Consider the following 576716-nt stretch of genomic DNA (forward strand, 5'->3'; position numbering starts at 1 on the left):
ACTTTGGAACGGAAATACTATGTTAATTTTTAATTACTTGCATTTAACTAATTTTCTAATGTTTATGTGTATCCAAGCAATTGGGGGAAAAAGTCTGGCGTGTTGAAAAACATGACCATCGGTTAAGAGATTTTAATCTAAAGTAGAAAAAAAAGGCATATCACAGTGGTTTTAAAAGCTGTAAGAAGGAAAACAGAGACACCTAGAGGACATCCAAAATCTTACAACAGAGAACTACAACCCCCATGGTCCTCCGCGGCTTCACCTACAGCAAAACGCATGTGCGTCTGACGTCACACGCTGGCTTGTTTTGGCCGTTTGTTTCGATATCCGGCGATCAAACGCTTTCGATGTGCTGGATATTGTGACTGAGAGGTACGTGCAGTTTATTAAACAGTCTTCGTGTGATGTAGCCATAATAGAGTTCGCTCGTCCTCGCCATTAAGTTGGGATGAAACACCCGCCTAAGGATAAAAATCTGTCTTGTTTAAGTGATATCAGCTGGCGCGGTCGGTTAACGCCAAACAGCTAACGTAGCTGAGCCAGGCTAGGGACTTTAGCGAGTACAGATTTGTTTGTTTCTTTTACCCTACTGTACGTTTTACTGATCTGGCAGTGTCCACATGTTATAAAAGACAAAGAAAACCGAATGCTCATAACATCAACAGGGTTTCTCAGCACTTCTATGCGAGATCACATAACGTTAGTGTGTTGTTCTTCCAATCTGCTGGAATTAACAGGCTGTGTTTCAAACCCTAGTGAGCAGACTATTTAGACAGCAGTGTCACAGGCGCGTTGATCTGAATCATCATAGATACACATAACACACTTAACTCTCTTTATGTGTGTGCTGTGTATGATCTCAAACTGAGTAAGGGTCATGAATATGTTGTTTTGAATCTCTTACTTGCGTGCTTTAAAAATGTCAGTCATGTTTGGAAACTACATCACTTCGTGTGAAATAGGAAATGAAATCTTACGTGCACACGCACAGATATATCCAGTATTAGTGCATCATTAAGATACAATGACTGTGTTTATGTCATAAGCATGATGAATACACACCATGTCATGAATGTGCGGTTCTGCTTGTCCCATTTCAGGTTCCTGTGTGTGTGCATGGGTGTTTGTGTGAGAGAGCGAAGGTGGACGGCTCAGGGAGTCTGTGTGTCTTATCATGGCGGACGAGTCCAGTGATGATGATGTCATCCACCTGGCTAGTTTCAACACCCATCGCAGTCGGGGTACTGTCACCAAGCCTTTATTTTGCCGTCACGTTCATCTTTATTGGAAGTAGTAGTAGTATTCTCGGTATCATGACACTTTCATTGTGTTATTTTGGTAGCTAAAAGAGCTAGGACGAGGACGTCCTACATAACCATATCTTCATCGTCGGATTCTGATGATGAACCTGTCAGATTCGTACCAAATGGCCATGTTGTGGTCAAGGACGATGAAGAAGAGGACGTTCGCATCTTAGAGGTAACTGGAGCTGCTTTCCAATTGACAGGGTCCCTCTTTGGTTTGCCTTCTCCCTGCATTCTTAGCTAGAATTTATGAATATGATAACATAGCTTACTAGTGAGTGGAGTCAGCAGGGACCTGGTGATATTGCTTTATAACCTTATATATATAGGTAACAGATTAATAATATTGACTGATAGTTGAGCAAAAATCTGTATCTGCATTTGGCTTTTGTACTTTGCACAGTTGTTATTCCTATCTGGTTTGAATTTGATTAGAATTTGATTAGAATTTTGTGAGATATCTTCAAAAAAAAGAAAAAAAAAAACAACTGAAAAAGACACACCTCTTCTGCAAGAACTTCACCTCCTCACAGCCATAAACCAATGCACTTAGACATACACAAGACTGCGTTTCGCCTACTCTCTAACTCGCTCACTAATTTAAGTGTCCTGGAATTTTACATTGCAGATTAGATTAAAAAACACATAAATACTCCGTACATATCTAGAGATCTGTACTAACAATCAAAGCAATCGTGATCATGTAATAAAAACTGTTACTCACACTTGTGTTGTGACGTTACTGTCGAATCCCATATAGTCAGCACAGCATCGTCTTTCAGTTTAAATCTTCATGAAAATCCTGCGTTTTGTGCTTTGTTTGTAAACAAATCCGCAGTAAAATAAAGTGAACAATGGACTAAATTCTGACTGATGCTGTCTGGAGCTTAATCAAATTGAAAAAAGTTTATAATTAGTTTTCTGTGTAAACCTGCATTTGCCGCTCTTATCATTTAACCTACCATGCACAAATCTGTGGGCGGGGCTAAATAAACAGCTTGCCAAATCGGTAAATAAATTAACAAATGATAATTAGTTTTCCTCATTTGTAAATCACTTTGGATAAAAATGTCTGCTAAATTAATGAATGTGAAACTTGGAACATTACTTTTTAATTTGAATTATTTGAATGAAACTTGCTTAATAAATGTAAATGGATGGCATGGGCTTAAATAATATATCGTTTCCTAAAGAGAAACTATATATATTTTATATATTCTATATAATTTTCTTTTTTTGTACTTTTTACACAAAATAATTGTTCAATGGGGACATGCAAGCAATTTCTGTGATAACAAACAATATGATGCCTGCTTGTCAGTGGAAATATCCTAAAGAAATCACTAAATACTATAGTAATAAAAAACACTTCCTGTGAAGGACGTAAGTTGAGGATGCATTCACAGTTCTATGATCGGTCCACACAGGCACTCTGGTGTCCCGCTACACGTCTTAAAGGGATAGTTCACACAAAAATGAAAATTCAGTCATTAATTACTTGCCCTCATCTGTTTCAAAACCTGTAAGACATTTGTTCATCTTTAGAACACAAATTAAGATATTTTTAATGAAATCTGAGAGTATTAAACATACAGTCTCTTTCCATCCGGCACAGCCCTCCCCTCATCGTGAGCTGATCCGACCTGCTGCCAAGTGGGGTGCGAGCACCTTCCCAAGCCAGGCATCTGGATCCAACGGACATCCTACCAGCGCACACGCTCATCATCCTTCTGTAGTCACCGCACATCCTACATTAGGAAACCAAGCCATAGGTGTCTTAACCACGGACCAGAATGCTGTACCCTCGACGTCTAGAGAAAATGCCTTGCACAGACCTCCAATGCCTGTTAAGGACAAACTGCCCCTTCCTAAGGACCCTTCATCCAGTGCACACTCAGTGAATCAGGCCAATTCTCTTTTCTCAGCTCCACCCACCACTGAATCAGGTCAGGCAGACTTGGGAAACAAAATTAAAGTGGTTGTCTGGCCGAGAACTGAAAGGACCACTAAAAGGCCTCGGACACCACAGGAGACTGTGCTAGTAGAGGTCAGACGAGACGAGCAGCCGGCGGCCCCCCTCTCTCCTGCACGTTTCCCTGCACCGGCTGACAATGAGAGACCTGGACCTTCAGCTCCCAGAGAACCCGTCATACAGCAGACCCCTGACCGGACGGCCCTTGATTTACTGGTGAAGGGGGTGGTGAGTCTTTTTTTAGCTCTTTATGTTAAAGGGTTAGTTCATTCTGTCATTAATTACTCACCTTCATGTCGTTCCAAACCGGTAAGACCTTTGTTCATCTTCAGAACACAAATTCTGATGTTTTTGATGAAATCCAAGAGCTCTCAGATCCTCCCATAGACAGCAATGCAAATGTAATGTTCCCAGGTCCAAATAATGTAACAATGACATCAGTGGCTCAACTTCACCTTTGCAAAGCTATGAAAATACTTTTTTGTTTTGAAAGTAAACGAAGATAACTTTTTTTCAACAATACTTCACAGAAAGCTCTTGGATTTCATCAAAGATATCTTAAATTGTGTTCTGAAGATGAACGTAGGTCTTACAGGTTTGGAACGACAAGAGGGTGAGTTATTAATGATAGAATTACAATTTTTGGGTAAACTATCCCTTTAAAGGATCAGAGTATGCAAATTGTATTTTAAAGGTGGGATTTATTTTGACCTTTTCAGATGGACCTTTTCCCCGATGTGCAGGACGCATATGTAGCAGAATTGATCGAGAGAGGTGACCTGAAAGATTTAAATGTGTAAGCACAAACCTTTTTCTGCTCATTTCTTGATCAGACGTTTTTTGTTTACATGGGATTTATTTTTTAGTGAGACTTATTTAATTTTTTTTGTCACAGAATATGCAATCTGTTGTTGGAAAACCCTGATTATCCGAAAAAAGCAAACTCAGTTTTGACACAAAGCAGTGTTCTCCTCGAGACGAATGATTCTGAGACACAGGTTTGCACAACATTTTCATCAGATGCATAGTTTATGTGTGGTGGTGTATGATTGTATTAAATATAAGCATCTAATGTGGTGTTATTTACTTACTTTTCACTGTTTTACGCAGGAAAGTGAAAATTATTTTGATTACTTCAAACTAAAGACTGTTGGCCCAGAGGTTGTCATTCAAGCTGCAGACATGCTGATGGGTGACTTCCGAATGTTGAGCTGTCAGGATATCAAATGGGCCCTGAATTGCCTCAAAGGACACTATGCAATCACCCGAAAGGTGAGAAATATTCTCCGTTTTCATTGTGAATGATCGAAATATTGATTTGATTTCAACTAGGGCTGTCGCACTTGTTCTAGAAGTTTTGGCTGGAGTCTAATTGTCTAATTGTCACGTAACTGCGATTATGACGATTAATTGTCTCTTTAACATTATACTTAAAAGAGACATACCGTATTTTCCGGACTATAAGTCTTTTTTTCATAGTTTGGCTGGTCCTGCGACTTATAGTCAGGTGCGACTTATTTATCAAAATTAATTTGACATTAACCACGAGAAATGAACCAGAGGGCGCTTTATGCTGCTCAGTGCTCCTGTAGTCTACACTGAAAACATAGAGCGCCCTCTCGCGGCTGTAGACGGTAATGTTTTCTCTTGGCTCTTGGTTCTAAATAAATGCGACTTTTTTTCCCCATCATGACGTATTTTTGGACTGATGCGACTTATACTCAGATGTGACTTATAGTCTGAAAAATACGGTATTTAGATATTAATTTATTGTCATCGTAGCAGATGTAAGAAAAAGTTAGGATGATGTAGAAGATCTTGATGCAGATGCTTTTTGCAGCATAGCAGTGACAAACTACATGTAAAATGTAATTGGCAGTCCCATATTGTATGACCACTGGTCATTTGTGTGGCATTAATCTCTTTGGTAACCTTTCAAGGCCTTATTTCAAGCCCTCAAGAAGTGGCAAGAGAACTCCACTGACCCCTCAGGGAAGAAGAAGAGAAGGAGGGAGCCAAATGAGCGTGCATTCATAGACTTCAAGTTTGAGCAGGGTGTGTATGTCTTTATCTTTTGTATTCTATTTACATTACATTTAGTCATTTAAGATGCTTTAATCCAAAGCAACTTATAAATGAGGACAATGGAAGCAATCAAAACCATTAAAAGAGGAATGATATGATTCTTTTTTTGAACGCAAAATAAAACCATGTAAACGGTGAAATGCACACTGCATCTCGTTCATCTCAGCTTCTTTTAAACTGGAGAGAAAGATGTACTTTCTGGAGAAGAATCGCAGATGGAGCCGCGGTAATGAGAGTACACTGGAGCCGTCGCTTGTGAAAGAGCTGCAGTTCTATGAGCAGAAAGCCAAGGAAATGGCTGAGGTACTTTACATGGCACACTTCTTCTATTTATTTCTCATGGTTCCTCCTGAAATAACCCAAAGAAATCGGGTTGTGGTGAATAGAGCTGACGGGGTGTTAATTGTTGAAATGATTATAAAATAGGGTTTTTCTCCCACTTTCAGCATGAAGATTTCCTGTTGGCTTTGCAAGTGAATGAGGAGCAGTATCAGAAGGTGGGTGTGAAGAGGCAGTTTATGTACTTTAAATGCTCTTGTAAAGGACATGTCAATCCACATCATGAGAAAAAACTGTAGTGTTTCCAGCTCTAAAACCGAAAAAGAGGGACCAAACTCTGCCTTGTAATGTGCTGTAGATTATAATACTGAACTGTATGTTGAAAGTATGTGCCATTTTTGACCTGTGCTCTCAGGACGGCCAGTTGATTGAGTGTGGCTGCTGCTGTGGGGAGTTTGCCTTTGAGGAGATGACCCAGTGTACAGATGGCCATTTGTTCTGCAAGGAGTGTCTGGTGAAATACGCCCAGGAGGCAGTGTTCGGCTCGGGACGGGTAAGTCATCTGTTCAGACTGTTTAGCCTCTTCCCTAATTGCATTACTGGAAACTGTGTGTGCGTTCATGACCATTATTATGTCACAGTGTTTTCAGGCTTTGTGCACAGTGTTCATGTCTTGTTCTCGTGTTTTTAAAATTCCCGTGTGGTAACCTGTTTTGGTTTCATTTTGCCCTGTGCTTTTTAGGTGCTTCCCAATTTGTCTCCCATCTGAGTTTCATTTACATTCTAATACTGTTTATTCACCTTGATTATTGCACAAAACATGGGATACGACAAGTTCTCAGAAAAGCTCTGTTTGTCATCCTTGGTTTGCAGGTGTTTAATATGTTATGTCTAATGGAGTTGAATTCATACAGTGTGTTTAGACACATCCACTACCATTCAGAAGTGTGTGCTCGGTCATTGTTTTTGAAAGAAATCCTCACCAAGATTGTCTTTACTGTCACATTTGATCAACTTAATGCATCACTTAAGAAAAAAGGGCATCTTAATGACCCCAAAACTTTTAGCAGTAGTGTAGCTTCTCAATGCAAGCACTGGTTTAGTTTTACAGTTGTAGTGTACTTTGGTATTAAAAAGGGTGCTTTGTGTGTGTTTGTAGTCGGAGTTGAGTTGTATGGATGGGAGCTGCACCTGTTCATTCCCTACCAGTGAGCTGGAGAAGGTTTTACCTGAAAACATTCTGTGTAAATATTACGAGAGACAGGCAGAGGAAGCCGTAGCAGCCACCTGTGCTGATGAACTGGTCAGGTGAGTTACATGTGTCGATCGACAGCTATATGACTTAGGGCTGCATGATAAATCGCATGCAACATTGTTCACTTGCAAGCTGCGCCAAACCACGGTCATGTTTTGCACAGCTTGTCAGTGAACAACTGATCTGTGTAGTTAATGCTGCTCAATGAGAAATCACGCACGTCTAGATTTAAAAATTCAAATTATACAAACTCGAGATTAAAATGATCCATCATTATAAATCCTAAGAACACTTTTTTTTTTCTCTCTTTCTTTTCAAGGTGTCCATTTTGTAACTTCCCAGCACTGTTGGATAAAGACGTTTCTCTGTTCAGTTGCCCAAACCCACGCTGCAGAAAGGTTAGTCCGTGTGCCTGGATACACTAGTGTGTATGTGGAATTCAATCGTTGCAGTGATCTCTTTATGAAAGTCCTGTGGTGTTCTGGATCAGTTCTCTCTTCCTCTGTCAACCTATATTTCTGAGCCCCACAGTGGTCACTTGGTGGCGCCATAGGCCCGTGGAAAAGATGAGCAAAGTCTGTGGTTTGCAGTCTGAGGCCCCATAATGAACCATGCTAGAGTATGTCAAACTAATGGAATTTTTTTCATTGGCAGGGTTTACTTAGCTGGAATCAGTCAGGGCAAGAGCAGAGACAGCAATTCATCTTGTCTGCTATAAATATTCAGCTCTCCGAACCCTAAACAAAGCTTAACCAGGGTCAGGGAAGTTCAGCAGAACTAGATGAATCAGTATTCTGGGATATCACTGCCTCATGATGTTTTGGAAATGATAACGGAGAATGTGGCTTATACCCTTGGGGTATGAATCACGACTCACAACCTGTTGTTCTCTTTTGAAGCAAGGTTTCGGAAAACACACTGAAAAAGCGGCTGCTAAAAGGAGATCCTAGCTTAACTGGATTTTTCAGTAGTGTCACAGTAGCTGTTTGTAAAATTATAAACTTTTCCAGTAATAACCTTCATTTTATAACAACTGAAAAATTATTCACTGGTCAGTGTTAAGTAAATAGTGTTTAACACTAAATTAAAATGCTTAATGTTGCTGTGTATCACTAAGTTTTGATTGCAATATAAATTAGTGTGTGTTCTAGTTTTTTAGCTGTATTTATATTCAAGTTTCATGGAACATAAAAAAGTGTCAACCCTGAGAATGGTCAGCATTGTTCCAGGGTTTCCTTTGTCAGGGAAGACCTGGAAAAATTAGGGATTCATGTAAAGTCATGTAAAATGGTCCCCAGCTTCCACTGCTAAAGCATGAAGCAAAACTTAGAAATAGTACTTATGCATTCAATTTGACAAAAGTAGTGGTGTAGACATGAATAATATTACAAAAGATTTAGTAAAAAAAAAAAAAATGCTGTTCTTTTGAACTTTTTAATCAAAGAATGTCAAAAAAAAAAAAAATCGTATTATAGTTTCAACAAAAATATTAAGTAGTTTTCAGCCTTCATAATAATAATAAACATTTTTGAGCAGCAATCAGCATATTAGAGTGATGTTTTATGCATGATCAGTGTCCAAAAGTTGTCCTCTAGAAATCTTAAATATCTCTTGTTTTACATTTTAGAGGGTAGTTTGTATCTGGACAAGGTTCATGCCATGGTAGCTTCTCCAACACTGTTTACAAGTACATTTGATGTTTTGTCTTGAGTCTTATCAGTGTTGGGTTGTGAGGAATGTATCGGGCCGTGCCAGGACACAGAGAACTGTCGGCCCGTCTGTGTGTTAGTAGATTCAGCTGGCAGGGGGAACATGTCAAGGACTCTAGACTCACAGCTGCTTTCTCAACAGGCCTGAGAGGAATGCTAGAGCCGCCTGCAGTGTGTCAGGCCTGTCTTTCCATTCATCTGTCAACCTCCATTTCTCTCTCTCTAGCTCTGTTTGACACTCTATCACTTTTAAAGTAATAAGCGCATGTGGGAGGGCTGTGATCTCGAGTGCCTTTCAGACATTATGAAAGCTGAGGGTGTACATAACACATACATTCATTGTCATTTAATGTAAAGTATGTTTTGAGTTCCTGTCATTTTGAAGCAGACCATTTCCCACATCCCTCTGAGTCTTATAGTCTCAGGAGAAAAGGCTTCTTGTAAGTTTGCTAGATATTCGCAAACAGTTGAGTATTTAGTAAATCTTTTTGTTTAGGGGTTAGAGTTGACCTGAAGGCCATTCACTGTCCAACACGATATTCAAAGACCCCCATGATGGCTAAAATATTTCTGCTGAAATTATTAGAAGCTCATTTTTGCACACTTTATTAACAGAAACTGTTGATAAAGTTGATAACTTTAAATATATAAAAAATAAGTGGTTTGTGTAAGTGGAATAATGGATAATTGAATTATTGAAAATTAGCACATACCAGAGATGTAACGATACATTATTTATTATTAATCATTCACTGGTTTATTGGCACTTATTCTTTAAATATCTTTGTTGGTTATTATCTGGGCAAGTCTTACCGATGTGAAAGGGAAGATGATGTCCTGCGATCAGGATTGTAGCAGTACTTTAGTGTTTTCGGTCATATACCTGTTGTCCATTGGGTGGCGCTCTTGTTCTATGACTCCAGAGAAGGTTTATTCTGCCTCACATCTGCTGCTGATTGCACTGCTAAACCCCGCCTCACACTTCTGCAGCAGCTCACAGCAGGACGGGAAGCCGCTCAAACGGCCACGTCTTTGGCCTTCCTCTCGGCACAGTCGCTAGATTAAGTGTGCCATCAGGCAGGACCTCCATTTTCTCCTCCTATCCGTCTTCCTCCTGGTGGAGTCACAGGACTGGACGGGGGGAAATTGAAAATGGTTGTGTGGTTTGATTTCATAATGTGACCCACTTTCATTTCCTCTTTCTGGCTCTCAGCATGGCATTCCTATCGAGATGGAGCACTGGGCTCTCGTGCACAGCAGTGCTTGACTTGGCTAGCATTATCAGGACTTTTCCAAAGCCATGCTTCTAAGGAACAAATTTCTTGGTTAGATAATCTGTATAAAATGGCAACCACCTGATAAATGGTCAATTCTAGTGAAATGCTTACAGAGCTGTGGCTTAGTGGTTAAACCGCTGAGCTGGTAACTGAAAGGACGTAGGTTTCAAAGGGTTGGTATATGAACCATCACAAAAACATTAATGTCCTAGACTACTAGGTAAAATAATTTATAAATGTGCAAGTTTTATGCATCATCAGTGTCCAAAATTTGTCATCTAGAAATGATGAATAATCTTAAATATCTCGTTTTACTTTTTTTTTTCTCATTTTCTCCAGAACTCCATTTGGCTGTACATTACAGTTCTGTAAAAATAGACACTTCTGTTTTCCCTATGAATAAATGTCATTGTTGTTGTTCTCAGTAGATGGTCTAACATCACTTTCATCATTAAGAGAAATACTATTATTGTTAAGGTGCACTAACATTAGCAAAATTACAGTGAAAGTTTGTTATTTGTGTACGAATCACAGCTGAGGCAGAAGTCACTTTCAAACCAAGCAGCTTTTTATTGGTTCGCTTTCAAAAAAAAAAAAAAAGGTACAAAAGCTATCCTTTTTCGAAAAGGTAAACCTTTATACCTTACTTACCCCTAAAGGTACTTATTATAATTAAAGTGTACATATTAGTACCTAAGTGGAATATAGTAGTACTTTTTGAAAAGGTAGCAAGTTTGTGTGGTGGATTTAAACCCATTGTGAAATAGGGGTTGAACGACTTCTGATTTTTTTTTTTTTTAAGTCGACTTTTATGTGATGAAAGTCGAGTCGAAGTCGACTAGTTGCTGATGTCATCATTAATGAACAAATAAGTCTGGAGCTGTGCAATACCCCTTGTGGACAGCTATGGCATATAACACAGCGCTGCGTACATAGCTATTGCAATTTGGAGCATCCAGCAATATATTCACACGTCTTGTGGAGCTTACGGAGTATACATTTATTCGTAGTTTTAACTGTTTGGAAACGGAGCGTAAATGTGGAAGTCCTTCAAATATTTCTTGTCCTGTTGCGCCCTCTATAGGACTAGCGACTAATCAACGTCAAGCTTAAAGCGTCATGGTAGAGCACTGAAGTCAACTAGTTGATTAGTCTGTGCGCAACCCCTATTGTGAATGTAGATGCCAATTAAAATGTGGGAAGCGTGCTGACGTACAGAGCTGTTGTGCTACAGGCGTCCCGAGTTCGAGGACCTTTCCCAATTATGTCAACGTCCTCTCTTTCTCTTCACTTGCTGTGAGCTCCAGACTATCCTATCATAATAAAGGCATAAACATCAAGAATAAAAAAAAACTACAAGAAATCTTTTGCCCAATCACCTGAAAACTTTTACATATGACTAATGTTTGTGTTACAGTTCCATATAATGTTACTGGCCCCATATTCTACCATTTAAAAAAGAAAAAGAAAAAAAATTCTGATTGTGTTTGGAGATTTTTTGCAGCTGTCTAGCCCACATTTGTCCAGTCGGCTGTGGAAAACTCTGGAATCCCAGTTCCCCTGTTAACAGCACAAGTTTTTTTCCTTCCTGTCTTTTTCCTGTCTGATGTCCTATTTGTCTGTGGTTATGTGTGCCCTCAAGTTCCTGTCCTCAGTGGTGAGGAGACATCCTCTCCTCTGTCCTTCTCTTCACTCTTTTCCCTCGGTGAAGTTGTATAACTGACACACTTTCCCCTCTCCACTGCCTCTGTAGCCCCAGCCCTTGTTGTGGATCAAGGACGTTCATTGGCTGGACCCAGATCCTTCAAATTTGAAATGTGGTACAGTTCATATTTGACCCAGATTTTTTCTTATTTTCCTTAGGGTTGTACATTTCCAAAAATGCTGTGTTTTCTCTCTGTGATTGGATGTGTTAGTTGAGGTTTTCACACGCAGATCTGCCAGCATTCCCTACTCTCTGGCTCAGTTGGGGCGCTTTTGTTTGCACTTTATATTTTCCATGAAAGCCATGATGTTTCTGAGATTGCCTTAATAGACAGCAGCAGCATGCAAATCCAAGATTTTTCAGTAGTATCATATTTACAGTAATTTTCATATAAATAATACAAAATCCTCTACTATTCAAATGTTTGTGCTTGGTCAAATTTGTTGCCAAGTTTCTTCTGCTCACCAAGGCTGAGTTGATCAAAAATACAGTATGACAGTTTTTATAATTATAATTTTAAAGAACTCTTTTCCATTTTAATATAATTTCACATTTTTTATGCCAAAACTGAATTTTCAGCATCATTACTCCAGGATTTAGTGTCACACGATACTTCAGAAATCATTCTGGTGTGCTGATTTGCTGCTGAAGAAACATTTCTTATCATAATCATTGTTGAAAACAGTTGTGCTGTCCAGTATATATATGGTAACGTGATATATTTTAAACATTATAAATGTCAGTTTTGATTCAATGCATCGGGTATTCGTTTGTTGTACAGTAGTGTATATAGTAAGTATTAGTTTGGAATGCGTTCTATCAAACCGATCTGGTTAAGACATGCTTCATACTCCTCTGTTGATGAGTTTTATAGGGAGCTGTGTTTGTTCAGCCCTGCCTCCCAGCACTTATCAAGAGCCAAACCCTAAAATCTTGAGTGTTTCATCAAAACCTCTTTTCTGTTCTAGCTTTATGATATGAAGCCTGGGCTTAGGGATGTTTGTGTGTGTTAGCACGCGCTGTGGGTGTGTCGATCTCTCCCTGAGGCTCGTTCAGGCCCGTGCTTCTCCAGAACAAGCAGCCCCCCAATCAGATGCTCCGCAAATCTCCTCTTCTGCCTTATAAGGCCTGCTGCGGCACGGCTGTTCAGGAGAGAAGCAACAGAGAGGGCCTCAACGGATGTTGCAACAGTTCACACTTTGTCCTAGTGTATGCCGCTTTACTTTGGAGAACTAGCCACATATGCAGTGGAGATGTCATGACAGAAATCATAATATTGTTTTTCTTTTGATAGTGCTGTTGTGATTATTAGAATTGACAGTAAAATGCTTATTTTCATGCTGTTTTAATATAATCACTGAGCGCACAGGTTAGGGTTAGACAGTTTTTGAGTACCAGATTTGAATGCAAACTAACAGATTGTCCTGACCAAGTTTAGTCAAGGCATTTAACATTAATGCGAAACATTAAATCAATGAATGCTGGTGGCTTTTCCATCAGAGGAGGATATGAAAGCGGGAGTCCAACAGAATGGACTAAATTTACACCAAAATATGTTCAGTCAAGATAAAACTAGCGTGACTACCTTTAGCTGTGGTTTCAGGTTGTAAGGTTTCAGCTTAAATGAGAAGTCTGCACACAGCGATTAACAGGAAAGAAGGGCTTGTTAGTGTTGGTGAGTCAGATTTATGTTAGAAGAATATGTGGCGTGACCACAGTTGTCACCTTGGGCATGTTTTGTTGAGATAAAGACTTGCCGTTAAAGCCGTTTTCCTCTTGTCACATAAGCTGTTTTTCCAGTTTGTTGTGGTACTTTGATCACTATGCTAGACGTCAACCATTTTCTGTCTTTATTACACAAAACAGACGCTTATGCAGGTACAGACGAACGCTACACGCATCCTGTGTGGTTGGAAGGTTCCTGTGGCTCATGTGAAACAGTATTTTAGTGAAAAATGACATCTGCAAAGTCACTTTTCTTAGCACTGTGATTCATGGCACTGTAGCTATGTCTTTCTCGGCAAGAAAACGTTTTTTTTTTCAGTTCTGTAGTAGATGGAGATCAAGAAAGAGTCATGTTAAGCGGGTTGTAAATTTCTTTGGTTGCTCTTAAGCTCTTAAAGTCATACACTTGCTTTAAAGGAATCTGCAGTGTTTGCCAACACGGATAAGAACTGTTGCAAAACAGGGGCGACCTGTGTGAATCTGATACTGACTCCGCCCCGTTTCCAGAGTGTGCGCCCTGCTGAACAGGAAGCGTCAGCCTGGCCTTGCAAGGTATACTTTGTACCAGGAAGTGATGTTTGGAGTGATGATGTCAGTGTGATGTCACCGCTGTATTTTTAGTGCTGTATATAAACCGAGGCACCAGTGTGTGTTCACACTCCTGATGGTGAGAGTCACCTAAACTGAGAGCCGCAGTCACTTCCTGTTAACTCTTTTTTTTTTTTATCTGTGCACATAAAAACACGCCATTCAGTGATCTAAGCCCAAGAAAAGTTAATTTAACCTCTAATGTTTCAAATTTTCAGAATCTCTTTTTACATTTTTTTTTTAAATAATAAAATATAATCACTTAAACCGTTAGTAATTCATAATCTGAAAATTATAATCATAATATATAAATATAAAATAAATCAACATAAATCATAATCCTACTTTTTGATGTAAAAATATACCTAAATTATGTTTGTAATAAATTATGTAATGTGATGTTATGTATGTGTGTATATATAAATATATTATATGTCTGTGTGTGTGTGTGTGTGTGTGTATGTATATATATATATATATATATATATATATATATATATATATATATATATATATATATATATATATATATTAGGGGTGTAACGATACGCGTATTCGTATTGAACCGTTCGGTACGACGCTTTCGGTTCGGTACGCGGTACGCATTATGTATACCGAACGGTTCGTTGGAGTAATTAATTATATTTGAAAAAAAAAAAAAGAGAGAGAAAGAAATATAATGATATGCGTTCAACAAGGTAGCCCAATAACCCAAACAACGTAACAGGCAACGCCCCTGACACTCCCGAAGAAGAAAAAAACACCATCTTATATGTTTATGTTAGGCTACTCAGCAGGCGCTCGCTCACTCAGTACGCGCTGAAGGCTCGTTGCAAAATAGCCAATGCGTTTAACAGACTAGAAATGAGAAGATCCTCCAATAACCAACAGGTCTGGTGTTTGGGTGCACTTTGGATTCCCTTTAAGCTATAATGGTGATGGCAAGAGAGTGGTGGATAAAAAAACAACGGTATGTCGCATCTGCAACATGACAGGGTACACCAGCGGGATTACAAAAAAAAAAAAAAAAAAAAAAAACCAGCGGGAATATCTGGGATATATGCGTCAGTACTATCTGGGAAAAGACGAAAAAAAGGAGAAACATGCACGCAGCAAACTATCCCTGCAGCATTTAGACACTATAGCTTACAGGGAATCCAACCCAAACACCAGACCTGTTGGTTATTTTAGGATCTTATATTTCTGGTCTGTTAAATGCATTAGACATTTTGCAACGAGCCTTCAGCGCGTGCTGAGTGAGCGAGCGCCTTAGGGGCCGTTCACATATCGCGCCTAAAAACGCGTGGAAAACGCTAAGCGCGTCTTTCTCCTCCTTTCCAAAGCGCTTGGGCAGAAGCGCTCATGAGGCGTCTGTCTTTGCTAAGCAACAATGACGTGCTCTCTCCATGAGACGCGGAAATTTCAGCGAAGGATAAATGGATTTGCAGCTCTAAAAATCGCTTGCAGTAGCTCTGCTACTGAATTTATTTCAAAATTGCAATCCATATACAACTATGATCAGCTGTTCCTTCATCTTGGCTGAGCTCTCAACGTTGTTACGGGAAAGGATGAAGCTGATTGGTTGGTTCTTGTCACATGACCCGCGGTGCGCTTGCGGCATTCTGAAAAGTTGAGATGTTTTTACATTTTGCTGTATCTAAAACGTATCGATCCGAACCGAACCGAACCGTGACATCAGTGTATCGTATCGAACCGAACCGTGAATTTTGTGAACCGTTACACCCCTAATATATATATACCCACACACACGCGCACACAGTTATATTAGACACGAAATTAGCTAGAAGAAATAACTCATTTAAAAAATAGTCACTATAATGCATATTCATTATATTTTAATAAATCTGTCATGAAATTAAGTTTTTATTATCGCCACCCGAATAAACGTTAATATTTTAAGAATGAATTTTAAGAAAGTTGGAACATGCTTATCATTAAAAAGTTGAAATAACCCATGTTCAAATCAAATGTTTATATGGCACTTGTTTTGTGTGTGTGTGTGTGTGTTAGTTATTAAATAAACAAGTTTTAACTATTTGATTAAACTTTTTTCAGATACAAAAAATGTATTTCGTTTTTTGGTACACTACTATTTTGGCTTGAAATTTGTTTTTAGTAAGTAAATTAAATGATTATTAAATGTGATTTAAATAATTGATTATTAAATAAACTTTTGGATCTTGATATTGTTGTTGTCTAGTCTGACCATGAGCGGTCTCAAATATGAGAATGATATCTGTAAAATGAAATATTTTTCAAAGACTCCTCATTTGAAGGTGTTGGCCCTCCCATGCCCTGCTGTTGTGCTCCACTAGGGGGCAGCACATCACTGTGGGACTGTAGGTCACACCTCCTAATGTCTCCATGCTTCACACTTCACGCCCCATGGCTATTGTCTGGCCAGATCTTTGCGCATCATTCACCATTTCCACCACCGTTTCTGGTACAGCTTTTTACACAACAGTACTGATGAACGATGATTTATGTTTTTTAAAACATGCAACCTGAGGCTGTATTTCATAAGTTTATTTCTGTGGAAGTCACTTAGCTAGTGTAGTTCATCATGTAGGTACGTTTCCTGACACCAAGGGGCAGGAGCAATTGTTCTAAGGGCTTCTGCATCACACTAAGCTGTCATTTATCATCTGTCACTGTCATTAATATTCAGCTTCATCTTTAATTATTTATGCTAATGGTATTTACCTTGGGGACTTATAGCAGGCAACAATGGGTTACGGGATTAGAGAAAGACATGTGCTGCTTCTCCATCGCTGGAAGAAATGGCTAATATTTATTTTAAAAATACATGCAGCTTGGCTATTTTGGAAATGTTCTACTTGTCAGCAGTCTTTAACAGACTCTAGCAGATGTAGACGTGTCAAACACATCCTAATTTACTAGCCAGCTGTGTGGCTGTGAAATGCGTAGGCGTTTACATGGTCTTCATGTGCTGAATGTAGAGCTTTAGCTGCATGTTGCACTCGGATGTCCTTTCCAGTCAGCTGAAAGGCAAAGCATTGTGGGCAGGCATGGCTAAAATGGAACAGATGAAAATGTTGTTCCTAGGCAACCAGACAGATGAGGAATCACTTCCAGAGTGGAGGGCTGTTCACCCTCAGTCTGCGCTAACTGCTTTTTATATGCTATTTTATAAAAGCAAACAGCCATGTCAGACAGTTTAGATTAGATTAGTTTATTGTTATTTGTAATTCTAATGAACAGTTCTGTAGCCTTTTGCTGTCAGATTTTGGGCCCTGGTCATTTCTTTATAAATATTGTTTGTTTGTGATGTGACACACAGCCAAGTATGGTGACCCATATTTAGAATTCGTGCTCTGCATTTAACCCGTCCAAAGTGCACACTCACACACACACATACAAACTGTGAACACACACACACATACCATGAACACACACCATTTATTCTTCGGCGCCAGGGGAGCAGTTCGGTGCGTTGCTCAAGGACACCTCAGTCGAACCCACAACCCTAGGGTTAGGAATCAAACTCTCTGACCACTAGGCCACGATTTCTCACAAGGCAAGGCAAGCTATTTGTCATTCTTGCATAGCATTGCATTTAGGCATGTGAATAAACTTCTAACCTATAATACTTATTAAACCTCTAACTTATTAGACTTATATGCATGTAACACTTGTTTATTCTAGGCTTATGATTAATTATTCAAATCCTGCTGTTTGTAAAGGAAACTATTTTCACTTCATGGACATAAAATGGACAAAAAAATCACACAGAATTGAATTAAAAGAGGGAAGTGCCTCCTATCAAGGGACCAAATATCGAATTGGAAGTGGCCTTAAGTACTAGATGCCCCAGATATGATCATCCTTTTGCGATGTACTCCTGTCTAAAAATGTAAAAACAGCTAAATAGTTTCATGTATAAACACCAAGTTTATACAGTTGAAATTTATTATAGATATGTAGGTTTGTATATACATTTTTTTTTCAAATCACTGTAGTACTGTATTATTTAATTATTCAGTTATTTCAATATTTTTTTTGCAGTAAGCCCATGTCTTTTTCCTACCTGTTTTATATGACCTTACTGACCCACCTTAATTTAGCAATTTCTAATATTGCAACACACACACACACACACACAAACATATATTTATAAATATGATTTCTGTTCTATCTAAAATGCCACCATGGCATTTAGTTATTTCAGTGTAAGTTTAGAGAACGTCATCTGGCTTTAAACTAGTTCAAATCAGGGTGACATTTGTGGTTTGTGTGTGTGAGACCTCTGTGCCAAACTCTAATGCTTTTTACTCGATTTTGCAGCAATGTTTAGTAGCCTTGTGATCGAGACCAATCGGCAAGCATTAACACATTTGTTCTGAGCTCATGCAGCGCTGTCTTTTGTGCCAAGCTAATAATGGTCTGTGCAAACTGCAAGTGCATTCAAGAATTAAGAATAGCAACACTAAAAACACCTTGATAACCACATAGCATTGCTGCAAACCGCCTAGTACACTCTAACACATAAAATATAGCATCATACGGCACAGAGGAAGACAACCATTCACTTCAGTATATTCTTACACCAGCTGATATGCCAGCACTGCTGCGTTTCATATTTATATTTTCTGGCTATTGTATGTGCGGTTATGTTTTGTACAGTAATACTGGTTGGTTGCCAATATCTACATTGGGATTAATTCCAGAAGGGTCATAGAGCGTTATGCATGGGGAAGGAAGCAATATGCACCTCTGAAACAATGCTGGGAACACCGACTCCATCCGTATGTACAAACCCGATTCCAAAAAAGTTGGGACACTGTACAAATTGTGAATAAAAACTGAATGCAATGATGTGGAAGTTTCAAATTTCAATATTTCAAATTTCAGTAACAGATGACATATCTGAGTTTAAACTGAGAAAATATATTATTTTTTAGGGAAAAATAAGTTGATTTTAAATTTCATGGCATCAACACATCTCAAAAAAGTTTGATACAAGGCCATGTTTACCACTGTGTGGCATCCCCTCTTCTTTTTATAACAGTCTGAGGACTGAGGAGACAAGTTGATCAAGATTAGGAATAGGAATGTTGTCCCATTCTTGTCTAATACAGGCTTCTAGTTGTTCAACTGTCTTAGGTCTTCTTTGTCACATCTTCCTCTTTATGATGTGCCAAATGTTTTCTCTGGGTGAAAGATCTGGACTGCAGGCTGGCCATTTCAGTACCTGGATCCTTCTATGCAGCCATGTTGTTGTTATTGATGCTGTATGTGGTCTGGCATTGTCATGTTGGAAAATGCAAGGTCTTCCCTGAAAGAGATGATGTCTGGATGGGAGCATAAGTTGTTCTAGAACTTGGATATACCTTTCAGCATTGATGGTGCATTTCTAGATGTGTAATCTGCCCATGCCACACACACTCATGCAACCCCAATACTATCAGAGATGCAGGCTCCTGAACTGAGAGCTGATAACAACTTGGGTCGTCCTTGTCCTCTTTAGTCCAGATGACATGGTGTCCCAGAACTTAAAATTTTGATTGGTCTGACCACAGAACAGTTTTCCACTTTGCCACAGTCCATTTTAATTGAGCCTTGGCCGAGAGAAAATGCCTGTGCTAATGGATCATCTTTAGATGTGGCTTCTTTTTTTACCTATAGAGTTTTAGCCAGCAACGGCGAATGGCTCGTTGGATTGTGTTCACCGACAATGTTTTCTGGAAGTATTTCTGAGCCCATGTTGTGATTTCCATTACAGTAGCATTCCTGTATGTCAGCGGTCCCCAACCCCCGGGCTGCGGACCGGTACCGGTCCGAGCGTCATTTGGTACCGGGCCGCACAAGAAAGAATAAATAACTTACATTAAAGCTGCAGTCGGTAACTTTTGGCGCTCGCGTCTAGCGCAGAACATAGTAGCCGGAGCTACTTCTCTCTGTTTACATCTATGGCGAGTCAAGCAGGAACTGTGCTACTCTGCAGCGTTGCCGAGCATAACCAGACTAAAATAATCCGAATATAAACACTTATTATAAGGGTACCATAGTGATTCAGGAAAAGAAAAAACACAGTTTGGGAAAATAGATTCATGATGTACTCGCTCATTATATATTTTTTTTTTACATTTTCGACACAAAACAACACTGGCACAACCCTGCCTGGATTGTGTGGTGGATTTTGCAGTGGATTTTTAGTGGTGGATTTTTACAGTATCTTATATTTTTAAGGCATGTTTAAACGTCACTGAGTCAGTGAGCGAGAGGATGTTATTCATGTTATGTTTTGGCGTGATGTTATGTTACGCTGCTAATAAAGTTGCATAAGAATACACAGTGGATTCATGTTTATTACTATATTTACAATATACCACAGTTTTTATGCCAGTCGTATCATTTTATTTTGTTGTATTTATCCCTCACACCTTAAAGCCCGGTCCGTGAAAATATTGTCTGACATTAAACCGGTCCTTGGCGCTAAAAAGGTTGGGGACCGCTGCTGTATGTTATGCAGTGCCGTCTAAGGGCCCGAAGATCGCGGGCATCCAGTATGGTTTTCCAATCTTGACCCTAACACACAGAGATTGTTCCAGATTCTCTTAATCTTTGGATGATATTATGTACTGTAGATGATGATAACTTCAAACTCTTTGCAATTTATCTCTGAAAAGCTCCTTTCTAATATTGCTCCACTATTTTTCAGCGTAGCATTCGGGGAATTGGTGATCCTCTGCCCGTCTTGACTTCTGAGAGACATTGCCACTCTGAGAGGCTTACATGCAAGTTAATGTTAATTTCGTCAGACGACACGAGACGAAATATGTTCGTCAACGACCTTTTTTTTTCACGATTAAGACGAGACGATGACAAGACTGCACCACTGTCCAAAAACGCTGACTTGGACTAAATTAACATGCATTATTGTTGCCGAAAAAAGACAAGATATAATAAAAAATAAGATAAAATCTCTCTTCATTTTCATCTACTATCATCTCTGGTTTTTCATCAGCTGTTACAGCTTTAAAATATTCAGAACGAGTTCGCGGCTTTGCGCTGTTGCTCAAAAAGCAGTTTCGCGCACTCCGAAACTGCTGAACACACAACACCCGAAGCAAACACGAATGACGAGCGACAACGACCTGCTAGGTCGAAGTAAGAGACTCGTTGTATGTTATAGTTAGCAGCGGTCAAAAAAAAAATCTAATAAATTCCACCATCTAGGCAAGCTTTTGTGTTAATTTATATTTCCTGTCGCTGCGCAGGCTCTTTTATTGTACATGACAGCTTATTGCAGTCTTTGCATTAAGATTAAAAGCAGTATCAATAAAGTAAAAAAATTTGATCAGGTTAATCATTTGTGAAAGTGTCTCCTAAATCAGAAATTGAAAACCAGACACGTTTAACATTTGCATTCAACAAAAATCATTCAACAAGTGTATTTTGTCAGGTAATTATGATTTGTGAAAGGCTAAAAATTTTTGACTAAAACTAGACCAAAATTAAAAGACTTTTAGTCGACTAAAACTTGACTAAGATACCTTGAGTTTTCTTTTGACTAAAACTAGACTAAAATTAAAAGACTTTTAGTCGACTAAAACTTGACTAAGATACCTTGAGTTTTCTTTTGACTAAAACTAGACTAAAATGATGAGACTTTTAGTCGTCTAAAACTTGTCTAACAAAATAAGATATGTGAATGACTAAATATGACTAAAACTAACAAGGACATTTGGCACAAGACTAAGACTAAATTAAAAATAGGTGACGAAATTAACACTACAAGTCATGTTGCCAACTGACCTAATAAATTGCAAATTGGTTCTCCAGCTGTTCCTCATATGTACGTTTAACTTTTCTGGCCTCTTATTGCTACCTGTCCCAACTTTTTTAGAATGTATAGCTCTCATGAAATCCAAAATGAGCCATTATTTGGCATGACATTTCAAAATGTCTCACTTTCAACATTTGATACGTTATCTATGTTCTATTTTGAATAAAATATAAGTTTAAGATTTGTAAATTATTCTGTTCCTTTTTTTACTCACATTTTGTACAGTGTCCTAACTTATTTGGAATCGGATTTGTATAAACAAGTGACTGAGCAACAGAAATGTGACCCTTTTTTTCTACTGGATGTATGAAATGTAGTGCAGGTGTTCTCTTTCCCCTGTGCTTTTCAATTGTGATCAATAACACAGATGCTTATTTGTGTCCCCTTCCTCAGGAGAGTTGCAGGAAGTGCCATGTGGTGTGGAAGGAGCATGCAGGAAAGACCTGTGAGCAGGTGCTGGAGAGGGACGAGATCCGGCTGCGGGTGGCCTTGTAAGTGCCTGACTGAAAACTCTTAGCTTGTTAATAATTCATCCGTGCACTATTGAGGGTACTCGATAGTGTAGCGAACCACCTGGGAGATCATTAGCATCCCTGATGCTGAGTCAGCTGTTTCCCCAGGCCTTTCTCATGGCAGGGTAAACACTCGCTGTATTTGATGGATTCCCTTGAGTGTTATGTTTGCAAATACCCATCATCCAGAGCTGCCCCTGTGTGCAGCGGGCCTTCATGAGGAAGTGAACTGGAGCGTGGGTGTCTGTGTAAACTGATGCAGTGTGAAAGGAGCCTATCACTACTGCTCAGTATCTGGACTGGACAGGATGTGGTCACCGGGCTTCCTTCCTGTCATACACACGAATCAAAGACTGTGCATCCTGTTTACCCCGAACCTTTTCTGTTTCCAACATTTATAGAGACAGGAAAGTGTCCCTGACTGGGCGATTGAGTTAAGTATGGTGTCACAAAGGCAGTTTGTGTTTTCACATTTATATGATACAGCAAGATAATGGTTCAATACCAGTATGATTTCTATATGTTAAATACAGAATTAGTTTAAGAATTAAGTCGTTAATGGCATAAATGACATATTTTCTGAATGCTGACAGTACATTAAAAACAACATTATAGAGACAGAGCGACACACATCATAATCTGAAAACCATCCAACGCTCTCCATTGACTTTGTATTGCAGGAAGCTGCCTCCTTGTCATTTCTGACTTATAACAAAAAACAGAACAATGTCTGAAAGCTGCTGTGTGACGAGGTGTACAACAATCGAGCTTAAAAACCCCAGAACTATGTTTTTATAAGCTGTTGACCCCAAAAAATTAAAATAGAGTTTAAGGACACAAATAGTAGCAGATGCCGGTGTATTTCACGTTGGGGCGTTCATTTGGATCATTTATCAAACCAAAGGAAGGTTAGGAAAAGGGACACTGACATAGAGCAATACAATTGAGTTTCTTAATACATCTCCTCCTCTCAGATTCACATTGGGTGGTGAAATAATCTTTTGACATGTTACAAACAAAGAATGTTTCCTGTCGCCACTTACGTTTCCCTCTAGTGGGTGTAGTTCTTACAGTAACACGACATGTTGCGCTCTACTTTTGTGTCCTTAAATGCAAATGTTTTGAGTCGACAGCTTATAAAAACATAGTTCTTGTGCGCAGGCGCGCTTTTCAGGGAGAAATGCTCATAGAAGGAGTTCCATTATCATCTACGTCATTAGATCCACGATCGAAAAAAAAACTGTCGAAACTTGTACCAACCCGGAAGTAAGATTTTCGGCACAGAAATTCTCAGTCATTCTTCTAAATTATTTTTTAAAACTTTGGCCATGTTTAGCATGAGAACGCATCTCTTTAACACTGTAAGCAACTCTGAATACATGAAACACCATTGTACCCCCCTTTAATGGACAGCACTGGATTGTTTTCAGATTATGATGCTCGTCGCTCTGTCTCTATAACGTTGTTATATTTAAAATACTGTCTCGGTAGGTAGATCACAGTGCTTGCATTTAAACTGAACTCAAGTGTCATTTGTTTCATGGCCAGTGAGGAAAAGATGACCGCTGCCCGTGTCAGGAAGTGCCACAAGTGTGCCGCAGGTCTGGTAAAGTCGGAGGGCTGCAACCGGATGTCGTGCCGCTGCGGCGCCTTCATGTGCTACCTCTGCCGTGAGCCTATTAACGGCTACAACCACTTCTGCCAGCACGCTCGCTCACCCGGCGCCCCCTGTCGACAGTGCAAGAAGTGCTCGCTGTGGACGGACCCCACGGTAAACCATGACACACTACTCTTCTTTTGTTTTGAGAGAGACTGCCTTCATGCTCAAAGCTTGAAAAGCAGCAGACACCTTTACTTTCTAGCTCTCCAGGTTTGGTGTAAAACATGCTCCAACCTTTTGTCCACTAGCCTGAGCTTATTTGTGCTCCGTTAAACACTCCTTTTACATGATGTACTTGCTGCTACTTTTTGACCCTCATTTTGGAATGTGTCTGGAATGGTTAATTGACCAAATTACATGATTTGCATTTGCATTCATGCTTTTATTTTAGATAAAAAAAGTATTACTTTTTAAATGTTTGCTTTGTTTTATAATTAACAGACAAAAGCATTTACATTTGAATAGCATTGTTTTTCAAGAGAATAAATTGTAATACATTATCATCTCTAACCTGTGTTGCACTGATAGATTTTTTGTAATAAGAGTGATTCAGTTTTAGGATGAACACCAGGTATGATATGGAGTTGTGTTGGTTTTGTGTACAGGACTCTTCATGAGTATAACACGAGTGGAGCATGCTGCTTCTCATGCATGTTGATGGGTTAGGAGTGCTGAGAGCTCTCCACTGCAGGAATACTGCTGCTACCGCAGTCAACTGTCATGCATTAGCCACATATTATATAATCGCAAACTGAGCGATAAAGACATAGCACTCAGCAGGCCATGACTAAAGCACAAAGTGCTCATTCATTTTTCACATCATGCTGGTTATTGTTCCATTTATTAATCATAAAAGGTTGTTATAAATACCTTCTTAGTAGATGGGTAAAATACACAAATATTTTATTAAGATTTTAATGGTGAAAATCATCTACCATATTTTTCGGACTATAAGTCGCACCTGAGTACAAGTCGCATCAGTCCAAAAATACGTCATGAGGAAAAAAACATATATATGAGTCGCACTGGACTATAAGTCGCATTTATTTAGAACCAAGAACCAATAGAAAACATTACCGTCTACAGCCGCGAGAGGGCGCTCTATGCTGCTCAGTGTAGACTACAGGAGCACCGAGGAGAATAGAGGGGCCTCTTGCGGCTGGAGACGGTAATGTTTTCTCTTGATTCATTTCTCTTGGTTCATTTCTCTTGGTTCATGTCAAATTAATTTTGATAAATAAGTCGCACCTGACTATAAGTCGCAGGGCAAGACAAATTATTAAAAAAGTGCGACTTATAGTCCGGAAAATACGTTACTTATTCTCATTTAACTTATTCTTTTTATTAATTTTAAAAGTTATCTAGCAGAATGTTCTTCTTTTTTTACACCCTAGATTTAAACTCTAAATCATGTTGGTAATTTATGCATTACGCATTGATCCTGCTTGTTTGACAAATAGTAATAATTATTTTTTGATATGGAAACATCAATCATTTATATACTTTTTAAAATAAAGCTTTTAATAGTGGATTTGAAATATAATTTGGCTGAAAAAAAATATATATATATATTTATTTGTATTCCATTATTCTATAAATAATATATTTGGGTGAAAGCAGCCCGCTGTGAAGGAAAGCACTACACTGGATTTATAACACAAAAGCATCATTGTGGAATGGAATGTGGCCCAATATCTCAATTATTTTGTTTTCATACATCACAAGTTATGCTAGAAAAAAAATTGCTCAGCTCTACTCCGCACCATATAAAAAGAGAAATTGAATTTCTTTGGTTCGGACTTCATATGTACCACGACCGGTGTGTAACTGAAGAGCTAGTGTTTGTCCCTGATTTCACCATCAGAAAGAATGGACATTCTGCTCGCTCTCTTCCTTTTGTTGGTATGTGGCAACAATAGCATTTTGGGTTTGGCTCAACTTGAGGATGAGTACATTGTGATGGAACTTTCATTTTGGGGGAAACTATCCCTATACAGTGAGCATGAGTGAGAAATCCCTTTCCGGTTGATCCAGGAGTTCCACTAATTATGCGATTAAGGCATTTGAATGGTGTTTCTGTGTGAAGAGCGCAGTCAGGGTGCCGTCCCGCTGGCAGCCCGGGGGCTGCAATTACCCCTCCATTCACAGCCGTGCCTAATCACCTGGCACCGTGCACCAGGCAGACTGATGAACTTGAGCTGTTTTGTGTTTGACTGATGAAGTGGACTCCTCCCAAGTTCATCTGATGTCCCATTTTGGTCCAGGCTGTGGTGTGACGTGGACATGGGCATCAGATTGTTTCTGGCGGGGTTTGCTGGTCTTTTCACATGATTGAACAGTAACCGGAGAGCCTAATTGCCGTGCCATTTTTGAAAGGCTTTTTTGTTTTCTCTACTTCTCCCACCTTTCACTTTCTGTCTTTTTTCAATCCACAGCAAGACGACGAGCGAATCATTCAGGAGATTCAGAAAGAAGGGGAAGCGGAGCTAAATAAGAAGATCAGTCAATCAGGTCAGTGTTCCTCAGCTGGACATCTTGAGTCTGCCAGCTAAACCCCAGTGGTTTCTAATGATATTTTGTAATGTCTCCCTCAGAAAGCACAGGGAAGAGAGTGGGACCTCCCCCTGAGCCCATCCCAGCGAAGCGCCCACGGGTGACACCGCAGGCCCCTAACGCTGCTCCTCAGGCCGTGCGTGCCCCACTGCTCATCCCCCAGGTCATGCTGCCCGGGCCGCAGCGTGTTTTCCTTCAGCCCATTCCAGCCCCCTACGTGCCCCCCTTGCCCAACCTCCCCCCAGTAAACTACAACCCACGTAACCTGAACTTTGACTTCAATATGCCTATGCACTATGGACCACCGCATCGCTTCTTCAGACCTCTTTGAGGGCACCATGGTACAAAGCCCCACATTCAAACTACTAAAAAAAAATAATCCAGGCTTCTGTGTCTTAACTGTTAGCCCTCGCTGTTTTTTTTCTACGTATTTTGTAACAGAACCTAAACTGATTTTCTGGTGAGTTTTCAGGATGCCTGTTGGACTTTTTTTTGAACGGCATAAAGAGTGAATCATATGAACACCTGTTAGTTTTCAGTTCAATAAAACAAACCGAACTTTAAACATTGTTCGTGAAATCAGTCAAAATATACGTTGGTTTTTGCTGGGATTTCCAATGATGTTCCCCGTGAGGTCATCAGAAGAAGGTCAACAAATCACTGTAATGTTTTTTTTTCATCCAGGGTTTTTCTTGCTCAACATCTTCCTCCTCGTGCAAACGCCTAGATTATTAGTTCAGATGGATATTGATGCCATTTCAGATCTGTAAATCAAAATGTAGGACCAGTTTTTGCTACTGATGTTTACACTGTTCAAAACTTTGGAATCTGAAAGACATTAACAGTATTAAGAAATTAATGCTTTTATTCAGCAAGGATGCATTAAATTGATTAAAAAGTCACAGTAAAGACACACAAAAATTTTATTTCAAATTAATGCTGGTCTTTTGAACTTAATATTCATCCAGAAATCCTGGAAAAAGTGTATCGCAATTTTTACCAAGGGTATTAAGCGACTGTTTCGCAATCTTGATAATGATAAGAAATTATTCTTGTGCAGCAAATCAGCATATTAGAATGATTTCTGAAGATCATGTGACCCTGAAGACTGGAGCAATGATGCTGATAATTCAGCTTTGGCATAACAGGAATGAACTGCATTTAAAATATTACAATAGAAAGCAGTTTCACAATATTTCATGTTTTGACTGACTCCAGACCTCAGACATCATTATTAATTTTAACCCCCTCATACTTGTGAGTCATGAACTTTAAAATCACTGCAATATTCACAATTTCATGTCAGCGTAAATTGTGAATATTCCATTTGGTGCCCAGCCCTAGCTGGGATGTAACATTTGAGAGCTTATCAGGTTTGCATCACAAAGGGAAATGGAGGAGGAACTGTAAGCAGATGTAAATGGGGTGGTGGAGAACATACAAATGTAATTAGATACTAGACGTTTCTTTTACATCCTCACTGTGAGCTTGACCGTCTCTTTCATGGATGTTTGTACATTGAGATCTGTTGAGCTATTTTTATGAATTTATAATTACCATCTCTTGCTTTTCATGTTCATACATGCTTCTTAATATATTTTCTGCACTGATAAGGGAAACCTGCAGAATTCTTCTGAAATGATTTAAGCAAACGTGTAGTCACATGAACAAAACTACAGCAAAATATCATGGGCAAAGATGCTCAGTTGTCAGTGTAGTGATGCATGAAGCGCCGCTTACTCTGGTCTTTTCCAAACTTACTAGTTTTCTGTTGGTCAATTTCTCTCCGAAGTTAACCAAGTGTGTGGGGAGCACGTCCATCACTAAAAATGACCAAACCCTTCAGATTCCTAATGCACCGGCAGGATTTTGCTTTACAAAGGTAAATGTGTTTCACCCATATGCAGAGAGTGTTACAGTCATACTGGTAGCTAAAAGCATTATCAAATGAATCAGTATTTTTAATAAATGCACATGCAAAATGTGTGAATGACAGCCGTTCCACTTCTGCAGAGCGTTTTCTCCTGAGTTCTTCAGGCTCATAATCCATGAGGACCTGCTAATCTGACACACAACTACAACATCTGACAGAATGATTCAGGAACTCTTGCTTCTGATTTATGTAATGCAGGCCATCAGAGCCAAAGATCAATACATTATCAAGCATTAAGCTGCTGTTATTCCGCACGGCGGCCCGTAATGCCTGTAAAGTGGCTTGTTTATTGTGTTGTATTGCGTGACTGGTTCATTGGCGTGACTGGTGCAGTGAGACTCCCACAGAGAGTCCCGTCCTCTTGCCCAGAGCTTCAACAAAGAGCCACAGCTCTTGCTCTAATGGAGCCCCCAGGATCCTCACCTCCAGCTCTCCTCCCGCTGGCAGTGTCCCCTCTGCCCCGGGCTTTATTCAGACCCCTCACGCCTCTTAAAGCACATTACTCATCCTCACAGAGAGCACGAGGCTCTTACAGAAGCCCTTTCTTTGGTGAAATCAAAGGGATGGTGGTGTGGAGACCAATCAAACCAGCAGAATAGCACAATCCTGAAAAGATCGGGATAATCTAGTCATTTTTTTACTCCCATCTGTTGTTGGTGGTGTATCTGAGCACCGGTGCTCCACACCTGACGCGGTGCAGGCGAATGAAGGGTCTCAGTTTGACATGGTAACCTCCTAATGGGTCAGCAGATGGACGGTCTTTAGGTCTGTACGCCTGCAGGTGTGAAGGGTCGACCCTGGCAGCTTGTGCTCAACACACCCACAGCTTAAGAGCTTCCTGAAACTGGATCTGAGCCCCTGAATCTTCTGCATCATGTTTCCTCAGGTCTCTCATTCTGAAAAATACAGCTTCTTTTTGCCATTGATGGTTCCTTGAAGAACGTTAAACAACCATGGAACCTTTACATTTGACAAGATGTTCTTCACATTAAGAAAAAAATGGTTCTTTTCAGAACTTTTCACTGAAAGGTTCTTTAAAGAGCCCATAATGGTTCTTCTATGGCATTCCTATGAAAACCCCAATTTTGCAACACTCTTAAAAATAAAGGCTTTCAAAAAAGTTTTCCAATTCATTCCAGCGACTAACCCTTATTGGGTTCCTCAAAACTTTCAGTGAAGTTTTTTTTTTCTTTGTGTGAAGAACATTTTAATAATATAACTGGATTTTGATCATTTTAATAACTGAAAGGTTGTTTGGGGGACCAGAAATCTGCTTCTGTGGCATCATGCCGAAAACCTCTTTTTGGAACACTGAATTATAACAGTTACATTGTGGTTTGTGGATCTGTGTCAGGTCAACCTGAAGCTAGATTGCAATTCTTCAATGTTATGGTAATGTACTGATGATTTCCAGAGGGATGGTCAATGTCTCCAATAATCAGCCTGAAGGGAAGTGATGTTAAGATTTCCTCCTTTTGTGTTTGCTGAAGTGTTAATGTTGTGAAGGGCTGGGCTTGCAGTCATGAGAGTGTCATCATGCCCCGTGTGATCTTCTAGGCGGTGGTCACACATTGCAGTGATTTCCTGGGGTCAGTGATAGTCATGTGACTTTATCTGCTGTCCATGATATTATAAACTCCCAGAGATTAGGTTATAAGAAGGAGATGTGTGTGGGGATGCAAATGCAATCATTTGCATTTAACTGAACAGTTTAACCTGATCACTAGTAAATGTTTTGGATTTACTTTATGGATTTAAAATTATTTAAAATTAATTTATTTGGCTATAATTTGCATGTCAGTCTTTTCCTTATATAAAGGAAACATCATTTTGGCACACAAACCTCTGCAGTATAAACACTATTATTCAAATGTTTTGGGGCCAGTCAATTTAAAAATGTAATACTTTTATTCAGCAAGAACATTCAATTGCTTAGAAGTGACAATAAAGATATTTATAATGTTACAAAATATTTTTTATTTCAAATAAATGAGGTCATTTTCTTTATTTTATATTTTTCAAGGAATGCTGGAAAAAAAACATGAAACTGGTTTACACAAAAATATTAAACTGGAAAAGAGTTTCAACATTGATAATAATAAGAAAAGGTTTCTTGTGCAGCAAATCATCATATTAGAATGACTTCTGAGGATCATGTGACACTGAAGACTGGAGCAATGATGCTGATAATTCAGCTTTACATTCACAGGAATACATCACTTTTTTTAAAATGATATTTTATAGTTACTTTCTGTGAAAATAAATGAAAATTGAAAATGCAAGATATTTTTCAAGGTCAGATGTAAGATAAGATCAAGGGTCTAAAGTCACCGATAGAGGCCAACTGTTTCAGTTACTATTTTAAAAAATATCAGGCAGCATACCTTGTGAGTACGTCCTGTTCCTTTTCACACATATCTCAAAAATGAAAATGCATGCAAAACTTCGAAACCACATGCATAATTAGAGAAATGTCCTGACATTTGTCACAGTGCAAACATTGTTAGCCACATCGCTGCAAAGCTGTTGCTCTGCTCTGATGTGTTTATTCAAATGCCGTCCACCGGTCCATCATGTGAATCTGAATTCAGCCTCTGTGATCTCAAGCTTGCACCTGCGTCTCATGAAAATCATGACTAAATGAAGAAATCCTGGCCACCTGAAACGCTGCAGTTCCAGTCCCACCGTCAACCCCCACAATAGAGCCCTTTCAAATGACATGCTCCGAGTTACCATGGAAACACTGACCCCTCAGGATCATTTAACCCTTTCAGTCTTAGTTCCTGAATTGAAATGCTCATGGCGTCATCTTCCGCTGTATTTGTAATCTAATATAACACTCATGGAGACTAATAGTTAGAAGATGATTCATGAAGACTGTTAGTCTACCTGTCAATCTGATGCATGCATATTTATTTATTGAACTCACAAATGTCTGATGGGCTTCCTGTTCAATAAACCTAATTTCCCAGCTTAGAGAGTATGATGACTCTCTTTGTTTCTGGGATGGCTGTGTATACTGGACGGATCAGTCTACAGCAGTACCATTTCAGTTTTTTTCTACTTTAAAAAAAAAAATTATTCCGAGTGTTACTTGCATTTGTTGCAATTAGTATGTGATCTGAGCATCTCCATTTAAAAATGTCTGTTATTTTTACATATTCAATTGAGTGGATTTTCTGCGGGTCTTATTGAAATATTGTGGTTTTTAAATCTTTTTATAGCTTGCAGCAAATATCACATGCTTTCAATTTGTATTTCTATCTGCGGTTTAGATACTGAAGCTCCTTCTTTGTACAGCGTAGTGTCCGTTCAGTTACATTTTTAGGCTCTTTGCACTTCAGTAGCAGTTTGCAAACTGCTGCTCCAGCAATAACACTGAACAAAAGCCTCATTGGTGGAACGGCCAACAGCTTAAAAAAATTTGATGGAGTTGCGATCTCAGGAGAAAACTAATTTCTCTCATTGATTCTGCTGCAGCAGAGGTAACCTTTCCAAAACTCTGGGAGCTGCGCTCATACTTCACCAAATCCTGCTCAAGCTTAATGACAATTACCATATCACTTCACAAGAAGAAAAGGATGTTGATCGTTGATTTGCCACTTAAAGAGAACTAATGTTTCTAGAGGTTTCTTTTCTAGAATTAAAAACAATTCACTGACAAGAGTTTCATATTCAAACCATATTTATTTCCAGATTTCATTTGTACCCATGGCACATGAGGAAACATAACCATAATATCAAAACAATATAAAAAGTCATTTGTAAAGACTTTACAAAGTATAATGTGGAATGTCTTTTCCCCCCAATAATAAGGCACAGTCATTATCATTCCCTTAGCAATGGGAGATCATTATCATGTGAAATGATAGCTCTATTCTTAAATAAAAAGTTCAGCTCAGAGGGACTCGGTTATATTGACGCACACCTAAAAACCAATTAAGCACCAGTTTAACCTTAGGTTTAAAACTTTAAGCAATCCTGTGTGGTGTTATGGTCTTAATTTGGGTTTTTTGTCTGAGGTGTAATGTGTATAAAGGAATGAGGTTTATGATAATGTCTGTGCCTACTCAAAAACAACAACAAAAATGTAAGTTACTTTTCCAGATTAGAACACTGCACGAGTCCAGTGAACCCAGACCCACCATTCCTTTGAGAAATTGTCCAGTTTAAAGGGGAAAAGTGGTTTCATTTAGCATAAACACTGTGTTGAACCTGCAACAACATGCCTCACGTCAGTATCTTCACGCTCAATGTACCGATGACATCACTTTCCAGTTGCAGAAAACTATTTCCACTTTAATATCTATACTTTTTTTCCCGCCCATTTGCAATTTAAAGCGTAACCCTAATTGTGAGATGAGGGACTGTACGGTACCAATCCAGTTCTCTTGGTTTTCCTCTTTTTAAACATTAAAATTAATTCTAATGGCACAGATCGTTTGGCAGTACATGAAGCACTGCGGTACTTCAAACACCAAAACAAAACAAAAAACAGTTGAGCTCCTCGCCTTTTCAGTGGCCCGAGAGCTTCCTTCATAACTCTGTCAAGTGTACGGAAAGAAAAAAAAACCGAAACATTCATACATTAACCTGTAAATATTGCCTTAGTCCTCGGGTCATGAGGGTAGGTACTAATGACTGGCAATACAGTGGGAAGCATTACATCATCAATAGCTCAATATCAATAATAACATTTTGCTATGTGTTAATATTAAGAGTGCGATACAGGACTGTGCAAAGACTAGGAAGAGGGATCACGCTACAATCCGGTACATCAAAATCCTGTGGCTCAACGTGTGGCGCTGCGATTGCCAAGCATAGTCGATCTTCCAGAGACTGAAGCGACTTGTGGATTAGTATGACAGATTAAGAGATGACATTAGATGTGCTAAACCACAAAACAGAAATTTGGATGCCAGTTTAGTCCCAGAAGTCCCAGTTTTGGCCACTTGTCATCAATGAAAACCGCACAACACAGCAGTAATGCTGTGGCACACAAACCCTGAAGTATTTAGACAGAATCGAGTATACGTGACTAGAAGCAAGACCCTTCACCTTTGGGTTTCTCTCTGCTATTGGCCTGTGTGCTCACTCGTATTCAAAAACCATATTCAAAATGCATAACAGAAAGGGAAAGACTGGAAAGAAAAAGCCACAGTGGTTACGCAAGTGTTTTTAGTACTCCCACAAAGTGGAGGTGTCCAGATCGTCGGCGTTGGCCTTCAGAACACCTGCGTGATCGCCCTTCAGATACTTCCCCTCAGTTGACTTGATAGCCACTTTGTTGTAGTCGCAAAACTCGAGGAAGAAGTCCACCGGGGTGTCGCTACTGCTGAGCACATTCGACTCACTGCCCACCATCCAGTATTTCCCTGTGGAGTCTGAGAGAAGAAACCTGTTAAAACCTGGCTTTTTTTTGTCTTTCCAAAGAGATAGTCTAAATTAACAACAAACCTCGCAAGCTATAGGCTCCATCTCTGAACTCCAGCCCAAAGACATCATATGAGGAGCGGTTGGAGTCCAGGGTGCCGGTCACCTTCCTGCAGCCAATGAAGCCATGCTCCCCTCTCAGCACGATGAGGGGCCTATTGATGAGCTTCATCAGGAACTCCTCGGTCTCACCTGAAAAAACAAGCTTCTAAATTAAGATTGTGCTATTGAAGTGCTCCACTTAACATCCATCTCTCAACACGTTTACTAAATCACTGGAGAATTTCCAAACAAGAGGTTGAACCAGAGGAAACCATGCTACACCCACCTGCTGTGTCAATAGTGGCAGCCAGCTGTCCGTTCTTTTTGGCAGCCACATATTTTCCATTGTTGGCACGCAGGGTTATCTTCTTCCCACGCCACTCAATGTCAAAGTAGCAGTTAGCAGACCTGGTTGTTGTAGAGATTATACATTAAATTCTAAAATATAAAAGATACTCCAAAATGATACTCCCATCAGCAAAACGATTATCAAAAATTTAGTGCTTAGAGATTTATTTTAACTGATTGCAAGATACCCTTTACAATCTAAATTATATGAATGTTGTATAATTAATGCAAGACGTAAAAAAATAGACCCACCAACAGGCATAAATTGTTTAGTCTAAAGACTGTTAGTATGAAAAGACTGACAATAATGGCATGTTCCTGTGATTCACACTCACTTTGTAGAGGCAGTGCACTGAAGGCCACCATTAGCTGTGAGGGTCCAGTATTTGCCAGTGCAGGTCCTGAAGGCACACTGCTTCGTGTCCTTACTGATTTCCATCTGGAAAGTCTCCTGGTCACCTTCTTCATCCTGGTTGGCCGAGAGGTCCATGCCTGTCAAACACAAAAACACGGCATACTGTAAACCACATTATAACCACCACCAATCCCCTGTGAGCACACAACACATCTTAGATCTGGATCAGCCATGCGGAGTGAGCAGAGAGCTCGGCAGATTTAGGGATGCTGATCTTTGAGATTACTTGACTAAAGAGTGTTGAATGCTATCGACTATTACCCTGGCAATTGCTTTGGCCTCCACACACACACACACACACAGAGTTAATCCCCTTAAGAATTTTGACTGTCATATATGCCAGGATGCTTAGTGGGAGGCTTCAGGACAACAATAGTCAATGCATCCGGTGAGTAGTTTAGATTCATGGATTAGAATCAAGCTCAGTGAAAGACCAGACCACCAGTCCTCTACTGCAGGAAATGTAATTAAACTCCATTGTGTGCATTTACACACACAGTCATCAGATACATTTAGCATTTACGGTCTTTGTAGAGGAAAACAGAAGACCGGTTCTTGAACAGAAATATTAAAGCTACATGAAGACAAAAATCTACGAGATGAAGGTACAGCTAGAATTTTTATGAACATTTACTCTGAGAATGAATGCTACAAAGTTTGGTCGGAGAAATCAAGACTCTTTCAAACATGCATGGTCAAACACGTCATCTGTATTTTTAATCGGTGATTCACCATGATTGCTTACATGTTCCAGTTTCACCAAGCTAGTAATACAGCTATAGAAAATTGTGTATTAGCACTGCTGCGGCCTGGCCTCTGGAAGGCAGATTGAGTTTCCCCAAAAAAATGCGTGCCTGAATGAGCAAGGAAAATAAATGGCCAAGATGAGAAACACATGGCTGCAAATGGAAGATCTGCAAAAGAGAATGACTAAGACGCCCGGAGACTTGCTCTAAATCAGTCTCAGGCATGACAAGAGGGGGAAAAAAAAATCCCCTCAATCATTCTAGGGAGGTATGCATCCTCACCCGACATTTAAATGGTTTGGGAGGTGTTAAGACACCAGCAGACACACCCCCAACCCCCATCGCTCGACTGCGAATGGTTGATCCACACGACAACTGCAGGGCTTCATTTCCCCAGTGAATAGCCTTTAACCTTAGAAGCACAATATTGTAGGAATATACATTTTGGATATTTTAAGTCAATTTCATAATGATAGTGATCTGCCAAACACTCAGCCATCAGGGTCAAGCAGCTGCAATCATATAGCAGCACAGACAAATAATCCCCAAATGAATACAAAATATAATGCAAGACACTGTTGGAAAACCATATAAGCATTTACGCAATGACATACATCCGATGTCCTTGCCACAAAGGAAGGAAGAGCAGGCAAGCGAGCAGGGAGACTCATAATCTTTTAAAGCAGATATTTAAGCGAGTGTACATCAGTGTTTGTTGTGCGTGCTGAAATGGCTAAACTTGTGCATAGCGAGGCTCCATTGTTCTGCGTGCTGGGCTGCCCAAATACTCTCAGCAGCTGGGCTGAATGGTGAGCTGGGGCCCAGAGCATGCGGTCTTTGTTCTCCTTCTACCCTCAGCACACGTCTGAAATCTCGACCCCCTCACTAATTCTCTCAAAGGAACATGACACAAACATTGAGCCATATTCTCTAAGGATTGTATCCCTGAAGGCAAATATTTGATCTAGGCAAGCATGAGCATTGGTGAAGTCTCTATGTTGTAAGATGCTGTGCATCATAATTAAGTCCAGATCACTGTAAGCAAATGGCATGAACTGCTTTTTAAGGGTAGATGCAATCTTGCACTACCACAAGGCTAAATGAATCACAAACATAAAAGAAGTAAAGTCTAGGAAACAAAGGCCATATAGAAGAATCATGACCTGCAGAGACCACGTGCCTCTTGGCACAGGCCCAACACACTGGCACTGTCCTGCCTCATACAGCAATACTGGTAAAACAGAGCTGGGATTGCCAAGCAAAGCCCAGACATCCTCACGTAATGATGCCATTTATATCTTTCAATTAAATTTTATTCAATTTAGCAGTTATTAAAACAAAGCAGATCATCTCGTTTCATTTTCAGCAGTAATAGGGCAGCAAAGCTGTAATGGCGACACTGAAAAGCACAATATTTCACCAATACAGCGTTAAGCACTGTATAATTTAATCTATTATTTCAGTCTGGCAGTCTCAGGTCAATTCTTCTGGGTGTTTACAGTAATGATTGCCTTCACTCTCAACTTAATTACAGCACACTGGCCTCTCCAAACTACAGCCGTTATGGAATTTACAGAAGAATGATTGAGCAAAGCTGCAGACAAGGGCTTGAGCATCGATTTCATTCTCAGCTAACAGATTTCAATTGTGACAATAAACCAGAGCACTGTAACCCATAGTAAAAAAAAAAAAAAACATAATAATAATAATAAAAGCAAAATTGAGATATCACTTGCAAACATTTGCAAGTAGACCGAATTTCAGGATCTTCAAAGTGAAGCATATGTTTTTTTTCTCTCTTTTCCCGCATTTGCACTGATCCACCCCTGGGCTCTGCCCATTTCCCCACAACCACAAGAAAAGGAAAATAGCGGAATACCTATAATTAAGAATGCGCTGTAGATAATTATGTAGGATTTACAGGAACCCAACCCTGACTGATGTACTCTTGCATAAACGAGCACACATGTAACTGACAATAAATAAAGCAGCATCGTTTACCTTGCCTGGTGGACACATTCCTGTCGTTGCCAGCGGTGAGGACCACTTGAGGGTGGCTCTGCTCCAGAACAAAAAGCTCGTCTTTGCCAACCTTCGAGCTCTTGCCGGACTTCATGGTTCCACTGGGACCAGAGGGAGCCAGGTACTTCCCAGTACAGTCTCTGAAGGCAACCTTCCCAGACCTGAACTCCAGCGTGTACCCCGTGTTCTTGTCAGGGTTTGGGGACAGGCTTCCGTCGTTCTTCAGGAACTGGTTGTCGGATGTCTGTAAGTGGTACCTCTGGTCCTGGAAGACCAAGGTGATGAGGGAATCGACGCCCCATGGAACGTCTCGGTCAATGGCGATCTCGCTCTGCTCGGAGCTCAGGTGCGCGTATCTTTTTCTTGTGACGCTGAAGATGTTGACCTGGGGGTGCATGGCAATGTGCACGCTCCATTTCTCTGCGATGGAGATGGTCTGAGCGAAGCAGGTGATTCTGTCCTCGGTGCCGCCCAGGTAGCGCTTGTGAGGCTCAGACTGCAGCGACCAGCGCCCATCATCATGTGCAGTGATCACGAACCGACAGTCCTCGCTCGGGGTCTCGCTGTCACCCGTCACGTTGCCGTCCTTGTCAGCCGCGATGTATCTCCCCAGATGGCTCTTCAGGTAGAAGGTGCTCGAGTCGTCGCCGTTCTGCTCCAAGGTCCAGATCTGTTTCTTCTTCATGCTGGTGGCTGATGCATTGATCTTGAAGCCGAACGTTTCAGCTGTGAGGTATTTGTTCCCACAGTTGATCAGTCCGAATTGGATCTGGAGCATGTCGCTGGTTCCGTTTGCACTCATGATTCTTCTCGGCCTTGCTGGAATGGGTTCTGCTGGTGCACCGTGGATGATGTTGACGGGTCTCTTTGTTTGAAGGAGCGAGCGTGCGCGCGCCTCTCTCTCTCTGCAGCCTCACATCGCGAGCGCACAGACACAGCTGTAGCTTTTATACAGATGAGTGATGTCACGCGCGCCGTCCCGCCTTCCTTCATCCCTCTCTCACAGCCCAAAATGAGTTGGTAAAACACAGAATTGGATAATATTCTCACTAGTAAAATATATTATATTGCGTAAAATAGACGCGAGCATCCTAGCACGTTGGAGAGATGTCGAACAATATTTGGCAGAGATACAACTATTTAAATATCTGGAATCTGAGGGTAAAAAAAATAATAATTTAAATCGCCTATAAAGTTGTCAAAATGAAGGCCTTAGCAATGCATATAACTAACCAAAAATTCAGTTTTGTTATATTTACTGTAGGAAATTTACAAAATATCTTAATGGAACATGATCTTTACTTAATGCTCTAATGATTTTTGCCATAAAAGAAAAAAAATCTAATTTTGACCCATACAATGTATCACCGGCTATTGCTTCAAATATACCCTTGCTTCTTGGTTTTGTGCTCCAGGGTCACATATCTTTTGTTCACAGAAAAAAAATCTTGGCAATACATGAAGGTGAGTAAATGATGACAAAGCAGTAAGTATGGTGTAAAAAAAAAGTAGGCCTATTATAAAATTGCTCAATTTTAAGGAAATAAGAATAGACGGCAAATAACATAATATAACAGATCTTGGTATCTGGGTTACATAAATGTACGCTGCATGATGAGTCTCTCAACAGTTGTTTTACTTCAGGACAAATGCCACTTCGCCGGCCAGAGAGAGGATGAGGAAACACAATGCAGTGTTTATTCTGCACAAAGATATATTCACAGGCTGCACATGTTGGTCAGTGGGTTCAGGAAGGTCTAGTCAAATAAACAGCAGCTTCATCCAAATACCACTGGCACCGTTTCAACAGCAGCACACAGGCATGAGAAAATGATGCAGGACAAACATTCCACAGTGTTTGTCTGTCTTTGTAGTTACTATGATTCTTACATATGACTTATAAATCACATATTCCTTAAAAATGCTTGAAATGTCTTTACTGACATATATTTATTACAGGAAATGTGCAAAACGCCTTAGTATAAATACACAAGCACATTAGAGCTTTTTGGAAAAATAATCTATAGGTATTTCATTAAAACTATTTTCATTTAAAAGGGCAAATGCTTATGTAAGATTATTTAATAAAACAAATGCATTCTGTGTAGAGTAACCGGATCAGACTACGAGCCACCAGTTTCATTTGCATGTCAGATTAGATATTTATCACGTAGCCCATATTGTTAGGAGGTGAATATAAGGGTGTTTCAAGGGGATTTTCCAAAACAACATACAATATGTATAGTTATTTATGCTTATTCATCTTGAGCAGTTTAAAGTATAAACAAACCAAAAAAAAAAAAACCAAAAAAAAAAAAAAAAAAAAAAAAAAAAAATATATATATATATATATATATATATATATATATATATATATATATATATATATATATATATATATATATATATATATATATATATATATATATATATATATATACATACATACATATGACAGTACATATGAAAAGTTAAGTAGTGTATTCTGGTGTATAATTATGATAAAGTTTTGCAGAAAGAGATTTAATGTATCAGTGAGATGTTTTTATGTTTTATTGCATAACGATTTTTGTTATTTGTATTAATATTACTGAAACATTTTAGTGGTTTGTGTAAAAACAAATATTCCTATAAAAAATGTACACTTCAAATACCTGGATAATGCGCTTAACTGACTAACTAACTAATAATTCACAAACTAACTAAATAAATAGAATTGCACAATGTTGAACTCATGCTTTCAACTGCAGTAGCTTTATTGAGTATCAGAAGGATATCAGGTTTCGATGCTGGATGACAAAATAATCTTATGAAACATATACACTAGAGAGCTGAGAACACACACCACAGTGCATAGTAAAAGTGCACAGGATATATAGTATATCATTTGGGACACAACTAGAGAGAGAAAGGAAGAGAGATGAAATCCTTAGCTTCCAGTCAACTACAATTTAGCCCCATTACTTATCTGGGATGATTAACAAGCTGAGAATGGCCATCTACTTTACACAAATGTAAAAGGAAACGGCCATTTAGCAAAGCCATCTCCCTTTTTGATCCTAATGCATAATGGAAGACAGTTGTGGCACTTGTCTGGGCTGATGTTTGCCTTTAGAGATTAAGTGTAAATCACTGCATGTCTGCCACACAGAATTTCACCGCAATCCTTTAAAAATAGTGAGGTTAAAGCTACACCCATATTGCTGGATTCTGAATAGGTGGGGATCTATCTGCCTTTCTGAAAGATATCTTTGTTAACAGTGTGAAGCCAGAGCAGTTGCCATGGAGATGGTACTCCAATCTGCTGTGCTAAAATAAACCAAGGTCTGCAGTGTTAGCCCAATGAAAGCTGATCACAGCAAAACAGACGCAAGAGGACTTTCAGACACAAAATCTGTAGAAAGCAACCGGATAATGGTCTCATTGTGCTTATTAAAGCTATTATTAAATGGACAGTTCACCCAAAAAAAAAAAAAAAAATGCTTAAAATGTACCCTCTGGCTATCCAAGATGTAAATGAGCTTGTTTCTTCATCAGAACAGATTTGAAAAAATGTGGCATCACATCTCTTGTTCACCAGGGGATCCTCTGCAGTGAATGGGTGCAAAATATGAAATATGCACGGATCGAGTACTGTTTAAAACTATAAAGAAAATAGTCCAAAGAAGTATGCTGGGGGGTTTTGTTGTAAGAGGACACCAGGGAATTGATTTTCTTTTTATGGATAATGGATTAATATTTTGGCCAGAAATGGTGGTTTCAAGTTAAATCCCATTAATGATGGATTTGTTTCTTACAACCATGCAGCTGATAGACTGGACTTGTTTGGATTATTGTGATGTTTTTATCAGCTGTTTGGACTCTCATTCTGACGGCACCCATTCACTGCAGAGGATCTACTGGTGAGCAAGTGATGAAATGCTAAATTACTCCAAATCCAAACCTAACCTAACCCTAACCCTAACTCCAAACTCATCTATATGGCGTGATGGAGATACATTTTTAGCAAATTTTGATTTTTGAGTGAACTATTTCTTTAATAAAAGCCTCAATAAGCACACTCAGAAAGACAAATATATCAAGTAAGTGTGGCCCGGCTGTGTATAATGTTCTGTCTGTTCCAAACAGAGTCTTTTGTGTGCTGAGATTGTGTTTCTGAGAGAGGATAGTGGGGTGGACATGAGCTGGCAGCGGCTGGTGATGAGAGGCTGACTTTGCAGATGCCTGAAGCCATGCAGCATAGCAACAGCACACAAACCCCTGTGTGGCCGAACGCTCGGTCACTCTCTCTCCAAACAGCAGATGTGCACATGGAAAACTTTAGAAACATTTTGTATCGCCTCTCTTTCATTTGAAGAATACGAGGAAAGGTGCAGTGGCCAGCGTTTTAATGCTGTCCTGCAGTACTGCGTCAGCATGTGACCTGGCAGCGGTCTGAGCAGATGCAGACTCCTCCAGCGCCCACATCCTTGACACGCACAACCCTCTGGAGCCAAGCCAATCGGACAGAGCTGCTGACAGACACAGCCTCGTGTAGCCCCTCCCTCGAAGTGTGAGTCCATCGGAGTCTGCATTACAGAGCTTCTTTGTTTTCACCATGATGAGTAATTTCTAATTTCAGCAGCACATTTACCTCCCGGGCACTAGAGACTTCACTAGTCGACAAAATAAGCAAAACAGTTGTTACTGTGCAAATGCTGCTGCTGCTGCCAGTTTTGTACTTTGCATGTGGTCCTAGACATCCACAACAATGGTGATTATGTTACAATAAACACACCATACAAGGGCTTTGAAGGACTTCTGTGTTGGACAAATGTTCCTTTATAACTCAACATGAAACATTAGTCAAACCTGCTGTTCACACATTTGAACATTAAGGTCTGGTCAACATTAAGCACAAAGTTTGTTCTAATTTTAAACAGCTAAAATATGTGTATTGATATATCACATATTTTATCATTTGAAAACTAAAAGATTTGTTTTGCTAGAAAAGTGTGTGTGCTCTCTTCCCTTATGTAAAAAACACACACACACACACACACACACACACACACACACACACAAAATAAATTGTAGTGTACTTCAAATCTTAAAAGTATATTTTGCAGATATAATATTAATGAAACAAAAGGCAACTTAAGTGTACTTAAATGTTTCTTAACACAATCAATTACAAATATTACAAATATATTTAAATATGACATACAAGTTTCAATAGAAAATACAGTAAAGTATATTTTAGTTTACCAATAATGCTTGTATATTCAGCAGTACACCTTTACCATATTTCAAAGACAATAGAATTATGAAATTACATATAATGTACATAAAGTCCTACTTAATTCAGGCAAAATGCACCCTGAAGCTATTTGCATGGAATATAAGTTTAAACTATAATACATTTTCAGTTAATTGCACTTATTTCCGTAGCTGTGTTCTTCTTTTTAACATGGGTTTACTAAAGACAAATGCCACTTGGTTTGATATTTTGGAAATTGTTTTTTTGGAAATTTTTAATTGTGCCTAAAATGTCCAAATATGTCTGTGTTTACTGTATATCTCTTTACATGCAACATGCATTAAAAGCGACATTGTCCTGAAACATGACGTGTACTGCGGCTCTTTGTTGCACGTCAGCCTCTGGCTCAATAGCTCTTATTTTTGGACACCAAACCACAGTGGAAGAATCCAAGAGGATGTTAAGGGATATTTCCTGCATGGGCGTATGTTTCTGCCACACTTCCTCTTAACTCTGTTGAGGTGATATAGCAAGGCAAATCAGACAGAAACACATCAAAAGGTCACTGACCCAAATGTGGTGTCCTCCTCTCAGCTGACTAAGCAATGACTGTCCTGTATCCCACAGATCTGAACTGATAGCAGCCACTTATCTGTGGAAAGTTTGCACTGACTCACTGACCTACATGCAGTTCAGTGAGATGCTCATAGTGGGTTAGGCACTGAGTGCAACCGGCTCACACCTATACAACATGATGATCTGGCACAGACAAACCGGATACATCAAGCTAGTGCTAGTTGTGGTTTTATAATTTGTACAAAACTTAGATGTTTAGATGTTTTTGCATTTCTATTCACCATTAAGAGCTAAGGGGCTTAGAAGAGGGCCAGATTTGTGCCATGCACAAATTAATAAAAGGAGCCTCCTTCCCAAAGGAAATTATGTTCTTACAGAACTGAAACAGGAAATTAAATTAATATTGTTCCTTCATTATTAAGAGACCTGACATACCAAAGGGGCCATATATACTATCCTTCTTGTTACATAGCTATTCCCAAATAAATAATCTGAATAACTTGGAGTTATTTTTTTATGTGAGAAAACAGAGTGAAAGTGAAAGTCTTGACATTTGCCAAGTATGGTAACCCATATTCAGAATTTAACCCATCCAAGTGCACACACACACACACACACACACACACACACACACAGCAGTGAGAAGTGAACACACCGTGAACACACAGCCAGAGCAGTGGCCAGCTATATATCCAGCTCCTGGGGAGCAACTGGGGGTTGAATATTAATTTCATTTATGTGAAAATGTTTAACTCTAAGTAAAGTAAATCTCATCTGCAGTACCATTTTCTGATGACTATTCCACATGCTGGATGTGGAATGACACTGTTTTGGGCAGAGGGAGTCCAGGTATGGGGTGAGGGGAACAGAGAGAGAGCAAGGGTAACCTTCACTGCCTCCTCCCAAATCTACTTTAGTTCATTATATGCCTTTTTTAAATCTTGCAAGTTATTAAAATTACCAAGTCGCTCTTTGTAATACAATGACAATGCACGGTGATTACTTGCAGTCAAGTTCAGATGCAATTTTGTCTTGTGTATTTTTTTTTACCTAAAGAGTAGTAACTCCAAAAAGTCTTTAGTTTTATTATATTCATAAGAGAAAGATAGTCTGTACCGATTTTTCCCGGAAAAACACGAGCATCTGGAGGCGTGACGTGTGGGCGGAGCTAAAGAACCACGAGCGCCAGTAGGCTTTTGCGTTTGGAAGCTGTGACATTACCCTGAGGAAAAAAACATCCAAAACAAACCATGGCTAACAGTCAGATTCAGCGTATATTTATGATCCAGAATCAGATCCAGAGGGTGAAATTTAACAAAAGCAGCATCAGCAACGCCGTCTCTATGTGGTATGTACTGAACCTGTATATATTTGCTTAGCGGTTTTGGAAAATGACTAAGTTCCACTTTGTCGTCTTTTTTTTTTTAAGCTGTACATGTGGAAAGTGCAGTTTGATGACAACATCGCATGTTGTTTACTTGATGTGCTTACGCACCGATAGCTAAGTTAATAACACAGAGATATTTGAAGCAGTTTTACTCACTGCATGCGGTTCCAACACACGATCGTGACCCTTTTTCATTGGGACTGCATTATCCTTAAGAAATAAACAATGTGAAAATCTGGCGTCAAACTGGGCCTTGTTTGTAAAACAAGCATCTTCGAAATGCAGGGAACAAACACAAACACTTGCACAACTCCGTTGATGCTCTGTAAAAATAAACTCCATCCACTGGTCCCTTAATGCTGTTTTTTTTTTTTTTTTTGGTAATCTGTGCAGGGTTGTCTTGCCCTGGCAACCAAAAACACACTCCTTTTGTGACATTTCGCGACGCTCTCGCTCTGATCACTGAATGCCTCTGCTCTCAGTGCTCTGCTCTACAGGAGCGCGCGCTCTTCCGGGAGAAGTGCCTTAGGACCCATATAAGGAAATTCCGCTCCATCTAACGTCACACAGACCCATACTCGAAAAAAACTTTCTGAAACTTGTGACAAACCGGAAGGAATATTTTTGGAACAAAAATACTCCTTCAAACGTACAATTAAATTTTTGAAACTTTGTCCATGTTTAGCATGGGAATCCAAAAAACTCAGTATGCATGAAATAGCATTTCACCCCCCCTTTAAATACAAAAGCATTCAACAGTTTGGACTCTCTATTTTTTATAGGAAATTATTACTTTTATTCTGCAAGGATACATATAATGTTATAAAAGATTTCTATTTTTACATACATGCTGCTCTTTTAAAATGTCATTCTTCAAATAACCATGGAAAGATTGCATCTCATTTTTTCACAAAAAAAAAAAAAATGAAACAGCACAACTGTTATCAACATTAATGATGAGAAATGTTTCTTGAGCAGCATATCAGAATGATTTCTTTAGGATCATGATACTCTGAAGACTGGAGTAATGATGCTGAAAATTCAAGCCATCACAGGAATAAATCACATTTTAATGAGCATAAAATACTTATTTTGTGAGAAACCTTTGAACAGCAGTGTACATATGTGTGTTGGGATCTGAGTTCACCACCTGGGTCTCCGTGCTGAATGACAGCAGTAAGACTAAATTAACACATCTTGCACGCATGATTGCTTTGATCAGGTCTTATCTTGCCTTGCCTATCTCACCCAAGCAAGCTACAACTGGATTCCTCACAAAACAGCTGCATGATGTCCCTGATTATATGTATTAGCTTTATTTAATTAAATGTACCAAGTCGTAAACAATCCACAATGTGATAATAGTCAAAAACACTTCCACCTAATCTGAATAGAATTAAGAATTGAAGAATGGCTTGTTTATGTCTGAGGGGCAGCACCACTGGATGTACGGCTTCCCAACTGAAGCTCTTTCATCACAACCTCCCCTGCTCAACAAAAGACCAGCAGCTGGGGGTGAAAGGTCACAGGCTTGTTTTTGTGGAGGCCCAAGTCTGCTAGAGCACTTGCCTCCTCTTTCCCTCCAGCCATTGTCATGCTGACAGGAAAACGGTTGCTCAGCCAGAGCCAAAAGCAGCAAAGCCGGCAGAAAAAAAACTCAGCTTCTCCAAAAAGAGAGGCGGGGAGTGAGTGTCCTGTTTAATTCATCACTCCAGCAGAGCCGGGTTATCCCCTCCACCCAGACTACAGCAGCAGTCGAAGTGCTGAATAACTGACGGGGCTGCCCTACATCTGCAGCAGGGGCTCCTGGGCTCAGAACGTGGCTGAGTGAGTCTGAGCCCATCAGCGCTGAGACAGCAGGCAGCAGAGAGCGCCATGAGAGTGCTAGAGATTACGCTTCGAGCAGGCAGATATAGGTCAGTCAGACCCGGAGACAGGGTGGCGAGGCAGGAGGGGGCGGACGTGCTGCAGAGACATGTGGGGAGGGGAGACTGCAGTGTGCACCACTGACCACATGAACCAGAGTCTGTCGGAAGGTGGCTTCTGTACCTGCAGATGCAAATCTTCCTCAATGTCAGGACTGCAGGCATTTCATTATGATGTCGAGCAACATAATCGCCTTTACTGACCCTGCTCCAGTTCTGTAAATTAAATTTCATGACACACGAAAATGGGCTCTGGATTAAAGTGCTGACATCATTTTTCAGATTCTGATATTGTGGTGTGTGATGCAGCAAATGGGACATGCACTGAAATGCTTTTTTTGTGCTCTTGTATGAAAATGTTAAGATATTATGCTTGTTTAAATTAATTTGTAGTACATTTTCACATATTATACTGTAACTAATAAATTAGTTCACCCAAAAAATGAATATTTGCTGAAATTTTACTCACCTTCAGCCTATCCTAGATGTAGAGACTGAAGATTGTGATGCTTTAATCAGCTGTTTGACCTCTTATTCTGATGGCACCCATTCACAGCAGAGGACTGCTGAAGTGATGTAAAGCCACATTTCTCCAAATCTAAAGAAACAAACTCATCTACATCTTAAATGGCTTGAAGGTCTGAATTTTATTCATTCAATCAGGAGTTATGTTGTTTGACATTACATTCCTAGTCAAGGGTGTTGTGATTTTTTGAAAAAGTAAACACATATATCCAATTACGATGTAATGAATGATTGTCCGATCATCTTTTTTAGGCTTGCTGCTGAATGCATACTCCTAATAGAATAGATCAAAAAGAGCTCATGGTGTGAGAGATAAGGTGATCATCCTCTGTCCAAATAAACATAATGAGGCAACTGCTGGAAGTGTAAACATTACCATAGATAAGTGAGGAGGAAACAATGGCATGCCTACAGTATTTCGTTTCACCACACAGTTCTTAGATACAGTGAGATCCACACATTTGGACCCTCTGGTGAAAATGCTTCTATTTTGCATTTTACTAATTTGCCACTTTTTTTGTTTTCATGATAACAGAACCCAAGCAAGATTGTCTGAAACCTGATGACCATGTGCATCTTGAGCTTCAGTGGAAGAACATCTGACCTTCTGTACAGTCATGTGATCAATGACTCTCATTTGCTTATTACAATCTGAAATAGTTCTAATTCATTTACATCATTAACTTTCTTTGTTTTTACCCTAACCCTAAGCTCTCAAAATGCAGAGACCTTAAGTTTGACATTCTGTACCATATCTTTTGCAAGGACCACTTTCACTATAATGACACTTGTCCAGTATTTGCATCTTTTATTTGCTACAATTTATACTTCTAGTTGGATGTGAAGTGCATTTAATTGGCTGTACTTGTAATCTAATATAATCTAATCAAAGACTGTAAGCATTGTCTGCATCGACATATGTGCATTAAGACTTGCAGGACCTGTGTTTATGCTGTGGGTTTGGTGGTTATGGCTTCTGAGTGGAACCAGGCTGTTTAATGTGATGCTGAGTTTAAGCCTTCAACCCTGGTATCTGAATCCAGTGGTGTGGGTGATCTGTCAACAGTCGCCTCCTGTGAACCCCCCCCCCCCCCCACCTCCTCTGGATCAGCATGCACTCCCCCGCCTGCAGACCCCATTAGAATCCCCACATGAAAGCCTCTGAATAGGCTCTTTCAGATTAGCACTGATCCCACATTGTTTATGCGGAGTAATTAGGAGCACACAGGAAAGCCTGGAGGTTAATTACAAAAGACTAGATTACAGTCATATCTCTGTCATGTCTAAACAAGCAATGCACTGCCATGCTTTCCGAGACGCCAAACTCATTTTCTTTCTCGTTTTATGTTTTGCTATTTATATGGAAACTTAATGTGCAGAGATCTGTGAAAGTGTGAGATTTATGTGCTAAAAAAGGTGTGATATTTATGTGTTAAAAAAAAGGTGAGAGATTTATGCAAAACTAACATCACAATGCGGAAATGACCTGGTGCAAAGTCACACTTTACATTGAGTCAAAGTTGCTCTGTTGGGGGCTGAACAAAAATCACTCAAACTAAATAAAAGTAGAGTGTTTACACTTTTAGGAGAAAATTACTAAGTTGAAGTTTATGCATATGAAATTAAGATCAGTAAAATTACACACATCATCACCAAGATCTTCAGAAATTATTACTGTAAGATGACCCTGACAGGAAACTGTACTCATATACCAACATTTTAATATATTTTCTTATTTTTAATTCTTCATTCATTGTTATATGCTACTGCTATTTCTTAAAGGCATTGTTCACCCTAAAAAAAAAAAAAAGAATATTCTACTCCCCCTCATGTTGTTGCAAACCTACATGACTTTCTTTCTTTTGCAGAACATAAAATATTCCCTATTCTGAAGAATTCTGGTAATTAAGGTTTTGTTTGCCATTGACTTAACTTAATAATAATAAGTAGACATTTCTCAAAATATCTTTGTTTATGTTCCACAGAAGATAGAAAGAATAGAATGACATTAGGGTGAGTAAATTATGACAGAATACATTTTTTTTGGGCAGAACTGTCCCTTATCCATGACTGGCAGTTCCTCATTATATCTGAGTATCAAGTGAGACCCACTCCCCCAGTTTTCACTCACACACAGCAGATTTTCCGGATGAATGAAACAGGAGAGGGTCACATCAAACGGGCCTGTGCCACAGAACAAATAAAACACAAATCTGCTCTCCTCCCTGGCCCTGGATCCCCTTACATGCTGCCCTTGGCTCCATTGATCTTCATGTGCAAAGTGTGTCAGATGGATAGGGAACAAGATCTGGGGAGGTGGAATGCATGTCCTTGCAGCTGCTTAAATGACAGAGCTCAAGGTCAGGCCATCAGTGAAACACAAACAAAAACCTTTAACAGTTAGTTCATGCATGATGTGTCATCATTAAGAAAAAATATATATAAAAAAACATTAGGCTAAGCTCGATAATTGACGATAAATTACACAGCAATCACAATGTCTGACTGAACTAGCTGCCATACTCTTTTTGGGTGCAGCACCATGTGGATTTCGTGGCTGTTTGGGGCTCTGCTGCGCCATCTACTGACCCTTAGGTCTAACTGCATCATATATAATAACTAGTGCCAGGCCACACGTCTGAATACAAGGGACCCAAGAAGAATTTGGACACTATAGGTCACACATAGAAATGTAAAAATGTAATATCAAAATATCAAACCAAGTGAATTTATGAAAGCACAAGCACACTTTTCAAGCAAAACATTCCACAATTCATGCTTTTATAGATATCAAATGAATAACCAATTGATATATGTTTATGAAAATGAAATCATTTTTTGAAAGGTCTAGAATCATTTATTTCAGATGCCATTTGATGTGATTATGTAATCTAGTGTAATGCCATTCATATGTTTAGAGTGACACTTCCTGGAATAAAAAAGCTGTAAATACATATATAAAACTATTGTTGGATAATCATACAAAATTTTTGTTTTGCGTACTTTAAATATATTTACAGCAAGTTATTACTGCATGTTAATTCTCTTATATTAAGCCCTCTATAGCATCGTCTGTCATTCATGTTGTAAATTAGGACTATTTGAGGTGTAACTGAAAGCTTACATATCATGTGCTCATCTCAAGATTTCCACAGGCTTCCCTCCCCCTCTGTCTTCACTCAGCTCTCTGTCTCCACAGGGTAAATAAGGTATTTTATATGCTAATGCTATGCTCTGGTACAACAAAGAACTTCTGCTCTCATGTGGGGCCGACTCCTTTGACCATTCACAACCAGCTGTTTGCTCTCTTTCTCCACACACATTGGCCCAGTTGTGAGAAGTTAAATTAAACTAAATATTTAAGAACCAGATTATAGCACCTCTAGCGGAGATTCCATGGAGATGGTATTTTTAAAAAAACATGCATCATTTATTTAAGGTATATTTTCAACATTGTGTTGTTTTAACACTGTTGTGAATTAAAAGATATTATCATTGACACTGATGCCAGTCGGAGACTCTTATCAAGTGTCATACTCTTTATTTGTGGGGACACGTCGTACCATCTGTTCAGAGTGATGTTTCATTAACATCTGGCACAGATGCCCCTACACACAAATATCGAGAGAGTACAGTCTGCAAGGTTCATGTTCATTGTCTCATTTTGGCAAACTCTCTCCATGGAAAGTTAATCGTTTACTCAGAAACTTTCCCAGAATTCACACTTCAAAATAGAAGTTATTTATTGGCCTTGATGTTTCAAATGAAGAACCTTTTCATTGCAAAATTCTATTGCAGCAAAAAAAAAAAAGAAGAAGAAGAAGAATAAAAACATTTTACTGTAAAATGTGAATGAAAATATGAATAAAATGTCAAAATATTTGTGATTCAAGCCTATACGATGTCCCAAAACTATTAACCAGCTCACAATGTCTTTGTGAAGCCCACCCATGTATCAGAAAGCAGTGGGGGTGACCAGAGGCCAGCTGTAGGCTTGTAGGTTGAAGCTGGTGGAGGAAAAGGGCCTGCAGGCACCACCCTCACATCTCATGCTGAGCCAAGTCTTTGTGATCGGGGATCCTGCCTCAGCTCTGCCCATCTGTACAGCTCCAAACAACACACATTCTCTCATTCATTAGTCAAACAGCAATTTGTTTGCCATGGCACACATCTACTTGGCTCCAGTCCATTTGTGTTCTTATCACATCCCATCAGAGAAACAATATTTAGGACTTCTTCTTTACAAACTGATGTTTTATGAAATTTAGGTCAAATGTGAGAGTTTGTGATTGGGGCAACAGGCATTTTGGGATGAATCATGGAATAAATGCTTTGAAGTAAAAAAAAGAAAAAAAAAAAAAGTCTGCCACCTATCTGTGGAGAAGTGCTAGTGCCAGAGTGCAGCTTATGAAGTGAGCAAGAGAGGTGCTTTACTAGGGACATTGAAAATTATTACTAGGATTTCAGCTGCTATAATATCTCATCAGGAATAAAAAGTGCTGAGACACTCAATTGAGTAAGCTGTGTCGGATCAAAGTAATAACTGTTCATACTTTTAACAGTGCTATTTACGAGCATTAAACCTTTTTCTTAGTTTCAGATTAGACTGATGAAAGAAAGACGCTGAAGAAATCTTCTCAAGCTGCACAAAATTTAACTATTATCTCGGTGTCCTGTAAGGCTCCAAAACACCAAATAAAGCTAATTTGAAAATTGTCTATAAAAACTATAAATTCAGCAGCAGACATTTTTAAATGCTACTGTTGACTTAGTTTTGCTCATCCTCGAACATGGTTATAAGTATAATTATTTGCTAAGGTGAAAGACTAATATTTGTGACTAATAGTTCAATGTGATCTCATGATAATGTATTTTATGTGAAACATGTTTCTAAAAACATTTACTTATGTTCATTTACTTATGTTTTTACAGGAACTACAATGTACAAAACTGAAATATTGACGACCACTAAAAACAAATCCTTAGGAATATTGAAATCACGGCATTCATTTTATTATTAGTTTTCTTTAGTTGTATTAAAAATTAACTTTTTTTCATTTGCATTATTAAATTAACATGTTTACTTAATGTGAAATGATAACATTTTGTTTTGTTGTGTGATTTCTGCTGCCAGCTCGTTTCCAGGAATAGGCCTACATAAACTTCACTTTAAAACTAAAATAAATAACATTTCTGCACTTGTTTAACATTTACTGTGTTTGCCATGGGTCACAAAATGCTGTGACTGACAATAGAACTATAAAATAACAATAATAGTAATAATTCATTACATTTATATAGTGCTTTTCTAAGCACTCAAAGTGCTCTACATTGTGAGGGGGGTATCTCCTCAACCACCACCTGTGTTCAGCACCCATCTGGATGATGTGACGACAGCAATATTGTGCCAGAACACCTACCACTCACCATCTTACTGGTGGAGGAAAGAGAGAGATGAAGCCAATCAGCAGATATGGGGATTGTTATGAGGCCATGATGGTCAGAGGCAAATGGGCAAATTTGTCCCAGATACCGAGGTAACACCTATACTCTTTTTGAAAGACATTCTCTGGGATTTTTAATGACTACAGAAAGCCAGGACCTCAGTTTAATGTCTCATCTGAAGAACAGTGATCGTTGACATTATAGTGTCCCCATCAATATACTGGGACATTAGGACCCACACGTACCACGGGGTGAGCACCCCCTGCTGGCCTCACTAACATCTCTTCTAACAGAAGCCTAGATTTCCCAGGAGGTCTCCCATCCAGGTACTGACCAGGCTCAACCCTGCTTAGCTTCAGTGGGTGACCAGTCTGGGGCTGCAGGGCGATATTGCTGCTGGTATCTATAAAAATACACCAAAAATGCAACATTACGAAATGAAAAATTTTATTCTTGTGCTGAAATCCGAATCTTCAGAATCCATGAATCTGTGAGTAACAGACCCAGATTACACGGAGTTGAATCATGGAGAAGAATTGCAGCTCAAATAGGATTCGATTCGATATTTCTTCTTTTCCTTTAAGCGCCATCTAATGTCAGGGAATGAATAGGCATTCACTCTGCTCATCGGGAGTGAAAATCGCTTGGGGATGAACACACAAAACGCATTAAAAAAAACATCTCGAATAGACGCTGGTGATAAGCATGCGCAATATTCATCCTGGTGTGCATGAGCCTTACTCTGTACAGTAACAGTTATGTTTAGGTTTAGAGGTAGGAGTGGGATTAGAGACTATAAAAATATTTTAATGCTATATTGTTACAAAATTATTATTATTTTTTTTTCCTGCATATTTCGGTCAATTGTGTTTTATATCCTTTTTTATTGACTACAAAAAGGGTAGGTTAAGAAGTCTGAAAATCTAAATTGCTTATTAATAAAATGATAAAAATGCATATTTGATATAAAATGGGTAGGTTTAGGTTTGGGAGTAGGTTAAGGGGTCTAAAATCTAAAACGCTTATTGATAAAATTATAAAAATGCATATTCGCTACAAAATGGGTAGATTTAGGTTTGGGGTGGGAGATTAAAAATATAAAAGGAGATTAAAAACATAAAATTATAAAAATGCATTGATACAAATATATTAATGATATAAAAAATGCGTAAATCAATTTTGCTACAAATATGTAGTGATTTGTACGTTTTAAACATTCAAATATGTCTCAATTTTAAGTTTTAGCATCAATGAGACTGATCTATTTGCTAAAGTAATTAAAGCTGCTATGAAATTCACCTTCTTTTTTTAAATGCATGTAATTGACATTGCTGTTAACAATTTATTCATGCACATTATATTTTTAAGCTCATAATGTTTAATCAGAATTTCATAACCATCCAGTTAAAGATCAGACTTCTCTCTTTTGACCTATACCAAAATTCATCAATTAATAAGCCAGCTTAAACCCTTTCTAACAATTGACTGTGAGCACACATTAAGATCTGTCTCCTTCAAATCAACTGATGGATAGATCCAAGTCTTGGCCTTCAAGCCACTACATATGTCACAATATGAAAGAAAAGGTCTGTTGCTGCTAAAATGAAATTTCAACACAGAGTTGAGAAATTAGGTTAACATTTTCTGAGATTACACTTGACTCCATTTGTGATTTGCTGTTGCAAATCTGCTTGTTATCTTGACAAGAAATGCTCCCCTTTAACGATTCCTGTACCTAACAGATATTAATCACTGAAAACACAAAACAATATTTGAATATGGTAAATGTGTTATTTCAACAAACTCTTCCCTCGAGCAGAACACCTGACACAAATATTCTATCCATTATGGAAACATCATCTCTTTTTGGGAGCATTAATGTTCACAATAATGGTTCTGCGGCTGTAGCTGTTCAAACTAATTTTTCATCATATCTGTAGACTGCTTCCCCACTCTGGCCTCCTTGAACACAGACTGAGAGAGAAGAAATGAGGAGCAGAGACAGAAAATTGAAGAGAGAGAGAGAGAGAGAGAGAGAGAGAGGGAAAGACAGGATAAAAATTTCCAGACGTGTTTAGCCAATCCCCGCTGTCAACCTTCAATTGCCTTTTTAGGCATTGCAGCATGAATTAAAGGCAAAGGTGGGACGAGGGTAGTGCTTACCTGCAGTAAACACAATGGTCAACGGGACAGCTAACTAGATCAGGGGATTCTTGTGGCTTTCCCCAGCTTCATTTACACAGTCATAAAGTAAAACAAGGCGGCAGCTAATTGGTTGGAACTGATTTCTCCAAAAGAGGTAGACCTGTCTGTCTTTACCTGGCCTGTGCTTCTGCCTCTCTCTTTACTTGGATGCCCCTCCCATCATGCCCACAGACTGCATTTCCTTTTTAGGGCATAGCTGTCACAGACCTGAAGCAGACTCTGGATTCCCCTTGCTTCCTTTCTTATTCACTTCACCCTGTTTCCTTCTTCATCCCTCTTTTCCTGTCAGAATGTGTCAAATTGTCTTTGTTTATCAACAAGCACGCTACCAAACACATTCTATAACACAGTAACAATTCATGATATGATCCCATTTTTTGAATTGCATTTAGACTAAAAAGACTTCTCTGATTCGCATTCAATTGAAGAAGATACTTTAGCATAGTGAACTGCTTTAATCACTAGAAGAGAAGACTGTTTTGGTTTTTCCATAAGCAAAAACACACCTGATGCATAAATTTATTCCTAAAGTAGAGTTTAAATAACTTGCTGTATTTTTTGTAGTAAATGTACATTGCCATCTTCCTGTGATCTGTAATCTGATCTGTAATCTTCAATTGCAAAACATTTAGAAGTCATTTAATCTAATATGTAATTATTTTGATGATTCTGAAAGCATCACATTTTTCTGTAACAAGTGGAATGACAGTATTTGGGGTAAATAGCCACCCTGTTTAAGGGGCTGAAGGAGTGAAACAGTGGCTGAAAACCACTATGGTCAAAAATGCCAAAACACAGTTAGATTGAATCAAGTGTTTTCTAGAAATAAGAAGGAACAGACTTCAGCAATCCAAATGGAGATTCAAGTCTGAATTACACCTAGAAAATCAATGTACATCAAAATCTAAGTGAAATGTACATAACTATTTCTATAAACATCTAGAGATAAACCGCCACTGCATTTACAAACTTATCAGACCATTTCTTTGTAAACAAATTATGTTTGTTCATCAGTATTCTATAAGAAAACTCTGACTTTACTTGACCTTGCAAATGAATATTCCATTTAAACATTCATTACCTCCATCTAGACTACATTACAATCGTTTTCCAGAGTGCTCTTTTTTCTTTCTAGCAGGCAGCAATATTTAGACACAAAAGCAGGTGAAGTGACGTCAGGCCTCATCCAGTAAACAGAGCATCAGCCAGTCAGTCATACATAAAGAGTGGTGGTGAGATGGGCACACACTGTATGAAGACAGACCCTCCCAGACTCGGCCTGTAAGAAAGAAAAAGCTTTCTCCATGGCTTTTCAAGATTATTCCTGCAGTCACAGTACCCTTAAAGGCCTCTGACTGACCCTCTGTTGCCTGCGGCAGTTGGCTTGGCTGTGTTTTTAGGGAGGGAGGGAGGGAGAGAATGAAGTGCTGCTGAAAGAGAGGGGACCAGGGTGGAGAGGCTTCCCAGTTCACAGGTGGAGCTCAAAGAGAGAGAGGCCAGGCATAGGGCCAGCCAGAATAATAAGCATCTCAATTTCAATACCCCATAAAACAGCAGAGCCCCAAAAAACAGGCGTGCCTCCCCCTTGTTGAATTGTTCATGCACTGGAAAGAGGAAAGATCCTATGCTTACAAGAGAAGGCGTGTGAAAAGCTGGATGCAAAAAGTAGGTCACAATATGGAAGATTCAGCTTAAATAGTAAAAAAGTCTGAATGTGAATAATTAACGGCATTAAATCCTGAATGATGTGCATAAATGAGTTGGCTTAAAATGCTAATTCCCCACTTGAATGAGTGATTCCTGAATTACAAGTTTTTAAAGCTTTCTAAATATGAGCAGCCTTTATGTTCACTTTGCTGCCTCATTGCATGGTTAACAGGCCCGAGTCTTCCAGCTGTGCAAAACGAGCATTATGTAACATTCGGAAAGGGGGATGTTATTCCTGACCTACATTCTGTATGTTGGGAACGCCTGCACTGAGCAATGTCGTGAACTACAGTCCCCATATTCAATCTGTTTTTAAACACAGTTTAGTCACCTTAAACAGCATTTGGGGACCTTCAAAACAAAGATCTTGGATTCATGAAGGTATTTTTCTTTTAATAAAACACTTATAAGGTTAAAATATACATTTCCCAAGATGTTTCTAAATTGTGTGCACTTTGCTCACATACATTGAATAGTTAATGCACATGTGAGTGGCTGTTGACTGATACAATGGCTTAACTCTTAATAACAGGGTCATCAGGGTCAGCTTTCCATGAGCCAATAAGGTTTAGTTACATAAGAGCTGCAGGTAATTCTAGTGGCGCTCAGGGAACGTCTTGCTGTGGCTCCATGAGAGCAGACTTTGACATGGGCAAGCATTCACTCAAAAACCACTGTTTCATCCCACAATGTCAAGTTGATGATTACCATGCATATGGGCTCAACCATACCCACCCTAACAAAACTTTTGAGTCAAGAGTCATGGGCACGGTCTATAATTTTCCTCTCTAAAGAACAGTTGTGGCACTGAGGAGTGAACACAATGAGACCTAAACATAAATCAGACTGGATGTTTATTGACAAATGTGGTCACTCGCTTTTGTTTTCTCAGCCAAAGGGAGGGGGAAATCTTTTGTGTCCCTCAATCTTAAACATTACACTGGTTATCAATAATCAACAAATAACAATCTGCTGAGAATAATTTAGCACCTCGTAAACCAAAGATAAAAGTTGCTGTGGCCACATCCACAAGTCAATTCAAAGATATATGGTTCTTCTGCTACAGCACAATGCCATTTTCTCTCAAAAATTCAGCAGAAGGAAGTGACCCCGAAACTCCTTTAAAGATCTTAGCCGCTGAAAATCACTTAGCACATGTTATGGAATTTAGTAGAGAAAAGGGAAATCAGAAAGAAGTCAGAGCTTACAAGGAAAGAGTCGCATATCTTCAGAGCAAAAGCAAAACACAAGCCGAGAGTGCAATGAATGAGACGCATGCTTTGATGACTAAGTTTGGCAATCACTACCTGCTAGTCCTCTCCATATATGGAGGCTGAAAAGTTGAAGATAAAGCTAAGCCCCGCCCACCAGCTCTCTACTCATAATTGTTTGCTGTCTAAACAGTGTAAGGAGGGGCCGAGCATGAGAGTGACAGTACTAGTATGAGAATGTGTGCTTGTTTGGGAGCGGTAGATTAAAAGTGAAAGAGATTTTTAAAAAGAGCAAGAGACAGTTGATTGTATATCTGGAATAATGAATTGTCACGTTAGAGTGTGAAAGTGCAATGTGAGCGAATGATGTTGAGAGAACATGGCAAAAAACAGAGAGATGAAATCAGCTATCTAAAGTTGAGACATCATCAGTAATCGTTGCCCTGCCAAGGCTGACTATATATGGATATGACCTCGCTGTCATTATTTAAAACCACTTCCTTCTTACTCATAGTGAGGCAGATTCAGAGGCAAACCTTCAGTTTTTCACTAAAGAAATGAATGAGGAACACTGTTGCTTTAACTCAAATAAACAAAACAGAAATCCAACTGTAACCTAAAGAAAATACTACAAACAAATATCAGAAACATGTCTGTATATTGTGAAGGGTGAATTTGCATAAAATACTCAAATATGCAGCAAACCAAAAGTGAAAACTTCTTTGTTAAATTAAAATTCCCCAGCATCTCTGACCAAGTGCTGCTTCATTCATTAGACCTAAAGTTTCAATCTGATTTCCATGAGAAAGTCCCATGTGACAAGGGCCTTGAATTCTTGACATTGTTACCATGTGACACACTTAAAGATTTCCTTTTATGGCGGTTACTGTTACATCGACCAGAGGGCGAGGCCTAACACAGCCAAAGTGCACAAACCGTCTACAGTAAAAGCCCTTGAGAAAATAAATATGAAGAATCCTTCTGCGGACAAAGTTGGAGGAAAAATGCTGTTATATTGTATCTTATCTCTCGGCATCAAAATTCTTCACATTATCTGGTGATGTCAAGGGTTCCTATCATACTCAAATGTCAAAGTTTTACAGGCTTGTGTATGAAAATATTTGACTTTTACAAAAACATAATTGTAAATTATTTTATGCTGTTAAATGTACATTACATGAAAAATATTGTACATATATTGAAAGCTACTCTTTCCACTTGCTATTATTCTGAGCTTTGCACCACACCTGTGCCAAGAGCTCCAAAATTGCTATACAAGAAAGGACTTGTTTATTTCTTTAACAGCGCAGAGTCAGTGCATTTCAAGTCACTGAACTTAGGTTAAAGACTTGCAAGGATTGTGGCAAAAGGTTACAAACAGAACAGTCATCAGAAAACCTTACTATGGTTTTCCTTTCGATTGCTCATATTTTAAACACAATGTTATGTTGTTTTTCTCCAGCATTATATTAATGAGTGATGAAAAGAGATGCATATACAAAACAAATAAACAATTAAATGCGTTCTGGTGGAGGGAATTGCATTATTTTCTTTTTTAAAATTAGACAATGCAATTAGACAATTAACATGATCTTAATAGGCTCTTGACCAATTCTGCTTAAAGTAATAAAGCAACCATATGAGCTGTTTACGAAGTAATAATAAAAAAACAGTTTGTGTGCTCCAATGTTGTCTTTTACACAGTGAGAGTGAGGTGTGCATTGCACATTGAACAGTAAGTATTCTCTACTCAGCTGTACATTCCTGAGTAGGCTACACTCTCCCCACACCAGAATATTTGAATGTGATTTCCTGTGCAAACTTGCAGAAGAAGTGACATCCCTTAAAAATTAACTTCCTCTAAGACATTGGTAGGTCATTCCCTTATTTGGCAACTAACAATGGCCTTCGGTTTTCATGCTGTGGAATTTGAATCTTTTAAGGAAGGAGCTACATTTCATTGAGCATATTTACTTGACTGGGTCTTATCTGAATCTGCTGAATGACAATTGTTTAGTAGTTAAGTAGATCAGTGCTCAGCTATTGGTTAGACTGAAAGTTAGAATGTATGTTTTGTGCACTGATGACCCAAACATGAGTCTCTGCCAATATTAATGCTGGATCTGGACATTGGTACAACTCACTCAGTCTAGCCAAAGATGTTGAGAGTGCCACACCTAATCAGTTTCATGTAGACAACATTCAGGATTAGGGTTGGGAATTGTTGGAAAATTTCCGGTTCCACTCAGCAGTTCCGGTTCCGGTTCCGGTTTCGATTCCATTAAAATCATTAAACAACTATTAAAAAAATAGTGGTAAGAAAAAATGCACAACACTCAACTAATCAAAGCTCAGTACTGTTTATTACTTACAATAAATAAAAAAATTGGCAATGTCAAAATTCAACATATATTACCGTATACAAATTTTCAGGTTCCGATCCTGGTTCCATTTAAATTAACTACTATGTTTTTTTACTATTTTACCTTCATTGAATGTAGTGTTGCTGGAAGGTAGTAAGTAATGTTGAGTAATGCTAGTTCATCAATCAGCATGTGCTTTAAAGTTGATGTCTTTTACACTATCAATAACATTTTGCTTTTCAAGCAGGAATTAACTGGTTGGCCAAATTGTCCCTTGAGGTTTAAGGCACTTGTTCATTTCCCTAAATTAATGAAATATAAACTGTAATACTTATAACCATGCATATACACACTCTCCATGAAGCCCCTATGTAACAAATAATAATGCAGTCAGAAAATAAATATTTTCTATCACTTTGTTTATCACTCTTGAAATGACCTATACACTAAATAATCTATCCCTCATACTTGCATTACATTTAGTGGTCCTAGTTGAAGTCAGTATGTATATTAATGACAATATGGGATAAATATAATGTAATTTAGTGGCGGCCGACGCTGTGCGCTGCAGGAACATGTACAGTCAGAAAAAACGCAAAACGTTATCAAAGCCGCGAGTGCACGTACAGTCGGGGAAATGTATTCGACAGATAAAGACATAATGCAGCGCGTCATTGGGAACAATATGTTCAGTAATTAAACGTTTCTTTTATACGGTTTGTGACATCCTTTACGGGAAAAGCCGAATCGCCAGAACACCGGCGCATGGCTACTCACAGCGCTTGGTCACGTGTCGCACCAGAACCGTTCTCGAAACCGAAACTTAGAAATTGCTCACGGTTCCGGTTCTTTTCAAAAAATAAAACCGGTTTTGAATAAGAACCGGTTCTCGGTTCCCAACCCTACTCAGGATTGGAATGGTAGATATTTAATGAACAAGAGACATTGATACGAAACTCTTAAGAATAAATGGTCTGATGAATAGGGTAGTGACAAAATGACAGCAGGCTTTCATTAAAATAATTAGATAAAGGTTCCAGTGTAGTCAACATGACTGGCATGATTTGCAGACACTAATCTGGCAATTTCTTCTAAGAAAACCAGAGCCTTCGTGAGCTGAAAGGATCATTTCAATCTTGCATTAAGTGTATGCTATGTCGAAACCGCTCTGTGATATGTAAAATTCTATTATGATGCAGGATCTCGTTTCTGCTAGCATTACTCAACTTCCTGTAGCAGGCTCAGGCGATGCTGCTTGGCACAGTAATCTCTCCCATGCTGGTTTAAGGCTGACTGAGTCTGGAGTGCATGTCTGTCTCATTCCAGGGCCAATCCCAGCTCAGCCCTCCTCTCACGAGCAGACAGATGGTGGAGGGTAGATTAGCAGGCCTGGGTCCTGGTCGAAAAGCAGAAATTGCTAGAAACTGACCGATATGGTAGTACCATCTCACATGCCCCTACGGCTCTGGGTAAATCCCAATGCATTTGGAAAGGAAAATTGCAGGCAATACAGTAGTGGAACCAAATGCATTAATCCTGCATTCCAGTAAGTCAACTGAACATAAGCATGCATTGATAATGTATGGGTTTAATATGGTAAATAGGCATTTTATACAATCTCTGAAGAAATTCTATCAATATAAGTTATGTATATCTCAATAACAGGGAATCAGAAACATTTTTAATCTCATTAATAGCCCATTAGCAGTAGTCAAAGTTGGGGTGGTGTGTCAATCATGGATGATTATTTTATTACTCAAGAGTGATTTGTTCTTTTTTTTGTGACCACCCATGCTTAACATCCTTTCGTTCATGAACAAAATGCCTCAGGTGAACTAATTAATTCTGTTTACTTCACACGGTGTATGTGGCTGTCAAGTGATAAAACAACAAAGTCCCAGTTGAGTGGTCACATAGTCATCAATCATTTCTCATGATTTGTCTTTGGCTTTATTGTCATAATTTTTTTTTTTAATATGATGAACGCTTGCACAAAAGGACATACTGACATAGACATCAGGTAATTTGGTCAACTCAAATAGCTCAAATAAACAAAATGACTTGAATAAAGTTTTGTATATCTTCCTGATCGAGATTCAAAGATCCAAGCCATTAAAATTATTAGATTTTTACATCACTACAGTGAGTGCAACTTTTTTTTTTAAAGAGAGTGCAAAAATTGTGTAATTATAACTGTAAAATATTGTAAAAACGCTACAGAAAAAACGTATAATAGGTTAAAAGTAAGTTCCCGTACGATAAACAACCAAAAAGTGTAAAAGATCTAACCAGACATTTCATGTAATTTTACAGTACAACACTGTTAATGATACAATTTTTAGAAGTATAGAAGAACAAACCAATGCATAATTTACAGTCAAAATCTGTAAACTTATATTCCCAGAATTCCCTGCATGACTCCACATTTGAAAGTATTTTGTTTAAATAATCACATTTCCCAATAGTTTTTGTTATCAGTTCTGTACATTTGGGTTTTAAATTACATCTTCTGTTTGCTTAAAGGGATACTCCACCCCAAAATAAAAATTTTGGCATTAATAACTTACCCCCAATGTCTTTCCAAGCCCGTAAAAGCTTCGGTCTTCTTAACACAATGTAAGTTATTTTGGCTGAAAACCGGGAGGCTTGTGACTGTCCCATTAACTATCAAGTAACTTAAACTGTCAAGGTCAAGAAAAGGATGAAAGACATAGTCCATCTGCCATCAGTGGTTCAACCATAACGTTATAAAGCCACAAGAATACTTTTCGTATACGAATAAAATAAAAATAACAACTTTATTTAACAATTCGTCTCTGTGTCTCTCCACATCACCGTAGCGCCATTTTGGAGAATATGAGCTGGATGCAGCCAGTGTAATTGTTTAATTGAATTGTTGAATAAAGCTGTTATTTTATTTATTTTTTATGTACAAAAAGTATTCTTGTCGCTTCATTATGTTACAGTGGAGTATCCATTTAATGTTTATTGCATTATTTAAGTGTCATGTGTGTTACCATGACAGTGTTTTGTGTTTGTGTGAATGACTCAGTCTACCTGCTATATATTATATATATTTAAGCTTGTGGAAAAGCTTCTAGTGATGGACTTCGGTTTTTCACATGGCTTTCTCTTTTACCACCTGCATTATTATGGTGGTTGTCAGTATATGTTAAGGGTACGAAACAGATTTCAGTAGCAGGAGAAATTTACTGGTTTACATTCAACATTTCTTGTTTGTAAATTACAGTTTTATACTGTATAATTTACAGGTTTTTTTTTTTTGTAAATGAGTTTTTTTGTATTTTTTACAAAGTTATTCTGGCACATAAAGCAGCCAAAATTATTTCGTAAAAACGATGGCATTTTTTTCAACAGTGTAAATATTACCAGAAGTTGTCGATACATATGCAGAATCAAAAGGATAGTTAACCCAATAATTGAAAATCCCGTATGACTTCATTCCTTCTGTGGAAAACAGGAGACTTTCTGAAGACTTTTTTTTGTCTAAATGTTTTGAAGAACTATTTTTGACCACAGAATAACTGTTTTGAACCCTAATTACTTTCATTATACGGACAAAAACTGTTCTTCAAAAAAATCCTCCACAAAATAAGTTATACAGGGTTGGGTTGACATGAGAGTTAAAAGTACCAGAATTGTTTTTGGATGACCTATCCCACTCTAAATGATGAATGGCAAAAAAAAAAAACCAGATTCAACAACTATGCAGAGTTATGTTTGTCAACCATATACACATGCAGACAGCCATATATGGGACCTGTGGTCCTCTACCCATTATTACAGCAAAGAGGAAGTGAAGCTTTGGTATGGTAAGAAAGGACACAGTCACAACTGTTATGCTGAGGAACACAAATGAGGAACAGTGTGTTTTTTTCTTGGTCAGTATCAAATCCTGTTGCATATGGTTTGACAGCATAAACGAAAACACAAAAGATTTCAATAGTTCAGTTCAGAATCCCTTCGGAACATTATTTGGTTGAATGTAAAACCCCCATAAATGCATCTCAAAACAACCATTACTGCATAATACTTGACTCAGAAAAGTATCTAATTTGTTTTCATGCATATAAGGAGATGGACGAGTACATATGGATCCATTTGGGTCATAAATTGTGGAGATAATCCAATCTCTAGACTAAGAGGCCAGCTGGCATTGTGTGACTTCCTTTCTAGCTTGAGTATCTGGCTTTACACACCATCAAACAACAAAGTATAAGTGAATCTAAAATCAATCAGTGGTCCTTCTGCTATTTGTGGGGGTCAAATTGTGGCCTTCTGCTGTGCTTCAATGCTTGTTTTCAAGATGAAGAGGGTTTCTGTTCAACGCTTAAAAGCGTGGTCATGATCAGTCCATGAAGACATGATCAGTCAGACAACAAATTTTCACAAAAGATTTCACAAAAACAACTCACACCCAGAACTTCATAATTATGTTTCTTATCTTGTTGCAAGTGTTGCTTAGGTATCAGAAACAAGATAAGAAATCCAGCACTCTCAAGTACAATGACATTATAATGGTGATAGCCCACAACATCATTTTTATTGCTCTGGACGTCTTATGTCACGGGGCAAAGCTGAACATCATTAGGACAGTACCTTATTTAGAGATGAATGGGAATGCTGAAGTGGGGGAAGGCAGGCTGCTATCAAGGAAGGGTGGTGGTCCTCAGGGGAACTATGGACTCACAAAAGCACATCTGCTGTAACAAGACCCCAGTCCAATCTACAAAAGTTACAAAGAGAAGCATTGTTGTTCAAAATAAAAATACTGACTGCATTGGAAGATGCAAGTCACATCACATTTATCACAGATTGTTAATATTTAATATTAGTATAGTTAATATTATAGAAGTTAATATTTGTTAATCTTAGGGCAACTTGTGTGTTCGTGGGGTGGGGGGTGAACATTTGGCATTCTTTGAAAAAATAAAAATGCTGGGGGATGGGAGGAATAGACTATAGTGGTGAATATATGTCCTGTAAAATACTTTTAGACCTTTTTACTTTTGGGCTTATATACAGCAACTATCATTTCAATAAATCTTTCAATGTCATGCATGGTTTAATTTTTGATGCTAGAATTGTAATACAAATATTTTGTTTGTTGAGCACTGTTTGAGCCATAATTATACTCAACTTTTGATATCTAAGGATTCAATTCAGAGAAACTAATTTCATGTATTTTACAGGAAAAGTGCCCAAAACTTTCAAAAGTGCCCAGTTAAAAAATCTTGCACATGTACTAAAGATGAAACAACAACAAAAAAAACATTCATATAAGCCACCAAACCACACTATCCGTGATATCAGCAAGACATTTTTACATAATCAGCTGTTTTTGTTTATAACTGCCATTGAAGGCCATGTGCATTACTCCCAAGGTGCATGTTAAAAATTAACATGGATCTTCCCAACATCAATGCTGTTAAATAACAGCCTTATCGGTCTTATCTATTATTTCAAACTGTGGGAACATCTGAAATATACAAGATGTTTTTATTTATTTAATGAAGTTGACATTGAACGTTTTCTTATATAAATAAAAATGTTTTTAAGATTTTATTAATATCGTATATCTCTTCAGCCGAATAAGTCAATGTTAATTTGTCTGTATGGATATCAATAATGTGTAATATTTTTTTGAATGAGAGACCAGCCTTGCCTTGAAACATCTACATAATTTCAATGGTCAAGACCAAGACATGAATGCTAACAGTAAAAGTTATGTCTAATATAAACCTGGGTTAGGCCCACATACAGCCCTCAACAACTAACATCACTATATCTTTATCACCTTTATCACGTAACATGCACACACCTAAGCACATAGAAATATTATTTCTGTGAATTTTGCGAAGGCAGCTCACAATTACAGGAATGCAAGGCTGATTCATTCCCGGTTTCACTGCACTTTCACTGAAAACATTACCTAATAAACTCAGACCAGCTAAGTTAGTTGCGTCTCTGCTAATCATGTCACTTTGTTGTTATCCTCGTTTCAATTTAAAATAGCGTTAGTCCTATTTAGCGTAGGGAAGCACTTGGTAGCTAACCAGACATAAGTATTATGCTATTATTGTGAATACAATAAGTAAATGACCTACAGAGCTGCTGCTGTGTTAGACTGTAAACACAACACAGAATCAAGGAGGTGTCCATCACTATGACCAATAACGTTACTAGACTTTGGGAAAGACTGAAAAAAGCCTTACTGGCGGTATCACAACAAAACACGTGAATACGGAAAGCAATGTATTAAAAATCGCAAACAAAAAGGCGAATTTTGATCAAAATCCCCTAGGCCCAGCTCTTCAGTTAGTCTAGCTTCCCTTTCTTTCACTCTGAAGTTGCTTGTAAGAAGCAAGTGTAGCAATGTGCACGCGACAGCCGGGTGTGTGACACTGGACCAATCAGAGCGCAGAGCTCCGAAAGTTTACCTTTTATGGCTAGAGCCGGGAATCTGGCGTCATATAAAAGAGCGCGCCCAGCTCCTCAGCGTCACTTTGAGCTCCTCCACACGCAGCTAGTGCGGAATATCATCTGCTTGTGTAACCCATTCTCTTAAATCGACAAAACCCCCCCAAACCTAAGGTGAGTCGAGTTGTAAGCTTTTTTAATATATTAATTCGTTAATTTTAATTCAGATGTTTAATTAGATTGAGCTATTAGGCTCACTTAATTTACTGGTCGTTTTGCGGTTTACGTCAAGTAACGTTAATGTTAACGTTACAAACTCTGCTCAAATTTGTTATACTGTATTAACATGTGGTAATCGTTATACCTCTCGTCTGCTGTTATTTTAACTGTATGTAACTTAAGTGGATATGTCAGGTGGAAATGACGGCACCAGTTGTAGGCACGACGTTGAATGGTCCGGTGTGAAATAAGTTTTAAACCATTTTAATCTCAAGATGTGCCCTGGATATGTGACTTTTAACGGTTATAAATGACTGTACAGTTTTAAAGGTGTTGGCGAGGCATGTCGCACACTTGATGATGGACAGCCGGCATGTGAAGCTCTTTGTGCAGGGAGTGCTGCAGCAGGGTGTGCCCTACTTCAGCTAACGTTAGCCGGCTAACCTGCCGCGCTTAACCTGATGAAACCAATATAATCTCTCTTGATATTTAAGTGATCAAAGACACGTCTATTAGCTCCCTTTCAGCGCGTCTGACACTTTTAGTGCAAATGGCCTTTTTTTATATATATAACGTTATATCGTAATTCAGCCCTTCAGTCTGCCAGTAAGGCTGAATTGGACTATTCAACTACTTTAACTATTAAAGCTTTAAACGTGGAGTTACGTTATTCAGTTTCAATAACCGAAGTATTCTTGTCATTTTTAAATGGTTATAGTCGTGTCGGGGTAAGCAGATAGACTGTATTATATAAACTGAATGGTCTTGAGGAAGATCGTGCTTTAGTTTGAAGTCCTCTGCTGAGGAGTCATTGAAGTGACTGCAGATCTGTGACGCACTCATTTTGGGCAGACACCCGTCGAATCTCGGTTGTGTAACTGATACCAGGCGAGGATCGAAGAGGATGTGAACCTTCATTTGTGTAGAATTTAGGGAGTGGCCCTGGCGTGATGAATGTCGAAATCTGTTCCTTTTTTCTGAACCCTACGACTCTGGCTCAGTGCCACACCGCCGGCAGCCGCAAAGCGGCTCAAACCATTGCCTTTTATGGCAATGAGAGAATGCGGAGGGACTTCCTTTGTCTGGCATATCTGCGGCGCGCATTGACTCTAGCACCAACTAGCGGTCAGACTGTAGAATGCAGCACGAAACAGGAAGTTAACTCCATGGTCACATGCTCACTGAAAAACTCCTGTATGGCAGCTGTGCACTTCTAAACAGGGCTTCTCATTCTTTTGCAGTTCAGCCATGGATGATGAAATTGCCGCACTGGTTGTTGACAACGGATCCGGTATGTGCAAAGCCGGATTCGCTGGAGATGATGCTCCCCGTGCTGTCTTCCCATCCATCGTGGGTCGCCCCAGACATCAGGTGAGAAACGGAGGATTGATTTCAGGCTGCTTAATAATGGGAGTTATTTTTACTTACTAGTTACTTGACCTCTTATCTAATGTTAACACTCTTGTCTTGTTCTAGGGTGTCATGGTTGGTATGGGACAGAAGGACAGCTACGTTGGTGATGAGGCTCAGAGCAAGAGAGGTATCCTGACCCTGAAGTACCCCATCGAGCACGGTATTGTCACCAACTGGGATGATATGGAGAAGATCTGGCATCACACCTTCTACAACGAGCTGCGTGTTGCCCCAGAGGAGCACCCCGTCCTGCTCACAGAGGCCCCCCTGAACCCCAAGGCCAACAGGGAAAAGATGACACAGGTTGGTTTTTGGCCATCAAGCGGTGCTTTGAAGTCTGTAGTCTGTCCTGTGACCTCATTAAGTTCTCCATTCACTCACTTCCTCCAGGCTTTGTGTCCTCTGAGCTCCTGAGTTTCTCCTCTTTTGCTGGAAGCAGCAGGTTATCTATTCTGCCTGCTTGTTTTTGCAGTTTTGTCACACTCTCGTATTTCTGCACTTGTTTCTTTACTCCAGATTTCCAACTAACCTCTGCATGGATGTGTGGATGGTGTGCTGTAGCGGTGTTTGGCATAAAGTTAACCTCTTAAACCCTCTCTTTCCAGATCATGTTCGAGACCTTCAACACCCCTGCCATGTACGTTGCCATCCAAGCTGTGCTGTCCCTGTATGCCTCTGGTCGTACCACTGGTATCGTGATGGACTCTGGTGATGGTGTCACCCACACTGTGCCCATCTACGAGGGTTACGCCCTGCCCCATGCCATCCTCCGTCTGGACTTGGCTGGCCGTGACCTGACAGACTACCTCATGAAGATCCTGACCGAGAGAGGCTACAGCTTCACCACCACAGCCGAGAGGGAAATTGTCCGTGACATCAAGGAGAAGCTCTGCTATGTGGCTCTTGACTTCGAGCAGGAGATGGGCACTGCTGCTTCCTCCTCCTCCCTGGAGAAGAGCTATGAGCTGCCTGACGGACAGGTCATCACCATTGGCAATGAGAGGTTCAGGTGCCCAGAGGCCCTGTTCCAGCCATCCTTCTTGGGTAGGTGTCCTATTAAACATTACCCTGTTCTGTGTGTGTACTTCTAGATTTGAGTTGGAGGAGATATGAAGAACTTTGGGTAACCATTCATCTTCCTTCTGCAGGTATGGAGTCTTGCGGTATCCATGAGACCACCTTCAACTCCATCATGAAGTGTGACGTCGACATCCGTAAGGACCTGTATGCCAACACTGTATTGTCTGGAGGTACCACCATGTACCCTGGCATTGCTGATAGGATGCAGAAGGAAATCACATCCCTGGCCCCCAGCACAATGAAAATCAAGGTGAGCTAGGCTCTGATTTAGGACTTCCTCTCATCAGTTTGTGTCTCCACATGTGTGGCACCTCTGCATCTTACTAATTGTTCATCTCCTCACAGATTATTGCCCCACCTGAGCGTAAATACTCTGTCTGGATCGGAGGGTCCATCCTGGCCTCCCTGTCCACCTTCCAGCAGATGTGGATTAGCAAGCAGGAGTATGATGAGTCTGGACCATCCATCGTCCACCGTAAATGCTTCTAAACGGACTGTTACCACTTCACGCCGACTCAACTGCGCAGAGAAAAACTTCAAACGACAACATTGGCATGGCTTGTTATTTTGGCGCTTGACTCAGGATCTAAAAACTGGAACGGTGAAGGTGACGGCAATGTTTTTTGGCAAATAAGCATCCCCGAAGTTCTACAATGCATCTGAGGACTCAATGTTTTTTGTTTTCTTTAGTCATTCCAAATGTTTGTTAAATGCATTGTTCCGAAACTTATTTGCCTCTATGAAGGCTGCCCAGTAATTGGGAGCATACTTAACATTGTAGTGTATGTAAATTATGTAACAAGCCGACGTGTGGTTTTTGTACTTTCAGCCTTAAAATCTTGGGTTTTTTTTTTTTTTTTCTTTTGTTCCAAAAAAACGAAGCTTTACCATTCAAGATGTAAAGGTTTCCATTCCCCCTGGGCATATTGTAAAAGCTGTGTGGAACGTGGCGGTGCCAGACACTTGGTGGGGCCAACCTGTACACTGACTAATTCAATTCCAATAAAAGTGCACATGTAAGACATCAACTCCTGTGTGACTTCCTGTGTTTGTGACAAAATTAACTTCAAGCCTTTTGGTAGATTCAGTCTTTAAGGGCTGCCTTTACTCAAGGTGTTATGTAGGCCTTAACATTTCTGTTAGAGCTCCATTCAGAGCACCAGAGTAAAGTGGACAGTTTTCTTGGCCTGTTAAATGTAGCTTTAGTGGTGGTTCTTCCCCAAAAACAAATTTTCTAAATGGGCCTATAATGCAGTATAATTTGCTCAAATGATCTTTTGAGCATATCAGACTAACTATACTAAATTCACTTGTTCAAATGATCTGTTCTGCTTTCCCTAAAACAAGTGTCTTGAATGTTCTTAAACTTGGTTTGAAACTGCCTTTAAGTTTCCATGAGCTAAAATATCAAGGACTTAAGACTCTTAAAATTCAAATGTCTGCCACCATGGCTGAAACATAACTGTTCATGCATATAAACCCAAATGTATTACAACAATATGACTTTGGGGTGTTAAATGTATGAGCATAATCAAGCTGCTATTAAAGTAGCTGACTCAAGGGGCTAACAAAGTCATTATCTCATCTGTTTGATATCGGTTTCTTACATTTATTAGGGAGCGGTTGTGAATGCATAATTGCTCCTTTATATTGATAAAGTCTACAGTACATCTTCGTAAGAAAGCACGGATGCCACCTTATGGTCAGATGATGCTGCATCTTAATTTGTGCTTCACATAAGAGTACAGCAGATGGCGCTACACTCTCAGTAAACATAAGTTCTTGTTGCTTTGCTTTAAGAAAACTGAACCGAGACCAATAGTTACTCAATCAAGGTGCAAGAGACTCCGTGTTTTCTCCTGGGAAGAATCCACAAAAAATATTTTAGTAAGAGTGATATGAAATAGAAAAACAAAACGTGGCACATATCCAATTTGAGCTAACAATATACTCCAATAAGTGGCTGGTGTTTTTAGGTTCATCCTTGTGTGCTTGAACTTCGGTTATTGATGTAGTAGATATACTTATAAATATGGGTGGCCTAGTTGCATATAAATTACTGCAAGCTGTTCCTCGTCTGACAGCACTTGATGAAAAATGATCAAGACATTTTCCTGCTGTGTACATCTGTGCGAGTGTACAGCATAATACAGATTGTGCTTTATTAATAGCTGAGGCAGCTATCGGTGTATTGAGTAACAGCATCAATATTCATTATTTATCCAACCAACATACTCCCATATTCTCTTTTTAGATTTATTTCATATGTATATGTTATAACCACTGACCATTTAGTCGTTTTTATATAGCTGGCCTCAAAATCTTTCATCATCAAGCAGCGAACATAAACGATTTACAAATGAATCTCTCGAATCTCATAATCAGCCGAGTTCATCTGAATTCGCTCTCTACCCCCAACACAAGCACACAATGTCATTCTTCCCTTCAACTTCCCACGCAGGGACGCAGTTCCCCTCCATTCATGATGAAATAATTACACAGAGGAGCAAGCCACTAATAAGTGAGTAGTGGGCGACAGAGGCATCAGCATTCACAGCGCTATTTCTTATTGATTGCGCAATTATTTGAGACTCATTTAGTCCTGTCCCACAGACATGAACGTTTGTGATTGATTGCTTAATGCAAATTAGACTGCGGGATGTTTTAATTTTATAATGAACAGAAGCGAGGTGTTGTGCCTGTGATATGGACGAGCTCCAGTGTCATTAGATCTATTTTGCTCGGGCCCCTGCAGAGCTGTGGTCAAATGAGCACCGGGGGTCTCAGAACAAATTCGTGGTGCCTCACAGTGTCCGGTCCGACTGAGCGTCTTCTGCTCACAGCAGTCACCTACAGCACAGACCCTCTGTATAACCAGTGCTATTTTACTCTCATTGAGATGCTGTTATTTTACTCTCATTGAGATGATGTTATGATTTATATATATATATATAAATGTTTATGTATTTTTATATATTATTTTTATTTCAGTTTGAGTTATTTTGCGTAATCTTAAAATCGGCTTTGCAATGAGCTAAAACTAAATTGAGTAAAATGAATATTTTTAAATGGAACACCAATTAACTTCATAATTTATTTTTTAAAAAGCGAATCAAATTTGTTGTCACCTTCACCCCAAAAATAAACTGAAATATTTAATGAAAAACCAGTCTGTCCTATAGGTTCTATTAATTGTAAATTTTGTAAATTTTTAGCTGAAGTTAATTTTAGTTCAACAACTTAAAATAAATATAAAATGAGAAATTGCCTTGACAACTAATTGAACTTAAGTTAATTTATTTCAGTTACTTTTTAAATTTTATTTCAGGAACAAATAATTTTTTTTTTTTTTACAATGAAACACTTTTATTGATGTATCTAATTAATGAAACATCTGTATTTGGTTAAAATCGCTCAGTGGTAGTGTAAAAAAACAATTTTTTTTTACCCTGTCAAAAACAGCTCTTTTCAGAGCAAGCCATTTTTTAGAATTTACCTTTAAATGTTAATGAGCTCTGCTGACCCCGCCCCTCTCTTCTGAGCTGCTTTTCGGAGAGATGGTATACTTTAGCTGCATTCATCGAGAAACTTGCTAATTAGCAAATTATGAATGATATAAATACTGAATGATTCAGTGCTGGAAAGCCACTGTCAGTCAAACTATTGTGGGAGGGTCCTGTTTTGTGATGTCACACAGACAAGCATCTGAAATCGTCTGGATTTGTGAAAGTGGTAAAGATTTTAGTAGATAAAAAAAAACCTCTGGGTGGATTTTGTGTACACACACTGCCAACATACATTTCAGTTCAAAAAGCTTGTAAAATTGCATGTAGCACCAAATGAGCCCTTTAAAATATATTTTGTGACAAAGTGACAAAGGTTTTTAATGGTTTTAGTTTGAATTAACAATAAGAACCTGATCCTGGAGCTGAAAGAGAGGAAAAATGTTCTGGTTTTCGACTACATAAATATCTGTGCTGCCAGATGTTAAGGATCTGTGATGATCTAGGCTTTTTCTGAATTCATGAAATTAATTTTTTCAACATACGGTGAAGTATAATTGATTGGTTACAGTGTCCTTGTACAGTTTCATTTGAAAAGAGCATCTCTCACTTATAGTACAGAGTCCCATTTCCTGCAGAGCCCAAGGGACAGGTCTAATGGCAGGTAACTCATCATTAGGAGACAGTTCTGCAATATGTTACAATTCTCATGAGAAGCCACTTAGATGTTACTGTTTCCCTTTGCAATTTATATTTTTATTTCAGTTCATCTGAAATACAGCTTTTAAATGACTGTTTGACACAAAGAATTTGCATTGTGAATGCACAATGAACTACTCTTTCTAGAATTATATGTAAAAAATAATGTCTCCTAACTCTGATATAAATTAAGCCATTTCATTAAAAGCATGGGGAATGTGCCACACTCAAGGACATTGAGAAAGATGTTGTCTGAAGTGATGGATGATCCACGAGGGGCACCCAAACGCAGCCAGTCTGTGCTTTGAGCATTTTAACTCTGGCTTCAAATGAAAAATACTGAGAAAGTGAGACCAGCCACCTGGACGTCAAATCTTCAGCTATTCTAATAAATAATATCTCATCTTTCATCTTCCAGTCTTAGAATAATAAATCAAATCATGCAAATAAATAAATGCTTAATTCCAAGTTCAATTTGCTTGCGGATTAGAGGCTTTCTGAGCCGTTGAGGGATTCAATACAATGTCCCTATTCACCGGATGTCACATTCATCATGGCTTTCATTACAGCTCTGCACAGGCTCGAATTATGTGCTTTACGCTGTCATTCCACAAAGTCAAGGTGTTGAGATCATCGCTGCTTTTCCTTGTCTTGTGCAACAAACACGTGATTCCACTTTAAAAAGAATCAAACCAAGGATTCTTTATTTCTCCATGCACTAAACAATAACAAATATTTGCCATCTTTTCAAGCACGACAGGAAGCATTTGGGTGCCTGTTCTGCATTTCATAACTGTAGGCCTGTTTTTCATTAAGCAAAAATATGAATATACCAGCCTGCTTACACCACTAAAATCTGCTTTGTACCATAAATACTAATAACAACCATAATGACATGGAGTTAAACAGAAAGCCATGTGATGAATTAAAGATCATCATAAATATCCCTTTCTATGAACAATTGCTAATGCTATGTTGCAATGTTACCCTTACAAAGACAAAATAGCATCATTCTAACACACGGCTGTAAACACTGACTGAACAACATACAGTGTAACATAACCAAAACAAGCAAAACTGTTTACGGTGCTGTAAACGGTTTACTACTTTTTACAGAAACATTACACGAGCTAATAAAATGTGTATTGTGTTCATTTTAAATGCTTTTTACAATTATAGTATGAAAAACACAACAACTGGGTTGCTGCAAATCATTAAAACTTACCTATAATGGAAAAAGGGGTTTATTTTGATTATTGCTAATTGTATATATTTGATATATCAGCCCTGTGAGCGTATCAGATGGTGCAAACGCTCAATCAACAGCTGAAACTGCTATATTATAATCATCATGATCACAGCATGTAATCATTGCTTTAATTTGTATTCGTCATTTCTGCTTAAATACTGTCATTAACTAACTGCATGATTTGTATTATCCTAGAACTAGTGCATTTAGAGCCTTGCATTTCTATCATATGGATATTACTTTGACACATTCACCTCTGATAACAGATTACCCTTCACTGTAATGTAGAAACATGCATTTTATGTAAAGCTGCATTGCAACGATATGCCTATGCAAACACTTCACAGAAAATAAAAAAATACAAATTATAATATTATTAAAAAAATAAAGAAATCAAGTATTTTTTTTACCATTTCTTAATGTATATACCATTGTGAAAGTCTACAGTATAACCTAAATCCCCATAATGCACAGCTGTAAAGGGATAGTTAACCTAACAATAGTTTGAGTAATTACTCATGTCGTTCTAAACTTCACATGAGCTGTGATATAACACCCGAGTCATACTCTTTAAGGTTTAGGAACTTGACAGTTCTTGATCAGCACTCAATTTCTTGTATGGAAAACATCAGCTTTCTTCTTTTTTTGTTCCACAAGAAAAAAAGAAAAGAAAAGTCAAACAGGTTTGGAATGACATAAGGATGAGTTTGTGATGACAAAATTGTCATTTTGGGGCAATCGTCCCTTTAAGTGTCTTACTGCATGACTGAAACACTTATTATGTGGTGCACAAAGGCATTAATCAGTATGTCCTGAGATAAAATGAGTGTTTTCCACTAATAACTATCTTATTATAACATTATGACACCTGAATATTCTTGTGGGACGATTCTCTGCAGGCCCTAATCCTCTGACTGATCTCTTCACAGCCCATCGATCCTGCTGTCTTCATTTAAACACAGCTTTGTGTTAGTTGTAATGTGCACACAAGTGAGTAACAGCAGCCCTCCTGTGCTCTGTTTGCATGTCGTCAGGGGAGCTTTATGTCACGCTCCAGCTCTGAACGGATATACGTCCAATAAACATAGTGCTCAGCGATGCCCTTACTAAAAAGTGCCATGTGCCTTGGACATTTTCTACAGAATATGTCAGTCATATAGAAGAGGCACGGGGGCATCACTGTTATAAGGGTTCGTGAGATGGTGCCCAGATGGCACAGCAGGTGCAGAGTCCCGCTCTGGGCACGTGGTTAGAATGTACCTGTCAAAAAATACACTTCATCCTTGAATCTGTACATCTCCCTGTACATCTGTGTTTTAGCTCACGCAGCTGGAGGTGACATCCCTGCAGCATCCGAGACATTTAACAGCGCAGTCACGAGATGGGAAGGATGAAATCTCAGGAAATGGGAATTATTTTTTGCTTAGCGGTCAGCCTATTTGTCACTAAAGCTTTCAAGCTTCTCTCTATGCGGTCACCTTTCCTTAATCCTTCCTTGCTCTAGCTTGTACTATTCCAAAATATGTCTGAAACTTTGCCTCACAAGCACTTCTCATATTTATTCATTTATTTATTTATGATGAATTGCTTGTATTATTCATTTGTACGTCACTTTGAAAAACATCTGCTAAATGAAAAAAATGTAGATGTAAAAAAAAATTGATAAAAATGAATTGAAATAAAGCAAAAATAAAATAAAAATATTAAGATGAAAACCATCGTAGTCTAGGCAATGTTATTGTTTAATTTACATGGAATAACTAGATTTGTGCACTAACCGGAAGTAAAAAAAAAATAAAAAATCTAAATCAAACTACTAAAAACTATAATAACATATAGATAACCAAATAGTTAATATATCTAAATATTTAATAATTACATTTAGTTTTAGCATCATATGGAAGCATAATTATAAAACACAGTCAGTCTATATGAAAAAAAAAAACTTGATTGGCTTCTATGGACATAACTAAAACAAATTATTATTTGCAGTTTAGTAAGTGAGTCCGATGATTGTGTAACTGCTTTGATCCATTTAGTTTAGTGAAGGATTCATCATACTGATTCAAACCAGACTTTTTTAACTATTCATTAAAAGAACTGGCTCATCGAGGCTTTAATTAGGGAATTAGGCCTAGTCCATGCATTTGTTGGATTCTCTAAAAAGAACTGAGTCATTTATTCGTGAATCGAGTTATAGTACACTGGTAAAGCGTATGTTATTTTTGCCTACAGTCCACAACAATGCCAATGCATAAATTCGGTAGCTTTAGATCGACACAGCCTTCAAAATGTCTGCATAGCAATAAGGATTAGAGTCATGTGGTTTTAGAACGAAATGAGGGTGAGTAAATGATAACAGAACTTTTTTTATTATAATATGTACGAGCTCTTCTTTTAAAGGTGTTTTTGAGCTAATGGACACTATGACATAGAGTGCCACTTTGTTTATGTGACTCATTTCGTCAAGCTGTTGAAAGCTGACAGAAATGTTCCAATCGCCCATGGTCTCTCTCTCTCTAAACCCCGGGAGAGAGAGCAGCTGGACCCTGTGCTGCAGCACAATCTCCAGATGCTGTGATCTCCAGATGAAGGGCATCAATCAGTCTCTAAGGACATCGGGTGTAGAATGAATCTAATGAGCTCAGAGGGAACACTGAACCTCGCGGCCTCTCTGCCAGTCTCCGTTCATTCACTCAGGGTTGAACTAGGGATGAAGTTATTGTGTATTGTGGAGTTCACCGCATGTGTGGAAAAAGCACTTTGCTAGTACCACAGGCAGACGTGTTATACATTCAGTGCAGTGCCTGCGAATGCTGTGCGAAACTAAAAATGCTATAGTGACTGTGATGGATTAGATTCTTTTCAAGTTAGGAAGTGCGGAGCTGTGCAAGGCCTGATTGAACATCACAGTGGCCGTCTACATGCCTGCAGTGAGCAGAAAAACCCAGCTCTCTCGGCAGGCCTGGCACCGCAGGGCAGCCGAAAGGAAAAGAGGAACGAGGTTTACTTTTTAACATCCTGGCGTCAGTCGTCGCTGAGTGAACCCTGCTTTCAACACACGGTTTACAGGATGAAGCTCAGCGCTTCAGGCGTGTTTACAGTGGACCGGACCATCTAATGCAAGAAGGTAAAGACCCTCCAGGCAGTTTGGGTGTTGAGAGCTCCTTCTTCACTGTTTGTTCCTTCAGAGGGGCGCGGCTGCAGTGGGATGGGAGCGCTCGGTGGTGGCCCTCCATCTGGGACTCCTGTCAGAATATTTGAGGCAGACCTACCGGATCCCGCAGGAAAGGAGACCTTTACCCCTCCAGGCAACACGGATCAATGGTCTCCTCTGCCTCTCTTTGAGCAGATGAATGCATCGTATGTTAGCATGCAGCGAGAGCGCTCACAACCCTCAGTGTGTCATTTCAGAGCATTCACTTCACACGCACTCTTTTACGCAAAGAAGCATTAGTCGAGATTTGATTAAAATTCAAAACCGCCTTGGCACTTTTCTGAGTGCGAACTGCTTATGCATTCGCACTCTCGGGCTGCATATTAAAAAAGCACGCTTTGTTATTACTGGCAAAGGAGCTGCACTGTGAGTACTTTCAGTTGATCTTGGTGGAGATGCTTTTGTCAGATTAATAACCAGATAGTGAGCCATTTGAGAACACAGCAGTCTTCTATCCGCTTCTTTATTATGAAGTAGTAAAAAGAAAATGTCTCACACAATCTAAACATTTGAAAAGGCACATAATGGAAATGAGGGAAAGAAGAAAAGACTTTAGATGGAAAAGGGTGGAAACAATTTTCATCATTTCCCATTCAGTCTGTTAAGCTGTGGACAGTGAAAAGAGTTTAATTTTGTCATGAACTAAACACACGTGCTTACGGTAAAGCTAAACACAGAAAAATCCATCAGAGAAAAAATATTGTGACAAATATGCAATCTATTTCAGAAAGGCTCGTCTGATTTTAAGAGCCCTCTAAACAAAACAAAAAGGTGAATATATACAAATTTTAATATGAGATATTGTTGCTTGCAAAAAAATGATTTAGTCTGAATACTCAGCTATTTTTTAATGGTTGTCACTGAAGAAAAGATACTTGCCCTAAGAGTGTGTAAAGCATCGACCAGAAGGGGTTAATGCCATAATAATACGCTAAATATTGTCCTAAACAAGCACAATAAAGCTACAAGAAAAACAAAACAAAAAGTTATCCTTACATAAGGCTACTGTGACGAGAGGTATTTAGCAGATGGAAAACTAGCCACACACACTTGGCGGACATAGTGTATGTGACGCTCCATCAAAATGTGTCGGACATCACAGTGGGCCATTTGTGGAAGAAAAAATCAGCAAAAACACTGAATTTCGATTCTTGTGTTTTATGTTGTTTTTGATGAAACAAAGTCTCAGCTTTCAAACTATGTCAGTTTGATTATGAAATTCAAGAAATAAATGTATTTGCATCAAGCTAAAACTGTAAATATAACTATGAATATATGCACTAAAAATGCATTCATTATTTTGGTCACCATGTATTGATGTCTTAGTTACTGATATGTATGCTTGAATAAATGAAGCATAATGTGTAAAAAAAGAAAAAAAAAAAACCTGTTAAGATTTTTTTTTATCACTATCCACACATATTAATCCTAATCTTGTTTGCAGTCAATCTAAATACAAATTCGATTTTAATGATATTTGTGTAGAATGAAGCTTATCAACAAATTATCACCAGATTGAACTGACAATTTAATAGATGCTAAATGAAACCTGGCACTGCTTTAAGACAGAAAGTAATAACATCCTAGCCTAGCTTTTGTGAGTTATTCTTCAGGACAACAGCCAATTTATACTGGCAGTTGAGCAGAGCTTCATTACATCCCACCGTTTAAAACTGTGACAGTCAAAACTCCAAAACGTTCATCGGGCTGATTGGATATAACTTCATTTGAAGTGATTCCCTGTGTAAAAACACTTCATTCTGGGCCAAGCTTTGATGGATGAAACCAGCCCTTGACTGCACGGTTTGTGGATTCTATTGAGGGTGACAATTCTCCTTCAGTCCATTTCCTCCTCAACAGCAACTGAATGGGCGTCGCAGGATTCACCCCCACCAATGTCAAATCATTCTCTGCAACACAGAGCCAGAATTACTGTTAAATAGCCCTCCTCAAAAGACATCCTTCCCAGGTGTGTGTGGCACATTTGCGAATCTAGCGGCTGCTGGCAGAAGAACTGTGTAGATGGCCTATTGCTGATTAAAGCCCACCTCCCTCTTTGACAAACGTCACAGCTAGAGGAGGTGAGCAGCCTTTTATTAACACCTCCATCTATCAGCCCTTCACTTGTAGGGACCCAACTGCTAATTCCAGAATAGATTGACAGTAATTTGTTAACGGTGACTTGATAGGAAGGCAGCAGGAAAAGCAATCCTCCCAGTGATAGATCTGTTTTTTTTCCACCCAGCCTCCACTCACACTGCATACTTTGGCAATCTTTGGGAAAAGTGCTCTGCAGGGTTTGAAGGTCCCATTTTGTTGAACATATAATGGCTCTTTATCCAACCATTGCAACCCCCGCCTCTCCTCTAAACTGCCTTTTGCTCAGTTTGATTTCCGGTTGTCTGGTTCTCACTCGCGCCTGAAAGAAAACGCTGAGCTGGAGCCTGGCTTTTCACCTCCATAACTCAACTTTGGGGCACAGCTTATTACCAGCATGGCTGATGTTGTTGTTGATGATGTTGTTGTTGCAATCAATAGCAAAGCATGTTCGACTAGGTTGAATGCTGGGAAATCATCGACGTGAGTCGCATGCAACTTCCAATCATACAATATGCGACTCGGCAACAGAAAACCAAGTGGGAATGCTTGTGAACTGCATTTTGCATTCACCCTTAAAATTGCCAAGGAACATATGCCACCACTAGATAGTCAATGTGTGCTCAAAGGCGCCATCAGAGTAAATACATCACGGCACGTCAGCGCAGCTAAACAAACGCCCCTCTCTGATGATGCACTGCGAAACAAATTGGAAACGCTTGACTGCAGATTTCATTATGAAGTCTGGTAATAAGTTCATGGGACTGAATAACCCACAGATATTATGATTCACTTCCATCATGCAATTTACCCGTGTCATTTTACTATAAAAACCATGTGCCATCTCAGCCGGCCCCTTCAAAGACAGCTAATAATGTACAAAAACACAATGCAACTGGTCATTTTTTTTGTTTCAGTAAAAAAAAAAATTTTTTTTTTTCTTGTAAAAGATGACCATTTCCAGCAATATGACAGTGTGATATTACCAAGGCTCTGGGCGTCTCTCTCTTGCCACAATGGGAGCCCGGAGATTCGGTGACAGTTGGAATTGGGGAGTCGGCCACTAATGTATCCACACAGCAGGATATTGGAACAACAAGGCAAATGGCTCTCATGTGAGGAGCCAAGGTCCATTGCACACATTTTCTTGGTTCATTCCTAACAGGTGCACACACACATGCATCGGCGCTGTGTGTTGTTCTCTCATTTTGTCTTAATGCTGAGGCGGTGATTGCTATGCCCCGGAGATCATAATATGAACAGGGCCCTCCCTGAAGCGGTTTGTACAGCCGAGAGCGCGGTCAGACATGCATCTCTGCGCTTCATACAGCCATAAATCCTGTTCCTGTTGAGGGGGAAGCAATTTGGTAGGCAGAGCGATATGGGCCATGACAGGACCGGGTCTTGGGCCTCAGAGCCATGAAACAGGCCTTGTGGCCCCAAGCAATGCCTGTCGACTTGTTTGCTGTCAGCACATGCAGTAATGAAGGAAGGCAGAGGCTCTGGACTGAGACTCCTTCCAATCCACAGACCCCAGAGGGTCAAAGCACCGCAACACTGGAATGAAGCCGTTTTCTACCTAGCAATCACTTCTGAATTATTCCACTTTCCCTTTTATACCGAAGGAAATGAGACTGCCGGTAAATGTTTGTTTTTATACTGCAATCATTCTAATGGGTCGTAAAAGGTAAAATGCTCCCACAATATGGACGACCCTTGCTCAGAGGAACTTAATGTTTAATGCAGTCCTAAAACAAACACTTAATCATATCTCCATTCAAACGCAGCTTGTGATCGGTAATGGTGAAAATCAGCCACGCTTCCACTCGGAGGCCATTTTACGCTGGCCTTGGTGATGGAAGACGCAAAATGGACTCTGGATATTGAGGGGAAATGTGGAGAGGAAAAGTCAACCATTAGCGTGTAGAACTTCAAATGGCATCCCTGGTGAGAGATTGAGCTGCCGACGTCCTCTCCATCACAGTACGCTTCCATCGTTTGGTGCGCGTTAATTGTTCCACGCCTCAGTTCGTTAAATGAGCACTCCTGAATAGTTTATCATGATGGAGGGTATGAATATTGCATGCTTGCTTTCTGCTTTTTTTTTTGGTCTTATTAGCATAATGTTTCTTTGTGTAGAGCTGTGGCCCCTTCTGACAGAGGATCATTGCTAGTCGTCAGAGAAGAAGGTGGCCTTTGGTGGGTTTATTGGAGGGTTTAATTGCTTTTATGTGATTTGACAGCAGCGGTTGACTCCCGCAAGGCCGTAGTCCTGCTCTTTAAAATACTCACCTTTTTTGGGGGGTGGAGTGGCGTTATAATGCATGTATCCACGGAGTATAATATATGTTCCCTTTGAGCTACCGCATCTCTTTGACTGTTGTCATTTTCACACACAGCAGGAGTCGCCGATTACTCGGGGCACATTATTGAACCGTAGACGCCTTTGCACCCGGGGCTCCCGTCCTCTCATTTATTTAAATACAATTTCATGATAATTCTGAGGTGGTACACCTTTGAATATTATTTTATTCACATGTGAATTCTCTCGTGCTGAAAGCACAAGCAGAAGAGTCATTAGTCTGTAATTTATCATTTTGTATGTGATTCTCTGATCGCACCTTGTTGCAAGTTGTTCACATACTCAAAGAGACACAGAGGTCTCTAAAAACCTTTTTCTCATGCAATGCCACTGCTTAAGTGATTGACATTGAAACCACCTGCGTTCTGATGTGTTGACTTGTCATCAATGCAGCAGGTTCAAACACATCTTTAGCCTGAATGGATCGCAGGTTGGTTTTGGTTTTGAGTGCCTTTACACTTGGAGATATGGATGTATTTGTTTCTCCTGTGTCTTAATGAATGTAATCCATGAAAGGATCATGAAACCCTGATGAAATACAGTGAACCCAAATGTTGGAGTTAAAGAGATAGTTCAGTGCAAAACAAAAAAATCATCATTTACTAATTTTGTCTTTGCAAACCTGCATGACTTTCTGTCCCTTTAAGAGTGAACTATTTCAGCTAAGCCTACTTCACAGCTATTTGTTTTAATCATAAACAATCTTTCTGCTTATTTATAACATTAAAAACGCATGAGATCATGATGCGCGCCTCTATATGCAAGATGCATTTTGTCAGTAATAAAATTTAGGCGCACTTCTGTTAGATTGCATTATGCTAATTTTATGCCACTACAAGCAAAATCAAAGACATGCATTTTGAAATCTCATCCGCAGTGCTAATGGAAATTGAGAAGTTGAGCTTTTGATGGAGAAAAAAAAAAATAAGCCAAGGGCTTTAAATTCAACATGATTTGTGACAGCACAAAGCAAGCATTCTTTCCGATTACACAAGCACTTAAAATGCAATCTCTTGCTTATTTAGACTACTGGAAGAGTGAATGGTTTCAAACAGGGAGGTCACAGTCACACTAGCCCACTAACAATAGGAGTTCACTCCAAAGAGTGCACTTTAATTCTAGTTCACCATGGTAGTCTAGAGATCAGCGAATACGCAAACATGTTTTGCCATCTTGGCAGGGAGGTGGCTCATTTCCAGTTGAAGAAATAATTTATGAATGGTCAACACAGCAAACATGACTCCCTTGGTAACATTAATTGCTCAGGAAATGACCCCCCCCACCCCACCCCACCCCAAAGCAAGCTTGGTTCTGTCGAATTCACTAAAAATGTTGCACTAGCATTAGCAAAATGAGCTCAGCTTCAGTTCAATGCAACATCAGCTGCTATAAATTGTAAATTGTTCCAGGAAGCACTAAAATGGCATCCCGATGGCTGTGACTGCTCACAAGGGAGACTAAGAAACCACCTCTTGCCTAACAAAACACCCTGGTGACCTTTTGAATCTATTGCACCAGTGTGAACGGTGTGCAGTGAATCATCACGCATGCTGAAAAACACTCTTTCAGAAATGAGATTTTTAAAGGAAGAGAGGGAAAACATTCCATTGCCGGTTAAATGGCTTAAGGACTACCTTAACACAAATAACACTCATTCAATAGAGCACCACAATATTTTCACAGAGGACAGCATTCATTTTCCTCAATGTGGACATGAATATGCAATTCAGCCATGTTGTAAGATGAAACCTTTTTACAGCATTCCTGCGGTCACATGACTGAAATTTCAGTATGATGATGGTCATAAGGAAGATTACACTACAAGTCTTATTGATTTGTTCTCACAGGCATCTTTAAAGATGCACTTATACAGCAAATGACAGGAGCTGTAAAAAGCTCATCAAGTCGTAATAACAGTTCTACAGAAAGGTTTTGGATCCAAATAGGATGTGGATTGAGGAAAATCAGAGCCAGAGGGTATTACATACTCGATTAAAATAGTGAAAAATGCAACAACAACAACAAAAAACAGACAAACTCAATTCCATTTCATGACATTTATTGATGAACTAGAAAATACTGAGATACTAAAAGAATTGAAAAACACTGATAATGCTGGTTGCGTCAGTAAAAAACAAAACAAAACAAAAAATTCAAATTCCATAAGATCACAAACAAGTCAACAGTAATCTTTAATATCGGTTCCAATGTAAAAAAGAAAAAAAAAAGAAAAAAAAAAGTATTTCGTAATTTAGCTTTTTACAAGATTAAATGTGTGTACAAAGTATATCCGTACTCATCTCCCCCTCTCATAAAGGATCATTTACAAAACCTTGATGCTTTAAAATTTCAAAATAATTTCAAAACTATAGCTTTTTTTTTAACTTTTTATTATTATTTTTATTGTGTAACAGGACCATATCAATGCTGAGGGAACAGCAGATGAAGACCAGTGAAGGACCAGCCTCCAGTCCACACTAACTCTCGCTCTCTTTCTCATCATCTCCCACATTCATGAACACGTTCCTTCCCTCACTAGCAGCTACCTCACAGAATCCAGATTCAGCAGTATTGCACATTAAGCATGGAGGACGATTGTTCCGAGAGGGGGAATGCCATCAAAAAAAAACAAGATTGAACAGAATCATGCAAACAGTGAACTCTAGAACACTTCTACTCGGCTATATACGGTTTTCTAACAAGCCAGTTAAACCTTATACATCATAAGATACGCTCAAACGGACCCTGGACGAGTAGCAGAGGACTTCAGCGCTTCATCCCACATGACTGCTACCAGCAGAGGCCACTGTCTCATTCAGTGACCCAGCCCCCGTTCACGTTACACTACGCCACAAGAAGCAAAATATACTTTTGTTGATTGCTCTAATATTATTCCTAGAAGCATATACGCGATTTCTAAAACATGCAGACAAAAATACTCTAAAAAGTGCTTTTAGCTTGACTCAAGCTCCGAGTAAACTTTTGTTTTGAGGGGCACTTAATTTGTACAACTCGCTAAACAGGCAAAAACATTCAACACAGATCTGTTTTTAAAAGATCGCGTCTAATAAAATAAAAAAAAGAGAGCTTGCTTATTGTTGCTTCAGATTCACTGTGCATTTGAAGATCATTTGGCATCTGAATTAGCTTTGGGTGCGTGTAAAATCCTCAACCAAATTGGGTGACTTAGAAAAACAGTCCAAACAGGCTGAATAGCGTTTTAAGCCTCAAGACCACACATACAATGATAAAACATGTTAAGAAATACAACCTATTGAATATCAACAAGATAATATCTCTTTAAGAGAGACCGGGCAATGTAATATGAAACGTACACAAAAAAATATATATATATTTTACACATTTCAGACGGTTCTACTATACGTAATAGTGTCAACATTTCTATAATATAAAGACATTTCCAAAATACTGAGTAGGCCAAATATTTTCCAGTCGCAAAGACCGGAAGTCTCTAGTGTCCATACCCTTCTCGAACTCACTATTCTCCCTCTAAAAACGGGGAAAAATAAAACAAAACAACAGAAAGGACCAAGTGTCTAATGAACATCAGGGCATTCATCATGGCGAAAGTATTAAAAACAGGCAATGGTTTAAAAGCCTACATTTCAGTGACATTTCTCTCACAAGTGGAAAAATACCACCAAGAGAAAATATTAAAAAACAAAAACATGAAACGTTGAACCAGTTTGGGAGGTAGAAAGAATTACAGAGTAAAAAAAAAAACTGGGCTGGACAACAACAACAACAACATTAGTAGTAGCCTCTTACCTCATCTTTTCTATACATCTTGATAACCATAATTGTTTAAAAAAGATCAGTACAGAATAAGATCATCTAATGGTTTTAGTTTCATTAAAAAACACACATAGACATGAAAATCATTTCAGAACAGTTTCCTTCCAGCATCAAACAACACTTTAAAAAGAAAAAGACATTCATACCTCCTCTGAACCGTAAGAATGAGGCACAAATAAGAACCATAATTACAATTAAGCAAATAAGGTGTTTGCTAGTCTCTTCATCCATGCAAGGATGCCATAAATCAAATACATTTGACTGGTCTTGATTAGAGAAGCAGCGAATACATAGCCTGGTCCTGACTGCCTCTGATGACTGATGGCACTTTCTCTGGAACACAATATCAATCAGAAGGAGCTATCTTCAAAGACAACATTCAGACTTTGATTCTGCCGGTACACGGCAGCTTTTAGGGACCAAGGTTAAGGCTATTAGGAACGAACCAGAAAACGAGATGAAAAAAAAAAAAGACTTGAGAAAGGCAAAAAACAACTCCGCTTTCGACTTTAAGCGCTAACAGATAACGTCACCTGCACTGCTGCCACTTGTTTATTCCAAGAAAGTGCTTTCATGCATGAGATTTAATTGCTTTCTGTGGGGGATAATTTCAGAAAAAAAAGAGAAAGCAGAGTAAAATAGACACGATAAGCAAGTGTAGCCTGATTAAACCGTGCTTTTAAACTCTCATTCTCCATCTCTCACTGACCCTGAGAAGCAATGAGAGAGCTAAAATGGTTTTCCCGCAAAGCGCTTCACGTCCACCTGAACAGGGGATTGTCAAGGGAAGTCTGTCCTGTGTAAGACCAAGGGCAGAATTTAAGTGCTTTCTGTTGTAAAACTGCATTATGGGACAACTGGCTTCGAACACAGTCAAATCCCACGAACCATCTGTCCTGTAATAGTAGTTTTGATATCAAGATTACATTACGTCGTCAATGTAGTGGGCATCTGAGATTCCAGTAACGACTTACAAGATCCGTACTCTAAAACTTCCTGATATTGGTTAACATTTTTTCACAGTTTATTAAAGCTTTTTTTGTATTCTTTTGATGCTTTAAAAAAAAAAATTAATCGCCACATAAATCTATGGTACACGAAAATAAAATATATTTGTCCATGTCATATATAGCTTGTATGCATGTATTTACAAACGGGCGTCATCTGCATCCGTTTCTGTCCCAGGAGAGCCCTTGACTCGTAAAAAGAAACCTTTCTGGCGCTGTGACTGAGGGCCGAGGATCGTATATAAATATTCGGATAGATCTTCTGGGCCACTCGGTGGAAAAGTGACTCACACTTTCCTATTAATAAACAGTCCTTGCAGGCTCCTTCTTTTAAGTGCTTCTCACATGGGCCACAGCTTTACGTCTGCTATCGTTTTACCTGTCGGAGTTCATTAGCCAGCCCTTGAAGTTCTGCCAGGGATCTAGCAGCAGTAACTGGACAGCTGAGCGTGTGGTGGGGACGACTCTCTGGGCAGAAGTGTGACATGGCCTGTCAGCTTTAATTACTCTTTCCATTGTTGGTCCCACAGCCAAAGAAGCTGGTTCCAAGCAGGCCTTCTCACCCGGAGAATGAGTCCTGCAGAAGTGGTGTCACCTCCATTTCAGCCGCACCGTTGATGGCTGAAGCAAACAGGACTCAGCGGTGCAGATGCAGTTGACCTCTGAGACATTTTTGATGCTGGAGATTCCCGAGAACATCATTTGTCCACCACAATCATGGAGCAGACCAAACACTTGCGATGAACTTCGACTCGATTTGACAATACGGTCACCATCGTGTTTGAAACGATGGGCATCTGTTGAAGTGATCTCAACGTCTTTGTCAGGACGTTTTCTGTACTCGTCTGATAAGTCGGGCTTTGGGTGAAGAAAACACGTCTTGTCTAGCCCTTGTATCTCATTCGCTTGGTTCCACGCGCCTCATTTGTTGATCCTCAGCAGATTACAGGCACCCCATCCGTGTTGAATATCATTCCCGTGGTGGGTTCATAAGTGCCGGCCAGGTAGTAGAGGTCTTCGCTGTCTTGATACTTCTTAGTTTTAATCATCTGCTCATATTGCTCAAGACTGACCACCAGGCATTTATGAGAAATGGTCTGGACGTCATTCTCATCAATGTGAGAGGACTGGTAGAGAGCCCGCTGGAAAGAGAAAGCAGAAAGAGCTATCGGTCTGTTTTCACCCAGACAAAGAGGATCGAACCATTTGCTGGATTGGTTTTCTTACCTCCATGAAGTCTTTTCTCTGGTTGGAAGCCTGCAGAACAGCAGGACGACTTTGGCCAGACATTTGTTCCCAGTTCTGCCAAACAAAATTTGATTAGTTACAAACCCAGATAAAGGCAAGACTGGGACAGATCAAGTACCGTTCCAGTACTAACATCATAATGCTGTGCCCGCAAACCATTATTCTTGTTTAGCAAAGGGGGATGAAAGTAACCTTTTTGTCATGAAGTTTCTTTCCAGGGTTGGTTTCCTCAGGATGATAGAACCATTTGACACGGACCACCATGTTGTTTCCCCAGGACTCCCACATGCTCTGGATGTGTCCAATGAAGGGGAGGTTGGGTCGTCCGGCAGACAGGAACACGGCACAGTCTCCAATACGGATCATTTCCTTGCCACGCATTATGGCTTTGTAGAAAAGCTTCTTCGCCTTCCCTTTCATTCCCCGCCTCTGTCAGAAGTTGAAGGAAAAGCAGAAGGATATTTCTTCGGGCACTTTTATGTCCTTTTATTAAAAACGAATAGGATTTTGTTTTTAATATTAAGGTCACATAAAAATTATATTGGAAACTTTTTACAAGGCCTTTATTTGTATTTGCATTTTACAACTTTTTTTAAATAAAATGTAAATGTTTTTTTTTTTTTAATATGTCACTTAAAAAAAAAAAAAAAAAAAGGAAACCATTTTTTAAAAAACGATGTGTTTACCGTTTATATTCTCTCACAATTATGGCATCGTTTTTCATAAACATTTATGCCACAGAAAATATTGGAAAATAGTCTACTTGGTTACTACTAAAGACAAAGGTGTGAATGAGAAGCATGTCTGAGACAAAATGACAAATGTGATGTATAAAAAATATAATATTTAAATTGTGTATAATTTCCAGTTAAGCTGTAATTTTGTCCAATTATACAAAAAAGTACAAATATTATTCAATTATGTGCATTTAGTATACATAAAATGCTAGTTTTGAAAGCCTAGCCAATGTGGTAGACTTTTTTTTCTCAATGTAATTTGTAAAAAATTTAATTTCCAACATCATTTCATACACTAGAGTATGTGTTCAGTACTCCATGTGAATTTCATCATCTACATGTACTACACAATAGTACTGCACAGATTATTCTAACCACACTCCAGTATAAACAAATAGAAAGACATTTTTAATCCGTCATATCTTCTGAAGAGAAATAGCACAGACACTGGACAAGAGCTGAAGCTTCTGTATGCTACGAAATGAAGCATAGATTGAAAGGGTATAATACCCTAACATTACTTTTCTGGACTTTACACCATGCAATACATTATTTGAGATGTTGTAGATATAGCATAGGTGGGACTTCAAGAAAGATGCAATCCTAAAATCCATTGGCTTACCTGAGTAGGCTTTCCAAACCACTTCCACAGCTGTCTGGCAGGAAGGAAAGCGGAGATCTTGGGCCTGTTCTCGACGGAGGGTAGCCTCTGTCTTTTTGCCAGCTCCTTAGTAGTTGGGAGGTGGAAACCCTCTCGTCTTTTGGGGCGACCGACTCCCTGCTTCACCTTCTGTTGTTTCTGGGTCTTCTGCTGCTGTGTGTCAGACGCCTGCTGCTTCTGGAGCTTATGGATGTTGGCAGCAGGACCCAATTTTGACTTGGCCTTCTCGTCTTCCTCCTCTTGAGGTGGTACATGCTCTGCGGCTGGGGACAGTTGAGAAACAGCAACCTGATCTTCATCTGAGCTACAGGAGGATTCTTCATCACTGGTGGTGGAGGACGATGAGGAGGAAGAGGAGGAGGAGTGAGATCCAGCTGAGGACGATGAACTGCTTGTGGATGAGCTGGAAGAGGTGGGACTTGATGCCCGCGAGCTGTTGGAGCTGGTTGAGTCCTGTTTGGGCTTCTTTTCCTGCGAGGCCGCTCGCTCCTCTTCTCCGTCGGACTCCGAGCTGCTGCTGCTGCTGCTGCTACTGCAGTTGGGACACTCCAGTTCCTTCTTGTCCTTCTCCCCTGATTTGCTCACCTTCATCAGACCCTCACTTCCACTGCCAAGCTTACGAACACTGTAGGTGGACACGCTCTCTGTAGTAGGCGGGTCTGCCTCACTCGGCTTGTTTTTAACTTTCAGAGTTTTGTCTGCAGTGGATATTGTAGTATAGCTGACACCCATGACAGACTTATTCTCTCGTTTGGAGAGGTTTTGGCCCTCCATCATCATGAGGGCTTTGGTCTTCTTGGTTTTGGGTGACATGACTCCCTCATGGTCCAGTTTGATGAGGATCTCAGTCTGCGGTTGCTTGCGCTGCATTTTCACACCAAATCCAGATGCCTCCTCCTCAGGCTTTCGCAAGCGTTTGACCGGCTTTCCTTTCCCCGCGGGACTCACAGTCTCATTGTTGGATATAAAGGAGGCCAGAGAAGTGGAGGGCTCATTATAGAGATCCACAGACAGAACTTTTCCATAAAGCGGCGGCGAATAGACAGACTGGGGCTGGGAACGCACTTTGGCTGGGGGCTTGATTCCTGTGGTTTTCTTCTGGCTTTCATTAGATCCGGGGATGGAGGGGCTGGCTGTGCCGACTTGCTTCATTTTTCTACCTGGCCGTGGGCCGCTTTTCTGGCTGGGCAGGGGCCTCTCGGGGACCTGCATTGGCATTGGTGTGTCAGGCTTTTCATGCTCCTTTGGAGCGACTTCAGGCTCTGGAACGCAGCACAGGAGGGAAGGTTTTAATATGCCAGACCAAAAACACACTTACCTCCACTAAAATGCTGGGAGGCTAAAAGCAGTTCCTGTTATGACAGTAAGCTCTTTCCAAGCAAAAGTAAGTGATTTACTATCTATGAAACCACCAATCTGGTCCACTTTTGTAAGATCACTGCATTTCTCATTTCAGTAACCCCAGTTCTGACGTCTTAATATTTAACTTGAAACAAAGCAATAACCACTTTTATAAAAATGCCAGCCAAAATGTCAATGAGAGTAAATGTTTGATTCAAAGGAGTGGAAATTACCTGGCTTTGGTTTGGGTTTTCTTCCTCTGCCCCTGCTTTTCGGAGCAGACTCCTCTGTGTTTTTGGGTGGTGTCTCTTTGCCATCAGGTACATCCTTACTGCACTTCCTTCCTCGCCTTTTGGTGCAAGCTACGAGGAGCGCAGGGGACGGTTCTGCACCTGTTGGGATCAATTCAGTTTAGAAAACATTATCAATAGACCCAATAAGGACAATTGTGATTGACAAAATTGACACAAAAATACTGGCACATTTCTATGTGCTTCTCTATTTGATATATTTTGAAAATGATCATCCACAAACATTTTCACAGTCAAACATACATACACGCACATTAATATTTACCTAGTGCTCTTAAATATTACACACAAGCCTTTAAATCTCTCAGTCTCACTCTTAATAATATGCAACCCCCTGGCAACTAGTGGAAAAACATATTTTACTGAATCAATCATCAAGCTTCAAGAGCAAATCCAAACACAAATCAGTGGCCGCATGGACTCCAAATCAAACAGAACGCACATGGGCTGTTTACCTAACTTCAACATTCAGGTAATGTTTCATGCGCTCCTTCGTGCCTTGGCTTCGCTGAATACTCACACTGAATCTTGTAGTCCGCCGGCAGCAGCCTAATATGAGAGAGCGGGATCCGGCCAGTGTCTCCATCGTCAAACTCCACCGTAATCAAATCGTCCAACTCTTCCATGTCCGCGCTCCCTGTGGACAAGCAACAGGGTTGACGACTGATGCAAAAGAACATGCATCACCTCAATTTACCTTTCCACTGAGTGAAACAGCAAACACTGCTGCGCGAAAGAGCGACCGCATATTTCTCAGCGGCTGCCGGGATTCATACAGGGCCTTTTCATTTTCACTGGCTGACAGCGGCGGTAGCAGCGACCTCCCTTTAAGAGTTTCTTGACAAGTCTCCAGTTCCCTCCTTCCTCAGCGGGAGGGAAAATAAATAATAATAGAGCAGAGCTCTGCATGTAGGCTAACCACACCATCCTTCATTCCCCGGCTCAGTTTATGGGCTTGGCTAAAAGATTTAAGATTAAAGGAAATTAAACGACCCTGAAAAGTTCTCTTACTACGCCTCTATGCGGAGGACAGTGGACATTTGTGCATATTTTTCCATTTGAGAAAGGCAGATGCAGTGAAACGCATTGGCTAATAGTCTGTAATAGCCAGTGAAAGGTGTTCAATTAAGTGGAACAGGAAAGGGATACCTCTGACGACCGTGCCAGGGTAGAGGCAACGGTACTGCTGGCTCCAGTAGGCTGCAATCCGGGTCCCCTGGGGTAGGTATCTAACGGAGGGGGGTTTCACATCAATAATCTGTAGGACAAAGGCAGTGAGGATCAGAGAGGATTATTAAATCAACACCTGTGTGAATTAAGACACTTTGCAGTCACCCATCTTCTAAGCCGAATAACTAATGAATCATTTTCTGGCGAGGAACTATACATTTTGTGTGTATAATCCATCTCAGAGAGGTGGTAATGGCTAAGGTTGCTCTTGGCAGTGGTCCGCTTCCAACGGTACATTAGGAAGGAAAGGCAGTAGCCACGAAAGCGTGTGTGCCTAAACCAACAGACAGAGGTACTGGAGCAAAACATGCCCTTAGCTTAATAGCAGGGGAAGGTGCTAAACAGCTTCTATATTACACCGTGCCTCGGGCCTGTTAGCAGAGAGAGGAAACTGAGGAGTGTGCCTGGAGTAAAACACACGGGTCTGTTGTGGTGATGCGTAAGGTGTGTGTGGGTCAGTGAATGGTGTAGGGCAGTGTGGTGTACTGACCGCCTCCTGTAGCAGCTGCTCCAGGCAGTAGATATGTGGCCTGTTCCCCCTCTCGCCCTCCACCACCACACTGTATCTGTAAGACAGGAGACACTCATCAGCCCAAAACAAAAATCTAGGGAACGCACATCCCATTGTCATGAAAATGTTAATGCTAAATTATTTCCTTATTGCGACTTGAGTATGCATCAGGATATTCAATGGGAACAAACACAAGTAGGCCAGGACTTTATATTATCTATCTATCAGTAATCGATTTGATAGTGGAAAGCGATTATTCCATTTTGAAAAAAAAAAACGGTAACACTTTAGAATAAGGTTCCATTAGTTAATGTTAGTTAATGTATTAATTAACATGAACAAACAATGAATAATACATTTATTACTGTATTTATTCATCTTCGTTAATGTTAGTTAATGAAAATACAGTTATTCATTGTTAGTTCATGGTAATTCACAGTGCATTAACTAATGTTAACAAGCACAACTTTTGATTTAAATAATGCATTCGTAAATGTTGAAATTAACATGAACTAAGACTTATAAATGCTGTAGAAGGATTGTTCTTGCTTAGTTCATGTTAACGAAAGTAGTTAACTAACATTAACTAATGGAACCTTATTCTAAAGTGTTACCAAAAAAACGACTCCCTTTCTGAAATGCGGGTGCTATAATTTGTAAATAAAATATTATATGGAATTAAATTAATGCAAATTACAACAAATAGTGACAGAGCTTTTTTATATCTGAGTTTTACAAATCATCTAAATAACTAAATAAAACCGTATAGTAGGGACTTCTATTCTACTGGATTCTATGCATAGTTTGATCTGAATGTGAGCATACAGTTGTAATCTGTTTCAGTTAAAAATAAAAGTATAATTAAAATAGTTACTTATGAAAATGTTAATGATTAAAAAGAGGATTACATCTGAATACTTCTTGTATTAATATTTACTATTTCTTTTTCTGATTTTAAATCTCTATTTATACTCAGAATGATCTCAAAATCATTGTGGCAGTGGTTTTAAAATGAAATTATTATAATCTTAATTCAAATGATGAAGGATTTTAAAAGTCTGACAGTAATCAGTGTTGAATACTACAGTTAACCCTGTCAGGTTTAAATGTTTTAAAATGACAAACAGTTGACAACATTTGTTAGAAACTTTGAAAATTAATCAAATTTAATCAGTTACATTAATAAAGTAGACTAATTGAAATAGTTACACTACTTCTTACATTTTAAATAGCATCACATTATAATCTGTAACCTATTACACTTCCAAAATATCCTTCACAACACTGGAAGTGTTATTCACAATCAATCACATCCAATCATAGACCCAATAACCTGCATTTTAAAATAAAATAAAGGTGATGGGCAAAGTTTTAATTAAAGCAGACTTTAAATATTATGGCGTTTTTACAAAGGCTGCAATAACCACAACAATTAACAAAAACTATGACTATATGGCTATTGGTTAACAGTAACGAATAGCCTGCAAATCCTAGCTGATGTCGGTAAGAAGTTGAGCAAGTTATTATAATGTGACAAGATTAAGACGACCGTTGTTTTTAATTCGTTGGAATGGCATGCACAGATGTGTAGTAATAAAGTGAAGGGGGTCATTTTTATCATGTCAGACAGGTGAGAACACTCATGAAACTGTCAAAGGAAGCTGCCTGTACCCAGTGCATAATGGTTTTGTCTAAAAATATAATGTAGTAGGCTGTTGAGGATAGATGCAGAGGGGCTAAACCAAAAGACTCAGCAGCCCAAGAGCTTGAAGACAGGGCTCTTTTGAGAAACACACTGAGCTTTGAACCAGCCTTTATTCACAATACCCAAAGGAGCTTGGCTTTCTCTCCAAAAACCCTACCTTCCTTACTCGAGCTCAACCTTAGGGACACAATTTGGAGGGGCTTGCCCCCTTTTTCTGAATTCCTTGCCCGATAAATGTATCTTTTTGAGTCGCTTTTATTGTCAAGAAGTCAGAGCAGTGGGGATATGCAAGATAAGTCCATTTCTTGACATCACACATGAGAGCCAAAACGGGCTCTGACGCAAATGGAAAAAAGGAATTAAAAAAAGGCAGACCATGCTAAGTCAGAGTGTAGGCGGACCACAATCCAAACATAGGGTTCTCTCTCCAGATTTGGAATATTATTGGAATATTATTTCTGGAGGTTGGCAGATTTCACCTTCGAAAAATCTGCAACACCCACTTTCAGCTACACTAGTTTCCACTGCCAAAGTGAACCAACATGCAAATGCCACAATACTGTTAAAAACAAAGGAAGTTTTTGGGCTTTTATTGGTTGTCTGAGGAAAAGATCAACAACAGTGTATGCTTTTTTATGTCCTTTTAAGTGTAGGTCACTCCCTATTATTGGATGCAAGCACACAAGCCTTATAAATCTGAAGGGATGCATACATGGAGCTGCATGTTGGTGCTTCTGGATCTAAAAAATAAAATAAAATAAAAAAAGACATTGACCGTTGGATGTTTGGTCTTTTTTCATTTGGATTCATGAGGGTGCCAGCAGTTCAAGCATGAACCCAGAGCCAAGCTTCAGAGGTGTCCATCACCGAGTGGCAGCCTTATTACTGTGACATGGACCTGGGAGGTGATGTGGGACAGCGTCCCCCAGATCTCTTTCTCCTGGATCTGGCCTGAGGGGGAGGACTCTGCTGGCCAAACCTGATTGGTTCTGTCTGCAAAGCCTGGGACAATTCACACCAGCTGCGTCGGAGGGAAGACTGACTGGACAAGCGGGGTTAAATATCTGTCGTGTCTGTGGATGGCTCGCCTGATGTGGGCTTGGAACATGAAAAGGGTCGTTGTAAATGTTCTTGTTGGTTAAGTGGAAAGTATTTGGTACTTAAGTCTTTACAAATGCATTTTTCCTTTTGAAAATAACTGATTGGTCACGCGTAGCATTCTGCAGTCTAACATTTTTGTATGATAACCACAAAAATGTATATTCCCATGAAACTGGTTTTCCTAAATAGAAAGTGATTATCATCATTCCCAGAGTCTCTTTGTTCTCAAATAAAAAACAATTTCAGCTCAGATCTTTTTTTTTATACCCACTGTATTATATATTTGAGAAGTAGTTGCTCTGTGTGGGTTTATTTCAGTGTTGAATATCTTGAAACTGTACTTGAAGTACGCGAGCACACAGACACACACACACTGCAGCATTACTTAATATAAATAAATCCTTCAGTATTTCAGCAGAACAGCATAAAAAGCAGGTTTACAAAAATGACTATTTATGTAAATGGGGAAAACTGCTCAAAAGAAAGTTATGTGTAGAGGCATAAAATGCAATTTGCCATATTATATTTCTCACTGAGATGACGTGATGACATTCAGAAATCTTTGATTATTATCAGAACAGTGAAAGATGGGGAGTTTTAGCTGTGAAAAATAAAAATCGTCTCTTTCTTTACATAGAGCCACATCTCTAAAACATAATTAAAGATACAACAGAGAGAAAAATAAATGGCGAGCCATTGAAGGATGGAGTGAAAGCTTCAATCAGTTTGCCATTACCCATAAATAATGGGCCTGTGCCATTAGCATGGTCTTCACGTCAGAAAGTGTGACAATGGCTTTGCCAAAAGACTTTTCTGAGCAGAACACAAAGGCTTCGTGAAAGCCGAGGCTCAGGCGGAGAACAGACACTTTTCCTTACCCTAGATTTCAGTTCCAATTGGACACCGGCTGTGTGAGTTATTGACTGCACAATTAAACAGTCTGCTCTCATGTACTGCAAGTACGTTCATGCCTGCAGAAGCCCAGGCTCTCCACAACAGGCTCTGTTAATGAAGACAGGCGAGGCATATAAACGGCATCGGCGGCGGCATATCAACATCTGAGTGCCCAAGCACGGATTTTCAATCTCTGGATGCTTTTAAGGTGTTGTGTAGTACGAGCCGTCACAGAATTGAATTTCCAGAGGGCAGGGTGGACAACAAGCGATCTGTTGCACTAGCGCCTGCTCTCGTCATATTAAATCCTCTCGCAAGCAGTTCTCACTGCCACACCGAACTACTTGCTTTGAAGAGCCGCGGTGTAACAGTCCTGCACAAAGGCACCTTCCCTTGCTCGGCTGGAACTGCTATTTTTAGTACAAGAGACACATGCAGAGCGAGCGATAGAGGGAGAGATATTTCACTGCCAAAATACGACAAACAGATCTCATTATGCCACGCAAATGTGCTGCAAATGAACAGATAAAGCACCACCTTTGTGCTCTCTTAATTTAGGGATTCAGTTTGTGAACTAGCATCCAGATTTTCAACATGTCGCCTGACCTCTGGTTTGCAGACCTCTGGAGTTTGGGAGAAGGGATTGTAATGGCTGCTCCTCGCTCTCTGGACTGATAAGAGGAAGATGTGTTTCTGTGCTGCATGCTAAACAACCGTGGGCCGTCGCTCTAATGAAACTAAAATGGAGGACAACACATTTCACAGAGGGCCGAAATGCAATGAAGCCCCTCTCATTAAAGATCCCCTCGACCAGATGCTGCACCAGTTTGACATTTTTCACCAAATGAAATGATCTTTTATAGAGATGACTTTGAGAGGAACTATCTCAACCCCTCAATGGACTAAATCTGTTCATCCAAGTGAATAATAGGCCATGGGAGACTACAGAAAGCATACAAAGTCCAAACAAAGCAAATCTGCCCATTTCTGTCATAGCCTCCTGCAAAACACTTCACACCCCTTCTGTTTCCTGACCAAACAAAACATTGTATTTCCAAATTTTTCCATGGAGAACCCTGAACTGGACTTTGGCAATAGGAAAAATTTGGCATTATTTCAGTTCCTGTAATACTAAGTGGCTCAAATAAGCGGTTCGGTAACAAGAAACGGCCAGCAGGGAGCTACAGCTAAATAGGGCACAGGAATGAACGCCAATTTTTTTTAGTGGCATTGGTTGGAAGCCTCGAACCCAAACCAACACTTAATTCAGAGGAAAACTAAACCTTGCGTAAAGTACTGAGAAGAATGCAATCAACTGAACACATTTTGTATCACTATAATGTATTTGCTTACAATAAAACATTATTTTGATTTGCAAATGCATCGAACACCACAAGTTTCGGTTAGGTCTTTTTACCAGGCCATCTTTGCTGTGATTTCTGTTACAAATATACTTCTCTAATCAGTGGATCTCGCTTCAGGATTGAGATTAATTGCACATGATTCATTTGGTCAATTAAACATGATTTAAAAATAATGAACAAACACAGACTTAAAGGCTCTACAGAAGAATGTACCCTTGTCAAAGACATATTCACACGTTACTAAGAATGTAAGAATCCACAACACTATATGGTGTAATAAATCCCCCTTCTATTAAAAATATTATTGTGCTATGCCCCTTCTGAGTTTGAGTCTTGAATCGAGGACCTTTCCCAATCTTGACCCCGCCCTCACCCCAGTTCTGATCTGAAAATGCCAAAAAACTATTTTCTGTTCCCACAGAAACAATCAAATGTACGCTTGTACGATTTTAACACTTGTACGATTTTTTGACCATTCGTGGGACATTTTTGTGTAGGATTTAGTTGCCGATTTTCAGCTTTTAGTATTTCCCCATTCAAGCAGATAGGAGTGGGTCTAGTAAGCATTTTACACAATATTATATTATATACAATATTTTTGACGACAGTTATTACAGCCTAAAAGAGATTCATACTTAGACAAACAACAAGGAAGACACAGCAGAGGGTATAAAGAGAGTGAAAAGAGTCTCTTACATGTCAGGAGAGTGAACAGTGTTGACGTGGCCGGCATACAGGAGTTTGTCATCCATAGGGATGAGGACCCGTAACCCGTCCTGCAGTTCATCTTTGTTAATGACACAGTTCCGAGGGGCTGAGGGAAACAAAACCGAGGGAGATGAGAAGAGAGACAAGCTGAAACTTGTGCTACTAAGTAAAACCTCATCACCACCTTAAAACTGCAAATGTTAGAGAAAACAGCTAGCTTCCAAAACCCACGGAGCTGCTTATGGATGCAGCATCTTAATGTGAAAACGGTTCCCAAAGGTAACTTAATTATGCTGCTCTCCAAGATTCATAATTTTTGCCAAATTCTAAGATAGAACATGTATTAATCGTGGAGAAGTAAATCCCACAGTGCATTGAGACAAGGTCAATGAAAAAAATAAAATAAAGTATTAAAATGAATTAAATTGAAACATTAATATAAAATTGTTTAATGTTAAAATATTAAAGGTAATATTTTACCCAAAATGTATGTGCTATGCATTTCTGTGCTTATAAGTGTATAGCAGAGCTAGCTTAGCAGCATACCTAATGTCATCAAAGTCTACCGAAATCAATTGTGCCACTCTCTCATGGGAAAGACTTTTGTCGTTTGTGTGGCAACACAGAGTTGCTGTCTATGCTTCCAAATCGGTCACTTGTGAAGCTTCATGCCGGTTATGATCCTGTCACTGTAGGAAGCAAGCAGCTCACAAGCTAATGCATGCAGTAACACTCAGCTAGCCACATTAACGCATGAATGCAATCAGGCCAAATCAATTTTCTGATTTTTATGCTGGATTAAGATAAGACAGGCTGTGAAATTATCTCTCCCTCACGTCATTCAAAAGACATTCACTTTTTAATTGCATGCACAGACAAGAAAATGAAGTCTGAATTAGTCGTAAAACAGCAATTAAAAACGGGGGAGCAGTGAAGGGAAAGAGCTCTGTGGCCTTGCTGACAAGAGGGAATGTGAAAGCATCTCACCGGGGGTGCAGGGTCTTTCAGGCTGAGCGCTCACAAGGGGATTCTCATCCTCGGAGAAGCTGCTGTCCTGGTTGGGCTCAAAGTCCTCATCAGCAGCCATACTTTCCATCAGTTTGCTGACAGCACCGCCCTTCCCTCGAGCCTGCTGGGGGAATTCAAGCACATTTTACCCCAATTCCTGTGACAATATGAAATATTGAACACTGAGCCATTGTTGGTTCAGTTCTAAAGATGAGACCCATGTGCTTACTAGAGGAGAATTGATTCAGTAAAACCCATTTAGATGAGTGACAAGCTCGGCTCACAAGATGTAGGATTTCTTGATTTCGAATGCGGCAAATACCCAGAGGAGTTCCCGAGCTCCTGCACTGTGCATTATAACGTGATTTACACAGAGGATGAAGAAAAAAAAAACAGCAGCAGTGGAGAGTTTTAAAATGCAGCGGAGATTTATCTTGAGAAGAAATAAATAAATTGTGCAGAAGGGGTGGAGAAATGGATGGAGCGAGATGTCGTTTGGTTAATTTCACTGCTTTCCCGCTGAGTGTGCAGTCTAATTAGGCTTGCTGCTCTACTGCACTCGGCCCTTTTCTCTCTCTCTTTCTTCCCCATCTCACCTCCCTCCCTTTGGTCACGGTGGGTACTGAGAGTGGGCCCATGCAGGTTGGGACAGGGGAGCAGGAAGGGGTGGCTCATTTAAATGCAAGGCTTCTCCCAATGGGCCTTGAGCCTGCCAGGTAAAATTATTCTAATCCCTTTCGCTGTTTCTCCTCGTGAAATACAGTGTAAGCACAAAATGGCTGTGCAACACCAAGTCGGTTTCAAGTATTTATTATGTGGCATGTTAAAAATGTGAGGAAATACACAGTGCATCATGTATTTTATTTACTAAGAGTGTTAAGGCAGGCCAAACAAATGTGTAAGTATGAATAAAATAAAATAAAATAATAGAAAAAGTTCAAAAATTTGGGGGTTGGTAAGATTTTTGGGGGTTATAGAAAGTCGTCTGTAATGCCCCAAGGCTCCCCAAAATAACTGTTTTTGATCTCATTATATATTAAAATCGAATGTATTCCCATGATGGTGAAGCATCATTACTCTGGTTTTCTGTGCCTCCTGATCCTGCAGAAATCATTCTAATATGCGGGTTTGTTAAAAAAAATTTCTTATTATCAGTGTTTTATCAAACATTATATTACATACAATTATAAAACAGTCATAAATGCTTAATATGTTTGTGGAAACCATGATACATTTTTTTCAGGATCTTTTGAAAAAAAGAAAGTAAAAAAAAAAAAAAAAAATGCATTTATTCAAAATAATTTGTAGAATTTGTCAGTTTTGATTATTTAATGCCCATAATTTTTTTAAGAGAATATCAAAAATATCCAAATATCTGAATGGAAAAATGGAAAATAATATTTAAGAAAAATGCATAAGCCTAAATAAACTGAACAAATAAGCTTTGCTTATAATACCTTTATAATACACATAAGTGGATCAAAACCTTTCATCTAAATTGGTCTTAATCCAAAAAGCGTTCTTGTCTTAGGAAAACTTTGACAAACTTTTTTGAACCACTGCTGTTTTTAATAAACAATAAAAATAAAAAAAATCCCAGTTGATGGTTGTTAGTAGATCTTGGAATCGACTAAAGAGGAAACTAATTTCTGTTCATGAGTTAAAATATTGCAAAATATCAGCCAGTTGATGACTTATTAGCATTGCAGTGTTAGGCAAGTTACCTCTCTGGCTTTGGGCTTCACCTTGCTCTTGCGTCCTGGGCTGACAGGGAGAGCTGCGGAGCCGTCCGAGGGTGTGCTGGAGAGCTGCGGTGGGGGCAGACACAGGGGGATCTCCTTAACCCTCTTCTTCTGGAACATTCAAACCAGATACAAAACCAAACCATCAGCATGGACCAGAGTGAAAAGCCTCAGACAAATGCATGACAAAACCAGGCAGTTCTCCCACACTGCACTGGATAGGCAAGCAAACATTAATAGGCAGTCTGCACTGAACACTATAAAAATAAATAAATAATAAAACAAAACAAAAAAACGAGGGAGGATTCGGTGATGGCTGGTAATTGTAGCCTGGCAAGCAGCAGTCACCCTTTTGTGTCCAACAACATGACACTCACAGCGGGAGGCTTTCTTGTCCAACAAATGTAGCAAGACACCTGCTGCTATCAGGCGCCATCACTGTTTCGTTGTGTCTGGCACATAGAACTTGGTCTACATAAATGGGCTTACCTTGTTGGGGTCTTTCGTTTCCTTGCCTTTGGCCAGCTCCTTGGGGCTCTGCGGGGCCACTTTGGGGCCACGGACGGATTTGGGAGTAAGCGGAAGAGGAGTTTTGCCAGACGGGGAGATGGGGTTGGCTTGGGCAGCATCATGGAGGAAGATGCGTTCGCTCCTCCGCCGTGTCCATTGTTCGTCTTCGCTCCCGTCAGCGGTAAGGTCGAAACTGAACTCCCGGGGAGACTTGGGTTTCTTGGGTTTGCGTCCACGCTTGCTGGGGCTGGAGTCGTCACGCATGACACTCGCAGGCGGCAAGAGCGGGAGCTCAGGAGCCGACCATTTGCCGTGCAACAGCGACGGTAACTTCTTTCTCATCTTAACGTCGCTCTCGGAATCTGTGAACTCGAACTCCGTGCCTACAATCCGGAAGACATAACCTTCAGTTATTACTAAAGCATGCAAAGTAAATGCACTCGCACATAAACGCAAAGCGCCTTTTATGAAAAGAACACCAGTAATGTAAATACTAGGCCATCTGCTATAATTTAAACCATCTACATGCGGTCAACTCATTTGCAAACGAAGTACGACAATATAATGTGCACATGTGAGATATAAACAGGGCCAGATGTGGGGGTAGAATTAAGTCCGAGCGTTGTTGCAGGGTCTTGGAATAGTTAATGAAGGCGGCTGTTGGTCTCCGCTGGCAGGCCTGTCGTGTGCACTGCTGGGAAGCCGCTCAGGATCACAGCACAACCTCATCAAAGCAAGGCCTGTCAGCATCACATGCTCAGCGAGCGCAAGCGGCGCAGCAAACACACACACACAAATGCGGCGGTGGGATAATGACACTCCATTCTCAAGGTGGGGCACGACTGATGGGTGTCTACATTGAATAACACCCCTACTGAGTGACTGCTCCAAGCACAATGTGTTTTCATCTGCCAGCACCTTTCAATTCTCTCGCTCGCCGGCGCACATGCACGACACAGCGCAACAAAAGACAGCCAATAACAATGCATCACCTTGTCACCTGGGAATTCAAGTCCCATGGGCTTGGGAAAGCAGCTGGTGTCACATTTAAGCGATTACGGATGAAACTAAGAGCATAGGGGGAAAAAAGCACTTCCTTACCCAGAAGACTCTGTCGTTCCTCTTTCTTCTTGGCTTTCTGTTTAGCCTCCAGTTGGACAACGGAGAGCGGATTGGTGACAACGGGGCTCGGGATAGCGCTGGCGGCGAAGCGGGCCAGAAGACCCAGCCCGCTTTCTTCTATGGATGATGAACACAGGCCGTCGCTTTCATCAAGCTCGTAATCATACCCATCTTCATCATCATCATCCTCATAATCATCCCGTTCGGTAAAATACTCTGGTAACAGTGGGAAGAAATTAATTTAGGATTTTTGGCGAAACATGTAAGGTTCAGAAACTGATGATGCCTGTAATGCAGAGCTTTTCAACTCTAGACCTGGAGGACCAGTGTCCTGCTGAGTTTAACTAGAGCCCCCACCAAACAAGCTAATACAGGCGTTAAGAACTACTTGTCTATTACACTCTTAAAAACAAAGGTTTCATCATTTCTTTTTTTTTTTTTGGAAAACCAGTTTAGAGTTCTCAAAGAACCTTAAAGCAAACAGTTCTATAAAGAACCACTTTTTTTCTTGGTGTAAAGAACATTTGACTAATCTTAAGAACCCTTTTTCGCTAGAATCTTTTGTGCAGTGGGAAAAATAAAGAACCTTTATTTTTAAGAGTGTGCAGACATTAAATAGAGGGTTAAATAGAGGTTAAAGTTTGCAGGGCACTGGGCATCCTGCACTGGAGTTGCCCAGGTTTAAAGTAATAGTTTACTCAAATATGAAAATTCTGTCATTATTTGCTCACCTTCATGTCGTCCCAAACCTGTATGAGTTTCTTTCCTCTGCTGAACAAAGATAATGTGAAGAATGTTTTTTTTTTTTTGTCCATACAGTGGAAGTAAACCGGGTCTAATCAATGTTTTTTCAGAGCCTATTAACCTTCATTGCATGGAGAAAAAAAAAATCAGAATTTGGAAATAAACTAATAAATCATAGGTTTGGAATCACATGAGAGGAAGTAAATGGCAAAATATTCATTTTTGTGTGAACTATTCATTTCAATCATCTTCCGTGAACACAACACCTCAATCCCATACAAACGAATAAGAAATATCCAAAATATAAAGACCATTTCCCCTGCTAGTTTAGAACAATAAAACGATCAAATTAACCTGCATTGCTATGAATGCTAGCTTACTATCACTAATGCATCATTCTGCCAGCATACCGTTCTTTTCACTTTCACATATCCACTGTAATCTAGAACCGCAGAAGCCGACGTTCTCTAGATTCATGTGTTCTTGCTCAAACACTGCAGCCCACCCACCACTACACAAGATTACTGGTGGGGGACAAAGCCTGGTTTCATGCAGGCAGCATATACTAATCTGGGCAGGCAGGATCTAGCAAGCGCAGCTTTCAAGCCTTCAGAGCTTTAGGGCAGGATTTAAAATCAACATGGCTGCTGGCTCGTTCCAAATCGAGAGGGGCTGGGAATGCAAAAGCCCAAACCAAATAAGAGAAGTCAGTAAAGTGGCCTTGCCCAATGTGCTGAATGAGCTGAATCACTTGAGGGAAAAATGGGAATAGAAATAAGCCACAAGCGCTGCTGAAAGCTAGGGTTGCTGGCAGAATCCCTGACTAAGAAAGTCATCAATTATTAACAGTCTCTTCAGTTTGGAGCTTGTCTAAACTGATAAAGAAAAAAAAAACTCTCAAGGACTAACTGTAAGACAGTAGGTACCCACTTTAAGCAACACCCCTTTTTCTCTCATTCTCTGGAGGGTGATTGAGACAGACACACAGGATGTGAGTAGCTGAAGCCAGAGGTGAGTTTGTTAAAGACATTGAATTGGTAGCAGATTGGTTATGTTCCAAAGCAAAGCATTAAAACCTGAGACATGTATCACATGAAGTGACAGCAAGCAGAGGATGTGTACAGGAAGAAGAAAGCTGAGGAACACAAAGCAGGCTCTGTGAGGACAGTCCTCCATGGCTCCTGAGACTCAACTCAGACCATTAACCACTTCACTCATGGTTATGTTCTTTTGCAATTTAAACCTCTTGCTTCCTTTGCGGTAAATTATGAAAAAAATTATGAAACTAAAATTATAGTAATTATATATTATTAAGGGAAAACAATAAAAAATGAATCAAATAATTGAAGCTTATACATAGCAATCTTAATAACACATGAAATCGTTACCAACATCAAAGAGAAACACTACTTAATTACATAAAAATGGCCAAATAAATCAAAACCTTGCAGATGTAGAAAACCTTTAAAACATTAAATTATTAATGACCAAAAATAAGGTGGTGAAGAAGAAAAAGGTGAAGGTAAAGAAGAATGTGAAGGAGAAGGTCAAGATGAAGAACAAGGTTGTGAAGAAGAAGTAGGAAGATAAGATTATTGTGATGGAGAAGATGGCGATCTCCTAAATTATATATATATTCAACCAAATACAAACATAACCATGGCTTGAGGGCATATAACAGGAGGTGAGCATGTTTCAAAGGTATTTTTAACACCTGGTTTTTTATCCAGTCTTTTTTGTTTGTCTGTTAGTGTTTTGGTTCTGTAACAGTATAAGCACAAATTAGCAGAAATGATTGAGAAGTCACATCAGAAGAGGGTGGTGGCCTACTTACAGAACAATGCTCAAGGCTCAGGTGACATGGATAGTGACCTCACGCTGAACAGCTGGCTGCTCTACTCCCAGCCAAGCCCTTCGCTTCTTATTTTGTTGCAGCAGGACAAGCAAACGCACAGACCGATAGACATTCAAAAGCATCATGGGTAGGAGAAGGGGTCAGAGGTGGAGGGATGGCCAAGCAGCTGCAGGGAGAGAGCGAGCAGTCTAGAGAAGCTAGGTTATTCATTTTTTTTTTAGTAAACCGGGGAGCTCCCTATTTTCCAAATATCCCACAATGCTTTGCCTGTTCACAGATTTACCATAGTGGAAAAAACTTCATGGAGCGGTTCAAGATTTATGATCGCAGGTCAAATTCTGGTTGTGTGCATGTTGATTCAGTGACTTAAATGCATTTATAAAGGTAGTATGCTCTACTACCAGTGCTTTCACGTTAGTTTATAGGACTAATTAAAATGTCTACAATATTATTAAATGTAGAAAATGTTAGCCAACATCCATCTCATCTGAATTCAACAGTTTCTTGTTTGTTAAATATCTGATCTCTTTGAAGAACCTAACAAGAAGTTTGTTATGCTGCTCAAAGTCATCTGGCCTAATGAATCTCATCAGCACTGCTCATGAGCGCTGAATTTATGTGAAGATCTCCTTGTGACAGCTCTTCACTGATGAAAGGGATATTTGAACAACAGAGGAAACCAGGAGTGTGGAGCGTTGCAATCTAACACTCTACAGCAGGAGATGAAGCGAAAGAGACAGAGAACACTGCACTTCTTTACTTTCAGTAAAAATTAAATCAGCATGTTTAATAAAGCTTGGGTACCAAACTGCAATACAATAAAGAACACTTTCCAAAGCCACACACATTTTAATGCACAATGGCAAGACATTCCCATATAAAAAAAACAAAACCATTTCGAAGTGACTCTAACAAGAGCCGATTATATTATATACTGGATGTGAGGTAGCAAATTCTGACGCAAGCATCTTAAAATGGCTTCTCAGGAAAAATGTCGTCATGACCAATGGTCATGGTTAAAAATACAAGACAGACCAAAAAAAAAGAGCTAAAACCGAGAGGCTGCCTTCTCGATTCTGTGCATAGTGAGGTATGCTTTATTAACCTTGGTCAAATGAGTCCTCAGAGGAGCTGACTCCTGCCTCCTGTAGCAATAAAGCAAAGTGCTTATGTTTCCTCTCTTTGGCCGTCTGCTTGGACTTGAGTGATGAAGACGAAGATGAAGATGCTCTCTTGGCTGATGAGCGCTTTTTCTTGGATGGAGTGCTGCACAGGCCGGGGAGCTGTGGACGGGAGCCTGTTCTTCCCAACATGGAGCTGGGAGGCCAGCCATCCTTCAGGGAATCGTCCTCCTCTGAATCTGTGTCTGGTACAAATCACAACAGATCTCACTCAGGATAGAGGTCCAGAATTACCATAAACTAAAAACCAATTCAAAACTATTATACCAGACTATATCTATCTATCTATCTATCTATCTATCTATATATATATGCATCACAGTTTCCACAAAAATAGTAAGCAGCAAGTTTTTAACATGATAATAAGAAACGTTTCTAGAGCAGCAAATCAGTATATCAGAATGACTTCTGAAGGATCAAGATACTGAAGACTAGAGTAATGATGCTGAAAATTAAGCTTTGCCATTGAAAATAAATGACATTTTAAAATATGTTAAAATAGAAAACAGTTCCTTTAAAACTAAAATAATATTATGTTTTTTTACTGTATTTATGAAAAAAAGGCTGTCTTGGTGAGACTCATTTACTGATTTAACATCAGTAAAATCGTAACGATCCCAAACTTTTGAACGGTAATAAATACATTTATATATCAGGACAGCATTTATTTATAAATGTTATGTATCAACCCCCCACCCCTTGATTAATACCATTACTTTGATACATGCTCCTAGTATCATCTAAATGCACCTCGCGGTACTTTATTAAAAGATATTACCATAAACACATAATTGTAGATAGTTATCAACAAAAACTTTCCATTATCTAAGTTGAAAAAAAAAAACATATTTAGAAGGAAAAAGCCCCTGGGGTTCTTGCAACCAATTTATATTACTAACAAAACACTTGAACCAACAACAACAACAAAAAAATTCCACTTACAAAAAGTCTGACTTACTGTTAGAATAGCTGCTGATCTCTGACCTCATTGGAGAAAAAGGGTCTCTCCGCTGGCCTTTTCCCTTAAGGCATGGATCTGAAGGCTTAGTTTTGGCTGCCATTTTGCTTTTACCTCCTTTGAAAGACTTGTGAAAGATGCTGAGATCTTTCGACAGGCAGGATTTCCCCATCTTAACTCTCATGTCTATATCGGTGAGCATAGGGACTCTGCTTCCAGAACTAGCCCTGGACTTCCCTGAGGAACCGTCTATGAACTTACAAGAGGGCTTGCTGAGTTTGCTGAGCTTAGTGAGGGACAAGGCTTTATCGAGTTTGGATGCCAACTGCTCCTGCATGCTCACTCGGCTCTTCTTCACAGCCATTTTAGGTGCCTGTTAAAAGAGATGAAATGAATGCAATGAATGGATTTTATTTGATACAGCATGCATGTTCTTCAAAAGCAAAAATGTTCAGATATTTAGGAGCAAGAAATCCACTCCAGTATAACAGAGACCAACCTCATGAGAGAAGCTTGAAGAAGCCTCCTGCTCGCTCCAGCTCTTTTTTTTCTTCTTCAATCTCAATGCAATCTCTTCCTCCTCCTCCTCCTCATCTCGGTTAGAGGCCCGAAAGCGCTTCCTCAGCACCTCCCCGCTCTCTGAGTCCTCTGAGTAAAGCACGCTTCTGCCCAACCTGCAAAAACAACAGAGCGTTCAGCTGGAGGGCAGGCCATGTGGAGCACAGCTGGGCCTTATGAGTAACACACTCACTTCACACACTTCGAATCCAGCTTGCTGGAGGGTGGAGATAGTGTGCATAGGCCATGTTTCCTCTTTCGGGGACGTCCCGGGCCCCTGCGGGCTAAACTTCTGTTCTTCTCCTGCTGCTGGATCTGTTGTTGCTGCTGCTGCTGCTGACGTTTATCTCTGAATCACAGGGATCACAAATAGCAGACTGTTTGTTAGAGGGATTAAACGAGATAGATTTGCATTCCTGGTCTTAATGAAGTGGTATGAAGGGAGGTAATGTTAATTGGGAGACTCACTCTTTGTCTGTCCGCCTCTGCAGTTTGACCAGCTCTCGTTGCTTCTCTTTGTAACGTTGCTGAAGCTCAGCGAGTCTCACACGGTAGTCCACTTCTGAGGTGTCCATTCCCTCCAAAGAGGATTTGGAGAACATCTAAGAGAGGAAAACAAGATTACGGTCTGTGGTTGGACTTCCATAGCTGGTACTCTAAGCAGCAACAAAAGTATAATTAGCTATGCCAAATGTTTTGAAAAAAAAGTAAACATTGATACATGTAATAATTTAAATGGTGTTGGATTTTGCATTTAAACTGCATTTAAATGTTTAACTGAAAACACAGTTAAAACAGTTACAAAGAAAATATCAAATGCTACTGGAAATTACAAACACTGCTTAAATTTTAAAACATTAAACACCACTAACTGTAAACAGTGAAAACAAACATTTAAATTCTACTGGAATTTGTAAACACTGCTTAGAAGTTAAAACATCAAACACCTCAATTTGTAAACATGACAAATGTAAAATGTTCACATTGATTGTATTTAAATCAACAAAAATATTTTTAAATCACCATTTTGAGAGCAAAAAAGACTTAAGCAGAGGTTTATAAGAGGGAGAAAAAAATAAAAAGAGTAATAAAAAGGCAAGCATACAGGTTCATCTTTCTTCTGTCTCCAGCTGTATTTCTTATTAGGGTTGAGCTCTCGGGGGAGACGGATGCTGATCTGAGGTTGACACTCGATGGCCTCCAGGAGGACCTGCCTGCCGGCTTCCAGCAGACTCTCCAGTCCACAGAGCATTACAGCTGCACACACAAACACACGATCGATAGCAACATTAATTACCTCTAGGGAGCACAGGGCAGCCTTGCATTCTCCAATACATCAGTATATATGGGTGTTTCTCATGTCAGACTGACAGATATATCCTTAAACGCATGTTTTTACTCTAAAAGCTGCATGAAGAACAAGAAGCACAAGCACACTCCAGCAAATTTTGAATATATTCACTAGAGCTGAAACTATTTCTGAGCTTGTTTCAGCACATTTGACTTTACAGCACACTACAGCAAGCAAATCTCTCTCCCCAGCCACCCCGCTTCCCTGAGAACTGTTGGAGCACGCTAGATCAAGTCCCACATCCTTCAGATTTCCCTTCCTCTCTCTGAAACGAGACTCACCCTGTGTGTCATCTCTGGGTTGCCTCTGCATCTCCAGCTCTGCCATCTGGCTGAGCAGGGCCATGCCTTCCAGAGCAGTGGACTCCAGGGGACTGACGCCTACGCAGAGCTCAGATCTAGAGCTACACGCATCTGCCAGGATGGGCACCGGTCCGGCCTGCGGAAGCTCACTGGCTGTGACCAGGGCAAGCATGCCTGCCATCGGGTCTTCAGGCAGGATGGCCACCGGTGCGGAAGAGGGCTGAAGGTGAGGAGGGCTGCTGTTAGGAAGGAAAGGATTGTCAAGAATGGACTCCAGGTGTTGAGCGTCCGGGACAGGATCTCTGAGGTCTACTGGGTTCAGGCTATCAGAGAGATCTGAGGGTGGTTTTGCTGGTTGGATGTCACAAACCATATGGTGTGCGTCCGTGTAACTAGATGAGGATTTGTAGACTTGGTCTACCAGACCAATCGAGGCCTCTTCAGTTTCTTCTCTGGTGGTTCTCTCAGAGTCCAGCCTAGATGTTTTGTACAGCCCTGGACGGCTTGAGGCGGCAGCATCGATTTTGACAACCTCTCTATCTTCCTCATCTGATTCCTCATCTGGGGATGGTGTGGCTTTGTCTCTAGGGTGTGCGTCGGCCTCTGTGGGGGAGCTAGAGTCTTGGGTGGTGATGGTTGCTAGCCTGAGGCTTTCCCGGCTCAGGACGTCTTTGCTGTCTTCCAGGTTTGGCTCTTTTTTGAACAGTGTGCCGCCCTCCTCCATGGACTCTGGCTCTCTGGATGGCTGAAGTGGCTCCACAACCACTGGAGAACACAAGTGGTTGGGTTTGACATCCGCGGCGGTCGCCAAGTGCTCGGAGGACTCAGCCGGCAACGGCACATCTGGAGCCAGGCCATCAGCATCTGCAGCAGCAGCCGGCTGGAGGAGGTAGGGGTAATGGCTGCCGAAAGGTGCCGTTATCGATTGGTACGGGTAGCCCGGAGGAATTTCTGCCAAAGAAACAGAAGAGACAGGTTTTTGAGGTGCTTATGCATAGAGTAGAGGGGCTTTAGTTCCCTGCGACAGAGTGACAAAGTGATTAATAACCCCACAGGTTCTTCGGCACAGTGGCTTTATGAAACTTTCATGAACCAAATGGCTTCAGCACAAGCAACCCAAAAGCCCATATATATACACATAGGCCAACACGTTCATGCAAACTCACATATTCAGAATGCACCGTGAGCAGAAAATCTATTTATTCTGAGCATTGAACATTTTTAAAGGGAAACCGCCAGGGGATACGGGTACAAAAGGGTTGCTGTCACAAGAAGTCTCTATTCCAGTGAAGTGGCAGCTGGTAATCCCATATGTGGGGATATTTGCAGGCCACTCATTAAGACTGCACTACCCTGCACATTCTGACATGAAGAATAGCACACTGCATTTGACTGCAGTCCTGTGTGGATTCTCAGTCCCCTCCCAAACATATTTCCTTAAAAACAGCCCTATGGTGATTAATGGCCGTGCATTATTAAACAGCTTTCCTTTCGGTTTTTGATTAGTGTGCTTCTCATTTACTGTGCAATATGCAAATAAACAATTATTTCAAAAGATCATGCAGATCTACAGCTGAGGCGACTGTGACCATATTAAGCAGACTCAATCTTGGACATTTAATTTAGGGAAAGCTGATCTTCCCACTTACCATGGTAAATGGATGGGAAGGGAGTAGAAGGCTGCTTCTGTAGACTGAGTGGTTCTTTCTCAGGCACTTCCACAGACTCCTCTTTGGTCTGGATGGGGGAGGCAGGAGAAGGTGATGCTGAAGCAGGGCTGACTGAGTGAGAGACAGGCGACGACGGATGGGAGTAGTGCTGTTGAGGGAGGGGCTTCTCCACTTTGGGTCTGTCCTCAGACTTCAGTGCAGTGACAGGTGAAGGCAGCAGTGGGACGGGCAGCGGTGTCAGGGCTTTGCTGTATGAGGTGGAGGGGGTCGGGGAGCGTGGGGGAGGCTTGCGTGAGTGCAGGGCTGGAGTGGGGATGCCCGAGAGACTGGATCTGGCCCCTTCAGCTCCTCTCTTGTCTGACTTTTCCTCCAAATCTGTCCTCATTTGACTTGCATTTAATCTCTCCTGCACCATCGTAAAAACAAATAAAAAAATGTTCAAGCCTAATCAAAAAATGTCAAAATATATGTTTATTACATAATGTTCAAAAAGTATAAAACACGTTAAAATTTATAAAAACAAAAATCTAAATATATATAAAAAAAAATTATAAAAATAAATGCCACAGTACAATTTTTTGGACTTTATATAAAAAGTTGATGCCTGCATTTAGCTTTCATGCCTGTTTCTCATGTTGAACATCCTGAGTTGGTGCAAAAAGTCCACTTCCAGGATAAAAAATTCCTGATAAAAAATACAAAAAGTCAAAACAACGATGTCGGATGATTTTAAAGTTTGGATGAGAAAATGGGATTTGACCTTGAAATCGTTGGCCACCATTGAAGTCCACTACATGGAGAGAAAAAAACTGGCATTTTTTCCTCAAAAAACGTAATTTCGTTTCGTTGCGACTGAAGAAAGACAGACATGAACATCCTGGATGACATGGGGGTGAGTAAATTATCAAGGAATTTTAATTCTGGAAGTGGACTCATCCTTTAAGGACTACAAAATGGGAAATACAGGCATGCCTCCCAATGATTATAATGACACTGACAGACAAAGAGCCTCATACCACTAACTGTGCATTCCTCTGCAGCTCCATGACCTGTGCGGTCTGGTGCTGGATCATGTAGAGCTCCTGTTGGCGCAGGAGCTGCTGGTGGGAGAGGAGCTGGAGCTGATGGGCATGCTGCAGAGTGCTTCCTGCTGCCGGGTACATGGCCGACCACAGCGGGGGGCCTCGCTCTAACATCTCAGCTTTTAAAAGAACAGGAGGAATACTTCAGCATCACACATCAAGTAGATTTATTCTGCTATGTGTCAGGGATATCACTCCCACTCACCTTTAGAAATGCATGTTTTATGTGTGTGTGTGAGAATGGAAACACAGGAAAACATGAACACAGAAACTGTGACGAATACATGGGACCTACCATAGTGTGGCAGATGCTCCGTCTGAATAACCACCACCTGCCCGGTTTGAGGATCTCGGGCAAACTGGTAAGGTGGGGGGAGGGAGCCTGTCAAGGCAGGAGAATATCCTGGAGGCAGCGCCTGATGAAGGGAAGGGGGACCTAGACCTGTACACAACAGAGAGGAAAATGGTTGGGTTCACTGTACTTGTTGTTGATGGTCCATTTGCACTTGCTTTCTGGAAGCTTCGTGAAACACTCAAGAGTTAATTCCCAAGAGAAACACCATTCCCACCATAATCTCACCCTTGTGTGTGGAGCATGGACCTCGTTGAAATCCTGCCAAGAGGCACAGCAGTTTAACTACAGCAATTTACTTAGGGGACATCTTTGTTTTTAAAGTGAAGTCTAGACAGAAACTCAAATGTCAGACAACTGTGAACTGACCGTGCTGTTCGCTGTTATTCTTGGATGGAAGATGTAGAGTGAGACTGATTGTTTCTAAGAATGGCTAAAACACTCAGCCTAGACAAAACGCTCGGGCCGTCTGGCAGGGCAACAGACTGTCTTGAGGAAATAACTCAGCGTCCAATCCCATTCACAACACAGTTCTGCAGCATTCCAAGGTCCATGACCCATAATCAGTTATTACCGTACTCATTAAAATAAGAATAAAGGCAATAGCTTGTTGTAACATGACATTATTCTTATACAACAGGCATAAGCGAAGAAAAGGTGGATACCATATGGAGAACCAGACAGCCACATGGAGGGGGCTCCTGGCCGGGGCAGCCACGGGTGGGAGGCCAGGTGGGAGGAGGGGTCAGCAGGCCAGCGGCCCGCACCAGCCAGAGTCGGTCCACCAGTCACCATCAGGTTGGGATTCAGTCCGCTAGCAGGCACCATAGGTGGATGCATCTGAGTGTAGTCTGCCAACTCTTTATTCTCTCTATGAATGACAAGAGATATACTTATTAGTGGTTGACCAATCTATAACAAAGTCTTGCACATGAAAGTCAACATCCCAACAAAAGCTTCTGTAGTTAAAAAATAAATAACAATAAAAAACACTGCCACATTAACTTTAAAAGAAACGTGGCAGCTAAAAGATGCAAAAATATCCCTTAATATATTCAAATAGATCCTACTTTTAGGGTACAAAAAATATATATATTATTATTATTCATTTATTATTCCCAATAAAGAATAAAAAAGTTTTTGGTCAAGTGTCAAAATTTTCAAGACACTTGGTCAAGAATGTTCAGTACATATACTTCACTACATATTTTCAACAAATCTGAAAGCTATTTTTACTGAAATAACCCTAAAAACCCCATAAAGCATTATCCCTTAAAAGCACAGTTCATTGCCATTCCAATAATTATGTAATTATTTTCGTATTCTTTCAAAATTTTCATAGGTTTTTTTCCGACTGAAAGTGAAAAACTAAAAAGGTGCTTTTAAGGTGTTTTTTTTTTTCATTTGAATTTCAACAGGCACTTTCACTATAGCAAGAAAATCCCTAAAAAACCCTTTGTTTGATGGAAGAAATACATCACACAGGATTGGAACAATATGAGGAAGTAAATCATTACCATTTTTGGTTGAACTATTCCTTTAATTGCCAATTGCCAATATCCAGGCATCCACATTTGACAACCAGTAAAATGCCATGGATAATTTTACATTGCAAAAGAATGCTTATTCAAGCCCAACAGGAAGACTGGTGGCCATTTATCCCTGACTGAGACACAAATTCCCCAGTCCATGACTTCTATTCTGCCTTACACTTAAGGACAGACACTGAGGGCGGAATCCTGCTGAGAGAGCCAGTCGCTTTTATAAGCACCAATTTCCCCAGTGGGGAAGACTGACTTTTTCTGCTCCTCGAAATGAGAGCCACACTTTGAAAATGGGCTCATATTTGCTGAGAACTGTTGCCATAAACCCTTCCACTCTAAAGAAAACCACACTGAGAGTGTGACCAATGAAAGTAAAATGTTGCACCATTAGCCAGTGTGTGGAATCAAAGAAACAAAAATCGGTTCGCACTGGCTGGATATGCTTAATCCTTACAACAAGGTGAATTATTTTAGCAAAAAAGTGCTTTTAATTAACACTTTCATCCAGGCTTTAAAAAAAAAAAAAAAAAAAAAAAAAGCATCTATTTGGCACATATCGGCACATATGTCTGCTGAGATAATAAACTAGCTTCTACCAAGGCAGCAGAGAGAGTATCTTTAAAGATCCACACATTCAAGCTGTCGCTGACTTAAATAAGTCACCTTCACAGGGCATCTATGCATTAGTCGCCCATATCACCAGCATCCACACAACATCAGGGCTCAAAAAAAAAAAAAAAAAATGTAATCAATCACTAGCACTCTTTTTCAGATCAATGCTGTGCTTTTTGGAGAAAACTGTAAAAACGTCCCATTCCATTTTCAATCAAACCTCTGAACCAAAACAGTTGACACGTTTGACTTTGTATAGCAAAAAAAAAAAAAAAAGAGCCAGCCGCAGGTTATATACCATTTGACATTAGAAAGTGAAAGATGTGGAAAATACCCATATTTTAATGCTGAGACTTTCATTTTTCTTTTTCCTAGTAGAAAATCATCTTTTTTTCCTGGTCTTGACAGCTAACAATGTGGACACCACCAATGCCACCAGTGAGCCATGATGTATTTACTTAGAAAATGGCCAATCATGTGATAAGCTTTAGGCACTATGTAAAATAAAAATGCTTTTATTAGGCTATATAATATTTAAAAGGTAGTACTATTAATTTCTTTGTTAAACTATTTTGAATACAAAATACACACAAACACACACACACACACTATTCCTCTAACTGAGTGTATGGCTTACCACAAAAATGACCAACGTCAATGTGATTTCAGCCCTCAGTCTTGTTTAAAGCAACATCAACAGCTGTCACCACACAGTTAAAATTTACAGCCAGTGAAACATAAACCTTTACTAACCTCAAACATAAGAGTTTGAAAAGTTATCCTAAGAAATGACTTGTGAACTAAAACGGAGACGTTTACATGAATATAAATCTTTCCAGATCTTCTGACCTAATACAACTAAAACGCAGGATTGAATTAGCAGCTAGACCAATGCCCAGTACATTTTCTGAGAGCTCGCTCCAACACGCACTCAAAGTGCCCAAGGTGCTTTTTGCCAGCACTTATAAACTCTCATCTTACCTTAACACTTTCTCCTGCTCGCGCTCCACACGTCCTGACAGCAGGCGCTCGTCCCCATGACGCGTCCTCTCGTCTCCTCGCTCTTCCTCTGTGTGGATTGGGCCTACAGGACATTACACCACCAGTTAAAGACATTGACATCAGTTCCAAAATATTTTTACCAAATTTGCTTTGAACCCACTTTATATTAGGTTGCATTAACTATGCACTTACATTTAAATGAATCATTTGATCCAATGCATGCACCTATTGTGTACATACATGTTTTTACATTGTATTTAAATTATTTGCATGTAACTTTAACTGTAATTACACTTAACCCATCCTTTACACCTAAACCCACTCTTAAACCTACCCATACCGCCAAACCAGTCCCTAACCTTTCCCCATCCCACCTCAACAGCAGGTACATTGATGTAAGTACATGTTAAGGCATCATAATATAAAGAGGGACCTCTAACTTCATAGTATCTGCCAATGTTATAAAAAATTGTCATTATTTAAGATATGTTTGATACCGATACACCACACATTTCTTACCATTCTTAGCTTACAAACAACAAAACAAGGTCTGCCAGTCTGGCAAGACTTAAATGTTACGGTTTTCTCTTTATAAATACACCGCTCCAGAAATAGCCCAAACTCTAAGGGTGTTTATCAGTCCGGACACTCAGCACCAGTCATAAGCAGTGTCTTACACATCTATGAGATTACGGACAGACCGCACAGAGGAAAAAACCCACCGGGAACCTATGCAGAGTAACAGATCACATTTACAAGAACCCACTGAGGCCCATCAATCACTTATCAATGTTTCAACGCCAGTGTAGTGTCATATACGGCTCAGACTGCTCTTCATAGAGACAGAGCCATTTGGAGAATCACCAGACAAAACAAGCGGCATTTCAGAATTCAAACTAAATTTAAAGAGCCTTTGAAGTCTGTGTTCAAAACGCCACAACTACACAGTCCTGTTTAGTGAAAGATAAATGTGCAGAAAGTATCTGAGCGGGATTTAGTTAGGAGTGTATTGAACCTTTCAGTGCTGACAGACAGCAGCTGAGAAGAGATTGTGTTCTTCTAAACCGAGGAGGGGGACGAAAGTGCACACAGATCTCTGTCATGCTCCAGGGAAAAGGTTTCAGTCTGTTTCCAAGGTTACCAAAAGCCTGTCCGACATGCTATCCGTTTGCATCAAAAAGAGGGCAAATTAGTCAAGCAAAGCTCTGTCCCCAACACTTGTTTTAAATGTAAATTCAAACGTTCTCTCGGAGTGTGGGGACTAATGTTATTACTGCAATTTCCTTGCGCACAAGAGGACATAAATGAATGCCTTTCTCCCCACCCTTTTCTGTCCCTTTCCGAAGCAGATTCAATTGCTAAGCAACAAACCTAAAGTCATATTTGAATGCACTGCTTGTTTGCCACATTTAGTAGAGCTCTGTAAATTATGTTTATAAGCAGGCGGGCATGCGGTGTCTTAGTGAAAGGTTTAACACACTCCCTATGCTAACAGGAAACGCTGTGGGCCAAAGCAATAGCAAAGCTCATGCTGTTTAAGAAATGAAACTAAAGAGGGAGCGACCTTGCTGTCAAGCATGCCCACGTAAATGGGCTGTAACCGCGGAAAATAAGACTGGGTCGGTGTGTTGTTCTTCAGTTTCATTAAAGGCGCGAAAGCATGTAACAACAGAGACCAGAAATGGGCACTTTTTGCCAACTCAAAGGGTTAGTTCTGCTGCTATTTGCTTCTGACCCTAAAAAGAACTACATACCAGTGCTGGCAGAAATGAGTCACAATGAGCAAATTTACAAATATGTTCAAAATGATTAGTTGGATTCAGATGAAAAATTACTGAGCTACAACCGGTTCAAAGTCAAGTCAGCAAAGTCAGTTTAAAGAAAAATCTAAGTTTCTGAAGGTTCGAAATCAAAATCTAACCTAGCAACATTGCATCTTTTCCTAAAGTTCTCCTTATTAATAATTACTGTATTAATCACTATATAGCTTTTTGTTTTACTTTACATTTACAAATAAAATAAAAAAAACAAATAATGCTTCACCCTTTTCATTTTACATTTAAACAAAAGCCTTCAAGTAAGAAAAACAAATAATCAATTGTAAAAATCCCTTTAGTGCATTCATCAAAAATAAATTGATTATTAAAATTACAAAAACAGTTCAAACTAGAGCAACGAGCGATTCCCTCTTTTATTGTTAGATTAACATTAAGGAGTCAGATCTTATTTTGCCCGCACGGGTCACATATATCCTTTTGTGTTCAATAGAAGAAAATAGCTTTGGAACAACATTAGGATGAGTACAAGATTACAGAATGCTTATTTTTGGGTGAACTATATCTTTAACAATAATGCATTTAAAGATGTGAAGCAACAGACCTTTGATGGCTCCTCCAAGAATCTGTCTGTCCCGGTCCGAAACCAAGCTGGGCTTGCTGCTGTTGTTGTTCCTCTGGCGAGCAACAGCCACTGCAATGCCTACCGGTGGATGACGAACCTCGGCTTCGCCCTGAGAAGAGCTTCCTTCTCTGCCAAAGGATTTAGCGCTCTCAGGTCTCTCGGGTTCCTTCTTCAACTGCTTTCCAGACTGCTGGGGCGGTAGGTGCTGAACTCTGGACACTCCGGGATAACCAGCCTCCAGTTTCATGCTCCCCAGTCCTCCAAACGGACTACAGCTGTCAGATCCGTGCCTGGAACCAGACTCACCGGAGAAGTTGCCGCTGTACTTGATGAGGCTCTGCATGGCTGAAACCTCCCCGTGGCCCTTGGGACTTCCACCAGTGCCTATCGGTCTATGTAAGCCAGTAGTGTCCAGGTACATTCGCTTGGCCTCTTCTTCACCTCGGGTGCCATGAGTATGTTGGGCAGCCAATGCGGCAATGTGACTGGTAGCATAATTGCTCATCTCGAAAGGCTTCCATTTGGGTTCAGCAGAACCTAAGGCCTTCAACGGATGCTGTTCCGAATGGAGCGTAGCTGGATCCATTCTAGAAAACGGATGGGTAGACCTTTGAACCCTATCCCGCTCTTGGCTGCGGGATTCATTCTCGAATCCCATTTTGATCGTGTGTTTTGATGTAGTGTTGGATAAGTCCCTGGCATCTGGGCTGTTTCCAGATTTATTTGTGCACATTTCCAAATGCAAGGGCTTTTTCATGGCCAAACCATTTGACCTAATTATTGAGCCTTCCTCTCGTAAAATGTCTTTCTTAACGTCTCCGTGAGGGGGAGACTCGCTCCTAACGGAGGACCGACCGTAGTCCATATGCGTTCTCTCATTCCCCACCTGCAGGGCAGATCTGTGCGAGTCCCTCTCCCTGCTCTTGTCATTTTTATTATCTCGAGCTTGGGACGCAATTTGAATTGGCCCTTTTCGCTCATCGTAAACCTCGACAGAAGGCACATAAGTAGGAGCTATCACTCTGTGTTCTTTGCCTGGCTCTTTTGCTGTAGAGTAGAGCGGGTACATGCTGGGCGGCATGTGGTGAGGGGGAGGGTAGGTGCCAGAGGACACCAGCCTGGGCGGGAGATGGGATGGGTTGGGCTGTAGGGAAGAGGGACTTGCATACGACACATGCAGAGTGCCAGCTGATGTAGCTACCAAATCGCTTCTTTTCTGCTTGTCGGAGGAAAGGTGGCCCCCAGGTCGGTTGGCTTCATCATCTCGGTCCCTGTCCCTCCTGTCCTGTTCTGTACTCAGGTGTCGTGTTGGCGTGGTACTGCTTGTCCCGGAGTTGCCAAGTAAACTCTGGTGAGTCTGTTTGGGTTTAGTGTCCGTGGTGCTCAGAGCAGGTGAGTGCTGGTAAGAGAAATGCCGAGCATGCTCCGCTGTTTTCGCAGACCTCTCAGAGTTGCTCACCCTACGTTCATCTTCCGCCTTGACATCCAAGGTGAGGTCCACCACACTGTGGGGCCGTGACTCCTCTTTTGGCCTTTCTCGTTCCTTCCTTGGGAGGGAGTGGCTGAGGTCACTCTTACAGGGCCTCTCTTTTCCCAGATCCCTACTTGAGTCTTTAGAGCTTTTGTGAGAAGGCAGGGTCTCCTTTTCCCTGGAGAAGGAGCCGGGCATGTGAGCCACTGGGCTCCTGGCCATTGTAGACTGAGAGTGCACTGAACCTTGCAGGTAAAACCCCTCTGAGAAAATGAGAACAAAATAGAAAGAGTGAGCATGACAGACCTTAAGACATCTGGTGTAAAAGATAAGACTGCTCAAAGGCCCTAAAGTGCAGAAAGTATATAAAAAGATAGACAATATATTATTAAATTGTTAACACACTATAAATGAGACACCATCTGCAAGCAGAGTACATAGCAAAGGCCATGTAAAAGTTCAAGCAATAGTTAATGAATGCTAACAAAAACAATGTCCTATCTGTCTAACATAATAGCTAGCAATCTATCAAACAACTCATCCATACACACTTTAGATCTAAAGCCTAATTTCCACCTGATAACTTATTACAGAAAATAATAAAAGTGTAACATTCAGAAAGCCATATATATATATATATATATATATATATATATATATATATATATATATATATATATATAAACACTACTAGTACTTTCATGAAGAAATCCCCAAATCAAGATATGAAAATTAAAAAAAATTGTTTACAAAAACAAAGATACACAATAAAATAAGTAAAACAAGAACATTGAATTCCTACATAAATTTAGTACAAGAAAACTACCAAAAATACTTAATACTTTTTTATATTAAACAAGTATTATTACTATTATTACTATACTTGTTATTTTGCATTAGTCCTAAAACAGGCATCATTATCTATTTTTGCCTTTTGAATTTGGGGTGAACCATGACCTGGATAATTCTTCACAGTTTAGAGAGATTCACCCTGATAGATAACTTTATATACACATACAGGCATAAATGTTCTGATAGTCGTAAACGCACACAAATCACAGTGATAATGGTTAAACGTGTTATTTCTCAGACATATACAGACCTTTTTGTGAGTCAAAGAGAGCATGTTGGCTGAGCTGTGGATGCTCAAGGTGGCCCAAGGGAATGTAAGGGCTGGGGTACAAACTGCTTGGCAAATGAGAAAAACCTGGAAAAGAGAGAGAATACAGACATGTTAAGTCCTGTTATTCGAGAAACTAAGGGAGTGGCCCAAACTGTCAGTACTATCTCCAGTATTTAATGCAGCATCTGCATCTCCCTGTCATCAGGCAGAGGGGACATTAATACAATAACCTTTGAAAATAGTTTATGATAGCGACAGTCGAGTCATTGACTGTACACCGGTCCACAAAATCTTTTTCCAGCAGAGCAAAAATCTTTCGGTGTCATTATTCATAGCCAAATTATGCACACTTACAAATACACAGATTTGACGATTTATTATCTTATCAGTTCATGAATCTGCTTCATAGCCGGAGCAGCAGCTCACCTCAGTCCAATCATAAAATTGACTTATTACCACCCAAAGCAAAGGGGGAGAAATATTTCTCAAACCTGACATCTGGTAACCAGGGAGCGGCCATTCACACATGCAAAGTCATGAATTTCATCTAGGATTTCACCAAGGGCAAAGACGTACAAATACACATTCATAACCTCAAACACTACAAACAGCCATAAACAAAAGCTCAAGCACAACAATGCTGACACATAACATTATCCCCCCTCCTTTAAAAAAATAAGCTTTAATGAAAGACAAAAGGGTTGTCGTGGCTAAGAACAAACGGCCCTCTAAAAATAGAATTGCTCGACATTCAAAGGGGAGGATGATGTTTAGAGCGTAATCCTCTGGAAGATATATGGGGTCATGCATTTGCATTCATCATTCCTGCTTGTAGGAGATGCATTCAAAAGCGGTGGATCACATCCTTTTCTCAGAACCTCCATTGTGAGACTTGCAATGCATTGAGGGTGGGGCATGCTTGCATTTAAAACCAGCAGGACCCGAGGCACATACGAAGTCGGTGGCTGATTTTATGGAGTGGATTGGCAGGCCTGTACCGCCCTGGCCCCCGGTGCACACAGATCCGAGCGCAACTCTGTATGAGGACAGGCGAATGAAATGTTTGTTTTCAGACGGCCGCGTCTTAAAGCACTCAATTACTCAGAACACCAGCAGCTGCGTCATGCAGGCTTGGCACTTTGGCGAGTGGTCAGGTGGTGCTGGAATGACTCATAAGAACACCCTGAAGAGATGAGTAACCACTAAATCAAAGAGTGCGGCGTAAACAATGTGTTCACGCTAAATGCTAGCTGCTGAAACGAGAAGCGAGAGCGGCTTCTGCTGCAGTTGAATGGCGCGAAATGAGGCTGGAATGTGCGCTTCTCCCAACCCTCTGGCAAAATTGCAAAACGTTCAGAGAGGCTTTGCTGGAGAAAGGTCAAGCAGCCGTTATATTGGATTTACAGCCAAGCTAAGGGGGCACATGGCTGCTGAAGCACCTTTTAAGATTTCACAACAAATACCTGCAACTGAAGGAGGCCAGAAAGCAGAGGGTTAGACCTAATTTCCAAATAAACAGATTACAACAAGTGTAAAGAAAACTCTTCATTCTTGGCAAATTTGCGGTGTGAACAGACCGGTCTCCTCTGCGCACAGATATTGACAAGTTCAGTTTATGAACAACAGCAGGAGTGTTTTAGGTGTAATGGATTAGTTTTTACCATCAATGCAATTCAAATCAGGTCACATCAACCATTATGGATTGACTTGTGTGTTTGGCCGGAGTGGTCAGTTCTTCCACACAATGTTTAGAGAGAGATAGAAATAGGGTAGATAGAGGGGTAGGGTCAAAGGTCGACCAATTTATATGAGCATTACCAGAGCTCTGAAGCAAGTTTTATTGGGGGCATGAAAACAGCCTCAAAGCCTCAGAAACCCAAAATGTGTCTTCAATCTCTCTCTTTGGATCTCATATGCCATAGATTGAATTCCTAGGATATAGCAGGGCTGCTTTAAACACAGTGTCAACAACAGGCTAAATAAAGAACTGAGTCAGCCCACAAAGCTAGTGCAGTAATATTATTTAGCCGCACGATCGCCAAAATGCTAGTGGCTGAGCTGTTTATTAATGCATTGTACAGGTGGCAAAAACATTCATCGCTCGGTTGGTCTAAACAAGCTACATTTACAAGGAAAGACTGCCTTCGTTTCTTATTTTAATTAGGAGTCGGAGACAAAACATTGCAAATAAAACACCAGGGTTACTCAACACTTATCTACAATCGCAGCATCACAGTCAAAGTAAAGTCTTCGTAATTAGTGATAACAGTAACGTGAGAAGATTAAGTGTTACTGACGGTCTAAAAATACAGCCTTGTTGTTTGCACGTTGCACAGTGTGTGTCTTTATGGCACTACATGTAAGAAAAGCGGTGGTTCAAAGGCGGTCACTTTATTTAGTACATCTCAGGTGACTGGGTACTGCTATGCCGCTGACTGCATTCCCACACCATACCAAGAGATGATTGAAGGCATCCTACTCTTAGCAACAAGGCTAGAACCGCAGCGCCACGTTTATTTCGGTGTTCTTCTGCATGCCTCGTGAGGGGTGTGGTGGAGGCAGGCCTGCTCTCAATGTACAGCACATATCTAATCTCAGTTAATCTCCCTTTCTATATGGTGAAATAGAGAGAAAGTCTCAGGCTACATGATATCTGCAGACTAATTAGTTTTGATTGCTACTGCCATTTCCTACAGTTCTGCCCCACAATGTGCCTAATGCAAAGAAACTTCCTGACATTGATGCAGGGTTCCCACATATTTTGTCCAGTGAATGTACATGACATGACTTCTCAGTTAATTCATGATTACTGGAAATAAATCTTTTTTTTAAGGATTACTGGGCAGAATATAGTATGCATTTTAATTAACCAATATGAACCATTTTAACTTTCAATATATAAATGTTTCTTACATGATTTTAAATCAAATATCAATACATTCAGGAAGTCATAAATTTTTTGTTCATCAAATGTCTAAGAAACTTCAGTTAATGTCTCAGTTGTTCAGCTTTTAAATGTTAATACAAATATTTACACGTTAAGACATTTGCTGGAAACAAAAGCTGTTGAATGTAAGGACAATTCTTTTTTGAGTTTATAATTAAAACATTATTATTATTATTTCATTTTATATTAAGTATTTTATTTTATGTTTAAGTATTTGCTATTGAATGTTCACATGCAGAGTTTTGCGCATAGCGCATGCATGCGTGTGTGTGTGTGTGTGTGTGTGTACGAAGTGGAGTCAGCTTTATTAACTGTCTGTGGCTTGTGTACTGCAAACACAAACAAGTTTCATCACTGTGTCCGTCACGCGACCCTGTTCCCCTTTTGAGCTTGAACTGATGGTATGTTAAACTAAGGACATTATTAACTGTCTTTACATTTATTTTGAGAGATGAAGTTAGCGAATGCATGCGGTGTTCAGCCAATCAATGCACTGGTTCAGTTGGCCAATCAGAGCACACTGCACTTGTCAGGAAGGGGGACTTTGTAGAAAACGATGCATTTCAGAGAGGCGGGGCAAAGAGGACCTAAAATAATGTATATTATTTGAAAAATGTGTTTTATGAACATTAAAGCGTGTGAACATATTCAGTTACACCAAATACACAAAATAATGATCTTTAAAAAAAAAAAAAGCATCATATGATCTCTTTAATGTTTAAATGTTATAATCTTTGTAAAATGGCACAGCTTTTAAAGTACACGCTTAAAAGATGAGCATTATATTACGGTAAATATATTTTGATAATATCAAGTATTAGTAATTACAGTTAAAACAGGTAACCATTTATGAATGCATATTAGTCATTTGAACTGAACTTAGGAAACACGGCAGTTCTTAAACGCTGAAAAATACTGGTGCGCTTCGCATCCATTCAGATGAACAGAAAAAATAAATTACTAAAAATCACAGATCACCTGACGGAGAAAGAAACTCTGAAGCACGGTTCGTCGAGTAAAAATATAGCCGTGCTAAATTTATACTCCAACTCGCACACTGACGAGTAAAACCTGAGAATTTATTAGACATTGACTAATATTAGACATCAAGTTACCCAGAGTGAAGATTTAGTCGCATATGCGAGTGATTTACTCGCAATGTAGATGGTTGATACTAACACTACTACTACTACTAATCATTTTAAAATGAAAAAGTGGTGCTTTACAATTACTGGTTTGGTGACTGTAAAGAGGAAAGATATGCATGTTTTCTGGAGCACAGAACCATTTAACCTAGCTCATTCTTTAGGGATCTATTACTAAGGACGATGGAAGGTTACGTGTAAATGGGCTACATGTGGAGAGGGGAATTTAGCTCAAAAAGGAACAGTCAAAAAAGGAGGCCATTAACATTCAAAAGCAAAGATGCTACGACATACCCTTGCTGACATAAAAGAGAAAAACTGTTCCCTGAGGTTCTATATAAAAGTCATAGAAAAAGGCTTTGAAGGAGAGGAGGTGGTTCAAGACCTGTATTTAGGCGCAGAGGGGCTGCAAAGGTCAGAAGCAGCTGCACGAATTTCAACAGACCCGTTCGTATGCACCAGAAAGAGACACCTTTTAGAATTTCTGCCAACGTGCATCCGCCTCCACACTCTCTCTTTTCATTATCTTTATTATACATCTCCAATTTCACAAACACATCAGTATTCAAAACTGTCACCTGGACCCCAGGGACGCCACAGGAAGCGCAGGAGAACATCAAAGCGCTACCTGTGCCAGCAAATCATCTTAGTCAAAGAGGGGCATTTCTTTCTGAGCAGAGTCCAACGTGTGACGGGAGCGGCAGGCATGGACGCTCGATCAATCACACAGAGCCGCCCTGCAGCCACCATCATCTCCTGCTCAGTCCAAAGGTGAGCGGCCCTCGACAGCCACGCATCTGATTACAAACCACAGACCGCTGCAGATAACGGCCACAGACACATGCTCAGACAAAACAAAGGAGCGAAGCCACATCGGCCCATGAATTAAAACCAGGGAGGACACATTCCTGGGATACTCTGAATCATATCTAAAACAAACAGAGATGAGGTTCAACCCATCACACTGTTGTGGAACACCTCGTCCTCGCAAAGATCTCATTTCACATAAATTGCATATTTTAAAGTTTAAAGACACACAAGGAGTTATCATGCAAATGCCCGCTACATATACGAGCCCCGTGTCCTAACAAACTGTAACATTTCACAGTTCGCTGCAATTCATGTTTATTAATTGAACTTCAAAGATAAATCAGACAGCACAGCTTCGCTTTTTCCCTCTGATTACGGAGTGTATGCAATCCTCAGCAGAGGGTGTGTGCGGTGTGCCTGATTGTTCTGCACATTTCGTGTAAAAATAGCCAAATTCCACAGCTGCTACTTCGACTTCCTTCAGTTAATAAGAGCCAGGTGCACCCTTCAGAATAAACAGGCATGTTCAAATATTTTCACAGGCTGCGGAGACCGAGTACACTTCAATGTCAGCTATTCATCACATTTCTACACAGGCAGAGAGAGGCAGGCTTGCTCTGATCTGTGCCAAGGTTTTAGACAATTCATCTGTACTCTCTCTGTGGGGACTTGAAACAAAGGCCTATGGGTACAAGGCCCTTCAACAAACCTTGTTAATAATCCACCCACGCCCTTTTACAGAGCTAGCGTTGCTTTTCTTTCGATTGTTTGGTATACATGTGAACCATTTTGAGAGCTGAAATCTCTGTCTTCTCAAAATGGCAGGGGCTGGAACGGCTTCAGTGTTGAATGAATCATCTTGCTTGAGCGTGCAAGTTTGAAGTTAGAGCACAGATAAGGCCTTGACTTTACACACTGGATGAGGTGAGGAGGAGAGAATATGAAGGAAATGTGTAATGCAACTGCAGGGCAAAATAAAGATCTCAAAACTCTGGGAAAGGAAAGCGGTTTGGTGGACAGCTGAGTTTTGGGCCTGCTGATGTAACATTGCACTGACACTAAAGTTTACATTGGTGGATCGTATACATGTACTGTGAAAAACTGAAATATATGCTCATAACATTATCTATAAGGTAATGCCATCTAGCTAATACGCCAGGTTTTATCTGTATTTTTTTTAATTTTTTTTTAATTTTTTGAGTTTTCAGGAAATGCTGGACGGAAACACCAAGATAAATAAATTCTCTAATGTGCATAAAGTTTTGCTTGTGATTAATGAATAAATAAAAGTTGATTTATTTATTCACTCCGTAAGATGGCATGGGCATAAACTATGGTGCTTTATCATTTATGTTTTTATGACATTTAGATTTTTAACCTGGACAGGAACTATATCTATATTAAAAAAATAAATAAATAAAATACAAGAATGATTTGTGATAGCTTTTGTGAAGCACAGCCTTCAACTGCACAAAATTCTTCCACTGCGAGAGAAAGCAGCAGCCGCGTGGGCATTATCGCTTATGGTTTGAGTTGGTGATGCTTGGAGGATGGAACAAAACCTTGTCAGAGCCATAACATGCCGAAGATGTGTGCAACCTTTTGCGTTTAATCAACATCATGTTATCAATTAACATTAAGATATTGAAAATCAATTTTTGACATTTGTGAATCAATTCCGAATCATCCACATCCGCATCTCAATGCATTACGAATCACATTTTGCCCTACAGTACAATATAACAGCAGTTCTCAATTCCAGTCCTCGCAACCCCCTGCGTTGCACATTTTGTATGTCTCTCTTTAGCCCCTTTCACACTGCCATTCCGGCAAATACAGGGGTAAAGTGTTCCTGCAATTGGTCCCTGGTCGCTAGATTTGGCACTTTCACACTGCCAGTGATGACCCGGTATATGTGCGTGCTTTCACACACAACCCTTGAAGATCCCGTAACGACACGTGACATCAGCGCGTGACGTGTAATGTACGAGTCGACAACGCTAAGCACGTTATACTTTCACTGAAGCAAGCAAATGATCTCTGCGTCAGCGCGGAAAGTGAGTAACTAACTGATCTCTGCTTCATTACAGTTTGCACATGTTTTCGTCGCGAATGTTGATCTTCCTTCAAAACAGCCAGTAAAAGAGTTGCGCGATAACGCGTGTCATCAATTCGACACGGAATTAGATCTGGCTTTTGTTCACACAGCGCTCGTCCCGGGTCGAATCCCCCAATGTTACTAGGTCCCCGACCCGGGTTCAATTCGTTAATCAATTCCGGTACGTGGTTGCTTTCACACAGAAGGCGACCGGGCAATGTTTCGGAAATATTGCGGGTCCGACGTGCAGTGTGAAAGGGGCTTAAGTTAACACACCTGATTCAGATAATCAGCTCATTAGAAGTGAGTTCATGCATGAAATGTGTTACCATTGACATGGTCCCTACACAGTGTTCTAGTGTTAATTTCGTCACACAGTTTTAATTTAGTCTTAGTCTTGTACCAAATGTCCTCGTTAGTTTTAGTCATATTTGGTCATTCACATATCTTTTTTTGTTAGTCAAGTTTTAGTCGACTAAAAGTCTCGTCATTTTAGTCTAGTTTTAGTCAAAAGAAAACTCAAGGTATCTTAGGCAAGTTTTAGTCGACTAAAATTATTTTTATTTTAGTCTAGTCTCACATTATTACTGATAAACATTTCAGTAAAAAAAGTTTCACATATCTCTAACATTGGTTAAATGTCAATTACCTGACCAAACACATTTGTTGAAAGATTTTTGTTGAATGCAAATGTTAAATGTGTCTGGTTTAGCATGTCATTGTCACTCGTGTAAGCTTCGGGTGTTGTGTGTTCAGCAGTTTCGTGTTGGCAGCAACAGGAGTATGAGACCTGTAAGGGGCCGTTCACATGTCACACCCAAAAACGTGTGGAAAACGTAGTGCAGTCTTGTCATCGTCTCGTCTTAGTCATGAAAATAAAAAAAGGTCACTGAAAAATATTTAGTCTCGTCTCGTCTGACGAAATTAACTCTACAGAGTTCATTGCTCCCTACTCCCTGAGCAGGGAATATCTGTTGTGAAGTTTACTTCACTTCGGAACATTCATTTGCAGATTTCATATACGTCTGTAAATAAATACAATTAAAATTCACATCTGGCACACTTCAATGCACTTTAAATGGAACATATACATTTGCATGGAATCATGGCGAAATATCCTGTGATGTCCACTTCACAGGACACTTACATTTGAATAGAACAAATGTCTGAAGTGATAAGAGAGACATAAAAAAATGTGCAGAACAGGGGGTCGTGAGGACTGGAATTGAGAACCGCTGCAATATAATATAAACAGCACTGTTATACAAAGAGCCATAGCTGTAGTACTAATATATCTTAAGCTCTGTCGAATCTCTTAGATATTAGATATTGACTATTAACCAACACAAGCCATTTCAAGAAAGGAATTGGTTACAATTACGTTTCAGCAGAGCGGCTGTCAAATGTACATTAGGATTGCAGGGACGAAATTGATTTTTTATTGTCTTTTCTACAGTCGTTGCACACCATTCACACAAATCTACTTTATTGACTTCAAAAGAGAGAGCGGGTAATCCATCGAAGACATCAGACATGACTGCATATTACACATCACTGTCCGACAGCCTTAACCAGCCACACACACACACACACTCCCTTTCCAAAAACAATACTGCACCTTTATCTCCTCAAGCACAGTCCACAGCACATGCTTGTACTTCCAATACCAAGTCGATTTCCATTAACTTCAAATATAAGGCTGCCTAAAAGACCCTGTGGGTCATATAGTAGACAGTGTTTTTTTTCCATTAGCGCATCCATGCGGTCCTGCCTGTCACCCAGACCTCTGACTATAGCCTTTGTCTGAGTTTACTGATCTGCCAACAAACCTAATCGTTAAACCCAATACGTTCAGGCTGCCTCGTGCAAATGCAGCTCTCGCCTCGTTTTAAGGGCTGACATGCTGCTATGTTTCTCCCCATTTCTTGCAGGACAGATAGAAAGGCTGTGGTTCTTACCTTCATGAGGGTGAGAGGTCCAGAACTGGGCCATTTGCAGGCTGGCTGGGTTTGGGGCTCGGAAGGCCGGATCCGACGACCCGTGAGCACTGGAGGCGCTAACGTACCCGCCGAGGAATGGGCTTGAGGCACCTGGGAAGGCATCACCTGCAAAAGACAAGATCGAACGTTTGCTTATGAAGTGACAGAATAAAACGAGACTGCAAAAAGTCCATAAGCGCTGTCATTTGATATGATGACATTCCACTCAGAAGAATAGCCTTGGCAAAAGTGGAATGATTAGTCTGTGGAGCTCTGCGGTTTTCTTTTGAAATTCAGGAACCGCAAACCTGTTTCTATTGCCGGATGGCCTTTAAATTCCCTTCAAAAGAAGAATGTTTACTAAGAGGCACAGAAAGACCACAAACACGAATTGCTTTTGCTTGTAAACAAATGTCATGAATAATTATTACTCATCCTAAATGTTATGTTAACTGTCATTACAATAGCCACCAGATGTGCAGCTTCAAAAAGGGGGAATGTCTAAATAAAAGCATGTTTTCATTTTGCCAGCTTTGACATCGGAGCGAGAGACGACACAGAGACGTGTATTGGTATTCGGTCCGCTGCCTCCTTTGAGCTTTCAAAGTCAAACTGATAAAAACAACAGCGATAGAATCTGCAGAAACGTTTACAAATGTTGACTGTAACGACTTTGGACAGGTCACTGAAATTCCACGGGAACGGATACATGCTTAAATCAACAAAGGTCCATCTATACGCCACACTATCTTTTCAAGCATGACGTTTAAACAACAGGGACAGCATGGAAATTAATGAGCCCTTCCCCCCAATTCCTCTGATACGACTGCTTTTCGTTCCCACATGCCTTTCCTCAATTCAGCATGGGAGGAGCACTTCACACTTATTACTCAAACCAGAGATGGATTCAGACACACTTTTACAGATACACACACACACAGCACTTCCTCCTGTGCTGCAGACACCTTGGCACAATGGGTCCATTTTTTGCATGTGTAAATAGTGCATTAACATGACAAGAGGAGGAGGAACAACAAGGCATCAACAGCAACATGGGCCTTTTGTAGTAGAGGTTAGCATGCGATTAACCTAGGAGGGAAGCAGTCTTGCTCTGCTGATGAACCGTTGGGCCATTGTATTGCACATCGCTAACAGCAGATGTGAACCCTTTGGACTACATCTAAACATTAACCACAGGAGAGATTAGACCTCTGGAGTGGGTGCAAATGGAGGAGAGCAGAAAGCAGAGCATGAGGAGATCCATACTTGGTAGACTTGGTAGGTTATTCTGCAGTATGCAAGATGAACACCAGAATCTAAAGTGTTTGCAATAAAAGACATTTATTGATGAGAATGGACAAATTACATTTTTACCGCAGGGTCATCCTCATCTCAGGAGTGCAATGGTTATTGGGTAACTCCTTAACTGTCCCGTTAACGGTTCACTCCTTATGTGGATTGAATGTAGAACCTTTAGGATTACTCTTTAACCACTATGCCAAAACAACTTTGTGAAAATGATACTTGTTCATCAAGTATCTTATTTCAAAATAACAAGCTTTTATATTGAGTTGGGCAAATATGAAACTAGGTCACAATTCAGCCAGAAATGGTTTAGGAATTATTCATAATTATTTCCTGAAATATGCTGAGTACTGCAACTGGAGAGTTTCTTGAGAAGTCTCAAGAACTGATCTTTTTTTAAATAATTGTAAAAAAAAAACAACAAAAAAAGGTTATAAGTGAGTTATTGAATGCCTTGTTTTTAAAAATGTCCAATGTTATTTTCATAGGAGCCTTATAAAAATACTTCAGATGTACTTAGAGGTTTTTGCATCTGAAGTCTTCATTTATTATTGATCCAATAGAAAATGGGTAATATGAAGTCTGCAAAGTAACAGAAATGAACAGATGTTTGGTAGACTGTCTATTAAATTTGCATAACAGATTTGTATACCATGTGAAGTTTATTGAACCAAAAACAGCCATCTTTTAAATGAAGGAGGCTTCAAGAATAACAACTACACATTAATAGAATTGAACTCATGAACAAATAAACAAGACACGTATTAGTGAACACTTCTTAGTTTATTCTCCACAAAATGCATTTGAAAAAAAAAAATCTTAATTCTCGGATCGATGTAAAGGAATGAATTTTCTCATGCCTAGTCCCTATTTGATGTTGCAATGGGATCTGGATCCATTCAACCCAAGAACATTAATGTCAAGTACTGATATCAGGCAGTCAGACTAGCTGGCATTCATCTTCATCCCAAGTAGTAGTGTATATTTATTTAATGCCATGTCAGCATCTTAGGCTACTTTATTATCATTCATTGCAAAAACAATAAAAAAAAAATACAATATAACAAATACAATAAAAACCAGCAAACAAACAAAGTTAAGTTACACAATGTGTTTTTTAGATAAAAATTTCTAAAACTTTTTCTGCCAAAATTAAACTAAATAACTCCAATTGAGTTCACTTCATAGAAGAGTTTAACAAACATGAAAAGCTGGACAGTCCAATAAAATATGTTTGACAGGAAGGTCAATCTTGCAGAACATAAATCGAGTGTGGTCTTCCAGCTTCATCCCAAAGGTGTTCATTCAGGTTGATTTCAACTCTTTCAAAAAGTCAGAAACATCTTTGTGTTTCCTTTCCATATTCTAGAGCTTGAGGACAATACTAAAATGTGAAGATTTGAAAAAAGTGGTATCTTGTGATGGCTCCATATCATATCCTAAAGCTTCTCAATATGGTCCATTTCACTCTCATTGTTTGTCTATGGCTGTGTACTTCACTTTTGGGTGCGGCTGGAATGACAATTTTGTCCAGACATTTGGCAATGCCAAAATGTTTTGGCTGAGAACAAGTTTAAATTCTGCATTTCTGTAGGGTGAATGCTCCACTCGAAAAGGAATCACAGTGATGTCTGCACCACGGCCTGTAACATAAGCAGCAGCTCCTGTCAAATAAATAAAACTAAACCTCACAGCCAGCATCGTGTCTGCGTGCAGTTTCCGAGCACAGTGTGACAAACACAGCACAACAGCAACCAAAAACTGTTGCCCTGATCAGTGCCGCAAGATCGTTTTTTAGAAGTACGTCCAAGTAGGTCTCAGTGGGAATTTACAAAGTCAGTTGTTTCACATTATCTCTTAAATATTCATATTCCATCTGCAAACATTTCCCAGTGCCGTATAATCCCTCTGAACCCAGAGTTTGCAGGGCATGTTAATTGTTTCCAATCACTCAGCTTTATAGTTCATAACTCACAGTCGTCAATCTCAGATGCATGAAAAAAAACAAGTTCAGTAGGTCAGGTATAGTTTGATTCTTTAACATGAGAGTTTTTCCAGAAGGTATCCACTATTTTCCTCCTCCAAAACAACGGCTACCAATGGCCACTGTCAGAGACCAGCTGAACAGGACACAGGAATTTCCTAATTGCTTATGTTGCTCAACTCATCTGCAACCCAACGGGCTTTGCGGTGAGCTCTCACAATTCCCCTACCAACTCCCCTCAGAATTTAAGCCAGGCCCTTAAAAACAATTCAGAAAGAACTGTTGTAAATTAGAGAAAAGAGACACTAATAAGAATAAGAAAACGGGACCATTAAAATACTCAGAGCCACTCTTTAACGGTTCCTTTCAAAGCCCACCACCTGCTCTAAAAAACATAAAGAGCACTCCCACCCGACAATAGACCACATTATGATAGACATTACAATGCTGTAGACGTAAAGCATGCTCAGCAGACCAATTCACACATCAAGGCGAAACCGGATTTAATGTCACTTAAAGCAAAGACCATGACAGAATTACAGAAGTATGCAAAGCATTGCGCTGCACATGCAAAAAAAAAAAAAAAAAAAAAAAAGACAGTTTAATGGTGAAATGCACAAAGTTGAAGTACTGTCTCTTTTATACCTAAAATCAAAATTATATGAGGGCCCCTCACCATTTTTGTTTCTTAATGTGCAGACAATACTATATTTAAAAACAATACTAAAACTAAGTAGAACAACAGGCAACAATTAAAAAAAGTCTAAAATAGCAATATTGTTTCAATCAATGGAAACATCGGTTTGTCAACCAATAGCTAAAGTAGCTATATTTTTAATCATACCCACACTAAACACTAGATCTTATAATATCATCCTCAACTTAAGGGACACAGCTTCTTAAAACCTGGACCGGGAATTACTCATTTAAATCTTATTGTTTGGATACCCACATACATGACAGAAGGGCAAAAATCTTTGCACAAAATCAAAACAGAGCTCTAACAAGGTCCTTGCTAGTTTCTGCAGTTAAAAAGAAAAAAAGTTTAAGTGCCAGTTCCTTTTTAACTTTTAACCCTACTGGTAGCCTAATGATTATGGTGGAAAACAGCTGTTCAACTTTTACTACTAGGCTACCAATAAGATTTAAACCCCATCCTTGTTGAGCAAAGCAACACTTACTTGGTGAATGCATACATTTAAAAAAAAAATTTTTTTATCGCTTTCTGATGTTTTGGTAGTTATTTTTGCAAGCATTCCTATCCATTAAGCTTGGCACATTTTAATGGCGCGATGGAAAACAAGTAATTTGGGATTCTATCTCAGCTCAATGCATCACCTGCAAAGAAAGAAAAACATGTCAAAAACGTACCAGTGGCAGTTCTAACAAGTCAACCTGGATCTTATACAATGCACTGAATTCCTGCACCTCACTCGCACTGCAGGGCTCAAACTGAAACTTTTGTTCAGATGTTTTGACAGGAAAAGAGTGACAAAATAATTGCTGCCTATAGTGGTAAATCCAACGTACTGAGGTAATCTTTGTCTAATAAATGAGCTTCTAAGTGTCAAGTTTAGGCGTCACTGCCTATTCAACTACCAAGCCTACAACTGTGTTAAACAATGTGTCTGGGCAGCAATTTATCCGAGAAAAAACCAAGGATTATACATGGCCTTTTGTTGTACACAATAGTGAATGTTTGGTTTTGCATGCAGAGTTTGTCCTTTAGTTTGAGCAGAATAATATGTACTCATAAAAGCACATGGGAAGTAAATATGATTCAGGACAAAAGGTACTTCTCTTTATTATTTAAACAGAATTGATATACAAAGACTCAACTGAATCTATAATCTAAATAAAGTATGTGTTCTATTGCTGTCAGAGGATTTTCCTTTGAGCTCCACCCAAAGCCTGATTGGTTACCAGGAGAAACATGAGCCAGCAATAGAAAGGTCAAGCACATTTGTGACCATCAACATTCAATCCTTCCTTTCAAGACAGAAGACTGTTAAGTGTTAAAGTTACAAAAGTAGCATGTTAAGGGGCTGCCAGGAGCCAGAGCTGTGACCTTGCAGCCAAGGAATGATGTGAGCGTGAGATGAAGTTTAGCAATTTCTTGCCCACAATGAAACATGAAAATAAAGAATGCAGCATGGGATAAAAACACAGAAGCAGCTCTGTATTATGCAGCAGCTTTTTTGTTACCACCTCTACTTCAAACAGCTGTGCGATGTGACGTACTGCCCCTAACATTAATATCTGCGCTGAAGAAAAGCTGCTCATCACCTTTTCATTAGACAAGAACAACACTGTACATCATTGGCATGGAAGATTAGGCTTTGTGTCCAAATTCAAGAACCCACCATTCCAGATATTACACAGGGTGCTGTGATTTCACCTGACCCTTTCATCTTTCCTCAGACAAATTAGCACATGACGACAAACGCCTCAGGAGAGAAAAAAAAAAGGTTCCTCTGAATTATTTTTATTATGAATACAAACGCGAAGAGCTCATTAACACATTAGCTGATCAAATTTCTATAATAGATATCTAAACAATAAAAATATAACTAGTAGAATTTACCACACAAGTAAAAGGAAAACATTGTAGACCACTGGGAATTTCTTTAAACTGCAGCTTCACTATAAATTCTAGTGTAATAAAATCCAATTCAAGACAAGATTACTCAATGTAAAAGTAGTTACTTTACCTAAAACTGCACATTTAATGAACCACAAAAAAAACCTCCAATAATCCATGTATTCATTTAGGAAACTAAATGCGTACAACTGTGTGCATTCTGTAAATGTTTGCCACGGCTGGGCAAGCCAAAATAGTATGAGCGTCTTCAGCACTTTGTGGCAGGCACTGTAACTGGAGTCTGATATGAGAGCAGGGCTGCAGTGCTGGCTTTCATTTCACATCCTTTGTTAGCTTTTCAGAGGCACGGCCTAATCCCAGGTCAGGTCACTGCTATCCTGTGTGGCCCTTCCCCCGGCATCAACTACCCCATCCTCATGCAGGCCGGCCTCGACACTGCCCTTTGGCCCCTCCTTCAGACCCGTGTGCACATGAAGTCTCAGCAGCTTCAGCTCAGAACACTAATGAATACTGCACGTGACTCAGTGTACTGTAAAATGCCATTATCAGCCTATAAAATCATTTTTTAGATACCAAATTATAAAAGAACTCCCAGCAAAGCAATCACTGGACCAAAGGTTTGAAAATCATACCTGAAGAAAATCTGGAAAAAAAAACAATAATTAGCCAACATAATGTAAGTGAACATATCTGAACCATAAAATGATATATAGTAATATAATGCAGAATTCTTTAGAAAAAAAAAAAAAGATTGTTTACATTGTGTGTACTGCATATCTATTATGTATATATAAATACATATGTATTTAAGTAAATATTTAAGAAAAATGTTTTTATATTTTATATGTTTTTATAAAAATATATACACACACACACACACACACACACACACACACACACACAGTATATAAAACATTTTCAAAATGTATACTGTGTGTGTACACACACATACATTATATAAACAAAAACTTATTTTGTATGCTATTTATCATTCGACAGCACAAAACCAATATTAAGTGTCAATTTTTAGAAATTGAGAATTTATACATCTTTGGCAGAGATACAACTATTTGAAAACCTGGAATCTGAGGGTCAAAAAAAAATAAAGAGAAAATCACTTTTAAATTTGTCCAAATGAATTCTTAACCATACATATTAATCATCAAAAATTAAGTTTTGATATATTTAAGGTAGGAAATTAACAAAATATCTTCATGTAACATGATCTTTACTTAATGCCCCAAAGATTTTTGACATAAAACAAAAATCTATAATTCTGACGCATACAATGTTTTTTTGGCTTTTGCTACAAATATACCCCAGCGACTTAAGACTGGTTTGTGCTCCAGGGTCGCATATAGACACTTAGTATAGAGACGTAAAAAAAAAAAAAAAATCCCAGTAACGAGGTGATAAAAGTAGCTAGCAATAAATGTGATGTAAAATCGGCTAGCTATTTCTGTTTTGTCCTTTAGCAAAGACAGCCATATTACAGAGCACAGACATCCTGTAGTTTTTCTAGGCCATGAGGTTCTGCATCACAGAAACTTGATCTTATCAGCCTTCCAATCACTTACAGTCAAATTACATTTTAATAACATTTTTCCCCACTGCCATCACTTCTTGCAGATGTTAAATCGAGGATGTTCCATTTCCCACCCTTGCTGTACAATGGAATCATCATTCTAAAGGGAATTTTGTATTAGTTCCTGGCACTCCCAGTTTTTTTTTTTTTTTTTTTTTTTAGCAGCATTATGAAGGAAGACTTAAGGATCAAAGGTTCAGAAAGAAAGAAGAAAAAAAACTCAAAATCACCCGGACACTTAAAACAGGAAAAAACACAGCTGCAAACACCCTCCAGCGGGACCCCAGCACTCCTCATAAAACACATTCACACGAGCATGTCTAACAGCAAGGACAGTTTATTTCAAATGTGCGCAGGGCATAACCCATGTAGGATGAGCAAATGGGGTCTACGCGCCAGGACACTAAACACTTTATGTTTAATTCAGAGGAAAGTCAAGGCTGCAGGACGTTTACCCACATCCTCCCCCTCCTGCTCTCTTTCCATCAATCCCTGTGCTCCCGCCATACCACTCAGGACAAGAGGGGGTTGGACTCCCGCATTTTACCATTCACCCTTTCAGCGGAGCTCCTCGCCTGTCACAGTAGATCACAATGAGGGACAGGTTTCATACTGTCTACTACGGCCCGCTCCTGGCCCACGCTGCAGGCGGACCACAGAGTAAGTCCCACTGCCGTGATACAACAGGACAGCACCGAGGAGGACTATCACACATTAATTCGGCTCTCGTTGCATCCCGTTGCTACAATCACTGATTTAGCTCTTTCACCCTCCCTGCATTTTTTAGGAAGGTTCCTCTAACCTTGAAACCTCAGTGTACAGAGCGGGAAAGGATAACACCTGGATGGCAAAGGAGGCCAATTTTACAAGTGGCTTTCTGACCCTAAAAACAGCCTTCAGGTTATAAATGAGGGTTTGTTCCCTTCCTGATTTAGGCAGCGCAGCCATTTCTGGAGAAGCCATCAAAACGATGCTATAATGTACAGCTTATTAAATGGAAAAAGCTGAAATGACAAATGTAACACAACGGACACGGCTCTGTATACACACAACCTGCTGTAACAACAGGAAAGACAGTTCTTTAAAAATTTAAAAAATTCTAATAAAACCAAGCTCCCATTTGGGGTTTTAGGAAAAAGAGGGTGCTCAAATGGAATCAATAAAAAAAAACCCAAAATCTAGAGGCGAGTGAACCACGTGGAGGCAGTCATTCCTATCTTGAGGCCAAACACCAGGGTCCTCGATTAAAAACAGCCCATAAACCACCAGCAGGGCTGCAACCCCACGATCCTCTGATGCGTCATATGAAAATCAATCAATCATACATTCCAAAAGGCAGCGCACTTCAAAGGCGTATCAAGCCAAGATTTGCATTTTCCCATGATGCACGGGAACCCTGTTAAACGAGTGGGCTGAGGAGGAGAAAGGCACGTTTCATGCATTACATTTCAGCATGTTCAACAAACATTAACATCCCCCTATTAGTAAAGCTATAACAATTACTAAGGCGAGCATTACTAATATAAGACAAGGAAGTAAAAAATAATGGATGCTTGTTCGGTCTGAACAATAGACAATCACTGACTCAAGGACAATGAGAAAGGAAAACCCATCGACCAGAAAATGCAGGTCAGAATGAACTTGGTGAATCATTCTCTGTGGTTCAGAAAGCCATATAATCTTCAGATTAATATCCTTTGAAAATCTCCGAACATGTCAGCCAGAACACAAACAATGTAAGCTTGTTCTCCTTCATCCTTCTTCCCAGCAACAGAAAAAAAAAATGTTTATTCTACTGTCCCTAAACTATAGCATCATAGAAGGTGAGTATATCCATCTAGATCCATCGCTTTAACGACACTGATATATAAATTGTATTATATAAAATAATGTTGTCGAGATGCAGCAAAGTACTATGCATAAAAGCATATTCCTTTTCAGTGGGATGTTCAGTGTTAAATGTGAAGACCAGCAGACGGGCAGGTTATGTTCCTATAAAACACTCCTGGATTCATGTTTCTCAAACCATCTCTTTAGGCTCTCAGCATCCACTGCCCTTTGGGTGATGATTCATCTCATTTCTGCTATGTTTACAGGTCTGTTTTAAAGTGCTGCGCTGTAAATATCAAGAGGTGTTTAAAACACATTTGAATCAGCTGATCTTTAGAAGTGAAACAAATGAGGTAAATGTAAGAAGCTCTAAGAATCTAAACCGTTCAATTGAGAAAGCCATTTATACTCCAAAGGAAAACATGCCTCCGATTAAAAACAAAACTGAACATTAAATACAGCATTTAAGGAAATGACAAAAAATTACACCATGTTACATAAGGCAGACAGAAACCTTAACCATATATTCGAAATTAAAACAAAATTCCAACCCCATCAATTAACATTAATGATTTACAGTTCATAAACAATGTGTGTGATGCATAGGGCCCTTGTCAGATTGCAGAAAAAATGGTTGTCATTAAGACAAATTACAGATAAATCCAGTGAAAAAAAACCTCACTTCCTATATAAATGCTCTGCAACCACTGCTCAGTAAAAGACTTTCCATAAAAGCAAAGCATTAAAGTTAAGGGACAGAATGTTGTCACTTTGAAATCCAAGAATAACAGCCATCTGGTGAATTGGATTCATGCGTGAAATTTTTGGAACAAGTGTTCAATGTTGTACATGTTTGCTTCACAAGCTGGTGCAAAAACTCCAAAAGGTACACCCACCCCTTTCCAAAAACAGAGCCACACTTACACTTCATTTAGCTTGCTCAAACATCTTCAGTTTAAGAGACAAACAATATTACGAACTAAATCACTAGTTTGTTCACGGTTCTATCCTCGCCACAGCTTTTTTCTGGACAATTCTACAAAGCCTTACAGTATCAAACAGTGGCAGGTAATGCAGTATGACGAACAGCTGGGTGAAAACCAGAACAGTTCTGAAGCTGTTGGGAAGCACACATGTGGCACGAACTGAGATTGCTTTCTTTTCACCTCACATGTAAAAGGCCATGCACACTACATTCAAGACTCAAATTATATATTTTCATATACTCCACATGAAATCCCAGGCATGAGGTTTTGTTCACATGCCCCTCAAGTCTCTCACCATGTGACTTGGTTTAATTCCAACAAACCAGAAGCCACCCTCCTTGTTATCTAGGGCTGAGAATGGGGTTCAAAAGCAGCCTTCCTTTACAACTTCAACATGTCCATGTACAAAGTGCTTGAAAATATCATTTAAAAAGTTCACTTCCCAACATTGTGCCCTGTACTGAACGGTGATCAAAAGTTACAGTGCACTTACATGCTGCTCTTAACTCTTCCAAAATCTACAACTATACCGTTCAGTAACTAATATATCCAGTCACAAAAACAACATATTCCAGAATCTGGTGAACCGGCAAAACAAGAGACAGAAATCTGTTTTCTCTTTCAAAGACAGGAAATTTGGCTATTGAACAGTTATTATTGGAAAGAATGGAATGTTCATGAGTCATTCCATAAACATATGATGTATCCGCCACTCATTACAACTACGCATGAAGACCATATGTGACCCTGGAGCACAAAACCAGTCTTAAGTCGCTGGGGTATATTTTTAGCAAGATCCAAAATCCAAAAATACATTGTAATGGTCAAAATCATCCATTTTTCTTTTATGCCAAAGATCATTAGGATATTAAGTAAAGATCATGTTGCATGAAGATATTTTCTAAATTTCCTACAGTAAATATATCAAAACTTAATATGCATTGCTAAGTACGTAATTTAAAACAACTTTAAAGGCAATTTTCTCAGTATTTAGATTTTTTTTTGCACCCTCAGATTCCAGATTTTCAAATCATTGCCTCTCGGCCAAATACTGTCCTATCCTAACAAACCATACATCATTGGAAAGCTTATTTATTCAGCTTTCAGATGGTGTATAAATATAAATTGTATTAAAATGTCCCCTTACGACTGGTTTTGTGGTCCATGGTAACATATATGAGAGAAAAAAGTAATTATATACAAACAAATACTTCAGTGAGAAGTCAGGACCACTTGCAATGAGTGCATTTTAAAATAAATGCATTTATGTAATGTTCAAAAAAACATTTCTCACAGAATTACAAGGACACTGATTGGTAGGTTAGTACCACAAAAAAAAAAAAAAAAAAAAAAAAAAAAACATTGGCAGGTCAAAATAATAAAAGCACACATGTGGACTGATAAACAGAGCGCCACATGCCCTTTGAAGGTCTTGTTTCTACTGATTTCTGTTCACAAGAAATTGCCAGATAAAGATAGATGTGTATGCACACACACACACACACACACCACAGAATGCATTTTTTTATTCTTTAAAAGAACTAGATGACTCAAAGTACTAGGCAATAATAATAACAAAACAATCATCTTGAAAGATAATCATCAAATAAGGGTATGGTGCTATCAAATGCAGTGACAATTTATTACACTACCCAAACCTTATCAGTATAAATCATCAAATAACACTGTGTAAAAATGTCCTGGTAGTTGAAGGTTAGGGTGAGGCCACTAGAACTAATACAGCTCTCTCAGCTAGATCTACACACAAAGTAAAATCGCCTTTCTTTAGAGATTTAAAGGCTCTCTTTGACACCTGCAGAATGTTACATCTATCTGAAAAGGGAAAATTCAAGAACTTCATTATTCACCATATAAAAAGATATATATATATATAAAACAATATACCAGTGATATAACACAATCACTTTTTAACAGTTTACAACACTAGAAAATCACTGATTTTATTCCACAAACAATCCAAGCACTGTTGTCATTAATGTCACGATCAACTTTGATGTAGATGGTGGTTTGTTCTACATTTGTTACAAATAATTTGCATTGGGTCGAGCCCCAGGACACAAGACAGCTATGCTACACCGCATCATTAACGCTGTTTGGCAGTCATTCGTTTAATGAAGACTTACGTTTTAGAATTTTCAACAACTATTACAATAAACAACAACTACTGTGTTATTTTAGCAACACAAGCTGCAACATTCATTTCAATTACTGCATCTGACAGAACCCACCATTTCACAATAATTGACTGAGACCGTAACTACAGCCTCAAATCTACTAGTTGTAGAAGCACATAATACACCAACAGTTCTCTCTCTAAACTCAATATCCTCACAATAAAGCTTTTTTGCAGTCTTTTATACATAATGTTTTTATCACCATCCAATTAAGCACAGTAAAAAAAAAATGCCCCAACGCCTATAAGCCACACAAATTAGTGAATAGTTCCTGAGATTGACATTTTCATTATATTTCAAACTTTAAAATAATTTGTGCAACACATTAGTAACCTTATAATGACCACAACATACAGATCTATGTTTCTTAATAAAAACAACTAGGCCTGCTAAAAAAATATAACTAGATCGCATGAGCATACAGCATATGCTACAAATGAATCCAGCTATATGCATCTAAATAACATCATAACATTTACAGAACGAATTGTAGTATCTCAGCAAACATAATTTCCCTTTAATATACCGTGTAGACTTTTAAAGAGTATTTCTAAACACAGGGGTCAGACACTGTGACTTAACTGAGTGACAGGGAAGGCAATACTTCACTCGGAAAGAGCAATAATTGTAGTGTTTGCCCCAGCCAGAGAGGGGGAGTGATGGAAAACAAACGGAGCAATTTCAGTCATGAATCTATATTGTCGATTTTCATTGGATGCTAGTTTAAACATTAGGTCTTTCGCCCAAAATACACCTCGTGTTTTACTCAAACAGCTGAAGAATTCAACGTGCGCCAACACGCATTACTTTCCACGTTTCTAGCATTTTTCTTTTAGTGTTGTTTGCGAGCGAGGAGAGAAGAAATGTACGGGTGATTTGAGAGCTGATACTGCACTGCTTTTAAAAACAACTGTTCCCATAAATGTTTACGAGTAGCCTACCTCTGAACGCCAGTGTGTTTGTGTTTATCTGTAATGCGAGTCCTGTTTTGTGAACCGTACAAGACGAATCATTACATGTAGGGTATTTTATAGGAGTATTTGCGCACATATACCATCCGCATAAAGTTAAACAGAAGTCATTACTAACACTATTAAACAGCATTAATTCCTCCCCACGTTTCCGTAAAGTCGCGCCAAGCGACATAAAATGTAAAGATCTGAACAGCACTGCAAGATCGTTTACAAAACACTAAAAAGTAAGAAAAAAAAATTGGCTTGTGTTTTCATGTTGTTGTTTTTTTTTTATGATTTAGCTGAAATTAGGAAAAATAAAGAAAACTGCACTTACTGTGGTGAGAATGTAGGTTCATAGCCGATGAGAGATATTTTCCCGTGTGTAGAGCCGCCGGGTGCCCCGCGCCCAGATGACCGGGAGACGGTGGCACTCTGCCGGCCGCAGCGGCCGCGCCGAGCCGGTGTGACTCCAGGGGCAGCCCCGAGAGAAGGGGCGGCGGTACGTGCACAGATCTGGGGGGTCCGAAGTCTCGGCCATCCATCATCCACAATGACCCAACTTGATCAAAGAAACAGTCCGATCGGGTAAATCCGAGTAAGCCAGTCTTAATGGCTATAATGTCCCTAGAATCCAAGGCAAATTGGTGTCCTTATCCGGCATTCTGCCGACCTACAAAAACAAAGCAGAAGCAGAATAGTCTCGATAGACGCGGAGCACCACTGAAATTAATCCAAAAATCACACGGAGACGAACACGAGCAGTGCTGTCACATAATGACGCAGTTTTAATCTCAACTAAGTTACGTTAGATCACTGGGAAAAAAAGAGAGAAACCTTTTCAAGTGCGAGCGGTGAGAATGCAAACCAACATCAAAACGTTTAATATCACTCGCGAAAAGTCAGTTTTAGGATAAACAGACGGTAATGCCTCTCGTAATCTGTTTGCAGTTTGTGGGCGAAAATCCAGCCTTTTGGTGGAGATTTGCCCTATCACTCGCGCAAAGTGGTAGGTTCATTCAAATATATTATTGTTCGTATTCATATAGCTATATATATATATATATATATATATATATATATATATATATATATATATACATGTAAACTGTCAAGAGCAGTCCACTCGTGCATGCTATAGTAAAAAAAAATAATGGTATAAAACGGACGAATGAAACAACCACCACCACTGGAGAACGTATAATGTCCAAACCTGTTATTGATTGTACAACAATTTTATTTTATTTTCCTTGCTTCTTGTAGGTTATCTTTTAACGAACTGTATTACTGACCTGTGCAGAAACGTTTCTCTGCAAACCAACCAACCAGGTTTATCTGCTTCATCTACACCAAATGGGCGACGACATAACGCATATAATGCTGTTTTATTATCTAGATTAGTACATTACAGCGGTAGCATCCCGTTAAACTAACAACTAATGTTACATGCATGCAGACGCAGTTTCAATCATGTAATATCTTGCTGAACAGTAGCTTCCCACTGCAGCCTTATCGTTATATTAGGCTTAAAATAAATGGTTAATGTTACAGAACCACGATTTGATGAGGTGGTTCCCCTTCTAACTTTCAAAATATGATTACATGTAATGTTATTACTTTAGTTATTATTTTTATAACAAAAACATTTACACAATGCCGTGTCCAAACGCTTGGGCTTTTCACATGGCAACTTTTAGTAGTTTTGGATGTTACTGCAAATGTCGAGATTAAGTAACAGGCATCAAAACACGACTGAAAATAATGTCGGATCTAAAGTTTAGACCCGCGCATGTTACACAGCCATGCTTCATGATGGAAACAACACCAAACTGATCGACATTCGCGTTTCAAACTTTCCCGTTTCAATTTCCAGCAAGAAAACTTTTCCGCCCAAACGTTAATTTGTTGCGAAAACATTGCTCAGGGAGTTGCAGATACAGAAGTAGCGTTACTAAACCCTGCAAGCCAAACTATCCCCCGCCTTTTCACCGCGTAAACAGAACATTATTTTTTTTTAAAGTGACTTCACAAACATCATGTTACTGTGTATCGCGGAATAATAGCTGGCGACGTCTTACTTGAAATGGTGACTCAGTTTATAAAATCCAGTTTCTTCGCAAAATCCGTGAGACGTGTGGTGGAAAATTTCTTAGACTCCATTTACAAACCATCCGTAGTTACGCAGAGCGAAAGCACATACGAGGGGGAAGGCCCTGTGCGCAAACCACTGTAGCCTATCTCTCCGTAAACTGTTCTGCAATGAAACAAGCATTGTTTAACAAGCTCCGCCTCCGCGAGTCTCACCCGACGCGTTCCACAACGGAGCATCTGATTGGTCTACAGAGGTGTCCGTCAGCTCCATGTAAACGCTTTGGCTCCTCGCCAGCTCTATAGAAGCAATTATGGAACATGGAGGGTGAACTGTTTCAAGCCCCCCTTCCTTCGAGACTTGAATGATCAAAACAAGCGAAGAATTTTTGGAGGGCAGTTTCAAGGCCGCTCAAACTCGACTCATTAAAAAGACGGATGCGGACCTGGTTATAACTCAATGAGCACACACTACATCAGTCCACTCTCTAAAGCACTCAAGGTAGGAGTTGTAGGCCTGCTTTCTAGATCAGACCAAGCGATTTTGAAGCTGAGACCGGGGACCGCAAGGGGGACAAAATAGTATATGGGGGCCACCAAAGTTACGTTTTTTTGGGGGCGGATTAACGGATAGGTATTAGATTAAGACAGGACTAGGCCTTTGTTCACTTAGGACATTAAAGTAGTTTTTACAAACATGCTTTACAAAGAAAAAAAAACATTATTTGTGCATTGTAAGACCTAACAATGGCACTGATGTATTTTAAGATATTTATTATATTTTTTTCCAGTTTGGACAGCTATAACATTTATTTTAATCTAGGACTAGTTTTAAACCCTGTTCAGGAAACCACCCCAGTATGTTTAATGCTTGATCTTTTGTTATATAATATACTTACACTTTTATTCAGTTTTTGTCAATTTTGAGATAAGCGAAAGTATTTTATTTTACTGACAGTCATAGCTTTTAAAGGAATAAAAAGTAGGCCTACATTTAGACTATTTTAGCGACATTCAAGAATAGATTGTATCTTAGGCCTGTCTCTCCAGAGTTTCTCATTCTGTCTTCAAACTATATATTTTGCAGGTAATATTTTATTACTTTGCTTTGGCTTTTGTTCAGTTACAATATTAAAGTAATTTATTATATTTAGGAAACGGAATGGTATCTTATAATAGTATTACTATAGGCTATTTTTATGCACAGTATAAAATGTTTTTTTTTTCTTCATGGAAATATAATCCCATTTGGCAGTCCTTATAATAAATTGTCTAAATGTGAACATGTTGAACATGAGATTCTCTAATCCACTTGACTGAATGAAATGAAGGCTTGTTATTTCTTAATGTATTTCATCATTTTATGAACCAGGTGTAAAGTATGTTAGCTCATGTGTTAATTTGTAAAAAAAAAAAAAATTGGATATTTCCCTGGTCAGTGATCTGTTTCCTAAGGGAAAACAGAAAAGCTGTGAAACTGGCAACTGGAGTTTTCAACAGACAAAATCACAGCCTGTGAAACAAGCTCAAGCAAGAAATATAAAAGTATATTTTTTCCAGTTTTCTGAATCACCCTTTCACTTTCATTGTCAGTCGCTGAAGCATGACATCACGATTTCATCTGAACTTCAGCTACAAACTCTAGGCTATCAATCGATCAGTTCACGTGACCTTTCCACACTAAAATAAAAAAAGATGATTAGAAAAAAAAGAAAGCTGACGCGGTTTCTAACCGCCCCTGTCGTGCGCCTCTCCAGTGAGGCGGTTTCAAGGCGTCCTCGTGAAGGCAGTAGAAACGGCTCACGCAGGAGGAAAAGACCGACGTGAATTGTCAGATTTTAAAGAGCATACCTCAACTGCAACTTCTATTGAAATGACAACAATTGCGGGAAAGACTCCGTGCTTCGTGGACTGGCCGGTTTCTCCAAGGATTCGCGGGCACAGGTTTGCTGGGGAAAGCGCTTGTGTCAGTGCAGCTCTACAGCTTCATGGCTCTCTGAATGCGTGTGTTATTAATGGCCAGCGGAGCATTTACTGTACTCTGATAAAATAACGACAGTCCTTCGGATGTTGGTTAACATACAGCCGTGCGCCTTAGCCAAATCAGAAAAACCAGCATGGGTTGTTGATATGGGATCCTTGCGTCCGTCCTTTGTTCGGGATGACCCTTCGTCTCGAAGGTTGAGGTGGGTTTTCATGCGTGTCGTGAAAATGCACATGTACAAGTGCCAAGCCTATATGATTTTAAAGGTTCTGTGTTTTGCTATTATTGGTCAAATGTTCTGCGCCACAGTCCATAAATAAGCTGGACCGAATATATGTTTGTTAAGGAAATTAATATAATTGTAAACTATAGAATTGTTATATATTGAGAAGCCCAAACGTTGATTTTTTTATATATTTTATTTTTTTATTGGTATATTGTACGCTATAATAAATGTCTGAAAGGAGAATATGACTTGATTGAGTCTTTTATTGTATTTTACCTGTATTTGTATAGATATTTTATACGTATTTAAATATAATCTTATATGACTGTAACATTTTATGCCTTATGAAATGCCTTAATTGCCTAAAAGCAGTAAGCAATGTATACAAACATAAAGGTATTAAAATAAAATAAAAATGTCTGGTTTATTGGATGTGCCACAAACACACTTTTCTTTTCTTTTTTTAAAATCTTGCTTAAAACTGGGAGTCTTGCACATTCATTGATCCAAACAATGTACAACATCTTATATAAAGTATATATGTTTTGAGATTAGTAGCAGTTGCATTGTCCATAATCTAATGGGTCAAGAATCAGTGTATTAAAATAAGTAAAAGGTTCTCACGTAAAACGTGAACTGTAATTTACGGCTTGACAAAAATAATTTTGAGCCAGGCAAACCATGTTTATTTAGATCAGAAGGGAACTAAATAATTGAATAAACAAATTACAAAAGTACAGCAGTAAAAACCCACACACATTTTGCATGGTGTGTGTGTAACAGGAAAGTTTCCTGAAGTGTGCAAATAAAAGCAACCTAATGCCCTCCAAGAATTTGCAAGTCACATTGGATTGTACATCCCTTGTACAAGTGAAATGGAAGGTAGATGTTTATAATTATAATGCAAATCTTAAAGCATTGAAGACAGTAATTGCTGAGCCGCAGTTTCATTAGCTTGTGTCTTTTTACTGTTTTACAATACTCTACTCTTTATATATATGTGTGTGTGTGTTTGTGTGTGTGAGTATATATTGGGCAAACATTATTGGACACTATATTTACATCTGACTTAAAACATCTTGAAGTTTTTTTTTTTTTTAACTTAATTTGAAATATTGTCTGTGTTCCCAATTCTACAAAAATGAATGGTATTCTTGGCTACGAAATATGTAAACTGTTACCGTACAGAAGAAAGTATAAATATCTTGTGATGATCATGAAAAATGGCTGATGTCCAAGTGTTTGTAAGTCTTTCAATTTGGCAGGAATATATGAGGAATACACACACACACACATATATAGAGAGAGAGAGAGAGAGAGAGCATATTTTCAAGATTCTAAAATTCTGTATGTAAGGTAAACACAAACTCTTAGAATTTTGCCTGCATGGGTAAACATTTTATTATTATTATTATTATTAAATTATTTGTTTATTTGCAGGGGGCTTGAACATGCTGTAAAAATATCCTACAATCATGAGGGAATCAGTTTCCTGAAACAATAGACATTGACTCTTTTGAGGGCATATGTACTTCTGAGATTTCTGAACAGCATAATTTCAACATCACATTTATGTTCTTCTTGGCTGACACATATTTACCAACACAGGTTCCAAAAGAAACAACAGGCCAAACTTATTGCATCCAAATATATAATTCTATAATGTTACCTGTCTACCAGTTGAGCAAAAGGTCAATTCTATAAAATAAAGATATGATCTGCCTCCCACAGCCTCTGCTGCTTTTGAATCAGATGACTCATGCAGCCAGTGTGTGTGTGAAGCAGACAAAAGATAAAAACGCAGATTGTTGTGGTTAGTTTTAATTTTAATATGTCATTTAATATGTTGTTTTTATGGTGATTCGGTTAAAAATGTGTGACGAGAAACAGCGCCATCTAAAGGTGTCAGCCACACGTTATAGATAGAGCTTAGCTAGTGTAAGTCCTGAAAAGGCAGAGGGAGGACTGACCTTAGCAAGCTTCGCAATTCAACATAATTGTATCTAACCCTGGTATTTTAACAGCTGCCTAAACTCGTTTTAAAACGTTTTACCCTATAATTTTCATATAATATTAGGAGACGTGACCTCAACTTAAACAAAAAATAGACATGAACCCAAGCACCGATGTTTGCACTAAACTCACATGACTAACTCTGTACATGAACAGAAAAGCTCGTTGTTGTGGATGTTAGACAAGAGTGCAATCTTTTCTACTCCATCAGCAATAAAGATTACCATTTATCAACAGATATTATTTACAGTCAAGGGCAAAGTTATGCCATGTGCTGTGATTAAATGTAGAAGAGGTGTTGTAATAACCTTCTCCATCTACACCGGCAAAAAAATTTAAAATGACTAAGATGTTTTGAAAAAAAGTATCTTATGTGCAAAATAGAGTAAAAATAGGAATATTGCATTGTTATATGCATTAAATCTTTTTTGATGTAATTTGGCGTACTTCTGTGATGCCAAACTAAAACTTCAGCAGTCATTACTCTAGTTTTCAGTGTTATGCGATGCTTCAGAAATCATTCTAATATGCCGCTCGATGATTAATGGTACAAAATTATTTGTTTTTTATTATTAATGTTGAAATCCAGTTTAACGCTTCTTATTTTTGTGGAATTAAATTTTTTGATGAATAGAAAATTCAAAAGAACAGCATTTATATGAAATAGATTAAGATATTAACTGTTTATGTGTGCCATCAGCCATGACACCACAGAAATTAATTACATTTTAAAATGCATTAAAATAGAAAACATTGGAATAATATTTCACAGTATTGCATGTGTGTGTGTGTGTGTGTGTGTGTGTGTGTGTGTGTGTGTGTGAATAAATTCTGCCTAGCTAAACATAAAATGTATACTTTCAAAAACAGTTAAAAAAATCTTTAGACCAATGTGTTTATTTGTTAGTTTGTTTTGAACCCATATTTTCAATAATAAAGTGTTGGAAATTCTAGCCCAAATCATTCACATCCTAATACAAAATATCAGATCTTCAGAAATAAATATCAATAAATATCAGATCTTCAGAAATCAAAAATGGATTATAAAATTTTTAAACAGTAACAAATGAAAAAAATGTATTATGATCACGTCATACATAACACCAGCAATTTTTCTGTGTGTGAGAGACAAAACTATCTTAAAAATAAGTCATATTTGCTGATAGCCAACAAATTTCTAAACTGGAATGCGGCAGTGGATATATAAATTCTTTATCCTATATATATATATATTATATATATAAGAATTGCCATGCACAAGTAAAAATTATGCCCTTAAGTTCAGTCATGCCTGTTTGATTCCAACAGTTTTTGAGTCACACAAATGCTTTACATTGGTCCTCTGGGGCAGATGGAATCTACTTCACTGCTTTATCTGCAGTTTATGAAGACACAACTGCTCACTGGAAAAATAGCTCAGTGCATCAAAAGGTAAATAACCAGTTTAGAGATCTCTTCTGAAACAGGACAATCCTTTTCTATGTCGCAAGACATGAGGAAATCTTCTTGTATTTTGAATACCACTTATCTGAAATATCATATGTTTAGATACAGAACTTATTGCGCCTTACAGACTCGCATTTCTGAGGGATCCTTGGTTGAAATCCTCTGGGAATGTAGCTTTCTGCCTTCCTGTGCCTTCGGTCTTAGTGACAACTCGGCGCTTGACAGGCGAGTGAGACAACCTGTCACAGCGCTCAGAGACCTACCCAGGATGCCGAGCCCTTCTGGGGCTTAATCTCAGTATGGTGGGCCGCTTCTATGACAGATTTTAATTCTCTCTGGGCAACATTTATCATGCACTGTCTGCTGTGGGCGCTGGATCAAATGTACCCCAGGATATTCACATTCCAGCCAACGTGTCCCAACCCACTTTACACCATCACATATATTCATGGCTCTTTTATTCATGAGTTTGTTTGCCTTTTGTTAGGCCAGCGTCTTTTCTGTGACAAGAGAGCAGCCGCTAGAAAAGACTGCTCAGTTTAGCCCAAAATGCACAAAAAGGAATACACAGCCAGATGAGATATTCATTGTGCACATTTCACTAGATATTATGACAGTCTTCTCTTTCACTCAGATAATTGTAAGATTTTTCTTTTTCAATATTTTAATTCACAGACTACTTATGTTTAACTGGCGACATGTCAAACATGTAAAAAGTAACTGTAGCTTTAACAGACTTACAATGAGAAGATGATATTGAACTCCACTGTACATTCTGTAAATCACAGCTTCACGTACTCTGCACTTTTATGTATTTAAAATACTCTATTCTTGCACTTCTGGTTAGATGCTAACTGCATTTCATTAGCCCTTGTACTCTGCATATTGACAATAAAGTTGAATCTAATCTAAAAAAAAAAAAATTATGGGATATTTTGAACAGTTGTTTGGGAAAATGTAGCATTAGAAAAAAATAAAATCACTGAAATAATATGAAAATATTCCACTGTATCTGTATATGCTTGTAAGGTTGCTATAATACTTTTTAATATTAGTATTTTTTTCCCTATGGTTTCATTCTTTTATCTCTAATAATGTGCTTAAATATCTCATATTTTAACGTTTTGTTTAAAACATTATTTCTCTCTCTTTTTTAAAAAATATACTTGAAATTTATGCAAATTATTTAATACCAAGCAAAAAAAAGCTGTCAACGACAGTCTAGGTATCTCTCATTCACGCTGTTTAAATTCACAGTCATCAAACATTTTAGGCAGCATTTTTTGAACATTCTTAAACATTTGTTATGAAAATACACTTCCCTTTCACATGTCGCAGAAAGAACATTTCTTGGCACGTGCTAAATAAGTGTCATCAATCACTTTCAGCATTTTGATAGGGAAAAAAAATAAAAATACATACAAAACTGTAAAAACATGCTTAACATGCTGCCTAAGAAAGATATTCATCTGCAACTCTGCAGCCATTTTCCCAAATATTTCTTAGTTTCCAGTTTTTAATACGAGGACTATACTGCAAATCCATTTGTAAAACCTTAATCTTCCTCTGGAAGAAACGTTGTGAATAAGAATGTTGTTGTGGCTTAAACATTTCCAGTGAAATCCAATCAGGGACTTAACACAAAGCGTCTATCAGACTCGGAGGGGAGAGAGAGCTTTCAGGAAATTAAACTTATTTCAATGAAAAATTAAACGCAGTTCAAATCAGACCCTATTGAGGGGGCATTCAATGCGGGTGGGAGAGCGTTTGACATTTTTAATTAACTCTGGCTTTGTAGTAGCCCTGGGTTCATCACAAACCAGCAGTGCACCTCAGTAGTCGAGATGCAGCCTTTCAAAAGGGCAAAGCTTCAGACGGTTCAGCCAGAGCCCAACGACGCACATACAGAGATATCATGAGCTCTTCCCCAATAACCCTGCACGTCTGACCTCCGCTGACCTTCCCGCTCTCTTTTTCTGCCAGCTTCTCCTGACTTCTGGTCCTCAAGTGTCAGTCTGAATAGATTTCTGTTGCCAGAGCAGAATTTAAGTCCATCTTCGCCCCTCGAGCTTTGGCTGAGTTCGCACACATATGACACTCTGTCCTCAGCATGGGGAAATAAGGCCCTCGTGAAACCACAATGTTTGCAACCCACACCATTTCAAGAGGCTGCGTCTTATGCGAGTCTTATGCGAGTCCCTTTGACGTGCCTTGTTTACAGCTCTGTGATCATAATCATATCATGATAGCTTAGCTTTTTAAACCATTTGTTCCCCTCTCACAAGTGTGCTTGGGTTCTGATGCTTAATAGTGAGATTAAATGTACTGTTGTCGTAATGATGTTGTTTATGCGGATTTGTGTTTTGTTATATGCAAATAACACTCTGATCGGATGCACATCAGAGCTGCAATTAAACCTTAAAACCAAAAGAGTTCTTCAGTGCTTCAGAGTTGAGAATAATATCATTTTAAAGTCATTTCTTTATTTATTTAACCAACTCCACAGAAAGACTGGCTGATTACACGCTTGCTGGTGTGGATTATAGATAAGACTGTAGAATATAATCAGTGCATATTTATGTCCCAGTGCTTCTGATTTCAATCTCTTTTATGTTATTGGATCTTTGAACGTCTGGGCTGCATGTTTCCATGATATGGGGAAATGATTCGCTTTATCCGCGGTGGTGGGAAAAAGTGTGTAGCTCGTGTTGCTTTTAAACAGCTGCTGGGTACAAAGAGAATATAATGGAAAGTACACAAAATCAGAACGTACACGCACTTTGTTGCTCCCACCGTCCTTAAATAGCAAAAAGCTGGCACTGTATTTCGAGGATGGCGATGGTTGAAAGCTTGCTATTAAAAAGTCATGGGAAAAACATGACAGTAAATATTGCAGAATCGCATGCGATTCTGAGGAAAAAGGCAGATTTTTAAGAGTAAAACATGGTTTATCTCAGCTTCTCATCTGTGGGTGTTAAGGATGCTCTGCGCCCACAGTCAATTAAGTCCACATGGCTTTGGAATATATAAATATTAATTTGGAAAGAAAAAATAGCTTTAGTAATTAAATTTCTTGAGCAATTTTGCATATTTTCCATCAATTATCTCTTTACAGGTATTATTACAGTATACGGGGGGACCAGGAGGGTTTTATATACACAGTCTGTCTTATGGTGCTATTGTTTACTCATTTCTTTTAAGAAATCTACAGTTTTAAATCAGAAATTAAAATTTAAAGAGTTGTTATCAAACCAACCCCCATCAAGCATTTCCTCTGAATCCACGCAGAGCATTTTAATATTAAAATGGGGGGAAATTATGATATTATTCAGTTATAATTATTTTTATAGCACTATTTATCCTAATTTCTCTTTTTAAGTTTATCATTCAGATATTAAAAGTTGTGTTTTTAAGCTAACCCACATCAAGCAATTTCATTAGCATTCAAAGCATTTCGCTTTTAAATTGATATAACTTACTTGTGTCACTGTTGGGTAAATATCTTGCATGCCATCCATCGCTATCCTTTCCCACACTTGCAATTTCAGGCAAAGGACTTCTGACTGTAGCACTGACTGTGGTTGAAAAGTGGGATGTACTAATAACAGCATAGAGACCCTAAAAAGGAGCATGAAAAGCAATTAAAGTGTTTATCAGCTAGTAGTCATCAGAAGTCCAAAAAATATTTTATTTGCTTTACGAGTCGTGACAAACAAGCAGTGGAACAAAACCCTCATATGACATTTTCAGAAACTCATTGTACGCCTATTGATCCACAGAAGAGGGACAAATGACAGTCATTTTCTGCTTTGTTACTGGACTCCATCAGTTGTGCTCATTTGCTCTCAATTTTGCTTCATGTCATCAATCACATACAATAGAAATCATTTAGTTTGATGGATTAGCTTTTTGCGTCAATACACAATCTAATAAACGGCAGCCTGGTATCGTAAATAAACAGTTTATGGAAACCTATTCACATTAAATGACTAATTATAAATGCCAATGGTTATAAATGCTCTGTAGTAATGAAAGAGCAGTGCATACATTTTTTTTTTCAAAAACTTTATTTCAGTTCATCCTCTAGCTACATTCTAGGAGATAAAAGGATAAACATGAAGTACAAATGACAATCAGCACAATCATTATGTTGTTTTCAAGTGATGTAATCAAAGATTGTGCCAAAAATGAGGGTTTATCAAAGAAGACATCTTTTAGGACACTAAGAAACAAAAACGCAATATTGATTTTATGCTGATGTTTATCTTGGAGTCTTAAGAGTCTTTACGTACATAAAGGTGACTCAGAGCTCAATGGTAAGTGTAGCTCGCTGTGAATTCTGGGAAATACAATGTGATGTGCTTGTCATCTGACCTCTCCCGTGTTAAATAAAGGCCTGATGCTTTGAATAAATTGGTCAGATGGAGAGCAGGATTGCCGTGTGTGGCACAGCGTGAGCACCACTGCATTGTGAGAGAATGACCCACGAAGCCTGCGATTTATAGCACAGCTTTTTATTTAGTGATAAAAGCTGCGGTGATGGAAGGTGACAGCTTCTAACACAGAAATAAATCACACAGAAAATGGAAGGCTTTCGCTTTGAGCCTGCATATAAAAAGTGTCATTTTGCATTATTGATCTCTTGGAAACTATGACCGGGATGATGTATGCCTACATTTCTGTGAACCTGCATGGATTTGAAAAATATCGAGTGCATGCATTAGGGATATAAATATATGGGGAAACATGTTCAATTGCTTCTGACCACGATCAAGGTTATTGTTTTTTGGGTTGGTAAATGTGTCGTGAATTATTGACTTATATGCATATGAAAGCATAAAGCTTGACAGAAAGAGGATGATGGCTTAATACAAATGGGCAATAAAGCAAACATTGCTGTAGCTACAAACCTTTAAAATCAACTACAACCGAAGTTAAACGTTTTAGTCTTTACTAGATCACAGTAATCATCATCTTCCAGCAGCTGCTGGACTAAAATAATGTAATCTTTTTTTCTTCTTCTTCTTCTTCAGTTTTATGCAATAAAGCGGATCTGAGAATGTCAACAAAGCACCACCCCGCATTTTACCTGTGTGCAAAAACCCAGCGTGGAAGTGGCTTTGAAGTTCGCTAGCGATTGTGCAAAAATAGCGTAGCGTGACAAAAACAAACTCCCGTTAATATGCACGGTCTTATTGTGAATGCACCCACACAGAATTTTCATCTACCCGAGTGCGGTTTGCGTAGTCGGTGAATCTGAGGCCTCTGGAGTGCAGGCGTGCCAGCCTCTATCAACCACAACATGCATGCCATTTCTGGGCATGAAAACCACAGCTCACCCCCGGAGCTACGACTTAGCTTGCCAAACAATACCTTACAGTTACACGCGCTCTTTTCAGCGTTCTTTTAATCATGACATCATGAGTATCGGCTTCCTCGTCTGAAAAGGCGCCCAGATGCAGCTGCTCGTGTCACTCCACAAAGCAGACAAGTGCACGAAGATGAGAGAGGAGCTTTGCCGCTTTGGCACAAAAGCTACTTCATATTACAAGAATGAGAGACAAATGTTTGAAAGACTTTCATGAAACTGTCGTTGTCGATGATCTATATCCAGCTGACGGTGTCGGGCTAATGCTCAGGAAATGTGTGCATGTCGCTAACAACACTTTCAGATGGTTTCCTGAGTGATAGCATTGTAGTATGTCGAAATCACGCGGGCTTTGATGAAGTCTCTTGGGTCGTTCTTGCATATGAATAAGGTGTATAATAATATCTCTTATCGTATTATACAAGCGTTAATTTTGTTCCTTCAAAAGTGCTGATACATACAGACAGAAAGCACAGAGACTTTACACTGTATTTTTTGTTTTGTTTTGTTTTTGTGTTAGTGTGCTCCAGAAAAGCAGGTAACTCTTTCTTCACTACCATCTTTATGAACCAATTTATTCAAAACACAGATTCATTGAGGAAAGAAACTATAAAAGTGACTATAATTGACCTATACACTTAAACATAAACCGCTTCTAATGTCTATTTAACATCTGACAGGAAGGTCCTAGCAAATATTGCAGATGATAAACACACACATACAATAGATGTCTAGACAATATGCAAGTGAATTATTGAATTTATTTGTTCAAAAACTGGTTGAATCTGAAATTGCCCTTATACTCTCATTCCCTATTCCCTACATTACTAATAATATAGGCTTACTATATATACATACTAATACACAGAATATATGACTAAAAAGAAGAGGCCCGATTTGGATACCAAGCAGGAAGTGCTGCAGCATCTTCTGGTTCTTTTAGCATGTCACTCACAGCAGGTAAGTGTAAATAATTTGTTATTGAGGTGCGTTATGGTATTTTAATGAGTGCACTCAATAATATCCACTATGGTTTTGGACACTACTATGTTGCCTTAAAGATGCACAATAAAAAGGTATGATTTCTGACACAACAGTTCATGTTGTCTTGTTGTAGCTTTGTTTATTACTATTTTCATTGATGGCACAAAAATGCAAGTATCTTTCAATATTGTGAACTAATATGTAAGTTAAATTGAAAAATAATTATCATTAATTTTAATGGTAAAAACTATAGAAATGCTACATTAAAATCCTGGTAAGTGGTTAACAAGACCTTAAAACAGGACATTCCATGTAAGTTTACAGTAAAACACTGTTAAATGTACAGTTTTCAGAAGAAAAAGAAGTCACCATAAATTACCTTTTTATCATAATTGACAAATTTGGTGTTTTTCTTTCATTTGTAAAAATTCTTCTTAGATTCAGTTAATAAAAAATAATCAAACCAAAATGGATTCAGACAACTTTAACATTTCTCACATTACATCACAGTTTGATCGCTATAGTTTAGAAAAAGTTAATAAAACATTGCAAGAGCTCAGAGTTAATCTGTTTCAAAACAAATTCATCTGGATAATGTCAGATAACTTTGATAGAAATGGATGCTGTTAAATTTATGTACGCAATTAGATTTTAGGTCAACCAATTACCAAGCAGTGCTTAATTTTGTTCAGTGTGTGGTGTAAAAAGGTCACATTAGCAATTAAAGAAAAACACTTCAACAAAACTTGGTCAGGTCAAAATGTCTGAATATTTATAGATTCCAAATTTTATAGGTAGTCCACTATAAGAAGAATTTTTGCATATGTCTCAGGTCACTTTATTCTGCTAACCTCACATTTAGGAACTATAGTGTCCTACAACCACTCATAAAAAAAATATATAAAAGGATATCTGGTGTCTGGATAATTTTTGGTTTGACTGTATATCATACTTTTGTAAAATTTTACTGTAAATTTAAGGTCAATCTGTAAAACGGAGAATGTTCCTACTGTATTGTTTTCTGTAAAGTTCTGACAAGCACATCTGTTTTTTGTTTTGTTTTTTACAGTAAATTAAGTTTTTTTTACAGTGTACTCAGTATTAAATCTAAATCAGTATCAAACTCACAAGTGTTTTGTTGGGCTGCGGTAGTAAATATTTCAGCTGGATAATAATGTTCTCACTTAAAACACAGCATGTGTGGTGAACGCGAACCACAAATTTCAACCTTCTTTTCGACCTTCAGCATTGTGTAGTTCTAAACTTAAGCCACGCAGTCTCTAATTGCAAATCTTGTCTGCAGGGAACGAATGTCAAACACATTTACAACACTGTCGTGAAGCAGCCCGTGCCATCTCTGAATGCTACATGCATGCAATGTTATTTCTCTGAGGATGTAATGTCTCTAAAATGTTAGTCATACCGCATGGGTGGAAACCTTCATTACTCATTTTGCCTTATGAGCTTTCTGGCTCAGACCAAATAAGCTGTTACCAGCACACCCTTCTCCAAAACGAGATACCCAGCTGTGTGGGGAGAGTAAAATGACAAAAGCTGAAAAAAGGATTGCTAGATAGGAGAAGTAAAACACAGACATGATGCTATTTCAAGCCCAGCAAAGCTGATTGCACTTTGTTTCCTTTTAATTTCTAATGGCTCCATCTCCTGTGCTCTCTGGGGTGTGTCCAAATGCATAGAAACAGCTGTCTGCAAATCTGGGTCATACAGCCCAGCCTTCACTTCCTTTACAAGAGCAGAACCCAGGGAGCATAGCAAACACAAACCATCATGTAAGACCTTTGAATGTTTTCTTTTTCTTTTTTATAATTGTGCACAGATTCAATAAACGTGTGTTATTATTAAAAAAAAAAATCAAGAGCCCATGTCCTTGCTGTCAACCCGTTTTTTTCCTGATTGCTTTAGCAGAGCATTGACAGATGTAATTTTTTTTACAGGCATCCCAGACATCCTTGGGGGTACTTTATAGTGACAGTAAATGTGGCTTGGATATTGAAACGCACTCTGCAATTCGCATGACAAGATCCGATGCTCTCTAGATTGCTGTACCTTATAGCTGTATTCAGTAAAACAGCATTATCTAAATACTCCTATGACTTGGCTGTCTTTTTCTGAACTGGTGTTTGAGACGCATTTGTCAAGATATAAATCACAGCTGTTTTTACAGTAATCGTTTAAAGTATCATATTACATGGGCTATATTTAAAAGAAATTACATGGGGAAATATATGATCATCCAGATCATTTTATCCTGATACACTATATATGTATTCTAAAATATTTTGTGTTATGCTGTAATCCTATGATTATATGAAAATGTTTTTTTGTTGTAAAGTTGTAAATAAATCCGTATTGGAGTATGTTCTACTTTTTTTTTTTTTTTTCTACCTCAAAATTTCATCTCCAATGTGTTACTTTGCAGTTGTGAAATTATGTTAAATTAAGTGAAAACTGTTCCTACACCAATTTATTTCCTTATATTGGTTCCAAAATATGACATACATTCTGAATTGATTTATTTGGGATTTTCTGAGTAAGGTCAAGTTTTTTTTATATTTATATTTTTACTATAACTATATATACATTTGATAAATATTTTAATGTAAAATATTTCATGTCAGAGCTGTGTTAGAATGTTTCAGTAACCAGACCAATTTCCCTTTGTGCAGAGTAGTTTCTAATAATAAAACAGCACATTTGTTACCTCAGCATCTGAGTCATTCAATAGAAATTAAATACATTGAGTTTTATTACAATACATAGTGCAGTCCATTTCAAAGCATGAACACTGTGACAGACGTTAGTGGAACAGGAGAACAGTGACAAACCAGGTTTATAGAACAATAAAACCCACTTGTACTCAGCTGTGAAGCCTGACTGGAGAAGAGTTACAGCACAGCTTCGATTCATAAAATGACTTTCATTGAATTGTGGCTTACCAAAAGTGACGTCACAAGGTTTATATGCTCTCCTCTTCAATACAATGCAGTAATCCTACCAGCAGCCATTTCAGTGGACTCATGCTGGGTAGCTGTAAAATGGAGAACGACCATATATTGAGAGCTGATGGGAAACCAATTTTCTTTTCCTCGAGGGAACATATTTGATGTGGTTCTGGTGCCACGAAATGCTTTGAAAATTGTCTTGAAAATAATAAGCAGATAAAAAAGTTGTCCTAGAGAACCTGAGGTTTTATGGGCATGGTCAGTAGTGCTGTGAACACCAGTGCCTTCATTCAGTACTGTTAGACACTCCCTGGCTCAGATTTAAAAAAGCCACCTGATCTGAAATTCAATCCCATATTGAGTGCATGTGTAAGTGAAAATTGAGGTCACGCTAATCTGTGACTGTCAAATCATAATCCAATCCATAACCTGCCACTGAAGCCATATAAAAGTAAATGTATAATCCCATATAAGCCTGGGTTTTCACCAAAAGCCGGTAAACTACAGCTAATGCTTTGTGTGTTATAAAAAAGGAGTTCATAAGTGATATCCCAAATCAAGGTTGTACCACTTTTAACCGTAACAGAGGTTTAGCATGCAAATGCATGAATGGGACCTGAATTCTAATCATGACACTCAATTTGTATTCAGGACCATACAACACAATCATAATCCTGATTGCATTTGCTGCTCAAAATGGATCTTTTGCCTGCGCTTATCTCCTAATCCAGAAGTAAAAAGACAGGACGTGACGCGCTGAGAAAAAAAGAACAAAAAAGAGAAAAGAAAACAGAACCAGCATGTGGTCTCTGGAGTGATTCCTCTGTTACTTCTGTCACTATGAAATCAAAGAGCAAAAACGCAATGTCAATCACATTCTGGAATATCTCTAAAGCTACAAACTCATTTTTATCACTGTCTTGGAAATTGCCTTTACTATTTTAGGTTTTAATCATGGGGGATACATTTAGTGTGTTTTATTTATTTATTTTATTTTTGTATATAATAAATGAACAGTTCCCCCCATAATGAAAATCCTTAAAATGTACTCTTTCAGCCCATCCAAGATGTAGAGTTTGTTTCTTCATCGCAACAGATTTGGAGAAATGTATCATTACATCACTGGGTCACAAATGGATCCGGTGCAGTGAATGGGTGCCATCAGAATGAGAGTCCAAACAGCTGATAAAAACATTGCAGTAATCAAGTCATCCAGATCACTCCTGGATGTGCATGATTTTTTTTACTTCAAAAAGTTGCTTCAAGTACTCCATAACATCTACAATATTCCTTTTATCCAGTGAAAAAGTTCACTCCCTGTTGTCCACTCACATCAAAATCCACTGTTCTGTATTGTTTTTTGCTTAATCTGTACATAAAATTATTTCCTGATTCAGAGAAGACGACTTTGTATTCCTTTCATTTTAAAAGAAATCCTGAAATGAAAAAAAAAATTGCCAAGTTTTGCTGATAACCACCATGTCTTTTTGATGTTCGTTGCATAAAATGCTGGTTTGTTTAAAAATAAGCAATAACCAGCATAAACTAGCTTGGACCAGCATGGAAATTCATGCTAAGCTCAGCGGGGAAAACCTGTCTGATAACATGACAACCTAAGCTTTGTGCAAAACAGGATGACGTTAAGTTATACTTCTAGTTCTTAAACAATCTGTTTTTGTCTTGTTTCAGCCGCATCTGTCCTTCCAGTGTTTCTCCTGCTCTCCGAGTCATCTAGTGTAGCCACATTAGCACCTTCACAGTCAAATCCGACACTAAGCACTGTCTGGAGCAACTGTTTCAAATGTAACCTTCCCAAGTCTGCTGATTACAGTCATTGTATCCCTGCCATCAACTGGGTCATGGTAATTCAGACACCCACAAGTGGCTATTACAAGAGCCTTGACTGCACGATAACTTGAAACCAGCCGACATGGAAATGAATGAATGTGCTGCTACAGAACAGAACCTACAACATGAGCACCCCATCTGCTGGCCGAGGCGAAAATGACCCTGTTACTGCATACTATTCAGCATGAAAGATTAGAATTTGTGTGTCCAATTACATCACAGTAAAGCAACTATACGTAACATTTTTTTTTTTTTTTTACATTTATTAACAGTTGTAAATATAAATGTTTTAAAATCATTCTGACTATCTTCTGATAAGGCAAATGGCTTCTGTTTCTTTCCTGTACTTTCCCCAGTCGTCTGTTCTGGGAGTATGTAAATTTGGTGAGCAGGTAGAAATATTCCGCAAAAATAACATGAGCAATATCACACGTGTAGCTGTGTCACAGTCGTGCTGATATAGATCGATATAACATGGCTATGAGTGTGATATTGCATTTATACAACCATTTGATGCCACAAGTGTATAAATAAATAAGAAGCAACCATGGAGTGTCTAAAAACAACAACAACAACAACAACAAAAAACCTTTTGAGTGGGGAACAACTTCCTTAAACCACTGATTCAAATCTTAAACTGACAGTTTATCAGTTGAGCCAAGCCTAAGTTACTAATTTGAAAACATAATTTTGGAACTAGTCAGGGGTTGTTGAAACATAAAATAAAGTCCCTGCTTAAAATAAATAAATACATACATTTAAAAAATATTCGTTTTCTCACCTTCGGTACAGCGGTTGTAAGCCTCATGGTGAAAACTTCTGCACCACTCTCATCAACATTCATAGTTACGATAAAAAATATTTAGATTTTTCTTGTGGTTTTCCCCCACGCTAACCTTCTTAAAACCTGAGAGGTTTCTGTCACTCCATTGAAAGTCCAGGTAACCAAAACATCCAAAAAAGGGAATCCATATGAATCTAGCAGTTTAATCCAAGTATGCGTGTTGATTATTGTTTAGGTGTAAATAAAATCTAAATCAAATGAGTTAATTATATAAAAAATATAAAAAAAACGTAGGTTTTTTTTTTACCCAACCATTGGGTTACACATACTGGGTCACTATGTTGAGTTATCTTAAAATTTGTTGGGTCATTTTTATTTTTATACTCAACTGGTGGATCAAATATGTTTCCCGCTTCACTCTGTTCAAATTTTAACGGTCCAGTCAGCGACTCGCGGACATCAGCAGCAGCCTGCATGATTATGAAAGGTAAGTAACACCGTTGTTGCCATGGAAAATAAGGTGAATAAAGCATTAATGTTTTTTTTTTAATCATCTGGTTACCTGAACTTGGGACAATATGAGGGTGAGTAAACGATGACAGAATTCTTGAGTATCTGAGTGAACTTTAAATGGAAACAGTCTTGTCTTTTTGCAATTTTATTCCCGGCTTACTGTCTTATTAATTACAGACTTTTCACCAGCAATGTACATAGTTTAGAAATATACATGCTAGTAAAATTGTTTTATTGCAATGCAGCGTAAATACATAATAAATAAGAAAGTGTAAAACAACATGATCTTACAAGTAATTTTTTTAATTTGGTCAATATAAATAGTTTGAATATGTAATTTGTTGTTGAATTAGTCCCTTATATGATGATCATTAGAAATCTATCAATATAAAATGGGACTTGTCAGTACACATGCTGGCTAAAAGAAGTCATAAGTCATAAGACTGGGGCCTCAGTGTCTGGCATGCCATTAAACATTCAGCACTGTCTCGATTAGAAGTCTCACAGCGGGAAATCATTGTATTACGATGGTATGATGTTCACGATCTGCTCCATTCCTTAATAGTGCACCTCCTTGTAATCAGAGTATGTCTTTCAATGCTGAGACTCTCGCTCTGACATAGGCCTACTCACTGTATAAACAATTCACATGTCTTTTTCATGAGTAAAATAACTCTATTGTCTGTGTACATATTTCTTGGACCGTCCCTGGTGGAAAGTAACACATACACATCTCGTATTTGCTTGAGTGCTCTGACACTTGTGAAAATGAAACCGCTATCAGATATGTGCAGCCACGAGTATGTGTGTGTCAGAGAAAGTGTATGAATGCAACCTTGCCGATGTCCTTGACTCACTGAGAAGCTTGCTATAAAGAACAGGAATGTTCCAGCACAACCGGTATGGGAACACAAATGAAGTCCCATACTTTCCCAAGGGAAGAGCTCTTAACAAGCACATTTAGAGACAATGTTGTGATTTTAGCTAAGAAACATAGTAAACTCGACAGCTAGTCAAAACAGTGATAACAGGACTTTGACAACAATCAAAGTCCTGTCCAGGGAGACAGACGGCAGTTTTCCAACTGTAACAGTGTGGAAAAGAGTTATTTCACTGCTGTGGAATACTTGATTCTGATTGGTCAGTTGTGGACTTCATTAGAGGACTTCATTTGCAAAAACAAAATCATGTTTTTATTGTGTTATGATGTTTTATTGTGTTAGTTAGCTGTATTCTTTGTTATTGTTAGTTATTATTATTTAATCAACCCAACCGCAGCTTGACTGATATTATTTGAAATGTTGGAATGCAGGATAAAATGTAAAAAAAACAATTTTTAACATTTATAGTTATGTTATCTATTTTTACAAATGAATTCTTTATATAAATATAAATATATATATATATATATATATATATATATATATATATATGGATTATATTTTTAAATAAATTAATACCTTTATTTAGCAAGGATGCATTAAATCAAAATTAAAATTGAAATTGAAAGAAAAGATTAAAATGTGTCATGGTTTCCACAAAAGTATTAAGCAGCACAGCACTGACAATGGGAAATGTTTCTTGAGCAGATCAGCATATTACAATAATTTCTTAAGGATCATGTGACACTGAACACTGTAGTAATGATGTTGAAAATTTAGCTTTACCATCACAGGAATAAATTATATTTAAACTAAGAGGTAGAAAACAGTTTAAATTGTACTTTTATTTTATTGGTTTCACATTATCACTATTTTTTATTGTATTTTTGATCAACTAAATGCAGCCTTGGTGAGCATTAGAGAAAACATTTAAAAACTCTTAACTGACCCCAGACTTTTGAATAGTTGTGTAAAATTTTGAGTCAAACCAACGTTTCATTTAAACATTATATGTACTTGTGGGACGCTGTGTAATTAGGCCACTAACCACTCAAGGTGAGTCCAAAGAGACAAAGTTACCTGTCTGACTTTGTTCTATTGGTGTATACCCAGTTTAGAGGACAGCGAGCAAAGTGGGATTATAACAAAAGATAGAAGATGATTCCCAGTGATGAATTGGATGTCAGTTGGCACATCCTGGCCCGTTTAACTTTCACCGAGTTGATCCATCTCCTCTCCAGTTTTGGAGGCTGCTCAAAATACAGCGGCAGAGAACTAGAGCAGAGTGAAAAATGTTCAGGAACCGTATTAGACACCAGAAACCCTCCAGCGGCTAAACCAAAATAAGAAGCCTCACTGTGACCGAGACTACACCCTGTTTTAATTCTCGATGGAGTTAATTAGGCCGGCGTGCTTACAACACTTCTATACATAATGATTCCACAGTCCTTTACTCAGGTGGGGATGGGACAACTGGGGTGTGTGGGAAAACGATAGCAGATAAATCCTCACACACTACAAATTCTTGTTATTTTATACTTGAGGGAAAGTCAGATTGTGGTGTAATAGCGTTGTAATAACAGTAATAATAGCATAATAGCACGGCATTATAATTTTCTATGAATATACACATTTAAAAATAAAAAATATATTTTGTGCAAAATACTACAAAAATATATTGTGTGTCTGTATAAGATGTTTGTGTGTGTGTGTGTGTGCGTGTGTGTCTAGATTGTGGTACTTAACTGGAATCTATAGACTAGTGGTTAATACATAATATAGACTACAGTATATATAAATTAAAATGCATTCCATAATATGAACAGAAATAGTTTTATATGTCTATGCACAATTTGATATAATGAACAGGGTAATGATTAATGCATGTTTAAACACAGTGAACTTTGTTGTAATTTGTGTGACACAAGTTTGACTTTCGTCTGGTCCATATTATATAGTCTTTTCTCTACAATGCCTGTCAATAAAACATTAAAGGCTCTGATTTGAAACCTCAGTAGAGTCAATTGATGAACTGGGGAGGGATGTGATCTCCCATCACCATCATGCCCTTGAGCAGCCTCGGGTCGCCCCCGGGTGACTGTCCATATAGTTAAAGTACTGCTAGTGACTAAAATATTTTAAAAATATGAAAATTAGCCCTTCCTGCTGCATGCAATTAAAACCTAATAATGTCACTGCTGTCATTATATTCAGTAGAATTAATTGGGTGAGGGCTAATACCAACCCAGCAGTTTCTCTATGAATGTATTAACTAGAATTTGATTGCCTATTGCATTGCTATTCTCACAGAGTAGCTGTAAATTGTCTGGTGCCTTAATGGATTTGGGTGTTTGCTGATTAGCCCACCATCCTCGTGTGTTTCCTGCTCATAACAGCATATCACCGCGGTACAGAGCATCTCCAGAATCTTCTTCCGTTAAAACATCGTCAGTCGTCTGCTCTATGCATTGGTCCGAGGGATAAATTCGAAAAGACCATTGAACAGGTAAAAAAAAAAAAACGCCGTGCAGCAGCGCCATCTGCTGTCTTTACAATGTTACTTTTTCCTTACACCATAGAAGGTACAAAATGTCCCCGCTATCTAAATCACTAATGACTGAAATAAGTCTTTTGGAAAACTCTAGGCTCTATAAGTGGGAATAACTGCGGCCTGCATCTTTAAGGTAGTTGTCAGCCAATTTTGTATAATCCTAATAGTATTTGGGAGACTATATCTATGTTTGGGAGTATTAATAAATGTTGGGTGTACTTTGAGTGTACATTTCCGTTTGATGCGGAATATAGGGCAGAAATCGCTCTAGGAATAGTTAAGATATAAATCAATGAGAATGACTGGTTTTAAACTAATTTGTGAACTAAAAAGTTAAACTCAAAGTTTATTTATGATTTATTATTTTACAGCATGTACATTGTGTGGAAATATGCTTTCTTAATAATATTTTCATAATTTAAGTTGCTGCAGTTGCAAGATCAGGTTCATTAAATATCACAACTGATCTTTTCATATAAGGATACTTAATTGAAAATGGATTTCTGTTTCAGTGAAGGCGTATAGCAGTTTTAAATCAGACCTAATAGCTGTCATACACCCTAAAAGATAACCTCATTGAAAATGCGAAAGGAAAAAGGCAGGAACCTTTACAAAAGAGTCTTTATTTAGAGACGTTTACATTCAGTCGCCTTAGCAAAAAGGTCCAGAATCCATATTGCACGCAAAAGATAAAAGTTTTCTTTTTGGCAAATCCCTTTTACATGCATCTAGACATAAATGACCCTCATTTAGTACAGTTCAGAATATAGGCCGACTCATAAACGTTCATGTTTGTCTGTCATACCATATACAGCATCACAGAATGTGGAGTCAGTCATTAAACCAGGAGAAACATTAATAAACTTACTCATTCCAGCTTAATCACAACACAGCTGACGTTTGGCATCTTAACGAACGCGCCACAGAACTTTTGGCAACATGAAAAAATACTCCCGGAGAACAAGAAGAGGCAACACAACTAAGCACACACATAACTCTTTACAGTGTCAAAGCTTGTTTCTTCATCCTTTTGACTACATTCACAGGCACACAGCAGTGCAGGTGGGCCAAAAGAAGCCTGCAGCAGAGGTCTGATTTATGGGAACTGCAGAGTTGCTACACAAAGTGGCAAAGGCGCCACCCGATGAGATTGATGACAGGAACAGACATGTTTTTTTGGTTTTGGACTAGGGTACTAGTACCCCTGGGTAAAGTTATAGCCAGTCTCTGAGTGAAGGCTGGAGCCTGAAGCAGTAAAACTGTAGGCAGCATAGGCGACCACAGAGCCCAACATCAGCCCAGACATGTAGGACACAGTCATTATGTTCCCTGTGTGAAATAAAAATCACACAAACTCAAGTTAATGACTGCATCTCTAGAGAAGAGATTATAAATGCATGCTTCTCAAGGTTTAGGCTTACATACAAGCAACTGTTCATCTGCATAGACTTGTGCATATATACTCTATGAATCTAAATGGGGTGATAGATTTACCTGCTAGTTCCCTCTGCTCAGGTGCCACCTTGCCTGCGGCATGAATCATGGGAACACTGCCAAAATAGCCATTAGTGATGCCCATGAGGAGAGAGAAGATGCAAGGCCATGCCGGGTGGCTAAAGGTGGGCTTCTGAGCCGGATACACACACATGATGAACAGAGGGATGAAAACTACTCGCACACACGAGCAGAAGAGAAGACGGGTCCCGTTCCATTCATACGGCACGGCTGCCACGATCTAGACACAAAGGAGAGACAAAGTTAGGTGTCTAAGTACGTCAAAGAATGTAGAAGATGATCCGTAATGTCATAATGTCAGTGAACATACTTTGCCCACAAAGTCGGATATGTTGAAGATGGCCATGATCAGGATGGGAAGCCATTCCCCCAGTGTGACATTCCTGATCTCCGACTCCAGTCCAGGAAAAAGACACAGCGTGATGAAGTAAGTGACGGCAATAGACAGCATGTAGGTCCAAATCACACGGGCCACCACATATCGATGCAGGATCATGTCTGCAACAGAAGGGGTCAATGCTTGATTAACCAATGATATGACTTTTTCAAAGAAATGAAAACTTTACTTCAGGAAGGATGCACCAAAAACAACATTTTACAGAAAATCCATTTTTCACATAAATGTGTTCTTTTGAAATTTCCATTAATCAAAGAAAAATATGTATCATGGGTTATACAAACATATTAAGCAAAACAAATGTTTTTGACACTGGTAATAATAATAAATGTTTCCTGAGCAGCAAATCAGCATGATATCTGAAGGATCATTCGACACTGAAGACTGGAGAAATGATTTCACTGTGATTTCATTTTCATATTATTGTGTATTATATATTTTTTATATTTACATATTATATAATTGCATTTTGTATATATTTTTAAATATGCATCGTGTGTTATATTTTATATGTATATTTTATATAATTAATTAATATTAATATTATCAAACTCAAACCTTTGAATGGCAATGTTCATACAAAATCTTGATTATTAGGAATGCGAGGTAACTTATTATTTGAAATTAAACAGCACAATAATTTTATAATTCATAAAAATTTGTGTGATTTCATTTTAATACAATTGTGTATTATATAAATTTTTTAGTTATATATAATATAGTTTAATTTATTTTTTTAAATACAAATGATGTATTATATTTTATATTAGTATATTATATAATTATTAATAATACAGTTTTCAACCTTAAATGCTAATGCATGGTAACTGACTATTATCTGAGAATAAACAAAGCACAAAAGAAATAACATTATTAATGTATAATTTTGCAGATCTTCAGAAAAAAAATATATATACATTTTGTATCGAAATAAAAAATCAAGGATATTTAATAATATCAATGATAATCACTGATTTATTGGTATCAGCTAGAATTGTAATATTGATGCATTGCTAAATCATAATTAATTTGTTAATAAGGATTGAGATAGGAAATACTGTTTTCTAAATGAAAACACACCTTTGATGCCTGGCCAGCTCTGTTTAATCTTTGGTTTGGGCACATCAAACCTTACGTAAGTGTTTCCTCCAGCAAAATCTGTGCAGCCGTCTTCAGCAGGCGAAGAGCCCACTGCGCCGTTACCCTTGAAAACAGACAGGACATCTGAACTATTCATACTGAATACATTATATATCCGTATAAGACAAGGCAGTGACTATCAATATTTTTCAGTTCAATACAGCAAAAACCTTGCATTTTTTGATGTAGCAAAAGAAAAACACACACATCAGAAGCAGTGACCGTATCAAGCAGGTCACTGTGACTTTATAAGAGCGTGCAGTGCATTCAGATATTGTAATGCTTTTCTTGATGAACTAGCATTTCTGCAGGGCCTGCTTGAGGAGGGCCATTACTTGATTAAGTGTTTGGCTGAGCTAGTAAAACCACTCTCCTTAATTTGCTGAGAATAAAACAAGAGCTTTCGGGTCTCACGAAAGTACAGACGAGGAACTGCTCAGGAGAAATACACCCTCAGAATAAAGCTCCAGCATGAACAAGCATTCGATAAATAAAAAAATAAACAGACAACAATGAACAGTAAGAATCTCTCATTCTAAGGTATTTTGTCTTTGCTAGAATAAAGCGCAGTCTTTAGTCCAAAAATCTTAAAGCAAATTGTACTGGATTGCTGATCTTCTTCACATTTTTGGGGTTCTCATAATTTGGGTAAACTTCTATAGTGGGGAATTTCTTCCCAATAGCATAATCCATGATCAGATTTCTATTTGAATTTCTGGAAGAAGATGAAGAAATCTTGAGAGGAGGAATGGCTGAGTGCTTAGTCTGTCAGCCACAGGAAAAACACGAGGTTTATCAGAAGTGCTCTCATATATTACTCCACCCAAACTGTGAGTGTCTGAGTGAGCACTTCTCTCCCGCTCTCCCCGTGTCCTTCTCAGGGCCGCTGAAAGCACTGACCGGCACAAATGAAATGGAGTTATGGGAGAATTTCGAGAAAACATAGCTGAGTATGCGTAACTAAAACAGTCTTTTCACAGTCCAGCTAAATGAAAGAGCTTTACAATTTGTGTTTCCAATGAATTTCCTCACACATTTCCAACAGAGCGTGATAATACTGCTGATTTATTTAATTACAAATGGATTTCTAAACCATGTAGCAGGGAGAAAAACGATGAGGACATATTTCTGCAAAAACTGACTACACATGTTGGTCTTGGCAACATAATGCAAAAGTATGAGACAGCTAGAGCATAACAATATTCTAGACACCCTAGTAACATATGACTGGGTAACTTGGTAACCCTTTAATATAAGGAACAATTCTCATTATTAACTAGTTGCTTATTAGCATGCCTATTATTAACATATTGACTCTTTATTAGTAATTATAAAGCACATATTCTGCACGAGCATATTCTAAATCCCTAAGTGCCTACACTTAATAGCTACCTTACTAACTATTAATAAGTAGCAAATAAGGAGTTTTAGTGAGAATTGGATCTTAAAATAAAGTGTTTCCTGTAATTCTTCTACTGCTCGACTTAGGAAGCTGAATTTCTATTTTGGATATTTTTCAGGTATAGATTTAATTGTTTTACCCTTGGTCAAGATTTTCAATATTAGAATAATTAGTGTACTTGATTACGAGAAGGAGCATGCTTAGAATAAAAAATTCTTAGAAACGTAATACTATTTATATAAATTATCTACATATTATTAGTGTATTATATATATTTTTTATATTAAGATATTGTATAACTGCATTTTTTATATATTTTTTTAACTATACTGTATTATGGATTATATATTTTATATTTGTATATTATATAATTAACAATAATAATAGTAATGTTTAATAAATACAATCATAATTGTATTATTCTATTTATATTGTGCATCACTGCAAATCAAGCTGTAATTTTGTCCAATTATGCAAAAAGAGAGAAACAGCTATTTAACTGTATGCACCAGAATTCATCAAATACTTTCTTCCCAAGATATTTTAGACGATTTTGAAATGATGAGAAAATTCAATTTGTTTCTTCATAAAAATGATGGTATCAGTATTGGAGAAGGACCATCAATGGTTTCATAATGACATGCACTTCTCAAATCTGGCATGCAAAACTTACAAATCTTACTTCTTCTGTAATGACATCATGGTGGACCTGGTACTGGGTCCCGTTTTGTGAGTGGTCTTTGGCGTGGGACAGGCCCTGTCGTGCCAGACCCGTGTAGTACTTGACAAAGCGTGTCCTACGCACCAGGACGTGCAGGACAAAACACAGTAGCACCATACAGATGGAAATGAGGAAGAAGATGATGGTGTTCTTCCTCTCGTTTTTGATCAATATTTTGGTGAAGATACGACTGAGTGAAATGATCACTCCTGCCGTGCCTATACAGAAAAAAAAACACAGAATGAGAATCTTGGGTTTTGCATTTGACCAACACACCATGGATTTTCATGACCACATCTTACTCTCTCCAGTCATCACGCCCTGTGTGTAGTGCTTGGGAAGCATCCCCATGTATCCATAGAAACTGGACTGCTGCACTGGAGGCACAATAGGATGAAAAACTGTTATGGCTGGAAATGTTTAACAACACAATGTGAGCCTAAACGGAGGACAGTCTCCCCAACATGCTTCTGCAGTCATGATGGCTTTGGAAAGAAAAGTATGAACAAATACCTGTACATCCAAAGGCCACAGTACCCATAGACATCAGATTGATGACGTACGACTGCTTCGTGGTGAACCTCTCCAGCCACAAGTCAAAAATGGTGACAAAAAGCAGAGGTCCAAGTGCAAAGAGGTAACCTACAAGAGATGAACTTGGATGTCAACAAATTTGAGATATCATAACTAAAGGATGAAAAATACTACACAACTTTTAAACACTGGGCATCATACACTTACAGGGTTTGTAATAGTGACGGTATCTTACACTACACAACTGAGGATCCCACACTACCACACTAACAGACTTGCACCTTGTTGCTAGGAGACGCATGACAAACGAAAACAATGTGAGTTCTAAAATCAGTGTTCTAAAACACGTTTGATATCCTCTGACTGGATGGAATCAAAGTCAGAGTCTGTGACTATCATACACTATGTGATTTTCTATGACATCTGCACACTGGCTCTGATTTCTGGCAACTAGCATTGATCAAAACAGTAAATAAGAGGATAATTGGAGCAAAAATTGTGTAGTGTATTCTGGCCTTAAAGCTGCAGTAGGGAACTTTTGTAAATATGTATTTTTTACATATTTGTTAAACCTGTCATTATGTCCTGACAGTAGAATATGAGACAGATAATATGTGAAAAAAATCAAGCTCATCTAGCTCCTCCCAGTGGTCCTATTGCCATTTGCAGAAAGCCATCCACTGCCGGTAAGAAAACAACCAATCAGAGCTGCGGTCCGTAACTTTGTTTGTGTTCAAAATTTAGAAAAATTTATATAATAAGCGAGTACACCATGAATCCGTTTTCCAAACCGTGCTTTTAGCTTGTCCTGAATCACTAGGGTACATCTATAATATGTGTTTATATTCGGACTATTTTAGATTGCTTCGGGGATACCGCGGCGGAGTAACCCAGTACCTTTGTGATTCTTCATAGACATAAACAGAGAGAAGTAGTTCCGGCTACGATGTTCTTCCGCAAGACGCAAGCAGTTCTGTTTATTAACCGCTAGAGTGTCCAAAGTTCCCTACCGCAGCTTTAATAAATAATCTATGCACTAAAGAAAGTCTGCAGGACTGGTATAGGATTTAATCTGAAACAATTTTCACTCAGAAATTACTAGTAAATTGCACAAATAATTAGAAAGCAATGCAAAGCAACACTGAATTAAACACAATATATTTTTAAGTATAAACACTGAAATAGTATTTTCTTTTAATTTGCTTGCAAACAATATCATATTTGATTAAATCATAGAATTTGCTTTGTTTTTGGAAGGTATAATTATAATATACCACTGATTACCACTGTACTCAAAATATATTTGGAATGATTATCTTTTCGACAGACAAAAGAAAGTCATCCAGGTCAGCATGAGGTTGAGTAAATTATTTATATTTTTGGGTGAAATATCCCTTTAAAAGGAAATTCCGTTTGCTGCTTTTCACATCACAGTGCGTGATGGTTGGCATTGAAGGGTTTGGGGCTGTGTGTGTTTTTGTGTGTCATCCGTCAGTCGGTATTGTCGTGGTGTAATTTTCCTGTGTTTATCTGCTGTTTGGGTTAGGCCTGAATGTATGCCGCCCCCGCAGTGTTTGGTGAGTGTTATTCCTCAGGTTGTCAGACTGGACTGTGGCCCCTCCTCCCTCTCCCTCTCCCTCCCCTCAGGTCAATCAGGGGATCCTCCCCCATCTCTTTGTGCTTACTGTCTGTCTGCTCTAAATAAACCCACTCACCTACAGTGATCCTGGTGTGCAGGCTCAGCATCTCCACCAGGACATTGTTTAGGATCACAGCTACTAGGGCCACAAGTATATATGTTAAACCCATGTCAAACACAATGGATGTTCCTAAAAGACACAGAAGACATGGAGGAAATGACCATAACGTTTTCTTACCATCATACAGGGACCATAAGATCAATCAAACTGATTTTGACATTTTTCATAAAAACACAAATGTCAAAACTGATTATCGTTATTCAATGAAAGTGCATGATGATCACTGGTCCAAAAAACTTTATTGAGCACAAAGTCACCCAATTAGAGATCTATCTATCTATGTATATATATATATATATATATATATATATATATATATATATATATATATATATATATATATATATATATATATATATATATATATATATATATATATATATATATATATCAAAATATAACATTATAATGAGCAATTCTGGCAAGCACCATGAAAACACCAGTATGAATTTTTTTTTTTTACTCTCAATCTTTAACAGATATTTCAACCATATTTTGTTTCATGTAAATGCTCCTGAAAATGTAGATCCATGAATATAATGCAGTACCTTCAAATTTATGGTGCAGGTAGTCAACATCTGTAATGAAGCTATTGTAAGGCAGCAGGAAGCCCACTCCGGCCAGGAGCATGGCAAAATAGATCCCATGGTAACGGTCGTCTGGAACAGGCTCTTCAAACGCTATGCACAGAAATAACACGCATTTGTATTCACAAACCACGAGTGAGAGTTATAAACACAAGTCCTGTCTGTGTTATATTTGTATGACATTTCAAAATATGTGCCTTTTAAATATTTGTCTCTCAGCCTGTGTGCTGTCTCTTTGAACTATATTTATGCATATTTATGAGACATTTGACATTTTGCTCTCTCTCTCTCTTTCTGGATGAGGAACTGATTGATGGAAGCACTTCTGTGCCTCTTGCTGGCTTCCTAATGGTTATAAAGCTCGAGTCCTTTAACACTGCATGCCTAATTTAAGAGATGGAAGAAACTAAATCATGACTAAAAATGTTAAACGTATATTTGACCAGAAGCTGAATATATCTATAAGCTTATAATCGAGCCTAGCAAACTCTAAAGATCAATGTGTATGTTCTCCTACTCCACTGATTTAATAAGCATGACCTTTGTAAGCAGGCAACATGAGGGGACAGACTCTCCAGCCTACATGATTACACATAGCTAGTACATGCCAACTATTGTAACCCTTTAAACCAAGGCCGGTCGTTGCCAAACCAAAATCTGTATAATTGTACGAGCACAACTCATAGGTAACAGTGACTCAAATGACATTTTGTAGTTGCATTGAGGCTCATGGTATGCAGCAGAGACTCACCCGGTTCTGAAAGGGCCAGCACTCCTTTATCAGATATGTCTTTCACCTGACAGTCCTCTTCCTCCAGCTGATAGCTCTCGAAACTGAAGCTCATCACCACATTGCCCTCGGGAGTATGGCCAGGGGTAGCCTGTTTACGTCTCTCTACTCCTTTTGAGCCCATGGTCGCTCTTTTAAGGGCTGGAATATCTGAAAGGGGCTTCTTTAACAGTGTCGGAAATGTGAGCTGTAAGAGGATGAAAATGAGGAATGTGTGTGTAAGCAACTTACAAAACAGACTAGATGCTACAGATTACATTTAAAATATCTTGACAATCAACCTCAAACTTTAAAGTGTAGTTAAGATGTTTCTTTTTTAAGTGTCGTCATCACAGAAGAAAAACGTTAATATATATACACTACCAGTCAAAATATATTCCACAAAAATATTAGTCAGCAAAACTGTTTTCAACATTGCATTGATAGAAATAAGAACAACCAATCAGCACATTAGAATGATTTCTGAAGGATCATGTGACACTGAATCTTTGAAATCACAAGAAAAAATATTATAATTATTTTAGTTAAATAATATATGTTAAGTCATCCTTTTGCTACAGTGTAATTATAGATTTAAGTACTGAGCAACATTAATTATGCATGTACTTACTATATGGTTAGGGTTTGGCTTAGGGCTACATGCATTTAATTATGCATAATCTATTGTTATTATAATAGTAAATAATGTGTGAAACATGGACAGTAAAATAAAGGGTTACCAAAATAATTTGTATTTTAAATATATATCATTTACATTTCATAATATTAAAATATATTCATATTTTTTGATCGAGCATTTCTTAATACAGTTTCAAATCAATAACACCATTATTACCGTAATCACATGATATAATGACAGTCTTAACAATCTTAAACAACTAAAACGACATCTAAAGATATTTCCATGCAAGTCTATTTTATGTATTAATCTGCATGTATCTCTGATGTTCATAAAGTTCAATATACTCACTATAAGCATTATGGCAAATTTGAGTTTTTCATATTAGTTCACTGAGATGAAAGGGGCCTGTGATGTCCAATTGGCTCTAGTGACTGAACAGTGAAGTGTAATAAAAGCATGAAGAGCAGCCTCAAGCCACTTTCTGTTAAATCAGCCATGCCATGTGACATTTCACTTTTGGCTATATAACCTCTATATGCCTTTGTGCAAGTAATGTCCTTTTTTGCTTTATTTGCATACGTATAAATGTGCATCACTAGTAGCCTAATGTATTGCCAAGGGATATATTGCATCCCTGTGTGATATTTTAGCACAGAGCAATGAGACAATCTAAAATAAATCTATATTCTCAATGCAAATCAGGTGCTTCTAGCGAGAAAAGCCTTAGCCAAGATGCCACGGTTGGTCATGCTATTGATATTTTCCTCATCTTGGAAATCTGCCAATGTGTCCTTTGAAGAGGCTGGGGCTGGGAATACACGAGTGGTTCAAAAGAAACGCAATCTTTGATATCAGTGTTACGTCACTGACTGGAGACTTGTTGGGCACATTTTGTGCCTTATCCGACTGTGTTGCATCGTGATGATTAAAAACCAAATGGAATAGTTTATTTGTTTGTAACCAAACACAAATACATACTGTACAAAAACATATTCACAATGCTGTCATGTAGCCCATATTATCATAGTGGCTGATGTTGTGTACCTAAGATAGGCTACAGTGAACAGTGTTGAGACATGGGAATAACAAAGCACACCTGCTGAACCATGAACTGTCAAGATGTGTCACTTGATTATGTGGTAATTTTCTATAGATTATCATTATAATATGCACTGGAAAGGAAGTCAATATATTATAGATATATTATAAAATATAATAACATGTATAAAGGGTTTCTAAAAATGATGCAATGAGCCAATGATACAGGAGAATTGCTGATGAATGCAGATGAACAATAAGAGGACCTGATGCTCGCGATGATTATGATGATTATATAGAGCTGTTGTGTGTTTAATATAAGTTAAAGTATAAATTTGTGGAAAATGTTAGCTAAAAAAACAAGATACTGTAAGACGGAATAAGTCTAAATTCAAACGATTTGCGAAAACTTTCGTATGAAAAAAACCAAACTAATCATGCGCTTTTCGCTAAACTGCTGTTTAATCAGCAGTAATCCAAAAAAACAGCTCTGTACATATCAAACCGTTTTTAAGAGCGTTTAATCACTCTCTTCTTTTCTAAACACACTATCCCTGCGAGAAAATGTCACCTAATGTTATCTGCTATATCTGTAGGGTGCTTTGTTGCTCTCGCTGGACTTGTTTTTGCTAGTCATACAATCAGATCGCAGCATATATTTCCATTATTCATCTAGCAGCGCTCATGCATCATTTTAAAGAGACAAACGCGACACAGTCATCCGAAAGACAACAGGTTAAATCTTACCCCCGAACAATTAAATGCGTCTTTCCTCCCTTATTCGCATGTTACTCCGGGTAACCACAAACCTTCTTTACATAGAAATCATTTTCATGGTAGGTGCGATGTTGTTTGGGTTCTCCGGTGTAAATATCCTCCCGCACATACACGGTGAAGAGGCACAGAGCAGCTGTCACACGCACACACACACGCACACACACACACACACACACACAGGTCTGAAGCATCCTCCAGCTGTCTGCCAGGCTTTCATTATCGCTTTAAAGGAAACCTGCATTAGTGCACTTCATGAACAGCACTTATTTCCATAGCCTACTGCAATGAATAATAAATGAAAAACAAATCAATGATTACAGTGTCAAACATGAAATATTTAAAAAGAAACTAAAACAAACCGTTACTTAGGCCTATAGATTATGGCAAGCCGTTTTAGCTTAAAATATTCCCAGCTTTACTCGTAAAAATATCTTACTGGCCCCAATATGCATTCTAGGGAATTTGTGATTGGCATTGTGGTCTGCGTGATGGCAGTGTGTGTACACAACCACACAACCACACAACCACCCTACAACGATAAAAATCCACCCAAATTTTTATCTACTAAAATCTTTACCACTTTCTCAAATCGAGCAAATCTGTCTGTGTTGAAGTCTTCAAATACAAGGCCCTCCCACGATAGTTTGATTGACAGAAGTGTTTCGGCACAGACTGGACTGGCATCTTACCTTATGCTGGGTACACACCAAAAGATTTTTTACATCTTATAAGATTTTCAAAAATGTGATAGACCACAAAAAGGAGGATTAAAAAATCCTATAGGTTTAACCGTTTTGCTCCTATAGTGTGTGGTGTGCCATGATGTGACAAAGACATCACAGATCACACCACACACAAGCAGATTTTCAACCAGAGTCTCGACTGTGAACACAGGAAATCTCACAAAATCTCGCAAGACTTCAGAATAAGCATAGCAGACGATATGCAGGAAGAAATTGCAATGATAGTGTTTGGAATGATTTTCACAGAAAATTCACGGGGAAGAAAAAGAAAAGGGTTTGGGTGACGTCGTGGAGACAGCGGGAACACTGTCTGTACAAGAACAGAGTGAGCAAGACACCATGACTTGTTCCGTCTTCCATCATCTTGCTTGCTGATTGGATATTGTTTCGCTTTATGTGATAATCTCCAGAGCATGTGTGCGTTTTTGCTCGGGGTTCCCCCCACACATCAGGATTTCTGATCGTAAATATCAAACATGTTGAAAATTTTCGATTCGCGATCGAGGAGGCTCCGATGTTCTTCCGATCAGGTTCGGACACTCTTAACACACCTCACACCAAGGGACCATCTGATAAGACAATCCATGTCGCTTCCATTATGAGCGTGCATACCGCGCACCTACACCGGGTTTACAAAAGACGTGATATGTGAATGGCCCCTTAAACAGAATAATAAACTCTAAGCACTGCATGCACCATTTTTATTTGGTCTATTACATTAGTTTCAATCAATAGCTTTTGGGGGAAAAAAAACATACATTGGCTCCAGATTGAAACAAGTGGAATCCAGTGCAAACATTGTAGGTTAATTTTGTCATTATTAAAACTTCTTAAAATCATTTGGATAATCAGTGCGTTGTACTCGTCAGTACATGGTTGGGCATTGGATGTCCAGACAGCATTCTTGGAAAATATCAATGCTCAATCACGACTCTCAATGAGGAAGGAGCATATGATAGATTGCTTTATTTGCATTTCAGAGAAATCAGTGGGACACCTTTGCATTTTGAATGTACTTGTGGGAAGGTCTATACACAGGAAGTTACAATGCTGCTGTTATATATCTGGCATCACTTACAGAATGAGAATGCAACAAAAACAAGGTGAACATGCAGTGTTCATCTGTCAAATGACCTGCCAAGGCAACAATGCCCTATTAAGGGTCCTCTGTGTGAAGAAGAAATGGACTTTATGTTTCCTGATAAATGGCATATCACACACTTATTCTGTATCTAAGAAAATGTCAGCTTTATGTTTTTTTCTTTTCAGGCCTTCTATTCAATCAATATTTAAAAAAAGTCACCAAAAATACACATCAGGATGCTTTATTATTTAGCATTTACCAAGAAAAAAAATACATGTTGTGCATGGCTGAGCTCAGAAATATTTTACACCAATCTAATTTAGTGAACTGGAAAATCATATTTTTATGTGTAAGTAATAAATCCCTTGATGGTGTTCCACTTTTATTTGCACTTGTTCATCAGTTAGCATAGTTTTTGACTGATCACTTCCCACTTATATTTTGCTGTCACAGTTAGTATAATAAGAAACCATTGGTCATTATACAACAATGTTTTTCTACCTCTGCCTTTCAACGATGTAAGGTTGCTATCTTGTTCGCATTCAGAATGATTGATGTTGGATAACTTGTATCCAAAAATAAATAAATAAAAATAAATAAATAAAACAAATAGCTAATATTCTGTTTGGCTGATTGATATTGATGAAGAAGCAATTCAATATCATTCAATCGATGAATCATCAGTTTATATATTTGTTTTCTCAGCAACATGTCTAAACACAAGGAACTGGCAAAATCAACCCTTTTACATGAGTTAAATGAGTTCGTTCTTTGTCTGGATGTTCTGTTTATCCAGTGGAAATTTAATTTCCTTCCCAATGTCATTTCCCCAGAAGGCCTCTGTGCGTGTGTATTCAGAAAGCTGACTGGGCTGTTTCATTACCTCCTCTATCACCTGCTCTGTTTTGCTATACTGTGCAGTTACAAAATGGCTCAAAGGCATTTGCCCAAAGCCAAATGGTAATAGCAGTCTTTATCATGTGTGTGTGTAATTTGACAGGATGGATGTTATGTGTATATTTTACATACTATATTTCAAATCCCTGGCATAACAATCTTGTAAAGGCTTTAAAACAAGTCATTCATAGTCAAATCCACATTCTCATACTCACCCAGTGCATTATTGACAAAGATATATACAGTGTTTAAAATTCCTGACATAATTATCTGTGATGTCAAGCATTTACAAGTGCACTCAGTATTTTATCCTCAATAAAAGGTTTTAAATATAAAGAAATAACAACAAAAGACAGGATTACCAAAAAAGCTTTAGCTGACAAGGTCCTGAGTTTATCTCTGATCCTTCCAGTTGAGTTTTGAGTTGATCTCTTTTTATTCAGTTAAGTGCTACTATTAGGGCTGCTGTTTCAGCATATGTTGCTGCGGGAGACGAGTGATGAACCAGATCATGCAGGAACAAGTTCAGACCTGCTGGAGAGTAATGAGATACGGCTCAAACACTGGCCTATCATTAATCGTGTCTATTGCTGGGATTTGTAGCATATCGTCAGCTACAGACTTCTTTGACAAACTGGTGGAAATGTTCTCACATATAGCATGCTGTGGAGCAACTGCTATAATAAATCAATGTAAGTTTTAAAGATTCAAGTTGTTATTCCAAAATGTTATTCAGTGAGAATACTAAGCAAAAACCCCAAATATAGTGCAAATTTAATGTATGAATTATAAAGCTGAAATGCAGATGTATATCTGATATATAAGCAGTGTTTAAATGTGTGTGAGTAACTCTTTACATAAAGTGAAATAAATTAAGAAATAAGAATTTGTATCCTAGACCCAATAGGGAACATTTTCTAACATTGCAGCCAAGTTCTTTCAAATTTAGCTCAAAGTTATCTGATCTTTAATTATGTTAGCACAATTTGTTTTTCTGAAACATTGTCCCTGGACGTCTAACATTTTTTAATGTTACTAATTGTTTTAGAATGTTTAGAGAACATTCAAAAGTAAAATTGTTGTGATGGTTAACATTCACATAACCAAGAGAATTTTGTTAAAAAACATTTAAAATACTGGACATTTTGAACGTTCAGAGAACATTCAGAAATAACATTTTCATAATGTAATGGGAACATTACCAAAACATTCTTACATATTTGTGTCAGCTGGGATAGTGCCTTCTGAGCATAATCTTATTTGCAATGCATCCTGAACTTCTTATAACTGCAACTTTATTTCATGATTTTGAAACATGTCATACAACTGTGATTTTGTTTCTCATATTTGCATTATTATGTCTCATTCTCTAAACAGTAAATCTCATTATGATATCAGGAGGTGGTCTCCAAACAGACCTGTACCCTAGGGCCTCGCAGGACCATAATCCATCCTGGATGGATGTGAACAGTGACGTGCAAGTTGACTTCAACAGAACAGCAGAAACACTGCAGGGAATTAAAGTTAAATTATTTTCTTAGAATTGGAATTATAGGTATGAGGGTGTTAAGGAGTCTAACAGCCTCAGGGAAAACGTTTGAGAGTCTAATAGAGTTAGTCTGTGTACTATAATATCATTTGTGAGCTTGTGGGAGGGTGAAGAGTTTACACGAGGTGGCGTTTGTTGTACCACAGGCCTTTTGCATGCCATATTTGTAGTATAGGTCTTTATAACAATTATTTTCTGTATATGTAATGAGATTGGACATTGTAAATTAAAAATCATTATATATGTTAATTCCCATCATGACAGTTATTGCAGGTATCAATGTATAATGCAAAACATAATAGCCTCTCGTCTCTGCCAGACAGATTTTTTAAATTAGCTTGTGAGACATGCGATGAGGAAGAATTTCTTGGACACACTGCAATGCCTTAACTTTATTAATACAATCTTCCTTGACTACTCTTATAAGATTAAAACAAGGCCTGTGTTCCGAATGCAATACTAACACACAAAATGCTGCACTCCATGCCCTTTATTTTGTTACTTTTTAAAACAGTGAATTGAACAGTGTTATAAAAAAAATAAAATACATTTTTAATGTATAATAAAGCAAGTTGAGTTCTTAAAAATAAAATGTGTTATTGTGCATTTTTATACAAATTGCATAGAAATATATTTACATTATTATTTAAATTTGGCAGTCTAAATAATTCTAAAGAAAGAGTTGTTGTAAATAAATAAATAAATAATAATAAAAAAAAAAAAAAAAAAAATATATATATATATATATATATATATATATATATATATATATATATATATATATATATATATATATATATATATATATATATAACTAAACTAGTTTTAGTAAAATAAAACTTAAACAATACATTTTTTAAATAAAATAATATATACATTTCTCATTTAGATTTTAACTACTTTGTACTAAAATAAAAAAAAATCTATTCAGACACGTTTTTAAAAAAATTTTTTAAAACTAATAAAAAGAACAGAAATACACAATAAAATTAGCACAACTGTAACTAATTTTTAATTAAAATAGAATATCTAAAAATAAAAACTAATTCAAAAAATTAAAATAAAACTATGATCCTAAAATAATGCTGGATATTAGTTGTGGTTCAACCATCAAATGGCAGGTCAAGTTAAGTGCATTGCATTGTGGGATACAGAACTTAATACAGTAAGGTCAACATTACACTACTTGTTTTGGCAAATACAGTAGGTCATGGGTATCCTCTTTATAAAGTAAAAAAAAACATCGTATATGATGCAGAAACAGAATGAGTAGTAAGGTAGTATTCAATATGGAACCCAGGCAAATAAATAAAAAAGCAGGCATTTGATTGTTTTAAAAAAAGAACAAAAAATGTGTAAGTCAAGGAAGGACAGATAGAATCCACTGGCACACGGGGAATTTAAATATTCTCTATCCTTCAAGCAGCAGATAAATGAGCTAGAACAATAACATTCTTTCCATTACATCATTTTCCTAATCACGAGGATTATTAACTTATTCAATTAGAGTGTGGAACTGAGATTGGCCTGATCTTCCATCTGTCAGCAGACATTACAGATGAACTAATAAACCTGGTTCTCTGAAAACCAGATCCAGATTAGAAATAATAGTATTATAAAATGTGATAACCCTGCTATCATATGTCCTACAGCAACGAAAGAATAAAATCTGCCGAGTAAACATATGGCCAGTGAAAATCAGAGCAGATATGTGAATAATGAAAGACTATGAACTGATGTCTCCTCTGATGTGCCTGCTGCACCATCTTAATTAAAATCTCAACATTAGAATTCTGCCTGGGATTTTTATGGCAGAGCGGAGTAATGAATGGCACTTATGCCTTTGACCTCCTGTCTAATGCGTCCATCCACCACATCTGTGTCTCTCATACATTCTAATGAGTTCCCCATGACAGCCTCTTCTCTTTCTCATTTATTGAATGTTACAGAATAGTTAGATTTGCACCACCATTTTGATTGTAAAAAATACCTAGCATTTATTTGTTGTAGCCTATGATTCTCCCTAATAAATGCACTTACGCAGACTGCACTTACATTTACATTGGTGGCCAAAATGATTAGACCACTAGTATTTTCACCTGCAGCTAAAAAATGGTTTTAAGTCAGTTATTTCTATCTTTTGCTGATGCTTTAAGAAACCTACCTGCAAAGCTACAGTATATTGTTAAAAGTTTTAGACACTTAAAAATGATGTAAATTGAGGATGCTGTCAAAAATAATGGCAGAGATAAAGATTCTTTATCAGTTAACTTCTTGGAGACGTTGCCAAAGTTCTTCTGGATTGAGTCTGTCTCAGTTTGTTCTGTTTCTTCATGTTATTCCAGACAGACTGATGATGATGAGATCAGATCTCTGTGTGCAGCACTGGCTGCTGTCAGACTCCTCGTGCAAACAAACATTTCACTGGATTATTACAATTACTGGCAAAATGAATGTTTGAAAATGTAAACTGATATTTCCTACTGACACACTACAGCAAAATATAGAAATAACGGACTTAAAACCATTTTATACTGATGAAAATACTATTAATTTAATACTAATAATTTTGCCCTCCGCTGTATGCTGTATGGAATATTGTATATTGTATAGTATATACACTGTAAATACATTATCTAAGATCTACCTATCCACTCAAAGGCTTTCAGATTCCAATACAGCTTTGGATTTCAGCCACATGTAAAGATCTATGTGCACCTGAATGCAAATGGCAGTGGAAAAGACTTGGATTAAGGTTTACTCAGGGCCTTCAATGAAGTAAAGCTGTTTTTGTCACGTGTACTGTATGACTTTGAAAACTGACAGAAGATGAATCATAACATTTTGTAATGCTGCGAAATGAATTTTATTTGAAGGTACTGACCTATAGATATCCCCAAAACAGTTACCTAATTTTACAACAATCAATTCAATGACTAAAAGGATGTAGTTCGGTTGCTCAGAGAAGGTGATGTTTTACCACAAACCACATAAAAAGCTAAAGTTCTCTCTAGCAAAAAACAACAACAACAACATTATGATCTGCATCATGTAAAGACAAATGCAAATGTTCACATTATATATATATATATATATATATATATATATATATATATATATATATATATATATATATATATATATATATATAAGGTCTTTATTTTGATTACTTACCACAAAGAACATGTCTTTTTTTAATTGAATTAATTACAGGGTGCTGTGATTAATTAATCTAACCAGTCGTGAACTAAATTTGGCTGTGAAAATACCCCCAAAAGGTCATTCAAACCTGTTATTGTGTTCAATGTTTAGGCTACAATGGCCTAACATAAAGTATGGGGCATAAAAGAAGATGATTCGAAAAACATCTCAGTATTTTTGTGTTTATGCAATGAAAGTAACTTGTGACCAAAACAGCTTAGTTACCAGCAGTCTTCAAAATACCTTCTTTTATGTTGTGCAAAAGAGAATAAATCATTCATGTTTGAAACAACATGAGGGTGAGTCATTTATGACATAATTTTCATTTTTGGGTGAACTATCCCATTAAAATAGGCTTTTTTTTTAGAACAAAAATAAAAACGTTCATTTAAAAATAAAAAAGTCAGAGAGGAAAACTACCCAAAACACCCCAATCCAGGTGAATTGATTAAATTGACTAAAGCTGTAAATGCTCCATAAAGCTGCTGTACGGTGTACATTTTAGGACATCCTCAGATCTCAGTCATCAAATGAAAAGGCGTCATGCCTCAGACTAAAAGGCTTCAGTCATCGGACAAAACGGCATCGCGTCTCTGACTGAAAAGCTTCAGGTCTCAGGAAAAACGACGTCAGGTGTCAGGTCTCATACAATTAACGTTAGGCATCAGACGAAACAGACTCAGAAAAAAAGTCATCAGACTTAACGGACTCAGACAAAAAGTCATCAAACGAAAAGGACTCAGGTGGAGTATCGCGTTGCCCCGCCCCATGTGACGTCACACGCACGCCGTTCACAGGAAGTAGTAATGGTTGATTGATGGCAAAAGGAGGTAAGCAGCGTCTGATATTTTATATTTTAACAGTTTTATTCAAATGTTACACTAATTAAGTTATATAGGAAAGAGAACATGCTTTTCGAGAGTCTTGTGTGCACGTTTAAAAAGTTAGTTAGCCATATTGCAACTAGCCAGCTTTTATTTTGGCCAAGTAGTAAAATTACCCTTACGAAAAAAACATGATTTTACTATATATAAAAAAAACCACACACACACAAAATTAAATCATGGTATCCACAGATTAACCATGGTTTTGCTACTCACCATAGTTTAACCATGGTGTTTGTGGTAAAACTGTGGGTATACAAATGGTACGTTAATCATTACACTAAAAAAACATGTTACTACAATTTTACTATAATAAAACCATGGTCACTTTACGTCTTGGTAAAGCAAATTCTTTCAAGTTATTAGATTGAAATCTTGGTCTAATTATAACATACCTGTATGAGTCTAACACCAGTTGTTGAATTAAATGATTTTGTAAATACAATGGTTCTGTCTTATAATTAAATATATATTTGTTTGTTTCAGTCAATCAAGTTATCGCTGACATTTTCTGGGTAAGCGTGGCTATGCTGAGCAGGACGATTACCTGGATTCACTACCCATTTAGATTTCCAGGCAACAAATAAGCTCCTCCATGCCAGAGAATTACTGTTCGTTCAATCAAAACCTGCATGTCATCCTGGACTGTACAGAAATCTGCTGTGAAAGCCCTACATCACTGAAACTCCACTCTGAAGTTATAAGTGCACTACCACATTCAAAGGTCTGGTTGGGGTAGCTCTGTGTGGTGCAGTGGAGATGTGGTTATGGCAGACAAGGGGTTCACTATTGAATATATGCTCTCCAGTATTGGTGCTAGACGGATCATTCCACCTTTCAAATGTGCCAAGCAGTTCAGCAAACAGGACTGTGAAAAAACACAGGACCACTGCACGCCTCAGACTTCTGGTGGAAAGAGTGATTCGAAGGGTCAAGGAAATACACATCTGGGATTCTGTTGTGCCACTCACCTTGTCAGGAAGAATTAATCAGATCTGGCATAATTGCTGTTTTATGGTTTATTATCAGGGACCAATGTTTCTTGAGCAGTGAATCTATATTATTACAATAGTAGTGTTACAGTGTTAACATTTGATAGTAGTTTTTTATTTATTACATTTTTTTACCTTTTCAGTTAGTTGCAATGCATACCTACCACCATTAAATGTGTTTTTCCTTTTTTTATTGTAATGTAAAATTGTATATTTTGTATAATGAAATTATTTAAATAAAATGTCCCTGAAAATAATTTCACAGACACAATGAAATAGTTGACAATGAAAAGTATTTTTATAATAACTCATGAAAAAAATCTTCTTTGTTATATCACACAATGTATCAAATGTAAATATACGCAAGTAGTAAAAGAATATGCATATCATATACATTACAGAAGATTTCATACAAAAAGTATTCACCTTGGTATGTACATTTATCTAATTAATAGCAAGTACAATATATTTATTGTTATAATTTGTGATGTATCTAATATGTTATCAAAGATCTACTACAAAATATGCTACATACTACTCAACTACATAAAGTATATATTTACTATGAATGTAAAAATAAATCTTAGGTTCATACTATAATATGAACAGAATCTGTCCATTCATACCACTGAAAGATACACATCCAGATAAACGTTATAACAGTACTTTCATTGATGTTATGAAGGCATCATCTCGCCAGATCATCTGTATTATGAAATCTGATTGTGTGTCAGTCACAAAGTCACACCAGTGTAGACCAGTCACTGCAGTCTGACCTTGTACCTGCCAGTAGTACTTATGGGTCTCTTTAAGTTTGGCTAGTCCTCTTTGAATTTTCATAAATGGAACCTGAGCAATGTTTTCAGCAGAGGTGCTTTTTACCTCCACTAGTCCAAACGAATGTTTCAGATGGATCATGCACTCGTCCGTCTGGCCAAATTTAAAATTACAGCCAAACTGAAAACCAAGCACAGGTAGTGGGGGGAAATTAAGATCAGGAACACCTGCAGCTATACGGGGACACTGGAATGAAAGTGGACTGCCAAGAGGTACAACTCTACTTTTGACATGCCCTCAAGTATTTGCGGCAGCAAAGGCTTGGGATTAATCTGACGTAGTTTTGCACCAGAAGCCAAGACATCAGCATCTGGAAGGGGACCTAAAGAAATGAACACAAATGATGAGTCATGAAGACATTAAGCTATAGCTGTGCGCACACACACACACACAAACAGAGTTGTGAATTACCTGTGTAAGCCTTTTAATTGGGTAGACTTGGTTCCATTCTTCCCAACTGATTCTGGTTTCAGGACACAAAGTTCACTCGCTGCCTCTGGATGAACTCCCTTAATATAAAATGAATACAGTAATAGTTAAAGATTGTTTACTGATCTTGGGTGGTTTTCATTTATATATTTGTTACTTAATCTGCACTCTTGTTCATTATTAGTATATGATGTTTAAATGTTTACATATACTTTCTTTGAGTTAATAGTTTTCTTACCAATGCAGAAAAAAGAAAAATACATGCCTGTGCTCTTGGACGATGCCATCTCTGTGGCTCACTTGATTTTATTCATCTTCTTAGTTGTGTTTCACTCCAAGATAAAAGCATTAGATGCTGTAAACATTTTTTTTCCATTTGTATAAGGATATTGTATAACATCAGTGAAGAAGTACATTATCGATTAAACTTAACGGTAACACTTCCTATGAAGCCCGTATTTAAAACAAATTATAAGAGAATTCTTATGGCATTATGATGAATGCATAATGTATTAGAAAAAAAACTTTGTAATATGTCATATCATCTCATGAGTAATCATAACAACAGTTTTAATGTGTTATAATGTTTACTTATTTGTGGTTATAGCATTTAAGATTATGATTTATAATACGCAATGAATATAATGCATCCACTTAACTTACAATAGAATGTTTCCCTTAGATATAATACAAGTCTCATATCTTGGCATTGTTGTTTTGTTACTTTACTCAAAGCAGGCAAATACCACTATACATAATTACAACAATAATAATGAAAATAAAAATATTATTTTTCCTTAAACAACCAACATATCAAATATCTGATTAGATGAATGTGTAATATGGCACTTTTGATTTTAACAATATTTATTGTAATATCAATAAGATAGTAAGATACTGTATATATTTTAAATAAATAATGTCACGATATAAGACTTATAAACCATTATAAAGTTAAATAAGTATAAGTTTTATACGTATAATTGTTATAATTATTTATGAGATGAAACAACAGTTTTTCTATATTTAATGCATTGTGGTTTTATTATAGTAAAAGTGTAGTAACATTGTTTTTTTAGTGTAATGATTAACGTACCATTTGTATAACCACAGTTTTACTACAAACACCATGGTTAAACTATGGTGAGTAGCAAAACCATGGTTAATCTGTGGATACCATGATTTAACTATATCGAACATGTGTTTTATTTATTTATTTATTTATTTGTGGTTTTTGATAGTAAAATCATGTTTTTTTTCGTAAGGGTAATTTTACTACTTGGCCGAAATAAAAGCTGGCTAGTTGCAATATGGCTAACTAACTTCTTAAACGTGCACACAATACTCTCGAAAAGCATGTTCTCTTCCCTATATAACTTAATTAGTGTAACATTTGAATAAAATATAAAATATCAGACGCTGCTTACCTCCTTTTGCCATCAATCAACCATTACTACTTCCTGTGAACGGCGTGCGTGTGACGTCACATGGGGCGGGGCAACGCGATTCTCCACCTGAGTCCTTTTCGTTTGATGACTTTTTGTCTGAGTCCGTTTCGTCTGATGACTTTTTTTCTGAGTCTGTTTCGTCTGATGTTAATTGTATGAGACCTGACACCTGACGTCGTTTTTCCTGAGACCTGAAGCTTTTCAGTCAGAGACGCGATGCCGTTTTGTCCGATGACTGAAGCCTTTTAGTCTGAGGCATGATGCCTTTTCATTTGATGACTGAGGTCTGAGGATGTCCTAAAATGTACACCATACTGCTGCTGCTGCTGTTCATTATTCTCCATCTGCACTCCTGCACTGCAGTGAATCTCCGTCACACACACAGCTCTTCAGACGCCATTTCCACAGAGATGAGCCTCCTTTGAAAACAAATGAATCAAACCGATGGTCCGTCGCAGGAGCCTAATTATCCGAGCATAAAAAAAATACAAAATAGATTGCAAATTGCAACCAATTGCAAGAAAACGTAGTTGTATTTATTTACTTTTGTGTAGCCCTGTATGACACTTTGCTAAAAGTAACAGGTGATTAAAACAGATAAAACCAATTAAACAGGTTGTTTCTTTACATTAATATCAAAGTCAAAGAGCGACGTCTGGTGGCCACGTGATTTATAAGCCCCGCCCCACTTGTTCCTCGTTTACGTCACTCCATTTCACTCCCAGCGTCCTCCGCTGCAGCCCTCATCTTGAAGTTCAGAGCAAGATGGCGGATAAACCAGGTATGGTTGAATGGGACACGTAAAGCCGAGTATAATTGACTGTTGGATAGGAAAGCTGTAGCTGAATCGCACTCTGTGATATATGTATGTGTCTGAAGGCTGCATGGAGTGAATTTTTGTTGTGTGGTTTGTGCGCTGCTCAAGGCCTCGACGCGGACAGACGCGAGTCATGTCAAGGACTTTCAGTAACATTGACCACACGGGCTTTCAGATTACATTCATGACTGATTATATTGTTCAGGACATGTATGTTCCTCTGTAGTGTTCTGTGAAGTATTCGTTAGGGAAGCATGCTTGTTAGTTAATGTCACAAAACATAAGTGAACTACTGCCTGACGGCTTTCATTTAAGACCAATGTAATATATAAATATAGCGTCAGTGTATGTTTTTGTAGGTTAACAATGCTATTATCATTGTGCAGTAAGTCTAGGATGTGACTAAATAAATTTAGTAAACTATAAAAATAACAACCATAAATATTGTGCAGTGGAAGCGTTCTTGCAATAAGTATTTATCTTCTATATGTATAAATAACATCGTTGTGCTCAGTAGTTATCAAATAATACTAACGTAGTACTGAAAATTATTCTAATATGTGTCAAGAGCAAACAAACATAACTCCATGGTGCATTTTCTATCTGTTTGGAGCGACTTGAAACAAGTGCATTTTACATAAACTTGACATTCTTTAGATTAGATTACGTAGATTCAATTTTATTGTCACTGCACATGTAAGGTACTAGGCAAGGAAATGTTGTAGTTAGCATCTAACCAGAAGTGAAATAAGCAGTAGGTACAGGATCTACAGCGTCTACAATGTTACAAATGTACAATAAATATACAGATAAGGCTGGGTACATAATTTAGAGATTTTTAAATACTATCTGCATGATGTACAGATAGTTGTACTATGAGCATATTATACAGATGGATTATGTGAAAGTGTATGTACACTGTAAACAGAAACTATGAACATAGTCAGAGGGCAGAATTCAGGAAGGAGACAGCTGTAGGGAAAAAATCTTTACCTTTCTAATCCATGCATGCAACTATTATTCTTGCATTTTTACAACTATTTATTTCTCAGTTTTATAATGCACAGGAGACCTTGCTTACTGATTATCAAATAAAATCCAGTGAAATGTCTTTATCTAGAAGTGTGTTTATTTCGTGCATTTTTCCCCTAGTGGCCCTGGCCCAGAAGAAGCTCATGGACGTCAAGCTCGGACAGCTGCCATCGTGGCTGGGAACAAGAGACTTCACCCCAAATGGACTTCTTGGTAGTGTTCGTGGAGGTAACGACCAGTGTATTCAATATTAGAAAAGCATCTCTAATCAACATTGTAATGGTTTCTGTTTTTATATTAGCTGTTGCATAATATTTTCCCCAATCAAAACTTTTTAGGATACGAGAGATACTACAACAAATACATCAATGTGAGGAAAGGTGGCATTGGTGGAGTTGCCATGTTCCTTGCTGGTTACATTGCCCTGAGCTACCTCTGGGAATACGATCACATCAGTAAGTACAAACTCAGTGTATTAAAGAATCAGTTGTAGTGTGTCCTTCACTGTTGACTGAGTAAGTGTTTTCTTGTCCAGAGCACGACCGGTGGAGGAAGTACCACTGAAAGCCACTGGACCACTCAAACCTTGGCAGTGTGATCATCACACCTCTCAGCTTTCTCTGTATGTGACTGTTGTGACCAAGAATAAAATTACAGTTATTTACTTTGGACTCTTTATTCAAAGCATACACCGTGTTGGCTGTATGTATAAGAGCTTGATTATTATTCACATTTCTTGTGAAAAATTAAACGTGTATTAAATTGGGGTTTAATACAGTTTTTGTATGTCATTCCTCAAGCGTTGGGATGGTTTCACTTGTTTTATAACAGATTCAGTAGTTGGCAAACAAAGGTGGTCAGTAACGCTTCAGCCATTCAAAAGCAAAAACCACATGAATAGTTGATATGTGCTACTTGTAATGTTTTATAATATTGATAAACAAACTACTGGTTTCATAAATCCGGTAAATCTTTATTGTAAGAAGTACAACAACTCAACAATCAGTTTCATTTAATATAAACAAGTATCTTGATTGACTACAAAGCGGTGTCCTTTCTGCCTTGATACTTTTGGTTGTTAACAGAACATTTTCTCTAAAAACATACTTCGCTCTAATTTTAGCATTGCTTTAGAGTTTAAGCAGTCAAGATGCTTGTTGCTCCAATACAAAAGACTATAAGGTTTCATGTGAAAGTAAAAGAAAAATCTATCTCATTGTGTACTAACGAAGATGCACTTGGCACATGGACAGTGAGGTAGAGCCACGTTTATGTAGCTTTTGCAGTGAAGAGTTAAAGAAATGGTTCACCCCAAAATTAAAATGTTCTTACCTTCGACCATCCAAGATGAGAATGAGTTTTTTCTTCATTGGAACAGATTTGGAGAAGTTTAACATCACTTGCTCACCAATGGATCGTCTGCAGTGAATGGGTGCCGTCAGAATGACCAAACAACTGATAAAACATTTTAAAAATCCATCTGCGTTAATGACAGATTTGTTTCTTAAAAACATGCAGCTTTTCACTTCACATTATGAAAATTGATACAAGTCATGTGTATTATTGTGATGCTTTTCTCAGCTGTTTTGACTCTCATTCTGACAGCACCCATTCACTGCACAGGATGCATTGGTGAACAAGTGATGCAATGCTAAATTACTCCAAATCTGTTCTGATGAAGAAAAACTTGTGGGTGGCCTGAGGCAGAGTCAGTTTACAGCAAATTTTCATTTTTGGGTGAACTATTTCTTTAATGTACCAGGAATTAAATATGTCCCTTTGCAAGTTATAGTCGCATTTATTGGAGATCCTTTTGTAGAAAACTTTACTGTCCACTCAAAAACGCCAGGTGTCCTTTTGAGCATTTGTTTGCGTAATGGCCCTTCTCACCGCACTGGAAAAAGAAAAACATACTGAATGTGATTACATATGAGGGCATCATAGTAGTATGCGGAGAGGAAAAAAAAGTTTTTATGCATAAATTCAAATGACGCCCCACCTTGTAACACGTAACTTGATCCAGTGGACGGGGACCGCGAGGTCCACCCATGTTGTTAGAGTGCATTATCCCAACAGCATTCGGCATTCTCTGGTTGTTGTTGACATTGGTATTGGTTAACTGGATGAGTGAGTGTGAGGACCGGTTTGTGGGCTGCATGTTTTGCTGCTGGAGATTAAAATTAAGATGAAACATTAGTATTAAGGTAAACATTAAACAAGTTTAAAAATGTAAATAAAGAAAATCACAAACCTTCTGCTGAGACTGAGCCTGTTGTGGTAATGGTGGCTGTTCAGTTGCGCCCATGGGGAGTTCAAATCTTGGGCTAGGAATTACATAATAAAAATGCATATGCTCAGAATTAATGCAGAAATGTGTATGCATTTATTGCAAACACAGATACTCACTGCATAAATTTGCATGACTTGCCCTCCGGGCAGAAGCCAACAAGGTAATTTACACAGATGACTCTTCTTGTGTGTCTGTGCCTGCAATCTGGACCTAAAGGGAAGGTGAAGATTTACATTAAGTTACATTATTTAAGTAATGATTACATGATTATTTACATTACGATAAGTAGAAAATGATTTATTTTCTTCCTATTACAATCAATTTTGAAGTATCTGTAAATTAATGTAACTTAAAAAAAAACACTGCAAAAGACTTACCATGCTTACAAAAGCCCCTATCATACCAGGGGCAATCTTTAATCTTAGATTCTGGGTCAATGTGCAAAAATGGACACTCTTTATTACTGCACTCCCCTGCAAAAACAAAAATACATTATTAAGACTAACTACACACAGACAGATAGACAGATAGATAGATAGATAGATATAAAATACTAACCAAATTTAGAGTAGAAATAACATTCAGGCATCTTTGTCATATCATACTCATGTAAAAATTCACATTGGTCTCCTTTCTTGCATAAGCCCCTCAGCCAGTGTTTGCACACCACGCTCTTTTCTCCACTGATGTGTCTGAAAGGACACATTCCACCTGTCAAAAGAGAAAGAGCTGTAGAGTCTGACCGAATCAATAAACCTGATTAACACATGAAGTCCTTAAAGCAGTGTTTGGTTTGTCCCACATGCCTTTCATACAGGCGGCTCTCATGAAGAACTCGCACACAGCTGCTCCAGACTCTGAAACAGCAAGAACAGTCTGTGTCATTATCAAATGAACATTTAAAATACACATGAATCATAATGCTCATAATAACTTACTGTCCATTCCTGGGAAAGGCAGGGGCTGAGCGCCCAACTGTTGTTCGACAGCGATTTCAAGATCAAACTTGATGTGGTCGACACACGCGATTAATTCCTGCATGTTGACAGTATATTCTGTATATGCTTCTGACAAGCAGTTGAAACTCTTCTCTTTATAACACCTGATCAGAAAACTAAAACAAGTCTTAGTGGCTAACAACTTATCAGTTTGCCGTTGGTCAGGTTTAATTCTGGACTTAAAAAGAGAGAATAGCGAAACGGTATACAGATTTATTAACTGGGGAAGCCGTTTGTAATGTAGCTCGTGAGTAAATCGGTAAAGATAAAGAGAAACATTGTAAATAAACAGATGCTTTTAGAACCGTCTCCTTCCACAGCGCTGTTCGAGAGTGACCCCTGAACTCTAGGATCTACAACCGATTACCATCGCATCGATTTTCAGAGAACGCCCGAATGCGGCATTTTAAATTGTATTTCTTATGAATGGTGATACGTTTAGTCTTATTAATATCAAAAGGTGTGTCAATTATCTTCTAATTATTAGTCGTTGGATGGCAACTTTGGCTGCACAAAGAATCTCCGAAAGGGCTGGTAATGATCGGGGTGTTGGTTGTTGATTAAAAGGTCTGCTGTAGTCACTAGCGCCATTTGCAGATTTGCAGCCCCTGACAAAGGCACTGTGACGAGTACCGACTGTGTACCTGGGATTAACAAAATCTATTTAACAAAAAAATATAAGATAACTGATTGAGGCTTACATTGCATAGGTGTAAACTACCAACAGAAGCTGTTTTTGTCCGTTATTCTTAAAGAAATCCAAAACTTTAAAGATTATATTATGTCCAGGATACCAAGACTCCATAAAACTAACTTATTAAAACTAAACTGAATATTTTTGTGAAATGATAAAGCCTATTGTGATTCTACAAGTATTTTCTGTTTATTATTAAACGTCTGGTTAGTTATATTGTTTAGATTTAAAATAACAATAATAATCAGTGTAACGTGAGTACCGTAATGATTACTTTTTCAAGTAACTAGTAAAGTAACGCATTACTTTTTAATTGACAAGAGAATATCTGAGTTTTCGAATAAGTAACACCAGTTACTTTTTTCCCCCATTTATTAATTGAAAGCTCTCCTGCCCCCATGTTGATAGAAATCGGGAGTGAGATGTTATTTTAGTTCTAGAATAAATGTGAACATGCATTAATTCTACAAAATTAAATTCAGTCACACACACACACACACACACACAAACAGATTTAGTTTTTCCCCTCAGAACTAATAAAAACAATTAAAAGCAGCTTAGAATATGATTCAAAGCTGCATTAGTTAAATATGTTAAATAATACAGATATCCTTTATGTATTTAATCCCATTTTATTAACCAATTTAATGCTGAACTACGATGGTCCACTCACACAAAATAAACTAACATTTGTTCTTTTTTATTGCTAAAGGGTGTTGTACTTTCTTCTTCTGCTTTCTATTGTACAGTAGTTTAAACAGAACACATGAAATTATTTCAAATATTCTCATTATTTGGTTCTGATGTGTTGGATTGTTTGAAATGACTGAATACACACAGATTTGTCCAGCAGTTATTAAGATGGTGAAATTCAGTTTCAATCTTTTGTAATGATTGAATAGACATGTAATTCTATATGTCATTTTAGTAAAGAAAATACAGACAAAAGTTGATGAATCGGGGAGATTTTCTCTTTTGACCCAGAGTTTTTCTTTCATCTTATTCATCTGGTAATTCTGAAAAGGTCAGGATATGGAGATGTACCCTTGTTCCTTCCAAGATAAAACTGATAACAACCACTTAACGTTTCTAACATTAGTCTCATTAAAATATTATTCATAAACCTGCTAGTAGGGAGGGACTGATCTGAAAACTGATATAACACATAAAATAACTAATTGGAAGATTCATACAAAATCTTTTTCTACAAACACAAAAATTCTGATTTGTATCGGATGAAATATTCTGCCTTACTCCCTTTACCAGAACCTGCTTATACAACACACATCATGGAAGCACACACTCAAAGCACGAGACTGGACAGTGTAACCCAGAATAAGACCCACGGTTTAATACAAATAATGAAAGAAAAATAATAAAAATACAAAAATCAAAGCATACACATACAATTCGTTTCAAAATTGTAATGACAACCCAATAAATGTATTAAAAATACAAATCAACAATCAGTAAGTTCAAAACGTTGTTGCCCTCTTGACTCATCCAGAACATCCTCTGCATCCACAGTGAGTGCACTCAATGATACGACCCTAAGAAAACAAAACCACAAATTAGGAACAGTGGCACATTTGCATTTAGTCATTTCGCAGATGCTTTTATCCAAAGTGATTTAACAATGGAAGCAATCAAAATCAATAAAAGAGCAATGATACACAAGTGCTATAACAAGCCTCAGTTAGCTAAGCCTGTACACATAGCAAGGTTTTTTTAATTATTATTAAAACAGAAAAAAAAAATAGAAAAATAGTAGTGCAAGCTAGTTAGAGGCTTTTTTGCTTTTGTTAATTGTATAATAAATAAAAAGATAAATAGAATACAAAATATTAGAGAAGTTAGTGTTAGTTTCTTTTTATCAAGCAAATATATATATATATATATATATATATATATATATATATATATATATATATATATATATATATATATATATTTTTTTTTTTTTACATGTGACGGATGTATTCGACTTTGAGTAATTAAAACTACTTGCATGACTTACCACTTCCAGCTTGCTCTTGGGAACTCTGCAGATGCAGTTTGTCCCGAAGTTTGTGTCGCGCGTCTGAATGCACCGCAGACAGCACAGATTTTCATAGCCCTGTTTTTTCCATTTGGCAATCAGATTCTTGTCTGCATAGCCCTCTCTGATGCAATATTCATAAAGCTCTGCGAAAGAAACTCATAAAAGTTAACAACTCACCTAGAAACAAACGTTACAAAAGACTGCACCCACCCCCACACCTCGACTGATGGCCTTCCTCTTGTAGAAGAGGTCGAAGATGTAGCGGCTGCGCTGGTGATGAAGTCTGAAGATCGGCCAGAGAGACTCGACCTTCCGCTTGCCCTCGTGAGGATCGGTCTCAACTGAAAACACCGCAGCAGTTAATAAACATCGGAACACATTCACAATAAAAGTTAAATAAAAACAGTACATTTTCTCATTCTAAATAAACGAATTACACGTGTGAATATTGATGTTAACTACACTAACATTCTTCCTGACTGATTAACCATCCCAAACAAACAATCGCCTCGTTAGCTTTATAGCTAACGTTAGTTTGTAGCTTGCTGAACGAACCTTCGCGCATTTTCTGGTCCAGCTCGTCAAGAGTCGGCTCTATGAGCTCCCAGCCATCTGGAGGTGGTTTCCTACTCCTTTTCACCTTAGGCATTATGTTGTTTAAACAATAAACGATTGCCTTGGTTATTTATCAACAGCGAGCCGCTTCACGAAGAACTGCCACTGCCCGATGTCTGTCGCCGAGCGGGTGACGTAACTCCGAGGGTCCTTTCAGTGTGAGTCGTCACGTCAACGAGCTGTCTTTGTTCTCACACATAAAACACTAACTATAATTATTTCCAGCCTTGTTTTTAATTGCTAAAGCGGAATGCATTAAATCATGACTATTTCACATATCAGCGATGGTTTTATTATGGTGAAACTGTGGCGTTATTCTCTCTTCCAGCATATTGCATCAGGCTAGGTGTCCGATCGAGTGCCTGAATTTAAATATAGGACCAGCTGGCTATATGCTAATCGATGACTGTACCTACTTAATCGTGGGATTTTGTATTTGCTTTATTTACTGTATCGCCCCAGAGCCAAATCAAACCACGTAACTATAATTAATTGCTGCCGTTCAGTCCGTTATCTACAGAGCTGGATACGCGCGCGTGTGGCGAAGTGTGGCAACCTGATATGACATAATTCATAACTCTACCACGTTTTTGTTGTGACTTCGAGTGTGCTTTAGTCGACTGTTTTTGTTTTCATATCCAGTCAAGTTTAATCGTCATCATGCCTAAAGGGGGTAAGGGATCGTTTGTTGTGTATGTTGTGGCTGTCAGAGCCTGGTCTTATGATTGACATTATATACTGTCTGGATGTTTGTACGTTTAAACTACGTCTTCTGTGTTATCAGCATATTTTCATTGATAACAATGTTATTAGAAAGTGATCTGCTTTTATTTAGTTTTTATTCATTTTTATTTTTTAGGGAAAAAAGGTGGCCATAAAGGTCGCATGAGAACTTACACAAGTCCCGATGAAATAGATGCTCAAATGAAAGAAGAAAAAGAACGAAAAAAGGTAAGTTTTTTGCAGATTCACACAGAAATATAACAAATATCAATTAACATCAAGCAACAGCATTTAAGTTGGGCTTTAGAAAAATTTTTTTTAACAAAATGAAAATTCATTAATCCCACCGTCAACAATTAATTAATGTATATGTTTAATTTCTTTAAAAGTAATAGCATTTTTAATCAACAAAATCATAACAGTGATAATTCATACCACTCCAGTGAAACAACATTTCTCTGCCAACGAAAGGCAGACGTCTCCAATCATTAAGTACACTTAATTAAACCCTGTCCTTTTGTTACAGTCAGCTGCACACTCGCATTCAGACTGCTCTCCATCCAGTCAATATATATATTTTTTTTCAATAATCGGTTTTACTTAAATCACATAACAGTGCGGAAGAAAATATCTACTTCCATTACATTGCAGTTTTATGTAACAGTGGTCAAAAGCAGATGGTGACTGATTCTCAAGAGCTGCCCTCACTTCAACCACTTTCTGATTCAGTGCCTATCCGCATGTCAAATTAGCTAAACAGATTCATCGCTGCATGTGCTGATGGTTTATTTTACACTGTAGAAGGAAGAAGAAGAAGGTGCAGCAGTGAACGACAACCAGAGCGAGGACAAACTGACAGCGTCAGGTTCAGAGGACAGTGACGATGAGGGGTCTGAGGTAAGTTTTCTTTTAGACTGATGACGAGTCCATGTTCCTGCAGAGCTGTCAACCTACTTATAGATCCATTCATCCGAGACGACTGTGGCGGGACAGAGACATTCAGCCAAGTGTCAGACACACTCTCACTCAGTCTAATGGGTCTGACATGCTCTTACTCAGTCTCATTAATGTGGAATCTTATTGAGTGGAGCAGAGCATTGCTTTTTGATTAGTCACTGTGTTTGTAATGTAGGAAGTATATATAAATATATATGTGGGATGTCACACTCGCTGTCATCTGATGAATATGTTGTATTGTTGTTGTATCAAATAATGCGGTCAAGTTTCAGCATGAGCTTTTGTATGAATGCACAAAATGCCTATATGAAAACAAACTGATCTCGTCTCCATCAGTTTAATTTCATTATTATTATTTACTTGTATAGTATTTATTAATGTCTTGAATTAGCTTCTTATCTTTAAATTTAAATGTGTCTACGTTTTAATAATTTTGTCATGTTTCTTTGTTGTATTTATTAGGTTTTTCTATATTTCTATTTAGCTTTTTTTTTACTTTAGTTTTTATCACTTGTAGTACTTCAACTTAAACCTATTTTATTTCGGTTAGTTACAAGAGCATTTCTCATTTTCATTTCAAGTTTCATTTCAAATTTTTCATTTAATATTTGTTATTTTTGAAAATGTTTTAATGGGGTCATGAACTGAAAAACCTAAATTCCCTTGATCGTTCCTTGACATATAAGAGGAAATTTAACTTTAAAAACATCCAGTAAGTTTTAGAACTCGAAATGTTCCCGTTAGTTTAAAAACAGTTTTTATTGAAGGCCAAAACATTAGCTTGTGGAATGTTCTACTCTTTGATATAATAGTGTGGATAAGCTCCGCCTCTGCAGAAGATGATCAACACCTGCTTCTACATCGCTCCCTGTTTAGCCCCGCCCACTGATTCATGCATGTAGTGTTTACAATAGAGGTGAAAGCGCAGGTCTATGAAGAAACCAAACAATTAAAAAGGCTGTGATGATGAAAACAAGACGATGTGCAGTGCCAAGCTGTGGAAAAATTGTATTTGCATTGCCTTCCTTCTGATCCCAACATTAGGAAAGAGTGGAAGAACTTTATGTTTAATGAAGATCAGGACGGCATCAGTAAGAAATTCACTTCATCACAGCAGCATCCATCTGTGAAAGACACACAACTGTTAGCCAATCACAGCAGTGAGAGTTTACTTCTGAGAGTCTACAATCTGTCACACCTGTTCAAACAGAGCGTTCTGATGAGGGAGGTTAAAAACAGGAAGGAACCCTTTAAGTTTTAGTTTCAGTTAACAATAACAACACTGATCTCTGTTTTGTCACAGAAAAGGAAGGGAGTTGAGGGCTTGATAGAGATTGAAAATCCCAACCGAGTCGCCCAAAAAGCAAAGAAAGTCACAGACATAGAACTTGAGGCTCCCAAACAGCTTTCCCGAAGAGAAAGGTAAGAGACACTGGGGTGAGTCCAGCTAACAACATTTTCCTTCAGCTACTGCATACCATCTCATTATTTACCTTCATGTTATGTCACAGTTCTTGTCACTGCTAGACATCTAGACACGTGAATCTGTCCCTTCTCCACTCTTTCAATACGTTTCTTTTCATATTTCAGAGAAGAGATTGAAAAGCAAAAGGCCAAGGAGAGGTATATGAAAATGCATTTAGCAGGAAAGACAGATCAAGCTAAAGCTGACCTCGCTCGACTCGCCATTATCAGAAAGCAACGTGAGGACGCTGCACGGAAAAAAGAGGAGGAACGTAAAGGTAAATTGTCTGCATTAGTTGATGATGTTGAGCAACTTGTGAAAATGTCTCACTGGCAATCAGAGATTCATTATTGTATTCTTCTTTGTCACTGCAGCAAAAGAAGCAACGCAGGCGGCAGCAGCAGCGGCTAAAGGACTACATACGTTGTCTCTCAAATAATCCAAATAGTGGATTCTTAGAGGTTTTGATGCATTTGTGGACAGTATACAATGATATTGACAATGTTATTTTTGAAGACGAAGCAAAAGATAATGTGGTATGCTATAACACCGTGTTCAATTGAACAGGAATATATCAGAGTATATTAACCCAGAAAGCAGCCTTTTAATTGTCCAAATAAAATGCCTTTGTGAGAGCCCTGATGCTATCACTGAAGTGGCTAAATCTTAATGCTTGCATTCACTCAGTGATATTAGAAATATATACATATTTATTAATATATTAACATATTGCCACATGTAGCTGAGTCAGATTTGCAGTCTCAGTTTAAAGGATTATTGTAAGGATAAACATGTAATAATCTGTCCTCAGTCAGATGTAAAGGACCTGGTGTATTTAGAGTGATGTTCTGATGGTATTCTCTTCTTCAAATAATGTAAAGAATAACATGCACCAATAAAATGTCAGAACCTTTTTTTTTGAAAATGTATTTGCATTATATTGTCAATTGTTTTGTGTATCTCACTAGTATTCTTGTAAACCTTAAGAACTGTTTAGATTTTTAAGGTGCAGTTTTGTACTTCAGCACATTTTTTTTTCAAAATGTTGTAGTTGTTAAACATACTGACAGTCGGCATTTTTTTAATGCATAAGAAACATTTGGTCAAGTTAAAAAAATATCTATATATATATATATATATATTGTTACATATATTAGTATTATCGTATTGGACACTCCATACCGTTGCTTTCCACGTCCTAGAAAAGCCCAGGGTGACTGTAGCATGTATTATATGAGATATGAACAAAAATGGTACGTAATTTTTTTTTTGACGAAACAGAAGAAAAAGGAAAATGTGCTCTCTGTTTGTATCACGCCTTTCGTTGTGGGAGGGGCAGGATATCGATAAGCCACGCCCCGCATCGTGCTGATTGGTCTACAAATTTCGCGGACTTTGACACGAGGAAACCTAAAAAAGTTTTCACACAAAGCAATTTGGGTCGAACCATTAACCACATTTGTAAAGGTAAGTAAAAAAAGATTTTCATTCTATATATATATATATATATATATATATATATATATATATATATATATATATAGATAAACACTGTTTAAAGCTCAGGTAACGTAAAGCAAACGGTAGTGGATCAAATCCAAACCTTGTGACTGTCTGCATATTGCATTCGTCCCTTAGCCACACGTTGTTTGATATGTAACAGTTAACGTTACAGGGTGTATTTCGCGGGAAATAAAATTTAACCCTAAAGGCAGTAGTTCCGGTTTGTTTGTCAATAGCTGCAGATCTAAATTTACCTTTTCAAAGTTCTCGAACAGACGTGGAAAAACTTCTGCTAGGTCAGTGAGAGAAACATAATCAAACTTTGTTTGGTAATCTGCGCTGGTAGCTACTGTTGCATCACCTGATGGTCAGCTGAGCACTGTTGTTTACATACTGTTACAGTTTTTATTAATATTCTCCACTACCGTTACCGTGTGTTTTTAATTTGCGTTTTAGCCATTTTTGTTTTTAAATATATTTACCTTCATTAATTTTAGTTTTTAGTAATTGTAGTAACGTTACTTTTTACCGTTTTATTTAAGCGTTATTTGACTTAAAACCGATGACTGGATATCAGTCTAAGCAAATTCATACTCCGCATTTGATACAAGGATACTCTGTTAAAGAGCTCAATTACATTAATACTATTATTACAAATTATGTAACCCAATGTATACAGTTTGTTTTGCACATGGGGGAGTCTTCTAACTGTTTTTTTTTCCTCTAGAGTTCATAAACTATGGCACAGATCAACGGCCATAACAATAAAACATGGGAATCTCATAACAAGATGATGCTGGAGCCTCTGAGCACAAATGATCCTGAGGTAAGTCAGCCTCTAGACTCCATTCAGTGAACCATGAATGATATTCTGCTGTGCAAACCTTTTTGTTTTGACTAGTTGTGGGGGTTATGATGAAATCTGCTCTCCTAGACTCTGATCTGCCTTGTGACATGCAGCTTTAGCCTAGCCTTGCTTGGCTGAAGTTTGATTCATATCACAATGAATATAGAAATATTTCTGTGTGCACTAGGTCTTTAACATAATAAAGAAGGAAAAGAAGCGGCAGACGTATGGATTAGAGCTCATTGCCTCTGAGAACTTCACTAGTCGGGCTGTTTTGGAGGCTCTGGGCTCCTGCATGAACAACAAGTACTCTGAAGGGTATCCTGGTCAGAGGTGACTATTGTGTAATTACATTTTATGTACTGGTACAGTACAATTTTATGTTGTTGCATATGCCAATAAGATTTACACTGTGCACATAGACCTTGTGCATTAAAAAATGCTTCTTTTAAATTCAGACTTTGTTTGATGTTATCAGGTATTACGGAGGCACGGAGCATGTGGATGAACTGGAGCGTTTGTGTCAGGAACGAGCTCTCAAGGTGTACGGCCTGGACCCGGAGAAATGGGGAGTCAATGTTCAGCCGTACTCTGGTGGGTTTGTTTCTGTGTCACTAGACTGTTGCTGAAAGAGATGTTGAAACATATGAAACATTAACTCAAGCGCACGTTGTTGTTGTTGTTTTTCCTCAGGGTCACCTGCAAACTTTGCCGTATACACAGCCATAGTGGAACCTCATGGGCGCATCATGGGCCTCGATCTTCCTGATGGGGGCCATCTCACCCACGGCTTCATGACTGACAAAAAGAAAATCTCAGCCACTTCCATCTTCTTTGAGTCCATGCCGTATAAGGTGACCTCGCCAGAATCAACTGAAGTCATGTGAAAACAGACATATTTGTAATTTGGCTAGAGGGTCATAGTTGAGGGTTAAACATTTAAGAATTTTTTTTCTGTTGTCTACATAATGGCAAACTTGTTACCACTGTCTAATTGAATTTCTGTAACCAGACAAGTACCATGGGCAGAATTTGCAGCATGCCGAGTGATTTTGTGAATGATGCCCTTTTGTTAAAAATAATTCCAGGACTACTTTAATGTTTAACAGTACCGCCTTCAGAATGTGTGACCCTTCAACAGTTTGAGTGGTGCATTCGAATTGATGATTTTCTAGATTCAAATTGATCAACCTGCCCCACAACATGTTTAGAGTAAATACTAGGGCACAGAAAACCCTAATGCTGAGACAGCACTGGTGTGTTATACCTGTATTTCTTTGTTTTTGTTCAGGTCAATCCAGAAACTGGGTACATCGATTATGACAGACTTGAGGAAAATGCTCGTCTTTTCCACCCGAGACTAATCATTGCAGGTCAGTGCTGTTTCTTAGAACATCTGAGGATTGTTTTTTTTTTTTTTTTAAATCTGCAATATGTAAAGCATTTATAATTTAATTAATATCATTAATAAAAATAAATAAATAATCTTACTTGAAAACCCTTTGTTCAACTATCTGTTGTTTTAATAGTGCTTCCTAAATTATTTTGAGGAAAAAAAATGAATGCCAACAACAACGGGAACTGATTTTATTTGAAGTTATTACATTTTATAACCACCAGTTATACCTGAAAATTTACCTCTTAATCTGATTTCATAATTTTTTTTTCCTACCAAATGGGCTTTTTTATTTTTATTTTTTTATAGAAAAATAAAGAAAAGTAGCAGTTAATATTTGTTCATTTATTTAATTTAATTCAAATGAATGCTAATGTTATCACTTGAATTAATAATCCAGTTTTATGACTTATTAAAAAACAATTTTTTTTCTTTACATTTTCTACAGCACTTTGTTCAACTATCTGATGTGCTTTGTAAATCATTAAGCAAAAATAAGAGAGTCATTGCTGCTCTGATGGGCTTGTTAGAGAATAATAAAAATAATTAATGTAATTCAACATCAAAAGAAATGACAAACATCACGATTAAGGTTTCTGTGCACCATTGTCAAGGCACCAGCTGTTATTCCCGTAACCTGGACTACAGTCGCCTGAGGAAGATTGCAGATGAGAATGGAGCGTATCTTCTGGCAGACATGGCTCACATCAGTGGTTTGGTGGCAGCAGGAGTCGTGCCGTCTCCGTTTGAGTACAGTGACGTTGTTTCCACCACCACTCATAAGACCCTGAGGGGCTGCAGGGCAGGGGTCATTTTCTTCAGGAAGGGTGAGTTCAGTGTGAGATCACCTGCTGTTAAACTCAATCTAGGCCACTGACAGCACTGTCACTCCTGTGAATTTCAGGAGTTCGTAGTGTTGATGCAAAGACAGGCAAGGAGACCCTGTATAACCTGGAGAGTCTGATTAACCAGGCAGTGTTTCCTGGACTGCAGGGCGGCCCTCACAACCATGCCATTGCAGGTAAGAACTGACGTCCTCCTTGTCTTTAGATAAGGTTAGCTGAGATGAGATAAGTTGAGATAGTTATGAGGTCAGATAGGGTTAGGTAAGTTTGCATTTAAAGGGGTCATATTATGCTTTTTGAAAGAAATTTTGTGTATTTGTTGACATGCTTTAATATTCAAAAGCACAAAAAATGTTTAAAATACTGTACATTATTGTAGGTTCTCTATGCCCCCGCCTCTTTTCAAATGTGTTATTAAGTCCCTCCTTCTGACTAGTGCGGTCTGCTCTGATTGGCCAAATGACCCAGTGCATTGTGATTGGCTGAACACTGCAAGCACTCGTTGGAAATGTAACGCCACTTTCAATAATCGCAAGCTTCATCTATCAAAATTTTAAATGTAAAGACAGTTAATAATGTCTTTAGTGGCGTTACAGACACAGTCATGAAGCTCGTATGTGTTTGTAGTACACAAGCCAACTTGACTTTTTAAATTTGATAAAGAATATCTCTTTGGATTTGAAACTTCAGTCTTTGCAACATTATAGATCTTCTTCATGCACCAAGAGCTTGTTACCCTCCAAGGAGAAAAGAAAAATTGAAATCGCATCGTATGCCCCCTTTAAACTAGGAATGTTCATGATTAATCCATGATCTGTTAATTTACATGTCAATTGAATAACCTTGCTGTTTAATTTAGTTCAGTTACCATCCAAAAATCCTGAACACAGCCAAGGAAGCACTTTATTCTGCCCTACAAAGGCAAAAGACCTGAATTCGCTAGAGTGAGAAACTTAGAAAAATTACTTTAACGTTTTTTTACTTGTCCAGCCAAATTAATTATAGGTAAGACGCTGGAAATTTTGCAATAATATGTTTTAGTCATGAAAATTATCTGCATTAAAAAATTGTGAGCTCAAACTTGATTTTTCCACCTATTTTGAAGTGAATGTACTCTGCATTTGCATTGTCTGCCAAACATGAGAAGACACACAAAGCCAAAAGGCAGTAACTTCCACATTATCAATATTTGGTTGCTGATCTACATTTACAAAATGGTTATTGTAACACCAGTATAAAATCTAGTGATCATGGGCCGTCTCATATCGGCTGTTGCATATAGAAATGTGACTGTATTTAAGGTTGTTTTTTTTTTGTGTGTGTGTTTTTTGACCATAACAAGCAGACTAAAAGTTAAACTGAGTGGATACTAATAATGTAATGCCCAGTAATGTAAAATAATGCTAGACATAGTATAATTGCTTTTATATTGCCTAAACTAAAAGAACAAGACTTGAGGATTTATGTGAAATATATTTACTGAGAAAAATTTAGATGTTCAATACTTATTTTACCTGCTTTATATATAATGTACTGAATTTACCCTGAGAGTTAGTACTTGACTTAAATTCAAAGACGAAAGTAATATTTGTAATAAAGTCTTATTTAAATTAGACCGCAAATGTAATTAATTATAAATTACATGATTTTTAATAAGTGTTTATTAATATTATCACTAAATTTACTCATTAAAAAAAACTAATGTTGACCAATGATTATAAATATTTATAAAAATGGATTTAAAACACGTTTTATTTAACTGAAACCAGTATTAATATGTATTAATTTGATAAATTATTTACATTTACTAATGTTTCTACTTTAAAAAAAAAAAAAAAAGACTAATTCAATTTTATGACAATTGATTGTTAATATTCCTGCCAGTTGACATCCTTAAACTGATTGCAAGTTTTTTTTCTACCCAATATATGTCGTTTAAAAATTGTTTATTATTCTATAATTATTTACATTGTTTATTTATGTTATCACCTAAAATTATTATTTTTTTACTTTATGACAACTGATTATCAGTGTTCTTGGTTCTGTGCTTTATTTGATTTGTCTGATGTGATGTGCAGGGGTTGCTGTTGCTTTAAAGCAGGCTCTGACTCCAGAGTTCAAGACCTATCAATTGCAAGTTCTAGCAAACTGCAGGGCTTTAGCAGCCACCCTAATGGAAAAGGGCTACAAAGTTGTTACAGGTGAGTTCCTTAAGGATTCAGTAAGGAATTCATAAATTATTCTTGAATTAAACCGTTGGCTGAGGGCGACAGAGACCGGAATCACTTTATCTATTGTTTTTATATGTAGGTGGCTCAGATAATCATCTCATCTTGGTTGATCTGCGTTCAAATGGAACCGATGGAGGAAGAGCAGAGAAAGTCCTGGAGGCTTGTGCCATTGCCTGCAACAAGAACACCTGCCCAGGTGCAGTGGAAAAAAACATCATGTTAGATTTATTTTTGTATGTTTTACTACAACAGTCTAATCCGTTATTCCACTGATTCTTTTCCCAAAATTTGTAATGAAGGTGATAAAAGTGCCTTGCGCCCCAGCGGCCTTCGTCTAGGGTCTCCTGCTCTTACATCTCGAGGACTATTGGAGGATGATTTCCGTAAAGTCGCGGAGTTCATTCACCAGGGTGAGCTTTATGCAATAATGTAACATTTAAAGAATATTGTTCTTGATATTATAATTGACAATGTGTGTTATCTGCACTCAGGCATTGAGTTGACATTGGAGATCCAAAGAAACATGAATCCTAAAGCAACTTTGAAGGAGTTCAAGGATGAACTGGCTCGAAATGAGAAGTACCAACTGAAAATAGGTGAAATTCGAAAGGAAGTTGAAGACTTTTCTGGAAAGTTCCCAATGCCTGGGCTGCCAGAGTTATAATTGGGGTCTTTCTGACTGTTTGCTAAGATTACTATTGATTTAATGGACACAAAGGTCTGAATACCACTCAGCAGTCCACTGCAATCATCATGCACCTCAATGTGATGACTTCCCTTTCATATAAATCACCAAATTATCTATTTTTGGCTATAGATTTGATTGGTTTTTCTAGTGTGTTCATCACGTTTTCGCTCACTTCTGTGGTTGCACCGGTTGTAAACTGATCTATGAAAAGTTTTACTGTACACTTATGTAATCTGTACATGCAGTGCAAATAAAGCCTGAACTATTGTAAATGTGAACATTTTCTTGCTGATTAAGTGTAAAATGTACATCTCACTGTTACTATTTACTCTAATAAGCTGACATGCGGAAGTCATTACAAATTCAGACAGAGACAAATCATGTGCCTTTTACTATATAATAAAGGAAAGTCTGTTTTTGCTGAAGGCACAGACTTGTGTGGCATGATAGGTATGATGCCATTTAATAATGATGCAAAACAGCTAAATCAGAAATAATTTAATGAAATTGAAGGCAGAGGAATTTCACAGTGGGCACCAACTCAAAGCACACAGATGACCCTCATGATTTACTCGACTTAACATCCATAAATATTTTAGCTTGAAGAAAATACCTCACCTTAAACCAGGACAAGCTCACAATACAGTCTTAAAATAGATTTGTGTAAAGTAGCAACAAAAATGCATGATTTAGACATTTATAGCAAACAGAAACGGCAAAAAGAAGTAACCTTGTGCGTATAATGGTATGGCTTATTCTCAATTCACATTCAACAGAATCTGCAATTAAATGCTGAGAAATCTGTCTCTGACAAATCGTTACAAAGGCCAATGATTACTGGGTAGCCAACACAACTTGCTATTAAGACACGTGTGATGAAACACAATGGTGGCAGTCAAGATCTGTAATTGTGGAGTACAACTGCTATCATGCAGTACTGGGAATAACAATTACAGACAATGTATTTTGGCCACAACCACCATTATTGTTCATTTCACATCACTGCAACAGCCATTAGAATGAAGTGCCACTTCATCCACACAGTTACTCATGCTGACGTTGACAATTTATATCCATTTTAAATATACCCAGAAAGGCTGAACAGCACAACACATGAGATACAATGGAAGGGTCTCAAAATTGCCACCATATTTTGCAGTCTTTACATTTTTGTGTTCTTCAAACATGCAGAAAAGTTGTGTAACAGTTCTTCACGATGTGACAACTTACATGCAGTGGTACATTCGTTCACCTCCTCACACAATTCCATTAAAACACGAAGGGCAGCTGGCTCCATTTTTGTTTAACCATGCCTTTAACCCATGTTCATTTTGGTATTGTAAAAAAAAAAAAAACATTAAGTTTTCCCCTCAGATTTTACGTCCCCTGGAGAGGGCAGAAAGAAAAAGGATAAATCGACAAATTTGCATGTTTTCCCCGTATGTTATTAATCAGTTTAGTGTATTAATCCTTTCTTAAGCTCAGAAAGCAAGTATCAAAAAGCTTATTACTGACCAATACATGAATTAACATCAAATTATCACTTAACTGAAATACATATAATGCTAATTCATTTTATAAAGGCTGCATATTGAGAAGAATGTGTATATAATAAAATACTGTTCTGTAGCCACGCAATTTACTTGCATGAAATTATGCTTGTGAAAAAAAGCATTAATTACGAAATGGGATACCAGGACCAGATTCATTAAATGGTTATTAGTAGTAGCAGTCAATGAAAACAAGCTTTTGACTACACACATTTAAACAAGCCATTTCATATGGCTTCTTTCAAAACAACTACTTGTGCTTAAACAACAGTGAAATTTTACAGAGTGTTCGTTTTATTTCATAGCTTTCTGTAAGGTCTTCAGACCTCAAGGGGAACCATTTTCTCCATTCTACTGAAGACGGATTGGCAATAGATTTACGCATGCAACCTCTACACTAAACAAACAGTCAAGACCACATTTTGTAACACCAGACGTTCAACCTGCTGCTTCCTCGAATGCTATGAAAAAAAAAAAAAAGAAGGTGATTACATTCAATTCATTTGGTCTCCTGATTTTATCGGGGTTAATGTAGAACAGATAGTGGACACATTCAGATTTTGTACAAATAGCTGGTGGTGTAATTAAAACAAAAAGACTGGTTGGCCCCCTTCGAGGACCCCTGAATGTAATGCCGCTTGATGAGCTCACTCAGGTACTGGACGATTTTGCTCTCCTCCACAGTGTAGCCGAGCTGCAACAAGAAGTTAGTCCTGCGTGATGTTACCAAGCCCTGGTGGTTGATGTCCATGGGAAGGTGAATGTGATGGCAGAATGTGTAAAGGAAGGCCTTGGCTGTGAGCTGAGTCAACATACCCTGAACATGGAGGAAGTAGGTACTGCCACGTTTGATCTGAGTCCTGTGGTCTGCCAAATGGCTTACTAGTGTTCCTTTGTATGGCGGACACCGGAGGGTCTTGCTGTCACAGTCCAAAATGCTTATGTAACGGCTGTATCGATTCAGAGAATGGAGAATGCTGGATCCAGCCGGGGAGGCAGCTCTGGGGAAAAAGAGAGGAAATAACAAAAATAATTAACACTGCACTTTTGGTCACTGATTTAAAGCATTGAAAGCAACAAAACTGGCAGCTTTTGAAACCATGATACAGAGTTATCGATTGACTACAGGTCCGCCACATACCTCTGCAATCCAATGAGTTTCCATCTCTGCAGGTCGGTGAGCTGAAATGGCGATGAAAGCCATGGTTGGACGGTTTCACCGTACTTGCCGAGATTGGGAATGAAAATGAACAAAGCATTGACTAGCTTCCTCACCGTGCCCTCGTCCACCCCTAAAATAACAAGCGTCCGGCCACTCAGAAGGCAGGAAATGGCTTGCTGCGCAAACGGATATTGCCTGATGAATCGAAGAGCGCTGTGACCAGCTTTCTTCTTCTGCTTCAGCGTCGCCGCATTGCCGTAGGTGAACGGAGACACAGCACGGTCAGAACTTGTGGAGGTGCTCATGAAGCTTGTACTATCGGAGACATCTTCGATTGTAATTTTTGCCACCTCCTCAGTGTTCAGTTCAGAAAAAGTCAGTCCCATGTTTGGGCTTTCTGCGAGGGCTGACTCTTCCAAAATGTAGTCCATCTGTAAGGCAGGGTCTCCCTGAAGAAGAGACAGAGGTTCTCGGTTCACCACGGTGTCGCCATAGCACTCCTGTGCAAGCTCAAGTAAAGGTTCCTCAAAAACGAAACCGTCCTGTCCAATACAGCAGGTGGGATCCACCGGGACTAGATTCCCGTCAGACGTCCTTTGTGGGACAGCAAGAGAGCTGGATTCGTTTTCAGATGGTGATGCAATGGACACCTTGCTCTTTCGTTCCAGGCCATCAAAGTAATTTGTCTGTAGACTAGAAGGACTGACACCTCCAAAAGCCTCGATGCTCTTGTCGCTACTAAAACTCCCTTTGGTCTCCGTGTCAGCAGCCTCTGAGGTTTCCTGCGTAATGTCAGATGTACTGGAGTCGGGACGCCCTTCCATAGACTCCACACCGGGCTTAATGTGATCTACATCTATGCAGGTGGTGTACGAGTCGAGACTCTGCGGCTCGCCAGAGAAGTTCAGTATAGGGACAGTTGGATTGTTGGAAGAAACACTGAAGTTCTTTGAGGTTCCTCCGAACTCCGAGTCGCATTCAGCTTCGAAGAGGAAACTAGTAATTCTCTGTTTGCTCAGAAGGGCCCTGTCGATCTGGCTAGTGTAAATAAGGCACAGATCTCCTCGGTATGACTTCTCAATTGTGTTTAGTTGCTCTAGAGTTTGGTGGAAAAAGCTGGCGTTGCAGAGCTCTTCCATCGTTTTCAAGCGTTTATCAAAGCATTTTGCAGATTTGGCCTTTATGAGCTGAGGCGTGTAAGAGGACTTTCTACTCTCGCATTCAGTTTCCACAGTCTTATCTGCAACCTCAGAATGATTACTGTTTAGTGAATCGTCTATTACACTCGTCTCAGCCGGTTTCTCGGTCTCGTGTTGTACAAAATCCCCATCTTTCTTTTTCCTGGAAGGATAAGATGTGATTTGCCTCAGCAGATCTCTGTGTTCATAGATGGACTTCTCCATATTGGCCAATTCATTCGCCTTGTCAATAGCTTGTGTGGAATAACAGCCATTGTTCTTTTTCTGTAGTTCAGCCTCTTTGTGCAGCACCGATCTGGTGTACTCCAGGTCTCTCAGTTTCTTTTCCAGCTCGTTTGCAAAAGCCTTCCTGTTGCCTGATTTTAAAAATTCGGAAGCCTTGGAAAACTCAGATGACAGTTCTTGAAACTGATGCATGATCTTCCTCTCGTCCGCGGAAATGTAGGCCATGCAGAAGGGGCGCACAAATCCGCGAGCCTCCAAATCGTACAGCGTCAGATGATGGACGTAAGCGAACGCCCCTTCCTTGGAATCACCCAGGACAACTTTTGAGTCCTCCACAAAATTGAGCTTTGGGTAGTTACTGCCGGGAGGATGCCCAACGAAGGACGCCTGGTAGTCCACAGACATGATGCGAAGGGAGAAGTAGTTAAGGTCAAATGTCCCACACACCTTGGGGTCATTGGGAATGGTGAGTAAAGGCTGTGGACCGACCTGTTCCGAAAATTCAGAGACGAGTATGAAATCTTTTGCGAATTTTGCATAGGATGTCTTCGTCCAGGGATTTGCACTGGCAGCGTGAGCAAACAAAGGCACAGTAAACTCCTCTGGAAGTGAGTACGGGTCCGTGAAAGAGTCCCCAAAGTCATCTTCTTTGGTAAAAGCCACCACATCTGGCGAGCCAATCATGTTCTCTGAGCATATAGAGACATCAGCAGAAATAGCCCTACCTACCCTTCCATGATCCGTGTCTGAATCGATGGAAACATAATATTTCACAAAGACTTCATTTTAAAAACACAAATCATAAAAACAGTGTGCACTGAGGACTCTGTGTCTTTGCAGCAGAGCTGGTTAGTCCACTGAGCCAGATCACGATCTGAAATAGATGAGCTTGAAGACCTTTGATGTCACCTGCCATAAATCTCACACATCTACGCTGCTTACATAAGCCTGTTTATAACCGGGCATCTATATAAGAGATCAAAACGAAGACCCCGCTGTTACAGTGCACTGCAGCTGCTCAATAAACCGACATCCTCTGACAGCAGCCATATTTAAACGATCGTAACCCTCCCATGTGACTGTCCCGACGAGGAAGCAGAGGTGTCTCAAAACCTAGAGGGCTCACTAGCTAGACAGCAGTTTGGGCACACAATGTGAGCGGACTCGGGAAGCTCTCATGCTGCCCAAATATGCGCCCTACGTAGGAATCTAACTGGGTTTTGAGTCACAGTCTGTTGCATTTGTTATGATGCGCTGTCTCCTTGTTCAAGGGGAGACTTTATATTAATCGTAACGTATGACACATACATGCAGATTCACGGATTTTAACGTATTATTATTTGTTTTTGATTAATTTAATTTCGTTGGAGAAATACAGAACACAGCAGATTACTGACCAGATTGCTTTACGGTATTTTTACGACAATTCTCCGCGTCAGGCGAGATATCGCTATCGAGATTGAAGTCCCTTTAGGAAGAGGAGAAATTAAGTTAATTATTACATGAAATACTCAAAAAGAGTGCTAGAGGAAGTGGGACATAGCTGATACAGGAAGATTGCATTATAAAATTAATTCATCAGTTAAAAGAACTATACAATTTTGGAAGATCTAGGAAAGATGAGGTTATTTTAAATAGATTTGGACACACAGGACTAAATGCTCCACTATACAAAATAGATAAACATATTGCAGTTGAATGTGTTTTTCTTTCTTTTCTTTTGTGGGGTGATAGAAACAGTTAAAATGTCGGAAATGTAATATACAGAGATTTAAATTGATAATGAACTAAAAGGTAATAATAAAGAAAAGATAGCATAAATCGGATATTAGGAAAATGATTAAAAGAAGGTATTGATCAAATAACAGTCATTGAATATATGATAGAAACAGGATTTAAAAAATACATTTAATAGTTAAATTAATAAATAAAGCAATGAACAGGGGAAGACACACAAGCTGGGGTTTTTGTGATGGGAGCTAAACACGCAGCAGCCAGAAATCAGCTTGGGTGAACCCGAAATAAAATAATTAATATGAATAAAACATCACATAATAAAAAGAAATAAAATAATATATGAATAGAGACGAGTGAATATTAACAGTTGGTGGCGGTATGGAGCGGAATACGCCAAAAAAAAAAAAATCCAAAGAAGAAGAAGACGACTACGGCGCCACAATCAGAAGATTTTACCGAGTTGATTCATCTGCTGTGTTCATACTTTATTAAAAACATTTACACATATTCTTTTCCGTTTACACTGATATGGCTTATCTCAGTTAACGTATAGTTTGTCAGGGTTTTATGCTATTGAACAGTTTGTTATTTTGATGTGATGTCCGGAGTGTACAGTGATCATGCGCCGCTAGATCACAGTTATGAACGTTGTGTTTAGATCTCTAAGAGTGACAGTTGACCGTCGAGTTTATAGACACATATCTGTAAGCATGATAAGACGCACACAGATTAAGAAAGTGCTCTGTGTTGCTGAGAAAAACGACGCAGCTAAGGGCATCGCAGAGATCATGTCCAACGGTAGATCGAGAAGAGTGAGTGACCTTATAGTTATTAAACGAGTTGTTATTTTTGTCTGTCTAATGTTATTCGTATGTGCATGTCATGATCATCACTGGTTATGAATCTTGTTTTCTTGACAGAGAGAAGGCTACTCTGTTTACAACAAAATATATGAGTACGAGTACCACCTCTTTGGACAAGTGAGTCGTTTTCTTTTGCTTAATTACTACATATAAGTAGTAGTACATATTGATCATAGTGTTTATTTGTTCACAGAATGTAACCGTAAGCATGACATCTGTGTCAGGACATCTCTTGAGTCTTGAATTCAAAGCTCCCTTTCAGAAATGGTAAAAAAAAAAAAGTGATATTTCTCAACACATCTCTTTGATTATACAGGTAAAATATTCAGTTAAACTTTGTCATGTGATCTCTTTCACAGGCATAGTTGTAATCCAGTCCTGTTGTTTGATGCTGAGGTGGAAAAGTACTGCCCTGAAAACTTCATACCTATCAAAGTAATAATTTTCGTGCATGCATTTCAAGATTTTTTTCTTTTCTTTTTTTTGTAGAATATGAGCATGCACTTTATATTTTAATATATGTATGTGCATTCTCCAGAGGACTCTGGAGAGAGAGGTGAGACAGTGCCAAGCTCTGGTCATTTGGACTGATTGTGACAGAGAAGGGGAAAATATCGGCTTTGAGGTCATTAATGTTTGCAAAGCAGGTAAGTTCAGTGCATCATGGTTCTAGCTATTCACTGTACTGGTGCTGTGTATCTCTAACACCCATTTAACATGGGATATCTTTTAATGAAGTGAAGCCAAACCTTCAGGTCTTCCGTGCACGGTTCTCTGAGATCACCCCCAACTCCATAAGGAGATCCTGTGAGACCCTTACTGAGCCGGACATCAACGTCAGTGATGCTGTGGACGTGAGACAGGAGCTGGATCTCCGCATCGGTAGGCAGTTCAAAATAGAGGAGAACATAAACGCAAACCACTGCATTTCAGACCATGTTGACCAGCATATGTACTTTGTGTTCCTTCAGGGGCTTCATTTACCAGGTTCCAGACTTTACGCTTGCAGAAGATTTTCCCACAATCCCTCTCTGATCAGCTCATCAGTTATGGCAGTTGTCAGTTCCCGACCCTTGGTTTCGTGGTAGAGCGGTTTAAAGCCATTCAAGCCTTCGTCCCTGAAACTTTCTTTAAAATCAAAGGTATTCTTGTTTTTGTTTTTTTTTTTATTTACACACTTCACATTTAATATTTTTGAACCAAGTACAAGAAGTGCTTTGCAATGTCGTCACTTGTGCTGTCTGTGAAATATCTCTTTGACAGTTGTCCATGAGCCTAATGAAGAGGAATCGGTTGAATTCAGCTGGAAAAGACATCGTCTTTTCAATCACACGGCATGCCTTGTGCTGTATCAGATGTGCATGGAGGTGTGCGCTTCTGCTCGACTTGTTAAAAATGTTTTTTAAAACCATACCTAAGCTTTGTAGTTCATCATTAAGTCATCATACGTTTCCTGTGTCTGGTTTGAATCTATTTGTAGGATCCGATGGCGAAAGTGATATCTGTAACAAGTAAACCAAAAAGCAAATGGCGACCTTTACCTCTTGATACTGTGGTAAGTCAATGAAAACTTGACAGATTTTAGACATTAAAATATTTGAAGATATGGAAAAAAAGTATGTATGTGGACACTCAGACATCACATCCACACACTACCATTCAAAAATGTGAGTTTAGTACAATCTTTTGAATGTTTCTGAGAGAAATCTCTTATGCTTGCCCAGGCTGCATTTATTTGGTAGTAAAAACTGTTATTACTGTGAAATATATTAGTATTTTAAATAACTGTTTTCTATTTTAATCTGTCTTAAACTGTAATTTATACCTAATTTATTCTTACAGTCCCCACATTTTTGAATGGTATTGTACTTTTGGTCATATAGTATATGTTATTCAACTTCATGCATAATGGTAAATATAGACAAATCTGACAGATTTGTGTACACAATGATCATTAGCTACTGAAGTTAGTATAGCTTGTAAATTGGCTTATACCCATTAAGACCCAAAAATGAGTACTAGTGCTGCTGAGTGAGTTAAATGTGATCAACAACTGAATTAATGAGAAATAATGTAATATATTTGTTCATGGGTTTTAATTTCTTTCTCCAGGAACTTGAAAAACTGGCTTCAAGAAAACTGAGGATAAGTGCCAAAGAAACCATGAAAATCGCAGAAAAGCTGTACACACAAGGGTATGGTAAAGCTAATTTCATCCACATGTCTCAACAGCATGTCTGTTGTGTCCCTTCCCAAATCAGCCTGTCTGTTTCCCTCCAGGTTCATCAGTTATCCTCGTACTGAGACCAACATGTTTCCACAGAACCTGAACCTAACCACGCTGGTTGAGCAACAGACACAAGATAATGAATGGGGAAATTTTGCTCAGCGCATTTTGGAAAGCGGTGGGCCCACACCTCGAAATGGAAACAAATCTGATCAGGCCCATCCCCCCATTCACCCCACCAAATACACCAACAGTTTACAGGTGAGCAGCCTCTCTGTAGGGCTGTCGCGGTGAAGGAATTTCCCTTGCATTAATTTTGAGTGGCTCAATAGCGCGATATGTGGTATAATCCCCATATAGTCTATATACATATATATATTAGTGCTGTCAAACGATTAATTCTGATTAATCGCATCCAAAATAAACGTTTTTGTTTACATAATATATGTGTATATACTGTGTATATTTATTATGTGTATATAAATAGAAACACATGCATGTATATATTTAAGAAAAATCTGTTATGTTTATAAATTAAATGTACTGCGGTTATCATAACAACGACCAAAGATTTGAACACGACAGTGTTGTAATTATTTTTCTTTTTTTAAAGGGAAATGAAAAGCGGCTGTATGAGTTCATAGTACGTCACTTCCTGGCCTGTTGCTCCAAAGATGCTCAGGGACAAGAGGTGACGGTCGAGATTGAAATAGCTGAAGAGAGATTCTCAGCGAGTGGATTGACGATCATTGCTCGCAATTATCTGGAAGTGTACCCTTACGACAAGTGGTACAATAAGGTGGATGCCGCTCAAAACAGAACACATTTTAAAGCTTAGCATATTGTTTTCAGTTAAGAAACCATCTGATCATATTTATATTGCACTTACTAGAGAGACTGGAAAACTGGGTTGGGCTTTCTGGGATGGTACTCAAATGGTTCAGGTCATACTTAGGAAGGGAGAGGTTATTATGTGAGTCTAGGAGAGCATAAATCTAAGTGGACGTCCATGACATGTGGAGTCCTACAAGGCTCAGTTTTTGCACCGCTCTTGTTTAGCCTGTATATGCTTCCACTAAGTCAACTAATGAGAAAGAACCAAATCGCCTACCACAGCTGTGCTGATGATACCCAGATTTACCTAGACTTATCTCCAAATGACTACAGCCCCATTGACTCCCTCTGCCAATGCATTGATGAAATTAATAGTTGTATGTGCCAGAACTTTCTTCAGGTAAACAAGGAAAAAACTGAAGTCATTTTATTTGGAAACAAAGATGAAGTTTTCAAGGTGAATGCATACCTTGACTCTAGGGGTCCAAAAACTAAAAATCAAGTCAGGAATCTTGGTGTGATTCTGGAGACAGACCTTAGTTTCAGTAGTCATGTCAAAGCAGTAACTAAATCAGCATACTATCATTTAAAAAACATTGCAAGAATTAGATGTTTTGTTTCCAGCCAAGACTTGTCTTGGAGAAACGTGTTCATGCCTTTATCACCAGCAGGGTGGACTATTGTAATGGGCTCCTCACCGGCCTTCCCAAAAAGACCATTAGACAGCTGCAGCTCATGCAGAACGCTGCTGCCAGGATTCTGACTAGAACCAGAAAATCTGAGCATATCACACCAGTCCTCAGGTCCTTACACTGGCTTCCATTAACATTTAGGATTGATTTTAAAGTACTTTTACTCATATATAAGTCACTAAATGACCTAGGACCGAAATACATTGCAGATATGCTCACTGAATATAAACCTAACAGACCACTCAGTTCACTAGGATCGAGTCAGTTAGAAATACCAAGGGTTCACACAAAACAAGGGGAGTCTTCCTTTAGTTACTATGCCACCCGCAGTTGGAATCAGTTTCCAGAAGAGATCAGATAAGCTAAAACATTAGTCACATTTAAATCTAGACATAAAACTCATCTGTTTAGCTGTGCATCTATTGAATGAGCACTGTGCAATGTCCGAACTGATTGCACTGTATTGTTACTGTTTATTATTTAAAATCATTTTCTATTTCTAACTGTTTTTAAATTCATTTTAAATGAGTAAATTATTTAATCATTTTCAAAGTTTTAAAATTGCTTGTTTTATTTTTGTTATTATTTTTCTTCATGATTACACTTTGAATTACCATTGTGTACGAAATGTGCTATATAAATAAACTTGCCTTGCCTTATATTGTAATACAAGCAGTTTTACTGTATTAAACATGAAAAAAACAGTGTCGGCAATGCATCAGTTAGAATTAGAACTTCAGTTTCTACTGTGAAGCAGCTCTTGTTAGTTCATCTGACCTCGATGGACTGACACGCTTTGGCAAGCTCTTTTTTGCCTAACTTTGTTTCAAATGATGTCACATCAGTTTCACTTTAAATGCCTTTTCTGTCATTAATTACTCACCTTCATGTCTTTTCCCCACAGGTTATTCCATTATATACGGCTGACACCACGTTCCAGCCCACAGCGATTGAGATGGTGGAAGGACAGACCAGTCCACCACAGCTTCTGACCGAGGCTGATCTGATCTCGCTAATGGAGAAACATGGCATTGGTACTAAAAATCTGTCAGTCCAGTTTTGTTCCTTATTTTACAACATGAGGTACGTGACACTCAATTTTAGTTGTTGCTGCAGGTACCGATGCAACACATGCTGAGCACATCGAGACCATAAAGAGTCGCATGTACGTGGGGCTGACGGCGGACCAGAGGTTCCTTCCTGGAGAACTTGGCATGGGTCTCGTTGAAGGTAGCAAGATCAGCATATCGCTAGTACTGAAGTCTTTACAGAATGGTTTGATATCTGTGATTTGTGTGAAACTGAGTGTAACATTGTTTCAGGGTATAATTCAATGGGGTATGAGATGTCTAAACCAGACCTGAGAGCGGAGCTGGAGGCTGACCTTAAGCTTGTATCAGAGGGCCGAAAGGACAAAGCCTCTGTCCTCAGTTATCATGTGGCCAAATACAAGGCTGTTTTTATCGAGTCTGTGAGGAAGGCAAAGAAGTGAGTCTGAATGTAGCACTGCAAAGGTCAATGAGATCTACAGCTAAACTTTAGTTCGTTCCTACTGTACTCTGTGTAGTTGGCAATTACATTTCACGTACTAATTTGAAACTTTTCATATTTTCTACAGGTTGGATGAGGCTTTGTCAAATTATCTGGGCCCTGCTCAGGAGATTACTGAACAGGAGCAGGGAGATATGGAGATACCCTTACCAGTGCGAAAGTGTCCACAGTGTAACCGTGACATGGTCCTGAAGAAGAAGAAAGACAGCACCAGGTGAGACAACACCGTGTGTTAATACCTGGGATGGGAATAATTGTAGCTTATTCATTTGTTTTTTGTGCCTCCTCTTCTGATCACACTTTTTATGTCACTCTGTGCAGGATGTTTCTTTCATGCATGGGTTATCCTGCCTGTAAAGCAGCTGTCTGGTTTCCAGACACCGTTCTGGAGGTCAGCAGAGATGAGAGCATCTGTCCAACTTGCCATCCACATCCAGTGCATATGTAAGGATTGTGCTTCTCACGTCACTTTGTAATCTTTTTAATATCTTGAAGCATTTATAGTACTGTTCAAAAGTTTGTACTCAGTGGTATTTTTTGTAAAAGGTGGGCTAAGCAAGTTTGAACGTGTTTGTTTTGACCACAGCGTCAGATCGAGTCCCAAACACACTTTTAGCCAATCAGCAGTAAGGGGGCGTGTCTTGATGCAATGATAGAGAGAAGAGAGGACGGATATTAGCAGATTGACTATACATAGAGAGAGATGGCAGATACAAAAAAAGAGAAGAAAATATCAGAGAAATTTGTTTTGGTGCTCTCAAATATAGTTTGGCAAAAATTCCTAAGTGCACCTATTTTTGTGCAGCAGGGATTCACTAAATTGATCAGAAGTGACAGTAAAGACATTCACAAAGTTACAAAAAAATAATTTTTTTAATAAATGCTTTTCTTTTGAAATTTCTGTTTATCAGAGAATCCTGATGCATCAGGTATCTAATGATCTCTGAAAGCCTAGCTGATTTGAAATCTCAGCTGCTTTTTCATCACAGAAATATATTAAAAGAGGAACCAGTTCTTTTAAATAGAAATAATATTTCCCGATATTACTGTTTTTACTGTATTTTCAATGAAAAAAAAAACAGCCTTGATGTGAATAAGACACTTCTTTTAAAACAAAAGAAATCTTGCTGACCCCAAACTTTTAACAGTATTGTATTTTTGGTAACATGTTTACAATAAGGTTTTTATGTTAGAGTTAGTTTATGCAGTAACTAATATAAAAAAAAAAATTTGGATAATACTTTTACAGCATTTAATATTTATTTATATCTATATTAATTGTGTAAATTAACTTAAATTGTAATATCTTTTTTTTGGTACTATAAACGAACTTGAATTATCAACATAAATCAATGTATTTGTAAGCTAACATTAACCTAGATTCAGAAATGTTAAAAAAAAAAAATCTCATCTAAAGAATGTTCTAAATTTGTTAGTTCATGGTTTCTACTGTATTGACTAATGCAAACAAACTTACACTAGAGAATCGTGGACAATGAGGGTGAATTAACAAAGTAAATATGGTCATTTTAAATAATGTTTTGGTTATATTCATAAAATCCTTGACAGGCTGAAACTTAAATTCAAGAGGGGAAGTTTGCCACCTATGATGCCCCTTGAGTTTGTTGGATGCATTGGAGGATGTGATGAGACTCTCAGAGAGGTCCTAAACTTGAGATATATCCGAGGAGGAGAAGCAGATTCTGTCTCTCGGGCACATAACGGCTCTGGATCAAATCAGCATCAAGTACCTAGAACCAACTCAGCACCTCCATTCAGGGTTACACCTCCAGCACCCGGAGCCAACGGCAGCCGCCCCCCGGCCAGTCTGCCTCCTCCACGGGCAACACATCCACCAGCTCCAGCCCAGGGTGGTGCCATTGTGTGTAACTGTGGTCAGGATGCCCTTCTTCTCACTGTTCGCAAAGAGGGTCCTAATCAAGGCCGTCAGTTTTACAAGTGTAACACAGGAGACTGCAAGTTCTTCCTGTGGGCAGATCTGCCGGCTGAGCAGCCATCGTCCGGAGGAAACAGGGGACCCATGACTCAAAATCCCCAACCTCCCAGGCCCTCAATTGGCTTTGGGAATGTACCTCAGCAGAGGCAAAACAACAGAGGATCTGGAGGTGAAGATGGTGAAACTATGTGTAACTGTAATGAGCCTGCAGTGACCAGGACCGTCATGAAAGATGGGCCAAACAAAGGGCGAATGTTCCACACCTGCGGGAAACCACGTGATCAGCAGTGTGGGTTCTTCCAGTGGGCCAACGAAAATGTGGCTCCAGGTATAATGCATATCTGTAATGTTTTGCACTGAAGATTTTATATACATAGGCAAAATATGATCAGAATATGTTGAATAGGATCATTCATACATAGACTGCTGTTCAGATATTTAGGGTGAGTAAGATTTGTTTTAAAGAGATTCATACTTTTTATTCAGTGGTCAAAAGGTTGGACAGTAAAAACATTTATGTTACATTTATGTTTCTATTTCCAATATATTGTGTTTTTAAGCTTTCTATTAATCAGAAAGTTGATCTTCAGCACCAAATCAGCATATGAGAATGATTTCTGAAGGAGCATTTGGCACTAAAGACTGGAATAATGATGCTGAAAATACAGTTTGCCAACACAAGAATACACTCGATTTTACATTACATCATACAATAAATTTAAATCAAGTGAGACTGAGATTTTGTCAGTTGCTTGTTTTCTGTTTATTTCGGTTTGCGCTGCAAAATCTAGACCACATATTAAACATCAATTATGTTCCAAATTGCTCTGATTGTGCCACATTTTGTGGTGGAAAAAAAAAACAGCAGGCATTGTTTTATATGGTTATTATTTTTCAGTTGCCAATAATTCTTCAATATTGTCTTTTTTTTATTTTTTATAATCATTTCCATTTCCTGTCACTTTTTAGCCACAGTTTTCTCTGGAGGAAGTGGTGCCCGACCTCCTGGGAACAAAAAGGCCAGTACTTCTTCAAACAAACCTCCCACGGCCAAAAGGCCAAGAACCTGTGGAATATGTCATGAGCCGGGTCATACACGGGTCACCTGTCCACAGGGCAAATGAAAAAAGAAAAAAAAGGTTCCTGCTATTTTTGTAAAATAAAAAAAATACTTGTAAATGAAATTATTCTTATCATACGTTTAATTATTTTTATGTGTATAATACATTGTATTGTGTAAAATAAAGTTATTTTAAGTAAAACATGACTTATCTTGTGTCTTCATTTATTCTCATTAAACGAGTAAATTGTTTAACACAGCAATGTGTTACACAGTCTGACATTTACTGTACACTACATGTAAAATACTGAACTAAAAGGTTTATCAGAAAAGGTTAATAATTCATTCTAAATACCATAACTTGTCACTTTTTACATTATTGTATCAGTACAGTAAGTAGTTTGAAGTGAGTAGTGAGGAATACTAATGAACAATATGTATTTCATGCAATTGTTTTCTGTTGTTAAGTAATTGTTAAAATGCAGTATGTGTTGATAATATACGTTAGGCATTTATAACATCTGTAAGTATATATAGTTGAGGAAGTTGCTTTGTATAAGTGTTTGTTAAATGCATACATGTAACGTCAGTGTAATTGTTTTATGGACTCGGTAGCTTAAAATGCTTAAAATAAAAATAATAACGCATATAAAAATCCCCAAAATGATCAGTGCAGGAGTCGAGGTTGAACTGGGGATGTTATGATGGACCCATTGTCCCAGAAGAGGCATGTAACCAACCCTTCAAATCTTTGGTCTCAGGCCTGTCAGTGAGTCTGTAGCACTGCAAATGATTCACTACAGAATCAGCACGGACGGGTTTAACTAACAGTTGTTATTGTATCGAAACAGAAAGTATTTCCGTGAGTGTCTGGTAAGGATGAGCAGTTAGTGGGCTGTACTTGTGTTGAGTGTGTTTGCTCCACCAGCAGCCGCTGCTGAACAGAAATAGGCTGAGACTGCTGCCATATCTTCCTAAATTAGACATGGCCGCGACCGGAGTTCTCCCCTTCATCAGGGGAGTAGACCTCAGTGGGAATGACTTTAAGGTAAGAGCTCTGCTTCGAGACGTCTACATGTACTGTGTATTGTACATAAATCACTCGCTCAAGCGAGGAAAGTGTTGTTAGGTTCGTCAGGGTTTCAAAACAGGTTGAGCTAGCTGTGCTAACTCTGTTAGCTTTAGTAGATACCCTGGGCGTTAGCCGGCGACTTGACCAAATGTGTCGCCGTCAATCAAACTGTGCGACAGCAAGGAAACGACTAGAAGTCTGTCGGCGAGTCAGATGTGTTGGTTGAGGCTTTGTACTGCGTCTGGCCTCGATAAATAAACAGCTGCTGACATGGGCTTTCAAAACATGCTGGAGCTTCTTTTAGATTAGATAGAGAGTACAACATATCATATCAGTAATGTATATGAAAAATAAGATTTTAGTAAAATATGTTCAATGAGAATTATTTTACATGAGTGCCTTAAGCGGTATTACACAAGCTCTCAAGTGTCAGTTCACTTGAGTAAATATTGTACTGATTCTCTGTGAGTCTCTGTCTTGTATGAAGCCACTTCAGTCAGATCTGCTCATCTTGAGATGACTGTGAACAGCATGCAAGTCTCATGTTGTTGCTATATGTGAGCACCTCCCATAATCTCTCTGATGAGTTTTTGAAATGACATCATTGCACCAGGTTTAGCTTGATTTAGGCTCCAGACTGACATCAGTGCAGCAGATCCATCAAAAACTGCCAAATCACTCGTATGACTCATGGTGGTCAGATCTGAGACTGTAATGCTTTTTGTCTCTTCTGTTGAACGCAGGGGGGTTATTTCCCGGAGCATGTCAAGTCTATGACCAGCTTGCGATGGCTGAAGCTCAACAGAACGGGGCTTTGCTATCTTCCAGAGGAACTGGCCTCCCTACAGAAACTGGTGATTGTCAACTGAAACACTTGAGTCACAATTTCATATTTTGCGATTAGACTGTTAATGCTCATTCTTGGGTCTTTTTTTATTTTATTTATTTTTTGCTCTTTTGTGTGAAATCAGGAACATTTGTCTGTGAGTCACAACAGCCTGACGACGCTGCATGGAGAGTTATCAAGTCTTCCCAATCTAAGGGTAATGCGAAATATCTCGTTCACATGTTCCTCTGTCTACTTTTCACATAAGTATGTATATATATATATATATATATATATATCAAATAATTAATGTAACTGTTTACATGCACTTACTTTCATAAGTTGGGGGTCTGAAGGTTTTGTCGTTGTTCTTTGAAAAGAAGGTAATACATTTTATTCAGCAAGGATGCATTAAAAGTAATGACATTTATGACATTACAAAATAGATTATTTTTTATTATTATATATTATATAATATATTATTATTATTATTATATTTTTTTTTTTTAAGTTTTAAAGTATTACATTTTAAATAAAAGCTGTTCTTTTGGACTTTCTGTTCTTTAAAGACTCATGAAAGGTATATCATGGTAAAGTGTTAAACTGATGATAATAATAAACATGTTCTTGAACACTTAAAATCAACATATTGGGATGATCTCTGAAGGATCATTTGACCATGAAGACTGGAATAATGGAGCAATTCAATTTCGCAATAACCAGGAATAAATAAAAAATATTTTATTTTATAAAATATATTTTATCTAATGTAAAATATTTAAATACATTTTGTTAAATAAATGTAGCCTTGGTGCGCATAAGACATCTTTTAATGTCCCAGAATCTTACTGACCCCAAATCTTTGAACTGTATTTTAAATCACCACAGCATTATTTTCCACAATGTCTCTGTATTCATTTTCAATGCACAGACCAGCATTTAATCTGCTGTTGTTGTTCTGCTGCAGGCGGTTGTGGCCAGAGCAAACAACCTGAAGAACTCTGGCGTTCCTGATGATATTTTTCAGCTGGATGATCTTTCTGTGCTGGTATGTGCAGAATTACTTTGTGTTTGTGTCTCTTGGGTGGATGAGGTATATATCTCAGCTAAGTGCAAAATCATTTCATTTTATGTAAACCGGTGTGTGTCTCGATTAGTGTAACTATGTGAATTTGTCATGGATTATGCGCTGTATTATGTGTGTTCAGATGTGTTCTTCCCTCTTCTGTTCAGGATCTGAGCTACAACCAACTAACAGAAATCCCTCGGGATTTGGAGAACTCCAGAAACATGTTGGTCTTAAACCTCAGTCACAATAGGTATGGTCTGTCTTGGAAGTGAGGAATAATGTTCATGTTTTCTTTTATATTTTGATCTGTTATCATGGTATTTTTAGGAGGATGATTTGGGGGGGGGGGGCTACCTAAAGGATGTATTTCTGTGCCCAGTAATAGCTAGACTGAGTGCTTCTGAAAGAATGGGAAAAAATGCAGGGATCTTGAGACGTTTTTAAAAGTTGGAACTATTTTTAACTTCACACACCATCTTAGAAATGCTATGCACATGGCACAAGATGCTGAAAACCCAATGGAGCGTCCATCTATATCAGTGGTTCTCAGCCTTTTTACCTTCAAGGCCCTCACATTGTCCACAACTGAGTTTGAAGGGCCCATGACTTTTCTAAGTGTTTGTGATTTACTAGATAAGAATCGATGCTAATGATTTTTGAATCAAAACGATTTCAACCGTGGATTTCTGCGAAGACACAAATGTAATCTGATACTCGCTCATCTCTGATGTTTGCTCTCTCTCTCTCTCTCTCTCTCTCTCTCTCTCGCAGCATTGATAACATCTCAAATCAGCTGTTCATTAACCTCACTGATCTGCTGTACCTGGACCTGAGTGACAATAATTTGGACAGTCTTCCTCCTCAGATGAGACGCTTGGTCCATTTGCAGACCCTCATACTCAATAATAATCCGCTTATGCACGCGCAGCTGAGGTAAGACAGATGGTTTTTATGACTAGTTTTATTTCCATCTACGTATACTGCCAGGCTACGTTCATTTCAGATGAGCTCATTGTGGTATCAGCATTGCCTCTGATAAACTCTTGTGTGCCTCTGTGGTAACAGGCAGTTACCTGCTATGGTGGCCCTTCAAACCCTTCATTTAAGAAACACTCAGCGTACTCAAAATAACATGCCCACGAGTCTGGAGGGCCTCACTAACCTAGCAGGTAGAGATCCAGGGGTGTTACTGTGCTCTCTGTAAAACAGTGTATCATCAGTGTCTGTAATGGCTGTTGCTCCATGTATAATGAATCTTGTGTGTTTCTGTGCAGACGTGGATCTGTCCTGCAATGATCTGACTCGGGTACCAGAATGCTTGTATTCGCTGGCTAATCTCAAACGGCTGAATCTGAGCAGCAATCAGATATCTGAACTATCACTGTGTATAGACCAGTGGACCAAACTCGAGACGCTCAATCTTTCTAGGAATCAGCTCACATCCCTGCCTGTAAGTCCCTCAGTGCCATAAAAAGTCAAACAGAGGAACGTAGCACTTATCCGATGTTGTTTGGCTTTGAAAGTGTTTTTGTGCATGTGCAGGAGATAATGCTTCATCACGTTAATAGTATCGTCATTCAGCTTGCATTGATATATTTGATGGCTTGATGCTAATCTTGTCTTTTTTTTCTCTCTCTCTTTTTGATGTGATATGCAGTCTGCCATTTGCAAGCTGTCTAAGCTGAAGAAGCTGTATGTGAACTCAAACAAAATAGATTTTGATGGGCTTCCATCTGGTGTTGGAAAATTGTCCAACCTGGTTGAGTTCATGGCTGCAAATAATAATTTGGAGCTTGTTCCAGAGGGGCTTTGCAGGTGAGAACTGACACAGTTTATTGCCACTTTTATAAAAGCCAGTGTATATGAAGTTAATGATGATGATGATAATATGTGGCTCTTTGATTTGCTCAGGTGTGGAAAATTGAAAAAGCTGGTTTTGAACAAGAACCGGCTTGTGACATTACCAGAGGCCATTCATTTCCTCACTGACCTGCAGGTAAGAACACTTCACTGAAAAAGGAAAAGACCTCTTCTTCTCATTACCTACACTACCATTTGGGGCCGGTACAATTTATTTCCTTACCTTTTTATAATGCTAAAAAGATTCCTATTTTAAACAAACACTGTTATTTAGAACTTTTTGTTAATCAAAGAATCCCGCATTATCACAGTTTCCACAAAAATATTTACCAGTTTTCTTTGGAAGTTTTTCCTGAGCACCAAATCAGCAAATTAGAATAATTTCTTAAAACATAGAAAACAGTTCTTTTAAGAGATTTCTTAAAAAAAACAAAAAACTTTTAATTATCTTACCAACGCCAAACGTTTTTTTAATACTTATAAGAGTAAAGTTAAAAATAATTAATGAATGCTGAATAGAGTTGTTATTGTGACACTTATTGTTTTTTAGGTTTTGGATGTCCGTGAGAATCCAAATCTAGTAATGCCCCCTAAACCAGTGGACAGGACGGCCGAGTGGTACAACATAGACTTCTCTTTGCAGAACCAACTGCGATTGGCTGGTGCGTCTCCAGCCACTGTGGCAGCAGCTGGTGGAGGTACAATACATCTTTCTCTCTCTCTCTCTCTCTCTAAGAGTTGTGGTGGTGTTGCTGTGTGTATGTGCTTAATTGTTGTTAGCTCAATATCCGTGTCTCAGTGTCTTATCTTAATCTTTGTGTATTATGCAGGAAATAACCCAAGAGACCATATGGCCAGAAAAATGAGGCTAAGGAGACGCAAGGACTCGACCCAGGATGATCAGGCTAAACAGGTGCTGAAGGGAATGTCAGACGTGGCTCAGGAGAAGAACAAATCCATCGAGGTAAGAGAACAACAGAGCTCATGGGGGAAGCTTTACAATGGTGCAGGTCATAACATTCCTGGTCTTCTTGTGTCTCACAATATTTTAGGAGAATGGAGACTTAAAACACTCTGATCTGAAAACCAAACGATGGGACAAGAACCTGGAGAAACCGCAGCTGGATTACTCGGAGTTCTTCATGGAGGATGTGGGCCAGATCCCTGGTGTCACCGTTTGGCAGATCGAAAACTTTATTCCCATCCAGGTGGACGAGGCCTTTCTTGGGAAGTTCTATGAGGCAGACTGTTACATTGTTCTCAAGGTCCGGCCTGTGCTTTTTTTTATTTTCTTGTTTCTTAAATGTACTGTAAATTACGTATTGTTTTTTTTAAAATGAGATTTCCAACCCTTTTTTCAATGTATGCTTTGTAATGCACGTTTGCAGACGTTCTTAGATGACAACGGAGCCCTGAACTGGCACATCTATTACTGGATCGGGCAGGAAGCTACCCTTGATAAGAAAGCCGGCTCTGCCATCCATGCTGTCAACCTCCGTAATTATTTGGGAGCCGAGTGCAGGACTATCAGAGAGGAGATGGGAGACGAGAGTGAAGAATTCACTGCAGTCAGTAAAACAAACACTGTTTTCTACACAAAACGATGTGTTTTTACATTATCAGCATATATTTGTTTCTGTACTGTGTCATTTTAGGTGTTCAACAATGAGATTTCTTATATTGAGGGTGGAACTGCAAGTGGATTTTACACAGTAGAGGACACTCAATACCAAACCAGGTACCCCACCCAAAACAACACCCAGCACAGCCTCTCCAGTACATCCCTGATCTGACATGCCCTAATCCCGTTTGTTTTGTGTTTTGGGCAGGTTGTACAGGGTTTATGGGAAAAAGAACATCAGATTAGAATCTGTGCCTCTGAAAGCGTCCTCACTCGACCCCCGGTGAGTTTAACGTGATGTCTTATGTATTTTGATGGGATTGATTTAGTCTGATAATGTTTTTTTTTTCTCTCTCTTTCTCTGATTTCAAGGTTTGTCTTTTTGTTGGACACTGGTCTTGAGATATTTGTTTGGAGAGGAGGCAATGCAACACTTGGTGGTACTACAAAAGCGAGGTAAGATGCCAACAAATAAGTCGTTTCCCCCCTTTCTGTGGTTCAGATTTGTAGCTTTATAGGTTATGTTATTTATAGGTTATTTGCTGAGAAGATCAACAAAAATGAGCGAAAAGGCAAAGCAGAGATTACAACTTTGATGCAGAATCAGGAACCTCCAGAGTTTTGGGAAATTCTTGGGGGACAGCCCGAGGAAATCAAGAAACATGTCCCAGATGACTTCACTCCTGTCCGACCCAAGCTCTATAAGGTCAGGGAATGGTTTATTATTTGTCGTGTATTCCTTTCAAAACAACTTTGTTTTTATATTTTGTGCTGTCTTGGTCTGTTAGGTTGGTTTGGGCTTGGGATACCTTGAACTTCCTCAGATCAACTACAAACTCTCTGTGGAGCACAAGGACAAGCTCAAGCTAGATGTGGTTCCCGAGCAAAGACTGGTAATGCGGAGATTTTCAGACTGCTATGGTTTGTCATTTACATAATGATTTTAGCAGAATAAAAATTGAATATGTACACTACCTTTCAAATTTTGGGGTTGATGAGATTTCTTTAAAAAACAAATGAATACTTTCATTTAGCAACAACGTTTGGTGACAAATTTGTGTAACAGTTTGTACTTTTTCAAATAAATGCTGTTCTTCTGAACTTTGTTTTAATAAAGGAAATTGAATAAAATAAATGAAATAAAATATTTAAAAATATATTTAAATAGACAATAGTTCATTTGAACTGTAATATTTCACAAGTTTTAAAACCTGCTGATTATTAGTGTTGTACTTTTTTTTTAATTGCCCCTGAATATCTTGTTTTAGGTCCAAGGCCTTTTAGACACTAAAGGAGTCTACATCGTAGATTGCTGGTCGGATGTCTTCATTTGGATCGGCCGTAAGTCCCCACGTCTTGTGCGGGCAGCTGCATTGAAGCTGGGCCAAGAGGTGTGCAGTATGCTCCATCGGCCAAAACACGCCGTGGTCATCCGCAATCTGGAGGGCACAGAGTGCCAGGTAAAACTGACAAAGTAAAAGAATAAAAAAAACTCTTTGACCCTTTTATTTACAGTCATTCTTTTTTAACCAAAACCACTTTATTACAGAGTGGTCTAATTCCTGTTATATTACCATGTTCCACTCAACAGGTCTTCAAATCCAAGTTCAAGAATTGGGATGACGTGTTGAAGGTGGATTATACCAGGAACGCAGAGAGTGTGAAGCAAAATGAGGGCTTGAGTGGAAAGGTGAAGAAGGATGCAGAGCAGAAGGATCAGATGAAAGCCGACCTGACAGCTCTGTTCCTTCCTAGACAGCCAGCAATGCCTCTCACAGAGGTAAGACCTGAATGAACCGCTCTTTAAACAGCCCAACCTTTCATATTCTGCTACTGAAATTCATTGTCTTTTTGGGTTGTAACTGTGACAGGCGGAACAGATGATGGAGGAGTGGAACGAGGATTTGGACGGCATGGAGGGATTCGTTCTGGAGGGGAAGAAGTTTGCCCGTTTACCAGAGGAGGAGTTTGGGCACTTTTATACTCAGGATTGCTACGTCTTTCTCTGCAGGTTGGTCAGAGGGTTTCACTAAAATTAACTGCAAGAATCCACCAATTCTGAGATGGAAACAATAATGATTGCTAACTAGATTAAATAATAAGACGCCAAAAAAAGACATAGCACAGCCTTTCCATTAAATCTCATCCTCTTTGTGCTGGCATCAGTTTATATAAATAGTAATACATTTTATTTAAAGGCACCTTTCAAGGCACTCAAGTAGACCATACAGTTTAGTGGTGATAATAAAATCAAGACAAGAATACAACAATTATATTACAGTAAATAGTTTAAAATTGATCAGAAAAGCATAGAAACATAGTCAGACAGACATTGTCGTATAGATTGTGGAAGAGAATTCTAGAGATTAGGAGCAGCACAACTAAATGCCCTAGACCCCATATTGGCTAAACAAGCAGAAGTTACAACAAGTGAAAAAGATGAAGAAGATCTGAGGGTACGCTTTGGGGTGTGAATATGAAGCAGATCAGAGAGATTTAGGAATTATGAAGATGGTAGAGAACTGGAGTGATATGCTCAATGGAGGAGGTTCCAGTAATTATACGGGCAGCTGAATTCTGTACCAATTGAAGTTTGTGAAGAAGTTTGTTAGGCAGACCAAAAAGAAGAGAGTTACAGTAATGAATGCGTGAGGTAACTAGAGCATGTACAAGAACATCTGTGGAATTTGGGGTGAGAAATGGACGAAGGCGGCTGATGTTCCGTAAATGGAGATACGCAGACTGAGTAATATTGTTCACATGCTTTTAAAAAGATAATGTACTATCAAAGACCATTCCCAGACCTTTTAACCTATGCATATTAAGCCCTGAATCCACTGCACGATTTTCGGCTGTCCCAGATGAAAGATGGGGTTTGTAAAACAGTCCTAACTGGTGGTCCTGTGTCGTCCAGTGAGAGAGGTTCAAAGTCAAGACCAAAGACTGACAACAATACAGCATGATCACCACACAGTGTGTTTGCTGGTACAATGCACACTTACTGACCAACCAATAAAAATGCGTCATGAAATCAACGCAACATGGCGCTAAAACATAAAACGGCTTAACTCAAGCTCTTATCCCTTCCTCTTTTGCCGCTTCCACTTTTTTCTGCACACATAAAAACTACAACTGCTAAAGTGTGATTTACCCTGCTCTTTTTGTTTCCCATTATCACATGCTGATGACGTTGTATTCTTCTATAATAATAATAATGTCGTAGTGTATGAGTCAAAAGGTGTCATCATCGTACAAGTTTTTTAAATCCATTTCACACAGTGTGACATGCAATGATCTTATAGGAGTGCTAAAATAGTGCGGTGTGTTTTGAGCTTTACTGATTTGTACTAACTAAACAAAAAATTACTTCATTGTTTTAGATCATTGGTCTCAATTCCCGGAGGTCCACAGCTCTGCACAGTTTAGCTCCAACCTTAATCAAACACACCTGAATGAGTGAATCAAGGTCTTCTGGATCACTAGAAACTTCCAAGCAGGTGTTCCAAGCAGGATATTTGTGTGTGTTTTAGGTACTGGGTGCCAGTGGAGTATGAGGATGATCAGGAGAAAGACAAAGACAAAGAGGCAGACGATGAGGACAAACAGCCTGAAGAAGACTTCCAGTGTGTGGTTTACTTCTGGCAGGGCCGTGAGGCCTCCAACATGGGCTGGCTGACCTTCACTTTCAGCCTGCAGAAGAAGTTTGAGAGCTTGTTCCCAGGCAAACTGGAGGTACCACATGTTTGCATGGTTAATCTACATGTTATGAAATGAAACGTCATTGTGTTCATCCTGTTGCCTTGATTGTGTAATCCTCATATGATTCATGAATGTTGTGACTTTTGTTTTAAGCAGACATCATCATCTTGGGTATATTTCAGGTTGTGAGGATGACCCAGCAGCAGGAGAATCTGAAGTTCCTGTCACATTTCAAGAGGAAGTTCATCATCCACAAAGGCAAGAGGAAGCTAAAAGTGGACAGTGTGCAGCCAAGCTTATACCACATCAGAACAAACGGAAGTGCGCTGTGCACCAGGTAACTATACGTTATGTCCAGTTAGCATCTCTTTATCTGCTGCTGCTTCTAAAGTAAATTAATTTACATGTGTGGTGTTTTTAGGACTATTCAAATAGCCACAGATTCCAGTAACCTCAACTCTGAATTCTGCTTCATACTGAAGGTAAACAGCAGTGTACTTTATACAACCTGTTCATGTGATGTAAATCATCCAAGCTAATTTGCAGTGGTTTATAAACCATTAATAACTGAAACATTATTTGTGTAGGTGCCGTTTGAAAGTACAGACAACCAGGGAATCGTGTACACGTGGGTGGGCCGAGCAGCAGACCCAGACGAAGCTAAACTGGCAGAGGACATCATGAACACCATGTTCGACGACACCTACAGCAAGCAGGTTCATACAGTGTTTACAAAAATCAAGACATGCATATAATACCTCAAACTTTTCATTTTCCCTTTTCTTCAGGTGATAAATGAAGGAGAAGAGCCAGAAAATTTCTTCTGGGTTGGCATCGGCTCACAGAAGCCATACGATGAAGATGCAGAGTACATGAAATATGCTAGACTCTTTAGGTGAGTATTTCATTTCAGTTTAGTTTATTAATACGCTATTTGATACGCTACTGTTTAAAAGTTTGGAGTCAGAAACGAATGGCTTTTATTCAGCAAGGATGCATTAAATCGATCAAGAGAGCAGAGACATTGATAATGTTCCACTGTACGTCAAATAAATGCTGTTCTTTTGAACTTTGGATCAAAGGATTAAAAAAGTATCATGGTTTCCACAAAAATATTGAGCAGCACAACTGATTTAAGCATTGATTATTATAATTAATGTTTCTTGAGCAGCAATTCTGCATATGAGAATGATTCCTGAAGGTTGTATTAATGATGCTGACAATTCAGCTTTTACATCACAGGAATAAATTATAATTTAAAAAAGAAATTCAAATAGAAACAAAAAAAATAATATATATATATATATATATATATATATATATATATATATATATATATATATATATATATATATATATATATATATATATATATATATATATATATATATATATATATATATTAGGGGTGTAACGGTTCACAAAATTCACGGTTCGGTTCGATACGATACACTGATGTCACGGTTCGGTTCGGTTCGATACGTTTTAGATACAGCAAAATGTAAAAACATCTCAACTTTTCAGAATGCCGCAAGCGCACCGCGGGTCATGTGACAAGAACCAACCAATCAGCTTCATCCTTTCCCGTAACAAGGTTGAGAGCTCAGCCAAGATGAAGGAACAGCTGATCATAGTTGTATATGGATTGCAATTTTGAAATAAATTTAGTAGCAGAGCTACTGCAAGCGATTTTTAGAGCTGCAAATCCATTTATCCTTCGCTGAAATTTCCGCGTCTCATGGAGAGAGCACGTCATTGTTGCTTAGCAAAGACAGACGCCTCATGAGCGCTTCTGCCCGAGCGCTTTGGAAAGGAGGAGAAAGACGTGCTTAGCGTTTTCCACGCGTTTTTAGGAGCGATATGTGAACGGCCCCTAAGGCGCTCGCTCACTCAGCACGCGCTGAAGGCTCGTTGCAAAATGTCTAATGCATTTAACAGACCAGAAATATAAGATCCTAAAATAACCAACAGGTCTGGTGTTTGGGTTGGATCCCGCTGGTGTACCCTGTCATGTTGCAGATGCGACATACCGTTGTTTTTTTATCCACCACTCTCTTGCCATCACCATTATAGCTTAAAGGGAATCCAAAGTGCACCCAAACACCAGACCTGTTGGTTATTGGAGGATCTTCTCATTTCTAGTCTGTTAAACGCATTGGCTATTTTGCAACGAGCCTTCAGCGCGTACTGAGTGAGCGAGCGCCTGCTGAGTAGCCTAACATAAACATATAAGATGGTGTTTTTTTCTTCTTCGGGAGTGTCAGGGGCGTTGCCTGTTACGTTGTTTGGGTTATTGGGCTACCTTGTTGAACGCATATCATTATATTTCTATCTCTCTCTCTCTTTTTTTTTTTTTTTTAATTAATTTTTTTTTATAATTAATTACTCCAACGAACCGTTCGGTATACATAATGCGTACCGCGTACCGAACCGAAAGCGTCGTACCGAACGGTTCAATACGAATACGCGTATCGTTACACCCCTAATATATATATATATATATATATATATATATATATATATATATATATATATATATATATGGTACTGAGATTTAACAATATTATGGCTTTTTGATCATTTTTAGCCATTGTGAGAATAACCATATCATAAATTTCTTACCAAACCCATATGAAATACATTCACATATTTCTGAGGTATTAATGGAGTGGTCCTTTTGTCTCAGGTGCTCCAACGAGAAGGGTTACTTTGCTGTATCAGAGAAGTGCTCCGACTTCTGTCAAGATGACCTGGCCGATGACGACATCATGCTTTTGGACAATGGGAAAGAGGTAGAGCTCGATGTTTGCAGCCGAACAGATTCTCTAAGCAGTGATTTCTGTTACTGAGCTGTTTGTTTGCTTGTGTCATAGGTTTACATGTGGGTTGGCACACAGACTAGCCAGGTGGAGATTAAACTGAGCTTGAAGGCTTGTCAGGTCAGTTTTATTGTACACCAGCACTCATTTTTATCTTTGCATAGATACACGCTTGTCCTAAGGCCTTTCCCATGCCTGCTTAACATTGGTGTCACCCCTTCAATCAGGTCTATATTCAGCACATGAGGTCCAAGGATGCAGAGCACCCCAGAAAACTGCGCCTGGTGCGCAAGGGCAACGAACCTCACTGTTTCACCCGCTGTTTCCACGCATGGAGCACCTTCAAGACTGCACCTGCATAAATCAGCCTCACACCTCACACACAGCCTGTCTGAATACAGTTTGAGCAAACACCACTACTCACAACAGACCATACATTATTAATGTGCACTGCATCACTCTCTTTAAAAAGCTCAAATATATATATTTGCTAATTGAATTTTATATTTATGTGTAGATTTTAGGGGTGCTCCGATCACGATCGGCCGATCGTTAATGCGCATCTCGTCAGTAAAGCCGGTTCTCTAATCAGCGGTTAATTCCATCAGGTGCGTGATTTCACATAGAACAGCTGTTACTACACAGAGCCGTTGTTAATAGAGAGGATGCGCAAATCACGTTAATTTTCAGCGTTTTTCGGCGCATCTTCTCAGTTAACAACGGCTCTGTGTAGTATCAGCTGCTCTATGTGAAATCACGCACCTGATGGAATTAACCGCTGATTTGAAAACCGGCTTTACTGACGAAATGCGCATAAACGATCGGCCGATCGTGATCGGAGCACCCCTAGTAGATTTCAAATCAAAGGAAGAGTCTAAACGCTACAGCACTTGGGTAGGCGTTACCTCAAGAGATCAGATGCTGTATTCCTTAAGGGATGTTTTTAAGAAGAACATATCTGTTGAGGGAGAGTCTACAGTCTACATTTTTAACCATCTGGCTGCACAAGTGTTGTGAATTGTCATATCTGTTTACATTTTCTAAATTTGAAGCAGTTATTTTAAAGATGTCTCCTTACATAATTTGTTTGGATTACACTTTTCATGTTTTATTCTGTAGATGCATATCACATACTGCCAAAACTCTCCATTATTGAAAGCACAACACCTATGTCTGTTTCAGATATCACCTAAACAGCTTTTCTTTTCTTTTTTGGCCTTTGAATGTGTCTTTCCATTAGCTTGATTTGTTTTACCTTTGGGATGTTGACTCTAAAGCCAATGCTGATGGAATAATGAAGTGCACAGTTTATGTGGGATGTATTTTCAGTTATTTACATGTCCGAATGAGAATGTGTTTTTATGCCCTTTAACCCGCCCCGTACAGCTATACCAATGAAGCAGATAACTGAGTGGAACCCAGTGATTTTAATGAAAAATGCAGTCTGTAACCAGCAATCTAGTGGTAGCAGAACAACAGTGTTACCATGATTTGGTCTTCACATATCGAGGCTCTTTGAGCTATTTAGCTGACAGTTTCATTACATCACAGATTGTGCTTTTAAAAATAAATAATTTTTTAAAAAAAAGTTGAAAAAGTTATGGTCCTTATTGCTACTTGATAGTTTCTTTTGAATTTTGAATATTTGTTGAACTTGGACAGGGAAATTTTAGTCAATAAAATAAATATTCTTATTTTAATTATGCTGATTGAATTCATTATGGCTGTCATGAAAGGGATTGGGAGAGGTAGAATAGCTCTTTGCTCTATTTTGTTTCCTTCTGTCACCGCAGTTTTTTTTTTTTTTTTTTTTGTCTGCATATATAAATGTATTTCTATGTGTAGAAATATTTTCTGCCACTGATTTCATCTGCAGATGCTCTATTTATGTATTTTGTATTGAATAAAGTTTCATCGCACATCTGTAGCTGACTCTTATGGAGTATTTGTCATTGTATGCATGCATGTATGGTGTTAAAATATTAGTGGTATCACATGCACTGCATATATACAAGTAGGGGCGAGTTAATTTGGGTTGTTATTGATAAAGATTTTACCAATTATGAGGTGACTGCAGTCAATACTGCAATTTTTATAAAAAATTTATTATTTATTATTAACTTTCAAAAAAGTTTCGCAGTTTTTAGGACTGCTCTAATTTGTGTTATGAAGGAAATTAATACAGAATAACAGCTGAGAGCAAAATGTGAGAGTAAAATTTTTTATATTATTAAATAATATTATTTTGGTAATTAAAATTTGTATTTTCTCGTGAAATAATTTTTACTATATAATGAATATCAAGTGAATATATTATTTAAAAAATTATTTTATATTTTTTTTATGAGAAGAAATATGCCAAAAGCCAAATTATACTATAACTGTATTATTAGTAATATGTATAATTCCTATTATTTTTATAAATATTTTTTGTTTATTAACATTTAATAAAGCCATGTTAATACAGTGTTAATATATTTTGATTTAAATATAATTTACATATTCCTATTGTTATCATAACTACATTTTTATTTATAAAGCATCATATTGTTTATCATATTAGCATTCAATCGTGTTGATATAATAATATTCTAATATTAATATAATTACATGTTTACTAATATTTATACTAATCAATCATATAACTATAATTATTATATTATTATCATGTAATCCACGCAAAAGCTATGCGGTATAAAAGTCCGGTGTATCATAATCAAAGCTCTTCCTGTCTACGTCCAGCCTGTCGCTCCCCACAATGCACTGCGCTGAACGATCACGCGCACAGGAGCGCGCTTCACCCGGCCTCGCCGCCCGTACCGTCGTTTACCAGCCGTCCAGATTCCGGCGGACTACAGCGAGAACACTCCCGCAGCACAACCGGCCAGTGCCTCCCGACAGTATGAGGTCGAGCGCAAGGAGAGACGCGGAGAACAGCTGCGTGCTGTGCTGCCAGGACATCGAGCTGTTCGCGGTGGGGAAGTGCGATCACCCCGTGTGTTACCGCTGCTCCACCAAGATGCGCGTGCTGTGCGAGCAGAACTACTGCGCCGTGTGCCGCGAGCAGCTCGACAAGGTGAGAGACAAGGCCGCTCCACACACACACACACTCTCTCTCTCTCTCTTTCTTAAACTGGGAGCGGCCGTGTTTGTCGCGTCGCTAGCCCGCCGTGTGGAGAACTGGTCAGGAAAGCGTTAAGATCCGGTGTCATCTTACACAAGTGAAACTGTGTGACTAACTGTTGTTATGACTTCTGTTTTTGGTTGTAGACACACGTGGAACCTTGTTTTTGGTTTAGAAGTGAGCTGGTTTAGCGTACTAGCAGGGCTCGTTTATTTATCGCCTGACGGTTCCCGTGCCAACCGAGCGGCTCGCTGACGTCAGCTGGCTACAGTCGGTCCTTCACGCGGGTTAACACAGGAGTTGAGTTCTAAACCATCTGAAACGTGAATAAATACGCTTTCTGTTGATGCGTGGTTTGTTAGGATAGGACAATATTTGGCAGAGATACAACTATTTGAAATCTGAAAATATTGAGAAAATCGCCTTTAAAGTTAGCAGAGTCCTTCGCAATCCAAAAATAAATGTGGATATATTTACGGTAGGAATTGACTACATATATTCATAGAACATGATCTTTACTTTATATTAATGATTTCTGGCATAAAATAAAAATGGATAATTTTGACCCATACAATGTACTGTTGGCTATAGCTACAAATATCCCCGTGCTTCTTATGACATATAATATATGATATATGAGAGGCAAGGATATATCTGGAACAAAGTTCAAAACAAAAATTTTTATGTATATAATTAGACGTGATTTTGGGACAGCTCAGCTGAATTGTGCTGTTGTGTAATCAGCTTGAGATAACTCTGAATCTACTGGTCAACGTGTGCTTTCTGACAGCTGTCAGCGTGCGACGTCATGCTGACTTGCGTGATTCACGTGTCAATCAGTCGCGAGAGCGCGCATCTAATTTGCCTGTTAAGCTCAAGTTACATTAATCAGCGAGTCTGAAAGTGTAAGCATTTAGTGTTTAGTCCTTTGTGATTAATTGACAACGTTGTTCATGCTCTAGGAGGAGTGTTGTATTCTTAAAAAAAAAAAAAAATTCTTCAATTCTGTATTTAAAAATAAAAATAAAATAAATGTTATTATTTTTTATTTTTCTGATTTTCCAGGTGGTCTTCATAAAAAAGCTTGAACCCTTTGCCGCTCTGAACATTCATCAGTACCAGTTTGAGAAGAAATATGACGTATACTTTGCAGATGGAAAGATATATGCACAGTTCAGGTATGAACCTTTTTTTTTTCAGCAGCGATGAGGAAAAACGATCCTGTTGACTAATCTAAATATGAATGCATTTGTTAGGTAATTGTTTCAACTGAACATTCATTGTAGATTGAGAAGTTTTAATGTAAGAATAAATTGGATGACATATGTTCTGAAAATAATCAAGGCAGGTTTCCCACGTTTTTTTATTTATTTTTTATAACCTCAAAGGAAAATGTATTTAAAAACTATGCTTATGTTCCCGAACATATTGTATTAAAACAATAATGTAACACTGCACAATAATTAACTCTGATATTTACTGAAATGTGTTGTGAAAATACCTAAACCTATTAAAAATATGGCACAGACTTTGATATTTTTTAACTTGACATTGGTTGAACTAGTTTTACATGAACTCATTACAAGTCAGTGTCAACTCTGACGTCATCTTTCGGCAGTTTGTTTTGCCAAATAAAAAGTGCATTTAAGTCTTGACCATATCAGGTCATTGCAAGTCCTGTTCTTAGGCTAAAAATCAACAATATTTGAAATATGTTCCTTAAAAGCTCTTTTTACCTTTTGCAACCATTGCAGGAAGATTTTGTTACATGAATGTCCACAGTGCCCAGAACCAAAAGTGTTCTTCAAATTTGAAGAGCTAGAACAGCATATGCGGAAACAACATGAACTCTTCTGCTGCAAGTTATGTGCAAAGCATCTGAAGGTAGAGTATTGCATTTTAATGAATTATTATTTTGTTTGCACACTCCTTATTCCTTCAATGGATCATTTGCTCTGTGTACAGATATTCTCATACGAGCGGAAGTGGTACAATCGGAAAGAGCTGGCTCGACATCGAACACAAGGGGACCCGGATGATACTTCACATCGTGGCCATCCACTGTGTAAATTCTGTGACGATCGATACCTGGACAACGATGAACTATTGAAGCACCTGCGGCGAGATCATTACTTCTGCCATTTCTGTGACGCTGATGGAGCTCAGGAGTATTACAGGTAAAAGACCACTTCTGTTTCACAAATGTTTTGCTTTTTTACTAAACTGGTTTATTTCCAGCTGCAACTCATTGTAGCTATGTTTACTTGCACTTGCACTCAATTGAACTGAAAAACATTTCATATAAACCCCTCAATTGTTTTAATTGAGCTCATCTTCAATAAAATTTCAATCAGATTGATAGGGGTGGTGTAGACCTGAAAACATCCAAAAAGTTAAGGAGAATGAAAAAAATAAAAAGGAAAAATTAAGCATGTACATGAAAATGAGTGGATGTAAACTTACCTAGTGTAGGGACTATATAAAATCTGTTTAGTTTTTCCTCAAATCCTGTTTAAATTTTCTTGATTTCTGATTGTTTTTTTTGGTGTTGTTGTTTTCATTTTTTTTTTGTTAATGTTTTAATGTCCCACTTTAATGGTTACACTTTTTTTTTTTTTTTGGTAAAATTATTATTCATTGAAATAATGACCTATATAACGTAACCATTTTAAAGCCCCTGTTTCTCAAATGATGTGTTGAAGTTTCATGTTTTTTGGTATAATTTTTCTGGATTAATTATTTTTATTATTTATTAATTAATTTTTTTTCTAATAATAGGCCATGAGAAAAATGTATGTGTGTCTGTGTTGTCTGTTTTAATTGTTCTGGATTTATGGTATAACACATGTATTATTGGTGATTAACAGGCAATATAAGGCATAAAACGTTACCATTTTAATTAGAAATTCATTCTCATTTAATCAGAATCAGAAAACGCTTTATTCCAAAGTATGCTTACGCATACAAGGAATTTGTTTTAGTGACATAAGCTTCCAGTACACAGAGACAACAACACACAGAAAAAATAAGTGTATAAACAATTGTGCTATAAATGATAATGGAATAGGATTGAGTGAGATGCAGGAATGTTCTAGGATGGAGGGTTAACAAATAAATATAAGGATATTGCACGTTTATAAGCATAAGTAGGGAACATTTAACTGTTCATGAGGTAGATTGCCTGGGGGAAGAAACTGTTCTTGTGCCTTGCTGTTCTGGTGTTTGCGGCTCTGAGGCGCCGGCCAGATGGCAAAAGTTCAAAGATGGGGTGACTTGGATGTGAGGGATCCAGAGTGATTTTCTGAGCCCTTTTCCTCACTCTGGATGTATACAGTTCTTGAAGGGTGGGCAGGGGAGCACCAATAATCCTTTCAGCAGTCCGAACAGTTCTCTGTAGTCTTCTGATGTCTGATTTTGTTGCTGAACCAAACCAGACAGTTATTGAAGTACAGAGGCCAGACTCAATGACGGCCGAGTAGAACTGTTTCAGCAGCTCCTGTGGCAGGTTAAACTTCCTCTGCTGGCGAAGGAAATACAACCTTTTCTGGGCCTTTTTAACAATGGAGTCAATGTGATTGTGATTTAATAAAAAAATTCAACAATATGTGACTATTCAAAATAGGTGAAATGCTCGTAAATTGATTCTCAGAGCAGCTTTGGAGATGAAGTTTATGTCCTCATATAGTGATGTGGCAAATGCTAAAAAACCAACCACGAGCATCACTCATGCTTCAGTGTGTGTACTAACTAGGGCACTCATTTAGACTGAGACATGCAGACTTCATAGCAGTCTTTTTGCACTGTAATATTCACAGAATTGTTAATTCGCTTAATTTAAGTATTATTTTTGTCCTATAGCGATTACCAGTACCTCAGCGAGCACTTCAGAGAGAGCCATTATCTCTGCCAGGAGGGCCACTGTAGTACAGAGCAGTTCACTCATGCTTTCCGCACAGAGATCGACTATAAGGCTCACAAAGCTGCTGCCCACAGCAAAAACCGGGCCGAGGCACGGCAGAATCGGCAAATCGACATTCAGTTCAACTATGCATCCAGACAGCAACAACGACGAAATGACGGTAAAGTTGAATTTGCTCTTTCTGAGACTTTGATATAAATCATGGGTGGCATGCCTTAATCAAGTCCAGCTGGATGTCTGTTTTAGGTCTGATAGTTGGTGGCGATGACTATGAGGAAGGGGATCGCTTCAGCAGACAGGGCAGACCAGGAAGAGCACGAGCTCCAGGAGGACAGCAGAATGTCAGGAGCTGGAGATATAGTCGGTAGGTCCTCATCAGTGCTGCATTCTGACATATGAGCGAGCTCATGGAAGACTGAGAGAGATGTTATCCTCAGAGAGGAAGAGAACCGAGAGATCGCAGCTGCTTTGCGAGCTTCGATAGTCAGCCACCAGGAAGAGAGAAGTCATGTGCAAGAGAGAAGCAGTGTGAAGCCACGCAAAGAGGAAAAGATGGAGCCTGATGACATGAGAAACAACAGAAGCACTGCCAAGCAGACGAACGAAATGCAAGGTATGGCAAACCAAAATGTGTCTGTTTGTTTGTTCATTTATTTGCAAGTTGATGAAATGGCAGATTTGAATATATTTCAGCTCGACCAGTGAGGAGTAATCCCCCTTCGGCTGCTCAGGACTTCCCAGTTTTAGGGGCAGCTGCACCTCCAGCCCCAATTCAAAGGTACGTTTGACCCGTTTTTAAAAAGATGGGTCTCTTATGTATTTTTTCCTGCATTTAGGAATAGTAAGATTGCTTGCTTTCTTGATCATTTATTTTGTCCAGATATGAATTAATTCACATTTGTTCAGTGACATAAATACACTGCTTTCTGTGATGGTTTTTAATGTCTGTGTTGAAATTTAGATTTGTGGGGGACATAGTCAAAAACGTCGGGCTGATATAACGGTCTTGCAATTTTAAATTAAAATTAAGCTAAAAATATTTTTAAATGTTAGAAAAACTTAAGCCTAAAAGAAAATTAGATATGTTTCCTTGGCTTTTAAAGTTAATTAAATCAAAGCTAATTTAAAGAAAAAAAAAATACTTAAACCTCAAAATAAAAACATAATGTAACAAATGTTTTTAAAATAAATGCCAATTCAAAAATGTATTCATTTTAAACTAACACTAGCTTAGATCGTTATTTTATAAAAATTGCTTTTTTCCCCTCCAAATAATAGTCACGTGGTGCAAACGACATGCAAAACATACACCACTTACAAATTTTTTTTTTTTTTTTTTTTTTTTTTTAAATGTCTCTCTGATTTGTTTAGATATTTTTATTACATTTTTTTTTTTTATTATTATTTATTTATTTATTTTTTTAACCCAAGCAATTTCTGCAGGGTGGGATCACAGTTGTGGGTATATGCAACAGCAAAGAATTTGCTATTAAACATTGAGCTTAATTTAATAAAATCACCGTAATGTCTGTCTCCCGATCATTGCAGCAAGATCAAACAAGCGTCTGTCCCTCTGAAGGAAGATGATTTTCCAAGCTTGTCTGGCTCCGTAGTTTCCTCTCCAATGACACCTGCATACACAAATCAACCCAAGAAACATTCGTCCTTCCAGGAGGAGGACTTTCCTGCACTGGTCTCCAAGATCAAACCACTGAAGCCGCAATCAAACACAACGTCAGCCTGGTCTCAAGCAGGAAGTAAACCTGTGGTGGTTTCCAATAAACCTGTGGTTCTGCCCACCAAAACAGCCCCTACGGTCTCTTCATCCATACTGTCCGCCAGTGACCCACCGCCCAGTGGAAGTGTGCCTCAGCCTCTCACTGCCTCCTCATCTCGCCGCAAAAAGAAGCTCACATCTGCTGAAACCCACAGAGCTCCACCTAAAGTCAAATGTCCGTCCTCATCGGATGACGAGGACCCCCAAACCGGTAAAACGGCTCAGGAAATCCGCACGGTACCGACTATGCTTGACATCTCCACTTTGTTGACTGTAAAAGATGGCTCCTCTCAGCCCAACCCCAAAACCAATAAGAAAAAGAAACCAGCCACAGCTTCATCTCTGGGTTCCCCCTCACACACTTTTGAGTCCGTCTCCAAAATGGCTCACAAAGAGAACGTTCCCGAGATGAAGCCACCAGACAACAGTCTCCCCTCCAAAACAAACTCTTTTATAAATGGACTCGTGGAGAAACCAACAGAGGCACTGTCCCCTACATCATTTCCTGAAAATATTCCTTCCCCATTAAAGCAGTCGGTCACCGATCAGCCTCCTCCACCCAAAGAAGAGGAATTTCCAGCACTTATCTCCAAAAAACCTCCACCTGGTAAGCTGGTTCCTTTCCTTAAAGAGGCCGTGCCCAAAATGACACTGTTTCTAAGTGCGTATTTGTGTTTTCAGGCTTTAAAAGTGCATTTCCGTTGAAGAGCACTCCGAATGTGCTGCCACCGCCTCCTCCTGGCCTTGGGCCTGTTGTCAGCAAACCTCCTCCAGGATTCACCGGCGTCCCGCTCAACAGTAATGTGGAGGAATCAGCTGTTAACAGGTCAGAGACTGTGACGTGTGCTGTTATACGTGTGTGTGGTTTCCCCTGTTTTGAGTCACTGTTGTATTTTGAGCACATGAAAGTTGACTGTTTTGCAGGCAAGTAGTGTTTTTAAAAGTCTTAGGCCTGGTATTACAGACAGGGCTTAGGTTAAGTCAGGATTAGGCCATAGATCAGTTAGGACATTTAAGTTTATAAACATGCCTTAAATAAAAACACTATTGGCGTGCATCTTCAGACAAAAAAGGGTCAGAGCAGGTTTCTTTCAGTTAAAATGGCTCAGACATGCATTTTAGTCTGGGTCTATGAAACGGAGGGTTGTTTTTTATAAAGCCAGAATATGAGAGAATGTTGATCTAATGCTATGTTAATCTAATTCATACTTTTTGTAAGTATTAGTTGTTGTTTTGTTAGGAACTTTCTTTGACGACCAGATGATGTTCAAATACTTTTAATTACTCCTATTCTTTTCTGTATTGCACATTTGATGTACTTTTTTTACATTACACTCCTATTAAATAATAAGAACAATACAAGATATCACAAGATGATAATCACAAATGTTGTCAAATCATCATATCAGAATGATTTCTGGTCATCATGTGACACTAAAGTCTGGAGTAATGATGCTGAAAAAATCAGCTTTGATCACAGGAATAAATTACATTTTAAAATGTATTCAGATTTAACAATAGATAATAGTTTAAAAATTCACCAAAATTCTACTTTTCTAATTTTACATTAATTAATGATAAATTATTAAAGTGGTTTAAGTGCTTTATCTCATTAGGTGTTGTTTTTCTTTCAGAGTGACACCTGCTATTGGATCCTACCTCATACCTGACAATTTCCAGCAAAGAAACATGGACCTTATTCAGTCTATTAAGAATTATCTTCAAAACGATGAAACCAAGTTCAATGAGTTCAAGAACTATTCAGGCCAATTTAGACAGGTAACTATCCAACCAAGACCATTTAAATTCAGTTAATATTACTCCAACATATTATTATTATTATTATTATTATTATTATTATTATTATATATGAGTTTTGCTAGTTGAAGCAAATTGTTCTAATTCCTTTGTAATTATTATGTATTTCTATGAGCTTGTTAATTTCGACGTTGTTATATATTTTTAATATATTATTTCCTAAATACACTTGTTACATACTGCAAGATCCTTTTAAATTAACTAGTGAAGGAAAAAAATGTTTCAAAAAAGTGGAAACTAAAGAACCTGATACACGCTGCCTTACACATACATTGAGTCGTTGATATTTTCATTGATCTCTAATTTTCCTTTCGAGCAGGGTATAATCCCTGCTGTCCAGTACTACAAAAGCTGCCAGGAGCTGCTAGGAGAGAATTTCAACGGGGTCTTCAACGAGCTGCTGGTTCTCCTACCAGACACTCGCAAGCAACAGGAGCTTCTCACTGCCCACGGAGACTTTAAGGCTCTCGAGAAACAGCAGCAAGGCTCCAAGCCCAAAAAAACCAAAAAGAAAGCCTGGCAGACAGGCACCACCAGCATCAGTCTGGATCTGGACTGCCAAGTGTGTCCCACCTGTAAGCAGGTGCTGGCTCTGAAAGACTTCAACACCCATAAAACCCTACACATCGGCGATGAGGACTTCCCCTCTTTACAGGCCATAAGCAAGATCATCAGCTAGCTGCTAGCAGACGCACATCCATGGCTCTCTGTGACACAGCACCTAATGTTAAGATGCTTGTCTGGGCTGCAGTGCTAATGTTTACTCCGATTGTTCATTATTCAGAAAGTTTAGATGACACTTTTTTTTCGAAGGGGAAAGATCAACCCCAAAAAAAGCAAGTGTAACGGTTTTGAAGAGAAACCAGTTTAATCTACTTGAAAGCTTGAGTTCTAATGTTGATTCATTTATTACTCCTCCAGTTCATCTTTTCCATCAGGTTTTCCAGTGCTGTTAGCATGCTCTTTTTTTTTTCTTCTTTTATATGTGTATATATATAAATTGTAAGGTTGGTTGCCTTTGAAAGATGACCTATTTATTTCAGAACGCTCCTTCTGTTTGATTGAAATTGATTATTTCTCACTTCGGTTTACAAACTCTACAGTACGGAAAAATAAAATGGGTAATGTATAGCATTTCTTACAGTAAGCTGCAGTGATCTGTCTACTGACTTTTGACAAATTGACATTTTTGAATGATTGTTTGTGTAAATAATTTGCAATTAAACAATCAAACCAAGGAACGAAATGCACAGCTCAATACTCTTTAGGCCACATGTGATTGTCTTTACACAATTAAATCAGTGTGAGGATATTTCACCTGCCTTAAAATATACAGGAAGAGCCAGAGGACCATTTTGAAAGGTGGTCCGATGGGATCAGACTGGAATGTTTTGTATAAAATACAGAATTGGTACAGATGGATAATTCTTTAAATAATTTTTTTGGTTAGATTTTTGTCTAATACCATAGTGCTTGTGCCTCTTAAATACTTCTTCACAGTCCAACAGGGTTGATGTATGGCCACCTTTTCTCATCTCTCTTTCAGGAACTGCTGTTTGTGCCACAGCCTTGTGGTCAACAATTTGCAATGTGTCAGGACATATCTGCAGAAACAATGCTGGTCAAACATCATCTACCTTTAGATTAAGTTGTTCAAGTTTGTGTATTTCATCTGTTTGTTTTGTGCTAAATATTCGAAAATGTTAACAGAGATATTTAGAGGAAACGTTCGCGCAAAAATGAAAATTCTGTCATTTTTAAGAGGCCTTTTATTACATGGGGTGCATAAGGAGATATTCGGCTGTTAGGGACTGAGGACCTTATTAAACATTCACTTTCATTTTTCCATTCACTGCCAAACATCTCCTTTTGTTCCACAGGAGAAAGAAATTCATAGAGCTTTGAACAACAGGAGGGTGAGAGGGTCATATTTGAGTCTTATCTGACATATGTTTTGATTGTTAGATTGGATCTTAAGGTATATTAATTTTATTTTCACAAACTCAAGTTTTCTTTTTAAAACTGTTAAAACTTCTTAAACTTTTGGATATATCTGTATGATGAACTACTTCAAGCAATTAAAGGAATAGGTCTCCCAAAAATAAAAATGTTTAATATTTATCCCCAGGCTATTTATCTGGCTCACCAATGGATCCTCTGCAGTGAATGGGTGCCGTCAGTCCGAACAGCTGATAAAAACATCACAATAATCCACAAGTGAGCCACACTCCTCCAGATGTTCATTTTACAACTTTAAACCATTGTTTCTGGTCAAAATAATAAGTACGTAATCCAGAATCACTTTTCAGAGAATCAAAAGTCTAGCTCCGTATAGTCTTATCTTTGTCCTCTCATATCAATCCCCAATCATATCAATTGGGTTGGGTTTGTTTAGGACTGTGTGTGTATGTAAAGCAGGCTTGACCTGTGCATATTTCTCTCCTGATTCAGATTGAGAAGACTTTTTCTTTGAAGCAAGAAATACAGTATAATGGATAGAGGACTTGTATTTTAGCTGAAAGCAACAGTTTGAAGTGAAAAACATTTAAAAATGTAGCTTTTCAATTAACAAGTCATTAATTTATGACTGGGGTCATGTGATTTACTTGTGGATTGTGATGTTTTTATCAGCTGTTTGTACTGTCATTCTGATGGCACCCATTCACTGCAAAGGATCCGTTTGTGAGCAAGTGATGTAATAAAATGTCTCCAAATCTGTTGTGGTTGGATGGAGATTGAGTCGATTTTCAGCAAATGTGTGAACTATTTCTAATGTAGAAAGTTCAAAATATTACAGGGTCTGGATTTCAGAACAGAATGATCTCTGAATGGTGTGTGAGAGTGTGTAAAGAGCACATTACAGGTGATCCACTCATGAAAAACATGTCTTTATTTTCATAATGTCTGGCAACCGCAGGCTGAAGACATTCTGACTGACAACGACAAATCTTTTGTGTACATCTTTCAATCACAAGATGGGATATATTGCCAAAATTTTACAAAAATGAAATGAGGCTTTTATTTTCACATCTCTTTATCATCTATAATACTTTTTTAGAGGTGCAAATTATGATCCAGCAACACATAACTCAATGAATCGCTCCAAAACTGTGCCATGATTTTGGTCCGTGAAGAATTTTAACAGGAGTGCAGACTTAAGTACAGGAAACACAAGACCCAGACCACTTCCACAAACATACTCCATTTACATGTTCTGAAGTACAATCACTAGCATTTGTGTGTGTTGCTCTATCTCTGAACACAGAAACATTACCAAAATCTACCACATGTCAGACAAAGCACTGATGATCACCAAACAGCTGGGAAAAAAAAACAAAAAAACAAGCCAACTGATGAATATCTGAAGGGTGTCTCAAACTAATTACTTTGCAAACCACTGCCATATGCATTGCTGTTCAAAAGCTTGAGGTTGGTAAGGTTTTTTAAGTCCCTTTTGCTCCCAAAGCTGAATTTATTTGAAAAATACACTAAAAACTAATATTATGAAATATTATTGGGATTTAATATTCTATTTTAATGTTACTTAAAATGTAATTTACTCTTGTGATGTCAAATCTGAATGTTCAGCATCATTACTCTAGTCTTCAGGGTCACAGAAGATCCTTGAGAATTCATTCTGATATGTTGATTTGCTGCTCAATAAACATTTCTTATTAATATCAATGTTAAAAACGGTTGTGCTGCTTAAAATTTTTTTTTTCAGGAATCTTTGATGAATAGAAAGTGCCAAAGAACAGCACTGATTTGAAATAGAAATCTTCTGTAACATTACTGATGTCTTTACTGTCACTTTTGATTGTGAATGTCTCATTGCTGAATAAAAGCATTCATTTCTTTTAAAAAATGACATTTTACTTACTTGCTAGCAATTTGTAATGTTAAAAAACACACACAAAAGTGAAGTAATTGTCTGAGGTTGTAACTGTATTCATAAAGCATTTATATTAAATGGCAGTTTATATGTTTGTATAACCTCAGTTTTAAAATGCCAACTGATTGTGGCTCTGAAAAAAACAAAAACATTTGTTTGAAATCTTTTTAGTGGGATTCATTACATTTTTATATTCTGATATAGTCAGAAGTATTCACACACTGTAAGCTACAAAACTCCTTTTAAAATAAAATCTGACTTTGTCGTAACACTTTTAATGGCTTCACTACATCAAACACTGAGTCAACAACATTATCTACAGCAAAAGTCTTACCCTCTTTTAGGAAAACCACCTCTGGGAAGCTTTTAGTTGGAGAACATGTAAATGTGTCAAAAATGTTTTGGTGATTCCATGTTTCAGATATTGCACTTTATATACAGTACCCAACAGCATTATGGAAACTCAATATATAAGGTATTGTTTGTGATGCATGGCACTTCATAGCTCTCTAAATATAACACATGCAACCTAACCTTTTTCATTTTTAAACAACACTGATAAACCTCAAACGGTTTCATTCCAGCTGATAAATAAACACGTAATATTCTGAACGAAAGTGAAATCACAATCAACATATTCTTGTACAGAAGTTCTACCTATGAACATTGTCACACCACTTCAGTGTGAAGACCAGTGCCAGACATCAACACTGACTCCGACACACCAAAGACATCGCATGTGGACTTTTGTTAGGCACCGTTTCAGTAAATTGGCACCTGGTAGGCTGGGGCGCTGGAGTCCAGGTTTTCGGTGAAGGGTGGGCTCTGGTATGCGTCGCTGGGCTCGGTGCTCGGGCCGGTGGGGTAGGGCTGGATGGGTGGGATGCCGTCCACGTGCTCTGTGGTGAAGAGGGTCATGTCGGTCCCTAGCATGTACTTCTGCACCGCTCTCACGGTCAGACCTGCCTGAAATACAGAGAGGAAGCACATGGTTAGTATCGAAGTCTTCTTAAAAATAACTACTCTCAACTCTGACCACTTGTACTGAAGAACCCGGGAGTTTTTTTGTTGTTGTTGTTTTTTTACCTGAAGGCGCTGCACTTTTATTGGTGCCAGAAAATTTCTAGTACTTAGCATTTAGTTTTGTAGTTTTGTCACATGGCTAAATGTGTATCCTTAGCAAACATGCTGAAACATTATCACAAAACTTTCAAAACATTATATCAATTTATGGTCTTTCTGAAGAAAATATGTGTTGAGTATCTATCTTTCAAATTTTTGCGGTTTGTAAGATATTTAAAAAGAAAAATTAAAACAACTATTCAGCAAGAGCTCAATAATTTAATCAATCAAACTTGACAGCAAAAACTTGTATAATGTTGCTAAATGTAATGTTGCTGTTCTATTAGTACAACTTAAAATAACTTAAAATAGTTTTCTGTTTTAATGTTAAAATGTAATTTGTTCCTGTGATGTGCAGCCGTATTTTCAGCATCATAACTCCAGTCTTCAGTGTCACATGATCCTTAAGAAATCATTCTCATATGCTGATTTGCTCCTTAAGAAACGTGTATTATTGTTATTATTGTAAGTGTTAAAAACAGATGTGCTGCTTAATATTTGTGTGCAATTGTTTTTCTTAGGATTCCTTGATGAATAGAAAGCTCAAAAGAACAGCATTTATTTGAAATAGAAATCTTTTGTAGCATCATAAAATGACCTCACTGTCACATTTGATCAATTTAATGGGTGATTGCTAAATAGTAAAAATATTCAAAATCTTACCCAAACCTTTAAATGTTACTGTATCACGGTTTACACAAAGACATAATAAATTAATAAATTATTTTAAATGGTAGTGCTTGTGTGTATTTCTAAAGATGAATCGATGCAACAATTGCTCAAGATCAAGACAAATCCTACATTTCACTCTTGTTCAGTAACTGTAACAAACAGTCTCGGTTTCGTTCACATCAGGACACGCCACCAAACACTATTCTCATCCTCATTCACGACGGCAAGGGAAAAGGAAGTAATTCTATTATATGTTCCCCTGAGTGCTGAAACCAGTATGTAGAGCAAGCTAATGTCACTGAGATAGGTCATGATATAACAACTGAAATCTGCACATCCTGCCATTTCAGCTTGCACAAAGTGACAATACAATGTGTATTCATTTGTGTGTAGAGAGTTCTGCTCATTTACCCAGGTGAAGATGGAGAAGAAGGAGAAGGTGATGGCAGCTCTGGCAGCATCCGCTCCCTGATTTAAGGGCAGCTCATCTGGGGTGGTGCGCTGCCATTGGTTGGCCAAGAAGCAAAAACAAACAAACCACAAAAAACGCCCAGAAACCTGTAATCATGCGCAAAACACAACTATAAGAATATATTACAGCAATAATTTCAATAAAATTTACTATATTGCCCCCCCCCCCCCCCCTCAATGTTGTTTACATAAATTAATACAAAAATCATCTTAAGGCAATATAGTATCCTGCTGTTCAGTTCTGTGATCATGAATCATTGCCAGACCCTTTGAATGATTCACAGCTTAGAAACAGCAGTCACAGAGACAGTGTCAGTCTGTTTTGGCATGCTCTTATTGTTCACCTGAAAATCCAATGTCCAGCATCACTGCCTTCTTCCTGTCTTTAATACTGCTGATTTGTTGGAACTTCATGTCAAGGATAATGAAGAAAATGCATGCTAGAAATGCTATGAGCCCAATAGTGGTTCCATAGTTGCAGGCATTGTTGTTCTTGTTGAAAACACAATAGAGCCTCTGACTGCCATGGTTGACATAGCCTTCATTTATTATGGATCCGAACACTACCATTGAGAAGATCTGCAAGGGAAAAGATACACCAGTTTTATTGATGTTCTTTTTTTATGATAACACTGTTAAAGCCAGTATAAATGACAATAAATAATTAAATACCATTACAATAATTACTATTATTCTATTTTCTGGCAGTTGACATGAAGTGTCATCTAGTAAAATCTATCTATCTATCTATTTTTTATTTTTTTTGGAAATATGATCCAATACAATATGACCAAAACAATGCTATTAACTAAACATAATGTATTCTAAATAGACATTTACTCTTTTAAATCAATATTTTCCACTTGTAATATTTTCCAAATATTGTTCTGTACATTCACAGAAAAAATTTACAAGCTGTTATTGGGGCTGTTCCTAATACTAGTACTAATACTAGTTCCTAGTACTAATATGTACTTTTAATGTACTGATACTTTTACATTAGGCCTACTAATTTAAGGTATACATATTTTTTATTTTTTATTTTTAAGAAGAAACAAAAGCCTTTTACTGAAGGATAATTGTATTGCAGAAAGCTATGCTCCACTGGATGTGTTTGTCTGACGCAAATAACATCAAATGGAAGTAACAGTACATGCGCGTATAGTAATGAATCAACCAATCAGAATCGAGGAGCCGGCCAGAAGATGACTGTGGCTGCGGCTCGAAACACTAGTGAGCTGCCTAAGTAGTAGACAGCATTTCTGAGCAACATAGAGTGATGCTCAAACACATGCGATGCTCAAAATGAGGCGGCTGACTATGCTTTGAGACACACTATAATTATGTTCTTACTGAAAAACCTTATGGCATAATAGAAACGTTCATCCATGATATTAGATTAACTCGTTTTGCTTTAATATAGGTAACTAGCCTCATATTTAAAATAGACTATTATGTCTTGTTTCGATGTCACGTCTAGTGATAGACCTATGGATGAAATCATACATAATAATACGTTATAACGGTATTACAAACGAATTCATCCTGCCACAATAAACCAAACAAGAGCGCCTATGTTTCTAAACATGCTTTTCATTCTAATCGAATTCGAATTCATTCTAAGTCATCATTCTAAAAGGAATCACATCGGTGATCGTCACCAGAGGCAAATAACGCTTCATGGCATCAAAACGTCAATAGTTTCAATATAAACTAATAACCGTATACAAGCGTCGTATTTCCCAGTGACCTAATTTAATTATTAAATGAGCGCGTGATGAAAATGTTATAATTATGATACGTTCTGGGTTATTCTCACAGAGCAGATTTTTCTCTTCTAGAGCAGATGTTATTATTTGTAGGTAAATAAACGTCTCACCCATGATAATATTCTGAGGATGGTCTGCGGCTGTTGGATAAAGGCAATAGGGTCGAACGCAGCCCCGGCTCTCCCAGCACCAAACGAACCCACTCCGTCCATTTTCGTCCTACTGTTCTTCAGGCTCTGGGCTGTGGGTCGAGGTAGGCATACACACACACACACACACACACACACAACTGCCTGTCAGAGGCGTGCGCAATCTCTCTGTGATTCTGTGTGTTACATTGTCTCAACAGCAACATCTACCGACGACATCGGTTCCTCAGCTTGGGGACCGTTAACGTCATAATAGAGCAGGGCTTCAACTTCAACTATTGGAACATTTTGGGGAAGCATGCAGATATTTAGTCATGGAAAGGGTACTATTTGAAGATCACAGTTCCATAACCCAAACAATATCATATATATCTATATGACTTTCTTTCTTCAGTATAACATGTTTATAAACTGCGTATGATTAAAGTCAATGGAGACACAAGAAAATGTTGAAGAACATTAGGGTCCTGTCAACAAATAGTGTCATTCGGGATTGAAATGACATTGTTTTGACTATCACAACATACTTCAAATGAATGAGAGTAATTCCTAAACAATCATGCACTCTGTCTTTATAATTCTCATCATAGTCTTAACACAAATGATAATGCATAAATAAAATTAACATTTTCATGAGGAAAGCAATGTGAGAAAACTAAGCTATAGCATTCGGGACATAATACTATAGCCTATTCTTGCCACATTTGTTAACAGCAAATAAGGATGCAAATGTTTTCTTGATGCAACTATGACCATTTTTTTTTTATTATTTGTATAATTTATTAAGACCTCTAAACCATTAGTATTCAACTAGGAAACCCCATAGCACACATTCATGGAGACCATAAGATGGCTTGAAATTATTACTAACACAAACAACATTACTCTTCACTGGAAAAGGTTATATTATTTAGAGGACTATAATTTTTTCAGTTTGACATGAATGTCTTGGTGTATTTATTTATTACAGACACACCTCTTTTTAGTACACAAGACATTCATTTAAAGTCTGGTGTGGTGTGGATTATTGTGTTTTTATCAGCTGTTTGGACTCTTCTTCTGATGGCACCCATTCACTGCAGAGGATCTATTGGTGAGCAACCAATTTAACGCTGAATTTCTCTAAATCTTTTCAAATGAAGAAACAAACTCAGCTATATTTTGAATAGCATGATGGTAAATGAATTTTCAGCAATCTTTCATTCTTAATCTATTCCTTTAATTGCCACTCAACATTTCTGTCAATAACATATTCTAGCAGAGGAATAGTCAGTTATTGTTTTACAATGAGGGAGTTCAACTTGAAGTTAGAAATACTGAGAACCACTGCTCTAAACAAAGCTCATCCAGTTGCCTCTGGGCTGTTCACATCCACTGAGAGCTCAATAATTACAAAATAACATGGGCCATAATGCCATACTCTTATAAACAGCAATGCTCTTGATTAGAAGCACAATACAGTCACTCCATCAATTAGTGCATAGTCAAAATGTATCATGTTTATGCATGGCTCCTGAATGGCACTTGCAACGAAAAGGACAGGTCCACAGAATCAGTGTATGGCTGCATATTGCTCATGTCCATGATTGTGTTGGAGGTTTTTAGTCACAAGATCCATCTTTCCAGCCATCTCGCCATCGCTCATCCACCTTGCTGCAGTCAAACTCTGGCTTGCCTAATCGGATGTTGATGTCATTATGGAGGCGACACATCCACTGTGAGAGGTTGTGCCGGCTGCTAGCGTCTGGTTGATTTGTTTTCAATCTGACAAGAGACAAGATCATTGAAACATATGCAACCAAACACAAATGATAACAATGCAATGCTTCTGGTGAAATGCTAAATGACAAACATAAAAACCTAAACAATAAATGATGACAACCTTGATCGCAGGTCCTCTGCACATTCATCACATGGGAAAACCTTTGAGAAGAGGTTGATGAACTGTGTCATCTCCCCCTGTTGTTCTGTGGTCGGTGCGTCTGGATAATACGCAGCCATAGTGTGAAGAAAAGACCATGAGCTCCTGCCCAGTTCCTCTCTGTCCAGAGGGCATTCGACAGCCGCCCTGCTCTCCTGTTCAAAATATCACATGACTGTTTACTGTTAAAGCACAACATTATTGCGTGAGAGCCATTTACATTTACACACTTATATTTATGCATAAGGTATACATTTAAATCAGACTGTGTGTTTCCTAAGAATCAAACCTATGACTCTGGGTTGATGCAATGCTCTGGCAGAGGAGCTATAGCTCTTGAAAAGTAACCATAACCATGATTAGCATCTTTGTTTTTAAACATAATATTCCGCAATCTATTTTTCTTAACAGAAATTAGGAGTACTGATTGATATTAATTAACCACAATTGATTGTCTGATGTGTGTACATCCCTAAATGAAAACAATAAAGAAATATGTTTCCAGTTTTCATCTCGATTTTGTATTCTTTTAGCATTTATATAAAATATATATTTTAATATAAAGAATGTATGTAAAAGTTATTTTTATTATTCTATTTATATGTTATTAAATTATACACTTATTATAATTATTAATAATGTATTAAGGTAATTAATTGAAAGTTATCCTGAGGCCCCCTTGAAAGTATGCTGTGGACCCTGGTTGAGATCCACTGTAACAAATTATGGCATTTTATTTTAGTAACCATTATTTTTAAAGAGTATGACCTCATATATATATATATATATAAACCATTAACTTACAGTTAAGCTATAGAACAAGGCAGGAAAAGTAAAATTACATAATTTCAAATGTCAAAAATCTAAACCTTTGCATATAGACTTTTCAAAACAAGTTCAGAAATGATTATGATTTCATTCAGTCTAATTGTGTTATCACATATATTTGACTTCTCCCGACTCTGGGATGTCGTAGATTTATAGTTTTATATTTTGACAGTCAGATCTGTTCTGTTCACCTGCGCCACTGAAGCGGAGGACGTCTGTTTCTGCAACTTCATCCATGATTTAAAATCCGTACAAGCTCGGCACGGTTTCTTTTTCGGCTCTCCGGTAGTGATCTGATCCTTAGTCGTGCTGTCCTCGCGCGGTTTGCCAGCCACGGGCAACGGGAAGCCCTCCATACGCGAAGTGTTATGCGTTGAGGACCGCGACCCGGCAGGAGTTGCCATGTGGTTTAAACTCGGACAACGTGTTATCAGAGCCTGTCCACGGAGAGCCTTCCCACTCCCTATTAATTCCTATTGTATCGAATTTTAAAGTACCACCAGAGCTCCAGTGGGGGCGATCGCCATGAGTGCAAAATGCATGGGAGACTATGGGGCTAGACGGCTAAATGTGTCCCTTTCACCCGACTGCCGTTGAGAAATCTCAGATCTGATTGTAGGTTTTGCAAGTTCAACATGGGTTATAGGTCGAAAGTTGAATGAACAAGTACTTATGTCCTTTCGATTTCTTACAGGTTGAGTTGTTGTTGCCCATAACACGCTAGCATTCTGCTAATGAATGTGAATGTGTATGACGTCATTGACATTTTAAAAGACTTTTTAAAGCAAATAAGTGACTCTAAAAAATCTAACACCCAGCAATGTGTAATTTCTTTGCATCTCCTTTCGAATGCAACATTCAAATTACTAGACAAAAAAATTATATCTTGAGAAAAGAGGATTTTGACCTCCATTCATTCTGCACTCGTCCTGTGAGCGCCCTCATATGGAATCAGAGTGGAACTGCAACCAGTTCAGAAGCCGGAAGTGTAGTGAGAGTGAAACTCTCCATATTAGACATTCTCTGGTGTTATGTACTACCAGGGTTGCCAGATCTCCACTAAGAAATCCACCATCAACAAAACAGGCCTGAAAGCAAACTTGTTCTTACATGTTTTTATTGGCGCGGACGCAGTCACAAATTGAGCATTACAGCCATCTACTAAGGCAATGGATCGGAGACTTAAATCCCCTTTTCCCCAGACCAAACCTATCAGGGCACGAGCTTTCGATGCTGTTCAGCTCCTTCATCTACAGCCCAAGTCCTATATATTCTATTTATATCCTATTTATATTCTGTTAATTAACTGAGTTCTTTTCAGAAATTTCATTAATAGACTATCGCTGCCTGTATTGGATTCAAAATAAATTTTTAATGTTAATTGCTGCTTGCTTTTCTTCTGGAGGTCATGGATTAGTTTACTTCTGTCCTCACTGAATAGTAGATGTTCTACTGTTTCTCTGACTCCACACCAGTCACATATTCCTCTTGGATGTTTTCCTATAGTCCTGGAGTTTAGATGACTACTTGGATCTTAACCTGGTTTCTTTATAGGGATAATTAACACCTATTTCCAACCCTGGGGTAAACAAAATTTCAAAATTTACAAAATTTCAGAATAATTCTCAATGAATCATCACTTAACTTTTTTCATATAAAATAGCTAATTCCGTCTTGTCCAGGGGTTGAACTAGTTCTGGAAATAGTTCTTTTTATTTCCCTCATATATGGATGCTCTATTACTCTCTCATATCCACAGTTTCCTTTGTCAAGTTGACCTTTCCTCCATTTGCACCTGTTTTTAAGCCTGGCCAATTTAAACATTCAAAAAGAGTTTAAAGCATTCAAACACAAGACGAGGAAAACTCAACTGAGTACTTGCGCTATGTTTGGTGCACAAACAGAGAGCCTAAACAGCAACATGCACAGAGCTCTCCTTTGCGTCCTCCTGCACCTGAATGAACAAATGCAAATTGCAGTTTAATCATGCAAACAGAAAAATATGTGAAAGAGCCTAATTCAGCAGCCCTGTGGTGTTCTGTGCACACAGGGCACACACAGAGAGATGCGTCTCAAAGCACTTGAAAGCCGAAATTCGCCTCTTCTTCTTTGTACAGACAGATACATACACTCACTGCTCTTGACTGAATTACTTTGTACTTTTAACAATAATTAATCCACAGTCAAACCAAAAATTATTTGGACACCAGATTACATTTTTTATATATTTTTTTTTTTACTTGTGGTTGCAGGACACTATAGTTCATTCATGTGAGTGAGTAGCAAAATAAAATAAACTGTGACATATTATACTCAAAAATTCTTCATACAGTGGACTACCAGTAAAAATTATTAAAAAAAAACATAGGACCAAAAATAATTCAGGCACTTCAACCTGACCATGTTTTGCTTATTTTGTTTTCTTTTTCTTTAATTGCTAATGCGACCTTTTTACAGACTGAGCAAAATTAATTTCTTGGTAATTGGCCAACAAAGTATTGATTGAAATTCATGTTTTATTGTTTCTGTTTTATCTGTTTATGGTTTGATTTTAATGTTCAGCACTTTGGTTAGTGAGTCTGTTTTTAAAAGTGTTTTATAAATAAATGAACCTAAACTTTCTGAATTTTTGGTTGATTGTTATGCATTACATACCTTTCTATAAAAGTTTTCTGTCATTAAGATTCATTTGTTCTGACACAGTTTAACTCTTGAGTTCTTTTGAGTCATATTTTATTACCATGTTCTAAACTGTTTGCAAATAAACTGTGATAATGTGAGAAATGTTGAAGGTGTCTCAATAAATAAGACAAGACATGTAGTGCTATTTTACATTTGGTTATTCGATTTCTGTAATTAGACACCTAAAAACTTTAATAAACATTGTTTATTAACACAAAGTGCCCAGTGGTACAACCTGTACAAACCCCAGCTGTTGCCCTGCACACAGTACAAACTTGACCTCTGTCCAACAATCTTAAAGCTCATCACTGTCTGCTTTCCCTCTGTTTTTTTTTGTTTTATAGCTTTGTTTTTCTGTTCTTCATTTTACAAAGTCCGTTTTCATACATAAAATTAATATTAAAAGCGGGGTGAATCAAATTATTTGTTGTGGTGGTAAACTCTTATTTCTTAACTACTTAAAAATAACTATTTACAAATATTTTCAGTTTTAAATACACATATTACACATATTTCTGCACACAGTCTCTTTGCCAGTCATATGAATTGTCTGGTGTTAAATATTTGAATACAAGCAAGTTTGAGCTCTCCATATTTTGTTGTAAAACCAGGGACTTGGCAACCCTGTGTTGAATGAATCGTTATGTTGAGCCGGATCTTCTGACTGAGCGTGCTAACTTAAGCGATTCACACGAACTGATCTAAATTATACATAAACAGCTGATCTGAATTATTCAGAAATAACCAGATTTGCCATCATTTAGCTTTATTAGAACAACCAAACGGATAATATGAAGACGTAAATTATCGGCTGAGGTAAAAGATTAATTAAAACTATTCTTTGAAACGACCGTTCGATTGAATCGATTCGCTGAAATGAGTCAGAATTGAAATCCAACCACTGTTATACGCATCATAGGAACGTTTGTTGTTGATGTAATTGACCTTATGTCAATTATCCAGAGTATGTCAACAACGGGTAGAGATATCATAACTGGCATTTAACACCAAATTTATGTACTATATATAAAAAAAAACGTGTTCTGGAATTAAATATTAAAGAATTGTTTTCACATCGGAACAATTTCTCCGCAGCACTGTCGGCCAGCGTAGGGTGACGTCAGCAGCAGTCCATGCCGCAGAGCTCGTGCCGCTTAAAACTGTAACTATCAACAGATTAACTTCTACAGATACACGAATGACAATATCTAATACTTTCTGTAGAGTGACATTTATATAAGTAGTTGTTTGGCATGATATGTGAATGACAGCTCAATCAATGCATAGTGTTGGATAAGTTTGATAGAAGTGCCTGCTAGCTTAGCCTACCACTGACTACGTAGCCAGAGAGCAGATGCTCTGGACACTATGACTGACATGCTTTCTGTCACATTGTAATGTTCACAGGCTTCACATAAGCAAAACATCACACTCGAGTGAAAATGGGGATTCTGGAGAAGATCGCAGAGATAGAGAGAGAAATCTCTCGAACACAGAAGAATAAAGGCAAGCCAACATTTTTCTTTAAATGTACCGTCATGGGCTTTTTTGTTGTTGTTGTTGTTGCTTTCTATCTGTTTACTCCTAACCAATTAAATCCTGAGTGCTTCCAAACTTGTTTTTGCAGCAACTGAGTACCATCTGGGTTTGTTGAAAGCCAAGCTAGCCAAGTACAGAGCCCAGCTCCTGGAGCCCTCGAAGTCTGCTGGAGCCAAAGGAGAAGGCTTCGATGTGATGAAGTCTGGGGATGCGAGAGTGGCTCTGATCGGGTTCCCCTCAGTCGGCAAGGTACAAAACAACATCTGCAGTGCAACATGCTCTTATCTAAAATATGATTAGGAAGAGATTTGGTCATTGATACAGAATTTTTTTTTTTAAATAAAAGAAGTAGCTTTCAAATGACTGTTTTTAACCCAATCAAACATTTCATGAAGAAATACACAAAATGATTCACACAGGAACTGTCTTTGATTTATTTTGGGCCCGTCACTGTACTACTGAACAACACAAATGATAATATCCTGCAAAAAAAGAAATTTCATCCTTGAAAGACATTATTTTAGGACACTTTGCAGGTGACTTTTTAAGGACAGTGATAGCCCAGTTATTAATTTAGCTTATTTGCATATTTAAGCTCATCACCAGCAAACCAAAATGTTTTTTCTGAGAGGATTTAAAAATTATTTTTTTACACCATTACATCTTCAGTAAACAAGAAAGCAAAGAGAATGATTTGAATGCATTTAATTTATACAGACTTACTTTAAATACATCTCTTGCTTTCATGTTTTTTTCCCTTTCTCCCTCCTCCTATTTGTGTCTTATGCAAATTATTAACTCTTATTTTTCTGTTGACAATGTGTGTACTACTGTTGTTAAATTTTGTGTTAAATCTGCAAACATTTTTTTTAAAAATATGTCAATACTATATTTTTTGCTCTAAAACAGAGACCTACTCTAATTGATGGTGTTTTTGCAGTCTACATTTCTCAGTTTAATGACGGCAACAGAAAGTGAAGCAGCTTCGTATGAATTCACCACCCTGACCTGCATCCCTGGTGTCATTTCGGTATTATTTATTCCAAAATATTTTTCGTTTCTCTCTGTTTTTGGGTATATCTTATGTCTGCGTTTGTTGTTTTTTGTTATTATATTAACCAGCATGATATTGGATTAACTATTACATTTTTAATTCTAGTACAAAGGTGCCAACATACAGCTGCTGGATTTGCCTGGTATCATTGAGGGGGCTGCACAAGGTACGTTCATGTGTGTTTTAGAGAGTAATGCACATTTTGCACATGTATTATGGCCTATCCTTGTTCTGTGTGGGTTTGTTTTAAAGGCAAGGGCCGAGGTAGACAGGTCATTGCTGTGGCCAGAACTGCAGATGTGGTCATCATGATGTTGGATGCGACTAAAGGAGATGTTCAGAGGTGAGTTGGAGCAGCGGAGAATGTTTGCATTATTGCTCTGATTCTTTGACGATTGTGGTTTTGTTTTTTAGGGAACTTCTGGAAAAAGAACTTGAATCTGTTGGCATCCGACTCAACCGCCCAAAACCAAATATCTATTTTAAGGTCAGTGTTTCAGTTTTTATTTTTAATGTCAGAGTTTGTCTAATAACCAAAATGTCTTTTTAAGTTCATATCCATTTTACTCTCTTCAAAATAACATTTTTCTTAACAACAATAACTGTTTAGTTGAGAAGGTCCACGAAGCAGTTCATTTTAAGTAGATCTTAAGGTGTTTTTAAAAGAAATGTATTCCTCACTTGTGAAATATCTGTTTTTCAGCCTAAAAAAGGAGGTGGGCTATCGTACAATTCAACGGTTCCCCTCACACAATGCTCTGAGAAGCTTGTTCAGCTCATTCTTCATGAGTACAGTATCCTTTGGCATTGTTTATTCACGGTTTCGTTCATTTCCCTCTAATAATGAGCGACACATTAACCTTAACATGACTGCAGAAATCTTCAACGCTGAGGTTTTGTTCAGAGAGGACAGCACTCCTGATGAATTTATTGATGTGATAGTGGGCAACAGAGTGTACATGCCTTGCTTATATGTGAGTGTATATTTCAGCCTGATGCAAAGCGTCTCCGTTTTAATTATGTCAGCAAATGATATAATGAATATCTGTCTTATTACAGGTGTACAACAAAGTGGATCAGATTTCTATAGAGGAAGTGGATCGTCTTGCTCATAGACCCAACAGTGTAGTGATCAGCTGCGGCATGAAGCTGAATCTAGATTATCTCCTGGAGCAGTTATGGGAGGACCTGGCTCTGATCTGCATATATACCAAGAAAAGAGGAGGTAAGCTTTTTTTTTTGGTCCCAAATTTATAGTAATTTAAGATGCTTTCATGCGTTTTAGCCTCTTGTTGTCCAACACAATACAGGTGGATATATCTACGAGATTTGTGCTCTATGACAAAGCTGCTTGTTTTGTATTAATACATTCGATTAATTCATTATTTGTTGTAAAGTATTTTAATTTTGTTAATTATTTATTAGAGCTTTTAGTATAAGCCATGTCTGTTTGGCGTCAAACAGATTTTGGTTAGTTTTAATTTTTTTGTAAAGTTGTCTGGCGAAAGGTTCACATTCGAATCCATTTTAAATTTAGATCATAATTTAATTTGTTGCATTTCTTTTCAAAGCTTGTCTTAAAAACTGAAAAAAAGAGCGTATGTTTGAATTTAGTGTTTTTATTCTTTGCTCTTTTATTTTTTATTAATATTATAATTTTTATTGTTGTTAAGAACGCCCAGATTTCGGTGACCCTATAATCATGAGACGAGGAGCATCAGTTGAACATGTGGTATGTCTCTGTTTTGTTGTCCTGTGACACCTGCAAAAAAAAAAAAAAAAAAAAAAAATTTATATATAACTATAGACAGTAAATGCTGAAGTGTTGTCTAAAAATATATTTATACCTGAACATGTTTATTTCTATTTGATTGTGCTCTCTAACTAAATCCTATATATTTTTAGCGTATCAAGATCAGATTCATGATTGTGTTTCTTATTTCTTCCAGTGTCACAGAATCCACAGGACGTTAGCTAGCCAGTTCAAGTACGCACTTGTCTGGGTAAGATCCTTCTCCTCCTGAAGTGAAATATACTCTTGCTTTTGTTCCATGCTTTTGAGTAGCACTGCTGTGTTTTTGGATTACAGGGAACAAGCACAAAGTACAGTCCTCAGAGAGTAGGACTGACTCACATCATGGAACATGAGGATGTCATTCAGATTGTGAAGAAATAAAACCCAGTCCTCAGATCCACTACAGCATCAACAGGACTTTTGATACATGCATAACAGAACATTTGTTTTTTTGTTGACAGCTACATCGCTTCATGAAACTTCTCTGAAAAAACTGTGATCAACAATTAATAAGTGATTATTTTCTTTAAGAAAATCATCTCCCTGGCAAAATTAATTCTAATAAATAATATTCAGATCTTTTTGTTTTACTTTTTTTCTTCGTAATAGGAATGGAAATGGTTCTTTCTTACTAAACTAAATGCTACATGTACAGTGTTTGAGACTAAATGAAAATTTTAGTTGTAATTTAGTTGTAATACACAGAAAGTGGAGATTTGTCTTAATAAACTGAACTTAAAATATTTAACATTACGTTTTAGATATTTTATAGGGTGCTAACCACATTTTGCGAACTCTTTTGTACAGACGTTCAGAGGAAGCTCGATGGGTTAAGATGCATAAGAAACGGCGAATGTGTATGAAATCACTAGGGTCAGATGAGAAGGAAGCAATGACCATCATAAAGATAGCACAAAACTTAACATTTGTAGATGTATTCCACCAATCCTGGGTCTGCCGTATTTTACAATCCTCTAAAACCAACATGTCATAGTCTAAAAAGATCAGAGTTCACTCTTACTCTTACCTGAAGCACTTAGACAACAGCTCTTGTCCAGCCGATCCGTACTAGTTGAGGATAGTTCAAGAAGATACATCAGGTTCCTCTTAAGGAGAAGCAGCTTGTTGAATTTAAACAATCTACAGATCTATCCAGGTATGTTAATTATTTGATCTTTTTCTTGGTTTATGGTGTTTTAGTTAATCATTTAAATCATGCAGGGTTTGGTTCATCAGTAATGACCCGGGTGGAGAGCTGATGAGGTGATGTTTTAGTGCACATATCCAAGGGTCATTAACACGTACACTCACTCTCATCGAAAGACATGAAACTCAGTATATTTAACTTTCTGAGAGAGTTTTAAATGAAGGGTTCCCAGCATGAATCATTAATAAATGCATACTGTTTTGATAAAGTATGGTTATATGGTGATGACTGATTACAGCAGAGCACACTATTAAAGTCCAGCTCAAAGGTGACTCAGAGACACTCTACAAGATGTGAACGGTTAGCTTTCTGTGTTCATCTGAAAACCTAGAGCTGCCCACTCTATTCATTACAGAAAACTAGTATAATAGACGACATTAAATATGCATGCTGAGGCGCTCGGGCTGTAGACACACACAACGGACAAGTGTGGAGCGGGGAAATATCAAGCCGTTGGAAGGCTGTTCCACTTCAGGCTTGATGGGTCCTAATGTGTAATTAGCCTACATTTCACATCGCTAAAATGATGAGCAGGATGGCAAGAAACTGTTTTGGAATAACTTGAGGAGTGACATTTCTTCGCTGGAGTTGCTTTGAATGAGATCGGGTGGAAATATAATGGTAAGAAGGACGAGTGAAGTGCCAAAGCGCTACGCTTGTGAACATGACACTTGATGCTGGGGCCATATGGTGCTGTGTGTGTGTGTGTGTGTGTGTGTGTGTGTGCTCTCAGAGCCCGTGTGCAGCTTTTAACTCTCCATTCTGAATCATTCACTGCTTATGAGGTTTTTAGAACCATAAAATAATGTTTTTAGTATTGCAATCTGACGTTGCATTCCTTAGCTTTTATTGAGCAAATTTATTTTGCTACTAGTAATAACCTGCACGATCTCTCATTAAGTTATTGGTCACAGCAGTTACGAAGAAGGAAAGAGACTGAAAATTGTGGAGTTTATAATTTGGGAGTATGTGCCTTTCTGTAGGGAGTGTATTTCTTGTGTGGTATTTCAAACAGAATTATGTAAAACTTACATTGTATTTATATTGTCCACACGGTTGCTTAATTGTGAAGTGGAAAGCATGGAGCAACAGATTATGTGATCTGATGCCATGAATTTTAAATATGACATTCATTTCTCGTCTTCTGAAGAGCTCTTGCTGCCCCCTGCTGATTCATCAGTACAATGTCAGGGGAAATGGTCAAATGCAGAGGTACAACAGCTTGTCAGTGGGGAAGCAGCACTCAGATATACACCTGCTGTTCCTTTAGTGCTCCTTAAAGGTTCACCTCAAAATGACAATTTGATCAAAATGTACTACCATCCCAGATGTAGATGAGTTGGTTTCTTTCTCAAAACAGATTTGGAGAGATTTAGCATTACATCACTTGCTTATCACTTGGGGAAGTTGTGGCCTAGTGGTTTGAGAGTTTGACTCCTAACCCTAAGGTTGTGGGTTGGAGTCTGAGGCCGGCAATACCACGACTGAGGTGCCCTTGAGCAAGGCACTGAACCCCCAACTGCTCCCCGGGGCCCCACTGCTCTAGGTGTGTGTTCACTGTTTGTGTGTGTTCACTGCTGTGTGTGTGTGCACTTTGGATGGGTTAAATGCAGAGCACGAATTCTGAGTATGGGTCACCATACTTGGCTGAATATCATGTCACTTTTGCTCACTAATTGATCCTATGTATGGAATGGGTGCCGTCAGAATGAGAGTCCAAACAGTTGATAAAAACATCACAATCATCCACAAGTGATCCACACGACTCCTGTCTATCAATTAATGTTCTGTGAAAAGCTGTGTTTGAAAGAAACTCTGTTGGTTAAAAAACGGCATATGCTGGTTAGGTATGTTTTGAAGCATGGCAGCTAGTTTAAGCTGGTCCTTAGTTTCTCATGAGCTAGTTTAAGATGGTCCTGAGCTGGTTATAAGCTGGTTATGAGCTGGTACCAAGATGGTTATAAGCTGGTCATGTGCTGGTCCTAAACCACTAGCTCCTGCCCAGGACCAGCTCATAAACAGTTTATAACCAGCTCAAGACCAACAACGGACCATCTTAAACCAGTTCAAAGCAGCTGCCATGCTTCAAAACATACCCGACCAGCATATGCAACAGAGAAATCGATCATTAAAGTGTTTAACTTTAAACTCAAACATCTGGCCAAAATAGCTTAGTCAATATCCATAATAGTGCTTTTTTTCAGTTAAAAAGTATGTCTGCTGTTGTGTTCTCACATCAAAATCCACTGTATAATTGCTTATAACTGTTACACTGTTTTTATCTGTGCATATTTCGCTCCTGATTCAGACAATACTTTTTTTAATGGAGAAAGCAATATGCATAGAGAACTCATATTTACAACCAAGCAAAGACACGTACAAAAACATGTAGCTTTTCATTTCACAAGAAATTATCTGATGGACAGTAGTCCATGTGGATTACCTGTGTATTATTGTGATGTTTTTATCAGCTGTTTGGACTCTCAATCTGACGGCACCCATTAACTGCAAAGGATCTGTTGGTGAGCAAGTGATGCAATGCTTAATTACTCCAAATCTATTATGATGATGAAACAAATTAATTTACAACCTGTGAAGCTGCAGTTTTATACACTGGTACTTTATTGAACAATTATTGGCATTACAAATACTGAGAAAGAAGGAGCTTTAATAAATTAGTTTTATTAGTTAGCCATTAGCTTGTAATTGGGGTCAACTGGTTTGTTTACATACAGAGCCAGACCTTTGGTTTCTAGAATAATAGAAACTGTATACCTGCCAGTTTCTTAGATGTATATAATGATGCTTTTTTTTGTCATGTAATGCATATTGTCCAAATAAGGAAACACGTAAGTCGGATTACCATTGCTTTTGTTCCATCATAGCACTTTGAGAAGATGACTGTTTGTATGCGGGCAGTTTTTGCATCTGAAAGAGGGCAATTAGGGAGAGGAACCACATAATAGATCAGTCTTTATATGAACATACAATGAGTTGGTCAAGCATAGTTAAACGCAGCACACTGAGAATGGATGTTATATGTCAGAACATTATATTGCGATGGATAACTTTGAGCACCTCTTTTGGAAAAGGGTTCGGATGTAATCATTATTGAAAGCAACTTTTAAGGTAAGTGTTGCAGCTATTGGCATGATCATGACAATACTTTTTATGCTTTTTATACTTGTTATGCTTTTATGATCTATGTTTCTTGTCAAATGCTAGTTAGGACTACAATTTACTTTACTAAAATATTATAAATATACATAAAAAATTAAATGGAGTTGATTAATTTGATGGTTTTATATAAATACACAAGATTATATTGAAAATAGGCCTACTTTTTATTTAAAGCCTTTATATTTTTATATATACTTATATATTACTTTCATTATGTCTTTATACAAACTTTATACAAACAATATATCTTGGTCATTTGACCACTATTCTATAGACCCCAGATGCCCTCTTTAGGATTTCCCTTCATCATTTATTGATTAATGGCTGGTATTGCCAAGCAGGAGGAGGTTCATTTCGCTAATCTAACACTTTGTTTGCTTGTGCATGATAAAAAAAACTGCACTTGTATGGTGTAGCTTTACTGCACTAATTTAGGTAAATCACTGACACAATAAAAATACAGTTTAAAAAGCCATAGTTTATTGTTGTTGCTTTTACTATTACAGAGTAAAAAAACAAAAACAAATCGTATTTTCTTCAGTGACTCTGAAGTGTCACTTACCACAAGACAATCAATAATTAATTGAACATTAAAATGAACAGCAATTTAAAGGTTGGTGGATTTTACAGTAGATACCGGCATCTTTTAGAGGCTGTTGTTGCAGTCATTTCATGTGAAAAAGATGATGTTTGGCATTTATCTGTTTGGTGTGAGACAATGCATTGGTTTAGTCACTTAGATAGCTTGTTTCTAACCATTTATAACAACACTGAAATTTAATCTAGTCCTCCCCTGAGCCTCTTGATTGTAACCTTACCCAGCACTTACCCTAGGCTTCGATTTAAACCGGTTCATTTAGGGTTTGTGGTATGCATTACGTCTCGTCAGGGACACAAAGCTATGCGTCTACACCAATATTTTGTTTAGCTTCTCTTTATATTTACCCTTATATAGTTCCTAATGAAAGTAATGCTGGATATATCCTGTTGAAAAATAATCTGACTTTTAGGAGTGCCATTTAATAATGAAACAAAACAAACCAACTTGTTATATCTTTTATTTTGCATGTTATTAATTACATTGATTGTCATAACTGATGTGCATTGAAAATGGATTGGAAAAGCCGCTCATAACCTCTTCTTGGAATTGTTTCAATGCATAACCGCTGAATAGCTGATGCACTGTAAGAGGCCAAATTACTCAACTTAAATTACACTGATAACAATCTCTTCTAGCAAGGAAAATGACAACCAAATTAAATCATAAAAAAATATGTTAAATGCAAATTTCACCTACATGTAATATCATAAACATATGCAATAATTGCATGGGATAGTGAATGTATGAAGTTAACAATGAATGGGGTCACTCTATATTTAGAACTTTTCCGATTAATATTTCATTATTTCTTAGTGAACTGAATACAGTCCAGCCATTAAAAATTAATCCCTTCCAGTGTCATGAACTCTGGAATATTAAGTAGTCAACAGAGAAATAATCATGCAGTTTAGTAGATAAATTTGTGATTTTAATCCATGATAAAAACTGCATTTTCTAAGAGCGGACATATTAAGGTACATATGTACCAGACGGTTGATCGCATCATAATAACGTATGTTGATACTCGTTTGAATTTTCTCCTGCTCAAAAAAATATATTTAGACGTGCTAATTACTCTCCAAAGTCATCCAGCCAATAAAGTACAACATTAAAAAACATATATCATGTCTGTCTAGACATGCAAGTGAAAATATACTTTGCACATATAATATATTACAATTTTATTTATTCTAAATAATCCTTTCATTCAAATGATTTCCATCTCCAATAGTTCTGTTGGATGGTTGATAATTTTGCTTTAATTTAAAATAACATTCTGCAAGTCACTGCTCAATCAAAAAACTGAAAGTAAACTTGTCTGGCACAACAATAAAAAAATTACAAGGTAAAATTGAAATTGGTTTGGTACTCTAATAATATTAAACATTTAACCCACCTCAGATATGATGGAGGAGACATTCCACTTCGGTCAGTATCATTACCATACTTAGGTTCTATTTGGAAATGTCCTCAGACACAGTTTAGTAACAGCTCAGCCAACGTGCATTATTTATATAGGAATGAGCCAAACAGATAATGTTACCCTAAGTCAGTGTAGTTGATACATTTAAGGTGCCCTTCACAACTATCACGGGGAGCCCTCGCATACTTTCAGAGACATGCATCTGGAGCTCTTGAAGGACACTACCTGCAAAACTCAAAAGGACTAAAAGTGTAACTGGAGTACTTTTCCCAAGGCACGAAAAAGCTTGTAGCACATGACATTCACGGATGCCTGTTTCGTCTGTGGGAAATCTCTTGCCAAAATTAGCACTACAGCCAAGGACACAACTCTGTCGGACATTTCTGAAATGTGAGGAATTCACCTGTAAGGTAGAGTCCTGAACAAAAGAGCTATCAGCATTTGTGTTGGCCACAAAATGGCTTGTGTGTTAAGTGGCAATGCTTTTTCTTATACTCAAAAGACAAAATTAGACATATAATTAATAACTTTTTTTGTGATGTAAGTGATCTACTTGCACTTCATTCTCATTTACGCTATGTTGAAGCTGTATTACACAATTGTATAACAGTTTGAGTTTTCTGTCACTGACCACCCATTTTTGGCAAAGTGGCATATATTGCATGATTTTTGGAGAAGGACAAAATGCCACCAAAGAAAGCAGAGAAAGCTGCACCTAAGAAAGGTGCAAAGGAAGATACAAAGGCAGCAAAAGATGATAAGAAAGGGGGTAAGGGAGGCAAAGGGAAAGAGGATCCAAAGAAAGGAAAAGGAAAGGGCAAACAAGCTCCTAGTGAATCTGAGGAGGCCTCTGAGGTGGAAAGGAGTGAGGCTGAGGACAGTGAAGCAGTGGATGAAGAGGATGTGCAAAGTGAGGATGATGGTGGTAAAAAGGGAAAAGGAAAAGCTGCTCTGAAGGGAGCGTCCAAAGCTATGGCTGTAAAGGCTGTAGCTAAGCCAAAGCGTGGCCAGGCAGCAGAGGAAGGTGTTGATCCAAAAACTGGTAAGCGTGCCAATATTAAGGCTGCATCCAAAGCTGTGACAGGATTCCAACCTGAAGAGAAGAAGCCACAACTTCAGCTAGGTAAAATGAAGGACATAAACCTGAAAGGGGCCTCTTCAGCTATGATGGGCTTTGCTGTTCAGGGTCAGCAGAATGTTCAAAAGACAGAGGATGCAAAAGCTCATTTAAAAGGTGCTTCTAAGGTTCTCTCAGGTCTGACAGGAAAGTCCCCATTTTTTTCCAAGCCTGCCCCCAAACAGTCTAAAAAGCTAAAAAGCACATCTAGGCTTTTCATGGGACTATCTGGCAGCAAGAAGAAAAAAGGTATGACACCAAAGGCATTACAAAGTACATCAAAGTTGTTTTCAGGTTTCGGAAAGTCCAAAGCTACGGAAGATAAAAAAGAGGAGGGAGGAAGAACACTCTTATTACTCAGTATTGGTGGAAAGGCAAATAAAAATGCAGCAGCCACCTCTGGACTGGGAGGCAAATTCAAAGGCTTTTTTGGTAAAAAGAAAACTGGAGCTGCACAATTCAAGAGTAAAGGATGGGCTCTGGGGAAGATAGCAGGAGCAACAAACTGGCTAACTAACAAATTCATCTCATCCAAAGCATCTAAACGACTCGGTCGCTCTGTTCGTTATGACAGGTCAAGTGTGGGGCAATATCACGGCTATCAGAATGGAGGTTATGAATATGATGAGGATGAATTCAGCTATGAGGAAGATGACTATGTTCAAAGCAGTTATAGCAGAAATAATCCCCGGGGACGATATAGAAGCAGAAATCATGACAGCTATGGTCAGGGGCGCTACATCAGAGGACCACATCAGTATGACTACTTTGAAGATGACCAGGAGTATTATGATTATCCTGAAGATGAGTATGGATTCTATGATGAGGAGAATGAATACTATGATCCAGTGTATGAGGATGAGTATGGAGATGTGTATACTGATGAAGATTATTATGATCAGTATCAGTATGACGGAAGACAACCTTATGGTTATTATGATGATAGAATTGACTATGGTTACAGGCAACAGAGAATCGATGAATTTGGATACCCTGTTGATGGTATGGAATACTATGATGAAATGGGTTATGCTATGGAAGATGAAATTGGCTACCTTGGTAATGATGGGGAATATTATGACTATGGATACTATCCAGAACAGTTTGACTATTATGGTGACCAACAAAATTATTATAGTCCCTACGATGGTGTTTCAGAGGCCTACATGATCTATCCAGGTTATCAAAATGCATACAATCCAAACCAGTACATGTACAGTGGAGAAAACGCTGCAGTTTACATTGATCCTCAGATGGCTGTTAACCAGCCATTTATGTACACGGTGGAGGACGTCATGGAACAACCAGAACCCCCAGAAATGTACGGTAATGAATATGTTCAAATACCAACCCAGGGTATATTGACTGAGGATTCATTCAGATTTCCAAGACCACAAGTTAGACTTTTTGGAAAGGAAAAACTTGAAATTTCAAGTCCAGTTTCTCAGATTCCCAGGAGTGACCATGAGATGTTTCCAGACCAATATGAACACCAGCCACTTGTTTCACCTATGAGCTTTCCTCTATATACTCCACAGCAACCAGAAGCTGTACAAAGGTCATTTTCTCCCACCCCTATATTAATTCAGCAAGGACCAGCACAAATGATACCACCTAATAGTCCCATTTTAACCCGATCACTCCAAATACCATCCTCGCCTGTTCTTCAAGCAAGACCTTTTTCATCTACAATGCCAGTGTCACCTGTCCTAAGTAGACATTCTTTTGGACCTGTTGGAACCGTACCACTCTCAACACCAGCATCTCCAGTTCTGTCCGCAAGGAGATTTGATCCAACTATGGGTGATCCAGCCTCTCCCTATTTAGTCTATACAGATCCCATGTTTCAGAGACTTGATTTTCCACATGAAAATATTCATCCAGTAACAATGAGACAATTTAATCATCTCCCCTCACCACAGCTCTCCTTAAGACAAAGCAATTTTTCAACTCGAAGCAGTCCTATACCTCACCAAAGATCTGATGTGTTTGAGGAAATGAGTCCGAGGTTCTCACCAAGGCAGTCTAGAATGTTTGGCCCACCATCATACAATAATAATGCACAAAGGCAGTTCTCTCCTATCCAAAGGAGAAAATTTAGCCCACCTTCTTCTCCACAACCATCCAGAAGAGCGCCATCACCATTAGCTTCTGTAAGGGGAAGATCTCCAACTCCCCAGAGAAAGCCATTTGGTTCTAGAGCACCATCCCCTCTTGTTAATGGAAGAGAGAGCCCACCAATGTCTCCACGAGGCTCAATGAGAAGAAGAAGTCCTCCTTCTTCACCTAGAGCAACCCTGAGGAAAAGTGCTAGTCCTACCCCTCCAATAAAATCTCGTTTCAGGCCTATTGGTAGAAGCAATCAGGAGTCTTTCATATCATCAAGATCTATGAGGAAAAGCTCTCTTTCACCACAACCATCATTACGGAGGAGGAGCCCTCCACTGTCTCCAACAATAGACCGACACTCACCAGAGGAGAGGTCTCCATACCCACACCGCAGAGCCACATCTCCCATCCAAAGACCCCTGTCTCCAAGACCAATATCTCCATTCGCTTCTAGACCTCGGAGACCTCTTTCACCATCACCCTCAGCATTTTCTGGCAGAATCCAACATGACCCACAACATCTGCCTACTCGTTCATCCACACGTAGATTCAGAGGATTTGGTGGGAACAAAGTGCCAATGGGAACAGTTAAGCCATCTCCTGTCAATCCAATTTTTCAAAGAAAAGGTCATCATGGTACTACTCAAATGCAAAATGTCGCTCCATTTAGATCATCCATCCATAATGCATCCATGGGTTCAGGAGCTTTAAATCAAAGTGCTAGATCCTCCCCCATCATGTTGGCAAGACAAGGTTCCAGACCAGCAGGGTTTCAAGACTCGAAGAGATACTTTCTACCTGGAACACCAAATCCACAAAGGGTTTTTCATAGACCTGTTGGGAGAGGACGTCCTGTTGTGAGAGTACCAATAAGTCCTGTTTCTCTCAGGCAATCAATAAGAGGCCAGAGCTATCCTCTTCTAATGAATGCTCAACCATCTTTTCCTCAACGGGTTCCAATAAAACAGCCTGGAATACCTTCACCGCAACTCTCTGTGAGACATGTTACAACCCCATGTCCATCACCTCAGCTTTCAGTGAGAGCTGGTTCACCAATGTCTGTACATTCACCAATGTCTGTACGATCTCCATCGCCAATCCTCTCATCCTCTATACAGAGAAATGCTATGCATAATGAATTAATCAATCGTGCCTCACTCAGATCACAATTTTCTTCGAGTATCACTCCTCAGCCTCAAGTAATAAATGAATTTGCCCAGACAGTTCAACAAGGCTCATCTCCTCTACTAACAAATGCTTTACAGAACCCAAATCTTGCTGCTGCCTCATTCAGTTCACCTTTTCCAAGGTTTAAATCTCCAATGTCGCAGGTTAACCAAAATTTATCTCAGAGATCTTCTCCAGCCTTAACAAATGCATTACAAAATCCACTTCTCCGTAATGCCACTTACCGCTCACCTCTACAAATGTCTGCATCTCCTCATTCTATAGTGGCACCTCAGGAGGTTCAGGTAACCAGTCAGATTTCTTCTTCAATGCTCTCTAATGCACTGCAAAACCCTTACCTACGTAATGCGTCTCTCATTTCCCCACTGCAAAGAAGCACATCTCCTTATTCTTCTGCGGCTGCTCAGCCGGAACCGCAAAACATTTTGCAGTCATCTTCAGTGCTAACCAATGCACTAAAAAATCCTCAGTTACGCGGTGCATCATACATCTCACCTCTTCAGCGGAATACATCTTTATATGCTCCAGTGATGTCACAACCCGAACAGCAAGCATCTGTTTTATCAAATGCCCTTAAGAATCCTAATTTAAGAAATGCATCCTATTCCTCTCCTTTACAGAGAAGTCCTTCTCCTTTCCAGCAAGCACAGGATTATTCTTCTCCTTTGTCAAATGCATTAAAGAACCCAAGCCTTCAAGGTGCCTCCTTTCGACTACCTGATACATCAATAATAAATAGGAATTTTGGAGGCAAAAAAGAGGAGACTACTACATCTGTTCTGTCAAGTGCTTTGCAAAACCCTAATCTCCGGAAAGCAACTTATAGGCTCCCAGATGGTACAATAATATCAAGAAATGAGCCAGCACAACCAGCTCCATCTCCCTCAATGTTATCCAATGCTCTTCAGAATCCTAACATTCGAAAAGCAAGTTACAGGCTTCCAGATGGAACACTTGTATCCTCCAGCACTGATGAAGCTGCGGACACAACAAATTCCTCACCATACCTGGGAAGTGCTCTACAGAATATTAACCTACGTAAAGCATCCTATAAACTACCTGATGGTTCTCTCTTTTCTCGAAACCAACCAGCAGAACAGTCATCCTCTCCACTTCTTTCAAGTGCTCTTCTGAATTCAAACCTTCGTAAAGCTTCCTACAGACTTCCTGACGGAACCCTTTTGACTAAGAGCTCTGTACAAGAACCAGAGAAATCTATTTCATCTAATTTGTCAAGTGCACTACAAAATGTTGGTAAGGCCAACTATCGCTTACCTAGTACCGCTGGCCTGTTTAGAAATCCAAAACAAGAGCAAGCTCCCCCTTCAATGCTGTCCAATGCCCTTCAGAACCAAAACCTTCGTAAAGCATCTTACAGATTGCCTGATGGATCAATCATGACAAGAGGTCAACCAGCTCAAAGTGAATCTCCCACATCACCCTTTCTGGGAAAAGCCTTGACGAATATTAACATACGCAAAGCATCCTACAAGTTGCCATCGACACTGGGACGTTCTCCAGAGGACTCAAGGTACGCAGTAGTGACCCCTCAGATTCAGGGCCAGTCTGGTGAACACTGGGCTCAAAATCAAATACTAGATCTTCATGAGCCAGATGATGTCTGGTCTTCAGAAAGAGTCCTCCCTCATCATACTGTTCAGAACCTCACAAAATGGTCCATGTATAGGGATGAAGAACTGGAGAATTTTGTCATCCCTGTGTTTCCTGGCCAAGAGACAGATAGCACAGAACCTGCATGGCTCCCAGATAGAGAAGGCGAACCTCAAGGGAACTGGTATGACAAGGTAACAACTGGCATATAGTTGCTGTTTATAAGAAATTGTTGCTTATTTTGTAATTTTTTTGTTGCTATCTTGCTATCTAGACTTTACCGAAATTGTTGTATGCTAGGAACAACTTCATTAGAAAAATATCTGTGCCATTAAATTGATGCTATAGGATGACTGATTTAAAGCTTCAGATTAAATTATTAGATTAGAAAGACTGAAATTATGGTTTAAAACTATGGGTAAAAAATAATGCCAGGCAAATATACAAAATATTATGACTTGTTTATTTATTGGATATTAGACAATATAGACTATGGATAACTGCATGGATGGATGGATATTTTGAATATAAAAAAAATGACTAGGCAAACTCAAAACAATAACCACAATGTACCAAAATACACCTGCTATGCCAGCTATATTACAACAGCATACAGGTATCAACAGACCTTAGTCTGACTTTAGCAGCATATTATCTTTTTTTGACGGGAATAAAAACAATGCTACGAGAGACAGTAATACACCGTGTTCAATTAATTGTGCATGCCAGTTGTTGATGAAATATCTTACAAAAAATCTTTCAGTTGACAAAAACTCAATAAATCCATGCATGCCATTGCAAAGACTATACAACTTGTAAGCCTGTAACTCACAACTTTATTTTCATCTTTGTAAAATTCAATATGACATCAACCCTGAAATATAGGGTAAGGAAATATAGTGAGAAATATTGGCCTTATATCATGATTGGTTTACACATTGTTTACACAATATTTGTCTTTTACTGGAATGCTTTTTAGATGTACTCAATTCGAAGTCTGCCCACAATGTTGTACCGTGAATGTGCAGAGGAGGATGGCTTTGAGGACATGACACAGCTTGAGTATGAAATTACTGAATATGATGAATGCTATTTAACTACACACACACACACACACACACACACAGAATATATTATAACTGAAATTTTTCTTTCATCTTTAAAAAAAATGCTTCCATTAAGAATAAATCTCTTTCCAGGGAGCTACACGAAGGTGCTGTGTTACTAAATTTGAAGAAAAGGTTTGACCGCAATTTGATATATGTAAGTAACTTGCGAAGTCCACTGCATATTTGCATATCTTAGTTATAAAGAAACACATTAATGTACTATTCATGTGTTTCGTTAGAACTATGAAGTATGTTTATTAAAACCACTGGGTAAATAAAATTAAAATGCAATTATACTGTAAAATGTTTATTGCTAAAAAAAAAAGAACTTTAAAATTATAATTAAATGAATTAATGAACTGTTATCAAAAACTGATTATAAACAAATAATTTTCATTTCTTCCAAGACTTACATTGGTAGCATCCTGGTGTCTGTTAACCCATACAAGATGTTCAACATCTATGGAACAGACATGGTTCTGCAACACAAAGGACATGCACTTGGAGAGAATCCTCCGTAAGTTCATTCATTTATTCAAACAGAAACTGAACAAATTAATTAATTTATATTTTTTGCACCACTTTTATAAAATGAAATTTCTTATCAATGCTAGACTAGTTTGTTATATTTCTACTTTTTTCTAATGTTTTGTGCTTCTCCAATTTGTGTCTGCAGACATCTATTTGCTATTGCAAATGCCTCATACACAAAAATGATGGATGCCAAAGAAAACCAGTGCATTATTATCAGGTAGGATTTAGGTAAACATTTGATTACCGCACAGAATGTACAGTAAGTGAACACTGTTCAACCAACCTAACTCATAATAATCTGGTATGTTAAGATCAAACAAAGGAACTGTCAGAATTCAAATGGCTAATCTATGTCACAGTGTTCCTGTGGCTCAAGTGGAAGAGCATTGCGTTAGCAGCACAAGGTTTTGGGTTTGATTCCCAGGGAACAACTGTTAGGTAAAAATAGCCTGAATGTGCTGTAAGTCGCTTTGGATAAAAGCGTCTGTTTAATGCAAAGGCATGCAATGCATGTCATGTCACCTCAAGTAGTCTTTTACACTGATGAATCCATCAGTGTCAGTTCTACTTGACACAACTGATCGCCTGGAACACTTTAAACCTAGCTCTGACGGAGACAGCTGTAAGGAAAGACTACTGATGTCTAGGCCATGATTGCACCAGCAGATCATGTCTCTGTGAAATGCACCCATGGCTGTTCAGAGTAGCTGGAACGACAGTCAAACTCAAGCATTCGATTTCACCTCTGTCTGATGATCAGACACCTAGCTCATTACTTAAGTGCATAGCAAAAGACAAGGAAATTCGTTCCTCATGTGCCAAGCCGCATTCAGTGCCAATTTAAAGTGCAACTAAGTAGTTAAACTTGTAATTTAGGGGGGTTACAGTCATCATGTGGTTTAAATGTGCTTATTGCCTTTCAGTGGGGAGAGTGGCTCAGGTAAAACAGAGACCACGAAGCTAGTTCTCCGGTACTTAGCCGCAATACATCACAAACAGAACATCACACAGCAGGTATGAGTCATGCTTATAAACTCTTTAAAACTCTTAAAACTGTTCATATACAATTTGTAACTCATCTTTTCTTCTTTTTTTTTACTTTTATGCAACAATACAGATTGAGGTATTGTACTACTGTATGGCCTTCTGTTGTTTGCACCCTATATGTCGCATGGGTCGTTGCACTTTGTGATATGCAACTTGTGCAAATGTTATAGAGTATTAAAAAAGGATGAACAATGTACCAGAAGTTGTGAATCATTTATAGAAATTTAATTAAAAGGACAACGCAACAGGAGAACGTGTGTTGTTCATATTGTTCAAGTCATCATATGCACATTTTGCTATATAGAAACTGTAAATATTAAGACTTGTCAAAAAGATTGTATCTTTAAAAAAAGTGTATTTTGTCTTATCGCACTAGCAGATTTTTTTAAATGTTATAAACAAGCTCAAAAACAAGTGAAAAATGCAGTATGCATTAATACAAAATACACTCACATCCAAGATATAATCTAGGAACGCATGTCTCAAGCATTGTTGCTCTTTGGAGTAAACTGATCTTGTATTTTAGATAGTTTTAGATAGTTTAACAGGAATTAACAGGATAGTACTGTGCAATGGTGTGCAAACTACAGTAGTTTATTGCTATATCCTTCACACAGTTATGTATTTATGGCTTACAGATTCTTGAAGCAACTCCTCTTTTAGAGTCTTTTGGAAATGCCAAAACCGTACGGAACGATAACTCCAGCCGATTTGGGAAATACATGGAAATATTTATGGAAGAGTAAGTTCATCAACATCACATTTCTTTACTGTGTTATGGATACACCTAAGAGGAAGCACTTCTTTGGAGTGCCTTTACAACTGAAAGAGGACAACGGGGTAAAGATTAACACGAGGCTAGTTAAAAGGCCTGTATGTTGGCATGCATGGGTTAAGTTGTAAATGACATTTTAATGCTTGGCTGATTTTCCTGCTTCAAACAGAGGGGTAATCAGCGGTGCCATAACCTCACAGTATCTACTTGAAAAGTCCAGGATTGTGTTTCAGGTATTCTTCATAACGCTCTAATGGACATTTAAAAGTTCATCATTCAATAAACCAATTCTTTGCAGAAATCTGAACGATTAATTTCCTTCGTTTTTATCTCTCAGGCCAAAGATGAAAGAAACTATCACATTTTCTATGAGATGCTTGCTGGCCTTCCTTCACAGCAGAAACAGTCTTTATACCTTCAAGACGCCGAGACGTATTATTACCTCAATCAAGTGAGGCCTGGTCCTTGTAGCAATAAACGCCTCAGAAATTCAAAAGTGCTGCTGTTTGACTGCTCTTTTTGGTTGCAAGGGTGGAGACTGTGAGATTGTTGGCAAAAATGATGGCGAGGACTTCCGCAGGCTCCTCAGCGCCATGGAAATACTTCACTTCAGCGCCGAAGACCAGAGCGCTATCTTCAGGATCCTGTCTTCCATCCTCCACTTAGGAAATGTCTTCTTTGAGAGATATGAGGTACAATGAAACTCAGTCTAATGTGTGGTGCTGTGCTATATGGTGCTGTGTTATAATGCTCTTTTTCAGTGGTGCCATAAGTTGAATATTTTTTTTACTCCATATCTTGGCAGACTGAATCTCAGGAAGTGGCATCAGTTGTGAGCGCTCAGGAGATCCGAGTGGTGGCTGAAATTCTACAGATTTCCCCCGAGGGTCTACAGAAGTCCATTACTTTTAAAGTCACGGTAAGAAAAAACCATCTTGGTAATGGATTCAGTACTAAACAAAACATTATCATCTGTTGTATAACACAGAGAAGCTTCTGTTTTTGGATGTGCTTTTTACTTAATTATAATTTCTGCATGATATCCATTCATCCTTGGCACTAAAAAACTGATGTAAAGGTTTGAACCTTATTTGATTTACTGTATGTAAATTGCAAAATCCAATTCATATTAATATCTCTTATGTATAAAGAAGCATAATTTATATGTGTTTCTTTAGAACTTCGAAGTATTGTTTTGAAACCACTGGTTTAATAAAATGAAAATGCTATTACACTGTAAATATATTATTACTAAGAATTATTTGTGAAAAATATTAATAAATTAATTACATTGATGAACTGTTATCAAAAGTTGATAATAAACTTTTGTTTCATTTCAAGACTTGCAATGTCAGTAATAAAACAAAAACAAAAAAACATCCCAAACTCACATTTAACCACTTTTACATATTTGCCCATGTCATATCATTACTATTATTATTGACTGAATACATTTCAGAGCATACGCCAGCACTGCTAAAGATGCACCTGTATTTCAGTAGCAATGTAACACAGTATCCTTATACATTATCATTATTTAATTGCATTGGATAATAAAATAGAAGATCAATATAAAATAGATTTCGTTTTCTCAGAACTAGCATTATTTTTCGGAACCATTTTTGTGTTACCTTTTACAGATCATTTTTACTGGATGTAGGAAGTCATTTCCCTCAAGCACACACAGGTGTGGTTCAGCAAGTGAACATGTTACACTAATATTTCAGAACCACAAACAATAGATTTTGAAACAAATGTTTTGTTTTTAAATGCTTATTTAAAAAGGCATGCTGTCTCTCTCTATAACAGAGGAACTGTTTCGTCATAATGAAATTCATACAGTTTAAGTGTGACTTCATGACTTAGTGTCTTTATACCCCGGTTTCATAGGCTTAAGCCAAGTCCCAGAATACAATGCATGTCTGAGCTGTTTTAACTGAAAGAAACTGGCATTGACTGATCTTAAAATATGTCCGTTCCATTGTTATGTATCAAGATGCACAACAGCAGTGTATTTATCTAAGGCATGTTTATAAAAGCTAATTGAACTATGGCCTAATCCTGGTTTAACCTATCAAAACGATCATTGCATATTGTGTTTCTCACGAACTGGCACTGTTTAAGATAGACTGGACCCGAGGATATTAACAGGAAGAGTCGGTGACTCAGCTCTAGACCTTACATGACCTCCAGGGAGACCTTACGTCAACGTCCCGTACCAAGTATCAACATACTGTTAGTGAAGGATTTATCATTACATCGTTTTATTCTTGGAAACAAAACCATCCAAATGCCAAGACTGTTCAATTAGCTAGCAACACAAGACACCAAGAGAAAGCCGCAAATGGTGCGTATAAGCCCTGAATCCCTCAGATAGTATAACGTGCCAAGTTGATTATGCAAGCCATATCACTGTTGTGGGAGCCAGTGTAACCCAGTCAGGGAAAACCCTGGGCAGAAACAGACAAGGGGCCCTTACGCCACATCAGCCTCCCATCATAGACTGTGTTACAGTCTTGTGTGTAGCAAATACCATTCAAACCTCTGCAGGGGTGCCATCAAGAGGTCTGAAGCAGTATTAACGCTGCCAGAACAGCCACCGCAAACACATGCAGCTTAGTGCTTTTACAGGAATTACAGCATTTCCAAAACCTAAAAGGCTTTTCTACTGTGATCAAAAGGGCTGTGTACAAAGTTTTACTTTCTAGAGTGCAACAGTGCTCACCCACTTTTTCAGCAGACTTACTTTCAGAAGTATTTTTCTCATTCATTTTTTCCCCATAAGGGTTTTAAATGAGGCTTTGTTATAACTAAGTTACATAAGTTAAAGTTACAAGCCAGAAAACAAGCTGTGAATAACAACATAACAATTATAACAAAAAAGTGTTAAAATCTGACAAAAAGACAAAAGTATAAGAGTGTACTAAATAGCTTTGATTAAGAAAAAATACAATCCCATGAAGCATTGCGAATGACATAATCAAATAAAAAACTATGAAGAAACAAAAATTGATTCAAAGATAAAGAATATGCTTTACATTCATTGCAAAATATGCATATTATGCATATAAATATTAAAATACTTTTAGAGCATGGGGAAAATGTCTCATCATCCGTCATCATTTGCAGTGCTTCATGGGACTGGGCTGTGTGCGATTTGGTGGTCATGATTCTCTGATTGGTAGAAATTTCTCTGAAGAATCATGGGTAATGTTGTTTTTCATCAGAAACTGCTTTTGAACATTATTATTTAAATATGTTGAAATAATGTGGGCTAAAGGCATTAACAAAAGCATTTTCTATTGATTAACAACCTTGTAGGTCTTCGTATGTCTGTCTTTAAATCTTGTTAAGTTATCAATCACAGTAAAGTCCCCTATGAAGAAAATACACTGAATTTTTGCTTCTGGAGCCCCATTTTTGCACTCTGTCCAGATCTAGTAGTTATGGTATTGACCAACAGGGGCTAACTCAACCATGCTAACTAGCCAAACCTTGACAATGTTATGACAAAGACATTGTGAATGAAGGATGGGACAAAAAGATTTAGCTGTTGACATAAGATGATACGATGACAGAAAGCAGCTACAATTACATGCTACATATAAAGCTCCTGTTTCTGTCTAATTACAGATATCGATTCATGACAAGACATGGCCCGTAGTAAAATCTCTCAGATGTGTCAGTTAAAACAAACAGAGAACATATTTAAATGACTGCTCCTAGTCAAACCTGAGGTATGTTTGAAACTATCCAAAGTTCCGCACCGACAAAAGGAAAAGTCTTTAAAGTTCCAGCGTTTCTTATCCAGTAAAGGGTCTGGAAATGAAGGAGCATCCAAGTTTTTTAAAATAACAAGTTGTTCCTTTATGAACTCCATATATCATTTTCCATCTGAGGCATCTAGAGTTGATTCTTCCACCTTCCTCTGATGGAGACCATCAACATATAAGTATTTTGTTTCAGCATCTTTCCTCACATCAGAGCCACACCAGTTCCTGATTTCAGATGTATCATCGAAAAACCTTTCATATGATCCTTCACACAGCATCTTGTTTCAGATCGGCCTTTGTCTCAGTTGGTCTTGGATAGAGCCAGTGCTCATCAGTGTTCACAGTCCCACTGCCATGTTGAAATGTGCAAAGTCATTTAGACTACTACTCATGGCTGCTACTGTGACACCTCTAAAGGCTCCTCAAAGTAATTTAGCTAATTCTTTTCATTAGAGAAACAGCTACTACCTATGTAACAGGAGAGGACCATACTCAAAGTCATTTCGCTTTGTCCGACTGAATTGCTCGGTGATCTCACGCTACCGGGTTTTCTTATCTGATGAAACCATTAAAGCCCTGCTTTCAGACATTGACACCAGAATTTTATCCCGCTAAGAGACAGATAGATCCAAGTAAAGTGAACGAGAAGGGGAATTTTTCTACCACAACGTTAAACTATTTAAGGAAGGATTTTTTATTTAAAGGCCTTAATGTCATCAGTTGAAAGGGATTAGTATTGTCTTGCCACAGATGCCGGGGTGTGTTTACATTTACCGACACTAGCGCTGTGGGCTGCTCCTCGAAACGGCCATATCAATTTCACCTGCCTACTGATGATAGTGCCTTAGTAACATCTCATCTCAAAGAGATCAGCAACATTGGAATAAAGCTGGTCTCCAATGAAAGTGGTGTGTTTTAATATAACAGATCATGTAAGTTTACTTCTTTCAGAGACTTTGCTACAAGTATTTCTGATTATTCTATACTTTTTTTATTTGTATTTGTTTTATAGGAAACAATGAGGGAAAAGATCTTCACCCCCTTGACTGTTGAGAGTGCAATTGATGCCAGGTAGAAAAACTACAATGCATTTCTATATGCTAGCCTAGACATTCCTACTTGCCATAAATAAAATATTGCTTTATTTATTTATTTATTTATTAGTTGTATATTATCTAAAGCTTCAGCCAATTCCTTACAAATTAAACAATTGGCTTTATGATGATTTTACAACTTCTGCCAGTCATGGAATATGCCATGCCCCTCTTTCCATAAACCGCCTTGGCGTATCCGGGGTACAGTGTTGCCAAGACCAAGGTTGAAGCGACCTCAGTAATGTTATATTTAGCCCCTGGAATAAAGCAATAAGCCCCGTGAAGCCATGGTTTACTGTGAATTTATAACAGCTAAGGGGGGTTATATAAATTTACTGTAAATCATGGCTTCACAGGGCTTATTGGTTTTATAGTGTAATTTACAACAGCTTTGAACCCGGCTCAACCAATCAGAATCAAGGACCGGAACTATTGTTTCATAATGTGAATTTTACAAGGGAAACCCTGCCAAAAAAAACCCCATGTATTTTATCCCCAGCATGCAAATTTTACCGGGGGACCCCCAAATGATTGACAGGCAGAAATCCTTCTGATTGGCTACATGAGACTATAGGGCCATCACAGATAGCGTCTCGTTATGACATGATCATTTTCTGCATAAAATCACCTAAAGCAACTTTAAGTGAAGTTGTGTGTGAAGGCACAGTTACTAAAATTAAATAAAAATGAAAAAGAATGCAATTTAGAGAAAAAAAATGTTCATAAATAATACAGAGAATTAATTAATTAAAGGCTATGAAGAAATAAGAAATATGTAATTGAATAACTGAACAGATGTATTAGTTTTAGCATCGCAGTCATGAAAAGTTCCCTTAAGGCAGACATTCAGAGAGCGTCATGCTTAGAGATGAAATGGACAAGCTGCATGTAGGGATCTTCAGATTGGATTGTATAACTGCTGAGCACTGAGGTAATCAAAAGATGGTTATTTTCCCTCTCAAACCACAGAGATGCTGTTGCCAAGATCCTGTATTCCCTTCTGTTCAGCTGGCTAACAGACAGAATAAATACGCAGGTTTATCCTCGGAATGAAGCACTTTCTATCTCCATCCTTGATATCTATGGATTTGAGGTATGGCGCTGTACCAGGTTTGCTCGCCCCAGTAAAAGCGTTTGCTAATACTCTATGTTGCTGTAAAATGTGAATTTAAGTTGACTGAATTACACTTTTTTGTGCTTTCTAGGACCTTACCTTCAACAGCTTTGAACAGCTTTGCATAAATTATGCAAATGAGTACCTTCAGTTCTTTTTCAACAGGGTCATTTTCAAAGAAGAACAAGTGAGCTGTCTTTATTCACTCTAATCCTCTGAGAACTGTAGATGAGTAAATTGCCTGCGGTATGCATCTGAAAAGCCATTTTCTTTTGAATATCCAAGGAGGAATATAACCGAGAGCAAATCAGCTGGGAAGATGTGCCTTTCTCTGACAACCAGGCCTGTATTGACCTCATTGCAGCAAAGCCACATGGGATACTCCGAATTCTCGATGACCAGAGCGGGTTTCCCCAGGTGTCGTTTCTTCTTAATGTTCAGTGTTTATTTCTTCAGCACTACTAGTTTGCATCATTTGCATTTGAATTGTCCTGCTTTTGAATGCATTTCTTCTAGGCTACAGACCATACCTTCCTTCAGAAATGCCACTACCACCATGGCAACAATCCACTGTATTCCAAGCCAAAAATGCCTCTCCCTGAATTTACTATCAAGCATTATGCTGGGAAGGTCACATATCAGGTGCATTTAAACTACTTGCCTTGAGCCATCGAGTATTTGAATTATTCCCTAATAAAGTATAAGTGGAGGAAAGGACCAAACTTTCTGTGATGCTTCACAGGTTCATAAATTTCTGGATAAGAATTACGATCAAGTTCGCCAGGATGTTCTTGACCTTTTTATTCAGAGCAAAAACAAGGTGAGAGAAATGATTCAGCTACCATTAGCTAGGAATTACATGACCATAATAAACCTTATGAACCTTGCCCCACTGTGGTTTTAGATGGTTGCATATCTCTTTATGAGCTATGCTGAGGCCCTCAACCAACAGAAATCCCATGTTGGGAAGAACAGCACAGTAACGCGGCGCCATCAGGCCTCAACGGTGGCGGCCAAGTTCCAGCTTTCCCTCATGGAGCTCATTGAAAAGATGGAGAGGTAGACCACCTAAACTGTGCATTACTGTCTACATGAATCTCTTCTTGTTGTCTTTGATTGGTTCCAGACCCATGTAAGTTATTCATCAACCAAGTACTTCCTTCTCCTTTCATACTGACAGAGCCAACCCATATTTTGTGAGATGCATAAAGCCAAACCAAAACAAGGTAAGGAGCAGCAATCACAGAGGTATTAAGCTATTTGCATCTTGGCAGGAATTGAAGTTGACTGAGAGGATGTGTGCAACCCTGCAGGAGCCTGGTGTGTTTGACATGGAGCTGGTCAATTCCCAACTCAACTATTCGGGGATTCTGGAAACAATTCGAATCAGGAGAGAGGGCTATCCGATCAGAATACCATTTGATGTCTTCCTTTTCAGGTAAGAGCTAGGGTTCTCGAAATAAAATGAGGCAGTTTGACTCAAATTGAATTAATTTGTGTTTAGATACAAGTCCCTGCTAGGCCTCAAACAGCCTCCTCCTGCCAATGGTGAAAACTGTGTCATCATGTTGGGGAAGCTTTGTCCCGTTAGACCAGGAGCATTTCAAGTTGGTGTCACCAAGGTGAGCATGGTTATGATAAGCACACCTAGTCTCAGCTGCATCTGAAATCGCATACTTCCCTAGTACTATATAGTAGGGTTAAATCTGTATTTGAAAAGAGTGTTGTGTTCATAAAACACTGGGCGAAAAGTACCTGGATGACTTACTATTTCTGGTGAGATTCTGCATATCTGATGGACACTTTAACATCCCACGAGGCCATGGTAGATGAGTTATGAATTTCAGTGAAGCTGTAAAGTAGGTACTAATTCAGAATAAGTACCTACTCATAAGGGATGCTATTTCGGACAGACCACCCGCAGGTAGTCCTTGGCCATGGTATTTTACATCGTACACCACACTGTGAAATGTCTGGTTACATGAGGTTACTCTACATGTCTTTGTTTTTTTTGCACATTGCACATTAGTTGTTCATGAAAGAGGACATATACTTCCTGTTGGAGAGCAAGAGGGACCGAGTAAGGCATGTAGCCGCCCTGACTCTGCAGCGTTACGTCAGGATGTTCTTTGTGAGAAAACGTTATACGGCCTTCCGCATGAAGATCATACGCCTGCAGGCCCACTGCCGAGGCTTTCTCACAAGGTACAAGCTATGATTAATCACTCAAAATGCTTTGGGCTGCCCCTTTTGTAAAAGTATTAATTTGACATGCTTTGCACAGGAAACGGTACGTGAAAATGAGAGCTAGCCTGGTCAAATTCCGCTCTCTGATCCATATGTACGTTGATCGCAAGAGATACATCAAGGTAAGAGCAATGCAGTTTCAGTGCGTAGTGATCAGGCTGAGCAATAATCCCACATTTAATAGTTTTACTTCTTTCTCTTTTGTTTTAGCTGAGATACGAGGCCAGGAGAAAGGCAGAAGAGGAGCAAAGGAGAATAGAAATGGTTATAATGATTACCACTGTCTAAATGGACCATATTTTAGTGTATTTCTTATGCCTACAGTATATAGGGGAAATTAGTCTAAAATTATTTTCACTGAAAAAAACTTATACTGATCAAAATCTGTTCTGAATATTACATTATATATTTTTTTTGCAGGAGCTGTCTAAGCGGGAAGTGGTCAACGTCACTCATCTGGTCATTCCAGCTGAACTCGGAGCATTGCTGCAAGCAGCTGCCGGTACTGCCTTTTCTCATGCTGAGAAACAATAATATAGTATTATATAAAATAAATTATATTTATTTCTGTTATCAAAGAATCATAAAATATATCAAGGTTTCCACATAAAATCTGAATCAGCAAAAACTGTTTTCAACATTGATAATAATAAGAAATGTTTCTTTAGCATCAAACCAGTAAAGACTGTAAAGGCTGGAGTAATGATGCTGAAAATTACGCTTTGCCATCAAATGATTAAAATGTATTTTAAAATGTATAAAAATAGAAACAGCTATTTTAAACTCTAATAATATTTAACTATTTATGCTGTTTTTACTGTATTTTTTTTATCAAATAGAAACAGATTTTTGGGCATAAAACATAAAAACTCTTACAGAACCCAAACTTACAGTACTGAACAGTATTGTGCAGTTTTGTGAAGGTTACTTTGGAAATGTAATAGGTTACAGATTACAAGATAGCCTTTTTAAAATACAGTAAAATGTCAAATTTTATTTTAAATGTTATACTGACATTTAACTGATTACATTTGATTACTTATTGATAACTTTTCAACTGTTATTCATTTTGAAAAATTTAAAGCAGCCAGGGTTAACCTTACAGTAGTGCTCAACACTGACTACTGTCAGACTTTCGAAATCCTTCATCACTTGAATTAACATTATTTATGTGATGTAAGATTATTATTGTGTGAAAATATTCAGATGTAACCGCTGACCTTTGTAATCGCTGTCATTTTCATAATTAACTTTAATTTAATTAGCATCTAATTATAGATGCATCTATTAAGTAATTAAATGACTTAACTCTGTTTCATGTCAGTAGTTTTTCCAACACTGGAAGTGAATATACGTATATAGCATGCACTGCCTGTCTAACTTCTCACCCCTGTGTTTTGTTTTTTTAGGTGGTAGAGAGTTCCATTCTGATTGCTTGGCTTTAGTGCAGGCTCCCACAGTTCAGGTGGAGTCACAGCTCACGCTACCTCTTGATATCAACAACTACACCATCTCCAAATTTGTCCAGATTCACTTCAAAGTAAGACCTGCCTAAGCAATATATTCCAAAATCGCAAATAAGCTACAATAAGCAGACAATTAATAAAATAAGCAGACTTTTTTTTCTGGACTAACTGGATTAATTTATAAACTGTATATTAAGTATGTTTTTATATTTGTATTAATAAATAGGAGGCAAAGTTTGGAATGTTAACTGCACCTTTGAAGACACCACTAACCCACATCGATGAGGATCTTACACATGACGCTCTAGATGTCTTTGTCATGGTACACTGCATTATATTTTGCTGAAGATTTGGCCATTGTCATCTATAATCCATGCTGTAAAGCTCGAATGTTAGATCTCGATGTGAAAATACCATGTGTTTTCTCTATTGTGAAACTGATTTTTAACAGTAAACCTTTCAACACATGTGCCATAAGTAAGAGTGATTTCAACTTTATTAGCATTGTTGTATCTTACACTTTGTAGATCTTGAGGTTTATGGGTGACCCACATTTAAATGGTGCTCAGGAGAATTTATTTGGAAACTACATCATCCAGAAGGGGCTTAGCAACCCTGGCTTGCGGGATGAAATCTTATGTCAAACTGCCAATCAGGTTTGGAGAAACCCCAATCCAGATAACTCAGAGAGAGGCTGGCTGCTGCTGCTAGCCTGCCTGAGTGCGTTTGCACCTTCAGCCAAAATGGAGAAATACCTTCTGAAGTAAGCAACACACCAATGTTTACATTGAACATGTCACAAACTACATTTAAGCCTTCACTGCGTTTTGGCTTTGTATGTTTTTTAGGTTTGTCTCAGATCATGCCTATAATGGATTTAAAGCTGTCGGCCAACACAAGCTCATTCAAGCCATGCAAAAGTCCCTGTATGGACCGGAGACAGCTAGGACTTACCCATTGTCCCTTCTGGAATGGACAGCCAATAGGAAGAAAGCAAACATGGTTTTGCAAGTGCACTGTTTTGATGGTGAGTGTCAGTTTCACTTGCATTGTTCCTGCAACCTTGAATCAGTGTTGGCCATTTAAAACCCTTATCAGTCAAGGCCCATTTCAGTTGCATTTACCTTTAAACCTTGACCAAACTTTAAAGGCCCTATTTTAATGATCTTAGCATATCGTCTAAAGTGCATGGCGCAGGTGCACTCAGGGTGTGTCTGAATCCACTTTTGCTAGTTTAATGACGGGAAAATGGTCTAAACAAGTTGTACCTATTCTCTTAATGAGTTGGGCACACTTATATAAGACAAACTCAATAGATAGCTTACAACACCTGACAGGGTCTTCCATCATCGTAATCCCTTAAATCAACCAGGCAGGTTCCTTTGTTTCTTTAAACCCTCTAGAGACAATTGTGCAAAGCGCATCTACAGTATATCAGGTGATACCTGATCTGTAGTGATGTGCAGAATAGAGCAGTCATTTGTGTGTAGTCTTCACTCATGCATGCCTGTCAAACCACAGCTCTTAAGAGTCATGTTGTATTGACAGGGACATCTTTCCTTTGCCCTGTGCACTCCTGGACAAGCGGGGAGGAGCTGGCTGGAGATATTCTACAGCACAGGTACACAAACTATCCGTATTATGTTCCTTCTGTTGTTTCACTTTGCTCTGTTTCAGTCAATGCAAGTGTTGTAATCTTACCATCTATTCATCACAAGGAGCTTTTTAATATGCTGGATGCCATGTCATTAGTGCATGGCTCTTTCTTTCGAGCGTGTTGGGATATGTACAGTCCATAATGAGGCCTTCATTATCTCTGCCATCTGTAATTTGCCTGAAATGAATAGTCCCATTAATTGGATCCGCAGGGGTGTGACGGAGGCCTGGAAGGGGTGTTCTGTCATCATGAAGGAGCACGGACAGTGGGCGGAGCTCGCAGGGCATGATTATGTAATGGATTTGATCGCAGACATGGAACTGATGAGAAATTTTCCCAAGCAAAAATCCTACTTCATCATCTCCGCTGAGAGTCCCACCAGAACTAGGCCCAATGCCAGCCTGTCAGTATCTATATGATATTCTTGCATGTTTACTGTACTTCTGTTTACTTTAGAAATGGATTATGTATGCTAATATGAGACATGATCAGAAATATGAATGATATTTTAATAGATCTGTTTTGCATGTAGTTTAAAAGTGGGTGTGCAATTTCTGTGGCATTAGAGGCTAATGACTTAACAAGTGCCACTAGTTGCACAGAAATTAAAAAAAGTAGATATTTATGTTATGATTAGTTTAAATAATTTCTGTTGCTTTGCTAGCTGATTTGTCAGTCATCTTGGACTTTATAATGACATTCAGTGGATGGCACTTCTTGCAAAAGCAAAGGTTTTTAGTTACAGATGCCATAGTAGAAATTCAAAGCAATGAGTTATTAATTCCCCTAGTAAAATTGTCCAATAACAGGGAGAATTTTGGGATACAATGAATATCATGCATAGCTCAGCATCCTGTGGTCCTAATAAACTGTCAGTGTGCTATCTTAGAAACAACCTGCTCCATGTAGAATTAAAAAGTATTAAATAAAAATATACAAATATTTGTTTTTCATAAACTTTTTTAATGAGCAAAAATTACTTTTTTTTCGAGTAAAGTAAACGGCTAAGTATGTTTTATGTATAGTTATTTTCAGGGGAAATATTTTTGCAGTGTTATTGTATTGTTTTTTTTAATATTTTGTCCTCAATATGAACTTTCACAGGGCTCTGTTTGGAAGCGGGTTTGATTCTGATGATGACAGCTCACTTCTGCTCCCCCAGACAATGCCAAGCTCCAGTCTGCCAGATTTAGATGGATATTACAGCCACGGTCAGCTGTTTTTTTGTATGTGTGTGTGTGTGTGTGTGTTTTGGCTAGTTTTTAAAATGCTTTTACATATTCTGTTCTGACCCCCCCCCCCCATAACTGTCATATAAATATATAGAAACAGACTTCAGTGAAGCACCCACTCAGAAAGGCATGGACAGATACCTGGACAGCTTGTTTGACCCAGTTCTGTCTGATGGTAATGGGGTAAGTGTCTCATGCTCATGCTCATGCCTAATTCAAATAAATGTAAATGTTATAGAAAACTATATTATTTGGAAGTTAAATGTAGCTATTTATGGAAAGAAGCTTAAAAATATAACATGAAATCATGAAGAAAACAACTGGCCACTTGATCCTCATAGTGTAAGTGATTGAGTGGATCAAATTTGCTCTGTGGGCGCCAGGTCCCCTGCACTGGAGGTGATTAAGTTACCACTTTACCGTATTTCTCACAGCATTGAGCATACTTTATTTTTTGCCTTTAGCTTTATTATTTTGGTTTTATATATATATATATATATATATATATAAAAAAAGAAACTTGGATTGAGGGAAATTGTAAAAAAATAATAAGCATGGTAATTTTTCTGTCAAAAGGACTAGGTAGTTTAAAAATAATAATTCTTTGCTCACTTAAAGATCCTAGACTGGTATTGCTAAACAAGACTCCTGTGGTCTAGGCAAGCATGGCTCTGTCTCTGTTGCACTATTAAATGGGCCATGCCCCTCTCAGAGAGTATAAGGTACTCCCATGGGGAGATTGATTTCTCGTATGACTGAGCTGGGAATGATCCAGCCCTGAGTTGAGAGCCTGTTTTGCTTTGCCTTATCTCTTCTGCAGGATTTTGAGAAGTCATCCAGCATGTCCAGCCGTATGAAGGGAGCCGGTGGGATTGGAGGGCAGGATGGGGACATAGAGAAGCCCCTCTCCAGCAGGCCTTATCCCCCCGGACTGCAGCCCGGTGGTGAGCTCTGCATCTGTTTTCTTTCTGCTCTCTCCTTACCACACATCAATGATGCATGGGTACCCTAGGGTCAATTGGTACCTGAAAGCAATCAATTGCCGGATAAACATTCAGACTTGCAAATTATTGTAAACCGCACATTTGCAAATGCTTTGCATGATAAATGATCAATGTACCATTTAGATTGATTTAATGCTTTGGTGATTTTAAGGGACTGTGGCTTTTGGTGATGGGTGTTCCATGGGTCATTCTATAAGATGGGTGCTATTTGTGTTCCTTAAATTTGTATGTGTAAAAAAATACAAGAAAATAAAAAAAAAACTCTTTTCAAAGCATATGGCATCTTTTGCTACTTGTACATTTTTCTAATCAAATTAACAAAAAATCCAGAAGCTTTATTTATAAATATGATTATTAACTTATATTAAGATTAAAAGTTATTTAGTTACCTTAAGGTTTGTTTTGTTTTACTTATTCAACTGTAAAATTGTCAATAGTCTACTGTTACATTTCTGAAGACATAATAATGTAATATGTTTCCCATTTGTGTTATTTGAATCAAATAAATGCTAATGGAAATAAATTATAAAAACATATTCCACTTTTAGCAACATTTGTCATTGTTGCTTAGTTTAATTGGAAGTACTTAAAAAACTACAACTAAATAATAAACTAAAACTTAAAATAAATAAAAATGACTAAAGATAGTATAGACATATAAAAAAACCAAAACGTAATAAAAATGTCATGACACAAAAAGCACAACAAAATGACTAAAACAGAAAATATAATTAATAAAAAAATAGACAATATTTATAACAATGTCATGCATAGTCAGTGATACTTAACTATGCATATTGTTGAGTCTGTTCTGTGTGATTGTATATAGAGTACATACATAAATTTGTGCAACTTAATTGAATTCAAACATCTTTTGAAATATCAAAATAAAACACAGAGTATTTTTAGCACATCCATCCTGTTAATGAACAATGTTGCAAGGTGTTCAGTTCGCTTTCAGCTATACTGGTCATATTTATTTTTAATAGGGGTTGGCACAGCTAATTGGGCTTTGTCTGACCTCAAAACTTTATAGCCAAGCCAATCCTTGCATTAACTCGTTTGATCAAGACATGTTAAAGGGGTAATTGCGTACTGATCCTTAGCCATATTTACTATCCTCAGCGGTGCCAGTTCTACCTGTTATGGGAGGAACAATGATGCCACCTATACCTATGCCAGCTATGTCTTCTGTGCCTCATGCACACGCCTCTACCGCCGTACCTTCAGTACCCTCAATGCCAGCTATGCCTTCTATGCCAGCTTTCCCTGCTATGCCATCTTTGCCGGCTGTGCCTAATGTGCCACCATTGCCTGATATGTCAGGTATGAATGCTGCATAAATGACGCTTTCTGCTGATTTGTTCTCTGGGATCATTTTGTGAAAGACAGCGCTGTTATTATAATCACAGTTATTAGAGTACATCTGCTTTATTTCTAAAGGTGTAGATCCAGCTGTGTTAGCACAGCAGCAGCAAGCCATCATCAACCAGCAAGCGATTATACTGGTGAGCACATACAGCAAGACTTAAACTTGTAGTTAGCTACAGCTAAATGCGTTTGACTACTGAGCTAATGTGATGTACCACAGGCTCAGCAGATGACAATGCAAGCCATGGCCCTCCAGCAGCAGATGTATAATTCAGCGCAGCACACACACAGCGAGCATGTGCCAGCTCCCCGTTCCAGCCAGTACAGCCCTGTGAGTATCTCTGAGTACTGATTACAATATAGTTGATAAATGATTAGATATGAAGTGTACTTTTTTTTAAAAATAACATTATAATGGTATATACTATAGAAGCCATATTAGCACTAAATTCCCACATACACTATTGTTCAAAGGTTTGAGGTTGGCAGGATTTTGTTTATTTTTTTTTAAAGACGTCTGTTATGGTCTCCAAGAGTGGATTTATTAAATAAAAAATACTGTAAAACGGTTTAATTGTGAGCCAAAATTGCAATTTAAAATAACAATGTTGAAGGCAGCATTTGTTCTCAGGATTCTGAATAGAAAGTTAAAAAGAGCAGCATTTATTTTAATTGAAACCTTTTTGTAATATTATAAACTTGTCGTCAGGTAATGCATTCTCGCTAAATAAAAGTATTAATTTATTTAAAAAAAAATAACTGACCAAAAAAATTTTGATCAGTAGTGAACAGTTGTTAAAATAAACAGATAGAACATTCAAAAACTGGTTGTCATCATTTTTAATCATTACATGTCTTTTATTTTGAAGATTAAACAAGAATCTGGACCTGTTTCCTACAAACCAACCCCGGCTTCTCCACCACAGAAATCTTCACAGCGACAGTACAGTATGTCATTAAATCAATCCACATACCTTCATGCTTAATTTTACTCATTAAAATTACTATTTCATTAGTATGTTGATATGTTTCCGAAGGCCCGACTAGAAGGGATCCACCAGCGGGAGATGTGGTGCGAGCCACGGTCTCAAACTCTGAACACTTAGAGCCAAGTCACAACATCAAAGACATTATCAAGCAGTACCAAACAAACCCTGTCAAACCAGCCGAGACAGCCAGGTGAGAAATCCACATTTTCAGATCCAAAAGCCAGTTCCACATCTTTAATAATGAATGACCCGAACTGAAAACCGATCCACAGCCAACCAATGTTCTTCTTGACCTCGCAACAAAACATTCATAAAATATTAACCAAAAGAGATCTTTAAATTAGAACGGAACAAAGGCCAAAGCTCTAAATGTGTGCTGGACTTCAATGCAGGAGGGAAGCCAAAGTGTTTCTGAAGAAACCAGACCCCCATGATCAAGCGATGATGATTCTTAAGGACCAGATGAGTGCTCCACCTCCACAGGTAGATCGCTTATAGATTGTTTACAGATAATAATTAAGTCATATGTTTTAGTGTTGCCGTTGCGGGTAATGCTTAGTATGTTGGTATCCCACACAACCAGCGAAAGAAAACCTACACGCCAGTCTCTCCCTCATCCTCTGCTAAGGAGTTGGATTATGATGGTGGGGCACTGAAACCAGCAAAGAGCATCAAGATGCAGCGATCACCTCCTGTGCCAGCTGTTAGTCAGAGATTCCCGGCACCTGCACCTGGTAAACTTAGTCCATCTACAGTATGTCATTTAATTTCTGTTCAATGCAGAGGCCGTAGTAGCATGGCTGTTATGTTGCATTACAGTATCTAGGGAACTTCCGGTAGAGGAGGAGAATATTCAGACTCAGCTGCACAGGAGGAGCAGTGAAGAGCACTACACCTACACCAATGTCCCATGGAAGATCTACTTGAGGAAAGAGGCCAGTGTCATTTGTGTTGGGATGGGTTAATGGACACAGTGCCTTTGCTCGGGAATATGGAAGTGATTGATTATGAAACGTACAATTTTTGTCATCTGTTTTTAGGTTTTTTATCCCAAAGACAGCTTCAACCACCCGCTGATGTTAGACCTGTTGTTCAAGCAGGTTTGATACCTTTTTCTTTCAGTTCACTTTGGTATTAGGGCTGGGAAATCAATACGGTTCCTCTTGTCATTTTATAGTTGACAATAAAACATTCAGTTCCTGAAGATTAAATAATAGGTCAATGTGTAACTTTGTTTGGATGGATGAAGTGTGCATGAAACGTGAGGCATAAATATTTACTTGTATTACAACAATCAATAATACATCAATGATAAATAATAAATGAACACCCCATAATGAAGTAATGAAACCCACTTTAGGGACGTAATCTGTATAAAGAGATTTAACTTTGATATTTATTTAACAGCCATAATTTAAGCACGCTACTATTAAAAATATTGGGATCAGTACGTTTTGTTTGTTTTTGAAAGAAGTCAGCAAGTCCTCATTGCTCAAAAATACACCAAAACAGTCATTTGCGAAACATTATGCCAATTTTAAATATTTTTAAAAATGTAATGTAATTTATTCCTGTGATGGCAAAGCTGAATTTTCAGCATCAGTGTCACGTAATCCTTCAGAAATCTTTTGATATGTTGATTTCCTGCTTAAGAAACATTTCTGATTATTATCAATGTTGTGTTGCTTAATATTTTTGTGGAAACATTTTACAATTTTTTTTTTAATTAAAAGTAAAAAAAGATAAAAAGCATTTATTTTTACTTTGACTTTACTGCCGATCAATTTACTTGTTGAATAAAAGTATTAAAGTGCCCTAATTATGGATAATGAAAGGTTCATATTTTGGTTTTTGGGGTCCCCAACAACAGGTTGTCATGTCAATTTTCAAAAATCTATAATAGGGTAAATTTAATTTCTTTTAAATTTATTTGACTAGTGTTTGTAAAGGGAATTGTGTTGGTTTTACTCTTATTAACCATATTTACTATTAAACTTTGATCTTAGATTGTCCATGACACTTTCTCAGAGGCTTGCATTCGCATTACAACAGAAGAAAGGCAGAAGATGAAATCCCTTTTTGGTATGATTTATGTTCATTATCTTACATACACATTTGTCTCGTGTAATATGTGAGCACTTCCTGCTGAGAGGAACATTTTGTCTTCTGTATCGTGACAGTGGAGCACAACATTGACATGAATGCCACAATCCAGGATGAGAATGTGAAGAAGAAGATTGTGCTTGCTGCAAGAGACACGTGGGACATCTACTTCTCACGCCTCTTCCCAGCATCTGTAAGGAATCCCTCTCAGATAATCCTCTGAAAAAACCTATGTAGACCAGCATGCATTTTAGTCCTGGTCCAGGCTGGTTTATGTTGGACAGAATTGGTTTAGCGGGTGGACCAGCATAGCACACTGTCAAAATTATTAAGCATGCTTCTGGTGAAGCTGGTTGAAATGAACATGAAGAAGTCATGTCTTGCATGTCAGCATCTAAAAACACTGATGTTTTAAACAGGTATTTGCTGTATCATAATGCTATTTAAAACAAACCCAAGTGAAAATCTTCCTGAACAGGGCAGTGTTGGCACAGGAGTCCAGGTGCTGTCTGTATCTCATAGAGGGATCAAGCTTTTGAAAATGGTCAGGAGCAGTGCGGTCGCTCCAGACTACTTCAGAGTTCTGCGACCCTACAGGTACCAGAGACTTTAAATGACTTTGAGTGACGGCACCGCCATCACACCATGGATATTTTTAGTTGTGGATGTATTGGGATCATTGTTAATGTCTTACAGCTACACAGACATCATGTTCGTCACCATTCCTTCCAAAAACATGCTGGAGTTCAACCTCACCAATGAGAAACTGATTCTGTTCTCTGCCAAAGCTCCTCAGGTCAAAACCATGATTGACTACTTTATCACAGAGCTGAAAAAGGTCCGTTCTCGCACACATTGGTTTGCTTCGGAGATGATGTGGTGCTGTGCATTAATTGTGCTCTCTCTCTCTCTCTCTCGCTCTAGGACTCAGACTATGTCGTTGCTGTGCGTAATTACATTACAGATGACAGAATGCTGCTCAGTTTCCACAAAGGAGACATCATACGCTTGCAGAAAATGGAAGGCCTAGATTCAGGTGAGACTGCTTTTAACCAGTCATGAAGACCTGACATTACTCTTCACATTTGGGGGAAAAGAGACTTAATCATTAGGACAGCAGCTCTGAAATATAACACTTGAAGACACACATGGGTCAAGAATGTAATCTATTAATTTATAAAAATAAAAAAGTATATGTGTATAAATAAATAAATAAATAAATAAATAAATAAATAAATAAATAAATAAATATATATATATATATATATATATAAATTAAATTCATAAAATAAGTTTTAAAAGTTTTAAAATATGTTTTAAAATTCTTATTTTTTATTTCTTTTTTATATACATTTTACATCATTTATAAATTGGAACATGCATTTGCTAGATGATTACTACATTAATTTTACAATATAATATAATATAATATAATATAATATAATATAATATAATATAATATAATATAATATAATATAATATAATATAATATAATATAATATAATACTTTTTAAAAGTTAGGTTTTTGTTTAAAAGTCTCTTTTTAAATAATTGTCTCCTATTTGTAATACGTTTTAAAATTTAATTTATTCCTGTGATGGTAAAGCTGAATTTTCAGCATCAATACTCCAGTCTTCAGAGTCACATTATCCGAAAACTTTCCAATATGCTGATTTGTTGTTTATTATTGTGAATGCTGTTTCTTACTACCAGTCATTTCTTGTTATTATCAAGGTTGAAAACTGTGCTGATTAATATTTTGTATTAATTGTGATTCAGATTTTATTCAGGATCCTTAAAAAAAAGAAAATTCTAAAGAAAAGCCTGTATGTGAAATAGAAAACATTTCTAATGTCATACTGTCACTTTTGATCAGTTTTGGTCAGTTGGATGTGTCCTTGCTGAATGAAAATATTCATTTATTTACAAAAAAAAAATTTTGTTTGACCTGTTGTTTATTGATATAGACAAATAGTATACTGGGGATTCAAAATACGTTGTACAAGGCACAATAAGTTGTTCATCTAAGCTCTGTGGCTGTTTCACAGGCCAGTGTTATGGTTGCATAGTGAAAAAGAAGGTGATTCTCCTGGAGGAATTAAAAAGAGACACACCTGATTTTGGTGGGTCGTGTGTGGACACTTGAATGGAGTGCTGTTTTGTGCTTTCTACGTGTGCTGTTTCACTTAGCAGTGTCATTGTAGTTGAATTGCTTGCGTGCAGACACATCTGAAATTCTGTGTCCCTATTTGCATGTACAGAACCTGTCTTCCTTCCCCAAGCATGATGGTTTCACTGCTGCTTTTTATACCGGCGCTTCAGTCTGCTCTTAAAATGCCATGCTACTGTCCCGCACACTTTCACACACCATTTCTTGTATCGTGCTAAGGCTGGAAGTTTGGGGCCATTCATGGGCGATCTGGGGTTTTTCCTGTGGAGTTTGTTCAGCCAGTGGCTGCTCCTGACTTCATTAACATTCCTGTGGACAAAAAAGAGGAACCCAAGAATAAGCAGGGTCGCGTGGCCGCCTCAGCAGCTGTGGCAGTGGCTGTAGGTTCTGCCGCCGCAGCCCATGAACTCGACCGGTCTATTGAGGTATATGTGTTTAACAGGCACATCATCTGAAATTCAGATTTACATGTATCATAGACCCTTCTGAGTGGCGTTGTGCTGCTGCTCCTCACCTCTAGGTGGCGTCTTCTGTCAGTGAGTATGCAGAGGCCTACGCAGACCGCGCTGATATGGACATCGATGAGAGGATCCTGCAAGACAGCCAATACAACATGGTGGAGTTTGCGAAGAAATATTTCAGAGGGGCCCAGAGAAAAAATGGGTCAGTGGATTACATCACAGGGGAAACTGCGAACTCATGTTTTCAGTTGCATAGCTGAATTAAAAGAAACTGTGTAAGTGAAACACTGATGCAAGCTTCTGTTTTGCAGTGATTCGTATAAGAAAAAGTCAAAGAAAACAAAGGAATCCAGGGAACCATCAGAAATGGTGAAATTTTCCAAGGTATAGAATGAGTACCATACAATATTCTAACATTCTTTACTCAATATTCTATTATAAGAAATGGAGATGGGGGTTTTAAGGACACAAAACGACTTTAAAAGTGGTCTATACATCTTGTGCACTATATTGCAAGTCTACTAAAGTCATATGACAGATTTGTTTGACAAACAAATTGAATTTTAGGTTGTAGTTCACAAAATTGAATAACTCAGTGGTAAAGAACCATCTCAAAGAATGAGATTGAAGAATGTATATTGGTGAATATAATGTCATTTCTTTCAGTGAGTAATGACTACTATTTAAATACTTTTTTGTTGTTGTTGTAGTACATGAGGGTGAATAAATGATGAAAAAATAATTATTTAGTTTAACTATTCCTGTAAGTTGAAAGAAAATTAAGCAAGACCTTGCAAAATGATCCATATTTCTGATGCATGTTCTTTCATCATTTTTGCTTTGGTTATGTAGTCTCCCATTCAAGAGTCCCTAATCGAGTTCACTGATGAAAACATGAACAAAGTCGCTGCAGAGATTTTTCTTGGTAAGCTGAAGGTTCAGTGTGAACTAATTGAGAAGTGTCTATAAATGAATCTATAAAAATGTTGTGTTTACTATATAATACAGCTTCAATAATTCTTATCTTGCAGCTATAATGAAGTTTATGGGAGACTACCCTATGAAAAACCAGACGGAGCAGGAGATTGTGAGCACCATCCTAAGGGTACGCAGCTCTTCAAATAGCGCGAGAATTAGACAAGAATTCCCATCATGAATTATTAAGATAACAGAACAGGAATGTGCTAAATGTGTTTAATGCCACTGCAATATGCAATATGAATAACCTCTGTTGCAGCTGAGTGGCGAGTATGGACTAATGAGGGATGAAGCGTACTGCCAAGTCCTCAAGCAGATCACTGCGAACACCAGCTCCAAGACGTAAGAGCCTTTTTCTTTCTGAATAATGAAACCAAACAGCCAGGGTCATATATGATCTTTTCTGTATTTCACAGGGAGAGTTGTCAGAGGGGCTGGAGGCTGCTGTACATCCTCACTGCATACTACAAGTGTTCAGAGGCGCTTAAACCTTACCTGCTGAAGTACCTTCTAGACGTCTGTGCGAGTCCAGGGGTGCACTTTCAAGGTATACTGCTGCTTTAGCTACATGTCACAGCTGCTACACAGAGAAAATGCTGACTGATGGTTACACCAACATGATATATTGACAGGTATTTCCAAGGCTTGTGAGCAAAACCTAAGGAAGACGTTCCAGTATGGTGGACGTGTTGAACATCCTAATGGGATGGAATTGAAAGCTATGCTGGTTAGTTGCACATAAACAAATTTTAATGCAAATTTTAGGGACATTGTCAGCAATTTCTGCTTAAATATGCACAATCCAATGTTTTCAAGGCTGGAAGGAGTTCCAAGCGCCAGTTGTTTCTTCTTCCTGGTGGAATTGAACGCCATCTAAAGATCAAAACCTGCTCAGTATGTTGACTGTATTTACTCGAAACTCGATCAACCATGTAATTCATTTAGCAGGAAAAATGTGATTCTCATTCGCTTTTGTTACTTTGGAGGTTGCTTTGGATGCCATTGAAGAGCTGTGCTATGAGATGGGTCTACATAAACTTGAAGCCCTGGATGAATATGCTATATTTGTGGTCACAAACAGAGGTGAGATGACAAAAAGGAAAATACATAATCAAAATCTAATATCGGATGATTTGTAGTAGCTGATATGGTAGTTATCTTATCTTATGAAACGAAAGGGTCATTTTTACTTGGAATAGTTCACTTAAAAATAAAAATGAACTCACCCTCAGGTCATCCAAGAAGTAAATAAAATTTGTTTCTTCATCATGGGAACAGATTTGGAGAAATGTAGTATTATATCGCTTACTCACCAATGGATGGATTCACTGTAGTGAATGGGTGCCATCAGAATTAGAGTCCGAACAGCTGATCAAAACACCACAATAATCCAAAATTAATTCACGTGACTTCCTCAGTCAATATCTTGTGAAATTAAACGTTTTTGTCAACTGTTCGTACTGTAATTCTGACGGCACCCATTCACTACAGTGCATCCATCCATTGGTGAGCAAGTGACGTAATGCTAAATTTCTCCAAATCTGTTCCCATGATGAAGAAGCAAATTAATCTACATGCTGAATGCCCTAGGGGTGAGTACATTTTTCAGCAAATTTCCAGTATTGGGTGAACTCTTCCTCTAAGATGATAAAAGTGATACAAAGACCCACATGGAAAGAACCTATATGAGGATATATGCAGTTTACATGAAACCTATATTCAATTTATATGCACATATATGCTGCATATATGTACATATAATATAGTAAAACGGCCAATTTTATAAATGTCACATATATTAAAAACCTTTATCAAAACCTATATTAAAACATACGTTTATATAGGTTATTTCCATGTGGGGATTGAAATCTGTATTCCCATGTGTTGTCAATTTTTCTCCAGGTCAGAATGTTTGCCCTCTAAACAAAAGGGAGTACATCTTGGATGTTGCTACAGAAGCTGAACATGTTGACAGCAACTACAGTCTGTGGTTTCGAAGAGTGATCTGGACGCAGCCACTGAAGTTTGACAATGAGCTCGGAGTCACTATGCATTACAATCAGGTACATCAGCCAGACTGATTCAGTTTCCCAGACGTTCCTTTCATGTCCAGTGCTGCTTATTGCACAAGTTACAAAGATCTGAGGCATTTGTTCTCGATTCGTTCTACGTTTTCTCTGTTCAAGCTACACTAATCTGATCTTCATTCACATTTTACAGGTGTCCCCTGACTACTTGAAAGGGCTGCTCAGTGTTGTCCCACAGGGTAAAGCCAGTGAGCAGCAGCTTCAGCAAGTGTCAAAACTGGCAGCTCTGCAACATCGTGCCAAGGATTCGATCCACCTGCCAACCTTGTAATGCAATTAATCTGACTGAAATCATATCCTCAATTTATCAACCAAAGAAATAAATGACTTGTGTATCAATGAAAAACTTAAAAAAGGGCACATTTACCACACTGAACCAAATGACCATGATAAATCTAAAGAAAATAGAATAGAAAAAAAATAGAGCAAGCTAGTATTAGAAAAAAATACATTTTACATATCCTCAAACATACTTCTTTCAAAGCCCCCAAACTCTGAACTGTAGTTTCAGATATATATATTTACTGTATCAAGCTTGGTTCTGGTCTCTTAATGAGCTCGCTAATTGCTTACACTTCAAAGAAACTTGCAGGGAAATACAATCCCAGGGATCATTACTAGGTATGAGGGAGAAATGAGTCACTTTGAATAGATCTGTCCTCATGTTAATTACTGTGCCAATAATTGTATATAGGTCAAATCCACAGTTATAAAAACACAGTGTTGTGCTTGTAATTGTTTAGTTGGCCCCTGATGGAGAACAGCACCTGTCTGATGTCCCTCAGCTAATATAAGTTACCTCTTCTATAGACTAACATTCTCTTGTTCTCTGCCGTCAGTCACGAGGTTCAGGAGTATATCCCCTCCCAGCTCTTCGGTCTCCAGCGGCACCAGCAGTGGTTAAACATGGTGACCCAGCACATGCAGCAGGTGCAGGCCCTCACTCCTCATCAGGCCAAAGCACAATTTCTGGGTGAGGTCTTGATTTGGGAGAAGAGCCAGTGTGAAGACGCACTGCCTTTTATTCCAAACACTGATTGTTGTGCTTGTGTGTCTGTTTCAGGGCTCGTGAGTGCTTTCCCCATGTTTGGCTCGTCGTTCTTCTACATTCAGAGCAGCAGTAATAGTGCTATCGACACCCCCTGCATTCTGGCTGTCAACCAAAATGGTCTGAACTTTCTAAGAAAAGATACTCATGTAAGTTTAACCCCTTTATTTCCAGTGCTTAATAAATGCCTAACCTCCTTGGCAAGTGTTTTTAGGCTGTATTTCTAAAACGGCAGCATATTTAAAAAAATTGCTGACCTAAAAATTTGAATTCAGACACAATTTAGAAAGTCATAAGCTGGAAATGACTTCAGGGCGTGTAAATAAGTCTTCAGTCTTCAGTTCATCAAGGCTGCATTTATTTGATAACAAATACATTAAGAACAGTAATATTGTGAAAGCAGCCATTACTCCAGTCTTCAGTGTCACAAGATCCTCCAGAGGCCTTTTTAACATGCTGATTTGATGGTTAAGAAAACTTTCTCCCCATTATCTACATTATTATTGTATTTTTCATTGATGAGGTTAGAAGTTTTTTCGTTTGCAATGGTTCAGTAATTAAATATGTCATCTGCTTTGGAACTGCTAAAGTGTCCATTTTACTGTATATTTCCAAAGATTTTCCAATTTATCTGCATTTCCTCCCATGATATTATATAACGGTCACATATAGATGTCACAGCTGTTTTCAATGTTCTTCAGGAGCCGATGGTGAAGTTTCCGCTGAAGGAAGTCCAGTCCACCCGTACACAGAGGCCCACAGCTGGCTCCAGTTACCCATATGTGGAGATAATGCTGGGTGACCTAATGTCTCAACGCATTACACAGTTACAGCTGGACCAGGTATGGCCTTTGGAATATATGATTACAAACCATCACATAATCTAATCGTGCAATATCTGCTCGTTTTAATGCACTTTTAAGGTGTGTTGTGTACATTTTCTCTGGGCCTGTGTGGGCGGAGCTTATTCCTGTGTGTTTGACTTTACAGAGTCTTGAGCTGTGCCGTGTTATCGCCATGCATATGGAGAACCTGCTGTCCGTACGAGAGAAGAGACTTACTCTGCCGCCCAGTGAAATCACTCTGCTCTAGCTCAAATTATATTTATATTACTTTTATGGCAATAATTGCAATCAGACACTATTGAACTCCTACACGTCTAAAGCCAGCTGTCATTTTTGCCTGTTTGCAATTTCAAAACCAAGTTCCAAGATTAACTTGTTATGCACAGTAATTTGCATGCATTCTGTTAGGTTGAACATATGGGCCTATAATTGAAAACAGTATAGTACTACCTCTAGTTCTGGACATGTGATCAGCAAGACTTTATTTTTGTATGAGAGAGTTCCTCTCTTAAATACTGATTTGCACTACTTGAGACTATTGTATGTTTTCAATATTTATATATTGTTTGCATTTATATGTCATGTGGATTTGAATGGGAAATTAACTATATGCACAATTAATGTAAGTGTAATATGAAGTCTTTATTCTAAATAATTAAAAACATCACAATTGACCTGTGTTTTCCCCCAATTTATTGCATATTATTTATTTACAGTAGATGCACAATTTGAGGAATCATACATTGAGTGATATATTTTAAAAAAGCACTACTATCGAATTATTAAAATTAAATTATTATTATATTTAATTATTATTTAAAAAAAATGTGAATTGAAACAATGCTTAAATAACAGTAAATTATAAAATAAAAATATATAAATATTACTTGAAAAACTAAAACATTTCAAATGTGGCCAGGAATACGTTTAGGCTGAAGCACTAAAATTACTAGCTGGTTATAAATTAAAGTTTAAGTTTAAAGTAAATAATACTAAAATAACATGATTTGATTGGCTGGTTTCTCCATGCAAACGAAATTGAATCGCTGCCAGCCAATTCAAACGTGTGAGTAAGTAAAGCTGATCCAGCGGAATACTGATCCGTGTTTTCCACACGCACGCTGGCGGTGGGCGTGGTTTGGTGAATTGGTCACAGATTCTTGCATTCTGATTGGCTCTCCCAAGTCGTGGTTCCTCTGAATTGCAGTGTGGTCAAACTGCATAAACGCAGAGCTAAAAACTTGCATGGCTTCAGGAGTGGATACGAAAGAAACCGGAGCTTGCATGAAGGATCACATTGTTTCTCTGCATCTATTCACGCCTAACGGCATTTATATCAATCTGAGACGGCGCGCGCTGTGATATTTTTCTGATTCGGCTTCAGGATGATGAAGTTTAGGTTCAGACGGCAGGGAAACGACCCTCATCGAGAGAAAATCAAACAGGATCTGTTTGCATTCAATAAGGTATGCGGGATATATAGCGTTCTCTCTCTCTTGAGCATGCATGCGGTTTCGCGTTGCATTGAAAACATTTAATTCAAGCAAATGCATTCACACTTGGCTTATTGTGAACGTGCTCTGTTACATTTACTTTATCTGCATTAACATGCATTTGATAATATGGCAATGGTTTACAACTATCATGGCCAGATATGACAATAAAAGTTGTTTGAAACCGTAGATTTTCTTTTTGTTAGTGAACAGTTGGACTTTTATGGCTTCCAGAGAATGACACATATGTTGTGTTTGCGTATAATTTTCATAATATTGAATATCTTCGTCAATGGAGCTCATTAAATTAGATCGAGCGTGTTGTCTGTTGTGAGTGACCTCAAAGTTTTCTCATGTTTGTGACTTTAACCGTTACGAACGACTGATTATCGATTGACTAATACACAGAGATATATAATATAATTTATGGTTATTTATTTTTACTAAAAGCGCAATTTATTTAGCTCAATGAGTGGTTTATTAATCTTGTTGAAAAATAAATCACGTGTGTATATTTCTGTTTGTTACTGAGCCTTGAATGTATCCTGCAGTGGTGCTGGCAGATTTAGGGTGATTGTGGGGATTTCTAGAGCTCTTAAATCATAATGAACATGTAACGGTAACTGCTCTCCTGCCAAAATCATAGAAAGTGTTTGATTGTAGGCTCTTTACTGATGACCCAACTCTGGCATGCACCATTACAGCACAATCAAACATTTCTTCCCTCCTCCTCCTCTGTGTAAAGGAAAACAGGAGGAAATGAGAGATCTCATATTATGCATGTTTTTAGAGTAGCCTATTAAAGTGCCCACTTTCGTTCATCTCTCAAATGCTGCTGCTGATGACATTTATCCACAGATGGTTTAGGAAAAACAGAGCGGCGGTGTCATGCTGATGAAGCGTCATGACACTGTGTGTAATGTTACAGGAAGGTCCTGTTATTTATCATGTCATACTTTGTCAACCTGTGAAAAGTGATCTGCATCATTCGGCCAACTTCAAGCCTTTTTTTTTTTTTTTTTTGCTTAAATTTGTGTGTTGTTTAAAGGGGACGTTTTTAGAATTGCCCAAAAACCTGTTTCTGCAAATCTCTTTTGAAGGCTTGTGAAGATGAATTTGGCATTGTCTGTCAGATCTACTAGAGCTCCTTCCTTGCTATTTTTGGTTTTGCATTGTATTTTTTTTTTTTTTCAACAAGGAAATCCTTTTCCTGACAAGACTACTGAATATATCTCTTGTATTGTTAATTGTAGCATCAGGGCTCATTAGAAGTCAATGAAGTATGAATTAGTTTCTTTTTTTTAAGCTTAGCAGAAAAAGAGGGATTTCAAAAGTCTATATAATGTACATTACATATGAATTTGAGTTCTGAATGTGTGATTTGTTTTTTTTTTCTCTTCTCTTCTTTTACTCAGACAGTTGAACATGGATTCCCAAACCAGCCAAGTGCTTTGGCCTATGACCCCAAACTGCAGCTTATGGCCATTGGAACTAAATCAGGGGCCATCAAAATGTATCCTTTTGTGAGTGCTTTCCTCAAATAGAGTGAATGTAGTTTAAGAGTTTTGTTAATATACTCTACTGTTGAAATGTTTGGGGTCAGTTAAAGTCACAGTTAGGACGTTTACATTGGCTTTGCAGAATTAACTATTCATCTTAAAAATGTCTCATAGTTTCCACAAAAATATGAATCAGCTCTACTGTATTTAACTGTTATAATAATAGAAAATGTTTTTGAGCCGCAAATCAGCATAATGTAATGATTTCAGAGAAATCATGTGACCGACTGAAGTGATGACTGCTGAAAATTCAGCTTTGCATCACAGGAATAAATCACATTTTAGAAAAGCTGTTTTAAATTGTAAGCAAAAGAGGCTTCGCTCAAAAACATTAGCTAAATAATCTTACTGGCCCCAAATACTTGAACTGAAATCTATATCTACTCAAAATTGTGTACTCCCCTTCTCTGTTGTTTATCTTCCCCATTCAAATAATAAATCAAACATTTAAATGAAATCAAAAATTAAAAGAAATCAAAATTATGTATTTATTTTGATAATGAACTGTTTGTGTGGACTATAGTGAGTCTCTCAATTGGCTTTGTGAGCTGCATCTGTGATCCTTGAGTATTCACTCCAAATCATCCATTAGAACAAGTTTTTAAACAAATTTATATATAGGTGCAATTTCTACTTGTCTGTACGATAGTGTGTCCAAACTTTTGTAAGAACTACTGGCAACACCAGCTTCTTAAGTTTTTTTAATATTACAATTTGTACATCTTCCATAAAATGTTGAGAAAGATTTGGTCATTTTGATTTCGTCAATACAATGCAGTGAGTGAATGTCCTAGTTTATGGTTCACTGATTGTGATTGATTACTCTGGATGGATGGCTCTGTTGTGTTGAAGACTTGAGTCATCTGCGTTTGTACACAATGCGACTCATTACACGTGAAAACTTGGTACTTTCAAAAAACCACACTTTGCTAAATTGTCATAATTACAGTCGACACTGTCCAGGCCTGAATCTTTGAGTCTGTAGAGGGTAGAAGGAATGTTTAGGAGGATACCATCAGAGTGAAGTGTTATTATCTAGTCCTTCTGAACCGGACGGGTCAGACAGGCCTAGTATCATGGAATACATCCAACATTCTTCCACAGTCACGCTTGCTTTTTTTTTCTGTGATGGAAGCTAAGATATAGGCAGAATCAGTGATGATATAATGATTGTGGTGGTACAGTACAGGTCTTTGAGCTTTGGGAGGCTGGTAGTGTCAGGCACAGCCCAGCTGAGAGACGCTCAGTCTGCAGCCTTGACTCACTCGGGACGGGGTGGGGTCAGGGGGAGTGTGCTAGCTGTGGGACGGCCCGATCTGACAACCTGCCACTCACCAGATCTGAGCGATTATCTGTCAGCACTTACAAACTAATACCTCATCCATCAGAGAGAGAAAACTCATGATGGAGAGAAGACAGGGACTGGTCGGTGTATATAAAGAGGGTGTTCTGTGGTTGAGTAATGAGAGGTTTGGCTTTGAAAGCATTTCCTCTGATTGGGTGTTGGAGGGGGTGTGATGAGAGATCAAAGTTTGGTTTACCCTGTCTGACTCCATCCTTTTTAAAACTGGATGTCTTTGAATAACATTTGGGAATAAGGTATTAGTTCAGTGTTGGTGAATGTCTCTCTTCCGTCATCAAGAGTTCTCTTTGAGAGACTTTTAAGTTCAGACGTTTGCTCATTATTTTTTAACAAGGAAAGCTGAATGACTTGGTTTCACGCTAGCTTGTTTTGAGAGAAATTCTGCAGAATGCATTTAAACATGGTACAATTATGCTAAAGCATAATCCAATTAGTCAACATATTTAATAATCCAAGAGATCCCAGAGCTTTTTAATTTAGGATCCTGCTAGAGCAATATGATCAATCTCAAGACTTGCTGAAAATGTTTTACTGTGAAATATGAGAGGGAAAACTAAAATTAGTTATATATATATTTACTATGTTATTTTACCTGTCATAAGGCTTTTAGTAATCTATGAAAATAAGAATAAACTTGAAGACATGACTTTGAGCTATACAGATAAACAGGAAAATATACTTTTTTTTTTCTTTCTTGATGCTGCAGCAAGAGCAGCTTTATGGCTATATTAAATTATAAATCATTGACATGGAACATTAGTGAGTCATATGTTGGTTCAGTAGCTGGATTTAGTGAGTTCATTCAAATAAGGATTTGTCTGACTGATTTGAAACACTGACTCTTTTCGAACACCTCATTAAAGTTGCGGTAGATGTTTTCTGTATTGTGAAGTACTTCTGAGTCTAACAGACAAGTTGTGCTATTTGTGTTTACATGCAGTCTTTGAAGTGCGTCAAAGCTGAAAAGCAATGCGGGACACGAAAGTTTTGCCCACCAACAAACTTGTTAATTTGACATGAGCTGACATTTACACATGAACTATTCTTACACTTTGCGTTTAATTAACATTCATGCAATCGGTGGGGGATGTGAACTTCGTTTTGAAATTAAGGTCTTTCCAGTTCTGTGTGTATATGCTGAATTATACAGTATGTGTTGATTCCATGTTGGCCTGCTTATGTCTTTTTGCACTCCTGTCTTTAATTCATTAAGTGCAGGAGACTCAGACTCTTTTCCTATGGGTCATGTTAACTTGGGCTGAATCAATAGCCATATCCTGCTGGATGAAAAGACTAGCAAGTTCTTTATGAAAAGCTGATAAATTGAACACAGCATACAGTCGTACAGCATTTTATCAGTTCCCGTGGAGTTATTTGATTAAGCTGTCAGTGCTTCCTTCATTAGTTTTGAGAAAACCGGAACGCTTCTGTGGTTTGATAAGCTCCATTTTATCTGGATTGGTTCCAGCTCCAGATGTGTGGTTTGCACATCAAAGGCTAGATTGCTGTGATGTGCATAGCTCTACAGCCCGGGTCGTCTCGACGTCAGATGTCAGAACGGCCAAGTCTGAGGTGCGTCTGATCAAGGGTGCTGTCATCAGAGTTTGTTCAAAGACATCATTAGCAGAAGCTCTGGATTCATTTATTATGCGACAAAGCCATTAACTGTTCCATTAAAGTACCTGAAGCTGAGGTGTGTGCTTGATAAAATGATCAGATTGTTTCTCCCATTGTATTTTAAGGTCCAGATAGATATTAGCAAGCCATTTGTAGGCAAACATTCCTGATTAACTAAAAAATGGAAATCGGGGTGTGTTATGAAATTAAGTATTTTTATGCTATTACTGCTATGGGCATTTTGAATAAACTTTAAAATCCAACCATTTTTATGAGCCTATATAAAACGTTTGCTGACCTTTTGAAAGCTTGCCTTTAAATGAGATGTTTACTGTTGCCTTTTGTTTCTTGGCCTCAGTTTAGTGAGCATTCAATGAAATAGGAGCCTGTCTGATCATAAATGTGTCTCTGCTGCCACCACAAATTGAGGCGCAAGGGTGGGTACTATATTTTAAGGCTGAAGGGGAGGACAGACGAGGGGGTTTTAGCAAGGCGAAGTGGAAAGTAATGGGACTGCTGGGACAGAGGAGCTGTTGGAAGTGTGGGGTTCACTCCTAAAGAATGCATGTGGCTGTGCCCTAAGTTCACTCTCTGCTGACAGAAGACATTCCTCTGCACTTTTGTTGCTGGTCCTCATCTCAAAGACGTCTTTTGAAATGGTTTCCCGGGCCACCGCTGGAGCAGGCTTGTAATCAGGATGTGCTTCAGATTTTAGAAGCGACAGCTTTTGTGATTGACAGTGTCTGGCAGGCTGAGCCATGTAACTGTCAGAAATGCTGCTTCTGTTGTCGGTTGTGGCTGTTCTAAAATGAGGTGCGGTCTGGTCCTAAAAATGATTTTTTGTCATTACTATGCCCCCCCCCCCTCATTTGTTCAGTGCGCATTAGAGCTCATTAACCTTATCTAACAGACGCCATTTATACTCCGATATCACAATGGATATGAATGATCATCGGCTGCAACGAAAAGAGGTCCCGTGTATAGCATTTGTTGGTTATCGTATACACAAGATAAAAAGAGAAAATCCCTAAGTAGTGATGTCCAAGTTGTTTCTATTTTTGTTGGACAGGGAAGGAAAATTGTGTAAACTGATACTTTTTAGTAAGAGTTTTAGAGAACAGTTTAATTTACTATTTAAAATGTGCTGATCCACATCAATAGATGGCAGTGCAGCATCTAATACCACTGTGGTATCAGTATTTATAGCACACAAAGAACAGCAATGATAACGTGAGCTAAAAACACTACAGAGTGTATCTTAAATACAGTAAAATAATTGCTTTAAGATGAGTTTTTTGGATCAGTAGTTGAAAATATTTTGATATTGGAATAGAATTACATGTTTAGATATCTGTGGTTTTGAGACAATTCCAATGTCTGTGGTAATATGCTAAACCATAAAATGACTATTAAAAACGATGATTTAAGCAACTTTATAGCTCATATAATTCAAGTTTTGACAAGTCTTATAAAATGATACCATTACAGTTCAGCCTTTAAACCATTTTCAGTCAAAATTATAAAGACTTAGATGGAGATAGGATAAAAAGAAAATGGCATTGCAAATTTATTTCCCTTCAGAGATGCATTCATATAAATTCCCAGAGTCCTCAGAATTGTAAGATTCGGATGGATGGCTTGTTTCAGTGTGAGAATGGCAAGTTTTTATGAAAGGCAATGTATTTGGCAGTATGTTTATTTCTTCAAGCAACAGCTGTAAAGTATTAAATAGTTAGTCTGTGAGAAGGAAATTATTAGAGTCATGCATTTTATGAAATCTAATCTACGGAGGAGCAGCATATCTACATCCCACTGTTAACTGACCCTATGCAAAGACCCGCCCCTACATCCGACAAGCCATGGTGCTCTCACGCCACACCTCTGGTTCTCACGCAGTGAAAAATAAATCCCAAAGCAAAGAGGAAAGTGACAACAAGCAGACAGACAAGACAGAGCAGCTTACTTTTGGTACGAAAAAAAGTCTCTGCTTTTCAAATTTTGTGTCTTGCCTGATAACCAACCATTTCTTCCTCTTTACTAATTATTATAGCACAAAATAAACATGAATGAACATTGGAAGGTATCTTATTTCAACCACTGAAAGACTCCAATTTACACACCATTTTCAGACAAAATGGCCAATTCGGCATTATGATTGGTCAGATCACCTGTCAGTCAAACTCGCTGCGAAGAGTGAATTAATCCACCATCCTTTTCTTTTTTTTTTTCTTTTTTTTTTTTTTTTTTACATTTTCCTCTTATAAACTATAGATCAGTTTATCAACACCAATCTTTTGCAATCTAGACTACAATTTCCTAACTACTCACCCTTACCCTATGCAGCTGCTGAGGTGGGCTGTTCGAATAACGTAAGCTATTAAATCTGTATACATGCCAAATAAATGCAAGCTGCTTTCATGTGTGAAACAAGCCCAGGGTTGTCACGACCAGTACCAAAAAACATTAGTGGGAAAATTAATTGACTAGTCAGAACAACCCTTACAGAGTTTTTCTGCCTCCTAATTTAATGCATTTCTTTGTATTTGGTATGAAGCATCTGCCAAGAATACTACTAAACACACACCAATGTCTAGAGTTGCTCTTCTGGGTTAATTGTGCAACTAATGTGCTGTGTTCATATAATTCTTGGTAGATCTTCAAAATGTCCGTCATCGTTCCTATCATCGGTTGTCTTCTCGATCAAGCGATAAGTGGATCTGTATGCATGGACTCTTATCCTAGAGCGCTAGCTATCTGTTTTCCTCTCCCGGCGGCATTACTGCAGCTCTCTGATCTGAGCCAGGGAGTTTGCATCTATGCCACTGCAAACACTCAGACATTTGTCTGGTCTAGAGGCATAACCTTATCACAACTTTTAGTTTGGCAGATTGCCTCAAGAAAGACTGATGCTCTCACATTTCACATTCTCGCATTGGGATGTCCTCTCTTCTGATTGAACACAGCTGAGGAAACACTCCAACGCCTCTTCATAGGTTCATTCATAACTGCTCTATCGGTTGCTGGAGCCGTTTCTTCCCGATGGTTTTAGATGGTGCTGCTGAGGGAAGTTGAAATGTCTCTTTGCATATCTTTTCTCTCATGTGTCTCAGCCTAAAGCCATTAGTATTCTGTTGTGAGCCTCACGGACACACACAGGGAGCTCAAAATCAGTCCCCTTCCCCCCTGTAGTGCACTTCAGCGGCCAGTAAGCAATCTATAGACCTTTGGAAACTCGAATAGTGAAGAAGACTCATTGAATTCTGTTTTATGCTCATTGCTGCCAAACCTTTCTACTTAAAGGGTCTCAATTTATTTACGAATTGTGGCAAGTTACTGGATGGGAAAGGGTTCGCCTGTGGCTTCTTTTAAAAGGACCTTTGCCTGTTTTAGAAATAAGCAGAACTGGCGTAGGAATCTCCTTCCAGTCAGTCTAATCAGTTGTGACATGAACTGAAAATGGCCATGCACTATGGGTAACACAAAGTTCACGGTTCAGTCTTTGTTGCAAGAACTACAGTTTCTAGAACGGCTTGCTAAGCCAAAGTTCAGCTGGAGCTGCTGTATGCCAAGCATTTCATCATTTGCTGCTTTTTCTTTACTTTTAAAAGGAATTTTAGATTGCGTTCATGCATGTCAAATCAGATGATACTTTTAAGCAATGTTATACGAGGTTAACAAGTGACTTAGTATTTCAGAAATGGTGGATACTGTGTTTTAGCATAAACCGGTTTGGTTTTCGTCCATTCAATGACTCATACAATAGGCATCACTTATAATAGTTTTTTTCTTGTTTAGAGAAAACCCACATAATTACTTAGGTTTGTCTCTTCAATATAGGACAACGTATGTTTACTGCATTAGACTTTGGACACAGTGTCTGCTGTTTGTCACTATTCAGACCGTGAAATTGCATTATTCTTTGCTAACTAGTTGTTAGCGCTTGAGTGAGTAATTGCTGGGCATTGTTGGGACTATGTGGAGAGGAGATGGTCAGCGTAGGACCTCCAAGAGTGTGTTTGGCTTATGTTGTAAGAGCAGTCTGGGGCCCTGGAAGGGAGTTCTGATTGTTTCATGACTTTGAGATGTTAAAACTCTTTTGTGTTAATGGAGAGGGTGGAGAGTAGCTATAGTGTGGCTAAATATTTATATTATTTGGATAATGATGAATTTACGTAATTTATTTTGAATGTGTTGTTTCCTATGGGAAATGTATTCTTAATTGCATTGAATGTGCATCGGATTATAAGTCTTACTTGCAGATAAAATGATGTGAATGTAATGATGTTAATGAAATGAAAGGCCACTTAAGTGTATACTTAAAGTGTACTTTCATGACCACTTTCACTTAAGTGCCGTTTATAATGTCAAAATTAAATGTTTTACTTTAAAGTACTTTTCAATCATTGGTTTAGTCTTTTGTTGTGCTTTTAAAGTAGACTGTACATTTTAAAATGTTAAAAGTGTCTTATGATGTTGCTAAAAAGAATATTATTTTGTGCATTTGGTGTAATGAAATGTTTACACTGTTTGCGGTTCAAGAAACACATTATTTTCCAAATACTGTACATTATTGTTGGTGCTCTATGCCACACCTTTCTGAAAGACGTCATATTTTACAAAGTTCATTGGTCTGAAAAGTGAGGTGTGTTCCAGTACGTTGTGATTGGACGAATACATCAAGGGTGTGACGGATATCCCCAGTGGGGACATAAAGGGGAAGTTGTGGCCTAGTGGTTAGAGAGTTTGACTCCTAAACCTAAGGTTGTGGGTTCGAGTCTCGGGCCAGCAGTACCACGACTGAGGTGCACTTACTTGGCAGTCTATCGGACAGTCACAAGCCTCTGGGTTTTCATCCAAAATATCTTAAATTGTGTTCCAAAGAAGAACGAAGCTTTTATGGGTTTGGAACGACATGGGGGTAAGTGATTAATGATAATATTTTTTTTAGGGTTGCGTATCCCTTTAAATTCTTTTGAGTAGTGTTTTTTTTTTTTTTTTTTTTTTTTTGTTCGTTCAAGTAAGAGTTTCATTTTCACAAGAGTTATGCCAAATTACATTTGTTGTTTGCTTACCCTTATGTTATTCTGAGCTCCTGATATTGTTGTAGAACACAAATGGAGATGTTTAGGAAGAATGTTAATGTAAAATGTACTTTTTTTTTTATTTTTTTTATATACAATAAAAGTTTCTCTTATATCTCTAAATCTGAACACCTGCGCAGGTACTCGATATCCAGATTAGTAATTTAAAAGGAACATTTTCAAGTTTGTAAAGACTATGATCTGTTTCTGTTTACATTACTGTAAACTGTATTCTTTGGCTATAAAACTGGTAATTTTGATCAAATTAATTTGCATTGCGGAGTCTTATTGGCATCTAATACTAGTTTGACTTTCATGGATTACTTGAGAAAAGAAAAAAAAAGATTTTTAGAATGTTTTTGAGCCGTTCTGGATGCCGTCACTATCTTAAAATTCATGTTCTTTTGTGTCTTGAGAATATCAGGTTCTGTTTTTAGTGTCTGCTTGTTACTTCCAGTGGAAACACTAGTATTCACAGGAGACATGTAGCTGAAGGAAATGAATTCTGAATGCAGAATTCAGAGCATGTCTGAAAGACGCTGTGAGCGAGGATGTGAAGGTCTCTCAAATTAGCTTGTCCAACACATAAAAACCTGCATGTGTCAGAGTTGTCAAACGGGTCATGATGAATCTTAAAAAATGGTTCACCACAAACAGGAAATCCCTTTCTTTCCTCATGTCAACAAACCAAAACCATGCTGTGCCTGCTCAAAAAGCAGCCATCTCGTGGTTTGTAATCTCTCCGCACCATTAGCAATGCACTGAGATGGGTTGGCTCAGAAAGGAGGGTTTAATTCTTGTTTTATTGACTGTAGGGGGAGTTTTTGCGGGGGAAAAATGACAGGGGCTCTCTGTTCATGTTAATGACCTGTAGAGTAATCAGAGCTTAGTGTGAGAACTTCACAGATGTTTCTACTTCTCAGTTTAATTCCCACACTCAACACAGAGGCCCTGCACTCCCAACATGCTTCACACATCTTTCTGTGCTCTATGCTTGGACCTTCTTTTGGTGTACAACTTTTTTTTTTTTCACCTCACTTATTGTATCCATTTTCCCCCTTTCTCTGTCTTCCCTTTTTCTCTGCCTATTGTGCAGAAGCATGACGTAATCCTTAATGGAGTGGAGCTGATCAAAGGGTTATCCTTGTAATAAGAAGAATATTAACATTAGTAGTAACTTATTATTATTTTAATTATTCTTTAGCTCATGTCCTACCTCATAGTACTTGCAACACCCAAGGTCATGGGTTTGATTCCCAGGGAAGACAAGAACTGCTGATTAAAAGCAAATGTCAAATGCATTAATAGAAGTTACAGGAAGCTTTACTACACGAGTGCATTTATATTATTTATAAAACGTTATTTTGCTACGGTCTACTTTATCTCACTACTATCATTAATTACTCTTACTACTCTCACACTCATGTCATTCCAAATCTGTGTTGAAATCTGAGAACTTTCTGGCCCTGCATAGACAGCAGTGTGACTACCACGGTAGAGGTACATTGTTAAAATTGTCCATGTATTTTTATGTTACATGGACTATTTTATGTTATGATGTTCTTACTATCTTTCTGGGCCTTGAATGTGTCAGTTACTCTTGGATTTCAACAAGAATATCTTCATTTGTGTTTCCGAAGATGAACGAAGGTTTTACGGGTTCGGAACGACAAGAGGGTGAGTAATTATTGATTGATTATTTTTGGGTTTATGATCATTATCTGATGAACAACATTGTCTGAGATGTTAACATTACATTTCATGTTGGGTTATGGATAATTGGTGTGAGATGTTACATGTTTTCCAACTTTTGACCTTTTCATAATGTAGCGTTTTTTGGGGCATACGAGCCCCTTCTGCAAATAACAGTACATGTATGCCTGTTCCTGTGTGACATAATCGAGATGCTGCCATGGAAACCAAGGGGACTTCAGAATGGAGCAGTTCGTCTGGGGTGCTGTTTCAAGGGCCTGGTTGTGTAAGACATTATGGGCTTGATTAGGCAGCAGCTGAAGTGGCTCTCAGAGCGCTGCGTGTGAGGTGGCTGGGTGACGTGCGGCACTGCCACACAGTCTGAGCTTTTGTTCTGGACTCAGTGGAGCTGACAGTGTGTCCTGTGCTCCCCTCGCACCGTGACTGCAGCTCTTCTCATTAGTCTGAATCCGATGTACCTACCCTGCCTCACGAGCAAGTCTGCCGAGAGAAATGGCCTGTGTTCAAAATCATGATGTCCAGTCCAACCCTTTCCAAATTAATCCAAAAAACAATAACATTTGGGTCAATATAATGAAAATGCTCGCTTGAAAGTATTTATTATAAAAAAATAAAAAATAAAGAATTATATATTTATATATATTTTATAAGGAATATTTATTTAACAATAAATAATAAACGTTTGGATGAAGTCTGAACACTTTACACACTTAATTAAAATTTCAGTTGTTAAATAATTTCTTCATTTTTTTTCTTGAAGTGAGCCAACATTGCCCCCCCAATAAACAAACAAACACAAAATGCATGAAACTTGTGGCTGTTTGAAAATGTAATGTTTCTGTTATTCAGCATACTTTAGTTCAGTATTGTGTGGGAATGCATTTATCTTTTTGCTCTTTGGTCAAATAATAGCACTTGTTAAACACGTTCAGTTTATTATTCATCAAGCTGGAATAGATGGTCCGGTATGGGGCATTACATTGTGAAATACGGTATCTAACACCGTGTTGTTGGGGTTATATAATGCACATTTTTGACAGTATGGTGGATCATCTTGCCAAGTGCATGCTTTGCATGGTACATACTATTAAATGGTATGCATAGTGCACTCATGCTCTTAAAAAAAAAACAGATTTACTTTTAAAGGCCTGCTGAATTTAGTTATTCTGAGGATGTCTCTTTCTTCCTGCAGAGTTTGGATCATTTTACGTGGATCAGATTTGACCTAGATATCCACTCTTTTGTTATGAGAGTGGAAGGCTGTGTAGTTTTGTAATGAAAAGCAGACTACAATAGCAGTCCAGAAATCATTTGAGCGACCGTCTCTTCAAGAAAATCACGATCAGCTTTGCCAGCTGCTGTTGATGTCAAGCTGAAAAGAGAAGTGGGAGATATCTGCTTATTCTGGAGACATTTATGATCCGATTGAGTGTGGGCCAATCCTTTTGATTAGATTTTGGCTCCGTTCTTAGTATGTAGTTCACTGGGCTGTTTAATGAGCATTATACGACTATAATTAATTCCCTCAGAGAATCCTCTGTTTCCTGAGTCATTACACAGTGTTGCTTCATGAATATTTTTCACAACATTCACATTTAGCTTTGATTTGGCTTGATTTCCCTTTGAAAGAAACCAGAATAAAAGTATGGGCCTGCATGATATATTGTGACAGTATCAAATGCTAGACATTAAATTTAGGTTTTTAATCTTATGCATTAGATATTTCTTGTAAACTGTAATCTAACAGCCCCTTAATTCACAATAATTTTAAAGTAAAGTCATTACTTTAAATCCACAGTGTGTATAGTGAGCATGTTTTTTTTTTTTCTTTAAGAGAGTAAGAATTAATATTTGATCAATTGAAAATTATAATTGACTCCATAATAGATTATGAAAGCCTAGTCTGAAGATTTTTCCCTTGACTGCGCATTAAGATATGGGGCTCCTGGGGTGGAGATGACTGGCCTTCATAAAGACACCGCTGCCGTCACTCAGATACACTTTCTCTATGGACAGGTAAGACCATGTTTCAGTCATTGTAGCTTATTAGGTGTTGGCTTTTATTTTGAAAGTTGCCATTTGAACGGTAGGGTTGTGCCTTTTAAACCATACGAGATGTGTTTTTTTCTGTTTATAGGGAAGGATACTTTCTTTGTTGGATGATAACACCATTCACCTATGGGAGATTGTGCAGAGAGAAAACCGATCTCATTTGGTGGAGGTTCACAGCTTCAACCTGCCTGGCAAGCCAGGCATCGAGAGCACCAGGTAAGGTTTTGTTCCTTATTCTGGTTGCATTTCCTCACATTTTGCTTAGTGTGATGCCTTTTATCATCTTGTCCAAACTATGACCTTTATGCTGGTTTCTTCTCCTGTGTAGTGCGACACGTGTGACCGTCATGTTGTTGAAGCTGAGCTGTGAACTTCTTGCTCTGGGCACTGAAGGTGGTGGGGTGCACTTCCTGGAACTGCCCACCCTCACCTTGCTGAACAAGTCGCTGTTCCAGGATGAGATCATGCAGAGGTGAGAGCCGCCCTTCCAGTGTTGACCTTGTCATGTCATCAGCTCATCCAGATGTTACCCCTTTACTATAGCTGCAGGAGTATGAAAAGGCAAGGTTTTTGGGGGGGGGCTCTGTTCAAATGTGCATGTGTAAAACTGAAATCTCAGTTATATTACACTTAACATTTTTAAGTCTCTTATGCCCTCCAAGGCTTCATTTATTTGTAAAAAATATATAAATAATACAGTAAAAACTACAGTATTGTGAAATAATTTAAAAATAACTTTTCTGTCTATTTGTTTATCATATATGTAATCTAATTTATTCCTTTGGCAAAGCTGAAATGTCAGCATCATTACTCCGGTCTTCAGTGTCACATGATCCTTCAGAAATCCTTTTGATATGTGACCCTTGATCACAAAACCAGTCTTAAGTCGCTAGGGGGCTATAATTTTAGCAATAGCCAACAATACATTGTATAGGTCAAAATTATCTTTTTTTTTTTTTTTTTTCAAAATTCTGATTAGTAATATGCATTGCTAAGAATTAATTTGGACAACTTTAAAGGTGATTTTCTCAGTGTTTTGATTTGTTTGCACCCTCAGATTCCAGATTTTCAAATGGTTGCATCTCGGCCAATTATTGCCCTGTCCTAATAAACCAATAGAAAGCTTATTTGTTCAGCTTTCAGATGTATGTATGAATGTATAAAACTCCATTTCAAAGAATTGACCTTTCTGACTGGTTTTGTGGTCCAGGGTCACATATGCTGATTTGCTGCTCAATAAACATTTCTTATATCTTAAAACCGTTGTGCTGCTAGATATTTTGATATTTGATAAACTGTAATACATTTTTTTTTTTCATGATTCTTTGAATCCAAATTTGGAAAAACTTAGTAAAAATATAATGTCTTTTTATATATCTTCATTTTTGATCAGTTCACTGCATCCTTGCAGAATAAACTCATTTATTAGTATAACCCTAACCCTGTCTGCAACCACTCTGAAAAGGATTTTCTGAATGTCTCTCCGGGGACAGCGGGTATTTTATTAAGCCTCTGTGACTCAGGACGTCTACACTGGACTCTAATAAAGATGGCCGTGCAGGCAGATTCCACAACACTTACCTCATAAAATAAGCATTTTGGGACTCCCACCCCATCTGAGAGGACTGTGCTTGAGGTTAATGAAGCTGCAGCAAGACCTTTTGTTTATTTTCTTTCCCTCCTTTGGCCCCATCCGAGCCGCTTTTGTCACACTTCTCTCATACACTTTGAACTGGGAACGAATCAAAGTTCCTGATGCGCCCCTTCTTGCCCCCAGCTGTGGCTGTCTGTTACTCTGTCAGTAGGTTATATGCAGCTTGAGCTTTCCTGTCCCACTGCCAAGGCCCAGACTTCTCACCGCAACAGTTAGACGTTTGGAGTTCAGAAAGACCTCGATCCCCGTGATCTGATGGGATCTTTTTAAGTTGCTGCTATCTATTTGTTATTGTAAAGATAATACACTGTTCGTTAATAACAAGAAACTTGTTTTTCCTAAAGGCTGTATTTATGTCTGCTACAAGGCAGGAAATCACACTAACTATTCATCTTACTCTTTAAAGACGTTATTTAACTCTCAGATAAATTACAGCTTTCCCGGCGTGCTCTTTTGCAGATATAGCCTGGGTGGTTCATCTGCTTCGGAGAGACCTTGAACTGCTCATTAACTGAGCACAATTTAGGCTAATGGGCATCCTATCTGAGCCACTGGTAATAAGTATGTGTCAGCCAGGAAACTACTGAACAAAATGCTTTTGTACCAAGTGCCAAATCTCTTGGGGCCCCAGCCGAGGAGGTGTTTAAAATGGGGGATATGAGCTTTGCACACTCATCTTTGGGAATCAGCAGGATCTGGAATGCCAAAATATAGTTTGTGGCTCAGTAGAAAAAAAAGCGTTGTGAATTGTTTTTCATAAGACATGGGGGCATCTACGGTAGTCTACATTTGAAGACAAGAATGGGTATTGTTTTGGTTTTAGGACAACTTTGATGAAAGGTTTTGATCCACTTCAAATTTGGACTACTTTAGCTTGGCATGTATGTGAGTTTTGATGTCTTCAGAATACTTATTATGATTACAAATGGTGTGCTTGCAAGTATGAAACCTAATTATTATTATTAATGTCTGAAATAATTTAATATTCAGATTAGTTAACATTTTAAATTATTATTTTATATTATTTCATAATGATTGTATTAGTGCGTGCGTTTGTGTGTCTGTGTGTGTGTGTATATCTATCTATCTATCTATCTATCTATCTATCTATCTATCTATCTATCTATCTATCTATCTATCTATCTATCTATCTATCTATCTATCTATCTATCTATCTATCTATCTATCTATCTATCTATCTATCATGCAAAGACCATTTGAAAATCATAGTTCAGCTCATTAGAACCTTATAGCCTCGTCCTGCACATTTTCAGTTTTTATAAAATTATCTAAGATCTAAAATCGCAAGATCTTCCATTAACTTTGACAATTTTCTAAATTCTGAAGCATTAATGCCATTTCAGTGATTTCCTTGTAAAACCCTCATGTTGTTTGTGTGAAAGTTGTGTTTCTTTTGGCTGTTCTCATCCGAAGCCAAGCCACCAGAGGACTACTCCAGTCCTTCTTTTCCAAGCGCCTTCCTCTCTTCCTCTTTCCCTTCATTGCTGCATCTCATCCCGACTCTGTGGGTGTACCATGCACATTCCAGCTCTTGAATCCATGCCACAGCCACGGAGGAATCCCGGACTGTGGCTTTTGATTGGTCATCGTTTGTCTGACTTTCAAACTGAATTTAGGCATGTCAGCGTCTGATAATGTTGTCAACTTCTGCCGTGTTATTTTTGCATTGAAACCACTGATATTTTTTTTTTGGACTTGTTTATTGAACTTTGTGTTTTCTTTCCGTTCACCCCGTTAGACTTTGCAAACATGAATCAAGAGTAATTGTTACCAAATGTTCGATACATTGTTTATTCATCATTCGCTGAACCCTGAGACCTGCACTTTTTTCCATGCAAAATGCTTTTCCACACAAGCCTGCATTTGATTCGGATGAGAAAGAGTGCCGAGTGAAGTTTTGCTGTAAAGGTTTTCTGTACTTCACTAGTGCTCTGTGTTTGCTAGTGTGGTTTGGTACAAAGTAGTGTGTCCTCAGATTGGGGTTCTTCTCCAAACAGAAGTGCAGTTGGGTGGGACTACAAAGAGGATACATCTTCCCATACATCTTTGTGCAGCGAAGTACTTGGTTTTGTCATCAGTCTGTTGGTTTCCTGAATCTTCTGAATTACAGCTTGTTATTTGTAAAGTCATTCACATGTCTGGTTATTCCCCTTTTCAGCGTTCCAGAGGAGTACAAGTGTGGAAAATCATTGGGGCCCGTGGAGTCCCTGCAGGAACATCCACAAGACTCTGATAAAATCCTCATTGGTTACAGCAGAGGTCTGGTTGTACTCTGGGACCTCAACTGTCGGCATGTAGACAACCTGTTCCTGGGAAAGCAGGTGGGTTTGTTTGATGTTTCTCAAATGGTTTTCAACACTCGTTTGGGTTGTGGTTGAAATGCAATGAATTGATATAAAATCATAGACTTCAGTGTTTTAAAGTCTCTGTAAATGTCAAATATTTTCAAAAGTGATCAGGTCAAGAGATCTGTTCACGATTGATAAAAACTCCTTTAATTCCATCTTCAAATCATCAGTGCTTAAAAGTTAAGATGTCCAGCTGGTTTAACTCGGATCTTTTGACTTCCCTTCATCATCTTTGGTCCTTCTTTGACGCTGTGTATTGTGTGGGACTGTCACTCTTGCAGCAGCTGGAGAGTTTGGTCTGGGAACGGTCCGGAAACAGCTTTGTTAGTTCCCATAGTGATGGCGGATACATGGTGTGGGCTGTCAGCAGCAGCAATCCCTGCACTCATGACCCCATCTCATCCACCATACCATATGGTGAGCCATAACACATGCCAGTTACACACCCTTCCCTTTTTCTCTTTGGTTCTCACACACACAGATTGTTTGTTAGCACTAAGCTTGTTTACATGTGCAATTACAATGGTCAAGTTACGTTTTCCATCTGTCTGTCCAAGTGTAAACTATCATTCATAAGTTTGGGCTCAGATAAAATGTTTTTTTTTTTTTTTTTTTTTAATGTCTACTTTTATTCATCAAGGATGCATTCAATTGATCAAAAGTGACAGTTAAGGCATTTTTTTATAAATGCTGTTCTTTTGAACTTGAATCCTGAAAAAAATGCATTAGTTGTCGCAAAAACAGTTTTCAACTATGACAACAATCATATTAGTATAATATCTGAAGGATCATGTGATGCTGAAGACTGGAGTAATGATGCTGAAAATCACAGGAATTTATTACATTTTAAAATCTTGATTAAGATATGATTTTTTTCATATTTTTGTAATATTTCACACTATTACTTGTATATTGTTTTCTACTGTAGTAGCGGCCAAATAAATGGAGCGTTGGTGGTTGAAAGAGCTATCTTTCATAAACCTTAAGAAAAATCTTACTAACCCAAACTTTTGAGGCCTATCGTTGTCAGATTAATGGAAAAACGTTGGACAAAGCAAAGCTGTAATCGCTATTACTATACAAGTCAGACTAAAGTGTTTACATTTAAGACTCGCTATCGTTTTATTCTGGCCGAAATGAAACCTTTAACATGCTTGTAAATGCATCTCCTGTTTTGGGCTGTTTTTAATGGAGGTACAGTAATTCCAGTAGCCATAAGCTCATCGACGACTGGTCATGCTGTAAAGATTGCTTAACTTGCACAATGCCAGTAAAAGTTGTTCTATACCAAAGCTTAGAGTCTGTTCAACTTTTGTAATAGGCCATTAAAATCCTTCTCCAGACTTATTAAAGGGATCGTAAACCTCAAATGCACTCTTCACTATTAGCTGATGGTTTGTTGATGCAAACCGCTTGGGGGAACTACGGATATTTTCCAGTTTTTACCCTGTACTCTTCCAAGATTTCTGTAGTTTTGGTGGTTTCCCTTAAACTCGGTTTGTCTTTCTGTTTTCCTCATTTTTGTGTTGTTCATCTCAGGCCCCTTTCCCTGCAAAGCCGTGAACAAGATCCTGTGGAGGACAACAGAATCTGGGTGCGTGCTGTAATGAGTGAGAAATGAAATCCCATGATGGCATGTTTTCGTTCTCTCAGGAGGGTCTCCTCTGTGTCTGTAGAGCTCCTCTAGTGTTGTTCAGTGGCGGTATGCCCAGAGCCAGCTATGGAGACAGACACTGCTTGACCATCCTCCAGGACAGCAGCCACGTCACCCTGGACTTCACCTCGCGTGTCATCGACTTCTTCACCATTCACTGCACAGACAGAGAGAAGGGTGAGCCGGCCGCCCATGGGGCCTTTTAATGTTTAAAGATTTGGGCTGATAGCTGAAAAGACGGGTGGGTGGTTTGCCCTAACTCTTATTTTGAGCTCATAACATCAAACTTCAGGATCGATCATAATAAGATTCATTTTGCTGAAAGTTGTACTCCAAACTGTTTTATTATACAGCATGATCTACCTAGGGTTTTTAAACGTCTCTAAATAACAATAACAGCTATTATCTTTTTATTTATTTATTTAATAATGGATGATGGTTGTTTTTGTGGAATAATATATAATTTATATTTATTTAATACTACTACTTTATTTATTATTATCATTATACTTTTAATAATATTATTATACTACTACTACTAATTATTATTATTATTATTATTATTGTTATTATTCAATAGTGGATGGTGATTATTGTTGTTGTAGAATAATATATATAGTAATTATTTATTACTACTATTATTATTATTTTGCTTCTGCAAAATAATAATAATAGGTTGGTTCTGCGGAGCTGTTCATGTAACAAGTGTCCTATAAATCACTGATGCTACATGTGTATGCTAAATGTTTTTATTTTGTGTTGTTGTTGTGCATGGACTTCAGTTATTTTTGTGCCTCGCAGAATTTGATGACCCATCAGCGCTTGTGGTTCTTTTGGAAGAGGAGCTGGTAGTGATTGATCTTCAGATGGCTGGCTGGCCCACTGTCCCTGCTCCTTATCTGGCTCCTCTGCACTCCTCCGCCGTCACCTGTTCATGTCACATCTCAAATGTGCCGCCCAAACTGTGGGAGAGAGTGGTCAGTGTGGGCCAGCAGCAGTGTCCACTGCAGGACTATGAGGTGGCTGAATTAAAAGACCCCATACAGAAACTCAAAACTAGCACTTTTTTTTTTTTTCTTTTTTTTTCACACGTGTCCTCGTTTTTGGTTTAACAGCAAATTGGTCAGAATGGATTTAAAATCCACTTGCAAATTCTGGAGAATGTGTAAAATGATGTGTTGACATCTCCATAACTGACATATAGCTGGCTTTCATGCTTTTACATGCGCATCGTTTTTCTTTCACTTCAGCAAATATTTGCAATTAGTATAACATCTGTTATGTGTATAACATTATCATTATAAAAAAACGCCACCCTTCATTTTTTTTGTCAGGGTTATATAAATGAACTGATTTAATACAGCACGCTCGTACTGTATTTTTGGATTTAATAGCTTAGTCTTTCTGAAATGGATTTTACTTCACAACCACCAATAAGACACAAACCAGCATCAAAGTTCTTATTTAATGTTATTTCATTAGCGTTTTAAAGTTTGCCAGATGTTTTAGTTTTTTTTGTTTAAGTGGCCGCCCTGAGTGTGCTTTTTTTCCCCTCTGTGTTTTGACAGAATTGGCCTATATGTGGAGGGAAAAACTTGGCAGCTGATCCAAAGCAGAAAGAACTGCTGTTAACTGGGTGAGTTTATTTCATTTTAATTTTAATTTATTTACATTTAAATTTGTATTTATTTACATTTAAATTTATTTGCATTATAATTTTAATTTAAATGTATTATTTTGTTTTATTCTTCACATCGCTAATGAGCATAAAAATTAAGTTATCTCAACAGCTTCTTACATTTTTCTTCAGTGTTTTGATCAAACGTCCCACAGGCTTGAATGAAGACATTTGTGTTTATTTGGATCAGTTGTCAGGATGATGTCTGCTTGTATTGGTTTTCTTTTGTCAGTCATGAGGATGGTACAGTGCGTTTCTGGGATGCGTCAGGAGTGTCGCTCAAACCGCTGTACAAGCTGAGCACAGCCAACATCTTTCAGACGGACTGCGAGCACAACGACAGCCTGACGCAGGCCGGGGAGGAGGAATGGCCTCCTTTCAGAAAGGTCAGGGATTTATGGGAGATCTGATGATCTCTTTGACTTTTAAAACAAAGCTTAAATCACATCAGCTGAACACCGGGACATTATTTTATTTAGGTTTACTTTACTCACTGTTTTCTTTCAAAACAAGGGAAGCTTTAGCAACATTCTTGATCTCTCCCTTCTGTTTTTTTTGTTTTCCTAATTCCTTCTCCTCTTCAGCTTCTCCATAAAACACCAAATGCAGTCTGGCGCGTGGCCCACTTTAGCATTTGGGATTCACACTGGACTCGATTCCTTATGCACCTTAATTTAAAGCAGACTGTCTGTCTGACAACTGAAATACTTTGCTGAAGATGAAGCACATTGCTGCTCTGGATGGCACCTCTGCGTTGCTTTTGTTTTTCTCATAACATGCACATTCTTCTTTTCTTTGTTCTAGTCTTTGTCCGCAGCTGTTTGGCTGGGATCAGACGTTATTGAGGGTCAGTGTGTCTAGAGAGGAAGGAAATGCAGTCTTATATGGTTACAGATTGCATTATATTGCTCATAATGTGTGGAGCTATATGGCTGAAGCTTTTTCTTTAAGACTGTATAGATGGTATTTTTACTTTTCTTTGGGATGTGGAAGATATTTTGTTGGACTTGATTGGCTCAGGTGTGTTTTTGTACTAAACGTCCCTCATAAAAGGGATATTGCAGCTCTGTTTGTGCAGCTGTAAGAATCGATGAAGAAGAATAACAGTCCGTGTTTGCTTTTCATTTATTTCCAGGTGGGCTGTTTTGACCCATACAGTGATGATCCCAGACTAGCAATCCAGAAGATCAGCGTCTGTAAATACAGCGGAAAACTGGTGGTGGCTGGAACTGCCGGACAAGTAGGATCACTAGTTTTTAATGATTAATGCAAATATATTTTTAGTTGGCTAGCTTTGTCAGAGATTATTTTACTATAGGGAGATGAGAGGGTCTTTATTACTTACTGTTGGAGAAAGCGTAATGGCTAACTTAGATCACGTGTCCCTTAATAACCAATCATATTACAGCCTTGACATTATTTCAGTTGTGCGACACTCATTCGCCGTTTACGGATCCCATAGGAATGAATGGGAAAAGTGGAGTAAGCTGTATCTCGCCTGTAGCAAAAATTCAGTGACTTCTCTTAAAAAAAAAAAAATACATTTGTGGTAAACTCTAAACCTAGTTCAATCTAAAAGTATTGTTTGGTGTAAAACATGTTGAAGTTTAGCAGATAGGATGTCGATTTATTAAACGATAAGCTAAGTTTCCTTTAAAAAGCTGTTTATATAGCGTCATGAAGCCTCTCCTCCATTGACATCCATGAAAAAAAAATACAATAAAATTGCCTCTGGTCTCCGTTCCCATATATTGCTAGACCGGAAGTGTTAGCTTTAGCCGTTTTTGCTGTGTGTTGTCTAAAAATGCTACAACCTAACCATAATGAATCCTCATAACCTCTTAAAGGGACCGTTCACCCAAAAATTAAAATTATTTTATTAAATTATCTTAAACCCGTACGAACTTTGTTCATCTTCAGACAGAAATTAAGATATTTGAGAGAGAGACAGCAACACAACTACCACATTTAAGACCCCGAAAGGTAGTGAAGACTTCATTAAAATAGTCCAAGTGACATCAGTGCTTCAACAGTAAATATGTGAAGCTACAAGAATGCTTTTTGTGTGTTGTTTGTGTTGACTTCTCAAAAATAAGTGATCATGTTGTAACCCATACTGTGTTCACAGGTTATAGTTCTGGTTCTTAGCGATGAGAAGTCTGATCACATGATCGATGTGGCCACGGTGGACCTGCTCCAGGACCGAGAGGGTTTCACGTGGAAGGGTCATGACCGGCTGCCTCCTAAGAGCGGCTCAGTAGTGTTTGCTCCTGGATTCCAGCCGGTTGTCCTGGTGCAGTGCATGCCCCCCGCGGCCGTTACTGCAGTAACCCTGCACGCAGAGTGGAACCTCATCGCCTTTGGCACCAGTCATGGCTTTGGCCTCTTTGACTATCATCGGCGAAGTCCAGTGCTGGCGAGGTAACTCGTGGTGCCATTCAAAGCTGCTGTGTTACTTTGCCAAATGCTTGTTAATCTGTGCTTCAAATTGAAAGAGATTTATCTCCTTTGCTATGAAGAGATTCAAGTTATTTGAATTGGGGTTGGCTTGATTTTTTTTTTTTTTTAATGAACGCTATTTAATAGCAGAATTAATTAAAACATGATTGTGTCGATGAGCATGTCTCATTCGTAGATGCATTTCCAACTAAATTTGACATTTAATGGCACCAACATAAAAAAATTAACAAGAAAATGGAAATGTATTGCATGTGTATTCCATTAATTGTTATTATATAATATTCTTGCATACTCAGCATCTGCTTATAATAACCAGCCCAATTATAAATGTATTGTTAACAACAAAAACTATAATATTATAATGATGATTGACTCATTTCTTAAAGATTTTTTTTTGTATTTATCATTAATACTTTTGTTAAAGTAGTTTAAACACATTACATTATTATTAACAACAATAAATTATTATTATTATTATTATTAATAATAATAATAATGCAAGTTATTGTTTTAAGGAAATTAAGTATAATTATTTAAAAGTATTTATTATTACCATCATTAACCACAACAATATAATTTTATACATTTGAATTACTTTAATAAAAGTATTAATAATAATACAAGTTATTGTTTTAAAGAAATGTATTATTTATATTAGCAACAACAAATATATAATTGTATGCATTTAATACAATTTTATCACTTTAATAGGTATTATTATTATTATTATTATTATTATTATTATTAATAATAATAACAATACATTTATAAATACATTTATTTTAAACAATCAAATGAATTTATTATTATTATTTACAATATTTCATACATTTAAATTACTTTAAAGTTAATAAGTAATACAGAAATGTTATTTAAAAGAAATGTATTAAATAGGGCTGGGACTCGATTAAAAAAATTAATCAAATTAATTAGAGGCTTTGTAATTAATTAATCGAAATTAATCACATTTTAATCGCATATAATAACCTGAGAACAGTGAGAAGTAATTTTTTTTCACATGGATTTATATTATATCATTGAATAATGACTGAATACCATAAGCTTAATATTGTTAATAACAATATTAAGTGTAGCAATAGCATATTTGGAAACAATATGCTATTTGGAAACAATTTAAAAACAGTACATTTCAGAAATTCAGGAAGCTTATAGGGTGCTGGAACCTTCTGTAAAGTGTTTTTTTAAGTAAAATACAATACTGTCAATTACATTCAGAACATTGGAAACCCTGACTATTAGAAAACATCTCTCTGTTGCTTCAGAGGCCATGACATACTAAGTCCAACTCTCAATAACCTTGACCAAAACAATAAAGAGTTCAACATAAACTGCCAGTTGTACCAACAAAAAAATACATAGTTCAACATAAAGTGTAAAGTCCACGCTAGCTGCTATATGTTTTGCGTTGAGGTAATACTTGAGGCTCGATGAGCTGCGGTGATATGCGAATGCTAGTTGGTGCTCCAGTATAATCGGTCCACCGAAACTCATCCAGTGAGAAACATTCCGCGGTGCAAAAATAAGTTATTAAAAATGCGGGAATTTTTTCTGTAACTAATTAATCTTAATTAACGCGTTATTTTTTGTGTAATTAATCAATCTCAATTAACGCGTTAAAGTCCCGGCCCTAGTATTAAATATACAAAATATATTTGTATAATTATATTACTATTATTAATACCTTTATTAAAGTAATTTACTGCTAATTTAATTTATAATTATTAATATATTATGTGTTAAATGAATTAAATTAATTTATAAGTGATAATTAATAATATAGTAATATTTTTATTAGAAGTATTTTTAATAGTAATAACTGTATAAAATAACTATATAAAACTATAATAACAGTAAAGATACAGTGCAAAAATAACCTCATAGGATATAATAAAAAAATCTGACTTTGTTTGACTGTACTTTGCTGTAAAAGAAAGTTTTGCATTTTTCCATAGGTGCACTCTACACCCCAATGACTCTCTGGCTATGGAGGGCCCGCTGTCTCGAGTGAAGTCTCTGAAGAAATCCCTGCGCCAGTCCTTCAGAAGAATCCGGAAGAGCAGAGTCTCAGGGAAGAAACGGGTTGTGGTTAATAGTCCCACCAGTAAAGTGAGTGTCTAAAGAAACCCCATATACATGCATTACCATGTTACAGGTTCTTGTGATTGAAGGGGATGTTGGTTATTAGTCTCCTTAAAGAAGCTCATCTTGTCTTCCTCAGGTGCAGGAGGCCAACGCTCAGTTGGCGGAGCATGATGCTGAGGTGACGCCAGTGCAGAGACGGATTGAGCCCCGCTCTGCAGACGACTCCCTGTCTGGAGTGGTGCGCTGCCTCTGCTTTGCTGACACTTTCCTCAGAGATGGTGAGTCCTGTGGGGGAGAGGGCTCAAATATGGCACAGTTCAGACAGTGCAGCTATTTGACTAGTGACTAGTTTTGATGTAACTGAATTTGACATTTACGTCTCTACAGGTACTTCTCAATAAATTAGAATGTCGAGGAAAAGTTCATTTTATTAATTCAACCCAAATTGTGAAACTCATGTAGTAAATAAATTCACATGCACACAGACTGAAGAAGTTTAAGTCTTTAGATCTTTTAATTGTGATGATTTTGGCTCACATTTAACAAAAACCCACCAATTCACAATCTCAACAAATTAAATATGGTGACACGCCAATCAGCTAATCGACTAAAAACACCTAAAAAGGATTCCTGAGCCTTCAAAATGGTCTCTGACAATCATTGACACCCTTCACAAGGAGTGTAAGTCAAAAAAATGAATTGCCAATAAGCTGGCTGTTCACAGAGTGCTGTATCCAAGCATGTTAACAGGAAGTTGAGTAGAAGAAAAAGAAAGAAAACAACAGAGAGAACCTCAGCCTTATGAGGATTGTCAAGCAAAACTGATTCAAGAATTTGAGGGAACTTCACAAGGAATGGACTGAGGCTGGGGTCAAGACATCAAGAGCCATCACACACAGACGAGTCAAGGAATTTGGCTACAGTTGTCGTATTCCTCTTGATAAGCCACTCCTGAACCACAGACAACGTCAGAGGCGTCTTACCTGGGCTAAGTAGAAGAAATGGACTGTTGCCATTGGTCCAAGTCCTTTTTTCAGATGAGAGCAAGTTTTGCATTGCATTTGGTCCTAGAGTCTGGATGAAGGGTGGAGAAGCTCATAGCCCAAGTTTCTTGAAGTCCAGTTTTAAGTGTCCGCAGTCTGTGATGATTTGGGGAACAATGTCATCTGCCGGTGGTGGTCCAACCAAAGTCACTGCACCCGTTTACCAATAAATCTTGGAGCACTTAAATGCTTCCTTTTGCATTTCATTTTCCAGCAGGATTTGGCACCTGCCCACACTGCCAAAAGCACCAAAAGTTGATTTAAATGACCATGGTGTTGGTGTGCTTGACTGGCCAGCAAACTCACTAGACCTGAACCACAGATGTGAATCTATGGGCTATTTTCAAGAGGAAAATGAGAAACAAGAGACCAAACAGTGCAGATGAGCTGAAGGCCACTGTCAAAGAAACCCGGGCTTCCAGACCACCTCAGCAGTGCCACAAACTGATCACCTCCATGCCACGCCGAATTGAGGCTGTAATTAAAGCGAAAGGAGTCCCTGCTAAGTATTGAGTACATGTACAGTAAATGAACATACTTTCCAGAAGGCCAACAATTCACAAAATGTTTTTTTTTTTATTGGTTTTAGGAAGTATTCTAATTTGTTGAGATCGTGAATTGGTGTTTTTTTTTTTTTTTTTTTAATGTAAGCCAAAATCATCTCAATTAAAAGAACCAAAGACTTAAAATCGATGCCCACAGACTGAAGTAGTTTAAGTTTCACAATTTGAAACAAATTTCACATTATTTGTGAATTATTCTGGTTGAATTAATAGTTTGACTTTATCAATTGTATACATTTTTGTATTAAATCTTTATTTTTAATTACCATGCTGATATAAGTTTTGCTGTTGATCCGATTCCAAATCTGAGTTTTGTCTGTCCTGGGCTTTATATTGTTTAACCTGATCAAGGCTGCTGTACACTCACCCACGTTTGTGTGTTGAAATGATTTAGGCTGTCACTTTATATTACCTTGCCTGGGTCACCGGCACGAGGAAGCCCCATTTCCCTCATCTTCCAGTATGTGACCTCGTGACTCAAGCAGACTCTTGCACAATAGTGATCCAATCGTGTTTGTGGAGAGCCGAATTTTCCATGAGGGAGTTCTGAACAAAGTAGTATTGTTTTATTAGTGCAGTATATTTAAATCGTTTACAGTCATTGGGGAATAACTTTTACATTTGTACTGTGCAGTTATGAGTGTGAGTGGTTTGCTATTGGAACGTAATAATAGGGTCAGGTTAGGTCACTATTGTGTGAAACAGCTGTGCTGACTGAAGAGGGAAAACTAAAAAATGTGCTCACAAAATACTTAGGCCACCAAATCAGGTCATGGAGAGTGCTACTAATAAGCTGGTAAGTTGATTCAGATGTTAGAAAACAGATCCAGAGCTAGGGTGGACACATGGAGCAGGATTGGGAAACACTTGCTGGAAGATCAAGATTCCTGTTCTTTTCAATCCTTTATTTCAAAACGATGCTTGCTTAAGCCATAGTTTGGGGTCGGTACAATTTTTATTTTATTTTTTACATTGTTGAAAGAAGTCTTGTATTATTTGATCTTAAATGCAGTAAGAACCCATAATAATGTGACTATTGCAATTATAATTTAAAATAAAAGATGAGTATTTTAATACATTTAAAATGTTATTTATTCATTTGACGGCAAAGCTGAATTTTTAGTAGCTGTTATGCTGCATGATCCTTCAGAAATCATTTTAAATTTGGTGTTAAATAATTGTTTCATAAAATATGCAATGTTTTCAAGAGACCTGCATTAAGTAAAAAATAGTTTTTTTTCTAACATTTATAAATGTCTTTTCTCTTAAAGCCTTTCTGATCAGTCTAATATGTTCTATGAATAAAAGTGAATTTCTTAATCAATTACTGACCTCAGTCGTTATGTTAATGCTCTTAATATGCTAATAATGACATGCCCATTCATGCTTAGTCTGTTCAGTTTTTTCCCTTTTTTACACTACATTTGAATACTTTAGTTCCTTTCATTTTGTCATCATCAATAGTAAAAAGATGAATTGAAAAGATGAACTGAAAGATGAATTGTAAGACATAGTCCAGTAATTATTAAATGTTAACTTTTTTTGCACTTGCCAAATGTTAAACTAAATGTAAAAGTCTCACAATCTGTCGACATTTGAACACTGAGATGTACCCCTCTATATAAGAGTATGTCAGTGTTTGCTTTTTAAAAATGACGTTGACAAATCACTTTTTTTTTTTTATTTTTTTTTTATATGAAGTAAAACCATATCTATCGAACTGGCATGCATGAGTTTTATAAATGAGACTCCAGGATCTTAACATTTGTTGTTATGGCTGCAGGCCACCTGGTTGACAGCATTACTTTTCCTCTGTTACTCAGGAACGCATCACGGACCTACAATGTGGGCCGGCACAAACTCTGGCTCCGTGTACGCATACGCTCTGGACGTCCCCTCGCAGGAGAAGTTCTCTGAGCAGAGCGTGGAGGCGCTGCTGGGGAAGGAGATCCAGCTCATGCACAGAGCTCCAGTGGTGTCCATCGCTGTGCTGGATGGCCGAGGGAACCCTCTGCCGGAGCCGTACGAAGTCTCCAGAGATCTGGCCAAGGCCCCAGACATGCAGGGCAGCCACTCTGTTCTCATTGTTTCTGAGGAGCAGTTTAAGGTTGGGTTATTCGCAAGTAAATTAAACTGGATAATTAAAAAAAATGGATTGGACAACCTTTCTTGTGCTTTGCGTAGGTTTTCATGCTGCCTAAAGTAAGCGCTAAGACCAAGTTCAAGTTGACCGCCCATGAAGGCTGTCGAGTACGAAAGGTGGCGCTGTCAAACTTCACCAGCGTTAGCTCTGAAGAGTACTCGGAGAACGCTCTAGTGTGTCTTACCAATCTGGGTGACATCCACGTGTTCAGTGTGCCAGCACTGAGACCGCAAGTACACTACGACTGCATCCGCAAGGAAGACATCAGTGGCATTGCTTCCTGCCTGTTCACCAAGACTGGACAAGGTTAGTAGTTCATTCTCAAACAGCATGGACATCATCTCTAGCTTTGAGCTTTTCCACATGAATGAGATTCAACTGTGTTGTCTTCAATATGATTAGGGTTCTACTTGATTTCCCCCTCGGAGTACGAGCGCTTCTCTCTGTCGGCTCGTGTGATCACCGAGCCGCTGTGTCGAGTGGATGTGGAGCGACCTCATGATCTCTCTGCTCACAGGTAAACCAGAGAGAGTTCTGACCAGGTGCTGTGTTCCAGAAATTTGACCTTTTAATATGCTATTGTTTTGTATAAGGGATATTTTACTGTTGGAGCTACTCAAGCGATTCTCGTAAAATCATCATCCAATGGGTAAACTTTATTGTGTAACCTAGACTTTATTTCTCATTCAATTGGGTTTTTTCCTACTTTAGTTTTTGATGATATATGACGTGTGTTGGGATTAAGTTTATTTGCTTTTACACTGATTTTTAAAACTTTTGTTGAAGTGAAAGTGACAGTTGGAAGACATCATTGCCATTAATTGGCAGCAAAATAATAAGAATATACACTGTCAAGATTAACAGTCCATTAAAAATAACGAAATGGAAAATTTTATAAAGTCATTGAATTTAATTACATGCATGCATGTTTTGGCAGTCAGACCTTAATATTCCTTATTAAAGTACCATATACAAAGACATTTTCCAGAATACGTGGAATCAGCAAGAACACACAAGTTTATCAAAAGTGACAGTTAAGACATTTTGTAATGTTACAAAAGATTTCTTTTTCGAATAAATGCTTCTCTCTTGAAATTTATATTCATTGAAGAATTATTGAAAAAAGTATCATGGTTTCCATGAAATATTCAACATTGATAATAATAATAAATGTTTCTTGAGCAGCAAAATCAGCATATCAGTATGATTTCTGAAGGATCATGTGACACTGAAGACTGGAGCAATGATGCTTACAGCTTTAACATCGCAGGAATAGATTACATTTTAAATTATATTATAAAAAAATTACATTATGATTGTTTTTACTGTGTTTCTGATCAAATGAATGCAGCCTTGGTGAGCAGAAGAGACTTCTTTCAAAACAGAGAAAATAAAGGTTTGATTGGTAGTGTACAGATGGGTAATTTTGGTGGATGATCATGTTGAAGAAATTAATCATGTCCCAGACATTTGGGGAGAATAATAATTCTGCATTTTCAGCACATTTGAATCATTTCTTCTTCTTTTTTTTTTATCAGTTCCAGCTCGCCGCTCCCAACACAGGCGAATGGAACACACAGGACTCAAGCGGAGAGCAAGGCTGCTGAAACTGAAGGTAACCATTCTGATGGAAAATAAATGTCATTCTTCACCCAGCTAGCTGAAGTTACCAGCATTCGTGCGGTTTTGTTTTACTGGAAATTATCATTTTTATGACTGGAGTCTAATTTATGTACTTGATGTTTAATGTCTCATACAGTAGTTAATTTTTCTAAAACTATGATCTCACCCCTTTTGTGACAACACAAATCACACTGTCAGAACACGCATTTTAAGAAATGCAATGAGCTCATTGCTTGGGCTGAAAAAAAAAAAAAGCGCTAAAACGTGGTCCTGTGTGGCCATTCTCTCAGGGCTCTTTGATGAAATGCGGAGCGCCTTGTCCTCGCCCGTCCTGGATTCTCCAAACAGCAGTGCTGACGTCACGCTGGACACCACTGGCGAGCTCACCGTTGAGGACGTCAAGGACTTCTTAATGTGAGCACTCTTTACTCCTCTATTCTGGTCTAATAGAGTTGTTTATTTTGGGCTCCCCTCGATGATTTGCCTCTTTAGGAGTGTGGATGAAGCTGAGAATAACTACAGGAACATGACTGAAGAGGACGGGAGGCCTCCTGGAATCCTCATCAACTGAGACGAGCCGGCAGACCGCGCGCTGGAGGTGAGGAGCATTTACAGCACCAGCAGACACTGTGGCCTGTTCAGAGTAGACCTGACTGACCAAATGGACAATGCTTAATGTGGAGATCCGTGCTAGACATCTGTTTGCTAAAATTGTTTAGGATGTGCTTTTTGTTTTGGTGAGGAGGAACAAAAAGTACTGATGAAACCACACTACATTGATCAGTAGTGTGACAGTAGTACAAGTAGCAGTATAGTTTTTTTTTTTGTTTTTTTTTGTGAATCATAAACAACATCTGGTAAAGTTATGTCTACTGTAAAACTGTCAGAATTTCTCTCTCTCTCTTCGCAATATCATTCTTCAGATTTTGGTGGGTTGTATGGTCTTATACCCACTTAACCCCTTGTTTTTTTATTTTTGCTAAGCAGACAGAGGCTACAGTTTTATGTTGTGTATGCACCGTAATGAATTAGTGTTTCTGGTTAAAGATGATTTAGTATTGGGAAGTCTGATTCATTGTAGACAAGTGAATTCGGTGAAGTTAATTTTTTAAGTAATTTTTTTTTTTATTAGCATTGTCTCAAATGAATCCGCTTGTGTTCAATTAATTCATTAATGTATTTATTACAGATCCACGTATATCCCTTAAATTTTCATGGTTTAATGCATGATTTGGTTAAATTCTTCTATTACTCAGCATTATTCTGTTTTCATGTACATGTTAGATTAGGGTGTTTTTTTTATTTTTTATTAGTGATGTATTCGTGTACTTGGGTACATTCTGTTGCTGAGATTTGTATTGTTTTTTGAGTCCGATGAAGCCCGCTTTGTTTGTAAAAAGTAAGTGATCGCAGAAGATACTGAAGTATGCATGCATGTTGAATGTATTTTTTTAACTACTTTCTGGTAGTATCAACTTAAAAGGGTAGCAACACTGTAGTTTAACTTAGTTAGCTTACATTGCTTGTAATGCTGGAGTTTCAGATCATTTAAATGGCTTGGTAAATGATGGTTAAAGTAAGCAGAGAGACAAAACCATGGTGCTTCCTGGCATCTTGTGTGCATAGTTGCCAGAGATTTGTTTGTTGAGAGTATTCTTCCCCTGCCTCCTGCTTTGTGACCTTAGTGTGTGAATGACTGTCTCAGTTAACGCTTTACTTACTGGACTTAAGGTTTTTCCCGCAGATGTTGACGGAGTGTACTCTTGTGATTTCTGCAGTCCATATGCTGCAAGCTGATGCTCAGAAGGGCATCTGCTTCTCTTATCTTCCCTCGTAAGGCCCGAGGCATTATTATCTGAGCTGCTTATGCACAGAAAATTAAGAACAGACCACACATTTTCCAGTGTTTTCATTTAGCCTCGGACATTTTATGTTGTTTATTGGAAGGAAAAAAGTACCACTTTGCCTCCTTGTGGACATGTTTGTCAGTGCAGAATGGTTTTGTTATGAAATCAAACCGTGTTTTTGGATGAGTGCCTGTGATTACTTGTCATTGCATCAGTATTTAAACCTTAATGGAGATGTTGTCTTTTTTTAGGAGCAGTTATTGGGTGAAGACTCATCTGCTGAACTCGTTACTTCTGACTGGATCTTGACAGAGCAGTTTGTGACTCCGGAAGTTGCACCAAACATTGGTCATGAAGTTTTTACAATGGGAATGTTGCACTTTTTTCCCCTGTGCCAAAAGACTGAATGATGCATTCTGTTATCCTCGTTTTCTTCACCTTCCCTCCAGTTTTCTTCTTTTTTTCCTCTCTCTCCATCAACCGTTGGTCCCTTTGGACTGAAGGCCACAAAATGGTACATTTGAGAGGTGACTTTTAAAGGGAACTGGCACTAAAACAGCCGAGTTGTTGTACAATGTCTGTATGCAGTCAGGGGGCTACTTGCACTGAGCCCATGAAGGTTTTCTTCTTCGTTTGTCTTTTAACATTCCTCTTTTGTAACGCCATCTCTCATCACTCTAAGTTTATGCTAAATCAGATCAAAATTCCTACATTTAGATCACATCGCTGCTACAGTTCATGAATCTCTAAGGGGATTTTGGGGCGACCGACTGCACAACAAAAAATAACTATTCAAGCTTAATTATGAAAAAAATAATAAGTACCCTGCTCATTTATGAAGGTATATTCTTTCTGTAAGAAAAGTGTTTGCTTTTTTTTTTCCTCCTGACAGCCTTTTCAACAATATCTATGATACTGTGATGGTTTCTGACCTCAAATCAGGAGTCTATTGAAAAGTTGAAGTTTATGGACCCTGTGGGTTTGATAGAGATATTTTCCTCTCATTCAGTCGTCTTTATTATTGTTTTTAAATAATGTCCCTTAACCACTTGCCATTGTAAGTAATTCTGGCAGTGAACTGTGAAGTGTGTCATTTGAAGGAACATGGTGTGTAACCTTGGAGTATTCGCCGCAGTAATCCTAACCAGTTTTTGGCACAGTGTTATTAACACGGTTAATAAAAGGAGCTAACGACTTTTTCTATTTACACAGTATTCTTTAGAACAATTTTATATGGCTTATAAGGGTTGGTATTTTGTATTAGACATTTCTAACATTGCATTTTGTGGAGCGTTTCAACAGTTGTGTAGTATTACAAGAAATGACTGTAGTATAGGCATTCGTGTAGCTAATAGAGGGAATAATAGACATTGAGGGAATAGGAAAAGTGTTGCACTGACATATTTGAATGAGACACAACTGGCTCCTTGGGTCAGATAATGCAGATGTTAGTCTGAGTGCTTTTAGAAGTGAAGTATGAGTTTTAAAGTGAAAGGCTCTATTTACATTGTAATTTCAAAAAGAAACTGCACATAACATTTGCATAACATAACTGCACATTGCTTGGGATAGACGCATTGCCACATTTTCTCCTAGCATTTTCTGCTTTTTTTTTTTTTTTTTGGGTTATATGTCAAAGGGACCTCACTAATTGTAGTTGTTGAATTTTTGTTTGTATATTTGCCTAGCATAATCTTTACTTTCCATCCAGCACCTATCCTGTGAACATGTATTTAATTTGTATTTTTTTGTGTAGAATTTTATTTTGAGATATAGCAATGCTAATGAAATCTTGAATGTTAATAAAGTATTTACTCCACAGTTTATTGACTCTTCAGTGTGGTCTGTGCTCAAAATTATTATTTATTTGGCATAGTTCCTGCTATTTACAGCCTATGAATATACTTTAATGTATATTGTAATACATGGCTATAAAAAATGAAATAAAACAACCATGTATACTTGCAGATAGATGGTTATGACAACATACATTTTTCCATTACTTTAATGCATCACAGTAAACCAATTTCAACCAAGTAATGTGAGATTTAACTAGAACAGATTCTATAAAAATGAGTTCAAATGAATGATGAAATGATTAGACTAAGTTCAGTTGCTGACTCGACTTGAAAGGTTTCACTATCAGTCAGGGATTTAATTGAATTGCAAATGGTCTTACTATCATACTTGCCCATATAACAAACATTCAGTAAATCTTTTAATTGTACTGAAATTGAAACCGAAAAAAATCAAATCTCAATGTAGCAATGAATGCACTTGTGTTCACTGAAATTTGGTAGTTGACAAGTAACATGAACATAGATTTAGTTCTAATATATATGGGGATATTGTATCTTATTAGATCAAAAAGTTCATGTAAATTGCTGCAGTATATATTCATTATCATTAATGGTGCAAATAGTCCATGTAGTCTTTCAGTTAATGTGGGTTTGATCATTAGGATTGCAAGAGACTGCATGCATAGTTATACAGATGAACATGAAAAAGTGAGTCTGGAACACTGCTGTCATGCCCATGTGTTTTATTATTAACCATCATGAAAAAATGTGATTCCTACATTCTGCATGTTTTTTTTTTAAATATGCTAATCAGCAAAAGCCTTTTAAAATGAAAACACTCAAGTCTTCCAAGGTAAGACCTAAAAGTTTTTTTTTCTTTTAAAGAATTCTTTAAACATGACCACAACATCATCTTGAAAAGCATACTCTTTTATTAAAGACAACAAAGTGCTGATCATCACATTTAACCTACACAAACAAATATCAAGCAGTAGAAATATGATCAATAATGTACAAAAATCTAAATTCCTTTTTCTGTTGTGAGAACAAGCTATACATTAAGGGCTATTGCATCATATCCTCCTCTTCTTCTTCCTCCTCCTCCTCATCATCATCATCATCTTCATCAAAGTAGCGTTCCTCTGCATCATGGCTTACAATATCCAGGTTATCATAATCTGGATTCTCATCCACTTCACTGCAATGAAAATATCAGTTATTGCCACTGTAATTAAGATACATATTAATATTTTAACATTAAGAGACAAGGTTATGTACAAACTAAAATATGGGCAACTGGCTCTCTACACTGTAGTTCAATAAACAGCAACAACTGATTTGAAAAGAAATACACCCTTGTAATGCAAGATTCGTGAATTCGAGATTCAAAATCTGAGACCTATGTGCACAAGCACTATGATTTGACCTGTAGTTGAAGTCATCTTTGCCATCCAGGAAGCGCTGATGCATTTGACTGAGGAACTCCTCTCTGAGCATGGCTTTCTCTTCTGCATTTGGCTCCCACTCTGCCTGTCCGGGTTCGTCGCTTTCTAAAGCACACAAAAACACAATCATCCATAAAGAAACGCCATCATGAGTCAGTCAGTGGGATCTCGCACCTTCCTCCTCAGACTCCTCCGCTGCACACTGCTCTCTCTCCTGCTCCTCCTCCAGGCGGCTCTGGATCAGTTTCTCCTGGTAGGAGTTGATAAGCAGGTCAGAGAGCCCCCCCGGGCCGCTCCTCATAGCCTCCTCGGAGCGCTGCAGGATCTCGTCTTCGCTGAGGTACTGTCCGATGTACTGCTCGTACAGAAGCGGGTCTCGCACACGCATCTGCTCCTCGCTGAAGTACTGGCCCTCTGCACAGAGACAAACTTATCAAAGTGCTCTTCTAGCAAGGGGCAGGGGAGGTATTTGATGGATTGTCTTGCCTTGCTTTGATGAATAATGTCATTTAACAAGGATGCATTATATCAAACTGAGAGTGAAGACATTTATAATGTTAGATCATTTTCTATTCATCAAAGGATGCTAAAGAAAATGTATCAAGTTCCCACAAAAATATTAACTGTTTTCAACATTGATAATAAGAAATGTTTCTTGAGCATCTTATTTTGGGTAGGTTTCACACTTACTATAAAATTAAGAGATTAATGTTAAGAATTTTGCAGAGTATAACTTGGAGCTTGGATGAGGGAAACAATTACAGTTCGATCCAAAAGATAGTTTTAGCAACACAGCGCAGATGCTACAGAACACAGTTAGCTGACTAGCTTTACGACTTCAATATATGACTTCACAGGCATCACTGGCTTGTACTTTCACATCCATAATATTATCAATCGACAGATTATTGCTGGTGTGTGGTTTGACTGCTGTAATTTTTTAAGATTTCATATTACTGTAAGGTGAGCTCAAAGGATACACTACTATGAAAATCACACAGCTTCAGTGTGACATCAATAAGAAAAAGTATAATTTCATAGTTAGTAGTGGTTCATAATAAAATATGTATGAACTTGACACATGACTTAAATTATTTATTTTGCTAAATCTTGTCATTTTAATAAATATTACATAAAAACGTATTCGAAATAGTTTCTGCTTCCATTAAGTTCAATGTGCTCTCTTTAAGCTCTTCCCCACTGAACGTTTATGTTAATACTTCATAAACAAACTTTAAATAATAAGTGACGGTTTAAACGTTAAGCTAATTGATTTCCTATAGATTCTGTCACCTCAAATCTGCAGACTGGCTCTGATCTTAGACAACTACTGTGAACTTCTCCAGACTGTGAATCAGTGGAAAATCGGCAGAAAAATTGTGTAGTGTATTCTAGCCTAAAGAGCTGACAAAAAAAAACTACTCTTGATTTCTTTCTCACTCTGTAATCTAACAGTTACTCGATGCATGCAGCTGACAAACACAACCTTGGAACAAAACATCTCAGAAATGAGACACGGCCATGTTCTAACAATCATAAAGTACATATTCAATACTCAGCAACTTGCGCCAGTCTAATGATCGACAGTATGAACTATGCTGGTACAATCTGTTAATAACTAACTAATTAATACATAAAAGAAAAAAAAAATATTTAGAAACTCAACATGTGATGAACTGATTTGAAAAACAGCGCATCAGATTAAAACTCCGGCTGGTGTTTGAAAAAACAAAGAAAGAGTGCTCACCCTTCTGAAGAGCACAAAGAGCTGCATAACGATGGTTGCGGACGCGTTTGTGGTCGGCTGTGCTGGATGCTCGTCTCTGAATCTCCTTACAGTAATACTGCGCTCTGCAGTCGCTGCTCAGCTGTGAGAAAGCCTCCATGTGCTCCGGCTTCAGATGGGCCTGATAGCGCTCCAGGAACACCAAGGGCTTGGATCGGTACTGATCCATTAAAAGCTCCTTCTTCTCCTCCAGAGTTAAGTCTGGCTCTCCCAGCTGCTGGCTTTTCACTGGACTCCCACTGGCTGCTATAGCCGCGATCATCGAGCTGAGACAGCTGGGTGGCTCCTCCTGCAAGCGCCGCACGGTTAGACTTGTGTGTAGAATTGTAACGTGTGAACACAGATGAAACCTCACCTTTTGATTTGGAGAGCTGCTTGTTGTGTTGTGAGCCTCTTTGACATCTGTCTCAGGAGCAGGACATCTGTCTTGAGCTGCAGGTTCAGTGCAGCTCTCAGATGCGTTGGGTTCAGGGCATGGCTCGATTTCTCCCCACAGTGCTGTCTTCTGCTTTAGAGAGCGGTGTCAACAGAGATTCAAGAGGTCAGCATCATTTGGTAGTTGTAAAGCCACCCCCCACATGGCTTTGGGGGAATTCGTGGCCTAGTGGTTAGAGAGTTTGTTTCCTAACCCTAGGGTTGTGGGTTTGACTGAGGTGTCCATAAGCAAGGCATCAACCCCCCAACTGCTCCCCAGGCGCCGAAGCATAAATGGCTGCCCACTGCTCCGTGTGTGTGTTCACGGTGTGTGTGTGTGTGTGTGCACTTTGGATGGGTTAAATGCAGAGGACGAATTCGGAGTGTGGGTCACCATACTTGGCTGTATGTCACGTCACTTACAAAATGTCTAGATATTATCTACATCTACAGGGAAAAGCAAGAATTTTGTCTTTACTGTCACTTTTCTTTCTCTTCCTATTTTTTTTAAGTTGTGATGAAAGATTGATTTTTTTTAGGAAGAGTTGGAGTTTAAGCAGACTGAATGATTGGAAAAGCTTTCCTTCATTCATTGCCAGAGAAAAGTTTGCAATTTCACTGACAGCTCGAAAAAAAGAGACATTTGGACTAAAATATACATTCACATATGCAGATTAATCATTCGCAGCAAGATCAATAGCAAGCTTTTAGAAAAGAGAATTGCCATTTCATGAAAAGTTTTAATTTTATTTAATAAATAATGTTCTAGTTGTGCGTTACAACTTAACCATCCATATCCAAAGAAAAATTCCTCATTTACAAGCAAATGTTTCTCTTTTCATCACGAAATCTAATGTTTTGTTCGTCAGTAAAGGACTATCTTGAAATATGCACTCTGATTAAGCACATAGTAAATAATTAAAATGTAGTCACTTAGCTTGAGTTGGCGCAATGCAACATTACTTGTCTGATAGCATCTATCAAATCTTGCCAAACTGTACTTTTCATAAAGTATGCATTTCATAAACGACGTCCCATGTAGCAGATGTCCATGATCTGAACACATCTCACCTGTACAGGTGCAGAGTCTGGATATCTCTGTCTTGTCCCACAGCTGCTCATGTTTTCTCCCTCCTGGGGTTTGACACATGGCTCGATTTCTCCCCACATTTCTGGTTTAGCGCTAACTGTTGTTGATATTTCTGTCTGTCGTTGTTTTATTCTACCAAAAAATACCAACGCTAATCCTACTAAATGTGTAACTTACTGTACTGTATCAGTAACACTTGGCTAAATTTGTAGTAGGAGGATATATGACAGACACTCGTACCACTTAATTAATTTGATCATTTTACATCAGTCCGTTTTCTTTCAAAACAAAAAATAAAACGGCCAAAACGGCGTTTTACGTTCTGTGACCGTCAGTGTAGCCACACTATTAGTTCCGTGTGGAACACTTTCATCGCTAACTGTTGGTTCCATTTATTCCAACGTGTGTTAGAACTGTCCGGAGGATGGCGACAAACGACAGAACACTGTTCTAATTCTTCTGCTTTTGACCAGTCCTAAAATAATGATTATAGCGGCAGAGATCAAGGATCATAAAAATGAAAATTAAAATGCTGCATCTTATAGGATTTTAGGAGGTTTTTTTAATTATCCAGTCAGGTAAGTAGAGAACAGCGCATCAAAAAACATTAACATTTGCCGCCAAAATTTCCACGGTGTTGCTGATAATAAATCTGTGCTAACTTGGTTATCTCATATTCTTTTATTATATTTTTAAAATACTTTATGTAAAGTAAGTAAATTCTCATTCATTTTAATGAGAGCTGCTCAGTTGACATACTGTAGGATCCCCAGAAGTTAATTATCTTGAATCATGGGCAAGGGGGCCATTATGGTTTCTGGAGACCTGAATAACAAGTTGACTTGGGCCCACCACGATCACGTTCTTGGAATCATCTTAAATTTCCCCTGTTATGGCACCTCTGATCATTGGCACTCAGTTCTGCAGCCACATTTAATGTTATCAGTAACCTCAGACATAAATACCATAATAATAACCATAATAATGACTAAACCCTTTAATAGTGACTATCCTAAAATAAGAAAGACAGCAGACAGGGTATGTTCATTTCAGCTGGGTATTGTACTTTAATATTAAAGATTTGCAGTCTGCAAAATGTTGCTCACATCCATTTTATGTAAATTGTAATGTGTCTATGAATACTCAGCCACCTTTGCAAAAAACAATCAAACAAAAAAACTTTTTATAGATGCATTTGCCAGATGGTATGGTTACTACATTTGCATCTACAGGGATCCTGGCAATGTATATCTGCATACAGGTGAAATTTGGGAGTCAACAGATCTTTTACTATGATCATATCCACTGGTTGAGTCATGATGTAAGGAATACTGCTTCTGAGTCCAAGTCTCTACTTGTTTCATCTAAGAATATTATCTCAACAGCTGTTTATGAGTTATGCTATAGTTCATAGGTTCACAGCCTCCTGGACACCATTTTAACCATTAATAAAAGATGAATCGCTGTCTAGCCATCTTGAGATTTCATTGTGGAGATATAGTTTACAATAGTGTATTTCATGCTGGCGGGTCTGAACTGACTCCAGTTTTTATCTTATCTTTGCTTGTTTGCCCTCGTTAAAAACACAAGACAAATTTCATCTGTTTGAAAAAAAAAACCTTTTTAGGGATTATTAACACTATTTGAACTGTCTAAATACATTTAAAAACAAATTACACATTTCCTTTTGCTAGAAAATGTTTATCTGTAGATGAATATCCCTCAGATTGTGTAGAACTGTAAAAAATACAATTGTATATAGCTTTTTAAACACTTCTTCCGTCAAGTCATATAAAAAAACATAATAATAATAATTTTGCATTTGCATTACATAAAGAAGTTTTAGTTGCAATAACGAGAGACAGAGAAATGACTACCATCACAAAAGCTTGAGGAAAATGCTTTGATTATTTATTGAAGGGTTAAGGACATTAGGCTGCTTGATGGCAAAAGCTCATATAAAAAAAAACAGCTAAGAATATCCATCTCCCCAAAGTGATTTAAACACTTTAAGCAGTTATTTACTACTCCTTCCATACAGTTCTATCATTTACTAAATAGCTAATTTTTTTTTTAACTCTCAACAATCCTCTTGCAAAAACATGGATCTAGTACCGTAAGATACATGAAACACTGCACACATTTGTCTCAAAGTCCAATCTTAAATTGATGTCAGATTACGTTGCCGGTTATGAGTACATACTTTTATCAATTGTAATCATCCATGATATTTTCTTACTTCTAAACCTCTTGCCCTCAACTCAACGTAGGCTATCATAAAATATTGCATGAGACAACAATAAGTGGGTTTACTCATTTTCTACAAAGAGGAATACCTTGTAATTACATCTCAGTGCAATTAGATTAGTCTACAAATGGAAAAAATCTGAAAATTGAAATATCAAAAAACTTCAAAAACAACCAGATGTCTGTATTTCTAAATCTCGCAATAACATGCAACCCATTTTCCCTCACCATCTTTTGAGGAGAATCATAAATGGAGGAAAAAAGTAAATATTAGCACAGCACAAAAGCTGCATCAACTATTTTAAATCTCAGGTGATACATTAATGACACTGGATATGTAGTTGTGTGAGTTATATAATTTGAAGAGCAGGATTTGCAGGTGTCATTTACCTGTAATTTTTCCCAAAAACATGGCTTAGTTTAACTATACATAAATCACAATGATCACTTCTAAAAAAATAAATAAATAAAAACATTCCTTTGTATTCCTTTCATTAAACAGTTGTCTCATTGTTTCACAGGTGCCACTTCAAAGCAGAGCAGATCAAAAAAAAGATCAGACGTGTGCTGATATAAACTCCCTCAGTCTTCTGCTTTGACAGTTATAAAGTTTGAACATCAGGAGAAACAGAACAAGGTCACATTTACATTTGAATTACTTCATCCGTCACATGCAACTTGTGCCACAGCCAAGGGCCACAAAGTGTTAAAATATGTTCTGTTGTGGTTAAATTAGGTTACAACGTAGAGTGTAACAGAAATCGTAATATACATTTTGAGATGAACCTGAGCATGGTAAAGGGTTGTGTATGTGAGATGCACGTTACTGGCTATGTTTGCTTAAAAAGTGAGTAATCTAACTGGGTAAACTTACAGAAAAAAATAATAGTGTATTGCACTCAGGCTACAGATCATTTGTAGTTTGGTTCTCATTGGATCTATATTATACAACACACCCCGTCCTCCCAATAGAAAAATAAAAATCATCTCAATATCAGTAGGCCTAAACAGACTAGAATTGATCCCACAGCTATTTGATTAAAAAATTTACATTCACAAGAAGACAACAGAGGACAATTCAAATTGATATGTGCAAAAACAGTATAGATCTCTATAAAAAATATGTGCATATGAATAGAGCTCGTTTCTCCACTAATACAATATGTTCTCTATTTACACATCATGAGTCAATAAAATACATAACATGTACAGTTCTTATTAGTCTTTTAATCTGTTTACTCTTGTCTTTACAGAAAACATTACCAATGCTCATGACAAAGAGAGGAGAGACTGACAGATATGATACAGATGATACACAACACTACACATCCTGAACTCAAATCAATGTGATTGAGCACTGGGATTAAAATAAGAACCAGAGTTCCATTTGGAAACCTGAAATTGCATATCCCATGTTCAACACAGTCAGATCAAACACTGTTCCCCGCTAGGATCGCTTGCCATTCCTGGCTGGCTTTCATGATGATATTACATCTGAAAAAGAAACAAAGAAAACTTTGGCTACAGAAAGAGGTCGACATCCCCCGTTCAACTAGTTGCCGCACCCTTGAGTGTGGATGGTAAAATTTGGCTAAAGCCGATGTCCCTCATTGGGCTGTCCTGTTTACAGAGCTGAAGTCCGTTGATTCTTCGAACCGGGTGTCAAAGGGGGGTGGCTGTGTGCTTTCACACAGAATGCCTGCCAGTCCGCCCATTGGGGTGGGGTGCGGCAGGGACAGATACTCGGCACAGTGAGAGGGGTGCCGCTCTACTTTGATGAGCGGCTGGGTAGACAGCTGGTTCTCCAGCAAGTCCAGAGAGTCCCGCTGCAGGGCCAGGTCGTAAGATGGCGTCCTCCTCCGTAGTAGCATGCTGCTCTCCGACAGCTTTTTCATGGATGCGAGAGAAGCAGGAGCCCCTGTTTCAAACGGGGGCTCGATGGAGATACAAGGAGGGCTCATCTTTTTCTTACGAGGAATATGCAACGACTGTCCACGCATGGGAACGTGCCTCTTCTCACTGAGTTCTTGACCAAACAGCCCTTCATCTACTGAAGAGCAAATCTCAATTGAGTGCCTGCGATGGTCATCGGTACCATAGGGTTTTTCCAGAAAACCCTCTGTGTCCACGCTGAAGCACTTCTTCGGGTCTTTGATGCTTAAGTTGGCAGCACTGCTGCAGTTCTTCACGGGGACGGGAAGCAGCGTCCCTGAGGTGGTGTAAGGAGACAGGGAGTGACTCCGGGCTTCTGCCTGAATCCCTACCCACAGCCGTGCTGTACTGTTGATGTGGCGGACCTCCTCGTCCGTTGGATCGGCGGAATCGAACATGGAGCCACTGGGACTGGTGCTTCTGCTGCTGCTGGCCAGGCTGGGAGGTGGAGAAGGGATATTGTGCTTGCTATGGGGCAGCTGGAAGGTACAGACACTGGAGGCATGTCCACGTGGGGGTAGCAAGGGTGACCCCTGAGGGATGCTGGGTCCGGCGATCCGAGGAACACGCAGCTTGAAGCTGCCTGTAGACATTCCTGCCTGTCTGTCGGGGTTGTCTTTGGAGTCGAAACTTTGCACGTTGACGTTGTCATTTTTAATTGCCTCCTGAAAGAATAAATGAAAGACAACGTGAATTGCATGCATTGAACAGCAGTGAAGCACTTAATACGGATGGAGCGAGGGAGAGTATACCTGTCTGTGTAAAGTCCTGCCTATGCTGTGGGTTGGAGAGGGCATGGGAGGGGGAATCTTGGGGAGGTAGTTGAACTGGGAATGGGGAGGAACACCGGGGACCTGGAGCAGGGAATGGCTTTCGCATGGCTGGGAGTGGACTGAGGTGATTGAGCCTACAGGAAAGGTTAATGAAGACTTTTCATAAGTTTTTTCCCCCTCTTTCGATAACAGTAAATATTAATACACAAAGTCATGTACTCTGATTCTTTATACCTAATTCAAGGTACCCTTGACTGGCTTCCACTTCTTCTAGTGGATAAGGAGCACTGGCTGGCCTCACAGGGCGAAACATGTAGCTGTCATTGGGCAAAGAGTGCATCCTCGACACAGACATTTTCCGCGGAGAGAGCAAATTCTCCTGTGTTCTTTGTATCCTATCATCCTGTGGAAGAGAAATGTATTCTTCTGCTTTTGTGCTTTTGCCCTCGCACATAAACTCACAAAGCTATAAACACCTAGAGCCAAGCTTGCTAGGTTCATTCACCAGCTCGCTGCAGCTGACAAAGCAAATACACTCATTGCCAGAGCAGCCCATGAGGGGTAACAAATGTTCCTGGCATCCCCGCAGAGCCTCACTTCTCACTGTCCACATCCCCTCAGCATATTTTCTGTGTATTGCGACAACTCAGCACCCAATAAAACACAAATGCAATTTTGTTGCCCGCAGCTAACTCGGGCTGCTCCTTATAGAGTTAAAGGGTTAGTTCACCCAGATAGCTAAATTATGTAATTAATAACTTACCCTCATGTTGTTTCAAACCTCAGAGGGTCAGTGAAAATTTTTTGAAGCATCGAAAATACATTTTGGTCCAAAAATAGCAAAAATGCCGAGCCAGATAACGAACAATAGACTGACTCGTTCACGAGTGAAGAACCGGTTGCATCGGTGTTCGGATCACCAGTAGTTCTTTCGGACAGTTCGATTCAATAAACCGGTTGAAGAAAACGGTTCACCGGTTCTTTTGCGCTCGACATAATGGCTTCATTTGCAATGATTGCCCTTGATTCAAGCCTTCGGTTTACCCGCACTCATAACACTAGCACAGAATCAGTTCAGAATCAATCACCAAAAGAATCAGTTCAGTTCAGACGCCCTGTGTGTCGGTCGTATTAGAGATGCGAACCGTTTAAAATGATTCAGTTCGATTTGGTGAACTGAATGATTTGCTCGTGAACCGGATATCCAGACTGCTTTGTTTTGAACTCTCTCTCACAATGGACACGGAAGAGAAGACGATGCTAAATAAAGTCGTCGTTTTTGCTATTTTTGGACCAAAATGTATTTTCGATGCTTCAAAAAATTCTAACTGACCCTCTGATGTCACATGGAGTACTTTGATGATGTTTTTCTTACCTTTCTGGACATGGACAGTATACCGTACACACAGCTTCAATGGAGGGACTGAGAGCTCTCGGACTAAATCTAAAATATCTTAAACTGTGTTCCGAAGATAAAAGGAGGTCTTACGTGTTTGAAACAACATGAAGGTAAGTTATTAATTACATAATTTGCTATCTTGGTGAACTAACCCTTTAATGGTGCTATATAAGTGCAGAACTAAACTAAAAAAACAAATGGGTTAAAGTACACTATGGCTAGTTCATTATAGCACTTTTTTTTTTGTCAAGGCCCCCAAAATATGATGATCCCCCAATGAAAGTACTAAAATATGAAAGCAGGTATATATTTTCATGTATAAAGAAAAATATTAAGTGTTATATACCCCTGGAGTTTCACAGATCCCAGTTTGAAAACCCTTCATTATACTTAAATGTCATAAAATCATGGTTTAACTAAAAACAGTCTTTCTATTCAACACTGTTTATTAATGACTTGGCATGTAAATGGGCAAACTGTGGCATGTATACCTGTCCAGGTGAATCTGTGTGTGGTCCTACATAAGTTGCCCTTCCTTCAGGCCCTGAAGAGCTCCCTGCTGAGACATTGCTGAGACGCCGAGCCATTTCCATCTCCATCTCAATCTCAGCGTCCATTTCTGCATCTTCTTTAGCCTCCTTATTACTCTCCTCTAGGTGTTTCATCAGTACGGCCACCACCACGTTAACCAGCACAAACTGAGCCATTAGCACAAAGGTGACGAAGTAGATGGGGGAAACCAGGGGCAGATAGCTGAAGCAGTTACTTTCATTTGGAAGGCACTCTCGCAGAGTGTCCTGCAAATATGCAACACGTTAATGCATAAAACTGCACCTATAAAACACTCTCAATGCAATTGGAAAAAGCACTGTATACCTTCATTATGCCATTCCAGTTGTCCCCCGTCGATACTCTGAATAACGTTAAAAAGGCCATTCCAAAGTTCTCAAATGTAGCATGTCTGCTTAATCCTTCGCATGGGTTGTTGTCATTGCATTCTAAGTTAAAATATAGGTAAATAATAGTTTGATGACAGTCAAATACTTTTATACACAAAAAGCATAGCTAGACTTTCACTGAATGTGTTGCTAAAAGTGGAGATAACCTGACAGAGTCTCCTGTGTTACCATTAAAGAAGCAAATGAGCTGTTACCCCCAGACACATCTGACACAATAATAAGCATTGATTTTAAAGCTGAAGGCTAATGAAAGTAATTAGAGTGCTTGCCCTTTAATAGAAAGCATAATCTTGTCATTCGTGTTCCAGAGGCCTCTCGCAGGGATATAAGTAGCATAGAAATGTCTATTTGAGCCTTGAAGCACAAAAGCGCTGCCATTGCAGGAACAAGCTCCAAAGATCAACAGAGCTAATTTAGGTTCTTCTCCAATTATCACAGCACTGTATTATTAGGAGAGCTCTCAAACTATAAGAGAAGCATGCCTTTGGGGACCAAATTTAAGCATTTCTGAGCCAAAAATGAGAGTGGCAGCTAAGGTAGAGCAAAGCCGCTAGAACTGTGAAATGGAGAGCTCAGTATGAACAGTGAGCAGGATTGCAGCACTGACCTAGTTTCCCAAAAAGCTCCACGCCAAGTGCCGCATAAATGAAGAAGAGGAGCATAAACAGCAAGCCCAGATTTCCCACCTAAAGAGAGGAAGCGCATTATCACAGTATGTTATTAAACAATCAATCATTGGGGGTTACATCGTGTTATAGATATTTTATCTCCAACTTTCTCTCTGTCCTCCCCCATGTCTTACATATCCACACAAAGACAAAGACTAATGCAATTGTGCAGTACATCTATATCTCTTTAAAGCAAAATCGCACACACAGCATATGGTATACATTATAAAAATGTTTTGCACTATGTAGTATATATTTATATATTGCATTATTTATATATGTATATAGAGTTATTCTCGGTAACACTTTAGGGACCAAATCTCACTATTAATTAAATGCTTTTTTGCATGCATATTACTAGCATACTGGCTCTTTATTTGTACTTATAAAACACATATTCTGCAAGACCATATACTACATCACTAAATTTGGCTCAATAAGTAAACTATTAAAGTATTTAGGAGTTAACTGAGGCAAAAGTCATAGTTAAGAGTTACTTAATAGCGAGAATTGGAGCATAAAATAAAATGTGACCTTATTCTCTACATCATAATATTTTAAAAGCACATTAGTCTAACCTAATGTATTTGGCAATGTTAAATAAAATATATTAAAAAAAATGTCAAAGTAAAAAAAAAACATTTTTAACAAGTTATGTATAAACATATAACAAATATAAATACAATATCACATAAAAAATAATATAAATATTTGTATAAAAATAAAAATATATATGCATTATTAAATAAATACATGAATGACTTAATGTAAAAAGACACAACAGTAGTTACCTGTGGTAAAGCTTGCATAACTGTGTCTAGCAGGGATCTCATGCCTGTAGCCATCTTCAAAAGCTTCAGTACTGTGGGCAAAAGCACAAAGAAGCACAAATCGAACCCCAAAAATCTATTTGTAGTAGAACATGCAAATAAACTTTTTTGTTAACTAGCCAAAATTAGAGTACCTCTGGCTATCCTCAGCACCCTCATAATGCGGATGATAGTGGGGTTGATTGGCAGTGCTGCGTTCATCTTGATCTCCTCCAGAGTGATGCCCATGATAGAGAGCAGGACTATGGCTAGATCCAGCTGGTTCCATCTGCCAGCACATTACAACATCATACACTTAAAATACAGCATCCAGCAACGAGCATCGTTTAGCTAATCGGTTTTTGAGCATTAGGCAAGCTGAGCAAACAAACCGTACACAGATTTATGAGCATATTGCAAATAGAACAACATACTGTTGATTGCACCTGTACATGTGCCATTGTAGGATTAATGATAAGCAACAGGGATCGTGACTCCTTTTAATTTAGCACATTTCATGTTACTGAAACAAATGATTAATCTCGTTCCCTATGCATGATAGACGCCACATATTAAAACATGACTTAATCACACGGTCACGCTTAATTACAAAAGTGTTTTACAATGTGTTACTGAGGATAGTGAAGTTGCCCTGTGATAATATACATAATTCATTTAAGGATTCAAGTGCTTGATTACGTCCGAACCAAACACACTGCGATAAGATTCAAGCAGCAAGCAATTCGTCTGTCCACACAAGACTCATCCTAGCTACGCGATGCAACAAAATCAATCAACGATCAATCACAGCCAATCAGAAGAGCACATGGGCGGGCTCTCTCTGCATGCGCACTGCACTTTTAACAAAAAAGGGTGACTGATGCCATCTTTGTTATGGAAGTTTGTTTCCTTTCATTCATTTTCAAGATCTGAGGTAAATTATCCACTGTTGCTTACAGTATGGTAATAAAGGTCACACTAAATGGTGTTCGATCTCATATTTAGACCCTTTAAACATTAAATAAAGCACATAATCAGTACCTATGTTGTCTATGTTGTAGTAGCCACAATGTCGCAAATAAAAATAGAAACATTTCTAAAATAGACTCTACTGTCACTGTACTGTATCACCTTCACGGCTGGTTAGAACAAAAACACTGATTAACATGGAAAAAGATACCTTTTATGCACTTCTCAACGGTCTTTTGTTAATTTCAGTTATATTTATAATATTGCCAAAAGAACAAAAGTCCGAAGCATAAAAGTCGTTTACATAATCCTCCTTTTAATCTCTCCCACCCTCTTTTATCCCCTTAAGAATACACATTTTTATTGTAGTTCTTCATTAATTACTGTGAATTATTTTTTTCTGTCTGATCTGAGTGAGAGTCAGTCATGCTTTGATCTCATGTCTTTGTTGGCTTGAATAATCAATCAGTGCACAGCATCTCTGAATGAAGATAAAATATATTATGCTGCACACAAAGCTGATGGGGTCTTTAATGAACTTTATTGGCTTAAGCATTTAGAAATTAATGCATGACTACAGATATCTAAGAATACACGTATATCCAATGCACAAAGAGAGCATGAGATAAGGGACAAGGTCACTGAGGGGTTGGGGACCGAAAAGACTCCCCATAGACCTTCTTAGAGAGACTTTAGTATCAGGATTAAAATTAGAATAAGAAGGCTTAGTTAAAAATAAATTAGTAATGAGAATGTAATGTATATAGCAAGTGTAATATCCTAATACCATCTAAAGTGCACAGTAATAAACACTTGAATCCATTACTGTTTTGTAAGTGAATATATAATCATTGTAGGACATTGTTTCATAATATGAGTATAAAATGGATTTTATTTCCAGAAATGTATTCAGTGCAATATTTGTATATTGTTTCTCTTATTTACAGTGTATTCACATTCACATAGAGCCATACATTAGGTCAGAATACCTGTCTTTGAAGAATCTCCGAAAACCAAATGCCACAAGCTTGAGTAAAGCCTCAATTATGAAGACGATGGTAAAGACATAGTTACAGTATTTCAGTCCCTCTTCAAGGTACTGTGTGAGATAGAAACAGTGATTTCAGCCGTTTTATTGCTGCAATTTACAGGAAAATAGTATTTTGACCACATTTAATAATGCATGTATGTCTTTGCATTATATAAAAATATCAAACTAGGGGGAAATCTCGAGGTAATTATTTTTCATTGTCTTTAGAACAACCTTAAAAAAAGAATATAAGAAAATTTATTAGAATGCAAAATATTTGTAACTTTATTCTTAAGAATGATTCAAATGATGAAATGCAGATTCATGCAACTGTAGATCACTAGATCAAACCAATTGAGATTCAAAGTGTTGGTAGACTCACGTAAGGCTGATTGAAATGCTCAATAGACATAGTGACCACATTGATGCCGATGATGCAGGTGATGAAGAGATCCAGGTAGTGGTTGGTACACAGTGTGTGGATGTAGAGCCGGGCTGGAGAGTAATCTGCATAGTACGGTCTCTGCTGGGCCTCTGTTGATACAGCCATACAGACAGACAGCAGAAGAGTCAGTGCGGGGTAAACACAGATAAACCAAATCACTGATGCAGAGGAAAAAGGCACTGGGTGTGTGGGGACGACTGCTGCAGAGAGGAACGCTACTTATCTTGCCACCATTGGGATATTATTGCTAAACTATCCGTTTAAAGTCCTCTCATGCAGCACTTGTGCCTTAATGGGTTTCAAGCATGCTGCTTTGGTGAACATGCCGTTGTAAACATGGCAGTATGTGGGAGAACATATGAAAGGACTTCTGTGAGTAGCACAGGTTACGGGAACATATTGAGTGTTTCTCAAGGAGAGCTTAGAGGTCGACTGTTTATCGATTAGTTGTACGGTGTGTGATATATTGGACATGACAGCAACCATAAAACTGATTTGAGCTTGAATCCATCTTTCTGAGTCTGCCATAAAAGCATGTTTACAGGTAAATACCGTATGCCAAGAGAGAAGCCTTTGAGCGACTGAATATCTGATCGAGATATTAAACATGCAGGTACAGCACGAGCATTAAAATGAAACATCTCTCCCTAGCAGGTACCACAGTCATGGCCACCCTGAAAGTCGTACGTAGTTGCACACAGAAACAGCCGGTCATTCAGTATGATGGGGTAATGGCAGGCCCGGATGGAATCTGTTGACGTTTTCGACGTGTTCTGATCTGAATTTGGGGAATATCTGATTAATTATGTACTCTTAGTAATAGCTGAAAGATTAATTATCAAATTAGTCCAAATGTTTAATGGATGAGCTCAAGGGTAGAGCATTTTATTTTAATTTTGAAGAAATCCGCTGAGCTTTCTGTGGGTGCAGATTCCGTGTGGGTCTGAATCATGAACAGATCCACAGATTGGTGATTTGGACATGTTGTATATAGAAATGTTTCTTCAACTTCAGGTACCTGTGTGTCCAAAGGGGTTTTTGTTGTTTATATCCTGACTACGATCATCTAAACACATGTGAAATGAACAGTTGAGGTATTTAATGCATGCAATTGTTTTGATCAAAATTATGTCCCTCACTTATGGCGTCATATTCGTTTATTAAGTGATGTGTGTCTGTGAACCGGAAAATTAAGATTAAGGCCTCCTTAAGTTGTTGTAAACATAATATTTTATCATCATGATTTCAACTGGAATACTATTCAGCACAATACACAATCTGAGATGTGATGTGAATTTTCATAACAATTCTCCTGTGATGTATGACAAATGTGTCCTACGAAAATATTTTCTTAAAGTCCACATGGCCACAGTTGAAGAAACACCGCTCTATACTAGGGATGTCCCGATCTGGATTTGCCTCATTGAGTATCGGTCGATACCAAGTTCTGATCTGACTTGTATATTCCTAGTGTTTATGCATGATTCAGGTACATTAAAGATATTACAATTAACCCAATGTACAGTATACAGAGTTGTGCAGAGAGTAAAAGATATATATGTATGTGTGTGTGTGTGTGTGTTTACATATATAAGATATATACTCTTATGGGACTACTGATGTAAATTTCTTGCATTTTATATATACAATAAGCAGAATTATTACAACATAAAGGTTAAGAAAGTGGAGATATATTTAGAAAGCATGAAGCTCTCGTCTGTCAGTCAAATCCGAAGCAAGACGCAACCCATAGCAATACGTTATGGCAACGAAGTCTCTGACAGTCTGAAGGCAGATAAATGATAAATTAAAAAAATAAACAATAAAGTAAACGTGTGCATCAGATATCCCTTTTTTGGTTTTAATTGCAGTTAAGCATGCACATTTGAGCTTCTTCATTTCCTTTTAATGGTGGTTGGCAAATCTACTTAGTACGTGAATACTGCCACCTACTGCAGTTCACTGGAATTACAGCTTATGTATAATACTGATCGGGCTTAGGAGAGCTGAAAAATTCTTCATCACCCCTTGATCATGATCCTTGAGATCGGCTCGGGACTTCCCTAATTTATATGAATATTTGCCTCCTTTTCTTCCCTGTCCTGCTAAATGCCCTCTGCATTGAGAACTGTTTTTCAAAACGTCCTTCGATCTATCCCAAACGAATGCCTTGAGGGGTTATTTGAATAAATCCAGGGAAATAAAACAAAACTCAACAGCTAAGGACTCGGCTATGAGTACTATACGTCACAGTCACATACACGATTAATCCCTTGACTGCTGTAAAGGCTGAAGGAGCCAAGTGTGACAAACGTTGATAAAACTGTCAGCTTTTATGCTAAAGATCATTCATCAGGAAGCTTTGCCCTGGCAGGCGAGGTGCTTAAACAAAGAACACACTTCTTCATATTTATTCGTTCAGTCACTTAAAATCATGGCCGGCATTTTTAGATTCCTTTATGCTCACAACCAGACAACCCTAATAGTGGCCTCAATGTACCAAACTGACTTAGACAGCCAGACCACAGGCAACTAACCATATGCAGTCTCTCAACTGGATAATATGATGTAGCTTTCCTTGATGTAATATTACATATGTTTGAATTCAGCACTCTAGAATTGATATCATTCACCCCCCCAAACTGTCACAGACCCAGACAGCAAGCAGTATTTAATGCGGGCCAGATGTGGGCCGGATCTGGGCCGACACTACACTATGTGACTGTCTTGGGGAGCAACTACCTCCTCTAACATCATTGTTTCTCAGCATCCACTCTCTCCTGAGTTTCTTACCCCTTTGGATGCAATACTACTAGGGGTTTCAATCAATTCAAAATTGTAATCATTTAACTTTGCTGATTAATTAAATTAAATGCATTTATCAGTTTTTCATAGCAAATCCCCAAATGAAGATAAATCAAAGACACAACAGGAGAGGACTGAATCCTTGAATAAAAGGATTCATAAGCCTAACACTGCCCAACGGTCCATAGCAATCCATTTTGCAATGGAGTTTGTATTTGTCTGATATATACATTTGTTCAAAATTTGGGGTGAGTTAGATTTTTTTTAAGAAACTATATACTTTTATTCACCAAGGAAGCATTAAGTGAACAAGTCACAGTAAAAACTTGTTACAAAAGACTTCTATTTCAAATAAATTCTGTTCTTTTGAATCAGGAGAAAATAATTTATCCTGGTTTCTACAAAAATATTAAGCAGCAGAACCGTTTTCAACACTGAGGATAATAATAAATGTTTCTTAAGCAGCAAATCAGCATATTAGAATGATTTTTTTGGATGTGGAGTCGTGGCCTAGTGGTTAGAGAGTTTGACTCCAAGTATGGGTCACCATACTTGGCTGAATGTCACGTCACTTTCTGAAGGATCGTGTGACACTGGAGTAATGGGATACATCACAGGAATAAATCAAATTTTTACTTTATTCTTGATCAAATAAATGCAGCTTTGGTGAGCATAAGAGACTTTGTTTTTGAGACTTAAAAAACATCAATAAATAAAACCTTACAGACCTAAAACTTTTGAATGGTAGTGTAAACTTGGTGGTCATTTACAGAGGATGCACTCTTGGTCCAAGTACACATGCAGACTGACATTTTTGGCCATTGCGCTACATATCGTGCCATGATCATAATATATTAAAAGCAAATTTTTCATTATTACATGCAAGAATGGGCAAACAGCCTGTTATCAGTATGTGTTTTTTTAGCAAGGTGCGTTCATACCTTGAATTGTTCTGATGGTAGGAAAATGAACACTTAACTAACAGTCTTGATTAGTACTAGTTCAAACTTATAATAATTGATGACACTACACTAAATAGAGTATTCATAGAAAAGAAGCTCTGCTGCTTTGGCCATAATGCTGACCCCATATTCACTTTGCAAACCTCCCCTGTTGGCTTGTCATGCAGCATTTTGTGTTGCGGGCATCTCATGCAGGAACATGCTGCATTCCATCACAATCCAAGGCTGACATCAGATCAGTGCCAAATTGTGCATTGTTTTTGAATGTCCTCAGCCTTTCGACTGCTTCTGTCATTTAAAAAAAATGAAATAAAAACTCTTGCTCTAGCTTTCTCTCTCAGGCTCTGGAAGCAGGCAGTGCTCAGAAAAATAGACTACCGACCAGACACGCAATTCGCCTTACTCCTGCGCTTTTTCTCCAGCAGTCTCTGCCTCTTCTCCTCACGCAGGCGCGCCTCCTCTTCCTCCTGGTCCTGACGACACTTATGGAAGTTCTCCACCACCACTCCCACAAACATGTTCAGCACAAAGAAGCTGACGATCAGCAGGAAAGAGATGAAGTAGAGGAGCATCCAGGGGTTGTGATTGCGCTCAGGCTGCAGGTGTGAAGGACAGGAAGATAGAGGACACATCCATCATTTTACAAATTTGGAAAGTTATAGATTAAAGCCATGTGCCAGAATGAGCAAAGCGGATCCAAACCTGCATGTCCACCCCTACAGCGTCCAACCCATCATACATTATATTGACCCACCCGTCCTTACAGGAAAGCACGAACAGCGACATGAGAGCCTGCAGAAGAGAGACCATCATTCATTCAGTGCAGTTACAGAGCTCATAATGACAATCTGGGAATCATGTCAACCATATTACTGCAGACAACATTTGCCGAAAGTCCTATAAAAATGAAAAAGCAACATGACCTCACTTTTTCACTCAGCTGATCGCTTTATTATGCTTAAAGGGACAGTTCACCCATAAATGAATTTTCTGTCATTAATTACTCACCCTCATGTCATTCCAAACCCACAAGACCTTCGTTCATCATCAGACACAAATCAAGTATTATGAAATCTGAGAGCTCCCAGACCTTTAATAGACAGCAACACAACTACCCCGTTCAAGGTCCGGAAAGGTAGTAAGGACATTGTTAAAATAGCCCATGTGGCATCAGTGGTTCAACCTTAATGTTATGACTCTACTAGAATACTTTCTAATCTAAGAAGCACTGATTAAACTGATATTTTAGTAGCTCTGGTCTAACTATAATGGCAAACAAATAATGGCAAACTCTTCAAATGTGTTTATTTTTTGTGTAAGGCACCACAATACTCAGTAAGAGAAAGAGTTTAACAGAACTATGACAGAACTATGGTTTATCTGCAATGAACAACTTATTAAAAGCAAATTTATATTCAAGTATTTCATGCATAACAAAGAAATGTATCTATTTAACCTTTAGTGCATGAGGATGAAGTCATGTTTTTCAAAAACTTAATAAATCAAATGCACTGACATTTGTCAACCTCGAAAAAAGAAAAAAAAAAGTGCATCCTCAAAAGTGCATAGGGCATAGAGAGTTCTCTGAAATTATATAGTTTAACATAAAATAAATAATAATTAACTTAAAATGATTTCCAGTTTGCACTACTCAAGATGTCATATCTTTTCACTTGTCTCTGTTTAATGTCTATTTGTTATATGAGGGCATTAGTGGGAGATTCTTGATAAACAGAAGCATCTCTGACTTCTCATAGAATATCTTTTTTCATCCATAACATTTGCAGCAGCAGTTCACTGTCTATTCTGGGACAAGGGGCTGACAGGTATTTCCGTGCAAGTGAGGCAAGGTGTGGGAACTGGGATTTATTTGACTTAGGCTTAGCGCTAGTAGCTGCTGCCACAGCTGCTTCATATTACATATTCTTTAAGAACAGCTTTGCAGTGATGACGAGCTTTCAAGTGAGATATAAGAGTTGTTGTATTAAAACTCAAAGCCTTTTTCCTCCTCTCGATATATTTGCTGAACAAGCTTTGCAAATAGCAATGGTACTGTCCGCAATGCCATGAGCACGACACAGTTTTAAAGCTGCAGTCACTTTCACTTGGAAAGCGGATGAATCTCATACAAATCAGACTGATTGATTAATTTACCAGCAAGAGTACTTTATTGGATTTAGTTATCGGATATAATTTATTTATTGGAGCAATAAAAATGATCATTTTCACCCATATAGCCTGAAAATGTATCTGTCAAATAAATATTGTGCATCCCAATAAAAAATAAAATAAAGTAACTTCTGTGACAGTCCTTGATGCACATTCACAATAGTACCATGATGTACCCATGCGTTGTGCTACTCTCGTGAACATGCATCGAAGGCTGACAGGAAAGAGAAGACACTTTTGAATAAAGTAGTAATTTTTATTTTCATTGCCTCAAAATGTATTCTCATAGCTTCATAATGTTACAGTTTAACCAGTGATGTCCCATGGACTATTTTAATGATGTCCTTACTACCTTCATTAGCCTTGAACGTGGTAGTTGTGTTACTGTCTATGCAGGGTCAGAGAGCTCTCGGATTTCCTCAGAAAATCTTTAAAAAAAAATCTTAAAAATCTTAAAAATTTAAAAAATCTTAATGAACAGACGTCTTACAGGTTTAGAACAACATGAGGGTGAGTAATTAATGACAGAATTTTCATTTTTGGGTGAACTTTCGCTTTAAATGTGTGCAAACCAATGAATAACACTTACCTGTACCAAGTTGTCAAAGTTGTACTTTCTCCGAATCCATTTGTAGTTTGCATGAAGGCAATCAGACTTATTGGTGATGTTTTTGGTGTCGCCACCTTCACAATGGTAAAACTTTCCTTTGAAGAGCTGCAATTGATAACATCGCACCTGCGTTATCTGAAAATCCCACACATTTCTTTTGAAAAGCATGTAGCATTTGAAGTAATTACCTGAACTCCAAGAATGCCAAAGACTATAAAGAAAGCACAGCAGATCAGCACAATGTTCCCAATGGGCCTCAGCGACGTTATTAGCGTTTCCACCACAAGCTTCAGTCCAGGAGCGCGACTTATCACTCTATTTATGTGAAAAAACAAAGACGATTGAATTCCAGGAACATTTATGTAATGGTACAATAGTCTGGTGCAAACCATTAAGATCGATAAACCTCAGCTTAGTCTTACCTCTAAAATAATACAAGGATAATAGATTTAATTTTGCAACGCTTTATTCGAATCGGTAAGTGAGAAGGGGCTTTTAGCGTGTAGACTCAGAGATAATGCAACCACATAATTAACCTTCAGTTCATTCCTTAACTGGAGCAATGACCATGTAGTGGATTTCATTGATTGTTTGAGTCTCAGAGAGGCGCGTTGTGACCTTTCGCTGACTCACCTCAGCGGCCGCAGAGTTCTCAGCAGACGAAGAACCCTCAGGATGCCAAGGATTCGGTTTCCACTAGTATAGGCCAGAGAGACCAGAATGTCAATGAGAGAGACAGAGACCAGCACCCCGTCCAGAACATTCCAGGTGCTCTGCAGATAACTGTGCTTCCCGGCGCAGAAGCCAAGGGCCACCACCTTTAACACAAGCCATATCACATCTGTAAGAAGGGTTTGTGGAATGAATACTCTTTAATTATAGAGACAAAACCTTTACCATACCTTCACAGTCATTTCAGCAACAAAAATCACAGTGAAAACATAATTGGAGATACTGAGGAACTTCCGCTCCTGAAATGAAGAACAAAAGGACATACTGTATCGTACAACCAGCAAGCACCACAACACCAAATATTAGATGAAAATGGCCAAGACTGCACTTAAGCAGACTTACGGATGGCTGAATAGAGGGTCTTTCCAGAGCAATGGTAATGCAGTTTAAAAAGATGAATACCAAGACTACATGATCAAACAACTTGTGAGAAATTAACCTTTGACACATCACCCGAAACCTAGGACACAATTGTATAACAATATTACATTTCAAAATCGAATGTGAAACTGTAATTGGTAAGCAGCTGTTGTTGGAGATGGCAAAGGCTTACTTGTTCTGAGGGGAGAACAGGTAAAGGGACCACTCTTCATGATCTTTACACCATTTAGGTTTATATGCCTCAAACGTCCTCTTGAGACGGAAACAGAAGCTCTGTAACCCACAAGAGAGATGTATAAGCAAACTGAACAAGAACTATAGCTAATTACTACAGCTCTAAACACTAACTACAGCATTGTCAGGAGTTTAAAGTGTTTAGTGCAGATAAGAACCTCCGGTTATAAACATTACGCTAATGGTCTTGATTCAATTTATCAGTGAAGAGGGATTCAAATAGATGCCTGTTTAAATCTGATGAGTTTATTTTCCAAATGTGTTTTCTGCAATATACATTTTGCACAATTAAAATCCTTTTTGTCTAATTGATGCCAGGTACTTGGCTAAAAGATGGATTCACTTGAAGACATGACACTGTGAAGAAGCTGCAATTATGCAGATGGTAATACTATTGTTGGAAATCATTATAATAACATTTCCAACTATCTTCCAATTGTTCATATAAAGCACTGACACTTTAATGCAGTTTTTATGGACTTTTTTCCATGTACTCATTCAATTATGTTGTTTCAGTTAACGCCATGCGGCAGCTTTCAACAACTGAAAGTATTTTTCAATAGTAGTGGCTCTATGATGCATAACTCAGATTTATTTAGCAAGAAAAAAAAAAACAGGAACATAAAAGATTTTTTATTTTTTTATTTATTCATTTAGCACATGCTTTTTCCAAAGCAACTTATCATTAATTAGTTTGGAGTTGGTAAGATTTTTTTTATGTTTTTAAATAAAGTCTCTTATACTCTCAACAAGGATACACTTGATTAAACATAAACGGTAAAAACAACGATATTGTCAAATATTATTACAATTTAAAATAAAAATCGACTTTCTATATTACTTTTCTATTTTAATATTTTTCTAAATGTTAAAGGTGACTTTTTAAGCAATCATTACCTCAGTCTTCAGTGGCACATGTTCCTTCAGAAATCAGTATTATATATTCTGATATATAATATATAATGTCAAAAGAACAGCATAGAAGAGAAAGATTAACTTTAGGTTTTTTCTTTTTAAAAAATCCAAATGTTTTGACGATTATTACTATCCTGAAATAAGTAATAATAAAAAAAGAATAAGTTGTGCATGTCCAGACTTTTGACTGGTTGTGTATGATAGTTGAATGTAAGCGAAGCCTGTATTGTAGCCCTGTTGGTTTCTGTTTATTTCACAGCACTTGAAACACAATTTCAAGACGAGGCCTCTTGAGTGAACAGATATCATCACTCTGACACCAGTAAAGGTCACTTTTCACCCACCAAGAAAAACAATTACTGCCTTCAGACTACGGTGCTGAATCAATCACAGCATGACAATTAGTCTCCTCACAAGACAAACCCCTGGGAAGACATCTTCGAAGAGCAAGTCATAAGCACTGCCTGACTATAACACACAACACAGCATTTAACCATAACTTACATCATCCATGTCCTCCTCTGCAATGGAGTCTTCCTTGCTGAGGTTGGCGGAGAGGTCAGTGGGCAGGTGCAGGCTTCTTCCATTGCAGTCATGGTAGTCTCCCATCGAGCTGAAGCTGGGGGTTTGGGGCAGCTCAGGGATATCTAGAGAGCTGGGATGCTGCAGTGAGCCCCCACTGATATTGGCCAGCTTCTCCCCGTCCAAGTCTTCGTCCTCAAAGCTGCCCCTGCCGTCCCCAGACAGCAGAGACTCTCTCTCCCCAGACGTGTCCTTCCTTTTCAAACTCGGCGCCCTTCCTAAGCTGTTCCAGCTTGACCTGCGGCTGCCCCAGTTACTGCCTGAGCCACGGGGGTGGCATGGAGATCTTCTTGGGCTAGTCTGGGATAGTAAAGGAATATGCCTACGTTACACATATTGCTTGTTCCTGTACTACAGTCAAGGGCATTTCTAGCCGTTCATTATTTCTGGGGCACATCAAAAAGTGTCCCCATGCATATTAATTGGCTTGACCTGCAGGAGAGAGTTGTTTATAAGCTGTACACGCAATAAAAAGCTGCTATGTCGCTGACAAACAATAGAAGACATTTGCAAGTTTTGTTTCCTACAGTGGATTTAAGGTACATATCCACCTCATCCATTCTTTGTTTGTTTTTATGAGTTAAATTGAAGCATTTGACTGATTAGATTAAAAGCGTCATTCCTTTGTAAAAATGGCATCGTTCTGATTCTAAGCAGCTGATAAAAAAAGAATACAGTTTTATTAATAATATTTTAATGGAGAACAGCAGTATTTTGCTCAGGCTCATGGCCCTGTGTCTAGCAATGCCCCTGACTACAGTCAAATAAATAGCAATGAACAGTTGCAAAATAGCAAAAAAATATTAATAATAATTACAAAATGGCATTTATGCATTTGACAGACACTTTTAAAGAGACATTACATTAAAGGTATGAGTCAGTGACAAACAATGAAGAAACAAAAACAAAGTAAATGAAGAAAAAAATATTAAACGTGTGCCAAGTTTGTTTCATTTTATTTTAAAAAAGCATACCACTTTCAGGAAAGGTTTCAATTGATTGAATATAAAAATATCATGCGGTGCAACTATCAAACAGAAAGTGATGTCTATACACCAAGTGTACACATATTAATCGGGTTTTAAAATATATTAAACATATTTTCTACATTACTTTGTCAAGGTAAAATATTGTAGAAAGTTAAATATCATTAATTTGTAATTAATAATTCTCTTTTTTTATTTGGTGGAGTAGAACATGACATTACGTAGAAACCTGAACTAACCTACGTATGTCATAATGACAACTGAAGACATCACTTCCTGTTTTATGTTCTTTTCACAACTACTGTACTGTATGCTCGAGCAATATGGGATGTCACTGTAATGGACAACTAATTGTTATTTAACAGCTGTTTTTTCTTACCAGGGACTTTTGATCAAAAGCACTTGGATCTATTGAGATGCCACTTCCCCGTCTGGACTCGGTCAAACCAAACACTGACTCGGGGCCGAGCGAGCTCTTGGGAGTGGGCATGGGGGTGGCGGCAGTGCGCATGATGATTGGAGGGGGCAGAGTGCCTCGAATATCCACATGCCCATTCGCTGACATCATCAGAGAGTACATCTTCAACTCTGTTATTGGAAGTAAAAGGGGTTATTCAAAGAAAGTCATCACCATACAGTAAATAAAATAAAAAATGATATCCCTCGAATGACAAAGTAGTAAAGGTAAATGGAAGAAGGACACATAAAAGGCCCCCAGGAGATTCATATATGTGTAATGGTGATGTGGCTCTAGAGGACCACTGTCCTCTTTAATGGGGTCTGAAATGAACTTAATTATATGCCTGAATGAACAGGCTAAGAACAGGGGAAATCTATGTTGTGTAAAAAGTGTGCATTTTACATGTTAGCCGGCAAAATGTTTATGTGTCAAAGAAAGTAACCTGTAGCTCGTAATTCCCCCATCTTCTCTTCCTCTTCAAAGTTCACCGAGCGCTTTTCCTCATCCACATCTGACTTGTTAGCATCTCCCTGCAAAGCACAAGAGCTTTCTGTGGACAGCTCCCAGTATTTCAGTAACCGCTCAGCCTACTAAAGTGTTATTCAGGATGCAGTGGAGCCAAACAGGAGCCGCTCTCTCCGAGGACGTCGGCCCTCTGGCATCAACAACACACTGCCCTTCACTCAGTCACAGCCTGCTGTGCATACAGACAGCTGTGGTGCCCATATTATCACTACTCTGCTACCCTGTCAGACCTCGATTGCGGTTAGGGTTGTGCAAAGTTTGTGTTTGTTTTAGCCTTTGCTGGTTTACACCTACTAATAACAAGTGCACAATTCACACAGTCCCCAGCATGACAGATGGGCCAAACACTGCAGCACTGTATCAGCAAAGCAGTTTAACTCCCCAGACTATCTGGAGAAGGCAGCTACTTTGTTTGTGCACAGATCTGCATGCTTAAGAAGCCAAATTCTGTAAATCCCTGAAGCACAAGTTCAACTTGTGTGGCACAGGTTTACCTTCTTCAAGGAGCGACCACATTTACATATTAGCTACATATTTAGATTTTGAATTAACATATATAATGTACAGTATGTTAGATTTAATTCCTATTCGATATTTATTTAATTTCTATTTTAATCAAATCTTCATCTTAGCTGTAGATTTAGACATGGAGTTGATTTATTGGTTTATAAGATGTACATTTTGATGTTTTGATTTATTTTTATACATTCGTGGTGTCAAAAAATAACAGTTAAATGAAGCATATTCTTAACTTTTTTACATTTGATGCAGTATTTATTAATTTATTTAAAGTGTCCCAATATTTTGACAGTATTTTGATAATGTTTTGGATGTTTGGATATAAATTGGCTTTACCTGGATTACAGTTGTTCACTAGCTATATGTGCAATAAAAAGCTGCTTTGCCACTATAACAAACATTAGAAGACATTTACAAGTTTATCCACCTTGTCCAACATTTTTATCTGTCTTATAAAGTAACCCATTACCATTTGGTATAGGAAACCAGTGCAGACGATTCAGTGCCTGAGTGAACTGTTCAAATGAATCAAACTGAATCACGAACAATTGTAAAGTTTGACTGATTAAATCAAAAGAGTCATTAATTTGCAAAAAAAAATTCTTTTTCATTTGGATTCTCAACCGCTGACAGAAAACACACATATTGACTGCCAAAATATCATTTGGAAGAATGATACTTATTTTTATGTTGACTGCAGTGAGCAACGAAGTTTAACTCCACAGACTATCTTGAGAAAGCAACTGCTTTGTGCACATATCTTTAGAAAATAAACACTTCTGATACTGAAATAGATGTGTTATTTTTTTTTTGTTACCTCTGCCTGAAATCCCTCCACTAAGATGGCCACCAGTAGGTTAAAGAGCACATAATTCCCAAAAGTCATCAGAGCCACAAAGTAAAGAGCTGCCCATGGCGTGGTGGAAGCCATTCCATTATAGAGGACCACGTTCCAGTCTTCCTGAGTCAGGATCTGAAATACAAACATAAGCAGTTTGAGAAACAGAAGAACACAGAGAACGGCTGAGCAAATACAAAATCTGTGATGTATCAATTACATGTGCAATAGTATAGTGTGTTTTTTTTTTTTACATGTAATTTCCTGCATCTGAATTATATAGTTGGGGACATAAATACAGAATTTGATGCTGTAGGCCCAATACTGTAAAAAACTATTCAAAGTTACTTACTGAAGTAAAAGTAATTGGCTGTCCCAGTCTAGCAATTAAGTCTTTTTTCAACTACAAAATAATGTTGTGATAATCTAATGAGAGTAGCTGCAGTACAGCATTATACAGATACAGTGCAGGTTCAGCTTCATCACAGGAAATAATGCACACAAAGGCCTTCCACTGCAGTCAGATGCATAGTAGCTACTATATAGCTCAAGATATTGATATGGAGTTTATAGGTTTAAGGGATAAAACAAATATGTATAATATCATAAATAATCCTAACCTGAGAGACATAAGCAGTTTAATTATTTATGGCCAGTGTTGGGGAGTAACTAGTTACATAACAGTGTTACATAATTGGATTACGAAATAAAAGTAATCCATTACATTTACTGAGAATTTTATTTTAAATTAAATTACAGCTACTTATATGATAATGATTACAAAGGAGGTTACATCTGAATGTTTTTTTTTTTTTGTAAAGAGTAGGATATGTTAAATAATATTAATTTGTTGCTTAGCCTGTTTTGATGTGCACAATGTTTTTAAAGGCCATTTAGTAAAGTGATGCTATTTCGATGCTTTTGATTGGTTCTCTTGTTTGAATCTGCAGTGCACCACTTCTGTCAGTTATTCTATATCAATCCACAACCTGTCTGAAAGCTGCTTAACTGATTAACAGTTTAAAACATTTGCTAGAAATTCAGATATGTAATCACAATGTAATCAGCTACATTAATAAAGTAACTAAAATAGTTACACAACTTAATACATTTTAAGTAGGGTAATTTATAATCTGTACCCTGTTACATTTCAACACTGTTTTGTAAATGCGTGTTACTTACTTTTTTTTTTGTAATTATTCAAAACATTTACAAGCAATTTCTTAGTGAAAATGGTTTCTATAGCCTTTTTGTTTTTCAGTGTATGCATTGCCTAACCCCAGCACAGCCAGTACAGTCTCCCTTCTGACCTGAAACACAGTGACAATGGCCCACAGCAGGGAATCAAAGTTTTTCCTGTCTGGAATAGTGTCTCCATTCTCCGTTTTCAGGCTGAATTTGCATCCAAAGAGATGCATTCCAAGAATGCTGTATTGAAAGTAAAAGAAAAATGCAATGTATAAACATTTGTGCTAATTCCAGAATTATGCTGATGACAAGACAACACATTTTTTACAAACACAGATTAATGTTGCAGAGTGTTTTCTAAAGTCAAGATTATAGTCTTGGTGACACTGCACACCAAGCTCGGTTTTCATTGGCTGAGTGAGTTGTGGGAGTGGTCTGCACCTGAATGTGAAGATGAAGAGCATGAGCAGCATGCAGAATGTAGCCACGTTGTCCATGGTCTTCATCAGGACCACCAGCTGTCTGCGCAGTGCAGGGAGGAAGCGCACTAGTTTGAGCACACGCAGGAGACGAAACGTCCTCAGCACTGACAGACCCCCATCCGCCTGCCCTATGATCTCCCACACGCTGACACAGAAACACATGCTTATATGTAATTGCATTCCTATATATAATAGTTCGGATAAAATAAAAAGAATAATAACCTCAACAATGCTTACATATGTTTAAATGCATACAAAATAATTTCCCACTATCCTCCTTGTAGCTTATGGGTAGCTGATGCATAACATCCATTTTTTTTAATTACTAAAATTTTAGGTCATTTAAATATATTTTTTTGACAGTCCATATTTTTCATTTCATTATTGCAAAATATAATTTTATAAAGCATATTTTAAGCATACACTAAATATTTGGGGCCAGATTTGTAATGATATTTCACATTACTGTTTTTACAGTTTTATTATCCAAGTAAATCCAGCTTTGATTTATTTCAAAAACATTAAAAATGCACTGCATATTTAGTAAGCTTAGTATTTTAATAAGTATTATATCAGATATAGACACATATAGATAAATAACATGTCTTACCTTATGACTACAATGATCCCATCAAAGATGTTGTAGGGGTTCTTGATGTAGCCAAAGATGCCGAAGGCCAGCAGTTTGAAGAGCATTTCGAGGACAAACATGCTAGTGAAGACGATGTTGCTAATCTCCAGAATGTTTGTCAGCTCCTCAGGCTGTGAGAGGAAACAGAGCCACACCTCATTACCTTCTGCAAGCCAAAGTCATGCCAAGATACTGCTGGGAATATAACATATGAGAGCCCTTAATCACTGACCCTCATAATGGCACCTTCACACACCTTTACTTTCACAACATCACATGAAACACCCGAGGGTGGGAATCAGACTACTGTATATAAACACAGAGATCTGCAGCACACTGGAATTATAAATGAACAGTTTATGTAACACAATACCTCTGGGCCAAATAATAAAGATTTTTTTTCAAGCAGTTACGATTGTTCATCTTCACACAAACCGCTCCAGGGCTGAGGTTAAACAAGCAAATAAAACCCAAAGCATTATCAGCTCTTTTCTTGAGAGCAAAGCAATGCAGATCAATCAGACGGACATTACCTCTAAAGCCTATCCATCATAAGCAGTTTCAGGACCAGGGAATTCGTTTCTTTACATTTGCTGATGCAGACTATACCAAGAACTGAAGAATTACTGCTACACACTTCAGTTATTTAGCATAGTGCAAATCAATAAACACATTTTAAAGGAAGCACAATGATACTGTATGAGCCTCTTGCATCTGTTGTCCATTATAAGAGCAGAAACCCTCACCTGGATACTGCTCACATTAACACACGGTTATAAAATCAATACGTCAAACTGTTAGACAATCACCATCACTACTGGCAAGCGTCACTGTGTTAAACGTCCGTTTAGAAAGATAAAACCAGTGTACATTATTTGAGCCTATATAGGGTTTCACTGCTCTTGTCTTATCAGTTCTTTTAAAGACACATGAACCTGCATTGGTGCATTAGATATCATTAAGTAGCCTAACAATTCAGTATTTCATAATGTTAATGTAATTTCTACATACACAAGTTGTATAAATGAACATGAATGTATTATTAACAAAACGTGATTTAACAGAGAACTTTATTGTTAATTGTTACCAATGAAATATGTTTCTATTAAAATCAAAGCTATCTATACTTATCTCATATTTGAAACAAACCTTTGCCGGTATATAAACCACATATCCAGCAAATAACTGAGGTAAAACTGCGCTGAGAGGTCACCACTAGGGGGCTCCACGGCCTCTGCTGTCTGCATTGATCTACATACATTAATCAACATACTTCATGAATATTTATATGCCACTTCCCCAGACTGCTTGTTACCCAGGAACAACAGATTAGTAAAAGAATAATGAAAACCCTTCATTATAGCCTCTTTTGGCTGCAATGTTAGATTAGACAAGAATTATCCGCCCTACGGGCATCAATCATTGGTTCTAAACAATTTTAGCATCATCAGTTTAGTAGGCTATTTGTACATTGGTAATGAAAGAAAACAAGATAAACCAAACAAGAGAAACATGCTAGCAGTGTCAACATTAAACAGATGGTAGTCACATTTTCAGTGGGCAAACTTCCAGTTAAAGCTTACAATTTATCCAGCATATATACATAAACAGATGTGCTTGTGTGTGGTGTCCAACAGGTGGCTTTATGAATCATTATTCCAGCAGCGGACTCCACTTCAGGTGCCAAGATAGCTGAAGTGTGTTAACTGTAATATGGTTTGAAATAAAAATATGATGCTAATTTGCCAGAACAACTCTGAAGCAACAGATTCAAAAACATACCATGGGGCAAAAACATTGTTTAGTGTAATTTTCCTCATAAAGTGAGACACATGCCATTGTGCAGTGCCATAGACTGAGCCCACTCGTGATGAATTCTAAACACATTCTTCCAGCCTGTGAATAATTTTTCCAAGAAAATGGCACCTTTTTACAGAGAGGATTCGTGCATTTCTGTTTTAGAAAGTTATGATACTATGATACATCCTAACCAGACAATCTAGCTCATCTACAAACAAAAACAAAAAGGGATAGTTCACAAACTAACAAACACACAAACATCCTCACAACCAAAAAACAAAAATTCTGTCATTATGTACTCACCATCATGTCATTTCAAATTTGCATGACTTTTTTTCTTTTTTTCCAAAGCTAAATGTGACATTATTTTGACCACTCTTCCACTATTAGAAATAAATGTTCTTTATTAGCATTAGAAACTTTAACATCCATGGAAAATTTTCCATTCCACAAAAGCTGCTTTATACTGGAAAAAAAGCACTTTAGATCAGTGGTTCCCAACATTTTTCAACTCGCGGCCCACACAACCAAACACATATGTTTGCTCGGCCCACTAATAACTTAGTACTCAGAAGCTAGATTTTAAACTATATTTATTGAATAAACTAGGGCTGTGCGATATGGACAAAAAAAAAAAAGAACTCGCGATTTTTTTGATCAATTTTGCAATTGTGCTTTTACAGTCATAAATGCATTCAGGATTAATTTGAAACATATTTCCAAAAGAAAACCAATCAGAGCTTTATCAAAAAGTTGTAACATCTCTAGAACAGACATAAGTCAAAATTATCACTATAGTGAAGATGTAAAAAAATGTATAGACTTGTGAAAAAAAAAAAATAAATAAAATCCTGTATACAGGGACTTTTTTTTCTTTTTTGCCATGCATTGTTCATAGAGCTCATTAATTGTAGCGGTGCCTCAGGTGTTTGCAGTGTGTATACAGTATGTGTATGCGGTCAGCAGTGAGAGCGCATAAATATAACGCGAAAGCACATTAAAATAATGCACGAGTGCGAATCTCTCTGTTCGCAGCAGATTTCCTTTGCTCTGTCACAAAACCGGTCGTGCTTGCTCAGATACACGCTGCTTTGCGAGGAGAGAGTGTGCACACTTAAAACGTGTCTCCTCTCACTTAAACTGCATCCTGTTCACTAACAAATTCACTCTATGCTCATGTGTTAGACATGAATTATTTTGGCACGTTTTTATTTCTAGCCTTTTACCGCAGTGAGAACGCTCTGATCCGTCAACATTGGCTCAGAAAAAAGGCGCATCACAGACAGTGTGTGAACCTGGAGTTAGGCATATGCGCACGCTAAAATCGTGATTTTAGGACGTTTTCTTTTAATCGCACAGCCCTAGAATGGACTGGAAATGAACAGAAAATAATTGGCGGCCCAGCTGCAATACCATGCAATACCATGATTTCATGTGGAGCAGCATTTACTATACAGAGCCGTTGTTCACAGACAAGCTGTGCAAAATATGATCGTGGTTTTGCACAGCTTGTCAGTGAACAACAGCTCTGTATAGTAAATGCTGCTCCATGTGAAATCACGCACGTGTAGAGTTTTACAGAACTGACATTACTGACAAGATGCACATTAGATATCGGGCGATATTTATCGTGCATCCCTACTTTTCATGAGGGTGAGTAAATTATGACTCCGACTGAGTCATTTACACTACACACAAATCGAATATCCATCCCAGCTTTCCTGAACATGGTCTGTCTGAGTGCAAAGCTACAAATTCCCACTGCGCATCAAGCACATTTGCTGGACAGAGCAATGGAAAAGCAACGACAGTGAAAATGCATGTTGGGACACTGGGCTTTCAGTGGCTGCAACATGGCAGACTACAGGAAAGTGATGTTTGCAAAGAATGGCTGCACTTCTCCAGAGGGAGTCAGCCGTTGCCCCATTCCTCCATCGTATCCCATGATACATAACACACATCCCCCACTTCTTTATGAACCTCAGAACGCAGAGCAACTCAGAAAAGGCAAACGGAATGAAAAACAACAACACCGTCTGTGACTTTCATGGCTATTTGAAATAATGTTCATCATTTTACAGCTCCAAAACTTTCAATGACCAGCACAATCCAAAGATAAACAAAGCATAATGTGTTTGATAAATACATGTATGATTTTGATGAGAATCTGAGTGAAGCTATACACAGATGTGCTTTGTAAATAAATGAGTATTTGATGCATAATGTGTCAATGAATGTCTATCTTACATACTGTTGTAAAGGGTCAACGCTTCTTTTACAGTGTTTACTCTTTGATGACTCTAGTGACATCAAGTTGAATTGCAATATTTTTGGGCAGCAAGACTGTATGGAGTGAATTTTGTGCCAATATTCATCAAACAAACTGACTTTCAAACTAACAAAAAGTGATTTGAAAATACAAAACTCTATATGGGATATATTTTGTGAAAAATGCACGCATTTGTGAGAAAATCAAGCCAAGTTTCCTTATAAAAAGGCAAATGAGTCTCACAATTGTAACACAATACATATATTTGTCCATATCTCTGCATTTTCTCTCAAACAGAGTTTTGTATTTGCAAATCACTTTGTGTTTGTTTAAAAGTCAAGTTTTTCTTTGCAAAGCAGATTGTGTTGTTTTTGCAATACGCTGGATTTGTTTGATGAATATTGGGCACAAATTTAGCTCCATACGACTAGTCTTGAATCAAGTCATACTTTTTTTTTTTTTCGAATTGTGAAATATAAACTCACTGTTGTGGGTTATAAAGTCAGTATTGCATGACTGTATTTTGAATTTAAAAAAAATTCCCTCCACAACTGGACTTTCTAACTCACGATTGGAAGATATTTAACACACAATTCTGTTGTGCATTGTGAGAAAGAAAGTCCGAAATGCAAGACAAAAACTGGCATTTGCGAGAAAAAGTAAGAATTTTGAGTATTCTGACTTTATAACTCACAATTCTGACTTTATAACATGCAAATGCGAGTTTATCACAATTCTGAGTTAAAAGAATTGTAAGAAATAAACCCGCAATCGCAAGAAAAAAACATCAGAATTATGAGATAAAAAGCAGCAATTATTTTTTTGCAGTGGTGGAAACCGGTTTCCATACTACAGAATACATTATTCACTTGAAATTAGTTTATTATTCAGCTAAATTGATTAGACATAATAAGACTGGCTTAACAAAAAGTCTAAGGGCTAAGGGTTTAACCAATTAATGAAGAGTGGAAACTAATGAAGTTTGGAAACTTTTTGGTGATACATACAGCACTCTGGCAAAATAATTAACAATAAAAAAACTATTTCCATTAAAAACTATCACTTTGCCATTGGTCACTGAAACAAACAGCCCAACCTTAAATTCACGCCATTGTTACAATGTTGTGCTGGTCGGGATGTTCAAACAAAGCAGAGACATGTTTTGTTTTGTGTTTACACCTTCTAGAGATCAGCCAACAAATGCCATACAAATGGCTTCAAAATAGTTTTAGAAGGAGAACGGTACATCTCAATGCATTGATGTGTCAACTTCTCAAAAGTATTTCATGTGAGCTATTCAGCCTCAGAGGTAGTGAACATGTCTATAATTTATCAAGGTGAAATAACTGTATGTGCAGTGGAGACGTGTGTGTCTTCGGTGAAGGGGTGAACAGTGGCGTAGGCTCTGTGAAGTGACTTTGACTGATGCTGTAATGAAGACTGTCACTGGCCCCATGTAAATCCGATTAGGTGGCTGATTGACTCAAGAGTGCAGACTCTGCCGAGTGGCTGATCTTTCTCCCGCTATGCTAAAAGCATTCAGTATATAGATCAATGTAGCCAGATTTATCTCATTACTGTTATCCTCCCTCAATAAGTACTATGGAAACAGTGTATTCCAGTTGCTAGCAGTACTGAACAATAACCTACTGTACAGTATATGGATAAGCCTTGAACCATTTGATTTTAAGTAAATGGCAATTACTCTGTAAACAACCTGTCTATCACATTGTGCAAAGTATTAGCTAGAGGCAACATCTTGCAGTTACATTATTTTTTATTTATTTAGAGCATGTGGACTATGAAATCCTGTTTCCAAATCAGAGGAAACAATAAAAAAGAACAGAGAGAAACAAAGTCACAAATGTGAAATTTAAAGTTATATTGTCAGATATAAAGCATCATTTTGAGATAAAGTTACATTGTGAGATATAAAGCCACAATGGGAAATCATTTATTTTGCAATAACAAGAAATAAAGTCAAAATGTCAGTAAATACATTTTCAGTTGTGATATACTGTAAAAAGTTGCAATAACCTTTTTCGGTTTGCTCTGAAATGGAAACAGCTTTCCATAATGGACCGTATTTGTGTCATGGCGACAATTTCACATGAGAAACACATTTAGAGTAAATAAATATATAATGAAAGACTAGCAAACAAGCAAGCAGCATCACAAACAGATGCTTAAAACTATCAGACATACTAAAAAAACAACCATAACTCAAAAACACTGCTTACAGGAACTCTGCAAATCTTACCCACAGAAATTAAATTGACCACACAATCACAAGAAGTTCTTCCACCTATAAAGGTAGACTCACCTCAAAAGACACTTTACAGCTTCAATAATAACCATTTTACTGTAGAAGTTATGTTAATTATTTAAAACAGACCTAAGAATTTATATGCAAGGTTCCAAATCCCCAAATTACCATAACAAATGTCTGTTAACTCTTTTCACCTCTGCTTCTGAAATAAGGATTAAAAGATCCTTATTACGTGTCTTGGCTTAATTAGACAACATGAACTGCTCTTTAAAGTAACATAACGATTAAAGGTTTTCCTTCAGAAGCAGACGTGCTATCTAGGACCCACATTGGTATTCAATAAGCTAAAGAGCAACTAATCAATCATTTATAATCACACATAATTATATGTAGGATAAAGGGGTTGTTCAGATCTATTATTAGCGTACTTGCCTCCAATTGTGAATATTGCTCTTTCAATGATGTAAAGTCAAGTGCACACCGCAAGGTGCAGCTGAACCGTATTTCTACCAGAGCTGCTAAACATTACTTTAACAACAATAGCTCTCCAAACGGTCTTTTAGCAAAGTTACAATATTTAATTTCACACAAGTACTACCCACAGTGGAGTTTTCAAATCTAGTGCAATTTACATTGAGCAGAAATGTTTTTTTTTGCTGGCCATGTTGAGCAAGTGTTTTTTTTTTTTACCTGTCCTGCCCATTTTCAAGTTGTCCCACCATAAAATATGCATCTGTGTCTGTGTGTGTGTCAAAAATACAGTTTTTTTTAATGGTAAAAATACATTTACAATTATATAAATGATTAACAGTAATTGACAAAAAAAAATAATTTCCAAATGTTTAATTTAGCAGGCTTCTAGTCTACAGCTCAAAATTTATTAAAACATTTTACTGGAAACGATGAAATATAGGGCCAGATTTACTATCAGCTTGCGACAGTGCAAACCCTTATTTGGCATTAAAAATTACTGTTTTTTACTAAAGACATGAATCATCAGCTTGAATGATGAGCATGCGACCTGGATATAAAAAGGGCGCCTTGAAACCATGACAATATCCTTTTCGTCTTCAGGGACTGTTTTGTCTGATTTAAACATCTGCTTACAGCGAAAATGAAACGCACATCTAAGGCAAGTCCTAAAAGTTTTGTGAAATGTGTTGACCCGTGCCCAAGACATTTGTCGCCGGGTGACACTCACGAGATGTGTGTGTACTGTTTGGGTGAAGAGCACGCACAGGATGCTCTTGAGGGAGCGTCCTGTGCAAATTGTGAGCGTTTTCCTATGAGAACGCTCCGCTCTCGTCGGGCTCTCTTCTCGAGGGAAGAGAGTTCAGCGTCTGGTCCTCGCGGATCGGGTACTGCTCGTGCCGAGGCAGAGCGGCGACACGCTTCATGGGGCTCCCAGATGGAGCTTGCTGACAGTCTCGAGAGGGGTGTTAACCTCTCGGACGCGTCATCGGCTGACGAGAGTGAGCTGCAGGTGGATGACGGAGACTTTTCTCCTACTAATACTGCAGTGAGTGCTCTTTGGGCCGGGCAAGAGATGGCTGAGGAGGATGATTTAGATCCTCAACCTCGTCAGCCATCCTGCCCCGTGTACGCAGAGTTGGTGGAAGTTATGGAGCACGCCACTGACAAACTTCAGTTGCCATGGCGGCGCGCTCAGGGAGAGATCGTTCGCGGTCGTTTGGATGATCGGTTTCTCCCTGAACATAGACCACCAGCTCAGCAGAGCCTTTCATTCCTTCCTGATCTCCATTCAGAGATCGAGAGGGCATGGAAGAAACCGTACTCTGCCCGTATTCATCAACATCAGCGGGGTTACTTCGCTGATGTTGAGGGGATTGGTGAGTACGGTTATGTGTCGATGCCGCCCGTTGACGAGACGTTTGCGAGATCTCGTTTCTGGGCGGGTGTCGACACTAAAAGCTCCGACTCTGCCATCCAAGCCCCTTAAAACCACGGCTCGCTTGAATGGCAGAGCGTACACGGCAGCAGGTCAGGCTGGTGCTGCCCTTCATACCATGGCAGTGCTCCAAGCCTACCAAGCTGACCTGCTGCAGGATCTCGACCAGGGGGCAGGGCTGTCCCCTGAGGCGGTGGCTGAGTTGCGCCGGACCACAGATTTGTCCCTCCGGGCCACTAAACAGACTGCTGCCGCGATCGGCCGATCAATGGCGGCGATGGTGGCCACAGAGAGGCATCTGTGGCTCAACTTGGCTGATATCGGGGAGAAAGAAAAATCCCTTCTCCTTGATTCACCAGTTTCGCCTGCTAAACTTTTTGGTGCTTCCGTTGAGGTGGTGGTTGGAAAGTTTAGGGAGGCGAAGGCGCGCTCAGCTGCATTTAAGACCTGTATACCGCTGAGATCCGGGCCCCAGCCCAGGCAGGCGGAGGACCTGGTCCGTCTTGGTCTGAGGACCGTAGGCAGGACCAGAGGTCTAGTGTCGCCTCTCGTGCCCCCCCCTCCATGGAGGAGTAGGACACAGAGGAGGTGAGCCTCCCGCAAAAAGAGGGACTTAAGGGAGGTCATTCAGCACAAGCACTGCAACGCTCAGCGGAAGTAGGGTTTGATCTCCCTGGAGGGCCTTTTCTACCAGCCCTCTCCCTCTTTTTGACTCCCCAGGCGTTTACGTTACACCAGCCCTGGGGATGTGCCTTATGATGAGAACTATGTTCTGATGGCCTGCCGTAGCAACTGGTTGATGTGAGCGCCTCTTTTAGGCATGTAAAAGTGGTGGACCCCAGATTAATTGAGAACTCTCTGCCGAGTCTTCACTCTGCACGCCGCAGGTGAACTTTTTGGTTTGTTAAATTCTGTGTGTATAACTAACACTGATTGTATTTCTCTACAGACCTTGTTCCCTGTATAGACCTAGGGGGTCATTCTTAGAGGAGCAATTAAAGTATGGACTTTAGGGCCCTGAAGCCTACCCCAGTTGGTGGCTAGAACGAATTAGGAAGAAGCTCAAAGAAGATTTGGCTTCTGTGCTGAGTATGTGATGGCCTTCCTGTCATAACATTTTATATGCGTGGTGGGCCACCGCTCATTTCTGTTTAGCCTCAGGGCTATTAGTCACCCAGGGGTAAAGTAGTTGGTCTTCCTAAAAAAAAAAAAAACTTTTTTGCTTTAGGCTTAGACTGACGCTGGCGCTTCAGATAGATCTTCAGATAGATGTCCTGCCTATCGGTTTGTGACATTGGTATCCTGAGTACTCGCTCCCCTGAGCTCTGTAGGGTTTCAGTAGGTTGAGTGTTTCACAGCCTCTCAATGAAGTAGGCTGTGGCTCCTCCAAGCCCTCAGGTAGATCTATGCTTGTAGGTCGGCCCTCATCCGGGCCACCTCTGTAGCTGGCCTAGGCTATGCTAGGGATGTTGGAGGTGTGTTGCTAAGTATAGCTGCCACATTCATTATGTGTTAGGCTTCCTCCCCTAGATTTCAGCCTCCTCCATTAAATGGTAGTTGTTGGCCAAGGCCCGCCCCTTTCTCTGCATTCAGGGGTCATAGATTAATGCAGGGTGGTAGCTGAGGTAGGATCAGTCTGGCAGGGTTAGGCCATCTTTCGCCCTACAAAATGACAGTTTTTCAGACCCTACCGAACAGAGATGTTTGGGCCTCTAGAGCTGGCTCCACTCAGCCCGTTGAGCTAATCTCTCGACCGATGGGTTGAAGTGGGTTGGCTTGCAATTTAGCCCCCCCGCTCCCCTAGGCTCGGCGCAGGACAAATGTAACCCCTGGAGCCACTTGCAGGCCCGCTCCCTGTCTAACATTGCAGGGGCATATGGTTGTTACTCCCCCGTTAACTCAGGGTAGTTTTGAGTAGTCCATTCTCACCTCTGTATTTATCTACCTCACACCACGATGGCTCCGGTTGAGCAGGGAGTTCTAAACTACATTTCATTCCGGTTTTTGAACTCCGCTCCCTTTGAAGCCAGAGCATTGCCATGAGCTGACACCTATGCATTTAGTAGGTAGGCCCCTAATGGGGCCTCCACTAGGCAGAATGGCGTATGTAGTACTCCCCTACTATAAGGGTATTGCTATTTGCTGAGTACACTGCCTCTGGCAATGTGATTAGGTACCAGGATGCTGTAGCAACAGCTTTCTGCCCGCGAAGGCTGCACGGTTGGGTAGTAGGCCCCAGCAGGCCTCCTTGACTGAATAGCCCCCAATAGGGCTCCTAGGCCAGCTCATCTTCGGTGGTTGGCCCTGGTAGTTCAGGCAGAAGGCTCACTGCCGATTATTAGGCCTTAACAGGCCTCCTCGGAGGTGGGTCACAACATTGTGGAACATACACTAGGACAAAACTATAGGAAAAGTTTTTTTAATAGTATGGTTCCAGCAGTGTTCGTTAAAGTAGCAGAATAGACTCGCTATCAGCTAGTAGGCTCGACCAGGCCTCCTTGTTAGGCGAGTCCCCAGCAGCAGTTACATCCAGCTGATTAGACTGTTTCAGGTAGTAGGCCTCTTCAGGCCTCCCTGAAGGTGGGCTCCCACATTTTGTGGTGGTCAGGTAGTAGGCTTTACTAGGCCTCCCTGAGGGTTTAATCCCACATACTGTGGTTACTAGGTGGCAGGCCCCGCAGGCCTCCCTGAAGTTGAATTTCCGCTTCTTTGAACTGTCAGGTAGTAGGCCTCATAAGGCCTCCCTGAAGGCAAAGCCCCAAAGACAGTCAACTGGACTGCCAGTCTGGCTCACTATCAGCTATGGTTTTCAGGTAGTAGGCCTCTCCAGGCCTCCCTGAAAGTACGCTTTCCTGCACTGTGCTTATCAGGTAGTAGGCCTCATTAGGCCTCCCTAGAGTTGAGCTCCCACATACTGTGGTTGTCAGGTAGTAGGCCTCACCAGGCCTCCCTGGAGTTGAGTTCCAAATGACTTTCAGTTTACACTTAAGGTGGTTATCTGGTAACAGGTAGTAGGCCTCTCTATGCCTCTCTGTAGGTGAACTCCCACATATTGTGGTTATCAGATAGTAGGCTTCACCAGGCCTCTCTGAAGGTGAGCTCCCACATACTGTGGTTGTCAGGTAGTAGGCCTCACCAGGCCTCCCTGGAGTTGAGTTCCAAATTACTTTCAGTTTCCACTTAAGGTGGTTATCTGGTAACAGGTAGTAGGCCTCTCTAGGCCTCTCTGTAGGTGAACTCCCACATATTGTGGTTATCAGATAGTAGGCTTCACCAGGCCTCTCTGAACGTGAGCTCCCACATACTGTGGTTGTCAGGTAGTAGGCCTCACCAGGCCTCCCTGGAGTTGAGTTCCAAATTACTTTCAGTTTCCACTTAAGGTGGTTATCTGGTAACAGGTAGTAGGCCTCTCCAGGCCTCTCTGTAGGTGAGCTCCCACATATTGTGGTTGTCAGGTAGTAGGCCTCTCCAGGTCTCCCTGGGAGTAGTTTCACGGTGATGCTGGGTTTTGTAAGCTAGTGGCCGCTTACTTTCAGTTTAGCAGTCCTTTTCAGGCAGCTACCGAAGGTGAGCTTGCGCCCTGGCTCGGCTCAAGTTTTTATTCTCTGCTACGGGTTCCCTCCTGGAACCTCTTTATCCTGCTACAGCCTGGTTGGCTACCAGGTAGATCTTATGCTCCCCTCACTGAGGGTCAATGTGAGTATGTGGTCTCCTGAGTCTGGTCAGTCGGTCGTAGGCCTCTCATGAGGCCTCCTAGTTAGATCAGTCCTTAGGCCCTCACAGGCCTCCTCAGTGTTTTTGAAACACAAACACTGGGTAGATCCGTGGATCGAGTAGAGAAACTCCCCTTGCTGACAAGAGTTGTAAAGCACTATGCTGAGTCATACTCTCCAGGATATCCCGTCTCTAAGATCCGGGCCGAGTGGTTCACTGCCTGGTCCGCAGTTCCTCGGGCTGGATGCCTTACTAAAGGCAAGTGTCCAGAGGCTCTGTCTTCGGACAGACAGGAAGTGGTAGTGACACCAGGTCAGGCCTGCCTGGTGGCATTTCAGGTGGTACATTCCCCTGAATAGTGACTGGCTGGGGTTCCCTCGGGTTCCCTAGCCACATTCCCTAGAAGGGACCCCTTCTAAGAAGTTGAAGTTGTGGTCCTAGGCCCTTGAGCAGGCCCAGGTAGACCTTTCACTAAACTATGTTTATGGAGGTTTTCTGTGGTATCATATAGCTTGGGCTATGACCGTAGGGAGTGCTGTCACTGACAGCCCTGTGTGACCTGAGGGTGAGTGGTTCTAGCGTTCATTGAATTGCTGGTTCTGACAGTTGTCACTGCCATTGGGCATGCACTCCCTTTAGCATGGCAGCGTGGGTATTTCGTTCCCCATAGCGCCGATGACGTATTGTCGAAGTTCCCTTCGAAAGGGAACGTCTCAGGTTACAAATGTAACCTTGGTTCCCTGAGAACAGGGAACGAGACAATACGTCTCCCAGCCATGCCTCAGGGTCTGCCTGCCAAACAGTCCCTTCAGACGAAAGGATATTGTCATGGTTTCAAGGTGCCCTTTTTATATCCAGGTCGCACGCTCATCATTCAAGCTGATGATTCACGGCTGTCGCCGGTCAGCATGATTGCTGTGAGTTGATATTTGATTTCAGACACCTGTCACACCTGAGGCGTTCCCCATAGCGTCGATGATGTATTGTCTCGTTCCCTGTTCTCAGGGAACCAAGGTTACATTTGTAACCTGAGACGTTATTTTTGCCACTCACCACTGTAAATTTAAGTGGGGGGGTATTTAAATGGATCACACAACGCAATTTACTAAGATTTGCATTTGTCAATTTACTGGTAAATTTACTGGTACTTTGCGGCATTATTTATTGCAGAAAAAAGCAAAAAAAAGTCTTAAAGCAGGCAGTAATTTGCGCTGCTCTTGGTAAACTGCACTGGTCATTATGGAATTGAGAGGTTGTGTCAGTAAGGTAATTGCGCTCTGGTACATCTGGCCCATAGTATACTGTACAAATTATCACTTTTTGGAAAATTGTCAGCTATACACAGTTGATTCTTCTAAGTCTTTGTCAGCTCCTTTGACAGCCTCATTTGTGTCAGAAATTTTTGATGACGTTTAAATGAGCAGAATTGCGAACAATTAGTACACTACAAAATACCAAATGTTCACGTTTTCAAGACATAAAATGCATGTTTCTTGGCACTTGAATCAACTGGCTGAAATCCTGGAAGTAGGTCATCGGGCCACCCCTAATGTTAATCCAAGATTGAGTATTTCTTTTATTTATTATACAACAATGTCAGTAAATGTTTAATTTCCCGTCATAAAAAGTATTCGGTTTATATACAAGACTCCTCTACAATACCAGCACATAAAATGTCAGTACTGTAACCACTTTATATGATATCAAGCATCCACACACATTGCTTACTGTGAGATCTCTATCTGATTGGCTAAATGTCAAACCACAGGATTAGGTATGAAACCAAGAGTGGTAACATCACAACTCAAAACAACACAGCAAGGAGAGATAGAAGTGCAGTCCGATGCACTGCAGCACAATACGGTTATATAAACAGGAGATCTGTTCACCCAATAAAGCTATGAATCCTCATCACTGTTTATGAATGAAAAATAAATAGCAAGCTAATCCCAGCACATACCATGAAATTTTGATAAGGAATATGTTATTATATAGTCTTTTTTAATTGCTTTGTTTCCATACAAACAGTCATTACAAAAACCATGCTTTAGTTTTTCCTGACCACCAATCAAAATTAAAGAAATATTATTCCTGTCTGACAGTAGCAGATGAAAAACACATGGGATAGTTATGAAAAATCAGGCTATTCATTAAAGAAGCCACACTTGCACTCACCTGCTCATGGTATTCAATCCCCATACTCAAGGTGTTGATGAGGATTGCAATCATAATTCCTCGATTAAAGTATTTGCTATCCACTATGCGTCTCAATCTGTCCCGGAAGTCTTCCCAGTACTGAGCCAGGCAGTTACGCTCCTCCAGGATTTTATGATGGGATGCACGGCAGGGCTTGAACTCTGCTCCATGGGAGAACTCGTAAACCACGTCCCCTTCTGATCTGGAGTAGTCTGAATCACCTAGCTCCCCATCCATTGACTCCAGGGCCCTTGCACAGTACGGGCAGCTCAGGAGCTCAAGAAGCAATGGACTGGGCACAACACCAGCCACCTGCAGCAGCACACGACTGTGGCCTACAGGGGAAAAACAACAATTCAACAATTAGTCAAAGCAATTAGGAAATGCAAAAGTATTGCATTTGCTTAAGATGCATCTTTTGTACAAGGGTCATATCTTCCACTGATTTATTTTTTAACTAAAATGTTAATGAAGCATTTGCCAAATGGTACTTTTGCATAAAAAGTAACATTCCCCAACACTGAACGCTTATTTGTCTGTTCTCTTGTGCATTACTTCCTTCTGGATTGAGGACATCTCTCAGGAGGGACTGATTGTGCATGATGTCTAAATTATTCACATGAGTTATTCTACCTGGTGTCTAATAGCCACAACCAACTGAATGTTTATTGCAAGGTTGCTTATTTGAATTATGACACACTTAACTGGTTCAATTTAAGCAGTCAAACCAATAAAACCAGTTACTTTAGCTAGTTTATTAGTCCTAGTAGCTTGCTTATCTTGCCATGGTCATGAAAAATAGGCAGTGTGTGGCATATGTGTTCTGTCCAAGTGCTTCCCCCTCTCTTGGTCCTATGATCTCACAATCTTAAATAAAACTAATCGGTCTAATCAGAGGATGTCTGTGGCTTTACTCTCATACTAATGTGTTTCCTGAGGACATAATCATACACAGTGGCCCACTTTAGCCTGTGGTAATGAGCTGAAGTGGAGGTGACTCAAGCTGCAATCAAAAATTATTGTTGGCAGAGGCAGTGAGTTTGAAGTAAACATGCAGTATATATTCCTGTTGACAGAAACCCACAAATAGTCATTCTGTAACAGACTGATATAGAAATGAAAACTGGCTTGAGCATGAAAGAAATGCCTTGGTTATCTGAGGCTGAACAAACAACATAACGCAAAACCAAATGCACTAAATTCTATTCTTTCATTCCAAACATATACAGTACTGGGACCCTGTGCTAAATTTGATCACTGTAATGACTTAAAGTGTTACACATTTAAAGGGATAATACAACAAATTAATTTTCTGTTTTATAATCTATAATAATCTTCCACAAGCTTCTATGTGAGAAACAACTTCATGTGAGGAACAGGTCGTGTTTTAAAGGGATAATTTACTCAAAAATGAAAATTCTGTCATCATTTATTCATCATCATGACATTCTAAACCTTAATGACTTTTGTTCTTTTGCAGAACACAAAAGGAGATTTTACATTATACTTGAAACTAAATGGTTACCATTTTTATAGTATGGACAATAATAATAAAAAAAACTATATTATAAAACATATATAATTTTATGTTCCACAGAAGTAAGTCATAAAATCTTAGAGCATGAGGTTGCGTAATAGATGAAAAGTTTCTGAGTAAACCATCCTTTATAGTCATATTATCTACATGTCACAATTGGTTACAAAATGCACAAGAGCCAGTTGCTGTCTCCACTCTCCAACTAAGTTTTTCACATTTTTGAAGCGTATTTCTGAGTAAATAATGAATGACAATTTTTTTTTTTTTAATTATAATGAGTAAAACAGCTCACATTATGAATGCCACTAATTGACATATCACTTTTGACTTTTGGGGTAAAAAAGTTTTGTTCCATGTCCAGCATCTTGCCTCATATTCTGTGCCCAAACAGTCAAAAGCCATCCATTATACAAAAAAAAAAAAAAAAAAAAAACCTTGAATGTGCATTTTGATTTCTCTGGCATTAAACTCCTCAGTCTAGTGCATAACACTTTGAGAGAATATTTGCATTCAAGTTAAAATAGTTGTATAGATATCCAGCAAGTGACATTTGGCATCACTGATGCCCTAAGACCACATAATTGAATGTATGCAAAGGTGAATTAAATAATCATAAAAAAAAGTTATATGGCTTAAGATTGATATAATTCTTATATTTTTATATTTGAGTTTCTGGTTACTGCTAGAAACTAGAAACCCCAGAAGATGAGATCATTGGAAACCAACTGATATTTTCCCTCCAATCACAGTGTAAGCTTACTGCCTATCCGTCTGACAAGAGAAATCAAACGCTGGCATTGGATTTCAAAGTGCTTGCTAGCCGTAGTCGCTACTGGACTGCTGGCAGTCGCCTCACTCCTTTAAAGATTGTTAATGACTTTAACATTTGAAGAACTGATTTTCTGTCACACTGGTAAAGGGCTGCCTAACAATCACTTCTCAGAACGCCTTTCATTATCTTGAAACAGGCTATGTGAGGTGACTACAACTAGATCTGATATGAAGTGGAAACCATGGCTATGAAAAACTCACTATGTTCTCCCATGAGCTGGTGCAGCTTCTCAAAGGGATCAGTCGCATCACATCCCATATTTGCATCCGACCCCCTCCTTCCTTTCCCCGCAGAACTGCTGCCTGTATAGCTGCAAATGAGGGAGGGCAAGATGGTCGGATAATTCATCCCGCCGTTTAGTCGCCCGAGCGCTGGCACACTCACAGCGGTGCTTGTTTGGCCTTGCGGGGCCTCCTGAAAGTCCCCTTGATAAATGCTGTGCACTGACTGAGTCCTGGAAGAAAGATTGTGCATGCCGGTTGGCTGTGAGGACACGGTCAGTTGCGACCCCGTTGCGATGGACCTCATTTCCAGAGCCTCGCCGGGCCCCGTAGCGGTCACAGGACTGGGGCTGCCATTGCTGAGATGACAGTGCTGCCGTTGGTGCTGTTGGATGAGGCTGTGGATGGAGCGAAGCCAGTGTCCGCCACCCCTGTGCCTGCTGTGGCCATTGACCCCCCCACCGCCACCTCCTCCTCCTCCTCCTCCTCCCCCGCTCAGCCCGCTGTTGGGGTTCACCTTCTTTCTGCGCTTGCTCTGCCAGCCGCTGTAGATGCGGGACGTGCGGCGCTTCACCTTGCGGTACAGGTGGCTGATGTACCTGAGCATCTCCTCGTAGCAGCTCCCTGGCTCAGAGTAGCTGGCGAGGGTGCTGTCGTTGGAGAGGTAACGTGCTCGCTGCTCCTGCATCAGCTGGTTCTCACGCTGCTTTGTTTCTGAGAACTGGGTTGCTATTACAACCAGGCACAGGTTGATCATGAAGAAGGAACCCACCTGGGACACACAGAAGCCACTTTAGTTTATCATCATGAGCTAACGTAAGAAGTCTTTAAAGAATCTCTTTAATGCCTGTTTTACACCGTACATGTAATTGTTATATTCTGAAACTTTGTTACAATTTAAAATTTAGATTTGAAAATAGTTTTAAATGTAATATAGCCTAATTAAAAAATATGATGACGAAGGTGAATTTTAAGCATTTTGAGCATACTCCAATCTTCAATGTCACAGCATCCTTTCCTTAAGAAATCATTCTAACATGCTAATGAAGAAACATTTCTCATTATTATCAATGTCAAAAACATTTGTGATTCTTAACATTTTCATAGAAACCATGATTTTTTCTTGATTGTTTGATGAATAGAAGATTCAAAAGAACAGTATCAATTTAATCTTTTGCAACATTATAAATGTCCATTTTAATCCATTTAATCCATCCTTGCTGAATACAAATTTTACCTACCCTAAACATTTAATGGTAGTGTATATTTAGGTATATTTTGCTCAATTCAGCAATCAAGCTGTAATTTAAAAGGCATTCTCAATTCTGAATTTTAAATAATATGGATATAATAAAACAGATCTATTTGCAATTTCACCTATATATATATTTAACAGAGCAGGGCTGAGGAACATTTTAATCCCCTATAATGCCATATCTGTCTCAATTGTAATCTGGTAATAACCATTTCCTGTAATTCCAATTTAAATTTCTGAGAGATGTAGCACTTCATTTCAAACCCATAAACTGAATCAAAGAGTGAATTATGTCTAACCCTGATATTAAGTTCACAGAAATACTAGGACTCATTGCCAGCTGCTGCTCTACTCTACTGTATGTATGCGGTGTGAAAACAGACTAAAAACATTAAATACTTTCAATTAGCGTATACTTACTATAATTAGCAATATAAAATATATAAAATTGTAAAAGGAGTGGGCATCCATAACGTAATACATGATGTCCACCCATCCTTCCAAAGTAATAACCTGCAAAAACAGAAGAGAGACAGAGATCAAATGAAGATAAAATGCTGCGAGACAGAAGATCCAAATGATCATTATCTTGATCTTGGCCAAGAAGAATAGCAGTCTCAGGTGCCTGGCCTCACATTTCTAACTGTGCAGATGGCTGGTGGCTCAAACACTGAGTTTTGAGAGTTCGTCTGGGGAATGAAAAGCCTTGCAAGTTTAGCATATTGTTTTTCTGCATGTTCTTGAATAATAAATGATACATGAGTTAAACACATTCAAATGTAGAGCGCTGCTAATGCACCTTGACCTGAGGTAAAGTTTCAATCAGTTACATTAGTGTAGACTCTCAGATCAAAGGCGTCTCTAATTTGTATCTTGAACACAAAGGGTTAGACACTAAAGCACTTGTAATTGCACTGCTTCTTCCCATCATCTACAGATTTATTTTGAAATGTTTTTAGGAGATAAATACTCTCCAGTGAACACAAAGTAGTAATGACATATATAGTCTTACAGTTCATGGCACAGAGTGATGCCAGAGGTCTGATTGTTAGTTTGATCGCAGTAGTAGTAGTATTGCAGGGTTAAGTCTGTTAGCATTGTGTAATTTGTTTTGGAAGCTCTGCGCCTGCAGCACTGCATTTCATTCTCATCCAGCTGAATCATTTAGCATTAGACCTCATGTTTGAACCCCAGTTCTTTCTATGCTGTCTACTAGATTCATTATCTGCTTAAAGAAAATAAACATTTTGGTATTTACGGTAAAGAGATCATTTTTTGTTGTTCACATAAAAACAAAAACATGAGTCTTCTTTTTTAGATTTCTGCAGTGCATCCACACAGTTGGCTTTAAAACAGCTGATTCAAAAAGTATCTACATTTACATTTTGCAAATGCAACTACTGCTAGACACACATTTTTACATAATTTATTATGTATTTAGCCTACTTTACAGCCATACCAAGCATAATTTCAAAATCTTGCTTAAGAGTCCAGTTGGGTTTTGTTTTTAATGGATGTCAGACTAACAAAAACTTGTGAGTTGGATTGTTTTCAGCTGGTAACAGCGCTTATATTCTTGAATATTTCCTTATGTGGGTGTTTCTTCAGCTACTGGCACTTTTGGCCAAGTGGAATTTTAGTAAATAGACTCTATCACTAGTTTAACTTGTCCTCTTAAAAGTCCAACAAACCTGCATCACTGAGAATCCTGTCACTTTTGTCATGTTTTCTGACAGTCATGAACATGCCCATCACAGCGCTGTTTCCACCACACCTCAAATAATGCATTACAGTACGCTTTATGGCATTCTATGATGGAAAATTTAATGAAAATGTAAATTTTAACACTTTGAGAATGGCCAGCTCCGGGTTAAGGTTAATCTCATAGGTAGCACTTTATGCATCCAAAATACACACAATTGACCCTTCACAAAGACCTGCCCCCAAATTTTGCCATTTTGTAAGAAATTCAAACAATGAATACCATTTTGTGGCTCTTTATTTATGCGTCATGACAGATCGCTGTAGCGCCTCAGTTCAAGCGGCACGTGAACCGATCATCTCTTTCTTTTTACTAGTTATATCGCAGAATTAAATTAAATTAAATTCAAGTTTATTTGTATAGCGCCTTTTACGATACAAATCATTGCAAAGCAAATTAAGTTTCTACAATATTTAGTCGTAGCTTTTTAGAGGTGACTATCAGTTTATCTGCATATGACAGGAATTTTCTGAAAGATTTATACAAGACGTAGTCAACCAGACGATAAAAACTATTAACAGCAATTATTATATGATGCAATCACACTTACAATGTGGCACTATGATTGGTCAGATCACCTGTCAATCAAACTCCAGATGAAGGGTTGATAAATTAATATTTTCAGACTCTTAACATAATTAAAAATATTACCTGATCTAAATTGATTCATAAAAATATTCTGCTATAATTTCATCAGTGGCAAAATGCTAATAATTTGTGTAGATCATGAAATAAATACATTTTCAAAAAATATCATTAAACCCTACAATATTATTAACAATATAATTTTTATTCTTTGTTTTAAAATGTAAAAGGCTGTAAAATGGATTTTCTTTTTCAAGACTGAAAGTCTGGATCTGGGACAACTTGTAAAATAATCAAAAATAAATGATGGCATGGTATAAAGTTTCTATTTTGAAGTAACCACTATAGAACAAAAAGATCTGGCCGAAAAAGTGCCAAAAGAAACATTATTTTAGAATGACCTGCTCCCGGAGGTGTCATCTTATAAGTACAATCCAGATCCTATTAAGATCTTATGTTGACACAGGTGAAAACCCTTCAGGCCCTCTTTTATAATTGCATATCCTGTAATGTCATTATAACCCAGCCAAAAGGGACATCACGTGACTGCCCCACTTGTAACGATCGGACAAATGAGACTGACATTCATTTCCAACAGATGGAGCACAGGTCTCATTGTATGTCCGTATGAGGGGCCCAATGCGCCCCTCCAACAAGGGCATGACTGCACATATTAAATATGCTTAAACAGGGTTTGTGCCACCAGTCCGTCTGTGGTGATTCAACTCTGCTGATGAGGATGGATTGGAAGTACAGACGAGTTAATATGTGACGGGAAGCTTTTTCTTTTCTGATTTAATTTCCACAGGCTGCGATATAAGATATCACATTACCATCGAAAAATCTCATCACTTTGCCGAGCTCCTCCTGAGCAAGGGGCAGAAATGACTAAAACAGACATTTGCTCACAGAAGATTCAATTATTTGGTATGGCTGAAGCGTGCTTAACAAGACTTTGTCCTTTCAAGATGAAAATCGAGTAATAAAAGGTTTTTAGCCTCATCTATCTTTGGAATAACTAGGGCCTTTGACTTTAGGGAAAAGAACAATGATGCTTACTAATGCATTTCCATTCCCACAGCGCTCAACAAAAAGACCATTGGCGACATGGAAATGATCTGGATTACAAACAACATTCAAAGAGGAACTTACCTGGAATATCGCAATCCAGGCATATCCAATATTATCGAAGTTCACTGCCCCTTTGTGAGGGTTGAGCTCCCCGGGTTTACACTCACTGTAATACTGGTTCCAGTTAACACAGCTGCTGTTGCCTGTCCCATCCAGGCCAGAGTAGGCATGTCCCGGTGGAGATGCATTTAAAGTGCACTCGACACCCTCCTTGAGGTGGGGCACCTGATTACAGCGCAACATGCCGTTCTCCTTATTGGCGGAGCAGATGAAGGGGTTCTCCTCACCTTCTTCATTCATGTAGTACGGACTCATGTGTGACAGATTATAAAGGCTGTGGAAACACATGGAAAACAATGTGGAATATAGGGCATGTACTTTCTAAATAAGACACACAATATATGCTCAGAGACCACACGGCATGTTCCTTATCTTTACATGAGTCATGTACACGAGAGGACCCCCGTGACTGTGTGTCAAGGCCAGTAAGTGTCTTAAAATATCACATAATTTGACCCTTTTTATGACAAGGCAAGGTTGGTGCAGGTTGTAAAATGTCAAGTGGTGCCACTCTCCTAAAAGTGGACATCTATACATTTTTATAAATGATATTGATGTAAACATTCAAATGTACTCAAGAACGTGAGGAAAATTGCAGTTTATTACGGTTACACCACATGACATGTTTAGAGTCATTAATTTAAGATTTAAAATGGTACTAATGTTTTAATTAATAATCAAGTCAGAAGGATGTTTCAGAGGGAAATTTCACAACCGGGGTACCTGGGGCATTAATTCAAAATAGAACATTTTATTAAATGTTAAACATTTTTATTAAAACAACAGAGAGCCACAGAGAGTTCGGGAATATCATGTCACAGATGGTACTGCTAAGTGACACAAAAAAATGAAATCATCTGTATGTATGTAAAGACTGATCCAGGTCAATATGATATACTAATATAATTTTATACTCAAAAAAACAACTTTCATGAAAACACTACAGAAAGGGGCATTTCACTGGCTCATATTTCTAAATAAGACCTGACAGGTGAAAATGCTGTTACTCTAGCATCAAAACACATGCATTCTGAGAGCAGTAATTTGTCCCATTACGTCAAAATATATGACTTATAATTCAACTAATTTTGATGACTGCAGTCTGCACTCATCAAAGCCTCTCAAGGGCTATGCTTTTACCCATATACCTTTGTTGGAGGTGTGAGTACCTTCAGCGCTCAGGGACCGATGCTCAGCACTGATTTTATGCCAGGGTGCAATGTTCAGTTTACAAGACTGTCAGCGGCTGAAATGCCATTGCTTCTGGCAACAGTTGGCTGCCACTTTGGATCATATCGACAGCGCTGACATGCTCCCAGCGGAGAGAGGGTAAAGGAGGAGAAGAGGGGAAGAAAGCTGCCGGTTAGATAAGAGCAGGACGGTACTTACGCTGTCACGTTATCTGGCATGAAACACCGATTCCTAAGAAGACCAGCCCACAGCTGCACCCCAACTATGCCGAATATAAAGAAGACAAAAAAGCACAGCAGGAGGACGTTGCCTAACATAGGCAGAGTATCAAGAAGCAGAGTCACCAGTATCCTCATACCTGAAATACAGAAACACAGACGCGACACCGTTTTAGTTGTTGTGTGCTTACTCCATACTGCTTTTAGGATTTGCATAACATGCTTAATTTTTTTAAGTACCAGTATAAACAGCTGATAGACAAGTATACAGATTAACAAGTCAATATTTTAAGGCTATCATACTCGCCTGATCACTGCTGACCAATAACAGTGTTGTATTTATATTAAACTTGCCAAGTTGAACTGTGAATTACTTGAAACTACATAAAAAAAACATGTTAGACCAACACAATTCTCCAGATCAGTCAAACATAAAAACATTATTTAAAAAAAAGATATTTCAGATAATTTTGCTACCAAAACCATAGATCAGTTTATTTAGTTCCTAACTGAAAATTTATTGAACAAAAAATCTGTAGTTGCCTTGATGTTGATGTTTTCTGAATGTGTCATTTTGCATTCAGTGAATGAACAAATTAAAACATAAACTAATTTTACTTAAGGCAAATTTTACGACAATAGTTGAGAAAAACCCCAAATCTGAATGCATCATGTTGCATCAACTCTTGTTGTCTTAACAAATATTCCTTTTAACACTGCATATGGTGAAATGGCAAATCTTAGGTTATACTGTAGAATGACACCTTTAACTTAAATCGGTCCCACTTGTCATAATGCTTGACAGAGCACAGAAATTGCATATTTTAAATGGACTGCTGATGGATCACAGGGACTCACTGAGTCAGACTTTAATGGAAAAATAAGACTTAAACCACTGAACAAATGTCCATTCCCATTATCCCTCACTGCAGGTTTCCACTACCACTGATAAAAGCTAACCACCACTCAGAACACCATAGCAACCATACAGCAAGACCCTAGCAACCACACAGCAATGTGCTAACAATCACTCTATCAACCACATAACAAGGCCCTGGCAACACCCTACAGTAGCACTGTGGAAGTGAGAGAAACCCTCACAATTTTAGTGGATACAGAATTCTTGTGTACAACTGAAAACTACCATAATAGCAAAAGCTTAAGGGATGTATTACACATGCTAATATAAACTCACATCAGAACCTTCAGGCAGCTAAAAATGATACTATTCTAAAGAATACAAACACACCTTTTAAAATGAATCATATTAATGTATGTGATTCAATGATTTAGTCTAATTCTGTTATTTTTTAACAGCTAACACATTCAATCTGACCATAACTGCTTTGTACTTTTCTGTGGTATTGCTAAAACAACTGTTTGCACTCTTTTAGTTAGAATATATTTATAATGATTAAAAAATTATTATGAATGTGTATAATTTAGTCTCACGTGTACAGTATATTGTCAATGTGAAATGTAAAAAAAAAATATTCCTGGCGGTAGAAGGGAAATGTCATTTGCACAAAAAAAAAAAAAAAAAAAAAACATACGAGGGATCCCAGGTTTACTGTAAAAACATGCCTGTGGCAACATTTGAGCAAAATTATATTTCATTGTTTCTTGAACGCTTTGCAAAAATGTCAAAAAATCTAGACAGCGGTGCCAAAACAAAGTTTATATAAGGGATGAAATCAATCTGAAAAATAACGTAATAATGTATACTAAACCTACCCTAAACCTGTATTGTTTACAAAAGCAAAAGTGAAATAAAACACATTTGCTGAAGAAAACAGGACATTTTAGTTTGCTTCTACAAGTCTATGTTTCTACAAGCATGTTTTCCAATGAGCCTATGTAGGTAGAGGACAGCAGGAAAGAATTTTTCAAAATTCTCTGAAGCATGTGACAGGATGTGGGGGAGTACATGAAGTTATTTTATTATTTAAAGATAAACATGTTTTGATTTTAATGTTTGCATTTCCTGTTTTTTTTTTTTTTTAGTTTGAAGAAAATACAATCTGCTATAAAATTGCTGTTCACTTTTGAGATTAAGTGAAATGCATCACAAAAACATTTTAGTCAGCTGACTAGAAAACAAACAAAATAGAGTAAAAGGAAAGTCATGGATGCATATGTAAATCAGCTGCATGTGTCACTGTCACATGGCCCAGTGATCAAGACAGACCGCTGTGAACTGTTCGGTGACACACTAAAACTGTCAGAAAGGATACGCCCGAGAGCATCAGCGTTCAGGATATCTCAAGCGGAATGAACGCCTGTTTACCTACAGATACTCATACTTATTTCAGATGAATCAGTCCTGTCTCTCACTCTACTTTCTTGAGATGACACAACAATGGTAAAAAAAAAACTGCACAAAGACACCCACTGAAAAAGCATAAAAACATCGGCAAACATCAACGTGAGAAGTGCCCCCAGAGAGGAGTGATGCATCCGGTGGATCCGAGTGACTAATGTGCTTGAGGTGGGTGTGTGGCTGATGTAATTAAAGTGTATGATATGGAGAGAAGAGGCCTTAAATGGGCCTGTCTGAGTGTGGATATCCCCTCGATGGCCTGCAGCCCTCCCTCCAAAGACAGTGTGGAGCCACACCGTCGCTTGGACACTTTTAATGAACCCCCTGGAGATACGTGTGGTCACATAGTGGAAGTGGATGAACACGCTAACTCACTTTTGTGTAAACAGATAGATAGAGATAGAGATTTTCTAGCTTAGTATTTGAATTACAGCTTCAGGTGTGAAATGGCATGTCGGCAATAACAAAATAACATAGACACACACATACAGTACACTCCAACTAACATCCACAATTCACTCCAGAGAATCCTAATATCATTCCATACTAAAAGCACTTCTGCTGGCGGCAACAGTCCACCAAGACAAATAAATCACGGTATCTCGTCCTCCATCTGGGCAACAGCAGAGTCATTAAAGCTGATGTGGTGGGGCAGAATTACTCATACTTTAAATCTCCAACGCACTCCAGGGACGTGTCTCAATCCATCTCGTGTAGTAAGTGCACTAACCAGGGATTCTGCTATTTCTATGGCTGTCGAAATTCAAGTGCACTAAAATGTTTGCTCTCCAAAAATGGGAAATTCACTACGTACAGTACACTTCTATATACACTACCAACATCTACATTTAAAAATCTATGTACGTATGTGGTGTATGTTTTCAAGAGATTAGTACTTTGATTCAGCAAAGATTCATTAAATTGAACAAAAAAGAGAAACATTATAAAGACATTTATAGTTTTACAAAACATTTAGATTTTAAATATTAGGGAATGCTTAAAATGTTAAGCAGCACAACTGTTTTCAACATTGATAATAATAAAGAGTGTTTCTTGAGCACAAAATCAGCATATTAGAATGATTTCTAAAGGATCATGTGACATTGAAGAGTGTAGTAACGTCCAGCACAGAAATAAATTACAATTTAAAATATATTATTGCAGTAGAAAATATTTATGCTAAATTGTAATATTTTAGAATACTACCGTTTACTGTATTGTTAATCAAATGCAGAAAGAAAAGAACAAACTTTTGAGCAGACCTCTGTCTGTGTAGAAGTCTGTTAACAGTAATGAGAGGGGACACTATGATAATGTTATATGGTCTTTGACTTATGGGACATATTAGCTTGTTGTTTTTCTAACAGACAAGGATCTAGAGATCAAATATAACTGTCAGTCCACCACACAGAGACTCATTACTGGAAGAAATATGCCTCTCTCAGTTTGTGGGGCATGTTCTGCTGGGTAATTTATGGACTAGTGTGTTCTGTAAGTTGTCTTTACTGCACACAGGCTCATCACGTGATTGGCTGAAATGATCTCTGCTTCACAAGTCATAGATCAGGCAGCTGTTTTCTCCTTTCATCACAGATGAAAGGATACATAATAACATCTCTGAGTGGCAGGCAGCATCCACAACTAAAGATCACCCTGCTGGAAACACCAGGTCTAACCAGCCTTTAGGTTGCTGTAGCTGAAGTACATTTTCCTGTCATGTGCTGCGTTGTTTAAATAGCAAATGCATTTGTGCGCAAATCTGTGTGTTCAGGCGCATTGTTTGGCATGTTGCTATTTGAGACACAGAAAATAAATCCATTGCACAATATTTTTTTATTTGTTATTTAAAAGCGCATTAGTAATATGCGCCTAGGCAGGTGCACAATGCGCATACACTTTGTGTACACTTTACTTAACACACACAGGGCACATAAACATTTTTAAGAATGAAAAATTACATTCCGCCATGTAAATAGTGAACCCACTATGGCACAAGCGGAACTGGCTTTTAAAGGGGACCGGAGGTGAGACTCTGATTGGTTTACTGAACATTATGCCCAAAAAACACCCATTTCTCATTAAGAGAAAAGGGACAACTTGTTTAGACCATGCGGCCGGGCACGCCGACCATTTTCCCGTTGTTAAACTAGCAAAAGTGTATTTGGACATGCCCTGAGTGCACTTGCGCCATGCACTTTTAGACCACATGCTTACTGTAGATCGTTAAAAAAGGGCTCTATGAGCGGTTGTGCGCAAATTGGTGGGCGGGACAAAACAGGCAGTGATTTAGAAGCAGGCGTAGATCTTCTCTCGTTTTGGAAAATTGGCTTCAGTATAAGCTGTTTTTAGACTACTGAGATCTGAAACTTACAGAAGGTTTTATACTGTAGTACTATGGCCTCCTATATATATATATATATATATATATATATATATATATATATATATATATATATATACACACACACACACACACACACATATATAAAGATCAAGGGACTTTTGATTTCTCAGTTCATGAGCCCTTTAACCTGGTTGATAAATATGTTTAACCCCGCTATGTTGAAAACCCTACAGCACTTTTGTTTTTCCTGGTCAAAAATGGCCGTTTGGGGAAGTGTGGCTTTGGTCCATTTAATGATAAAGGCATTTCAAAATAAACTTCCTGTTTAAACATTAAAGGACAATCGTGCGATAAACAGCTAATTTTTTAAGATTAACGAGGCCTATGATCAATCCATTTCTAAAAAGAAATACAAAACCTGTCCTAACTGAAAGAAAAAAAGCTGCCAGATTGAATCCAATATTTGGTGATAAAATAGCATATTGAGAATTTTATGAACTTTTCTGTATGTTGGTCATTTTTGACTGTGAAAACCACAAATGTAACAAGGTGGAAAAACATTGGGAAGTTGTAATACCCAGTGTGAACAGGGTCAGTTTTAGCCAAGTTTTAGCCCAGTGTAATGACATTATTTTTTGTGGAAAAAGAAAATCCTCCCCGGGTCAAAATGACCCGAACACCACCAGAAGCTTAAAGCACATAAACCATCTTGAACCAATTAATCACCATAAATAACCCATTTTATCTGGATTTCCCAGCATGGCCGACACTTACTAGGAACTCTGTTGATGGCTCGCAGGGGCCTGAGCACTCGCACAGTCCGGATGGCTGACAGGCTGGCGTTATGACCGTCCAGTGAATACTCCATCATCCTGAAGAAAGCAGAGCAGAGGAAACATACTGCAAGCGTCAGACACTAAAGGTCAATCTCTATAGCCTTTCTTTCTGTCGATCTTACATGAGGATAATGAAAGAAAAGAGGTTTTAAAAGTGAAGACTTCATGCATTCATCACTCTTGTCAATTTAAAGGTCATTTTAAACAACAAGGGAATGTTTTATTAAATGGTTAATGAATCAGAGCACTGGGAAATCTATTTTTTCAATCTAAATCTGTCAGTAATTCTATTTCCCAACTCATGGCCTATAAATCGAGTGGTGGGTCCCTCTTGACCAGCTTTACCGTGGTGATGATGGTTGAATGCATGAGTGACAAGTGAGAAAAAAGGCGGGATTCCTCACCCTGCCATGACAATGAAGAAGTCCAGGCGGTTCCATGTGTCACCAAGGTAACACTTTGATCCAAAAATCCCCAAGGCTATCATTTTGATGACCATCTCCACAGCAAAGAAGGCGAAGATGCAGTCATCAAATGCCTGTGGACACAGATCACATCCATATAATTACATAGTAGAACAGACATTTTAAACAATTATGTATCGACAGTGTTGTGAAGGTAACTATGATACAGCTTTAACAGGAAATACTGGCATCTAACAATGCCTTGGAAAAAACAGTTAATCTTAAAAAAATAAAGCAATTGCATAAATAAAATAGGAAGAAAAACAGTTATTAAATCAGCATGTGTACTATTCTGTGTCCTAAACTCCTGAAATATTGGTGTCTCATATTTTAGAGCAGTCGATGCAATTTGGGAAAGAAATCAATCAAATTTTCAGCAACTTGAACAGATTAGTTACATTTATTTTGTAATTAAATTACATGAATTCCATTACATGTAACTATACTTACTCCCCAACACTGTATACATGCTTTTGCATTTGCTTCCCTAAATAAATGCTGCTTTCACACACATATCTTTTTACCCCAAAAACCAAGATTTTTCTTAGAAAAAATTAGCTTTCCCCTAAAAAAAATAGGCATTTCTTGCAAAAGCTTTTTTTTTTTACTAATTCCTTAAAAAAAATGCCACTTTTTTGCAGAAGTATCCATACCAAAATTTAACAACTACAGTATCTTACAGCAAATTAGGAGTTTACTGGGGCAAAAGTCGTAGCTAAGGGTGAGAATTGGTCCCCAAAATAAAATGTGACCTTTTTTTTTTGACAAAAGTATTACATTTACCATTAGAGACCTTGAGTTCACACACAAAAGCAGTGAAACATAGATTTTCCTCCCACCTCATATTATTTTCATCACAAAAATGTTTCAGGTGAATGCAAGGTTATTAGGGTGAACGCAACATTTTGAGAAAATACAAAAGCACTGACGTATAATTTTTCTTCCCTGTTCTTCCCACCCCCATCACTATGTCCTTTTATGGGCTCTGTACAGATTTCTGTTTCTGTTGCTGGAAAAGTTAAAAATGGGCAGAGAACTTTAAATGTGCGTATATAAATTTAGGCACCATTTGAGCAGTTTACAGGGAGAGAGTGAAAAGATCAGCTATGATTCATTTTGTGTAGTATTTTCAGCTCTGGCCTCAGCCGACCCGATCTCCTAAATCCTGCTGATGCTGATGTCAGACTCTTCTGGACATAACAATTTCCCACAGTACCATATATAAAACCCAGTTTACTTTGGTGGGAGCGTGGGCAGGATTACAGAGAATTACAAAACTAGAGAAAAAATGCCTCAGTCTCAGATATCTGGCAAAGGTTCCAGTGACCCCTAAACCTGTGCGTGCCACAAAACATGGGCCAAACGCCAACTCTGTGCTGAGACAGTCCTAAAAACAGATACTGGACACAAAAATAATAAAATAAACAAATAAAATAAAGGGTAAGAAATACATTTTAGGACCAATGGAGATGATGTGAATTCTGATGTACAGAGGCCCCAAAAAAGTACTTGGAGATCTAATCACACCAATATTATTTTATTTTTATTCAGATACAATTTATATTTTGAATTCATTTGAAAGATTTAATCAATTACTTTTTTATTTTTCATTTTTAACTTAATTTAGCTGTTTTTTATTATTTTTATTTTATTTTTAATATTTCCTTTTAGTTCAGTTAATATTTAATTATTTTCTAGTAACAAAAATATTTTTATGGTTTTAGCATCAGTTTTACTTAAATAAAACAACCATGATCCACTCTTAAAATGCATAAATGTCTTTAGGTTTCAAATGATAAAACAGAAACGTGGAACATATTGGAACATGTGATGAAGCACGCCTAGTATTCTGCAGGTACACCTGCTTGAACTCATTAATTTTACAAAAAAATTCACCTTGAAACTAGTTTGTTTTGAAGTAATGCATCAGAGAAGAGAAGTAAGCACCAAGAAAAGCTCTAGCAGCTTTTGATGGTTTGATGTTATTTAATGCAATGCAAATATATTCCAGTTTTAAGTGTCCAAATGCTTTTCTGGAATACTGTATCTTGGAATGAGGTTTGAAAAAACATCATCACATAACAAGCTTTCTCTCGTTACATAATGGAGCGAGACGTACCTGTAGGACGACACACCACTCCGACTGGCACTTGAGGTCCTCACATGGCTGGAACATGCCCAGAGTCACACAGTTCAACAGAATCACCAGCATGCTCACATGCTCAAACCATGTGCACAAGAGTCAAGGGAATATATCGCAGAGATTCATTGATTCTTGATTGTGCTCTGTCAATTGCAAAAAACTGTCAATCCACAAAACATAAAGATACATAGATAATATTGATTTTGTTGATCCCTTATACTTAGCTCAGAGCAACAATCCGGACGAAGCAAATTAAAAAATGCAAGGACATTATTGCAAAACATTCCTTCCTTCTGACTGAATTTTAATTAAACTTCTAAAACACGATTAACAAGTGCAAAGCCTATTATACACAGATTAAATAAATTAGTTTTTATGTTTTTCTCTTTTAATTTGAGCTGTTTGGTTTCCTCAAGGCCAAAACACAAACACAGAGGTGAAATTAAATGAAAATGAGGTACAAGACAACTGTTAAAGGTCTGGAGGTGTCTTAAAAGTTTAACAAACCACAGGCACTAATGAAAAGAAAGGGAATAATTCATATTTCAAGAAAAAAAAGCTTGCATTTTAAGAAATCAACATTACACAGTTTTTGAAAGACCAAGACTCCTCACCAAGGAGGCATTCATTTGATCAAAAAGTCATTAAAAACATTAACACTGTGAAATATTATTACAATATTATTAAAATAACAATTTTAATATTACCTTAAAAGACACAATTTATGAATTAATTATTCCTGTTTTAGTAAAGCTGAATTTTTAGCATCATTACTCCAATATGCAGCATCACATTATCCTTCAAAAATCATTCTAATATATTGATTTGCTGCACATTAAACATTTATACAGATATAATGCTTAACATTTGTGTGAAGACTACGATTTTCTTTCAGGATTCTTTAATGGACAGAAAGTTCAAAATGACAGCATTTAAAACTACTACAAATATCTTTCCTTTAACTATCAATCCATTCAGTGCATCCTTACTAAATGAAAGCATTCATTTCTTTCAAAAACAAACAAATGAAGAAGAAATTGTACTGACCCCATACAGTAGTGTATAAGAGACTCTTTTTCAAATGAGTAACAGTAATACTTTCCCCTCATTTTATCACGAGTGGAGGACTGCTTAAGATATCAATAAACTATACAGCCATAGCAGCCATGTCCAGCATCCAAGCAGGCGAAAAATGTTCTTCTCACTACTTAACTGCTGAAATATTTAGAGAGTACAACAGGAACAGGGTTATGCTGGTTCCAGCGCTGTCTGAGATGTCAGATGGCATAAGAGCTGTCAGCGATGAGGCCGAAACAAGCACGACCCATTAGCACCTCCGTCGGCGCTGTCCGTTACACTGAAGATCACGACCAAAGTGTCCATCATGACCAGCGGCAGTCACGCATCACGCACGCCCAAATCAGCAACCAACAACACCCACAAACCCTTCCGGATGCCATGTTCTCCAGATCATCTCTAATCATCTGGCCCCGCTCATACACAATCTTTAAAACACCTGAGCTTTCTTAGGGTTTAAAAACGACAGCCTTGTTACACCAAAGGCTTCGCACCTCATGTTTTATGCAGGTCTGCTCATCTAAATGGGACAAATGACTGGCACTTGCTATGCGACACACAAATGAGAAATTTGAATAATGCTCATTTCCATAAGCCATCGCAGAGCTTCGGCTTGTGGGCGTCGTGATGTTGTGTTCCCTCACAATGGAGAGGAGACTGAAATCAGGTGCTGATGATGAACCCTGAGGATCTTTACGTCATCAAGCCTCTGTCGGAGCTTCACAAACAACAGAAAAGGAGTAAAGGAGAAAGCTCTCTAAATCTCTTAAAACACTCTTTGAAGGTTTTCTATTCAGCTGGCACACAATGGAGTAAAAATTAGGCTTGGACGTGATTTCCCAAGATGGACAGTGGCCACCCTGGGGTCCGAGAAAAATCAGGATGTGGAATGCTTTGATTAGTGTTTCTTGATTTCAGTCATTCTTCCAAGCAGATCCGGGTCCCAAATCCCACTTCACAGGCCTTTCTGACTTGCTCAAAGATGTTAACGCTCTCCAGGGAAAGGCGGGAAATGGAGCGGACTTTAATAAGTTATGCCAGAGGTTAAGAGACCTGAAGGGGGCACACAGAGCAGTTAGGGTAACTCATGGTGAAAGACACGCTACAGTTCCCACTCACGGTCTACAGTCTGAGCGGCTTAAATTGATAATCTGTCACTTTATAAATAATGGTCTGTTCTCATGAAAGGAACTAGCCAGTTTTCCAGCTCTACGGTCTATCCATCCCCTTAAAGCAGTGGTCGGCAACAGCAAAAGCCAAAACTGTCCCGCCAGCAATAATATCTGGCCCACGAGGCAGTCAGATTATTTAGCTTCTGAAAATAGGTCTGTCATGATTACTCACAATCACTTCATCTTCAGTGATTTTGCCTTCAACAAGGTTATTTGTAATAACTGCAGTAATGCTTTATTTTGAGATGAATTAAGAGCTTTTATTTTGAAAAGTTCAAAAGAGTCTATTATATTCTCTCACCAGCTAGCTTCATTACTCTGCTCACAACTTAATAGCGCACCTCCAGCATGCAATAAAAAAAAAATGCAGTTTAGTACATGAGGATGCCAAGGAATAATTCTGTGTAAAAGTAGGCTATGTCGAATAATTATTATAGTAAGTTAGGCTTTAAAATGATACACATTTATTATTCATAATATGGAAAGAGGAAATAAAAAGTTCGTTAAGAGCATGACTCAAACATGCCATTAATGAGCTACTTCAAGTCCTCTTTTATTTTTTGACTAATTTTTGTCCATTCCGCATCTCCCACATATGTGTGTTTTAGCAAGGTGTGTTTCAAGTTGGTAAATGAAGATACTTGCCAGCTTGTGTGTCACTACTCAGACATAAACCCGGACACCATGACACAAATTTGGCTTTTTGTTAATGACCGCCGTACTACAGGATTTATCACAGTGTAACAGCTCACTACCAGTTACAAAAGACACAGTAACAGTCTGTCACAGGCAATTCTAGTTGTCCAAAACAGTCCAAAAAAACTGTTAAATAAAGCACGCGCATCCATAATAAAACCTCACACAGCTCTGGGGGGTGAATGAAGGCCTCCTGTAGCGAATCCGTGCATTTTTGTCAGAATAATATCCATATTTCAATTGTAATTATATGTCAAAATGGATCTTATTATGAGTATTAGGGCATCCAGCAGCATGAACGCCTACTAGCGACCAACAATACAGCCATCTGGTGACCTGCCGTGATAAAACTGCTATCACTGGGAATGGGGCATTACATTACTTTTTACTCGTTCTCTATACAGCAATAACACAGAAAACTTGGCTCGTCTCGAGTGTTTTTTTTTTCACCTGAAGCCTCCAGTTGTTGTTTTCAGATCAGCTCTAGTAATGGGGCTTATGGCAGTAATTTACTGGGCTTTCTGCAACATCACAGGAAAGTTGCGTGACTTTGATGGCTAGATGGAACAGTGTTTGTGCAAGAGATTGTCTGTCCTTGAAGTACTCATCCTGCCAACTAAGTGGGACACAGTCACGGCAGACTGGCTCCTTTATCACGTTCTCTTGTGAACATCTGCCATATGACTGCGTTGCAAAATATGTCTCTGTGTTAGAACAAACCTTCAGCATTGCTTTTCCGTGGAAGCTGCAGCTACCGCCCTGATTGAAACCCACTAACATGTAAATGCGTGACTCACTGGAAAACTATTGATGGAAATCACACTTTGAACTTAAATTCCTGTTATTCTAGCAGTTGGCATCATGTCGCTGAATAAATAAGGCATTTAGTTGGCAATTAGTAAGTAATAGTAATAAGACATAATTAACAGAGGTGTTCAATTACATATTCTAGGTGCTAATGTGGGTTTTTGGCACTGCTGTTCAGATTATCAGCAGAAGTTCCTTTATTTATATTCTCTGATAGCTGCTGATATTATAACAGTTTGGTAAAAAATACAGAAAAGATTATTCTGGCAGAGGTGAGTAATTTTTGCTTCACTTTTGATTTCTCCCAGTGAATCAAATATTTTGAATCTGTTCACAAAAAGAGAGATTTGTTCAGTGAACTGCATATTAAATTATTGCACCAGTAGGTGGTAGGGCTGATATATTTTTTAAAAATATTAGTCAATATTTCAAATAAAAATTTACATTCGAATGCAAAAAAGTTTTTTTTTAGACGTACGTTAAGAAGGCAGCCTAATCAGTGGTGCACGAGATACAATGACAATGTAAGTGACGTTGCATTATAATGTGTCTGTTAGCCTATCCAGTTGAAGCTACCAGATGCAGCGACGCTGCGTTGTTCATTACAATATTGCGAAAAAAGAGAACATCAATGTGGAGAAGATCTTGTTTACATATAAACTGAAACCAAGCCATTCACACAGACTGCATATTTCACGCATTTTCTAGACAGACATCTATCAGCGTTGCACTCACGTCTCGCACAAAGGAGCTGCATGTTTAGGAAGCCATGCAAAAATAATGCAAGATTAACTTTGAAAAAAAGAGAGAGACTTTATGGCAGTTTTTTTCCCAATTCCACTGCATCTCATGTTTTTAAATGAAAAATGTACTCTGTTTAACTGACTTTCCGACCGTTGTATTAAACTATGCATGCATACATGATACCGTTTTGTTTATAGTTGTTTAAGCAACTTAATTAATTATAATTGGTTTCTAAAAATTATTTTAGACATTATGCACTTTTTTCACAGATAGTCGTTATATTTGAATATCTTTGAATAAATGTGCATTAGTAATATTTTGCTCAATGCATCATCTAGTGGCCTCAGAAGAGAAGCCAAAAGCTCTTCACCCTAGTTGAAATTATGCATTTTAAATGTGAAAATAATTTTAATTTTGATAATACTTAAGTACAAAATTCGATTTTAGTTTTTCAGACATTTTGACGGCCCTAGTAGGTGGTAAATTAATATAAAGAGAAAATACTGACCAAACAGATTTGTTCACAACAGAAATACCAGTAGCACTTTATTTTACAGTCCTGTTCCTCGTGAACATACTAATGTAATTACAATAACTAGGTACTAACCCTGAACCTAGAGTACCCCTAATCCTAACCCTACCCAGTTTAGTTACCATATATTACCAGTACTTTCTTAGGTTATACACTTTAAGTACACTGTAAGTACACGTACTGTAAAATAAAGTGCAACCGACATATCTTTCTCTAAAAAAAAAAAAAAAGATTAATGCTTTTTTAATAATGGCTCAGTAAAAGGAATCAGCCTATACAGAAAAAAAACATCCTTTTTATTTATAAAAATATCCTACAATGCTAAAGCTTAAAGTGAGGTTTCCTTTTCTGTGAAACCCTTCAAAATGACAAATGGGCTTTCTCTGGGCGCTGGTTTCACCTTTACTTGGCACTATCACGATGATTTTAAAAAAAGGGACTCTGAGCAACAGAAACGGGAAGCCTCACTATTCAGTGTCACTGCTAACAATTGGATTATTTGCTTGTTGCTAACTTAGGAGAAAAGGATTGATGAAGCCATCACACTGATTAAGCCAAGAGGAGCGTCACAGCCTGCCACCTAGACTAATGGCCTCACTGACACAAGGTTGACCGGGTTCTCCTGATTCAGTCAACTCATCACAATGCAAGTGGAGATGCAGTTCTCCCCTCTGCTGTGCGTTCATTAGCAGAGAGCAAATTCAATCAAGGCAGTCTGTAATAATATTTTCCAGCAGGGTCAGAGGGGCTAAACCCTAGGGACAGACACAATATGGTTGCACTCTTCCTGTTATGCAGTACCTTCCGAACTCTTTGACTTACAGTATATGAATATTAACAATAAGCTTGTATTGTAATTCTGAGAAGCGTATTTATTCAAAAATGTACCAGACAGAATTATTCTCTGGTCAAACTCAGGCACTTAAGGCTTATTAATTATTGAGTTTAACTTGATTTACACAATGGCAAAAACACTGACAGGGTGCAAAACTGGATGTAAATAATGAGCTGAAGTTAAAGAGAATGAGAGTTACAGTAACTTGCACAAGGGTGACAACTGGAGATTAATGTAGATAAAAATCTTTTTGTCAAACAGGATACCACAAAACATCAAAATACATTACAATCATGGCTATATATTTATTCATGTATGAGCTATTGTTTTTCCACCAAATATGGTTAATTCCTTGATTTGTACAATTTTTCATGTTATATTTTGTAATAGTGGTGTTGTTTTATTTTGTAGGATATTACAGACTTTTTTTTCTCATCCAATATTTTAGAGGCACTGCCTCCCTTGATATACATACATACATACATATACAGTATATATATATATATATATATATATATATATATATATATATATATATATATATGTATATATATACCACTATAGAAAATCTAATCAGTGAAATTGTACTGCTCAATTATGGCAGCTGTAGGAATTTTCATTCATGCTAATTGAATGTATGTACTCTGCAAAACTATTTGTCAAGATTACAGTTTCCATTTAAGTATATATGAACTGTACATGTATGTCTATTACCTACACAGAAAATAGCAAAGTCATTAGCAAGCTGAGTGAAATGACTTGCCTTAAAGGGACTTTGGGGAGACTTTAATGGAGACAGCAAACCCCATGCCTTAAAAACACTGATTCAGCATACTATTCATGAACTGTGACACTATAAAGATGGGAGGGAATGGGTCCCGGCCTTGAAATACAATAAAGCCTTCCTGCTTCAATAGATACATCAGGCTGTGATATTGTAAGCGGCTTCTTAGAAATAAGATAATCTCATTCTCATTTCCTGTGCTCTCCATGCACCACCACTTAACGTCATTAATCCTTTACATTAAATACTGCTGAAGGTCTGACCTCTTTATTATCCGTTTCTCCAGCGGTGGAATTAGCCCACTGCCAGATGTCAGCAGTAACCAGTATAAGCCATCACAAACCAGCATAAACTAGTACAGAAACTCCCTCTAAGCTGGCTCTTTCAGCTTGGCGTGTGATAAAGTACCAGATTCCACAAGCTGAGTGGCTTTTAATGATCATAGATCTGGATAAGTAAAAGGTTTACAGAATGCAGTTGCAAAGAAACGAGGCATTTATCATTGTCAGGTGGCTGAATTCCCACGACAGATCCAGCGGATCTGAGAACAGCACCAGGCCAGCTGTACCGCAAGAAAACCTGCTGATCACATCCAAACCATCATCACTCCTCTTAGTCTCCACAACATGCTGCTAAATACTTTCATCTGCTGGAACAATAAGGTGAAACGCTCCCAGGAGCAAAGACGAACTCAAATTATCAGCCACTGGTGAACCAGAATCCGTGAATGCTTTTGTTTGCAGAAAATAGAGGTCACCGTGTTTGATTGACAGACAAAGTCCCTCCTAACATAGTAAAGTGACACAAAAACTCAAGTTTCTAAACAAATTGCACTGATACAGCATATATAGAGCATGCAATAAGGGCAAAAGGTCAATTCATGCATTATTCGGTATTAAAGGATTCATTCACTCTTGAATTAAAATTTCCTGACAATTTACTCACTCCTATGTCATCTAATATCTCTTTCTTTCTTCTATTGCATTAAAAAACATGTTTTTTGAGGAAAACGTTCCAGGATTTTTCTTCATATAGTGAACTTCAACATGGATCATTGGGGTGAAGGTCCAAGTTGCAGTTTCAAAGGGCTCTGCACGATCCACAGCCGAGAAGTAAGACTCATATCTAAAGAAACAATCAGCCATTTTCATTTTTTTTTTAAATTAATATAATTTTTAACAACAAATTAAAAATTAACAACAGACTCAAGCGTGTGGACTGTGAAAGAAAGCGAATGCATATCTTTACTCTATTCAGTTTAGCAAGATAGTGACAGTGTTTGTAATTTCTACTTGCTTTTGATGCGACATGACACACACATTCAGCGCAATCAAGTGTCAAGCCGTTAGGTGACCAGACACCAGTGGGCGGGGCTTATGGTGAGAAAAAGTCTATTCGTCGATGTCTTGCTGTGGAGGCGCCTTTCACCTCGGATCCAATCTAGCTATTTTTGGAGCTTGATTAAATAAATACTTTGTTTATATCTAGGATAACGTTTTAAGAAATGAAACTTCCAGGATGTTTTAATGGTACTAAGACCCTTTAAATGCCAAAAGATCAAGGCAAATTTGATTTCTCATGTCATGACCCTTTTAAAACCTTATACAGGAACCACTGCAAATTTGAGCCAGTGCTGCCCTCTACACACTTTCTGCAGGGTCTATAAATTACAAAACCTGGCAACCCTTTTGAAAACGTCTTCAACTGAATAAAAGGCCTTCCCATACGGACAAAAACAGATCAATTACCACAGCGCCCATGATTCTTGAAATGACATTTTCAGTCTTTAAAAATCAATTACTGTGGCTCCTATCCAGCATAACAATACTGTAATAAAAAATCATGTTAGTACTCAAAGCTTGCGCAAAAAGGTCCAGACCATCATTCCCCGGAAAGAAGTGATTTTATTCTACCAGGGAGAACAACTAGCACCTTGTTGTTTCCCTGAAGAAAGACGCTGTTTTTTTGGCTGAAACATTTGTCTCCAAACAGATGATGAGCACTCACATCTTCCGTGGTAAAGCGTTCAGCTGACTGCAGCGTACGTCTGAGAGTCAGGGAATATTATTCACGAAAGGTTCACATTTCTCATTTTTCCAAAAGAGAATTGAAATCGTTACGTGCAGCGCTGAAGCTATCATGACGTTCCCTTTGGGCATGTGCTGCTCTACACCTATATACATCATGTGTAGGTTCACATTAGTGCGTATGATCTAGAGAGCAGGCCGAGGTGAAAGTCAGAGCACTCGACGCACATGTGTGACGTGTGCGAGAGCCCGGGGCTATCCAGGAATAGTCAAGCATCTGGAGTTATAGCAGACCCCTGAGTCCACCGCTGGCTTCGCTAACGTACCGCTCGTCCTCTCTGCTAAACCAAAGTCTGTTTACAGAGGACGTGCAGCCGCAATTAAACAAGCCCCGTGTGGTGCCCCTCCACTGTGTCCTTGAGCTGAGATGCCGTTTATTTCAGCTGAACCATCGCAGACGCTGCCAGCTGTGTGCATAGTAATCTGGATTACAGTATTACTCCCCTGCCAAATGGGAGAAGAAACAGGCCCAGCAGTGACGTTAAATAAAAGGTTATCGAGTTTTCCAATGTTCAAACTTCATGGACACGGCAAGTGGACAGTGGCTGGTGTTTGGCACACAAGAACACTTCTATCACTATAATGGTTTGTATTACACTAATGTAAATCACTACTAAGTACTGTTTTTTACTTCTCAGTTGGACAGTTGTGTTATCTTTAGGAGTGCCGCTTGTGCAACCTAGAAAAAAAAAAAGGGTGCATGATGCCCCTTTTTGTGCAGCAAATGAAAAAGGCTATCAGGAACAGAGACAACAGAGACAGCCAACATACTTCTTGTTGATTGCACCGATTGCACTGCTTATAAAAAAAAAAAAAAGGCTTTCCGACTACAACGTTTTATAGTTTTGTGGTTGCTTGGTAACAGCAGGAGACTGGGACAGGCCATCTGCGGTGTGACACACCAACAGAGAAATGATTTATACAGGAACAGAGAGTGGAATCACAGACTGACACTTTATCATTAAAGTCCTCGATCGGCATCTGAGATCCAGCCCACCTAGACTACCACTAGAGAGAGTGGGAAGCTGCAGTGCTGTTGTTTTGTGTCTTCTGCGCAAGATGAATTTATTGCAGAAATGAATATTGCTGATTGACTATATACTGTATATGGAATAAAACTGTAAGTAGTAAGCAGCAAATGTGACGCTGGACCACATTACCAGTCTTAAGTGTACATTTTTCAAAACTGAGATTTATACATTATCTGAAAGCTGAATAAATAAGCTTTTGTTTTGGATAGGAAAATATTTGGCCGAGATACCAATATTTGAAAATCTGGAATCTGAGGGTGCAAAAAATCTAAATATTGAGAAAATGGCCTTTAAATTTGTCCAAACGAATTCTTAACAATGCATATTTCTAATAAAAAATTATGTTTTAATATATTTATGATAAGAAATATATAAAATATCTTCATGGAACATGAAAAATCAATCATTTTGACCCATACAATATATTTATGGCTTTTGCTACAAATATACATCCAGCGACTTAAGACTGGTTTTATTGTCCAGGGTCACATATGGACAAACATAAAAAAAATGAAATTAAATGTGGCTTTGCTTTCATTGATATAAGCTAAATGAAATATACATTTACTGGCAATCCTTTTAAAAGCAGCTGGTTAATCTCGCATTAATGTGATTATAGTTACAAAATCCAAACAACGTTTCTGACTCAACCTTTATTTTTTTATGAACATATAGAGTATTTGAATCCAGTTCTTAGCTATAACAAATCCGTTACTACTAACTTTTATTATTTTACTTCTTTTTAAATATAATCATACTGTGACTACTGTACTGTTGAATGAACATATTTCCTACCAAACAAAATATGTCCCAAGAAAATTGTTATAACGCTCCCATTAAATTATGAAAACATTATTTTTGAATGTTCTCTGAACAGGCCTGTTAGCTGAGAGTTTGGCAATGTTAGATTTATTTAAATAACAAGATTAGTTCAGGAATTATATCATAGTGAGTGAACTCAAAAAAAAAGAAAATCTCTTTCCAACTCTGTAAATAAGAAAATTCGTAAAAATATTTGACAGTCTATTGTAATCCAATTTAGCATTCAAAATCTGCTGTTTCAGGTTATGCCAACACAATATATCTATGGTATTTAAAAATAAAAGCAGTGGATATTGTTCAATTCTCATCACAGGATTATATTCATAATGAAGTGGTTTTAAAGATGTCCACACCAACATAGACTGCAGCGAACAAGCTGTAAACAGCCAGTAAGTAATGAAACATTAAAAATTTCCTTTGATCCGACTCACTTTTCTGCACTTTTAAATACTGCCCCAGATTCAATAATCTCTTGCTTTTTGCAGCAAGGCAAAGAACATTGAAATTACCCCCCTCTCACACAAGAGAAGAAAAGATAGAAGGAGGAGCCACAGAGAGGGAGCACAGAGAAAAATAATCAAATTTGCTTCCTCTTTGGTTGTCTCCACAGGAACACACTAAGTGTTCAGCTGCTTCCCTTCTTACAAATCCATGCTATCTAATATTGGATTAGTCCAGACCGGAAAAAAAAATCCAAGATGGAGCGCTAAACACCTTACGAGATATTACAATGTTCTTGTCTTTAATGTGTCTATCTTCTGTTACTCCATTCTAGTATCCATTACACACACATAATTACAAACAGTGCTCTGTAAAAGCGCCGTGTGGTTTATGTTGTTTGTTGCATTAAAAAGGTAAACGCAACCTCATCCGTGCTGGCAGTATTCAGCAAGTTCATTGGTGGTTATTTATCTATTATCATATGCAGACCCTGCAGCTCGCCTGTATTAATAATTAAATCAACAAATTATATCTATAGAGTGTAAACAATGGTGTGTGATATCTCCAACACTGTAATTTTACAAAACAGGCCTATAATCTCCTGCACCCTGAGCGCTTTACTGTCTAATGTCCTTTATACTGTTCCTCTGTCAGTGCTCTGTTCAAAAAGACAATACATGCAGAGATAAGAATCTCAACAACTGAATGATAGTGCGAGTGCTTTGGCACAACATTTTAAAGGGATATCATCAGGGATGTCATCATTTACACACTTTCATGTTACAAACCTGTATGAATTTCTTGACTTCACTCTTCTCAAGCTTTTAAGCTTCAAAAATGACGAAAGCACCAAAAAAGTTGTATTTTTAAGCATTGTTTGATTCACAGACTGACATTTAAGTCATTTATCACTAATAATCTTCCAGTGAGCTGTTAACTTCTGGTTGGGCAGGATGTGTTGCCAAGATCTTTGATAATTCTGGTCCTGACAGAAATCCATTTGTAATATACTTATACATATCTACATCTGCAACTCCCTGTCTAGGGATTTTGAAATGAGTGGATATATTCATAGATTAGCAATAAAATCCAGTGTTGCTAAACTGGCCTATGTGAATGATGCTTATGGCAAGTGATCACATTTTTTGCACACTATGATTTCCTCAGCAACCAGCTTCTGTGAGTATAAATGTAACTCCTCTGAAAGAGAGAGTGGGATCCATTTTGTGCAGCAGATTGAATTTTAGCCAGACAAAAGATTTGTCACATTCTGGCTTGTGCACTTTAGGAGTCTTTCAGAAGTGGGACAGGCACAACAGTGGTGTAGGAAGGCTGTGTGAGATGAAAGCGCTCTCTATATTTTGTCCCACATCTGTTGATGATAAACAATATTTCCATATGTCCCTTGCCTGATTTGTGTGTGGAAATTAGCAACTTATGTAACATAATTACAAATGGTTCAGAGATGGAAAGGACAGCCTAATTATTGTGCACCATTAATTTAAGCATTTCAGAAGCAACATGCCATGGACCAGTTTGCATAATACAGTATGACACTACCAATGATGAAAAAAAGAAGCAGGTGCAGATATCAATCACAAATATTACAGCCCACGTACACTAGTAAGCCCACATCATCAGCTGACGCTTTCCATAAACACGCAACATTTAGAAAAAATCTTAGGAAATGTATAATTTTGATGTGAGTGGAAAATAGGAGATTTTTTTTTTGGAGTTATTTTTGACTACGGATTTATTTTGTTGAGAACGATAGTTAAAATTTCATAATGATGTTTTTATTTCATGCAAACAAACATCTTATTTGTGGATTATTGTGCAGCTTTTTTTAGCTGTTTGGACTCTTAATCTGACGGCACCCATTCACTGCAGAGGACCTGTTGGTGAGCAAGTGATGCAATGCTTTATTTCTCCAAATCTGTTTTGATGAAAAAACAAACATCTCAGCCTCAGAGTAAATTTTCAGCCAATTTTCATTTTTGGCTGAACCATTTCTTTAAAGGAGTGATGTACGAAAACAGAGAATAAGATATCCACTTGATTTTCACGATTTGCAAATATTTCGTTTTGATAGCTTACCATGTGTATATAAGTGATGGAAATAAATAGTTCTCAACATTATCAATTCAGACGTATTTATGTGGCTTTTATGGAGTCAAAATAATGCCTTATATATACGTACGCAAAAAAATTATGATTAGCAAAAGAAAATAAAGTTTTGCAAATGAAAATGTAAGTATTGAGGAAAATAAATTTGCTTTTTGCAAACAAAAAAACTAAATGAAACAGCGCGAAAGCAATGATTTTGCGATACATATTTTCCATGGTCATATCTATTAATTTATCGGCAGCGCTGCTTTTATTTTGCGTGTCAATTTAGTTTGAGCTTGCGAGACCGTTTTCCCTTTGCGCTTCATTTTTCTGCACGTCTCTCTTTGTGGCACTGTTTTGACATTGGGGCGGAGTCAAGGGATGGGGGCATGTACAACATGCCTCCCTGGAAGGGACGTCATCGGCCCATGATGAGCGAGACTTTCGAGTGGATCGTTTCTTTTTATTCAGTAGCATTGTGCGCTGGCGTCCTCCACAAGTTAAGAGATTTTAAAGAAAACACTTGCAGCTAACCAAATGAAACAATACACATTTTAATGCTACAAAAGTGTGCACATCGAGAGAAAATAAACAGCTAGATGTTCATGGTAACAACTTCTTAACTTGAGTAAACGCTGCGAATACATATACATTTGTTAATAAAGTTAATAAAACAAAAACATTAATGTTTTAATGCTATTGAATAAAAAGAAACAATCCACTCAAAGTCTCGTGCAGATGAAGCGCAAAGGGAAAACGGTATCGCAAGCTCAAACTAGACTGACACGCAAAATAAAAGCAGCGCTGCAGATAAATTAATAGATATGACCATGGAAATTATGTATTGCAAAATCATTGCTTTCGCGCTGTTTCATTTATGTTTTGCAATTCTTAATTTTTGTTTGCAAAAAGCAAATTTATTTTCCTCAATACTTTAACTTTCATTTGCAAAACTTTATTTTATTTGACAAATCATAATTTTATTGCGAATATATATAAGGCATTATTTTGACTCCATAGGCTTTCTACTTCTGCTTATCTTTCCAACTTGAATGAATCACATCAACACTCTTCCATTAACCTTACTGCCTCGCTTACTGCTAAAAGTCATGTAAATAAAACATGCATTCATCTTTAAAACTAAGTGCCCCAACAGCTTCTTCAAAAGTTTTACTCATTAAATAGACATTTAAACAGATGCACTGGATCAATACCAGCGCATCTTCAGCGCAGAATCCGATTGGTCCGAGGCTATGTTTGTGCACTAGCGCAGAGGATGGGAATCACACAGACACGCAATTAGCACGACTCCTGGTTGCCATGGAGATATGTGACTGTGCATCTGCTTGAATGAGAAATTCCGTTTCCACAGTCCGTTAAAACGCCCACGTATCGTTTGAGCTGTTCGAAAGCTCCCCTGCATATTTGAGCATGCTGACAGATCCACAAAGTCTGTGCCGCTGCGACGCAGTCTAACTCCTTTTCACAACTGCAGAACTTTTTATTTGATTTTTTTTGGCCGTTCAGTCACATATCAAGGGAGAAGAGGAAAACGGTTTGCGGAGACTCAGACTGTATTAATCACGAAGCGTGGCTTGGGGTTTCTCTTCCAACGGATGCACACATGTGTCGATTGCACAGGAGAGACGTTTGGCAGGTGCTGTCACGTCTCACACTCCTCCATAATCTCCAAAATGGTGTCCAGATCTACAACTGTACTCGTACAGATAATGAAACCCAGGCTAAGGAGTCTGCCAAAACGTTCTCCTCCATTTCTCCTTCATTTTACAGCTTTAAGAAATGTAATTTGCGATGGTTTGATTTCCTTAATGTACTGCCCCAACCTCTGACTTAGCAATGATACACCCTAGATCGAGTTAGCCAACAAATCCCCTCTCTCTTCAGGGAGCTCACACATATGAAAACGCTTACACACGTGTATACGGCAGGAAATATGGATGTAAAATTTCCCCCTCCTAAATGTGTCTAAGGGCAGCTGTGTTACACAGCAGAAACTCTTTATACTGTTCTGCCTTGATGTCCCAGGCAAGATCTCATCCTTTTATGCCTGTCGGGATGAATGGGCTTCTGCGGTCAATCTCAGCTGTAAGCCACACCAGAGGAAGAGAGGACAGAGGAACCGGCGTGGGCTTTCAAATAAAGGCATCATCACCCTGCGTGCTACCCTTTCAGGCTCTGGAGACTGCTGAGGGAGACCGGAGCCCTCAGTGGGTTGAGTTTCAAGCCGAGCTGATAAAAAAAAGACACCCCGCATCATGATCATTCCAACAGAGAGGGTACGTGCCCCCTCCAATTTCTGAGTGGATTTTGAATGCAGCCTGCGAAAACCCAAAAATGCTATCTTTGATAATTAAGCTGCCTTAGTATAAGAAGTGGTTCTCTAAAACACTGTGGTAGGAATCCACCATTCACTTGTCTGAATTCAGTCTAATTCACTCCGTTTCCTACGCATCTTTTCCTATGGAACACAGAAGCTCACAGAAATAAAGGTAGAAAAGCTATTACTGGGGTGGTATCTTTTCAAAATAAGATAGATAGACAGATTTCAGTATACTTGTTGGAAAGGATCTTTTTTAACTACCGGTAACAGTTATTTTATGCTTTAAAAAAAATTTAATTATATATTTGTAAATATATATTATACATTTACTAATATAATTTGGTTTTTGGAAAGTCACAGGCCATCAAATGTCAAATTATCCGATCATTTAATTTTGGAGTTTTGTCATGAGGGTCTTTAGGTGCTTTCTTTATTCTAATTGTATACTAACTATTTACCAGCTCTACTAAAAACTACTAGACTAACACATCCTACATACAGTCAACTGCTACGATGATTTTCCACCTTTAGTCATGTGTTTTCTTGCCTAGGGCACCAACTAAGACAATATTGCTCCAAAAAAAAATAATAATAATAATTAAATAAAAAAATCAATCAATAAATAGTGGGTACGTAAAAACATAAGCATGTTTGGGTACTCCCTCAGCTTATGAAACAAAAAGAAAGGTACCAATGCTTTGTCAAAGTCTCAGGTCTGGTTCTGTGGGTGGACTATCTGCCGTCTCTCTACAGTCAATCTCCTGCAGAACGGCTCAGCTGTAATGAGCCTCAGAATGATGTGGGTTCCAGGGCGCCACGAAACAAGGTTAATAAATAACTCACAGCTTTAATAAAACAATTGTGCTCAAACAGCCTCCAGTACATCATAGATGTTTTTTTATCTCCATCTCTTTGCCCAGACACTTTATCTCAGGTTATTAGTTCATTGCACCAAAGCAGCAATATGATGCTAATATGAAGATATGGAATCGGTGTGCAAGTAAAATGTGACAATGATACGTCACTGTGAATACTGTTTACTTTTCTCATGGCCTAGACTGTCAAGTGACATAGTTGCATGCTGGTAACGAATGTGTCATGACTGGAAGATGCTGTATGAGGCATGTATGAGAGTGTGTGTTCGGCAACACACTCGCTTTCCTGATGCCACCGCAGAACTTCTCGGCTGTGGACTGGTGGGAGGCAGTACACTCCATTAGAACAAGATTGCATAATTTGTCACGATGTTAAAAGAGACACTTTAAGGTGTCTCAAAAAACAAAGAGGAAGACAGGTAACCGGAAAATGCTGATATTATTAACTCTGTCAGAATGCTGATGAGGTAAAGACTTAAAAGGCAGAGTAGATGAAATCCACTGAGCTTGTCAGCACAGATACGTCTCTGTCTTTTACTTTGATGCTTGCAGTAATATTTTAAACTTGTTTCATCGCTGCGTTCAAGTGCTAAAAGTGTTTATGATTAGTTAAAAGGCTTGCTCTGCAGTTTTTTTATTTATTTATGTTGTTCTGATCGATATAGCACTCATATGACTCCTAGAAGAGTGAATGCATCTTCACATGAACATTAATGTTTTAGTTATTGATTCCATTGTTACATCTATTCACTGTCAGACATGATTTATTTTTTCCTCTGTGTAAAAGTGACCAATTGCAACAAGTTACAGAGTGATAGTCAGACAGTCATGTGATGTTAAGATGCTGAGCCAACCTTCTCCATGTAAAATAAAGTTTTGCACCTTTTTTAGTCTACTGGTGTGACTAAATATATTCAGCCTATATGATATAATGTTGTACATGATAAAAAAAAAAATCAAGGGTACTGTTACATTTTTTTTATTATTAATTATTTATCTATATATGATTTTGTATATGACTTTAAAGGGGTCATCGGATGCTACATGCACTTTTACAAACTGTTTGAACTGAAATGTGTGTTGGCAGTGTGTACACATCCACAACTTATTTTTTTTTTAGAACTTTCTCAAATCGAACAATCCTCAGATTCCTGTGTGTGTGAAATCACAAAATCAGGCCCCTCCCACGAAAGTTTGATTGACAGTAGCGTCTCAGCTGAAGACGCACTGGATTACACTTGTTTCTGAAGGGAATGCACCCCCAATCTAAATGCATCTGTGTTTGTGTGATTCGTGATCCAGCTTCACCATCAGAAGTGAATGGAAGGTTTTTTAATGAATCTTTGTAAATCACCTTTCCTAATAATGTGCTAATTAACAAGTTTCACAATGAATGCAGCTTAAAGTAAACAGTCCCTCAGCGAGCGGCTCAGAAGAGAGGGGCGGGGTCAGCAGAACTTTACAAATGATCAATTTTAACAGAAAAGATGCTTCAGTGTAATTTTATTTATATTATATTATTATTGATATTATTGATATTAAATATATTCAGATTTATATTGTTTTGGGACAGTTTCACAATTACAAAACACATTATTAAACACAAAGCAGCAGCACAGCAGTATATACTTATATCTTAGCAATATTACTGCTACACATTGCTCCGAGCAACATTAATTGACACTAATTACATTTTACAAACTGAATTTGCCCAGCTGCTAATTGATAATATTGTTTGTCATCCTTTATTTGACAGCAACGGGCAAGATTATGATTTGATTTCCCCCTTTAGGCACAGATGAAGTAAAGCATTAGCTCTAAGTATGTGGTGTGTTCAGTGGTCTGTGTTCTGTCACATTCTTTCTTATGACAGAGGCCAAGACACATGGGTGTCACATCCTGCAGCTCAAACCAAAGACAGACACTGCCATGCATTCAAACGGACAGGGTTTCCCAGGGCTCTATTTTTCTGATTACTCTATTGACAGGACTCCAAAAGTGCGTCACTGCAGATTGTCAAGCCCCACTTGATGGACGAACCCACGTTTGCATGCGACCAAAGTCACTTTTCCAGAATCACACAGGTTCTTAAAACTCATTATAGCTGTTACAAAGCAAGCTCGCAAAACACCCTACAAGAGGTGCTCAAGGATTGCCATTAACATATTCCTGCGGTCTGAATCACACAAGAGTTTTCATTTGCATTTTAGCAGCAGGGGTCCTCCGGTGTGTAAAACCTTTAAGGTAGACCAATAAACTCATACAAAGGAGATTCAAATTAATGTAGTACAATCGGTTTCTGTACAACAGTTCATAATACACAAAATCCTGCAAGCTTCCTGTAAGGCTTACGCAAATTCATGACTGTATGAAACCAGTATACGTTTTAAGTGACGTGGCTGTCACACTGTAATCTCGAATCCTGATAGACACACTCGTCCTCTGTAGAGACTGCACTGTGGCAGACATTATGCAATCCTAGCACTATGATTTCTGCAGCCAATTAGGAACTTCCTGTATGATGGTGTAACAAAACCTTGTTTTTCCCCTAGACATTGCATCCAATAAAGCCCACACAAAATATTATGGGTGGTCAAGATTGGTCATGCAGTTTGCAAGGCTAATTATGGGTGTGTGGCAGAGCGGCGGTGCCAATGCCACCTCCACACTCAGCAGCACCATGCGCAGGACCTGAGATTCAGAGAGGATCACCTGTGGAGATCTGGCGCATGGTTAGATAACGCCGCTCTGACACAGAGAAGCTCAGTCTGGGCAGAGAAAAGCGTGTGAATGTGCTGTGTATATCTGTGCTAACCCTGCAAATCTCTTTTGCTCTATGACTTTCTTATTCAAAAGCTGGCACTTCTTTTTCAGTACTGTCTGCCTCGTGCTCAGTATGTTTTTATTAAGGTGACCAGATATCTGAAATGAAAACTGAAGACATTTTTGTATGCATCTTTTGTATACAATTTGCAGTGTTATTTTCTATTACTTATAGTATAGAAATAGTATGTAAATTTATATATTACTACCATTTGGGCTTTATTTATTTATTTAAAAACATGTTGCTTATGATCACCAAGGCTAAATTTATTTGATTAAAATACAGCAAACCAAAAATAATGTGATATATTATTACAATTTAAAATAACCATTTTCTATTTTCAAATGTCTTCAGTGTCACATGATCCTTCAGAAATCAACATTAATATATCATAAAGCAAGAAGAAGAAGAAGACGCCTCATGCTCCCGCTTGAGAAGACGGACAACAGGACGTGCTTAGGAGAATTCGAACAGTTCGGACATTGCGTGAATCAAAGGTAAAAAACAATATAAATACTGTTCAGTTTCTTGCACAGACCAATCGTTTTGTGTCTTTACACATCAGTGTATCATCACGAGCTGCAGGGTTTAATTTGGTTTTGTTTGTGTATGTTTTTTCTGTTTTATAGTATGTTTTAGCCATGATTCCCATCTACTTACATTATAAGACTGATAGACTGCAACGGTTTGAGTTAAAAATCTTAGTTTGTGTTCTACTTTTTAATTATGCATATCCGATATATTTGTTTCGGTGAGGTACTGTAGCCAGCTGTGTTGTTCACTCTGCTGGAATAGTAATGGTCATTGTATAAGGTGTAGCATCACTGAGCACAAATGTTCCCAGAACAGGTGCAGTGTGTCGTGACATACTCGGATGATGTCTTTGTGTTCTCGATGGTGTGTGTGCTGTACTGAACCAGCTCTCACAGGTACTCTCAGTTAATCACAGGTACGCAAGCATGTGCAGAGCGTTATGGATGCCTAGAAGGCCCACTCCTCTCCCATTTCAGCTGTCACACAAGGACCACATCAGTCTTGCCAACATTTACGTTTTCTCTCTTCAACCCCACCCATCTCCCACCCTCCAGCAAACAGACTCCCTGCGGCGCAAAACATCAGCGTAGTAAGCTGAAAGGTCAGTCCTGTCAGACCGCCCCAAACAGCTTGTGATTAATCAGAGCGGACACGTCTCTGTGCACCTCTCCAAAAAAAAAAAAAACCTTCTTTCAAAACGCTTGTCTGCAGGCCAAGCCATTGCATAATAATTTAACTGTCAAATTAACCTGCTAATTTAGAGTGATTAATACTTTTTAAAAAATTAAAATGTTTCATGCGCCCTGACCTGTAGGTAATTTCCGCAATAATTAATTTTCCTACCACAGGAGCTTGAGGTACCTGCTTAAAGGGGTAATTCATTGCTGGCAAGACGGGATTTTAATAAAACTTGTCTGTCTATGCAGTGAAAAAAGCCAAAAACAAATAAAATTGGTGCTATGTGATTTCAAAAAACGGAAAAAATTGCTATGGTGTTCCCTTCTGCCAAAACTCCCGAATTCACTTTTAATACTGGCTCCACATTGCTGTTGACCTGAATATTCGTGGGTGAAATAAATAAATAATAATACAGTAGTTTTAACAAAAGCCCTGGAGCTCTCAAAAGTCATTTTATGACATGTCAATGAACTTTTGCTGACAAATAAACGGGGTATCTGGGTGAAGAAAAGAGTACACATTGTTAATTTACATGTACTACACACACTGTAACAATACTGAGCTGGTTGAATATCTGCCAGTCTCACCAAAACAAAATTACACAGATCAAACTAAAAAAAAGTGTATTTTTCAATAACACTTTAAAGCAGGGATCAATTCTCACTATTAAATAGTTGCTTATTAGCATGCCTATTGTTAACATATTGACTGCTTAGTAGTACTTATAAAGCACATTTTCTGCATGACAATATTCTACATCCCTAAAAGTGAGAAATGGATTTAAATACTGTAATTCCTAAATTTTCTACTCCTTTTTCGCTCAGCACTGTCGCTAATGAAGAGTTTTTTACTGAAGCCATCAGCCAATCAGTGTTTTCATGTCATCATTTGTCCATAGCCCCAGAGTGATTAGTCACATGACACTGATGAGATTACAAATTCTATGCTTCCAAAGGGGGCTACAACTGCCATTGAGATAAATGGAAATTCTCTCTCAAGGCATTTTACATCAACTTGTTCAGCACGAATAAATATGTATCAACCTATTTTTATTTTTCAGCCAGCAGTGTACACCATAATACTCACAGTGCAAGACGTATACTGCTGCATTCATTACTCAACAGCTTTTAGCTGGCCTAATCATTTCCATTTGACTGCATTTGTTTGTTGCTCCCTTTAGTGCCTTACTGAAAATATAAAAGCATAAATATGTAATTCAATGCAAGAAAAAACACAGAAAGCTGAACACTTGATTTTATGGCACTTTTATCGAATAACATGGAGCGCGGACCAAATGTGGACCACCATTAAAGGATTAGTTCACTCCTGAATTAAAAAGTCCTGATACTTTACATCCAAGATGTTCATGTCTTTTTTTTCTTAAGTCGAAAAGAAATGAAAGTTTTTAAGGAAAACATTTCAAGATTTTCCTCCATATAGCGAACTTCAATGGGAGCCAACAGGTTGAAGGTCCAAATTGCAATTTCAGTGGATCTTCAAATCACAGCCGAGGAACAAGGTTCTAGCTAAACTATCATCCAATTTAAAAAAAAAAAACGAAAAAAAAAAAAAACTATGTACTTTTTAACCATAAAAGCTCATCTTGTACTAGCTTGACCTCACACATCACGTGATCACGTTGAAAAGGTCGCAAGTGACAAGTAACACTAGCATTTTTAACCGAATTACACAGACAAAGAACAAACCACACGTGACCTTTCCAATATGATTTTATAATGCTTGGCGTTGCACATGCGGACTGCAGAACTAGTGCACTTTCTTTAGAACATGACCAACAGTTTTACTAGATAAAACCTTATTCAACTTCAACTCATTGGCTCCTTTTTAAGTCCACTATATGGAGAAAAATCCTGAAATGTTTTCCTTAAAAACCTTAATTTCTTTTCGCCTGAAGAAAGAAAGACGTGTATCTTGGATGACATGCGGGAGAGTAAATTATCAGAACATTTTTATTCTGGAAGTGAACGAATCCTTTAAAATGATATGACAGCCTGTGAAAAGTGTTGTTTTTGCTGTAAAAAACTACCGTCTCAGGGATTGAAATGGGCCCGCTATTGATTGCTGTGTTCACAGTCCTGATCTATAACATAGCTACGAGGTCACTTACACTTTTCAAGTGCAAAACGCATCTTGAAGGGACTACAGAAAGCTTCATTCTCGGATTCATCCCCTCTCAGAGCTGAGTGAAGCCATAGACTTGCAGGGTTATAATAGTTTGCTGCCGGATCCATTCACAGAGGTTCAGCAAATACATCTCTCTCTGTCAACCAGATTTAACTTGCCAGTGAAGCATTTCAGAGCAACCCCCATACTTCTCAGAAAGTGATATTTTCTCACTTCCTGTGCTCACACTGTCCTCCAAGTAAGGGCACATGCAGATTGAGGAGGATGCTGTGAGGAGCCTCCTCATCCAGAGCTCGTCCCTATTGGATCTAAAACGAAACCGCACTTGAGGAGTTGTTTATGCATATTTTATCTGAGCATGAGCGCTTCCAGAGCAAATAGAGACAGGCAGGCCTCTTGGCTGAGATCTGGTGCTTTTTTTCCTTTTATTAGAGGTAAAAGAAAACGTGGCTGATCTGAAGTCTGTGATCCACTGTGAGTTGACTCATTACAGACTCTTCTCTGGCATGCATCCACAGCAGACGTGGCGACACACACTAGTGTACTGCGATCAGCTCTCGACGGTCTGATTAATCTTGCCCAAGCCCAGGTGAACTATAGAAATGGCCTGGAGTTACAGTAGAACTCGTTACTATCATGGCCGAAGCCGAGTCTGTGTATGCGCCAACTTTTATCCCAATGTTGCCTTGGTTACGAGCTTCGCAGACTGCGGCAGCGGTGCCGGATTCGGCGTGTTTGAATCAGGCCAGATCTGGCTACTCCTGCCTAGGGTCCAATTAAGGCAGCTTTCTTTGAGGTTCCAGGGGAGCGGAGAATTCCCCCGTCCACATTAGAGCTGCTGGTGTCCACAGCCTGACAAGCCTGTCAGAGAGTAGCACAGAGCAGCAGCTAGAAGACACCACATGCTACAAGGATGAGGGACTCAGAGTGCTGCAGCTACCATGCAACACATACACACGTGTTATGTTCATTACTAGACACTATTACTGCATTATTCAAAGCTGACATACTGTAACATGGACAACAGGATCTTCCCTTCTCTTTAGAAAAATAAAAGAAGCACGACACAGACGTACAGTAAAATGAACTTGAACTAGCTCTTATAACAGACATTAACTTCACAACCATGAGCATAAATGACTATCCATATTTACAGTATTACATTTTTTCTTATTTTTTATATATTATCCACGTAGGCATTCCAAGTGTTATCACCTGACGTCTTCCAAGCCACTGTGACACGTAATTAGGATTGGGAACCAAAAACTGGTTCTTATTCAGAACCAGTTCTGTTTTTGTTCAAGAACCGTAACTGTGAGCAAGTTTTAAGTTTCGGTTGTGAAAACGGCTGTGAACAACCTTGTGCCGGCATTTCCTGTAAAAGATGTTACAAGCCAAATAACAGAAATGCCGCACTGCCTCTTTAATGAATGAATTAAGCACATTGTTTGCAATGACGCGTCGCGTTTTTAACTGCCAATCACATTTTTTTCCAAAACTGTACGAGCACTCGTGCCTTTGATAACTGTGCACGTCGTTTTGTCTGAATTTGCATGTACCGGCAGCGTACAGCACCTGCCACCACTAAATTACACTTCAACTTCAACTTGGACCACTAAATAAATAGACTGCTATTGTTATGTAAGTATGAGGGTTTGATTATTAATATACAGGTGGAACAATGTGGAAACCACTCATTGCATCACACCATCTCTTGACAGCATTATTATTTTTAAAATATGGGGTTTATGGAGTGTGTGTATACATGGTTATAAGTATAACAGTTTATATTTCACTAATTTAGGGACATGCTGGATTTGGACATTGCTAACCTTTAAATTAAGTTGACAGAAAGTAATAAATAGTATTTAGCATTGTGTAGTTGAGTATTGTGCATTTTTATAGTTGTTTAATGATTTTAATGGAACCAGAACCGGAACTGTTAGGCAGAACCGGAACCGGAAAATTTCTAACGATTCCCAGCCCTACATGTAATGATGCATACATTATAAAAGTCAAATTACCCTCCGAGGAAGGGAAGTTACAACAAACTTGTGTACTTCATTTAACTTGCTATGTCCTCTGGATAATTACGACAACATAAACATAAACAGAGCCAAGAGTGGAAATGATGCAACGTGCTCATTACCCAACTGGCCCTAACCATCAGGAAACAAATGCTTTTGACTACCTGAGCATGAAATAGAGCTGTGAGTGTGTGAGGAGCCATGGCAGCAGAGTCTGGCCTCTTAATTACATTTCCTCAGAAGGAGAAATGGTGCTGCTCTGACGTTCCACTGCGCTGCACATTATTATATTGAATGAGGAGTATCTAGGGGTTTCCAACCATTCCTTTGTTAATTTTAGTGCTCTGTAAGTCCACCTATCTTTCTACCCCCAACAACACTTCCATAACCATTACTGGCCGACAATGTGTAAGTCAACACGAAGGCACAGAAATGCAGCCATGATAAAACTTAGGATGACCAAGTGACCGCCGTTCAGCGTTGACACAGTTACAGCTTTGTTTTTGACAGGTGTGTATATCTTATCATAACTGAGGCAGCGTTTGAGATATGAGAGCTGACACAGAGCCAAATACTGCACATCATGCTTGGGACAGAAAACGGATGAAAGCATTCTGCTCCATCTCTTTAGGGAACTTTTATTATCACGCATCCCAAGGTTGTCATGTGAGCGGTTTGGAAGCCGTTTCCATTCCTTGGCAAACCTTATATGGCAGAATACGGATCTCAATAATGCCAGCATTTTTAATACCTGGAAGAACAGGAAGTGCTGTCTGCTTTTGTCTGTGAAGAAGCGGCTCATTGCTCTGTGTCTAGAGGCACAGGTCATCCCAGAATAGACTAGATTCTTCTTTAGAGCGATAGGAGCTATTTGGAGATATTTAAAGATAAAGGCAGCAGCACCCACAATAAAAAGCGTCTTTGTTGGAGAAGCAGTCCAGTGTTAAGTGTAACGCATTGAGCCATGGTGCTCATATGGGTGATAAAAGTTTGAGTCCAGATTTAGATATTTTCTGATTCTGTTCCCTCTTGACTCCTGATTGTTTCAAGTCTTCCTTGTATTACTATCCTAATACTATACAGTTTTCCAAGCTATCTCCAATATCTCTACAGAGTCCAAAATGAATCATTTATTTCATGTTACTGCACTAGCATTCAATAATTGTTTTTTAAATTGATACTTAGCAGCACAGAGGCATTAAATTGACCAAAAGTGAGAGAAATAATGCAAAATACAGTTTAACATACATAATCATCTTGGACTTTTTTACACACACACACACACACTGTATATATACTGAAATTAAAAAGAGCATGTCTCCATCTCTCTGTGAAATGCACTTGTTACCCTTTTCTACAATTCATAAACATTGTATTTTGTCCTTATAAAGTTACCAACGACTGGTCAGTCACTCAGTTTTAGTTACCAAAACCAATTCTAACACATTGCAGGCTTTTTTTTTTTTTAAATGGCAAGAAGTGCAAGAAAACTATCAAACTAACAAAAAGTCAAAATAGTCTATGTAAGCACATGCTCTATGCTAAAAAGAGAAAACCCAACAGTAATCAAGATTTTTTTCATACAACTGGGCTTTTTTAGTCCACAGAGAAAGTCTGTTTTCACAAAGACTGACCTGCTGAATCCTTGCCTCACATGCCTCGAACTCTATTTTCCCCTTCACCCTGAAAAGTGTGTTTGCTGCTGAGATTCCTTTAATGACACGAGTATCGGGAACAATTCATAAAGATCGTGTTCAGAGCAATCCGGGACTATCAGGGGCCCGTCTGGGCTACAATCCAGCCATCACTGCAACTATGAACAATCATTCAAGCTTCTCATTATTTTTTAAAGGATTCAATTACAAAGTAATCAAACCGTGGGAACGCTACTCAAAAGTACGTAAGAATAAATCTCAGTCCTAATTGTCGGTCAATGCCTTTTTTACAGTCGTCCGTGTAAAACAATACAAACACATAAACATTAGGCCCTAACGGAGAGATTCTTCACAGCGAGGATTAACAAACTGTACTTTACAGGATATAAACACAGTGGGAATGTTCCTCTGTCTTCTCTCATGGAGTTTCACAAGTTTGGAGCACTGGCCCTCAGATGACTCCTCTCAATCATGTGAGACTAAACTGAGCATGACATACACTCTAAACTTGAGAGAGCTCTTGAAAGGTAAGTGAATAAGGTGGGCTCAAATCGAGAATCATAAACAACACATGAGGGCACGTCATATTTCAGCAGCGGTGTGAAAGTCGCATGTACGCAGAGGCGCATGGAAACCCCTCATCCTTCCTTCCTTGGACAGTCTGCCAGAGCGCTTGGGGGAGGAATGCTTACAAACAGTAACACTCTACACTCGGCACAGACAAAGGAATGTGGCGTTTAGAGTAAGGGAAGATTTATTTTCTGATACCTTGCCATTTTACATTTAGAACACGCTAACACGCTCTGATAATTTACCTAATTAGGAATTGAATCCTGAGCGTCATGCAAACATCCAGCCGCGCCGAATGAAAAACAACAAACACACGTGTGTAAATACAGCCCTGATGCTGAGCAACTGCAAAACAAGCAGCCTGAGCCGTTCGTCTGTTTTTTCTGAAGCCCCCCGGGTGGTCTCGTTGTAAACCGGGTGAGTTACGCTATAGGGCCGTCTAGTAAGGGTGCCAGCTAAAGACCGTCCACCTGTGTGGCCTCCCAGAGTCTTGATTTTAAAGTCAACCTCCATAAATCTCCCATTCGTCATTAACCTGTGATTATGAATAGGCCAAATGCGAGCTATTTATACACAATGGTAAGGTCATACGCTCTAATTTGGCTGTGGCACACGGAGGTGCAGAAAACTCCGATAGAGATAGTTCAGCTAATAATAAGGTAAAGCACAGGGAGGCACAGCAAGCACATCGTTAAATATGAGCAAATATGACAGCTGTATTAAAATAGCTCTCACTGCCATAGGACATTTCTGTTACTCGCACCACTAAGATGAATTGTGACATGGCTTCACAGGGTATTTCTCTTCTGCCCTCATAATCATGTTAACAAACGTCCACTGCTGTGGTGCCACGTGTAACTGATATAATCTAAAGAATCGACCCTGTAAAACTTGAGTCTCTGATCGCATACAGTAGATAACGTTTATTGTAGTTTTGATTTTAGTATGTTTTCCAGCATACAACTTTCAAAAAACTTTCATCTCTGTTACAATATCTTCTGATTTTTAAATATCAAATCAACAAGCAAAGCAGCTAAATGGAATATCTTCCTTTTTTAAAAAGAGGTCAACACTTAACTGGTTCAATCCCTTTAACCCCTTGGCCCTGTCCAACATTCACTATGACATAAAATGTAATTAAAAATCTAAATGCAAATAGATTCAAACATAAAATTGTATTATATTTAATAGTGTTTTTCCTTGGTTTATTTAATTTTTTATGTAAATGTTACAATTTTGTTATATTTAGTAAATGACTGTCTTGTGATGTTTTAATTAAACATTTAATAGTAATTGAAATTCTAAACATGGGCTGAAACAAATCAAACTGAACAATTTAAAATCATGTAAATAAAGGGAACTATTTGCTAAGGACTTTACACTGACACAACTGGAATCGCTTAAATCTAAATCTATCTAAATATTTATTAATCTAAATATTTGTTATCGTAATATAAATAATTGTTATAATTATAGCAGATCAACACAACTTTTGACATTTTAAGATATCTACAAAAAATGTCCTCAAAAAAGTATGGAAGCCCATTTCCACCACATAATAATAATAATAATAATAATAATAATAATAATAATAATAATAATAAAAACATTTACAAATAATACATTTCATAAAAAACTAAATTATAAAGTAAAAGTGATGACATAAGTCATGTATATAGAAAAACTGACATAAAAAAATCATAATAATTACATAAAAATGTAACTTATGGAAATAAATGACTTTCAGGTTTCATAATTTTGACTTTTAATCTCATAATTATGACTTAGTATGTGATACTTTGACTCATATCATAATATCTTCTTTTTTATCTTAGTATGTCATAATTTCAGTTTTTAATTATTTTTTTTTATTTTTTTTTACAACGACTTGGGATTTTTCTTTCTTTCTTGTGTCAGAAATGGGTTTCCATAAAAAAAATCCATGCAAACTGTAGCTTTATTTTTTTTAAGTTCCATGAACAACTTCTTTGTTTAACACTGTACTTTAAAATAGAAGGTAGTAATATCTGATATCCTTAGAGCATAACAAACAGAGACATATGGCCAAGGGGGTCAGACAGAAATAGTCAAGTTTTCCTTGTTGCATGTAATGAGAAATCATTAACTTTGGCCGTCTCCCTGTGCTAAACAAAGAGATGGGCGGCACACGGTCAAGACAGGAAGTGTTAGCACTGGACTGACATCAGGGCCATGAAATGGAACAAACAAGATTAGGGCATAAACGTAGGCGTCCTGTCAGATAAGCTAATATATGCTCTGTGACATGTAGCTGTACCTCATGGCTACCCGAAACATTAGCACAGCCCTCTCAAGCGCTCCCAAAGATAAGACGACCGCATCTGCCTCTTCAAACATATCGCTATCAGCAACTTAGTAGCCACTTCAGCTAAAATAAGCCATTTAATGTACAAACGCTGGTTGCTTTTTGGGCCATTTCAAAAAAGCTTTTTATCATATACAAGTGGATCATGGTAGACCGAGCTGGCAAATGTGAGCTCTTTTATACAGTAATAATAAAGCTCCATCTGGCCTAGTGGGAAGGCTAATGAGTATCAACATTTTTTTCATTACATCATTGACATTAGCTAATGTGCTTTTAAATGGCAATTTAAACACCATTGAGTTACCACAAAACGCCAGCCATTACAAGTCTCTCTGTGGGGATGCCTACCCTGCATAAGTGCTGCATTATATTTCATATATGTGGAGCCAAACTACACAGATTTCTGGCTAAATGTTGGATTTGCTTCACTGAAGCAGCTTGCTGATGTACAAGGTCAAAAGCAATTACGTTGCATTAAAACAACACTTTGGAATGAACATAGAACTTCAAGAAAAATAATAGAATTCTATTTACTACACTTTTTAACACTCTATGATTACTGAAATTACTTTTCAAGATGTAGTCAAGTAATGTAGAGATTCGTCCCTGGAGTCCTTCGGTTAAGTGCCTTGCTCAAGGTCAAAATGGTCTAGCTCAATGACCACTTCATTTGTGGTTTGAACCTGCAACTTTGTTAACCACTCAGATTTTGTTGGCCTTGTTATCTACGTATAAGCTCTGAGCTATCAACATATCAGACTGCTGCAAGTCTGACTGTAGAGTATAACAGTCAAATTCAACAGTCAACATAAAAAGTCCCATTGGCTTTCACTATAAACTTAAAAAAATAAAAAGGAGTTTTTGCAGTAATGCTATATACAAGAACCATTTTGGGCTCCCTAAAGAACCTTTCAGCAAACAGTCCTTAAAAGAACAATATTTTGGAACATTTTAATAATGTTTACCAAAATAAAGAACATTTGTGGAATGGAGAGTTTTCTCAGATGTTAAAGGTTCTTCATAAAACCAAAGATTCCAAAATGAAACATTATTTTTATGAGTAGAGAAATAGTTTTTTTTTTTTTTACGATAATGCATTAACCTTTCAAGACAGCCCTACTATCAGCTCAGAGATTAAGTGATGATATTTGATTCTTTAAAAGACATAAATCAAATCTAACTAATTGCCAACTTTCCAGTAAAGAACTAAACACAAAACGAAAACCACTCCAAAAAAGCAATGACATCCATATCGCATGAAGGTCAAACTACTTATATAACTGTATATTTTTTATATTTTGCAATATATGTCAAATACATTATTTGTGTATTTGTGTAAGTACATTATTATTTTCAAATACATTATTCTTGAAACAAATGCTTTATTTCCAATCCATAGTTCATTCCTTCATAAAAGGTATTAATAATTGAGTCTTGAAACCTTGGCTTTTTTGCTCTGATTCAACATTTATAATTTGATAATTTCAGAACTGGTTGATTTGATGCATGACTTAAACTCCTTATTAAGAAATTACCTGACATCCCTATGGAGAAAACAAATGGGAAAAATACCTCCGGAATCGAGGCTGCTGAAAAAGTGGTAAGTCTAAATTCTGATAACTAGCATTTGGAGTAAAACAACACATGATCATATCCGTGATTGGTCACACTTTATTTTAGGGTCCAATTCTCACTATTAACTAATCATTAACTATGACTTTTGCCTCAATTAACTCCTTATTTGCTGCTTATTAATAGTTTATAAGGTAGTTGTTAAGTTTAGGGTATTGGGTAGGATTAGGGATGTCATGCATTATACGTACTTTATAAGCACTAAGAAACAGCCAATATGTTAATAATAGACATGCTAATAAGCAATTAGTAATTGGTGTGAATTGGACCCTATACTAAAGTGTCACCGGATCTATCGTAGTTTATTGTTTGCTTGACCGACACAAAAGAACACGGCAGATATAAATTGGTCCAAATGGAATTTTTATTTTGCATCTTTTCCTCTCCCACCCCAATTCCCCTTTGCCCCCTCTCCACACCATCTCATAACCCAGGTCATTAATAATGTATAATATTGACTCAGCAAACCCCATTGCTTTCGGGATGAAGGGGTGCTGTACTTTATCTTGAAGTGTGAGGCATGAGCTCGTCTGTTGCCTGGCAACCAGGTTGTTCCTAGTAAGAGCTTCTCCTCAGAGAAATCCCCTCATACTATAATGCAGTGAAAGCCCAAAGTGCCGCCCACATGCCCCTCCCAACTTACCTTTGATGAAACTACATACAGTAATAATTCATTACCAGTGCAATGATGCACGCAGGTGCAATCTGAATGTTTTCATTGTAATGGGATGCCCTGAATTACACGTATCCGTGTGTCATCCCATAAAAGCCCAGTTTTAAATCTGATCTAAATACAGAACGGACATTGTCTTTCTGTCATGTGGTAAAATACGCTGCTGTGCTGAGAACACGCCTCGTAAGCCCCGTATAAACTAATGGTCCACATTGCCATGACAACCTCAGTGTGGCGTACAAAGACCTTGCCGTTAGCACCAGTTTTTGCAATGCAGTTTTTATTTATTCATCAGTTTTTGCTTTCATCGTGCACAGAGAATGCAGTGCACAAACTCACATGATTGACAGCCAAGCAGGAGCTGTAGCTTACATAAAACAGCAAGACCGGTTAAGGCAGGTGTGAAGATGTGGGGAACGGTGCCCAACACAGTTTCTATCTGACTACGAAATCACTAGGTTTTTCTTATACAAGTAAGAAAATGCACTTGTTTTCAACCTATGACTTATTTTAAAAAGATATTTCACCCCAAAAAATCTACATTCTGTCATCATTTGTTCACCCTCATGTTGTTCCTAACATATATATTTTGAGGAATGTTTCAATTGTTTTCATTCATACTGTGAAAGCCAATGCGTTCCAAAACAACACTGGACTCTTTTGACCCTAGTGAAAAATAAATATATTAAAATGTATTGGAAATAAATGTATTTCATGCTAAGTGAAACAAACGAATGAACATTTATGTACTTATACCCTGCAATTGTATTGTTTGTATACTAAACTGGTAATAGTTTAGTCTGTTAAATTGGAACAGCTAATTTTAATTGTGCAGAAGTAGTGCTGAAGTCCAACTAAAGATATACTGAAGTATATTTGAGCGTGTTAAAGTAGAACTATTGCAAGCACACTTTAAATATCTAGCATTTAAAGATGGATATTATTCAAAGATCATACGGTCCTCGTCAATAGTGACATCAAAACACATTTTAGGCTTAATATTATGAAATGAGCATTGTGCAAAAGTAGTACTCCAAATCATCATTTTTATATCAGTAGGTCTTGAGTGATATGTCAGTAAATATGTTAATAGATTTGACCTATACTTTGTTTGAAATAAAATTATTTTACAAGTATTCATTTTTTACTAGGGGACTTTCACTGACTGAGACATTATTTAAAAATATCTTCTTTTAGGTTTGATATAAAAAAGAAATAACAAGAGATTGATGTAATTTTGATGCCGATAAGAGAATGATGCTAAAGTGAAGATTTGAGCGAGACCAATATGTTGCACACCCAGGCAAATCATTCCTTCCCATACAAGCAGTGCAGTAATCGTTAATAATTTAATTTCTGGATAAGGCCAAAGGAAATGATATCAGATGGACAGATATTTCATCACAACAGGAAAGATCAGCATGCACTTCTTTTCATCCTGATATGTCTGGCAGTAGATTTAATGCTGCACAAAGCGACTCCAAAACTTGTTTAAAAATTAATATTGTTTTCATAAGCTTAACACCATAAGACTGAATATTTAGAAGTCAAGTCTCTTAAAGAGATCTCGTGCATAAAAAGGGCATTAATCACTATCCTCACAGAAAAAACAGAAGGAGAAGGATGACAATGTAACAACAAAACTCAATTCACATCAGAATTTACTCTGAGTGCATTTAACATCTGCTGAACCAGAAACATAAAACATTGCTTTATTGTCATTTTCAATCATCTGAGCCTTGCCCTCCTTGTGTCCAATTGTCACGCTCAATGTACGTTTCAAACTGGCATCAACACCTGATCCGCAGCTTTTAACACACTGTCATTTGTGTGTGGTCTACATTCAAAGTGTGAGATGGCAGCTGAATCAACACAATAGTGAAACACTTCTGTCAGAGAGGAGCCCGGCTCGACAGCATGCTGCGATTTGAGAACGCGTGCTTCAGAAGTGGCTCCTGTCACAACTGGCATTATGAGCAAGACTCACAAAAAAAAACTCAAATACAGACACAGCCCCGCAGATAATAAAAAGTAGGAGAGCTATTGAGAAAAGCATGGTTTTGCTTGCTTTTAAAGACTCACTTTCAATTCCACAGATGGGAAATTTTTCCATGCCACTGTTGGCTCTTTCATGAGCCTGGAATATATCCGTCCCCCTCAAATGGAGCGGGTCCCAGTTGGCCGCCGCTCCCCAGGGAGGTCCACTGCGACCTAAACAGCCACCTCCCACCAGCCACTCAAATATCATCCTTTCAGTTCTCACCTCGTATAAACACTTCACAGAGCCAGGTGGATTTGAGGTTCACCAGAGGGACCCGACCATGGCAGTCTTCAAAATCGATTGCCACTTAGTTTTTCAATTATGCCCTTTGCTTTCCTGCCTTTTGTTTATAACCGTCTGTTGAGAATAAATCACACGAGTCTATTGCACCACGCCTTACATGACCAAATCAATAACCGCTGAGATCAACAACACCTTCGAGTTTTTGTGACATGTAGGATATATACATTGAGTGAATGAGTAGAAAGGATTTTGTCTTGTTGTGGGACCTGTTGGGCCCAGTGCTACAAGCTCACTCATAAATATGTTAATATGCAACAGGCTATTAAATACTTAAACCGTTTTACCTAGTCATTAGGATTTGCATATTCTCAATCAAGAGGATACATTAAAATCTAAATGCTTGACTCATAAATATTAATTACGTGATGTGATATGCGTCTTGATTTGCTAAAAAGCAGGTAAGGAGATGCTCGTCATATTAGGGACTGATCTACTTTAGAAAAATGCCAGTAAAGTGAACTTTTTTGCTAGATAGTTATTCACTTCACATGCTATACACAATAGATTATACAATATCCATAAACAAACATAATATAAGAACTGAATGCACAGGTGGACTTTAGGCTTTTAAATACATAAATATGTTTTCGTAGTCAACAGGAATTGCATATTTAACCAGAGGCGCAGCATCAAAAAACTAGGGGGAATATTACAAAACAAAAACATATGTGCTTTGCTTATGAATATTAATTATGTGATAAGAAAGTTGGGTATATAAGCTTGGCTCTTGTTTATTAATTATGTGATGTGATAAGTGCCCTGATTTTGATGAAAAACAGGTAAGTCGGTGCTAGTCATGTTAGCATAACCGCTAACATCTTTGTTGATAAACTCAGTTGGCAAAGGCTGTGACTGGGACTCTATTTGCTTCATTGTCTGTGTAAAAACAGCTGATTAATCTCTTACATTAATGTGTTTTTTAGTGTTCTAACCAGCTAGCAAAGCGATTCAGTTGACTAGCTCTTAACTAAAACAGTTGTTTTTATGTGTTTCTTTTTAAACTGCTAATGCATTGTTAATCTAATCTAATAGCTAATACCTCACCTTATTTTCATCATCAATAGAGCTGAATTAAAATCTTTAATTATTATCATGCATCTTTGTCTTTATTGATGAAACTGATGAGCACTGATTACAGCAGTTTTGCATTTTACTTTGATTAAAATTCTGCACACATATCAATATAGAGAACTGTTGCTAAGATACCCATTTTCTTACATACTCTGTCTCTTTAAATAAAGAAGCTTTAAATCACTCGAGAGAATGATGTTCCAGCAAGCAGCATTTTAACAGCAGTCTGAACAGTATTGGCCATCCCAACATGTTAAACTTGTCCAAATTGCTTTTGGGGAACAGGCTGCCACCTACTGTATCATTTGTAATCTTGAAGCCAAGTCTAACCTGCACATCCTGATCGTCGCCCCTCAGTGACTTTGGCACAAGTAACTGTTGTTCTGTCATTGTTAAGCTTGAGACCCATTACCATTATCTAGACGCAAACACACAGTGTCATAAAAATGCCATCCAGAGCTTTTACCACCCCTGAGGATCAGTATGAAAGTTTAAATTTGCATTGATGTTTATATTTGTGACCTGACCCAGTGCTGCAGATCCAAAACAGTTCATAAATTTGCGTTGTGTGTACAGGCTGTCCTTTAAAGGCACAGACGCCCATGCCTTTATCGCTTCTGTACATTTGAAGTCATAAAACAGCGAGAAGACTTCGACAGCAGATTTGTACGGACCTTGTTAGTTCAACACCATTGCGCTAAACACTCTGCGAGCCGCAGGCCTAAGGATATACAGAAATCCAGCTGAACTGATATTAATCCTCAAAAGCTACTCTAATCAGCATGCTTTGGCTGTGACTGACTCCTCTTCTCCATAAGCCCTAGACCAATAAATCATTCAGCTTCCTTTCCTATAACTACATTCAAAGTCTAGAGGTTACACAAGCACTGGTTCCCATCTTCAACCAAAACAGCATTAGATCTCCAAATGTCCTCTCCAATTTAATCCTTTAAACACAATGCAGATGCAATATGATCGTCCTAAATCAGATCTTACGTTAGGCTTATGACTCGAAGCTATAAGTGCATTTGTTCCTGCCCTGAGTGGGGTTTCAAAAACAAGAACATGCTGAGAGACTGCAATCTCTCTGTGTTTTCTCTGTCTCTCATCCCTTCTCTGCTAGCACAGACTTTCTTTGTTTCTTTTGTGATGCACAACCCATGACCTATCCCACAGCGCTGAGCTTCACCATCAAACCGAATGATGCACACACATGCTTCCATTTAATGGTGAGAAGTTGCTCTAAGGGGAAAAAGATAAAAGCCTGCAGCAAGACAAGCTGGTTTTGAGCTAGTGTACAGGAAAACATTGGTAATCTGCACCTTGTATGATGCTGAGCAAAATCTGGGATTATATAACACTATGAAGCCTCTTGATGATATTTGTTTCCATATGAACATGGACGCTCATGAAATTAATCTAGTTTTAATCCAGTTGCACCCAGTTGCAACAGTCTTTCTCGATTAGCACATCTTTTCTTAAAGAGACATTCAGTTCATTGAGTAATGAAAATGTCGTTTTAAATCAGTATCGTGAAAAACATTAGTTTTTCTGTCTATCCAAAAACGTAAAAGTAGTATTGTTTTGGACCCTGTTGACTTTTTACTGTATAAAAAAGTGAAAGCATTATTCAAAAAAGCTCTGTGTTCCACAAAAGGAAGAGAGCCACACAGATTTAGAACAAGAAGACTTCATTTAGATTTTTGAGTGAGATATCCATTTAATACATTCCCCTACCTGAAATTGCATGCTTTCCTAGAGTAGGTGATAGAACAATGTGAAAAAAGCAGTATGTCCGAATTCACAGTATTCATAAAACAGTATGTAAATAAAAGTATCTGTATATAACTTACTAGTTCCTGTAAGATTCACACAATGGACACTTTACTACCCCTGTGACGTGATGCAACTGGCACTGGTAGATCACATGACTGATGCAGTATGTCTGGACTGAACTGATGCTATAGACATTAATACTACACAGAACATATTTTCAGAAATTTAAAAGAGAGAGAAATTTACTCAAGAGTGTGTGACTTTAGATGCAGCGTGCACACGCACATGGCAACATGCCTGCTCTGAACAGACTAAATGTTGTCATTGTGGTCCAGGTGTACTCCTCAACAGGATACTCGCATGGCAACATGAACATTGCACACATGATCTATATATGAATTCACAAAAACACATTTATGTCTTCCTGCTTGAAGGGCAAGTACCTCTGCAAACAGGACTGCAAATTCAATTTTGTGTTTTGAGAGAGGCTCTTTTGAACTATTCAGGCTAAAATTTTACAAAAAAACACACAAAAAAACTAGGCAATAATGATAATATAAATAAGTGGAATTGTGTTTAATTAATGTAATATTTCACACAAATTTTTTTTGGAGAAGATTTGACACCGATTTAAAAAAGGACACACACACACACACACACACAGTCCCAGTTCTGCCATTGATATGTCAGAATACCAATTAATCATCACCTCAGTGTTATGGCCTTGCAACACGTGCCTGAGGGCGGGAAAGCTCATGTATGACTAATCAAAATAAAGATGATGCATACTTTCATCTGACAAGCATGCTTATTTGAAGCCTTCATTCTGCTCTGCTACACTAATGCTAGCATATTAAACTGACCCAAAAACAGCCACACAAAAAACTCCCTTTTTTTTGGTTAGAAGGCCCAGTAAAGCAGAAGAGAGATCGGAAGACAGAACCATATATAAATTACCCAAACATAAATAATAAACAAATATAATAACCAGCAGTTTTAAATATCTAAATTTCCTTTTGTGCCTTGATGTGGGCCGACAAATGTCTGATGATCATGACATTTCAATTTTTGTTGTTTCAGTACATTTGTCTAAATAGTCAGTGGAATAATGCAGTGAGGCACATTGCAATTTCTGTAATGTTGCAGAGCTGCATACTTGGTGCATAGATCCTAATGGAGATTATAATAATCCAACATACATTTGAGCAACGAAAGCTGCCATTTATGTGCATTATATGCAAAGTGCCCCACCATGAAAAATGTTAACAACTAACATAAACAAGATTTCAACAGAAAATGCATTTGCACACCACACTTAGTAGTTTGCAAAACAATCATGGAAATAATAAAAAAGGTTTTCCATATCCTCCAAATATCCCACAGAGTGCTTTCTGTAGCAGAACCACATGACAACAAATCCATTAAGTGTATCCACACTAATCATGGCTCTAATTGCACACTTTACAGCTGTCAGTCAAGAAGTGATGAAATACATAATGCACTTCAGACCACAATGTGGCCATCATAAATGTAATAAGAAAACAATTTCAGCCCAAAAGTAATTTACTTTATGGCTAAGCAGGAAAAAGCAAACCACAAAATGGAAGGAAGTGCAGGGCACAAATGAGGCCAGCAAGTCCAATTCATCATTAAAAATGAGAAACCATAAGCCCTGTATATAATCTAGATCATAAAGCAATATCTACAAAGTGCCAGGCTGCATTTTGTGCATCACTTCAGCAGAGCGCTTGAGCCACCCCTACAGCTAATGAAGCTATTTATAAAATAGTGCTCTTAATTGCAACACTGCCAAAAGGACGCATCTTTGGGAAGCCTACACCGTTGGGAGAACGAGATCAGCTCTTATTTGCTGAAGTTTCCTGTCAAAATACATGCAGGAAGCTGCAAGCTGCCACGGCAACCAGCCAGCCATTCAGCATACACCTACAGATCTTAATTGATACCGAAGTCCTTTGAGGTCCAAGAAAAACAAAATAGTAACTGATAGATTATTGTGCATGATTAATGCCGGAGTCGTCGGCGTACTCTTCAAAAACCACATACTTGACTTCTAAATGGTAGATGGAACATTATTTAAAGGATATGGGTTGCAAACCATCCTGAGACACCAGCTCCGTGGACGAGTGGTCTGTTTGATGCAGAAGAAGACAACAGGCGCGAGCGCCGGGTAGGGGGGCTGCTCCTCCTCATCCGAGACCAAATCCGGAGTGGGGTCCCGGGCCCCGGTCCCCTGTGCCTGAGAGCTCTCATGGACGGGGATCCATGTGCTGCTCTTTTCCTCGTCATCTCCGATTTCCTCACTGGGACCGGGCGCCCGGTACAGGGCTGAAATGGGAACTCTTACCTCTCCTCTCTCCAAGTAATGAAAGTGTTCTCTCCCCTCGCCATCAGTCATGATAAAGCGTCTGACAATGGTATCCTACAGTTAACAGAACAAATATGCCCAATGAACAATGACTGTATGGCAAGCCGATTTAACAATTATTCATTAAAACTAACTAGCATCTGTTTTATGTTCCCAGTATTTATTTTGGAATACTAGTAATGATCTAACAGTAACTATTATCTTCTTCAATTTCAGTAGTACCTATTCATTAGATATGGGTACTTACTAGAGTAGCAGCTATTAGTTATTCAGTTAAAATAGGAATTTTTAATTTGCTAGAAGTCACTATCTCATCATAAATAAGTAACTTACTTCTCTGTACAATGGTAACAAATGGTTGCCAATGAATTCTAGAGAGATCTATGGTTATAGATGTCAACTATTCATAACTAGTATGTATAACCGTTGTTGCTGGTAGCATTTTACTTCTAACTATTAGGCACTAGTACTTATTTGTAGTCATTAGTTTGTTTCAGCTTTACTAGCACACATTTATTCTATAATTAAAAATGTTATAGTAGAACTATATAGTGACAAATTGACAGATAGTCACTGGATATAAGTACTATTGTTTAACAAATAGGTATAGCATCAAATTAATAATTATTAGTGAAATAGTGACTAGTAAAAAAATCATTAGCAATTATAAACATAATATTAAATCAAGTACTAATAAAATATTAGTCCAAATGGTTGAATGTTAAATCGGCTTGCCATACATGTATTAAATGAAGGATTGTAGATTGTCACGGTTTTGTACAGTGAAGAGAAAAGCGCTTGTCAGATGCATCAGATAGATCAATATCAAGCTTCATCACAATTTCCTATAGTTTTACATAAACAAAAATAAAAGGGACCATGAATCGGTACATATAGTCATTAAGTTGCTTAAAAACGTTTTCAAAATTATATCTCAACAAATCTGCGCACAGCTGCCGTAAAAAACCAATGCTCTTAAGAATATTTATATCTGCCTCCAGTTTTTCTATTTTTCTACACAAAAAGATACCCCGACGGAAATTGATTTTAGGCACAACTTATAAAACAAAACAAATAAGTTACCTTATAGATAAGGAATTGGAGGTTCCCATAAGCATCTCCTTTACTTTCAGTGTTCCGCAGAAAAATCCGTTCTGGTAAGAGACTGAGACTCGCTGCGATCCATTTGTCTCTTTCAAATGCAGTTTCTGCCTCTTAACGATGATTAAGTCCTTCGATTTTCTTTAAAATGAACGAATCTTAAGAGATTTATCCCAAAACATGTCAGAGTATCTCAGATGTGTAGCAAGCAAAGCCATTATCCAAAGTAAAAACTGCTAAAGGGTTTGGCGCATCTATGTTGGTCGGGATTCTCCCTTGATGTGACAAGCCAAACTTCTAGTGAGCAGAGCGCGCGAGCACGTGACGCTTCCTTTGGCTTTACCCGCATTACTTCACACATTATACTCTTTTGTCTTATTAACACAGGATATCTTCAGAGATGCTGAAACCATGTTTAGATTGAGATTAAATCGTGCAATTTTATATTACATTGATGATAACTGTAGACTATCCACTGAAAAGCCACACGGGAAAATCTGACTACAGTTAGCCTATTGAAAATAATAAATGTTTACGCATAAAGAAATAAATTAGGATAAATCCGTTCAACATGTTCAGAAATACTCACCTTTGTTTGGGTGCAAGTCTCTGCTTCTCATAAAATGCGTGTTTTTCTCTTGCCAGTCACTCAATATGTGTCAACAGTCAGATAGCCAACCAAAACCCAGAGTCCAATATTTATAAAAAAATATAATAATCAAGATTTACGCCAATTAATGAATGATTTGAGACTACAGAATGGACTTAAACCGATTTGCAGCTCCTCCTATTGAATTGTCACCGCAGTCAGACAATTTTACGTTGGCGACAAAATAACTATAGTTTGCTATTTGCACATAACCATTTAGTTTTTGTTGCTACTGAAATCTATGTAAAGAGAGGCAAACCAATAAAACAAATATGTGTTGGAGCTGACAATTCAGTTGTGACAGAAAATATGGCATTTTATAAAATATTTAGGCTATTAAATAACAGTTAATAAAATGTATTAAATCATATTAATCAGGGTGTGAATTACGGGGGCATGAAGGCTGTATTCTTCAGGGTAATTCGCACCCTGATAGTAACAATAACATAATAAAATCATCAGAAGCTGGTTGACCTTGTTGAAGAAGTAAAGAAGACTTCAAGATAAAGAATGACTTTCATATGACCTGATTTTATTTAATTTTTAAATGATTTTAAATAAATGTTGGTGTAAAAAAAAAGAAAGAAAGAAAAACACGAGACAGCTGTGAAATCAGCTGAGAAAATTCAATTAAATAACATTGCTTGTTAAAAAACACACTTTCTATTAGGAATACATGCTATTATTGCATAAACTACAATAGTTGTACTATCTTGTAACTGGGACAGTTTACTCAAAGGTATACCTTTGTACTTGCCCCAGCCCCAGTGACAAGATGTGGTACCCCTAAAGGTAAAATTTTTACACTTTTTCCCCCTGAGAGTGTAAGTTGGGCACATCATTTGTCTAGTGTCCCAAGAAATAAGTAATATGCATTACACACACACACACAAAAAAAACAAAAACAAACAAACAAAAAAAAAAACTTAAATTGAGTATTTTGCTGTTTTTAACATTTCATAAGAGTTGGCTATAGGCTGGTTAAATATGGCATTAAAAATGTATTCAAAGCTCTTGCATTTAATTAATATTTGATAGGATCATATGTTTCTGCATAGTATCTTTAATAATCCCTGCATGCTTTCCTATGGTTATGAATAATAAGCCATTGTTTCAGTATAAATCAATACTGCCTCCAAAAGGGTTAGACGTTCTGTAAAAAATCTCAGAGAAAAGCATTGTACAATACAGTATCACTGTTTCCATAGTATCTAGACTCTCAGCAAATTAACTGTCATTTTGAAGAAGATCACCTCCAATGGATCAATTATTTCACATGGATAATCAATACACTGCTCCGAGGAGAATGACCTCTTAACTTCGGGGTAAGCATGTGCTCCCTACTGATAACAGCACTGGGGTCTTACTGGATTTAGATTGCACATGTGCTGTAAAGCAGCAGTGAAATATATATGGACTGAATGCATTATTGAGAGGCAGTGGGCGAGTCTACATGCTTTCCTTCCACGCTCAAGTTATCTTGTAAATGAGTACAGCAAAACATAATTTGAAAAAAAAAATGCTTATAATGAATATCACATGAGCCCAGCTACTGCAGAAATTCACAATACATTAACATCAGACATAAGACATGAAGCCAAGGCATCAATTCATGTGCCTATCCATTTTATTTATTTATTATCTTTTTAAGCTATTACAAGAAAAATGTTTGTATATGTATATGATTACATGACATTTAAACAATACACTATATTATACATATATACTATGCATTTTGTGTACATGTGTGTATATTTCTCATTCTGCATTTTCATTATTACATATCTCATATTGTAATAAGGAAGAGCTTGTATTAAGGAGCAGTTAATTACTAGTCTTTAAGGACTTACTGAGATGTCGAACTCTACACCATCACTTGTTTAAATGAGGAAGATAAAGATCATAGATCTATTGACAAGTCTGGAAACAGGTGTGTGTCTTAAATTACACTGAAATGGATTTGATGATTGCTGGGGCCAAGGGGTTGGCACAGTTTGGTGAGCATCCAACAGTTGTGCTGTGTCAACTAAAGCTGCTCCAATATCTGTGGTGAGAGAATCTGACGCGCGCTCACAGACGGGGGGATGCGAGCAGCACTCTCGGCCTGTCAGTCATCCCTTGGGGGTTTAATCCTGTCCCGCCCCCAGTTGCTCCCCCGTTCCTTCCCTTACATCACTGCAAGTCATTCTAAAAGATTCTTGGATTATAAGGATTCTATGAGTTTTTACTGGTACATGCACAGTCGATATTTGCAAGCAATTTACTGTAACAGGTCTGTTTTTCTTTTCAAGACCTTTCAGAGAGGAGGTTGAGTTTGATTTGAACTGCATATTTCAAAGGCTGTCTTCTTTCCGCCTCACATTATGCACTCATCCAGGAGGTACTCAAATATTGCTCTTATCCAAATGTTCTATCAGGTGTTCGGAACACTCGGCTCCTTCAACCACTCAAACGTGTCACGTCACTGGTGTCTTCTGAATAGCAGCTGTACATTCCGATCTGTAAAGCTGCTTTAACCCTCTAGTTTCATTTCTCCAGGCTTCGCATCTCATTATCCCGGTGGTCGAGGAGCCATCTGGACAGGGTCATCACTTCCTGCTGTTGTGCTTATAAATACAGGGAGGCCGACTTAAGACGGTGTCTTTTATTAAAGCCATTGATAGGATGGAAATAAGTAATCCAAAGGGCATCAATTCCTTATTATACAACAGGTACTGGTTTTCTAATCTGCTTAATCAGGGGTTCTCCAACAGTGCCGATATTTAGTATAACAGCCTGTTTTCTTCTTCCTTAGTTGAGGATTGAGCTGCATGTTTTCATTTTCTTTACTGAGACAATCTGAACATGGCTCGTGGATCCAGAGCCAGTTTAACACAGATGATAATTCTTTACACAGACATCATGCAGATTTCTTTTGTTTTGATCTTCCTGAACACTTTAATCCTCCAGAACAGAAAGAGATAACTGATCTTCCAGACATATCAACAATAAAGCTGCAACGCCAACATCTGTGGACAGAGTGATTACGTTCAGTTTTTTGAGGATGAAAAGGCAGAAACATTTCAAGCATCCATGGGAAGAAAAACAGCGGTAATGAGAATGGCCTTCACTGATTCACTAACAAGCTGAGGCTGGAATAACAAACTGGAATGAAAAGAGAGGACAAAAATCAAGCTGATATTCATCCACCGAGCCACCGCCCCCGTCAGCATTGGGTAGTCACAAAATCCATAGCCAGTAGTTCTCTAGACAGAGGTTTTGCTTCATCACTCAGGTCTGACACTGGGCCATCAAGTGACAACCAACCCATATTAATCTAGTCTGGTTTTGTTAAATGTCTGAGGATGAGGGCATGTCACAAAACCTGTTTATGCTGGCATCTGTATGATTTGGCTGCTTATAGCAAGTGACGAGTGATGAGTGATGAGTTTGCACCAAACTACTGAGAGTATGATTGGACGCTGACATCAGTAACTTTTTTTCTCCTCCCGTTTGTGTTCTATAAAATCCAACCAACCTGGATGTCAATATAACGTCAGGTTGACGTCGAACAAATGTCGCATTTTGGTTGAGAATGAAAATTTGGTCGACGTCAGTATATTTGATGCCAATTTGACGTTGAACTAACGTTGGGTTTTGGTAACACAACCTAAAAACAAAACAAACATCAACATCGGTATTGGACATCAAATTAACTTAATTACATTCATGGATATTAGACGTTGAATTGACATTGAATTTTGTTCATCTGACAAAATTTAACCAAATAGCAATGTCTCATGACGTTGCTTGCCTGCTCTTCATACGCAGCAAAATAAAATCCATATTATTTATCAATATTGTATTCCATATATTAGAACAAATCCACCAGTTGTAAATGAGTTTATAGCTGATTTTAACAAAACATTATTATTATTTATGTATAGGTTTTCACTCATTTCATTAGACTCTGATCTTTTCTTCCATATTGTGACATACAACCAAGAGAAATGAAACTTACGACAAAAAGTCAAAATGTCATGTGGTGACTTGGTGCTATCCATTGGTTGCAGATTGGATTTTGAGATGCTGGTTTTGCACTCAAACATGCATGCGAGTTAAAAAATGAAACATGCATGGATGAACTATTCACAATAAGATCTATAACATGCTTTTAAAAAACTGATTGGCTGAATTTTCATTTCATGCTCGAATCATTTTTCCTTTTAAACCGACTCTTTATATTGCACCATTACCTCAAAATCTTGTAAATATTATTTCCTTTCTTCTTTTCGTTGCAGATGGAGCTGGAGGCTCAGCTGGAACTAATTTGTACAGGATGTTTTTCTTTCAGGTAGAATAGTTAGACATGATGTAATCTGCACATAAGATCCCAAGCTCTTGACCTTTGACATTAGTGCCTAATTTCCCCAAAGTACAGGAGGGGCAAAAGCTAAACGTTCCATAGCAGAGGCATGTTTATATCATAATGCCTATTTCAGATTTTTTGGCACTGCGAGAGCTATCATGAATCTGTGCACAGGACTCTGGGGGAGCTGTTGGAAACTGATAAGCAGCTGAGGAGCTGTGTAATACACAAGCTATCACCCACTCTTATGATGGAACTAAATCATGAACTGTCATGTAGTAGTAGCAGGAGCTGGAATGAGTTCTCCTGGTTTGGGGTGGTCCACTGTACTTCTTGTCTTGAGGACGACTCCATCAAATATACTGCATGACTGTCCTCTTGTAATCTAATGTCCAAACCATAGCAGGAAAGGTTCACCCATGAGTTTGCCCTTTAGACTGTCAGTAAGAAGATCAGGAAGAGCCTTAATACCACTGTGAATTTGATTACTGGACTGCAACTATTGACTTGACAAAAGCAATAAAGTGCTATTAGTTTGCATCGACCCATTAATTAAACATACATTCATCATGATTTTACTTTTTTATATAATAAATCACATTTTAAAATATATTTCTAAAGCATCACAAAATCGTACTTAACCCAAATGTTTTAACAAAAGTATATCTTAACGTTTATTTTATTCAAAATAAGAGTATAACCATTTCCAGTTTCATTTAATAACCAAATTTAAAGTGCCCCATTATGGTTTTTTTGAAACGGACCTCTCAAGCAGTGTGTAACAGCTCTAAATGAACAAAAACATCCTGCAAATGTTATTGTTTCTCAAAAAATTAAATAAATAAATGTCAACACTGGATCATTGAAACGAGTTGTTTTTAAAATGATTCCCAAGCTGTTTCATGTTGACGTCGACATGAAACATTAGCATATTGCCCGCCCACTTGTTGCGCGTGCAAATCCAGGGCAAGTTAAAACAAGATGAAACAAAATGTTGGATAAAAAATTGTAAAACAAAATAATTATTCAAGTGAATTGAATTTTGTTTTGCACTTTTAAATAATTAAATGCAAAAAAGTGATCGTCAGTGACTGCCGTTTCTGTGGAAGTACAGCTATATCTATTTAAATTCAATATTATTGGCTAAATATCGACAGCATCTCGCTTAATCATTGTAAAACGAATCTGTCAGAAGACACATGAGTCACCTCTTCTCTCTGTCACAGCAGTTCACACTGCCAGGGTTGGACAGCATTTGCAAATCAGTCACTGTGCTGAGCGGTAATCCAAGGCTTTGAGATCTCCAGCGGGGTTCTCTTTGTGAAAGCATGCTCATTAAACTTGTGTCAGACTGGCCTGACTGCGTTTTAGTGAGTTGTTTGCTAAACACAATGTAAAAGGCACCATGCCGTCTTCATGAATCAAGCCACAGAGACCACTCTCTCATATCAGTCTCTGGAAATTGAAACCAAATCGTTCTTATATTGTATGAAAGCTTTTCATTGTGTGTGTGTATGTGTGTGTGTGTGTGTGTGTGTGTATAGCTATATATATTAACCCATTTTTTAAATCAAAAAAGAAACTTCAGATTTACATGGAGAGAAAATTATTTTTATCAAAACTAGTCTATAGTCTTAATTTCACCAGCCAATGGCATATTTTTGGTCAACATTGAATGACATGACACCTGAAAAATAACATGTTGTATGTCCACCAGACTGACCAAAATCTGGAGCCACCCTTGTCCCAGGATTTAACAGTCCAAGTTAAGAGGGATCCACAAAGCCGCTATTCATCTCATCTGAATAATGCGCACAAAAGCCTGTCAGCAGACACTGTCTGCCAAGAGTGAGTGATGGCCGTTTCCTGGATTAGGCACGAGTCTAGCGTCTGTGTAATGAGAAAGGACAACACTATACTTCCCTTAAACACTTTACAAGATAATTTTATGCCCGGCTCATATCATGACAAGGAGAAGCAGTGATTTATGACGCAGACTTGCAGCTCCATGTGACGCACACTCGACAGCAGCTTCCAGTGCATGTCTGTAATATGCACCACAGATCAAAAGGGTTTCCCAGACAACTGGCAGGCTCCCGTGTCAGCTTGTTAAAATCCTCTCCTGATGCAGACATGTAAAAAGGCCTCTATGAAGCTGTGTGAATTACCAGAAAACCAGTGACATGCAGAGAAATTGACACATTAAACATATGTGCATGCATGCCAAAATGACAAGCCCTGAGGTCCAGCGCAGGACTTAGTGATAATAAATCCCACAATGTGGATCTCAGGAATAGTGACAATTTGAGAATTTGGGAGAGGCAAATTCACTGAACAGCTGGGAACAGTAGCACAAAAATCTATAAGAAGCCACTATCCAGATTAACCAGACACTAAATCCTCTGAAATTGAGTTGAGTTGAGTTGTGAGCATTTAAATTAAGGCATTTCCATTCTTTTCCAGGTAACTTACACTGTAACAGATTTTTGTAATTTGAACAGTATTTTACTGTAATATGTACAGTATAATACTGTTAAATGTGCCAACAGTATAATACTGTAAATAGCAAAGGATTATGGGAAAATATAAGTTTAGTACTGTAATTATTCTCTACTGTAAATCGATTTACAGTAGCGACAATGCCCGCGAAAAACTGACCAATGACAACGGAGACTTCTTTTCAACGGTTTTTTTTTTCGGTTGGTTGGGACAACTGAGGAAACACTCAACAAAAAGGTTAGTATTGTTTCTGTAATTATTTTATTTAAAACCGAGATATTTTCAAATGCAGTCACTTATTAACAGCAACCTAACACGAACCAGTGTTGCAAATTGAGTGAGTTGTGAGGACAATATTCCTGTAGTCTTTTTTTCTGCCTGTTTGTCAAGGCCTGAGGTAATGTTACAATTGTTACTGCCGTTATCATTATGACAACTTAAACGGGGTGAATAAAGTTTACATTGACTGATATTTAGTGACACAGAAACAAAATAAGCTTTTTTTAAATGCTCCGCTGCCTCTTTAATGTAAATTAGCTAAGCAGGAGGACTCTGTGGAAACTTTACGTTAACAGCAAACTATCTTGAAGTACAAAAAGAAAACGTGAGGCAACACTAAAGACGGAGGTTGTATAACAGTATTTTGAAGTGAATATTTCGTTTTCATTTAGTTTTTTGCTGTTAGAACCGCGGAACGTCGGAGGTTTGGAGTTGCTTGGAGTTCTTTTCTGGCGGTTACCGTCATCTGAAGAAACTGGTAAGCTAACAATAATTCAATGAGGAAAAGCTGGTGATTATTATACCAACGTTGACTCTTATATTAAAACGTTAACATAATCTGAAAAACTGTCATTTCTATCTTTAACATACTGTTTAAAAAAGCAGCAGTCAAGATGGTTGCGCAGTTTTGTGTGCGAACACTGCAAGTTATCTGTGTGAACGCATTACAGATTTTACCACCGTATATCATAATGCATAGGAACCTGTCTAATTTTAGGTTCAATGGTGGTTTGCCGACTTGTCCTTGTAGTTTTCAGATTCTGTCTGCACTAAAGTCACACATGCTTCGTAAGCACACACAACCAAATAAGGTTAACTGCAGACCTGCTCAAACGGATCCTGTGATTTGTCAGGTTGTGGGATGCGAGCATACTGTACAAATTTTCCTAGCTTCTGCGACCATTTAAATTGGCATATAAGAGATGGGGAAAACGTTACCTGCCCCTTTCCCAACTGTGAAAAACATTTTCATGTAAAATCATCTTTCACATCTCACATAAGCAGAAAACACAGAGAATCTTTGGAGAACCCTGTAATAATAGATGCTGATGCATCAAACTGTAGACATGACAGTGACATCCATGATGACAATGACATCCATGATGACATTGTTGTGCATTCTGAGGTTGATGATAATTGCAATGATAAAGACGAGCATCCGACGAGCTGGATGGCGCCTTGAATGGCAGACACCGCCGTCGGTGTATGAATGAGTGAGTGGATGGGTGAGTGTGAGACAACTTGTAAAGCGCTTTGGATGGCCATGTGGTCTGTTGAAAGCGCTATATAAATGCAGTCCATTTACCATTTTAAAGAAACATTTTTGACAGAAGACATATTTCAAGAGGAATTTTAATTATGTGGCACCTGAACAGGTGTATACAGGTAAAAATTCCAAAGGAAAGGACTGCTTTTTGCAGGATGTTCCAGTAAATGAGACCCTCAAAGCACTTTTGAGCCCTTGAGTCAGTCAAAGCACAGTACATTGATGCAAAGACACACAGATCAGATGACCCACATTTACTGGAGGATGTAAGAGATCGCAGGATTATAGTTTCTTAAGACATTTCTAAAAGACTATTACTGTTTTTGTATTCATATGTCATGCATTTGAGGTACACTTTAATTTTCATCATCATTTATGATCAAACTTCTATTTTGCAAGATAGGCAGACAAAGATATCACAGAGTGACATATGCTTATAAAGCACATTGAGAAGTATTTTAAAACAAGATGCAAGTATGTTCTCTATATATGTAATTAATTTCTCCCAACCTTATGTTAATTGCTCTACTTTTAGGTCACTGCAACTCCAGCAGATGCAGAGAGAAGCCTCTCTCTGCCCAGTACCCCAAGACTGATTGCACTTGGTAAGTCTATTAAAAAGCTTTTTTAATTGATACTATGGATGAGATTAAAGTTGGTCAACATCTACCAGCAGACAGATACCCGAGAGCTGACTGAACGTCTGCTCTTGTGTCAACATAACATGCATGCATCGCGGTGCTCTTGTGAACATGTTGAAGATTAATATTTTGTAAATAAAGTGGTAAATTATGTTTAATTATTTTAGGCAGCAGCCAATCCAACCAGGCTGTACATCACAAGCTCTTATCCTAAAGCTTTTAGGCTGCATTTATTTGATCAGAAACACAGTCATATTTTTAAATATGATTGCAATTTAAAATAACTGTTTTGTATTGAAATATATTTTAAAATGTTATGTATTCCTTTTTTCATTACTCCATTCTTCAGTGTCACTTGATTCTTCAGAAATCTTTGTAATATCGTACCCTTGGAATTATAAGGTTCTATCTGACATTTTTGTCAAAATTTACTTATTTACATATTTTTATTCTGTGGCCACTTCTTACATTATATGATGTAGTTTTTTTTTTAAGTTATGTACATTTTGGAACTTTTTATTTAGAAAATAAAAGGTGCTTTCTACATGGATTCCAAAAATTTAAAGCTCAATATCTCAAAACTGCTCAGAACGCAGATAGAACCTTATAATTCCAAGGGGACGATATGTTGACTTTCTGCTCAAAAAACATTAAAATTAAAATTAAAAACAATAATTTTAATTTGATGCGTGTGAGACACTGCAAAAGACTTGAGTGTAGTAGTCATATGTCTTTCTCTAGCACATTTTAAACAAGTAAAATATCCATTTTCAACTTTAAATACACATCATGACATAACATTGTGTATGTGAGTGAGTGGCGTTCACACCAAATGCGAAAAGAGCGTCTGGCGCAAGTGATTTTCGTGTTAGAGGGATAGTTCACCCAAAAATCTAAATTATGTAATTAATAACTTACCCTCATGTCGTTCCAAACCCGTGAGACCTCCTTTTATCTTCAGAACACAGAGATATCTTAGATTTAGTCCGAGAGCTCTGTCCCTCCATTGAAGCTGTGTGTATACTGTCCATGTCCAGAAAGGTAAGAAAAACATCATCAAAGTAGTCCATGTGACATCAGAGGGTCAGTTAGAATATTCTGAAGCATCGAATATGCATTTTGGTCCAAAAATAGCAAAAACTATGACTTTATTCAGCATTGTCTTCTCTTCCGTGTCTGTTGTGAGAGAGAAATTAAAACAAAGCAGTTTGTGATATCCGGTTCGCAAATGAATCATTCGATGTAACCGGATCTTTCTGAACCAGTTCACCAGATCGAACTGAATCTTTTAAAAGGTTCCAGTATACATAATCCACAAATGACTAAAGCTGTTCACTTTTTTAATGTGGCTGACACTCCCTCTGAGTTCAAACAAACCAATATCCCGGAGTAATGCATGCACTCAAACAGTACACTGACTGAACTGCTGTGAAGAGAGAACTGAAGATGTTTTAAAATTAATTTATTGATTTTACATAAAATAGAATAAAAAAACTGTGAAAATATAGTGCAATCAGTTCGGACATTGCACAGTGCTCATTCAATAAATGCACAGCTAAACAGATGAGTTTTGAGTCTATATTTAAATGTGACTAGTGTTTTAGCACATCTGATCTCTTCTGGAAGCTGATTCCAACTGCGGGCGGCATAGTAACTAAAGGCAGACTCCCCTTGTTTTGTGTGAACCCTTGGTATTTCTAACAGACTCGATCATAATGATCTGAGTGGTCTTTAGGCTTATATTCAGTGAACATATGTGCAATATATTTTGGTCCTAGGTTATTTAGTTACTTATATACGAGTAAAAGTACTTAAAAATCAATCCTAAATGTAACTGGAAGCCAGATTAAGGACCTGAGGACTGGTGTGATATGCTCAGATTTTCTGGTTCTACTCAGAATCCTTGCAGGTTTTGAATGAGCTGCAGCTGTCTAATGGTCTTTTTTTTTCCACTAAACTGCTTTGTTTTGAACTCTCTCACAACAGACACCGAAGAGAAGACAATGCTGAATAAAGTCGTAGTTTTTGCTATTTTTGGACCAAAAAGTATTTTTGATGCTTAAAAAAAATTCTAACTGACCCTCTGATGTCACACGGACTACTTTGATGATGTTTTTCTAACCTTTCTGCTTCAATGGATAGACTGAGAGCTCTCTGCCTTAATCTAAAATATCTTAAACTATGTTCCAAAGATAAACTGAGGTCTCAAGGGTTTGGAACAAAATGAGGGTGAGTTATTAATTACATAATTTACATTTTTGGGTGAACTATCCCTTTAAGTCAATGCAAAGACGCCGTTTACGTGCATCTGGAGGTCCTGCGGCGCGAGGCGTTTAGCACGGTACGGACGCGCGAATGAGGCGAACTGAGCGTCTGGCGCGATATGTGCGAGTGATTCAAGGGTGAGAGCGTGAAGAGAGAAAGATAATTCTGATTAGTCCTGAGGATATATCGCATTTAGGCTAAAAATAGGTTCAGCGCTTATCGCGGTTTGGAAAGAACCTGCATCTTGCAGTACATTTTACACATGGAAATATAGCGATTTGGCAAGAAACGTTGATGGAGCAGCAAATAGGGTCAGTACACAGCAAAATTACAAAACATTGCAAAATTACAATTTTTTTTTTTATGGCATTCATCATGTTTTGGAAAAGAGCTTTTCATATATAAATTTTGACTTGACTGACTTATAGGGTTGCCATCCATCCCTTGAAATACGGAATCGTCCCTGCATTTGAGAATAAAATAGCGCGTCCCATTTTGAATCAATACTGGACGTGGTTTGTCCCGTATTTTCCGAGTTGTCTTCAATGCAGCATCTCATGCAGATCATCCCACCGGCATTCTGTGAAGACTCGTCCGATTCTGCCCCTGATTGGGTAATACTCACTGCCATCATTGGATTGATTGGTTTGTTTCAGGTTCACAGCCAATCAGAGTCAGTGGAGGGCGGGTCTCTTGGCAGAGAGTTGATTTGAAAGAATGGTGGAAGCTGCTCCAGATTATTTTTTAAACACATTTTAAAGTTTTACCGATTTGTTTATTATGGTTAAGGTGTACAGTCAGACACATAAGCATTATTTTAATAAGAAATAAGAGAGATATATTTAATAATTAAAATACAGTGCCTATGTGAAGCAAATAAACAACTTAACTAATTTAAACAATTGCATTCTTCAATAGGCTACAGTACAATTAAGAATAGACTATATAAAATAGATAAACTTACCAAAAATAAAAAGAAAATAACAATAATTGTGTGTTTTACATGAATTTAGAAATGTTTGTAGATCAGTTATTTATTATGTGGTTTCACTGTTTGGATGGTGTTACTGTCTGCAAACAGTGACAAATATTTTATCCAAAATCTGTGTTCACGCCACCTTATACAATTACTAAAGTTCATTAGCAATTAATATTTTTATGAAAACATGTTTTAAGTTGTGATTTACCCTTATTTTTCTGTATTGAAGGTGGCAACCCTACTGAAGATTTAAGATTCAAAATCTCTTCAATACAAAAACATTCCCTGTGTGAGTTCCTGTGTTTAACACGAATATCCACTTGATTGCTAATGTGACATTGATTTATACAACAGTTCAACAAACAAAAGGTATTAATATTAAGTGATGTTCATTTTAAACACAGTAATAGTCAGTATTTTTCGATACAAAAAATTGCTCCAACGAAAGCTACTGCAGAACAGCACCACACAGTAGTGTTTGTGAATGAATCTGCGGCTTTGAATAAATTAAGAGAGCCAATAATTCAATGATTCATTGATAATTACAGCCATTTGCTTCCTTACTGAATGAATGCCTCACAAATAAAGATAGTGACTTGTTGCGACGTACTGGGGGTTTTAATTTAATATTTAAAGCATCACTTTGTTTTTACCATCATTGCATATTTCTCTATTGAATTTTTTTATATTTTTTATTGAAAGCATTATTTATTTTATAAAAGTATTTGTAAATGTAAAAAAAGCAAATATTAGGAGCAAATATTGACCCTTAGTGAAAAAGGTGTAACTGCAGAGAGGGGTTACGCAGATGGATGTTAAAAGCCTCAGGGGGTACTACTCTAAAAATTTTGAGAACCAGAGCCTAGAGACATCACATCCCAGCATCAACATTCCCAATAAATTATCTAAATTCCCAAACCACTGTTAATTTAAACAGAAAAGCAAAAATAGACTACTATGTTTGATTTGGCATGGCAGAAAGCACGCAAAGAGCTGTCTCTTTATAATCACTAAAAAGTGTCCCTCATTTTAATTGCAACCTCACAAAGGTTCATGATAATCTGTCTAATCTGTTCATAATCTGTCTACAATGTATAATTATTTATTTATTTATATAGTACATATTGCTTTTATTAACATAAAACTGCATACAGCACCATGTTATGACTGTTGGGAAATCAGTGGTTTGATAAATGTGTCTTTTCTTGTGCTTGCAGGTTCATTCTGAGAATAAACCCTGATGACACCAAATGCCTAAATCACAAAATCAAAATCACAGATCAGCCGGGCATCTGGAAAAAGGGTGCAGAGAAAAATCGCCAGCCTGAATCCTCTTGTGACATCTTTCATCAGAGAGCTTGTTGAATTCGATTGGCCAAATTATTGAAAGAAAACACGACTAAAACATGTTTTTACTGTTTGATTTGTTCTGCTTTTCAGAATGTTTTTCAGAAATTTTTAGCCATGTTACAGATACACAGAATGAATTCAAACACATTTGTAGAATGTACTTTTTAAAGTAAATGTTAAATAATGAAATAGTTAAACAATGAAACAGCACATTTTAATGACAAATGTTCATGAGAACTTATGCATTTTTGGGGGATTAAAAAACGTATAGTTTACAGCTAGTGGTTTTTCATTCGTTAAACATCAGTTACACCTGTTGTTAATTTCATTAATTGGTTCGTCTTTTTATACTCTGTGTTTGGTTTTGTTGCTTTCTGAGTATTTTGAGTTCTATATTAAATAAAACTTTGACTGCTGCGATTAGATCAGTTTCATCCAACTTTATTGCAACCTTACCAGTGACATGTAGATTCAAATTTTATTAATTTTGTAACAATAAAGCAAATGAAGCTAGTCCCAAATCTACAAAAAAAGTCTGAGTAATATGAAATCAATTCTAGTACTGTAAATAATAATACAGTACTTGTACTGTAAATAATAATACAATATACAGTATTATTACTGCATATTAAAATACAGTACTTGTACTGTAATTGAAAAATACAGTACTCATACTGTAAATAGTAATACAGTATGCATTATTATTACTGTACATGGAATTACAGTAATGATACTGTAAACTATTTTACAGTAAGTTACTGGCATCCAGCTGCCAGTAAGTTACTGTAAAATTTACAGCAACCCTTTTACAGTGTATGCTCATTAAAGATTGTTTATGTGCATTTCCTAGTCTTCTTGGCAACATTTATTTATTAAATAATATAACCGACATATAGACAGAGAATGCAGCCAAACACATTTTTGGATTTTTAAAGAGGCAATTCAGTATTATGAAAGAAATATTCCAAATCCACAGTGTCATTTCACTTCTCATATTATTGTGTGATGGAAATCAGGGGTTAGAAATGACATTCAAAATATTTTAGAATAAAACAACCACTTGGAAAGATATCATTTTATTCAGCAAGGATGCATTAAAAAGTATTGACACTAAAGCAATTTGTAATCTTGCAAACATTCAGATTTCTATTTTAAATAAATGTTTCTCTTTTGAACTTTCAATTGACCAAAGAATTCGAAAAAAAAAATGTGTAATGGTTGATTAAGCAGCACAATTTTTTTTTTAACACTGACAATATTAACAGATTTGTACTTAATCATCATATAAGAATGATTTCGGAAGAATCATGTGACGCTAAAATTGGAGCAATGGCTGCTAAAAAAATTCAGCTTTACAATCACTGAAATAATCGATATTTTAAATATATATCAAAATAGAAATTTGTAATTTTATATTATTTTACAATTTGTTATACTTCTTATATTATACATTCGAATAATATTCACAACTGTTTTTAATATATTTTTCGATCAAATAAATGCAGCCTTGGTGAGACTTCCTCAAACACATGTCAAATACTGTGGATATTTATTAGATAAATAAATCTGTGAATGGAAAAAAATGTAAGTGCCAAAGTTGAACAAACACCACTGATCTATAGATGTTCTCTATTATAGATCAGTGACAACCCCCCAGTTTTCTAAGGGTCTGCCTTCAAACAGTGAAGACAATATGACTACATAAACTATGCTATCAGCAATACATGCAATGCAGGTTCATTTGTAGATGTGTTCAACCCCATTCTTCCCGTTCGTTTAGAGAGCCTTATCCACCAGAGACACAAAACACTGCGGTCAGCAATGTAACCCAGGGCTGGTACCCACTTCCAGCAGCAGGGCTTTCTAATGGATTTCTTCAGATCTATAAACCTTCTGATTTCTGGTTATGCACTCAGTGTGTTGAAGCACCACACAAGGTGTAGGCTTCACATGAAAACTACTCGACCGAGTGATGCAATACATTTGCAATGGTGACACACACATTTAGATGGTGGATGAGTGGAAACTGTATGCATGAGATTACAGCACAGCATGACGGGTAGAACCATGAAGACAATGGGACTTTTATCAGTTTTTATCAGTGTGTTTATGTTTGTGTGTTACTCACGAAATACAGGAAGTTGTTGTGTTCACAGGCACACAGGTTTCGAGTCTCATCTTGCTGGATCATACTGTCATTTCATTCCATAATTTAAATATATTTATACATTTCTTATTCAGTATATTGACAATATATGTGATATAAATACTTTTATTGTTGTTTATTCATGGTTATGGATGCTTGTTGATGTGCAGGTTTTTTTTTTTTTTTTAAGAGTGAAAGTGACATGACATGTGGCCAAGTATGGTGACCCATACTCAGAATTAGTGCTCTGCATTTAACACATCCGAAGTGCACACACACAGAGCAGTGAACACACACACACTGTGAACACACACCCGGAGCAGTGGGCAGCCATTTGCCCGGGGAGCAGTTGGGGTTCGGTGCCTTGCTCAAGGGCACCTAAGTCATGGTATTGAAGGTGGAGAGAGCACTGTACATTCACTCCCCTCACCTACAATTCCTGCCAGCCTGAGACTCGAACTCACAACCTTTGGATTATGACTCCATGTTGTGATCCCATTGTTCAATTTAAATATATTGTGATTTCATTCCTAAGTGTAAATATATTTATACATTTTAAATATATGTAAGTCTAATAATATTATGTAACTATATGCTTTATAGGACTTGGACGGTTAAATACACACACTTGTATCTGTTTAAATACCAATGTCTATGAGTAACCTAATAAATACATTTATTTAGGTATTAAGTGAAAGCCAACAGCTGAGAAAGAAAACAGTATATTGGATCCGGTCAGCTCTTAAAGTGACAGCAGTCTAATATTCCTGCTTAATCAAACAACAAAATAGAGAAAATCTCTCACTCTACACTTTATTTTAAGGTGTACTTGTTACAGTGTTATTTTACATTTAAGTACTGAGTAATATTAATTTACTACATGTACTTACTGTATGGTTAGGATTAGGGTTTGGCTTAGGGTTACTTACACGTAAATATGCATAACTAACTTTTATTATAATAGTAAGTATATGTAACGTGCAAAAAATATATTTTAAAATAATGTTTTACCGAATAAATATATATTTAATTCAGACAGTGAAGAATATGCAGTTTTATATATATCTGATTCCTTAATACAATGTATAGCATTTCTTTTTGATTCCTCCTACTGTAGTATTTGTCCTATATAGCTTATTCTTATTTATTCACTGACTGTTTACTTGTCTTCACTGAGATTGTTTTGTTTATATATATATATATATATATTGGCGAGTATTATTATTATTATTTTTTTTTTTTTTTGTGATATTGACACTGGTAACTAGAATTCTGAAATTTCCATGGTATCAAGGTATCATGGTATCCATGGACCTTATTTAAATAAAAAATAACTATTTCAGGATATATATTGCTACAGTGAAACAAAATTTGTCATATAATGATAAGATGTCATTCATATTGCCTAGCCCTACTCAAGTCTGGCCTGGCAATGTTGCAATCCCATTTCTCACTTTAAATATATAAACATATTGGGATTCCATTCAATTTCATTTTAAATATTTTTATACATATTTTTATATTTTAATATTAAATATATTTAGTGTTGTACATTTAGGGTTATGCTTGTGCATCACATACACACATGCAGCTGTTGTGCTCACAGGCACCCAGGCTCGACTTTGGGCTGACTGAGTGCAATCCCATTCATATGTACATCAAACAAACCTCTAAAAATGAAGCCAGAGTTAAAATAGACCATCTAAAATCGATTCATCCAGCTAAAGTTTTTCTTTATAAGGCCGTTCTGAAGTGCCGCATTCACTGCGAGGCAGCGCCAATGATCATATGTACTAAATGCATCTGTTATGTTGGCAGAGTTAAGCAGGCATCTGGTCTTGCGGTTGGTGTATCAGCTGTTGACTCAGTGGACTGCCCCTGTTTGTGGGCCACTTGCCCAAGAGCGTCCAACAATCGTCATTACACAGAGATCAAGCATGGCCTATTTGAGCCTACTCGGAGGATGATCACCAAGGTTACCACGGCGTACAGCAGCCGAGAGGTTTCTCGTCTCTCTAACGCGCTATAAAACCTGTGGTTTCCTGTTCGTGCATGTGTGCCTCGTCCACTCCGGGTGATTGGAGAGAGGGATACGGCGAACTCTGATCTGCTTTGCCTTCCTGAGCTGTCAGGGCTTAGAGATTTCACAGACTGTGAGAAGTCTGCGCAAAAGAGATCGGTGAGAAAAACACACATTTCTTTACGTAAACACGCCGTTTGGCTTGAGCCTGTGGAGGAGGGGAGTATTCAAGCTGTTCTTGGAGTGACAGCTTTTATCTTCCTGCATTATCTTCAAGAGCAGTTGTGACAGGTTCAACAAATGGGTCGCTTATGATACGTTATTGAAATCTTTGATAAAGCATAATGCTGTCAAAACAATATCATCACCATTTCTGTTTACGCACTTTCACTGATGCATTTTGCGAGTTATGGGTTTGGTTTTCATTGTAGTTTTTTGTTTTCATTTTCATTTTGGGGTGAACTATCCCTTTAAGAACAACAAATGGAATATATATTCTTTCTTTCTGTATTTTTATATCAATATGGTATGAGGTTATCCTATACAAACGTACACAAATACACACATCAAGAGGAAACATTATCCAGACCTCTCACAACACGCCCTTATTGACAAAGGAAGAGGTCAGCCCTTAATAACACTCACAGAAAGCTAACCAGTGTCTTTAAAGGCCAGTTCGTGAACTTCCTGACCCTGAATGTGATTAGGAAACATAGTTTATTGGCCTGTCTATAATGCGCTCGTCAGTATGCCATTGCTATGAGTAGTTGCCTGTCACCGCGCCACAACTGAAGTGAAATATTCTTCACTTTGCTTTAATTAGTATTCTCTGATCTACACGTCTGCGAATCTCCACCGAGCATTGTGGGGATACTGCATCGCCATAGAGACTCCTTTCAGCCGATGCTTTGTGTTCAGAAGTGGCCAATCAAATCTGGCTATTTTATATAAACTATCCAGCTTTAAAGTATAGACTCAAGCTGGAAGTGCGTCCTCGACAGAGTGCTGTCTGATCTGCTGTGGACACGAGTGAGCGTGGAGTGGTGTAGAGAACGCCGCTCTAATGTCGTTGAGAGTTTAACAGCAGTGAGAGCTTCAGTTACGGGGAGAAAAGGTGCAATAATACTCAGCCAGGCGGCATGCTAAACTGTGACTGTGCTACGGTGAAGCAGGACAGGTGAAAGCAAAGTTGCTTAGCAACCTTTGTCCTTGATATATCTTTCCTTTTTGCCTGTATTATAATGTTTCGGTATAAATATGAAAGGATGTGCTTTCATAAATAGTGTGATGTGTGTTTGCAGGAGCCAGTCGTGTCAGATGTTGCATGTTGGATATAGCTGACAAAGAAAATCAGTGTTTATTAGGATTGCTAATCAAAGTGCTACGACAACATGAGCTTGGGTACAATTTTATTCCACATCATAAACCCCCTACAACTGTAAAATTAGAGAACACCGCTGACAAAATTTCCTCTCAAACTTTGTACTGTATATGTAATACTGTATATTTATTAATGCCAAATCAATTTGGTAACACTTTAGTATTGGACCAATATCACCATAGTTGCTTATTAGACTGCCTATTATTTACATACTGGCTGTTTATTAGTGTTTAAGAAGCATACATTTAGATTTAACATCTATATCTATTTTTGTGTTTTATATAAATAGTAATAACAAAAAAATACATATTTTATTATATAATTAGTTGAAATTAAGTAAACATAAATTCAAGTAAGATGCTAAATATTTGTATTTATTTTAAATAAGTAATAATTCAAAAAAAAAAAATTTTTTTATAATATATCAATGCCGAAAAGCATTAAATAAATATATAAATATTTTTATTTAAATATATTGAATAAAAAGACTATATATATATATATATATATATATATATATATATATATATATATATATATATATATATATATATATATATGAATTAAAAAAGTATTTATTAACAAATGATGGGGTATTCATATTTAATATAATTTCTTATATTTAAATATATATATATACATATATATATATATATATATATATATATATATATATAAACTATTTATTTTAATATATTAAATATTAAGATATTTATTGAACATTTTGCATATTGTTATAAATGTAAACTTAGTTTTACATAGTGCAAATATGTTACGCAACAAATAGTGTGCATGTGAAAATCAGCATGGAATCTCAATAGAGCAGGTTACAAAATATTTTCTTTACGTTTGTACCTGGATAAAACGCTGTGACGTGGGAAATGCCGAGAAATGATACTGGCAATACAAAGACCATCAGTCACCAAGCCACCTACACACTTAAACACGTGATATCTGCTGCTAACCTTCCTTTATACAGTCATTGCGCAAGCCAGAGTCCAAAGTGGGGGATGCCATCAAATGCTGCGTTCGTGTTGCACCAGCAGAAACATGTCATCAATTAAATATTTCATCAGACTGTGATGACACAGGTGCACGAGAGTCAGCAATCAGCATGAGTTTCTGCATTTCCACAGGAAATTCTTTATTTCCTCTGTGCACAATGCTGCCCCTGACTTTTTTTGTTTTACACCAGTCAGACCCAATATGGGTCAGGCAGCCCCTCCTCGCTCATTCCCACCCCTGCAGCTCCAGCCGCACGCGAGTGCAGCATTTGCTGGGATGCTTAAAGGCTCTCCCTTTCCACCAGATTGCCATGTGAAGATTCATATTTTATTTAAAATCCAACAGGGAATGAATATGTGAATACATTTAGCCTGCTCGCTCATCATTACTGCAACTATTTACATAAGCACCGGAAAAAAATACATATTCCTCTGCATGAACCACATGCTTTAATAAGAATGTCTGGAAATGTACATGAAAACAGATTGATTCCTTATTTTATGGAGAATAAAATGGCTCCATTTATTTACAGGGTTTACGTGGTTTGTGCTTGCAACAGGACACAGTGATGGAGAAGGATTCTTATCACAGTGAGAGAAGCCATTGCCTGTCAGATATGAGAAGACAGTGCGTGGGTGTGCTGGGGTTAGAGGCTTGTGAAGCACAGGGCCCTGTTAACACCATCTCTCCCTCTCTTCATTTGTGCCACACTGGAACATCTCTGCTGTTGCAAAACCTCAACCAATGGAGCTCAAAGGAGCAGATGGTGTTCAAAAGACCTTAATGAGATATCCAGTGATAAAAGTTGACAGACGCATTGTCATCCCTATGGAACATTACATTGGTAACATGCTGGGAATCTCTTCAGAGAGCAAATATCAGCATTACTCTTTTCCAGTAACTGCTATTTTAGATTTAACTTAAAGGGATAGTTCACCCAAAAAAAATTAAATTCTGTCATTAATAACTGACCCACGTGTTGTTTCAAACCCATAAAACCTTAATTCATCTCCAGAACACCATAATGGTGGCAGACTGTCCTCGGAGATATATTTATTTTTCTTTTCTTTGTGCACAAAAAGTATTCTTGTAGCTTCATAAAATCAATGTTGAACCACTGATGCCACGTGGATGAATTAAAAATACCCTTAATACCTTTCTGGGCCTTGAACGTGTCAGTTATATTGCTGTCTATGCAGGGTCAGAAAGCTCTCGGATTTCATCAAAAATATCTTTGTGTTCCAAAGATGAACGAGGGTCTTCTGGGTTTGGAACGATATGAGGGTGAGTAATTAATGACAGAATGTTCATTTAGATGTTAAAAAAAATACCCTTAATACCTTTCTGGGCCTTGAACGTGTCTAATTAATGACAGTAATTAATGACAGAATGTTCATTTAGAATTTAGCATTTTACTACTAGATGCTTTAACAACTAGATGCTAACATCAACGGTACAAAAAATGTAAATTATCAATGGCAATTTGGGGAATTTTCTCATTGTAGCAGTGCTTCTATGCAAAATATTATGGGCAAAAAAAAAAAAAAAAAAAAAAAAATTCTATTTGTTAATAGTATGGGGAAACGAAGCACAAAATTAACAGAACAGTCACTTTCAAACCATACAGCTTTCTGATGGTGAACACATTTTTTGACTAACCTGAACCAGTTTCTCATTGGGGAGAAGAAAAAGATTGCGAAGAATTAGATTTTATTATAAGAATTAGAACTTATATGACTCCTTTCTTCAAAAAAGTGATCCATTTGACTGCTGCATATTTCAAGTCTTCGTACAGATGTTTTACTGTAGATTTGTCTAAGGAACAGACTGAAATTTGTCAAAATTCACTACAAATTCTCTTCTAGTGTGAACCGCTGAGACTGGATTTTGCGTCGTTGAGTTTAATTCTAGAACCAGATCAGACGGCTCACTGACAAATCAGTGTTGTTATTGTTAAATCTCATTTTCATTAAGTAAAGATGAGGTGAACTATCCCTTCAATGGCTATGCCTTCAGACGCTCCCTAAATAATCATCACTATAGAAGATAACAGCTGACAGACAAATCATCATCCGCTTCCCAATGGAACGTTACATCAGCAGCTCGTTGTCAATCTCTTGAGAGACCAAACATCAATATTACTTCATTTGCATTAACTAGATAAATCAATAAACGGTACAGGTGCTAGCTGATATCAAAGGTCCAGAGAGGGCGGTCTGAGGATTTTCTGCTTTTCACAGTGTTACTTAAGGCCACATACTAACCCTGGGTTAGAATCCCAACAACAAACTCTCTTTTATTTATGAACCTGTATGCACTCAAGGTGAAACTGCCTCTCTGAGGATGTTTAAGTAGCTTTTGGTTCTGTATGCATAAATCATTCGTATAGAAGATCTGTCAGAATGTAGAGCATGTTGGCCACTTGGATGGAGTTGAAATTTTATTTACGTACAGGCATGTTAAAAAGCTTATCGTAACAATGATTTCACAGTGTCACTGCGCTTTCTGTTCTATGCTGTGACCTTACATAATATGACACGCACAGTCAGTGGCGCTTGGAGCTAGCCAAAGGCTGGAAGCCAGACGGTGAGGATCCTGGGCTCAGTTCTCTGCAACTAGAGGCACTGTTGGAGTGGTAGTACACTGTTATCACACGTCTCACTTATTCTGAAATAAATAATGCAAATGAATGGAATCACATGCACAAAATATATTAGACACCACCACTTCCATCTGGATTACAGGATCATTTATCTGACAAGGAAGAAGTAAATGACAACACCTGCATATTTATAAGCGAGCATTAAGAATAACTGATAGCGTGAGAGGATCAGATTCACTGGCACTGCTATGTACTTGTCATGCTCAGTTAAAGCTGTGCTGTGGAGGACGTGTGTACCAGAGGGGGAGGGTTTGATTGGGAAGAAATGTCCATTTCTGCTCTGAGGTGTGACCTTGTACTGAGTTCACCATAATTAAGTCTATTACCGATCAGTCTTTGTCCAAAACTAGCACTCAAGCCATACACAGACCTAATGCTGTACTAATTACTAATTTATCATTCAGCTCAGGCATTTATTGTGGCACTACAAAGACTGAGTGCACATTGTTTCTTACTACTTCACTACTGTAGGACTGTAAGGCAACAGTATATCACACACTTCTGCTGCATTTTGTGTAATGGTATAGTTTAAATTTACATTTTTGGGGATTGATATTTTTGTATGTGTATATTAATATACTATGTAATAAAACCAAGTCACATTGCCTTGGTTGCAAAGATTTAAAGAGGTTATGAACTGTCTTTGTTTTTTACTTTGTACTGTTCTCTGAGGTCCTCTTACAATGCTATCAAGAGTTTTATATATAAAAAAAACATCATAATTTAGAATCTATTCTCTGTCCTGTTTTAACCTCCTCATCTGAACGCTCTGTTTGAATAGACGTGACAGATTGTAGAGCTGGAAGTAAACGCACACTGCTGTGATTGGCTAACAGTTGTGTATGTTTGACAGCCTACATCCTTCATAGATGGGTGCTGCTGTGATTTAGGTTAAAACCACATAAATAGTCACTACATATCAAACAATCTGTAATAACAAACATTACTGTTGGATCCAATATAGTCGGCACAGCATCATCTTTTCGTTTTAATTTTTCTGAAAATCCCATGTTGACTTGTACCTCATTTGTAAACGAATCCGTGTGAAGTGAACAAAGGACAAAGTTCTTACTGAGGCGGTCTAGAACTTCATTAAAAATAAAAGTTCATGATATAAAGTTTATCGTTTGTTTTCTGCATTGACCTGCATTTGCTGCTCTTGTCATTTACCTACTACATGTGCAAATCAGTGGGCGGGGCTAAACAGGCAGTGATGTAGAAGCAGGCGTTGATCATCTTCTGCAGAGGCGGAGTTCATCCACACTATTACATCATAGAGTACAACATTCCACAAGCTGATGTTTTTGCAGACTGGCTTCAATATAAGCTGTTTTTAGACTAACGAGAACGTTTTGAGTTCTAAAACTTACAAGAAACGTTTATCACACAATGACTTCTTTATTGTCAAAAGATCAAGGGAAGTTTGATTTCTCTGTTCATGCCCCTTAAAATTATTTGCACCGCTTTAGATATGAAAGCATTTTTTATTTTTATTTTTGTACTACTAGCTGGTGTCCAACCTGCCATTCCACTCTGTGTTTACATGCACTCATTTTCATCAATTCAAAATGAATGCAGTCCAGTTTTCAGAAATTTCTGATTATATCAAACCTAATATTTTGGACTCAGCTCAGAAATTTGTTCGCATGATGTGCAATAAATATATTTTGAACAAAAAACATAAAACATATGCAAACATCGAATCAAAAATACTTGGATTCAAGCATGCTTAATTTATTTTTCTGTTAATATGATTATTTCATCTCTACACCACACCTTTAAGGTTGAGACTGAGGTGTTTACTTGAAGGTTTTTCAATCAATCTGATTGCATACCTACTTTTTGGTCTGCGTAAACCATGCTAGTGGAGAAAAAATGAGTGATTCAGTTATTTTCTCATCCATATTTCATATGCACTGCCAACTCGCTGATTGTATATGTGTACACACAGATGCTTATATACAGTAAACATTGTATATTTTTCTCCTTCTAACTCTCCTCTGTACATTTTTATATGTTTCTATCTATGACTTTCCCATCTGGGGGAAGCACAAAGTAAGAACTGCACTGTACACTGAACCAGTGAACCTGAAAAATGAAGAACTTGACTTGACAAATTATCCCAAGTCACAAGGACAGTCACCCTGGAGCAACCTGAGTGTCTTGCTCAATGGCACGTGATGATAATATTCGGATTACCTCTTGTGTGTTAAACCCAGAGCTTTAACTACCGAACCACTGAACCACCGTGCACGGGAAGTAATACACAACTCTAAAAATGCAATCCATATAAACTACTCTTCGAAATTATATTTGGAGGTTAAAAGAAAGCCGTACACTAGATCACACTGCTGCATTTCACTTGGCAGAGAAGAACTGTCCTTATTTCCATTCCTGAATATGGTGGATTGAGTAACAAAACCAGTTTGCCAAAAGGAGGTGAATACAACACAAATGCCTCAGCTGATTTAAAACAGCAATTAGAGCAGTGCAGAGTTGCAGCACGCTACACAAACAAGAGGAGCGTAACCCCTGTAGACCTGAAGCTCAACACCAACCGTATTTACATACGATGTGCTGGCGTACTGCAGTTGCTCAGAAAATGAAGGTAGAGTGCAGAGGATATATTTCCAAATTAGGCCATGGAGGGGGAGGAAAGGAGCATGACAGCGCAACACTGATTATCCCAACATGCAGAATTCATAGCGCAGATGTTCCACTGAGAATCTCAGCAAAGCGAAGTGAAAAAAAGATCTGGAAGGTTTTCATATCAGTTTAGCTTTGGGTCATGGTAAGAAAGAGAAGTGTTGTTTCTTATCAGCTGTGCAATAAAATCTGAATTTGAAATGATTTCTCTCTGTCTTTCCATCGCCGTCCCTCTTTACTGCAGACGCTTATTGGCATTTCTTGTGGAATGGTTTGAAGTGGGATCTGATGGATTCAGTGGGAAAAAGCCATTGCCGAGTTGAACCAACAATTTTTTTTCTTTCCCACTGAAATTTGTGTAGCAAATGGCATTCAGTTCTTCTCTTTAAAGAAATGCTCTTGGTAAAGATTGTTTTATTTTTTTCAGATTGTAGTTGAACTAGCAAGGGAGGGGGAGGTTGGGGGCAGTCTGATAAGTTAGTTGCTATGCAACAAGACAGTTCTGTATGAAAGCATTAGCATCCTCTCTGTAATGGAACCTGGTGCTCTAGATCAGCGATCACACAGGCGTTTTGAATCTCTTTACCCTTAAGATTAGCGATTATTCATATGAATCTTGAAAGGATCCAAATAAAGGGCGAATATTGGAAGCGTCGTCTAAATCCCAGCTGAAATACGCATCAGAGAAAGCGGTGAAGATGGCAGGCAAGTATGGTTTGTCACAGTTATTCGCTCTTCCCATGAGAGGACCTTAAGAACTAACAAAGACATCCACATCAGACAGGTTTCTCTTTTGACAGTCTCCCAAACCACAACATTAACAGATGTGAATCAATGGTTTCGGTGAGCTTTCGCTTCACTTCCTGTTATGATGCAAAAAGACAAGAAAGAGCCTCAGGGGCGAATTCACTGTTGGGGAAAGTAGAAAAGATCTGAAAGGTGGTGTTAGAAACTTAAAATCAGTTTAGCTTATACATAATAATTAGGTAGATAATGAATATTAATTATATTTGTTCACTGAAGAAAACCCTGTTGGAAAAGGTTGGTCCTATTTACATAGTTAAAATGTTTTCTAAAATTGGAACATTGTAAAAAATATTAAATATAGCCTATAAAATGTCTCAAATTTGATTCCAAAAAGTGATGGATGGAAATTCAGAAATGTCTAAAAGTGAAGAAATGGTTATGCGTCATATTCACTAACCATCACCGGCAATTCAGAAGAACTCCATGCTGATGTATTGAAATAGTGCTGCTCCATTAATATTTCAATTAAGTCACTGTCTTTCTGTACAGCATGAACATGCCTCCTTTATATGTAAATGTGGCTCATTACAGATTTGCAATCTCATGCTCAGAATCCAACCCGCAAGTTCAGAAACTGCACCAAGCAAATTGCAATAAGTCTATTTTTTGGGGATGCGTGTCTGTCTTACCCTAATGTGCATAATTCCTTCGATGAATCTGGTGATAAACAGAAGAGAGGTTAAAGGGATAGCTCAGAAAAAATATATAAAAAAATATTGTTGATACTTTTTTACCTTGTAAAATTGTTATGCTTTCCTGTGAGAAAGGTCTGGGAAAATAATGGTTTCCAAACCATATGAAACTACTGACTTTCACTGTGTGTGCAAAAAACAAACACACACACACACACACACACACACACACACATATGTAAGGGGGAAAGGGGGAGATTTGATATCTTCAAATATCTTTAACATATCTTCATGTTAAACAGAAAAAAAATAAGTCATACATGAATGACATGAGGGTTAGTAAATGATGACAGAATTTTCATTTTGGTGAAGACATTACCAAGGTCACCAAGTTCTACTGGAAGAACTGAAGAAGAAAAAAGCAGGCATTTAATTTCAACTGAGAGTTTAGACATCTACGAGGGACAGAGATTGATTTCCTTTGTCAACTGCAATACCTTTTCACACAGCCCAGACACTGCAGCTTGGCAGCCTCCGACTCTCTTCATCACACGTCGCGAATATACAACTGCGAATGAAATCTTTGAAATAACAGTCACATAAGTCACGCGGCAGACTTCAATCAAAACTCTGGGGCATCAAAACTCCCAGCCCTTCCTCTAGACTCACCTGCCTCCATGTTCTTTTCTGCCGGGATCTGGAAGTGTCAAAGCATTGACCCTGTTACCGGCTGTCTGAAATGGACCCGTTATATAACCATTCCACTTACAAATTCAGTTTTTTCAAAAGGATTCCAATCGCTTTCATTTCAAGGCCAATAAGATTGTCCCCTCAGAAGCGATTGTTGTATTTTGAACTGCGTGTGTCTTTGGATTGTGTTCTATAAAATTGAGATGTGATGCAACCTCATTCGTTTGAAAACAATTATTGGGTTTTCACCGAAATATTTACTCTTCCAGTAAAAGCTCCCCCCCCCCCCCCCGTTGTTCACTTTTCATCTTTATTCAATGCCGTTTTTCATGCTGCTTCTATTACGATGATAGCAACATACCCCTTTTTCATGGATCTTCAGTAGAATTGTCCAGGTACTATAGGAGATACACACTGAGTGAGAGATGGATTTGTTTGCAGTGGCTTTTCAGTAACAGCGTGAGGTGTGGAAAAGAGGAGAGGGGTAGATGCTGACAGGGTTTGTTTTCGCCAGGGACTATGCTGAAAGCATTATTGCTGTGAGAGCACATACAAAGACGCACAAAAACAATGCACACTGCCACTATACTACAGCAAATGATCAGTTTCTTTACAAAACCAGTGCTTGCAATTCAGATTAAGGGTGCTGTGATTCATTTTCTCTTGCAGATTCTCTTCAGAGGTCTTATCTAACAAAGGCAAAATGCTGCAGGACAGAGCGGTCTGTTTGCGAGTCTCACAAACTCCTTCTCATGCCAGCACTTCACTGTAGAGAATGCTTAATAGCAGCTAGCGCAGTGTACACAGTGTTCAAAACTGGAAAAAAGCTGAGGCCTGTCTGAGAGCAGAGAAAAATCTAGCAAAAACAACTGCAGCCTCAAAGCGGACTGTCCTTCCTATGAATCCAGGCTTCAAAGTAGACAGGCCATGTTCGGTGTAGACTCTGCAGGTCCTGAAATATGGATTTCATCTCCTATGGGATTCTGCCTACCATTTCTTATATTATACACTTTTTAAAAACAGGCTATTGTTGTTTCAGCATCTGTAGGGTTAAATATCTGCTGCAGTGATGTTTATTTGTAAGCAACATTTTAATATTAATAAATGCTTATTGGTGCACTTTCAAAACAGCATTTTATCAATTTAAATATACAAAGTAAAAAGAACTATATATGGGCCGAATGATGTCCCACAACCAAAAAAAAGTTTAAAAAGCATTTAAGTGTTCAAATCTTAGATGTTTATTAAGATCCTCCTATTATCCATTATACCCACAATAATATTTAAAATATTAGTAAGCTTAATTTGTATAAAATCATAGGCGGAGGGTGGACCAACTCTAGGCTAAGGCTAAAAACAGCCAAGTCTATTAACTACAAACATGATAAATGCATCTTTTTATGCAAGGACCAGATATGGGTGTCATGTAGGCTGATAAATTATTTTTAATGGGACTGAAGAATGGGGCTAAGCCTTTCCTATGCCTTACACAAGCTCCGCCTATGTATAAAATCATCATTTAATCCAACTTCCAGTTGGGAGGTGGCTGTCCCGAACCCTAACCCCTTAATTTAAATTTATGAAAATTATTTATAAAAAAAAAAAACAATTCCCCAGTTGTTTTTACAAATATCTTTCTGATTCTCTTAGAAAAGTGAAGTTAAAAAATATATATGATAATATAATTCTATAGTTATATTTGTCTTTGTAAATTATGAAAACTTATGTAAAAAATATGTCTCACATTTTATGTCACTACCGAAACAGTGCATGTTTTAGTCCACTGGCCGAGAATGATTTTAACTAAACCAAAGACTATAGAATACCCAAGACGTTGTCACTCATGTAGTTTTGAATGGGGAAAAATGCAATGCTCAATATGGCTGCTCAATTCGCAGGAAGCCCCGCCTTCTGAATGAAAGAGCCAATTGCTAAACGGTAAAGTCAGTGCCTCACTGCAGCTACCGAAGTGACCCGGTTGCCATAGAAACAGTAAGCACTCTGAGACATGCCCTTAGGACTGACTAATCTAACCTGAGAAATTAGCTTTTATAATGCTATTTGAGCAAAAATAACAACATTTACGACCCAGTTGTTGTCAGATTTCTTTGGGAATTTCAAATATGGAATTTAATCCTAAACTTAGTGAACAGTTTTAGAGGATTTGATGTTTCCCCATTCAAAGTGACAGGAGCTGCACTTGGATCCCCGAGAGGCGTTTCAAAGATGGCCGCCGTCTGACATGACTTGCCTTAAAGAGACTTTGACTAAACCCATAAATTTATGATCAGGAAATATTCCACTGTCCCTATCTCTAAAAATGTTAAATGTGTTCAAAAGTTTTTTTCTGCAATTAAGCACACTTTTTGGGAGTTATTCCATAACATTTAGCTTTTAAATACTGTTCAGAACTGTGCTAGCTTACCATGTACTGATTAGAATCTTTGAGCTAGTTTAATTTAAAATCTAAAATTCACCGCCGAAACAGTGACTACCAAAACATTTGGTGGAGTTTCGGTAGTGACATCTTTGTTTTTATTTTTTTGGGTGTTATCCAATAGAACTGTTAATACCGAAACATTCACGACCGAAATATGTCATCACTGTTTCGGTAGTGGGAAACGGTAACAAATAAACAATTTTAGTACGGTTATGCAATTTATTTTATTTTTTATTCTATTATGTTTTGATTGTGTTTTAGTAGTAGAGAGTTAAAATTCTGTAATGCGATGTGGTCGTTACCAAAGCATTATTGTCACTACCAAAATTATATTATATTAAATATAAACTAAGATGTAATGATAGTTTAGGTTCAATGTATATTCAAACTAATGAATCCTTAACTTCAAAATCAATATGATCAACTTTTGGCCATTTACAAAGAAAAAATGGATTCAAAATAAAACAAGTCTCATGAATTACAATTTAAATATTGTTAACATTTTATTTATTTACCTCAGAAATTTTTTAAATAAAATAGCAAATAAATAAATAAATAATTCAAAGAGATAAAAACAACATTAGATATAAACAAAATCTTAATAGGTTAATAAAACCTTTCTAATTAAATTATTATTACTGTGTTTCGGTAGTGACAAATTAGGGGAGAGGACAAATATTCCAAAACTTTCTGAAAATACAATATGAGAAGTAAAAGCACAACTACTAGAATTGATTCATTTAAAAAATAAAGATTTTTTTTAATTAATTAAGCTTAATTCAGTGTAATAAATGTGCATAATCATCACACATTAGTGAAAAGCACCTCAGCTATGATGTCATTACTATCTAAGGTTAATCTCAGGTCACTGATCACTAATCATTACTAAGAACATAATGTTACTTTTTTGACTGGACACAAATTATTCAAGTAATCTGCGGTCAGGTGCTCTCCTGGGCAAGCGCTTCAGTAGGCCGAGCATAAATGTCATCAGGAATGGACAGTTAAAGTACAGATCAGGCTCTAATTTAAATGGACATCAGTTAAATGAGGTCATGACTACCTACCAACACAGAAATGTGCCGTTAAATTTATTGTGTGGAGTCAGAGGCTTCTTCCCTGACCTTCAAATCGCTCAACATCTTTCTTCATTTTATTAAATGACTCACAGGTTAGTTTCATAGTCACTCCACTTTTCTCACTGCAGACAGTTTCTACAAAGAAAACAAATTAATAACAAAATGTATCTGCATCTCTTGCAAGTTTAGCAATAATTGGAAATGTCATCTTTAATGGCACAAAATTGTGTCTGAGAGATTTCTCCTTAGTTAAGTAATAGTCTGAGTGGGTAGAAGAGTGTGTAAATTAAGCCAGATTGCACAAATCAAGTAATACTAGGCACCTTATGTCCATAAACTCTCTGATTAAATAATTCAGTCAAAATCAGTCCAACTGTGGTCCACAAAAGATTTCCAAATGATTTGTAAATTGATTGGTTGATTTAAGCAAAATAATAATACTTATAAAAATCTGCAAAAATAACTGATGTTAATAATATAACTGACAGCGTGCACAAGGTTTTAATCGAAAGTAGCTAGATAACAGTAGGCTTATTAATTAAACTAGTTGAAATAGCACAAAACACTCTTTTTTTCTGTTCAAATGGTCCTCAATCTCAAATGGCTTCAAAACCACTGTCCGAAGCAAACATAGCTTACAGCAGGGCTACATCTATAAACAGTAATAATGTGAAATATTATTACAATTCAAAACATCTGTTCTATTTTTAAATATTTCACATCTAATTATCTCATTTATTCCTGTGATGTCAAAGCTTCATTTTCAGCATCACTGCTCCAGTCTTCAGTGTCACATGATCCTCAGAAATCATACTAATATGCTGATTTGCTGCTCAAGAAACAATTCTTATTATCAATGTTGAAACAGTTTAATATTTTTGAACTAATGTTTTATGGAAACAAAATTTTTGATCATTAAAAGAAATCAATTTTGAATTTTGAACTTCTGATCAATTTAATGCACCTGTGTTGTATAAAAGCAATAATATATCAATAATAATAATAATAATAATTTATTGAGCGTCAGACAGTGTTAAGTTCACACCCTTCCTATGCTATCGTTTCCTGTCCAGCTTCAGATCAATCCGGGAAAATCAGTAAACATCAGTTACGGTAATGTCCCAGACAAAACCATTTAAGAGCTCCCAAAAGAAAATTCATTCTTTTATTATTTATCAAATGGAAAAATTCTAAAAGCATGGGTGGGAAAGATTTATCTTTCATGCAAACTTAAGGAGTGGTCGAAATGAAAGCCGCTGTAATCTGACACGTGTAGATCCACGGTGACCCTCTCATCTGTCTGACACAGGCCATTATGCTGTCACAGAGCTGCACTCCAGCTAATGGAGAGGCAATATTAATGATTAGCCCTCATAATAAATGGCACTCTGCTTTTGACCATGATTGGAGTTTGGAGGGAAGGACATAAATCGATAACAATTTTACATGACATACATTCAGGTTGTGTCTCAGCTTAGCTTTCCAGCGAAGTCGGGGAAACAGTGACCTGGTATTTTCAGATGCAGGTCAGGGACTGACTATTATACAGGATGGCAAGTTCAGTACATAAAAATCTAAAAGCCATTCTATTAAACAATATTATATATTTATGAGCTTTTAGGCCTTTATAAGGCAGAGTCATAATGGCATTAAGTGGATGTTTCTTCCACTCCATTATGGTCAGAACCTAACGTCTTCTCTTTACATATTGAGTGAATAAACAGGAACTTGAATAAAAAAAAGTTCAAATCTATGTGTGCCAGGGTTATTATAGTTAACAAAAACCAAAACCATAAAAAGAAACATTTAAGGTGCATAAATGAATAAACGTACATGTAAAATATTACATAAAGATAACAATAATAGTACCGTGATGCTACTGTTTTCAAGAAAATTTAAGAAGATTTCGAAATCCATTTGTAAAGGTAAAATGTTAACACGTTTACCAATATAATAAATTATTTTTACAAAAATGTAATTTCTGGGAATCAAAAAACATAACAAACCTTGACTTGTCATTAAATTACCTTTTTTTTTTTTATTTTATCAACACTGGCGCACAGTCATGAGGGTCTACAGTGTTCCTTTCTGTCTTATCACTGCATAACAAAGTTAAATTATAGTACAGATATTAAAAACATGCTCACTGTATAGGAGATTAATTAAGTCACTGTATGTGTGAACTGCAATTTCATGTTATGGTGTTATTTTTATTTTTTTTGTACAAAATTAAAGAGCACCATGTCACTGACCCATAAATTGTGTCTGAATAAGGCCAACCTATTATAAGCTCCTTGTTATGTTCAAGACTAAACAATGAAGAACACTTGTCTTTAAGAAAACACAGGATCGTCTTTCAGACCACCAACCAGACCCTCCAAACTACAGCCCAGGGCACATGACCTTTCCATGACATTTGCCATGGTGTGGACAGTTGCTGCATGTTTTGGTGACACTAGCAAATGTCACCCAAACAAAAAAAATGTCAATCAGATGGACACAGCTATTCACAAACTGTCCAGATCAGAAGTTCAGAAATAGATTAAATGGATTTCACAACTAAAGATTTGTGCTATGAGATTAATGGAGGACAAGAACAATACAGTCAACCTAAACGCCACATGGGTTGGGTATGAAGACAAAAAAAAAAACAAAAAAAACATGCCCCACGGAAATGACTGAATGAGTCTTTATTTCAGGCCTAAAAAGGGAGACACAGGTCCCGTAGAGGACTTGTAAGTAGTACAGACGTCTATTGCTATAAATAGTGACTGTACTAAGTCAAAGACCTGGTCCCAGAGAGGGAAAATTGGCAACAGATGAGGACAGCTCAAACTGGGACATCGTTAGGCCAAAAAGTGACAGGCAGGTCTTCATCTAGGTTAAAAAAAAGCTTTGATCTGTGTTAACTCAGTCCCAAACTCAATTTGTGGATTTATATATTGATTGGCTATAGCATGTTGTCTCTTAGGAGGGGTTTACATTTTAACTTTGTTTCATAGATATCTCACACTTTTTCTTTTCTTTTTCATTTTTCAGTTTCACGGTCTTGGTATCTGTTTCAAGGACTCACTTAGCTTCCCTCAAGGTTGTCCTTTCTGCTCAGGTGAAACAAACCTTAGTTTGTTATTTTAGCTGCTGTTGGATTTTATACTGACACCTGTTGGCGTGGATGTGGATGTTGGCATTTTTTGTTGGATTCATAACAACATAACATAACTTAATATTTCGAAAGAGGGGGCAAACCTCGTAAACAAAAGCAGCTGTACCCCTGCACAGGAAATGAGGTGAAAACAACACTCTGGACCTCATGCCATAATAATAAACATATTAAATAGTTACGTTCATCCCTGCTTTACGAACCACAAAGAGTTTAATTTAACATCCAATATGGCCATACATGTCAGATCCGTAAGTCTTCATCCACTAATCCGGAAAACCAAATAAATTCAAATTTCATGTCCACGACAACCACCTAGCGGAGTAGCATTTTAAAACGCATTTTTATTTCGGATATTTTGGACCGTATTGCCTGCCGTACTGAAAGCGTCCATAGCAGCCATAGTGATGTTAACAACAAGCATGCATTAACTTCACATCGAAACTGATTTTAGTGCAGCGAGGGAGGTTTGGTGGGATTGAAATGTTTTCCAGGGTGTTAATGGTGTGGAAATGACCTCAGACAACCCTTCTGTTTTTCTTCTCATGGTTAATGGGCAAATCGAAGCAGCCGATGTAAGTTAACATTGATTTTTAGAAAATGCGTATAATGTAGTAAACTGTGTGCAAAGCCTGTTATTAAAGTGAGTTAATAGGATAACTTACATGTCGTATTTTGCCTAAAGTTCCCAGAATATGATGATCTTTACTGCAAGTATTGCTTCGTTTATGGGCACGACTGGGCGCCCACATCAGTGAGTGACGTCAACCTGCTGCACTTCACTTTGTCTTACAGTAGATCAGGACACAAACACACACACACACACATAATATTAAAAGTATATTTAATTATGTTTATTAACGTTTGGCTGTCCCTGCTCTCCACTGTTAATATATAGGCTATAGACTTTAGTATTCTTATATATTCCACAGTAGTAAGTTTGTATCTGTTTCCCACAACCTGAAGGGCTTGGAAGAGGGAATTTCTCAAATAACTTCTAAAGGTAGAGGATCTCGGAGTTTGGTGTGGAACTTCCCACTGGACATCTCGTTCAAAAGCACGAACCCATTTGGCTGTAAGTGAACCACGTGTGATTGAGATGGGGTTTTGTTCTGTGGGTTTTAAAGGTAATTTAAGTACTTAAAAGTGTATTTAAAAAAGGAGCAGAAAATCTTAAATTCATGAAGTTGAATTAATGAATTAAAAAGTGCCTCCAGCACTGCAAAAAAATATATATATTAAAAAAAGTTTATATATATATATATATATATATCCCTCAGTACGTTTGTCTTGTTTACCAACATATATTTACAGTCAGAGAACATTGACATACTCTGGTCCCTTTAATTTATTCCTTAAATTTATTTACTTGGTCTTAAAAAGGTAGTACAAATGTATTAAATTTACCATTATAAAACCTGCAGAAACTCTGATCTGATGAATGAAAATTATTCTGAAGATTGTAATGCAGCTTAATAGTTGTGCCCACTGTTTCTAAGTATCCATCTATCTTTTTATTTTATTTAATTTTTTCTTCAGGGCCCCAGATTGTGGTCAGTGTGTATGGCCCTGACACTTTTGGAAATGATGTTGTGAGAGGTTATGGAGCCATACACATCCCGTTTACACCTGGAAAGTGAGTTACTCCAAGATTGTGTTGTCATAATGCAAGCTTAAACAATTACATGTGAATCCTCTCTGTCCAGACACACCAAGACCATCCCTATGTTCGTTCCTGAGTCTACATCAAGACTTCAGAAGTTCACAAGGTTGTAACTCATTTCTCATAATTAATCCAATGTCTCCTCATTCATTTGCAGTCACATGTAGACATAGAGCAGAGCATTAAAGTTACCCGATTTATAATTCAGCAGCTTTGGGATATGATCTGAATATAATTTGCTGTTGCCCTTCCCTTTTGTTCTCAAGAATTAAGGTACACTGTAACTTAACATTTATTTTTTTATCAGACTCTATCCCTTGGTTTCACAGACAGGGCTTAAGATAGTCCCAGACTAAAATACATGTTTGAGCCGTCTCAACTGAAAGTATCTTGCTCTGAGACATCTTCAAATAAGTCAGTCATTGTTCTGTGTCAAGATGCACACCTGTAATGTTTTGTTCTAAGGCATTTTTGTAAAAGTTGCTTAAATCTCTTAATTTAACTCAAGCCTAGTTCTGGCTTAAGATAAATCCCATTTGTGAAACCGGGCCTATATCTAACATGTATCTGGTACTCAGCTGGCTGATGGGACGGCGTCCAGAATTCACAGATCCCAAGGTTGTTGCCCAAGGAGATGGAAGAGAAGGTAAGATTTTTTTTCTAAAACCCTTGTATCAAAATGAAATATGACATTTCAGTGAATGTAGGGCCTCAGAAATTGTTCTTCTGCAGTCAAGTGTATTTATAAGCCGTAACTGATGCAATGGTGTCTGTTTGCAGTGACGAGGGTGCGCTCACAAGGTTTTGTTACAATACAGTTCAACATTGTGACTAAAGACATGAAGAAACTGGGTTATGAAACAACATCAGAGCATTCAACTGCTACAGGACTGACAAAGACATCTCAAAAGCTCTAATAACCACTTTCAGATTATTCTTGTAATCTTGATCTGCTTTCATGTCACTTTCATAGTCACTTTATAGCTATACAAATGTGATATTGCTTTATCAGCTTTGTATGTTTTTAAGTAAACTGATCTTGTGCATTTATAGAAGTTTTTTGTGCATTTTTGCTTTGCATAATCTGAATTCCATCTTTGCCTATTTTAAACCTAGACACTAAATATTATAAATCTTTGCCCAGGGTCTTTATATTGAATTAAAACCACAAGAACATTAAAGATGACTGAAATAAACAAACAACTGAAATGAAATGTGAAAAAGTAAGCTTATTTTATTTCAGCTAATTGCCAAGGCAACATTTTTTAACTTTACTAAAATAAAAAGAAACATGTTACTCAACCAACTAACGAAAATCATGAAAACACAACAAAATTACCAAAACTATGAAATGGGAAAACAGAATTCAAAATATCAATAAAAACTATGGTTGCAAAAATCCGATTTGAAATAAGTTAATGTTTGCATACTCTGTGTGTGTGTGTGTGTGTATACGGTGTATACTTACGAATATATAAATACACATGTATATAAGAAGGGAAAATGTTAGGTAAAATATTTATATATAAAATATATACACATTATATATAAAATGTTATTTATATACATACACAATAAATATACACAGCACACACATATATAGTATGTGAACAAACTTTTATTTTGAATGCGATTCAGGATTAATCGTTTCGCAGCCCTAATAAAAACAGTATCATAATGATGCTAAAATAACACTGGCTCTGGCGCCACAATAAGATGTGATGTCTGTGTTTACTGACAGCATGAATAGACGGATCAAAAGTCATTGATACAATTTATTTGTTTTACCGCTGCAGCTACAGGTCCTTTATCACTTGCTGCTGTTTAGATGGCAATAAAACATCTCACTCCTCCTGTGACTCTCCTACAAAACCATTACACGACAATATGTTACAATAGAACAGATGATAAATTATATTATACAGTCATAATGCCAACAAGTTGAGCACATATCCATAAAAGCAGCCTGCTCCCAGTAATGAGACAGTTTTGTAAATACACAGACACTATAACATGGAAAAATAAAAGGTCGTTATGCATGTTCACATGGTTAGTCCTCCACAATAAATGCATAATGAGTACATAATAACAGAAGAACAGGTGATACATGGTAACAGCCAAAGAAAATGGTTGAGACGAATGAGTTAGATATCATATGGATTCAAAAGTAAAACTAGTCTTGCATAATCAAATACAGTGATGTTCGCTAGCAGGGAGTCTTGTTTAGCAGAATCAGTGCCTGCCTTAACCATCACGGCCATCAAGAGCGCATTACATACATCTTAAAGCTTTCTTAGCCACCCCCACCCCCCAAAATGCCTGAGTATGCCTGCAGATTATTGACCATAACACCCAGGCTCTGCTACAAGACTGCACTATAGCAGTACTACTGAAATATTTCCAGCAGAGGTCACTAGCTCACAGATGAGAGAAACCGTAGAGTCAATTCTCTAACCCTAATCAAAAAAATATAGGCAGGAATAATAATGATAATAGCTGGGGAAAAACTAAAGAGAGAGAGAGAGAGAGAGAAATGTGTAGTCAGTTCAAAAATGGCCGCAGCTCTGCATTTAAAAAGGACAAGCACGGTCACTTTGGTAACTACTATTGGTGGCAAACGCTGCCATCTTGTGCTTAACTGGTTGAAGTAAAAAGTGTAGACACAGCAAGCCACACCAAACACCAAAGTCTAGGCGTTCTCGCTTTAAACGGACTGCTAATTGATAAACTATATTTATAGTCTAGTCTAAGTCTCATTTAATGATAAAACCGTGGCCAAAATCAATTCATGAATACAGAACAATGCAAATAAACCACAGGTTTCTAGCTGTAGAAAGATGCGTATGACCCCTAACATACATGTATACCACATATTCAACAAACAAAAAGAGGACTCCTCCCACACTATAACCTGTCTTAGCATGTCCACTCATTCTTGTAACACTATAAGCCAGTTAGCCACCTCGAATACAGAACTGAAGATTTTGTTAACGGCAAGCTCTGATACACGCTTGTTTCCCCCCCCCCCTCCCCGACGTACATGAACAGATTGCATTAGGAAGCAGGGATTAGTGATACAGCTGTCAGTTCTAACAGTAAGATGCATTAGGACCTGATGAAGATATACACTCATTTCCTCCTGTTTCCCTTTGCTCCTTCCATACATGCGTAGACGTATATTAAATATAAAAACGTTACTGAAACGATCACATTTCAGATTGTTGGATACTCCGAGAGAAGCGGATGAAAACTAATCATTAGTATGGATTAGCTGTCGAATATGGTGCTGTGCAAATAGTGAGCCGTACTGAGTCGAAAGAACCCATTCACCCAATAAACATCGTCTCGGGATTGTGAAAGAGTAAAAAAAAAAAAAAAAAAAAAAAACAGGCTTCGGTATAAAAGTTAAGCTGTATTATGATATGCAAACCAATCCCGTCATGCATTACAAAAGAAGAGGAAAAAAGAACAACTCTCCACTTCAGTATGAAGTTCATCTTTTAATGCATCAGGTTTGAAACCATTCACACATGCAGTTCGCAGACTCCCTCCTAGTCCTCGGCTTTGCTCTTGTCTTAGTGAATGGTTTCCCATTGCTTCTCGCACTAAGGACTAACGGTAGGCCAACAGTCAAAAGCAGATAAACCAGAGCATGTGCAAAATCCCTGCTTAGAACATCAAAATCATTTCCATGTAAACTGATAGAGAGTCCTCTAAACTGTCTACTTAAGCGTACTGTAAATACACATAGTGTATATGCACTGCGTAGAACGTACAGGCTGCTTCGATTAAAATGGTTAGCTTTATCTAGCAAGCTGCTTTCAAAGACTAGAAATTAGAAAAATTAAGAGGAACCAGTACTCCTAGTTTCAAGCCTCTGATAAGAAAAGGTAGCCATCAAAAAAAAGAAAGTTAAAAACAGGAAGGTTGCTCCCGGGAAGAAAATCTCCTAGACGCTGTATCGCTGATTCTTTTTAGGAAATTTAGAAAAGAATACCAAATCGTCGTATGGTACCAATTTCTTACAGGAGAGGAAGGGAATCTCCTGCCAGTGTAAAACCTGTAAACACCACTGCTACTCCCAAAAGTCTCAAAATAGCACACAGGTTTGGCAGAACACAATAGACTACGATGTCTATGCCATAGGAACAGGGATGAGAGAGAGAGAGATTGTGTGTTTCGGGGAGGCAAATGTTGTTCCTCACAATAAGAAGGGGTTGGTTGTGCCGGCGGCTTGTGTTGCTGCGCCTGTGGGCGGCAGCCCTACGCTCATGAGCGGCTGGGGCAGGGACATGGAGGCTGGGATCCCCATGTTTGGAATCTGGCTCACCGGCCCGAGAGGAGCCATACCGGCCATGGGTACGACTGAGACGGGACCGGCTGGGGGCAATGAGGACAGAGGCAAGGGCTCGTTGCTTCTCTGGACCATGCTGAAGCTCTGTCCGCTCAGGCCCATCATGGGACTGACTCTCATCTGGTTGAGGGTGGGTGGCTGTGGCTGGTTCACCTGGAAGGGGTTGACCTGAGCTGCAGGAGCTGAAGCTGCTCCTGAGACTGAAACGAGACCAAAGGGAGGTACAGGTGAGTACAATCAGGCTATCTGCAGGGTGTTTCAAATCTAACTTAAGGCTTTGTAATTAAACTAATACTCTATTCAGAACAAACCAATACGGTCTCAAAAGCTGCACATTTTAAAATGCTCTAAATGGGTTTTTAATAAAAATTTTATGAAATCTATTCCAACATATCAATGCATACAAACAGGTTGAACAACATCAGATTTTCGCAGAGACAGTAATAATGTCATTAAAGAAAGACAGAATACACATTGAGCTGATACTAGTCAAATCTAATCTACTGAATGTATATAGTGTATATATTTACAGCATATTACCATATGAAGAACTTAAACATTGTCGTATTCTTTAATACAGTACAATTACGAGCAGAGGTACTCTCGATAATGGCAGAAGATGTGATTTGAAAGAAGAATTCTCGAGTCAAGTCATGATTTTTGTTTTCTTTGAGCACAAAATGTATTCTCATAGCTTTGTAAAAGTGCAGTTGAACCACTGATGAAGCATGGATTGTTTTATCCACGTCCGTGCTACCTTTCTGGATCTGGGAACATTTCAGCTGCACTGCCTTTGGAGGGACAGAAAGCTCTGGGATTTCATCAAAAATATCTTGATTTGTGTCGATGAACGAAGGTCTTAAGGTTTGGAACGATGTAAGGGTGAGTTATTAAATGACAATTTTCATTTTTGGGTGAACGATCCCTTTAAAATGATAAATGACCTTTAATTTTATAAAACTTAATTTCGAGACCCCAGTAAATGTACAAGTGTTCTCCTAGAAATATGTAATTGGGTTAAGGTTACCTCCACCGAGGAAAGGGTTGGAGACTGGAGCCTGCTGGGGAGGTTTGGTGACCAGAGAGTCTAGGTTGACAAGTGCGGCATTGGGACCAAGGAAAGACTCTGGAGTTTTTCTGGTTGGGCCACTCGGTACGTCAAACAGATCAGAGCCTACAGACAAACTGGCCTGCGATGGCAAGGCGGAGCTTCCTCTACCATCACCTGGAAAATAAACATCACATCCTCATATCATTCCTAAACAATAGCCTTTCTTTTAACTAGTAAACTGTAGTAGTCAGTATTTACCCGTCACAGCTGAGGAGCGAAGACTGTCAAACTCAGAGAGGTCCTCCCTGGAAGTACCATTTGTTGTGGAGAAAAGATCAAAGCTACCCACTGAAGGATGACAGTTGGGATTAAAATTTTAAAGTAAAATAAGAGAACAGGCTTATTTCTCAGTGTAACAAATACATTTTAACGTGAACTTACCTGTGGCAGGGGCTTTAGGGCGAGTGGCAGGTACTGGGCACCAGGGATCAGCAGCTGCAGGAGCCGGGGTCGACCCCCAGGGGTCACTACTTTTCAGAGGAGCAACTGATGAAGAGGCACTGGGAAGACCCCAGGGATCCACAGGAGCAGCTGGCTTAGGGGCTGCACCTGGAAGTTACACACACCTGTGTTAAGTAACACTACAATGAAAAACCACTGCCACTCCCCTTGCTCTGACTCCGATCAAAAATGCCTTTTTTAGAGCTTATAAAAAAATTAATCAAACCCCAATGAGTTGCAATATAATGGAACTAGCAGCATAATATGAAAGCAGAATGAAACAGATTAAAAAAAACGTTTCTATCCATTGCTTTTTGACTGAATAGAAGCTTTGAATGAGAGCCTTAGTCTGCCATTTCACAGGAAGACCGATTTATGACATTTTGATTTAAAATGACAAAGTTATATAAATACAAATGCACCGATGTATTACATGATGCACTGAACTAAGCACAACACAATTAAGAGCATACTGATATAAATGAGAAGGCCACAGAATTACTGTCATCTCATCAGTTATATATCTTCACCTTTAATAATTAACTTCCTAAGAACAGAAGCCAAACGGACCAAACCTGTGCAAACTATGATATGACAGGAAGAGAAAAAATAACTATTTGAAGACAATCAAAAAGTTTAAGATCAATTATATATACCACAAAAATCTGAAATCAATCCATTATTTTAAATCTACTGGCAATCCTAAAATTATATTAAAAACAGTAGCAACAAGAGAAACTATTTTACTAATGAGTGTGACAGGCAAGTACAAGTAAAATGGGAGTGAAGGTTATTGAAGATACAGTGAAACTTTTGTTCGAATCGGCAGTATTTGCGGTTTCCACTTCAAGAGGACATACACACTTGCCTCAGTGCTTCTCTCCATACGCTTCATAACTTTAGTCCGGCTTAAACTTAAAAGAACTAAGCTGTTGGAAGAGGAACCCAGTGCTCTCTCAACCAGTGCAGATCTGAATACAGTCTCTCAGTTTTGTTCACACTGGAATGCACAACGAGCGGTCTTGCTACATTACTGAGCTGCCACGAAGAGCTACAGGCCCAAACCACATTATGAAATAGAGTCTGAGGGGGAAGTGGGGCTCTAAAAGAAAAGTGGGCTTTTGGTTAACAAGTGGTCCTCACATTCTGACCAATAACTTTTTTCTGTTGATAAAATTTAATTCAAATCTGCCTTTAGTTGTAACAATGAAGCTAATATCTATTATGCAAATGGCCCTGGTGGGATAAGTGCCCTTTTTTTTTTTTAGTTCAAAGCCTAATGTAATCAGCACAGCAGGAAGCTGATCTGATACAAACTGTTGTCAATGTGCTATTATTAGCCACTGCCAAATGTGATCTTGTATGTGGGTGTTTACTTGAGAAACTAGCTAGTGTCTGTGAGTGTATATGCCTTCAAGATAATAAAACTAAACAGTGTCTGTTTTTAGAGATATATTGCTCATCCATTTGACAATTTATTACACACAATATTTACGCGTTTTCTCCAAAATGGTATAAAAGGGTGATTTTTTCCACTCCTGACGAATCATTAAATTCATTTCACTGCTGCCAAGCAGATATTTAAATGTAAATTAACACAAGACCAAGATGGACGAGTCTATTGACACTACATGATTGCCAACCAAAGGTGCTTTATAATCATCATATTTACAATCTAACGGATATTGTCAAACCCAAGTTTGTGTGTGTCTGTTTACCGTAGGACTGCCAGGGGTCTGAGGCGGGGCCTGCTGCTGCAGCACCTGCTCCCCAAGGGTCCGAGGTTTGATCGGCAGGGCCCTCCAGAACAGAGTCCATCATATCCATCAGAGAAGACTGTGGAGGCTACACACACACACGACATACGAGATTAGCGCCCACAGATATATCTCACCATCCAAAGCTATCACATCAGCTTTAGTGAATAAGAACTTGGAAGCTGATCTGAACATAAATACTCACATTACGAGTAAACAAGTCTACATGCAAAGAAAGGGAAAAAGAAGTGCATTCAAGAGATTAATGAAATGGCTTTCTGGTGACATTATTTAGCTTACAGAAGTATAAACAAAAACCAGTAGTATAGTTTAGGATTACAAAGTAATCAGAATTTAGGTAACTGAACATATTCAGGTAACTTACATTTGGAAAGTTGACATTGTGGAGTGACAGGTTATAGCCCATCTAAACTTGATTAGCTCATTAATTAAGAGACTACATGAAATATTTGAACTTAATATATTTGTCACACCATATGAACAGCTAATAAAAACAAGATAAATATATCTATAAATATATATAAATTGGCCTCTAAATACACTCCTGGTCAAATATATGGGGTCAGTGATACTCTTTTACAGAAATGAATACTTTTACTCAACAAGGAAGTATTAAATTCATCAAATGTGATGGTGAAAACATTCTTAAAGTTACAAAGGTTTCAGATTTCAAATAAATGCTTTTTTTAAATAAACTTTCTATTCAAGTGTATCAAAGTTAAGCAGATCATTTGTTTTCAACATTTATAATATTAAATATGACTTAAGCATTGAAACATCATATGAGAATGATTTCTGAATGATCATGTGACACTGAAGACTGGACTCATGGCTAATGAAAATTCAGCTTTGTATCACAGGAATAAATTGCATTTTAAAATATATTTAAATAGAAAATATTTTAATAATTTAATGTACGTGCACACAAATAGTAATATTTCACAATATTACTGTTCTTACTGTATTTTTGATCATATAAATTGAGCATAAGAGAAAAATGGCCAAACATTTGGGCAGTGGTGTATTTGCATATTCAAATTTAACCTAATAAATAAAGTCAAAATATTGAGTGAAAAAAACAAGTCTGCTCTACTTCTGTACAAAAGTTTTTCTCTACTCTTACGTTAGCTAGCATCATTAAGCAATTTGGCTCTTGAAGACTTTCAATATGATGCACGATATGTACAGTTCCTATACAGTACATTCACAGGGCTGTGAAGCTTGACAGTTGCCAATCATCCTGTGCTTTGATATTTGAAACAACACAGAATGAACATTCAGCTAAAATGTCTCTGTTCTACAGAAAAATGAATATCAAACAAGTTTGGAATGACAAAAGGATGATCAAATGATGACCATTTTCATCTCTGGGTGTACGGTCCCTTTAATAAATGACCATGCAGGGAAGTAAGGGATGTGTAAACCTTCTGCAGAGTTTTGTGTGGCCCCAGATTCAGTTCAGGCCTGCTGATGAGTTGAAGCGCTCAGAGGCTACACCTACCTCTTTCTTCTTCTTGGCTATTTTCCCTGTGCTGGAGTCTTTGCGGCTTTCTTCCAGAGCCATCTGCAGTCGTAGGTCATCACCACGACGCATCCTCTCCTCCTGAACAACCACACACAGACACACAAAAGAATCCATGTTACATCACACACATTATGGCCTACGTGCCGTCTGCTGAATCACAGCATGAGCCTCCCGCCCTGCGTCCTGTGATGATACAGCCCTGTTGTTGTGATTCATGGTGATTCAGCATCAAAATTCAGTTAACTGAGGCCCGTAAAAATCTGCAGATTACACAATACACATTAAAGCCAATACTCAGAATTCAGTTAGCAAACCAAGAGACACATCCGACACTGTTTCCTCAACGGGTCCATTTCAAAAGGGCAGAGGAGATGGGAAGGAAGCTAGAAATGTAAAATATGTCAGTGGGAAGTAACAGAGGATAGGCTGTAATCTAATCCCTATGTTAATTTGGTGGAAGTAACTTTATATTTGGTTAGCCATATGTGAATATTCACAACAATTAAAGCTTACAAGCTGAAAGGGGAGCAAGAACAGATCGACCTGCAAATCAAAACATTTGAGCAATTATTTGAATAAAATGTTGTTTCAATAAACACTCCAAGTGATCATCTTGCAAAACCCGGAAATTATCAGCAATCAAACATGGGTTAAATGAGGCTGTAGTGCAAGCAAAGCCCCTTTTAAAGAGAGCCATTTCACTTAATCAGTGATCATTTCTAATGCTGCTACATGCAGGACATTTTAGTGTAGGACTGAAACACGAAAGATTTATGCAAGAGACAAAGACGACAGAAAAAGCAGAAAAAGCTGAGATAAGTGATGCACTTTCACCATTTCACCACAAGCCTCATTATATCAACAGTTAGAATACTACTGTTCCCATATCCTCATAATGATCCCAAATCTGGGACATCTGACGGACATCTCATACAATTATGTCCATTTTTTAAACGACCCCTAGTTAACATCAAGATCTGACGGGGTAAGGAGCTCACAGAATGAATCACAATCCCTATAATAGACACCTGTCAGTTATACACTGAGAGGCAGGTCTAAGAGGAGCCAATAACTAATTAACATGCCTGCTTTTTTTATTTGTAAATTCATCCCAGATGTCCAAGCGCACACACAGTTCCTTCACATTAATTTTACAGCACCAAGCATATTCAGAGACTTCAGGAACATTATATTTCCTACTGTATCAGCTGCCCCACTTCATCACTTTTATAAGACATGTAAGATGCGGTTTTAAACCCCACTGAGACAGATGTGTGGTTGTATGGCTTCCACACTAATTTGCAAGCTTCCCAAACAATATGCTGTTGCTGGTCTGGCCCCATGTTGCAAGAAAAGGACAACTAGGTATATCTGTGTAAGATGTTAGCCAGCAGAAGGTCAGATTTCCTTTTTCTTGATACCATGCCAATTTGAAATATAAGTACAGTGAGAGTGGCTTTCATGTGATGCAAATAACCCTCAGCTTGCAATTAGAAAAGAAACATTTTCCTAGAAATGGAGTAACCGTATCACCATAGACTAAATATACAGTGACACGGTTAGTATATGTAAAAGAGAGACACAGTAATGTAAACCTGTCCACATACAAATGTGTTCACTCCTGAATCAGCTGTTCAAAGCTGTAAATAGAAATAATAAAAAGCATTCCTCTGTAAAATTGGTTTGAGTAGCAAAACATATTAGTAAATAACGTTACTTTTAAAAACTTTTCTTTGCCAACAATAATAACAATAATAATAATAATAATAATAATAATAATGTACAAAAAGAAAAATGTATGATCTCTCCAAGTCATAGCCAATGCATCAATGTATTAAACAACAAAAAAGTCAACAATTAAAACATTAAATAATTTTTCTTCAAGATATTAAAAAATGTTTCAGAAGTATAAAAAAAGAAAAGAAAAAAAGCTACTCCTATAAGCGTTAATTTTGGAATGGGAGATTAGTAGGCTGTATGTGCTCACTGCATTGTTTTCCCAACTGTCACTCTGTAATTTATGTTCATACCAAGGCCGATTTGTTATATAGACAGAAGCTAAACATATTTCAAATCTGTAAAGCTTTTGTATTAATGTTTTCATCAAAAACCTTAATTTCTTTCTGACTGAGGAAAGAAAAACACGAACATCTTGGAAGAAATGGGGGCGAGTAAATTATCTGGAAATTTTAATTCTGGAGTGAGCTGATCCTTTAACGTACATGTGTGCTTCTAGTTAGCCCTACCCAACAATAGAACTCATTGATCCAAAATCTTTTTCATAAACGTACACCAAGCATCACAGTATTAAATCATATAATTAGCTGTAGATGCGTCACATCAGGCAGCAGTTTTAGAGTGGTATTAAGTGACATGATGTACCTGCTCAGCGGCCTCTCGGCTCATGGCAAGAGCCAGTTGCAACTGTAGCTCCTCTTCTCCACTCGTCTGAGGTCTGGCTTGCTCCAACTCTGAAGATGCATTGGGAGATGTGGCTAAAAACAAACAACATACACATATGATGATGACATTATCATTCAAGCACTGCACTGCTACTACACCCGGCTGGGTTATCTTAAGGCAGGACACGGGTGAGCCAACAGGCACACATTCAAATTACTATTGAGTGGCTTTTATCAGGCATATCACATCTGTCACCCAATGACTAAGTTGTTGTTTAAAGAGGTCAAAGTGAATACTGAATGAACATCCATGAGAGTGTTGCACGTGCCAGGCCAGAACGAAGGAGCCAAACTGGGTAAATCACAACAGCCTACTGATAATAAGCTTGCTGCTAAACCAGCGGACAAGAGTACATCAATACTAATTGGATTAGGCCAAGCCATGTGTTTAGAAAACACAAGTATCTCTAGCCATTTCGGAGCACATTGAGAGCCAAAATACCTTAGAAAGTACAGTTCACAAGGCCAGAATTAACACTACGCTCAGAACAACCACAACTTCTCAAATTATAAGCACGACACACGCGACAAAATAAGCTACAAGTTTATGTTAAGGTTTTGATGTTTTAAGTCACCATCATTAGTCTAGGCATTTTTGTTGTAAGCAGCATCAATCAATAAACTGCTTGTCTGTAATCCATAAGATCTCTGACAGCCATTAGGCCTAGTCTTGATGTATCACTTCAGTAACGATCAGAAACACTGGACCTGGAGAATCTCAGTGCCTTTTGAAACACAAGCTTCCTGGTTTCTAAACCCTGAGGGACTAGAAATTACAACCAAAGGGCTTGAGTCTGTGGGAAAAGCAGCAGAGGCGAAGAGGGGAAATGAGGTAGTGTGGGCGTTGAGCTTCAGTGAGATCTCAGATGATATCACAAGTGCTTCCATTCCGCACCATGCCACCCTTACTGGGCTAAAATGGAAATATGACTCATATGCCAACTGCATGGTTCAAAATCAATTTCTCAGAATCATTATTTAAAAAGCAAGTTGGTTTTTCAATTCATAGTCAAAGATATTTTGTATGCAAGCAGACAGTCAGCGAAGGTACGGTCTCAAATCGTCTCAGCAGGCACAACCAATGGACTGCTTATCCATCATTTTGGGGCCGAGACCAAGACAATTCTATTAAAAGGGGTCATATGATGCAATTAAAAATTTTTTCTTTCTCTTTTGAGTGTTACAAGCTCTTGGTTCATGAAGAAGCTCTGTAAAGTTGCAAAGACTAAAGTCTCAAATCCAAAGAGATATTCTTCAAAGTTAAAACTCTGCCACGTCCCCCTAAAAGGGCTCATTCAAACAAGCCCCCACATGTCTATGTCACTATGTGGAAATATTTGAATGATGCCACCAATTTGTCCACCCAAAGAAAGGCAGCGTGGTTTCAGTAACCGCAGTTAGCATTAAAGCAGCCGTGTCAGGGAGATGATGTGTGTACCTAGGTAAAAGCAAAAGCACTTTATTTGGCCTTAGATGCATTTAGGAATCTTTAAGATGACTTACAACAGAACCTAGAAGTGGAAGTACTTCTAACTTTGCTACAACAATCTGCCGCTTCTGAATCAGCTACTGTATGTATGTTTTGTTATTAGTTTAAGTATTTGCTGTTGAATGTTCAAATGCGGGGTTTTGCACATAGCGCGTGTGAGAGAGAGAGAGAGAGAGAGAGAGAGAGAGAGAGAGAGAGAGAGAGAGGGTCACACAGTGGGGTCAGCTGTATTAACTGTCTGTGGCTTGTGTACTGCAAACACATACGAGCTTCATCACCGTGTCCATCACGCAACTCTGTTCCCCATTTGGCTTGAACTGATGGTAAAACTAAGGACATTATTAACTGTCTTTACATTTATTTTGAAAGATGAAGCATGCGATTATTGAAAGGGACGTTACATTTCTGACGAGTGCTCGTGGTGTTCAGCCAATCACAGTGCACTGGCTCCATTGGCCAATCAGAGCAGACTGCCTTTGTCGGAAGGAGGGACTTTGTAGAAAACGACACATTTGAGAGAGACTATTAACTAATAGTCAAGTGTTTAACTACATAGTCCAATAGTTATATCAGTTATATGTGAAATTTATATTCAGTTGTATTCGAAATGTTTCAAAATTTGGCCAAAATTATTTTTAAAGAAAATAACTGGTGTCACATTGTTTGTCAAATTCATTTGTAACCATGGTTTAAGCATAAACAAAAGTATATATATATAAAAAAAAAAAAAAAAAAAAAAAAAAAGCACCAATGTTTTTGCAGTTTGGAGACATGAGGAAAGTTTGGCTGCATTACGTTGGTTGAGAAAGGCATCCAGAATCTATTTTAAACAAGGTCAAGATCTTTCCTGAGCTATTGGTTTAATGTGTTGTCATGTGGCCAAGAGGGTGCCATCCACTGCTCTGAAAACTAAACCTAGGATCTAAGAGAAATGGTAAACAGCTTGACATTTCAGTTATGCAGCTTTAAATACCTTGTCTTGGATATGTGCACCTGTTAATGTCTTACACACAGTTCACCAACAAAATGAGGTTTTTATGTACATGAAACTGATAATGGGGGAGTCTTCAGTGTAAGCAAAAGCTTAAAACGACAAAAGGTGCACATAAGGGGAAAAATGCTTGTTTTGACGTCTGATGATGACTTCATATGAAGAGGTTTCTAATTTAGAAACTAAAAAGGTTTTAGAGGTTTTCCGTCAGCGGTTTTATACGCAGTACATTCACACGACTACAGAACTAATACACAGCATTAAGGCTGGGAAAATAAATTGGTGCATCACGAATAAAGAAATAATTCAACACCGATTCTGAGATTTTCTGAATCCATCGGCCAAATATAGGTTTGGAACTACATCAGTGTATGTAAATAATTATAATAAAAAAATTTGATTGAACTATTGCTTTACATGATCAGTGAAAGACAGACCATAGAATGATCGGTGGTTCTAGATCAAGAAAACTACATGCCAGAAAATCATTCTAAATAAAAAGTTTCTATCATAACACTGAATTAATTTTACAAACCAACAAAATCACATCTTAACGTTTAGCACTCCTATCCTAATTTTCCTCAGTCTGATGAAGTGTGAACTACATGTGACTGGCAGCCCATTTACACTTTCTGGAGAAACAATACCAGGAAACTAACAGAGGAATGCAAATTGTTCCTTTTTGTTAATGACTCAGCCGTTTACGCCCTCTTTCATGGAATAAAGCTCGCCATACACTTTTTCCATCTTCTCCTTAATCCAACACATTAATGCATTTGATTACACTAGGAGAAGGTCATAAAAAAAAGTACTTTCAACGGTTAGATTTTGGATAATGATAAAACATTTATTGGCTGACTTTGAGCATATTATCAAATTCTTTTTTTTAACACTGTATAAAAGACGCAGGGGGTAATAGCTAAAAAGGAGAGAGAAATGTGTAACTTCCTCCGTGAAGCACAGGGCAGAGATAAATACCTCTGGGAGTTCAGGAATTCTGTCTTCCTGTAAAGAGCTGAGGGAATGGGGAGGGGCGTGGATGACACGCAGCTGTCCAGGGCAGACGTACAGACACTGAGTGCTGCAGGGAGGCACAAGAGAGGATGTGTCTCCTGCAGGGTAACAGCAGACAATCAGTTTCCTGGTCTGCAGCGTAAAGAATCTGCACCATGCAGTTTGAGCTCCAGGTGTGCAGCGTTTCTCAAAATGAATACGACAAAGTTGATTCTTTTACAACCACACCAGCAAAGATTTAGTTGTTGGTATTGACAACAACATTTCAGAGACAATAAGAAAAGATCAGCAGGCTACCAACCTTTTATTGTCGGTAAAGGGCTTAATGTGGTCCTCAAGAATAATGTAGCCTGTAACATTAAAAAAAGCTTCAGTCCAAGAGCTACAGCGAATGACCCTGCTAACCTACCCCACAAAACACAAAACTGACCATTAAACTAGTCTTAATGGTATAGTTCACCCAAAAATTTAATTTCTTTTATCATGTGATGCACAGGAGCCGGCGTTCTGATTAGGGCTGCATGATATATCATTTCAGCAACGATATCGTGTCGCAATGTGCGCATCTACGATAGTCACATCACAGGATGTGTAATGTTCAGCATACTGACCATTTTCTTTGCTCACACATAGACACAGCGTCACAGGACGAGACGTCTGCCGTGTCGTGCAACAGCTGAAGTCTGTCTGCACTGGAGTCGACAAATTAACCATTAAAATCATTTGAACTTTGTGTCAGTACGTCATAAATAGAACACGGCATCAGTTTAATGTCAGAGATTTGTGGTGTCACGCCCCATCCAGTGTAGACAGCATTAATGATATTAATAGGTAGGCCATTTTCTTGCATCGCACTGCACCATTCACATCCAGTGTTAGACAAACCCTGCATCCCAATGTGCCTACCATCCACCCTACCTGCCCTAAATAGTACTGAAAATGGCGAATATCACATAGAATTCAGCATGGATAGTGTGCACATTGGAATGCAGGCACAGTGAGAGGCAAGCAGATGCATGAGAACTCTGAATTCAGTTCACTTTCGCTTCTATTAATGAAACATATGCGCCAAATTCTCAAAATGCATGTCTCTGCAAGTATCCTTGTAAACACATTTACTTGCGGGCTATTTGAAGGTAAACAATTGAGAAAGAAAATGGATGTGAGAATTTTGTAACTATAACAGATTTATTAGATTTAATTTATAGACTGTTTCATCGGCCGCACGCGCCTGGACCCAAGTTAACTTCCGGTCTGTGTTGTGTATATCGGTCTGGCTGCAGTGCCTTCTACAAACGCAGTTAAAGTTAAGGTGATGAGTAGACTGAAGTTGGGCTCAGGTGGTTGTGCTGCGGTTTGTGTTTTCCATACATTTATTTATTTTTGGAGACTCGCCACAAATTTTAAAACTGATCGATTTTCAAAAAGGCTTCGTTGAATAAACATTTTTATATAGCTGTTTTTCTGAAGGAGGACTTGCATGTTATATGCCTGATAAAGCAGCGTGTGAGCGTACCAGCTCTGCTTTGTTTACAGCTGTTACTGGGGAAACCTCGTGCTTTATGACTATGCTTTAAAACATCTCCTGCTGGCAAAGAATGAATTTGAATTTTCATTAAGTCCGCCTGATCCACGCAGCAAACATATTTTGTTTGTTATCCAAAAATATCTACTCTAGAGGGACTTGGCTGTTGTTATTGATTCTATTTGGAAGTCTACAGGAAGTTAGGTTAGGTCCACAAAAGCGTGCATGCACAGTAACGTTAGTTTATGTGGATGCCGTTGAAACCATCTATACAGTGAAGGCTTTGCATTGTTAGTTTTTCAATGTCTGTACCGGAATACTGTTAGACTTGCCTAATAAATGTAAAGCACTTTCATTTCATTTGTATCTTTGTTCTATTATATTTATTTTCTATACTCATTTACTCGTCTACAAAATCACCCCATCATTGATTTTTTCCCCCCCAAATAGAGCTATTCAAGTAATCTGGTGATTTTCTTTTCATATCGCAATATATAAATTTTGTGTGTTCAAGTCCTCCAGGGAAAGTTAGTATTTAAAAGTTTAGAAGTCAAAACGTCAGGTCCATTCAAGTCACAATGGTCAGAGTGCAAACATTCAGCAAGATTAATTAATTCTTATTTAAAATTATGTATAATGAAAGTGCATTAGGTGTGTTTTTTCTTTTTTTATATTTGCATTTAATTTATTAAATGCATTTTAAATGGAATAGTTACATATGTCATGTTTGTATGTATACCAGCTACTGGAAACTAGGGGTTTAAATAAAGTCTTTTAAAGCTTTCCACTCGTAATGATGACTGCGTTCAACATGTAAATATGATCTTTCCAACATGACTTCATCGCACCAAAAGTACCCATCAGCTGATGGCAATTGTTTTGGGGTGTTATAGGGATCCTACAGTGACAAGATGACACTAACCTCTTGCATTAAATGTACCCCATACCACAAAACCAGTCATAAGGGTCAATTTTTTGAAATTAGGATTTATACAATATCTGAAAGCTGAATAAATAAGATTTATATTAATGTATGGTTTGTTAAGACAGGACAACATTTGGCTGAGATGCACCCTTTTGAAAATCTGGAATCTGAGAAATAGAGAAAATCGCCTTTAAAGCTGTCCAAATTAAGTTCTTAGCAATGCATATTACTCATCAAAAATTAAGATGATATATTTACAGTAGGCAATTTATATAATACCTTCATAGAACATGATCTTTACTTAACATCCTAATGATCTTTGGCATAAGAGAAAAATTGGTAATTTTGACCCATACAATGTATTTTTGGCTATTGCTGAAAATATTTCTGTGTTACTTAAGACTGGTTTTGTGCTCCAGGGTCACATATCTCAGCTAATCTAACTTGGCTAGCAAGTTAACAAGCTAAAGAAACTTACATCCATGATATGATGCAGGTGAGCCCTCAGACTTGCCATACTCCTCTGAGTAGCTGGTGGAGAGGTTAGGCTGGCTGGAGCCACGGCCGAAGCTGATCTGATTGTTGCTGCCCACACTGGTGGCCACCTGCGCCATGCGCTCCTTAGTCTTCAGGGCCTGAGAGCGTTCGCCCTTCAGACGGTCATCATCCTTCAGTAGCACAACCAGCTGCTTCGACTTCTCCCTGACGTTGATGCCCTGGTCTTTGCCGTCCCGATCGATATATTGGAAATCTTTGAGCGTCTGTATGGCAAAGATGTTCTCTTTGCACTGCAGGGCCACTCGCTCGGAGCCCGTTTTGATCAGGTAGTCCAGCAGTGTTAGGGCCTTGTACACATGCCGCCAGTTCTTTCCGTGGTCATTCAGCCTCTTCCAAATCATGCTCATTATCTCTGAAAAGGCCACCACATTGTAAGTGAGGTCAGCGATCTCTGACATCAGAGAACTGGAAGGGCCCCATGGGTCATTGGAAGTCGCTTCCCTGACCTTCTTCTCTGGATCTGAATAGTTATTTACCACATTTTTCATCTGTCTCCGAATGGTTGAGCTTGGCATGGTGGCGTGTAGTGTTCAAATCCTTGAGAGTTGAAAAAAAAGAAAAGAAAAAGAAGTCTTGTGTAATAATTAGAACACACAATCTCCGTTTGAACGTTTTCTCTGTTACTCTGTGCCTGTTAAAACCATTTCCACAGAGTGAAGGAAGCCAGCTCGATGAATTCCTCCATTACCTGAAACACAAAACCAAAATGTCATACAGAAACGGAAAAGGTTCAAACCAGAAGCTAGTAAAAGATGCTAAGCACAATTAGACTGCATACAATCAAGTGCACATAAAAACAGTAAAAGCAATTATCCTGTTTGTTTTTCTTTCCACAAACATTACCCAAAAAGAAAGTGATGTGCTGATAACCATGGTGAATTGCACAAGGTGCATACAGAAGTTTAATGGTCCATTACCAAACTACACTTGCAGCTCCTTCAGTTAATACCACAATTCAGATAAAGATACATTTATCGCAGCGGTCCACAACACATCATACCACCCAGGTACACTTGGAGTAAAACATTACTGTGTACACACAGAGGGGCGGCTTAGTGTGTGAAGCGCTTCCTATTACTCATCTTTTACGGTAACACAACACTCATGTGGGAAGACATCTTATTTCCCAAAAGTAATTGCACCATACCATACTCACCATTACAATATTGCATGTAAAGTCAGTCTATGCTTGAACTCAGCACAAATGAAGCATCAAAGTCCTACTAAATATAAGTTTCCTGTCCTGAGCACACCATGACGCTTCAATCGCCAAGAAACCATCTCAACCCATCCCATAAATTCATTAAAAGCTACTGAAATGTGACTCCTGCTCTCCTGCGGAGGGGCCAATAGATCGCTGCCTTACAAGCAACCCCCACTGTCGCTCCCCCAAGCCTGCATTCACATGAATACAGCCATGGCCTAATGAAACATCTGCTGCTTTAATGACCAGTTCAAGCCCAGCACATCAGAAGAAGAGAGGGGCAACTGTATCACCACCGGAACAAAGCTCCAGTGGCTCTCACTGTGACGGGGGCCCAGGAAGCCAGCACACAGGCCCGGGTCTGTGTAAGGATGGCCTCCTCCATACTAAAAGAACAGGTTTGGCAATGTCCTGCCAATATCAAGGAGTCTCAGTGATCGGTCTTGAAGCAGCGCCAGAGACCGAGCATAGCAAGTCCTATGAGCAGCACTGGCTCTCTTTTTTCTACTTCGAGAAGACATGAACCCGGTCCAGGAAATCAGCTGAAGTAATACTAGGACACTTTAAAAGATGTAGATGCTTCAAAAGGACCCGATCTGCTTCTATAAAATACAGTTTTGATAACACTACTCTTGCACTACATGAAAATGCTGCTATTAAATATATTTTGGGGAACTGGCAGTGTTTTATCAACACCAGATCACTACAGAACTTCCTTATTCTGAGAACTGTTTATTACCTCCTTGAAATCTCCTTCAGTATTTGGTTAACAATATGTTCCTACTTAGCAGCAACACACTTTTATCACTAAAAATAAAACCAATGCCATTCTTTATACTTATTTACAATTGTGTTTTTCTACAAGTTTTTCTACAAGTAATACAATTATGAAAAACAGTAAACAAGTTTCACCCAAATATTAATTTGTCATAATGAATTTTACACATTTGGTAAATATGGAGATTTGATTTGATTAATTTATGCTAACTTTGACAAATTCTGTGACCATATTAAAATGTAAGCTATATATCCAGCACCTGGGGAGCAACTGGGGGTTCAGTGCCCTGCTCAAGAGAGCGCTGTTCATTCACTCCCTCCATCTACAACTCTTGCTAGCACCGAGACTCAAACCTGCGACCTTCTGGTAACTAGTCCAAGTCTCTAACCAGCAGTTGGGGGTTCAGTGCCTTGCTCAAGGGCACCTCAGTCGTGGTATTGCAGGCCAGAGACTCGAACCCACAACCCTAGGGTTAGGAGTCAAGCTCTCTAACCTCTAGGCCACAACTTCCCCACAAAATAAAAATACAAAAACCGAAGACCCCATTAGATGGTTTGACTGACAGTTGTCTTTCCTGTGTTGATTCATTTCATATTGAAATACGTGGTTTGGGTACAACGTACTTTATTTTTTAATTATGACACGTCTTCAATATTTTTGGTCCATTTTGCCAGAAGAGAAAGAGAAAAAAAACAACCCTAATGCAAACTGCACACAGGCACCAAAACGAAAATCAGCCCACACAACATAGGCAAAAAAAATAAATAAAAAAAATCACGGTGACCTTGATGCACACAGCAACTGTTCTGACCAATTCCTCCTAACATTTGACATACGCATGACACCCATGCAATGAATACTAATCCTGCATAAGAATCACCAACAAGTTCTGCAGAGCTGTGAAGGGACAGCTAACCCTGATAAGACTAAATCCAAACAAAAGACGAGCATGGCAAGTGCCAGCATGTCTCATGTTTTTAAGGATCCATTGTGGAAGCACCAAGGAAGGGTGGCAGAGCGAATCCCAACAGTGAAGAAAAAGCAGGCGTTAAGATTCTGCATGCTTAAACACTACAAGAATTAAGAGGGAGAATTAGGGGGTAAATGCACACATCTGTTGAATTACTCCATAGAAATCAGGCCTGCAGGGCGAACTGAAAAAGGTGGATGTTATGTAAGCCAGTGCTTGTGAGAACAGGCTTCTCCTCACAGGTAAACCAGCCAGTTCTGTCTCTTCCTATACATAATGCTTCAGAAAGCTTTCAACATCTAATGTATCGAATATTCTAGCAATATATCAGAAAGAAAAGACGTGACCAAAGGTAAACTCCACTTTGGTGACTAAATAAAGGCAGATGATCGGCTCTTGCTGTGCTGTCCTACAGAGACAGTGTCTAAATACAGGAAGCAAAACATTAAAAGATGAAGATGCATATGCTGCAGAAATTGATCACAGACACGGCTCCCCTCAATCACGGGTGTGTCCAGCAAGAGATCATAGGAGGAACTGTGAGAAATCTCCGTGTGATGGGGACAAAACCGCTCTGGTCACACGGTCCACAATCTGTGCAGTGTCGACAAAACAAACGCGTCAAACCACAAATCCGTCTTTACCAAAACTTAAGCAGCGGGTTTTTGACTAGACAGCAATCTCACAGACAAACTGTCAAAAAAACTAATCTGAGAACACCATAAATGTAAACAGAGAACAAAGTGTTTGGTTTCCATCTCAGGAACAGATTGAATAAACCAAAGTTAAGTCGTGGTGAAATATTTATATAAGACACTAAAACTAGACGAAATGCAATTACAGTTTATGCACCGAATGGAGGAAGATTACGGAAAGGAATAGAAAATCTGAGTTTACAAATATATAACCGTTACACAAACACAAACAATCCCAACGAGTATTGTTAACAGCAGTTTAACCAAACAAGGCCGGTCACAAATGCACTGAAGTAACTTATCCAGCCAGCTTTAGCACAACCAAACTAATAGAAAATGTACAGCTAGGGACCAAAATACAAAACAAACCTGGGCTTAACGGTCCTTGTATATTTTTAAATGTATAAAGTGACATTAACTACGTTAGCAAGCTGCAGAAACCACGACGAAAGTTTTCGTTAACTATGATAACTTTTTAAAAACTAAACTAATTTATGTCACTAATATAATGTTGCCGAATATGTTGTAAGCTTCAACGCATCAAGACTGTAGTGGATTGGCGTTTTATTTTTAAGCACACCGACTCTTTAAACGCTATAAAGTGAGTTTAAATATTAACGTTAGCCGTTTAGGCTAGCTGACTGTGGCTATCCGCCGACTTACTTGCTAATTTAATAAAATATCGTTCGTATTCCTTTCAGACCGTGAAGGAAATCGAGCTTTATCATAGCCTTTCACTTTAAATAAAGTGTTTAATGCAAAATTAGTTAAAGCTCAAGCCGAAATGATTGCAGTGCTCGGCGGAGATATCGCCACACTGAGAGAAGAGACTAGTAAACAAAACCAGTAACTTACCAAACCTCCTGTGCCGATGATGACCGGGGGTAACACCCGGCATAAGTACACACTACTCGTGTGAGAGAGATAGAAACTTTATTTTCTGAGACACGGTGTAGTCGACGTGTGTGTTGATGTGAACGGTAGTGTTAAGAGTGCTGGGCTTGTGTGTGTTCAACATGGCGCTCTGGATGCACATTCATCCTCCTCCGAGGGGCGAGACAAGCCAAAGGGTGTGACCAAGCTCACTGGGCTTCATTCGGAAAACTCATTTCCCAAATATCGTCTCTTTAACGCCACGGAAGTCGACCAAGACACCTATAAAGCGGTGTTCTTCTGAAATGAGTGTACACTTACCGTCATCGTGAGATAAGCGTGCTCTTGAGTTACCGAAACCGATAAACTCGGCGGAATGTGGCCCCCAAGTGGGCTTATATTGGAAACATCTGACTGTGACCCAGAGGGGGGAATGTTTCTAGGAAAAAAAGAAACTTCACGTTCTCGTCGTGTTTATAATAGCTCTGTCTCAGAGGAAGATGTACAGAGTGGACGACTCATAACAGTACAATATTACTCAACAACGTTTCCCTCATTTATGCAAAAAATGTAAAATAGCCTAATTTCCACCAAAACACCATGGTTATGGTTGATCAGGTAAAGCAATAAAAAAAAAACATAAATAATAATATACATATATAAATATAATATATAATTTTAATTATTAATATATTTAATTTTATTACATTACATAAGAGTAATGGCAACTGCATGCTACATTTAGTAACTGTTTAACTGTTAGTAAAAAGTGGTATTTTAGAGAAAACTAAAATATATATGGTTACTATGTTTTTCAGATTAAAAAAACAGACAGATGATGTGGAAGTTATCATTAATCTTTATGTAGGTAATATATTTGAAACTTATATTTTGGTGAAATAAATAACAGTAAGTAAGCCAGTGAATGAGTAAATAAATAATAATAATAATTATTTATAATAAAAATAATTATCATCAAATGGTTTAAAAAGTGAAAGAGACGTGACACAGCCAAGTATGGTGACCCATATGCAGAATTCATGCTCTGCATTTAACACATCCAAAGTGCACACACACACAAACACACAAACACACACACGCACAGAGCAGAGGGCAGCCATTTATGTTGCGGCGCCCAGGGAGCAGTTGGGCTTTGGTGCCTTGCTCAAGGGCACCTCAGTCGTGGTATTGCCGGCCTCAGACTCAAACCCACAACCTTTGGGTTAGGAGTCATACTCTCTGACCACTAGGCCACGACTTCCCCAAATTAATACAAAAATACCATAAATTAATACAATTTAGATCATTCTTTGACTAGACAGACTTTAAAGACAAAGAATCTGCTTCCCCTGTCAAACCAGACGATTACCAAATACAGACAAAAGACACTCAAGGTTTATGAACTTACTTGGACCCAGATGTAACATTAGAAACATTAGAATGAACGTAATTTGACGCTTTTTAGTAACTATGATGCCATTTTACTACTAACAAACATAATATATGTGTTACAGTGTGAATCTTTTATTTGACTGTTGGGAAAAAAAAAAACATTGGACACACACAGCTCAACTCATCAAAGAAGAATTCTTAGTGAAATGTGACGCATACATTGACGTATTATGGTCGGCTAGACTAGATTGAGTAGTATTAACACGAGTTCACCAGTAAGGGGCAGCATGGTGAAGGTTTTCCTGAACTAGACGTGTTCAATGATAAATCCTCTTTGGGGAAAGTGAAGTGAAACGACTTCTAAATCGTACAATAATTCTAACTTTTACTCCAGTTTATTACATATCAGTTTTTATCATCTCATGAATTACAATATCTGGTAAACAATAACATTGTTTTCCTCTAAAAGTGTTCAAATCCTGTCTTTGACCTTAAAAGAGCAGTGTGGTGAAGCAGTGTGGTCCCTTTCATGATGCATGCATGCATTTATTTCTGCATACAGTCTGCAAGTGACATCCTACAGTGAGGCAAAACAGAAGTTTCCATTTAGCAATGTTGAAATGTTTCCCAATCTGCATAGTTTCCTTTGCATGACTTCTAGACATTGTATGGTGTTCATCTTGTCTCTTTTGTTGAGTAAGTGTGATTTTCATTATCTAATGGTACTATGCACAAGGTCTGAATAATTATGAGCAATGCAACTCGGATTTACAGTCCAACATGAATATTTGTATAATAATAGCTTATAAATGTGGATCATAATATATGCTAAATGTAAGAAATGCCTCATTCAGTAAGAGATGCAATGACTACAAATTATTTATACATCCTTTAATGATGGTTCACATGAAAAAGGGAAAATTCTTTCATCATTTACTCCCACTCATGTTGCTCTAAACCTGCATGATTATTGTGAAGAATGTTAATAACCAAACAGTTTTTGTTATATTGTAATAAATATCTTAATATTTTTTTCCACAGAAGACAAACAAACATGTAATGCAGGTTTGAAACAACAAGGCAAAATAAATGATGACAGAATTTTTTATTTTTGTTTATACTTTTTATTTTATCCTAAAGTATCTGTTTAGGAGAAAGGTTCACCCCAGTCTTTTTTTCTTTTTTTTTTTGGTGAAGAATAGCGTGCATAACTTCTTTGTAAATGAGAATGTAAATGGTGTGGTTATTAATCATAGGCCACAGGGTCATATGAGCAATAATAGCAAGGTATGAGATGGTTGCAGTGCATCTATATTTTTCACCCTCTGTCACCTAGACGCCCCTCTGTTTGTGGTTTCCTTGTTTCATGCTCAGGAAGCTCTTTTTCTGCACCCCCATATAATTTTTATATTGTTGTATGCGTTTCTCCGGATATACATAACATACATTATCTGTGTCTATACATATATATGTATATATATATATATATATCTATATAATGTAATTACATTAACTAAGATCCATAAAACACACACCAACTCAAATATAAGTAGTGGAATTAATGCTACAATGAGCATTCTACAATGAAATGTTTCTTTTTATATAAGCATCTTGACTTTCTGTCAGCGGCTTCACACCACCAGCAGTTTGTCATGTGCAATCCTACATCTGGGTGCAAGTTTCATTCACAGGTTGTCTTTTGTGGTGCAAAATGTTTCCAAGTCGAAGTAACAGTTAAAGGTATGGAAAAAATTGTGTTCAGTGCTGATGACATCCTAACTAGACCTTTATGCGTGTACACATACAGGTGCTTCAAGTCTTTGGTACTTGTAATTGCGATGATTTTGGCTCACATTTAAGAAAAACCAGTCTAATCTCAACAAATTAGAATACTTCATAAAACCAATAAATAAAAAATCATCACAATTAAGAGAACTAAAGACTTAGACTACTTCAGTCTGAGTGCATTGAATTTATTTAATACGCAAGTTTCATAAATGAACTTTTCCTCGACATTCTAATTTATTGAGATGCACCTGTGCAGTAGGTTTATCACATTTAAGGGATAATTCATGAAGTAACTTTCTTTCTTTACAGCTAAACTTCAAATGTTCTGAAAGGGAATTTGTAAACAGCAACTCTCTGCCTTGGGGAGCGTTCATAACATCAGCTCAAACAGCAATAATGACTGTCTGTGTGCGTAATGAGTCCCATTACGGACCTCTTGCATAGGCAACGCCAAGACAGGCTCTTTGAATTTGATCATGATGTCTCAAGTGTGACATCTAACTAGTGTATTTTAAACCTCTGAAATGAGAGCCAGAATTGGTATGGGTGAAATACAATAAAAAATGAATTGTTTACTCAATCAAAATCCATTTTAATGATAATTTAGATGTGAGGGAGAATGTGTGTACCCAGGCTCAGGTTGCTCAATTAACAGTAAATCACTTTGCAAAAGCATCTGCTGATTGACAGCTTGCTATCTACTTTCTTACTAAATGTAAATATGTTCATTGATATGATATTGGAGATATAGTTAACAGATGGAAAATGAAAACATATGAGAGCTAGAGGTTTTCTACTATGTGCAAAAATAAAATAATTTTCACTGAGGAATATCAAAAGAAAAGAGCATTTCTTTTGAAATAAATGGGGCGTTGATGTGCATTTCAGGGCTAAACAGAAGCACCAGTAGAGAAACGTTCATTGTGAGGTATTCAGTGAGTCACGCGGGTCTGGGGACGTTTGCTCATTTTGAAACACATGTGTTCTTTGAATCATAAATTCTTTCACATGAACTCCTCAGTGGATTTGATTCAGTTCCAGCTATTTCCAGACAATGATATGCTAGTAACATCTGAGGAAAAGTCTAAACTAACACTTGCTCTGTGACAGATCTGCTCATAAAACAGGAGTCAGGAAAACACATGTGTTGTTCTTTGCAAGTAATACGCAAGAGGTTGTTCTTTTCGTCATCCTCCCATAATTTTTTTCAACTTTCCTGTTACTCACACAGCTGTATTTCCTTCTGTTAGAGCACACTGAGACAGGAACCGCCACCCCTGCCTCCCTCCCACATGCTTCTCTCTCTCTCTGTTATGTTCTCTCTCACGGTTCATTTATCTCGGTGCAGTGTTTGACAGTGAGCTGTTTCAGTGTGGATGCTCTCTGGGCTCACCCTTTCTTCTCTTCTGTGTTCTGTTGCTGTGTTGGGACGTCTACACACATTGATCTTCTGGGATCTGGCTTCACCTCCAGCTCAGGATGGAAGCAGTAGCCCTTTACAACTTTTTTGCCACGGAAAGTGACGAGCTCAGTTTCCAGAAGGGAGATGTACTCAAGGTAAGAGCGGTTTTGTGTTGGTTTATTTGCTTGCTGGATGATATGATTCGCTTATGGTCTTTTCATCTACTAGATCACTAATATGGAAGATGATCCTAACTGGTACACAGCAGAGTTGGTGAACAGGAAGGGCTATGTACCTAAAAACTATATCATCGTAAGGCCGCACACGTAAGTACAATTTTATTATCTGTAAACCTTGTAAAGTATTGATTTCACTTTGGTGAGTCTAGTCTTGATTCACACACACTAGATCAGAATGGTCGCAGGAAAAAGAGCACATGTGAGAATTGTCTCATTGAGATTAAACAGTCTCCTGCTTCTCGGATGGTTCTTCTGAGAAAAAGATTCAAAGCGCTGCTATTATACCAACGTGTTTTATCATATATGTCAGTATAAACTCAAATAATTCTCAAAGAAAAATCTTCCAGGAACAAAATATTTGAGCTGTTATATTTTGTTTGATTTTTTTACATTAATTTATAGCTATGGGGTGTCCGTATATGCAGTATGCAATGTAAACATACACACTCAGTAAAAAAAAAAAAAATTCTTATAATTTTAAAATTGACATTTTTGTGGAAACCAGGATACACAACCATTCAAAACTTTGGAGTAAGACTGATTGACTGATTAAGATATAAATATTTTTATTCAGCAAGGAAACTGGTCTTAAATTGATCAAAAGTGACATTAACTACATTTATAATGTTACAAAAGATATATATTTTAAATGCGTGCTGTTTGAACTTTTTCCAAGAATAACTGAACATCATTTTTTTATATATCCCTTTCTGTCACCGATGGAGTTTTGGTTCCTTGTCACTGTTGCCTTGCTTAGTTGGTGAAGCTTGACTGATTGCACAGACACTATTAGAAGTGATGACATCACTCTTTGTTATTGTCCTCTTGCATTAATGTTTTCCTGTTTGACACTGTTAAAGCTGCTTTGACTAAACCTGTTTTGTATAAAGTGTTAAAAAGAGTGAGAATAAAAAACCCGATCTGCATATCAGAATAATTTCTGGTGGATGTTCAGAATGTGACACTGACGACTGGAGTAATGATGCTGAAAATACAGCTTTGTCATCATCACTGGAATTTTTTTACATTTCAAATACTCAAATAAAATGTTGTTTTAAAATGAATCATATTACACAATATTACTGTTTTTACTTAATTTTGTTACCAATAAATGCAGCCTTGGTGAGGATAAGAGACTTCTTTCAAATCATCATCAACAAAAAAAAGTAATTATTTTACAACTTCTTTGTTTATAAAGATTTTTAGCAGAAACACCACTGAGCAATGAAAGAGAAACCGTTGTTAAACAGAAATTTCCTCTAGTTTGCCAGTAGTTATCCACATAGTATTAACTGTATAAAAACATATATACAATGTCTAAAAGCGCTGCTGTGCCCCTCTATCTCGCCCACAGATGGTTCTCGGGCCGTATCTCCAGACAAATGGCCGAGACTCGTCTGCGCCAGCAGGAGTGTGGAAGCTTCTTAGTAAGAGAGAGTGAGAGTGCACCTGGAGAATTCTCCATGTCGGTGAGGTAAGACACATCCCAGCCTTCCTGACCTACAGTCTGCCGTAAGCCCCCGCCGCTGTTGGGGTCATTGTAATTTGTTGTTTGATGCATGCCTCTTAAAAGCAGAACTAGAAGTTGCATAATGAGGAAAAACTGTAGGGTCCTTCAAAACCCATCTGACCTACTTAGCAAAGGACGCCAATATCCTCTGCTGCTTAAGAAAATGTACCATGAAGTTGTCTGAAAATGAGAGCATCAGAAAGCTATTACGTCGGAGCAGAGATTTCATTTAAAATTCATCAAGTGCGCTGGCGCTGGAATCACATTATTATTCTGACTGGCTCGTTACCATCCACTTCTTGATGGCTGAGCTGGGTTTGGATGGTAGAGCACAAGTCTGTCTGGGATCCCGCTAACGAGCTGGCTGGGATAATCAGCGGTGCTGTCTTGAGTGAGGGCTGGCCTCAGGTGTGGAAGCACCGGCTTGGGTTATTGTGAAATTAAATGACTGCACAGCACACTATGAAGAGCAGAATTGGCAGCTGGTCTGCAGGTCCAGGGCTCATGTGTGACGCAGCTCTGGATGCATTCCTTGAGAGACTGCTGTCTCTGGATACCGACTGACACAGGTGTGATCGATGAAATCTAACTCTGGCATTTGAGTTTGATGAGCATAAAATCTGGAAAATGTCAAATCAAGCTCATAGTGCAAAATAAGCAATGTGAATGCCTCTGATTTAGTGAATATTTGATAACTTTGGCCATTAATATCCAATTGCATCCAGATTTGAACTGGGTAAATGGGAAGAGACCCTAAGAAACCTCAGATGCTCTGATAGTTTTATTTTCCACAGTACTCATGTTCCAGTTTTTCTTTGAGACCGTAAGCCGTAAGAAGATATCCTGGGATTTTCAGATATCTTAAATGTCTGGCCATGACAGCTTCCTCTTTTGCGGTTTCAGCATATTCCTTAACATGCTCTAAATACCCCAAGTGTTTTTTTTTATTTATTTCATTATTATTGTGCAAGGCATGTTTAAAAGACAATTTATGCTGAGTGCTGGTTGGCAACTCAAGCGTGAAGCCTGCATTGATTTCAATATTAATTTAGAAAGCAGTTTTTATATATTTTTTTAATAGTAAATTCTTAAAATCCTGGGAAAATGTACATTGATATATACACAAATCATTTTGTAATATCTTTCATAGAAACTAGCAATTATACACAGTTTGGGTGATTTTTTTTGAGAAATGAATACTTATATTGGGTAAGGATGCATTAAATTGCTCTAATGTGACAGTAAAATATACTTTTAATGCTACAAAATGTATATTCAAATGATTTCTGAATTATCATGCGAGACTGACACCTGGAGTAATAGATGCTAAAAATTTAGTTTTGGCATCACAGAAATAAATCACTGCCTTGGAACTATACATTTTGAAAAAAAAAAAAATATAATTCCAAGGTGGTGAGATTACATTTTAAAATACATTAAAATAGAAACGTTTTGATTTGTAATAATATTTCACAATATTACAGTTTACACCTTATTTTTTACCCTATATAAATGTAGCCTCATAGTGAGCATAAAATAATTTTGGAAACATTAAATGTTACCCACTTCATACTTTTTAATAGTAGTGTATTTTTAGCATAAGTTGTTTGTGCAGGAAACCACTCTTCAAAACAAAAATGCCAACTATTGGGATAAAAGAAATAATACAAAAAATAATTATATAACAGTTGGGTTTGTCTTTATTTGACCTGAATTTGAGTTGAAACAACCCAGGATTCTTTAGTGTACATTAAACACACATTAAATGCATGCAAATGTAACTTAAAAACAAATATTTTATAAACATTGTTTCCGATGTTTGTATGATTTCAGCTTTAAAGTTTGTCACGGGGGTTATACCATTTGAAAATGTACTAAATAATGTGAACTTTAAACTACAAATAATGGGTACCATTTAGGGGTTAATAAAGTACAAAAATGTACCTTGTAGATTTTAGACCTCAGGGTACTACCGCAGTGACAGCTTTGTACCTTTTTTCCGAGAGTACAAAGGAGGTGCAGTCTGTCTCATCTGGCACAGTGCCACAGGTCTGGGCACTCTGCTTGGCTGAATGAAGATCGGTGAAGAAGATAACTCAGCGGTGACATATCATCTGCTCCGTCTTAAAGTGGGACACTGACTGACTTGCCAACAAAACCATGTTTAGCTTGAATGGCATGACCACTGCAATGAAATTCTTCTATGCATATTAAAGTATATACATTAGTTCACAACTGCAAAAGCAAACATTCCTAATCCTGAGTATTAAACGCTTCACTCTTAGTAAAACTTGTCCTTCACTATTTGTAATACATACATGATGCTTTAAAAAAGTGGGTTTTGTTGAAAAGTTTCAAAGTGCTAATTTATTTCTAAGTGATTGGACAGTTTTAACCGGCTAGCAGCCACTTAGCAATACGTTAAAACTACTTTGAACACTTCAGCAGTCACAAGACTTGCTATAGTGTAAGAAACCACCTAGCAACACCCTGGTCACCATCCAGAACAACCTATGTCTTTTTAATTTTTTTTCTCCTCACCGAGTGGTTTCATTATGTTGCTAATGATGACAAAAGATCATTAGCATCAGCCTATCAATCATCTTCAGTGAAAGGCGAGAATGCCAGCAAGCAGGTAATCCTGCATTAGAGAGCAAGAGCTTGTCTGGATCTGTTCACTAGATAAAATGATTAAACTGTCAATCACAGTAATTCAAAAGAAATAGCTTTATAGCAGCAGCAAGCTGTAGACAATGCAACACACCACAGCCATTTGCTGTTACCTCAACACAAGATGCAATATGTACCTGCCTTGCTACAAACCACAACAGCTTTGAAGGTTTAAGCACTTAATGTAGGCCAGCTGTTAATGGCACTGACGGCTATGAGAAATGACAGCTTTTGCTGACGAACCACCAAATCATTCACATCAATATTTAATTACAGCTTCTGTCCTCACCCATGGCCTAAACCTCACCGCATATCATAGACTTTATTTCTGTTCTGGCTGGACTTGTGACTCAACTGTGCTTGTGACTATAATCAGTTCATAAATAGCACTGAAGCAACTACCGACTTTCAGGAAGCTTTGGGGGAAGTACGATATTTCACACTGAGAGTCACAAGCTTCTAGGTTTATTGAAATGCAAGTTCTCAAACATAACGCTTTTTCACTTTCTTAGAATGAGCAAGTCTTGGCACTTGGTTTTCAGGTAAACTGAGTGGCGAATGGATTTTATCATTGCTGCGCTGCAGAAAGCAGAGAGATGGGTATCATTGTGAATGCACAAAAAAATGATGGGATGACTCACGCTCGTACCTTTGATCTACTTTACTCTGGAATATCAAGATCTTATTAATATTCATAAAGCGCAATTCATTTTTAGACATGCCTTCGTCATACTGTTGAAAGAAAGTTTGCTGTTTCAAACACTGAATTATTTAAATGTTATCACGGCTTTGAAGAGAATATTTGCAGGATTTCTTAAAGATGTCTAGGAGCTTTATACGCTAACGCAACCAAAGAAACATCACAACTTTATTTAGAAGACATGCTGACTAAATGTTTGGCCTGCACTGAGTACAGCTGTTTACAGATCCTAAAATGTAAAAATAAGACAGCGCAGAGAGGATGTTTTGAACCTTACTGTTTTAAACCTGTCATGATTATTTAAAAACCAGCAAATTCTTTCTTTGAAGTGTTTTGGTTTAATAGCGTGTGTGTGTAGGTGTGTGTGTGTGCGTGCATGCTTTTTTTTTTCAAGAACTGATTTGTTTGATATTTCCATGCAGGGATATTTATGCATTTTTAAAGTAATTTGGTGTTGTGCCCCAAAACAGAACTGAAATCACTGATCATAGCAGAATCTTTGTTCTGCTGACATACATAGTTGGTATCTACAATCTAGACACAAGCATGGCAGATCGGAAACGATGTTTGGAACAGTGTTTTTGTTATTATTAACTAAAACTGAAATGTTTTCATTAATTAAAATAAGGCTGAAATAAAATAAAACTCTTAAAACTAAATTTAATAAATGTTGCATTTGCAACTAACTACAATAAGTTTAGGTTAAGCACTAAAATTATTTAACGTGAACAAAAATAAAGCTATATATATAAATCCTAAAGGGCTTATTGAGTAAATGCTCTGATATTCTGTACTGTTGTGTCTCCTCTGAACAGCTACGGGGATCATGTACAGCATTTCAAGGTGTTAAAGGACAGAAATGGCTACTACTTCGTTTGGGAGGAGATCTTCCCTTCCTTAAATCAGCTTGTGGACTTCTACAAGACTAACAGCATAGCAAGGGAAAGGACTGTATTTCTGAGGGAGACTCCAAAGGTAATTAACACTTACTTAGCTGTACGTTTTTGACAACAGCAATTTAAATTTCATATTTAAATGCTTTTTAAATGTCTGCTGAATTGTAAATAGCTTCTTTTTTTTTTTTTTTTTTTTTTTTACCAAACATTAAAAGAAAAAAAAAGATTCTTATTAAGATTCTTGTACTCAGGGCTGCTAGAAATGCATACTTTGAGTAGCTACACCATGTTCAGAAACCTTGTCAGGCTTTTCAAGCACACTTTCCATATAAATTACCAGATTGCCAATTTTCCAAATGACATGTCATCCAAGTCAGCAAAAATAAACTTAAACTACAAAAAAAATCTCAGGTGTGATTGTAATGATGAGGCACGTAAAGTACTACGTCAAAATGGACCTAAATGTGGAAAATGTAAAGGCAGGCACAACAATAATGACCTTTGTCTGTTATCGTTTCCCATCAGAGGCCCCATGAAGCACAAGCCCTGTTTGACTTCAACCCGGAGCACAACTCCCAGCTGCACTTCCAGCGGGGTGATGTCATAGACCTGCTGGACTGCTCCGATTCTCAGCGCTGGAAAGGTCGCTGCCGTGGCCGTGTGGGCTTTTTCCCCCCTGAGTACGTCCAGCCCACCTATCGCTCTGAAGGACAATAACAACACTGTGTGTACACACCAGTATACGATTGTTAGCATCTTTTATTGGTTTAATACAACGGGAATGATCAAGCTGAGGAAGTTTGAACATGACTTTGCAAACAGACAGTAATGAACTTACTCTGCCACAGTTACTAAAGCAAAACCATGCTGTTGACACTAAGATCACACCTTTTTTCAGAAAACTATTACGCACCATTAAAAAATTCAAATAAATATATAAATAAAAAGTCTCTGAGCATACTCTGGTGCATTAAAATGCAAAAGGAGATTTTGAATTGTATTAACACAATATCTTCACTGCACTTTGCTTACAAATTTGGATATTAACTAAAAAAAAGTCTTTAATCAATTGCTATATTTATTGCACTTTTTTCTGTGTACTGTATATATTGTTTTATAAGTGTCGATGTCTTATTTTCTTTTGATGATGTAAATGTTACCACCATGATGATTAAAAATATATGAATATTAAAACAATAGTGTGTACATGTCAGTCATGTTCAGTTAGGGTGTAATATGGTTGGGTCAAGCCAGCAAATGACTGAAGTTGATACAAAATGATCAAGCTCATTCCAGATCATTTCATACCTCCCTTATCTGAAATTCTGACGTGTTGCAAAGTAAAATTGATTCCTAAAACTGAAGGGAGATTTTTCATCCATGGGTTTTATCTGGATTTTAGAATATTGCTTATTTATTTATGAGTAAATCCGTGGTTACATGAATATTTGTTTATAGCTTAAATTACATACAAAAATATAAGTTTGTTGCTACATTTGGACTACAATGTTGTCCAGTTGGCCTGTAGCTGTGGGACCCTTTTTTAGAAACTTTTAAGAATTTATTTTTTTTACACATCACAAATAACACATATCAAAAACACTAATCACTTTCTTGATACATATGTTTTAATAGCTGTTACACATCTACTTCGAACTGCAGAACAGTGAAGCTCGGAAAAAAGCTTTGTTTCTGAAACAATAATTCCAGGTCACTTATGGCCAAAAGAAAACAAAATTCGTGCTAACTGGCTAATCTGAGGTCATTTTTAAATATAAATATTATTTTTATGAAACCAACTAGTTAGAAATCATTTGATGGGAAAAGGATTTGCTGATCACAACATAACTACAGAAATTAAGTTATGTCCATTGAGGGCATTTTACCCAACCCATCCCTATTTATAGGCCTACTGTTCTCATATCACATATAACTGTTTTTCTACAGCACAATAAGCTTTAAAACTTTTTTTTCTTTATTCTGAAAATTAGATAATTTACTATGAAATGAGTTTTCTCTCAGTTACATCGTAAGTGTGAGCTTCATAGTGAACACTTCTACATCACTCATGTCAGCCAGTGTTGGGCAAGTTACTTTTAAAAAGTAATTAGTTACAGTTACTAGTTACTTCTTCCAAAAAGTAACTAAATTAGTTACTCAGTTACAAATTTTAAAAGTAACTAGTTACTTAAGAAAGTAACTATTGCGTTACTTTCAAGTAAAATTAAATTTTAAATGCTCAAATGTGACCCCACCTCTACCCCTCTTTAAAGGAACTTAAAATACATGTGCATGTTCAATTATTTATGATAAATCTGAATAGTATAATGAAATGGACACTTAATACAATACATTATTAACAGAAACATGAAACATTGTACACACATCTGAAGTGAGACTAGCCTCCAATCAAATTCCATGTATGTAGATATTATGTTTATATAGTGGATCAATGCAAATAACACGATAGATTTTTGGGAACTTTTGATATTTCCTTTTATTGTTTCTTTAATTTCTTGAAGGAAAAAGTAATGTATACTTCTATTTAGAGAAGGCTACTGTTGGATTATTTGGGCTCGTCGCCATACCTGTCTCTCGTTGACTGACTGGCTTGTGTTGTTCCTTGTGTGTCCTGTCCTGTCCGACTATGCGTTATGATGGGTTGTTCGCAATTCATGAGCGTTAGTGATGATGGGTCGTTCGCGAATGAGCGTTAGTGATGATGGATCGACTCGTTCGCGAATGAGCTTTTGATGAGTCGTTCGCGATTCGCGAATGAGCCGACTCTAAGAGCCGGCTCTTTTAGTTGAACTTCGGGAGCTGGCTCGCATATCTGAAGAGCCGACTCTATTTTTTCAAATTTAGCCTATAGAAATTAAATAATTATGTAATAAAAATTGAAATATTATAGTCAAAGTCATTTAAAGAGCCGTTTGTGAGCCAAAGAGCCGGCTCTTTTCAGTGAGCTGAGTCAAAAGAGCCGAATTCCCATCACTACTATGCGTGCTTTCGAACACCCGCCCAACTCTACCTCTGATTGGCTTACAATGACATTTTACTCTACCTCAGCCAATCGTCAGCATTTATGGGGTTGTCTCGTGCTCTGCCCACTAACCAAGGAAGAACAGTAAAAAAAAAATATTTGCCTATCGCTCAGAGATCTAGTTGGTCTGATGAAAAAAAAGAACAGCTTCATCATCTGTTATAGTAACGCGCCGCATTTTTTGGCAGTAACGGTAACGGCGTTATTAAGATGAGAAGAGTAATCAATTAGATTACTCGTTACTGGAAAAAGTAATGCCGTTAGTAACGCCGTTATTTATAACGCCGTTATTCCCATCACTGATGTCAGCGAAGTCCATAGTTACAACAAAAATGTATCTTTCCTTTTTTATGGGAAAAACAGTGTTGGAGTGGCGGGGTGGTCTACCTATAATACACAAGACATACAAGACATATCCTCTCATTTCGTCCTTCAAACTGGGGAAACGTTCCCAATAGACAACTCAGGTTGAATAACATCATGAAGTGTGAGTTTCTCTTACCATTGGTTGACAGTGAGTCACGTGACTAAGGTGTGCACGTTTACCTGCTCTTTCATCTGTGCGTGAACACACTCCTGACAGGATCAACTGATGAGCAGAGGCGAGTGAACCGGATCTTACACTGTACGCGTGTGCCTTTAAAATAATAATAATAACAATAATAACAATAATAATAATAATAATAATAATAATAAATAGATTAAGTAGCCCAAATGGTCAATTATACGCAAATACATTTTAAATGCTGTTAAAAATAGAGTTCAAGTAATGGCACTGTCACAGGTTCAGTGTCTCGATGACAATCACATCAACTTGCGCACTAACGAGTCCAAACCGGAGTTCTTCTACAGCGAGCAGCAGAGACTCGCGCTGGAGACACTCATACACGAGGGACGGGACGCTTATGAGGACTACATCAAAACACACAACATCCGCTGCTTTCTCTCGGACCTCGAAGTTGAGAGGATCCTCAGCACCGTGGAGGTGTACAGCCCGGGCTCCCCTGATGATAGCGCTGAGCTGCTGCTGGGGGACAGTGATGGGGAGCACATGTCCCTTCAGTACTGGCCTGACCGCTCGGACCGCTCCATCCCGCTGCTGGACATCGGCTGGCCGGACCGAGCGTCCTACCGCGGAGTCACTCGAGCTCAAGTGTACACTCAGCCCCCTCATGAGGGGCAGTCACACATCAAAGAGGTCGTTAGAAAAATGATCTCCCAAGCACAAAAGGTAGGGGATGAATGTGCAGTGTTGGTAAGGTTAATTTAGAAGTGTAGTAGCTTACAGATTACAAGTTTCCCTTTTTAAAAACTAATAAATTGTGTAACTATTTCAATTAGCCTACTTTATTAAACAATGTAACTGATTACATTTTATTACTTTTCTAAAATTCTAAGGAATGTTTTCAACTGTTAATCATTTTCAAATATTTAAAGCAGGCAGGTTTAACACTGAGTACTGACAGACTTTCAGAATCCTTCAACTTGAATTATGATTCATAATTTAATTTCAAAGCACTTTTTACTTTAACTGAGACAGTTCTGAGGTTAAAATCAGAGTTAGAAGCGTAACAAGAAATAGTAAGTATTAATACAATAAACATTTAGATGTAACCTCCTTCGTAATGATTCATTTTTATAAGTGACTAATTTAATGACACATTTTTTTTTCTTAGTTACTGTAACGATTTACAGTTACATATATTTTATAATTAAATAACGTAACCCTGTTACATGTAACTAGTTACTTTCCAACGCTGTCAATGTGATGTATTATTATGATTTATTATTTTTGTTGTGACTCACCTCCAGTGAATAAGACACCGACTGACCAAAGTCCAGTGTCGAGATCTACACGTGTTCTCAAGCTCAAAAAACAGCCAGAGCTCTGAGCTGTTCACTCTCAGAAAATGTGTGGCAGTACCCTTTTAAAAGGTTCATCTTTGTACTTAAAGGACACATATTTATACCTTAAAGGAACATTTTAGTACTTTTTGAAAAGGTACCACCCCAGTGACAGCTTTTGTACTTTTTTTTCTTTCTTTTTCTGAGTGTAGGGCTGGGCACTGCTGGCACTTTGGACTTTTAGAATTAAAATGTAAAATTGTAAAACGTTTAATATAGGCCCTTTATATAATTTTGAGATTATTCATATAATTTAAATCATTAAGACATTTTGATGAAAGTTTTCAGATCTTGAAAAATGTAAATTTAATGTCATGGGAAATTACCATGTGGACTTGACAAAAGATCAGATCTTCCTTCCACTGAGGCTCAAAATCTAAAAAAAACTAATATATATATATATATCTTTTAAATCATGCTGGAGAACATGATCATCAGGTTTGCACAAACTTCATACAGCTTGAATACTGGTGCATTAAAGCAAAATACACTTTCAAATTCCATGAATTGTTTGATTCATTCAAATTATTATGATGATCATATAATTTATAAATGAAGATATTTTCTTTATTGAATAGTCCCAGAGTGTTTTTTTGAATAGCCCTCAGTTTCCCATGCACTTTTCCAGATCTGTTGGCTCTAGTTACTTGGAATTGTTTTATTTATTTATTTTTTATCTGTGCACATGCATTATCATTAAACAGTGTTGTTTGTACCAAGTTTTCATTAATACCTGTCCCTTTGCAGGTTATTGCAATTGCCATGGACTTGTTCACAGACATTGACATCTTCAAAGATCTCCTGGATGCAAGCTACAAACGGAAAGTTTCTGTTTACATTGTGTTGGAGACCACCGGAGTGAAGCACTTCCTGAGAATGTGTGAGAAAGCAGGCATGCACACAGGACACCTCAAGGCATGTCACAAATACTTTAAACACATTAATACTTTAAACAGTTGCAATTTAAGATTATTTATTAACGAGTTATTAGCAGAAAAGACACATCAGATTTATTAAAAGCCTGCAGTTTAATGAGCAGGAGCAACTTACTGAGAGATAGCGTTTGGGACGTTCAGTACTCAGAATCAGAAAGTCTAATTTTCCAGAAAGCCTGAGGCAACTGTGAGCACTTGTGTTTAGAGACAGAAACAGATTTCTGCTGATGATAGGTAGTTTTGCAACACATTTTTTTAAATAGAGAATCTTTCACTTTATCCGTGATAGTGAGAGAATTGTTAGAAAGAAATTAAATGTATTTAGTGTTTATATACAACAGAAGACCTTTTTTTCACAAAATGTACATTTACTATAATCTATTTAGATGTTCTTCATGTACATCACTTGACCTGAATAGAGATAATAATGTCTTTCTATGACCTAAAGGCACTAGAAATACTTGGTGGATAGTTAAAAGTTCTGTTCACTCACAGAATGAAAATACAGTACTGATGTGTGAAAAGTGATGAAAACCGATGACCACAACAGGCTCAGTGTAATTTCAGATAACCATCAATGTGTTAAGACATTACATATGTGACATATGATCTGTCTGTTATTTGTTTTTACGTTGTCATATACTACTAGACATTTTAATGTAATCAAGTCACTCGCTTTTGGTCAGGCTCACTGGCATAAACAGAGTGTGTCAGAATCTATGTCTTAAAAATAAAAAGCATTTGCAGACTCTAATAGGTCATCTGGGTCAGTAAACCCTTTTGGTACACATAAAACCCTCTTAATAAATTGACAAATTTCATTGGTCTCTCATTCCTTCAGGTAGTAAAGATATATATATATTAAATATATATATATTTTTTATTTTTTTCATCCACACAACCAAACATGCTGAACTTTTTTCCATTAGAACTTGAGAGTGCGCAGCATTAGAGGGGCAGACTTTTTCAGTCGATTCTCAAAGAGAGTGTGTGGAAGCCAAAGCCAGAAGTTCATGTTTATTGACGGAGACAAAGCAGTCTCAGGGTCATATAGGTAAGTCTGGGCAACCCAGTTTATCATGATTAGATCCAGCCTTATTTATGGTTCTATTACATACATCAATAAATACATCAGTTAAAGTAGTAATTCCAAATAAAAATGTTTTCTTTACTTTTAGTTTCACATGGTCTGCCTCTAGACTGGACAGAAACCTCATCACAGTTCTCACTGGCCAAGCAGTCGACACATTTGACTTATTGTTTCAGGATATGTACATGATGTCTAATGGAGTGTGTCTGAGCAAGATTAATCTGAGCAGTGAGCCTGAACCTGAGTTCCTCCCTAAAGTGGTACCCATTCTACTCCCCTCAGCCACCACAGCACTCAAGCTCATTAATCCAAAATACACTCTTGTCTCCAACTGTGCATTCACTACCAACGGACCTACATCTAACCAGACAAGTGCCAAGAACAGCACTTCCAAGAATCAGACGGAAGTCATCAAACAAATGAAAGAGACACCAGTGGTGCCACCGGTTCACCCGGGACTGCTCAACCTGGAAAAGGCAAACATGATAAATTATGTGCCGACCTGGCCGGATCCTGACCCACCGAGTGATGTCATTGGTTTCATTAACATAAGAGACTCCAGCAAGCCATTGCAAGCTCACCTAATGCGTTCAGAACTGTTTGAAGTGTCTCAAGCCATCCGATTCAAGGATCCTTTTCTTGAGGCAAAGGAGTCTTTATATCTGAGGGCTTGTCCTGGACCCATATCCCAAACTCCCTCTTTTCCTGAAGCTCCAGCTCAGAAACAAACATCAGGTGAAGCGCAGAAGAGTTTTGATCCAAATCAACATCAAAGAAGCAGCCGGAATGAGACAGTTATCTCGCCTTCTGAGAAGCTGGAAAGAGTGCATGTGCTTGCCTGTAAGAAAGTAAATAAAGAGGAACTATGTGTGATGGAAAAAGAGGTGTACTCTATATCTTTGCAGAGCAAAAGCACTATTAAAGAGAAAGACATTCCCAGGACAATTTCATCTTTGGCTCAAGACGATACAGATACAAAGCAAGCTCTGGACAATCTACAACCTCCAAAATGTCCTGCCCAAACCTCAGAGGATCTTGACATGAAATCATCATCATCAGCGATGCCCAACAAAAGTCATCATGACTCATTTGCCCTCATAGACACTCCTTCTGTTAAGCAAAGCCTAGATGACCAAGTCATAAATGATGTTGCCACTCGAGACCACAGCGATGCTAATCCAGACACAAACCAAAATGGCTGGAAAGGTACACAGACGTCTAACTTTGGCTCCAGCATCTCTTCATTGTCTGATGAATACTATGAGTGTTTTAGCCCTGGTGCTGACTTTAGGTCTGTAGGAGATGTCTTTTTGCCTGAAATTAAAAAAGAATATTTGCACAATTCGATCCAAAACAGTGACAGAGAGCAGGAAGTTCCTTGTTCAAATTCACCCCCAGCTCAAGACGCTACAGACTTGGCTAATAAACAGAACTTGTTTATTCCCAAACTTTTAAAAAGATCTTGCAGTATTGTTTTCAGTTACTTATCTGCAGGCATCAAAACAACAGCTGCAACTTCCAAAACCTGTAAAATAGCTGAGAAAACTGCAAAACCACCACTGCAGGGCTTTCAACCTGAGGTAAGTCTAGGTTTGATATGTAAGGCACAGTGTTTCCAGTTATCTGAGACTACCACTAAACCACCACTGCATGACTCTCAGTCTGGGGAAAGTCCAGATTTAATGCTCAAACCTTCAAAGGTGAATGCTAACGCACAGTTGTTAACAGACAATGCATTTAGGAGCTCAACACTGCAAGATAAAGCAGATGTAACTCCTGTAATTCCAGAGAAGACCAAGGCAACAAAGTCCATCGAGTTCCCTAAGAGTGAAGAACTGCAAAACCCATCGACTGATTTAGATTCTGGATCAAATCATCCACTCAACCTTAAATCCGAAGAGCATGTGAATGAGCATTTAAAACTGCAGAGTGATGAAGTCAGTCCGGCTGTGTTAAAGAGGAAATCCGAGGACCACAATCTTCAAGAGAAAGTACCAGAACAGTTTGAAATCATTGAGCTGCTGATATTAGAGGATTCAGACTCTCAGGAGACAGAGCTGAACTATTCTGAACCCATAGGACCTGCACTGAGAAATCAAACAAAAATGAGCAAAACTGAGCCTATAGAACCAAAGACTATAAATTGTAGAAAATCTAAAGAGAATAAGCTTGTTCATGATGTTTACAGTAGGCATAGAAAGAAAATGTGTCACCCGACAGCGCTGATTGATGAGAAACAAGAAGGGGAACATATTTGTTCAAATCAGATGAACAAGAACCTGCCAGAGGCCAAACCCAAGCTGGAGTGTCTGGTTAGGAAGGTAAGAGTTTCTTACTGTACTACCATGAACAAAAAACTAGTTTCGAAAATTGGATTAAGAAAAATATCATTAACTAATGATCTGTCCTTCATCCTAGCAACCACATCAACCAACATCAAGAATTCCAATTCAAGCAAGAGGAGGGTTAACTAAGTTACCCATCAGCAAAGCTGACACTAGCAATCGTTCATTTGGGCTTCAAGCTCCTAAAGCTGGCATGCATATACACCCATTAGGAAAACCATTGGGGCAGAATAAGCCCAGCATTACATCATCTCCTTCTCCTGAAAAATTGTCCCCAGGAGGAGTTGCTCCAGTTAGGTCAACACAAAGACCCCCTCGCACAGTCCCTGCACCAAATGGTTCCACTTCTCCCTCAAAACTGCCACAGGTCCAGCTGATTGCACCTAAGATTGGGCAGTCAGACCAGCCAAATGTTTCCAGGAAACGCTCTGCATCCTTAACAAAGTATAGTTGCTCTTCTCCTGGAATTTCCTGTCCAGCACAAGTAAGGAAGCAGGTGACTAAAGGGTCTGCACCAAACAAGTAGAATAAGGCACCAAATCGTTGCATACTAGTTTCATGAATGTAATAATGTGCAATAAATAAATAAAAATGCTTAAAGGCCACTGGGTTATTTTAGTATTTTTATTGAACTTTTATTGAACCATGTGAGTTGAACTTACATAAAACTGCTTTATTAATGCTATTTAGTCAGCAGAAAGTTAATACAGGATTAACATAGGATTTTCCCAATACAAATAAGTTTTTCTAACTGATGAATGTGTTATGTAAATTTCAGGCACAGACTTTTAGATACAGCTTTATGATTGTCCTTAAAGCTATTAATATGTAAATCGTTTATTTATTTCTATTCAGCTCGATGTAAATGATCAAATACTGGTCTTATTAAATCTTCACAGTTAACTTAATTTTCCCTTTTTTTATTATATAAAGATGTTTTACCATTGTTGCTACTAGTTGGAGCAGTTTCAAACAGAATTTAACTTTATCACATACCATAACTTCTTTTAAAGTTATTTTTAAAGGGATCATATGATGTTGCAAAAAAGAACATTATTTTGTGTATTTGGTGTAATGCATTGTGTTTATGCGGTTTAAGGTTAAAAAAACAAACAAATGATTTTCACATACTGTACATTATTGTTTCTCCTTTACCCCCCCCCCCAACCTTTGTAAAACACATTGTTTTTTACAAAGCTCATCGGTCTGAAAAGCGAGGTGTGCTCTGATTGGCCAGCTATCCAGTGTGTTGTGATTGTCCCAATGCCTCAAGCCTCTGACGGAAATGTTACGCCCCTCATCATACTGTAATGCATGTCCCGGTTAGAACAAGGGCAAGACAAGACAAAAACAATAAAACCCATTACAAACGAGCCATTTTCTTTGCGTGCAAATCTTCTGATACAGTGACGTACACATACTGTATGGAGGCATGTTAGGGGGTTGTGAATGACTCTTAACTTTTTATAAAGAATATTTTTTTGGGTTTGAGACTTTAGTCTTTTGCAACTTAACAGACCTTCTTCATGCACCAAGAGCTTGTAACACCAAAGAGAAAGGAAAACTTGAAATCGCATCATATGACCCCTTTAAGTGGCTTGGGACTGTGTGCAATCTTGTGGTGTCATCAGCCAATCATATTTGTCATGATGTCGTAATGTGATTCCAGAATTAATCATTTGCAGTCAAGGGAAAAACACTTGTGTCCAGTACTGAATGCCCATTTGTATAGATGGCAGTATTCCAGTCGCATACTATAAATGTAATGAATTATTATTATTATTACCTATTTACAATCTTAAACTTTTCTCAGTAATTTGCTTTTGTTGACAGGTCGAAAGAGAGAGGCAACAAAGTTTTAAAGGCATAGATCTAGGAGCCTGTGCTGGGTGATTTACATGGAAGTTAGATCAGTGATCTAAATGTCCTTCCAGTAATGTCTACAGAAGTTGTATGCTCACAGAGCAGGCAAATAAGAGTCATATCAGCAGCAGAAGCAACAAGCAAATTCACATAGTTAATGCGACAATGGGCCCATTTGAAATGTTGTTTAAAAAAGAAGAGCATCATCATGACTCACACCCACACTAAGAACGCTTTTAATTGTTTATGATCTTAATGTGTTCCAGCCAGTTTAATGTGTGCTTACGCACAATGACGGGCAGGTACATTCTGTTTTTTTAACCATAAAGTTTTAATTCTCAAAGTGATAGTTCACCCACAATCATGATCAACACTGGATTCTCAGATATATCTATATCTATATATTTTGTGTTCCACAGAAAATATAAAGTCATACAGCTTTTTAAAAACATGAGGGTGAGTAGGCCTAAATAATGTCTGAATTTCCTAACTTATATTGTTAGGTTTGAGTGGGCAACACTGGACTGGTCATGTAGCCTACTAAACACATATTGAAAGCAATCGTTTGCTATACCGCCTTAGATAAAAATGTCTTTATGAGAAGTATTTGCAGGAAAAGAAGAAATAGCAGAGGGTTTTTACTTCCCTGTGAAACTAGCAGCAAGATTACGTAGGTCATACATCTTAATCTTTCCATCGCAGAACGTTTTGCTGAAGCTCCGTGTCAGAAGTATTTTCTGCCCTCAGGGTTCAAGAATCATTATGAAAACCATAAAAACTCAAGACTCTTTTATTTCCTTTACTCTGACGAAAACGCATGAGAACAATATGCAAATCGAAGTTAATACCAGATAAGAGAACCGCCAGTCAATTCCCCCAGCATAATTTATGCCTTTGGGAGAGGATTTTCTTCAAGTCTGCTTAAAATACATTCAACTTATGAAGTTATCAGTTCTGTGTGATCCCTGAAATCGAAACTGACCTCGATGTTGCTAGCATACTGTTGAGGTATTTAGACGGGTTTCAGTGTAGTGTTGACTGCCCTCTGTTGGCTAATTGTTTAGTGAACTTTGAAGTAAACATAGCTCGAGCAACATTACAAATATCTCAAAACCGGTGAACGGCATGTGCTTAAATTCTAAAATGGACTAGCATGGTACAACAAACTGGAAAATCTACTTCTAACAACCTGGTTGTCGATCTATCCTTAGCTGGCCTGAGAATAGGGCAGAGCATTAATTTAACAATGCACACATATGACATCAGATAGTCTTTGTTTATTCATTGTCATCAAGTGCTGTGAATAAATACAAAAGCCAGAAATATTAGTCACATAACAAAAACCCTGCATTTCATTTGAAAAAGTTCTCAGAGGAAAGATATTTAAGTACTCTGGCCACATTTATGAGGCAAATATGCTTCCCGTTACATTGGCAAAAACAAATTCAAGCTCTCACGCTGGAGTGTTAGTAGAAGAATCTAGCAGGAAACACATTCAATCAAGCACATTAAGCTTTCGATCTTAAGCGCTATATTGAAGCTTAAGAATGTACCTTGCATCTAATTTGCCTCAAATTAAATTATTATTGTTTTTAACATCAGCACTACCCAGCATTGCCACACAAACACACAGAAACAACTAGTGGCACAATAATTACACAAAGTCAGGAGTAGGGGTGCTCCGATCACGATCGGCCGATCGTTAATGCGCATTTCGTCAGTAAAGCCGGTGTTCTGTCGATTTGTCCTACGCTGTCAGATTTTCCTACCTCCCACCAAAACAGTGGGTAGTACAATTCCACAATGAAAATTCTACTGTAAAGTTATGGTTTATTAACGTCTACACCTACCACAACCCTAATCATACCCTTACAGTACTGCAAATACAGTAATTATGTGTTATATTCGCGGTTGTAGCTAAAAGGGATACAGTTACAGGAAACCAACAATAAATATTATTTTCTACCAATTAGATTGCGTTTTTATTAAAGTCTACACCTACCCCAGCCCTAAACCTACCCTTACAGTAATGCAGATACATTAAATATCGTTGTTTAGCATGAGACAAAGGACGCGATATTGATGTGCGCGTGCGCAGTAAACCCGGGTAGGAAAATCTGACGGGGTAGGATAAAATGTCAGGACACCGGTTTTCTAATCGGCGGTTAATTCCATCAGGTGCGTGATTTCACATAGAGCAGCTGTTACTACACAGAGCCGTTGTTAACTGAGAAGATGGGCCAATAAACGCTGAAAATTAACGTGATTTGCGCATCTTCTCTATTAACAACGGCTCTGTGTAGTAACAGCTGCTCTATGTGAAATCACGCACCTGATGGAATTAACCGCTGATTAGAAAACCGGCTTTACTGAGGAGATACGCATAACGATCGGCCGATCGTGATCGGAGCACCTCTAGTCAGGAGGCACTGACATGATAGATTTATGGTAACATTTTGTAATTGTTGGCCACACAGTGTTGTTGTTCATTCTTTACTCATTAAAAAAATTAAAAACAGAGCAGAGCTACGACTAAAAGAACTGAAGACAATTTTAACATCAAGTGGTCCGTTTTTTATATCCAGTTCTTCAAATCTTAAATAAAAGTGCCAGTATTTCTGATCAAGAGGTGGAGTATCCCTGCACTTCAATCCTCTAAACATTTTTACATCAGAGTTTCAGGGCACTGAACTCGTGTACCATTACAGAACATCCAGGTTCTTGAGCACACAACTTTTCTAAATCTTACACGTACAACGAGAAGAAGTTATAATGAGAGACAAAAAGAAAAACACATTATGACTGACTGTACATGAGCCTGTTAGTCATCCATGCCAATATTACGGAACAGGTAAGACATGGATTCTCCGTTGTGGATGCGGCGAATGGCTTCGGACAGGATCATGCTGATATCCACCGTCTTGATCTTGGGACACTGGAGTTTTTGGATCTCGTGTGGAATGGTGTTGGTGACAACGACCTGTACAGAAAGACACCACAAAAATCAGCACTCATCACAACACACTCGTCATTCTCAACCTCATTTTAAAAAGATGCTATGATGACCTCATCTATGGCGGACTCCTCTATTAGCCGAGGGGCATCCGAGGAGAGGATTCCATGAGTGGCCATGACGAAGATCTTATAAGCGCCTCTCTCTTTCAGAGTTTCGGCTGCTGCTAGAAAACTGTCAACATCGTCAATGATGTCATCCTTAAAAAAAAAAAAAAAAAAAAACATTTACAAAAGCATCTATAGCAAGGTCTTTGCACACGGAGTCCGAAGTTTTCACATGCGTTTTTCCATTTTTCCCGTAGCAAAATGCATGCTACGGATGCAAAAAAACACAGAAAATCGAACCTGATCCGAATGTGTTTTTTTTTTTTGATGGAAGAATGTTTCGGAGGCAGTGTGTGAACATGATTGACACAATGTGAGGTTGTATTTCTTTTTCAATGTGCGAACATTTCGAATTTCAGTGTGCAAAGACTTTATTTTATGCTTAAATTAGAAACATGAACATTATTTGAAAAATTTAATTGAAAATTAAAATACAAATATTTTATTGCAACTAGTTGCCAACATTTCTAATTTATTTTTAGTTTATGCTGAAGTACAAAAAAATAAAAAAAAGTTAAAAACTAAATTAGAACATAAAAAAATAGAACATTAAATAAAGTCTGATTCTAAATATTAACAAAAACTATAATAAGTCAGCGATACTAAAACAATATTGTCCTCAGTAATTTCATCTTGAACTCACCACTATGATGGCAATCCGTCCACCTACATCTCCAACCAGTTATTGGGGGTTTTTCTTTGGGAATTAGCACTGTGCAAGAAGAAGAGAAAGAGATGATAGGGAATAGGATGGAAAACAACAAAATGGTCTGAGTGAGTTTTCTGGGATGAGATTCTCACATGGTATCTCTAGGCTTGGATGAATGGCGCCGATGTTTTTGACAGTGGGAGGGGAATGACGTCCATCCACCAGGTCTGATTCAGCATCCTGGGCTTCACCATGGATCACAGCGATGCCCAGCCGTAACCTTTCAGCGAAGGACTGGGCCCTGTGAAAGCAGATAAAGAGATTTGCAATGTTTTTTGACACAAACCAAGGCCATCCACAAATCTTAATAGATCAGATACCAGTTGCATTAACACAGACACTATGGTAAGACTGTGTCTTAATAACTAGTTTGTCTAGATGAAAACAAATTAAATGGAGAACCTTTTGAGACTAGTCTAAGCAGTTTATGCAACCAGCCCCTGAGTGCACAATCAAAATTGTAGAACAAACACTAAATAGAACATTAGAGCAACTGACAAAGTTGATTTCAGATACTGTGTATCTGTATACTCCTGCATTCTGCTGACAACATTACTCTAAATCCTGTCAGTCAGACAGGAAAGAGCAGTTTCCAAATAATCAGTGGTTCTCAACTCTTTCAAGGCCCACTTTTGCCCAAGATATATTAAAAAGCCTTCATATGTAATCTGAGACGGATCTCTGGCACTTCTTTTGAAATAAAGGAACCACATAAGTTAACAAAAACTTATATTGAAGAATACTTCTGAAGCATTTCTTAATCTGATTGACTTCTACATTATTAAAATCCAGTGTTGTATCTGTTAATGTTATTTGATGGACCTGAGCTAACACTGACTAACAATGAACAGTTGTATTTTTATTAACTAAGTTTAACAAAGACTAATAAATACTGCAACAATGCATTGCTCATTGATATTTTATGTTAGTTAATGCATTAAATATAGCTTACAAATGGAACCTTGCTGTAATATAACCTTATTGTTTTTTAATAAGATCATGTTAATTAAAATACAATGAAATAATTTTATGACTCATTGGGAACCCTTGGAAGTTGAGAACCACTGATTAAAAAACAATTTCAAGATAAAAAAAAAAATCTGAATATGTGTATGGATGTTTTATTTGCAAATGTTATATCAAAAACCTAATTATTTAACTGCATTGACCAACACAAATGAAAACAACATACTTATACTAAGTTTAAAAAAGGCAAGTACAGTCAGTTCTTGTCTGAAAGCATGCTGCCAGCAGCATCAGGGTGAAATAAAGGCTACTGCTGTTTTATAGTGTCAGTCTTGTTCAAAACAAGCCGTATGTATTGAACACATACTCTGCTGGCACAAGGACACAACGATAACCATCTGATAAGAGCAATTCTCATGAAGTTTTCTCATTTACTTTCAAACTTACAGCAGAATTGTATCCTGTGGGATGCATGACTGAAAATGAACCGAATATATCAGTAAGAACTGAAATACTGACACAGTTGGAAGCATCTGAAAGCCCATATCTCTCACCAACTCAACATCATGTTTGTACACTGGCGCCATCCAATGCATACAGTTATACCAACGAGACTTCAGTCAGGGATTTGGTGGAATTGTGGAAAATATATTCATATATTCTTCCCTTCTTTTAGTGTCATAATATATTCTCCCTAAAAGAGTGGCTACTTGACCAGTTCCAATCATTCCTGCAAGTATCTCTTCCTTTAGTCTGTGGATCTTCCCCTATTATTGTTTTAGTCAACATAGCTAATCTTCTGACATGCGAACAAAGATGTGACTTCACCTTTTGGCTGACGCTGGAGATTTGGCCACAATTACAGCATTTCTGTAGTCAGGAATCTGTATGCAAAAAAAACAACAAAAAAAAACAATTATTAATTAATAAAAATAAAACAAATGCACACACACTTTAAAAAACTTAAAGATGATGTAGACATATATAACACAATCATATGTTCATTACTGATTAATGCAGATGACCTTTCATAAGAGCAAGAAAGAAAATGATTATGAATAAAATAAATGAATGCATAATCTTGAGTGGAGGAAATTATGAAGGGAAATATCAACATCAGTTAAATCCAGCTTCGGTCCTGCTTTCTACTTTTAAGCAAACGTAACTGGTGACCTTCATAAAGTGAAACATGGACTGGCTTATAATGCAGACTGAACGCTTTGAGAAGACAAACAGGAAGAACAACTCTCCACAGGAAATCCAGATCTTATGCAAATGAGATCCACACGAGTTACGCAAGGACCTACTTCTTCCTGGATGTACTGCAGCAGGAACGGTGAGGCCCGCAGATTGTCCACCGGAATGTTGAAGAAACCCTGGATTTCCTTTTGATGCAAATCCATTGTAATGAGATGAGTCAGACCTGCTCAAAGCCACAGTGAACAGAAGCAACAGACAAAGCAAATGAGTTGGAGGACTAAAACTGGCCAGTATCGCATCTTGAACCACAAATGAAGGGAGGATTAGATCTAGGATTGACTCCTTCACCTGCTTTACACATCATTGAAGCAAGTAATTTAGAGACGATGGAGCCTCTCTTCCTCATTTTGCACTGCTTGCTGTAGGGGAAATAGGGAACGACACCGATGATGTTTCGAGCACAGGACGTCCTGCAGGCATACACCATAATGAGCAGCTCCATGATGGTGGTGTTAACATCTCTGCAGATGAGAAGGGAAGAACGGTTTTAAAGACTGGGATTTAGGGAGCCTAATTTGCATATGTGGATATTTGTGTATTTAACATCAGTATTAAAGTCAAACTCAGGGTTCATTTCCACAATTTGCATAATTCAGCATGGAGGGGTTTGTAAAGCAGGTCTCTAGAAGCAAAAAATATATTTAATTTAAATAAAGAAACAAATGCTGATTATGGTTCCAATGTCACTTTTAAGTTAACTTTAACCTTAAAACAAGACTTCATGTTAAACTTTTCTGTACCTGAATGTTTTTTAGAATGCCATTATTTACTAATTCCAGAATACCGTTATTACAAACAACTAAACTCTGGTATGAATATAAATCTGAATTACACTGTTATTTTTTATTTTTGTTGTTGTCTTATTTATGAATCATCACAGGATTTACTCATCTTCATGCCAGTCCAAATGTATATGACCTTACTTTCTTTGGGTGAACAAAAATCAAAGATTTTTAGAAGAATAATCCATCTCTATAAGCCCATATAATGCCAGTCTATGGGACGGCCAAAGCTGATGCTGAGAAAAAAAAGACCAGGCAGAACAAACACATATGTAATTCATACGCCTCAGTCGATGAATCAATGTCTTGTGAAGCAAAATGACAGGCGTTCATAAGAAAAACACTGATATTTTTAAACTTTTAACTATGAGTAATTGCTTTTGGCTGTCATATGAGTTCACGACTGGATGTATGGTTTAGCTCTGTGTTCTCTTTGTGTATTTTTTAAGCGTTAAAGGGGTCATATGATGCGATTGCAAATTTTCCTTTGTCTTTTGAGTGTTACAAGCTGTTCGTGCCTATAGAAGTTCCATAAAGTCGCAAAGACCAAAGTCTCAAACCCAAAGAGATATATTCTTTATAAAAGTTAAGAAAAAAGGCGTAACTTTTATTCTCGCTGTAGTACAGAGACAGAGCGTGATTAGGCCACGCCCACACTGGGGTGGGGAGGGGTCAATCCAGCGCTCTCCATTGACTTTATGTTGTGGGAAGCTGCCTCTTTATCATTTCTGACTTATAACAAAAAAACAGAGCAATGTCTAAAAGCTGCGCTGTGAGAAGGTGTACAACAAACGAGCTAAAAAACCCAAAACTATGTTTTTGTTAGCAGTTGACCCCTCCCAAAATAAACTAGCGTTTAAGGACTCAAATAGTAGTAGATGTCAGTGTATTTTCACGTTAGGCCGTTCAGTTCGATAATTTCTCAAACAAAAGGAAGGTTAGGAAAAGGGGCACTGACATAGAGAAATAAAATTGTGTTTTTTAATATATCTCCTCCTCTCAGATTCACATTGGGTGGTGAAATAATCTTTTGCCATGTTAAAAGGAAAGATTGTTTCCTGTCGCCGCTTACGTTTCCCTCTAGTGGTCGTAGTTCTCACAGTAACATGACATGTTGCTCTCTTTCTTTAGTGTCCTTAAACGCTCGTTTTTTTGGGTCGACAGCTTATAAAAACCTAGTTCTGGTTTTTCTTTAGCTTGTTTGCTGTACACAGAAGCTTTTAGGCATTTTTCTGTTTTTTGCAACGTCATATGACCCCTTTAACTTACATTAAATGGACTTATTCTTCTAAAAATCTTTATTTGGGTTAATTTGAAGAAAGTCAGTCATATACATCTGGGTTGGTAGGAGGGTGAGTAAACAATAAAACAATTTTAGATAGAGTCTCTCTTTAAGGCTTCTCACTTGGAAATGGTTTGGATGATGAAAACATCTTTGCCGCGCACAGACTCTTCAATTTGGACCCGTGTTTCTGTGGGAAAAGAAATTTTATTTTAATTTTCGGTCTGATCCACAGAAAACATGGAACTTTACAGAACACACTGGCTATTTAAAAGTTTGCACAAGGACAGTTCAACTTCAGTTGCTGGTTCCCATTGACTTACAAAGTTAAAGTAAAAAAAAAAAAAAAAGCACTATGCAAGTCAATGGAGACCAGCAACGGAAGTTAAACTGTCCCTTTAAACCCTTGTGAAAACTTTTAAATAATGTAATGATAAATATATTTGAACAATCCCTTAAACGGTGCATGGAATGCTGGGAGAATTCCACCACAGTGTCTGCATGAGGGAATGCAAGCGGATCAGAATACACGAGCATGGCCCAAAACAAAGACTGTCAGTTTCATTAGTCAACACCAGCTCAGATCGCTGATCTGTTTTGTCTACTCCAGCATGGCATGCAAAGAATGAACAACAGCAGTGGCCACAGCTATCGCTAGTGAAGATGAAAAGATATGCAGATATTTAACAGAAAGTTGAGACGAAAACAGGCCTTCACCTCTGTTAGCTTCTTGATAGACCTGCACCTTTCCAAGCTCCACACCCAACCGCCTGCACAAGAACAGAAGTTCAAGGGAATATGATGCAATATAACAGCATAAACATACAACGGAAATCTTTATCATTTGACACACATATTACAAGACGTAAATATCAGTTGTCCCAAATCATATTTCACCACAAAATATAACAAGAAATGTAATTTACATAAAGCAAACAAAGCATAGTTATGATAAAAAACTATAATTAAATTAATTTGTTACCATTGTGCTTTTTCTTAATTAATAAGAATCTTAATGTAAAATAAATGTTTTTTTTTTTTGTCATGTCAGTCTTATAAACAGCGATTTGCATGACAAGAAAGTGAAGTATGTTCAAAAATCGTAATTTAGTGTGCATAATTTGAATGGTAGTGTACTTGCACTTACTTGATTTGTTGTTAACTAGCACTCAAAAGAATACAGTTGTTCTAGCTCAGATTTGCTCAGTTGGACAATGAATGTCTTTCCACTCTTTCCTAACTATCCAATATAACTGGCCTGTTATACTGGAGCTCCATGGGACACTTACTCGGCTATCCTCCTCCCCAGCTCTCTGCTGGAGGGTTGGGAGTTGGCCGTGAAGATGACCAGGCCTCCTTTGGTGGCACTCATGTCCTGTGGTTTGATGTCTACCTCTAGGGACTCAGGCAGTGGCTCCCTGGGCACCCAGGCACTGCTGAGCCCTTCCTATCAACAGGACCACAGGCACACTGTTAGTTTAACACCAGACACTTCCTGCAAGAACAAAGGGAAGATGGCATGTTAACACACACACACACACACACACACACACACACACACACACGAACCAACCAAGACTATATGAGAAATGTGCTCAAGTGCAGACAGACATGATGACACACAACTGCAACAGCATTAAAGTGACTTCTCGTGGATCACGATTCATGATTCACTCAGTCTGTCATGACAAACATAGTATGAATTAATAACTCCAGATCCACAGCACACGGATAACTCACAGAAGGTCACGTGAATGGCCAAATTTAAGCAAAAACACAATCTATGTTAAAAAAAAAAATCAACCATTGCATTTGTATTGCTGCTAAGCTAACTAGACTTGTATGCCATTCAAATGGAAACGATAGATACATTCATATCGGCGTAACATAATTTTTTTGTGGGGCTGATTCCGTACACTTAAAATATTGGCAAACCTCACCAGTTTGATATTTTAAACGATCCCTTCGCAGGGGTTTACTGTATCACTTGCAACAATGTGAACTTTGCTACACGAACGAAAGAGCCAGGATGGCTGGCTGTCAGACGCATAGCTTTTCAAAATAAAAGTCCAGGCTTTGCGAAAGAGAAGTACACTTCAGCATACTTAACATACATTATATATTTTCAAATAATTTAGGTAAGTGAGAACCGAATGCAATGTTTCCAGTCACTTAACTGCACGTTAATTGCAATTTTATGAAAATGTATTAGGGTTTAAATAAAAAAAATAAGTTCTTTCGAGTGCGTTTTTAACTCAAGTTTTGTGCAATATCACAATTATTTCTTTGAAATCTGGTTAAAATTGCAGCATGAACCTTCTCATATTTTAATTACAAATTTTTAATAAAGATAGTGTAAATTTAGTAGCTACATTTGAAATTATTATCGAATAACTCATTACAGTTAAAATTGCAATCATGTTCAGTTTACATGTACTTTAGTATGTTAGCACATCAAAATAAGCCTACGAGCGCGACAAAAATTTAAAGTGCACTTTTTAAAAGTAGACTGGTAGGAACAATAATCACTTACGTCGATTTATATACTTACTTTTGTATTTCCTTTATATTATTCCCAGTGAGAAAATGAAGCCATTCTACAAATGCATTGAATCAAAGCTGAGGATATATGCGACATGATTCGAATGAGTGAACCAGCGTTTATCTCCCGCACTCCTGCTTCTTAAAATCAACTCTGTACTACCATCTACTGCCAGATTATAATACATTTCCATTCTTCAACTGTTCATGAAGTTGAATTTAAACAGTTTGCAGAAGGTCCCTCTATATCTGGAGAATATAAATAACTGTTGCTTAAGGTATACTCATACAAAACCTACAGGGAATGGGAAATGAAAGCTATGAATCTCAAGAAAGCAACAAACTGACCGTTTGCTAAATGAGATCAATTGCCAAACCAAGGGTTGCAGCTGTCACCATTAGCCACAAAAAGATAACTGAAACTGCTTTATAAATGGAAGAAGAAACATTTCAGGGTTAGTTAGTGATTTTCCAATAGGGCTCAAGAAAGCCACACACAAGAAACTTAAGAATTTTTTTTTTAATACTGAACAAGAATGATTTCAGAAAGCATTAAACACTTGATTCCAGGATTTTGAGTTACAAAGATGATAAAACTGACAAACTAAAGCATAATTTATCAAAAAATGTTTTGAGTTAATAAAAATGTTGTTAGAGCAGGGTGTCAGTAGGTAGAATGACTGTCAGATCAATCAAACCATTATTCATTTAAATAAGAAAATATTAGTCCAAATGGAATGTAAAACATAAAAAAACAACACAAAAACTCTCTATCTTGCACAAACACACATTCTCATTTGCTCATAAAGAGCAGAAATAATGGTGCACGGGGAAGGTGGCAGCTGCAGAAAGAGCGATTCCCAAACTGTCGCCTACGCTTGCCGCAGCCATGGCAAACTCTCTCTCGCGCTTAGCAGTCTGTCAAAAAACACAGCATACGACAATGCATTAGAAACCACTGACTGATCCATGCTGATCTAAATCAAATGAACGAATGGCTGGAACGTGGTTCACGTACCTCCTCGCGGATGAAAAAGAAGGTATTTACGTAGGCTGCTCCTCCCAACAGACCCTCATAGAGGATAATAATAAAAACCACCCATGGGTTTGGCAAGAACTGGTAGTACACAGCCAAACCCAACAGAACAGCATTCAAACACTGAGAGAGAAAGAGGAAACCACGTCATGAAGAGATCTTTAATAGTGTCTGATATTTACAGTTTTCACAGTTTTCGCTTCTCGTTTCTTTGTGTAGTCTATGTTATTATTATCATTTTTTTTTCATTTATTATACAGTTAACAAAAGCAATACAGGCCTCTAACACTAGCTTGCTCTATTCTATTTCTATTCTTCGTGTTTTCTTTTTATTTATTAAATAATTAAAAAAATATATTTCTTTGTGTACTGTGTTAAGCTAACTGTGACTTGTTGTAGCACTTGCATATCCTTGCTCTTTTGTTGAAAGTCGCTTTGGATAAAAGTTTGTTCTATATGATTAAATGCAAATGCATGTATTAGTTTGTTTACTATCTTGTGGTTCAGTCTAAGATCTCACCTGTAAGAGAGACATAAGGAAAATTTTCCTGATCTTAAAACAGACGAGAGACGTGCGGGAAACAAACACACCGATCTGGTAAAGTGTCTGATACCTGCAGAGGAGAAATAATGAAGCACAACTGATATCGTTGAGGTGAAGAATCCCAAGACTGCAACTTCTACCAAGGTGATTTGGGATGTTCAACCCGAAATAAAAAAATTCTGTCATCATTTGCTCAGCCTCATCAGATTTCAAACCTAAAAGACATTATAAAACCTAAAAGATTTGAATAATTGTCTCAGGTGTTTGTTTTTTCTTGACCATACAATGAAAGCCTGTGGTCACTAAAACGGTTTGGTTTCCAACATTCTTCAAAATTTCTTCTTCACTGTTCTACAGAAGACTGAAAGTCATAAAGGTTTGAAATGCTATGAGGATGAGAAAATGATGATTAAAAAGGGTGATTATCCAGGCTTGGGGTCTGTTTAAGAAATATGTTAAAAACATGTTTTATTATCCAACCTAGACTAAACATTTTCTCCTGCATTATCAAACTTGTTTTATTTTTCCTCAAAGTTTATGTATAATGGCTATATTCCTAAGCCATGACTGCAGAATTGTACCTTGTTTTATCATTTTAATAACTGTTTATTTAGTTAAACAATCTGTATGTATCTATATTTTATGATTTATTTTGTGTAGTTGTGGATGATTTACTTTCCTTTTAATGTCACTGTAAAACTAAACAGGGTTTAAAAATTAAAAAAATAAAGAGTGAGTTCTTAAACTTCGTTCTATCTTCAGATGGACTTTTGATTGAGTAGGAACCTCTCCAAAACATATAGTTGTGGGCAAAAATATCAGCCCCTTTGGTAAATATGATCAAAGAAGGCTGTGAAAATGTATCTGCATTGTTAATCCCCCAAATGGGACTGGCTTCTATGGTCAGATGAAACTAAGAATTAGCTTTTTAGCAGCAAACACTCAAGATGGGTTTGGTGAACACAGAGATAAAAAGTACCCCATGTGTACAATGAAATATAATGCTGTGTTTTTGATGTTGTGGGCCTATTTTTCTGCTGCAGGTCCTGGATGTTTTGTTTAGACACATGGCATCTTTGATTCTATCAAATACCAACAGATAAAAAATCAGTAAGTGACTGACTCTTATCTTATAAAATCATATAATGGGCCATGTTTAGACCTTCCAACCATACAATAACCCAAACACAAACCTAAAAAACAATGCAGAAATCTTTTAAAAATCTTACAGTGTGCCATGTTTGGATCTTCCAACCATACAATAATCCAAACACAAACCTCAAAAACAACACAGAAATGGGTCACTGAGCTCAAAACCAAGCTTTTGCTACAGCCATTCCAGTCCTCTGACCTGAACCCTACAGAACATGAGAGGAGTGAACTGAAGAGGAGAAGCTGGGAATCTGAAGGGTCTGGAGTGATTCTGGATGAAGGAATGGTCTCTGATCTCATGTCAGGTGTTCTCTAACCTCATCAGGCATTATAGGAGAAAATTTAGACCTGTTAAACTGGTAAATGGAGGTTTAATAAAGAATTCAGTAAAAGGGGGACATTCATTGTGGCCAATGTGTATTAGACAAAAACATTTATTTCATAATGATATTTTCCCCCATTTTAAATTCTATTTATCCAATGAAAGGATACATTTTTGTGAAATTTTTAAATAAAATATCAAAAGGATTAACAATGCAGATCAATTTTCACAGCCTTCTTTGATCATATTTACCAAGGGTGCCAATATTTTTGGCCATGACTGTACACTGCCTATCAAACGTTTAGGTGAGCATAAAATACTTAAGAATCTTAACTGAACACAACACTTTTAAAGGTTGTGTGTCATTCAAAAACACCAAGTCAGGAAGTGATGTGTCTTACCAGCGATACTGTTCTGCGTGTGAGAGACGGGAGTCAGGGAAGTAGAGCAGCTCCAACTGATTTTGGAGAGATGGATGGATAGATAGACAGTGACATTCAGTGTCAGTGATCACAGATTGCTCTATTACGGTCTCGCTCTCAGTGACTTTTCACTAAGACTGTGACAGGAAACACTCACCAGTCCCTGGTTAATAAAATACTCTGCAAAGTAAACCACGCCAAGAGGAATAATAAACTTCAGCAGACCCTGAAAGAGATCACATGGACAGGAACACACTGAAAGACCACAGACTCGAAGAGGAAGTGCATTTTCTGACTGCAGCACAAAAAGGTGCAAACAAAACAATATAAACACACATACAACGCTATCCTACATGACACACACAAGCCATGATAACATTTGAAATGCACACCAAGTCTTCCTTTTATATTATATATATATATATATATATATATATATATATATATATATATATATATATATATATATATATAAATGTAACACTGGAAGAAGTGAACAGCATTTCTGGTTATCAGTTTCCTAGAAAACAAGTATTTTAGGAAACTATTTTCACATGACTAGCTGAGAATAACACATATTATCATGGTAACTCTATACATTTACGCTACTATAACAGTAATTATTAATTTTTGGGGGGATATATTAACAGTAGGAAATTGACAAAATATCTTAATGGGACATGATCTTTACTTAACATCCTAATGATCTTTGGCATAAAAGAAAAATCTATAATAAAAATCCCACCCAATGTTTTATTTGCTATTGCTAAAAATATAGCGACCCCAGCGACTTAAGGTTTTGTGCTTCAGGGTCACATATATTAAAGCAGACTCAATGTCATTTAAGCAGACAAGAAACACCAAACTAAGGACAATATACAGAAACAAAGTAGGTCTAACCTTAATGATATATATTTGGTCAGTGAAGGACAGGGGTCTGATGTTATTGTCCTCTGTCAGAAGGAAAAAAAAACATGGTTTATGATTATCATACACAACATTATGAGCATGAAAAGTTGGTAACACTTTATTTTGATAGCCCACTTTAGACATTCAGCTAAGAGTAAGTAACTTTGCAGCTACATGTCAACTAGCAGTCGTTAGAGTATTAGTATTCAAACTGTCTGCTTAATATCTTAACACTTTATATCTTAACCGTAGTTGCACAGTTACTTATAGTGAGTAGAATGTCTAAAGTAGACTTTCCAAATAAAGCTGCAACAATGCAAGCATCGAGTTCCTAACTGTACACACCTTGCTCTTCCCGAGTTGTCTCGGCATCCTCATCAGTATCGGTCTCTTCCTCTATTAAAGGACGCCTCTCCTGGGAGTTTACCACTCTGGAAGTGCTGTGAGCTTCCTGGTGCCGCCTCCACTGTGGAAATGAGGATGGAAACACCAGGAGAAAGAAATAGCTGAAAGAAATCATAAGAGGAGAAGATACATCGATGCAGTGAATCTTCATTATAGACGCAACACCAGAAAGCTGAGGAAGTTCTGCTGACCTGACAGCCAGAATAACAGGCACAACCAGCATGATCCATAACGTAACCTGAGGGGTCAGACCAGCCTGTGTGAATGCAGAGTAGAGGAGAGCTCCAGCTACCCCTGCTGCCCCCGTGCCAGACCCCCAGCCACTCAACACATCCCTTAAAGAGACAGAAACACATGCAAGGTACTGATAGACAACAGAGATCAGCGGCTAGAGAGCTTTTGAAATGTTTTTGAAATAAATCTTTTTAAAGGCTGCATTCATTTGATCAAAATATATAGTAAAAAATTGTACAATCTTATTATCACCATTACATTTGTTACAAATTATTATTGCATACTTGCAAAGTAAAAATATTGAAGAATCTCACTGACCAATAGTGCATACTGTGCATAGTGTGCAAATGTTCTGCATTGCATAAAATGCCTAGATTTCAGAAAACGTGAGTATTCAACGAAGCAAACTAGAAAACCATTGCACATAATGCAAGGCACTAAATTAAACCTTCTGTTTCCAGCATAACTGAAACTTTATTACTTCTCATTATTTAGCCAGACTAAAGTTTGTTTTTAAAAAAACAAACGAAAGCAAAATAACTGCTGTAATTACCGCAGATACCAGCTGAACATGCGCTTAATGATGCCTTTCACTTTCACATAATGTTTTCAAAATCAGTGCATCCTGTGCAGGTACAACAGTGTCCTAATCTAAACACATCTGAAATGAATGGGTTTCTAGGAGGCTTTACCTGCTGAAAAACACAGAGAGGGAGAGAAAGGAAAGCTCCCCCAATCCTGAACTAATACTGGCAAAGATGACACCTGAGGAAAAATCCAAAGATTCATTACAGCGTTCATCAAATCTCAGCTCAGAAGAGGAATGCACACACACACACACACACACACACATGTTTATTACCAAATATGCTCATCAGTATAGTTGAAGAGAACGACACCATCAGGAAGCTGACTACCGCCGTGAAGAAACACACCAAAACACGAAATCTGTTCATTATAAAAGTGGAAAGAATACATAATTATTATTAAATAACACATTATTATTAATAATAAAAAGGGAATAGCTCTTCTGTAGTGTTCCACACTGTAAAGGCCAACCAACTTAATCGGACTTCGACCCTTTTGACCTTGATTTCTCAAACTATTCAGAGTTGACAACTCATTTCTTCTCACAGTATTACATCTTTTATCTAAACAACTAAACCAGTTTCAAGATGCTGATGGATATTTGCAATTAGATCTCAGTAAAGACATGCTTGTGTCAACTTTACCCATAAGGCACTTTGTGTATATAGAAGGGTGCTGTGAATTTGATTAGGAGGGTGGGTAATATATCAGCCAACAGCACGGCCTAGAAACAGAAAACAAAACAAGGTGTCACTCCCTGAACAAATATTCCATCTTGCACTTAAATGTGGGATAATTCTGTACAGGTGAAACAAAAAAAAAAAAGAAAGACAGGGCAGACGTACTGCAGTGGACACAGGACTGCAGTCATAACGGCTACGGTTACTGATCTCTATGTTAGTCCCATTCGGAGCAGGAGTCTAGTGAAAGAACAAAACCAAAAACAAGAAACACTGACTAGTAAATTTTGGCAAAAAAACATAAAGAAGTAGACATTAGCATACTCTTAAAAAGAGTACAAGTGGACATAATACACGTAACAACATATACTTACGAGTGTAATGTTTTCAGAACTGAACTAAATGAAACTGCACTGTAGTTTACACAATTACATGACATGCAAGAAGTATGTAATTTATATGTAATTTCTTTATTGCTTCTTTGAAATATGGTTTAAAAAGTGTACTGGCAAGCATTTAACAGGGTTAATAAACATCCATGAAAGTGTAATTTAAGTAAACACAAGGGATTTTAATTACATTTAACCAATATTATATATATTTCAAGTATACTTGATAACACTAATCATGTAAATGTCTTACAGGGGTCGTTGCGTTTTGAGATTCCTGTTTTTGTAAGATGTCATGCGCTGCACTCAGCATCACCACATATGCGAAGTTATTGCAAAGCCCCAATAACCTAGATAGAGATGATAAAGATCACTGTACATATTCTGTATCACTTATTTGACTAAAAGTTAACAGCGGATTGATTCACTTACCAAAATCCAATCCAATTCCTCCAGCGTTGACGACCTGGAGAGACACAGATAAACACATCTCAACATAAATCTTATTTATCATAAAATTCTGTCATACAGCAAAATGTCAGCAGACATGTTACCAGTGTGGGCTGTATCGACGGGATCGGAGTTTACTGCTCGATCCATCGCGACCTTTCACAGCGAAAAACTGTCACAGTTAAACTTTATATATCTCTCGCTATTAGACGATAACGGCAGACAACCATAAACATTACAGATTCATTAAAAACGGCCTGTCTGTATGTCCATAGCGCATCCGGTAGCGATGTTACGTCAGATAAACATATAAACAGAACAACGAATCCTTTGCCTTCCACTTTTCATTTTGACAAGCACTGGCAATAATCACAGCAGCAGTAGCGGGTGCTGCACACAAATACATCCGACCGAGCGCCGCCACGCGTAAATAGTTCCCACTCACACTACTGTTCTCAATGTATGATGAAGAGCTCGTTTGCAAAAAAAACAAGAAACAACAACATCAACAAAACAATCAAACAAACAACTACAAAAAGATAAAAGATAAAAACTCAGTTTTTAACAAAAATATAATCTTTTTTATTTCCAATTAATCTCAATCAAACTGCAGTTGTGTTATTTGTAATAATTAATCAAAAACAAGTTTGGGTTATTTTGATTAGGTTAAAAGTTACTATAAAATACAGATAACGAACACAATAAAAACATGACAACGTAATAAAAAACTTGATTTTTGAACATTTTAAATCTGTTTTTGCAAATAAACTCTTCAGATGTACATACAGTTTTTTTGCATAGCTTTAAATCATACTATGTTATGTACATATATTGGGTAAGTTATAAGAAAACGTTTGTCTTGTAAGTCTTGTAAATGTGTCTATTAAATTCATAATCACATCTAGTACATTTATGCCAAGAAGGTCTATAAATAACTGAAGAGAGCGATCAATATAGGATTCATCTCAGTTTCAGGTTAAAGGTTTATGATTATACATTTTTCATTTTTGCTTATGTTATCAGATGTTTATTTAACCTGATCTGTAAAAGTTGTGGAAAATGATGTCACCACATCTGGTAGCACCACAATATATGCCACAGTCGCAAGGCCTACACCATCCTTAGTTGTGACATCAGTACAGGAAAAAAAATACAAATAAAAAGTGATTTTCATTTAATATATTTATATGAATGCAAAAACAAAATAAAAAAAACAACAAAGCACCCACATCACTGGAAAAACTCTCAAACAGGGTGCTTGACAAAAAATATTGAAAATGAAAAAAAAAAAGTTGGTAGGCTCCAAAAAAAATAAAAAAATGAAATAAATGAAAATAAAATAGACTGCAAAATGTTTAATATTCTGACAGAATACACAGCTATTTTAAGAAATGAGAACTGAATGATGTTTAACAGACACCTACCAACCAGGCCTAACCATGCCATTCTAGACCCTGACTTCCTGTTTTCTACAGGAAATATGTCAGATATCACTGAAACAGAGAAAACATCAGCACAAAAAAAGTCACAGGAGTAACCCAAAGTTTTTAGTCAGTCCAAAAAAAAAAAAAAAAAACACCTTACAAATTAGCTCGTGCTACAGTATGAAGTCTTTTGGTGCATTTCCACATAGTTTTTTTCTAAATCTGGCCAGGTCTTTTATATTTTCATTATTTAAGAAATGTATTTTTTTTTTTTTATTATAATAATTTGTGTTGCATAGCCTTTAGGTATTAAATAACAATACCACTACTACTACTACTACTGCTACTGCTAATTTAATAACTAGTTATAGTTAACACTGCAGCAAGGGTGTTTCTAATACAAAAGCTGAGGGAGTGATAGTAAAATCCTTTGGAAAGTTGTGGAAAGCTATCATGAATGTTTTTGTTTTGATGTTGGAGCAAATGGGAATGCAAAAATCATTTTTGCTGTTATCTCCCATTCACCACCATAGACGTTTACACAACTATTTATAGTACCAAATAACATTCATATATTATATTAATAAAAAAAGCAAAATGGTTAAGCCCATTAGTAAACACACAAGACACCAAACAAAACACTTCTGACAACATCACTGTCTCCATCTGCTGGCCAGTCTTCAGAAATGCTAAATTCTAAATGCTAACTATTCAAGATTCAAAATTCAAGATTTTTATTCGTCACATAAAAAATTATATAGAGCATATATAACCAGATTTATGGATTATATATTAAGATTCTAATGGTTTCCACTACAATTAAAAATTACAATTAATAGCTTTAAGAAATACAATTAAAACCTAACAAACCATCAACTTTTTAACCCTTAAATCCATCAAAAAATTTTCATGTAGTGTGTTTTGGGACATTTAGTAAAAATCAAATGTTTAGTAAACTTGACACTTAAGTTTGAGTAAATATTTATTTGTCCATCTGACAGTCAAATTAAAATGTGAATTTTTTAATAAACTTAGGCTAGCTGAAGTTCAGGTAAATGTATTAATGCCCTTCTGACTAGGAAAATGGTATAGTCTGAGTGTGCAAATCCATTAAAATAACATACAACAACTGCAAACAATTCAATTTTCATGTTGTTTTTAATTGATGCATAAGTCTCAATTTTAATGTAATACACATATTACACATGTGCAACGATAATAATGTGTTCTGATCTATAGTCGTAACATAATATACACACAGTATAACATAATAATATGGTTAGATTCTATTAATATCCAAGACTGTGCTCTTAATATGTAGCTCTGCTTGACACATTTTTGTATCAGGGGTCCTTGCTCCATGTCTCCGTCACCTAAGATAGAGGCCCCTGAAAAATGTTGAAGACCCCTGTTTTAGACAACAGGGGCAGAGCTGTGTAATCTGGAGTTGCTTCGGGTGATTTTAGCTTGGACCGAAACTCTGCAGGATGGCGATCCTCCAGAACCAGGACTGAACACCTGACCTCATGATCAGAACAAAGCCTCATTTTCAAGTTCATTTTGAAAATTTTCTTGTTTAAAATTGTTGACAACTAAAATTTATTTTGCACCTTACCAACATTTAATCATAATAATACATTTTAGTGACATGTATTTATATGCTTACTACAGTTGATTATTTTGTTAGGGCACATATTTTGGCATTATGAAACTAGCTACAAGCTGAGACAAGGGAGGATATTTGCATGCTGGGACTTGCTGCAAAGATGGATTTTATGAACCACCAGATGGCGCTGTTTTCGACACTCGCGAAGCTTCATTTGCCCATCACTAGAGCATTACAGAGGGACATAAAGGCTTCTGCAAGTAATGCGTCACTTCTGAAACCACTATGAGCTCCTCGTCATGAACTCAGACAATACATCTACTGCCAGCTGCTAATAAACTGAGCCAAATACATAACAAAAATAATAGAGAATCACATTATCTTAATGTCAGTCAACAGGGTGTTAAGGAAGTGTGAAAGATTTAAAACGGTGTAATGTAACTTAGTCTCATTCACTGAAATCACATGCTTTGGCCAGTTTAATATTCACCCTTTTTGCAACAATATTTATAGATATTTCAATATCTCAGAAAGCAAAGTTTATCAAGAATCCTTGACAATTACAAAACAGCTTATGGATAATAACCTTGCAAAGCAGCCGAGATTCTTCCTAGGATGATAATCATCTTAGAAATGGACATTCTTGCATCGGAGTTTGTTCACAAGGTTCAGAAGATGAACAGACAGATATTCAGAGAAATGTTCCAACAGACACGGACACAAAACCCCACAATGATGTGATGTCTGGATAACAGCATGAAAGAAACATAAATCAGGTTAGCAGTGAAAGATACTTTAATGTTTTTTTTTTTCAGCGTGTATCATATTAAACAGTAACAATAATAATAATATACCACTGAAAGGTATATATGCTTTGTGCAAGTCAAATACAGTCATAATAAGTACTGCAAGTACAAGAGCAACGTTTCTCTACAGAGGTAAACATTACAATACATCGGAGTGCTATTAAAAGAAGGAAGAGGGAGGAGATTAGGGCAAAAACGTTGTTATTATATTACCATTACTCTTTTTAAGTATGATTTCTTAGTTTCATAGTTTTGGTTTCACACAAGGAAAGTAACGAACACTAGAAAGAAAAAGGGAATGGGTCAAATGATGAGTTCAGAGTATAGATGCGTCGGGGTTCATTGATTCTTCAGGAATATGATGAGGATTGAAATGGAAAAGGCTTCCTAGTGATTAGTAGGCATGGTTGGCCACGAAGAGAGACTCTCCAGCAGCAGCACCCTTATCTCCTGCGGACACGTACTTCCCAACACAGGCCTGGCTGTTGTTCTGAGACAGAAACACAACAACAGTTGGTTTAAAACTTTCACATATGAAACGCTAATCCTCTTGAACAAATTACTTAATGTTGTACAATCAAGAATCTCATGTAATAAGCAAAAAAAAAAAAAGAAGAAGAAAAAAAAAAAAAAAAAAACACCACCACGTTTACATGATAATAAAAATACTGTATAATATACACATACATGGTAAATTAAAAATAAATATACATACACCATTTATAATAAATAATGAAAAGAACATCAATTTTAATTCTAAAATTAATTATACACAAGTCAATAGAAAAAAAGCAATTTTGTTTCTAATTGCAGTAAAAAAAAAAAAAAAAAGCTGCCATTTTGTTTCAAAAAAGAAAAATATGATTTTTATTTTTGGAAACAAAATGGCAGCTTTTTTTTTTTTTTTTTTTTACTAAATTTCATATAACCAGATCAGTCTCCAGTAGATGATCTCAAGGTAATAAAACTTACGAGAGCTCTCTTTATGAACTCCTCCTGGCAGGCCTTGCCGTTCTCCTTCTTGCCGCCCCAGGCTTTGAGGGCGGAGGCCTGCAGGGCACGACCGTAGGAGAAGGTCAGGGCCCAGGGCTTCTGCAGGGGACATTGGTTGATGGCGTTCAGGTTGAGTGAGGCCTCCTCCTCACTCTGGCCTCCAGACAGGAAGGTGATACCTACATCAGGGGAAGGGGTGTGGTGTGAGTGATACTGCACCATGATGATTACAGGCTTAAGAATTTCCCATAGGTCTGTGATAAGATAACGCCTCAAGAGTGAGTAACTGCGGTCGCTTTACTAACCAGGCACTGCGGGAGGAACAGTGCGGCGAAGAGCTGAGACTGTAGCCATTGCGACCTCCTGAGGGGTGTACTTCTGGGAACACGAATGTCCGGCGGTCACCATGTTGGGTTTGAGCAGAGTGCCCTCCAAGTAGACATGGTGGTCTGACAGGGCCTTGTACACAGCAGCCAGAACCTTCTCGGTCACATACTGGCACCTCTTCAGGTCATGTTCACCATCAGGAAGAATCTCAGGCTCCACGATGGGCACAATGCCATGCTGAGGAGAACGGTGACAATGAAATGATCTGAACTTATTTTTATTACAAATTCATATAATAATCATGAATTATTTTTATATTTGATACAATTGAAAGGTGTTTTTGACAAGAATCATGTTCACCATGGCTGCATTTATTTGATAAAAAATACAGGATATTGTAAAATATTATGAGTATTTAAAAGAACTTTTCTATTTTAACATATATTAAAATGTCATTTATTTCTGTGATGGCACAGCTGCATTTTCAGCATCATTCCTGCAGTCTTCAGTGTCACATGATCCTTCAGAAATCATTCTAATATGTGGTAGCACTTTATTTTAGTGGCCAATTCTCACTATTAGCATGCCTATTATTATTATTATAGGTTGTTTATTAGTTCTTATAAATCACTTATTCTGCATGACCATATTCTACATTCCTAATCCTACCCCAAACCTGAACTTATCAACTACCTTACTAACTATTAATAAGCAGCAAATTGGGAGTTTACGGAGGCAAAATCATAGTTAATGGTGTGTTAATAGCAAGAATTGGACCATAAAATAAAGCGTGACCTAATATGCTGCTGCTCAAGAAACATTTCTTATTATATCAGTGTTGAAAGCAGTTGTAATGGGTAATATCTTTATGGAAACTGTCCTTTTTTCCCCCAGAAAATTCAAAAGAACAGCCATTTATTTGAAAAAAAATAAAAAAATAAAATTGCAATATTATAAATTTATCTCCTCTTTTGATCAATTGAATGCCTCTATGCTGTATAAAAACATTAATAAAAAATAAATAAAAACACCACATGGATATAGAGTAGCTGTAAGTGTCTCACCATCTGGCAGATGCTAGCGTAACGGGCGAGCACATTGGCGTTCTCAATGATAGCCAGTCTTGAGGGGGTTGTGGGGGTGATCTTCAGCACACACCTCCATTTAGCAAAGTCTGCCCCGTCTTTCTTGTACTGAGCGCAGCGCTCGTACAGCCCATCCAGACCTGCGAATGAGCATTTAATGGGTCATAAGAGAGTGACTGTGACCATTCAGTTCTGGACAAAGTCCATCTAATTACAGCATTTAAGTGGATATGAAAGGTTATAAAATACCATGTGCAATTATACTAGCTGATAATCTTATTTTATAGACCGTGATGGGATTCTCACCTTGTGTGGTGGTCTCTCCATTGGTGCCAGCCAGGGGAACCACACCCTTGTCCACTTTGATGCCAACCACCATGCCCCTCTCCTTCAGGAGCTGGGAGAAGAGTTTGCCATCATCGGTCTTCTGGTAGAGGGTCTCGTGGAAGAGGATGACGCCGCCGATGCAGGGCTTGACGCGGTCGTCAGCGGTGAACAGAAGCTGGCGGTACAGTCTCCTGTTCTCCTCGGTGTTCTCAGCATTGATGCTCTGGAACCGCTTGGCCACGCTACCTGCACAGGAACAAAGAGACGAGATGATAGATTAGATTAGAAGAGCAAATGAATGGGTTACTAACAAACACAAACGGAATGGTTTAATTACCTGTAGACTCATCCGCAGCCAGAATGCCTTTGCCAGGAGCAACAATCCTCTGAGCAATCTCGCTCAGCTCCTTCTTCTGCTCCGTGGAGAGGAATGGGTAAGCGTGAGGCATCTTGACTCTGTGGAGGAAGGTGTGGGACACAAATACACATTAATATGACCTCTGAGAATAAATCGTTCAGAGCACCAGTACAAACACATTACAAAAACATTCGCCAAGTGAATCAGGTGACTGTTAAATCAACACCAACGAGTCTGAGCAAGAGTTCAGATATGGGTGTGTACTTAAATCGTAAAGCTTACTAAAAGCATTGATTTTTCTTTCTTATAACCACTTTTTGTTAGCTTCTTCTCGACGGGTTTTGAGGCAACGTGTCCTTGAGATACAAACACGCATGACCTTGTGCGGCTCACGTAACTGTTACCTTTGCATGACAACCGAAAAACAGACTAGCGAGGAACTAGCATCGTTCAGATATGTTTGATTTTACTTGGATGTCGGCGTTTTATAAGAAGAAAAAACTCACCTACTAAGTGGACGTTAAAGGTGCGACTGTTTCCGAACCACACTTTCCGCGTAAACCACGTTATTCTGAGTTAGAACGCAATATAGGAAGGAAATTATCAAGACGTTTGACAGGAGGACAGCTGGACCAATCAGCACGCGAGTCTTGTTTTGATTGACAAGGCGAAGAGACGGTGATTGGCTGCTGTGCAGGTTTTATTACAATAAGAGGCGGGGTAAATGTTCTTGATACGTGACAGATTTCACATGCAGGAAATAAAGCTGGATGTGACGTTTTGATGTGCTCCATTGAAGCGAATACATATGACCTTGTCGTACGTGTGCTATTATTTCAATGATTTTAGGAGTATATCTAACAGGCTATAAACTAACACTAATGATTGTTTTCCTTTAATAAAATTAAATCTGATGTTAAATTATATTGCTTCTCTGTCTACTGGACACTGAAGAACACCTCAACAAGAGGCTCTTAACATTCCAGTAGCAAATCTCTATCACCCTCCGTTCAACCAAAGGCCAAATTAAATATAGACAGTTTGATGGATGAAAGCCAGTGGTCCAGCTGAACATTGTACAGCAGGTTGTGTGTTGTGAAAAGGGTCCTAAAAAGGCTCTTTTGGATGTTGAATGCCAAGCAAAGTCAGTAAAGCTGGTTAAACATAATTCACGAAAAAAAAAAATACATTGTTGAATGGTATTTTGTATTATAAGCTTAAGTACATTATTTAGAGAATTAAGAATGATTTACTGATTAAATACTTTAGTCACTGGCTAAATTATGAGTATATTTTTTTAAACAACTAATTATTATTGTATATTATTATTATTATAAAAAATTATATTTATTAGTAGTAGTGCTGGTGGTATAAATAATAATATTGATTTGATATTGATATTTGAAATAAAAACAAAATCGTGGAACAGTAGAAAATAATTTGCAAATGGATTTAAAAAAAGAGGTAAAGCCTACAAAATAAAACAATCTTATAATATAGTACATAGGTTACTGTATTTCTGCAATTTACATTTTGTACTACAGAATAAAAGAAAAGAGCATGCACATTTTTACCGTGTTTTTGGTTGAAGTGATCAAGAGATACTCCCCAAATGAAGGCAGAGGAGGTCTGGATAGTCTGTGACATCCGTCTATTTCCAGATGACCTGTATTTATTCAGACGAAATGACCTTTGACATTACGTGGGTTTGGCTAATCTTAGTAGCAGGCAAACCCACGATGCAACCGGAGAAGGGCGATGTGACATTCATGCACACTGGCATGCAGCAAAGAAAGGTTAAAGAGAAAGGCTGAGAGTGGCACACACATGGTATACGATGCATGAATTACAACATGCATTAATGCAATCCCTGTTAAATGATGCAAAGGGGGGCTGGTGGTCTTCAGATTACTATAATAATCTGAATGAAACTTCTGCATGATGTTCTATGATGTTACCTCCTCTATCTATGAGAATACCGTCTTCAGAAAAGAGCTTACTGTCATGAGATCTTCTGTCATGACCTTTCATCTCTCAAACATCTTCTCTACTTAATCGCTGTAATCAGCAAGAGCTACACTGTAAAAAAAATAAAAAATACCGGTAACTGTGGTTGCCAGAACCTCTCCATAAAAAAGATTGTAGCAACATTTTAAGTTTTACAGACTTAACTTAAATTCACAATAAAATACCGGATTTCATTAACTGAAGCACTGTATATAATCCAAGATATTGAAGTGTTAATATCTGTTTTGAAACATTGTAATGCACAGATAACCACCAAAAACTGAAGGGGATCAGAAAGTCACATGATGAACTAAAGCTCATCACAAACAGCTTTTCTATGAGCTGAGAAGGGCAATACTTATATATAGAAGGTCACAGTGTCATTCACACAATCACTAAACCCCATCATGGTGACACATGATACTGAAACAATGCAATAAACATTAATTTAACCACATTAGATTTAAAATTAAACCCTAATGTTCACAACCAATAAGAAAAAAAAAAAAAAACTAAGAAGAATCATGTTATTTTAAAAAAAAAAGTTTTTTGTTCATTTATGGTTTGTTACTGTAAATTACACAATGACTTTTTCTTTTACACTTCCAAAAAACATATTTTTTATAGTATTTTACTGTAATGTACTGTTTTTTAAATCGCATGTTTCATAAAGAAAGCAGAAAACCCAGGACAATGCAACAAAGAATGTAGAGTGAATTTTTTAATATCTCACTACCAATGCTTGATAGATATTAATTCTACTGTAAACAAAGCCTCATAAAAAAGTCACTTACAAAAAATAGCATGTTTATATAAAAAAAAGAAAAAAAAAAGAGTTTTGCCATACAACAGAGGGACCATCAATAATAAGTGACTGAGTCACAGCAGGTTTACTTTGTAAGCCATAGTGTATTTGCAGCAAGCATTCTAAATATGGCCACATACATGACTGTATCGCATTTCACATAATACAATACACACACACATAGTTAGATCATATATCTTATGTAACAAATAAGATGGTGCTCTGTAAACAACTAGATCAGTAAAAATAGGAATTACCTTTTGTTACAGTTTTTTACTGTTTTATAGTATATCACAAAAGAAATCAAACCAAAACTTTCGTATAAAATTGGTCAGTCAGAACTTTATGTCATCTCATAAAAATATAGGTGAGCAAATAGTCCAGACATTTCAAAGACATCTGTGTCAAAATGAGATATACTGAACAGCACATAGGGTTTATAGATTCTTAACTTCCCTTTGTATGAAGCACAAATGTCCATCAAACACAATGATGCCAAAGAGAAACACACTGGCTAGTACATAAATGTAAAAAGTCGCAATAAGTTAATAGGACTTTTTGTGCTTAAAATGTAAAAAACCACTAAATGTAATGTTTTAATAGTTCTTGGCACTTTTTAAAGACATATGCTACAAATTCATAAGAATAAAACCTTTACTTTCCCCTCAGTCTTCTGTTGTTCTGTAATGCTTGTGTACTTCAGGAATTACAGATGTTTGGAAACCTGGTATGAATTATCTCATTCATCCTGATATGAACAAAACATGTCTGACAACCATTTCATTCTACAATAGTATGTATTGTGCTTTAATAATATTTATGCTGTTTTATTAAGCACAAGAAAAATTGTCATAAATGATTTAATTAAACAATGTACTGTATATTCCCAATAGATGCATATCTTAATCTTCATTTTAGTTAAATCAATGATTATCAATAGGAAGGATGCGGTAATGTTTCAGAAATTATGCAAACTTCACAGAACAGCCGAAGACTGAATCACGATTTCTCTCGAGCTTAAGACATACGGAAGTGTCACTTGGAGTTGGAGCTTCTAAGGCATCTTTTAAAATGAGGAGGATCTTTGTCATCTACTTAAACTTGATCTCAAAGCAGAAGCAGTTGATGGAGTCACACTCTGGAGGCTGACAGGTACAGGCACAGTCCCACATCGCACACTACATTACACAAGATCAAGAAAAACAAGTTTAGACCAGTTCTAGTCACATTTATAGGCAGGAACTGTTGATTATTTAGAATAAACAAAAACAATCAAATTCGTTTATACTGAAGTTATTTGATAATACCATCATAATGTTAAGTTTAGTTACAAAGGGAGTCTATGGGGTAACACATAACAAGTAACACAAATTACGTAATCAGATGACCTTTTAAGTAACTAGTAAAGTAATGCATTACTTTTAAATATCTGAGTTACTTTTTAAAATAAGTAACGCAAGTTACTTTGTTTTCTTATTTATTCACTGACACCTCTCCTGTCCCTGTGTTGAGAGAAATCACAGACCAGAGGCTCTTCCTTTAGCCTGAGGGTTATCCATTTCATTTTGGGTGAAAAAAGGCCCTTACAGTTGCCAAAAACATGATTTTGAGGTTTCTGTTTTATATACATATTTATATATATATAAAAAAAGCTAATAAGCAAGTCCAACCCATGTGGCAAAAAGTAACGCAACAGTAATGCATTACTTTCAATTTTCAACACAATAAGATACTTTTATGGATTAACATAATATTGTAATGCACTACTTTTAAAAGTAACTTTCCTCAACACTGGGCAATGGTGACATGAATGGTTAACATGAACTAAACACTTCTACAGCATTTATTCTTTTTATTTAATGTTAATGTTATTATAAATCAGCACTTTTATCTATTTACATGAATGCACTGATGCGAACTTGATCTCAAGTGTGTGTATTTTTTTACAGAGTGTATTTTTATTAACTTAAATTAACAAGGGTAAAAAAAAAATATATAATAAAATCATTCTCATTGTTCATGTTAACTTATGTACTAACTGATGTTAACAATCAAAATCTTATTGTAGAGTATATCACACTAAGGGATCAAAAACTTAAGTCTTACGTGGCAAAATTGTGGCAAAAAACTTACAGTGTGTATTCTAAAATACAATAGGAAGAGACAATCAACGTGTGACTTACATTAGGGGAGGGGCAGGAATAGTCCAGACAGGATCGCAGAGATGGTGCACGGCAGTCACATGACTGGGCACACACTAAACAGTACTCGCAAGGAGAGAATCCTGCGCAGCAGTCTGAACACTGAGGATCACACTTGGCCTGCAAAGTCAGAGAGCTGTTACACAATGCAAAAATGACTCAAAAGAGAGAAGTGAGATTTAAACTGCCTTTCAGAACAAGGAAGATGTGAAAATCAGGCTACATCTGAGACAGCTACTGAGACAGACAGGCTTCTGGATAGCAACAACTATAGATATTGATTCTAGGAGAATGTTCAGCAATTCGGCTCACAGTCCAGTTTTCTAAAGTTTCCTCAGAAGGAGGAAGTGATGATGCTGAAGTACCTTGAGACAGTGATGAAACCACAGCACCATCGCAAGGAAAATCATGTAGAGCCCCACAGAGATCATGATGATGGCAGGCAGCGGGAGGGAAAGAGCCCACACAGGAACAGCCTGACAGGGACATGAAACATCACTATAGCTCACTAACTTATTAGTACAGCTTATGGAGCAAAAGAGCATTGGTTTGTATTTTTAATTAGTAAGTATTTATTTTTTTCATAAATAAACGTTCTAGTAGTTTTTTTTTCACATCTCGGTAGGTTTTTAATCCCAATGAAAAATATGAAATGTTCTTATGAAATATATACTCTCATTATTAACTTTACGTCACAAATGGGACCTAAACACATTATTATATATAATATTAGGCATGTACAGCAGCGTATAAGGCTGGGAAAGGGAACACCCATCTAAAATCACAGATCACTAAATCAGAAAATAAATACTACATGAATAAATCACACTCTGATCACACTCTGAATTTAGTAACAGAGCTGAGAAAGCCTAACGTTAGCTCATGTAATGTACGTTTAGTGAAAGATGAGATTGATGCCATAGATTCTGACAGAAGAACTATTTTAATGTGTGTCCATTTACATATATACGACGATATCATTAATAGTATTCATTATTTATTATTAATAGTAGTAGTAGTAGTAGTAGCTAGTATCAGTGTTGCACAAACTTAGGTTGCAATTAAAACGCTAGTAACGTAAGTTTGTTTTAGAAACGCACAAGTAACGTTAGTTACAGACGGCGTTCTGGTGTCCAAAAATCTTAAATTCAATGATGTAGCAATCGAACACAAAACAATCTTACATACCATTACATCGTCTCTGCATTCCCAATTTAAATGACCAGGGTTTTCAGTTACCGGGAGGTTTATTTAATTTAATGAAACCAGATATTTACATCGGAGAGCACATTGTTCTAGTGAAGCGGACCGATGTTGTCCTAGCAACGGAGATACGACTTCCTTCGCGTGTACGGAGTCTTGGAGGGACCAAACTTGATCAAAGTCCCTTTAGTCTGTGACTTGATCCACATTGAAAACGTCTTAAAATTTAAAATTACTCTAATTTATTTTGATAAAATCGATGTTAAACAATTAGCGTCATAAATATGTTGTATGTTATGTTAGGAATTGCACTGCGACAGTGGAATGAGATTAATAACATCGAATGTACGAACTGAATGTAGCCAAATGGCATTATACATTATTTAACATGAAACATTTCGGCGTTTACATAAAGCAATTGCATATATATATATATATATATATATATATATATATATATATATATATATATATATATATGCAATTTTATGTAAGCATTGATATATATATATATATATATATATATATGCAATTGCTTTATGTAAACGCCGAAATGTTTCATGTTAAATAATGTATAATGCCATTTGGCTACATTCAGTTCGTACATTCGATGTTATTAATCTCATTCCACTGTCTCATTGTGTAAACTTTCTGAGCAATTTTGCCAGGCAACTTTTCTTGAGCAATGTTTCTTGGGCAAAGAAATTTAAAAGAATTCAAAGAAATTTTCTATATGGATACTTTAGATCTGTAAGCCCTGGGTCTCACCGGATTGCCCTTTGATGGCAACATTGCTCAAAAAGTTGCCCTGTGTATCATCAGCCTTTTTGTGTCATTTATATGTGGCTATATCTATACCAGCTATCTTTATTTTTGTATATTGTTTACAGACGTTTTCACGTAAAGCATGTAATGTTTAGTTTCAATGCCCTCTAGTGTTCAATGTTGGATCGATATGCCCGGGGAAATGAGAGACGAAAAGCCTGACCAAGTACTTTTTGTTCTTGAAGATTGTTTGTAGATTACTTGTGGATTATTTTCATATTTATAATAATCACTTTAAGACCCCCTCCTAATTGTTTGATTAACTTTATACAGTCAATTAGAATTTTATTAACTTTATTAAATTAAAATTTTAATTTAATAAAAAGTTCAGTATACATTAATGTATTAATTCATTTATTAAACACAATATAACTACGTTTCTAAAGCAAGAGCAAATTGCTTAAATAATGTGCTCTTTAAAAATCAGCAATCCATTCATTGCCTGAATGCATTCGTCAGTTTTATTGAGTGACAAAATGACAGAAGACAGCTTAAGGCAAGAATGAAGGGTAAGAATGACACCGGCCCAGCCAGAATAGATAAAACATTGTTTAAGCAATGTGAGTCACGAAAGATGTAAAGGGACAGCTTTTGATGAAGACTTTGTTATTGGAGAATGTGGGTTGAAGCCATGAATGATGTGATCTGATGACAAAAGACAGAATGGCAAAGGACTGTCATTTTTCCTGCTTTCATTAGTGTGTCATGTAACCCTTAACCCACATGAAAGAACCACACGTGGACTGTGTTGTTAAATTACTTCTAATAATAACTTGAAATCTTTGAGGGTTCTTCAAGTTAATAGTTTAGGATTCACTGGACAAAACAGTTCGAGAACCCCTGCTTTAGACTAGCTTTGTAGATTGTCCACACAGCATTGCTAGCAAGAAGTGAGAAAGACAGTGAAGGTGTGTGAGAAGTTCATACTTTAGATCAATTCGAATAACTTCTCAATCAGTGCAGCTTTGTTCCTCCAGCTGAGAAATAAGAGAATCTTCTGACAGAAATGTTGAGAATTCAGCTGTAACCAAACAGAAAATGAAGAGAGTTGACAGAGCTGTGCTTTCATGTGTCCAACTCCCGAATCCAGACCAAACCTTAAGTGTAAACAGAAGCTTAAATGAAACAGCCAGAAGAGACAGCAGTCAGGTAAAGTTGAAATTAAATTTGCTTTGTCATTGTAATGTTAAAAAACATACATGAGTAGGACAGTTCACATTCTAATGAACAGGATGAATGGAGTTAAAATGATTAAACCAGTCCTATTCATTATATCTGCCGAAAAATTGAACCCTGTTGCTGAATAACTCACCAGGCACACCAGGGGCCTGTACCATGAAGCTGTACCATATATTAGCCTATTATTAATCCATTATACACAAGCAATTTTAGTTGAACAAGTTACTATAAAGCTTTTAAATGTATATTTATACAGATCCTATGTAATAAACGAATATGCTGTATAATCAATTATGCTTTAAAAATGACTACATGTGACCTCACATGTTCTACTCGGTAAATCATCTATACAAACTAACTTCACAAGTTTCATCTGTGACTGTACTGATAGAGAGTTATTTGTCCTCTTTCACGGAGGAGTCCTTTCTTCTGTGTAAATGTGTTTAAATTCCTCACTTTCTTCAATTCCCCAACCTTTAGCCTCGAGGCATGTGATTGGTTGTTCACCACTGATGTCACAGGTTCATGTTCACGTGCTCCACTAACTCAGGATCTAATCCTGAGTTGACGAAGAAAGCTGATCAGCATAACGGGACCAACAAAGCTGGATTGCAGTGGTTTGGTTTTGTCGACTTGAGTTTGTTCAGCCACCATCATGGTACAGGCCTCAGTATATTCAGGCAGAGCAAAAGCATTTAACCAAAACTCACAACATCAGCCTGGATCTAAACAGAGCCTTGTTTGGAATCATTGGGAAGAAGGAGGCGGGAAACGGCGCACAATCAATAACACTTTAATAATTCAAAAATAAATACAAAACGGCGCACCAGCCCCTCACGGACGACTGGTGCGCATAAATAAAAAGCAAACACATAAAATAATGTCCCAGGCCTGGTCCTCTCTCGTCCTTCACTATAGTCGCTCCAGTTTTATATCCTTCCATCTCCTACGTGGGACTCGATACTGGCGGTGGGGCGCAGGTGTAGCTCATCTCCAATCACTACACCTGGCCTCACTCCTCGTTCCCACGCCTCTCGGCCCCGCCCCACTCGCCACAGACGACCATTGGACCTCCACATGGACATCCTGGCACATGTGTCTGTTATTGATTATCTATTAAATGGGTTTTATATATTGATTTCAGAAACACTTATTATTATCATCACCAATAGCAGATTAGTGAACTGCCTCAGATGTAGTGTTCCATAGTTTTGAGAATATCTGGTAATGTGAGCTGTTTACTGATCGAATCTTGCACCTCCCGATCTGCTCACACACAAATCGGGGCAGCCCTGATTAATATCAAACATGGAACATGTTTTGAACAGGGGTGCATCAGGTACTCACGAGCAATACATGGTTGCTCCAGAAAGGGAACAAAATGTAAAAACACATTTTTGATATTTAGGATTTTAAAAAACCTAAACGTATCACAACCTTAAGGAGAAAGAGAAGCGCTGGGAGCTGCTAGCACGCTCCATGTAAACATCACTGAAATTAAATATCAACGACAATCTGCTGTGTGAGATCACGTGAGGTGCTCTCTAGATAATTTTAATAATATCTTGTGGTGTGTGATGCTCCACAATTTTCAAAGCTAAACTGGTTGGCTGGTTTTAGTTGGTCAAAGCTGCTTGCATCCAAAGAGGGGTGCTGGTCCTCACTTGTGAAGAACACAGGGATGTTGAGGCAAAGTTCCCAGACTTTTTACTGGGAATCTGGGAAACAGGGAAAGGGGTGTGGTCAATTAATTATGATGGAGACATACAAGGTCAACAACGGGAACAAATAAGGCAAACAGGGACAGCAAAACGATATAGGACGTGAACAGAGAAACATAAAGGCACAAAGTACTAAACAAGAGCCCTGAATTGCAAAAACAGGGTAACAAACATTTTTTAGCTTTATTTTATATAGAAAGGGTACATCTCCAACTTGCCCTGACCAAAGTGACTTGAACGCACTTAAAGTCATAATTATGATTTAACAGAACACAATAGAACGGAAGAAAGGCTCTATGACGCACATGTAAATGGACCATCATTTTGATTTTCCTGCGGATTTTCAAAAAAATCAGTCTACAGCTTTTCACAGATAATGAAGCCAGAGAAGGTGTGTTTAAAAAAAAAAAAAAAATGTTTCATTACAAGCTGTTCAAAAATTGAAAAAAGGTTTTTTTTTTTTTAATTCCAACAATGTAGTTATTGTCCTTATTGTATATTTTCCTTTACACTTACTGTTTCCAAACAAGTTTACCTCATGTAGGTTTAGAGCAGAAAAGGGGATCGAATTTGCTAGATTGCACATCTGTGATGAGTCAACGCAATGCAAAATCCAATGCTCTTATTCATCTTCATGCTTTGGAAATATCAGAGAAATGCATAGTTTTTATATAGTTATTGCTACTGGGCACACCTCAACAGAAGTATTTCAGTAATGAAATAACAGGTTTGACTTCATTGGCCTCATGTTCAGCAGTTCAAGTTCTCACCATTTGTCTTCCTCAACAGTATGGCTTGTGTTTCTGTTTGCTCGCAGATCACATGTGGCTTACTGTATGCATTAAAGTTCATGGTTGAGGAGAGATGCACAATTCATTTATTTTGCTAATTGCATGCTAAGTCTGTTATTATTATGGGTAAGAAAAGAATACATTAATACAGTTAACATTACATGACCACAGTGGTTGAAGCGGCGCTCGCATGGCAATCACAGCAGAGTGTGTGGTGATCACCAACACGGGTCCCCATCAGCAGGACAGCTTTTAAGCAGAGGATAAGAAGAGGTAGATGAGCTTCGACTCCAGAGCAAGACTGCCGGTGTGTTCAGATTCAGGTGTCTGATGATCACACAGATTTTTTGCTGCACCACCAGGACTCCTGCACCAGATCACGCCGGCACTGCACTGCACTGCACAGTATTTGCTCATTCACTGTTCAGTAACCTACCCCTTCGGGGACTTAATGCATTACTGATGTCCGTCTGAACACTCTTCCTTCCACAGTAAACAATGAGAACACTTTTTAAACGGGGGTAATTACGTGTAGGCCTACTACCCAAGTGACAAGCTGTCAACCTAAATGTACAATTTTTGCTTTTTTCCCATCAGTGTGCTAAATAAGCTTGTCTTATGACTCTCTACAAGACTTGCCAGCATATGAATATTCAATAAGGCACTATAAAACCCCCAAATAATTGCCCTTGCAATGACAAATGGCTGATGAAATCATGTGCATTGTTAAAATCCTATGAGCAGGAGTTCCTATTTCCACCATCAGGGCAATAATTAAGAATTTCCCACCAACAGAAAAATTAGAAAACTGCCTGGAAGAGGATGTGTGCCTATATCTTCCTAATGCATGGCAAGAGGTCAGTTTGAGTGGCTAAAGACTCTCCAAGGGTCACAGCTGGAGAATTGCAGAAAATAGTTGAGCCTTTATCAAATTTGATAATCAGATGATTTCTAAAAAAAGAATATACATGGATAATCAGGTACATAATGTTGCTTCAGTCCGTGTATAAAAGGTTCTTGAAATATTACTAACAATATAAAAGTTATTCTTATGTTTAATTTATAAAAGCATTACAAATTTTACCGCAGTTTCATTTGTGTTCTAGCTATAACTAGAAGCTTTATTTTTTATGCTTATGATTTATTATGAATAATAATAATAAAAATATAGTTGATTGCTCTCAGTGTCCTTAATTAAAAACTGCACTGATTTTTTGCACTAATATTGGAAAATATCTTATTGGGATTTACTAATATTCATGAGAGCCAAATATAAAAGTGTTAACAAATATACTGTGAATTAATAATAAAATAACAATGAGTCATTTCTTATCTTATCATTTCATTTTATGTTCATTTTCTGTCATTTTAAGTTCCCATGGCTCAAAAATGTATCATTAAACAACTTCACTACACTGATTCACAGATTTTTTTAATCTTAACAAATTTATTTAAATAGTCATTTCAAGAGTAATGGAGTTCATTTACTAGAGAGTGTGAGTTACAGAAATTGAGAAACAAAACTTTTTTTAATGTACTTAGTTTTTATTTGGAATATGCAAAGTGTTAAGTTTCCACCTTCATTATTTCATTCAAATTAAAGATTTATGTAGCTTTATTTCTAATGTAAGAGCAAATTCCCTTTAATGCCCCATATAATGTACTGCATACGTTAGTTTATTCAGTGATGAAGTGACAGATGGCCGCTTCAGAAAAAGGCCTGGATGACTGCTGGGAGAGAGAGCAGAAGGATGTAAGTGAGAGAGAGGGGCGAGAAGGACTCTGCCCCATCCAGAATAGATGGGACGTTGTAGAGAGTGTTAGTCAGGAAGTAGGAGAAGGGAGAGGTCTGGATGAAGACTGTGCTGTTGGAGAATGGGTTGTTCTCACTGCCAGGGGGAATGGACAGAATACCAGCCTGAACCCACATGTCGTTCGTTCTACACAGCAGAGGACTGCCATCATTCTCCTGAATGAGAGTGAGCCAGAAAGACAGTTACAAACATCATACAGTGCTAGATTTCTAAAAACATTATAATTGTATGCAGTAACAGTAGCTGAAGCAGTAAATCTGTTTCAGTCTGAAAACTCAAAACACACGGCTAAAAGGACTGAAAAAAAAGGACCCTGCAAATACCTGCTGAAGGTGTAACAGCTCGGTGCAGATGTTGATCTGTGTGCTTTGTGAAGGATCACAGTTTACAATGGTGGTCTGCAATTCATGGAAAGGTAGACCTGCAAAAGAAGAAAGTAAAGTAGATTAAAAAAATGATTTCATTGAATGCATTGTCATAGAAAGTCTGGATAAATGATTATTTGAACTCACTTGTACCAGCACTTGAGTCCCAACCAATAACTGAACATGGAGTACCAGGGCCAAAGTTTAGATCATACAGGTTAACCGGTAAATTGGGAACTTGAGAAAACGGATGAGACAATTGCAGGACTGCTACACCATTTCCTAAAATATCGTCAAAAAAGACATTTGCCACATCAGTGGCAGTTGGCATGCTGGAGCAGTCTGGTTGGACGACATCGAGGACGACTTCCCATCCATCCGTACCCATGAACCTGAAAAATAAGATGTGTTGAATGTGAGTGCGCAAGTCATCGGTTTTTAGGCAGCTGATTTCATATGAAATGAAGTTTTCCTGAAATGATCACCTGGCAAAGCAGCTAGCAGCGGTCAAGACGAATTGCTCAGAGATCAAAGTTCCTACACACATTGGATAATTGTGATAAGTTACACTAGCCATCCATGGCCATGAACCCGCAGTACCTCCACACACTGGCACTGGAGAGAAAAGCGAGAGAGAAGGAGAGGTAAATATAAATGGCAGCTAAAGGGGAAGTGTAAGTAAGCTGTAAAACGGTTGATGGATCATTTCATTTTGCTTTGTCATGGTGATGTTAAGAAACATACTTGCTGAAGGACAGGTCTCATCTAGAGCAGGCGCAATGGAGGTAAAAGGGACGAAGCCCGCATTATTCATGCCCACATGCTGATAGATCCAGTTCTGGTAATTGGACACTCTGGCATACACACCAGGAAGATTAGGCTGAGCACAACCTTGACCGAAACTCACAACACCAGCCTGGATCCATCTAGAGCCCTCTCTGATGACCAATGGACCTCCAGAGTCACCCTGTGCAGCCACAGAGTAAATTAAATATTTACATATTAATACAATTGAGAAAATATTATTGCTTTAAATGATACAAGCAATGTATTATTCATACCTGGCAGGAATCTTTTCCACCTTCCAATGGTCCAGCACACATCATGTTATTTGTTATCGATCCTCCATTAAGGCAGTTACACTTAGTGTTTCCAACCATGGGCACATCCACCTCCTGAAGGATTTGAGGTGAAGGAAGGGGCACTGCGTAACAATGAATGAGGAAAAACTTATCATCAATGCTCAGATAACAGGCAGAGATCATTTTGCATAATATTCTGATCTTTAGAAGCAGAATCTTTTATATGAACATCCTTTTTTTTATATATATATATATATTTTATCAGTTAAAGTTTGGTTGCATCATATATGGCATAGAAAGTAAGAGCAGTATAATACTACGATATACTGAATTCAAGCTTTATGCAAAAAGAGTTGAAAAACTTTGGGTATTAAATGTATGAAACTTTCAAATCTGGTATGAATGGATGTATCAAAAGCCCAAATTCACTATTCACTAAAAATTGACCTTGCTTCTTACCTCCTGAATTAATGGTTCCCCAACCTGTGACCCACATCATGTCACTGTTGAATGTGCTTCCTTCAGCCGCCAGACAGACTGGTTGAATGTAATTAGTGAAGGTCACAGGCGAGGAGAGACGCATCAGAGCCATATCGTTGTCATGGGGGAGGTTGTCGTATTCTGGATGAAGTATGACTTGAGAGACGGTCCTGGACACCTCGTTTGGGTTGGGTAGGTCTTGACTCTGTCGACCCAGGTACACAGTATAGACCGAAGGGTCTGGGGAACTAATGCGAGGACACCACCAAGTGTTTACAATCACATAAATTATCAAGAAGGAATCGTGTTATTAAAAATGTTTGCGTGGGTTACCTTGGAAAGCAGTGAGCTGCAGTCAGAATCCATTCAGTGTTGATGAGCGATCCACCACAGAAATGACTCCCATCCTGGTGAAGGCTGGCCTGCCACGGCCAAGCGCCAGCAGAGGCATCCTGTCCCCCAACGATCTTAGTGTTGAGGGGCGCATTGCCACATGCTTCAAACAAGACAGGGAAAAGACCATCACACTGACGCTCCAAGAAAGAGGTGAATATGTTATTTTGTTACTTGTATTATTATGTGAGGAAAAAAATATTTACCTAAAGCTTGGCAGTCACACCCTGGAGGAGATGACACAAGATTAAATGTTAAAAAAAGACAACTGCTCTTCACCAGTACCCTCGAGAAGCCCAGGTAGTAACTACACGTGAGACTCGTTTTATCGGCTTAATAAGTCATCTTTGTAATCCCAGATATAAACTGGAAGATAACATGTAATTTTCCATAAAATTAAAAACAATCTATTCAAGCAAATTATTTAGAAACTGGAAAAGTATTTTCAAACACAAATTGAGAAATCATAACTTGAGTGTTTGTGTGTATCTCAACTTACATATAAAAAATAGCATATGTTACAGCATTAATAAATAGAAATAATACAACTTGTAAAAAAACAAAACAAAAAACAAACAAACAAACAAAACCTTTGTTTTTAATTATTTAATTAATTTTGTCATAGCAGATTTCTTAAACAACATGATATGAAGATGAAGGCATTTACCTTTGGTTAGGAGAGTGATCACAAACACCAAACTCAGTGTCGAGAACATCTTCATCTTTCTGATTTCGCTGCTGATTCTGAACTTATATATATATTCCCCAGATCCTGACGTCTACACACCTCTCCTGATTTTCCTTTTGAAGCCGGAGTCGCCTTGGTCACACCTACACGGTGAAACCAATAGCTCTTTTACAATAGAGATGACAAAAAAAAAAGAATTATTCAGACAAAAATGCTGTCATATTAAATTGACAAACTTGATTTTCAGCATGAAATACCAGTAGAATAACTTAACATATACGACACATTTCATAAAGGACGTTTTGCTATGTACATGTGTGAATGTTTTATGTATTTTCTTCAGAGCTTAATAACTAAACAAAATTAAACATGCACTCTTTGACCTGATCATACTTTGAGGTTTTGCCTTAAATCAGTATATTAAATCCTAATATAGTTTGTTGCGCTCAGTTTCTGTGAGCTCTCCAAATACAACAATGATATAAATGAAAAATACTAAAGTTCTTTAATATATCAAGTGCAAAAACACATTATTAAAATGTCTTTGCATTAAAATAGTTTTTATAAATATGAACAAATCTTCATGTTCACATACTTGTTTGACAATGAAACTGGTTTTGCAGGTTTTTAAGCAGCATCTATGTATTATCATAATAGAAGATTACAAGGTGTGTTCTTTTCTCTTATTTTCCAGTGTTATTTTAAACTGTTTTTAAAAAGATTGTAAAGTTTGGTCTTTGTACATTATGTGTACAAAAGTGCAATGTTGAAAAAGACACATAACAATGAAATGAGTCTTTCATGCCATCGAAAAAGTCTCTTATGTAACAATGATATCTGCACAAATACAATTTCAGCTATAAATAAACTTTAACAGAAATGTATTATATTATTCATATATTGTGCATATTCATCTTTTAAACTCACAACATAATATTTTATTTCATACTTTATGAAAGGCCTCTTTAGTTTTCTAAGTGTTGGTTTATACTTTCAGTCATTTTTTTGTGAGTTTCAAGTTCTTACTCTAGGGAAGGCTTTAGCTTTCCAGGTTTTTTTTTACTTTCAAGTATGTTTTAGTAAGTTTCAAGTTCTCACTCTAGGGAAGTTTTGGTTTATACTTTCAGTCTCTGTGTTATAAGCATTTAGTATTGTACCAGCACTAAAAAATTTTTTTGGTAAATTTCATGCCGTAAATATATCAAAACTTAATTTTTGATTAGTTGAATGCATTGCTAAGAAGTTCATTTGGACAACTTTAAAGGTGATTTTCTTAATATTTAGATTTTTTTGCACCCTCAAATTCCAGATTTTCAAATAGTTGTATCTCGGCCAAATATGGAAACATCAATGGAAAGCTTATTTATTCAGCTTTCGGATGATGTATAAATCTCAATTTTCGAAAATTGACCCTTATGGGTCACAATTGAGGAATATATCAAAAATATTACCACTCCTCGTGATCTGTCTTTTTTGTTTAAGGTAATTAAGATTACCTTAAACAATATGTGCTTTGATCCACCAAAGAGCGTCCTATCCTATCCACATTCACTCCAGCAAACTGAGTGCTTAAGAAATACATCAGGAAGCAGTGTATACATGGACAATGCTATATGGCAATACATTTTGACGCAGTGAATACAAACACCCACAAATCAGTGTATTTTCACCAGACATCAGTTTAAGGCTGAATTAAGAATCTTAAACAGCCATATTCATTACATATTACTTTATAATTGTATTTTAAAACAAAACATTTACTTTTGTCTACATGACAAATGGAATTCTTTAGCTGTTGTCCCTTATGCACGTTTAAGCGCGAGTGACTTAAAGCACGATACATTCTGAAGCCCTCGTCTGTTTCTCTGGAACTGCACCTGACACACAAATATGAAGACAAACGTCTTGATTTGTTTCTCATGTTTGTTTCGGTGTCATAACTTGAGGATTATCAAATGTCACAGTTCTGGAACTAAAAAAAACTTTCAGGCATGCTAGATGAACAAGTTACAAATTGAGATTGTTAGAGAAGAGAATGTTGTTTGCTGGTTTTTCAGCTGCAAAGAAGACAAAAATACAAAACTGGTTTACTCCGCACATATGTGCAAAAACATTCTGGATCCACAGCCTTAAAATAGTGACTTGTGAAGGTACAGCAGCAAAAATGAACAGGGCTCGGACTAGTACCATCCATCCATGGTGCTGTTTTCCTTCCAGGATTTTGGACTATATAGAGGAATGAACATAAACGTTTTGTTTTTTTTCCAGATTGTAAAATTATTGCTGTATCAGTTGCTCCTCTTTCCCTGATTGGTTTGTTTTGAATGGATTTAGTTTTGTTACAAATAAAAGCCAAGAAAAAAAAAAAGTTGATCACAAAAAAGAAATGACGTTGTTAGAAGAACTCAGCACATTAACTTTTAGAAGTGTTTACCCTGTCTTTGACTTGAACATGTCTTCGTTTTGCATGTCTTTCATTTTTGAATTCATGCCAACAGACAATTATTTATTTTAAATGTTATTATGACACATATTTTATTTATTAAATAAATAAATAATTAGATAACATTATTTTTTTATGTAATTGTTTATATGTCACTAAAGAATATTAAGAAATATCAATCAAGCTTTTTTGGCCATGCTCCTTACACTGAGCTTATTGTTTATATCCCTCTAAATCTAAATCTAAGTCTAAGTCTAAATCGAACTGTCGAGATTTTCACTGAGACCCTGAAAACTCACTGAAAACTTTATTCTGAGTAGCACAATATAATAACTTTCATCAATAAATCATTATATAATGCTTAATGGATCATAGTTAATGTTTACAAATTTCATTAAAATTTCAATGAGCAGTCATTTTGATGGCAAAAAGTGTCCCGAATGACCGCAATTTACCATAGTTTTTTTAATAAATTTTTACGCACTTAATGTAACACATCTAAAGTTGAGACTATTCATCATTTGTAAATGTTTATGAATACTTCATTTATTTACAAACAATGCAATATAAACAGACTGAATCGTGTTCCCTTACAGTAATCAAGTTAAACCCATACATTAAAACCTGTCCCTACCCTTACCCCATCACACCTCAATAGCAGCAAGTGTTGTGCATTAACACAAGCCTTTAATCATTGTGTAACATATGTTAAAACCATTTATAGATTTTCAAGATGTGCATGATCATATGAATTAGAACTTTAATGACATTTGCAAGCATTTTAAATGTAACGTTTAAAAAGTTTATTAGCAAGCATTTCACATTTATAGATATCTGAATATATATTAACTAATGATCCATTAAGCATTAAATAATGTTTGTTAATGATTATTAATAAAAGATATTATAAAGTGTTACGGGTGCTTCTATGTGAAATGAGTTTTAGTGCAGTAAATGGTACAGCGTACATGTCACATGCTTGTTACTCGAAGGTGATAATGGAAATGGGCGAGGTGCAACAATAGAAAGTTATGCTTTTCATGTTTGATTCACCCACGCTGAACATGCGATGACTGCGTGGCATGATACTGGGTTAAAGTTATCGATTCAAGGATGGGCAGCAGTTGTGTTTTACCTTGAAAATACACAGCACCTAAGCAAACAGAGCTGGGTACATTACTTACAAAGTGTTGTCCATTACTGATTCCAAATTACGTGGCAAAAATTGTAGTTATTAACAAAATCCATTACTTTAGGTAATATAATCAGATTATTTTTTGATTACTTTTAGATTACTTTTGATTTAACTTATTTATTCCATTGATTTAAATAGGATAATCTTGTACCATATTTCTATAAAAATGCAAAGAAAAAGAAAATACATTCCATTCATTGTTACTGACAACATGAAGTGCATTAAACATTACATTACATTATCATGGTTTCAATTAAATTATAGGATTCAAAATTAAAATAAAACATTTTAAACTAACATAAGTCAAAATAAAACTTTTTTTTAAAAATTAAATAATGTGTTTATCTGCATGTCATGTGACCATTAGACAGCTGTGTACAAGCAAATGTGACTATTCAAATAAAATGTTAAAATCTCAAGGTTACTTAAATATCTTAGGTGAAAGAGGTTCAGCTGATAAATGTTTGGGAATCCTTGCATTACACTCTTAAAAATAAAGGTGTTTAAAAGTTATTTTTTGGCAATTTTTGGTTCCACAAAGAGCCATCCATTCAAAGGTTCTTTAAAGAACAATCTCTTTCTTACCTTTTTATAACCTGAAGAACCTTCTTTGCCACAAAGAACCTTTTGTGTAACAGAAAGGTTCTTCAGATGTTTAAGGTTCTTTGTGGAACTATTAAAACAAAAAAGATTATTGCATGGCATCGTGAACCACCTTTATTTTTAAGAGTGTACATGTAAATAAGAAACAATATAACTTTTTAGCATTTGAATGTGTTTGAAAGACAAAAGCCTTCCGAAACATATAGTAATACATGATTAAATAACTCACAGAGGGATCATTCAAATAAAAATGAGTATGTTCATCAGTATTGATATAATGTTGGATTGATGCTAGATTTGGTCAGTTGCTGTGTGGCTTCTCAATTTGCTGTGCGATTATTTCCACCTGACTAGTGACTACTAGGACAGTTCAAAACAGACTCCTAAGGGAAGGGCAACGCTTCATCTATGAGAAGCAAAGAAGAGCAAGGTTGAGGTTTGCTAAAGACTATAAGGTTTGGACCTTCTCTGATGATTTAGACAGAGACCTTGTGAGGCCTACAAGCCACAGTGTCTCACACTCAAATTTGGTGAAGGATTGGTAATGATCTGGGGTACTTAAGCATGCTGGAATGGGGCACATGTCTTTGTGAAGGGAGCATGAATCAAGTAACTTACAAGGCTGTCCTGAAAGAAAAATAGCTTTCTTCCCACACAGCTAGATCAGTCAAGGTGTGGATGGAGGAACATCTGAGCCCCATTGAATACCCCTGGAATGTGATGAAGATGGTCACAAACCATCAAACAAAGCTGAGCTGCTTGAATTTTTGTGCCTGCATGGAGTGGCACAATCTGAAAGACTGGTGGAGAGCATGCCAAGACACATGAAAGCTGTGGTTGAAAATCAGGGTTATTCCACCAAATAATGAATGAATTTGAACTTGTTTCCTTTGCATTATTTGCGGTCTGAAAACACTGCATCTTTTCTATGAATAAATGCTTTAAATTACATTTTATTTGGAAAATTTTAGATAAATGTTGTCAGTTGCAGTCTATAGACTAAAAAAAAAAAAAAAAATATTTTACTCAAACACACACATAACTATTAAAACCAGAGAAACGGATCATTTTATTTTATTTTCATTTGTAGTGTTTGCGTTCACTGTAGCAGGATTTTGTCAGTGTTTGCATATATCAATCTTTAATAAGACTGACTTTAATTAAATGATCAAAATGATTAAATGATCAAAGTAATTGGTAGATACTAACTAATGCATTTTGGGGGAGCTAAAAGGATCCAAAATGTCTGGTCCTATATATAGCAGTACAATTTAAGTACAATATAGGTGGCATAAAAAATATTTTCCTATGTTTCATATTATTATCTTTTTTAAAATGTTTTGTTTATATGTTATAGGCATTTTTCCAGCAAATACTTAAATTCTGGTAATTAAATGTGACCATTTCAGTTGAGAGGAGAATTATTTTTCTTAATTTATTTATGATTAATAATTAATTCATAAAGAAACTTTAACATCCAAAGAACCTTTCTGTTTCAGCTAAAATGGTTCTTTGTGGTGAAAGAAGGTTCTTCAGATACATTCAACACAATACAGTCAGTGTTTCAACATTTACAACCCAGATGTTGATGTTAAGTTCTTTTTGCACTGACATTGATATTACCTGTGGCACCACCTATGTGACACACTCTTCTCATTTTTTGTTGATTTTGAAGCCACTGCAGATCTGCTCACATTAGGCTGAAATTTCGGTCTCTTTAAAGCGAATATGTTGTGCTGATTATTAAGACACTACTTCCCTCTGCTGGTGTAAATCTAGCAATGCAAGGAGCTACTGTACACTACTGCTTCAGAGACCGCTAAATGATATGGGTGTTATTTGCCTCTTAAAACTAGAGGCAAACATATTAATGCGATGAGTAAATATACCAAACCTCAAAACACCAGAGATACTGTTTCTACCCAAGACAAACTGAAAATCCCAGCTAAGTCAACAAATATTAATTCAGTAAAAAAAAAAAGAACTCTGAACCATAACTAACAGTGGAAGTAGCAGCATAAATTAACTATTTTAAAAATAGTTACCACAAAATTATCATATAATTATTGCAATATAAATGCTACCATGCATGCTCGGAACTTGTAAAACATTGTTCAACATAAAAATTGTAGGTGCTCTAAACTGACTTTTATCTAATCTAAGATTTATCACAATCTTATTCTATCCCATAGAATGCAAAAATTAGTCTGGTATCTTGTTATAATTTAAGTTTTGTATGATTATAAATTAATGTGAGAAAATATACACTATAAAACTAAAGCAGACTGTACTTTACATAGGCTATGTATTCTTTAAGTTCAGTCAGTTTTCTTTGACTGATATCACGTTTAGCAGGATCAATGAAATGTGGACTAACAATTGTCCCTTTATGACGGAGTTATGTAATACACTCAGGGCTACTAATCACATCTGATGAATACAAGTGACAGCCCAGGTGCACTGGTTAAAAAAACCTTAAATACATTCCTTTTTAAAAACTACACTTTGTAGTAGAAATATAAAAGGATGTATGAGGAGGAAGGCACGTGACTCAATGCACAGTTTGCATTGAGCTAATCTTTTTTTCCTTTTTTTAAAAAAAAAAAAGATTTTTCCTGTGATTATGTCATGTAAGACATGTAATATCTTGAGAAAGCTATTGGAGGGCCCTTGACTGGCTCATAACATGAAAAGAACACACAGACCCGGGTTCAAATCCACTGTGAGACACCAATGTGTCCCTGAGCAAGACACTATACCCCTAGTTGCTCGTGTGACCTCTGACATATATAGCAATTGTAAGTCACTTTAGATAAAAAAGTCAGCTAAATGTAAATGTACATTTCTGCAGTGAGTGACAAGCTGCTGTAAGTAAATGAATAGGATAATTAAAAATGGCTACATTTGCATGGGCCATAAATATATGTATATACAGTATTGTTCAAAATAATAGCAGTACAATGTGACTAACCAGAATAATCAAGGTTTTTAGTATATTTTTTATTGCTACGTGGCAAACAAGTTACCAGTAGGTTCAGTAGATTGTCAGAAAACAAACAAGACCCAGCATTCATGATATGCACGCTCTTAAGGCTGTGCAATTGGGCAATTAGTTGAAAGGGGTGTGTTCAAAAAAATAGCAGTGTCTACCTTTGACTGTACAAACTCAAAACTATTTTGTACAAACATTTTTTTTTTTCTGGGATTTAGCAATCCTGTGAATCACTAAACTAATATTTAGTTGTATGACCACAGTTTTTTAAAACTGCTTGACATCTGTGTGGCATGGAGTCAACCAACTTGTGGCACCTCTCAGCTGTTATTCCACTCCATGATTCTTTAACAACATTCCACAATTCATTCACATTTCTTGGTTTTGCTTCAGAAACAGCATTTTTGATATCACCCCACAAGTTCTCAATTGGATTAAGGTCTGGAGATTGGGCTGGCCACTCCATAACATTAATTTTGTTGGTTTGGAACCAAGACTTTGCCCGTTTACTAGTGTGTTTTGGGTCATTGTCTTGTTGAAACAACCATTTCAAGGGCATGTCCTCTTCAGCATAGGGCAACATGACCTCTTCAAGTATTTTAACATATGCAAACTGATCCATGATCCCTGGTATGCGATAAATAGGCCCAACACCATAGTAGGAGAAACATGCCCATATCATGATGCTTGCACCTCCATGCTTCACTGTCTTCACTGTGTACTGTGGCTTGAATTCAGAGTTTGGGGGTCGTCTCACAAACTGCCTGTGGCCCTTGGACCCAAAAAGAACAATTTTACTCTCATCGGTCCACAAAATGTTCCTCCATTTCTCTTTAGGCCAGTTGATGTGTTCTTTGGCAAATTTTAACCTCTTTTGCATATGCCTTTTTTTTAACAGAGGGACTTTGCGGGGGATTCTTGAAAATATATTAGCTTCACACAGACGTCTTCTAACTGTCACAGTACTTACAGGTAACTCCAGACTGTCTTTGATCATCCTGGAGGTGATCATTGGCTGAGCCTTTGCCATTCTGGTTATTCTTCCATCCATTTTGATGGTTGTCTTCCGTTTTCTTCCACGTCTCTCTGGTTTTGCTCTCCATTTTAAGGCATTGGAGATCATTTTAGCTGAACAGCCTATCATTTTTGCACCTCTTTATAGGTTTTCCCCTCTCTAATCAACTTTTTAATCAAAGTACGCTGTTCTTCTGAACAATGTCTTGAACGACCCATTTTCCTCAGCTTTCAAATGCATGTTCAACAAGTGTTGGCTTCATCCTTAAATAGGGGCCACCTGATTCACACCTGTTTCTTCACAAAATTGATGACCTCAGTGATTGAATGCCACACTGCTATTTTTTTGAACACACCCCTTTCAACTAATTCAACTAATTGCCCAATTGCACAGCCTTAAGAGCGTGCATATCATGAATGCTGGGTCTCATTTGTTTTCTGACAATCTACTGAACCTACTGGTAACTTGTTTGCCACGTAGCAATAAAAAAATATACGAAAAACCTTGATTATTCTGGTTAGTCACATTGTACTGCTATTATTTTGAACAATACTGTATATGGCCCATGCTTCTTAAAGAAGCAGAGTATGCAACTTAATTTCCACATCCACCAGGAGGGGGTAAAGAAAGCAATGCTAATCAGTCAATATCACACATAATAGTCAGTTAAAACAGTTTTTGTTCTAGTGCCTAAATAGTCCAAAGAAAGTCGCACTGGAACTTTTCAGTGATTGTATCTTATAAAAGCAATTTCATGCTCATAAACATACTTTGTCTTTCACACATATGAGTTAAAGATGAAAAAAATAGAGAGGAGGGTGGTTTATTGTCTGTATAGATTGTGGCCTGTGACATTCTTCTCAATGTGTGTTTCTGGAAATGTGTGGGTTTTTGACCTTCTTTTATGTGCTCAAACAGGTTCTGTACTATAATGGTTGGATTAACTGAGCTATTTGTAAAAAAGAAAAGAAAAATGGAATTCTAAATTCTCAAACATTCGATGACTAGCGTCACATT

The 576716-nt window shown here is 37.9% G+C and overlaps 29 protein-coding genes, 1 long non-coding RNA gene and 1 pseudogene across 44 annotated transcripts; 15 read left to right on the forward strand and 16 right to left on the reverse strand.

Annotated features, from left to right (window-relative positions):
- The first annotated feature begins 276 nt into the window (after positions 1-276).
- LOC113078088 (E3 ubiquitin-protein ligase RNF216-like) lies at positions 277-27395 on the forward strand. The gene is made up of 17 exons (XM_026250383.1): positions 277-375; positions 1104-1244; positions 1346-1482; positions 2923-3507; positions 3999-4075; positions 4175-4277; positions 4390-4551; positions 5220-5334; positions 5531-5667; positions 5811-5861; positions 6059-6196; positions 6803-6951; positions 7218-7296; positions 22127-22224; positions 23794-24016; positions 26341-26416; positions 26500-27395. Exons 2-17 carry the CDS (start codon positions 1178-1180, stop codon positions 26787-26789), a joined length of 2487 nt encoding a protein of 828 aa, XP_026106168.1. The 5' UTR covers positions 277-375; positions 1104-1177; the 3' UTR covers positions 26790-27395.
- A 4663-nt stretch (positions 27396-32058) lies between these two features.
- Positions 32059-38334, reverse strand: LOC113078089 (fascin-like). Its single transcript, XM_026250384.1, has 5 exons — positions 37377-38334; positions 34550-34706; positions 34153-34274; positions 33849-34016; positions 32059-33775 (listed from the first exon to the last, which is right to left on the reverse strand). The coding sequence occupies exons 1-5, from the start codon at positions 38197-38199 to the stop codon at positions 33570-33572; spliced, it is 1476 nt and encodes a 491-aa protein (XP_026106169.1). The 5' UTR covers positions 38200-38334; the 3' UTR covers positions 32059-33569.
- A 28119-nt stretch (positions 38335-66453) lies between these two features.
- actb2 (actin, beta 2) lies at positions 66454-70161 on the forward strand. The gene is made up of 6 exons (XM_026250370.1): positions 66454-66595; positions 67882-68011; positions 68117-68356; positions 68659-69097; positions 69202-69383; positions 69479-70161. Exons 2-6 carry the CDS (start codon positions 67889-67891, stop codon positions 69620-69622), a joined length of 1128 nt encoding a protein of 375 aa, XP_026106155.1. The 5' UTR covers positions 66454-66595; positions 67882-67888; the 3' UTR covers positions 69623-70161.
- Positions 70162-84516: 14355 nt separating this feature from the next.
- Positions 84517-146167, reverse strand: tnrc18 (trinucleotide repeat containing 18). Of its 4 annotated transcripts, none has more exons than XM_026250374.1 (30): positions 145979-146167; positions 144238-144573; positions 130440-130586; positions 121461-121565; positions 118867-120621; positions 116467-116569; positions 113995-114200; positions 113273-113419; positions 112912-113096; positions 111875-112301; positions 110205-111176; positions 109678-109829; positions 109041-109174; positions 108766-108921; positions 108514-108688; positions 108015-108387; positions 106981-107241; positions 103256-103492; positions 102134-102537; positions 101627-101752; positions 99882-100023; positions 98883-99000; positions 93102-93177; positions 92531-92639; positions 91902-92018; positions 91304-91462; positions 89691-90991; positions 88524-88760; positions 88311-88385; positions 84517-88225 (listed from the first exon to the last, which is right to left on the reverse strand). In XM_026250374.1, exons 2-30 carry the CDS (start codon positions 144446-144448, stop codon positions 88019-88021), a joined length of 8817 nt encoding a protein of 2938 aa, XP_026106159.1. In that variant the 5' UTR covers positions 144449-144573; positions 145979-146167; the 3' UTR covers positions 84517-88018. The 4 variants fall into 4 exon arrangements, with proteins under 4 accessions (XP_026106159.1, XP_026106158.1, XP_026106157.1 ...); XM_026250373.1 differs by having other exon boundaries at positions 99882-100026; XM_026250372.1 differs by having other exon boundaries at positions 101627-101755.
- A 21987-nt stretch (positions 146168-168154) lies between these two features.
- slc29a4a (solute carrier family 29 member 4a) lies at positions 168155-179007 on the reverse strand. 2 transcript variants are annotated; one of them, XM_026250407.1, is made up of 11 exons: positions 178803-179007; positions 176357-176582; positions 175567-175698; positions 174974-175087; positions 173238-173366; positions 173027-173101; positions 172677-172942; positions 170542-170665; positions 169375-169562; positions 169044-169284; positions 168155-168878 (listed from the first exon to the last, which is right to left on the reverse strand). In XM_026250407.1, exons 2-11 carry the CDS (start codon positions 176517-176519, stop codon positions 168745-168747), a joined length of 1566 nt encoding a protein of 521 aa, XP_026106192.1. In that variant the 5' UTR covers positions 176520-176582; positions 178803-179007; the 3' UTR covers positions 168155-168744. The 2 variants fall into 2 exon arrangements, with proteins under 2 accessions (XP_026106192.1, XP_026106193.1); XM_026250408.1 differs by having other exon boundaries at positions 172686-172942; positions 178803-179006.
- Positions 179008-188458: 9451 nt separating this feature from the next.
- On the reverse strand, positions 188459-189534 carry LOC113078082 (uncharacterized). Its single transcript, XR_003281453.1, has 2 exons — positions 189431-189534; positions 188459-189341 (listed from the first exon to the last, which is right to left on the reverse strand). It is a non-coding gene; the product is annotated as an uncharacterized LOC113078082 (long non-coding RNA).
- Positions 189535-191544: 2010 nt separating this feature from the next.
- On the forward strand, positions 191545-193409 carry atp5mf (ATP synthase membrane subunit f). Its single transcript, XM_026250377.1, has 4 exons — positions 191545-191677; positions 192866-192973; positions 193084-193200; positions 193281-193409. Exons 1-4 carry the CDS (start codon positions 191662-191664, stop codon positions 193307-193309), a joined length of 270 nt encoding a protein of 89 aa, XP_026106162.1. The 5' UTR covers positions 191545-191661; the 3' UTR covers positions 193310-193409.
- Positions 193410-193697: 288 nt separating this feature from the next.
- Positions 193698-196414, reverse strand: cpsf4 (cleavage and polyadenylation specific factor 4). 2 transcript variants are annotated; one of them, XM_026250376.1, is made up of 8 exons: positions 195974-196414; positions 195842-195892; positions 195594-195746; positions 195413-195508; positions 195152-195245; positions 194997-195069; positions 194745-194909; positions 193698-194639 (listed from the first exon to the last, which is right to left on the reverse strand). In XM_026250376.1, exons 1-8 carry the CDS (start codon positions 196074-196076, stop codon positions 194571-194573), a joined length of 804 nt encoding a protein of 267 aa, XP_026106161.1. In that variant the 5' UTR covers positions 196077-196414; the 3' UTR covers positions 193698-194570. The 2 variants fall into 2 exon arrangements, with proteins under 2 accessions (XP_026106161.1, XP_026106160.1); XM_026250375.1 differs by having other exon boundaries at positions 194745-194912; positions 195974-196405.
- A 1641-nt stretch (positions 196415-198055) lies between these two features.
- On the reverse strand, positions 198056-199543 carry bud31 (BUD31 homolog). Its single transcript, XM_026250390.1, has 4 exons — positions 199324-199543; positions 198987-199109; positions 198745-198911; positions 198056-198277 (listed from the first exon to the last, which is right to left on the reverse strand). Exons 1-4 carry the CDS (start codon positions 199415-199417, stop codon positions 198227-198229), a joined length of 435 nt encoding a protein of 144 aa, XP_026106175.1. The 5' UTR covers positions 199418-199543; the 3' UTR covers positions 198056-198226.
- A 153-nt stretch (positions 199544-199696) lies between these two features.
- Positions 199697-203457, forward strand: pdap1b (pdgfa associated protein 1b). Its single transcript, XM_026250389.1, has 6 exons — positions 199697-200056; positions 200243-200334; positions 200908-201003; positions 202367-202485; positions 202654-202805; positions 202903-203457. Exons 1-6 carry the CDS (start codon positions 200044-200046, stop codon positions 202965-202967), a joined length of 537 nt encoding a protein of 178 aa, XP_026106174.1. The 5' UTR covers positions 199697-200043; the 3' UTR covers positions 202968-203457.
- Positions 203458-203848: 391 nt separating this feature from the next.
- shmt1 (serine hydroxymethyltransferase 1 (soluble)) lies at positions 203849-210316 on the forward strand. 2 transcript variants are annotated; one of them, XM_026250386.1, is made up of 12 exons: positions 203849-203995; positions 204759-204857; positions 205066-205211; positions 205357-205472; positions 205572-205732; positions 206170-206251; positions 206889-207101; positions 207179-207295; positions 209198-209320; positions 209430-209546; positions 209650-209760; positions 209842-210316. In XM_026250386.1, exons 2-12 carry the CDS (start codon positions 204771-204773, stop codon positions 210012-210014), a joined length of 1446 nt encoding a protein of 481 aa, XP_026106171.1. In that variant the 5' UTR covers positions 203849-203995; positions 204759-204770; the 3' UTR covers positions 210015-210316. The 2 variants fall into 2 exon arrangements, with proteins under 2 accessions (XP_026106171.1, XP_026106172.1); XM_026250387.1 differs by lacking the exon at positions 203849-203995 and adding an exon at positions 204154-204327.
- Positions 210317-211092: 776 nt separating this feature from the next.
- LOC113078090 (guanine nucleotide exchange protein smcr8a-like) lies at positions 211093-215530 on the reverse strand. The gene is made up of 2 exons (XM_026250385.1): positions 212730-215530; positions 211093-212589 (listed from the first exon to the last, which is right to left on the reverse strand). Exons 1-2 carry the CDS (start codon positions 214856-214858, stop codon positions 212142-212144), a joined length of 2577 nt encoding a protein of 858 aa, XP_026106170.1. The 5' UTR covers positions 214859-215530; the 3' UTR covers positions 211093-212141.
- Positions 215531-216317: 787 nt separating this feature from the next.
- Positions 216318-225172, forward strand: top3a (DNA topoisomerase III alpha). Its single transcript, XM_026250401.1, has 19 exons — positions 216318-216723; positions 216832-216891; positions 216968-217041; positions 217134-217209; positions 217313-217421; positions 217513-217656; positions 217746-217916; positions 218038-218141; positions 218255-218329; positions 218887-218969; positions 219055-219262; positions 219615-219800; positions 221432-221561; positions 221644-221757; positions 221850-222015; positions 222146-222292; positions 222400-222522; positions 223648-224363; positions 225005-225172. The coding sequence occupies exons 1-19, from the start codon at positions 216553-216555 to the stop codon at positions 225157-225159; spliced, it is 3012 nt and encodes a 1003-aa protein (XP_026106186.1). The 5' UTR covers positions 216318-216552; the 3' UTR covers positions 225160-225172.
- Positions 225173-225885: 713 nt separating this feature from the next.
- Positions 225886-238658, forward strand: flii (FLII actin remodeling protein). Its single transcript, XM_026250420.1, has 30 exons — positions 225886-226143; positions 226911-227021; positions 227139-227210; positions 227961-228041; positions 228227-228312; positions 228834-228995; positions 229128-229231; positions 229337-229512; positions 229720-229877; positions 229974-230058; positions 230473-230620; positions 230753-230886; positions 230975-231187; positions 231311-231490; positions 231578-231660; positions 231752-231826; positions 231916-231999; positions 232078-232249; positions 232332-232436; positions 232812-233003; positions 233135-233323; positions 233415-233554; positions 235074-235275; positions 235425-235579; positions 235664-235724; positions 235830-235958; positions 236031-236137; positions 237929-238034; positions 238116-238181; positions 238289-238658. The coding sequence occupies exons 1-30, from the start codon at positions 226081-226083 to the stop codon at positions 238421-238423; spliced, it is 3774 nt and encodes a 1257-aa protein (XP_026106205.1). The 5' UTR covers positions 225886-226080; the 3' UTR covers positions 238424-238658.
- Positions 238659-240783: 2125 nt separating this feature from the next.
- znf598 (zinc finger protein 598) lies at positions 240784-250555 on the forward strand. The gene is made up of 12 exons (XM_026250421.1): positions 240784-241137; positions 242251-242363; positions 242940-243069; positions 243151-243362; positions 245044-245264; positions 245351-245468; positions 245542-245717; positions 245798-245882; positions 246653-247488; positions 247563-247707; positions 248516-248660; positions 249019-250555. The coding sequence occupies exons 1-12, from the start codon at positions 240820-240822 to the stop codon at positions 249376-249378; spliced, it is 2859 nt and encodes a 952-aa protein (XP_026106206.1). The 5' UTR covers positions 240784-240819; the 3' UTR covers positions 249379-250555.
- A 1970-nt stretch (positions 250556-252525) lies between these two features.
- syngr3a (synaptogyrin 3a) lies at positions 252526-256947 on the reverse strand. Its single transcript, XM_026250392.1, is given in 5 exon segments — positions 252526-253557; positions 254797-254931; positions 254933-254943; positions 255201-255435; positions 256736-256947. Coding segments are annotated over 5 exon segments (687 nt in total). The 5' UTR covers positions 256838-256947; the 3' UTR covers positions 252526-253353.
- Positions 256948-257720: 773 nt separating this feature from the next.
- gfer (growth factor, augmenter of liver regeneration (ERV1 homolog, S. cerevisiae)) lies at positions 257721-259961 on the reverse strand. The gene is made up of 3 exons (XM_026250393.1): positions 259715-259961; positions 258657-258850; positions 257721-258538 (listed from the first exon to the last, which is right to left on the reverse strand). Exons 1-3 carry the CDS (start codon positions 259925-259927, stop codon positions 258376-258378), a joined length of 570 nt encoding a protein of 189 aa, XP_026106178.1. The 5' UTR covers positions 259928-259961; the 3' UTR covers positions 257721-258375.
- A 3339-nt stretch (positions 259962-263300) lies between these two features.
- On the forward strand, positions 263301-267173 carry drg2 (developmentally regulated GTP binding protein 2). The gene is made up of 13 exons (XM_026250402.1): positions 263301-263367; positions 263613-263711; positions 263833-263993; positions 264685-264774; positions 264904-264964; positions 265051-265141; positions 265213-265285; positions 265502-265592; positions 265675-265772; positions 265858-266023; positions 266472-266530; positions 266748-266801; positions 266888-267173. The coding sequence occupies exons 2-13, from the start codon at positions 263648-263650 to the stop codon at positions 266972-266974; spliced, it is 1095 nt and encodes a 364-aa protein (XP_026106187.1). The 5' UTR covers positions 263301-263367; positions 263613-263647; the 3' UTR covers positions 266975-267173.
- A 6515-nt stretch (positions 267174-273688) lies between these two features.
- LOC113078104 (uncharacterized) lies at positions 273689-279241 on the forward strand. The gene has a single exon (XM_026250406.1). It carries the CDS (start codon positions 273689-273691, stop codon positions 279239-279241), a length of 5553 nt encoding a protein of 1850 aa, XP_026106191.1.
- A 767-nt stretch (positions 279242-280008) lies between these two features.
- Positions 280009-308798, forward strand: myo15aa (myosin XVAa). The gene is made up of 63 exons (XM_026250403.1): positions 280009-280091; positions 280229-280292; positions 280546-280655; positions 280815-280889; positions 281596-281686; positions 282358-282461; positions 282664-282727; positions 282832-282945; positions 283025-283186; positions 283300-283413; positions 287280-287338; positions 288331-288454; positions 288567-288662; positions 288761-288892; positions 288992-289117; positions 289218-289295; positions 289380-289534; positions 289656-289701; positions 289789-289913; positions 289980-290097; positions 290505-290680; positions 290760-290844; positions 290933-290986; positions 291143-291224; positions 292132-292262; positions 292415-292510; positions 292716-292951; positions 293037-293215; positions 293737-293809; positions 294057-294248; positions 294950-295056; positions 295172-295260; positions 295898-296021; positions 297207-297407; positions 297525-297589; positions 297673-297783; positions 298322-298400; positions 298490-298631; positions 298834-298924; positions 299025-299175; positions 299261-299376; positions 299482-299541; positions 300448-300523; positions 300622-300737; positions 301023-301141; positions 301241-301382; positions 301469-301580; positions 302934-303139; positions 303235-303377; positions 303487-303559; positions 304028-304100; positions 304207-304280; positions 304413-304495; positions 304570-304700; positions 304786-304880; positions 304970-305047; positions 305140-305236; positions 306056-306216; positions 306374-306507; positions 307080-307213; positions 307304-307437; positions 307990-308130; positions 308279-308798. The coding sequence occupies exons 1-63, from the start codon at positions 280009-280011 to the stop codon at positions 308378-308380; spliced, it is 7104 nt and encodes a 2367-aa protein (XP_026106188.1). The 3' UTR covers positions 308381-308798.
- Positions 308799-309352: 554 nt separating this feature from the next.
- llgl1 (LLGL scribble cell polarity complex component 1) lies at positions 309353-343972 on the forward strand. 3 transcript variants are annotated; one of them, XM_026250418.1, is made up of 23 exons: positions 309353-309599; positions 311042-311139; positions 322894-322975; positions 323097-323227; positions 323340-323483; positions 326845-327007; positions 327319-327451; positions 328574-328628; positions 328711-328865; positions 329490-329707; positions 330257-330324; positions 330599-330752; positions 331502-331606; positions 332495-332787; positions 334800-334953; positions 335066-335207; positions 338359-338642; positions 338720-338984; positions 339081-339195; positions 340217-340293; positions 340592-340715; positions 340794-340899; positions 342400-343972. In XM_026250418.1, the coding sequence occupies exons 1-22, from the start codon at positions 309519-309521 to the stop codon at positions 340870-340872; spliced, it is 3120 nt and encodes a 1039-aa protein (XP_026106203.1). In that variant the 5' UTR covers positions 309353-309518; the 3' UTR covers positions 340873-340899; positions 342400-343972. The 3 variants fall into 3 exon arrangements, with proteins under 3 accessions (XP_026106203.1, XP_026106201.1, XP_026106202.1); XM_026250416.1 differs by having other exon boundaries at positions 309354-309599; positions 327316-327451; XM_026250417.1 differs by having other exon boundaries at positions 309354-309599; positions 327316-327451; positions 342406-343972.
- Positions 343973-344856: 884 nt separating this feature from the next.
- ccdc97 (coiled-coil domain containing 97) lies at positions 344857-349035 on the reverse strand. 2 transcript variants are annotated; one of them, XM_026250400.1, is made up of 6 exons: positions 348664-349035; positions 347534-347683; positions 347140-347467; positions 345567-345806; positions 345374-345497; positions 344857-345145 (listed from the first exon to the last, which is right to left on the reverse strand). In XM_026250400.1, the coding sequence occupies exons 1-6, from the start codon at positions 348760-348762 to the stop codon at positions 345013-345015; spliced, it is 1074 nt and encodes a 357-aa protein (XP_026106185.1). In that variant the 5' UTR covers positions 348763-349035; the 3' UTR covers positions 344857-345012. The 2 variants fall into 2 exon arrangements, with proteins under 2 accessions (XP_026106185.1, XP_026106184.1); XM_026250399.1 differs by having other exon boundaries at positions 347534-347686.
- Positions 349036-350571: 1536 nt separating this feature from the next.
- On the reverse strand, positions 350572-446393 carry cacna1ha (calcium channel, voltage-dependent, T type, alpha 1H subunit a). 2 transcript variants are annotated; one of them, XM_026250414.1, is made up of 35 exons: positions 446084-446393; positions 444720-445054; positions 405965-406076; positions 403786-403919; positions 403320-403417; positions 397862-398021; positions 396434-396746; positions 393355-393447; positions 391659-392451; positions 389069-389424; positions 374912-375063; positions 374261-374446; positions 373942-374059; positions 372611-372766; positions 371192-371279; positions 370669-370877; positions 369226-369603; positions 367745-367845; positions 367534-367651; positions 367362-367430; positions 367093-367277; positions 366648-366774; positions 366439-366564; positions 364383-364472; positions 364084-364276; positions 359851-360002; positions 359428-359537; positions 357625-357758; positions 357452-357522; positions 356600-356678; positions 355910-356031; positions 355525-355830; positions 353869-354037; positions 353614-353768; positions 350572-353526 (listed from the first exon to the last, which is right to left on the reverse strand). In XM_026250414.1, the coding sequence occupies exons 2-35, from the start codon at positions 445028-445030 to the stop codon at positions 352537-352539; spliced, it is 6954 nt and encodes a 2317-aa protein (XP_026106199.1). In that variant the 5' UTR covers positions 445031-445054; positions 446084-446393; the 3' UTR covers positions 350572-352536. The 2 variants fall into 2 exon arrangements, with proteins under 2 accessions (XP_026106199.1, XP_026106198.1); XM_026250413.1 differs by having other exon boundaries at positions 364063-364276.
- A 35026-nt stretch (positions 446394-481419) lies between these two features.
- On the forward strand, positions 481420-483932 carry b9d1 (B9 protein domain 1). The gene is made up of 7 exons (XM_026250398.1): positions 481420-481621; positions 481732-481800; positions 482013-482121; positions 482586-482682; positions 482753-482815; positions 483288-483355; positions 483490-483932. Exons 1-7 carry the CDS (start codon positions 481559-481561, stop codon positions 483624-483626), a joined length of 606 nt encoding a protein of 201 aa, XP_026106183.1. The 5' UTR covers positions 481420-481558; the 3' UTR covers positions 483627-483932.
- Positions 483933-484307: 375 nt separating this feature from the next.
- On the reverse strand, positions 484308-505795 carry epn2 (epsin 2). 3 transcript variants are annotated; one of them, XM_026250395.1, is made up of 9 exons: positions 505724-505795; positions 500803-501570; positions 494301-494413; positions 491895-491996; positions 490334-490460; positions 488556-488723; positions 488373-488462; positions 488091-488288; positions 486911-487263 (listed from the first exon to the last, which is right to left on the reverse strand). In XM_026250395.1, the coding sequence occupies exons 2-9, from the start codon at positions 501395-501397 to the stop codon at positions 486911-486913; spliced, it is 1746 nt and encodes a 581-aa protein (XP_026106180.1). In that variant the 5' UTR covers positions 501398-501570; positions 505724-505795. The 3 variants fall into 3 exon arrangements, with proteins under 3 accessions (XP_026106182.1, XP_026106180.1, XP_026106179.1); XM_026250394.1 differs by lacking the exon at positions 505724-505795 and adding an exon at positions 505385-505682; XM_026250397.1 differs by lacking the exon at positions 505724-505795 and having other exon boundaries at positions 484308-487263; positions 500803-501397.
- A 4028-nt stretch (positions 505796-509823) lies between these two features.
- On the forward strand, positions 509824-517212 carry grapa (GRB2 related adaptor protein a). Its single transcript, XM_026250391.1, has 5 exons — positions 509824-510139; positions 510213-510310; positions 511578-511697; positions 515919-516078; positions 516525-517212. The coding sequence occupies exons 1-5, from the start codon at positions 510062-510064 to the stop codon at positions 516714-516716; spliced, it is 648 nt and encodes a 215-aa protein (XP_026106176.1). The 5' UTR covers positions 509824-510061; the 3' UTR covers positions 516717-517212.
- Positions 517213-519773: 2561 nt separating this feature from the next.
- On the forward strand, positions 519774-525922 carry fam83ga (family with sequence similarity 83 member Ga). The gene is made up of 5 exons (XM_026250415.1): positions 519774-520273; positions 521695-521862; positions 522812-522936; positions 523061-525293; positions 525391-525922. The coding sequence occupies exons 1-5, from the start codon at positions 519812-519814 to the stop codon at positions 525841-525843; spliced, it is 3441 nt and encodes a 1146-aa protein (XP_026106200.1). The 5' UTR covers positions 519774-519811; the 3' UTR covers positions 525844-525922.
- A 3588-nt stretch (positions 525923-529510) lies between these two features.
- Positions 529511-537782, reverse strand: LOC113078085 (phosphoribosyl pyrophosphate synthase-associated protein 2-like; annotated as a pseudogene).
- Positions 537783-538342: 560 nt separating this feature from the next.
- On the reverse strand, positions 538343-545366 carry cln3 (CLN3 lysosomal/endosomal transmembrane protein, battenin). Its single transcript, XM_026250379.1, has 15 exons — positions 545076-545366; positions 544954-544987; positions 544775-544871; positions 544298-544372; positions 544097-544176; positions 543727-543812; positions 543557-543629; positions 542822-542965; positions 542571-542731; positions 542217-542269; positions 541474-541542; positions 541296-541351; positions 539397-539490; positions 538859-538999; positions 538343-538758 (listed from the first exon to the last, which is right to left on the reverse strand). Exons 1-15 carry the CDS (start codon positions 545119-545121, stop codon positions 538642-538644), a joined length of 1326 nt encoding a protein of 441 aa, XP_026106164.1. The 5' UTR covers positions 545122-545366; the 3' UTR covers positions 538343-538641.
- A 3407-nt stretch (positions 545367-548773) lies between these two features.
- On the reverse strand, positions 548774-553576 carry aldoaa (aldolase a, fructose-bisphosphate, a). Of its 3 annotated transcripts, none has more exons than XM_026250409.1 (7): positions 553472-553576; positions 551877-551995; positions 551519-551785; positions 551192-551352; positions 550106-550364; positions 549780-549979; positions 548774-549297 (listed from the first exon to the last, which is right to left on the reverse strand). In XM_026250409.1, exons 2-7 carry the CDS (start codon positions 551986-551988, stop codon positions 549202-549204), a joined length of 1095 nt encoding a protein of 364 aa, XP_026106194.1. In that variant the 5' UTR covers positions 551989-551995; positions 553472-553576; the 3' UTR covers positions 548774-549201. The 3 variants fall into 3 exon arrangements, with proteins under 3 accessions (XP_026106194.1, XP_026106195.1, XP_026106196.1); XM_026250410.1 differs by lacking the exon at positions 553472-553576 and adding an exon at positions 552404-552560; XM_026250411.1 differs by lacking the exon at positions 553472-553576 and adding an exon at positions 552408-552428.
- Positions 553577-564153: 10577 nt separating this feature from the next.
- Positions 564154-567538, reverse strand: LOC113078087 (prostasin-like). Its single transcript, XM_026250382.1, has 10 exons — positions 567431-567538; positions 566970-566990; positions 566704-566866; positions 566350-566618; positions 565870-566012; positions 565553-565775; positions 565294-565423; positions 564956-565200; positions 564767-564864; positions 564154-564598 (listed from the first exon to the last, which is right to left on the reverse strand). The coding sequence occupies exons 1-10, from the start codon at positions 567483-567485 to the stop codon at positions 564338-564340; spliced, it is 1608 nt and encodes a 535-aa protein (XP_026106167.1). The 5' UTR covers positions 567486-567538; the 3' UTR covers positions 564154-564337.
- Between the last annotated feature and the right edge of the window lie 9178 nt (positions 567539-576716).

Source organism: Carassius auratus, unplaced genomic scaffold, assembly GCF_003368295.1.
Source record: "Carassius auratus strain Wakin unplaced genomic scaffold, ASM336829v1 scaf_tig00024173, whole genome shotgun sequence".
In the NCBI taxonomy this organism is placed as follows: domain Eukaryota; kingdom Metazoa; phylum Chordata; class Actinopteri; order Cypriniformes; family Cyprinidae; genus Carassius; species Carassius auratus.

What these genes read in the sequence shown, in the direction of transcription:
- cpsf4 (XM_026250375.1), bottom strand. Translation starts at nt 196,076, where the DNA reads ATGCAGGAATTAATCGCGTGTGTCGACCACATCAAGTTTGATCTTGAA. An exon ending in AAGTCATGCAAATTTATGCA is followed by an intron (nt 195,070 to 195,151) that starts GTGAGTATCTGT and finishes TGTAATTCCTAG; the next exon opens with CCCAAGATTTGAACTCCCCA. An exon ending in ATCAAGTTACGTGTTACAAG is followed by an intron (nt 194,640 to 194,744) that starts GTGGGGCGTCAT and finishes TTCTTTTTCCAG; the next exon opens with TGCGGTGAGAAGGGCCATTA.
- ccdc97 (XM_026250399.1), bottom strand. Translation starts at nt 348,762, where the DNA reads ATGTGGGGAGAAATCGAGCCATGTGTCAAACCCCAGGAGGGAGAAAAC. An exon ending in CAGACTCTGCACCTGTACAG is followed by an intron (nt 347,687 to 348,663) that starts GTGAGATGTGTT and finishes CGCTCTCTAAAG; the next exon opens with CAGAAGACAGCACTGTGGGG. An exon ending in GCAGCTCTCCAAATCAAAAG is followed by an intron (nt 347,468 to 347,533) that starts GTGAGGTTTCAT and finishes CGGCGCTTGCAG; the next exon opens with GAGGAGCCACCCAGCTGTCT.
- slc29a4a (XM_026250407.1), bottom strand. Translation starts at nt 176,519, where the DNA reads ATGGGCTCAAAAGGAGTAGAGAGACGTAAACAGGCTACCCCTGGCCAT. An exon ending in TTACAGAAGAAGTAAGATTT is followed by an intron (nt 170,666 to 172,676) that starts GTAAGTTTTGCA and finishes TCTGTTTTCAAG; the next exon opens with GGTAACGGCGCAGTGGGCTC. An exon ending in TGAGCAGAGGGAACTAGCAG is followed by an intron (nt 168,879 to 169,043) that starts GTAAATCTATCA and finishes TATTTCACACAG; the next exon opens with GGAACATAATGACTGTGTCC.
- flii (XM_026250420.1), top strand. Translation starts at nt 226,081, where the DNA reads ATGGCCGCGACCGGAGTTCTCCCCTTCATCAGGGGAGTAGACCTCAGT. An exon ending in ATCAGCTCACATCCCTGCCT is followed by an intron (nt 229,513 to 229,719) that starts GTAAGTCCCTCA and finishes TGTGATATGCAG; the next exon opens with TCTGCCATTTGCAAGCTGTC. An exon ending in AGAAGAACAAATCCATCGAG is followed by an intron (nt 230,887 to 230,974) that starts GTAAGAGAACAA and finishes ACAATATTTTAG; the next exon opens with GAGAATGGAGACTTAAAACA.
- gfer (XM_026250393.1), bottom strand. Translation starts at nt 259,927, where the DNA reads ATGGCAACTCCTGCCGGGTCGCGGTCCTCAACGCATAACACTTCGCGT. An exon ending in CCTCCGCTTCAGTGGCGCAG is followed by an intron (nt 258,851 to 259,714) that starts GTGAACAGAACA and finishes TATTTTGAACAG; the next exon opens with GAGAGCAGGGCGGCTGTCGA. An exon ending in GCAGAGGACCTGCGATCAAG is followed by an intron (nt 258,539 to 258,656) that starts GTTGTCATCATT and finishes GTCTCTTGTCAG; the next exon opens with ATTGAAAACAAATCAACCAG.
- grapa (XM_026250391.1), top strand. Translation starts at nt 510,062, where the DNA reads ATGGAAGCAGTAGCCCTTTACAACTTTTTTGCCACGGAAAGTGACGAG. An exon ending in AGAAGGGAGATGTACTCAAG is followed by an intron (nt 510,140 to 510,212) that starts GTAAGAGCGGTT and finishes TTCATCTACTAG; the next exon opens with ATCACTAATATGGAAGATGA. An exon ending in GAATTCTCCATGTCGGTGAG is followed by an intron (nt 511,698 to 515,918) that starts GTAAGACACATC and finishes TCCTCTGAACAG; the next exon opens with CTACGGGGATCATGTACAGC.
- bud31 (XM_026250390.1), bottom strand. Translation starts at nt 199,417, where the DNA reads ATGCCTAAGGTGAAAAGGAGTAGGAAACCACCTCCAGATGGCTGGGAG. An exon ending in GAGGAAGGCCATCAGTCGAG is followed by an intron (nt 198,912 to 198,986) that starts GTGTGGGGGTGG and finishes TTTCTTTCGCAG; the next exon opens with AGCTTTATGAATATTGCATC. An exon ending in CCAAGAGCAAGCTGGAAGTG is followed by an intron (nt 198,278 to 198,744) that starts GTAAGTCATGCA and finishes TTGTTTTCTTAG; the next exon opens with GGTCGTATCATTGAGTGCAC.
- tnrc18 (XM_026250371.1), bottom strand. Translation starts at nt 144,448, where the DNA reads ATGATGGATGGCCGAGACTTCGGACCCCCCAGATCTGTGCACGTACCG. An exon ending in GGTTTGGAAAGCCTACTCAG is followed by an intron (nt 88,761 to 89,690) that starts GTAAGCCAATGG and finishes AACTTCTGACAG; the next exon opens with AGGCGGGGAATGAAAGGGAA. An exon ending in AGAGAAAAGACTTCATGGAG is followed by an intron (nt 88,226 to 88,310) that starts GTAAGAAAACCA and finishes TTCTCTTTCCAG; the next exon opens with CGGGCTCTCTACCAGTCCTC.
- cln3 (XM_026250379.1), bottom strand. Translation starts at nt 545,121, where the DNA reads ATGGATCGAGCAGTAAACTCCGATCCCGTCGATACAGCCCACACTG. An exon ending in GCAGTCCTGTGTCCACTGCA is followed by an intron (nt 544,177 to 544,297) that starts GTACGTCTGCCC and finishes TTCTGTTTCTAG; the next exon opens with GCCGTGCTGTTGGCTGATAT. An exon ending in TATACTGATGAGCATATTTG is followed by an intron (nt 543,630 to 543,726) that starts GTAATAAACATG and finishes ATTTTTCCTCAG; the next exon opens with GTGTCATCTTTGCCAGTATT.
- cacna1ha (XM_026250413.1), bottom strand. Translation starts at nt 445,030, where the DNA reads ATGACTGATGGCGAGGGGAGAGAACACTTTCATTACTTGGAGAGAGGA. An exon ending in AGAACTCTGCGGCCGCTGAG is followed by an intron (nt 366,775 to 367,092) that starts GTGAGTCAGCGA and finishes TCACATAAATAG; the next exon opens with AGTGATAAGTCGCGCTCCTG. An exon ending in GCAGGACTTTACACAGACAG is followed by an intron (nt 353,527 to 353,613) that starts GTATACTCTCCC and finishes TTATTCTTTCAG; the next exon opens with GAGGCAATTAAAAATGACAA.
- shmt1 (XM_026250386.1), top strand. Translation starts at nt 204,771, where the DNA reads ATGGCACAGATCAACGGCCATAACAATAAAACATGGGAATCTCATAAC. An exon ending in TGAGCACAAATGATCCTGAG is followed by an intron (nt 204,858 to 205,065) that starts GTAAGTCAGCCT and finishes TGTGTGCACTAG; the next exon opens with GTCTTTAACATAATAAAGAA. An exon ending in GGTCATTTTCTTCAGGAAGG is followed by an intron (nt 207,102 to 207,178) that starts GTGAGTTCAGTG and finishes TGTGAATTTCAG; the next exon opens with GAGTTCGTAGTGTTGATGCA.
- fam83ga (XM_026250415.1), top strand. Translation starts at nt 519,812, where the DNA reads ATGGCACTGTCACAGGTTCAGTGTCTCGATGACAATCACATCAACTTG. An exon ending in TGATCTCCCAAGCACAAAAG is followed by an intron (nt 520,274 to 521,694) that starts GTAGGGGATGAA and finishes GTCCCTTTGCAG; the next exon opens with GTTATTGCAATTGCCATGGA. An exon ending in TGGAGTGTCTGGTTAGGAAG is followed by an intron (nt 525,294 to 525,390) that starts GTAAGAGTTTCT and finishes CCTTCATCCTAG; the next exon opens with CAACCACATCAACCAACATC.
- LOC113078090 (XM_026250385.1), bottom strand. Translation starts at nt 214,858, where the DNA reads ATGATTGGCTCGCCAGATGTGGTGGCTTTTACCAAAGAAGATGACTTT. An exon ending in AAACTCATTGGATTGCAGAG is followed by an intron (nt 212,590 to 212,729) that starts GTATGTGGCGGA and finishes CTTTTTCCCCAG; the next exon opens with AGCTGCCTCCCCGGCTGGAT.
- LOC113078087 (XM_026250382.1), bottom strand. Translation starts at nt 567,485, where the DNA reads ATGAAGATGTTCTCGACACTGAGTTTGGTGTTTGTGATCACTCTCCTA. An exon ending in TGAGACCTGTCCTTCAGCAA is followed by an intron (nt 565,424 to 565,552) that starts GTATGTTTCTTA and finishes TTTTCTCTCCAG; the next exon opens with TGCCAGTGTGTGGAGGTACT. An exon ending in GCTGCTAGCTGCTTTGCCAG is followed by an intron (nt 565,201 to 565,293) that starts GTGATCATTTCA and finishes CTTATTTTTCAG; the next exon opens with GTTCATGGGTACGGATGGAT.
- LOC113078104 (XM_026250406.1), top strand. Translation starts at nt 273,689, where the DNA reads ATGCCACCAAAGAAAGCAGAGAAAGCTGCACCTAAGAAAGGTGCAAAG.
- znf598 (XM_026250421.1), top strand. Translation starts at nt 240,820, where the DNA reads ATGCACTGCGCTGAACGATCACGCGCACAGGAGCGCGCTTCACCCGGC. An exon ending in CTCCAAAAAACCTCCACCTG is followed by an intron (nt 247,489 to 247,562) that starts GTAAGCTGGTTC and finishes TTGTGTTTTCAG; the next exon opens with GCTTTAAAAGTGCATTTCCG. An exon ending in ATTCAGGCCAATTTAGACAG is followed by an intron (nt 248,661 to 249,018) that starts GTAACTATCCAA and finishes CCTTTCGAGCAG; the next exon opens with GGTATAATCCCTGCTGTCCA.
- b9d1 (XM_026250398.1), top strand. Translation starts at nt 481,559, where the DNA reads ATGACCTCAGACAACCCTTCTGTTTTTCTTCTCATGGTTAATGGGCAA. An exon ending in AAGCACGAACCCATTTGGCT is followed by an intron (nt 482,122 to 482,585) that starts GTAAGTGAACCA and finishes TTTTTTCTTCAG; the next exon opens with GGCCCCAGATTGTGGTCAGT. An exon ending in CCAAGGAGATGGAAGAGAAG is followed by an intron (nt 483,356 to 483,489) that starts GTAAGATTTTTT and finishes GTCTGTTTGCAG; the next exon opens with TGACGAGGGTGCGCTCACAA.
- myo15aa (XM_026250403.1), top strand. Translation starts at nt 280,009, where the DNA reads ATGTACTCAATTCGAAGTCTGCCCACAATGTTGTACCGTGAATGTGCA. An exon ending in CGCTGCAGAGATTTTTCTTG is followed by an intron (nt 304,101 to 304,206) that starts GTAAGCTGAAGG and finishes CTTATCTTGCAG; the next exon opens with CTATAATGAAGTTTATGGGA. An exon ending in TCGATCCACCTGCCAACCTT is followed by an intron (nt 306,508 to 307,079) that starts GTAATGCAATTA and finishes CTCTGCCGTCAG; the next exon opens with TCACGAGGTTCAGGAGTATA.
- actb2 (XM_026250370.1), top strand. Translation starts at nt 67,889, where the DNA reads ATGGATGATGAAATTGCCGCACTGGTTGTTGACAACGGATCCGGTATG. An exon ending in TGGGTCGCCCCAGACATCAG is followed by an intron (nt 68,012 to 68,116) that starts GTGAGAAACGGA and finishes GTCTTGTTCTAG; the next exon opens with GGTGTCATGGTTGGTATGGG. An exon ending in ACAGGGAAAAGATGACACAG is followed by an intron (nt 68,357 to 68,658) that starts GTTGGTTTTTGG and finishes CTCTCTTTCCAG; the next exon opens with ATCATGTTCGAGACCTTCAA.
- LOC113078089 (XM_026250384.1), bottom strand. Translation starts at nt 38,199, where the DNA reads ATGAGTGCAAACGGAACCAGCGACATGCTCCAGATCCAATTCGGACTG. An exon ending in TGCCACTATTGACACAGCAG is followed by an intron (nt 34,017 to 34,152) that starts GTGGGTGTAGCA and finishes TTGTTTTTTCAG; the next exon opens with GTGAGACCGAGGAGTTCCTG. An exon ending in TGGAGCCTATAGCTTGCGAG is followed by an intron (nt 33,776 to 33,848) that starts GTTTGTTGTTAA and finishes TTCTTCTCTCAG; the next exon opens with ACTCCACAGGGAAATACTGG.
- pdap1b (XM_026250389.1), top strand. An exon ending in GTGACGATGAGGGGTCTGAG is followed by an intron (nt 201,004 to 202,366) that starts GTAAGTTTTCTT and finishes GTTTTGTCACAG; the next exon opens with AAAAGGAAGGGAGTTGAGGG. An exon ending in CAGCTTTCCCGAAGAGAAAG is followed by an intron (nt 202,486 to 202,653) that starts GTAAGAGACACT and finishes TTCATATTTCAG; the next exon opens with AGAAGAGATTGAAAAGCAAA.
- drg2 (XM_026250402.1), top strand. Translation starts at nt 263,648, where the DNA reads ATGGGGATTCTGGAGAAGATCGCAGAGATAGAGAGAGAAATCTCTCGA. An exon ending in TCGAACACAGAAGAATAAAG is followed by an intron (nt 263,712 to 263,832) that starts GCAAGCCAACAT and finishes TTGTTTTTGCAG; the next exon opens with CAACTGAGTACCATCTGGGT. An exon ending in ACTAAAGGAGATGTTCAGAG is followed by an intron (nt 265,142 to 265,212) that starts GTGAGTTGGAGC and finishes TTTGTTTTTTAG; the next exon opens with GGAACTTCTGGAAAAAGAAC.
- top3a (XM_026250401.1), top strand. Translation starts at nt 216,553, where the DNA reads ATGAACGTTGTGTTTAGATCTCTAAGAGTGACAGTTGACCGTCGAGTT. An exon ending in TGTATCAGATGTGCATGGAG is followed by an intron (nt 218,142 to 218,254) that starts GTGTGCGCTTCT and finishes ATCTATTTGTAG; the next exon opens with GATCCGATGGCGAAAGTGAT. An exon ending in CATCCACATCCAGTGCATAT is followed by an intron (nt 222,523 to 223,647) that starts GTAAGGATTGTG and finishes AATCCTTGACAG; the next exon opens with GCTGAAACTTAAATTCAAGA.
- llgl1 (XM_026250416.1), top strand. Translation starts at nt 309,519, where the DNA reads ATGATGAAGTTTAGGTTCAGACGGCAGGGAAACGACCCTCATCGAGAG. An exon ending in CAGGATGAGATCATGCAGAG is followed by an intron (nt 323,484 to 326,844) that starts GTGAGAGCCGCC and finishes TCCCCTTTTCAG; the next exon opens with CGTTCCAGAGGAGTACAAGT. An exon ending in GTTCACCAAGACTGGACAAG is followed by an intron (nt 338,985 to 339,080) that starts GTTAGTAGTTCA and finishes CAATATGATTAG; the next exon opens with GGTTCTACTTGATTTCCCCC.
- LOC113078088 (XM_026250383.1), top strand. Translation starts at nt 1,178, where the DNA reads ATGGCGGACGAGTCCAGTGATGATGATGTCATCCACCTGGCTAGTTTC. An exon ending in CAGTGTTCGGCTCGGGACGG is followed by an intron (nt 6,197 to 6,802) that starts GTAAGTCATCTG and finishes GTGTGTTTGTAG; the next exon opens with TCGGAGTTGAGTTGTATGGA. An exon ending in CAAACCCACGCTGCAGAAAG is followed by an intron (nt 7,297 to 22,126) that starts GTTAGTCCGTGT and finishes CCCCTTCCTCAG; the next exon opens with GAGAGTTGCAGGAAGTGCCA.
- atp5mf (XM_026250377.1), top strand. An exon ending in TCTTGGTAGTGTTCGTGGAG is followed by an intron (nt 192,974 to 193,083) that starts GTAACGACCAGT and finishes AAAACTTTTTAG; the next exon opens with GATACGAGAGATACTACAAC. An exon ending in CTGGGAATACGATCACATCA is followed by an intron (nt 193,201 to 193,280) that starts GTAAGTACAAAC and finishes TTTCTTGTCCAG; the next exon opens with AGCACGACCGGTGGAGGAAG.
- aldoaa (XM_026250409.1), bottom strand. Translation starts at nt 551,988, where the DNA reads ATGCCTCACGCTTACCCATTCCTCTCCACGGAGCAGAAGAAGGAGCTG. An exon ending in ACGCTAGCATCTGCCAGATG is followed by an intron (nt 550,365 to 551,191) that starts GTGAGACACTTA and finishes CGTTCTCCTCAG; the next exon opens with CATGGCATTGTGCCCATCGT. An exon ending in TGTTCCTCCCGCAGTGCCTG is followed by an intron (nt 549,980 to 550,105) that starts GTTAGTAAAGCG and finishes CCCCTGATGTAG; the next exon opens with GTATCACCTTCCTGTCTGGA.
- epn2 (XM_026250397.1), bottom strand. Translation starts at nt 501,397, where the DNA reads ATGCCAAGCTCAACCATTCGGAGACAGATGAAAAATGTGGTAAATAAC. An exon ending in TAGCCAAGAAGAAGAAAGAG is followed by an intron (nt 490,461 to 491,894) that starts GTAGGTGTAGCC and finishes GTGTGTGTGTAG; the next exon opens with CCTCCACAGTCTTCTCTGAT. An exon ending in TCGCTCCTCAGCTGTGACGG is followed by an intron (nt 488,289 to 488,372) that starts GTAAATACTGAC and finishes TTTATTTTCCAG; the next exon opens with GTGATGGTAGAGGAAGCTCC.